This window comes from Mesoplodon mirus (assembly GCF_964341445.2).
Source record: "Mesoplodon mirus genome assembly, chromosome: 4".
NCBI lineage: Eukaryota > Metazoa > Chordata > Mammalia > Artiodactyla > Ziphiidae > Mesoplodon > Mesoplodon mirus.
In genome coordinates this window covers 66,489,749-66,988,318 of record NC_138979.1, presented here as the reverse complement: position 1 = coordinate 66,988,318, position 498,570 = coordinate 66,489,749, and the positions used below count along the sequence as shown (strand labels likewise).

Sequence of the window (498,570 nt, the reverse complement as noted above, 5' to 3'; positions counted from 1 at the left end):
TAGCAAACACTTGTAGCTAGACGTCCTTCACAAAGCTGATTACTCTCTGACTCCATTTGAATTACCCTTTGCACCTGGCATTTCTTCTCCCGCTACACTCCCTTGTAGCACTCTTCATTTCGGACAGAAGGTCCCGGGGCTGATAACTTCAGGGACACCAGACCCGGTTGTTGAGCCACCTGATGACAGCTTTGGCCATGAATTTGTAGAACAAAAGAAATGCAAGACCTTCATTACTTTGAGCTTTATCACCTACCCCAGACCATGAACCCCAGGCTATATAACCTTTCCCTATTCCCCAGGGAAGGGGGCACAGCTCTTGAGGCTCTAGCTTGCTGTGTTACCCCCTTTGCCAGGCAAAGATTAAAGCCATTTTTCTCGTTTGTCCAAAACTCTGTCTCCATATTTCTTTTTGGCATCGGTACACAGAGAGCCAATATTTTGATATCACTAGCCATTAGGGAAAGCAAATTAAAACCAGGGTGATATACCACTTAACAGCCACTGGGATGGCTAAAATAAAAAAATACTGTCAATACCAAGTGCAGATGAGGAAACAGAGCAACTGGATCTCTCATACTTTGCTGGTGGGAATGCAAAACAGTATGGCTACTCCAGAAAACAGTTGGACAGTTTCATATAAAGTTAAACATACTCACCCCATATAACCCAGCAATCACATTACTGAGTATTTATCTAGAAAATGAAAAGTTTTGTTCACACAAAATCCTATAAGTGAAATGTTTGTAGTAACAGTATTGATAATTGCCCCAAACTGGTAACAACCTAAATGTGCCGTATGATGGATGCAAAAGAACAAACTATTGTTACACTCTTCAACGTGGATGAATCTCAAAGGCATTATGCTGAGTGAAAGAAGCCACTCTCCAGCGGTTCCATACTAACATTGGTGCGTGCAGGATCTTTCATTGTGGCCCGTGGGATCTAGTTCCCTGATCAGGGATTGAACCTGGGCCCCCTGCATTGGGAGCATGGAGTCCTAACCGCTGGACCACCAGGGAAGTCCCCATTAGAGGTTATTCTTTTTTTTTTTTTTTTTATAAATTTATTTATTTTTGGCTGTGTTGGGTCTTCATTGCTGCACGCAGGCTTTCTCTAGTTGCGGTGAGCGGGGTCTACTCTTCATTGTGGTGCGCGGGCTTCTCATTGCAGTGGCTTCTCTTGTTGCGGAGCACAGGCTCTAGGCGGGTAGGCTTCAGTAATTGTGGCAAGTGGGCTCAGTAGTTGTGGCTCACAGGCATAGTTGCTCTGCGGCGTGTGGGATCTTCCCAGACCGGGCTTGAACCCATGTCCCCTGCATTGGCAGGCAGATTCTTAACCACTGCACCACCAGGGAAGTCCCTAGAGGTTATTCTTGAAGAGACTAAACTATAGTGATGGAAAAGCTCAGTGGTTGCAGGGGGTTAGGGGTGGAGGGACACGTGACCATAAAGGAGTAGCAGGTGGGAGCTGTTTTGGGTGATGAGTGACTCCCACATCCCGATTACATGAACCTATACATATGTTAAAATTAATAGAACAGTACCTAAAAAGTCAGTTTTATTGTATAATAATTTTTAAAATAGATTTTTTGAAAAGTCCTCCTCCGTCGCACAAATATTTTGAGTGCTTACGACATGCCAGGCACTGTGCAAAAGACAGTATGTAGGGGAAACCAATCAGAGCATCTGTGAGGGAGACACACCTGACCCAGCCGGGATAAAAAGCAGAACATGACCAGGGCCGCGGAGCATGGAGGAGAGAGCCATTCCTTTCAGGTGGGGAACCAGGGAAAGCTGCTGAGGGGAGGGGGCATCTGAGATTGAAGGAGGAATAGGAGCCATGTCTTCATTCAACAAACATTTATTGAGCACCTACTATGGGCCGATCTCTGTCCTGGGCCCTGAGGATACCGCAGCGAACACGAAGGGCCAGGTCCCTGCTCTCACGGAGCTCACACTCTAGTGGGTGAGAGCCTCGGGTACCGAGGGCTGCTGGAGGAAGGTGTCGGGGTAACGTGGCTGTGGGGAGAATGCTTTGGAATGAGTGACTGGGGAAGGCCCCTGGGGGAGGTGACATTGGACAAATGATGGATTGGAGCAGAGCCCTGAATGATGCAGCCGTGGGAAGAGCTTACGAGACATCTGGGGAAGAAGGTTTGGGTAGAATGTACAGCAAATGCAGAGGCTCTAAGCTGGGAAGATCTTGAAGCATGTAAGGGACTACAAGAAGGCCAGTGAACCTAGTGGACAAGGAGGGGTGGAGGGAGATGGAGTGAGAGGTAAGCCGGCACGCGAACCAGATGCCTGGCACACTGTGGGTGCCACTGCTACACGCATCTTTATCCCCAGTGCCTGCTTCAGGGAAGGAAGCCAGGCCGGAATTAAGGTGTCCAAAGACCCTTCTGCAGCAGGTTTCCTGGGGTTCCTCCAAGGCCTTCAGAGAGGATGGTCCAGGCCACCCCATCCTTGCCCCTCCCATGTCCATGGCTGTTTGATGGGGCTGATGGCTGACAGACTCATTTATTTAGGGCCTCATCAGCCGTGACCCAGAAGGAAGCAGCAGACTGTCCGTCTGGCCACTCACATCATCACACCCCGCATCCTGGGGGCCTCAGACATGCAGGGCAGCCTAGGGCCCTTCAGAAGGCGTGTGGGTCTGGAAGAGGGGAGGTAGGAAGAGCCCCACAGTGCCGAGCACGCACACAACCACGAACACCCACAGGAACAGCCGGTCCACCACCATGGCCACGTACTTCCAGTCCTCAATGACCTGTGGGCAGACAGAGGGGCCGGTTACAGGCGCCGAGCGCGGAGGTCCTCCCTGCTTTCCCTCCTCCCCCGAGCTGGGGCCTCACTACCTGGCCAGGGACCCCGTAGGCCACTTAGAACATGGAGTGGTAAGTTCTGAGTCTGAGGCTGGTCTTTCAGCTGAGTACCTGGGTGCCTCTCGGGTCCTCAATCCACCCCTACTCGCCCTGCATGGCATCAGGGAGCCACTGGGAACCAGGCTGTATGGGAAGGTTAGGAATGGAAGGGGTTATAACGCCATATATGTGATTCGAAACCAAACTGGATTATAAATAAGGGGAATGAAACCTGAGGATCACAAGGCCCCTGCTCTCATTTTCACCCCAAGCCCCCTGCCTGAGCTGGCTTCGCCCAAAGGAAGACTTGAGGTGCACCTAGCTGAGAGGCGGTTGGGCAATGGGACCTGCAGGACACCTGGAAATCCTGTTTAATTTGCTCAGTTCCATTAATGGCAGTGTCTGCTAGTTCCTGTAATTAAGACCCAGCCTCCTTCCACATCATCTGGGTTTCTCTCCACCTCCTTCCCCGCTCCCCCATCTTCTCAGGCCCAGGTGTGGGGTATAGGATTGGCAGAAACATGGCTAGCCTCCTGAGGTGCCACCACAGATGTGCCTGCCTCCTTGGCCTGGGGGAGATGCCCCCAGAGAGGCCCAGCATTCTGGTCTCCCTTCCCCTCACCCGCTTTCACACCCCAGCCTGTCTGGATCCTTCTGCATGCGTACTTGTCCTGGTGGAGAGTGGCTGCATCAGCAGAACTCAGCAGAGGCTCTGGAGCTGGAAATTCGGGCAGCAATGGGCAAACGATGTCAGTGACCCAATTTGTCAGAGCCCTGGTCAGTGGTGTGCATCTCCCCTCCAGGATGATCCCTGCTCAACCAGCCCCACACCCCCAGCCAAACACAGCTGCTGTTTCCTAGACGCAGCAGGCACCTCCCACTTTCCACACGGCACTCTTGGGTTTCTTTATGACAGCCCTAATTGCAAACAACTCTGTGTGTGTGTGCACGCACATGTGTGCACGTGCGCGTGTGCATGTGTGCATGCGCGTGTGTGTGTGTACGCACCTTTCCTCCTCTTTTTATATTTTTGTGCTATTTATAGTGACCAGTTAATCACCAGGGAGGGTGAAAGTGCTGAAGATGAGAAACAGCCCAGGCTGGCTTAGGGGCGGGCATGCTCTGGAAGGGAAGAAAGCCTCTTCTCTCCAGCTAGACATGAGAAAGTCGATCAACCAATAAGGCCCCCATGTGTGTCAGTTCAGGGCAAGGCACTGCGAAGGGCAAGGAATGTTAATGACATCAGAAAGATCTGAGTATGGAGCTTGGCTGTGCTCTGTGCCAGCTGTGTGACCTTGGGCAAGTTAATGAGCCTCTCTGGGCCTAGCTTTATTTTCTATTGTAGAATCGGGATTCAAGTAAATGACACTTCACAGGTTCCTGTCAGAATTAGCAATAACATACGTCACGTCCTGGTAGAGTGCCTGCTGTGTGGTTGGAGCTCAATGAACACTGGCAAATATAATAACTGTGGGCCCTGCCTGGCTCCTTCCCACAAAATGCTTTTAATTAATTGAGTTAGAAAGAGGCAGAGGCCTGTGAGTGTCTAGGGGGTAGTGAGACCTTTAGAAGAGAGAGCTAAGGATGCGGGTGGCTCAGCCAGGGCTACAGGAGACCAGTTTCTCAACCTGCATATGCACAGGAACCAGCGGGGATCTGGTGAAAAATGCAGCTGCTGGACCACCTCCCACAGAGATCCCAGCTCAGTCAGAACAGGTGGCCCCAAAGCTGTATTTTGAAAAGTTGCCCAAGTGGTTCCTAATTAGCCAGGAGGGCCCCAGTCTGTATATTAATATTTGGGAGTCAATGAATTAGGTGATACTGAGCTACTGAATGGTTCTGAACTAAAGCAAGCATAATTAAATTAATTTTTTAGAAAGTGAAATCTGATAATCCTATAGAGCTGTGCTTCTCAAACTGGACCGAGCCTAGGAATCCCCTGGGGATCTGGTGAAAATGTAGCTGCTGAGCCAGCAGGTCTGGGGTGGGGCCTGAGATGCAGCATTTCTAAACAGCTCCCAGGTGAGACCGGTGCTGCTGGTCCAAGGACCACACTCTGAGGACAAGGGTGTAGAAGAACTTGTGTCCTATATCCCGCTTGTTAGCAATTCTTTCTTTTTTTCACAGTGTAATTTTGGAGCTTTTCCACCCTGCTCTTTTCTCTTGGCACTAAATAATGGAATTCCCGTGCTTTCCCTTGAGAATGTGGCTAGTGAAAAGGAATCACAGAAAGGTAAGAACAAGGCGATGCCCTCCTTTTCACATGCAGCTGCATGTTGTGCCGTAAAAACCTGTTCAAAGAATCTGATTTGATAAGGTGTTAAAATGCAAACATTCCCAAGACTCTGAAGCTTGTTCTCCAACACAGTCTGGAAATGTGTGTGAAAATTTCTAACCGTACCATCACGTTCTGTGTTTAGTTATAAAATTGTCCTTTGAAGCATTAACTTGTTCAGAGGAGTCGGTCAAGACACCTAAACTCTAGAACTCACGGCTTTGTCCTGTGGAAGTAAACTTAACCTCTTTTTAGAAATCTGTAATTGTACTTGATAATTTATTATCCTGGTAGCAATAATATTTAAATGGATGGTTCTATACTCCTAAGAGTTATAAATGTTTGTATGGCTTCTTGGCAAACCTGACAAGGATGGGAGCATATGCCCTTGGTGCCCTGGCCCACCTGTGTCCCTAAAGGCTGCAGAATCATTTTCCAGCCCACGACAGCCTTCCACTTTCTGCCTGCTTCTCCTCTCTTCTCTGCCCCAGGGCTTCCTCTAGCACCAAAACTGCTTGCTCCACAACCAGTTGGCAAAACCAGGAAGTGCAGGGGAGTTAATGCCCCCAAGGTTACTAGAGCCTTGGGGATGGGAGCTAATGGGCAAATACCCTCCTCCCTTCTGGGGGATGATTCTGAGGCTTGCTGCCATGCTTCCAGCTTCCGCAGAGGCTCTCTGACTGGACTAGCCCCCAGAGCCCGTGGCAGTATCCTTCTCACTGAAACCGACCTTGGCTTTCCGCCTTTCCCTGTCTCACTTTCTCCGCTTCCTCACTGTGTTTCCTGGGATCACTTCTCAAAAAAACTCCCTCTGCCCAGGTGCTTGTATCAGGCTCTGCTTTTGGGGAACCCACAACAAACCAAAAAGGATCACTTGGACTTCCTTCCTATCCCTCGATGCACGAAACTAGAATAAAACTCATTTCAGTCTTGGATTCCTTATTCAAACAAAGAGTTTGAGAAAACTTGTCTCATGAATTAACTTCAGGAAATGGGAAACTGACTATATTATCCCAGCCTCTTCCATTGGGCGGGTGTTGGGGGCTGGGCTAGCAACTTACACTCTGGTCCTGATCGTCACTCTTCATGTGCTGGGCAATGAAGCTGACACCCTCTAAAGCCTCCTGCACATCCTGCTTGAACCTCCCAGAAGACCTCAGCCGGAAATCCCTGGGGATACCCGCTGAGTCAGAGCCGGCTGGAGACTTGGGAGCGGCAGAGGCAGGGTTCACAAAGTACATGGAGTTCCCGTAGAGGTTGGAGGAGCTGGCGGGGCCCATGGCCGAGGCGGTGGTGGCGGCCTTGGACTTGGTCAGGTGAGCCTGGCTGGGCTGGGGGGCCCTGAAGGGGCTGCTGTCAGGGCGCTTCATGAAAAGCAAAGTGGGCAGCTTGTGTAGGAAGCAGCGCTTGACCCAGGGCGCCATGGTGTGAGTGCTGGGTGAGCGGTGGTGCACATTGAGCACACAGACGCTGGTGACGATGGAGAAGGTAACCAGCACCATGGTGAACATGAGGTATTTGCCGATGAGCGGCACGTCGAGGGAGGTGGGCGGCACGATCTTGGAGATGAGCAGCAGGAAGACGGTGAGCGCCAGCAGCACGGAGATGCACAGCGTCATCTTCTCACCACAGTCGGAGGGCAGGTAGAAGACGAGGATGGCCAGGGAGGTGATGAGCACGCAGGGGATGATGAGGTTGATGGTGTAGAAGAGCGGCTTGCGACGGATGATGAAGTCGTAAGTCACGTCCACGTAGCTGGGGTCCTGCGGGTTCACCGTCCTTCGTCCAGGGAGGGCAACTATGTCCCATTCACCACTGGGGGTGAAGTCATCCATGCTGGCCGTGGGTGACTTGAGGACCATGTCGATCTCTGTGTGGTCGTAGGTCCAAGAACGGAACTTGAGGGTGCAGTTCTGCTGGTCAAAGGGGAAGTGCTTCACCTCGATCTTGCAGGCGCTCTTGTAGATGGCCGGGGGCAGCCACATGATGCTTCCACTGGAGCGGACCACCACGTTGGTATAGAGAGACACCTCGTAGGTACCGTCGGCACTGGGGGTGGGGGCAGGGCACGGAGGAGAGTATCATGAAATCCATAGATGATGCCCGGCTGTTCCTAGAACTCGCCAAAGAGCCCTGCAGGATTATTTCTCACTAATCACTCTTCCAAACCCCCACGCCCTCACTGGAAAGGCCTGCTTTACTTGGCAACTGCCTGGCGGCGAGAGCCCTGCCATGAAACAGCTTGAAGGCTTTACGTAGATTTGCTCATTTAAGCCTCACAACGGTCCAATGACGTAGATATTATTATCATCCCCATTTTACAGATGGGAACAACAAGGCTCAGAGAAGTTGTCCTCTTCAAGGTCAGAAAACTAGTAAGCAGTACAGCTAAGATTTGAAGTGAGGTTTTTCTGGCCTTAGACCACCTACTCCTAATCATTTCTTGCTTCTGCTGGTACAACTATGACCTGGGAAGTCTCTTTATCCCCCTCCACCTACCTGAGATATTTATGCATATCAAGTCAGTGCTACCAACACCCAACACTGACAAAGCAACCAAAGTATGGGGCTTCCCTGGTGGCGCAGTGGTTGAGAATCTGCCTGCCAATGCAGGGTACACGGGTTCGAGCCCTGGTCTGGGAAGATCCCACATGCCGCGGAGCAACTAGGCCCGTGAGCCACAACTACTGAGCCTGCGTGTCTGGAGCCTGTGCTCCGCAACAAGAGAGGCCGCGATAGTGAGAGGCCTGCGCACCGCAATGAAGAGTGGTCCCTGCTTGCCGCAACTAGAGAAAGCCCTCACACAGAAATGAAGACCCAACACAGCCAAAAATAAATAAATAAATAAATTAATTAATTAAAAAGCAAGTTTAAAAAGAAAGAGGACAGTATGGAGGACAGAAAGAGCACTGGACTTGGGGTCAGGATGGTGGCCCTGGTCCCAGCTGTGCCTGAGTGAGTCACAAGGCCCTCCCCATCTCTGGCCTCCAGTTCCCCATCTGTAACTGAGGGTGCTGGCTCTGCTCATCTCTAATTCCTCTTGCAGCCTGACAGCTTGGAAGTCTGGGTGAAGCACAGGACTGGAGGCCTGGCCCTCACCACCTTGGCCAACCCTGCCACTTAACTTGTTGTAAAGCACGATGTCAGGCAGCCAGATGCGCTTTGCGGGGATCCTCAGGATGTTCACACCCTCATAGCGGGAGCTGTTCCAGGCCAGGCGGTAGTCTGTCCATTCCTGAGCAGACAGGCAAGGCCCCGTCACTTGTAGGTCCCTCGCCGCCAAGGGGCAGCCCTGGAGAAAACACCTCCTTGGGCTGGGGACCCGGCAGGGCACTTACCTGTTTCAGCCAGACATTGGTGGTCATGATCTGTTCTCGCTCATTCTGGGGAGGGAAATGAGGTTATCAGTTCACCTGTTAGGAGGTGATAGACCCCACTTTATCAAGCAAAAGTCTCTGAGCTCCAGGGCCATGTGACCAACCACCAACTTAACATCCTCGGAGGGCTCAGACGTATTTCCCACCCAACATGCCTGAGACAAACCTCATGATCTTCACCCAGACCTGGGCCTCCACTGGCATCACCATCTCAGTGAATGGCATCCCCCAGCCATACAATTCCACAAGCCAGAAACCTGGCAGTTGTCCCTGATCCCCTGCTCTCTGATCCATAAGTAAGTCCTGTAGATTGTACCTCCTACATGAGTCTCAAATTTGTCTGCTTCTCCCCATCTCCTCTGCCACCATCATCTATTACCTGGACTACTGCAGTAGCCTCCCAACTGGCCTTCCTGCTCTGCCTTGGCCTGCCTTTAGTCTATTCTCTATAGAGCAACATGGGTAATCCTTTTAAAATCTCAGCTCCTCAGACTACATCTCTCTGCTGAAACCCTCCAATCCCCTCCCGTCTCATGTAAAGCGAAAGCCAAAGTTCTGCCCAGGGCCTACAAGGCCATCCATGATCTGCCCCCCTCCCCCAGCTCCATCCCTATTAATTCTAGTACCTCTTACCTCAACACTTTCCTGTTTGCTCATCCCACTTCAGCTATATGGTCTCTTTGCTTCTGCCTTTGCACATGTTATTCCCTCTTCCTGGAAATCCACACAGCTGACTTCCTCACTATCTTCAGGTCTTCCCTGACCTTTCCACATAAAATAGCACCCCGTTCCCCTCTCTCCCTGCTTCATTTTTCTTCTTTTTAAAAAATAATTAATTAATTAATTAATTAATTTTTTGGCTGCGTTGGGTCTTCGTTGCTGGGCCCAGGCTTTCTCTAGTTGTGGCGAGTGGGGGCTACTCTTTGTTGCAGTGTGCGGGCTTCTCATTGTGGTGGCTTCTCTTTGTTGCAGAGCACAGGCTCTAGGCATGCGGGCTGCAGTAGTTGTGGCTCGCGGGCTCTAGAGTGCAGGCTCAGTAGTTGTGGCACACGGGCCTAGTCGCTCCGCGGCATGTGGGATCTTCCCAGACCAGGGCTCGAACCCATGTCCTCTGCATTGGCAGGCGGATTCTTAACCACTGCGTCACCCCTGCTTCATTTTTCTTTATAGCTCTTATCACCATTGGCCACCTCTATTTGTGTATTATATGCCACCTCCTACTAGCATCTAAGTTTCTTGAGGGCAGACAGCACCTAGAAGGGTATCTGGGATGTATCAGATGTGCAATAAATATTTTCTGAAGAATATAAGAATCCTACCACAATAATCCAGGCCACCATAATCCATCTCTCACCTGAACCACTGCAAGACCCTCCCAACTGGTCTATGACCACTCTGCACACATATCTCATACAGACACGCATCTATTCTTCCTCTGCAGCCAAAAGAAACTTCCAAAGTTCCTGCCATTTCCCCCTTAATCCTATTTTTACTTAGGTCACTTCTGTGGCTTCCTTCACATATAAAATAAAAATCCAGCTCATTCACAGGGTCTGCAAGGTCTTGCCAACTTTCCCGGCTTCATTTCACCTTTATTCTGTGCCCTTCCCCCGACATCCGCCCTGACCCTGGCCTTCTTTAGTTCTCCAAATGTGTCTTTTGCTCTCAGTCTGTACCAATTTCCCTGCCTCCTCTTCACCAAGATAACTTCCAGCATCTTGATATCAGCTTGGGAATCACTTCCTTTAGGAAACTTTCCTGAATCCTCAACTAGGTAAGCATATCAGTAGAAAAAGGTTCAGTTGCCAGTAACAGACAGCCAGAGTAACACTGCCTTAAATAAGTTTATTTCTCTCTTGTAACAGTTTGGACATACAGGCATACCTCGTTTTATTGTGCTTCACAGATACTGCATTTTTTCCAAATCAAAGTTTTGTGGCAACTCTGTGTGGAGCATCTATTGGCACCATTTTTCCAGCAGCACTTGCTTACTTTGTGTCTTTGTGTTACATTTTGGTAATTTTTGCAATATTTTAAACTTTTTCATTATTACTGTATTTGTTACAGTGATCTGTGATCAGTATCTTTGATGTTACTACTGCAAAATATTACAACTCACTGAAGGCTCAGATGATGGTTAGCATTTTTTAGCAATAAAGTATTTTAAAATTAAGTTATGTACATTGTTTTTTAGACATAATGCTATTGCACACTTAATAGACTACAGCATAGTGTAAACATAAGTTTTATATGCACTGGGAAACCAAAAATAATCATGTGACTTGCTTTATGGTGATATTCACTGTGTTGTGGTGGTCTGAAACCAAACCTGCAGTATCTCTGAGGTATACCTGTAATATGGTGGCTTTGCTCTACAAAGTCCTTAGGGACCCAGGTTCCTTCCAGATTTTTCTCTACCACACCTAGAGTGTGGCTCTCATCTGCAGGGTCCACAGTGACTGCTGCAGCTCCAGTCATTACACCCACATTCCAGACTGTTGAGGGGTAGATGGGAAGAGGAGAGAGAGGATGCATGCCAGTTGTCTCCCCCCAACCCCAAATGTCTTGTATTAATTAGAGTATTTAGGCCATTTACATTCAGTGTAGTTACTGATAAATTTGGGTTTAAACCTACCATCTATCTGTTTTCTGTTTATTCCCTTTCTCTCTTTTCTTGCCTCATTTTGGATTAACGATTTTATTATCCATTTCTCCCAATATTAATGTGACTCTTCTTTAGGTAGTTACTCTGGAGTCTGCAATATGCATATACTTGACTTTTTAGCATCTAATATAAATTAGTTCTTTCATCACTTCCAGAACAAGGCAAGAACTTTAGAACATTTCAATTTCATCTACCCGCTCCTTACTTTTGGGTTATTGTCATGTATCTAATTCTACATATAATTAAAACCTTGCAAGATATTTTTTTGTTTTCTTATACTGTCAATATCAATTCAAATTCACCCATATATTTACCCTTTCTGTTGTGCTTCATTCTTTCCTACATTTCTATATTTCCATCTGGGATCATTTTCTTTTTTTTTTTTTTTTTTTTTTTTTTCCCCGTACGCGGGCCTCTCACTGTTGTGGCCTCTCCCGTTGCGGAGCACAGGCTCCGGATGCGCAGGCTCAGCGGCCATGGCTCACGGGCCTAGCCGCTCCGCGGCATATGGGATCCTCCCAGACCGGGGCACGAACCCGTATCCCCTGCATCGGCAGGCGGACTCTCAACCACTGCGCCACCAGGGAGGCCCTGGGATCATTTTCTATATTGGGTCTTCTTGTATTAAATTCTTTCTCTCTCTCTCCTGAAAACATCTTTATTTCACCTTCCTTTTTTTAAAAAAATAAATTTATTTATTTATTTATTTATGTCTGTGTTGGGTCTTCGTCGCTGTGCGCAGGCTTTCTCTAGTTGCAGTGAGTGGGGGCTACTCTTCGTTGTGGTGTGAGGGCTTCTCATTGTCGTGGCTTCTCTTGTTGTAGAGCACAGGTTCTAGGCGCACAGGCTTCAGTAGTTGTGGCACGTGGGCTCAGTAGTTGTGGCTTGAGGGCTCTAGAGCTCAGGCTCAGTAGTTGTGGCCCAGAGGCTTAGTTGCTCCGTGGCATGTGGGATCTTCCCAGGCCAGAGCTCGAACCCATGTCCCTTGCATTGGCAGGCAGATTCTTAACCACTGTGCCACCAGGGAAGCCCTCACCTTCATTTTTAATTATATTTTTACTGGTAGTATATTTCTAGGTTTGCAGTTTTTTCTTGCAGCACTTAAAAAATGTCATTCAATTTTCTGACTTCCATTTTCAGCTGTTAGTTTTATTGTTGCTTCTGACTTTTGTTTCCCCCAACTGCTTTTAAGATTTTCTTTGTCTTTGGTTGTCAGGAGTTTGAGTATGATGTACCTGGGTATGATTTTCTTTGTATTTACCCCTCATAGGGTTCATAGAGCCTCTTGCATATGTAGCTTAATGTCTTTAGTCAGTTTTGGAAAATTCTCAGTCAGTATCACTTCAACCTTTGCTTCTTATTTTTATTCCCATTCTTTCTGGAACTCCAAATACACATTAGACCTGACATTTTTATCCTGTATCATATTATCTTCTTTTCTGTATTTTCCTTTCTTTTTTCTATAATTTGCCTAGATATTTTCGATTGACCTCTCTTCCTGTTCATTAACTTTCTCTTCTGCTATGACCAATCTGCTATTAAACCCATCTAATAAATTTTAAATTCTCCATCATTATAAGTTTCTTGAACATATTAATGCATCACATTTTCTTTTTAAGAATGTTTATTTATTTTGTTTATTTTTAATAGTGGTAAAATACACATAAGTTTTACCATCTTAACGGCAGTTATTTAAAAGTCTACATCTGATGACGCCAATATTTGAATCATCTGTGTGTCTGTTTCTCTTCTTTTCTCTCTTCAATTTTTCTTATTTAGTCTTGTCTTATTGCCTGCCTAGTAAGTTTTTATCTGACTTTATCTGCCTCCAGGGATGACTGACTTTGGCTTTATGGCAGGCAGATAGAGGAGGGACAGATCTCCTTCATCTAGTCTGTGACTGAGCTGGTTCAAAGCAGGTTTTAGTTCTTGTGAGGGCTGGTCTGTTCTTGATTCATTTTGACTCTTAGCGATGATCCTTGCAAGGTCCTCACCAAGGCCCCATCTCTTTAGTGGGGCTCCAATTCCAATTTGTGTCATCCTAGCCCTGTAAGAGTGCCAAGCATTCAGCTAGGCTTCCCAGCCTCTTAGCCACCACTCTGTAATCAGCTCCCTAGCCCCTTGGCTCTATACTGTTTACCAATCATCACACGACAGGAAAAGCACCAGAAGCTATCAGGGTCACTTCCTGGATCCTGGTCCTTCAAGTCCTGGCTAAGCTCCCTAAGACCTTCAAACAGATTTGGGGGAGGACAGGCATTTTTGTCCCCCTTTTGTAATTGTTCTTGTGCAAAAGTTTCTGCAACAAGATACTCTGTCATTACAGAAAGTTGAAAACCTTCATCTGTCTTAAAAAATAATTTTTTTAAAGTTGAGGTACAATTTACATACAGTAAAGTTGAGGTACAATTCACATACAGTGAAATGCATAGATCTTAAGGGTACAGTTTGATCAGTTTTAACAATGCATTATTCAGGTAACCCACCTCCTTTCAAGGTATAGAACATTTCTACCACCCAGAAAGTTCTCTCCTTCTTTAGTCCGGTGCCTCAGTCCCCTTTACTCCCCCAGCAGCTGCCTTCCCAAAGGCAGTCCTGGCCTTCCCAATGAGCTGCTTCTGAAGGCTTGCTGGCCTTACACAGCACAAACTCCCTGCCTGCTCCCTAGAAACTTCCATCTTTAAACTGGTTATGCCTATAACCCTCCCTCCTTGAAAACCAAATCCTGAAATACAAAAGGAAAAATAACCCCCCAAACCTCATACTTGTTCTGTACACAGCTTTCAGGATTATGACAGCTCACAGTCCTACACTCATAGGCATGGGGCTGGAGGCTGTGTGCCCTCCTCCTTCTGGTAACTTTTATTATCCCACAGGGACCACAGAGCAGATCTGGCAGGGGCAGCCTTAGCCTGGAAGTGTGGCTAGAGCTGCCTTCCTGTTCCCCCTCACCAGGGCAGCAGCTGCAAGGCAGCAGCTGCAGGGCCGCAGCTGGGCTCATTCCATTAAGCAAAAAGCCTTTGGCTGGACAATAACACTCAGACACCAGCCTGGGAGCGGCCTGGCCGGAAGTACTTATTCCTTCCAGTTGGCCTGCGGAGGGGAGAGGGACAGAGAGCACAGGCTTTTCACCCCTCCCCCATTCTTGGGCTGTGCTTCCTTCCAGGGGAGGAAGCCAGCCATTAATCTGGCCAAAGCCTTCGTGAGGGCTATAGGTTGGAGGGACTGGGTTTGTGAGGGCTGAGTGTGCTAGAGAGAGAGGGTGGCAGTAAGAAGGCAGCCACCAGACCTGAGGAGGCTCAGCCGCATTGGTTGGCTCCCCAAGGCTCAGGAGGAGAGAAACGGTGGATTTCCAGTGCGCTGGCAAGGTCTTGGGAAAAGGAGTGGCCAGTCAGTGTGCAGGGCTGGGAGTCAGGCAATTTGGGATCTACTTCTGGCATCGCCAGAACTCCTGGACAAGGTCCTAGGTTGTTCATCTGATATCTTTTTCCATATGCATAAATTAAGGAATTTGCCTAAACTTTGAGACCCCTGACTTGGCCTCTAAGTCATGATTCTTTCATTCCAAAAATGCTATCTGTGCCTTTGCACGTGCTCTTCTCTTTGCTAGGGATATCCTGCCCACTTTGTGCACTCTAGTTTCCCAGTTTGGAGTCACCTGCCAATCCATATCCCAGAACCAGTTAAAATGCTTTGGCTTCAAGCATAGCTGGATGTTCAACAAAACATCCAACCACGAGTGGCTAAAACAATAAGGACATCTGTTATATCACATAACAAGAGAGCAGGCCAGTCATTTCAGCATTGGTTAATGCAGTAATTCAATGATGTCAGGATTCTAGGTTGTTGAAAGTGATGTTAGGACTCTGTGATTCTCTTGTTTTCCCCCCACAATCATAAGATGGAGGCCATGGTTCCAAATATAAAACCTTCACATGACAATGTCTATGGCAGGAAATGGCAAATCTTTTCTTGGGTCCCTTTTTGAGTGTGAGGAAAACTTTCCCAGAGGCCCCCACCCCTTTAGGCAGCCCCTACATCCCAATGCCAGGGCTACAGCTCTTGCCTAAGCCTTAACTGATTATTGGCTGGAGAAATAGAATTACCACGGTTAGCTACAACTTAACAATACGTGGCAAGGAGGCCGGAGGAGGGCCCATGAAGTTCGTGAGTATCCAATATCAAGTCATAGTTTTATTAACAAAGAAGTTGTGAGGCAGAAATGTCCACTGGGTAGGCAGCCAATGGGCCTGCCGTAGACAAGGTGGGCCTCCAACATGGCCATAAGCTTCTCCTTCTACCCTATCATCTCCCCCAGTCTGCTCAACAGATGACCTCACATACCCCCTACCTACTGGGGGGAGATAGGAACGAGGGTACAGAAACCGATGGGTACAGAGGCCCAGGTGTAGGGACAGGACCAGAGGCAGCTGCTGCATCGGTCTAGCCAACTGAGGGTCTGGGTAAATGAGGGCGGTCGCTGCAGGTATGGAAATGAAGAATGGATTACGGAGTGCAAAAGTAGGGTTGTCAGGTCTTGATGTGTGGATGTGGGGCCTCGTAGGGAGTGCTGAGGAAGGCTGAGGCACTAGGGAGTTCCCCTTCTCCCCTCTGCTATCTCTGAGTTGAGGGTGCCTGAGGGGACCATGGCTCATTGTTAATCTTCCCTGTGGCCCTTTCCACATCCCCACGCACAGGTTTGGAACCCTGCCCCTGGAAGCAGCTCTGCGGGGAGCATGCCTATGAAGAGCATGTAGCATACATACTGTGTCCAGCCGTGGGAAAGGCACAGCTGCCCCCTGTACCTACCACACTGATGAGCTGCGCCAGGGAGAGCTGCAGCTTGATGGAGATGAGCTCTGAGGAGCTGGTGGCTGGGCGGATCAGGTTGTTGTAGCGGGTTTTGTTCAGGAGGTCATCCATGAGCTTCTCCTCTGCGTTGGCCACGCGGCAGTCCCCTGGGAAAACACATAGTCAGATCTGCTGGGTCCTCATCCAGCTGATGGCAGTGAAAGGGAGAGCTGCGAGAGCCAGAGAGCACAGGTGCCCTCGGGGCCAGCTGGAGCAGCTAAGGGGCTGGCAGGCCTGCCTCTCCTTGGAGACTTCAAATTAAATCTACCCAAGACAGAGCTCAGCTCTCTCCTCCCACGCCCTACATTTCCTCCTCCTGTTCCGTCTAGCAATGAATGGCACCCCACGCTCTAGACATCTAGTCCAAAACCTGGGCATCTATTTTGACCCCTTCCTTGGTTCATCCAAGGGGTCACCCAGTTCTGTCTCTTCTACTTTCCAAATCTCTCAGTCTGTCCTCCCCTCTCCATCCCTCCTGGTCCTGGCTCACCACCCTGCCCCAGGCTCTTCCAGTAGCCTCCTTGCTGGTCTCCCCACCCCCACTCTGCCCCTGCCATCATGTCCCATTCAGTGCCAGAGTGGTCTTCCTACAGCTACTGAACCAGAGCCCATCCCTGCCCGTAACCTGTCAGAGCTGTAGGCAGAGTTCAAATCCAAACGATTCGGCTTGGCATCCAAAGCCCCTTGGCACCAGCATTTCTTCCTCAACCTGATCTCTTCTTACCTCTCCACCTCTACGTCCAGGTACTGTATATTTTGGCCATATATACTGCTTTCCTTTCCCCATGTGGCCTTCATTGTCTCACTTCTCAATCTTCAAGCACACTCTTTCTTCTGCTAGGACGGCCCCCAGGTGACCAGCTGTCAAATATCTGAGTCTTCTTGTGCCAGGCACTGTGTTATGCGCTGGGGGTAACAGCCAGCAAAAACCCTGGCTCCTGCCCTCAGAGAGCCTCCTGTGCAGTGGAGGAGAGATACTATTCAAACGTGGGTTTGTGTGCAGAGCCGGGGAGATGGTGGTGCTTTCACTAAAAGAGAAAAGGCCTGGGCTAGGGGGAGTTTCCTGGGGTCAGATTTGGCCCTACAGGGTTCAGGGTGCACCTTGAGACACCAAATGGAGAGGTCCAGCTGGCAGTTGGCTCCTGGTCTGGAGCTTAAAGGAGAGGTCTGGGCTCAGAACCATACTTGCGAGCCAGCAAACGCAGCCTCCTGCAAGGAGCCTGACCTGGCCGGGAGCCCCACTGAGCTCCCACAGCCCCAGATCTGCCCCTTTTCACAGCCCAGATCTCTTGCCATGTGGTGTTTGGGTCTTTGTCCCATCTCCCTCACACGTCTGGGAGTGAAGGGGAGGTTCAGGAACTCGATCTTTCACTCTGGTGATGACAGGTAAGGGCAGTTTGGGGAGGGGCCTGGGAAAGAGGGAGCCTCAGAGGAAGGTCAGGGACACCTGAGCAGGAGACCCCAGGAACAGGGGAAGAAATGCGGGTGTGCAGAGGAAACAGTGTTGGGGCAGGCAAGAAAGTGGGAAAAGGATAAGGGAATAAGGGAGGCTGAGGAGGTGGGGTTGGGTCTGCCGGCTCACCAGGCCCAGGACTGGGATTACATCCTCCGCTGAGGGGCCAGTTCACTCTGTTTTACCAAATCCCACCCTCTGGATGCGGCCAGAGGGCCCAGAGTGTGAACTGCCTGACAGAGCAAGTCTGAGGTGGACTCCTGGGTGGGTGCTGGGCTGGACACGAGGCCATGGGGAGCAGCCACCACCCTGCCTGCTCCATGCACTTTCCAACTCATTGCCTATCTGGAGCAAATACAGCATTTAGTGCCTGTGAAAGATGCTCCCAGGGCACCTGCTGCCCACTGTCCCTCCCCCAGCCTGCCCCAGGCTGTCCAGAGGGGGTCCTGTGGATGCTTGGCCTACATTCTGAGCCCTGCCTCTCATACCCTGGACCCCCTCCCAGAGGCCAGCTGCTTGAATACCTGGAAGCCAGTCTGTAGCCCCAGGTTATAGCTGGGTCTCTCCCATAGCCCCTCTTTATTATATATATTTGAGTTGACCCATCATTTCAGCAGGGTATGACTTGCCCAAGTCCATCAAGCATGTCTGGGACAGCTCGGGTCAGAATCTGAGGCTCCTGGCCCCCAGCCCTGCAGTGCTGGGGGAGGCTGGATCCCACACCTCTGCAGCCCCAGGAGGCTGGTGTACCTAGGTACCTGAGAGGGAGGCGTGGGCCGCTCTGCAGGCTGCGGGGGCTTGTGTTCCTGCTCCAAGCCCACCTGGGATGCTCAGGTTGCTCACCTTTGGGCCTGTCCTGCCTCTCAGTCGTTGAGCTGGCCCCCAGGGACCCTCACCCATCTTGAGGACCAGTTGTGGGATCCAGAGAAAGAGGTTCTGAAAACCTTAGACCATTTAGTCCACTCTCTATCTCTTATCTGGGGAAACTGAGACCAAAGAGGGCGAGGAACTTATTCAAGGAGTCCCAGCAAGTCAGAGGCAGAGCCAGTTAGAGGCCCTCCCCTAACCCCTGTGCCTTCTTTCGCGCCCTTGCTAACTTCCCCGTAAGGAGCCTGTCCCTGCAGAAGCCATGTTGGTGTCCACAGCCAAGTGTGTACTCATGCCTGTGCCTGTGTTTTTTTTTTTTTTTTTTTTTTTTCTTTTTGCGGTATGCGGGCCTCTCACCGTTGTGGCCTCTCCCGTTGCGGAGCACAGGCTCCGGATGCGCAGGCCCAGCGGCCATGGCTCACGGGCCCAGCCGCTCCGCGGCATATGGGATCCTCCCAGACCGGGGCACGAACCCGTATCCCCTGCATCGGCAGGCGGACTCTCAACCACTGCGCCACCAGGGAGGCCCCTGTGCCTGTGTTTGTACTTATATACGTGCATGGGGGGCAGAGGGGTTTCCAAACTATATTTGTTTAGGCTTTTCAGTCTACTGCTTGCTTTATGCCTATGAGGCCTGCCGGGTTCAAAAGACAAGGAACAGGCCTCTTACCCCCAGATGACAGGGGTGGCCCAGAAGAGGTGGAAGCTTCTGGGGCACAGTTGGGGGTCACCTCCCAGCCCTGGGGCCGGCACAGTTACACAAAGAGGCCACCACTAGGAGTCAGTCATGACCCAGTGATTCTGAGAAGGAGTGGGCCCGCCCTGCCTCTGTCCAGGGCCTTGCCTTCCTTGGCCTTCTCTGGAAAAACTGCTCCCCGCCAGTGAGGGGTTAACAGTCTGAGAGGAAGCCATGGCTGGAATTCTAAAACGTGTGAGTGTGTGTACAGTCTGAAAAAGCAGAGCTAATGGTAAAAATCTATATGGGTAAAATGGAAAGGCAATACCTATTGGTTTGGAATACAAACCACAGAAAGTAAAGGGTCAGTGGAATCTTGGCAAGTGGGCATCTGAAAGGCAGAGTGATTTTCAGCTGGGGATGTTTGTCCTTAACTGAGGAAAGGAACAAGAGATTTGTATTTATTAAAAGGCAGCTATGGATTTTTTTCAAAAAGTTGAGGTTCTTACGTTTTACAAAAAGCTCACAATATATTATCAGTAGCTTCTCCAATCATGTGCAAGAATCACCTGGATGCTTGTATAAATGCAGATTCCCAGGCTCCATTTCCAGAGATTCTGATCCTGTGCCTAGGATGGGGCCCCGGGGATGTGTAGTGGGTGTTTCTGATGCAGGTGGCCCCAGGACCGTACTTAAGACACACTGCAACTGACTCACATCTGAGTCCCTAAGTACGTAGTCAAGGCATATCATCCCCATAGAACAGATAGGGAAACTGAGGCCCAGAGAGGGTCACTGAGCAAGTGGTGACAGATCCAGGATGCACACATGGAGTGCAGACACCATCTTTGGTGAGATCTCCGCTTCCCTATAGGAACTTCATATGTCCCCCTACCCCTTACCACCAACACCCCTGGTGGTGTGTTTCTGTCCAAGGAAGATATAGCCCTGGTCCTCTAGGCTGACTAGGGCTTGGAGGACAAGCTTGGGCTGGAGGGTAGGAGCTGAAAGAGTCCTTGGAACTCAGGTGGGGAGACTGAGGCTGGGAGCAAACAATCCTCACCATATCTGGACTCTGCCTGGGAAGCGCTGACTGGATTTCCCTTCTGGGTGTCTGCAGGCTCCTGAGGGGCAGGCTCCACTTCACCAGCCCCGCACTCAGCCAAGCTGGCTGTCCCGGCCAGCCAACCCCTAGCAGTGGGTGACCAGAGGCAGAGGTGCCATAAAAGTGTGTTTTCTAGGAGATCCACCCCCAAACACACTTGGGCTGGCGAGTTGGGTAGCCCCACACCCCACCCTCAGGCTAAGTTTCCTTATCTACAGTAGCGCTGGGATTGAGCAGAGCTTCCTGTCTAGCGGGTACCACTCAGCCCCGCTGCCCAGCCCAAAGGCGCTCCATATGGAGGGTGGCCCTGGCGGCCGCGCAGAGGACAGCCGTCCCCACCCCAAACGTCGCAGACCCACTCATCCTGACCCGCCCCTGCTGCCGCGAGTGGGCTTAGCCCCGCCCACGCCCCCATTCGTCCCGGACAATCTCGGGCCACTCCCCTGGATGCTGGACACTCTCCCTTCCCTCCCACCTGTGGCCAGTCCAGCCGGGCTCTGGCCGACCCAGGCGTCCCTCCCTCCTTCCCCGAAGAGAACTCACCTCGCCCGCAAAGGGCAACCAGGGAGAAAAGGAGCAAGGGGAGCGGGCTTCTCATGACGGGCGGGGGCTGGAGAGGCAGCCGAGGCGAGTTCAGCGGTCGGACCACCCGGGCACCGGCGGCCGCGGGCAGGCGAGTGAGAGCCGGTGCCCACGGCCTCGGAGGTTTGAAGTCTTGATGACGGCGGGCACTAGGACCCCGCGGAGAGCCCAGCCAAGCCCCGCTGGGGGGCAGCAGCTGTGAGCTACGCCCACAAGGGGATGGGGTGGGGCGGAAGAGACCCCAGGGGCGGGGCCGACACCAACCCAGCGGGACTGGCTGTTTTCGGCCAACTGCCTAGGGTCGTCTCCCAGCGGCTGGCCTCTGTGCTTCCCGACCTACTCCGGCCTCCAACTTTCCTTGAAGGGAGGTCGGCGGGACCGTGCATGCACCCTTTGTACAGTTGGGGAGACTGAGGCAGACGCTGGCTCTGGATCCCTCTACTGTTAGGGAAAGTGGTTGTACTCCAGTCGGGAAGTCCCTGGGCTTTGCCTGCCGTCAGGACTCAGGAGGTCTTTCAGAAAAAGATCTCAAGTCTATGCTCATGCGGTTTGCTGAAAAAAAGGAGCACTGCAGGGAGTGGGGAGTAAGCCAGCTGGAGTGGGGCGCAGCTATCTGCAGACATTGGGGAAAGGGCTCTTAGGAAAAGTGTGTGGAATTTGGGAGGGTGAAATAGCTCAGGGTCCCCTTACCTAGATTGGGTGACTGGGACAGGATGGAGCCAGAGTGGGCTGGCTGTGTCCTCCCCCTTAAGCCTTACAACCTGTGCTGACCCCAGGCAGCTCTGATGACTCAAGGGAGCAAGCACCCCCTCCTCCAGCCAGGTGGTCCTGGGTAAGTGTCGGAATCAGTATCATTCCCTTGGGAGCTGGGGGACCTCACAGGATAGGCATCAGTGCCAGGGCAGCCCTACTTTTGGACCTGGCCAGAAGTGGTGCCTCAATCCAGGATCCAAAAGAGCCTTTGGCATATTCCTGTAGCCCATGGCACTCCTCGCTCGCACTCCAGCTCCCCACCCACCTCCTCCCCTGTCTGGGTCCCAACAGGCAAACCTAACAACTGAGACTTCCCTGGTGGCACAGTGGTTAGGAATCCACCTGCCAATGCAGGGGACATGGGTTGGAGCCCTGGTCTGGGAAGATCCCACATGCTGCGGAGTAACAAACCTATGTGCCACAACTGCTGAGCCTGTGCTGTAGAGCCCATGAGCCACAATTACTGAAGCCTGCGTACCCTAGAGCCCACACGCTGCAACTACTGAGCCCGTGTGCTGCAATTACTGATGCCCGCGGGGCCTAGAGCCCGTGCTCCGCAACAAGAGAAGCCACCACAATAAGAAGCCCGCGCACAACAACGAAGAGTAGGCCCTACATGCGGCAACTAGAGAAAAGCCAGGCACAGCAATGAAGACCCAACACAGCCAAAAAAAAAAAAACTAACAACTGGAGGGAGGGTGGGAAGGGCAGGGTCTGGGAGAGTGATCGCCTACAAATGGCAGCTTTACCACCTTCTCTCCAGGACTCTCAGTCTTGCTATCATATTGCTTCCCCCAATGTCTTTTTTGCTATAATCTGACATGTTGACATATTCTTTTAAAAAGAACACTGTTGAAATGGAGCTGACTTTCCCTTTAAGATGGCTTGGAGAATTAAGGTTTGAGTGCATCCTCTCTTCTCCAAACTGCAGCAATAAATAGGTGAAATATATAAAGCAAACCAAAAAGACATAGCCAGGCTGAAAAAATAAGATCTCCATGAACTAAAATCAAAAAAGAAAGGCAAAGTGATGGGGGGGCTGAAGCCTGGAGCCTGCTGGGCTCTGGAAGCCAAAGGCAGTGGCAGGTCCTTAGGGTTAAGAAGGGACTAAAAGACCCCTGGCTAGGGGCTTCCCTGGTGGCGCAGTGGTTGAGAGTCCGCCTGCCGATGCAGGGGACACGGGTTCGTGCCCCGGTCCGGGAGGATCCCACATGCCACGGAGCGGCTGGGCCCGTGAGCCATGGCCACTGAGCCTGCGCGTCCAGAGCCTGTGCTCTGCAGCAGGAGAGGCCACAGCAGTGAGAGGCCCGCGTACCGCAAAAAAAAAAAAAAAAAAAAAAAAAGACTCCTGGCTAGAAGCTGGGGGCTTAGATGTACCCCAGTCCCTGAAAGGACCCTAGGGTAGGGATGCTGCTGCTGATCTGTTGTCTGAGGCCCTAACTTCATAGGATGTGTATTATCCCTCACCACAGTATGGGAGCATTGAAAATGCCATAAAACTTGGAGGCATCTGCAAAACCTTAAGTTAGGTAAGCAAAGGTTGGAGGTTAAGAAGGGAGAGAGAGAGGGAGAGGGTATGATGTCCATTCAAAACAGCCTAACTTGTGCTGGAACATAAGTGAAGTGCTCAGGGAATGATCCGGAAAGGATTCCACTGACCAGATCTGGGACAATTTTAGCATTAAAATAAATGACAGTGATGAATGCTCATTGAATAAAATTAGAAACGTTAAGACTATATTGAAGTAAATAAATGATAAAAGTTTGATGAGAAATGAGGAACTTACATAGTTTCAAAGTACCTCCTCACAAAATACTTATTAATTATAAGGGGGAAAAGAGTTGATGGAGGAGAAACTTTGCAGATACCACCTGTGGTAGGCTGAATAATGATCCCCAAAGATGTCCACATCCTAATCTTGGAACCTGTGGATGTCACTTTATATGGTGAAAGGAACTTTGCAGATGAGATTAAATTAAAGGTCTTGGGATGGGGAGATTTTCCTGGTGGGACTGATGTAGTCACAGAGATCCTTATAAATGGAGACAGGGGATCAGAGTGAGAGAATGTATGTGAAGATGGAAGCAGAGATTGGAGTGATGTATATATGAGCTAAGGAATGCCAAGGTAGCCTCCAGAACTGAAGAGGCAAGGAACAGATTCACCTTTGGAAACTTCAGAAGGAACCAGTCATGCCAGTACGTTGATTTTAGCCCCATAAGACTGATTTTGGACTTCTCACCTTCAGACCTGTAAGAGAAAAAAAATTATGTTTTTTCAAGCCACTACATTTGTGGTAATTTCTTACAGGATCATAAGGAAACCAATATACTACCTTAAGCAAGTGATCAAAATTAGTATCATGAATAATGGGGCAAATCAAAATTGTACATTACCTGATAGGATGCAGTACACAGAATTCCTTCTGTGACATTCCTGCCAAAGATGTATGACTTGAATCTGATACATCAGACAAACCCAGATTATGGGACATTCTATAAAATGACTGATCTGTTATCATCAAAAGTGTCAAGGTTGTGAAAGTCAAGGAGAGACTGAAGAACTCTTTCAGATAGAAGGAGACTCAAGTGACACCACAACTAAATACAACGCTTGATTCTGAAACAGATCCTTTTGCCATATAGGACTTTATGGGGACAACTGGCCAAATTTGAATGGGGTCTGGGGATCAGATGGTAGTACTATGTCAATGTTAACTTCTTGATATTGATGGCTATATTTTGGCTATATAGGAGATATCTTTGTAGATAATGCACATGAAAGTGTTCAGAAGCTTGTGTGGTAAATGTATTCAAAATGATGCAAGGGGGAAAAGTTCTGTGTATGGTACTTACAACTTTTCTGTAAATTTGAGATTTTTTTAAAAAAAGCAAAGTGAGCCTACAAACCAAGATTTGAAAACATAAGCAATCAAAGGCTAAGAAAGGTAGCAAATGAAATAAAGAAATCGGCGAATTCACTCCAGATGAAATACATTTTTATAGAAGTATAACAAATAATTTTTAGAAAGAAAAGAAAAAGAGGAAATGCTACCCAAACTTATTTGTTGAGGATAGTATAATTATGGTACTAAACCAGACAAGGACATACAAGAGAATTATAGACCAATATGATTTATGGGTATTTGTCACAGGGAGATGGCATGGATTAGTGGTTAGTACGTGGCCCCTGGAGCAAGGCAGTCTGGATTTGTATTCTGGTGTCACTGCTAATATTCTCTGTGACCTTGGGGAGGTGACTTGACTTCTCTGTGCCTCAGTTCTCTCATATTTCAGAGGAGGAAATAACCTTCAAAACAATAGGCCTTCTAGGATGAAATGAAATAATTCATGAAAAATGCCTTAATGGTGCCTGAAACATAGAAAGCACCTAATAAATGTTACCTATTATTAGTTTTCATGAATGTAGATTCAAAAATTCTAAATAAAATAATACCAAAGTTGAAAACAGCAGTGTACACACAAAAATAATGCATCATGGCAAAGTAAGGTTTATTCCAAGAATACAAGAGTGAGTCAACATTAGATAAATCACTAATGTACCTTAACAGATTACTCATGCAATGCAAACTGTTAGCAAACTAGCTTCCTTAACCTAATAAACATGTAGCAATGATCAGACTTAATGGTAAAATTTTAAAAGCAATTTCCATCAAAGTCAGGAATTAGACAAGGATGCCTTCTATCATGGTTTCTATTCAGCACTACACTGGAGGTCCTAAGCCTTCATGTGCTAGCTTAAGTTATATGAAATTGCCATTTTTTTAGGTCACAGGTTGCCCAACAGCAGCAATTTATATGATTCAACCTATAAAAGAAAGAAAGAAATTTAAGAATTGGAAAGGAAGACTACCTGTATGTGAAGACAATATGATTGTCTATGGAGAAAATCCAAGAGAGTATACAGATAAATAATTAAGACTAGTAAGAGAGTAGGTTGCTGAATTCAAGATCAACTTTAAAAAAATTATTAGTATTTTATACATGAGTAATACCAAATTATAACATGTAATAGAAAAAGAGATTCTATTCACAACAGCAACAAAAATCTGAGAATGCATCAAGCAAAAGATACACAAGACCTTTCATGCAGAGTATTATAAAAATTACTCCAGGACTTAAAGGAAGAACTGACTAAATGGAAATATATAACGTATTTATGAATGTAAGCACTCAAATTATAAAATGGAAGTACTTATATTTATGAACAGGAGGACCTATATTGCAATTATATCACTTATTACCAAATTAATCTATAAATTTGATGTGATTCCCACACAATTCCCAATAGAAGTTTTCATGGAAATTAATGCGTGGATTGCAAAGTCCCTGTAGAAATCAAGGGGCCAAGAATAGTGTAGCAGACACCAATGGTGCCCTGCCCCTATCCCTCAGCATCACCAACCCCATACATGCCAGGGAGTTGATGCCTCCAAGAGCAGCCTTAGTGTATTAATCATGCCTTTTTATTTTCTGATGTTTTGACATCTGAGGCTTTGCTGATCCTGGAGAGACTCCCCCTCCCAGGGGTTAGCCAATTTCTAGAGATAATAAAGGACTCACCTGCAAGTGCAACTTTCATATGCAAACCAACTGTCCAAAGCCCAAAGTTCTCAACCACCTCCTTATCAGGCTCTTATGCTCCAGACCACTATCCATCTGCCCTAATCATCCTAGGGCCAAGTACTAGACAACTACAGATAGCTGATATGCCCTGGAGGCCACTGAAATTATTCAAACTAGTCAGTACTAAGCCTGCTTACCTTGCTTTGCCTCTCCTGCAGAAATCACAATAAAGACTCATGCTATGTTTCCTCTCACTCCCTCTGCCTCCTGACTGAACTTGGTGATTCCCCCTGTGGCCCTACATGCCATGCCATGCCTCCTGTTTCTAAAGATCTGTGGGTATGGAAAACTTCTTCCTTTATGACAGTCATTTCTATGTTTGTATGTCTTACCTTACCAGATTAAAACAAATCCTGGGTACATTTTAAAAATAGCCAATGAGGAATGAGAGTTAGTAGATAAATACTCCAGTTTCTTTGCCCTTCAGTTGGAGTAACTCTGAAGTGCCCAGTGAGACTGCGCTCAGGTGACCTTCCATCTTGCTCATTAATGCACCTCCATTGACTTTCTTCCTTTCCCTATCTCACTTCCCCACTGCCTTACCTGTTCTTCCTGGGACTGCTTTCTACAGAAAATTCTTGCATCCAAATCCTTGTCTCAGGCTGTGCTTCTAGGGCAACCCAAATGAATACATTTTTAAAGAATAAGAATGGTATATGGGGTGGTGGTAATGGAACTTGTTAAGATATTTAGACATATGATAGTGCCATAGAAATTAAGACAATGAAGTGTTGTCAAGGGGATGGACAAATAGACCACTGGAAGAGAACAAGAGACCCGTGACACATGGAAATGTGAAATGAGACAGATGTTTCCGTGTAGATCAATGAGGAAAGGATGGAATGTTCTGTAAATGGTGTTGGGACAATGGATTATCCACATGGAAAGTAAACAAAGTTAGATCCCTAGCTCCCATCATACCAAAAATAAATACCAGGTTGATTAATGATCTAGTTGTGCAATGAAAAACTTTAAAAACTTTTAGAAGGAAATATAGGAAGATATCATGATGACTAGGGTAAATGTCTTAGTCAGTTTGGACTGCTATAACAGAAAACTATCGACTGGGTGGCTTTAATAATCATTTATTTCTCACAGCTCTGGAGGCTGGAAGTCTGAGATCAGATCTGCCACATGGTTGAGTTCTTGGTGAGGGTCCTTTTCCTGGGTCACAGACAACCACCTTCTCCTTGTATCCTCACATGGCAGGGAGCAGAAAAAGAGAGGAAGCAAGCTCTTCATATATCTTCTTATAAAGGCACTAATCCCATTCATGAGGGTCCACCCTCATGACCTAATCACCTCCCAAAGGCCCCACCTCCTAACCATCACATTAGGGGTTAGGATCTCAACGCATAAATTTGGGGTTGACACAAATATTCATTGCATAACAGGTAGAAAGTAATTTCTTAAACAAAATATTAAAAACATAATTCCCAAAGAAAAATGTTGTTAGGTCTGACTTCACTAAACTATTTGAACTTCTCTACAACCAAACATACCTCAAATTAGGTTTCAAGAGAAACCACAGAGTGAGTGAAGATCCTTGCAACTCATATAATCAACAAAGAATACATTCCAGAATACTTAAGAAATTCCTATAAACATTAATATTTTAAAAATTAACCAACCAAAGAAACAAAAAGGCAAATGCCACAAACACGTAATTCACAGGAGAGGAAACTTAAATGGCCCACAGACATAGGAAAGGATGTGGGGTTTTTTGTTGTCGTTTTTTAATTGAAGTATAGTTGATGTACAATATTGTGTTACTTTCTGGTGTACAGAAAAGTGATTCAGCTCTACATATATAAATATATATATATATTTTAGATTTTTCCCATTATAGTTTATTACAAGATATTGAGTATAGTTCTCTGTGTCCTTATTGTTTATTTTATACATAGTAGTGTATAAATGTTAATCCCAAACTCTTAATTTATCCCTCCTCACCCTTTCCCCTTTGGTAACCATAAGTTTGTTTTCTATGTCTGTGAGTCGGCTTCTGTTCTTTAGGTTTTTTTTAAACATCTTTATTGGAGTATAATTGCTCTACAATGGTGTGTTAGTCTCTGCTTTATAACAAAGTGAATCAGCTATACATATACATATATCCCCATATCTCTTCCCTCTTGCAACTCCCTCCCACCCTCCCTATCCCACCCCTCTAGGTGGTCACAAAGCACGAGCTGATCTCCCTGTGCTATGCGGTTGCTTCCCACTAGCTATCCATTTTACATTTGGTAGTATATATAAGTCCATGCCACTCTCTCACTTCGTCCCAGCTTACCCTTCCCCCTCCCTGTATCCTTAAGTCCATTCTCTACATCTGTGTCTTTATTCCTCTGCTGCCTCTAGGTTTTTCAGAACCTTTTTTTTTTTTTAAGATTCCATATATATGTGTTAGCATACGGTATTTGTTTTTCTCTTTCTGACTTACTCACTCTGTATGACAGACTCTAGGTCCATCCACCTCACTACAAATAACTCAATTTCGTTTCTTTTTATGGCTAATATTCCATTATATATATGTACCACATCTTTATCCATTCATCTGTCGATGGACACTTAGGTTGCTTCCATGTCCTGGCTATTGTAAATAGAGCTGCAATGAACATTTTGGTACATGACTCTTTTTGAATTATGGTTTTCTCAGGGTATATGCCCAGTAGTGGGATTGCTGGGTCATATGGTAATTCTACTTTTAGCTTTTTAAGGAACCTCCATACTGTTCTCCATAGTGGCTGCACCAATTTACATTTCCACCAACAGTGCAGGAGGGTTCCCTTTCCTCCACACCCTCTCCAGCATTTATTGTTTGTAGATTTTTTGATGATGGCCATTCTGACTCGTGTGAGGCGAAAGCTGATTGTAGTTTTGGTTTGCATTTCTGTAATAATTAGAGATGTTGAGCATCTTTTCATGTGCCTATTGGCCATCTGTATGTCTTCTTTGGAGAAATGTCTGTTTAGGTCTTCTGCCAATTTATGGATTGGGTTGTGTGTTTTTTGATATTGAGCTGCATGAGCTGCTTGTAAATTTTACAGATTAATCCTTTGTCCATTGCTTCATTTGCAAATATTTTATCCCATTCTGAGGGTTGCCTTTTTGTTGTGTTTATGGTTTCCTTTGCTGTGCAGGAGCTTTTAAGTTTCATTAGGTCCATTTATTTATTTATTTATTTATTTACAACTTTATTGGAGTATAATTGCTTCACAATGGTGTATTAGTTTCTGCTTTATAACAAAGTGAATCAGTTATACATATACATCTGTTCCCATATCCCTTCCCTCTTGTGTCTCCCTCCCTCCCACCCTCCCTATCCCACCCCTCCAGGCGTTTACAAACCACCGATCTGATCTCCCTGTGCTATGTGGCTACTTCCCACTAGCTATCTACCTTACATTTGGTAGCGTATATATGTCCATGCCTCTCTCTCGCTTTGTTACAGCTTACCCTTTCCCCTCCCCATATCCTCAAGTCCATTCTCAAGTAGGTCTGTGTCTTTATTCCTGTTTTACCCCTAGGTTCTTCATGACATTTTTTTTCTTAAATTCCATATATATGTGTTAGCATATGGTATTTGTCTTTCTCTTTCTGACTTACTTCACTCTGTATGACAGACTCTAGGTCTATCCACCTCATTACAAATAGCTCAATTTCGTTTCTTTTTATGGCTGAGTAATATTCCATTGTATATATGTGCCACATCTTCTTTATCCATTCATCCGATGATGGACACTTAGGTTGTTTCCATCTCCGAGCTATTGTAAATAGAGCTGCAACGAACATTTTGGTACATGACTCTTTTTGAATTATGGTTTTCTCAGGGTATATGCCCAGTAGTGGGATTGCTGGGTCATATGGTAGTTCTATTTGTAGTTTTTTAAGGAACCTCCATACTGTTCTCCATAGTGGCTGTACCAATTCACATTCCCACCAGCAGTGCAAGAGTGTTCCCTTTTCTCCACACCCTCTCCAGCATTTATTGTTTGTAGATTTTTTGATGATGGCCATTCTGACTGGTGTGAGATGATATCTCATTGTAGTTTTGATTTGCATTTCTCTAATGATTAATGATGTTGAGCATTCTTTCATGTGTTTGTTGGCAGTCTGTATATCTTCTTTGGAGAAATGTCTATTTAGGTCTTCTGTCCATTTTTGGATTGGGTTGTTTGTTTTTTTGCTGTTGAGCTGCATGAGCTGCTTATAAATTTTGGAGATTAATCCTTTGTCAGTTGCTTCATTTGCAAATATTTTCTCCCATTCTGAGGGTTGTCTTTCTGTCTTGTTTATGGTTTCCTTTGCTGTGCAAAAGCTTTGAAGTTTCATTAGGTCCCATTTGTTTATGTTTGTTTTTATTTCCATTTCTCTAGGAAGTGGGTCAAAAAGGTTCTTGCTGTGATTTATGTCTTAGAGTGTTCTGCTTATGTTTTCCTCTAAGAGTTTGATAGTGTCTGGCCTTATATTTAGGTATTTAATCCATTTTGAGTTTATTTTTGTGTATGGTGTTAGGGAGTGTTCTAATTTCATTCTTTTACATGTAGCTGTCCAGTTTTCCTAGCACCACTCATTGAAGAGGCTGTCTTCTCTCCACGGTATATTCTTGCCTACTTTATCAAAAATAAGTTGACCATATGTGTGTGGGTTTATCTCTGGGCTTTCATCCTGTTCCATTGATCTAAATTTCTGTTTTTGTGCCAGTACCACACTGTCTTGATTACTGTAGCTTTGTAGTATAGTCTGAAGTCTGGGAGCCTGATTACTCCAGCTCCATTTTTCTTTCACAAGATTGCTTTGGCTATTCGGGGTCTTTTGTGTTTCCATACAAATTGTGAAATTTTTTGTTCTTGTTCTGTGAAAAATGCCAGTGGTAGTTTGATAGGGATTGCATTGAATCTGTTGATTGCTTTGGGTAGTATAGACATTTTCACAATGTTGATTCTTCCAATCAAAAAACTCGGTATATTTCTTCATCTGTTTGTATCATCTTTAATTTCTTTCATCAGTGTCTTATAGTTTTCTGCATACAGGTCTTTTGTCTCCTTAGGTAGGTCTATTCCTAGGTATTTTATTCTCTTTGTTGCAGTGGTAAATGGGAGTGTGTCCTTAATTTCTCTTTCAGATTTTTCATCTTTAGTGTATAGGAATGCAAGAGATTTCTGTGCATTAATTTTGTATCCTGCTACTTTACCAAATTCATTGATTAGCTCTAGTAATTTTCTGGTAGCATCTTTAGGATTCTCTATGTATAGCATCATGTCATCTGCAAACAGTGACAGCTTTACTTCTTCTTTTCTGATTTGGATTCCTTTTATTTCTTTTTCTTCTCTGATTGCTGTGGCTAAAACTTCCAAAACTATGTTGAATAATAGTGGTGAGAGTGGGCAACCTTCTCTTGTTCCTGATCTTAGTGGAAATTGTTTCAGTTTTTTATCCTTGAGAATGATGTTGGCTGTTGGTTTGTCATATATGGCCTTTATTATGTTGAGATAAGTTCCCTCTATGCCTACTTTCTGGAGTGTTTTTATCATAAATGGGTGTTGATTTTGTCGAAAGCTTTTTCTGCATCTCTTGAGATGATCATATGGTTTAATTCCTCAGTTTGTTAATATGGTGTATCACATTGTTCAATTTGCATATACTGAAGAATCCTTGCATTCCATGAATAAACCCCACTTGATCATGGTGTATGATCCTTTTAATGTGCTGTTGAATTCTGTTTGCTAGTATTTTGTTGAGGATTTTTGCATCTATGTTCATCAGTGATATTGGCCTGTAGTTTTCTTTCTTTGTGACATCTTTGACTGATTTTGGTATCAGGGTGATGGTGGCCTCGTAGAATGAGTTTGGGAGTGTTCCTCCCTCTGCTATATTCTGGAAGAGTTTGAGAAGGAGAGATGTTAGCTATTCTCTAAATGTTTGACAGAATTTGCCTGTGAAGCCATCTGGTTCTGGGCTTTTTTTGCTGGAAGATTTTTAATCACAATCTCAATTTCAGTGCTTCTGATTGGTCTGTTTATATTTTCTGTTTCTTCCTGGTTCAGTCTTGGAAGGTTGTGCTTTTCTAAGAATTTGTCCACTTTTTCCATGGTGTCCATTTTATTGCATATAGTTGCTTGTAGTAATCTCTCATGATCCTTTGTATTTCTGCAGTGTCAGTTGTTAATTCTTTTTCATTTCTAATTCTGTTGATTTGAGTCTTCTCCCGTTTTTGTCTTGATGAGTCTGGCTAATGGTTTACCAATTTTGTTTATCTTCTCAAAGAACCGGCTTTTAGTTTTATTGATCTTTGCTATTGTTTCCTTCATGTCTTTTTCATTTATTTCTGATCTGACCTTTATGATTTCTTTCCTTCTGCTAACATTGGGTTTTTTTTTTCTTCTTTCTCTAGTTGCTTTAGGTGTAAGGTTAGGTTGTTTATATGAGATGTTTCTTGCTTCTTGAGGTAGGATTGTATTGCTATAAACTTCCCTTGTAGAACTGCTTTTGCTGCATCCCATAGGTTTTGGGTCATTGTGTCTTCATTGTTATTTGTTTCTAGGTAGTTTTTGATTTCCTCTTTGATTTCTACAGTGATCTCTTGGTTATTGAGTAGTGTATTGCTTAGCCTCCATGTGTTTATGTTTTTTACAGATTTTTTTCCTGTAATTGATATCTAGCCTCATAGCAATGTGGTTGGAAAAGATACTTGATATGATTTCAATTTTCTTTAATTTATCAAGGACTGATTTGTTACCCAAGATATGATCTATCCTGGAGGATGTTCCATGAGCACTTGAGAAGAAAGCGTCTTCTGTTGTTTTGGATGCAATGTCCTATAAATATCAATTAAGTCCATCTTGTTTAATGTATCATTTAAAGCTTGTGTTTCCTTATTTATTTTTATTTTGGATAATCTGTCCATTGATGAAAGTGGTGTGTTAAAGTCCCCTACTATGATTGTGTTACTGTCGATTTCCCCTTTTATGGCTGTTAGCATTTGCCATATGTATTGAGGTGCTCCTATGTTGGGTGCATAAATATTTACAATTGTTATATCTTCTTCTTAGCTTGATCCCTTGATCATTATGTAATGCCCTTCTTTGTCTCTTGTAATAGTCTTTATTTTAAAGTCTATTTTGTCTGACATGAGAATTGCTACTCCAGCTCTCTTTTGATTTCCATTTTCATGGAATATCTTTGTCCATCCCCTCACTTTCAGTCTGTATGTGTCCCTAAGTCTGAAGTGAGTTTGTTGTAGACAGCATATATACGGGTTTTCTTTTTATATCCATTCACCCAGTGTATGTCTTTTGGTTGGAGCATTTAATCCATTTACATTTAAGGTAATTATTGATATGTATGTTCCTATTACCATTTTCTGAATTGTGGGTTTGTTATTGTAGGTCTTTTTCTTCTCTTGTGTTTACTGCCTAGAGAAGTTCCTTTAGTGTTTATTGTAAAGCTGGTTGGTGGTGCTGAATTCTCTTAGCTTTTGCTTGTCTGTAAAGGTTTTAATTCCTCCATCAAATCTGAATGAGATCCTTTCTGGGTAGGGTAATCTTGGTTGTAGACTTTTCCCTTTCATCACTTTAAATGTGTCCTGCCACTCCCTTCTGGCTTGCAGTGTTTCTCCTGAAAGATCAGCTGTTAACCTTATGGGGATTCCCTTATATGTTATTTGTTGTTTTTCCCTTGCTGCTTTTAATATTTTTTCTTTGTATTTAATTTTTGTTAGTTTGATTAATATGCGTCTTGGCATGTTTCTCCTTGGATTTATCCTGTATGGGACTCTCTGTGGTTCCTGGACTTGATTAACTATTTCCTTTCCCATATTAGGGAAGTTTTCAACTATCATCTCTTCAAATATTTTCTCAGTCCCTTTCTTTTTCTCTTCTTCTTCTGGGACCCCTATAATTTGAATGTTGTTGTGTTTAATGTTGTCCCAGAGATCTCTGAGACTGTCCTCAATTCTTTTCATTCTATTTTCTTTATTCTGCTCTGCAGTAGTTATTTCCTCTATTTTATCTTCCAGGTCACTTATCTGTTCTTCTGCCTCAGTTATTCTGTCTGCTATTGATTCCTTCTAGAGAATTTTAATTTCATTTGTTGTGTTGTTCATCACTGTTTCTTTGCTCTTTAGTTCTTTTAGGTCCTTGTTAAATGTTTCTTGTGTTTTGTCCATTCTAGTTCTAAGATTTTGGATCATCTTTACTATCATTATTCTGAATTCTTTTTCAGGTAGACTGCCTATTTCCTCTTCATTTGTTACGTCTGGTGGGCTTTTACCTTGCTCCTTCATCTGCTGTGTTTTTCTCTGTCTTCTCATTTTGCTTAATTTACTGTGTTTTGGGTCTCCTTTTTGCAGGCTGCAGGTTCATAGTTCCTGTTGTTTTTGGTGTCTGCCCCCAGTGGCTAAGGTTGGTTCAGTGGGTTGTTTGGGCTTCCTGGTGGAGGGGACTAGTGCCTGTGTTCTGGTGGATGAGGCTGGATCTTGTCTTTCTGGTGGGCAGGTCTGCGGCCGGTGGCGTGTTTTGGGGTGTCTGTGACCTTATTATGATTTTAGGCAGCCTCTCTGCTAATGCGTAGGGTTGTGTTCCTGTCTTGTTAATTGTTTGGCATAGGTTGGCCAGCACTGTAGCTTGCTGGTCGTTGAGTGGAGCTAGGTCTTAGCGTTGAGATGGAGATCTCTGGGAGAGCTTTCGCCGTTTGATATTAAATGGAACCAGGAGGTCTCTGGTGGACCAATGTCCTGAACTTGGCTCTCCCACCTCAGAGGCACAGGCCTGACACTTGACTGGATCCCCAAGACCCTGTCAGCCACACGGCTCAAAGAAAAAGGAGAAAAAAAGAAAGAAAGAAAGAGAAAAATAAAATAAATAAAGTTATTAAAATAAAAATTAATTATTAGAAATTAAAAAATTAAAAAGTAATAAAAGAAGAAAAAAAAAAAAGAAAAGAAAGAAGAGAGCAACAAACCAAAAAACAAATCCACCAATGATAAGAAGCGCTAACTAATAAAAAAAAAAAAAAAAAAAGAAGCGCTAAAAACTATACTAAAAAAAAAAAAAAACGAGACAGACAGAACCCTAGGACAAATGGTAAAAGCAAAGCTATACAGACAAAATCACACACAGAAGCATACACATACACACTCACAAAAAGAGAAAAAGGAAAAATATGTATATATGTATCGTTGCTCCCAACGTCCACCACCCTAATTTTGGGATGATTCGTTGTCTATTCAGGTATTCCACAGATGCAGGGTACGTCAAGTTGATTGTAGAGATTTAATCCTTTTCTCCTGAGACTGTAGGGAGAGTTTCCCTTTCTCTTCTTGTTCACACACTTCCCGGGGTTCAGCTTTGGATTTTGCCCCACCTCTGTGTGTAGGTCACCTGAGGGTGTCTGTTCTTTGCTCAGACAGGACGGGGTTAAAGTAGCTGCTGATTAGGGGGCTCTGGCTCACTCAGGCCAGGGGGAAGGAGAGGTGTGCCTGTGGCAGCAGAGGCCGGCGTGACGTTGCAACAGCCTGAGGCACGCCATGTGTTCTCTCGGGTAAGTTGTCCCTGGATCACAGGACCCTGGCAGTGGCGGGCTACACAGGCTCTGGGGAGGGGAGGTGTGGATAGTGCTCTGTGCTTGAACACAGGCTTCTTGGTGGCTGCAGCAGCAGACTTAGCACTTCATGTCTGTCTCTGGTGTCTGCGCTGATAGACGCGGCTCACGCCAGTCTCTGGAGCTCGTTTAGGTGGTGCTCTGAATCCCTTCTCCTCGCTCACCCCGAAACAATGGTCTATTGCCTCTTAGACAGGTCCAGACTTTTTCCTGGACTCCCTCCTGACTAGCTGTGGCGCACTAGCCCCCTTCAGTCTGTGTTCACGCAGGCAACCCCGGGTCCTCTCCCTAGGATCTGACCTCCGAAGCTGGAGCCTCAGTTCCCAGCCTCCACCCGCCCCGGCGGGTGAGCAGACAAGCCTCTCGGGCTGGTGAGTGCTGGTCGGTACCAATCCTCTGTGCAGGAATCTCTCCACTTTGCCCTCTGCACCCCTGTTGCTGCGCTCTCCTCCGTGGCTCCGAAGCTTCCCCCCTGCCCACCCCCCATCTCCCCCAGTGAAGGGTCTTCCTAGTGTGTGGAAACTTTTCCTCCTTCACAGCTCCCTCCCAGAGGCGCAGGTCCCATCCCTATTCTTTTGTCTCTGTTTTTTCTTTTTTCTTTTGCCCTACCCAGGTACATGGGTAGTTTCTTGCCTTTTGGGAGGTCTGAGGTCTTCTGCCGGCATTCACTGGGTGTTCTGTAGAAGTTGTTCGACATGTAGATGTATTTCTGATGTATTTGTGGGGAGGAAGATGATCTCCATGTCTTACTCTTCCGCCATCTTGAAGGTCTCCTGTTTCTGTTTTGTAAGTAAATTCATTTGTTTCATTTTTTAGATTTCACATATAAGTGATATCATATGATATTTGTCCTTCTCTGCCTGACATACTTCACTTAGTATGTTAATCTCTAGGTCCATCCGTGTTGCTGCAAGCGTCATTATTTCATTCTTTTTTAAGGCTGAATAACATTCCACTGTATGTATATACACCACATCTTCTTTATCTGTTCATCTGATGATCCATTCCAGGTCTTGACTATAGTAAATAATGCAGCTATGAACATTGGAGTACATGTATCTTTTTGAATTAGTTTTCTCTGGATATATGCCCAGGAGTGGGATTGCAGGATCATATAGTAACTCTAATTTTAGTTTTTGAAGGAACTTCGATACTGTTCTCCATAGTGGCTGTACCAATTCACATTCCCACCAGCAGTGCAAGAGTGTTCCCTTTTCTCCACACCCTCTCCAGCATTTATTGTTTGTAGATTTTTTGATGATGGCCATTCTGACTGGTGTGAGATGATATCTCATTGTAGTTTTGATTTGCATTTCTCTAATGATTAAAGATGTTGAGCATTCTTTCATGTGTTTGTTGGCAGTCTGTATATCTTCTGAGGAGAAGTGTCTATTTAGGTCTTCTGTCCATTTTTGGATTGGGTTTTTTGTTTTTTTTGTTATTGAGCTGCATGAGCTGCTTATAAATTTTGGAGATTAATCCTTTCTCAGTTGCTTCACTTGCAAATATTTTATCGCATTCTGAGGGTTGTCTTTTGGTCTTATTTATGGTTTCCTTTGCTGTGCAAAAGTTTGAAGTTTCATTGGGTCCCATGTGTTTATTTTTGTCTTTATTTCCATTTCTCTAGGAGGTGGGTCAAAAAGAATCTTGCTGTGATTTATGTCATAGAGTGTTCTGCCTATGTTTCCCTCTAACAGTTTGATAGTTTCTGGCCTTACATTTAGGTCTTTAATCCATTTTGAGCTTATTTTTGTGTATGGTGTTAGGGAGTGATCTAATCTCATACTTTTACATGTCCCTGTCCAGTTTTCCCAGCACCACTTATTGAAGAGGCTGTCCTTTCTCCACTGCACATTCCTGCCTCCTTTATCAAAGATAAGGTGACCATATGTGCATGGGTTTATCTCTGGGCTTTCTATCCTGTTCCATTGATCTATCTTTCTGTTGTTGTGCCAGTACCATACTGTCTTGATTACTGTAGCTTTGTAGTATAGTCTGAAGTCAGGGAGCCTGATTCCTCCAGCTCCATTTTTTGTTCTCAAGATTGCTTTGGCTATTCGGGGTCTTTTGTGTTTCCATACAAATTGTGAAATTTTTTGTTCTAGTTCTGTGAAAAATGCCAGTGGTAGTTTGATAGGGATTGCATTGAATCTGTAGATTGCTTTGGGTAGTAGAGTCATTTTCACATTATTGATTCTTCCATTCCAAGAACATGGTATATCTCTCCATCTATTTGTATCATCTTTAATTTCTTTCATTAGTGTCTTATAATTTTCTGCATACAGTTCTTTTGTCTCCTTAGGTAGGTTTATTCCTAGATATTTTATTCTTTTTGTTGCCATGGTAAATGAGAGTGTTTTCTTGATTTCACTTTCAGATTTTTCATCATTAGTATATAGGAATGCCAGAGATTTCTATGCATTAATTTTGTATCCTGCAACTTTACCAAATTCATTGATTAGCTCTAGTAGTTTTCTGGTAGCATCTTTAGGATTCTCTATGTATAGTATCAGTCATCTGCAAACAGTGACAGCTTTACTTCTTCTTTTCTGATTTGGATTCCTCTTATGTCTTCTTCTTCTCTGATTGCTGTGGCTAAAACTTCCAAAACTATGTTGAATAATAGTGGTGAGAGTGGGCAACCTTGTCTTGTTCCTGATCTTAATGGAAATGGTTTCAGTTTTTCACCATTGAGGACGATGTTGGCTGTTGGTTTGTCATATATGGCCTCTATTATGTTGAGATAAGTTCCCTCTATGCCTACTTTCTGCAGGGTTTTTTATCATAAATGGGTGTTGAATTTTGTCGAAAGCTTTCTCTGCATCTATTGAGATGATCATATGGTTTTTCTCCTTCAGTTTGCTAATATGGTGTATCACATTGATTGATTTGTGTGTATTGAAGAATCCTTGCATTCCTGGGATATACCCCACTTGATCATTGTGTATGATCATTTTAATGTGTTATTGGATTCTGTTTGCTAGTATTTTGTTGAGGATTTTTGCATCTATGTTCACCAGTGATATTGGCCTGTCGTTTTCTTTCTTTGTGACGTCTTTGTCTGGTTTTGGTATCAGGGTGATGGTTGCCTCATAGAATGAGTTTGGGAGTGTTCCTCCCTCTGCTAAATTTTGGAAGAGTTTGAGAAGGATAGGTGTTAGCTCTTTTCTCAGTGTTTGATAGAATTCGTCTGTGAATCCATCTGGTCCTGGGCTTTTGTTTATTGGAAGATTTTTTCATCACAGTTTTAAGTAAAGTGCTTTTGACTGGTCTGTTCATATTTTCTATTTCTTCCTGTTTCTGTCTTGGAAGGTTGTGCATTTCTAAGAATTTGTCCATTTCTTCCAGGTTGTCAATTTTATTGGCATATAGTTGCTTGTAGTAATCTCTCATGATCCTTTGTATTTCTGCAGTGTCAGTTGTTACCTCCCCTTTTTCATTTCTAATTCTATTGATTTGAGTCTTCTCCCTTTTTTTCTTGATGAGTCTGGCTAATGGTTTATCAATTTTGTTTATCTTCTCAAAGAACCAGCTTTTTGTTTTATTGATCTTTGCTATCGTTTCCTTCATTTCTTTTTCATTTATTTCTGATTTGATTTTTATGATTTCTCTCCTTCTGCTAACTTTGGGGTGTTTTTGTTCTTCTTTCTCTAATTGCTTTAGGTGCAAGGTTAGGTTATTTATTCGAGATGTTTCCTATTTCTTAAGGTGGGATTGTATTGCTATAAACTTCCCTTGTAGAACTGCTTTTGCTGCATCCCATAGGTTTTGGGTCGTCGTGTCTCTATTGTCATTTGTTTCTAGTATTTTTAATTTCCTCTTTGATTTCTTCAGTGATCACTTCGTTATTAAGTAGTGTATTGTTTAGCCTCCATGTGTTTGTAATTTTTACAGATCTTTTCCTGTCATTGATATCTAATCTCATAGCGTTGTGGTCGGAAAAGATACTTGATATGATTTCAATTTTCTTAAATTTACCAAGGCTTGATTTGTGACTCAAGATATGATCTATCCTGGAGAATGTTCCATGAGCACTTGAACAACGTGTTCTGTTGTTTTTGGATGGAATGTCCTATAAATTTCAATTAAGTCCATCTTGTTTAATGTATCATTTAAAGCTTGTGTTTCCTTATTTATTTTCATTTTGGTTGATCTGTCCATTGGTGAAAGTGGGGTGTTAAAGTCCCCTACTATGAATGTTACTGTCAGTTTCCCCTTTTATGGCTGTTAGTATTTGCCTTATGTATTGAGGTGCTCCTATGTTGGGTGCATAAATATTTACAATTGTTATATCTTCTTCTTGGATTGATCCCTTGATCATTATGTAGTGTCCTTCTTTGTCTCTCCTAGTAATCTTTATTTTATTGTCTATTTTGTCTGATATGAGAATTGCTACTCCAGCTTTCTTTTGGTTTCCATTTGCATGGAATATCTTTTTCCATCCCTTTACTTTCAGTCTGTATGTGTCTCTAAGTCTGAAGTGGGTGTCTTGTAGACAGCATATATATGGGTCTTGTTTTTGTATCCATTCAGCCAGTCTGTGTCTTTTGGTGGGAGCATTTAGTCCATTTACATTTAAGGTGATTATCAATATGTATGTTCCTATTCCCATTTTCATAATTGTTTTGGGTTCGTTATTGTAGGTCTTCTCCTTCTGTTGTGTTTCTTGCCTAGAGAAGTTCCTTGAGCATTTGCTGTAAAGCTGCTTTGGTGGTGCTGAACTCTCTCAGCTTTTGCTTGTCTGTAAACGTTTTAATTTCTCCATCAAATCTGAATGAGATCCTGCTGGGTAGAGTAATCTTGGTGGCAGGTTTTTCTCCTTCATCACTTTAAATATGTCCTGCCAGTCCCTTCTGGCTTGCAGAGTTTCTGCTGAAAGATCAGCTGTTAACCTTATGGGGGTTCCCTTGTGTGTTATTTGTTGTTTTTCCCTTGCTGCTTTTAATATGTTTTCTTTGTATTTAATTTTTGACAGTTTGATTAATATGTGTCTTGGCATATTTCTCCTTGGATTTATCCTGTATGGGACTCTCTGTGGTTCCTGGACTTTGATTAACTATTTCCTTTCCCATATTAGGGAAGTTTTCAACTATCATCTCTTCAAATATTTTCTCAGTCCCTTTCTTTTTCTCTTCTTCTTCTGGAACCCCTATAATTCGAATGTTGGTGTGTTTAATGTTGTCCCAGAGGTCTCTGAGACTGTCCTCAGTTCTTTTCATTCTTTTTTCCTTCTTCTGCTTTGCAGTAGTTATTTCCACTATTTTATCTTCCACGTCACTTATCCACTCTTCTGCCTCAGTTAATCTGCTATTGATCCCATCTGGAGTATTTTTAATTTCATTTATTGTGTTGTTCATTGTTGCTTGTTTCATCTTTAGTTCTTCTAGGTCCTTGTTAACTGTTTCTTGCATTTTGTCTATTCTATTTCCAAGATTTTGGATCATCTTTACTATCATTATTCTGAATTCTTTTTTAAGTAGACTGCCTATTTCCTCTTCATTTGTTAGGTCTGGTGGGTTTTTATCTTGCTTCTTCTCCTGCTGTGTGTTTTTCTGTCTTCTCATCTTGCTTATCTTACTGTGTTTGAGGTCTCCTTTTTGCAGGCCACAGGTTCATAGTTCCCGTTGTTTTTGGTGTCTGTCCCTAGTGGCTAAGGTTGGTTCAGTGGGTTATGTAGGCTTCCTGGTGGAGGGGACTAGTGCCTGTGTTCTGGTGGATGAGGCTGGATCTTGTCTTTCTGGTGGGCAGGTCCACGTCTGGTGGTGTGTTTTGGGGTGTCTGTGGACTTTTTATGATTTTAGGCAGCCTCTCTGCTAATGGGTTGCATTGTGTTCCTGTCTTGCTAGTTGTTTGGCTTACGGTGTCCAGCACTGTAGCTTGCTGGTCGTTGAGTGAAGCTGGGTGCTGGTGTTGAGATGGAGATCTCTGGAAGATTTTCGCTGTTTGATATTATGTGGAGCTGGGTGGTCTCTTGTGGACCAGTGTCCTGAAGTTGGCTCTCCCACCTCAGAGGCACAGCACTGACTCCTGGCTGCAGCACCAAGAACCTTTCATCCACACGGCTCCGCAATTTGGGATGATTCATTGTCTATTCATGTATTCCACAGATGCAGGGTACATTAAGTTGATTTTGGAGCTTTAATCTGCTGCTTCTAAGGCTGCTGGGAGAGATTTCCCTCTCTCTTCTTTGTTCTCACAGCTCCCGGGTCTCAGCTTTCTGCATTGTAGTTTTGATTTGCATTTCTCTAATAATTAGAGATGTTGAGCATCTTTTCATGTGCCTATTGGCCATCTGTATGTCTTCTTTGGAGAAATGTCTATTTAGGTCTTCTGCTCAATTTTGGATTGGGTTGTTCATTTTTTGTACTGAGTTATATGAGCTGTTTGTATATTTTGGATATTAAGCCATTGTCAGTTGCATCACTTACAAATATTTTCTACCAATCTGTTGGCTGTGCTTTCGTTTTGTGTACGGTTTCCTTTGCTGTGCAAAAGCTTATACATTTGATTTGTTTATTTTTGCTTTTATTTCTATTGCCTTGGGAGACTGAACTCAAAAAACATTGATGTCACAGAATATTTTGCCTATGCTCTCTTCTAGGAGTTTTATGGTGTCTTATCTTGTATTTAAGTCTTTAAGCCATTCTGAGTTTATTTTGTGTATGGTGTGAGGGAGTGTTCTAACTTCATTGATTTACATGCAGCTGTCCAGCTTTCCCAACCCCACTTGCTGAAGAGACTGTCTCTTCTCCATTGTATATTCTTGCCTCCTTTGTTGAAGATTAATTGACTGTAGGTGTGGGGGTTTATTCCTGGGCTCTCTATTCTGTTCCATTCATCCATATGTCTGCTTTTGTGCCAGTACCATGCTGTTTTGATTACTGTAGCTTTGTAGTGTTGCCTGAAGTCTGCGATGGTATGCCTTCAGCTTTGTTCTTTTTCCTCAGAATTGCTTTAGCAATTCTGGGTCTTTTCTGGTTCCATATAAATTTTAGGATTATTTGTTCTAGTTCTGTGGGAAATAAAATAGGAAAAAATGTTTATCCTCAATAGGAGTAGGAGGATGCAAATAGAAACAACAATGAGATACTATTTCATATGATTTTGAAAGCCCTATAATAGCAAGTGATAGTAAGGATACAGAACAACAGGAATGCTCATATGCTGCTCCTGGGAATGAAAACTGGCACTGATTACAGAGAGAAATTGGTGCTGTGTCATGAAGTCAAAGGTGCTTATGTCAGAAGCCCAGCCCTTCCACGTCTTGGTACATACTCACACATTTACACAACGATGTTCATAGTTGCCCTGTGTGTAACAGTGAAAATTTGGAAACCACTGAAATGTACAGTAATAGGAACATGGAGAAATGCACTGTGGGATAGTCATACAATAGAATATGACGTAGAACCAAATCTGGCCCATGGCCTGTTTGTGTACAGCTGGGGAGCTAAGAAGAATGGTTTTACATTATTAAAGAGCTGTAAGAAACAAAACAATGGCAACACAAGCAGAACAAAGAATGTGCAATAGAGACCACATGTGGCCTGCAAAGCTAAAATATTTACTATCTGGCTTTTTACAAGGTAAGTTTGCTGACCCCTGACCTAGAGTCATGTTAATTAACATTAAATAAGTCATTAAAAAGTAGGTTTAGGGCTTCTCTGGTGTCGCAGTGGTTAAGAATCCATCTGCCAATGCAGGGGGCATGGGTTCGAGCCCTGGTCCGGGAAGATCCCACATGCCACAGAGCAACTAAGCCAATGTGCCACAACTACTGAGCCTGTGAGCCACAGTTACTGAAGCCCGCACACCTAGAACCCGTGTTCCACAACAAAAGAAGCCACCGCAATGAGAAGCCCGCGCACCCCAATGAAGAGTAACCCCTGCTCCCCACAACTGGAGAAAGCCTGCATGCAGCAACAAAGACCCAGTGCAGTCAAAAATAAAATAAATAAAATAAATAAAATTTTTTTAAAAGTAGTGTTAAGCAAAAAAGTAAATTTTGAACCATCTTTAGAAATCACAAATATTATATATGGATATATACATATTCAGTAACATTTAAAAATATGTTTAAAGATACCCACATAAGTAGCAGAAGTATAAACATTACAGGAGTGATAAACTCTAAGTTCAGAGAAGTGGTTACGTCTGAGGACAGGAAGAGGATTAAGCTTGGGGAGAGGTTCTGGGGGTTTCACTTGTATCAAAAATGCTTTTATTTCTTAAAACAAGAAAAGGAGATCTGAAACAAATATGACTAAGTGTTATTAAGTTTCAGAAAGCTGGGTAGGGGTACACAGTTGTTCATAATATGATTTCCTATAGATTTATGTATGTTTGAGATATTTCCTAATTAAAAAAAAATTTTTATAAAAAAGAGTGCCTTTGGTGAGTAGGCCGAGGAGGACGATGACTACAAAATGAGTAACACCCTCCCTTTTGTGTGCCAGGTCCCTTGGCTGGCCTGGCCCCAGCTGCAGGCTGAGCAGTTCTCCAAGGGCCAGAGAGATAGGCTGCTGTCCTGGCTTGGGGCTCTGCCCATGACTGGTGCGTGCTCTTTTTGTAGTTGCTCTGGAAGTGGGTTGGGCCAGCTGGCTCACCAGCTGAGGCCCAGGCTGCAGTGGTTCTGGCCAGAGAAAAAGAGTAGCAAAGCTACAGCAGACTCAGAGCCTGGTTTCTCCATCTGTAGTGAGATTGTAGATTGTGTGGTCTCCAAGGATTCACCCAGCTCTATTTTCTTGTGTCCAAGGTTGGTCCTGAGGCCTGTGGCTGATGCCCTGGGCTCCAGCCTCTCTTACCGAGGTAATAAGGGCTGAGCATAGGTCCGCCTCCAATTCCTGGCATTTAATCCCCATCCTGGACTTGCCTTTTCCTGTTAGTGCTTCCCTCTTAAGAAAAGACAAATACTGGACACACACACACACAGAGACACATTCTTAGGCATCACCCAGCCACAAGACACGTAACTCTCCCCTTATTCCCACCTCCAAGGAGCCCAGAACTCTGTGAGGTTACAGGCCAGCATTGCGTCTGAGGCCTTTGGGCTCAGGGTGAACATAGCCCACATGAGCAGAAGTGTACTGAAGTCTGCCACTGACTTTGAAATGTACAAAAAATAAGATGGAGCGATGGATGGATAGAGGGATGGATTGATAGGTGAGGAAGCAAGTATCGTAAAAGGTTAATTAAAGAATCTAGGTGACGGGTATTTTAGAGATTACTGTTAACTTCTCTTAACTTTTCTTTTTTTCATTTGTTTCAAGCATGTTTGCAATTGCCTGTTGAAACATTTTTATGATGGCTGCTCTTAAATCCTTGTGAGATAATTCCTACATCTGTATCAGCTTGGTATTGGTTTGTCTTTTGTCATTCAAGTTGAATTTTTCCTGGTTCTTGGTATGACATGTGATTTTAGGTTGTGTCCTAGACATTTTAGATTTGATGTTTTGAGACTCTAGATCTTATTTCAACCTTGTGTTTTAGTGCTCAGTGTGGGTGAAAGTGTAGGCTCCCTCCGGTGTCCTTGGTTGACGCCAGTCTGGCTAGGAAGGGGAGGGGCATCCTATTACCATTCCCCAGTGACCCCCGCTGACACCCTCATCGGGAGTTAGGGGCCCCTTGCTACAGCAGGGTAAGTATGGAAATCTTTGCTCATGGGATGTGGCTGGGGCCACAGTCTTTTCAAGGATGTTTGTCTGGAGGAGAACAGTTATTGTCTAGAGCTTTCTATCTTGCTGGGCTGCTCCTTGCCCTGTCCTTTGGTTAGAGAGTAGCCTAGGTTAAGGCATTTTTTTGTCTGTGCCTCTTGGTGTTTTTAGATTGCTGGCTTCTCTAGCTCCAAGTTGGGCATATATTAGGCAAAAAAGAAAACCCAGGAACTACCTGCCCTGTCATTCCTCAGGTCCTGAGGTTCCTGGCCAATCTACTTTCTCCCCTCCACCTTTCAGAGTCCTCTTATCTTTCATTTGTGTATAATATACAGGGGTTTTGGTGCATCAGTGAAAGGGTCAGGAGAAGTGCTTCAATTCCATTTTCTTTTGAAACTGGAAGTTGTTTCAACTTTTGTTTAAAATTGTTCATAATAAAATGTTGGGGAAAAAGTTTTTAAGTACCTGGGACAGATTCAAGAAAGGAAAAACGAACAAACAAAAAAACTCCCCAAATCAAACCTTGTTGTCCTCTGCTGGGAATGTGAAAAGGAAGTGGGCAAGAGCTGTAAAAGATCAGGTCAGAGGTCGACAAACTTTCGGAAGACCAAGTAGAGCCTTAAAGCCTTCCCATGTCTTTGTGACTTCCACACAGTGCCCTGAACTGGGGGAAGAGGGAAGGTGGGAGTCTAGAGCTGGTCCAGTCTTAGGGGAGGGATGAGGGTGCTGTTTTTAGGGCACGGGAATACCCCCAAAGGCTGCCTTGGTACAAACTGCCTCCCCATAAACACCAGTACTTCCAAATACTGTCCTTCCTGGCATCTCCTGCAATTCTCTGAACGACTCCCAAGTAAAGTTGCCAAATTAAATGAAATATGTCCCAAATATTTCATGGGACATAGTTAAACTAAAAAATTATTCATTGTTCATTTGAAATTCAGATTTCACCAGTGTTCTGTGTTTTATCTGACAACTCTATCTCAAGGCAGGTACCTCTGATGCTTCTCTAACTGTTTGACAAGTAATCAGATAAATAAGTGAACTCCCTCTCCATCCCACTCTCCTTGCATTCAAAGGGAGAGACTTTGGGCTGAAAATTTAAGTAAGTACTTTTTTTTTTTTTTTTTTGCGGTACGTGGGCCCTTCACTGTTGTGGCCCCTCCCTCTGCGGAGCACAGGCTCCGGACGCACAGGCTCAGCGGCCATGGCTCACGGGCCCAGCCGCCCCGCGGCATGCGGGATGCAGGATCTTCCCGGACCGGGACACGAACCCGTGTCACCTGCATCGACAGGCAGACTCTCAACCACTGCGCCACCAGGGAAGCCCTAAGTAAGTACTTTTAAGAAGGCCGTTTTCAAGTTCCTCTTTGGAAGTACAGAGAAATAGAGGTTTGGGGGTAATGGACCCTTTTAAAAAATTAAAATATTATACATACATTTAAAGTTACCTGCATTTATCTGTATTTAAAAATATCTTATGATGGCTTATAATAATCACTGCTTGATGGGTATGCAGTTTTCTTCTGGAGTGATGAAGGTGGTTTGGAATTAGAGAGGTGGTGGCTGCACAGCATTATGACTGTGCTAAATACCACTGTACACTTTAAATGGTTAATTTTGTTATGTGAATTTCACCTCAAAAAAAGGAAAAAAAGTTTTATTTTTTTAAATAATTGTGGTTCCTGGCTCTGAGGACCTCACTGTCTGTTCGAGGTCAGTGATGTGAGTGCTACAATGTGCAATCATGGAAGACCTGGGAGAACAGAGGAGAGAGAGACTGATTCTGCAGGAGTCAGGGAAGGCTTCCTGGAAGAGGTGATCCGCAAGCTGAGTCTTGAAAGAAAAGGCTGCAGTTGTCAAGCTTGGTGAGGGGATGGGCAAGGAGGGGGGCCCCAGGTGATGGAAGCAAAGTTGACAAGAGGGGGGTTGACTTGGAGAAAATGACACAGTGAGGGAACCCCAAGGAGTTCACTATGATTTGATATGGAGCATGAGGGGCAATGGTGAAAACTGGAGGCTGAAGAGAGGTAGTTGCAGAGGCATAGTCTGCCGGGATAGGGTAGTTGGCCCTGAAGAAATGGGGAGCCACAGAAGGTCGGGGGGTGATGTAATTATGCTCAGGTTTGCACTTTGCACTTTTGAAATACAACTCTGGAGACTGCATGGGTTGGAGGTGGAGAGGCCAGGCTGGGGTGTGGGTGGGGGCTGTGGCAATGATCCAGGGGAGCAGGAAGAAGACTGAGCAGGAGAGGGCTATGGGGATGGGTAGAACCCCTTTTCCCAGATACCTCCCTGAGCTTCTACATCCAGGCTGCTCCCACCCAAACACTCCAGAGGCCAGGAGCTGGGTCCAGGTGAAGAGTTCTGTTTTGTTTTCTTCCCAAATATTCAACCCATTTTGGTAAATGTCACCCTTTCACTTTGACACTGGAGCCAGGACTGAGCTCCTGCAGCAGCAGTTCTCCTACCTGCTCCTGGCACTCTGAGCTTTGGAGGGTCCCAGGGCTTAACAGGCTAGGTTCTGGCTCTTGGGAAGATCTCAGATTTTCAGGCTCCACACCATGGCGTCGTGGTTCTAGCCCCTCTGGCTCAGCACTGACTCCTTCCAAGGTTCAAAGTCTGCCTTCCTTAGCAGGTTTAGCCCCCCTACCACCTCCTCACTCTAAACACTACCCAGACATGCCATGAATCTATTCCCTTCCTCATTCATACCACAAACATTTATTGACCATTATAACAGCTCAGTTTGGGTTGATTGTAAACAGTAAAAACCAAAAGTAACAGTGATGTAAGCACTGCATAGATATCTACTTCTCTCTTACATAGAAACCTGGGGGTTGGCAATACAGGACTAATATGTTCACTTTATTTCACAAACTTCCTGGGAACACATGGTCCTTCTAGCTTTCTGCTGTATGATCCTAAGGCAATATTTTGTGTCTGTATGTTTCAAGATGGCTGCTAGAGCTCCAGCCATCACATGTGCACTCTAGGTAGCCAAAGGAGTAAGGAATCAAGAAGAAAAAGCTAAGAGCATAGGCCAGCTGTCTTTTAAGGAAACTTCTTGTCTCTTAAGGAAACAGAACTTAACACTCCTGTTTACATCCCACTGAGCAGATCTTAGTCACGCTAGGCTCCAAAGGAGCTTGGGAAATGTAGTCTTTGTTCTGGGTGGCTGTAGTCCAGCAAATAATCAGGGATTCTACCATGGTGGAAGCAGGGGAAATAGGGCATAGTAGACTATGCCCCAAGCACCTACTTTGTACCAGGATCTGTTCTTGGTGCTGGAAATAAATTGATGGCTAAGCGGAGTCTCTGCCCTCATGGAATTAACAGTCTAGTGGAAGAGACACACATTAAACAAACACATAAAGAAGAGAAGATTGACAAATTATGATGAGGAAAACTACTGAATATTCCAGGAGAGAACAACAGGGTGTGTATATGAATGTGGGTGGAACTAAGGTGGGAACAGCTTGGAGTGTTCATGCCTCTGAGCCTTTGCAAGTGCAGTTCCCTCTGCCTGGATGCCCTTCCTTGTCTTTGCTTCCCACTCATCCTTTGTGGTGGTTTAAACTGTGTTAACTTGGTTAAGCTGGAACTACATTTCCCAGAATCCCCTTCTGTGTTTGGCTTTGGGTTGAGTCAGCCAAAAGACAAAACTTGTATGAGATTTGGAAGGCAGATGTGAAGAGGCAGCCATTACTGTCTGAAGGCTGCTGTGGTTATATGTGGTGATAGATGTAGCAGTACCTGTGGGGTCCAGCTCTCTGCCCTGCATCCAGCTCTTCTTCCCGGCTTTTGACCCTGCTGCCCAACACTGGCCCCAGGCCCACCTCTCAACACTGAGCGGCAGACCCGCAGATGTGGGAGCTCCGGGTTGGCACAGCTGCCCAGAGTCCTCTCCAGGAGCGTCCCCTTGGCAGTCCCACTTAGGTGGCCGGACATGACTTCTCAGAGTGAACGATTGGTGACCCCTTGTCTGATCCTCCAGCACCTCTACTTCCCCAGCTCCTCCCACAATCAAGTAGGGCCTAATTCCTGTAATAAATCCCTCAGCCCATAACTCATGGTGGTTCTGCTTCTTCCCTGATTGAACCCTGACACTTCCTTCAAGGCAGGCTTGAAGTGGCAAGTGCTCTACCAGAATGCTCCCTCCTCCAGGAAGCCTTCCCTTCTCTCCCTTGGCAGCTCCAGTGAGACTTGCTTCATTCAGCCTCTTAGCAGAATCGTTTGTAAAAAGGGTCTGCCCCATACTAGTCTGAAAGGGCTTCAGGGACAGGGTGGGGTCTTTGATCCTCGTTTCTTGGGGCAGGTGGGAGGAAGACACAATGTGTCAGGCCTCTACACGGTGTCAGATACTTCATAATTAATTTTCTCATTTTGTCATCACAAGAATTGATGGCTCCATTTTATAAATGAAGGGCAAGTCGGTCGGTGGAGTTGGTGTTTGCACCCAGGACTACAAGGCACCAGAGCCCACGGCCCCTCCACTTGCTCATAGCTGGGGCGGGAGGTGGAGCTGCAATTTCCATCCATGCTCAGCCTCTGTTGGATCCCTGGCTCCCTGACCCTGCCGCTCTCTGCCTCTCCGCTGCTCCCCGACCTGCTCCCTCTTTCCTGCAGACAAGCTCCACTCTCCACTCTGCTAATGGCTTCTGGGGCCTGCAGCAGCTGAGGCCACAAAGTCAGCAGCGTTGGTGGCTCTGCAGCTGGGCTCAGGGACGCCAGTCAAGCTGACTCACGGCCGAAAGCTTGCAAGTGCAGGCACCCAACCTGAGGGGATGAAGATGAGGAGCAGCTGGCCCCCTCCCCTCTGGCTGGCCCCACCCCAGGCATTTCTGAGGGCTCACCGTCTGGGCTGCTGCCATCTCAGTGCCTGCGGCAGCCAGCCTAACTGTTTTCCTGGTCTCAAAGAATCCTCCTCCGTTACACAGCAGGTCGGAGTGAATTTTCTCCATCATCCTTCCAACCCCTAGACTCCATGGCTTTCAAACCTTAGGGCCATGAAGTCCATAGACAGGGCCCCTATCCTGCTCTGCCACTTGGGAGCTACATGACCTTGGAAAACTTACTTTCTCCTTTTCCTCTGCTATTGGGCTGTCCTGATGATCAAATGACATAATATGGGCAAAGCATGCAGCCCAGCCATGGAGTACTGGGAAGTAATGGCCACACCAGGAGAAGCTGTGGCACTGGGAGAGATGCAAGACACAGAGTATTACCAGCCCCCCAGTGCCCCTTTCCAGTCACTACCCTCCCTAAATGGAGCCACTATTCTGGCTTCTAATGGTGTAGTTTCACATGTTTAAAAAAAATTCCAAATTTATGGAGGTTTAATTGAAGAACAATAACCTGCAAATATTTAAAATGTGCAATTTGGTCAGTTTTGATATTCATATATACATACTCATGAAAGCAACATTAAGAGGGCAAACATTTCCATAACCCCCAAAAGTTTCTTGTGCCCCTTGGTAATCCATCACTCCCTCCACTCCTGCCCCAGGCAACCACTGATCTGCTTTCTGTTCCATAGATTTGTTTGTACTTTCTAGAATTTTATGTAAATTGAATTACACAGTATGTATGCTTTTGGCAGGTGGAGAGAGGAGTCTGGTTTCTTTGCCTCTGCCTAGTGATTCTGAGGTTCTTCCATTTTGTCAAATGTGTCAGCAGTTTGTTTCCTTTTATTGCTTTTATTCCATTGTATGGCTACATCACAGTTCAGCTATTTGCTTGTTGTTGGAGATTTGAATTATTTCTATTCTTTTACTATTGCATATAAAGCTGTGAACTTCCTTGAACAAGTGTCTGTGTGGAAACTTGTTTCCACACAGTAAGTATCTGTGAATGGAATGGATGGGTCATGTGGTAGGTATAAGTTTCATTTTTTAAGTGACTATCGAATGGTTTTCTAAAGTGATTGTACAATTTTATATTCCCACCAATAGCGTTTGAGAGTTTCAATTGCTCCATGTCCTCACCAACACTTGGTATAGTCAGCTTTTTAAAGTTGAGCCATTCTACTGGATGTGTTATAATTTGTTATTTTCCTGATGACTAATGATGTTGAGATATTTAAAATGTGCTCATTAGCCATCTGTATATCTTCTCCTGTAAAATGTCTCTTCAAATCCTTTGCCCATTTTCTTATTGAGTTGTGTGTCTTATTGAGTTGTAAGAGTTCCTTATACATTCTGGATGTAAGTCTTGTCTGATATATGTTATAAATATTTTTTCCCAGAATACGACTTGCCTTTTTATTTTCTTATAGAGCAACAGTTTTTTATTTTTATTTTCTTATAGAGCAACAGTTTTTTATTTTGATGAAGTCCAATATATAATTTTTCTTTTAATCAAAGAAAATGCTTTCTGCATTTTATCTAAGAAATCTTTGCCTATCCCAAGGTTATAAAGATATTCTCCTTTTTTTGATCTAGAAGTTTATATTTTTAGGTTTTACATTTTAGTCTTTGATTGTACTTTGAGTAAAATTTTGGATATGGTATGTGGTATTATTATTCATTTTTTTCCACTGGATGTTCAGTAATTTCAGCACAATTGTTGGAAAACACTTTCCTTTGTCCATTGAGTTGCTTAGTATTTCTGTCAAAAATCAATTTGCCGTGTACGTTTGGGTCTGTTTCTGGATTCTATTCTGTTCCATTTATCTATGTGTCTATCTTTTTACCAGTACCAAATGGTCTTGATTACTGTAGCTTTAAGGAAGTCTTGAAATCAGGTAGGGTAATTTTGTTCTTCTTTTTAACAGTTGCTTTTGCAGGGGCTTCCCTGGTGGCACAGTGGTTGAGAGTCCGCCTGCCAATGCAGGGGTCGCAGGTTCGTGCCCCAGTCCGGGAAGATCCCACGTGCTGCGGAGCGGCTGGGCCCCTGAGCCATGGCTGCTGAGCCTGTGCGTCCAGAGCCTGTGCTCCACAACGGGAGAGGCCACAATAGTGAGAGGCCTGCGTACCGCAAAAAGAAAGAAAAAAAAAGTTTTATTATGGCAAGCATTTCTTAAATTTTCAAAAGTTATTTTTTATATTTGTACACCCATGTTCATAACAGCATTATCACTATAGCCCAAAGGTAGAGACAAACCAAGTGTCCATCAATGGATGTGCTATACACACACAAAATGGAATATTTTTCAGCCTTAAAAGAGAAGGAAATGCTGACACAGGCTGTCACATGGATAAACTTTGAGGACATTATGTTAAGTGAAATAAGCCATTCACAAAAGGACAAATACTGTATGATTCCACTTATACGCGTTACCTAGAGTAGTCAAATTTATACAGACAGGTAGTAGAATGGTGGGTGCCAGGGGCTGGTAGGAAGGGAGGAGTGGGACTTAGTGTTTGATAGGTGCAGAGTTGCATTTTGCAAGATAAAGAAAATTCTGGAGATGGATTGTGGTGATGGTGGTGCAACAATGTGAAAGTACTTAATGGCACTGTACACTTAGGAATGGTTAAAATGGTAATTTTTATATTATGTGTATTTTACCACAATTTTTTAAAAGTTATTTCTTCTTCTATAGTTGTTCTTTTTTGGTAACATCTTGTCTTTTTCTTTTAAGATGCAGCATATTCTTGAGTATTCCTTAGGATACTAATTTTCTTTCTTTTTCAGTTGTCTTTTGTTCTCTGAATTTTCTCTGAGGACGTCCTTTGTTTTTTCACCTTCACTTTGGAAGCTTTTGTCAAACTGTGTGGAGCTACCTGGCATCTTTTAGTATTTAAGCAGGCTGACCTGGGGATATACTACACACGTGGGCAGAGCTTAGAGTGAACAAATGGGGAACCAGCTGTTAACCAGGGAGCCCTAAATGCTGGAATAAGGGGGACTTAGGAGTACTGCTGACCACGCTAGCAACACCCACTCTCACCAGGCAGCTCACTCAATTGTCTTTAGAGAAGAAACTCTGATTTTCTTCCCTGGGGTAGGTAGGTGCCTGGCTGCATTCATGACTTGGTGGGAGGAGCATGAAGTATTCACACTTGGAGCTTCACTGGCTCTGCCTGTTCCAGCCCCACTTCTCACTCTTCCCTCTGTGATACCTGCCCTCACACCCGCAGGTGTTCTGAGGTTCTGCTGGCAGATGGGTGAGCCCCCCTGGTTCCAGCCCCTTTGCATATTTTCTGGGCTTCTTCTCCCTCTTCCAAAGGTCTCTTCCTCTTTTCCATCTTCCAGAACCCCCTACCTGCTGCGGTAGGTCTAGACTTTTCACTCACTGACCCATCACTTGAATGAAGCAGAGGATATAAAGATGCCTTCCCAGTCCCCATCTTGAACTGATCTCTGCTTGTCCTGAGACCTTAAGAACCACTTTTCCAGTCATCACAGGGTGGGGAAATCAATGCCAGCCTCGGCTTTGAGCCCCTGAATACCCAATCACCAGGCTACTCCATGAAGACACTGTGCACACCCTGTCACTGTGCACACACGCACACACACCTCATCTGTTGTCAGCTTCTCCAGGGTTCTTTACACCTGGGTGAGGTCCTGGCCTCCTCACTCCCGCTCCTCACTTGGGACTCCACCTGTGGAGCTCCTGGCCTCTCTCCCCTGCACACCCAGAGCCACTGCCCTAACTCAGCCTCCCTGTCCTGTGGGGCTCATCATGGCGCTGCCGCCTCCAGCCTCTCCTCCCCCATCACGTACTGCCACAGCCAGAGCCACCTTCCAAATGCACAGGTCTGAGCGTGGCGCCTCCCTGCTTGAACTCTTCAGTTGACCTTTAGAGCCAGCAGGATCAAAACCGCAATCCTTAGCATGACATTCAAGGCCTTTTTTGAGCTGGACTCTGCCTGTGTCTCCAGCCTCATCTCTCTGTAATTTCTCAGTGAGCCACGCTCTCCTGGATGCGACCCAGCCTTGGTCCATGCTGGCCCCCTTCCTCAAACGCCCTTTCACCCCTTCTATTCCTAGATGGTTCAAATTCATCTGTTGGGGGAGGGACACTCATGCCCCCTCTTGGGGCTTCCTTCCATGTGGAGGGACATCTGTTAGTGTAGCAGCCCCAGACTCCCATCTCCTCACTATCTACCTCTCCTTGGGAACTCCAGGGTCACCTCGTCCAGAAAGCCTTGGTGACTGCCAGGCTGGGTTGGGTCCCTCCTCTGTCCTCCACAATGCCCTGTACACTGAGCTCCCTCCCAGCTAAACAGCTCATCCCGTGCCATTCACCACGGAGGCAGCAATGTGTGTCCCCAGCGGCTGGCAAGTCCTATATCCTCTTGTCTTTCTCCCTTCCTGCCCCACCCACTCAGGGCCAAGGGAGGCTGGTTAGCACTGTTCCCACACACCAGCCTCCTCTCTCAGATGGGATTTTGTCCCTAAGGCCCCAGATTCCTGGAGTCATATCACCAGAGGAAGGGTCTCCCTGATCTCCTGTGCCCTAGAAGCCATATGAATTGTTCCGCATGAACCCTGAACCTCCATTTGGGTTCCTCTTCCAAGTCCATGTCTTCTTCAGAGAATGGTCTTTATGATCTCCGGAAGTGCACACATACCTTGTAGAGAGCTGCAGGGCACTCAGCTGTATGGAAACATAAAAAGAAAGCACCCAAAAAAAAACACACCAAGCCGCATATGGAACAGATCTGCCTGCATCGTGGTGATCTGTGTCTGAAATAGGTCGCCACAGAGTGAGAAATTAAAAACAAATGAAACTCCACATGCCAAGCGTGGTGCCATGCTGCCCTTCAGTTGCAGTGGGTGGGCCTACCGCCTGCCCCTGGGAAATGGATGAGGCATGTGGCCTGAGCGGAGCTGGCCCGGGAGGGAGAGAGAGAGGAGGAAGAGAGGCTTGGGGCTGCCCCCACCCAGACCCCTGGGAGTGATGCATGAACAAGCCACTTCAGAAGCGTTTCGGAAAGCATGCTTTGAAGGACACAGTGAGTTAGGGCCCCACTGAAAAATGTTCCCACAGCCACGTAAGTTTGGAACCCCGCACATCATCCCTCTCTTGGATATTTCCAACATACATTGGCCTATTAAATGTTCTAACGAGTCCTACAGCAAAGAAACCTGTTTATTTTGAATAATCTAGCGTTTCCCAGATGTCTTTGGCCGCAGAATGCTTTTGGGGGGGGCAACATTTGCTAACATCCTCTGAAAATATTTACTGTTGTCCTCTTGGGTTTTTCTCCTCCAAGTTTGCTTTGTGGGCCTGCAGCATCAGCATCACCTGGGAGCTCGTTAGAAATGCAGAAGCATAGGCCACACCCCAGACCTACAGATTCAGAATTTGGAGGAGAAGGCCTAGGAATCTGCATACTAATAAGCTCTCCGGGTGATTCTTATGCACGCTGAAGTTTGATAAACAGAACTATAGGGCAGTGGTTATGAAAGTGGGGTCAATGAACCTCTGGTCCCCCAAATCTTCTTAGGAGATGTACAAGGTCCAAATCATTTTCATAATATGCAATGATGTTTACCTTTTGCATTGATAATACAAAAGCAATGGGGGTTGGGATATTGTGCTATAATAAGAAACAGACATGTTGGTCTTCATTCATGGTTCCTGACAAACAGCTCCTAAAACCCTTATAATTTCTAAGTGGTAAGAGGGATAGAGGCTAAAGGAGCATCTTTTGTTATTCATAACAAACCCTTTCAATCACACATGAGTTTATATCAATATTAATGCGGTGACATTTGGAAAGTTCTTAAAGATGGTGGGCTGGTTGCCAGGAGAATCAATCATGTGATTAAAGGGTTGGCACTTTCATCCCTACCTCCTAACCTCCTGGGAGGGGTGTGGAATTAATTGCCAATGGCCAATGATTTAATCAATTGTGCCTATATAATGAAGCCTCCATAAAAATCCCTAAAATATGGAGTTCGGAGAGCTTTGGCTTGGTGAACACATGGAGATGCTGGGAGGGTGGCACACCTGGAGAGGTTATGGAAGCTCCATGCCCTTTCCCCATACCTTGCTCTATGCACCTCTTCCATCTGGCTGTTCCTAAATTGTATCCTTTTAGGATAAACTGGTGATCTAGTAAGTAAACTGTTTTCCTGAGTTCTGTGGGCTGCTCTAGCAAATTATCGAACCTGCGGAGAGGGTCAACAGAAGCACAGACGACAACCTGGATTTGTGATGGGTGTCTGAAGTGGGGGAAGTTGTGTGGGACGGAGCCCTTAGCCTGTGGGATCTGACACTACCCCTAGGTAGAAGATGTCAGAACTGAGTTGAAGTAGGACACCCAGTCTGAAAACTGCTTGGTGTGAGAAAACTCCCCGCATATTTTGGTGGCCAGAAGTAGTAAGTGTAGAGAAGGAAAATGGAGAGTTTTTCCTTTTAGGAGTAAAACTGCTGTGCCCTACCAGCACAGTGGCACCGAACTGTCCTGGTGGACATTATATTCTTCTTCGTCATGCACTCAAAGCAAGTGAAATCCAGTTTCACTTACAATTGTCCTTGCTGAAGAAAAAAAGAGTAATTTTGTTAAGTCCCAGCTCCTGAGTCCACATCTTTTTAATAATCCATGTGAAGAAATGGGAAGTACAGACAAAGCACTTCAGCTTCATTCCAAAATATGATGAATGTCTCGAGGAAAAACATTTGTGCGATCATCTGAGTTGCGAGCTGAACTAGCTGCATTTTTCGTGAAACACCATTTTTGCTTGAAAGAACTGCTGACTGACAAATTCTAGATTCAGACTTGGGTCTGTGGCTGGTAGTTTTTTCAAAAACGAAGAAAGTAAGCTTGTAATTTTTTTTTTTTTGACCGCGCCACCTGGCATGCAGGATCCTAGTTCCCCGACCAGGGATCGAACCTGCACCCCCTGCATTGGAAGCGCAGAGTCCTAACCTCTCGACTGCCAGGGAGGTCCCTTGTCATTTCAAGGAAAATGACAGTCCTTGTTGGTAATGATACAATTTGAGCTTTTCAAGTAGAAATGGGAATTTTAGAAAACCTGTATCCATGGCCATAAGCTTAACATCTTTCCAATGCTTGAAGACTTTTCTGATGATCTCTGTACTAATATTAACAAATGTGTTTTTTTAATATTGTATAATAAAATGTTTCAACATTTGAAAGACCCCCCATAACTCAGGGAACCAATGTTTTCCAAATGACCAATGCACAATGTTACAAAATCATGCCCGGTAAAACATTCATTCAAAGTCCAGATAAACCAATGGATTTTAATGTAACAGAGTACCAAATTTTCAGTGATATGGTTTCAGATTCCATGTTGCAACTAACCTTTAAAAAGCTACAACTTGGGCCTCCCTGGTGGCGCAGTGGTTGAGAGTCCGCCTGCCGATGCAGGGGATACGGGTTCGTGCCCCGGTCTGGGAGGATCCCATATGCCGCGGAGCGGCTGGGCCCGTGAGCCATGGCCGCTGAGCCTGTGCGTCCGGAGCCTGTGCTCCGCAACGGGAGAGGCCACAACAGTGAGAGGCCCGCGTACAGCAAAAAAAAAAAAAAAAAAAAAAGCTACAACTTGTTGATTTTCAGTGTAATGTTTAAGAAGAATATCCATAACTATCTGAGAAGAATCTTAAGACATTCCTCTCTTCTCCTACTATACATCTCTGTGAGGTCATCTTTTCTTCATATACTTTAGCTGAAACACCACATTGCAATAGATTGAATGCAGAAGCAGCTATGAGAACCCAGGTGTCTTCTATTAAAGCCAGACATCAAAGAGACTTGCAAAGTGGAAACAGTGCCACTCTCCTCACTAAACTTTTTTTTATTTTGGAAAATATGCTTATTTTACATAAAAATATGTTTTCTGTTAATATGTAATGGCTTATTGTTATTTTAAAATAAGAAATATTTTAAAACATTTCTCAGTTTTAATTTCTAACATGGTAAATATCAATAGGTATAACTCATAGAGACAAAGGCTCCTGGAATCCTTGGTAATTTTTAAAAATGCAAAGGGGCGCCAAGACCAAAGAGTTTGTGAAGTGCTGATCTAGGGGAACCTTTAGGGTTCTGAGGCCCAATATGAACCCCCCTGACCTACAGAAGTGCAGTAGAGGACTGAGGACTGGGGTGGGGTGGATCCAAGTGGCACTTTTGCCACAGAGGTGCCACAGATAGGGTGCTTGGCTTTGGGTCTGTTGTGCCAGGGTCCACACCCTGGGAGGTGAGATGAGAGGCCAGGGACACACAGCTACCCGGGCCTGCCTTCCTTCCTTTGGGCGGGACAGGTAGCCCTGGGGCCTCTCAGAGGAGGCTGTCAGGAGACCAGCTATGGGTAGGGAGGATGCTCCAACCAGGTCCACCTGACGCTGATGATCTGAGGCTTCCTGGCCCCTCGTCAAGACCAAGGGCAGCCAGATCCAGTTCTGGCAGGTTCAAACACAGGACAGATTTCATTACAATCCTTTAGCCTCTCACCAGTGCTCACAATGGGAAGAAATCCAGTGATGGCTATGGTAAAAAGAGTCAGCCATCTCCTTCTCCTGTCCTGAGGCCGTTTCCAGGTCCCTACCCAGCTCCTGACAGAGCCCCTCTTCCCTCAGGCTGCTTCCCTGAGCCTCCGACGCCTCCCCACCCCCAGGATGCAGGGCCCGGGACAGTCATCTGCTCCACTCCCAGCAGGGCAGTTCTGGGGGCTGGAAGGAGGCAGGGGAGCTCTGAGGACCCCCTGGAGGAGCCAGATGGCCCTGGAACTTGGGCCCTTGTGCTGCAGCCCTAAGGGCATCTCCCTCTCTCCCTGCAGCTTGAGGTCAAGCAGCACTTTGGGAACTCTCTCTCCAACTCCTGATTCAGGTTCCTCGTGTTTGCCATTGTGCCAAGAGCAGCGTGGGCGGTCCTGGTGGGCGGTCCTGGCAGACAGCGAGCACCTGTGTGGAAGTTGCAGCTCTACCGCTGCACGTGGAAGTTCCTTTTAGCTCATGGATTCATGAATCCAGCCAAGTGCCTGGATATGTGGACTCAGTCTGACACAGTAGCTGTCCCTGCTTGGAGCCCGCCTCCCAGAGATTGGTGAGTGAGTGTGCTCAGTGGGGGGCGGGGGCAGGGGTGGGGGGACCCAGCCAGGAGTGTCCATTTCCCCAGTCAGATGGAGAACAGGCCCCCGGACTGAGGTTTATACGACTGTAATCCTGCTCCAACCTCGGCACTGACTGGCGTGTGACCTTGAACAAGAATCCTCCGGTCTCTGGGTCTCAGTGTTGGACTTAATCATCCCTAAGGACTGATGCTGGTGTCTTTTTAATTTTTTTTGCGGTACACGGGCCTCTCATTGTTGTGGCCTTTCCCGTTGCGGAGCACAGGCTCTGGACGCGCAGGCTCAGTGGCCATGGCTCACTGGCCTAGCCGCTCCGTGGCATGTGGGACCTTCCCGGACCGGGTCACGGACCCATGTCCCCTGCATCGGCAGGCGGACTCTCAACCACTGTGCCACCAGGGAAGCCCGCTGGTGTCTTTTTGAGTCTGGACAGGGTGCAGCTCTAGATACAGTCTGCACCTAGCATCTCCAGGTGTAAGAAAGGTGACTGCCTCCTACTGAGCTAGCCCTCTGCAGGAGGCCACAGCTATCAGGCCACCATCTCGGTAGAGGTGGCTGTTCTAGCTGAGCTTCCAGGAGGATGGGGTGTGGGCAGTGCAGAGCCAGAGGGGTGATTCTCATCAGAGTCATAAAACCTTGTTGGAGGGCTTCCCTGGTGACGCAGTAGTTGAGAGTCCGTCTGCCGATGCAGGGGATGCAGGTTCGTGCCCCGGTCCAGGAAGATCCCACATGCCGTGGAGCGGCTGGGCCCGTGAGCCATGGCCGCTGAGCCTGTGCGTCCGGAGCCTGTGCTCCGCAATGGGAGAGGCCACAACAATAAGAGGCCCGCATACTGCAAAACAACAACAACAAAAAAAACTTGTTGGAGCCCAGTCTTTGATTCCACCAGAAGTAGACAGGAGCCAGGGACCGAGACTGTGGGAGACCCAGGTCTATGGCAGCTTGGCTTTGATGGCATCTCTGAGCGTCTTCTCCAGACTCTGTAAAATGGGACTAAGTGCTGGGGGGCACTGTCTGCTCCCTGAACAGTCAGCAGATAAATGCAAGGTGTCTGGGGCACCCCAAGTGCTCCAAATACTTAATACTTATCAGCGTCCACCGCAGCTGACACAAAGCTGCACTTAGCGAGGAGTGTGTGCTGCTCCAGGGAGAAAATGTGGGTAATTGAGATGAACTTGGCTCCTGCCATTTTTTCCTTCTTCTCCTAATCACCAGGAAATCTGCTGCTGGCTGGGCAGGAGGGCCTGATGGCCAATGCCCCCAGGAGTCCAGGGCTCAATTAAGCTATGGCAAATTGGATTTCTGGCTGTGACGCCATGGGGCTGGGGTTGGCATTGAAGCATGAGCTGCCAGGCAGTATTAAGGTAAGGGCTGGCCAGATGGGCCCACAGCTAATTCAATCTGGCTTCCCAGAAACAAGACTTGCAAGGCATGAATTGTGGGCCTGGAGAGCCATGACTCCAGATGGGAGGGCAGGGCCCTGTGTGGGGTGGGCCCTGTGCCTCGCACCTGACCTCTGCCAGCAACTGGGTACCACCAATCCTGACAGCCAGTGATAGGCGGTGCTTTAGTGTCAGGGAAAAAGCCCAGCTTGGGCATCCAGAGGTCCAGGCCTCTGGTCTCCACATAGGTATCAGCTACTGTAAGAGTGGATTTGAGTGTGTGTGTGTGTGTCTCCAGAACTAACTCGTGACTCTATGGCTGTCATTGTCTATTAAGAAGAACAGAAAGAGTCAGGAAACTCGGAATGGGAGAGGGACTGAAACAGAAAAAGAGACAATAGGAGATAAAAATACAGTGAGATAGAGAGTGAGGCCAAGAGAGAGAAACAGAGAAAGAGAAAAAGGGATAAAAAGAAACAGCAGAGGGAGAACAGACAGAGAGAGACATTTAGACAGGGCAAGACAGTGAGAAAGAGATACAGGCAGACAGACTTAGAGAGGGAAACTGAAAGAGATAGGAAGAGAAATTGAGAGAAGAGACTGAAGCCAAAATTTCACTACAAAATAGTGTCTGCCCCAAATGAGCATTAAGGAGGAGAGGGGAAACTAAGACACATACGCACAGGAGAGCGACAGAGACAGAGAAAGAGAGACGGAGAGAGAGAGAGAGGGCGCATGAGAATTAGACACATAGAGACAGAAGGAGGCAGACAGACAGACCCTCAGAAAGGTGGAGGACTGTCAGAGAGACTAGGGGAGGGCTGACACAGATGGAGAGGACTCTCTGGGGGAGGTGAGATTTAGGTCCAGAAGGATGGGAAGTGGAAAGGTCTAGTATGTTCTTGAGGGGACAAATTGAGGAAAGGCCCTAAGACAGGAAGACAAGCAGTACCCTTCTTTTTATGTGGGAGTTTTATTACCTGTTAGGGACAAGCAACATAAGAGCCTTTTTTTTTTTTTTTTTTTTTTTAAATCAAGAAGAGTTCCTAACCTGGGCTTAAAACCCAGTTCTTAAATGGTCAGAGAGGGCCCACATCTCCTAATTGTTAGGAAAGAGGGAGCTGTGGATTTTTGTCCTTGCTTCTTCTCGGTTGCTTTCTCCAACGCCAGACATGGAATTCCAGCCTTTGGCTGATCAACCTCCTCTGCAGTCCTGACCCAGTTTCCCCTCAGCAGCCTCTTCCTGGGTGTCGGCGCACCACTCAGCTGCCAGAGCTGTGGTAGACAGGCCGGGGCAAGGCCCCCACGGGCGCCCCTGTGGTCCTGATTGATCAGGTCTCCCCAGAGCTGATCCTGTTTGGCATTAATCCTCCATCTGTTTCCTGCCAGCCCTTTGTCCCAGAGGTCACACAGTGGCGTCCCTGGATCCTGCCCTGCTCTCTGATACTTCAAACTTGCCAGGCACGAGCCCTTTAGGCCAGCGGTCCCCAACCTTTTTGGCACCAGGGACCGGTTTCGTGGAAGACAGTTTTTCCACGGAGCAAGGGGGTTGGAGTGGGGTGGGGTGGTGGGGTGGTGGTGGTGGTTCAGGTGGTAATGCAGGAGATGGGGAGAGATGGGGACTGATGGGGAGGAATGGGGAGCGATGGGGAGGGATGGGGAGCGATGGGGAGCGATGGGGAGCGATGGGGAACGATGGGGAGCGATGGGGATTGGCAGATGAAGCTTTGCTCACTCGCCTGCTGCTCACCTCCTGCTGTGTGGCCCGGTTCCTAACAGGCCTCCCAGTCCATGGCCCAGGTACTGGGGCCCCTGCTTTAGGTCACTCCTTCCTGAGACTAGGCCCAGAAGGCCTGCAGAGACTGCTCACATCAGGGGTCCGGCAGTGTCCATCCCCATCCTGAAGGACCCATTTCCTGTTCTCCCCCCACCCCCTCCCTACTGTTGCCCCCAGGTTTCCCTCATCTGTCCCAAATCAGGTGAGTCAGCTGGGGAACAGGGAGCCTCAGCTTCCCTGCTGCACATGATGAACCAGGGAGAGAAAGGACAGACTGGGGCAGTGGTTCTCAGCCTGGGCTGCACAGTGGAATCACCTGGGGAACTTCAAAAGCCACCCAGGCCTGGATCCCAGCCCCGGAGACTCTGCTTTAGTTGGCTGGAGCGTGGCCTGGACATCAGGATTTTTAAAAGCTCCCAGGGGACCTTATTGTGCATCCAGGGTTAAGACCAGTGTCCTCGAGCCATGGCTAGCTGAGTCAGGAAGAGTCCACTCCACACCTCACTTGACAGAAGCTCAGAGATGGCCAGGGCCCTGCCTCACGTAACATGGCTAGAAGGGCAGAGTGATGCCCACCAGAGCCCCTCCATCACCTCCCTGGGGTCCTCATGCTCTCCAGCCCTGGGGGAAAACTACTCTGTCTCTCATGCATTTCTAAGTCTGCTCTGGCCTCAGGGAGTCTGGGGGTTGGGTTCTGTATCAACCTGTTACCAATAATATATTCCTTTCTGACCCTCAGTCTTCTCATCTGTAATCTGGAGATAACAGGATCCACCTCAAAGCATTGGAGTGACAATTAAATGAGTTAATACATGTTTAGGGCTTATCGTGGTGGCTGGCACTTAGTAAGTGCCTCCGATAAGTGTTATCTATTAGTATTACTGTTGCTTTCATTACCCCCAATAATAAACAACAGGGTCTGATTGGCAATGTAGGGGAGTGGGGCAACCCAGTGACATATGAAGTGGGTTGAATGGTGGCTCCCAAAAAGATATGTCCACTTCCTACCTGCCAGAACCTGAGAATGTGACCTTATTTGGAAAAGGGGGGTGGAGTATCTTTGTATATGTAATTAAGGATCTCTGGATGAGATCATCCTAGATTATCTGGGTGGGCCCTAAATCCAATGTTGAATGTCCTCATAAGAAACAGAAGAGGAGAGATATCCCTGGTGGTGCAGGGACTTCCCTGGTGGTGCACTCCCAATGCAGGGGGCCCGGGTGCTATCCCTGGCAAGGGAACTAGATCCTACATGCATGCTGCAACTAAGAGTTTGCATGCCACAACTAAAGAGCCCTGGAGCCACAACTAAGGAACCCGCCTGCCACAACTAAGACCCAGCGCAACCAAATAAAAATAAATAAATAAATATATTAAAAACAAAACAAAACAGAAGAAGAACAGACACAGAGAAGATGGTGTGAGGAAGAGGCTGAGTTTGGAGAGATGCAGCCACGAGCCAAGGAAGGCCTGGAGCCACCAGAAGCTGGAGCCCCTTTGGAGATGTATTAGGAAAGAATTCAGTCTTTCTTCCACCTGTGTCTTTCTTTCCTGTGTGTCTCCTTTACTTTCACACAGAACCCAGGAGAGAGGGAACCAACCTTGTCTGATAGATAAGAAAGCATATTTATTTTCATGCTACAGTATTTAAAAAGAGAATTTCAAAAGCTAAGTGGCCAAAAAAAAAAAATGAAGAACATTTCTGGTCACCAAATGTGTGGCAGTTTTTCCCACACCAAGCAATTCTTTGCAACACCAGCTGGGTGTCCTACAGTTTAACTCAGTTCCCATGGGTTAAGGCCTCGGTCCCATGAGATTCCTCCCACTCCACTTCAGATGCCAATCACAAATAGTAGGTCCCCAGGTTACCCACAACTACTGTCCAACTTGGCTACAAATCAGAGGTCTTCGTGACCTCCTCCCCACTGGATTTGATGATTTGCTAGAGTGGCTCCCAGAACTCAGGAAACACTTGAGTACCTTTACCAGTTTATTAAAAGATACGGTAAAGGATACAGATGAACAGCCACGTGAAGAGATTCACAGTGCAATGTCTGGGTCCTGAGCACAGGAACTTCTGTCCCTGTGCAGTTGTGGGCATCCCCCTCCTAGTACATGGATGCACAGGGCAAGGTATGTGAGAAGGGGCACAGAGCATCCATGCCCTCTCTGGGTGCCACTCTCCCAGCACCTCCATGTGTTCACCAAGCCAGAAGGTCTCCAAACCCCACACGCTGGCGGACGTGTATGGAGGCTTCATCACATGGGCATGATGAGTCACGAACTCCATTCCCAGCCCTTCTCCTTTCTCAAGAGAATAGGAGGTGGGGGCTGGAATTTCCAAGCTTCTGATTGAGGCTTGTTCTTTCTGGTGATCAGCCCCCACCAGGGAGCCATCCAGGAGCCCACCTAGAGTTGCCTCATTAGAACAAAGAGGCTCCTATCACCCAGGAAATTACAAGGGTTTCAGGGGCTCTGTGTCAGGAACCAGGGCCAGGGACCAAATACTGGAATGAAAGATGCTGCTAGTGCTCTTATCACTTGAGAAATTACAACAGTTTCAGGAGCTGGAAACAGAGGCCAATACATAGTTTTTCTATTATCTCATAGGAGGGAATGTGGCCCTGCTGACACCTTGATTTTAGACTCCAGAACTGTGAGTAAATTTCTGTTGTTTTGAGCCACTCAGTGGTAATGTGTTACAGCAGCCACAGGTAACTAATACACCTCCAGAGCTAAGTGTTGCTGGCTGCAAAATCCCTTGACCATGACAGGTGACCCGCTAGCTACACTTAGGGAAGTGGAAGGGCGGTGGCTCAGCACTGCCCTGAGGGCCTTCTGGGGCTGGGCACCGGAGGAGATGAGGTGCCCTCTTCACTGTGGAGGACTTGGCCCGTTCCTTCCCCTCTCTGGGCCTCAGACCCCCACTAGTCCCACCTCCCTGCTTGGCACTGTATGTATCTCTGAGTCTCTGGGAGAAATATCCACCTCCCAGAGGCGGGTGGGTGGTCAAATCCTCTGAGTCCAGGCCTTGGCAAGGCACATAGCAGCCTCTGGGGTGAAGTGGACCCCTGCCTCCCTGTCCCTGCACTGCCCAGGACTTCAGGGCTCAGACCTCCAGAGCTGATGACTAATGTAACTGGAAGAATTAAACCTCTCACCGTGCATCCTCGTCTCCCCAAATGGAGTTGGGGAAAATGAGCTCTAATGGAGTCCTTTCGATGGGGTGTTTGCAGAGCTTCCCTGAGGTCAGCTCTGGAGGTGACCAGAGGCCTCTGTCTGCCCTGGGACCCCCCTCCCACCCCCAGGGAGCACCGCCAGCCCCCAGCACCATGGGGCAGAGGGGCAGAGCCCCACACCAGGCTGAGCACCAGCCTCCTGCCAGGTGATTCATTGTGCACAGGACATGGTCTGGGAACCGTGGGGGGTTCAGGGAAGGGATTAAAATGGAAATGCCCCCCCACTCCTTACATAGACACACACACACACACACACACACACACACACACAGATTTACCATTTAAATGAGAATGTAAACCTGTGGGTAATTCTCTGCTATGTAAACCTTTACAAAAGCAGATAAATGTGTACAAATCTTCATGGCCCTGGTGTTTTCCTAATAAGAGAAGTAAGAAGAATATAGCCAGTGGGCTGGAGGAGGAAGGGGGAGTTGGCTGGAAAGCAGTGCTTTCCTGGAGGGCAGGGTGGGGGCTGGTGATGAGGAAGGGCTGTGGCTGGCAAGTACAGTGGTGAGTGGCTGCCACTGCCCTCAGAGCTGGGAGAAAGCTTCTGTGCTGAGCCGGGACTGCCCAGGTGAGTAATGGGCCGTCAGGGGCTCACAGGCCCCTCCCCTGGTTTCACCTATGCTCTCTCTTCTTCCTGGATATTTTGTCAGGAACAGCTTCTTCTATCATTTTATTACGTTTTGTTTTGTTTCTTCGCATTATCCTTGAATAGATTCTTGGTCTGTCTGTACACGGTATGGAGGGCTCCCTTAGCTTGGGAAGGCTCCCAGCACACGTCTGGTGAGGGAGGGAAAGAGGAGAGATGAGACGAAGCAAAACAAACTCCTGGCATTTCCTCACGACAGGTTTTACTTATAGAGTCAAGCAGATTTTAAAAAATTGTACAGTTGTCCCTTGGCATCCATGGGGGATTGGTTCCAGTACCCCCTGCAGATACCAAAATCCTCGGATGCTCAAGTCCCTTATATAAATTGGTGCAGTATTTGCACATAGCCTTTGCACATCCTCCCGTATACTTGAAATCATCTCTAGATTCCTTAAAATACCTAATACAGTGTAAATGCCATATAGTCGTTGTCAGTACAATGTGAAATGTATGTAAATAGTTTCTGGTATAAATTCAAGTTTTGCTTTTGGGAACTTCCTGGAATTTTTTTTTTCCAAATATTTTCGATATGTGGTTGGTCGAATCTGTGGATTTGGACGGAACCCATGCATACAGAAGGTTGATGCAGTAAAATACACATAATATAAAATCAACCACTTCAGCCATTTTAAAGCATACAATTCAGTGGCATTAAGTACATTCACAGGGTCTTGCAACCATCACCACTACCTAGTTCTCGGACTTTTGGAAACCACACGCCACTGAAGGCGTCCCTCCTCATTCTCCACCCTCAGGCACTGGCTACCACTGTCTGCTTTCTGTCTGCATAGATCTGCTTTAAGTCAAGAAGATGTTTTGATCTTTGTATTCCACTTAAAATGCAAATAACCACGAGAGGACCCACAATTTGCATTTTTAATTTCATTCACTTCTACAACACTCGCCCTCCACCCCGCTCCATAGTTTAGAAATTGTGTTGTGCTGGAAGCACTAGCAGGGAAGCCAAGAGACCTCGGTTCTAGCTCCTTCTGTCAGAGCTCTGTGACCTTGAGAGGGTCCCTGACTCTCTCTGGGCCTCAACATCTCCATCTTGAGTCACCAGATTTGGACTCAGCTAATGTTCTCCAGGGCCCTCTGCAGCTCCGAGCTTCTGGTGCAGCAGTGGAAGTCCACTGCTCTGGCTGCGTGAGAGAGAATCTGGGAGCTGGATGCTAAGAGGAAGCCAGGAGGGGGGAAGGGGCACTGCTGAGGGCTCCAGACCAGGCCCGCCTGGCCCATGACTCGGCCCTAAGCCTGCCCTGTCCACATCAACTTCCTGGCTGGCCCCAGATCCCAGCCACACTCTGAAGGTTGGACTAATTGGGCCCCATCTGAAGGGGTGAGTCTCCTGGGGGCCTCAAGCACTGGCCTCCCTGAGCAGGCTGAGGCAGGACAGGACAGGACAGGGCAGGGTGGCGGGGAGGCTTGAGGGGGCTGGGGGAGCGCCCGAGGTCAGGGTGGGAGTGGCTAAGGACTGGGATGTGAGGGTCCTCATCAAAGGCTCCTGGGCCCTGCTTGCTCCAGCGCTCATGGGAGCTGGTCCTGGGATCTTTCCAGTGGGCTGGAAAGATCTTTCCAGTTCCCATGTAAACAGGTATGTCAGGGAAGAAAATTATAGCAAAGGACTTGTAGTCACCTCTCCCGCCCTTTCTCTAAAGGAAGGATTCCTTGTTTGTGGGCTCTTGGCTTCCCGGAAGTTATTGTGTCTCTTATGTTGTGAAGGGAGAAAGGTTGAGGTGCAGAGTGGGACAAGGTAAGAGAGGCCAGATCGATCCATCTGAGGAAAGATGGAGAAGCCCCTGGAGGGGAGGGGAGGGTGGGGTAAAGGAAGACAGGGCATAGCTGCAGTTTGGGGTGAGCAGGAGAAAAGAGGGACAGAGGTTTGGGGAATGACCGGAAGGACCAGGCTTGTGGTGAGAAGTGTTTAGAGGAGATTTGGGGTTCTTTTGTCTTGTGATGCGTCACGTAAACCCCTCCTCCGTGTCCCCATGAAACCACTAACGATTTATGTTACACTTCGGCGCTTTGGCAGTGAGATTCATGTCTTTTCTTTTTTTCTTTTTTTAAAACAATGCATTGGCCTAGCTCCATTTGAATTACTCAGGGCTGGACATCTTCAGCAGGTTTTGTCAGTGTTCCATTAGCTAAATGTTGGTTTTCCTGCTTTGTGGGTTGCCTTGACCACTTGGCAAGCCCTTCTGCAGAGGGAGGTGCCTCAGAAACCACTTCTTTGGGCTGCAGCTCTGTCTCCCCAGCCCTGGGGTCTCCTGAATGGGTGGCCCCATTCAGAGGATAATATTTGAAACTGGGTCGTGACCTGTCAACTGAGGCAGCTGGCCATCATCAGAGGCCCTTCTCTCACCCCTCCCCACCCAGCCCTCATTCTCCCCTGGGCTCCCCACTGGCTGGGCTCCCGCATCCTCTCCCAGTCTCCCTCGCACCCTGTGGGAAGTGGACATCATCATCTTAGGCCACTGGGACAATCACAACATTCCAGCCACGGAAAGTGCTACCAGGCCCAGTGGGGTAGAAGCACTTGGTAGAAAAGTCCCCCCATAGGGAAGGTTCTTGCAATTCTGCAGTGACCCTGGGAGGGTCTATGACTCCATGTCTGTTCCTCTAGCTCTGGCCCTTAGGCCTGTGGCAGCCTCTTGGAGAGCCCAGCCCTCAGAGGGAGGGAGACGTGGATCCTTGGCCTGGTTCCCAGCCCAGTCTCAAACTCTAGGTACCTGCTTCTCCTTCTTCCCCATGGCCTCCCTGTGGCCTCTGACCCATCTGTCAGCCCCCCACCTTGGGGGCTGCTGGGGAGGCTGGAGAGAATGGATGCAAAGTGCTTAACACAAGACCCCAACCCTAGTATGCACTCCCTCCATAGGACTTTGCATCCCAAACCAGAACTCAGGTGCACAAGAAGTTTCACTGGCCTTTATCTTCTTAAATGCAACATATGAATTTCTAAAACTCAACATTCTCTTTCTTGGGCAGTCAGCTGTGCCTCTGTCCTGTGGTCTTATATAAAGTCAGGGGGTTTGGGTTATGGGGAGACATCTCGTCCTCAGTCATCCTTCCAGCCAGATCACTGCTGAGATGTCCATCTTTTCTGTCCATCATTTCTGTTCTGTGGCCCAGGATGGTCCTAGACCCACCAGGGAGCAGTTCCCTCTGCTGATGGTGGTGGCAGGAAGTGCTGTGCAAGAGGGCTGGGCACCCTCCTCTGTCCTTCCCTTCCTCCCTCCACCCTACCATATCCTCCCCCGACAGGCAGTGGGGTCCAGAGCTGGCTCCCAGCTAGGATGAAGGACAGGAAAGAGAGAGAAGCTTGGGTTAGTATTTGCAAACTTGCTCCTGTCTCAAGTACCCATGTGTCTGAATATACATGTTTCACTGAGTCATCCTTCTGCCTCACCAAGGCGGCCTAGGCCACGGGAGGGAGAGAGGGAAGACATTTAGAAAGAGCTGAGTTCCCGATGGGGAGGGAGCGATGAGGAGGCTCTCAGGGCCCGTCGGGATGGTGTACTTTCCATTCATGCTTTGAAGCCAATGAGCAGAAAGTGGTAAGGGGATTTCACAGTGGGGCTCCTTGGCCGTATGGCTCAGAGCCTCCCTGCGTGCACCCAGGATGGCGTTTGCCAAGCTCTGAGAGTGATAGACATGTTTGGTGACATTCGGGGAATTATGCAGACCTGCTCACTCCTGGGCCTGAGACCCTGATTCACGAGGGGCATCAGGAGGGCAGGGACTGGGAGCGAGGGCAAATTTGAATTAGTGATCACGGGCGTGTGTTCTGCCAGCTGGCTTCGGACTCAAGGGCCCTTGAAGTAAAACAGAGAACAGATGTGTTTCTAGAGGGTTCACCCACCCCAGGGCTGCCTTGCGCAGGGGAGGTGGAGGAGAATTGGCATTGGACTCGGAGTTAGAAGATGCAGAATGGAACCTGCTCTCACATCCTTGGGCAGATCACATCTCCTTTCTGAGCTGCAGGTTCCTGACTGTGAAATGGGGATGAAACCACCTCCCCTGGCTGTTCAGATTAAATGTAAATTTGCCTGACTAGTGCCTGGTACAAACACAAATGCTTAATATATATGTTGGCTGGCCACTTTCCTCCTCACTGCCCGGGGCAAAATGAAAAACATTTTGAAATAGAGACACCAGCAAAGGGCAGCAGCGAAAGGAGGAAACAGCTACCCACTCACTTCCCAGAGAGGTGCCCTGAAGGAGGCAGCATTGAGCCTGGAAAATAGGAGGACTTCGTGGGGAAGAGTTAGGGGATGGCAAGTCCAGTGTCCAGAGCAGCCAGGCGAAGGCAGGAAATCATCTGGTTCAGGGAATAGGGCTCCTCATGCATTGTAAATGAGGATACAATGGGCCTCGGGTACCTGGTAAAGAATATGGACTTTATTCTGTAGGCAATGGGGAGCTATTGAAGATTTTTGAGGAGGTGAAGAGCAGGCTATGATCTGTGTGCTGGAAGCCCAGATCTGGTGACCCCACCGAGAGAAGACTGGAGGAGGTGAGACTGGAGCCAGAAAGACCAATTCAGGGAGAGGGGATGGGGAAGCATAGGAGGGAAGAATCAAAAGATGTTGTGATGTTAGAATGAATAGGTCTTGGTAAGCAATGACCTTGGCAGATGAGAGCGGAGTGGTGGTGGTCTAGGATGATGCCCAAACAGCTGGCTAGGAAGTTTTGGGGTGGGGGGAGTGGATACAGGAGACGGGGAGCAGCAGGCAGGAGCAGGTGATGAGTCCGTATTTGGACAAGGTAAGTTTGAGGAGGCAGTGGGCCATCCAGGCAATTAGCAGCAGGATATGTGTGTCTGAATCCCAGGGATATATTGTAGTTACTTGTTTGGGGCCCCCTCACCACCAAGTTCAGGGCCCCGTTGAATGGGCATCCCACTCCTTGATCTTGGCAGTGGAGGTACCCGGCAGCCCAGGCTGAATGCTGTGTGACCTGGCTCAACTCCCTCCCCTCTCCTCCCATGCTGGGTGCTCAGCTGGGCCCAGGGCAGGGGATCTCTGAAGAGCAGGGCCCTGCTGTTCCATCTCTTCTGTCGTACCCCAGGGCCTGGGTAATGTGGCTCTGCCCCCCTGAGACACTGTACTCTCTCCCTGACAGGATCTCTGTGCGAGCAGCGGAGAATGTCCCTTAGGATGGCTGCCTGGGGTTTGGCCCCCACACGTTCTGATAAAAGATTTTTGTAAAAAGCCTTGCCCTTTCAAACCTCAATTTCCTCCTCACTTCCATTAAATAAAAATTTTAAAAGCTACTTAAAGATAAATTTAATATGCTTTATTGGATCCAGTGATTAAAAATGGAATTGGAGTTTTGATTTCCATGCTCCCTGCTGGAGTGAGCTGTATAAAGATAGCTCAGGAGGCCCTGGCAAGGGGGAGTTATTTAGGCTTTCACTGATGTTACTGGAAGAAGAAGGCTGTTCTCTGGGGAAAGGTGAAGGTCAACATTTGTAATTTGGGATTTCATTGAAGAGAGTATCTGGGAAATTACCACAAACTGGGCAGCTGATTCAGAGAATGATCAGATGTTCTAACCACACACAGACTCTCTCAGATTTTATAATCCTCATTCAACAGTAATCATTCATTCAACAAGCTCTTACATTGTGCCAGGCTTTACAGACACAAATATGAAGAAGCAGGGTCCCATGTGGATGATCCCTAGATCTCAGGGTACCTAAGGGTACTGAGTGTAATCCCATCCCTCTGCCACCTAAGCCTAAGCCAAACAGGGCAAAGCATAGCCCCAGTCACAGTGATTGGTTCAGAAGAGAGTACCTGACCTTAAGTATTATAATCAAAGTGAACAGGACTTTTGTTCAATGGTCAAAGTACACGGAGCTTTCTTCTTCTGGATGTTGCAGAGGGTAGATGTGAGACCCAAAACAAGGGTAGTCATTTTGTAATCTTGAAGGAAGCTGGACAGAAAAGGAAACAATTACACAGAGGAGAGCAGAGCCTAGGGAATGCAAAGAGACAAAGCCAGGACCCTGATCAAACTCTGCCTGAAGCCTGACCAACTTCCAGACTTTGAAGTTTTGCCAGCCTACACATTCCTTCTATGTAAACCGATTTGTAGAAAAAAGAGTTCTAACTGAAATGAGCACATAATATGTGCCTACCATTCACATGACTAATCTAATTTAGTCCTCACAGCAACTCTTTAATGTAGAGATTGGCCACCCCATTTTACAGATGAAAATACTGAAGCCAGTGATTAAGTGACTTCATGAGGTCACCCTGTTAGTATGTGAGGGAGTTGGGGTTTCAACCGAAGAATTTTGACTCCAAACCTGTTTTCTGCAACACAAGATTGACTGCTGTGTTGGCAAAACAAATTCTTCTTGTTTTGGGATCCTTCTAGGACTGATTTTCTGGTGTTGTTTTTGGAACTAGAGAATGGGTCAAGTTTCTTGGCTGGTTTGACAAATGACAAAGGGGAGGCAGAGGAGAGAGGTCATGAGATACAGCCCCCAGACCCTTGCAGATAGCTTGGGGAAAGATTCAGAAGGTGTGGAATTGCAGAGCTAGAACCACGATTAGCTGCATCTCAAGAGGCAGGGGATCCATCTGGTCTCTGGGTAGAAAAATAGAAATCAGAGCTTTGTAGATAACATGTCTGTTCCTTATCATGCAGACAGGCTTTCTGCAATGACGAACCTCCTCATATTTGCTCACAGAACAGGCTTGACATTTATATAGATTAATTCCAACTTGACATTTTGACCAAAGGAACTATTAACCCTCCCTTTCCCCAGGGGAAAAACAGCTTGTGGGGCCTGACCGGTAGGTGACCCCATCAAGCTGTTCCAGCCCCTTCTCTGGCTCAACATCTGGCTGAATACGGATAGCTTCTCCACGGCTCTGAGGAGTTACAGCCAACGGGAAGCATGGGCGTTTTCTTTCCTGGGCTCATTTTTCATGCTGCCTGGTTTTGCTGCAGGTGCAATCAAAGCTAAATCTCAATTTGTTGGGCAGGAGGGGCAGCTGGTGGCCGGCCCGCACCTGGGCTGTTAGATAAACCTCCACACAGCCTGTGGAAGCCAAAATCAAGATTTAAAAGGGAAGAGCTTGATTTTGTTGACAATTGCTTTATGATTCATTTAGTAAAATTCTTTCCCTTTCACTCTGTTGTTCATCGGATCCTCTCTGCAGCCCTGCAAGGGGACAGACACGGGTCATTATCCTCATTTCACTCAAAGCCCAGAGAGGTCAATTCAGTTGCCCCAAGTTGCACAGCTGGTCAGTGCTTTCAGCCCCTGAAAACTAAGTGCTCTTTTTACTATACCACACTGCTGCTTTCAGGTAAATTTAGGGGAAAACTTAAAGGATCCACTGAACTTAAAATTTAACACCTTGAGCCACCTGTCCCTTCTACTCCGGGCAGATCTGAATGCACACCCCCATGCCACGTTGCTGCCCACCCCCTCTCCCTACTGGTGCTAATCCCTCTGTGTTCTTGGTGAGCCCATCTCTCCATATGACTGTGAGCTGGTCCGGGCTGCATGATGTGGAATGGAGCTCCCCCATGGGGCACCACTGGCATTTGGGATCAGATAATTCTCCATTTTACAGGGCTGTCCTGTAGGACATTCCTGGATCCTGGCCACTAAACTCCAGTAGTGTCTCTCCATTCTTTAACACCCCTGCCCACCAAAACACCCCAGACATTTCCAAATTTCCCAGGGTGGCAGTAGGGACTGGGTGGAGAAGGGGTAGAGGCAGTACGACCCCTGGTTGAGAACACGGATTTTGGAATAAGATAGCTGAGGATTCAAACCTTCCCTCTGCTCTTCCTAGCAGAGTGAACTTAGAGTCCTGGCTTCCTGCTCTGGAAATTTACCCCAGAGAGTAATCATGAAGATGAAATGAGATAATGGACCAAATGCACGAAGCTCTCTGCCAACGTGAGATGTTTTTAGTAAGTAACATAACAATAACAAAGTGAGGTCCTGTCCCTTTAATACTCAGTTCTACTAAGTGCACAGTAGATGCTAAGTAAAGGTGACCTCCTTCCTCTGTGTGCTCAGCACCTATCTCAACAACCACATCAACAATACTAACTAACGTTTATTGTCTGCTTCTTGTGTGTAAGGCAGTGAGCCGAGTACTTGACACATTACTCCATTTAATTCCCACAACAACCCTATGAAGTAGGTACATTCTTGTCCCCATCTTACAAATGAGGGGACTGTCCATGGAGCCGAGGTTGGCAAACTACAGCCAGTGGACCGAATCCGATCAGCCTCTGCCTGTTTTTCTGTAACACAGACACTTTCATTCATTTATGTATTGTCAACAGTTGCTGCTTTCACGTTGATTAATTGCTTGCAACAGAGACTATATATATAGGGCCTGCAAAGCCTAAAATATTTACTATCATTAGACAATGAACTTGTAAAATATATATTTTTAAATAGATTATGTTATATATTCTTTTATTGTGGTAAAGTGTACATAGCATAAAATTTACCATCTTAATTACTTTTACGTGTACAGTTCTGTGGCATTAAGTACATTCAGAATGTTGTGCAACCATCACCACCATCCATCTCCAGAACCTTCTCATCTTTCCAGACTGAAACTCTGTACCCATTAAACAATGGCTCTCCATTCCCCCTCCCCTCAGCCCCTGGAAACCACCACTTTACTGTCTTTCTGTCTCTATGAATTTACCTCTTCTAGGTACTTCATATAAGTGGAATGTAATATTTTTCCTTTTATGTCTGGCTTCTTTTACTTAGCATAATGTTTTCAAGGCTCAACCATGTTATAGCATGTATTTGTTTGTGACTAGATAATATATGAATAGAATATAAAATTCAAGAGATGTTAAAGGACATAGGGTGAAATGTCTTCTGTTCCTGCCCACTCTGGGCCTCAGATCCCCTCCCAAGAGACAACCAGACAACCACTGTGCCTGGATTCCTATGCATCTTTTTTGAGTCAATGCATATTCAGCACATACATTTAAATAATACTTGAAAATATATTTTCACACAGGTATGAGGAAACCAAGCACATTGTTCCTGCATCTCACTGGCATTCTTAACAATAGGTCTTGGAGATTGTTTCATATCATTATTAGGGCTGTCTCCTTCGTTTCAGCAACTGCACGGAATTCCACTGTGTTAATATATCACTCACCGTTGAATGTATTATTTATCTGGTCCCTGTTAATAGACGTTTAAGTTGTTTTTGATCTTTTTCAGTATCAATAGTGCTAATAATGCTGCAGTGAATGTCCTTGTCATATTTTTTTAATGTTTGTTTATTTATTTATGTATTTGGCTGCTCTGGGTCTTAGTTGCAGTACTCAGGATCTTTGTTGTCACGTGCAGGATCTTTGCTGTGGCATGTGGGATCTTTTATTTTTTTAGTTGCAGTATGCAGGTTCTTAGTTGTAGCATGCAGGATCTAGTTCCCTGACCAGGGATCAAACCTGGGCCCCCTGCATTGGGAGTGTGGAGTCTTAACCACTGGACCACTAGGGAAATCCCCCTTGTAATATTTTCTGAGTTTTTAAATCCAATATACTAGAAGATGGAGGGAAGCATGTTTCCTATCCACCCCATTCTAGCTGCATTGTTAGGGAAAGTTATGCTACCTGGAGAACCATATTTGGCTAAGGGATACAGGAGTGCCTGAATCCTACCCTGTTCTAACTGCTTTCTCACCCCCATATGGACCCACGGGAGATGTAGAAAAAAGATGAGGACCACTTCATTCTTAGAGGGGCTGAAACCCTAAGGCCATGCTCTCTGGAGGATGCCTAGGGGGGCTCTTGCTGCCACTATCCCAGGGTTTCTCCACCTCGGCACTATTGGCATATTGGACTAGATAGTCCTTTGTTGTAAGAGACTGTCCTGTGCATTGTAGGATGCAATGTAGCAGCATCCCTGGCTTCTACCCACTAAATGCCAGTAGCACCCTCCCCAGAGTTGTGACAACCCAAAATATCCAGACATGGCCAAATGTCCCCTGGTTGAAACCCACTGCTCTAACCCAACATGAACCTCAGAATTGTACCACCCTCAGCTGGCACATGGGGCAGGAGACCAAGGCACCAGGACAGCTCTGGCCTAGGATAAGAATGGAAGCAAGATGACCAGGCTTGGCCAACCAGGGTCAGCCTGTCTTGTGAAGGGAGCTCCATGGAGGCAGAGGAACCCTCGCATGCCATGTCCAAGTGCAGAACCTTTTCACAGTAATGACCCTGCTGACTGGTAAACATGACTTCACAGTACATTGGAATCCAACCAACCTTAAGAGTAACTTCTTGCAGGAAGGATGGGCTGGGAAGCTGGGGGAGATCTTGAGGCTATATGTACTCTACACATGCACGGAGCAAACTTTGCTTAGTTTATCCAGTATTCTGCTCTATGAGAGTTAGTGAATTTGAAAACCAAATTTTCAAGGTTTTGAACACAGGAGCCCAAAACTCAGAAGGAACCTCTGAGTTTATCTGGTGATATTCCTGTCCTCCCAAGTCTGTGAGTTACCTGGAGACTGTGTCTTACTTATCCCTGAGTGGTCACCACCAAGCCATAGTCCACTTGTGGACTGAATGAAGGAAGTTAAGAGGCAGCAAATACTACCCCCCCACACCTATCATCTCTCTTCCATCTAGCCTAGTTTGCCCTTCAGGGTCTATAGATCTTTATCCTGGAGCCCCAAGTGTCTTGGCTCAGGGTCACTCTTTTTTTTTTTTTTTTTAAGGTATACTTGACATATAACATTATATTAGTTTCTGGCATACAACGTAATAATTCAATATTTGTGTATAGTGTGAAATGATCAAATAAGTCTAGTTAACATCTATCACCATACATAGTTACAAAATTTATATGTATATGTAATATTTGTTTCTACATCTATCACATTTTTTATCCACTCTTCCATCAGTGAGGACTTAAGTTGTTACCATATCTTGGCTATTGTAAATAATGCTGCAATGAACATGGGGGTGCATATATCTTCTGGAATTAGTGTTTTTATTTTCTTTGGATAAATACCCAGAAATGGGGTTGCTAGTTCATGTGGTAGTTCTATTTTTAATTTTTTGAGGAACCTCCATATTGTTTTCCATAGCGGCTGCACCAATTTACATTCCCACTAACAGTGCACAAGGGTTCCCTTTTCTCCACATCCTCATCAACACCTGTTTCTTGTCCTTTCAGAAATAGCCATTATAAGAGGTGTGAGGTGATACCTCACTGTGGCTCTGATTTGCATTTCCTTGTTGGCCATCTGTAGTCTTTGGGAAAATGTCTACTCAGATCCTCTGCCCATTTTTTTAAATCGGGCTGTTTGGTTTTTTGCTATTGAGTTGTAAGAGTTCTTTATATATTTTGGATATTAACCCTTCTCAGGTATATGATTATTTTCTCCCATTCAGTCGGTTGCCTTTTCATTTTGTTGTTGGTTTCCTTTGCTGTGCAGAAACATTTTAGTTTGATAATCCCACTTGTTTATTTTTGCTTTTGCTGTCTTTGCTTTTGGTTGTCAAATCAAGAAAATCATCACCAAAACTGATGTAAAGGAGCTTATTGCCTATGTTTTCTTCTAAGAGTCGTGTGAGTTCAGATCTTATGTTCAAGGCTTTAACCAGTTTTGAGTTCATTTTTGTGTATGGTGTAAGATAGCGGTCCAGTTTCATTCTTTTACAAGTGGCTGTCCAGTTTCTTAAGGACCATTTATTGAAGAGGCTGTCCTACTTCCATTGTATATTCTTGCCTTCCTTTTCATAAATTAGTTGACCACATATGTGTGGGTTTATTTCTGGGCTGTTAATTCTGTTCCGTTATCTATGTCTCTGTTTTTAAGCCAATACCATACTGTTTTGATCACTATAACTTTTAAATATAGTTTGAAGTCAGGGAGTGTGATGCCCCAACTTTGTTCTTCTTTCTCAAGATAGCTTTGGCTATTCAGGGCCTTTTGTGGTTTCATGAAAATTTTAGGATTGTGTGTTCTATTTCTGTGAAAAATGCCATTGGAATTTTGACAGGGATTGCATTGAATCTGTAGATTTGTTTGGGTAGTATGGATATTTTAACAATGTTAATTCTTCCAATCCAAGAACATGGAATATTTTTCCATTTACAGGTATCACATGTAAATCTCTTTTTGAAAGTTTGCTTTGTGCTACTTTGCTTTTACCAAAGAACTACTACATTAGAACCTGTTTTTGCTAACCAAAAGAAATCTGAAGAGGATTTTTGCTTTTATATAAAAAGGTGGAAAGTGAATATAGTGTTCAGTGTTTGTTTTGTAGCAAGCCCTTACAGTGACAGTGAGAGTGGCGCCACCAAGCTCCTGCCCTGGGAACTACACTCAGCATCTCAGCATCAAGCTATCATAGCTTTGAACTGTGTCTGTGAGCATCTGTGCCTTATCTAGATTTATTTTTTACATCGAAATAAGATGTAAAAAATGTCCTAAGGTAATTGCTTCTTCTCTTTACATCATTTCAGCTTACGAAAGTTTTCGTAAGAATGCTCTACTTTTTTATAGTGAAAGAAACCTACCTGTATTTGTATCTTCTTCAGTTTCTTTCATTAATGTCTTACAGTTTTCCGTGTATAGGTCTTTCACCTTCTTGGTTAAATTTATTCCTAGGTATTTTATTCTTTTTGATGCAATTGTAAATGGGATTATTTTCTTAATTTCTCATTCTGGGGTCACTCTTAATGAGATGAAGTGGGAAGTGCTCCCAGGCCTAATCCTATATGCCCTGCTATTTGCCATAGTGGCCCAACACCCCTCAGCATCCTCGGACTCATCCTTGAAAAGAGGGAATATGAAAATAATAAGTCACAAAGACTGCAATATGGAGCAGTGTGATGGTGTGACAGGAAGGAAGGGAGAGAGGGAAGGAGGGAGCCACAGAGTTTTAGCATTGACAGAGCCTGGGAGACCACCTTAGTTCCTGAGACCATATTATATGAGCCAGAAATCTGTACTTGTGGTATTACTAGAGCTTTTGGATCTGTTGCTCTGTGAGAGGCTATCTGGGAGATAATAAGTGTTATTATGGGTAATATTAGCTAACTTCTATGTCATAGCCACTGTTCCAAGATCTTTACATACATTACTTCATCGAATCTTACAATCCCCTTGTGAGAACTAGATACTATTGTTATCTCATTTTAGAGTTGGAGAAATCGAGGCTTAGAGTGGTTAAGTAATTTGCCTCAGGTCACATGGCTAGTAAGTAGCAGAGCCAGGATTTGAAGCCTGAAAGTCTGAGTCTAGGGCCTTGACCACTATACTCACTCCCTAGCTAACATATTTGAGGATGGAATGTTTGCATGATTTAGATAAGTTTTGATGGATGGTTTCTGTAATCTTAGTCCAACCTCCTACTCAGTGCAAACATTATCTCCACAGTTTGGCCCCAACAGGGCTTTAGCTAAATAGCCTCAGGAATGGAGAACTCAGCACCTCATTTTTATAAATCTCTAAGGTTATTTATTGCTGCATAACAAGACATCCCAAAACTTTGCTAAAACAACTTATTCTTTCTCTCTGTTCTATGGGTTGACCGGTTCTTCTCCACGTGGAGTTGGCTGGGGCCACTCACAAGACTGAATTTACCTGGGAGCTTGGCTGGAATGTCTTGGTTCTCTCTCCTCCATGTGAACTCTTCCTCATGAAGTGTCTCACCTTCCAGGGCCTCTGTACGTGATTCTCTGTCTCTACCAAGATGGCCTGGAGTTCCTCACAGTGTGGCAACTGGGTTTCCAGAAGAGCGTGCGGGCTCTGCTTGTATCACACTTGCTAATGTCCCATTGGCCAAAGCAAGTCACGTGGCCAAGCCCAGGGTGGGAGGGGCCACACAAAGGCTGGAACACTGGGAACAGTGGTTTGTAGGGGTCACCAATGGATCTCCCATAGGTGGCTTCTATTGGAATTGGAACAGCAGATGTGGACTCTGCTTCCCTGTCAGGGTCCAAGGACAGGCTGCTAGAGTTGACATTTCCTTCCCACACTTCTCCTGGATCAGGCCATATTTGAGTCCTATGTCAGCTTGTATTCCCTTAATTAACCTGAATCAGGTTAATCATCGTTTACCCCTGTTTTGCCTTGGATAGTTGGCCTTTACTTTTTTCCTGGTTGACCTGTAGGATTTATGTAATATATTGGTATTCATCTGACCTGTTGATGCTGGACATCATGCTGGAGGAACTGGCACTCAAACAACAAGGTGAATGTCATAGGACCCCACAAGCTCACAAATTGAGGCCAGTGAGGGTTGGGGGCTCCCAGGAGAGGTATCACCCAATAAATATTGGGTGGAGGTCACGATGTCATGCTGAGGCCTTCTAGTAAAAACCCTGGTTGTCATAGTGGTGGGAGAGAGGAGGATTGAAATCAAGATTGTGAAGTGCAACTGAAATGTCCCCTGCAGCTCCAGGCGAGGGAGGTCCACATCCTGAGATGGCAATAAAATCTCCTAAGATCCCACAAGCCAAGCTACTTTCTACCTCCTTGATGTTACCCCATGACCCATATGGACCACAGCTTTTGAAAGGGGTGGGGTGATAAAGATCATAGAATAAAGAATTAAACAAAAGAACTGACTTCTAGGATTTGAAGCTGTTTCCCCTCCTAGGCGACTGGGCACCTCACCTCTTCTGGGTGGGGGTCCTCTGGGGCAGAGTCTGGGTGGGAGTGTTGGAGATGCCTCTTACAACACTGATTTCCAGGGAGTCGGACCATTTTTTGAGAGGAATGAATTTGGACTGGGCAGTCACATTTATTTCTGTCTCTCAATGTCTTTCTTCATGGCTAAATCATTTCTTAAAACCAAAGTTATTTCCACTCCTTCCAAAAGGAGCTTTATCATGTATCATGTAAATTGGGCACCTGCAATTCAATCTCGTGATGACTCTTGTAGTCCTGGGATGGCTCCCACCTTTAACCCTCTTCTCCCTCCCTGCCTGCTGCCAAGAAGGGGTCCCACAGACCTCCTCCCAGGCCTGGAGGTGTTCTCCTCACTGTCATTCTCTTCTATGCCCTCGCCTGCTGGCCCCTGTTGCTTTCTGAGTGATGGAGAGGGTTTGGCCCAGATCTTTCTTGTCCTAACCAGCCAGGAGATGTTTCCCTAGGTCACACCCTAGGAAAGCCCTTCTTCATTCATTCACTCGTTCATTCATCCAGTTAGCACATATTAAGTGCTTCTCGTATGCACTTCTCATATGCCAGGCACTTCTCACTGAAACCTCACACGGCTCTAGGAGAAATAACAGCAGATACTATTATTAGTCCCCATTTATGGATGAGGAAATGGAGGCTTGGAAGGGTTAAGTAGCTTGCCCAAGACCACATGGTGAGTGGGCAGCACTGTCATGCTTGGACCTAGAGTCGGAATCCATGCCGGGCTCACACCATGGGGCTGGCTGGGGTCTGCCCAGTGCGGCTCCCCCAGACCACACTCTGAGCAGAGGAAGCCAGATTACAGTGAACACCAAGGGCTTCCTGGAGGTGATGTGTGGCCTGAGGCCAGGAAGGACCAGGCAGGGAGAGGGCCACTGGCTGTTTGTCTGTGTACTGGCTTCATATATTTAACATCACAAGGCAGAACCCCAGTGTGGTGGGCCAGGGTGCGTGAGGTCTGCTGGTGGGAATTTGGTTCTATCATTACTTTTTGAGCTCTTACCATGTGTCAGGTACAAGCCTTGGCCCAGGCTTCCCATATCACACCAGCTGCCACCGTGTGCTGTGGCCTAGGTCTCTTGGCTTGGCTCTGATTTAGCTTTCATAGCTTACATCCCTCTCTCCCTGAATGCCCATCTTTGAGCTAGGAGCTCCAGGTCATGCCAGCCACAAAATCCCCAAGCTTCTGGGTCCTTGTGGCCCATGCAGCAGAGCTGACCTTGATCAGGGTCTCCCACTCCAGGCCTAGACAGCTTCTGTTCACCAGGGTCTCCCCTGAACTCAACTGAGCTCCAGCCCACGTGATTCACAGGTTGGGAGTCAGCTGAGGGCCGGTTGGGGCAAGCCCTGAGTAATGCATCAAAGCCCTTCTTCCCTGGATGAACCTGCTGAGCCCTCAGAATGAGGGTGGGTAAGGTGCTAGGTACCACAGAGGAATCAGTGGGTCTCCTGCCCCAGGAAGAATATTAGAGGCTCCTATAACCTTTCCCATCCCCTGGTGTGCGTGGGGGTCCCTGCGCCTTGGAACCTAAAGGTCCTCAGGGTTGAGTGAGTGACCTAATAAATGGGTGAGTTGAGGCAGTCACTGCAAAGCCCATATACCCTCCAAAAAAGAGCAAAAGAGGTTTAGCTTCCAAATATTTACTCCATCTGTTGCGATTGGAAAACTTAGAAAGATACCATCTTATGTTCAGCATCCATATAAATGTTGTGTTCTAAGGTTTATAGTTTCGTTTTTATTTTGAATTCCCCCTGCCGGGGAAAACTACCATATTTTCAGTGCTTAGACCAGTAAAGGTCAAGCTCCAGCCTGGAGATCCAGTCACAACCACAGAAGCACAGAAGGGGCAGGGCTGGGAGGGCCTGCGGAAGTGACCCATCCACCCTACCCCCGCTCCCACCCCAGAGCAGTACAGCTTGGGCCACCCAGGCCAATTCAGACACCCTCTTCTGATTCCGCGAGGAAAGTCTTGGAAAGGGAGTAGAGAGCCTGAGCTAGAGGAGCCGCTGCTCCTCCAGCCCCAGCTGTCCCTCCCCGTGTGGTGAACACACGCCGTCATGGTACCTGCTCCCCTTCCTCACCCCCGAGAGCCAAGCAGCCACCGGGTCCTCCCACTGCCTCCAGACTCTCATCCCTTCCTTCCTCCTTCATCTTTGCTTTGTCCCCCAGTTCCATTCCACTGGCCACGGTGCAGCCAAATTAAAATCTGAGCCTGGCCTTTCCCTTCTTGGAGGGGGCTCAGCGGCTCCCTGTGACCATGTGGCCCAAATCTTTGGTGGCATTCAGGGTCTTTCTTGGCCTTCCCAGCCTCCCCTCTCCCCGTGACGCATCCCCTCCCCTCCAGCCACAGAATTCCATGTAGCCTCTGAACAGGGGGCCTCTCTCCGGCTGGAGTGCCCTCTGCCTCCCTCCACACCCAGGGCACTCTGTGCAGTCCTCTCTGTCCACCCCACGCTGTGTCCAATTGCTCATTTGCCCGCCTGCCCCTCTCTCCATCTTGGGGTATCCCAGGGCCTGGCATCTTCCTAAAGTCCTTCAACAACAGTTTGTTCAGGAGTGAAGGAAAGGGAATTCCCTGGCAGTCCAGTGGTTAGAACTTGGTGCCTTCGCTGCCGTGGCCCCGGATTCGATCCCGCAAGCTGCACGGGTTGGGGGGAGGGGCAACAAAGAGTGAAGGAAAGTCTTGTTCATCTGAGGCCCCAGGGCCCAGCATGGTGCTCGGCTCACAGTACGCTCAAATAAACGAGAGCTGAGGGAATGGATTCTGCCCTCTTCCCTTCCTTCTTCCCCCCTCCTTCCTGCCGTTCTCCTTCATCACTGAGAATTCCAGTTATGGGTCACACTCCATGATCTGCTACCCAGCGGCACTTCTGCAAAAGTCCCAGCTGCTTCCTGCTTGGTCCTCTTATCTCCAGCCCAGCAGAGCAGGAACTGATCACTTGCAGGGGGCGGTTGAGGGAAACTATAAATGGAACAGTGACAAGTATTTATGTAGAGCTGAACCTTCATTTGATCCTCCTCCAAGCCCAGAGAGGATAGTGGCATTCTCCCCACTTTACAGATGAGGAAACTGAGGTTCAGGGAGGTTGAGTGATTTGCCCACAGTCACACAGCAGCTTGGTGTTACAGCCACTACGGGAACACAAACCTCCAATCCCAAATCTTTTCACTATCTCTTTCAGCCAGACACCAAGGGTTTCAAAGGCTGCAAAATGGATCTTGATCTTTGGATGGTTTCATGCTGCATTCACTTTGCCAGCCTTTTCTTCCTAAACTGCTGCTTCCCGCTGCTGGCTGATCACTGGGAAAGGAACACAATTTTATCACTGTGTAAGGGCAGAGACAAGCTCAGAACTGGGAAAGGAAATCAGACTTTTCTTGGAGAAGGCCAGATGGGAGGTGGCTACCTTTGGCCCACCTGGATGCACAAGGAGGGAGCCCCTCCCAACCTGCCACAGGTACTCCCTCACCAGCTGCTAGGGCCTCTCCAGCCCCCGCCCTTCCCCTTCTCCCCAAAGACCTTCCTCTGTCTGATAAAGGTCCAGCTTTCAGCAGGCATCCAAGGCCTTCTCTGATCCCACCGTGACTGTGGGTCAGATACATTCTAGATCTACAGAACGTGGCCCTTGGGGCTGAAACCCGCATAACACCTTGAGTGTCTGCCAGAAGGACTGTGGGGTTTGCTTGTCCCATCTTGTCTCGTCTCCTTGGGAATAGCTGAACCAAAAAACCCCCACAAATTGCTGCTGTTTCCCCTCCCCCCCACCCCCGCCCTGCCCCAGGGAGAAAGAGTCAGCAGGGAGGCATGGATAGCACTTGTCTCTGGAGCTCTTAGGTCCAGTCCTGCCTCCATCACTGTCTGGCTGTCTTCCCTTCTCTTGACCCCAGTTTCTCCTTCTGCCAATTATGAGGGTTTGACCAGATCATTTCTAAGAGCTCTTCCTCCTCCAGAATGTACAAGCGAGTACACATCCCGCTTTGGATGGAATGGAATCACTCCTTTCCAACGTAAGACTTCATCTTTTTGGTTTTTTAAAAAAATTTTATTGGAGTATAGTTGATTTACAATGTTGTGTTAGCTTCAGGAGTACAGCAAAGTGAATCAGTTATACATATACATATATCCACTCTTTTTTAGATTCTTTTCCCACATAGCTAAAGCTTCATCTTTGAGGAGCCATCCCCAGAGGTTTTATTGTGAAAACTTGGCATTGACCATGAGTTTTGAATCCTTACGTACAAAGGTCATCAAGTCCTTCCTCTTGCCTTTGGGACTGACGGTAGCAAATCTTTCTCTCCAGTTTGCAAATATGGCCATCTCCTGCCTCTCTGGGGAACCTCTGCTCTGGCCAGACACATTTTCATCGTCCCCAGCACACCTTAATGACCTCACCTTTGGGATCTTTCTAATCCCTTCCCCTGCCTGTCCAGATCCTTGCTGTCCTTTGAAGCCTTTTCTGACCATGGCCAACCATGGAGTGAATTGTCTCCTCTGATCTCTCATAATGTTTATTTCTGTCTCACTTCATCCACTCATTTATTCATTCATGCGTCCACTCAAGTTTTTGAATGCCTACAGTGTGCTGGGTATGGTCGGGTATTCAGAGCTTAAAACACAAGGTCATTGCCCTGATGGAGCTTTCCAGCCTAATTGGATTCATGCAGCATGGACACAACTCCAACCCAAAGCTAGCTGTAAAAAATGCCCAAGGAAAGTACACATACAGGGCCAGTATTGACAGAGAGAGAGAGAGAGAGAGAGTTCTTTTTGGAGACCTAGTAGTTAAGCCAGGCCCTTGAAGGATGGATATAATTTGGACTTGGGGAGAGGGAGGAAGAACGCATTCAGGGGAAAGTCACCGTGAAAGCAAAGGCCTGGAGGTGGGATAGCCCAGCCTGTATATTGGAAAAATCGATCCAATTTGGCAGGGGCCAAGGGGAGACACAGTGGAGTGGTAAAAGGTGAGGCCACGTCAGGAAGAGCCTTGAATGCCAGGCTGAGGTTGGAGTCATTTCTCGTAGGGTGGAAGGTGCCTTGGGTGGGAGGGAAGTTTACATGATGGAAGGGGTATTTGGGGGATGGATCTGGTACCAGAGTGGGTAGAGGTAAGGAGCAAGTGAGCACAGCTGGAGGCTGAGAAACAAGCCAGAAAACTAGACATGTGGCCCAGAGTGCAGGCTTCAGGCTGCTCAAAGGGACTGAGTTCCAGTGTTGAGTGTAGCATGGGGAGGGAATGAGTTAGAAAATAAAAATACCCCCTCCCAATTACCATGACCTTTCTCCATCAAGCTTATAACCAGAGTTCTAGAAGTGGAACAGTCAGTCTGCCCCCATCTCCTGTCTTTAGCAGCAGAAGGAAACTTGAAGACAATTTCACCTGGAACCCTGGTAATTTTTGTGAGAAAACTGTCGATCACCTATATTAATTGCCAAAGCTTACACGACCCTGTGCAACAGAATTGAGGGGGAAAATCATCTTTCTTGAACTCACGATGCTACAAGTGGCATTCAACTCTGTCTCAACCAGTTAAGACTCCACAAACCTGTCTCCAGAGACTTCCCTGGTGGTCCAGTGGTTCTCTCTAGTGGGAGACTCCGTGCTCCCAATGCAGGGGGCCTGGGTTCGATCCTTGGTCAGGGAACTAGATCCCACATGCCACAACTAAGAGCCTGCATGCCGCAACTAAAAGATCCTGCATGCTGCAACAAAGATCCCAAGTGCCACAGATAAGACCCAGTGCAGCCAAATAATAAATAAATTTTAAAAATATTAAAGAAAAAAAAACCTGTCTCCAGCTTGCCAGATGAGGAGGCTGATGAGATTTTACGGTAAATCGTGCCTCTCACTGAAGAGAAGGGAAATGAGGCTCGGCACATCACAGCCCCATCTGGCAGAAGTCACAAGATAAGCAAATAATTATTATTTAAAACCAGAGAGCCTTATAATTTATTCATGAATGCCACACATTCTATATTAGATCCTCCATTCAATTTAGTTGTATTCTTTGAAGCAAATTTATAAGATTTGAATTATTCAGAAAGTGCTACCAAGCTAATAGAAGAAAACACTTCAGCTACAGAAAGTATCACGCGGCACAAGATGGTGGTGAGGTGTGAAGGCTCTGAAAGTGAACCATCCAGATTCAAATCCTGGCTCTACCACCTCAGGCAAGTTACTTGGCCTCTCTGTGCCTCAGTTTCCCCATCAGAAAAGTGAGGATGACAATAATAGTATCTACTTCATAGAGTTGTTTTCAGGATAAGTAATATATATAAAGCACTTTGAACACTAGTAAGTGCTATGTGTTTGCTACAATTATTTCAGCATTTCGGATTGTAAATGTTCTACCCTGTTGTCCAGATGACAAGTTTCCCTACGCTGATAACACAATGAAGAGCTTTAAGGTTCCTTAATTTTCTATCAATTTTTAGGAAAAGTAGCACAAGGAGAAGATTGACTGAAGGAGGCATGAGGAGAAAACTTGGTTTAAGACTGGATGGTTTTGGCTTTTGTCTTCTAAAATTTACTATGCTCCATTGATATGAAGATTTTTAATATCAGTCTAGCCAAAGGGAACAACAGACCCCATAAGACATTGTGTTAGACATAAATAGGAGAGTAATAAATAAAATATGGGAAACCACAGCAATGAAAACTAAGTAACTACCAGTACACACTAGTGACATGGATAAACCATATACACATTATGCTGAGGGAAAGAAGCCAGCCACAAAAGGGCACATACTGTATGATTCCATTTATATGAAGTTCAAGAACAGGCAAAACTAGTTTATGATTGTGAACGTCAGAACAGTTATCTTTGATGTGGGTAGAGACTGGGAGCAGGCATGAGGGAACATTTTAGGGTGATGGAAACTTTCTATATCTTGAGCTGGGCATGGTTACACTGCATATGCAAAAAGTCATCAAGTTGTACACTTAAGATATGTGTACCTTACCATATGTAAAATGTACTTCACTAATAAAGAAAAAAATAAACATGGATAATCTTGCCTCTAAAAATAACAGTTTAAGATTTTATATATTTCGAACCTAATTTTCCTCTTGCTTACACATATTTGTGACCATATTTGTGACCACGAGGTTCTTAGCTGAGAAAATTTCCATAAAAACTTTTTTATTTCTCACATTAACTGTTATTCAGATAAAGTGAAAAGCCTAACTTAGATTTTAGGTTAAAACTGAAATCTTATTTGTGGCAAGTGTGAATGACAGAGAGATAGGCTATTAACTAGCAAAATCCAACTCTAAAAATATGTTTTTTTAGAGCACGGTTCTCTACAATGACCCCCCCCCAGACAAATCCATTACTTGGATATCAATGAATCAACCAAAACTGAAAGTGAGAAAAGTTTGAGCCCTTTTTGCAATGGACGGATGTTTATGAGGCTATTAAGTGAAAGAAACAAGGGGATAAATGACATGCTAATTTGGGATTGAATGGAGTAATGGGATGATCTTGGAAATCTAAGAATCCTGCTTAATGGGACTTGTCTATTTGCAATTCAATAAACCAATATAGTTAAATTCAAAGAGATAAAGGATGTGAGCACTTAGAACAAAATTACAGGAATAAATTTATTCCTGAATAAATTTATAAATAAATAAATCTCAACTGAAGTTGAGATAAGGGTCACTGTTCCACGTCTGACACCTTTAACTCTTGAGCCGTGGGGTTGGCAGAACAGGGAACACAGAATCTTCTGACTAGAAGCTAAAACCAGCTATTGGAGTGGGTTCAGAGAGACTCTGTTCAGACTTAAGAAGCTAAAGCACGTGCTTCAAGGTCTAAAATATCCCATTGTGGGATTTCCCTAGTGGTGCAGTGGTTAAGAATCTACCTGCCAGTGCAGGGACATGGGTTCGATCCCTAGTCGGGGAAAATCCCACATGCCGCAGAGCAACTAAGCCTGTGCGCCACAACTCCTGAGCCTGCGTGCCACAGCTACTGATTCTGCATGCCACAACTACTGAAGTCCGCACGCCTAGAGCCCGTGCTCCACAAGAGAAGCCACCACAAGGAGAAGCACGTGCACTGCAATGAAGAGTAGCCCCCGCTCTCTGCAACTAGAGAAAACCGGTGCGCAGCAACGAAGACCCAACGCAACCAAAAATAAATAAATAATTTATAAAAATATATATATATAAAAATATCCCATTGCAAGGACAATATCCTCAAAGACAATGGTGGGGACTTCCCTGTTGGTCCATTGGTGAAGACTGTGCTTCCACTGCAGGGGGTGCGGTTTGAATCCTGGTTGGGGAACTGAGACACCATATGCTGTGTGGTGCGGCCAAAAAAAAAAAAAAAGACAGTGGTGATTGGGAAAAAAGAATAGTGAAAACAAGAAGAAAAAAGTGGCCTGAGGGTAAGGTGACAGGAAGTTCTGCTTTGCCAGGGACAGGTGAGCTTAAGCCTGCTGTCCCGGAAGCAATTATTAATAGTGCCCCTTTCACTCTGAAGCATCTGGATTTGAGGGATAAATTAGTGTCTGGATTTGAATGGTAAATCACATGATCATCCTACCAAAGAGAGGTAATTAGCCAGAGAGCCCTTGTGCCGATTTCAAATGGTGTGGACAGATGCCCCAGCCTGGCTTGCCACCCACGTGTCGCTGCCCTGCTGAGCGGTCCTCACCACCTCTGCCTGCCCTATCCCACCTTGCTTGGTGGGCAGGATGGCTAGAGACTGATGTCAGCTCCTGCGCTGCTCTGGTGCCACCTTCAGGCTCTCTGGGGGAAATGCCTCTTCCTTCCCTCCTTCCACCCTTCTTTTCACAGCCTTGAACTTGGCCAAAAGACCTTCAGAGCATGGGAAGCGGGGGCTATGGGGTGGGCAGGAGCCAGGCAGAGAAGACCAGGTTATGGAATCAGAAGGGCCCTGCTGGAACCAACAAAGCCAAGTTCCTCCTCTTCCTACCCACCCCTGTCCTGCCTAAGTTTATAAAAGGAAAGCTGAGGCCTAATTCAGAGACTTGATTGGTAGGATTGTGAAGCATACAGCTGGAGCCTCCCTGGTACTGTTCTCCCCATCCCATTCCCCCATACCTCTCTTCCCCCATCTTTAACAAATACATTAGGATAGTGGGGAAGGAAGGGAACTTGAACTTACTAAGCTCCTACTATGTGCTGAGCACAAAGTGGGTGCTTTACATACATTATCTCCATCCTTGTAAATGGCAGGAAGTAGCTGGCTGTACAACACGGACACAGGATTGGAGTGGGCTAGTGACTTGCTCATGGGCCCTCAGCTGGAATTTGAATGCAAAGGCCTTTGCCTCCAAAGCTGGTATTCTTTTTAGGTCTCTGACTTGAGCAATATTTGCAAAATGCAAAGTTCCTCATGGAAATCTAATATTGATCCATAACAAGGCTGCACTGCAAACAAAAACAGGAAGTGTCTTTCCTTTGGGCTGGAATTTTCTCAACAAACATATCCCTCTTTTGGGATATTTCCTAGGAAAATGAGTGAAGCATGACTGTGAATGCAGTTTGCTTGATAAACAAAATCTGTCCAAACATGAGGCCTTGTGGATCTTGGGTAGTGGAGACAAGAAGCCACTGTGCTGGACATTTTTGAAGATGTTCTTTATAAAATAACTGGGGGGCCCAGAGCCCCCAAATTCCTTCCTGTCTGACCACCAAATCCCCTTCTTTGGGTAAATAGTGTTTCTCTCCTATTATGGATTGAATGGTTGGTTCCCCCCCCACTGCCCCCGCATTCATATGTTGAAGCCCTACTCCCAGTGTGGCTGTGTCTGGAGATGAGGCTTCTAAGGAAGTAATTAGGGTTAAATGAAATCATAACGGTGGGGCACTGATCATATAGGATTAATGTCCTTACAAAAATAGACACCAGAGAGCTAACGCTCCCTCTCCTTCTCCCTCCACACCACCCCGCCTTCTGTCTTTGTCTCTCACACAGACTCTCCTTCTCCCTCACACACAAAGAAGAGGTCATGTGAGCACACAGCAAAAAACGGCAGCTGCCTATCAGCCATTCTGAGAGGGCTCAGAATGAAACCTGCCTTGCTGGCACCTCGATCTTGGGCCTCTCAGCCTCCAGAACTGTGAGAAATAAATTTCCGTTGTTTAGGCCACCCAGTCTGTGGCATTCTGTTGTGGCAGCCCCAGTAGGCTCATAAACACGCCTCCCCACTCTGCTCCAGCCATATGATACTAGAACGTCCCGCAGCTGTAGTGTCCTGGCTCCCCAGCCATGGGCTGGACAGGCAACCCAGACTAGACCAACCAGAAAACTTCCCGTGGATTTTTCTGAATAGGAACTAAGATGGGGTGGGGGGGATCATCCTTTCTGGGGGGTAAAGCCAGGAAGATGGGAGCCTAGTACCACCAATAGCCTGATTCCTACCTCATGGGAAAAGTTGCTCTGAGAGAACAAAGCTGATACGCAGACTGAAGCAGAGAGAGGAAGGAGACTACAAATCCTGTGTTGATGACCCTGGGTCCCGGTATTCCCCAGGCCCAGCTGATCTTTTGCCCTTCTGTGGTTTACTTACTGAGCCAGTGAACTTCTCTTCTTGCCTGAGCTAACTCAAGTGAATTTTCTGTCACTCACAGCAAAAGAGTCCTGACCGAAATGGCAGGACGTGGCAGGCTGGTCTGGCTCTGGCAGAGGACTGGGATGGGTGAAATCAGCTGTGACGAGGACACAGGAGGTGCCTAAATAGCTTCCTCCAGCCCTGAATGTGGGCGAGGCTAGGCTTATTGTCTCAGTGGGTCAGAGTGAGGATTTGGTCAGAGGTGCCATCTCTCCTTGGGTGAGATTCTTTGTCCTCAAAGCCTGCCTGTCAAAGGGAGTTTTGGCCGCATCTTGGGTTCACTTGATCAGTTGTTCTCCTAGTCCCAGGATCTTCAAACCATGCTTGCCTGCTGGGGTGCTAGGAGAACGTGGGTATCCTGGTCAGAAGCTAAGACCCTGAGGAGCCTCTCCGTCAGCCTGCCCAGAGTTCCAGAGGGCAGGATCAAGGGATGGTTGGAGGAGCCCAACCTGGGCACCCCTGACATGCACACCACTCTTTTGTTTGTTTGTTTTGTTTTTAAATGGAAATATATTTTTACTTATTTTTAAAATTTATTTTGTTTTTATATACTTTTTTAAAGGTTAATTTCCATTTACAGTTATTATGAAATATTGGCTCTATTCCCCATGTTGTACCTTGAGCCTATCTTACACCCAGTAGTTTGTACCCACCACTCCTCCACATCCTATATTCCCCCCCCTCCACTGGCAACCACTAGTTTGTTCTCTATATGTGTGAGTCTGCTTCTTTCTTGTTATATTCATTAATTTGTTGTGTTTTTTAGATTCCACATGTAAGTGATATCATACAGTATTTGTCTTTCTCTGTCTGACTTATTTCACATAGCATAATGCCCTCCAAGTCCATCCATGTTGCTGCAAATGACAGAATTTCATTCTTTTTTATGACTGAGTAGTATTCTATTGCATATATATATATATATATATATATATATATATATATATATATATACCACATCTTCTTTATCCTTTCATCTGTTGATGGACACTTAGGTTGTTTCCATATCTTAGCAATTGTAAATAATGCTGCTATGAACATTAGGATGCATGTATCTTTTCGAATTAGTGTTTTTGTTTTTTTTAGGCTGTATACCCAGGAGTGGAACTGCTGGGTCATATGGTAGTTCTACTTTTAGTTTTTTGAGAAACCTCCATACTGTCTTCCATAGTGGCTGCACCAATTTACATTCCCACCAACAGTGTATGAGGGTTTCCTTCTCTTCACATCCTCACAGCATTTGTTGTTATTTGTAGACTTTTTGATGATGGCCATTCTGACAGGTATACACCACTCTTGATCCATCTCCAGGAACTGTTCATCCCTCAGGTGTGGGCACCCAGTGGTGTCCAAGTGGAAAAGGCAGTGCCCATGTCCCTGACTAATTCCCCCATTAGAAGTGGTCATTGCACCAAGCACTCTCCTCTGTTAAAACTGGACAGACCAAGGGTCACTTCCCTAATGGACAGGTCTTGTTGGCCTGTCTCATGCTCCTGATGGGACACCCATTTGACTTGGCCTCCAGACAAAGCTGGTTCCCTTGCCAAGCAGGTTCTAGAGTTACACTTCATGCTGACAGGCCTCATCTGAAGATTTCTTGTTGAAAATCATCAGTTTCCTGCGTCAAGTACAGCCTGGCAGTTTAATTCAAATTAAACCCAAAAGGAGACTGCTGCTTCCATCTCTACTGCTCAGAAATCGGACTATGTAGAGTTTTCATTTGCTAGAAGTTGATCAGTCAGAAACTATGCAGATTGACCCAGTACACAGAGCAATTACACATGTGGGGCGCCAGCCAAGGCAGAGTGCACATGCGTATATGTGCACACCCCCCCAGAAAATCTAGAAATAAGCTGGGTTTTTTTTTTGTTTTTTTTTTTGGCCACGCCACTTACAGAATCTTAGTTCCCCGATTAGGAATTGAACCCGGGGCCCCAGGGAATTCCCTAGAAATAAGCTATTTTAATTTCAGCTGCCATGAAAGTGTCATTTCCCCCGCAAAAATGAAATTTTATTTTATGACTGAGTCTGGTTTTTATTTTGAATTACTTAAGAGATGGAGGCCAGGTAATGTTTGCTGTGCCTTGGGCCTTTAAAGACCTTAATTAGGCCCTTTAAAGACCTTAATTAGGCCCTAAACTCAGATTAGGCTGGGGTCCTGGGCAATATATCCCCAGACACAGCCGTGGGAGGCCTTTCTAAGATTCTCCAGCCTGAGGGGCCAAGAGAGGATGGAGTTGAGAGCAGCTGATATGCCAGTGGGTTTTAACCTGGCTGCACATTGGAATCACCTGGGGAGAGTGATGGGTTGGAGGCAGCCTGGGCACCAGGACTTTTCAAAGCTCCTCTGATGACTGCAATGCATAGGCAGGGTTGAGAACCACTGCCCTTTGCTGTGTCCACTCTGTGGCTGCCTTGGTCCCCTGATACTGCCCCCGGCTCCCAGGCTCCCAGGTGATCACTACAGGAAATGAGAATTAACTCTCCCACCAATCTGCTTTCCTCCCCTCCTGGAGAATCAGTGAGCTCTCCCTTTTAACTATTGGACCTTGTTAAATCATCAGCCCATGAATCAGGGGGCAGGAGGCAGCTCCTGGCAGAGGAGAAAGAGTGTAGTTAAACAGAGTTTAAATCCCAACTCTGCCTTGCACCAACTCCGCCTTCTGGGAAAAGTTCTGAACTGTACTTGCTTCCTGTGCAAAATGGGGGATGAGGCCCCTCCCTGGCAGGATCTCTGTGAGCCTAAAGTGAGATAAAGCTGGGAAAGATTAGTGTTCCCTTTGCCCCACCTCTGACTGGGTATTATAGGATTTCCCTGGTCCTCTGATCTCTCAGCTGCAGCCCTCCTGCTCCTGTAACTTCTCTCTTGCTCCCTCCCTTCCCCAACCCCCCTCGCCCCACCCCCAAGGCTCCTGCTTCTCTCCACACCCCTCTTCCCATAGGTGAAGTCTTCCCCTGCTGTGCCACCATCTCACGGATGCCTCTTTCAATCATGACCAAGCTAAATACAGTCTATTTCTCTCCCTCCCCATTTCTGCTACTAGGTCACCATCAGCCCTCACAGACACACTCCCAGTAGTCTCCACTTCGGCCCCTTCCAACCACCCATTCCTGTATTACAGCCATACTCATCTTTAAAAACCCAATATCATTAAATCACCATCTTGCTTAATCCTTCAATGGCCTTGACTCACCCTCGGCCTGCAGGATCTGGCTCCTTCCTGCCTCTGCAGTCTCCTCTTGCTTCACTCTCTCTCTCTTACTCCCTCTCTCATCTCAGATCCTTGAGGGTACACCCTCCCACCACAGGACCTTTGCACATACTGTTCTTTCTGCCAGAAAGACCTCTCCTAGAATAGATAGTGAACTCCTATTCAAATATCCTTTGTTTGAGGTATTGACTACCCATTCCATCAAATCAGATTTCCTACTAAGATGCCCTCATATCTCCTTATACTTTTCCAATTAAATAAGTTTGATTATGTGCTTCATGGCCATCTCCTTCGCTAGACTGAAAGCTCCACGGCAGCAAGGGCCAGGATGGTTTTTGTACACTATTGTAACCCCAATGCTTAGCATTGTGTTTGGCACAGACTCGGGGCCATTTGGACCAAGTACGTAGGCTGTGTGGGCTTTGTCACCTGTGTACACAGGAGAGGGTGTAGAGGAAAAAAGGAGAAACAGAATAACTGCTTCACCAGCTTGTTTGAGTATCTGCTGGGCGTGTCCATGCTGGGTGGTATCAGAGAAGAAGAGCCCTATTTTCCCTTCACATGCAAAGGGAAGGTTAAAGAGCATGAATAGTCAGCTGCAGAATTATAGAATGTCTGCCCCACTCCACTAGGGTCCAGGTCCCTGGGGCTTTTCGGAGGACGGGCTGTGAGTTAGTGCCTCCCTGGCCTGCGAAGCTGCCTCTGCAGGTGTGGAAGGCTGCATTCCACACCCTCTCACTCAGACAGCTGGGTACTTCTAACTCAAGCCTGTGTCAGTTGCGACATTTTGTTTGTAAAAGATGAATTCCTTATTGGCCAGCGCAGAGTGCATAGCAAGGGCTGAGGCCAAATGCAAGTTCCAGGGAGAGTGAGCGTTCCAAAGGGGATGTCTGGGTGGGCCCTTGAAATGCAGGGTGGGAGGCACTGGAGAGCTCACCTAGCCTAATTTCTCCCTGGTATGTGTCTTACCATGTTGGTCGTGGGGAACTCGAATCAGAAACCCAACTTCTGCCTCCCAGACCTGTGCTTTTGGTACACAGCTGCCTTAGAGAACCTGGTGTGCCATGGGTCCTTGATAAATAAATGTCTGTGGAATGAACCAAGTCCCTAATTTCACAATGACAGACTGAGGTCTGGAGAGGTTCCATGGCTTGTCCAAGGTGTCCTAGCCAGTCCTGGCAGAGGCCGAACTGAAGCCAGGTCTCTTGACATCCAGGCCAGGTAGGGTTGCGAGATAAAATATAGGACTCCCACTTAAATTAGAATTTCAGATAGGCAACGGATAATTTTTTAGGAAAAGTATGTCCCAAATATTGCATATAAAAATTATTTATTGTTGATCTGATATTCGAATCTAATTGGGCATCCTGTACTTTCATTTGCTGAATCTGGCAACCCTCTGCCTAGGACTTGTGTCCCCTTCTCTGTGATGCTGCCGTGTCCTCCTTTCATTGGACCATACTAGGCACTCTGGGTGCAAAGAGGAATAAGACAGATCCTCTGCCCTCGAGGAACTCACAGTCTAGAGTAAGAGACAAGAATATAAACAGAAACCTCCAAAGCAATGCAAAATCCATTTCTGAGAACTTGGGAGCCCTTGTTGGAATAGGTATAGCTTTAGAATTTAGAAGAGGCCAGCATTCACAGAACAGAATAGGAAGTCCAGAAACAAACCCAAATTTTCATGAGGATATACATTAGGATGTGATAAAATGGCATTTGAAATCCCCAAGGAAAGGAAGGATTATTCAATAAGTTAAGTTAGAACAATTAATTACCTACCTGGAAAAAAATCAAGTTTGATCATTACTGCTTTAAACCTCATATCAGAAATTAATTCCAGTTCTTGTAAAGGCTTAGATGTTAATAATGAAAACTATAAACACACTAACAAATGAATAGAAAACAAAAATGGATTTTTCTATAAACTTGGGGATGATTAAGGACTTTCTAAGCATGAAACTAAAAAGAAAAAGTGTTACATCATTGTAAATTTGTTTTTTCCATTTGTCTTTTGTCTTTTAATTTATGTTTCTGGTGTTTCGTAACATACAGAAGTTTTGATTTCTACATAATGAAATATATCAAAGTGTGGAAATAGTATTTCCACTATATAAAAGTACTTGTCAACTAATGAGAAAAAGACAAGTACAGTAATAAGAAAAAATGAGGCAAGGAAATGAAGTGTAATTCAGAAAAGAAGAAATACAAATGTCCAATGAATATATAAAACAATATTCTGTTTCACTGGTGATAGAAAAAAAAGTAAACCCAGTGTTAGTGATGGTTTGAGAAAACAGGCCTTTCATACACTGCTGAGAATGTAAATTGGAGCAACTTTTATGGAGGCCAATTTGGCAACATCTATCAAAAGTCTTAAATCTGACCCATAATTTCCAGTAATTAATTATAAAGAAATAATGTCGTATATCAGCTATGACTTAACTAGAGGCTATTTGTTACAATGTAGTTGATCATATTTTAAAAACAAAACAATATACAGTTGTCCCTCATATGTGTGAGTGATTTGCTCCAGGACCCCTGCAGATACCAAAATCAATGGATATTCAAGTTCCTTATATAAAATGGAGTAGTATTTGCATATAACCTACACACATCCTCTCCTACGTATACTTATAACTATTTCTAGATTATGATACCTAATACAATGTAAATGCACGTGGCAAATTCAAGTTTTGCTTTTTGGCACTTTCTGGAATTTTTTTTCAAATATTTTTGATCCACAGTTGTGGAACCCATGGATACAGTGGGCCAGCTGTAGATGTCCAACCATAAGATTTTAGTTGAGTTATTAAACAACATTCCCATTATGAAACAGCATGTGCAGAAGAGCCCCAGCTTGAAGCTATGGGTCTTCCTGCCCTTACAGGGCTTACAGCAGACCCCAATTTCCTGCATTTCCCAAATTTGTAATAAGGTATAAATAGTATGCCTTATATAAATAAGTATTTATTTCATTTTAAACATTAAATGCAAAGTTTTCTTTTCTGGAAGATGTAGGCCAGTGAGCTAGAAGTAATACCTTATAATAGAATGGATCTATAAAAATAGCTACTGCCAAGTGGCTTGAGAACATTTTATTCTCCTAAGAGGATTATATATCCTCCGCACAAAAAATAAAATTCCCCCACACCTACCCATGATCTGGTTTGCTTACCCAGGGTTTCCTTGGAATCATCAAAATGAAATATACCTCTACCTAACTCTGGGTTCTTAAAAATCCACAAGGGACTGGCTTGACTCTCTGTGGCCCGAGGTGATCCTGAGTGGGTATTGGAAAGGAAGGCCCAGGCTCACAGGGCTGACCTGGGTTCAAATGGCCCAGCCAACTTCTCCTGATGAGGCCACCTTAGACCAGTTGCTTACTGTCACTGAGCCCCCATGTTCTCATCCATGAAATGGGTCTAAATTGCTCAGATCTGCTGAGAGGACTAAAAGAGAAAAAATCCCCGCAGGCAGTAGCACCATGCCAGGCTCCATGCTGGTTCCAGCCCCTGCCTGTGTCAACCTCACCCTCCAGTTGCGAGATCCCTCGATTTCATTTACTCACCCATGGAGGCTAGTCTTCAGATGTGAGTTTCTTTGCTCTCTTTGATATGTCCCTTTCCCAGGGCACCAAGCAAGGCCCACTGGTTAGGAAACAGGAGCAGAGGAAGAGCCCTGGACCAGAGGCAGAAGCTGTGGACCCTGACTTTGGGCTTTGACTCCCTGGGTATGGCCTGGAGCTGACCCCTGCCTGATCTGTGCTCCACTTTCTCCGGTCTGAAATGAGACACTTGTACCAGTTATCTTCAAAGCATTTCCTGTGGTCTTAAGATGAAGGATTCACTTCTCAGTTGGAAGAGGGTCTGGCAAAACCACTTGAAGTTTAAATCAAATCCAGCAGCTCGGCCAAGGTTATGAAATGTCCCTACACGATTGAAGGGAAGGTGATGATGCCTTACCTGCCCCGGTGCCACTTTCAATGGAATAAGGCCTTCGTGCTGCCATTTTGTGGCACTTCAAAGGGAAAGGTCCTTAGCTGCTGCCTGCCTTTCTCCCATTTACCTGTTCCTACAATTTTACCTCTATTTCATTTGCCCCCACATTTGAAGTTTGTAGGTTTCCTTGGAGAAGTAATGCTCTGGTTATTTGTGGGGGTGAGGTGGAGTGGAGTAGGGAGTTACTGAGGGGGAATCATCTCATGCCGTGAAGGGAAACTGCTCCATGTTGATAAGACAGGCTTGGAGGGAAGATGTCCCTGCTGAGTGACGTGATGGGTTACATCCGCCCCAGACCTGGCACTGTTGTTTGTAAAGACTTGGCTTGGGGAGATGCCAACAGAACATCATGAAAGATGAGAAGGATGCTTTCTCCTCCGTGGAAAGCCTTGCCAACAGCAGCAGTCACAGATGAAAGGACAGGGAGCGAGAGAGAGGCCTGCAAGTCCCAGAAGGAAAATCGTCTGTGGGTGGGGCTATATAACAAGGGCTGGATTCAGCTCATAAGAGCAGCAAAGGCTGGGATTCCTGTGATGACAGTGTCTGATTTCTGTCAGAGACCCAAAGGAAAGGATGACTCAGGGTGGTAGAAAAGGCACTGGACTCGTTATGTGACCCTGGACAGTCACCTCCTTTGCTTATTTCTCCATCTGTACAAGCAGAGGGTTGGACTAGATCAGAGATGCCAAATAGGTGTCATCTCATGTGGAGAGCTGTGTTAGAGAAGATTCTATGGTAGACCAGGCTTAAGGGGAAAGTGTGCCACGACTGATTAGCAATGTCTGCCATGAGCATGAGTTTGGGAGCTAGTGGCATATGTGCCAACTATTCGCCATCTCTGGCAAAGAGACAAGATGATCTCTACAGTTACTTTCAGTTCTAAAATCATGTTGTTATACCCTGTGATATAAACAGACCTGAACAAAGCCTTGTTAAATCAGCATCTTATAACAAATTTGGGTCAGAATTAGTTATCAAATTTTTTATGGATTAATCTTATAGAAAAATTAGAAGTACTGACTAGCCCACTTGCAACCAAAGTCTCACTTGGGTTAATTAATAAATTAGCGTTCTGTTGAATTGTTTTAAAATATACCTACCTATAAGAGCAAACTTCCTATCTTGTTTACCTCTGCTGGGTGCCAGAATTTTGACTGAAATTGCCAGATGGGTGCCTCTCTGGTTCAGGCTTCTATCTGCAGCAACACCTGGAAGAGTTCTTTAATTCAAGGCTTTATAAAATTCACAAGAGGAAGATGTTAGTGGAGGAAGTTTAAACTCTTATTGTAAAATTAAAAACAGTTTATAATTTCCTATAGAGGACCTTGAGGATAAATGTTTTTGCACCTTGATTGTAGAGAACTGGATTGATCTAATCTCTGGTTGATGACACACTCTCATCATTGGTGCATGCAGGAGCATTTTTGTGTGTTTATTTTTAAAATGTAATCAGTGTTACATATTTTTAAAGGGAACTCACCACTTAAAATGAAAGTTAGGACCTTGTCAGCAACTTAGAGCTACATATGTGGTACTTCTTCACGCCTGTCTTCTCATCACGCCCACTTCCTACCTCACCCACCCACAGGTAGCCACTCTCCTGAATCTCATGTTCCTGGTTCCTTTGACTTCCTTTTTTTTTGTTTGTTTTTTTGTGTTAAAATACACATAATGTAAAAGTTACCATCCTGGGCTTCTCTAGTGGCGCAGTGGTTGAGAGTCTGCCTGCTGATGCAGGGGACGCAGGTTTGTGCCCTGGTCCGGGAGGATCCCACATGCTGCAGAGCGGCTGGGCCCGTGAGCCATGGCCGCTGAGCCTGCGCGTCTGGAGCCTGTGCTCCGCAACGGGAGAGGCCACAACAGTGAGAGGCCCGCGTACGGCAAAAAAAAAAAGTTACCATCCTAATCATTTCTAAGTGGACAGCTCAGTAGTGTTAAGTATATTCACACTGTTGTGCAACCGATCTTCAGGATGCCTTTCATCTTGAGAAACAGAAATTCTGTACTCATTAAACAACTCCCCCTTCCTTCCTCCCCACAGCCCCTGGCAACCACCCTTCTACTTTCTGTATGTGTGAATTTGACTGCCCTAAGTACCTCATCTAAGTGGAATCATACGGTGTATGTTTTTTGTTTGTTTGTTTATTTTTGCGGTACGCGGGCCTCTCACTGTTGTGGCCTCTCCCGTTGCGGGGCACAGGCTCCGGACGCACAGGCTCAGCGGCCATGGCTCACGGGCCCAGCCGCTCCGTGGCATGTGGGATCTTCCCAGACCGGGGCACGAACCCGCATCCCCTGAATTGGCAGGAGGACTCTCAACCACTGCGCCACCAGGGAAGCCCCGGTGTATGTTTTTGTGATGGGCTTTCTTCACTTAGCATAGTGTCCTCAAGGTTCATCCATGTGATAGCATGTGTCCGAATTTCTTTCCTTTTTAAGGCTAAATTATATTCCATTGTATGAATATATCACATTTTGTTTATCATTTATCTGTGGACGGATACTTGGGTTTCTTCTACCTTTTGGTTGTTGCAAATAATGCTGCTATGAATATGGGTGTACAAATACCTCTTCCCCTTGAGTTGTTTTTGCTATAGCTTTATTTTATTTTACCCTTATATAATCCGAAATATATATACATATTCTCTTTTTAGCTGTTTTCCTAATTACATAAAGTATGCCATATGCATCCTTGTGGGATTTGGTTTTTTTCAGTTAATATTATATTGCTGAGATTCATATTAAACAACGTTTTTAGCTGGTTCATCCCTTTTGACTGCCATGTGACAACACCAGAGGATGCAGATACTGAAATCTCTTATGCGTTCCTTGCTGGGAGTGTCGATTGGTAGAACCACTTTGGGAAACAGTTTTGCTCTATCTCATAAAGTTGAATATTCACATGCCTCACAACCCAGCATTTCCACTCTATGTCCAAGAGGAATTCTTGCCCGTGTGAGATAGGAGGCTTGTATAAGAAAAATTCCTAACAGTTCTGTTCACAATAGCAAAAACCTACTGCCCACCAACTGAGAGTAGATGAATCAATTGTGGTTTGGTGTTAACGTTTTTCATTCTCTTTGAGTTCCTGTAGCCATATGATGCAAGCGGCTGACCTGTGGTTAGCCTGGGGAGAGGAAGGCTTCTTGTAGCAACAGAGGCTGTGGAGGCAGTCCTGCTCAGCCCTAGGGCAACCACTTCAGCCCAGAACAAGAGTGAAGAGGATGAAGGACCCCACTGAGCAAATGCCGAGGGTCTCTGGGGGCTGTGGATGTGGGAGGTTCACATCTCTAAGAAATAGTCATCGTCCAAGTCTGTCTTTTCAAATGCTTCTGCCATTAGGCTCCCCTAAAACATTATAAAGTTTATTGGGGTTACCATTTATCAAGCACCTATTATATGCCTGATAATGTACTAAGCAACTTCATGAAGCCCACATGGCTGGAGAGTGGCTGAGCCAGGATGAAAATCCAGGACTCCCAATCTAGTGCTCTAGGAAGACAGAAACATCTCTGAGGGCTCAGGCTAGCTGCCTTCTGACAAATCTTTCTCCAAATGTTCTAAGAGCTCAACCACAGATCCACTTTTCATAAAGCAGACAGAACTAGGAACCCCTTAATTCTAGAGAAAAAAAAAAGTTAACTAAGCTCTAGGGCATCCCATTTCAATACCATCTATTTGTAAGGCAACTGCTGGGACAGCTCCCCAAACCAAAAGAAACCTTCACAGCTGTCTCTCTGGGCACGGTGTGTCTGCAGATGGAAAGATTCTCCAAGGTATGCTGAAGGGTCAGGCAGCATCCTCAGTCACAGGTCAGGGGCAACAAGGTCTGGCCTGGTAGGCATCTCTGTGGGAATCTGCTTGGCTTTCCAGCAAGTTTATTTATTGTTTGTGGTCAAGGAAGCCCTGAGGAGAAGGGGATGTGTTTGGGCAGAGTTCTGATGTGAGGTCTCTTGTTCTGGGCATAATCTCTTCTCCCAGTCTCAGGGGACTCAAGCCATGTCCCCCAGCCCTCTCTTCCAACCTGATGGCCACCCCTCTGCTCCTCTGACTCAGCCTAGAGCTGTTGGTGGTCCCTTAGGATCTGCGGCCTCAGACCTGGCTCAGTTTCCTCTCCAAAGAGCCATCTGTAGGACCAGAGGATGACTGGCTCTGTCCTAACATGAAACTGCACCCCATTTCCTTTTCCTGACTTTCAGTGATCCCTAGCCAGGCTGTTTATATTTCTGATCCCATCAGCATTTCTTATTCTTCCCCTAATTGGATTGCTCACTCCAGCCAATTGAAGCACGCTGCTCTTCTTGACACAGACAGCTCTAGGCACATGGCTGGTGTTCAAAAAATGGGGCATTATGTCAGTTTCATTGATCAGCAGAAGTGATGGCTCAACTGTAAAGTAAACTTGTTGCTGCTGGGGGCTCTGAGTTCAAGAGCCCCACTAGACTAAAGGCTCTGAGCTAAAACACCAGAATGCACACACGTGTACCCCTCCTAGCTTGGCTGTGGAGCTTGAGCATTTTCCTGCCTCGTTGATGCAAGTGTACTTGGCATGATAATAAACCATAGCTAGCAATGATTGAGGACTTACCCTGAGCCAGGCAGTTCGCTAAAAGTTTTCACACAGACTCCCTCATTTCATAATTTCTATTCTTCAGGTCAAGAAACTGAAGCTTAAAGCTGTTAAGTATTTTTTAGCTAGCCATTGCTGAGTCAGGATTTGAACCCAGCAGTCTAACTCCAGGATCCTGTGCCCTTAGCCATTATAATATCCAGTGTCAGCAACACGAAGTTAATGTGCACATATTTTCAATTATCTTTTAAGAGGGTGACTTTGTGTTTGGGGCCATTCCACTTACAAAATCCATTGAGCTAGATATTAACCGAAGATGCATAAAAACTAATGAACTCTGAAAAACATAAAACATGAGCAATATGACATCACTGCAGGAGATATAAGAGCAAATTGCTTTCTTGTGAACATAGTTTCCTGACAGACCATGAGCTAATAATCAGCCTGAACTCAGCAGTGCCCTGTTTCCTTGGGAGAGACAGACAGACAGACACACACACACACATGCACGCACATCGAGTTGCATGTTTATGCCACTGATAGGAACCCAGGCCCTACCCTCCATTAGTAGATGATGAAGCACTTCAGAAGCAACACAGATCAACTAAAAAAGCAAGTACCCATAGTCAGAGACCAATAATAACATAATGTAGCTATTAACCAACAAAATGTCCAGAATGGGAGGGAATGTGACAAAGACAGCAAATTTTTATCAGATTGCACAAAAAGACAAAAGGGGAGCTACTGGAAGAAGGAAAATCATTTTACACAGTCACCCTATGAGTTGGTGACTTGAACAGGGCCATAGGATCAGGCTGGGACTTGAGTCTATGTCTCCCATCTCTTGTGTTCTTGCCATTATATCATAAGCCAAGATGCAAATGGAAATGAGAAAAGCTCATCCAGCACAGATGATAGGTTTGTGCACCTCAGGGGTGAGGGCAAGGACAAATAAGGTACTGAGGAACAGCCAATTTGGAGGGCGGAGTAGCCACAGTTTTCATGCTCAATAGGCTCTCCATACAGGAAACAGTAGAAGGCAGATGTTAGCTTTAACGCCCCCTGCCCCTGGTCCCCAGTTGCACTACTCTGGCCTGCTCCCCTGCCCCAGGGTGGTGGTTAAGAGCACAGATGCTGGAGCCAGATGGCCTGGGTTCAAATCCTAGCTCTTTTTACTTACTAAGTGTGAACTCGGGCTATTCCTTAAACTCTCTGTGCCTCAGTTTCTTCATCTACAATGTAGGAGTAGTAATAGCATCTCTTTGGCAGTGTTGCTGGGAGTATTAAATGAATTAACACATATTAAGAGCTTAGAACACTATGTGGCACCGAGTAAGCCCTCTCTAAAGCTTAGCTATTATTCTTATCATCTCTGCTCCTTCCTGAATCCAGACTTTGAGGCTTCCTGCTTTTCCCTGTGACTTTTCAAATTCAAGACCTTCTCAGTCATTCTTTCTGCAGCATAAACTTTACACTCGCTTTATGTCAGGATAAAGTCAAATTCCTTGCCCAAGAGTAAGCTGCCCCATGATCTGACTAGGCTTACCCATCCTGCCTCACCCCCTTCGTTCCTTGTTCCTGTCATTCAACATATATGCCTTTGTGGGGGCTGTTCCCTCTGGGGCACCCTTACCCTCACTCCCCTTGGCCCTGTCTCCTGGCTAACTACTGTTCTTTCTTCATTCCTCAGCTCACACATCACATGCCTTAGGAAGCCATTCCAGATCTGACTACCTCTGGCCCCAAATGAATGCCCAGGCTTGTTAGATGTGCCCTGGATCAGATGTGTGCTCCCACAGGATTCCAGTTTTCCTTCCATCTTGGCACTGATTATACTGCCTTGTGATTATCTATTTGCCTATTACCCCAAAAAGCCAATACACACCTTAGGACACAGACTGTGTCTCTGTCCATCCCCTTCCCCCACCAAGATATACCTTCTCTGTCCTCCATCCTGCCCTCTGCCCTGGAGGCTGACCTCAAAGGACTGCTTGTATTGGTTTCTTTGCCCTCTGCCTTCCAGTTGGTTTGGGCCAGTTTGGAGAGGCCCCAGCAGGAGACAGGAGGGTGGGAAGTGAGGTCCTGGTGTTTGTTCCTGGCTCCTTCCCTAGGAGATGGCCTCAGGCTGGCTGCTTCCCTCACTGAAGTTCACAGCCGCTCTTCTGGCCCTCTTCTTCCTCCTCAAACTATCTGGGGTGAAGAGTCAGCTTGTTTTATTTTCCACTGAGTGCAGAATGATACCTTTAGGCAATACAATTAAAATGAATTATTTAAAAGTGAATTATTAGAAAGATTACAAAGCAATGACATAAAATATAAGACCAGATTTTTATTACTAGATTTAAAGTCATAAAGCTATATTCAAAAGAAATATAATCAGAAGAAACATAACAGAGGAAAAAAGAAAAGAATTGCAAACACTATACATGCTGCTCATTGAAAATCTGCATATAGGTGGTTAGTATAAAGAATTGCTGCCCCACACATAAATTCTTGATGTTCTACAATGGTATCTAAACCCCAAATTAGGAAGGATATAGTAATTGCCCATGTTAAATGCCTACACATAATTTGAAAGAACAATGTATATGTCAATTTTAAGTTTTTAATGTGACACATATCTTGCTTTTTGCTTGTTAATTTATCTAATCTAGGTTGAATGAACAACATTGATACCAACAGGATATGATGTATATATAAACGGTTTCAATGTTTTTTAAAAATTACACTTTAGAGTAATTAGTCTCAAAAAGGTATGTTGACAGGAATAGAAGAGATTTTAAGCAATCTCAGCAGGCTCAGACTATTTGTTTTTTACTTCAGTACAAAATGCGGCAAGTGATGCTACGTTTCAAAAGTCATCTCCTTTCCTTTATCAATAGCCAACATGAACAATTTATCCCATAGAGTTATAGTTCTGGATCTATTCATTTCCTACGCATGGAACTTCTTTTGATGAAAAATAAAACTGAAAATGTTCTATCAAATTTGTAAGGTGTTTGGTGTTAACTTTTCACAGATATGCAATATCAGCATTTTCACCAACTTTGTGGATAATTGTTAAGTTTTGGAATATGCTATTCCAATTTGTAGAAACACTGTTCTTCCAAGCTTCTATTCCTTCCTTGCATGAAAGTATTAGGATCATTAGAAATACTCAAGATATCAAACAAAAAAGCAGGTCTGGCTGTCCAACCTGAAAAAGTTGGGATCAAACTAGTATCTTATTTTGCAGAAACAGAGTTTGATTCTGTAGTTCAAACATTCTTGACAGAACTTTTCCCTTAGATAACCATCATACTTCAGGGTATAATTACAGTTGTTCATGATCAGCTTCCAGATTATCACAAAATAAAGAAAATGGTCTCAAATTGAACACATTCACTAGCCTTTAAGGAATGAACAATTTTTACTATGTCACCTAGCACAAGAAAATTTAGCTTACTTTGTATTAATTTATTTCTTGCAGGGATGGGTGGTGGGGAGGAGAATACGACTTTCTCAATGAAGGAAGTAGCAGGTTGATTTACATTCTGACACATGCTTCCTAATCTGAATAAGTACCCCAGAATGTTTTTCTGTTATTGCAGCTGCATCAGCAGAACATATTCCTCCACAAAACCTAAACTTCAGACTACAATTCCTGATACTGATCACATACTTTGATGTTATGGCAATGTCAAAATGCAATCGAATTTTCTAAAAGTTTCAATTGCCATACATGTCTCTCATAGACTGGTAACAGTACAGACCTGCACAGGTCCCCAGATCACACTTGGGGTAACACTGATTCTCTTTTACTCCAAATCCCAAGTAATCACTCCCTCCCCTCAAGCCTAGGAGTGGAAATAGCTTGGTTGCGTTAGGTTACTGCCCTATTCCTCGTGAGTCCTCCACAAATACACCTTTACACATTATTATTTTGTTAATAGACCTCCTCCTTAAATTATCTGAATCTAAGAGTGCCATCTGTTTTCTCTTGGGAAATGTTTTCTGATACAACCTCCTAATGTAGCAGTCTGCCCAACACAGAGAAGATACGTTTCCTAAATGAATGACAAAATTCTGCTTTGAAGAAATAAGATAGTATTTTGCAGGAGGTTCAGAAAAGGAGAGGGGCAAAGCCACACTATGAATGTGTGTCTCTTTCTGAGATGGTCATTATCCCCTCTAGATGTGGAGTCCTATGCCAGAGCCACCACTAGCTCCTACACTGCCCTTGTGCGAAACAGGAAAAGCCACAGGCTCTGGAAGGAAGTGGGTCCCAAAACACAGGGTTTGAAGCGTTGAGTGTGGACTGGCTTTCAGCCCCCCAAACCAGGTACCCTGTTCTTGAACAAAACATATAATCTTAACACAGCTTGTCACTCCATCTTAGAAATGTGACCGATTAAGTATGATTCTCTGAGGAAGCCTATTACAGCTCAGATTTTGTGGAAATGTGATATTTTTGTTTGCAGGGTGATCTTTTTCACACATTTCCTCCTTAACTTCCTGAATGTGGGAGGAGAGCCCTGGATGGCAGAGCTCAAATAGGTGTATTATAATGCAATTGGGCCACAGAATCTCTGGGGGCAAATGCTTCTTGCAGTTCTGGATATAATTGCTTTGCTCCTGAGAGGCCTTTTAAACCCCAAACTGCATGGTTGGTGACTGAGAATAGCCGGGGGGCAGGGAGGTCGGGGTGCCGTTCTGAACCTGCTCTTTCTGGCTAGAGCCTGGTACCACTCACACAGAGAGTGCACGGATCCCTGGTGTGGGCTGCGGGGCAGGGAAGGAATAGTTCAAGGAGCAGGGTGGGGATAACCGGACAACTTGTCTGTGTCTTGTGATTCAGACCTTCCTGTTGTAGAGAAGTGATTTTGTTTGACATGAATTCCCAGAATGCCTGACACACCCACATGCAAGCAGGCCCAAACCCATCCCGGAGCCTGTTGTGAATGAACCCGAGGTTTGTGCTGCTTCTGCCTTCAGCACCATTCCACACTCCCCGTGGAGCAGCCTTTCCCACGTGGAAGTGTCACTGAGAGCTATGGGTATGGGAAAGTTCAGGTACTTTTACTAAATTGACTCTCTAAATGCAAATCAAAACTACAATGAGGTATCACCTCACACCAGTTAGAATGGGCATCATCAGAAAATCTACAAACAACAAATGCTGGAGAGGGTGTGGAGAAAAGGGAACCCTCGTGCACTGTTGGTGGGAATGTAAACTGATACAGCCACTATGGAGAACAGTATGGAGGTTCCTTAAAAAACTACAAATAGAATTACCATATGACCCAGCAATCCCACTACTGGGCATATACCCAGAGAAAACCATAGTTCAAAAAGAGTCATGTACCATAATGTTTATTGCAGCTCTATTTACAGTAGCCAGGTCATGGAAGCAACCTAAATGCCCATTGACAGACGAATGGATAAAGAAGTTGTGGTACGTATATACAATGGAATATTACTCAGCCTTAAAAAGGAACGAAACTGGATCATTTGTAGAGACGTGGATACAGAGTGAAGTAAGTCAGAAAGAGAAAAACAAATATCGTATATTAACGCATATATGTGGAACCTAGAAAAATGGTACAGGTGAACCGGTTTTCAAGGGAAGACAGAAATAGAGACACAGATGCAAAGAACAAACGTATGGACACCAAGGGGGGAAAGTGGTGGGGGGTTATGAATTGGGAGGTTGGGATTGACATATATACACTAATATGTATAAAACAGATAACTACTAAGAACCTGCTGTATTAAAGATAAAATAAAATAAAATTCAAAGAAAAATAAATAAATTGACTCTCTAATTCTCAAGCCCAAGAGAAAAAGTTGTTTTCAGGGGAACCAGTTCCCAGTCTTTGCTAGAAGCCTGACATACCTTAACTTCTTCTCTTATTTCTTAATCTGCCAAACAGATGGGTCAGCTGTTGGTTTGGTGGTGATGACAGGGATATTTACTCTGTAATCAAGCCAAGAGAGGTGAGATGGGGAGGACCTGGGAAAGGTGAATCTAGAAACCTGGGGAAAGATACTGCTCTTCTTTTCCAGAACTGCAGTCAACATAGTGACACCCTTTCATGTGGCCACTGGAGTCATCACTAAAAAGTAATACTGCATTTGGAAACTGAAGAAATCTCAGAGACCGTTCATTATCTCTTTGTTTTAAAGAGTAGGACACTGAAACTCAATGAAATTTATAATCGCTGAAAATTGCCTGGGAAATGATGAAACCAAGGGTAGAACCCAGGTCTTGTGGCTATTAGTTCAGTGTGATTTCTACTACCCTATGCCGCTTCTTAAAGTAGCTTTCTTATCACTCACTCATTTATTCATCAAATATTTACTGTGTAGTACTATGTGCCTGACACTGTGATATATATGCTGGGATAGATAAATGATATGTGCTTGGACTATAGCAGTGAACAAGACAGACATTGTCCTCATGGACTTTAAGTGTAGTGAGAAGACATATTACATATTATATAATTATTTATAATTACATAAATAAACAATTATAGGGGTGATGAACACCACAAAGAATTTGAGGGTACTATTAGAGCTCATAAAAGCAGGCCTTACCTAGCCCAGGCGACAGTGACGGAAGTTAGATCTGGGAAGGCTTCCCTGAGGAAGTGACATTTAAGCAGAGACTTGAAGGATTAGTAGAAGATAGTGAGGTAAAGGGTCTAGGAGATGGGAAGAGAAAACTGGACAGAGGGAAAGACATGTACAAAGGTCCTGACACAGGACAGAGATGGTACTTTGAAATAACCGAAAACAGATTCATGGCCTAGTATATAAATGGTCAGAAGGAGAGGGCTGTAAAATGGTTTGGGAAGGTAGGCAGACTGCAAGCCATCGTCAGGATTCTAGACTTCATCCTAAGAGTAACGGGAAACCAGTGAAGGGTTTTAAACCTAGAAGAGTTATGATCAGATTTTTAAAAGATCACTGAGAAGACTGCACTTGTGGGGAGCAAAAGTAGATGCAGGGAATTAACTATGAGGTTACTGCAACAGCTCAGGTGAGAGAAGATGGTGGCTTGGGCCAGGGCAGGGATAGTAGACGTGGAGAGAAGTGAAGAAGACATTCAAAACTAATGAGGAGGTACACCCACAGAACTTGGTACTAAATAGATGTGAAAAATGAGGGAAGAGGGGAGGTATCAAGAGTAGCTCTCAGGTGTTAGCATGAAATGGGGAAATGGTAGGAATTCCCTGGCAATCCAGTGGTTAAGACTCCACACTCCCAATGCAGGGGGCACAGGTTCAATCCCTGGTCAAGGAACTAAGATCCTGCATGCCACCCAGTGTGGCCAAAAAAAAAAAAAAAAAAGAAGAAATGGGGAAATGGTGGTGTATTCATGGAACTAGGGGATGCTGCAGGAGGAGCAGCCTCCAGGGAAAGACCAAGAGTTTGGATGTGTTAAGTTTGAGGGGCCTGGGAGACAAAAGGAGAAGATACTGAGAAGGCAATCAAATATATAGGACTGCAGTGCAGACAAGAGGTCTGCCTTGGAAATAGAAATTTGGGGATAATGTCATAGAGACTGTAATTGAAGCCATGGAGGAGATCATTTAGGAAGAGAGAAGAAGACAAGAAGAAAAGAGACAAATAAAGGAAATAACCAAAGGGTCTATTCCATTGCAAGAAATAATGTACCTCTAAGAACATATAACACCTTTGTTTTTATGATCATTGCTGATTATTAAGCTATTGTTTCTCTGTTTCAAACCCACCCTTCTATACTCTGCTTGGGGTATTGGGGCTACAGACTATATTCCTCTTTTGCGTACTGGGTGGTAGGAGTTGCTTGAAGGCATCTGAAAGGTTGGAGAAGGGAGGAGGGATCTGTGCTTTCCTTGTTTTTGCTTCCTGTTACTGTCAGCATCCCCCCAGCAGCAGTCTTTCATCCTGGTGGTGGCAGTTGTCTTGAGGAGCAGCAAGCAATTCCATATGCAATATTTATACGCTCTCAGACCCAGTCTTACACAACCCCTCAGAGACATCAGCCTTGCTGCCACCAAATCCCAACATCTTCACTACTGTGCTTACTTGAAGATCATTTTCCCTGAGTCTGGCCTCCTCGTCATGTTACTCACATGTTACCATCCAAGAATATGTTAGAAACTTTGTCAAGCACCTGCAACCTAGCTGCGAGGGAGTCTGGAGCTGTGAGTTCTGACTCCTACATTGAGGTGGTGGGATTCATAATGTGGGAACTGAGAACTGCAAAAACATGGCTTCTAGCAGCCTAAGGCTGCATGCCTGGGACAACCCAGCCACCTCCCGAATGCCTGTCTGGAAAAGCTTAGGGCTGTCAAAGGAATTTATGGTCTGTTCTAGCCAACACCTGAGGAAAGGCATCTGATCTCCCTTTCTTAGAGCATTTATCAGAAAGGACTTGCAATTATGAATCCTTTTTCTGTCCCCTCCAGATGTTTATGTATCTCCTACAAGTCAGGAGTGTCTTTTTCAAGAACCTGAAAACAATTCCTCTAAAATGTTATCATCAAGAGGGATAGGGCCTCTGTCTCCCAGTCTGTGTGGGAGGAGAGAATCCTAACTTCCATAATTACCAGCTATCAGACACAGCTGGGCTAGTCACATGTACACCTGGCAACCCTTTGTAACTTTCTACTTGAGTTCCCTCTTTCTCCCCCTCCCTGCTCCTTCCATCTCCTTTTATTTTTTTTTATTTTTTAATTTTTTTTTTTGCGGTACGTGGGCCTCTCACCGCTGTGGCCTCTCCCGTTGTGGAGCACAGGCTCCGGACGCACAGGCCCAGTGGCCATGGCCCACGGGCCCAGCCACTCGCGGCATGTGGGATCCTCCCGGACCCGGGCATGAACCCGTGTCCCCCACACCGGCAGGCAGACTCCCAACCACTGCGCCACTAGGGAAGCCCCCCTTCTCCTTTAAAAATGCGCTGTCACCTCTGTACAAATCAGAGCCCAGTATTTCCTGTGCTGTCAGTAGTTACTGAATAAAATCTGTTTCGATCACTTTTCCTCACGTGCAGCTGTATTTATCTTTGACAAAACTTTCCCAAATATAAAAAGATGATTTAAAGCATGATTGGCAGCCATGGATATGGCAAATATCACAGGGGTTTAGTTGTTCTTTATTTTTTTTAATTACTTGCCTCTTGCCAGGAAGGAGGTAAGGAATCATACTAATAGACATTATCCAGTAAGAGGGATAAGATAAGGCTAAAAAGGAAAAATTAAAGTTCTGAGAGAAAGGAATTATTTTGGTTAGGGTACAGACTAAGCTGGTATAAATAAAGAGACCCCAAAATATAATGTTTAAACTAGAAGGAAGTTTGTCTCTTACATAACAATCAGGAGATACCTTCAAGAGCTGGAAGGGTGGCTCCTCCATCATTAACATGTGGTTTCTGTCACTGAGTCCAGGTTGGCTGTTCTGGTCTTAGCATCCCCTCCAGAGGGAAGTGGGGAGTGGGGGTGGGGGAGTAGTAGAGTGTCTGGCCCATCCTTTTAAGGGCAAGACTTGGAAGTAGTGTACATCCTTCCAGCCACACGCCATGGTCCATAACTAGGCTATTTGGCCACAGTTATCTGCAAAGAAAGTTGGAAAAGACATCTCTGGTTAGGTAGCCCTATGTCCAATTTAAATTCTTATTTTGAAAGAGGAGAATGGGGGGGGGATGTTAGGGTGGGGCAGGCATGGACAACTGTGGTCTGTCACAGAGAGAACACAAATATCCAAAGTTAAGAAATCTGTGACTGAGCTATGCCCACCAGAGCAACAGTCAGCTCTACCCACCACCAGTCCCCCCCATCAAACCTCTTAGATAGCCTCATCCACCAGAGGGCAGAGAGCAGAAGCAAGAAGAACTACAATCCTGCAGCCTGTGGAACAAAAACCACAGTCACAGAAAGATAGACAAGATGAAAAGGCAGAGGGCTATGTACCAGATGAAGGAACAAGAAAAAACCCAGAAAAACAACTAAATGAAGTGGAGATAGGCAACCTCCCAGAAAAAGAATTCAGAATAATGATAGTGAAGATGATCCAGAACCTCGGAAAAACAACGGAGGCAAAGATCGAGAAGATGCGAGAAATGCTTAACAAAGACCTAGAAAAATTAAAGAACAAACAAACACAGATGAACAACACAATAACTGAAATGAAAAATACACTAGAAGGAATCAATAGCAGAATAACTGAGGCAGAAGAATGGATAAGTGACCAGGAGGACAGAATGGTGGAATTCACTGCTACACAACAGAATAAAGAAAAAAAAAAAAAGGATGAAAAGTAATGAAGACAGGCTAAGAGACCTCTGGGACAACATTAAATGCAACAACATTCACATTATAGGGGTCCCAGAAGGAGAAGAGAGAGAGAAAGGACCAGAGAAAATATTTGAAGAGATTATAGTCAAAAACTTCCCTAACATGGGAAAGGAAATAGCCACCCAAGTCCAGGAAGCACAGTGAGTCCCATACAGGATAAACCCAAGGAGAAACATGCCGAGACACATAGTAATCAAATTGGCAAAAATTAAAGACAAAGAAAAATTATTGAAAATAGCAAGGGAAAAATGAAAAATAACATACAAGGGAACTCCCATAAGGTTAACAACTGATTTCTCAGCAGAAACTCTACAAGCCAGAAGGGAGTAGCATAACATACTTAAAGTGATAAAAGGGAAGAAACTATAACCAAGATTACTCTACCTGGCAAGGATCTCATTCAGATTAGATGGAGAAATCAAAAGCTTTACAGACAAGCAAAAGCTAAGAGAATTCAGCACCACCAAACCAGCTCTACAACAAATGCTAAAGGAACTTCTCTAAGTGGGAAACACAAGAGAAGAAAAGGATCTACAAAAACAAACCCAAAACAATTAAGAAAATGGTCATAGGAACATACATATCAACAATTACCTTAAATGTGAATGGATTAAATGCTCCAACCAAAAGACACAGGCTTGCTGAATGGATACAAAAACAACACCCATCTATATGCTGTCTACAAGAGACCCACTTCAGACCTAGGGACACATACAGACTGAAAGTGAGGGGATGGAAAAAGATATTCCATGCAAATGGAAATCAAAAGAAAGCTGGAGTAGCTATACTCATATCAGATAAAATAGACTTTAAAATAAAGAATGTTGCAAGAGACAAGGAAGGACACTACATAATGATCAAGGGATCAATCCAAGAAGAAGATATAACAATTATAAAAATATATGCACCCAACATAGGAGCACCTCAATACATAAGGCAACTGCTAACAGCTATAAAAGAGGAAATCAACAGTAACACAGTAATAGTGGGGGACTTTAACACCTCACTTACACCAATGGACAGATCATCCAAAATGAAAATAAATAAGGAAACAGAAGCTTTAAATGACACAATAGACCAGATAGATTTAATTGATATTTACAGGACATTCCATCCCAAAACAGTCAATTACACTTCCTTCTCAAGTGCGCACGGAACATTCTCCAGGATAGATCACATCTTGGGTCACAAATTAAGCCTCAGTAAATTTAAGAAGACAGAAATCATATCAAGCATCTTTTCTGACCACAATGCTATGAGATTAGAAATGAATTAAAGGGGAGCTTCCCTGGTGGCGCAGTGGTTGAGAGTCTGCCTGCCGATGCAGGGGACGTGGGTTCGTGCCCCGGTCTGGGAGGATCCCGCATGCCGCAGAGTGGCTGGGTCCATGAGCCATGGCCGCTGAGCCTGCGCATCCTGAGCCTGTGCTCTGCAGCGGCAGAGGCCACAACAGTGAGAGGCCCGCGTACTGCAAAAAAAAAAAAAAAAAAAAAAGAATTACAGGGAAAAAAACGTAAAAAACACAAACACATAGAGGCTAGACAATAGGTTACTAAAGAACCAAGAGATCACTGAAGAAATCAAAGAGGAAATCAAAAAATACCTAGAGACAAATGACAATGAAAACACGACGATCCAAAATCTATGGGATGCAGCAAAAGCAGTTCTAAGAGGGAAGTTTATAGCTATATGAGCCTACCTCAAGAAACAAGAAAAATCTCAAGTAAACAATCTAACCTTACACCTAAAGGAACTAGAGAAAGAAGAACAAACAAAACCCAAATTTAGTAGAAGGAAAGAAATTATAAAGATCAGAGCAGAAATAAATGAAATAGAAACAAAGAAAACAGTAGCAAAGATCCATAAAACTAAAAGCTGGTTCTTTGAGAAGATAAACAAAATTGATAAACCATTAACCAGACTCATCAAGAAAAAGAGGGAGAGGACTCAAATCAATAAACTTAGAAATGAAAAAGGAGAAGTTACAACAGACATCGCAGAAATACAAAGCATCCTAAGAGACTACTACAAGCAACTCTCTGCCAATAAAATGGACAACCTGGAAGAAACGGACAAATCCTTAGAAAGGTGTAACCTTCTAAGACTGAACCAGGAAGAAACAGAAATATGAACAGACCAATCACAAGTAATGAATTGAAACTGTGATTTAAAATCTTCCAACAAACAAAAGTCCTGGACCAGATGGCTTCACAGGTGAAGTCTATCAAACATTTAGAGAAGAGCTAACACCCATCCTTCTCAAACTCTTCCAAAAAATTTCAGAAGAAGGAACACTCCCAAACTCATTCTATGAGACCAACATCACCCTGATACAAAAACCAGACAAAGATACTACAGAAAAGGAAAATTACAGACCAATATCACTGATGAATATAGATGCAAAAATCCTCAACAAAATACTAGCAAACAGAATCCAACAACACATTAAAAGGATCATACACCATGATCAAGTGGGATTTATCCCAGGGATGCAAGGATTCTTCATTATACGCAAATCAATCAATGTGATACACCACATTAACAAATTGAAGAATAAAAACCACATAATTGTCTCAATAGATGCAGAATAAGCTTTTGACAAAATTCAACACCCATTTATGATAAAAACTCTCCAGAAAGTGGGCATAGAGGGAACTTACCTCAACATAATAAAGGCCATATATGACAAACCCACAGCAAACATCATTCTCAATGGTGAAAAACTGAAAGCATTTCCTTTAAGATCAGGAACGAGACAAGGATGTCCACTCTCACCACTATTATTCAACATAGTTTTGGAAGTCCTAGCCACAGCAATCAGAGAAGAAAATGAAATAGAAGGAATACAAATTGGAAAAGAAGAAGTAAAACTGTCACTGTTTGCAGATGACATGATACTATACATAGAGAATCCTAAAAATGCTGCCAGAAAACTACTAGAGCTAATCAATGAATTTGGTAAAGTTGCAGGATACAAAATAATGCACAGAAATCTCTTGCATTCCTATACACTAATGATGAAAAATCTGAAAGAGAAATTAGGGAAACACTCCCATTTACTATTGCAACAAAAAGAATAAAATACCTAGGAATAAACCTACCTAGGGAAACAAAAGACCTGTATGCAGAAAACTAGAAGACACTGGTGAAAGAGATTAAAGATGATACCAACAGATGGAGTTATATACCATGTTCTTGGATTGGAAGAATCAATATCTTGAAAATGAATATACTACCCAAAGCAATCTACATATTCAATGCAATCCCTATCAAATTACCAATGCTATTTTTTTTACAGAACTAGAACAAATCATCTTAAAATTTGTATGGAGACACAAAAGAACCCCAAATAGCCAAAGCAGTCTTGAGGGAAAAAAACAGAGCTGGAGGAATCAGACTCCCTTACTTCAGACGATACTACAAAGCTACAGTAATCAAGACAATATGGTACTGGCACAAAAACAGAAACATAGATCAATGGAACAAGAAAGAAAGCCCAGAAATAAACCCACGCACCTATGGTCAACTTATCTGTGATAAAAGAGGCAAAGATATACAATGGAGAAAAAACAGTCTCTTCAATAAATGGTGCTGGGAAAACTGGACAGCTACATGTAAAGAATGAAATTAGAACACTCCCTAACACCATACACAAAAATAAACTCCAAATGGATTCAAGACAAATGTAAGACCGGACACTATAAAACTCTTAGAGGAAAACATAGAAAGAACACTCTTTGACATAAATCACAGCAAGATCTTTTATGATCCACCTCCTAGAGTAATGGAAATAAAAACAAAAATAAACAAATGGGACCTAATTAAACTTCAAAGCCTTTGCACAGCAAAGGAAACCATAAACATGGCGAAAAGACAACCCTCAGAATGGGAGAAAATATTCGCAGACGAATCAGTGGACAAGGGAGTAATCTCCAAAATATATAAACAGCTCATGCAGCTCCATATTAAAGAAATAAACAACACAATCCAAAAATGGGCAGAAGACCTAAATAGACATTTCTCCAAAGAAGACATACAGATGGCCAAGAAGCACATGAAAAGCTGCTCAACATCAGTAATTATTAGAGAAATGCAAATCAAAACTACAAAGAGGTATCACCTCACACCAGTTCGAATGGGCATCATCAGAAAATCTACAAACAACAAATGCTGGAGAGGGTGTGGAGAAAAGGGAACACTCTTGCACTGTTGGTGGGAATGTAATTTGATACAGCCACTATGGAGAACAGTATGGAGATTCCTTAAAAAACTAAAAATAAGGCTTCCCTGGTGGCGCAGTGGTTGAGAGTCCGCCTGCCGATGCAGGGTACACGGGTTTGTGCCCTGGTCCAGGAAGATCCCACATGTCACGGAGCGGCTAGGCCTGTGAGCCATGGCCACTGAGCCTGCGTGTACGGAGCCTGTGCTCCGCAACGGGAGTGGCCACAACAGTGAGAGAGGCCTGCATACCGCAAAAAAAAAAAAAAAAAAAAACCTAAAAAAAACCCCCCTAAAAATAGAATTACCATATGATCCAGCAATCCAACTACTGGGCATATAACCAGAGAAAATCATAATTCAAAAAGACACATGCACCCCAGTGTTCACTGCAGCACTATTTACAATAGCCAGGTCATGGAAGCAAGCTAAATGCCCATCAACAGACGAATGGATAAAGAAGATGTGGTACATATATACAATGGAATATCACTCAGCCATAAAAAGGAACGAAGTTGAGTCATTTGTTGAGACATGGATGGATCTAGAGACTGTCATACAGAGTGAAGTAAGTCAGAAAGAAAAACAAATATAGTATATTAACCATGTATGTGGAACCTAGAAAAATGGTACAGGTGAACCAGTTTGCAGGGCAGAAGTTGAGACACAGATGTAGAGAACAAACGTTGTGAATTGGGCGATTGGGATTGACATGTATACACTGATGTGTATAAAATCGATGACTGATAAGAACCTGCAGTACAAAAAAACAAACAAAAAAACCCAACTAATACTAAACTTTCTTTGGGTTATTTGTATGTAAATATGTTAATATAAATGTTTCAGACATTACATGAAATTTCTAAAAATCTTATATGTTCTGGTATAATGTCATAAGGCATAATTCTAGTTATTACTTTAAAATGTATATCTCAGAAATAACTAAAAAAAAAAGAAATCTGTGATCATATGCAATGTTCTATCGTGGGGGGCATGTTCTGTCACGCACAGTGTACTCAGCCCATGACCAATAGCGAACGGGGAGTTGGTGAATGAATACACCAGCATCTTCCCTCATGGTTGGGACAACTTTGAGGCATATTCTGTACTGTTCTCAGAGTTCCCTGGAGGGGAATGAGCTATAGTTGCCTACGTGCCACTTTTCAAGAGAATTGACCACTGTTAACATTTTGGTATATCCTTCCAGATATATAAACACAACTTGATTTTAATGGCTGCACGTTATTCCATTGTGAGGACAGACAAAAACTTATATTGGTACATCCAATTCTAAGCACCGGGTCCTTCCTTATATTTTACTATTATAAAAAGAGCTGGAATAAATATTTTAACCAAATTTTTGTTTTTTATTTCATCAATAAGTAGCTCCAAAAGATAACTCTCATTTGAAAAATAGAATAGTAATAACAATAGTATTGCCACACCAAAAACCTTAAACAATAATTCCATAATATCAGCAAATATTTTATGTTCAGATTTCTCCAATTGGCTCATAAATGTTTGATGCGTTTAGGAACATTCCCTTTGGTAACTAAATCTTGACGTACATGCTCAAGTCGCTCTTTAGGATAAATGCTTAGATTTGAAAAATTACTGGGTCGAAGGTATATTATGCCTAGGTCTAGAAAGATGTTCTCACTCATTATCCTTAAACATTCCAAAAGAACATTTTGTAAGAATGTGACAAAATTCCCAAGTGGATGGGATAAGGAGGGAATCTTTTTTTTTTTTTTTTTTTTTTTTGCTGTACGCGGGCCTCTCACTGTTGTGGCCTCTCCCGTTGCGGAGCACAGGCTCCGGACGCGCAGGCTCAGCGGCCATGGCTCACGGGCCCAGCCGCTCCGCGGCATATGGGATCCTCCCAGACCGGGGCACGAACCCGTATCCCCTGCATCGGCAGGCGGACTCTCAACCACTGCGCCACCAGGGAGGAGGAGGGAATCTTTTTATTTGAATCTTTCATATGCTGATAACGGAGGGGAGATAATGCTCTGAAATAATAAACCTCAGGCTGATTTCCCTCCTGTCTCCTTTCCTCAGCATCAGGGGTCGGGAGTTCCTCCCACTGTATTAAGTAGCCTCTCTGGAGGAGCATGTACCCCTTCTCAATAGACCAGGTGGTCTTCCTGAAGGAGCTGGCAGCCCTCACTCAGCAATCAAGAATCTGTCTGTAGAACCTGTTATCTTCCTAACAGGAAGATTTATATCTCACTCCAGTGAAGTTTCTGTGCTGCCCTGCCCTCTCAATGCTAAGTTATTTGCTATTTTATATTTATCTAAATTTATATTTATAATTTATATAGAAGCAGGATTGTAGTGGAAACGGCTAGACCGACCTGGGTTCAAATTCTGACTTGGTCAGTTACTTGCTGCATGATCTTGGGCAAATTACTTCCCTTTTCTGAAATTCAGTTGTTTGGGAGTGTAATGATAGTTTCCTCAGGTTGCTACAATGATGGAGTAACTTGGCTACTTCAATAGATACTTGTTGAATGAGTGAATATTTGCTTACTAGAGTCTTAGGGTTTTTTGTTTTTGTTTTTTGAGCTAGAAGAAATCTTAGTGCACACTGTCTTTATGTTAGAAATAAGAAAACTAAGTTCAGAGAAAATGTGAAATTTGGTCTTCATTTAGCATTTATTAAACACTGAGTCTGTCAGGCACTGAAGATATGGTAATTAGCAACAGATGGTTGCTGCTTTCAAGGAGTAAGGAAGGACAGACATTTTTTAAAAAGTGCTAGACTGAGCTAATATGCGGTATTATAGAATAACCTAGTGCTGTGCTGTCCAATATGGTAGCCACTAGCCATGTGTGTTGTGTGGCTATTTAAATTTAAATTAATTACAATTAAATAAAAGTAAATTTCAGTTCTTCAGTCACATTAATCACTTTTCAAGTGCCCAATGGCGGACAGTGCAAATACAGAACACTTCCATCACTACAGAACGTTCTACAGGATAGTGCTGCTTTCGACTTTCTCCCCAGAATAATATTCATATGCATATCTACTTCAAATTCATACAATTTAAGCGTGTTTGCACCTTGATGAAAGCCCCTTACAATACAGGCAAGAGATGGGCATCGGTAACTAAAAGTGAAATCAAAGATAGGAGTTTTATTATAAGCCAGAGCCCAAACTTGTGAAAATTTCAGCTTAGAACAGTTTCTGGCTGAGTTGGCTGCAGCAGAATAATGAGTCATTTGTTCATTTCAACAGGGATGGGCCCCGTTTCCTGTGCCTCGTGGGGAGCCCTGTGGTTTGGGCATATGCGGCCACATGCTGATGTGTGCACTCTTCGGACAGGGAGAGAGGGAGAGAGGTCCTCACAGCTTCCCTGAGATTTCACTGAAACTACATCACTTCTCTCACAATTTACTTGCAGTCTCTTTAATTGAAGACGTTACGTGGCTTTCACTTCCAGTAGGCTATGTTCACTCTGTGATTACTTATTGGGTGCTTTCTATGTCCCAAGGATTGGGCTAAGTGCTACAGATATGAAGACGACTAAGACAAGAAGTTTATAATCTAGTAGAGGAGACAAACCTAAAACTAGCTAGTCATAACCAAGGCAAAACCAATGAAATAAGTGCCGGAACAGGCAAGGTACTGGGAAATTGGAGAAAAGGACAGATTAAATTCATTTTAGAGGACTAGGGAAGGCTTGAAAAAGGATAAAGGCATTTGAGAGTAGCCCTACAGGGTATGTTGAAACAGAGTAGCATGGAATATGCTGTCACTGGGCATTATTCCACATTCAGGTTCTTGAAGTTTGCAATTCTGTACACGTTGTGATTTCTCCCACTCCTTCTTTCATACTGAACTTGCTCTGTCTCCCTGGAGACTTCCAGACTCTCAAGCCCACCTTCTTCTCATGGTCCTTCATGTGCATCCAGGTGGGACTCCATGGTCAGAGTTTTCAACCCATTTTTGTCAGCGCTCTGTTGTCCTCTGGCTTCTGTATTTATCTGTCTTGCCCATCCCTGAACGTGCCTTGCTATATTCAAGGTAATTTATTCAGCATGAGGTCTCTCAACAACCCTCCAATCTAACTCAACACTTCTTTGTGTGTTCCCCAGTTCTCCCCCCCACCCTCATCCTCCTTGGAGGGAGAATTCCTCTCTATGAGTAGCTCCTTATCCCGTCCTTTCGCTTCTCTACCAGAACCTAGTTCTACGCCTTATCTCCCCTCTTGTGTCTTCAGTTTTCATTGCCTGTAAATGGCTCTCTCCATAGGGGCAGATCCAGGTTTTGTAGGGCCTGAAGCTTATTCAATCTTGAGAGCTCTCTTCAAGAAAAAGAATACAAAATTACAAATACCAACTTAAAACCCAAAGCTCATATTTATACAGAAGGGGGCCTGTGCCTGTGTAAGGGGCCCTAAATTTTAAGTGACACAGTAAATCCACCTCTGTCCATACTATAATAAAAACAATACAAACCCCCAAAGCTTCCCTTTGCTATGCTACTACATGACTGTTCATTTCTCTTTCTCATCACTCTGAAACCTTTCAAGGTAGTAGTCTGCATACACTGTCTCCACTTCCACCCCATGCCCATCATTCTATTGTTTTCTCTAAAACACCATTGACCTCCTAATCCCTAAAGCCCACGGCTTTTTCTTGGTCCTGATCTTTCTTGCCCTTTCCACAAATAATTTGACACACGGGTCATCCTCTGACTTTCGACTTCGACTATCATCCCGTTTAGCTGATCCACAAGTATATGTCCCTTGCTCTGATTTCCCTTATAAACTCCAGATCTATAATACAATTCTCTGTGTGAGGTCCCATCAGCACCTCAAATTCATCTTTGTCTGGCTGTATCAATAGTATCACTCCTTCCCAGCCACCTGCCCTAGAAATTTCAAATTGTTACTTTAAACAAAGCAACACTTCTCTCCCTTCCTCTATCCCTGAATCAGCTCTAAGATCTAGCAGTTCTACTTCAGAAATATCCCTAGAATCAGTGTAGTCTTTCCATGCCCACTGCCGTTTCTATTTCGGTGTTTCTCACTATTGACTTGGACCAATCCAAAAGATTCTATTGTTTGGAGCCGGAGAATGTCTGAGTTGGATGTGACTTGCTCCATGGAATTAATGGCACACCAGATCTAGAATCTGGGTTTCCTGCCTCTTCTTCGTGGGCTACTTGACAGTTTTAAACCCATTGTAATCTATTTTGTGCACTAATGCCAGAGTAATCTTCTTAAAAGTGATGACTCTCACCAAATGAAACTGCAGTAGTCCCAGGTATTTCAGGGTTCCAAAATCCAGGCTCAAATAAAATCTCAACTATATCTTCTTTTTGGCACCTTGCTGTACTATATAATCAGCTGGGCTCTTGGATGTTCTCTGAACATGGCCATATTTTTATGAAAATAATTTCTGGAATTAATTTCTTCCTCCTCTGATATGTCATAGTTCAGTAGTTTGAACCTCTTATCAAATGTGATCTGATGTTGTCTTTATTTATGAGTCTGTAGTAGACATTATGGTTGACTCCCCAATATCCATTCCACCCCAGATGACTGGAAGTCCAATGAATGAGCCCACCCATTTACCTGTGATTGGTTTAGGGGTAGGCTTGTGACACATTTCTGGCCAACGACACAGAAGAGAAGTCAGCTGGGTATATTCTTGGAAAATCCTCATGTCTTGGAAGGAGACATGGAAGAAACAGTCCTTTCTGATTCTGGATATTGTTATGTCTGGATGTGACCTGCAAGAACAGCTCCAGCCACCTTGCTCTCAGCTTGACAAAGGAAATAGAGAGTCTGCGCTCTTGATATTATCAAAGCTTTAATCAACCAATCCTAGTGCCTGCCCTGATTCTGGACTTCCTATTACGTGAAGTAATATATTTCCTTATTGTCCAAGCCGCTTTAAGTCACACTTTTCTGTTATTTGCACCAGGAAACAATGTTTTGTTTCTGATGCTAGATTTTAAGCTTCTTGAATTCGGGGACTGTATCTATTTACATTTCTAGCTCTCTTAGGGCTTGGAACACAGCAGATACTCAAAAAATGGGATTGTGAAATTAATATATATATATATATATATATATATTTCTGAGATATAACTAGTAAAAGTGTTTGCAATTTACAAAGCTCTATTTTCTCATAGCAATTTAGAGATAACAAAGTTTAGATAGATTAAATAACTTATTCAGGGAATTTTATTTCTCAAAATCATACCAAGTTCTGAACAATTTGTTCTCTTTGTCTCAAGTCCTGGTCTGTGACTGCCATGCCTGTTAGGGTCCCAAGAGTACTGGGGACTGCAGGAAAAAAAAGCAGCAAGACACACTTGTGCTTAACCCAGCAATAATGCCAATACAGTATCCTAGTTATTTCTGGCTCAGAGCTCAGGACTGGAACCCCTTCTTCTCCCAGTCCCAGTTCATAGTGGTACCTCTAGTGCCAGGGCCAGGAATCCCCATAAATACAACAGTTTACACGCAGAGGTATTTTCCTGGGAGGATGGATCATAGCTTTTATTAGATTCTCAGAGGGGTCTGTGACCCCTTGAAAGGCAATATAGCATGATACGATATCTCAGAAGTAAATGAAAATAAAAACTTTTAAAATGTTCCCCATTCAGTGGACTTACTACCTCCCCGTGTTGTTCTGAATTTTGTTATCTAAAGGACCAGTAGACAAGGGACCATTTGTAGATCATGAAGTAGGATACATTTAGGCACCAGAGAAGGCTAGGTACCTCCAGTCAAGACCAGTGCAAAAGGAAAATACAGAGCCCCTTGTTGGAAAATTATTAGCGGAGAATTAAACCAAGCACAAGGCCCTTCTAAGCCAGGACCCCTATGCAACTACAGGTTGCACACCCATGAAACTGGTCCTGCCTCTAGGACATACCACTAAACACACTATTAATTACCTGCCAATTATGTTATATTCCTTTGCACTGCCATGCAGTCCTCCATCCATTTTGGGAGCATCTAGAATATGCCAGGGATTGTGTTAAGTGCTGTGGATTCCAGATAGGAGCATACATTCATAACATTGGGTGTCTATTACATAAAAGGCCTTGTTCCAGGTTCTGGGACTATGGCTCTGCATAAGACATTCGTGTTGGGCAGAAACAATAAATAAACAGGAAAAATATCAGATAGTGACAGGTGATGAGAAAGAAATTAACATAGGATGATGTGATACAGGGTGACTAGGTGGCCATTTATTTTTTAAACATCTTTATTGGAGTATAATTGCTTTACAATGGTGTGTTAGTTTCTGCTTTATAACAAAGTGAATCAGTTATACATATACATATGTCCCCATATCTCCTCCCTCTTGCCTCTCCCTCCCACCTTCCCTATCCCCAACCACCTAGGTGGTCACAGAGCACCAAGCTGATCTCCCTGTGCTATGTGGCTTCTTCCCACTAGCTATCTATTTTACATTTGGTAGTGTATGTATGTCCATGCCTAGGTGGCTATTTTAGATTAGGTGGTCAGGGAGGCCCTTTCTGAGATGACATTTGAACTAAGACTTTACTGAAAATAGGCCAGCCCTGCCTCCATGGGAGGTGGAGAGAGTTATCTTAAGCTTGGGCAATGACAAAAGCTCAAGGCTGGAAAGAGGGAGAGAAAATGAATGCCAGAGTGAACAGAGGTAGTGGGTAAGGGGAAAGATGAAATTGCGAGAGGTGGGAGGGAGCAGCCGGCAGAGACCAAATTATCATTTTTTGGTAAAAGGATTGTTTGAGAGCAAAGGAGTGAGCAGAGTCCGGCGAGAAGGTCCTGGCAGGAACTCAGGCTAAAGTGGTGGCTAGGTGACTAGAATGAGAATAGCGCAGATGAAGCTAGGTGGGCCGATACGGGTCCCGAATTCTCCCCGCAGCCCGCAGTTTCCCACCAGGGAGGGCCCGGGGCTCGGTCAGGTGAATGGGTGGCCCGCTCGTAGCCTCGCGGAGCACCGCCCCCAGGGGCCGGCGCGCGTCCGCTGCCCCGCCGACGTGGCCGGCGCAGTAGGCCGCGCACGTGTCTGGTCCAGGGCTGAGGGACAGGGGCGCGCGGGGGTCTCAGGCGCCTGGCGATCAGAGGCCGGGGCGCCAGCTGGCTCGAGCCTGGCGTCCGCGGGCTAGAGCAGAGCAGGTGGGCCGGACGGAAGCGGTCTGGGTCACGGCGAGGAGGGGGCGGCCTGGCGGGCGCGCGCGCTAGCCGCGTGCACGCGCCGGGGCGGGGAGGGATGGGGGCGGGGTGGGGGCAGCCCTTTCCCAGGCAGTAGCGGGGGCAGCCGTTTCCCAAGGCGGTAGCGGGGGTGGTGTCGCTGTTGCCCTTTTAAGCCGCGGGGCAGCCGCCGCCTGCCGGTGGAGTGAGTTACAAAGGGAGCAGCCGCCCAGGCCGCCACACAGCCCCTCGCCATTTTCCAGCCCCGACCGACGCGGGCCGCGGCGGCGGGGAGAGGCGGAGCCGCGAGAGCGCGGCCCGGGCCGGCCCCGCGGGGCGGTCGCGGCCGTGACGGCGGCTCCGGGCCCGGCTCCCCTTCCGCACCCCTCCCGCCGGAGATGAGGGGAAGATGTCCGTGTCAGGGCTCAAGGCCGAGCTGAAGTTCCTGGCGTCCATCTTCGACAAGAACCACGAGAGATTCCGCATCGTCAGTTGGAAGCTGGACGAGCTGCATTGCCAGTTCCTGGTGCCGCCACCGGCGCCGCCGGGCAGCCCTCACTCCCCGCCGCCGCCGCTCACACTCCACTGCAATATCACGGTGAGGCTCCCGGCCACAGCCCCGCAGGGCCGGGCCGGGGAGGAAAGGGGCGCCCAGAGTCCCCGGACAAAGGGGAGCTTGCCCCGGAGAGGCCCCTCGGACCCCCGGGCGGGGCGGGCCCGCCCCTTTCCCCGGAGAAGGGCCCGGCCCAGCCCCGCCGGGACTGCGCGCGGCTCGGGTGGGAGGAGGCGGTATGCTCGTTTCTCCGGCTCTTCCCGCCGGCCTGGGTTTGGGACTCCTGGTCCCTCTCGGCCCCCGTCGCCGCGCCCTGAGGTGGGAGACCGCTGCCGGCCGAGCCCTCGCTGGGTCGCCATGGCCGCCCACAGCCAGGGGCCTGCCCCCGGGGCCGCGGTGCGGTGGGTCGGCTGTTGTTTGAGCCCCGGAGGGGCAGGCGAAGGGCCCTCAAGTTTGAGCGCGTCCTTTTCCAGTCAGATTTCGCTGGTTCCGCGTATTCCCCCAATTATATTTTAAGTTTGTGCTTAAGGAAGAACTAACATTGAAAACTGCCGCATTTGAGGAAAAAAAGTTTAGAATGCAGCCTCTGGCACTGTTTGAATTATCCCCTTACTGCTGGCCTGGCTCCGCGCTAACGCGTTACCGAAGGCGCATTGGACCTTGGATGCGGCAGGTGTTCTGGGAGTGTGTTTGTGCAGCCCCTCCTGTGGGTAAGCCGTTCAGATTAGGAGCTGGCGAAAGGAGATACGTGCCCAAGTCTGCTGCCCAGTAGGATTGTTTTATGTCAAAAAGCCGAGATGACCCTTTAAAGCTCACTCTTTAACTTCATCTGAAAGCTCGTCGGAAACGCGTAAAAAAAATTGAAATGTTAAATAAGTTTCTTCATAAAAGTGTATGATGAGGCTGTTCGTTGTGAAATTGACTTAGGGTATTTGTCCAAACTGCGGAATATGCCTCTTATAACAGGAGTTAAGGTTTCACGTTACTCTGTAAATATGGCTAAAACCGAGTCTGGCGTCTTTAAACTCCCTTTTGTTAAGTTAGTAGGTACTTAAGTGCCTAGCTGCAGCGTACCTGGTGCTCCAGAGTCTGTAAAAGACTTGAAGTTATGATAATTAACATTAAAGTAGTTTTCAGAATACTGGGGAGCAGGTGTATCTTTCAGAAAAAAAAGTTCAGTAAAGAGCTGTACTCAGGTGTTCTGTTCTAGGCGCTGGTTTTGCACAACTGGGTAGCGCAGTCCCTGCTTTCAGAACTCAGTCTTCTTGGGGGAAGAGTTTTACGCAGCGAAGTGTGACCAAGTTCTGTGGTATCATCATGAAGGCCAAAGAGAGCAATTAACTTTGACTTTGGTGGTGGTGGGGTCGCTTCAGAGAAGGCCTTGAGGAGAGGCTGATTGTGGAGTTGGGCTTTCACAGGTGAGTAGAATTTTGGAAGGGAGCGAAAGGGCATTTCAGGCAGAGGAAACTCCATCCAAAAAAGACAGCAAAGCTTGAGAAAACGTGGATTGATTAGGAGTAGAGAAGTTATAATGAGACTCGAGAAGCTCAGGATGTAGGCTGGTGAAGGTGAAGATTTTCCAAGAATGGAAAACAGGAAGTAGTAGTGAGCATGAAGTAGGTGATAAAGAGACTGGCTAGTCTGAATGGTGATTATTCTGGTACAGGTTCAGGTATGGCCAGGGAAAAGTAGGGCTGATTTCAATGATAGAGTGAACTTGTAGGCTTGTGGGGGAGCTGCTGAGTTAGTCAGGTAAATGGGAAGATGTTTTTGCCATCCAGGACTAGGAGTGGTTCTCTACAGTGGGTGGCATTAGGAAAAGTGTGTGGTTTTGGTAATCCCAGTGGGGGTGGGATGGTGGTGTTGCTGTGCTGTGCTGGCATTTAGTGGCAGGGGTACAGGGATGCCAGATGTCTTGTAATGTTCAGGCAGTCTGCCACGACAGAATTATCCCGCTTCAGATGCCAGCAGTGCCCTATTGAGAACCATATTGGAGGCTGATGGAGTCAGCTGCACAGAAAGATACTGAGTGATGACCTGGATTAGGAAGTGGAACAAGACGTGAATTAGAGGCACCTGGCAAAAGGAGGCTCTGGTGGGGACTAGTATAATGGTACCACTAATACAAACTATTCAAATTGAGATGTTAGTGAATTATGACACATTATCAGAACATAATTATCATGGTAGATGCTCAGTGTATACGAACGTGTGTTAACATTATTATGGAGAAACATCAAACATATAAAAAGTTGAATAGTGTGGAGAACCTCCACGTACCCAGCCTCAACAGTGATAAACTTTTGGCCAATCTTATTTCATCTATATGCCACCTCGGATTATTTTGAAGCAGATTCCAGACATATCACTTCATCTGTAAATATTTCGGTGTGTATCTCTAAAAGATAAAGACTCTTTAAGCATGGCTGAGTGTTTAGATAAAATCAACATGGTTTGCTCTTGTTGATGCCATTGTCTTAGAGGGGAAGGAGCAAGGAAAAAATGGGGCTGGATTTCATATGTCAGGTCTGTGTTTGATTTGCTATTCTCTAAAAAGTTTTAGCTCTTAAAAAATAATAATTTTGATCTATCTTTTAAAAAACCTTTCCTCTTATTTCCTCTTATTCCCAGATATTTATTGAACTCTTCTACATGCCAGCCAGGCCTTGTCTTCTCCATGCTTATCAAGAAGCATCCTTAGGCAGTTTCTGTAATGTTTGAGTGAATGGTACCTCAGTAGTTGTTTCCTTATACACCTGCATGTCAATTTCTGAGTAGTCCTCTAAAGATACTGTGCCCCCTTTTTCTTTCAGGCTTCTGCATCAGCAGTTTTTCCCATGTGGAATGTGCCCCTTACCTTACCCCAGTCTGTCTTGACATGTCTGACTATCCCCAAGGCTCTTCTAGTCATAAGCTGTTTATGCTGATATCTATTTCCTTTCCTGTCTTCTATAGTCCTTAACTGTTTACTGCTTTGGTTATGTTTTCTTAATATTCTTTTATAATAGTTGTGGATTTTTTAAAAGTCTTTTTTATGGTGGCAGGGGGGAATATTCTATAGTTATATTTTTCATCTTCCACTCACTAAATGCTCAGTAAATATTTGTACTATTGATGATATGGCCACCATTTTAGCTATATTCTGTTGGAACAAAAATCTTAACTACCATGTAAGTTAACTGCCAAGAGTTTGTCAAAAGGGCAGAGAAAACATCAAGAAAGTGTCATGGGTAGTGCATAAATATTTAAAAGGCCACTTAGGGTTCGATAGGAAATCTGCAATTTGACTTCACATGAAAGCGTTTTAAGAAGTAAACAAAACAAAACAAAAAACAAACCAAAAAAACAAGGCATAGATGTGTTACTCTTCAGGCCAAGGGAATGAAGCTAAATTTTTTTTCTGTTTTATAAATTTGTCCTAATCTTAAGTATGAAATGGAAAGAGTGCTATGTTCAACTTCAAGGAGTCTTTTTTTTACTTGTTTTCTGTGAACTCATGATATGAAATTTTGTCATGCAAACTTAGAAGTATTGTCTTTCCATTTTCAGTAAATAGATCTAATTGCCAGTCAGTGCTAACTTCCAGTTGTTATGATCACACCTAAAAGCAAAGCAGCTCGTTTTAATAACTTGTGCAGCCTTATTGGGAGCTAGTGTAGGACTTTGTTTTAGTCCTTTTGAAATATTTAGCATAACTTGGCAACTCCATTACTCCTTTTATGGACTTCTTGGCATTTGGGAACTCTTGGTAGGGAATCGCTGTTTTAGAGTGAGAAATCCCCCCCAGGAAGTAAATTAGCTGGTAAACAAATAAAACCTCATAGTACTTTATTATTTGTGTAGCATAAATCATTACTCTTTCTGCCTGAGTGGCTATTTGCCAGGCTATTTGTGGTGGAACATTTTTTTAATTAAATTTCTATTCATCATTGCCAAAAAGGTTACCCCCCTCCCCACCCTAATAGCAAGATACTAAATTTAAAAAAACGTTAGAGCTGGGAGTTTAGGAGACGGAAAAAAATTTAGTCTTTAGTCATTGGGACCTTAAGCAAATTACTACTTTCACTGTATTTTTCTATAAAATAGATAATACTTTTTGCCCCACATGAGAGCATATATAGGAAAGCTCTTTAACAGTGATAATGATCTCTACAAATATAAAAGTGATGGTGTCATTAGCGGCTGAATAACACTTTTGGAAATGCTTTTTTAATAGCTTTTCATGGGAAATAAACCAGTGCTGTTAATTTCTTCATTTTTCTTGTTTCTCGTCTTTACATTGATAAAAAGTAGCCCAGAGAAGGTTATACAAAGGAAATAACAAAACTTGACTAAAGAGCCCAAGACCTTTTCTTTGGTCTACTCTCCTGGGACAGATTACTTTTCCAAATTGAACTCCTGGAGAATCTTTTGGAAGTATCACAGCTGTCATGTTAAGCAACTCAGTGGTACTTTCAGTCCAGAGGAATCATTGTTTCCATTCATTTGACCAATTTATAATATAGAGTCAAATTCCTAGTTGGCATCTCTCTTCCCTCATCTCCATTTTTATGCCCTTCCTTGAAAGGAACAGATACATGAAGAGAGGAGACTTAGATTTCCATTTTGTGAATGGTGTATCCTTTAGTAACTTGTTTTTTTCGTTGTTGTTGTTGTTAAACTTCCTTAGGCCTGGAAAAGGATAGTATTAGATAAATGTCAGTTAGTTGAGGGGTGGGGAATTGAATTTGAATAGTCCCTACCAAATAAAGCATTACTGGAGAGTCAGAGTGGTGAAGCAGAGGTCCCTTTTTCCAAGGCCATTGTAATAGTGTTCTGTGTTCTCTTCTGAAAGATCATTCTGAAAGACAAAGCAGACTCAGAACCAAGGAAACCAGTGGTTTCTGCAGATTAGGTGGTTTGAAATCTCTTCAGCACTTTTGTTTTCTCTGCCTCAGTGCCTTTAGAATGATGTTTTGATTAGCTGTAATTTGCTATTCAAACAAACACTTAGGAATTTTTTTCAGATCACAGGGGTATATATGCATTTTTCTTTTACCAAATGTTAGTGTTTTTACTCTGCTTCTCTGGGCTCTGGTCATGTTAGATACTTAGTTGTATGTTGTTTACTTGTAAAATGATTATCAGGGAGCAATCTCTTTTTCTTTCTTTTTTTTTTTGAGTAGCTTTTTTATGTTGTCAGGTCATTTAGAATTTTATTAAGCTACCATATGGTAATTCTGTCAGTTTATTTCATTCTCCATCCCACATTTATTGAACAGCAAAGTGTGAAAATAGAGTGTCCCATAGCTGTTCTCCAGAAGAATTAAAACTGTTATACCTTTGAACCTTCAACAAGAAGTATGTGTATCAATTTTCAAAAAAAGTTAGGATACAGCCATCTCCAAGGATTTCATGTCATTTGGAAAAATGCCAGAAACTGAGCATTCTGGCAGGCAGTTTTGCTGGCTGGTGCTTGATATAGAGCCACACATCGGTCTCTTAGTGGATTTATGTGGAAAAATAGGTAAAGAAAGCTATTTCTGAACAAGACAAACTCCTTAGGCAATGACAAGCAAAGAGGTTGCTTTGATTAACCTTGATCGTTATGTTGCCTTAGATTAGGACAGCACAACATTTTATGGTGGCAGTGGCCGTGGTGGTGAACTTCTTTGAAATTTGTCCACTTATGGTAACCTTTATGTGGTGGTGGTCACAGACAACTTCATCCTTCAAGCCTTAAAATCACTATAAAACTAGTAGTAGAATTGAGGAAAAACAGGGTCCCTGAGTAATTAGATGTTTAGATAATTGTCTAAAATTTTCATATCTGGCGAGAAAGAGAGGTGTTAGAAGCACTCAAACATTTAATGTAAGGAAAGCTGCTTGAACTTACACTGGGATTTTAGAGCACCATCTGTTGTTTAAAAATTGTATATCATGGGTCATTTTAAAGAGAAATAGTAAGGAAACTATCTTTTCAAGATAGATACAAAGCTTAGTTGTTAACCTTGTAAAAATTGAAAAGCTTGAGGTATATGAGAGGTTGAAAGCATTAATGTTTAGTTTTAAATATTGGTGATAATTTTAGAGGCCTTTCAAAGTATGTAGATTGTCTTCTAAATATTACACTGAACAAGCCTTGACCGTGATGTGAAATTTGGGCTGAAGATTCAGTTTCCAGAGGTGGTGGTAGTGGATATTTTATAATGTGGAAAATAAGACATTTAAGAAGTCTAAAAACCAGATAAGCAAAACTAGAAAAGAAAAAAAAAACACCTGTAATTCTACCACTCAGAAGACACCACTGTCAAAATTATGGTACATATCTTGTCATCTGGTCATCTTTTTTCTCTTACGTTTATGTAGATTCCCTCTTCCTTTTAAAAAAAATCAGGTTATTTTGTTACCTGATTTTTCACTCAGTAATATTGTAGACCTTTGTCATAAACTTACTCCTACAATGTCTTCAATTATCATGTGCTGTTCTGTTATATGACTATAGCATTGAGTCATTCGTGTCTCCTACTATCGGTGGTTTCTGTTTTCTTCTATTTTAAGTAATGCTTTGAACATTAATAGCTAGAGCTAAATCCTTGTGCATATAGGTAATATCCTTTGAAATTTTCCTAGAAGTGATAGCTTTCTGTTCTTGTTGATGAATTGGTTTTTGGAGATGATGTAACAAATTATATTGTATGGGAACTTTTTTTTTTTTTCTTCCAGGTAGCAGCTTTTATTTATCAGACTGGTAAAAATGTTAGCAGGTGTGAAGTGAAATGGGCATTCTCACAGTCATGGCACAAAGTATAGTATAAATATCTATGACCCTCTAGAAAACAGTTTGGTTTCTTTTAACCCTCTCTATTTTGGCAAGATATATGCTGGCTACCCCTGTTGGCCAACATTGTCCTTGTGATGCTGGATCTCCAAGAAAGACGGCTCTAGTCCCAGAGAAGACCCTGATTTGCCTGGTTTAGCTCATCTGACAGCTAACCACTGGGAGTAGGATAGGCTGGTAGAGACCTGTGATCAGGTTTTGGGTCAAGGGAGGGAGGTAGGAAGATGGGAAGGAGATAGGAAAACTAACCTCAGTAGAACCACATTAATATAGAATGATAAAAGGATGTTTCTTCCAAGGAAGAAATTCTGAGAGTGAGGAGGAAAAAGGTTGGGGGATAGGGGGCAGGCATCAGTTATCAAGGTTTTTGGAGTCAAGACTCTTTTACACTATTAAAAATATATTGAGGTCCCAAGGAGCTTTTGTTTATGTAGGTTATCTATCAATATTTATCATTAGAAATTAAAACAAATATTTAAAATATTCATTAAGATAAACTCATTACATGTTAATATAAATGTTTTTGTGGAAAATGACCTTATGTTCTAAACCAAAACGTTTTAATGAGCATAGTGGCACAATTTTACTTTTTTTTTTTTTTTTTTGCGGTACGTGGGCCTCTCACTGTTGTGGCCTCTCCGGTTGTGGAGCACAGGCTCCCGATGCGCAGGCTCAGCGGCCATGGCTCACGGGCCCAGCCGCTCCGTGGCATGTGGGATCTTCCTGGACCGGGGCACGAACCCGTGTCCCCTGCATCGGCAGACGGACTCAACCACTGCGCCACCAGGGAACCCCCACAATTTTATATTTTTTGAGGTGAATCTCTTTGATGTCTGGTCTGTCATTTGCTTCTGCATTCAATCTGTGGTGATACGTTGTTCTGATTGAAGTAATAGGAAGAAAATCCAGCCTCACACAGATACTTGATTGGAAAAAGGAATATTGTAACAGCTATTTTAGATAGTTGTAGATATTCTTTTTGGATACTCTACCCAAACTTGTTTTTTTCTTGAACTTTGAATGGATCTTTTACCCATGATATTATGACATCATGCATTGGTCTTTGGAAAATATTGGTTCACTGAAATCTTCTAAATGTTGATACATTCCGTTAAGTGACATGAAAACATTATATTCATTAATATCACCATCAACCTCATCAGAATACTTTTAGGAAGCTGTCAGGCTCACAGTGGTGGATACAGGTTTTGCAAAATTCTAATTTTTGCTTGAAAGCTTGAATTTTATCATTGGCCATAAATACTGTCCTGTGTTTTCCTTGAAATGACAGGCTCTCTTCATTCTTTTTTTTTTTTTTTTTAATTTTATTTATTTATTTATTTATGGCTGTGTTGGCTCTTCGTTTCTGTGCGAGGGCTTTCTCTAGTTGTGGCAAGTGGGGGCCACTCCTCATCGCGGTGCGCAGGCCTCTCACTATCGCGGCCTCTCTTCTTGCAGAGCACAGGCTCCAGACGCGCAGGCTCAGTAATTGTGGCTCACGGGGCCAGTTGCTCCGCGGCATGTGGGATCCTCCCAGACCAGGGCTCGAACCCATGTCCCCTGCATTGGCAGGCAGATTCTCAACCACTGCGCCACCAGGGAAGCCCTCTCTTCATTCTTTTTGGAGAAAACATCTATCAAAAATCCAAGTTGGAATAACCATTGTTTGTCAGTCATTCTTTCAAGTGAAAATTGTGTCCTGTGAAAGTGGTTAGTTCAGCTCACAACTGTCATACAAGTGCTTTTTCTCATGTGTTCTGTTGGAGTGCTCATGTGTGCTTCACATTTCATCACTTGCAATATTAAAAAGACATAAGGATTGAGATTTAGTAAAATAACTGCCTCATCACAGACATTCATAAGTGAAATACCTTTTTTTTCCTTTTAAACACCTTGAATGACTGGTGGTGAATACCATGTCTTCAAGTATAGTTTGGTGTCACTGCCTTTATCTGTGCTAAGGTACCAGCAGTTAGTTTTACCCACCATTATGTCTGCACCATTGGTACAGATGTCAATGTAAAAAAGTCGATTAACATCTTAGTATTCTTGTAGAAATAGTTTGGACCTAGGAGTCCAAGGGCCCCACTTGAGAACTGTTAACATAGTTGCTTAGACCTAGTATATATCCTGTCTTCTTTTGTACAGGATTAGAACAATATGGCATAGGTAGTAACTGATCTCAGTATTTCTTTTCTTTTTCTCTTTTTTTTTTTTGCAATTCTCATAATATGGTTTTGAGGGGTTTTAGTTCAGAGCAACAATTCATATATTTTCTTTTGCTTATGCAGAAGTTTAACCTACATAATGAAGCTGAGAATTTAGTACTTTTTTTTTCTTTTAAGGCTAAAGAAAATATAAATCTAAAACAATAAAAATGCTTTAGATGGTGTGTTTCCAAACTAGGCTGAAGAATTTAAAGAAAATGTAATAAGTAATTCTCTTTAAGAATAGGATTAATTTTGAAGACAGTCTGTTTACCTTTTAGCCTTAAAGAGGTTTGGGACACAGTAAGAGTTTGAGGAATGAGAATACAAAAATAAACCATTATTGAATGGATATAATGATGTCCTACTTCAATACAGTTTTTCTTTCTTTAAACAACATTTTGTAAAATGCTTTAAAAATAATCAGTTTCTGTGACTCCAACTATATTATAATTGAGATTATAGTTCTCAAAGCAGTGCTTCTTTAAACTGTTTCTGCAAAATTGTTGTTTATGACTAGAACCTAACTGTAGCTAATACTAATAATAATGGCTTTTCCCTAATATATAATAGAAAACAGTACAAATGAACAGAGTAAATGTCTGTTAATAGGTGGAAACATGTCATGCTTAGTTCATTAACTTTTAAAATCAACACATGTAATTGTGCTTTTAAAAATATATATGTAGTAATAGCATTTCTTGGTAATAGTTTGTGTGATGGAATAAAATATTGGAATTTTATGGTGTTTGAATTAGTTACATATTGCTCTGCAACAAGTTTAGCAGCTTAAAACAAAATTATCTCACGGTTTCTACGGGTCAGGAATCTGTGCATGACTTACTTGGGTTCCCTGGCTCAGGGTCTCTGACAAGGCAGTCATGGTGTTGGCTGATGCTGCAGTCAACTCAAGGCTGGACAGGGAGAGGCGCTGCCTCCAACTCATTCATGCAGTTGTTGGTAGGATTCATCTCCTCAGGCTGTTGGTCTGAGGACCTCAGATTCTAGCTGGCTTTTGGTCAGAGGCCTCTCTCAATCCCTTGCCAAGTGGATTTGGGCCTCTCCGTAAGGAGCTGCTTCCATCGGGGGAGCAATTGAAAGAACAGGGGAGGGTGAGCAAGACAGAACTTCTCTTTTTGTAACATAATTTTAGAGGTGACATCCATTACTTTTATTGTATTCTGTTTGTTAGAAGTGAGTCTTCAGGCCTAGGGGAGGGAATTACATTGTACAAGGGTGTGACTACCAGGAGGTTAAGATTATTGGGGCCATTTTAGAGGCAGCCTATTACAGTGTTCAAGAACATCATTGACCTTGATGAGCTGGAGCACACAGACAGTAGCTGTACTAGGAGAATGCCTGTCTCAGAGCCCAACTCCCGTGGCTAGTGAGCACTGAATGTAGCCCTAAGACAGCTATGTTGCTGTTTGTTCTGCCTTTCTAACACCTTGCTGTATTTAAGAAGTAATCTTAACCTCATTTAAGAAATTTGTCCTTTAGAAGCTACAGTCTTCCTTGCAATCTAAGAAGGGATGGAAAATTATTAGGAAAAAGGCAAAATTAAATGGGATTGATTTTTAGGGGCCAATTTTCTATTGGAGAGAAATCTCAAAATAGCTTCTGTAATTACACTACTCAGAAGGCAAGTAGTATAGTGAGTAGAAGATTTAAAAAATCATTTTAAACATTTGTAAGGATTTAAAAACTTGTGCCTAGATATGTATTCCTTTGCTTTATTTAAAAAAATTCAGAGTTAGATCTCATCTAGATAAATCTTAGAAATGTAGTTTTATTATATTAAAAGGCAAAAAGTATGGTTTAACTCTGTAGACTACTTCAAGGTTGGGGTTTTTTAGTTTTTGCTTTTAATTTGTTTTTGCTTTTTGAGGGATTTATTGTGATTCCAGATTTTAAAGCCCTTAAACATTAAAGCTGGTGAATCCAGGCCATGATAGACCTTTCTTTGTAAAGAAAGGAAGCCTGGCTTCCTTGGTACTTGCATACTTTTGATGAAATATAACTTTTGCAGTGTATTCTCTTCTCTTTGTTTTAAATCATACTGCTTACTGGGTAAAGTCCTTTTTTTTTTTAAGACTAATAAATTATGTAACATGGAACAGGAACGATTAAACTGTAAAACTTAATTTTTGTTTTAAAAAATCCATTAAAAATTTTGTTTCTCCACACATGGATTTTAATGTGTTACTTTTCTTTCCATGATATGTTTTACTTAAATTTGTGGTCATCTTGCCATTTAGTGGTGAGGTTTAATTGCATATCCAGGTTAGCTTGTCTGTAAATGTGTTTAACGTAGGTGTCTCTGTAACAGGAATCTTATCCATCTTCTTCACCAATATGGTTTGTGGACTCTGATGACCCAAATCTGACATCAGTTCTGGAACGTCTAGAAGACACTAAGAACAACAATTCGGTGAGAAAATAAGCCACACTACTTTTTGTTTCTCATGAACATATAGAATTTAAGTGTTAAGAGGTAATATGATATAGAAGCCTGTTTAATGATTATTTGATAACCTGGTTTTTAGCTCCTTTAAGATTTCTTTTTTTTTGTCCTTCATATTCTACTGTTTAATACCTGGTTTTTCATTTTTATTCCCCATAGGTATAGTCTTAATTTAGATCAGGAATTAGGTGGTCTCTTTTCCATGAATCCTAATCATTAAACTAAGCAGGCCTTTTTGGTTGGTACCACTAGCCAAGGTAGGAAGTAGAAAAAGGGAAAAGGACCAAGGTAGATGTGAGGGGGAAATAATGACAGAATGACACCAATTGCTGTTTCTGTCAAGAGTCTATAACTCTGAGGTAAAAGTCAAAGGTATATAAATAAAAAGTTATTTTCTAATATATAAAACAATCTAACTTTCCATTTTAGAAACCTGGTTTCTTTGATTATAAAACTATAAGTGACCATTGTGAGAACTAATAAAATTAAAAACAACAAAAAAAGGAAAACAGAAATTTTATTTTCTCTACCTGATAAACCATTGTTGACATGATGGCTATTTTTTATCGGTATTTTTTTCCCTTGCTAGTAAAATACACATACTCTTATACATATGTTTAAATAGTTGAGGTTATATTTTGTATAATTTAAATGCTTTTTTAAAGTTAACATTATCATTACATTTTTCCATGATGTCACAAAGTCCTTACAGAAAAATACCAATTATTATTTGCAGCTGACATGATTGTTTACCTTAAAAAAAAATCCAAAGGAGTCAGCTGAAAAAGCAATTTTTAAGATGACTGGTTAAAAGTTCTATTATATAAAAATCAAGTTTTCCCAAATATCAGCTATAATCAAAATATGGTGGACAAGTATTTTATTGACAACTCTAATTAAATTAAAAAAATTAAATACCTAGGAATAAGGTTAGGTGTGCAGGTTTTGTATCAAGAAAACTACAAAAATTTGCTGAGTAAAATGAAAGACTTGACTCCTGTGTTCCTAGATGGGCAGACTCCTTATAATAAATATGTCAGTTATCTGTATAGCTTCATGTTAGTTTATAAATTGAATGCAATTCCAGTAAAAATCCCAACAGATTTATTTTTGGGACTTGACAAGTGACTCTAAAGTTTTTGAAGAGTAAGTAATCAAAAACAATCATGGAGTTGAAAAAAAATGAGGAGAGACTTGTCTGACCAGATATTGAATAAAATAAAATATTGAGTACTGGCACTGAGCTGGGCAAGTAAAGGCAGTTAGAAGTTTAGAAACAGAGTCATGCAATTGAGAATTTAGAATGAGTTAAATTGAACCAAAATACTCAATAAGGAAAGGATAGATTATTCTATTAATAGTAAAGGGGAGAACTAACCATTTGGGGAATTTAGAGACTTACCTCAGATTTTTGTCACCATAAGTTAGAGGTGGTTTAAGCACAGCTATTCTTAAAATTAAGAACAGAAGAACATTGGTTTATAGAGTATTATAAGAGTAATAAGAGAGCCATGAAAGAGGAAAAAATTAAAAGCTAGACAGACACATGTTCACATCTCCAGCAGGGAAGGGGCAACAGGACAGGTAAAGAGGGATAGACTTAGCTCCCTTACTGCTTAGGAGGTTGCCTCTAAAGATCTAAAGGTGTAAGTTTTGTAATAGTAGAAATGAGTGGGTTTATTTTTTGATGTCTAAAGTATCCATCAAAAAAATGCTCATAAAGTAAATTGACATAGGATATAAAATGGGATCCAATTTTATAAATAAACATTTACATAAAAGAAAAAAGCCAAAACACACGCTTCACTCTTTCTTATACTCTCTGCCAGTTATTTTATAACCTAGTTTCTTGAATAAGAATAAGCTGTATTTCCTCACCTTTAATTCATTATAATCTGGATTCTGCCATCTTTGTTGTACTAAAATTTTTACTTGTATTTGCCAAATCCAGGACTTCTTTTTTAGTCCTAAAGTTTCTGCAGCATTTTGATACCGTTGATTCTTTCCTTATTGAAACATTCCTCCATTCAACAAGCACATATTCCTTATTGTCCACGAATAAAGAGCTGGTTAAATAAAAATTACTGTATAGTTTTATGATAGAATATCATGTTGAAGTTAAGAAGAATGCAGCCAGTCTTTCCACAAGAGCACATACAGTGTTCCAAGATATACTAAAGTGAAAAAGCAGGGCATAGCATATTGTCTATAATCTGGCTCCTTTAGTATACGAAGTAAAAAAATAAATATATATATATATCTATGCTGGATTATACATACCTTTTTTTTTCACCTGGGTGGATGCAGGAAACTGTTAGTAGTAGAACGCAGAAAAGTATTTTTTAAAAAATTGGCTTCTAGGGCCTCCCTGGTGGCGCAATGGTTGGGAGTCCGCCTGCCGATGCGGGGGATGCGGGTTCGTGCCCCGGTCTGGGAGGATCCCATATGCCGCGGAGCGGCTGGGCCCGTGAGCCATGGCCGCTGGGCCTGCGCATCCGGAGCCTGTGCTCCGCAGCGGGAGAGGCCACAACAGTGAGAGGCCCGCATACCGCAAAAAGAAAAAAAAAAAAAAAAAAAAATTGGCTTCTATGCCAGGCTTTGTGGTAAGTGGTGGGTATAAAAGACAAGTCATATCCCTGTCCTCTGGGAACTGATAATCTGATGAGGATTTCCATCAGATCACTGTCTCCTGTTTTTATCTCTTATTATTGCCTTGCCTTGGTCTCCTCTGAGCTCTTATTCCTTGGTCTGCCTCTTTCTTCTCATTCTGCACTTTCTCTGAGTAATCTCTTCTACCCCCAGTACTTAAATCATGGCCTATATTCCAGTGATTCCTAAATCTGTATCTCTAGATAAAATTTATCTCCTGAGTTTGAAACACATTATCTGTCTATATATCACGTAGATCCAGGGAATCTTACTCAGATGTGCTGTGGCTGTTCAAAATGATTACATCTAAATTTAAACTCATCTACCTCTTAGTACTCCACCTCCTGCATCCTGTTTCCCCTCAAAAATTCTCTCTGTGATTGTGAATGGGGCAAAATGAAATAATGAAACTTGTTACCCATGTCTGAAGCTGGGAACTCTCTTTGAGTTCTTTTTTATACCAGTGTTTCCTGACTCCCACCCCCTCAACCCCAGACTATCTAGTAAATTTCTAAGACCTGTCCATCTCCCTTCTAAAAATATTCCTTAAATTCTTCCCGATGGTCTTAGTTACTTCCTTCGATCCCTCAAACACTCTTTTGGGTGGAGCGTGAAGTTGAAATTCTTGGAAGCTGTGCTGCCCTGTCTCTTACTGCTTGGTGCATCTCCACCACAGGGCTACCGTAGCTCTTCCTGTACCAGGGGTTGGAGTGTCGGGGCTGTGTCCAGCTCACCCTGCCTCGTCTTTGTTATGTACTGAGCACAAAACAGCTTATTGGATGGATAACAAATCCACGGTGGGGCTTTGCTGCTTTTTAAGCTTGAGGATATTTTTTTGTACTAATTTACGGCTCACCTTTTTCCTCATTTTTACTTGTTCCATTGTCCACTTTGGAAAGGCTTGTTCTTTGCTTTGTTTAACCCATTCTAATTCTGTGTCTGTTTTCCTCAGTCCTTCATAAACCTGCTCCTTTCTCTTCATCTCTTTTCTTGGTTAGAGACATCCAGGAAACTGTTCCTGACCAAGTGAAGTAAGTTGCCTTACTTGCTGCCCATCATGGCTACTGATAGTGACCATTCTTCTTAAATCATAATTCTAAACTTATACATTGAAAACAGTTTTTTAAACAATGAAAAACATGTTTGTGCACATAATTTACCTTGCTTACTTAAAGTAAATATGCTTAAAAAAATCTGGATTTAAAAATGGAAACGAGTTATTCTTTGCAGTTTTCCTAGTAAGGTCTTTTTTTGTTTGTTTGTTTGTTTAGACAAACACTTAAGAGCCTACTAAATGTCAAGTGTTTTCACAGAAGAGTTCATTTAACTTTTACCCTTATGAGAAGATTTTAATTTCCTTGTTTTATAGATGGTGAGACTCAAAACTCAGGGCATTAGATACTGTATCCAAGGTCACCTGGATTCCAAGGTTCTGTCTGCTAGACCACATTTGCCTCTACTTTCAAATGAATGACTGTGAAATATATAATTTTATAAACCATGTGCAGCAACACTGCCTCTGTTTTTTGTAGCCTCATTAATGTATTAATGTACTCTTGTAAGTTACTAAGAAAAGAAGTTAACAACTGAAAATTAGACAATGTCTGGAGCTCCCCTTCCTCTGCCATTTTGTTGATGTCATTCTGCTAGGTATCAGTTGTAGGGATTGCACTAAAGCCATAGTAACTTTCTTACACTAGCAGCCCCTAAAATATTTTTTAAAGACTGTTATTTTATCTGTAGGCTGTAATTGAGCAGTAATAAACTTTTCTCATTTACTACTGGATTAGTTACAGTAGTTATAGTGTTATTCATGTCTCTAAGGGCTCTTTAACATAATGCTTATTTACTGAAATGTGTTTTGTAGCTTCGTCAGCAGTTGAAGTGGTTGATATGTGAACTCTGCAGATTATATAACCTTCCTAAGCACCTGGATGTTGAGATGCTAGATCAACCACTACCCACGGGTCAGGTAAAGTAAAAATTCTCTAGTGTTCAAGAGCTAAAATAAATTGTCTCAAGCACAAGTAAAACTAGGATGATTTCTCATTATTATACAACTTATTTAGAACTTAGTTTTTGTTTTCCTGTTGAATTGTTTTGTTTGTTTTAGGTACTAAAAATAACCTTTTCATTCTTGGGAGCTGCTCATATTTACTATGACAGGCAAACAGTTGCCCCCTCTCTACCACCACCTTTTTGTTGTTAATGTTGTTGGTTTCCATAACTGTTCCTTGCTTCTGCAGTTGTTTGCTTTTGTTTATTCACTTACCTTCACCTGGAATGCCATCTCTCTATACCCATTTGTGCTCTTAAGTCCTAACTCAAATGTTATCACCTCCAAGCAGAAGTACCCACTAGCTCACCACCACTTCTAACCTCTCTGGATTTCTGGATTTACCTATTTAGGCATAATTTATTGATTTGTACTATAATAAAGATTTGGCTCTTATACCACCCACCTCCCCTTCCTAAAACATCATTATATTTAGTCATATGAATAATCACCACTTATCGTTAGGACTTTGTAGTGTAGAGTTTTATATTTCCTCTGTACAGTTTTTTGTTTTGCAATGTCTTCCTTATAATAATAATTCTTAGTTTAAAAAAGTTATGTTCTGTCTCTTTTCTATGAGATCTCCCTCTCTTCTGGAGCCTTTGGTTTTTCTGTACCAGTCTTGGCAGGTTGTTTTCTGGGCTGGCTATTAAGCTGTCATATTGAAATTTTTCTTGTCTCCTCTGCTGGAGATCCATTGTTTCCAGATTTCATGTCTTCTTTCTTGGCTTACCTTTTCTCATTTTGCCTGAGTAAAATGATTTTATGCAAGTAAAATCTTAAAAAAATGTCAAGGGGTAATACATTTTCTGAGTTCTAACGTCTTAAAAAAAAAAATATATATATATATATATAGCCAGACCACCATGGGTTTGAATCTTGGTTTAATTACCTAATTAGCTTGGGCTAATTACCTAGCAATATGTACGTCAGTTTCCCATTTGCAAAATGGGGAAATGGTAGTAATACCTATATTTGGGGAGAGCTATAAAGATTAAATGAGTTGGTACATGTAAATCATTTAGAGCAGTTCCTGATGCATAGTAAATGCCCAATAAATGGTAACTGCCTTCACTTGACTGATAATGTGATTGAATGTATAATTCTAGGTTGAGAATAATTTTCCCTGAGAATAAATGGTAACTACTGTTGTCTTCTAGTCAATGGTATTGTTGAAGCCTGATGCCATTCTGAGTCTTAGTCATCTCTGTGCGACTTCGGGAAGCTTTTAGGACTTTGTCCTTTCCCTGCTGTTCTGAAATATCACAGTGGTGTACTGAGTTGTGGTTTGTTTGTTTGTTTTTCCATTTTTGTTGGGTACTCAGTATGGATGGACCTCCTCAAATTTGGATTCTTGAATCTTTTTTATTGGGTAAATGTTCTTGTATTTTTTTCTGTGGTAACTTTCTCCTTTCCATTCTTTATTTGTTCTTTATTTGTTCATTTCAGAATGCCTACTTATAGGATTTTAGACCTCCTCACTTGAGTCTTTGTATCTCTTATTATCACTGTATTCTGTCTCTTCGTCTTAATTTCAAATTCTGGAACATTTTTCTTATCTTTCAACTTCTGGAAATGTTATTTGAACAGCCATAACTTTAAGTTTTATTTTGGTTATTTATTGCTGCTTAACCAGTTACCCTAGAACTTAATGGCTTCAAACAATTCTGTCTCGCACGACTGTGTGAGTTGGTTAGGCTTAGCTGGACAGTTTTTCTGCTGACTTCACTGTGCAGTCAGATAGTGGCTGGGACTGGTAGTTATTTGGACATGTGACTGCACTGAAATGTCCAGCATGGCTTCTTCATTCACATGTCTGGTGCCTTGCTGTTTCTTCACATGGCCCTTCTGTCCACATGACATCTCCTCATTCCAGGGTCTTTTCATGTGGCTTCTCTTTCTTTAGGAAGGTAGTCAGAATTTTTATTTTTGCCTTCTAAGAGCACAAAAGTGGAAGCTGCCAGGCTTTCTTAAGGTTTAGATCTGGAACTGGCCCAGTGTCATTTCTACCATGTTTATTGGTTAAAGCAAGTCACAGGGCCAGCCCATATGGTGGGAGGGGTCCATATAAGGGATGAATGCTGGGAGATGTCATTCATTGTGGGTCCTCTCCAAAGATGAACCATAAGTTCTTGTTCTCTGATTATTCCTTATTCATAGCATTCTGTTTTTGTTTTTATCAATGTAATATATTCACGAGTGTCTTTAAGGAGTTACTTTGATACTCTCCCTCAAGCATCTCTATTTTTCTTTAATAAGTTTAATAAGTCTTTAATAATTTTTTTTTAGTTTATCTTGGTCTTTTTTTTCTTTCTGAAGACTTTCCTCATATATCTGTTTATTCTCTGTTGCTTATTCATGTTTTTTCCTTCTTTTTCTTCATTCATATTTGAGAGAGGTGTACTGTAAGGCTGATTGGGAGTTCTTTGTTGCCAAGACTTGTCAACTGATCACTTTTAGGAGGAATTTAAGCTGACTTCAACCCCCTATCCCCCACCCCCTATTTCCTGGCATAATCATAAATGATGGCTGGAACTATTTGGTTTCTCTGGACATGAAACCTGATAATCTCTTGCTTGAGGTAGATATGTATGCCTGAGTTTTGCTTAAGCAGAGCAGTGTGTTTTGGTGGCTGGACAGTTTGTTCTGTATATAGGCTTTCAGTTAATCTACGTTTTCAATCCTATCCATCACTCCTGCTGTCGAATGTACCTGGTGTCTGAGTCTAGAGCCTCTCCAGGGTGCTGTGGGACAAATTAGCCTCCTGATTATCCCCTATCCTATGGCTTTACTTGTTTGCTCCATTAATTACCATTCTTCCATTCACTGTCATCTTCTAGCATGAGTGAATTCTTTTTTCTGGTAGCCCCCTTTTATTTTTTGTTACCATTGTGTGTTTGTACAGTGTTTATTCTTCATTGTATGTCTTCATTGTAATTCTAGTGGAGCCTCAGGAAAGAGATGGGAGAAGAATATATTTTATGTTCAATCTGCTTCTTTAGAATATCTGCAACTTAGGTTTTTAACTTAATATATCGTGGACACAGTACATATAGATCTACCTTGTTTTTCACGACTGCATATAATTCCATTCACAAGATATAACTTGTGAATTACATGAAAAAATTTCCTAATTTTGAGTCATCCTTGCATTCCCATAATAAACGTTCGGCACCTACATAGGTTGGTAGTTGGGGCTGGAACACAATAGATATGATACTTTATTTTTGGATTTTTCTACTTTAAGTGAGATTGTAATATAGTCTGTTTCCTTTTAAGCTCTTGTTTCATTTTGGTATCAGGGTATAAGCAGTCTCATGACTTGGGAAGCTTTGTGTTTTTTTCCTAAGATCTAGAACAGTTTTAATTTTCAACTGGGGGCAGTTTTGCCTGCCATGGGACATTTGGAAATATCTGGCGATATTTTGGATTGTCACAGCTGGCCGGGTTGGAGGAGTGTGCTGTTGGCTTTTTGTGGGTAGACAGGATGTTACTAAACATCCTGCAATGTCAGGACAGTTCCCCACAACAAAGAATTATTTGGCCCCAAATATCAATAGTTCCAAGGTTGAGAAAGCCTGATTTAAACAAAGATCTGAACCTGATCCATTTTTCTCTTCTGTGTATTAGTCTATTTAGATTTTCCATTTCTTCTGTCAGTTTTAGTAATTTTAGGTTCTAAAAAATTGGTAACTTCATCTATACATTTGAAGCTGTTGGAAAGATGTGCAGAGTATTCACTTTTTGCATCATCTTCATCTGTGGTTATAATTCTGAAGTTTTCTTGATTACTTGTCAGAGGCTTGTCTGTTTTATTATAATGGTCTATTGAAAGAACTGGCCCTTAGTTTTATTTGTTAAATTGAATGTTTTTATTTTTCACTCCAGTCTTAATAATGTCTCCTTTTTCTTTTTTAGTTTACTGGATCAATGTGATTTAAACTGCTTTTTTATCAAACATGTAAGGGTGTTTGTTTTCTTCTGAGTGCTGTTTGACTTTATTGCACAGGTTTTAAAATTTAGTATACTTATTTTCTAAATAGTTTGTGTTTCCTAAGTAGTTTGATTCCATCTCTTGTTCGTACCACTCTTATATTTTACAAGAAAAAGTTTGAAATAATATGTATTGAAAGCATATAGACATAAGTTTAGTATAAAAGTTATGGTGAATACCTGACAACTATACCACCTAGCCACTACCCAGGTAAAGAAATAGAACATTTCTAGCACTGCAGAATCTTCTGCAGGCTCCTTTCAGATTATCATTCCCTTGTATGCTAATCCTCTCCTTACTATTCTCTAGTCTTATCACTCATATATGCAACCCTGAGCAATATGGTTTAGTGTTGCCTGTTTTCTGAGATTCATGTTAAGTTATACTATGTAGTCTTTCATGTTTGTCTTTGCTCACCATTGTGAGTATATTCATTTATATTGTGTGTAGCTGTAGTTCTTTTTCATTGCTGTATTTATTCCATTGTTTGAATGTACCATAACTTACTTATCCATTTGACTGTTTACTGACATTTGGGTTGATTCCAGTTTGCTGTTAGGAACAGTGCTACCATGATCATTCTTGTCTGTAGTACATGGTACACCCGTGCATGTATGTCTCTGGGCATGTATTTAAGAGTGGATTACTGGGGCATGAGGGTCCATTTCTTCTTAAATTCAAAAATTATTTAGAAAAAAATTTTTTTTAAAGATTCTCAGACGGCTTTGGGGTTTTTCGTTTTTCACTGTGGTCAGAGAATATGGCCTGTAACTTTCAGCTGCATTAGCAGCAATTGCTTAGACTTAACCATTATGTTGCTGTTGTCTTCGCTTATTGCTGTTTCTTGTATTCCATGGTTACCCCTTTCTGAAATATATCCCTGAATAATGTCATTTTTTCTAGAAAGGATTTGTGGGGATGTGTATGAAGAGTGTTCCTTGAATACTGTGTCTGTCTTTTTTATTCATTTAACAAGTATTTATTTGACTCTGTGTAAAGTACTCTATGTACTCTAAATGTTGAGGATCCAGTGCCGAACAAACACAGGTATGGCTCCCATCCTGATGGAACTAGATATCAAATTCTAAGTTCATAATTGAGTCTCTTCCAAGTTCTTTACACTTTTTTCTTCTGGTATTTGTTGTTACAGATGAAAAGTCTGATGCCTGTCTGCTTCTTAATTCTTTATATTTTTTCTTTCTGGAAGTCGGCATGGTTTTTTTCTTTAACTGTGAAGTATGGGGTTTTAATTTCCAACATTCTTTTGGGGCATTCAGAGCCACTTGCTATTATGAAGTCCTTCTTTAGGTTGGCAACATTTGTCTCTTTCTTTCCCTCATCTTCTGAATGAATGCTGGATGAATATTTGATCTCTGTATTCCTATTTCCATTTCCCTAACTCTTCTCTTATTTTAATCACCTTCTCCCCGTCCCCCACCTCCTTCTTCTCCACATTTTAGGGGAATGTCACAGTTCGGTTGTCTTCTTTAGTCATAAGTATTTTGTTCATTTAGGTCCATTGTTCTCTCTGGCCCCTCTGAGTTTTTTTTTTCTTTGAGGGGAGATCTTTTTGATTTTCCAGAACTTTCTTGTTCTTTACATAGTAATCTTGTTAGGTTTTGTGGATGCAGTATCTTCTCAATTACTGCTAAAAATTCCAATTATTAGATTTTTAAATTCTGTTTTATTGCCTTCATTAATAATGCTTGAGGTCACTTTTTCTGCTTGTTCAACTTGGTGCCTTTCTTTCAGATTGCTAGTTTTCTTCAAATATCTGGTGATGCTTGGTTATCTACTCATTTATAGATGAGGTATACCATTGATCAGTATCGGTTGTTATGAGTGTCCTCAGCAACTGTCAGTCTTCTCTGCTATGGCCTCCCCTTTCTGGTTTTGCACACCTGTGCTCTGCCTGTGGCACGTGAAGGGGGGGTGCTGGCAGGTGGACTTTTCCAACTCCTGAATAAAAGGGAGAGATAAATCTGTTAAGAAATTTTGCTGCTGCGTTGAGTTACATTAAAAAATTGTCTTTTCTTTCCGGTTCTGACACACTAAAAGGCCAGCAAGGTTGGCGTCCTATATGAGTGTGATCCTTACCAGCTGTAGTTGTAACAAATACAGCAAGAATTTCTAGGGGAAAAAATCCTACTACATTTTTATATATTGTGTCCTAGAGAACTGTGCTCTGGTCCAGGAAGCTTGTCTTTATGAACTCTGACAAAACTAGGTATGAAGGCCCTTCTTAAAACCTCGTCAGATTCGTTGTGAATGAGTGTTAAATTGTGTCTTATACAGAAATATTGTGGTAAACGACATGTTGTTAAAAAAAAAAAAAAAAGAAAAATAGCTCCTTAGTGAAATGGTGATCACTTTATAACTTCTGGTTTTGTGCAGTGTCTATGTCTGTGTAACACATTTGACCTTTTAAAATGTAAGCCAGTAGAATTTATGGACAGATTCAGGCTTTCCAAAGCTAAAAAGGTAGATATTTTAAGAAACCCATCGTCTGGGGTATCTTAAGCAAAAGACGCCATTAGCCTTATAGCTATATGTATAAAATGTTTTCTGACTTTAAATTAGAATATGTTTAAAATTTTTTTCTGTTTTGCTTTATATTTGACTAATTGCCTTAATTTCTAAGGCATCTATTAAGTTGAATTTGTCAAAATTGTTTCTTCTTAAAAAGCTGATAAATATTATTTGTCAAATCAAAGCTGAATTTAAAAGTAAATGTTTCAACTTTAATAAGCTCTTAGTGGAACTGCAGTGACAGATGATTGATACTTTGTCCCTGAAATCTTCTGATGTACTCATTATGTGCTTACTTGTTCTGTGTAGTCCTGGCAAACTCTTTTCTCTTTGCAGAATGGGACAGCAGAAGAAGTGACTTCAGAAGAGGAGGAAGAGGAAGAGATGGCCGAAGTAGGTATTTTATATAAGAATAACATTTCATAACTATCTTCACTTTTGAACATTTTATTAATTTTCTAATCTCCTTTATAAACCATTGTTAATGTGGAACAATGAGGAGCACATTGAATTTGGAATTTAATACAATTTCTAAAATCTGGCTTTACCTCTAATTCATGGTATGCTTTTTAGCAAATTTCTTATCTGATGTCCTTGGATTTGATTTCATGGAAAGTAAGAGCTCTTAACATTTAGCACTAAAATTATATTTACATTTAATAGTAATCAGTACTTAACCTGATTTGGTTTAAGAATAGGAACTACGAAGTTTCAGAAATTTTGTGTTTGAATAAAAGGAGAATTTGACCACATTTCAGCGACTATTCACTAGAAGTAATGAATACTATCTCATGTTGAAAAATCATCTAAGAATATCAAAGAGGAAATTCCAAAGACACTGAGCTTAAGGCAGTTTAGTTGCCAGCCATTGATAAAATTTTAGAGGTTTTCAGGCTCTGAATCTTTGCGTTTTAATTCAAACTTCATAATGAAGATCTGTGTCTCTACATTGACCTGATAAAAGGGATTTGAATTCCACAGTCTTGGTTTTAAAACATTTTTCTGTTTGGACCTTAGAATTAATTTAGGTTATTACCTTAAATCTAAAATACACTTCTTAGAATGCCTTAGAACTAAAGTAGTTGTTGGTTTGTTTTGTGAGTCTGGAAGTAAAATAGTTCTTAACATTGTCCAGTTAGAATGATTTTTTGGGGGACAGTTTTTTTTTAATGTTTTCATGCAGTTTAACTTAGGAATAAACTGCAAGAAAACATTAAACTGGGACTTCCCTGGTGGCACAGTGGTTAGGAATCTGCCCTCCAATGCATGGGGACATGGGTTCGAGCCCTGGTCTGGGAAGATCTCACATGCCGCAGAGCAACTAAGCCCGTGCGCCACACATACTGAACCTGCGCTCTAGAGCCCGTGAGCCACAACTACTGAGCCCACGTGCCACAACTACTGAAGCCCGCACACCTAGAGCCCGTGCTCCGCAACAAGAGAAGCCACTACAATGAGAAGCCTGTGCACCTCAACGTAGAGTAGCCCCACTTGCCGCAACTGGAGAAAGCCTGTGCACAGCAACAAAGACCCAACGCAGCCAAAAATAAATAAAAAATAAAATAAGTAAAAAAAAAAAAAAAATTAAACCTTTACTATGGGTCCGATGTACAATAAAGTGGACATTGTACTCAAAGAGTTTATGTACCTTTCGTTTTTCCCCTCACAAGATAATATGAAGAAAGGACAGCAGCATTTAGGGAAATCTAGAAAGGTAGGATGGACTTTGGAGATATCAAATTAGGACCAGTGAAAAGATATTCTAGGCAACTAAAATAATGTGGTAAAAAGGCCCAGAACAGGCATGGTGTGTTTGGGTGCATTGGAGGGTGTCCTTTTGGGAGAAGGAGATTGCTGTATTGGAGTCTTGGAAAGCAAGTTTGGCTAGAAAAGGCAGATGGCTAAGTCTTGAATTAGAAACAAATATGTTTAGATTTGGTGTGATTGTTGATAAGGCCTTAAGCAGAGAATAGTGTACAGTGAATATTGTTTTGTAAAGATGATAATGATGAATTCTGTTCTGTGTTGATTAATACTCAAGTGGAGAAATTTTGTGGATTAGAACATGACTGAGGTTGAAGTTGGAGGAGGAGGAGGAGGAGGTACAGGCCAAGGGTATTCGTGAGAACTCTGAGGAAAACAAGTGTAGGACGGAAAATTGTAGCTGAAAGGTGCAAACCAGGGGAAGGGAGCTCCATGAAGCATGAAGTCATAGACAAGGTATGAATAAGAAAGGAATGTAATAGGAGTTGAAGAGATGGCAGTCCAAGAAAAGGACCATTGAGTCTGGATGAAAGCGGTCTAAATTATTAACCTGGTCTAGAAATCACAGTGAATTAGTCTGCTTGATAAAGTGGAGATAAAGTATAAACTACTTCTTTAGAGATTTTGATGATTGAGGTAAAGTTAGAAGTAAGATAATAGAAAAAGGTTAGGATTTATTATACAAATCTATGCAGAATTTTTAAATATGTAAGAGCTGATGCTAAGGGAAGGGAGGGAGAAGAATGATGTAGTGATTAAAGATGTTGGCTTAGTGATATTCAAATTCTTTTTCTGACTTTTTTCCTAATTATAAAAATCAGTAGGTGCTCACTACAGAAAACTTGGAAAAGGAAAAGCACTAAATGTCTCTATTGATAATCATTAGTATTTCAGTATGTGTCCTTCTATTCTGTTTTTTTCTGTGCTTATTTTGGCATAATTAAGATTCTGTATATTCATTTTTGTATTCTGTGTTTTTCATTTCATTATTGATACAGAAGAAACCATTATGCTGTGTTGGCATTTTAATGGTCTTCCGGTATTCCATTGAATTAAGTTAACTGTTCTGGTATTTTGCACATGAAGATTTTGTTTTTGTGGTTATAAAGTTGAAATGGGCATCTTTATGCCTAAATCTGTGTTCACATTTTAGACTAGTTTCTAAACTGAATCTAATAGATTTCTAGAAGTTGAGTTATGGTTCTTGATACCTCATGTTAAACTGTTTCAAAAGTTCCCCTTAATAGGAGATTTAAAGCGATTTAAGATGGCTCATTTGGTAGTAGTTATGGCTTTGTAAAACTATTAAATATGCTTTACTCAGATTCTAGCTTTAAAGTATAGTATATAAAAGGGGAGAACCTTTTGAATGAAATATGAAGGCTTTTTCCCCTCCTCATAGGATACATGTATTCTCTCCTCTTTGTTCTCTGAGTCTGGAATAATTTAGCTTTTGACATAAACTTGAATAAGCTAAATTTTTAAATTCTTTTTAGGATATAGAAGACTTAGATCATTATGAGATGAAGGAAGAAGAGCCTATTAGTGGGAAAAAGTCAGAGGATGAAGGAATTGAAAAAGAAAATTTGGCAATATTAGAGAAAATTAGGAAGTCTCAAAGGCAAGACCATCTAAATGTAAGTATGTGTAAATATATAGAACCTGGACTTCTGTGGTTAAGTAATTACGGTTGACCCTTGAACAATGCTGGGGTTAGGGGTGCTGACCTCGCACCAAAATCCACATATAGCTTTACAGCCAGCCTTCCGTATCCACGGTTCCACATCCAAGGATTCAACTAACTGCAGATTGTGTAGTACATATTGAAAAAATCTACATATAAGTGGATCCATGCAGTTCAAACCTGTGTTGTTCAAGAGTCAGCTGTATAGGAATAATATAAATACAGGGCAATTCAATAAGATACCAATCAAAGCCACCCCCCTCCATCCCTGCCTTGGTTGTAGATTCAGCCATATGTTTTGTTGCCCTAGTTTCCCCCGCCCCACACACAACATTTCTCATCTATTGATAGCCACTTTCTACCCCGTTCATCTGAAATCATTCACTTTCCAACTTGTTTATCCTGTTTTCTCTCCTTACCCTTCTCCTGTGGGACGTGTAAATTTAAACTCAGTCTCTCGTACAAAGTATAATTCAAATTCTTTCTTCATGAAGCTGCCATCTGGTTTGTCCTGCCCTGACTGAACCAAAAGTAATTTTTTCTTTTGACTTAACATCTTTTATGTGAAGCAGCATGGTGACAAACACAGCTGTGTGGCTTCATTTTCCTCAATTCTATAATGTGGACATTATGTACCATTTAGATGATTCCTGTAAATAATAAATGAGAACGATGTATATAAAATGCCCAGAGTAGGGAAATATCAAACGAAAGTCCAGCTATCCATCTCAACACTTACTGTTTGCTTACTGCCTTTGTTTTAGAGCTATTTATCAAACCCATGAAATCTGAGAACCAGTTCTTTTGTCCTGAGCATAGGTTCTCAAACACAGGGAATGAATTGTTATGCAAGGAGATGACAAGTGTTGTAAACAGGTAGATTACTCTCACTTCTTCAGTCCTATTTACTATATTAATGTAATTGACAAATCTTTCTTTAGAAAGCAAAGAAATTTAGCCAAGTCCTTATCTTGATTATTTAAAAAAAAAAAAAGCTTGTAGTATCTAAGTTAAAGATATTTACTATACTTTCTGTATCTTGTGATTGCTTCCAGTTTGTGTGTTGTAGTCAAAACAACTACAAATTATTGAACACTATCACGTGACAAACTAAGCGAAAGTCACACAGCCAGGAAGTAATATCTTTTGTAAACCTGATTTTGTACCCCACCTCAAAGTGTAGTGCAACTTTTGAAGGTGCAACATTTAAAATTTTACAAGGTCAGGTTTTTTTAAATTCAGAAGACATTCTAAATGTTTTTGTCTTATGATAAATAGTTCCATTCATATTCAGTCTTAGGATAAGATATTGGTGCATTTTCATCTTCAGAGAAGTTGGAACACTGAAAAGAACTGAAACCAGTTGCATGTATGTGGACATGTTGTTTCTCAATTTCTTAATATGTAAACTAGATTGTTAGTATAAGATTCTTATAGTCTGATTAAGGGAACTGCTTTAGTTAATGTATCACATTGAGGGTCTTCTAGTATTTTCAAAAATGCATGGAGCTACTACACATCTATTAGAATGCCCAAAATCTGGAACACTGAAAACACCAAATGCTGGTGAGGATGTGGAGCAACAGGAAACTTTTCTAATTGCTGATGGGAATGCAAAATGGCACAGCCACTTTAGAAGACTGTCTGACAGATTCTTTCAAAACTAAACATACTCTTACCATACAGTCCAGCAATTGAGATCCTTGGTATTTGCCCAAATGAACTGAAAAGTTATGTCCACACAAAAACCTGCATGTAGATGTATATAGCAGGTTTGTTCATAATTGCCAAAACTTGGAAGCAGTGGGAAAATGGATAAATAAACTATAGTACATCCAGGCAATGGAATATTAGTCCCTGCTAAAAAAAAAAAAAGTAATGAGCTGTCAAGGACAGGACATAGACATGGAGGAACCTTAAATTCATATTACTAGGTGAAAGAAGCCAATCTGAAAAGGCTGCAGACTATGTTTTCAACTATGTGACATTCTGAAAAAGGCAAAACTATGGAGACAGTAAAAAGATCCATGGTTGCCAGGGGTTTCGGGGTGGGGGGTGGGATGAATAGGCAGAGCATGGAGGACTTTTAGGTCAATGAAAATACTTTATATGTTACTATAATGGGCAGATACTTGTCATTATCCAGGTCCATAGAATGTACAGCACCAAAAGGTAAAGGTACCTTAAGGTAAATTATGGACTTCAGGTGTAATGATGTGTCCAAATAGGTTGATCAGTTGTAAGAAATGTACCTCCGAAGGATGCTGATAATGAGGGAGACTATGCACTGTGAGGGGCAGCTATATGGGGGAATCTCTGTACCTTCCTCCCAATTTTGCTGTGAACCTAAAACTGCCTACCCCAAATAAAATTGTAAAAAAGAAAAAAATTAATAAATTTTTTTTTAATTGATGGAATTTGAAATAGACCCTTACTAGTTCTAGGCTATTGGAGTGGCCATGGTGATCTGAACATAGGTTAGCTGTTTTTTGTTTTTTTTTTTTTCAGATGACAAATAGTAAATGAATCAGACCTGCCCCAAATTTATATTCCTACTGAAACTTCATGATCATTGATTTAATTGAACTTAACTTTTTTGACTTCTTAAAATGTTGAGTGGTGATCCATTTTTACGATATCATTGTAAATGTTTATTTCAGGTTCAGATACCTTAAATCTTTAGTTATTTAAATCAGTAGATCCTGGTAAACAGCAAATTTTATGTTTCAGGGTGCAGTGTCTGGGTCTGTACAAGCTTCAGATAGACTTATGAAAGAGCTCAGGGACATATACAGATCACAGAGTTATAAAACAGGTAAGGACCTCTGGATCTCTGCTGTTGTCCTTATGCCCTTTTAAATTTTCAGATAGTAACTTCATTTCTTATAGTATAACTGGACAGAAACAGAAATGTTTATTAACTTTATTTTAGGAATGTGAAACACAAATTTAATCAACTTACCAAAAGACGTGGGGGGTAAAATAGGATGAGTTCACTTGTTTGGATTTTTAAAAATGTTTTTATGGACACATAATTTTTTGTCTTCTTGCTGATGGGGATTAACTCATGATTTTTATCTTCTGGGAAAGGTACAAGAAATATATGCTTTGGAAAACAAATAAGATGAGTATGTTTTATTGTATGAACAGAGAACTGTTGTCAAGTTGATTTTTATGGTTTTTTTTCCTTTTTTTGAAAACAACATAATCAACTCTTATTGTAGTTAATGGTATTACTTTTAAAAATTTATAGTTTGACTTAAGAGTTCTTTCTTACACAATAAGGCTTAAATATTGTGGAACCTCTCTAATTGAAATAAAATTCCCTCAAATTATTGCAGAGAGTCTAACAGTATTGAATAAGTGAAAGAGCCAAACTTTAGTTTGTTTGAGAAGGTAGCATTATGATCCATTCAGAATTTTTCAGAGTGATCAAGTCTAAATCATTAGAGCTAACTTAAAAACAAACAAGCAACCCCCCCTCCACTTTATAGAATCCAAGATAAGTCAGATTTGTTTCTGAGGTTATTAGAAGTTTTATGTCCTAACAGTTCCTCTTATAAGAAATCTAAAAGTTTGTGTGTAGAAACATAATAAAGTTAAATATTTGAATACTGGTTTACCTTAAAATGTTCAGTTGTCACTTGTTTGTTACTGCATTATTTGTAGTAGCAAAAAATTAAATTAATAACCAGCTATATGGTGGAATTAAGTTATGGCTTATCCATAAAATAAATTACTACAGTTATTAAAAAGATTGACAATAAATTTTTATATACTAATGGAAAGATGTCCCAAAAAGTTGAAGAAAGATTATAAAACTATATGTAGAAGGATTCCATTTTAATAGAACTGTTTGCATATATGCATAGGAGAAAAGTCTTAAGTACATACGATTTTGCATAAGCTTTTTTTTCCTCTTACAATTAATGGTAAACAGTTTTTCAACCCCAAAAATCCTCTTCATTGATGGCTTTAGTTGTCCATCTGTTAACGGTATAAGATACTCAGCTCCAGCACCAAAATATTTATAATACAGCTTAGTTGTTCCATGTTTTAATGGCAAAATTTGTAGCTTTTGTTGGCTATTTAGTGTATACATTTACACCAGAGCAATAGTTTTAAGATCAAATGAAGAGTAACTAACATGCCCTATACCTTTACAGGGATTTATTCAGTGGAACTCATAAATGACAGTTTATATGACTGGCATGTTAAACTGCAGAAGTAAGTGCTTTTTTATGCTAACCCACTCTTTAATGGTAGACTATTACAGTGGAGATTTTTTCCCCCTTAATTTGATACCTATTTACTGTGGCTTTTACTTACTGTTTGTGTAGAAATAGTTCTTAGGTTGTTAAAATGAGCTGTTTCTTGGGCTTAATAAGTAAAGTGAGAAAGAAGGAGGAGAAAAAGAAGGGCCAGCTGTGGGAAAAAGTGTTTCATGGAGTTAGTGAGACAATTAGGAACTATACAAACAGAAGTATATAAATAACTTGATGAGATTGACTGTGACAACCAGTTTATATTTGAAATAAGAAATTTGAGTAGGGCCTGAATATATAGAACAGTTGTAGACAAATTTAGATTTTGTTAGTGATTTCACTTTTTCTGGTCTTGTCCATGGTAAATTTCTCTCCTTGAACACCTTGTCTAATAATACAGTTTGAGAGAAGCAGACTTTCTTGAGATTATGTACATATGACCCTTTCCTTTAGAATAACTGTTAACTTTGCATGCCCTTAGGAGAGTAGATGTAGAATACTGTGATCTCTTTTTGCACATTTAATCCCAAGGAGTTGGAGGCTATAGTTAATTTGTTTTTCCAGGAACCATAGAGCAGCTTTAGACCTTCTCTGTTTGGAATTTACCCTAGGGACTCTGTTTTAGCTCTTGGAATGGTTCATTTTTGAGTTCAGTGAGAAAAAAAATTTAATTTTTTGTTTGAACTGTTTTTTGTTTTGTAATTCTTAGGGTTGATCCTGATAGTCCTTTGCACAGTGATCTTCAGATCTTAAAAGAAAAAGAAGGCATAGAATATATTTTGCTTAACTTCTCTTTTAAGGTAAGAAAATTGTAAGGGGACTCCATATGCTTCTAATGGCAACGTCTATTTGTACAATTGCTTTGGAAAACCATTTGGTATAACTTAGTAAAGTAGAAGATACTCATATCCTGTGGTCCAGGAATTCTCCTCCTAGATGTATAACCTGCAAGAAATGAGTACTTAGATGCACCAGGAGACAAACACAAGAATGTTCAAAGCAGCATTGTTTATAATAGCCTCAAATAAAAATAACCCAAGTGTCTGTTCCAATAGAATGGAGCACTGTGGTATTCATAAAACGGAATAGAGCTATGCGCAACAAGATAGATGAATCTTAAACACAGAATTGAGCAAAAGAAACCATATTCCCAAAACATGTTTTGTACAATTTCATTAGTACAGCTCAAAAATAGGTAAAACTGAATTATATTATTTAAGCATGCCTTCTCATCGGAGGCAGTCTTCCCCCGAATGGGGTGAAAATTAGTCCTTGGAGTGAAGAAGTCTTAGATATTACAATAGTCTTTAGCCCTTCAAAGGGCCACAATACATAAATAGATACACAGTATGTCTGTGGTGGTAAAAATTTTGTCGGGGAGGAGTTAGGAAAAAATTATTCTGAAAAGGCTCTTAGTGGAACAAAAATGAGAAATATTTATGGATTCATACTTGGGCAATAAAACTATCAAGAAAAATGAAGATGTGATTACTGTACAGTTTAGGATAGCAAGTACATCTAGCTAAGCGGGGAAGGAGTTGTGAGCTGAAAGGGACACCTGGGGGCTTCTTGTTTATTGACTATAGTCTGTTTCTTGACCAGGGTGGTAGTTGCATGGATACTATTTCATGCTAGTTTGTAATGGTGTACCTTTACATTTTATGCACTTTTCTAAATTTATGTGTTATATTTAAGTGTTTTTAAAAGATGCTAAAAAATAAAGGTTAAAGCAATGGAATCTAGGTAAAATGTAGTGGTTTTAAATCTTTGTTTAAAAAAACTAGGAAGTGTTTCTAAGGGGTTATATTTTAATTATTTGGAGCTTCTTTTTGACCTGTTCTTTGAAATTGAGAAAAAATTGTGTAACAGTTGTCTTGCAGATAAACTTTTTTTTTTGCCCCTGTTTCAGTTAGGTGGACTTCAATGCATTAGGTGCTATAGAAGGCTTGAGGACATGGGCATCTAAATAATCCCTGTTCTTCAAGAGCCTGTAGTCTTTCTGGGGAGAAATCTGTGAGGAAAACTATAGGGCTTTGGAGATCATGTTGAAGAGTCTGGGAGCTTACCTTAATGCAGTAAAAAGCCAACAGAGGTTTTTAGGCAGGGGCATGATTGATCTGTTAGGCTTTTTATTTTATTTTTAAAAAAGAATTAGTATGCCTTCAGCATCAGAGTAGAGTTTAGATAGGATAGAGTAGATTTCTGGGAGACTAGTTGGGGACTTTGATTTTAATCTGGGCAAAGAGCAATGAAGGTAGGTAGTGGTAGGAATAGGTGAGAGTAGATGGATATGAGATGTTTTGAAGGAAGAAAACAAAAGACATGAAAGGATTATTTTATACTTGCAAAAAGGGTAATTTTCTGAAAGCTGCTTACTTAGCTTTTTTTGTGTGTATATTCTTGTTTGGGCTTATATCCTCATTTATGATTGAACTTTCTTAATATAGCCCAAATGTCAAATGTCATTGTTTTCCCACAGCTTTGTTATTGTAGAAATTATTGTGGCTATCAACTGGGTTGTCTTCCTAGAGAGTGAATCTGGTATATATTTACTGAAATTGCTAATGACTGTATTTTTACTGATTCATATGGTGAAAAAAATACCCTAGGAATGTATCTTTTTAAAAAATACATGCAAAATATTTTTAACCTGAAATCTAAGCAATCATATTAAATCATATTCCCATAGGCCCAACACCAAGCTTAAGAAATAGAACCTTATCAATATCTTTGAAGACTGATGTGGGCCCCTCCCCTCTCACTTCCTCTTTCAGAGATACCTTTTAAGAGAATCTGAAATCTTGACCAGGAAACTGAAGGTCTTGTGACTGCAGATAGTGTTTTCATTATATTTTCCTGCTCTAGGTAGAACTTCAGGGAGGGGATGATCTGGGAGGTAAATGGCTGAAATTCTGTTGGATTTGTGTTTCTGAACCATGGTTCCTGATACCAGAAAGAAGGGCCTTTGCTAGGGTTGAAGTATTTCTTAAGAGGCCTGGGAAGAATGTGATTGCCTTGAGCTAACTGACCTTACTAAGAGGACCTTAAACTCAGTTGCCAAGTTATTAGTATCGGGATTCATAGACTTTGGAGGATTAGCAGGTATGACTCAGAAAGAAGGAGTCACAGAAGGAGCATGAACAGTATTTAGGGCCTTGGATGGCCATGATGACAACTTGAGGGTCATGAAGAGTAAGAAAATGAAACTTGAGATGTAACATGACACAAGGATGGGGAAGGGGAAAGGGGTAGGAGGGAATGGGACCTATTAGATTTGTCAGCAACTTGGTAAGGAAGTGGTGGTCTGGCTTTTCAGGCCACATCTGAACTACTGAGGTGAATTTTGAGGTAGTACTTTAAGAAGGGCTTATTTAGACAAATCTGGGTTTATTTAGAGAATAGTAGCAAGGATTAGAAAGATTCCATACCATGTCCTAAGATAGCAGGTGAAATTATAGATTTGGAGAGGAGAACATGGGGGTTCCTGATAGCTTGTCTTCAACTATTTGAAGGGCTGTGTATGTATAAATATTAGTTTGATTAGTTTTTGATGAACACAAGGCATGACAATAGAATTAGTAAGTCAAACTGTAAAGAGACAATTTTCAACTCAATATAAGGTGATTTATAACTATTTAGAGCCATCCGATGATGGCTCTAGTCTTTTTTTTTTTTTTGCGGTATGCGGGCCTCTCACTGCTGTGGCCTCTCCTGCTGCGGAGCACAGGCTCTGGACGCGCAGGCTCAGTGGCCATGGCTCACGGGCCCAGCCACTCTGCGGCATGTGGGATCCTCCCAGACTGGGGCACGAACCCGTGTCCCCTGCATCAGCAGGCGGACTCTCAACCACTGCACCACCAGGGAAGCCCGGCTCTAGTCTTTTAAAAATAGAATGTTCCTCATGGCTGAGAATAGCTTGGAAGCCCAAGATGTTGATTTGGAAATCGGATAACTTTATGACATCCTTGTAAAACCGGAGGTTCTTAGTTTCTGAGTTAGTATACCACGATAGCTCGCGTATCTTTTTTCTTTTTTTTGGCCACACCACCCGGCTTGTGGGATCTTAGTTCCCTAACCAGGGACTGAACCCGGATCCTTGGCAGTGAAAGCGTGGAGTCCTAACCACTGGACCACCAGGGAATTCCCTCTTGAATATCTATTTAAACAGAAACCTTCCTCCACCCCACCCACCAATGCCTGTAAACAACCCCCCAACAACCCCACGCCTTTTTATTTCTGTAAAATCTTGATTACTGAGTTCCAAGGTACAGAGTTTATGGAATAGAATCCCTGTGTTTTGATGTAGAATAGTTAATCTGAAGTATTACTTAAAATGAAGGAAGTTCTCACTGTCACATAATCAATTAAAAGAGGTTTTGGGGCTTCCCTGGTGGCGCAGTGGTTAAGAATCCGCCTGCCAATGCAGGGGACACGGGTTCGAGCCCTGGTCTGGGAAGATCCCACATGCTGTGGAGCAACAAAGCTCATGCGCCATAACTACTGAGCCTGTGCTCTAGAGCCCGTGAGCCACAACTACTGAAGCCCGTGCGCCTAGAGCCCGTGCTACGCAACAAGAGAAGCCAACGCAATGAGAAGCCCGCGCACTGCAACCAAGAGTAGCCCCCGCTCGCTGCAACTAGGGAAAGCCCACATGCAGCAACGAAGACCCAATGTAGCCAAAAATAAATAAAATAAATAAATTTATATATATAAAAACAAGGTTTTATAGTCACTCATTTGGGATCACATATTTAAAGATCTGAAATATAGGAAATTAAATGAAGTTGTACTTTACCAAGCTTTGCATCTATGCCTTTCTTTATCTGTTAAATTGTAGATAAAAGGTAAGCTACTTATTTGGAAATAGATTATAATAATTGTCATTAAGCTGGTTTCTTGTGTAGGTAGATTTCTTCTTTTTCTGCCTTGCAGTAGATAGCTAAGATTATCTGTTTTAGCCGTCAAAAGTGTGCTTTTTGTCTCCCTCTCCTATTAGGATTGAATTTACATAGTTTACATGTTCCTCAGAATCTTACTTGAGGATGGGTAGTAAAGTGCTGGAATTATGCTGGTTATTTTTCTAGTTAAAACTGCAGTTTTGTGTTCCTTAGAAATAACTGGATGAAACAAATGTTTGTTTAGCTCTTTTACCTGCAAATTGATTTTTTAAGAGGCGTTAGTTTCCTAATTCTCATTTATTTGAACACAGAAATCAGAAGTAATTTCTCTTAGACTTCCTGACATATATTCATGGAGGCAGTATGCTGTTACTCTGCTCCGCTGTTGTAGGAAAGTGAGGGGTTAGCCTTCTTGGCCTCCTGGCCACTAGAGACTGACCTCTAACACTCTTGGCCACTTCAGCTACCATCTTTACTTCAGTTCACTGAGAGAAAAAGTTTTATTCTTTTGGAAACCTCAGTTTCCAGGACTGAAAATTTGAAACAGAGAATTGTGCAGCCAGAGAGTTAGCTGAGGTTCTGTTCTCTCATCTTGCCTTTGTATATTTTTATCAGGTCTGATGATCGTTGTCAGATTAATTGTAGCAATTATCTATTTGCATTTAATGTTGGTATTGCTGTTTGGGTTTAAATCTGTCTCATTTACTTGTCCTTGCTCCATGCTTTTTTTTCCCACATTCTTTTGGATTTTTTTTTTCTTCAGTTTCCCACCTCTGTTAGCTTGGTGCTCATCATCCTTTACTCTAATTTACTACCTTACAATTATAATACATATCCTTAGCTTGTCAAAGTATAATATAAATTGGTTAATTTGTGTTTTTCCTTTTCCTTGTCAAGGCAGAGACCTTAGAACATGTACACCCGGCCAAAGACGTGCTGTTGTCGTCATACATTTTAGCTCTATATCTATCTAAAACCTTATACATTATTGTTACATAATTCATCAGTATTCATTTGGATCTTTGTACATATTAGGTCTTTTCATGGTCTTTATTCTCCAGGTTTCCATCTAGGATCTTCTTTCTCTTGCCTGAAGAATATCCTTTTTTGTTTCCTTCAGTGTGGGCCTGCTTATAGGAAAATATCTTTATTTGGACTTCACTTTTGGAAAGTATTTTTTTTTAATATAATTTTCAGTGCCCTAAATTTTCTTCTTTTAAGAGGTGAATTTTATTTATTTATTTATTTATGTGTTTATTTTGGCTGTGTTGGGTCTTCGTTTCTGTGCAAGGGCTTTCTCTAGTTGTGGCAAGCGGGGGCCTCTCACTATCGCGGCCTCTCTTGTTGTGGAGCACAGGCTCCAGATGCGCAGGCTCAGTAGTTGTGGCTCACGGGCCTAGTTGCTCCGTGGCATGTGGGATCTTCCCAGACCAGGGCTCAAACCCGTGTCTCCTGCATTAGCAGGCAGATTCTCAACCACTGCGCCACCAGGGAAGCCCTGTTTGCTAGTATTTTGTTGAGGGTTTTTGCATCTATGTTCATCAGGATATTGGCCTGTAGCTTTCTTTTTTGTGGCATCTTTGTCTTGGTCTGGTATCAGGGTGATAGTGGCCTCATAGAATGAGTTTGGAAGTGTTCCTCCCTCTGCTGTATTTTTTTTTTTTTTTTTTCAGTACACAGGCCTCTCACTATTGTGGCCTCTCCCATTGCAGAGCACAGGCTCCGGACGTGCAGCCTCAGCAGCCATGGCTCACGGGCCTAGCCGCTCTGCGGCATGTGGGATCTTCCCGGACCGCGGCATGAACCTGTGTCCCCTGCATCGGCAGGCGGACTCTCAACCACTGCGCCACCAGGGAAGCCCCCTCTGCTGTATTTTTGAAGAACTTGAGAAGGCTAGGTGTTAGCTCATCTCTAAATGTTTGATAGAATTCACCTGTGAAGCCATCGGGTCCTGGGCTATTGTTTGTTGGAAGATTTTTAATCACAGTTTCAATTTCAATGCTCATGATTGGTCTGTTTATATTTTCTATTTCTTCCTGGTTCAGTCTCGGAAAGATTTGCTTTTCTAAGAATTTGTCCATTTCCTCCAGGTTGTCCATTTTATTGGCATATAGTTGCTTGTAGTAATCTCTCATGATCCTTTGTATTTCTGCAGTGTCAGGTGTTACTTCTCCTTTTTCATTTCTAATTCTGTTAATTTGAGTCTTCTCCCTTTTTTTCTTGATGAGCCTGGCTAATGGTTTATCAATTTTGTTTATCTTCTCAAAGAACCAGCTTTTAGTTTTATTGATCTTTGCTATTGTATCCTTTATTTCTTTTTCCTTTATTTCTGATCTACATGATTTCTTTCTGCTAACTTTGTGTTTTTTTGGTTCTTCTTTCTCTAATTTCTTTTTTTTCTTTTTTTTTCTTAGTAAAAGGTGAAAGATTTATTCTGTATGAAGAGAAACCAGAGTATTCTAATTGCTTTAGTGTAAGGCTGTGTTGTTTATTTGAGATGTTTCTTGAGGTAGGATTGTATTGCTATAAACTTCCCTCTTAGAACTGCTTTTGCTGCATCCCATAGATTTTCGGTCATCATGCTTTCATTGTCATTTGTCTCTAGGTATTTTTGGTTTCCTCTTTGATTTCTTCAGTGATCTCTTGGTTATTTAGTAATGTATTGTTTAGCCTCCATGTGTTTGTGTTTTTTATAGTTGTTTTTCCTGTAATTGATATCTCATTTCATAGTGTTGTGGTTGCAAAAGATACTTGATACGATTTCAGTTTTCTGAAATTTACCAAGGCTTGATTTGCAAACCAAGATATTATCTCTTGTGGAGAATGTTCCATGAGCACTTGAGAAGAAAGTATATTCTGTTGTTTTTGGATGGAATGTCCTATAAATATCAATTAAGTCCAGCTTGTTTAATGTGTCATTTTAAGCTTGTGTTCCCTTATTTATTTTCATTTTGGATGATCTGTTCATTGGTGAATGTGGGGTGTTAAAGTTCCCTACTATTACTGTGTTACTCTCAATTTTCCCCTTTTATGACTGTTAGCATTTGCTTTATGTGTTGAGGTGCTCCTATGTTGGGTGCATAAATATTTATAATTGTTATATCTTCTTCTTGGATTGATCCCTTGATCATTATGTAGTATCCTTCTTTGTCTCTTGTAATAGTCTTTATTTTAAAGTCTATTTTGTCTGTTATGAGAATTGCTAGTCCAGCTTTCTTTTGATTTCTATTTGCTTGGAATGTCTTTGTCCATCCCCTCACTTTCAGTCTGTTTGTGTCCCTAGGTCTAAAGTGGGTCTCTTGTAGATAGCATATATATGGGTCTTATTTTTGTATACATTCAGCCAGTCTATGTCTTTTGGTTGGAGCATTTAATCCACTGACATTTTTTTTTTTTTTTTTTTTTTGCTGTACGCGGGCCTCTCACTGCTGTGGCCTCTCCCGTTGCGGAGCACAGGCTCCGGACACACAGGCTCCGCGGCCATGGCTCGCGGGCCCAGCCGCTCCGCGGCATGTGGGATCTTCCGGGATCGGGGCACGAACCCGTGTCCCCTGCATCGGCAGGCGGACTCTCAACCACTGCGCCACCAGGGAAGCCCTAATCCACTGACATTTAAGATAATTATTGATATGTATGTTCCTATGACCATTTTCTTAATTGTTTTGGGTTTGTTTATGTAGGTCTTTTCCTTCTCTTGTGTTTCCTGCCCAGAGAAGTTCCTTTAGCATTTGTTGTAAAGCTGGTTTGGTGATGCTGAATTCTCTTAGCTTTTGCTTGTCTGTAAAGTTTTTATTTTCTCCGTTGAATCTGAATGCGATCCTTGCTGGGTAGAGGTCCTTGCTGGGTAGAGTAATCTTGTTTGTAGGTTTTTCCCTTTCATCACTTTAAATATGTCCTGCCACTCCTTTCTGGCTTGCAGAGTTTCTGCTGGAAGATCAGCAGTTAACCTTATGGGGATTCCGTTGTATGTTATTTGTTGCTTTGCCCTTGCTGCTTTTAATATTTTTTCTTTGTATTTAATTTTTGTTAGTTTGATTAATATGTGTCTTTGTGTGTTTCTCCTTGGATTTATCCTGTATGGGACTCTGTGCTTCCTGAACTTGATTGACTATTTCCTTTCCCATGTTGGGGAAGTTTTCAACTATAATCTCTTTACATATTTTCTCAGACCGTTTCTTCTTCTCTTCTTCTTCTGGGACCCCTATAATTCGAATGTTGTTGTGTTTAATGTTGTCCCAGAGGTCTCTGAGACTGTCCTCAATTCTTTTCATTCTTTTTTCTTTATTCTGCTCTGCAGTAGTTATTTCCACTGTTTTTTTTTTTTTTTTTTTTTCTTTTTGCGGTATGCGGGCCTCTCACCGCTGTGGCCTCTCCCGTTGCGGAGCACAGGCTCCGGACGCGCAGGCTCAGCGGCCATGGCTCACGGGCCCAGCCGCTCCGCGGCATGTGGGATCCTCCCAGACCGGGGCACGAACCCGTATCCCCTGCATCGGCAGGTGGACTCTCAACCACTGCGCCACCAGGGAGGCCCTATTTCCACTGTTTTATCTTCCATGTCACTTATCCGTTCTTCTGCCTCAGTTATTCTGCTGTTGATTCCTTCTAGAGAATTTTAAAATTCATTTATTGTGTTGTTCATCATTGTTTGTTTGCTGTTTAGTTCTTCTAGGTCCTTTTATTTTATTTTATTTTTTTTGAAGGAGAGATAGATAGCCTTTTATTTTTATTTATTTATTTATTTTTATTTTTTTTTATTAGTTTCTGCTTTATAACAAAGTGAATCAGTCATACATATACATCTGTTCCCACATCCCTTTTCCCTTCCCTCATGCATCTCCCTCCCTCCCACCCATTTGAACTGGTGTGAGGTGATACCTCATTGTAGTTTTGATTTGCATTTCTCTAATAATTAGTTATGTTGAGCAGCTTTTCATGTGCTTCTTGGCCATCTGTATGTCTTCTTTTGAGAAATGTTTATTTATGTCTTCTGCCCATTATGCATTGGATTGTTTGTTTTTCTAATATGGAGCTGCATGAGCTGTTTATGTATTTCGGAGATTAATCCTTGGTCCGTTGATTCCTTTGCAAATATTTTCTCCCATTCTGAGGGTTGTCTTTTAGTCTTGTTTGTAGTTCCCTTTGCTGTGCAAAGGCTTTGAAGTTTAATTAGGTCCCATTTGTTTATTTTTGTTTTTATTTCCATTACTCTAACAGGTGGATCAAAAAAGACCTTGCTGTGATTTATGTCAAAGAGTGTTCTTCCTGTGTTTTCCTCTTAAGAGTTTTATAGTGTCCGGTTTTAACATTTAGGCCTCTAATCCATTCTGAGTTTATTTTTGTGAATGGTGTTAGGGAGTGTTCTAATTTCATTCTTTTACATGTAGCTGTCCAGTTTTCCCAGCACCACTTATTGAAGAGACTGTCTTTTCTCCATTGTATATCCTTGCCTCCTTTGTCATAGATTAGTTGACCATAGGTGCGTGGGTTTATCTCTGGGCTTTCTATCCTGTTCCATTGATCTATATTTCTGTTTTTGTGCCAGTACCATATTGTCTTGATTACTGTAGCTTTGTTGTATAGTCTGAAGTCAGGGAGTCTGATTCCTCCAGCTCCGTTTTTTTTCCTCAAGACTGCTTTGGCTATTCAGGGTGTTGTATGTCTCCGTACAAATTTTAAGATGATTTGTTCTAGTTCTGTAAAAAATGCCATTGGTAATTTGATAGGGATTGCATTGAATCTGTAGATTGCTTTGGGTAATATAGTCATTTTCACAATATTGATTCTTCCAATCCAGGAACATGTTATATCTCTCCATCTGTTGGTATCATCTTTAATTTATTTCATCAGTGTCTTATAGTTTTCTGCATACAGGTCTTTTGTTTCCCTAGGTAGGTTTATTCCTAGGTATTTTATTCTTTTTATTGCAATGGTAAATGGGAGTGTTTCCTTAATTTCTCTTTCAGATTTTTCATCATTAGTGTATAGGAATGCAAGAGATTTCTGTGCATTATTTTGTATTGTGAAACTTTACCAAATTCATTGATTAGCTCTAGTAGTTTTCTGGTGGCATCTCTAGGATTCTCTATGTATAGTATCATGTCATCTGCACACAGTGACAGTTTTACTTCTTCTTATCCAATTTATATTCCTTTTATTTCTTTTGTTTCTCTGATTGCACGGGCTAGGACTTCCAAAACTATGTTGAATAATAGTGGTGAGAGTGGACATCCTTGTCTCATTCCTGATCTTAGAGGAAATGCTTTCAGTTTTCCCGCATTGAAAATGATGTTTGCTGTGGGTTTGTCATTATGGCCTTTATTATGTTGAGGTAGGTTCCCTCTATGGCCACTTTCTGGAGAGTTTTTATCATAAATGTGTGTTGAATTTTGTCAAAAGCTTTTTCTGCATCTATTGAGATGATCATATGGTTTATCTTCTTCAATTTGTTAATGTGGTGTATCATATTAATTGATTTACATATATTGAAGAATCCTTGCATTCCTGGGATAAATCCCACTTGATCATGGTGTATGATCCTTTTAATGTGTTGTTGGATTCTGTTTGCTAGTATTTTGTTGAGGATTTTTGCATTTATATTCATCAGTGATATTGGTCTGTAATTTTCTTTTTTTGTAGTATCTTTGTCTGGTTTTGGTGTCGGTGATGGTGGCCTCATATAATGAATTTGGGAGTGTTCCTTCCTCTGCAGTTTTTTTGGAAGAGTTTGAGAGAGATGGGTGTTAGCTCTTCTCTAAATGTTTGATAGACTTCACCTGTGAAGCCATCTGGTCCAGGACTTTTGTTTGTTGGAAGATTTTAATCACAGTTTCAATTTCATTACTTGTGATTGGTCTGTTCATATATTCTGTTTCTTCCTGGTTCAGTCTTGGAAGGTTATACCTTTCTAAGAATTTGTTCATTTCTTCCAGGTTGTCCATTTTATTGGCATAGAGTTGCTTGTAGTAGTCTCTTAGGATGCTTTGTATTTCTGCCATGTCTGTTGTAACTTCTCCTTTTTTATTTCTAATTTTATTGATTTGAGTCCTCTCCCTCTTTTTCTTGAGGAGTCTGGCTAAAGGTTTATCAATTTTGTTTATCTTCTCAGAGAACCAGCTTTTAGTTTTATTGATCTTTGCTATTGTTTTTTTGTTTCTGTTTCATTTGTTTCTGCTCTGATCTTTATGATTTCTTTTCTTCTGCTAATGTTGGGTCTTGTTTATTCTTCTTTCTCTAGTTCCTTTAGGTGTAAGTTTACATTGTTTATTTGATATTTTCCTTGTTTCTTGAGGTAGGCTGGTATAGCTACAGACTTCACTCTTAGAACTGCTTTTGCTGCATCCCATAGGTTTTGGATCATTGTGTTTTCATTGTCATTTGTCTCTTGGTATTTTTTGATTTCCTCTTTGATATCTTCAGTGATCTCTTGGTTATTTAGTAACGTATTGTCTAGCCTCCATATGTTTGTGTTTTTTATATTTTTCTCCCTGTAATTTATCTCTAATCTCATAGCATTGTGGTCAGAAAAGGTGCTTGATATGATTTCAATTTTCTTAAATTTACTGAGGCTTGATTTGTGATCTATCCTGGAGAATGTTCCATGCACACTTGAGAAGAAAGGGTAATCTGCTGTTTTTGGATTGAATGTCCTATAAATATCAGTTCTATCTGGTTTGTTGTGTCATTTCAAGATTGTGTTTCTTTACCTATTTTCATTTGGGATGATCTGTCCATTGGTGTAAGTGAGGTGTTAAAGTCCCCCACTCTTATTGTGTTACTGTTGATTTCCTCTTTTAAAGCTGCTAGCAGTTGCCTTATGTATTGGAGGTGCTCCTATGTTGGGTGCATATATATTTATAATTGTTATATCTTCTTCTTGGATTGATCCCTTGATCATTATGTAGTGTCCTTCCTTGTCTCTTGCAACATTCTTTATTTTAAAGTCTATTTTATCTGACATGAGTATTGCTACTCCAGCTTTCTCGTGATTTCCATTTGCGTGGAATGTCTTTTTCCATCCCCTCACTTTCAGTCTGTTTGTGTCCCTAGGTCTGAAGTGGGTCTCTTGTAGACAGCATATAGATGGGTGTTGTTTTTTTATCCATTCAGCAAGACTGTGTCTTTTGGTTGGAGCATTTAATCCATTCACATTTAAGGTAATTATCGATATGTATGTTCCTATGACCATTTTCTTAATTGTTTTGGGTTTGTTTTTGTAGGTCCTTTTCTTCTCTTGTGTTTCCTGTCTAGAGAAGTTCCTTTAGCATTTGTTGTAGAGCTGGTTTGGTGGTGCTGAATTCTCTTAGCTTTTGCTTGTCTGTAAAGCTTTTGATTTCTCCATCAAATCTGAATGAGATCCTTGCCAGGTAGAGTAATCTTGCTTGTAGGTTCTTCCCTTTTATCACTTTAAGTATGTTATGCCACTCCCTTCTGGCTTGTAGAGTTTCTGCTGAGAAGTCAGCTGTTAATCTTATGGGAATTCCCTTGTTCTGTTATTTGTCATTTTTCCCTTGCTGCTTTCAATAATTTTTCTTTGTGTTTAATTTTTGCTAATTTGATTACTTATGTGTCTTGGTGTGTTTCTGCTTGGGTTTATCCTGTATTGGTCTCTCTGCACTTCCTGGACTTGGGTGGCTATTTCCTTTCCCATGTTAGGGAAGTTTTTGACTATAATCTCTTCAGGTATTTCCTCTGGTCCTTTCTCTCTCTCTTCTCCTTCTGGGACCCCTATAATGTGAATGTTGTTGTGTTTAAAGTTGTCCCAGGGGTCTCTTAGTCTGTCTTCATTACTTTTCATCCTTTTTTTTTCTTCTGTTGTGCAGCAGTGAATTCCACCACTCTGTCCTCCTGGTCACTTATCCGTTCTTCTGCCTCAGTTATTCTGCTATTGATTCCTTCTAGTGTATTTTTCATTTCAGTTATTGTGTTGTTCATCTGTGTTTGTTCTTTAATTCTTCTAGATCTTTGTTAAACATTTCTCGCATCTTCTCGATCTTTGCCTCCACTGTTTTTCCGAGGTCCTGGATCATCTTCACTACATTATTCTGAATTCTTTTTCTGGGAGGTTGCCTATCTCCCCTTCATTTAGTTGTTTTTCTGGGTTTTTATCTTGTTCCTTCGTCTGGTACATAGCCCTCTGCCTTTTCATCTTGTCTATCTTTCTGTGACTGTGGTTTTTGTTCCACAGGCTGCAGGATTGTAGTTCTTCTTGCTTCTGCTGGCTGCCTTCTGGTGGGTGAGGCTATCTCTTTGTGTTTCTTAAGTTTACATTATACTGTCCTATTTCGGCCTGATCTTTTTTTCTTTTTTTAACATCTTTATTGGAGTATAATTGCTTTACCACTGGTGTGTTAGTTTCTGCTTTACAACAAAGTGAATCAGTTATACATATACATATGTTCCCATATCTCTTCCCTCTTGAGTCTCCCGCCCTCCCACCCTCCCTTTCCCACCCCTCTAGGTGGTCACAAACCACCTAGCTGGTCTTCCTGTGCCATGCAGCTGCTTCCCACTAGCTATCCACCCTACGTTTGGTAGTGTATATATGTCCATGCCACTCTCAGTTTGTCACAGCTTACCCTTCCCCCTCCCCATATCCTCTAGTCCATGCTCTAGTAGGTCTGTGTCTTTATTCCCATCCTACCCCTAGGCTCTTCATGACATTTTTTTCCCCCTTAGATTCCATATATATTTGTTAGCATACGGTATTTGTTTTTCTCCTTCTGACTTATTTTATTCTGTATGACAGACTCTGGGTCCATCCACCTCACTACAAATAATTCAATTTCGTTTCTTTTTATGGGTGAGTAATATTCCATTGTATATATGTGCCACATCTTCTTTATCCATTTATCCCATGATGGACACTTAGGTTGCTTCTATGTCCTGGCTATTGTAAATAGAGCTGTAATGAACATTTTGGTACATGACTCTTTTTGAATTATGGTTTTCTCAGGGTATATGCCCAGTAGTGGGATTGCTGGGTTGTATGGTAGTTCTATTTTTAGTTTTTTAAGGAACCTCCATCCTATTCTCCATAGTGGCTGTATAAGTTTACATTCTCACCAACAGTGCAAGAGTGTTCCCTTATCTCCACACCCTCTCCAGCATTTATTGTTTGTAGATTTTTTGATGATGGCCATTCTGACCGGTGTGAGATGATATCTCATTGTAGTTTTGATTTGTATTTCTCTAATGATTAATGATGTTGAGCATTCTTTCATGTGTTTATGGCAATCTGTATATCTTCTTTGGAGAAATGTCTATTTAGGTCTTCTGCCCATTTTTGGATTGGGTTGTTTTTTTTGTTATTGAGCTGCATGAGCTGCTTGTAAATTTTGGAGATTAATCCTTTGTCAGTTGCTTCATTTGCAAATATTTTCTCCCATTCTGAGCATTGTCTTTTGGTCTTGTTTATGGTTTCCTTTGCTGTGTGAAAGCTTTGAAGTTTCATTAGGTCCCCTGTGTTTATTTTTGTCTTTATTTCCATTTCTCTAGGAGGTGGGTCAAAAAGGATCTTGTTGTGATTTTTGTCATAGAGTGTTCTGCCTATGTTTTCCTGTAAGAGTTGGATATTGTCTGGCCTTACATTTAGGTCTTTAATCCATTTTGAGTTTATTTTTGTGTGTGATGTTAGGGAGTGTTCTAATTTCATACTTTTACATGTACCTGTCCAGTTTTCCCAGCACCACTTATTGAAGAGGCTGTCTTTTCTCCACTGTATATTCTTGCCTCCTTTGTCATAGACTAGGTGACCATATGTGCGTGGGGTTTATCTCTGGGCTTTCTATCCTCTTCCATTGATCTATATTTCTGTTTTTGTTGGGCCTGACCTTAACTTCATTTATGTTAGCTTTTGTTTTCATTTCATTTCATTTTGGATGACTGTTTTTATGTTTATGACCCGCATTCATCATTAGATAATAAATGTATACTTTTTTTTTTGTTTGTTTGTTTGTTTGTTTGCGGCAAGCAGTCCTCTCACTGTTGTGGCCTTCTCCCGTTGTGGAGCACAGGCTCTGGACGCGCAGGCTCAGCAGCCATGGCTCACGGGCCCAGCCACTCCGTGGCATGTGGGATCTTCCCGGACCGGGGCACGAACCCATGTCCCCTGCATCGGCCGGCGGACTCTCAACCACTGTGCTGCCAGGGAAGCCCTATACATTCTTTATAAACTATTTTTATTCTTTTTAATGTTTACGGGTTTTTTTGGCTCTTTTCAGTTTATTGCATGAAGGAGTTACAGTAGTCCAATTTAAAAGCAGATCCTAAATGGTTACATTATACAAGCTGTGAGGTTTTTAAACTTGTGACAGGGGACAGAAGGAAAATTCTACTCATTGCAAGGAAATCCTCTCTTAAGCTTCAGTGAGCCAGAAGCACTTAAAACCCATGAACCTTCATATGATCGTCGTTACCCAGTCTAGTCTCTATGAGGAACTGGCATATGTTTTTGATGTTGTTGCGCTGGTCACCCTGTAGCTGAATTACTTCTCCATACTCTGAATGCTCAATTACAGTACCATTGCAGGCAAATTTCTTCTTAAACGCCTTCGCTAGTTTCTTTTTATCGTAATCATCAGTGATCCCTTGGACAGTAGTAAGGGTCTTCCTGCCATTTTTCTGTTGAATTCTTATATGGATATAATCCTCAGTGCTAGCAGCCAGCAGATCATTACCCTTACTTGTATCAGCAAAGGGGTAGGTAGTGTGGAGCTTCTGGATAGTGGACATACGATACCATCCCTTTTCCTCGTTGGAAACGGCCTGCGGAAGGTGGCGGCTGGAGAACGCAGGTTTAGGGGACGGAGTGTCGGGAAGCGAGGGGGCTCAAGGGGCTGCTGAGTCCTTCCTTGGTGGCGGCTCAGTGACTGGGCTATGGAGTATTTTTAAACCTTCTAAATAATACAGTATTAAGGATATTCTTAAAATTAAACTTGCTTATTTGTTTTTTAGGATAACTTTCCATTTGATCCTCCATTTGTTCGAGTGGTGTTACCTGTTCTCTCAGGAGGGTAAGTTTAAGTGATTGTTTTCTTCGATAGTCTACATCAGAATCATTTGGAAGGCTGGTTAAATGCTAGGACGCCTAGAATGCTGGGCTTTACCTCAAGGTTTCTGATTCAGTAGGACTGGGGTAGGGCCTAAGAATTTGCATGTCTTAGATCATCTCAGGTGAAGCTGATGTTCTAGGCTGGGGACCATAATTTGAGAATCTTTGGCATAAACCATTATGTTTACAGGTAGAGTTTTTAATGACCTCTATTTGTACATACTTCATCTTAAAAAATCGAAAGTTTTTCAAATGTAAGATGTGATTGAGGGTTTAGAGAAAGTTAGGATTAGAGTGATTCCCACATGCCTGGGATCCTAGGAATAATCACAGGATATCTCATGGGCCTATGGAGCTGGTCATTGATCTTCTAAAGGTGGTTGTCTCAGTTTGGTAGGATCAAATGGTAATTGTCATGCATTTTTTAGTTGAAGCTTATATTGCCTTTTGGTCATTAGAAGTCACATGAGGATGGGGAAAATATCAGAATTTGTACCTACATTAGTTGTGAAATGTTCTGTAGATCCTCAGAGTAAGAGCAGTTAAACTAATTTGAGAATTCTGATATGCTCAGCTAATCAATTCCACTTTGTGAGACGTGTTATGGTGATTAAAACCTAAAAATATCCAGTCCTCTGATCGTCTCTATGGTTGATATAGTAATAGTTTCATTTAGATTAAAACAATCTGGGTGGCTATAAATGATTGAGGAAAACATTTGGAAACTTTGTAAACTCAGGATAAATATATAAAAATATTTTTATCAGATCATTTTGAAATCTCATGTAAACTTGACATAGATATTTCACATTCTGTTGTGAAAAATCCCAAGAATTTTAAGAATTTATGATCTTAGTAGTTTACCGCCTTGCTGTAGAGACAAACACATGAAATTATGAATAATGCCATTTTCAGTTTAAAAATCTGTTATATATTGAACAGTTTCTCTTCATTGATTCCTTTTACCAAATGGGGTTAGTTTCCCATTATTCAAGTGAATAACAGGAATAATAAGCTGGTGACTTATCCAGATAAATCTTCTAACTTCTAATAAAGTATTTTTCCATTATATGAAAAGCCAGCAATGTAAAAGATTAAAAGTATTGAGTACTCAACTGATTGTCAAATGTTAAATATGGACTTAAGTTCGCTGAGGTTGAAGGAGAAGGGGATTGCTTCTGGCAGTAGTGATCTGGGAAGACTTGGACAAGTAGGTGGGATCTCAGCTAGGCCATGAAGTAATGGGTGGGGTTTGGTCAACTGACGGAGGTTGAAGGAAAATTGTCTATGTAGGCGAAAAGTAAACACAGTCACACATTTGGGAAAGAGCATGATGTATTCAGAGTGTACCAGATCAGTTTGAACTATAACACAAGAGGGGTAGAATTCATATAGAAGAATTATAAGAAATTGTGTTGACAATATCTTATAATTATATAGGAGCATGGATTGGTGAGCAAACTATTTCCCATGGATATTGAATTTATCTTTCTGTAACTGGTTCAGGAACAGGGAAATAACAGTAAAGAGAATGTTTTAGAAAGATAAATATGGTGACAGTAGAAGAGACTACAGGACAAACTTAATCTTCACAAAACCTGGAAGAATGCAAGCCTTGTTAACTAGAGCTGAGGCCACTGTCTTAGCATGAAGTGATGACAACCTAAATCGGTACAGTAGTAATGGGAATGGAAGGATGAATGAAAGGTGAGTGCTGCTTTGAGGCAGAATCAGAATGATTTTGAGGCAAAATCAAAATAACAGTCTAGGGGCTTCCCTGGTGGCGCAGTGGTTGAGAGTCTGCCTGCTAATGCAGGGGACGCGGGTTCGAGCCCTGGTCTGGGAGGATCCCACATGCCGCGGAGCAACCAGGCCCGTGAGCCACGACTACTGAGCCTGCGCGTCTGGAGCCTGTGCTCCGCAACAAGAGGCCGCGATAGTGAGAGGCCCGCACACCGCGATGAAGAGTGGCCCCCGCTTGCCACAACTAGAGAAAGCCCTCGCACAGAAACGAAGACGCAACACAGCAAAAATAAATAAATAAATAAATAAAAACTCCTACCCCCAACATCTTCTTTTAAAAAAAAATAAAATAAAATAACAGTCTACTATTAAGTAAAGAGGAAGAATTACTGGCTGACTGGGGAAGAACTAAAGAAGAACTAAAAAGTGTGAAGCCTGATAGAACAGAGCTTGCAATCTTAGAATAAGGCTAAAGCTTGAACACTGTGACTCTGGATGGATTATTAAGCAATTTTTGTTCCACATATTTTATATCCCACATCTCCTAGCTACTCACTTATTTGTTTCTTGTCATAGTCAAAAAATTTTTTTTAAACCTAACAGCTTTATTGTGATACAATTCACATATGATAAAACTTACCTTTTAAAGTGTATAATTCAGTGGTTTAGTATACTCAGATTTGTGCAACCTTTACCACTAATTTCCATCACCTTCCAAAAGGAACTCTGTACCCATTAGCAATCACTTCTCATTCCTCCCTCCTACGCCCCACCCACCAGCAACCACTAATCTCCTTTCTCTCTCTCTGGATTTGCCTGTTCTGGACATTTCATTTAAATGGAACCAAACAAATTACAGCCTTTCGTGACTGGCTTCTTTCACTTAACAAAATGTGTGGGCTTCCCTGGTGGTGCAGTGGTTGAGAGTCTGCCTGCCAATGCAGGGGACATGAGTTCAAGCCCTGGTCCAGGAAGATCCCACATGCTGTGGAGCAGCTAAGCCCGTGTGCCGTAACTACTGAGCCTGCGTGCCACAACTACTGAAACCTGCGTGCCTAGAGCCCATGCTCCGCAACAAGAGCAGCCACCTCAGTGAGAAGCCCTGCGCACCGCACGAAGCGTAGCCCCTGCTCGCTGCAACTAGAGAAAGCCTGCATGCAGCAACGAAGGCCCAGCGCAGCCAAAAATAAATAAATAAAATAAATCTATATTAAAAAAAATTTGTCAAGGTCCATCCATGTTGTATCATATATCAGTACTTCATTCCATTTTATTTATGCATGGACATTTGTTTTTTCCACCCTTGGGCTATCATGAATAATGCTGTGAATACTCATGTACATGCTTCTGTGTGCACATGTTCATTTCTCTTTCGCATATACCTATGTGAGGAGGCACTAGGTCCTTTGGTGACTAACTTTTTGATGAAGTACCAGACTATTTTCCAAAGTGGCTGCACCATTTACATTCCCACAAGCAATGTGTATATAACCACACTCTTCACTTCCTGTTCACTTCTCAGCCGCATGTAGTCTGGCATTGGCTGTTAGTGTTCCTCCCAAACTGGTATAGCCGATAGGGACTTTGGTATTGGTAAATTACAGAAGTCCCTTTTCAGGCTCTGTCATATCTGATTATCAGATTTCTCAACAACATTGAAACATTTTTCCCTTGGCTTCTGATTGCCTCTTCTCAGTCTCTTTTGATGGAAACTCCTTGTTCACTTAACTTATACCTATTGGAGTTCTTCAGAATTTAGTACTGGGTCCTTTTTTCTTTTCCCTTCATTTCTTTGCCTTTTTTTAAAAATTAAAATTTTAATTGAGTTAATTGTGTATTTGTGCACAGTTGTAAGAAATAATAGAGATACCTTGTACCCTTTGCCTATTTTCCCCAGTGGTAACATTTCTGCAAAGCTGTAGTATAATATTATGAGGAGGCAGTGATACAGTATGAGACAGTGATACAGAGATAGTGATAGGATAAGTAGAGATTATTCAGATTTTCCTAGTTTTACTTATAACTCATGTGTGTGTATGTGTGTATTAAGTTCTATATTGAGTAGATTTGTGTATCCACCACCACAGTCAAGGTACTGAACAGTTCCAACACCATGAGGATCCTTCTTGAGGCCCCTTTAAACCATACCCATTTTCCTGTAATGCCCCCTCTTCCCTTAATTCCTGGCAACCACTAATCTGTCCTGCATTCTTAGTATTTTGTCATTTCAAAAAAACTTTACATAAATGGAATCATACATTTTTGGATTGCAACCTTTAGGGATTAGCTTTTTTTTTTTAAACTCATAATTCCTTGGAGAGTCATCTAAGTGTCTGACTACTTTGTTCCTTTTTATTGCTGAGTAGTATTCCATGGTGTACCATGTACCACAGTCTGGTTAACCAGTAACCTGCTTTAGGACTTCTAGACTGATTTCAGTGTTTGGGTATTACAAATAAAGCTGCTATGAATACTTGTGTACAGGTGTTTTTTTCTGAATGTATTGTCCTTTCTCTGGGATACAAGTCTAGGAATGCAATTGCTGGGTCATATGGTCATTGCATATAGAGTTTTTAAAGAAACTACCACACTGTTTTCCAGAGTGGCTTTACCATTTTACATTCCTACCAAGAATGTGTGAGTGATACACTTTCTCCACATCCTTGCCAGCATTTGGTGATGTCACTTGTTTTTATTATAGGCATTCTGTTAGGTGTGTAGTGATGTCTCATTGTGGTTTTAACTTGCTTTCCCTAATACTCCTCATTGTTGAATATCTTTCATGTACTTATTTGATAGCTTTATATACTCTTCCAAGAGATATTTGTTCATGTCTTTTGCCAATTTTCTAATTGGATTGTATTTCATTGAATTTTGAAAGTTTAAAAAATATATTCTACATAATAGTCCTTTGCTGGATATGTGTTTTTTTAATTTCTTCTAGTATATAGCTTCATTTCATCTTGTTAACAGAAACTTTTGTAGAACAAAATATTTTAGTTTTGATGAAGTCAAATTTATAGATGTTTCTCCTTTTATAGATTATGCTTTTGGTGTCAAATCTAAAAACTCTTTGCCTAGTCCTAGATCCCAAAGGTTTTCTCCTACCTTTTTTTCCTCAAGGTTTTACAGTTTACAGATAAGTCTGTGAATCATTCTGAATTAATTTTTGCATAAGGTATGAGGTGTAGGTCATAGATTTTTGCCTAATGTCCAGTTGCTCTAGCATGATTCGTTGAAAAAGCTCCCATGGCTTTTGAAATATTTCTATGTGCCAGTGACTCCCAGGTTCGTATCTCACATCCCTGTGTCTTTTCTGCTTCCAATATCCTTCTGCCTTCTTAACACCTCTGCTTGAATGTCTCTTATACAGGCATCTCAGACTCTTCAGGACAAAAACTTGAACCCGTCTTCTTTTCAGTTTCCCTTCCCCAGTCTTGCTTATCTTAATTAATGAACCTAGGAGTCATTCTTTACATCACCTTTTCCTCATTTTCCTTTGATTCTCCCTTTTAAAGAGTTCTCAGATCCAATTACTTGTCTCCATTTTTGTTGCTACCACCATCAGTTCCCACTTGGATCACTTCAGAGGATTCCTGATCAGACTCCTGCTTCTGTTCCCTCATTCATAAAGCTTCTGTAGAGTGAGCTTTTACAAATTTGTTCTGATTATGTTGCTCCCCTGCTTAAGCTCTTCTCATGTCTTCCCACTGCTCCTGTAGGTTGATGTCCTTACCATATTCTACATGCCCTCTGTGATCTTGCCCTTGCTTTCCTCTTCAGTCATCTTGTTACTACACTTTTCCTCTCTGAGCTAATGCCCCACTAGTTGTCTTTCAGCCCCTAGTACCGAGCAGATTCTTTCCTCATGACTTCCATATACATTTCCTCTGCCTGGAATGTTATTCCCACCCACACTTCAATTCCCGCAGGTCTCAGCCTGTGTGTCACTCTTAGATATGCTGTTCCTGACCACCAAATTTAAAATAAGCCTCCTGGTTTTTCCTTCTCACAGAACTCTGGGTCTCCATCCCCCGCTTTATTTTTTATTTGTTTAACATCTGTAATCTTTACTGGATTGTAAACATCATGAAGGCAGGGTCATGTCAGTTTTCTTCATTGTATGCTCTGTGTCTGGTTCAGTGCTTTAGCATACATACTATATATGCAGTAGATATATTTTTTTTTTCTTGCGGTACGCGGGCCTCTCACTGCTGTGGCCTCTCCCATTGCGGAGCACAGGCTCTGGATGGGCAGGCTCAGCGGCCATGGCTCACGGGCCCAGCCGCCCCGCGGCATGCGGGATCCTCCCGGACCGGGGCACAAACCCACGTCCCCTGCATCGGCAGGCGGACTCCCAACCACTGCGCCACCAGGGAAGCCCTGCAGTAGATATTTTTGAATGAATGAACGAGATAGGAAAATATAGTAAGTTAGCAAGATGTAGGCAATTTAGGGTAATATACAATTCCCAGTCCACTGGTATTTTTATGAGCTATATTATTGAGCCATCGAAACTTGACCATCTTTCTTGCTTAGTCCAGGGTGTAGTGTAGTGAGAATCAGAAAGATTATTTGATGATAATACAATACATTGTGAGAGAGCTGTTTGTAGGCAACTGAAGATGCTTTATTGGTTGATTATAGTAAGAAGTATTCTTTGTGTCCCAGTCATCCACAAAGAAAATACTTCTACTTCTAGATGACCATGGGTTATTTCTGTCTGTATTGAGAGAACATTATCTTAAAAAACTGGTTTTAAATGTCAGCATTTTCTTTATCCCTCTCTTAGGGCTCTAGTCTTAGAATCCTTGGCCCCTTTCCTTACCTCAAAAGGGGAGGATTATGATTGTTTTATGTGGGCTGATAAGCCTGCCTTTTTTTTAATGTCATTATCAAGAATTTGACTATAATATAAAAATTTTATTTCTCATCTCTTTTTTGGATCATGTTGTATGATTTAAGAATCATGTTGTATGATTAATGTTACTTGTTGTCCCTTTAAGTACTGATTAATGGTATCTGTTGTCCCCTCAGAGCAATTAAGTGATCATCATAGACTGTGGGTGGGGAGGTTAGCTGGCAAACATTCTTGCAGGAACCTCCTAGTAAAACAAAAATTCTATAAATTGAATGCCTGAAGAGGCTGAGCTTAGGATAGTGTTTGCTATACAACTTTGGCAACTGAAAATGTTTTTAAGTTAAAAATATTACTATGCCCATGTATATGGCATTTTATCTTTAGATGACTCTTAGATTATTGTTATTTTTTCTAGTGTTCTTGCATTGTCTCAATATTCAGCAGGAACTCTTTGGAGGCAAAGAGCAATAAGCACTTGGAACACATATTGATAAAATGATACAGTACAGAAGTAGAGTTGATAAAATGATACAGTACAAAAGTAGAATTGGCTACTTCTTTTAGGTGTAAATGCTGCTGACAGTATATATTAAGGAAAAGTTTAGTAAGTTTATATTAAGGTAAAGTTTAATATGCATTAATATATACTTAGCTCACTTTTTGTATAGGTACTAGAACTACTTCTGTCTTGTGTTAGACATCCAACAAACATTTTTGTAGCTATTATACTATTATGTGCTTGTAGAAAATGTACTTTCTTTTGATCTACAAGTATGAAAACTTCCCTTCTTCCTTCCTGACAAGACTCTCCACCCCAAAATGAAGAGTGGGGTGTTAAAAGGGAAGGTGGTGGTTAGATAATTGGTAACTCAGTGTCATCTACATATCTCCTTTTGCTAAAATGTTTCTCTTTAGCATTTCTGAAGTGTGAGGACCAATGAGTGTAATGAGTGTTAACTCATTAACAGATTACTAGACTTTGAGCAGTTTTGGAGGAGCCAAAATCCAAATGAGAACTTGGATCTTGTAATTCTGTTAAATCAGCAAGTGCTTATTTAAAGCTGACTATATACAAGATGCACTTTGAGTCCAGTGGGAGATTCAAAGAATTGGAGACAGATTTCTGAGTTTCAGGAACATAAGAGAATATACAGAGTTTAAAATCCCATGATTCTCCTCCCTAATTTAATTCTTTGGAGTGTTTTTCTTTCCTTCGTATTAAACTTTTACTTTGAAAGTTTCCAGAAATTGGGACAAGCAAGTAAGAGAGACAGTTGCCTAAATTCTTCAGGATGGGGGTAGTTACTGACTACTTTATGTTAGTGAATAATTTCACTGTATCTGTTTTTACTAATGGTCTACAGTAGAAGTTTTTAGATTGCTTACTTCTGTGTAATTTGGTTTAGTCAACACAAGGATGCATTTGGTTAGCCAGAATGCAAAATTTGCTGGCTAGAATGGTCTTGGAAAGTTTTATGGGGCAGGGGGGAATATGACATTTGGAAGAGTAGGCAGTGGTGGGAATCTCAGGCAAGGAAGGGAAAGGCATGGGCAAAGCCCCAGAGGACAAAAAAAATTTGTGGTAGATTCACTTTTCACCTAGACCTGATCAGTGGTCTTACCTTACGTATTTTCAAGATTACCACAGTTTTTCTTCTGTAATTACCATTCCTTTGATTTTATTTTTAAGCATGATATTTAATGTTTTTTTTTAAAGATTCGAGCTCTTTTTTTAAAAAAAATAAATTTAGTTATTTATTTTTATTTATTTATTTTTGGCTGCATCGGATCTTCATTGCTGCGCGCATGCTTTCTCTAGTTGTGGCGAGCGGGGGCTACTCTTTGTTGCGGTGCACAGGCTTCTCACTGCAGTAGCTTCTCTTGTTGCGGAGCACGGGCCTTAGGCACATGGGCTCAGTGGTTGTGGCTCGCAGGCTCCAGAGCACAGGCTCAGTAGTTGTGGCGCATGGGCTTAGTTGCTCCGTGGCATGTGGGATCTTCCCAGACCTAGGGCTCGAACCCGTGTCCCCTGCATTGGCAGGCAGATTCTTAACCACTGCACCACCAGGGAAGTCCTAATGTGTTTTAAAGTTTAACATTAAAGGAGGAATTACTTTGTTTGAGAAGGTGTTAAAAGGCTGAAGAAGCTTGATCTAAATAATGATTTCCTAAGGGAGATCTGGGAAATCCCCAGTAATTGTCGTTCGTTCAGAGAACAGTCCTCAGGACTGGGAAGAGAAATAGGGGAGTCCCAGAGAGGGGCTCCATGGTCAGAACCATTTGATCCTCAAAACAGAATGAAAAAAAATTTTAACTATAAATATAAATGCAAATGTTCGTTATTATAGATAGGGTAAAGTCACTCCTGTCAGAGGAAAAACTTTTGGCTGTGTAACATGATGGTGGAGAAATCTTTGGATGAGTAGAACAGTTGAAGGCCATATAAGGAAATTTTTCTCCCCCATTCTCTGGAATATTTAGGACTAAGTTCTTAGTTTCTGATACCTTAAAAGCCTTCTGTTATTAAGAACCATTATTTTAAAAAAAGACATTTAGATGATGACATCAGAATTTTAGAATTACCCATAGTCCTGTAGCTCTAACAAGTATTTTCATTTTTTCATGTTATCTTCTAATCTTTACTTGTATGCATACTTTCTTAGTAATGGTACCTTAAAAATTGATGAAGAAGGAATACCAAGATCTAGAGAATTTTGTATGATTCCTTTTTCTTTTTAAGGTACGTGTTGGGTGGTGGAGCATTATGCATGGAACTACTCACAAAACAGGTGACTGTTTTCTTATGGTACTCGTGTTTTTCAACCATAGAGTGTTTTAACTATGTAAATTAGATTCTAAGTGGACAAAGCGCTTTGTAATAGTACCTACTTTAACATAATTTTTGTTTTTTGCTAAAAGCACCTACTTTTAATGATGAAAGCTTTTTAAACCAGTAAAATGACATTGTACTTGCTGCTTAATCTATGCTAGGATGGGCAATAAGAGTGATGTATATTTAAAGTTGTAATTTGCTCATTTTTAGCACTTCAAATGTTGGTTTGCTTTGCTTCTTTTTTTGTGAGATTTGGAAATGGTCCAACTTTACTTTTACTCCTTGACCACAAACTTCTTAACGTTAATTTGCTGTTATTGAGTCATTATATGCCATTTTCTTAAGCTTTCCTAACTGGGAATCAGGAATACCACTGTGTTTTAAAAAAGTGTTTTCTTCTTTCTGTAGGGCTGGAGCAGTGCCTATTCAATAGAATCGGTCATCATGCAAATCAATGCTACCTTAGTCAAAGGCAAAGCCAGAGTGCAGTTTGGTGCAAATAAGGTACTTTTATTAAGAATATCACATAAACTATAAGATATATTTCCTGTTATCTTATGAGGAGGCTTCTTTCTGTTCTCTTAGTCTTTGTTATTTCTACTATAGTTAAATATGTCTATAATTTAAAATTTATTATTGGTTTATATATACTAATAAGTAAAAAATTATATGTAGTTGTAAGTTTCCAAAAATTGAGATCATGTTGTAATAGTTAATTCCCAGTGAGCATATACGTGCTAGGCTATAATCTAAACTTTTTATTTGTATTAACTTTCAGTCCTCTTAATAACCTAAAAGTAGGTACTGTTATTGTCCTCATTTTGTAGATGAGGAAACTGAAGCACACAGAAGTTAGGTAACTCGTCTGAGGTCACAGGTGGCAGAGCGAGGATTGGAACCAGACTTTCTGGCCGTTAGTCTCTGCTCTTAACCACTGAGTTCTTTTCTTTATTCACTTACTATATCAGAAATATCTTTTCATGTCTAATTGTAGTTATCTATAAACACTTAAGTGGACACTTAAGGATGTACTCTGAAGTTAGTATGTTTTGGAAAAATATGTGATGGAAATCATCCTGACCTGACATTTAAAAAAATCTGGATATTCCTAAAGTTTCTTGTGAATTTTCTATTAAATGCCTATCCAAATAGTACTAAATCTAAATAGGTATTTATAAGTGTATTGCACATCAAATCATGAGCCCACTAGAATCTTAACTCACAGGGGAAGCAAAAAATTGAAAAGACTGTTTTACAGAATTATACACTTGGGATAATATTATAAAATAACTTACTTTTAGCTTTTTAAACAGCTATTTCTTTGCATTAGAACAAAGTACCATTTTGTATAAAATCTAGAAGTTAATTGAAAAGTAGTGAATTGCTTATAACTACATTTAACTAGTGTTTCTTAACAGTATATATATTTTAGGTATTTTAAATGTGGCAATAGAATGATGTATTAGAACATCAAAACTTTGTTTTTCTAAATGACAATTTATGCTCACTATACAATTTCTAAAGTAGAAACAAATACAAACTAAAAAAGTCATCTGTAATTTGAGTGTCTAGAAATACTATTAGCATTTTGATGTACTTCCAGTCTTTTAAATTTTCTTCCTGGCATTTATTTATATGTAGAACTTGATGTTAAATTTCATCATTTTTTTTTAAATTAGCGTGTTTTTCCCATTAAGAGAAAATACAGAAGGCTTAGAACAGTGATTTTTTTGAGTAATTGAAAGAACATTTTTACCAGTAACTCACACTGTAAACTTACCTCTCTGGGCATCTGTATCTTTACCTGAAATACAATTGATCTGGATATTTTAAGTTTCTTCCAGTTTTAACATTCTTTAATAACAATATGCTATCTTTGTTCAGTGCTGTAATTCCCTTGGAATCAGTCAATTTCAATATAATTGTCTTAAACCTTTACATTTTCATAATTGTAGTTTTGTTAGCAAGTAAATACAACCATTTTATATAGAGTGCCAAGCTAGGCAGCTAAATATATTTGCATATTAGAGTATGTCTTAGAAGGTGAATTTTTTTAATTGTTAAAGTGAAACCTCACCCTTCTATTTTTTTTTTCATATTAAGAAATATTTGTCAGTTAAGAATGTAGAAACTTTGCATGATGTAATACGAGTTTTACCTTCCAGCTTCTATACTCAGCAGGGAATAGTCTGAATGTTAACTTTAAAAATACTACTATCAAAAAAGTAAGGTGCTAAATGGTGTTAAAAATACACTACCATTAGTGTAAGAGGGAAAGACAAGGACATATTATAGATGTGCTTTTATAAGCAGAGAATATCTCTGGAAGGATATTCAAGAAAATGCTAATAATGGTTATTTCTGACAAGGGAGTGTTGAAATATTGAGGGCAGGTTAGAATTGGGAGAGAAACTTTACTGTAAATCATTTGTGCTGTTTGAATTTCTTTTTGCCATACAACTATTCAGAAATATTTAAAATATAAAAAAATACTATCAGCTATTGGTTCAAAATAAATGAGTTTGTACCCTAAAAAAATCTTATTAAAATGAGATAAATATACATAAGTACTGAAAAACAGAAAAAGTTGCCGATCCACACACATGAAATTTGGAGATAGGGTCAGATTGATAGAGCTGAGGATCTGCAGCTATGCCTGGGACAGAAGGATCTTGGCAAAGCTGGTTTTCTTATTCAGTTAACATGGAATAGAATATAGACTGTAACATTAACTCTAGGCTATAGTAGTGAGAAAGCCTTCTAAAGTAGAGGTCTGATCATATGACTTTTAGCAGGAATTGGGGGTTTAGATAGGCAAGACAGTGCCTTCTAAGAAGCTTCTGTTAACTGTTTGGAGGGTAATGGTAGTTGAGCTAAATAGTGAAGTCCTAGAGCACACAGCCCTAACTAGCTATTTCTATCATCAGGAAAGGCATCTGTCTTCTCTACAGCCCATAGACCTCCAGTTATTTACCTATAGGATCCCCTAGACAGTGATCACATTCAGATGAGAGAACTGATTTTTTTTTTTTTCTGGGGGAAGTTGTTACCTATACTAATAAGCACTCCAGTCTTCTATTATAAATGAGCGAGATTGGGGAGCCAAATCTGGGAACCTTGAATAATCCCGAGATTCTCCAAGGGGACTAAAGTGGTCTCATGTTAGTTGTATCCACAGTTCTCATCAGCAGCAGACACAATCTTTAGAGGAAAGCATTTCTAATTTAAGCCTGTAAGATTCTCAAAGATTAAGATCAAGCAAATATGAATTCAGTGAAAGATGACGAGCACATAAGTAGACAACCTAACATACATGAGAACTGGCAGAAACAATGAATAAGAGATACATATTCCCAAAGACTGGAGGTTTTGGAATTAACAGATACTAGAATTTTGAGAAAATGAATAATTATATGTAAAATCTCATGTAAAGAAAAAAGAATCATAAAATTGAGCAAACGATAAGACCAGGGATGATGAGACAGATCTGAAATAGAATGAAATAGAATTTATAGAAATGAAAAATGTTGAAATGAGAAACAGTAGATGAGACATCAGAAGAGAGAATTAATTGATTAGAAGAAATAACTCAGAATGTTGCACAGAGAGACCTGGGGATAGACAGTACAGCAGAAGTTAAGAGGCAGAGATCAGAATGAGGTGTAAAACATGTCTTATTCGAATCCCAGGAGGAGATAATAAAATTATATTAAAGAGAGAAATAGAAACCAGAAAGTGAAGTTGTAGAAGCATGTCCAAATAAATAAGTCATAACAAATATAAATGGACTAAAGTTACCAGCTAGACAGTTCAAATTAAAAAGTGGTCTTTAAGAAGTGTATTATTTATTTATTTTTATTAAAAAATTTTTTTTGAAGTATGGTTGATTTACAATGTGTTAATTTCTTAAGTTTTAATTTTTTTCTGTACAGCAAAGTGACTCATACATATGTAAATATATTCTTTTTCATATTCTTTCACATTATGGTTTGTCACAAGAAGTATATTTAAAACGTGAGGATACAAAGAGATTGAAAACAAATTTTTTTTAAGAAGAATGATAAAGATAGGCCAGTATAGGCATACCTTGGAGCTATTATGAGTTCAGTGCCAGACTACTACTTCGATAAAGCCAGTATCACAATAAAGCAAGTCACATGAACTTTTTGGTTTCCCAGTGCATACAAAATTTACACTATACTGCAGTCTATTAAGTGTGCAGTAGCCTTATGTCTAAAAAACAATGTACATGCCATAATTAAAAAAAACTTTACTGCTAAAAAATGCTAACCATCATCTGAGTCTTCAGTGAGTTGTAGTAGTAACACCAGAGATCACTGATCCCAGATCACTGTAACAGAATAGCAGTGAAAAAGTTTGTGTCACATTTTGGTAATTCAAAATATTTCAGACACACAAAATGAGCCAGTGCTGCTGGGAAAAATGGAGCCTAAAAGACCTGCTCGACGCAGGGTTGCCAGAAACTTCAAATTGTAAAAAAGGCAATATCTGCTAGGTGCAGTAAAGTGAAGTGCAATAAAATGAGGCTTGCCTGTATACACTAACAAAAAGATGATGTAGCTGCAGTATCAAACAATTTGATTTTGGAACAGAAAGCATTAGCGACTACTTAATGATGAAAGTCTCATTTAACCAGGAGGATACAATTTTTTACTTTGTCATGCTACCTATCACTTGTTGAGAGGAAAAAGCAGGGGACAGTGACTGACAACAATAGGCTGTACATTAATTTTCTTGTATAACCTTAAGGATATACAAGGAAACTAATAACAGTAGTTAATTTAGGTAGAAGAAGGAAGGTGGATAAGGGGAGGAACTGGGTGGTTTCAGGACAGGTAGGAAGGAGAGTTGCTACTTAGAATATGTTTATACATTTATTCTTATGCTGTGTGAATTTACTAAAAAATTCTATGACATAATATAATAGGTGTGTACCACTATGGAGAATGCTTATGATGTATTAACTGGAAGTTAAGATGTAGGCCAGTTGTACTCATGGGGATAAAATTAATGCTAAACTTGGCCCCTTAAAAGAGGTTCTAATCTAGAGGTTAACAAAAGAAGACTCCTTTAGTAATGGCTTGATGCCACTTGGACAGTCTTTAGATTTTTAACTCAAAATGTCATTTATATGTGTAGTTCTTAAAGCCTAATGTTTCCTTACCTGAAGGTAATATTTTGTAGTTCTTTTTTTTTTTTTGATGGAAGTTATGAGGAAGAGTTTTTCTATTTGCATCCAAATAGCATCCTTTAACTTTATTCATAAAGCCTTGTACTTGTGCAGTGGTAGGAGGACTTATAAAAATGAACTGTGAATTTTGTAGATCTTTCCTAGAGAACAATTATGGTTTTGTTTTCCCTCTAAAATGGTAGAGAATAATGAAATTGAGAAATTTATTTTGGAAATGGAAATATAACTTAGTTTCCTGTGTTCTTTTAAGTACAGTGGTGATATATCCATTAATTATTTGTAATGATTTTCATCTACTTATAGTTTTGATATAAAATGTATAATTCTCTTTCAGAATCAATATAATCTAGCAAGAGCCCAACAATCCTATAATTCCATTGTACAGATACACGAGAAAAATGGTATGTTTAGTTAAATAAGTATTTATTGCCATTTATGAAATTTTACATAATGTACCTGTTGGTATTTATTTATCATGTTTTATTCTTCTGTTTTTGCTTTAATTTCTTACAAAGTACAGCTACTACAGTGAAAAACTTTAACCTGAGGATACACACACTGTGTTTCATTCAAAATCTTTGTATCCTAAATACCTGGCCTGGGAACCTCTGAGTCAGAGTCAAGATTTTTGAGTAGATTAAGGAATGGATCACTTTACTCACTTGAAATGTATGGTATTGGGATAGGAATTGAGTTAAAGGCAACTCTAAAGGTGGAGTTCTTGCTGTTAATACTGAGTAAATGCAATCAGGATCATGAACCAGTTTCTGAAACATCTTCAGACTACTTAATGCTTTTTGACAATTGTACACGTTTATTTATTCAAGTAAAAAAGTACTAATTTCAGTTTATACTTAAGAGTATTTAAGTTGTAAATTTAAAAAAATATTAAAATATCTTTCAAAACTTTATTGCCCTTTTAAAAGTTTGCTTATTTTCACAATGCATGTTTGGAGCTTTTGTCTCTAATAGTGAGGCAATAAACAAGTAGACTTGGAATCAGAAGACCTATTATCAAGTGGCATTTGTGTCACTCATTAGCTCTGTGGCCCTGAGCAAGTCCCATTACCGCTCAGCCTCAGTTTCCTCATCTCTAAAATTGGCATGATGTCTGTCTTGCCGAACATGAGGAAAAAGCGAGTAGTGTGTGCACACAGCATTTTATAACCAAGTGCTGATATTCATGGTAGCTGGGGTAGTGAAACTGATGCTTTTTTGTGCAGAGTAAGTAAATTGATAGGAAGTAGTTTTCTTCAAGAGTATTTACAGTAAAGTGTTCTTTACTTTGCTAGAATGTGGTAGTTTGTGACTTAAGATTTGTGTTTTGTGTGTGCTCACTTTTATTTTAATGACAGAGCAAACTTGCCACTTTTGCAGTGACTGCTTACTTCTGAAAGAGTAGTATTCAGAATAATTTTCAAGCTTCTGAAGAGGGAAATGATAAAAAACTTGAGGACAAAGCTGGGTTTTCATAATAATAATCATCTCCAGCACCCTAAATTAACAGACCCAAAGACTCCTGTATGCTACTTCATTAACCACGTGGATGCTTCACAAATCTTGGTATATTCATACTGTTCCAATGGCAATTTCGTACCAAGCGATACTTAATCTCATTTGCCTTTTTAGAGAGAGCTTATATTTTTGTTGAGCTTAGAAACATATTTTTTCTTATGTCTTATTTTTTGTTAAATTAGATGTTGTAGTCAGCATTCAAAAATGTTTATGGAAACTGTATTTGAGAAAGTGTGGGTGTGTGTATAATTAGCTGTGGTGAAAGAGCAATAGATTCAGATTCAGGAGATGGCTTCTAGTATCTTCTGCTGCTAAATCTGATCTTGGGCTTACTTAATCAGGGCACCTGCTGAGATGGCACCCTCACTGGTAAAATGACATCACTGCCTGATGACAGTCCAAGTTCCTCTTATTCTAAAATACCAGGATTTTGTTTGGGGGATAGCTATTTTCAGTGTGGTTTCCTTTCAAATACCGAATTGAAATGAAATATAAAACCTAGCTTGTTGCCTAATATTTCCACACTGTTCTCTTTTGGTAGAAATGCCATTAATATAGAGATCTTATATTGAAAACTCAAGTACAGTTTATTCATAGAAAATAACTTTATATTGTGAACATAAATATCAAAATGCTATGTTACCAACCCAAGTGTAAGTTTAATTTTTACAGTAGGTTTACAGAGGAAAATTATGGGTAGAGAAAGTATCTAACCTTAGTAAAATGCCATTTCTCCTAGTTGGTTTAAGAATTAAAATATTTTAACTGTTTTTTTCCCCATTCTTTTTCAGGCTGGTACACCCCTCCAAAGGAAGATGGCTAAATGTGTTGACTTTTGTATGTTTGGACCAATGTTGCTTTAAAGAAAATCTTTCCAACATGCAGACACAAGCTTTGAGTGCCCCTATAACAGCAGTACCGAAGATGTTAGCTAATAGATATTTTAGTGGATAATCTGTCAACTGATCCAGTATAAGTTACAGCCTTTCCATTTTTCTCATTTTAGGTATCTTGGACTGAGCAGTGGGGCCTTTACTATATTTTTCCTGATAAATACACATACTGGCCACTCCTTATCATCTCTTTCTTTGAAAGATGAAATGTGTTAAGCAGACAAGTCAGCATCAGGTTACTGAAGTTGCAACTTGAGGGCAACTTTCCCATTTTGAGCTCATGTGTTATGAGGATTTGCAATATATTGTTCCATTTAAAGCCAATAAAAGTGTAATTGATGTTTAATATTGGTTTAGAAAATTTAAGGTGTCCTAAATCACACTAGCCTTTTCAGGTTAAAACCATTTTATGATATTGCCAAAATAATGACAGGAAACATACTTATTAAACTGTTAAAGTTTTTTTTTTTTTATGGCTATGAAGATCTGAATTGTTTTTCCAAGATTTGCTCTTTAGTAAGTTGTACTTTTTAGGCAAAGCAAAGCAAGGCTGTGCCAATTCAGGCTTGTAAGTAGTCATTTCCACTGGGGCATCAGAGTCTTGCTGGGCTGAATCTGCTTCTTGTTGGTTCAATATTTACTATGAAGAAGAGCTTGAAGTATAGAGCTTGAAGTTATTTTAAATACTAAGTCATTTTACGTTTCCATTTTATTAACGGGATGTTGCAATCAGTTGTAAACTAATAAACTTATAAAGTGATTGGCACAAAGACTCTTTGAACAAAAACTGCACAGTTAAGTACAAAAAGTATCTAATTTGGAGACCTAAAGTTTTTGCTATAGTCATAACAATGGCTTTTACATTGAACGACTAATAGGAACTCTACATATATTAATTCTTTTATAAAACCTGACTTAAGTCAGTGTACTCTCCATTTTATTGCCTTACCAGAATCAGTCCTGTTGGGTTGGTAGTAGATTTTTTTATATACCCAAATTTGATTTAAAAGTAAACTCTAGTTATTAAGCACTTTTAAAAAGAAATCCAGAAGCACATTTTTTCTGCACAAACCAATTACAAAGTTCAAAAGTGTTTCTTATGCTTTGAGACTCAGTTTTTAACTTTGTAAACCACATCTGAGAGACTTGGCACTTCTGCATTATTGTGTTTAATTTCCTTTTTTTTTTTTTCTATTTTGGTTAAGAAGACAGTAGAAAAAGATTTTCTGGCATTCTTGTTCACTTGGTTACATTTGTATAAAGTTCTGATTGCCAGTTGCTCAGATAAGTGACAAGGCAGAATTCTTTAAAGCATTAAAGTTCCTTAAACCTAAGGCTAAATCTTGAATACATTATTGAATTCTTTAATATCCTGATGGCTAGCAGATTGACAGCTGCACATTCGGCATGCTTTTTTTTTTTTTTTTTTGGTTTTTGGTTTTTTTGGGACTTTATTTTTCATTGCAGATTTATTTGGCAATGTACAGTAAATTTTGTAAACTTGCATCAAGTTTATGAATAAAGAACCATTTAAAAAATAACTTTGTCACTTTTCCCTCATAAAAGATAGTCTTTGCTTCAAGTTTCTACAGGCTGTTGGGTTTCTGGAATAGGATTATATATGGTGGGATGGGGTGAGGAGAGGCTTGAGGGGAAGAGAGGCAGGTTGATTTCATAAGGGAAAGCTAGAGAATCCAGAATTGGTGTGTATAGACTTGGCATACTCAGGGCTTCCTCACCCTATTCCCTCTCCCACACTCATTTTTGAATATAAAGTCAAGTGCTACTTTCTTCATGGCTGTCTCTAGTTCCCCAAGTTACAGTAATCTGCTCCCTCTTTAGTATACCCATAGCCTCTTACACAATTGTCAGTTTATCTCACATACAGGAAGTCCAGAGGTAGGAAAATTCTAGGCATGGTACCTCTGCTGCTTTGAGATTTTTCCATGTTGGTTTCATCTTTGGATAGACTGTTGTCTTGGATGTGCAGCCACCTTAATCCATCCAGAGGTAGATAATGGTCCTGTTGTCTAGTGTCTCCTTAGGGAGTGAGGAGCTCTTTAGAAGTACCCCTGCACCCCCAAAGCATTATTGCCTCTCACTTTTCCTTGGCTAGAACTAGGGCCTGTGTCTACCCCTAAACTAATGGCTGGTGAAAAGAATAAGACCTTCATGATTAATATGGACCAGTGGTTCTCAAGTTATGATTTGGAGAATGCTGGAGGCTCCTGAGACCCTTCTAGGAGGTTTTTAAGATCAAAACAATTCTCTTAACACTAAAGCATTATTTGCTGTTTTCACTCTCATTCTCTCACAAGTGTACATTCGAGTTTTCCAGAGGCTACGTGATGTGATAGACGTGATATTGCAACAGATTGAATTCAGAAGCAGATCAAGCTGTCTTCTATTAAGTCAGAAATTAGAGGTTTGCAAGATGTAAAGATGCTACACTTATTCAATATTGGAGGGGAAGAGTGGTGGAGATTTGGTAAAGTTATTTTTTCATAAGTTATTTTGTTTATGTGTCATGAATTATTTTAAGTGAATTAATATTACAATGTTTTAATTAAAAAAATAAAATTTATTTATTTTTGGCTGTGTTGGGTCCTCGTTGTTGCACATGGGCTTTCTTTTAGTTGCGGCGAGCGGGGGCTACTCTTCATTGTGGTCTGTGGACTTCTTGTTGCGGTGGCTTCTCGTTGAGGAGCACCGGCTCTAGGTGCGTGGGCTTCAGTAGTTGTGGCTGGCAGGCTCTAGAGCACAGGCTCAGTAGTTGTGGTGCACGGGCTTAGTTGCTCCGAGGCGTGTGGGATCTTCCTGGACCAGGGCTCGAACCCATGTCCCCTGCATTGGCAGGCAGGTTCTTAACCACTGCGCCACCAGGGAAGCCCCCAGTGTTTTAATTTTTAATATGGTAAATATAAATAGTCATAACCCATCTGAGGAAGCTCTTTAGTGTTGCCAATATTTAAGATTGTGAAGCAGTCCTGAGGCCAAAATGTTTGAGACCAGCTTGTTTAGACCAACCAAATTTACCAGTCAAGAGCTGGGCATCAGATCAGGCCCTTGTTAGCAAGGAAGCGGCAAGAGGAATAGATGTTAGTTGGGGATACAGCAGTATCTGCTGTGCTTACATTCCTTCTATCTGTGGTTCTCAAGCTGGGCTTGCATCACGGGAAAGCTTAAATCACAGTAAAGCTAAAACTACGACTGCTGGGCCCCACCCCCAAGTGTTTAAGTAGGCCTGGGGTGAGGACCGAGAATGCGCCAAACAATTTCTCAGGTGAATCTGATGCTACTAGCAGGGAACTAGTGTTTGGGGCGTGCTTTCACAGCAATGGTAGGTGCTCTTTAAGCCGTTGAGCACATTCAAAACTTGAGGGCTGCACGGTGTTGAATAAAGGTGGTGATTTTCACAGTTTATCTTAAAGCAGATACTGCCAGTTCAAAAATTGGACTCATGCTGTTAACAGGCATTGGGACTGTGAAGACCCATACAACATTAATTTAGTCTGTGCCTTCCAGAACTCATGAATTAGAGAAAGACCTGTACCGACAAAGAAAATACCGCTGCAAGTGCAGTGAGAGGCACAGAAGGAGGTGGATATGGTTCGACTGTGGAAAGCCTCCTGGAAAGTTCCGGGAGGATTACAGGACGCGTGGCCACCACCTCCAAGAACCTGCCGCCGCTCCCGGACCAGCGCCGGAAACGCTTTGGCTTGGAGTCACGTGGGCGCCTCCTCAGCGGTTCCACCTTCCCTGACCGGCCGGAAGTGGCGCGCGCGCCTGCTCAGTGCGCGCCCGGCCCGGCCTACGCCGTTCCCTCGGAGCCGCCGTACTGTTTCACCTTTGGGTTGGTGAGGCATGGAGCCGGTGGGCGGTGGCGGCGGCGGCGGCGGCGGCGGTGGTCATCGCCGCGGCTCCTCCCCCGCAGACCCGCGAAGCACCTTCGTGTTGAGTAACCTAGCGGAGGTGGTGGAGCGTGTCCTCACCTTCCTGCCCGCCAAGGCGTTGCTGCGGGTGGCCGGGTGAGGGGAGAGGAGGCGGGAAGCTTACCTCGGGACTTGTCTGGGCTGGCGCGGGGTGGGCGGATACCGTCGGGACCCAGGGCTGACCCGGGCTCCCTATCCCTACCCTTGCCCCAGGTGGTGGCCCCATACGCTAGGTACCCCGGCCGTAGTGCTCCCGGGGACCTTTCCCAGAGGAGCCAGGTTTTCTCTGCCCCCGGCTCTCCCTCCGAACCGGCGCCCGATGCCTCCCCCTCCCGGGGACTTTGGATTCCTCAGGAATCTCCTGCAGTTGCGCTAATGGGTGGTGTGGGCCGGTGGTTTGTGAGCCGCGGGAGAGAGGGAAGTAAACGTCCGTTCACAGCCCTTTGTGCGTTTGCGTCCCCAGCGTGTGTCGCTTATGGAGGGAGTGTGTGCGCAGAGTGTTGCGGACCCATCGGAGTGTGACCTGGATCTCCGCGCGCTCGCCGCTTGCCGCCCACCAGGAGGAGCATTGCTTGGTACGCGTGGTAGCGGAAAAGCTTGAGGTAAGTAAGAAGGAGTGTTGTGTACAGTCCTTTGCAGGGTTGGTGGGTCAGTCGTTGAGAACTAAATGCAACAATTTTGTATATAGCGTTACTTTTTGTAGTTTAGGCAGGTTTTTGTCGTGACATGAAAAGATTTTGTAAACATCAGTTTTAATGGCTGTAAGGATGTGCCATGGCTGCTTTGACCGTTCTTCACATATTGGGCATTTTATGTATCCAGATTGCCACTATTATGAAAATGCTGTTTAGAACCATCCTTTTACCTGCTTCCCTTGTCACTGTTTTGCAGGGATGGTAACTGAAGGATCTCTATTGCATAGTGTCACATAAAAATGCCAAGAACCAATACTTAAACCCCAAAATTTCAATCCCTGGTCCTGTTTAAAATTACATGTTTAGTATAATCTAAATTACTAAAAGCAAAAAAGGAAGGACAGAAAAGAAGCCAAAATGCTAGCAACAGTTTCCTTTGGGGGTAGGTGTGTGTGTGTGTGTGTGTGTGTGTACACTGTTTTTAAAAACTTGTTTCTTTTCCTTCACATTTTTACCACTGCAAGTATTATTTTTATTTAGCTTTAAAAGTTTATATATTGCAATGGCTGTTAAAGCCAGGCAGACTTAGGTGTGAACCCAGCTTTGGCTCATACTAGCTGTGTGACTTTGAAAATGTTACCTAAACTCTCTGAGCCTGTAACATGAAAAGAAAATAATGCCGTTTACACTCTTACAGAGTTGTAAGGATTAAATAATGAAAAGGTAACCCATGTAACATTACCTACAGTGCCAGGAATATAATGTTTTCAATAATTGAAAGTATTATTATCTATTAATATCGTTACTAAAATTCATATACTAATACACTTAAAGAAATTTATACATTGTAGAAAACTCTAGTGTGAAGACAAAAGCATGAAAACCTTGTCCAAATCATTCATGCTCTTTTTCTGTGTGTGTGCCAAATTATCTAGTAAACATGATACTTTATAGCCATAAAGAAAGTTGATTTAGCATTTTTACTAGAAATATTTTAAAATCCACTGAAAATTTTATAAGACATCTTGTCATTTGGAACTTCTTTAAATGAGGTTCTAGTTGTCTTCTATTTTGCTTTGAGAACATTTTATGTTGAGGATTGCCACTGTCACTTCTAGTGAGACTTGGGAAGGAAAATTCAGCAGTTGCTTCTCAGTGCGTACCAGAAAAGAGAATCATAAAACCTCAGGGTTAGACTTCCAAACTTTAAGAATAGGAAACCCAGGGCCTAAGCACTTCCAGGGGTTATTCTGCTGGTTTATGGCAGAGTCAGCACTAACACCTAAATCTCTTAAATTCTCTCTCCTTTACTCACTACACCTGGCATCACAAACTCAAATGACTCCAGAGTTAGGTAACTCACAGTGGGTGGATGACTCATTGTGACATGATAAAAAGTGATGGGGCTATGAGACCAGATAGTGCTTGCTTCTCCTTGGCCCCAGTCAAGGGGAATGCAGTCTAATAAGTGTTGCCAGAATGTCTACTTTTTCAAAATAAATCCACATTTTGTATAAATATTTTGTGGGAATTTTAAATGTTGGCATCCAAAATACGTGTGTTTGTGTGTCTTGTCTGTCTGCTTTGTTTTCTTCAGGAAAATTAATTATTTTAAAATTTAAGTATACTTGACTTACATCACCAAGTTAGTTCCAGATGCACAATATAGTGATTTAATATTTGGGTACATTACAAAATGATCACCATAAGTCTAGTTCTCCTCTGTCACCATACAAAGTTATTATAATATTGATTATATTCCCTATGCTGTACATTTCATCCCTGGGACTCATTTATTTTGTAACAGGGAGGTTGTACCTCTTAATCTCCCTTACCTGTTTTACCCATTCCCCCAACTTCCCTCCCCAATGACAACCACCTGTTTATTCTCTATCTATGATTGTTTCTGACTTGTTACACTTGTTCATTTGTTTTGTTTTTTAGATTCCACATATAAGTTAAATCATATGATATTTGCCTTTCTCTGTTTGACTTATTTTACTTAACCTAATACCCTCTAGGTCCATCTGTGTTGTCACAAATGGCAAGATTTCATTCTTTTTTTATGACTGAGTAATATCACATTGTATAGGTATACCACATCTTAATCCATTCATCTATTTGTGGGCACTTAGGTTGCTTCCATATCTTGGCTATTGTAAATAAGGCTGCAGTGCATATATCTATTCAAATTAGTGTTTTTGTGTGTTTTTTTTTTCCTCCCAGAAAAATACCCAGAGGTGGTATTGCTGGTCATATGGTAGTTCTGTTTTCAATTTTTTGAGGAACTTTCATACTGTTTTCTACAGTGGCTATATCATTTTACATTCCCATCAACAATGCATGAAGTTACCTTTTCTCTGCATCCTTGCCAACACTTTTTGTTTCTTGTCTTTGATAGTACCTATTCTGACTAGTGTGAGGTGGTATCTTGTTATGGTTTTGATTTGCACTTCTCTGATGATTAGTGATGTTGAACATCTTTTCATGTGTCTGTTGCTTGTCTGTAAGTCTTCTTTGGAGTCTATGCAGGTTCTCTGCCTTTTTTATATATATAAATAATTTTTATTGGAGTATGGTTGCTTTACTCTGCCTGTTTATTAATTGCGTTGTTTGTTTTTTTGGATACGTTATGAGTTCTTTGTAGATTTTGGATATTAACCCCCATAAGAGATATATATTGTTTGCAAATATCTTCTCCCATTCAGTAGGCTGCCTTTTGGTTTTGTTGATAGTTTCTTTCACTGTGCAAAAGCTTTTTACTTTGATGTAGTCCCATTTGTTTATTTTTGCTTTTGTTTCCCTTGCCTGAGAAGACATCCAAAAAATATTGTGAAGACTCATGTCAAAGAGTGTACTGCCTATGTTTTCTTCTAGGAATTTTATGGTTTTAGGTCTTACATTTAAGTCTTCAATGCCTTTTGAGTTTATTTTTGTGTACAGTGTGAGAAAGTAGTCTAGTTTGATTCTTCTGCATGTAGCTCTTCAGTTTTCCCAACACTATTTATTGAAGAGGCTGTCTTTTCCCCATTGTATATTCTTGCCTCCTTCATCATAGGTGAATTGAATATGTAAGTGTGGGTTTATTTCTGGACTCTATTCTGTTACATTGATCTATGTGTCTGTTTTTGTGCCAGTACCACAGTGTTTTGATTACTGTAGTGTAGTTTGAAATCATGGAACGTGATACCTCCAGCCTTGTTCTTTTTTCTTGAGGTTGTATGGGCTATTCCGGGTCTTTTGTGTTTCCATACAAATTTTAGAATTATTTGTTGAAGTTTTATGAAAATGCCTTTTGGTATTTTCATAGGGATTGCATTGAACCTGTAGTACATTGGGGCGTATGGTCATTTTCACAATATTAATTCTTCCAGTTGATTGCCACAGCATATCTTTCCATTTGTGTCATCTTCAGTTTCTTTCATCAGTGTCTTATGATATTCTGAGTACAGGCCTTTTACCTCCTTGGTTATTTTATTCCTAGGTTTTTTTTTTATTATTATTTTCTTTATTTTTTTGGCTGTGTTGGGTCTTAGTTGCGGCACATGGGATCTTCGTTGAGGCATGCAGGACCTTTCGTTGTGGCATGTGGTCTCTTCATTACAGCACTTGGGCTTCTCTCTAGTTGTGGTGCGTGGGCTCTGTAGTTTGTGGCACATGGGCTCACTCATTGAGGTGCGTGAGCGCAGTAGCTGTGGTGTGCGGGCTTAGTTGCCCTGAGGCATGTGGGATCTTAGTTCCCTGAACAGGGATCAAACCCACGTCCCCTGTGTTGGAAGGCGGATTCTTTACCACTGGACCACCAGGGAAGTCCCTTTTATTATTTTTTTAATATCTATTATTTAGGCTGCGGCATGTGAGATCTTTGTTGCTGCGTGTGGGATCATTTTAATTGCAGCATGTGGGATCTTTAGTTGCAGCATGCAGGATCTTTAGTTGCGGCATGCTGGCTCTTTTAGTTGGGGCATGCAGGATCTAGCTCCCTGACCAGGAATTGAACCCGGGCCCCCTGCATTGGGAGCATGGAGTCTTAACCACTGGACCACCAGGGAAGTCCCAATTCTTTTTTATGTAAATGGGATTGTTTTCTTAATTTCTCTTTCTGATAGTTCTTTGTTAGTGTATAGAAACACAACAGATTTCTGTATATTAATTTTGTATCCTGAAACTTTACTGAATTCAGTTAATAGCTCTAATAGTTTTTTGGTAGTGTCTTTAGGGTATTCTATATATAGTATGTTATCTGCAAACAGTGAGAGCTTTACTTCTTCCTTTCCAATTTGGATTCCATTTATTTCTTTTTCTTGTCTGATTGCCATGGCTAGAACTTACAATACTATGTTGAATGAAAGTGGTGAGAGTGGGCATCCTTGTCTTGTTCCTAATCTTAGAGGAAATGTTTTCTTTCCGCTTTTCACTATTTAGTATGGTGTCTATTTAGTATGATATTAGCTGTGAGTTTGTCATGTATGGCCTTTATTATATAGAGGTATATTCCCTCTATATCCACTTTCTGGAGTTATTATCATAAATGGATATTGAATTTTGTCAAAAACTTTTTCTGCATTTATTGAGATGATCATATTTTTATTCTTAAGTTTGTTCATGTGGTGTATTACATGCAGATATTGCAGATATTGAACCATCCTTGCATCCCTGGGATAAATTCCACTTGATCATGGTGTATGATTCTTTTAATGTATTAGTGAATTTGGTGTGCTTATACTTTGTTGAGGATTTTGCATCTATGTTCATCAGGGGTATTGCCTTGTAATTTTACTTTTTTGTGGTGTCTTTATCTGGTTTTGGTACAGGGTGCCTCATAAGAATGAGTTTGAAAGCATTTCTTCCTCTTCTTTTTTTTGGAATAATTTGAGAAGGATAGGTGTTAACTCTAAATGTTCAGTAGAATTCACCCCTGAAGCTCCATGGTCCTGAACTTTTGTTTGGGAGTTTTTAAACGACTGATTCAGTTTCAGTGTTGCTAATTGGTCTGTTCATATTTTCTGTTTCTTTCTGATTCAGTCTTAGGAGATTATATGTTGCTAGAAATTTATCCCATTCTTCTAGGTTGTCCATTTTATTGGCATGTAATGGTTGATAGTAATCTCTTCAGATCTTTTGTATTTTTGTGGTGTCAGTTTCCTTGATCATTTTATTTTACTGATTTCAGCTCTCTTTTTCTTGATGAGTCTGGCTAAAGGTTTATCTAAATTTTATCTTTTCACAGAACCAGCTCTTAGTTTCTTTGCTCTTTCCTGTTGTTTTACTGTCTCTATTTCATTTATTTCTGCTCTGAGCTTTATGATTTCTTCTAACTGGGTTTGTGTGTTCTTCTTTTTCTAGTTCCTTTAGGTATAAGGTTAGGTTTTGTAACTGAGATTTTTCTTGTATTCTGAGGTAGGCTTGCATTGCTATGAACTTACCTTTTAGAACTGCTTTTGCTTCATCCTACAGATTTTGGATCCCACAGATTTTGGATCGTGTTTCCATATTCATTTGTCACCAGGTATTTTTTTCTTGTCACCAGGTATTTGATTTCTTCAGTTACCCATTGGTTACTTAGTCACATATTGTTTGGCCCACCAGTGTTTTTTTGCCAATTTTTTTTCTTATGGTTAATTTCTAGTCTTATAGTGTTGTGGTCAGAAAAGATGCTGGATGTGATTTCAGTCTTCTTAAATTTATCGAGACTTGTTCTGTGGCCTAGAATATTATCTACCCTAGAGAGTGTTTGATGTGCACTTGAAAATAATGTGTATTCTGCTGCTTTTGCATGGAATGTTCTATATGTTATATCTATTAAGTCCGTCTATTGTAATGTATTGTTTAAGGCGAGTGTTTCCTTTTCTGAATGATCTGTCCATTGATGTAAGTGGGGTGTTAAAGTCTCCTACTATTATTGTGTTACTGGGACTTTCTCCCTTTGTTTCTATTTGGTTTATGTATTTAGGTGCTCCCTTTTTGGGTGCATATATATTTACAGTTGTTATATCTTGTTGGATCAATCCATTTACCAAAGTAATGCTACCCAGCTTGCTTTTCATTTCCATTTCCATGGAATACCTTTTTCCATCCCCTTACTTTCAGTGTGTGTGTCTTTAGATATGAAATGAGTTTCTTCTAGGCACTATGTATAAGGGTCTTATTTTTTCACCCATTCAGCCAGTCTGTGTCTTTTGATTGGAGCATTTAGTCTATTTACATTTAAAGTAATAATTGATAAGTATGTACTTATTGCTGTTTTGTTCATTGTTTCCAGGTTGCTTTTGTAGTTCTTTTTTCCTTCTTTTGCTCACCTCCCTTGTGATTTGATGACTATCCTTAGTGTTAGGTTTGGATTCCTTTATCTTGTGTGTGTGTGTGTGTGTGTGTGTATCTACTATAGATTTTTGGTTTGTAATTACCTTGAGGTTCATATATAACAGCCCATGTATATATTTGTGATTATTTTAAGTTGATGATTCTTAAATTCAAACACATTCTAACAAACCTGCATCCACCCCCACCTTTTATTGTTTTTTACATTATATTTTCCTTTTTTGTTTGTTCGTTTGTGTCCCTTAACTACATTTTATGGATATAGATGACTTTATTACTTTTGTCTTTTAACCTTCCTACTAGATTTTTATATTGCCTAGTGTGGTGTTTTTCTTTTCTGTTTAGAGAAGTCCCTTAAACATTTCTTATAAAGGCTGTTTACAGGTGCTGAACTCTTAGGTTTTGCTTGTCTGTAAAACTGTATATTGTTCCTTCAAATCTGAATAATAGCCTTGCTGGATAGACTGTTCTTGGTTGTGGGCTTTTTCCTTTCATCACATTGAATATATCATGCCATTCCCTTCTGGCCTGCAAAGTGTCTACTGAAAAATTTGCTGACAGTGTTATTGGAATTCCCTTGTACCTAACTAGTTGCTTTTCCCTTGCTCCTTTTAAGATTCTCTCTTAATCTTTAATTTTTGCCCTTTTAATTACAGTGTGTTTTGGTGTGGACCTCTGAGTTCATCTTGTTTGGGACTGTGCTTCCTGAACCTGGATGTCTGTTTCCTTTCCCAGATTAGGGAAGTTTTTAGCTACTATTCTTCAAATAAGTTCTCTGCCTCTTTCTCTCTCCTCAACTTCTGGGACCCCTATATTGTGAATGTTAGTACTCTTGATGTTGTCCCAGAGGTTTCTTAAACTACTGTCATTAAAACAATTTTTTTTTGTTCTGTTCAGCTTGAATAGTTTGTACTATATCTTTTAGTACACTCATCCATTCCTCTGTATCTAAGCTACTGTTGATTCCTTCTAGTGTGGTTTTTATTTCAGTTATTGTGTTTTTCAGATCTGTTTGATTCTTCTTTATCACTTACTGTTAAACTTCTCACTGTGTTTGTCCATTCTTTTCCTGATTTCATCTTTGTGATCATCATCTTGAACTCTTTAGCAGGTAGATTGCTTATCTCTCTTCACTTACTTTTTCCTCTGGGATTTTGTTTTGTTCCTTTGTTTGGGACATATTCCTCTGTCACCTCATTTTGCCTGATTTTTCTCTTTTTATTTCTTTATATTAGGCAGGTCATTTATGCTTCCTGATCTTGGAGAAGTAGGAGATGTCCTATGGGGCCCAGGAGCACAGTTCCCTCTGGTCACCAGAGCTATATGCTCTAGGGATGCCCCTTATGTGGGCTGCAAGGGCCCTTCTGTTGTGGCAGGGCTGATTACTGTGGGTGTGCTGGTAGGCAAGGCTGGCCCCCCAGCCTTATTGGCTGTCAGGTGCTCCTCATGTGGAGGCTGCCAGCTGCTGGTGGGTGGGGCTGGGTCCTGGTGAAGTTGGCTGTGTGGCCTGGAGAAGGAGCTGGAGCTGGTGGGTAGGTAAGCCCTCGGCACTAGTAGACTAGAGGGAGGACTCCAAAATGGTGCTAGCCAGCATCAGTGTCTTCCTGCTAGAACAGGTTCCTGTAAATGGCAGCTGCTAGTGTCTCTGTCCCTAGGGAGAGTCCCAGTTGCCTCCTGCCTCTTCAGGAGGCTCTCCAAGATCAGGAAGTATGTCTGACCCAGGTTCCTTTCAAATTTCTGCCTCTTAGCTGGGACTCAGGGTATATGAGATTTTGCATGCACCCTCTATGAATAGAGTCTCTGTTTCCTCCAGCCCTCCAGCTCTTCTGTACACAAGCCCCGCTGGCCTTCGTAGCCAGATGTTCTGGGGCCTCATCTTCCTGGTGCAGGACCCCTGGGCTGGGGAGTCCAATGTGGGGCTCGGATCCCTCACTCCTTGTGGAGAACCTCTGCAATTGAGATTATCCTCCCATTTGTAGGTCACCTATTCAGGGGTGTGGGTCTTGACTATACTGTATCTCCAGTTTCCCCCTTCTGCCCTTCTCATAGTGGTTCCTTCTTTATGTCTTCAGTTGTGGAAAATTTTTTCTGCTAGTCTTGAAGTTGTTCTCATCAATAGTTCCTCTATAAATAGTTGTAATTTTAGAGTGCCTGTGGTAGGATGTGAGTCAAGGTCTTATCACTCTGTTATCTTAGCCACTCCTCCCCAAATTATATTCTTTGAAAATGCCTTGTGGACCAAGGAAACTATATCCATAGGTCTTCCCCAGCCCTTAAGCGACCTCAGGGTCATCATTCTATCTCATTATGTTTTATGAGTTTGTCTATATGGAATCTATTCTGAAACATCTTAACTTTCTGAAATCAGCATTTCTTTTTCATTTAGTCCGCGGTGAGGCTTTGCTATATGCTCACTTCTTCATTCCATTTCGATAGTAAAAATCTTTGAAAATAACCAGCTTAGGAGGAAAAATATGTTCACCTTTTCATTTAGTTGAGCCACTTTGCCACTTGTCTGTTATGAATTTTGGTGGAAAACAAATAAGCCCAGGTTGTAAGGGCTTACAGCCCTCCCTTGTAAGTGGAGATAAGACACAAACAAGAATGACTGGGATGTCAGGGATGTCTCATATGAGGTCAGAGGTCCTAAGGAAGTCTAGGAAAAGGTTTTATAGAGGGTCTGGCACTTAACACTGTTTCTTAAGGGAAACAATCTTAAATCAAGTACAAAAGGAGGAGAGCTGCAGAAGAATATATGCAGAAGTGGGCTTGTCTGGATAATAGTGAGCAATAGATTCCTGTAGGAAACTAGTTGGCAAGCTGGAAGTGAAGGCCTGGATTATTTAATTCGGTAGTCAATGAAAAGAGGAATGATGCGGTCTGTATACCTTCCCTCTGTTGCTGAGATGTTTCTGTTGCTGTGATACCTGTTCACATAAAGCAAGTGGAATCTTTTGCTGGTACTTAATGTTTTTGTTTAAGAGCTTAAATTATTGTGAAAATGAACTTCTTGAGTCAGGCTGGAATGAGTTTGACTTGAAGAAATAATAGATGCTCAACAAATGAATGAATTGAAAATGAAAGCTCATGAGTGAAAAATGAGTGAGAAATGGATAGACTCAGAATGCCAATACTGACTTGAAGGGAGGGTAGGGCAACAGTAGTTTGGACCAGGGCAAAACTTTAAGGGACCACAAAAGCATTCATAGATTCGTGTGATCAAATTCTGATTTTTTTTTTTTTCCTTTGCAGAATGTCCATATCTTACCACGGACAGTTCTTTACATGGCTGATTCAGAAACTTTCATTAGTCTGGAGGAGTGTCGTGGCCATAAGAGAGGTGAATATCAAAGGAAGAAATTTTGGATTTTTTTTTTTGTTCCCTGTGTACCTCTTTTTGGAGATAAATACTATTCTCATTCTGAGAGTTACTGACTTTCTGAGGCTATGGGCCTACTCCCTGGAGAATGCATGAATATGCTGTCTTTGAACTTTGAGAAGCCCTTTTGCTTTGAAGATTGATTTCTAAACCTTGTGGTACAATTTAAACAAATTCTTTAGTAAGGTGTTTTTCTCTTTTTGAAATACTTTAATCCTCCAGGCACTTCTTTTTACTATTAAAACAGGATGTCTTTGGGTATTCAAGCCTTTTATTGTATTGGATGACCATTTACCAAGGTTATCTGTAGATACTGTGCATTCTTCTTGGCTTGCTAAATGAAGAAGCAGACTGTATCCCATGTTGGGCACACTGAGGCCCAGAGTTAGACTTGAATAGTGGATTATCATTGTCTGATTTGAATCCAGGTGACAGTGTGGTAGAAAAGTCATTATGCTTTAATATCAGCTGAACAGAAAGGTGTATAATAGTAAATCTGAAAATCAGCTGCTACTGCTGATGTCATTGAGGCAAAAGCAGTATGTGAACAAGTAGAAGAAGGCAAACTGGCAATGTTTAAGGTCAGATTTAGAATTTAACATATAAAACAAGGGCTAAAAACAGAAAAATTTTGTTTTTAATCAAAGCTTTTAGACTTCCTTGTAAAGTGTTCTGGTGTAAAATAATTTAATATTAGCTTTTTTTCCCCCTTCCTCATCAAATTTGACCTTACATGGATGACATTGAATAATTTTCCTGTGTTGTTACAGCCAGGAAAAGAACTACTATGGAAGCAGCACTTGCCCTTGAGAAGCTATTCCCAAAACAATGCCAAGTCCTTGGGATTGTGACCCCAGGGATTGTAGGTGAGAGAATACCAACTTGATTTCCTTGCTTTGCGTTAATGTGGGGTCCTATAGATTGGTGGGTTATTTGTAGCTTAACAGCATGTTTATATTTTTGGCCATCCAAAGTACAATAAAGTTGGTCATATATACCATCGTATTATATTTCACTTATATTAATTTTCCTTAGGTTATTGTGGTTAATATTTTAAATCTCAGGGCTGTCCATGTAAACCAAATCTAATTCATATCTTTCCAGGAGCCATTCATAAGAGGACAAAGATCTCGTTCTTCCTTTCTACAAACTGGAAAGTATTAGCAAGCATTCTTACTTTTGTCAGTTCAGCCAGAACTGTTTCTGGTGGATGGGGTGAGGTAGGGCTGGGATCAGGAGCTGCAGTAGGCCTTACTAGGAAACTTCTCTGCTTGGCTGCCACTGTTTGAAGTTTATAGCAGGAACTTTCCTTTTCCAAGTTTGCTACTGGTGAATTTTTGCTGGTTTTAATTATTTTGACTTCTGTATCTAATGGGGGGAGCGAGATCTTGTTAAAGCTGTCATGGTGCAGTGGTTCGCATCCCTAGATTGGGATCCCAGCTGTACCACTTTAGTATCGGTATGACTTTGGGTGAGTTAGCTGACCTCATGGGGCTTCAGTTTCCCCATCTATTACATGGGGGTGATTGATAGTACCTTCTTCAGAGGGTTTGAGGATTAAATGAGTTAGCACATGTACAGCATTTAGAATAGAGATATGCAGTAAGTGGTGACTAAATGTTAGCTATTATTATTTCTTGTTGCACTCCATAAATGGCATTTTTAATCTTCACTGAGAGACTTTTTAAAATTTATTTATTTATTTATTTATTTATTTATGGCTGTGTTGGGTCTTCGTTTCTGTGCGAGGGCTTTCTCTAGTTGCGGCAAGCGGGGGCCACTCTTCATCGCGGTGCGTGGGCCTCTCACTATCGCGGCCTCTCTTGTTGCGGAGCATAGGCTCCAGACGCGCAGGCTCAGTAGTTATGGCTCACGGGCCTAGTTGCTCCGTGGCATGTGGGATCCTCCCAGACCAGGGCTCAAACCCGTGTCCCCTGCATTAGCAGGCAGATTCTCAACCACTGCGCCACCAGGGAAGCCCCGAGACTTTTGATTGGAATTTAGGAGTCTTGTACAATGTACTACAAAGGATTTCAAGTGTTTACAGATGAACAAGGGTAAATGTATGGTTGATGGGGGACTGTTTCATCCCTCCTGCTATCAGCTCCCACCCCTATACTATTATATCAGCCCCATCACCACAAATTTTGTTTTCATTGGATTAAAAACAATGACGGCAGTGACTGATTTTCTTTTAACTTTCGAATTTTCCTTAAATGAGTGATCTAGTTTTTACCATTATTAGTTATTAACAAATGCTTCTATAGAAACATAGCTTTCATTTCTTACATCATTTGGTTAGGCCTCCCCACCCTGCACTCTGTGGCATCCTCAAAGCATGACTAAGGTTCTCCTCTTTAAAATTTCAGCTGGGGGTTAGAGACAGGAGAGGGCAGGCCAACCTGGGCAACACTCTTGCCTCCATGACCCCATAGTGAGGGGTGGGCAGTCTACCTGAAGCCTTCCTCTCATGTTTGCCATGTTTCAGAGCAGTTGGGCATCTTTCTAAGTTCTCTTAATGATCTTCATGTCGGGAGTGAGTATCATTCCAACTCCCTTTAGTCGGGACCTGTCCTCTTGTGTTTTCTTGGACCTACTCCTTACCCTTGTTATTGATTCTTGTTCCCACAGCTGAGCACTTTCTTTGTTCCACATATGTCACAGAAAAACTTCCGTCAAGACAGTTGATTGGATTCCTTTTTCTTAGGCCACAGTTAGTGATTATTTCTAAAATAGCTGTTGGCTACTAACCCATCTTCCTTCTTTAGTTTGGAAAATTTTCAAGTTTGAGAATTTGTTCATTTTTATATAATCAGAGATCATTTTCTTTCTTAATTGAGGTACACTTTACTTACAGTGAAATTCACAATCCTGAGTATACAGTTTAATGAGTTTTGACAAATTCATATCCTGGTGAGAAACTGACATGCTAGTCAATATTTAGTATGTTTCCATCAGCCCAGGAAGTTCCCTCATGCCCTCTTCCTGCCATTCCCTACTTGCCATAGGAAACCCCAGTTCCAATTTCAGTGACCATAGGTTAGTTTGGCCTGTTGTTGAATGTAATATAAATGGAATCATGTTATATACTCTCTTTATCTTGGCTCTTTCACTCAAAATAAATATTTTTAACAACATAATATTTTTGAGACTCATGTTATTTTGCATATGAGTAATTCATTTAAAAAATTCTAGAGTAGTATTCTGTGACTTGAATTAATTTTTGTGTATGGTATAAGGTAGGTTCAGGGTTAATTTTTTTTCATATGTTTATCTAGGTATTCCACTGCCATTTGTTGAAGACTTCTCTTCCTCATTAAATTGTCTCAGCACCTTTGTCAAAAATAATTGGCTGTATGTTTGTGGGTCTGTTTCTGGATTTAATTCTGTTCCATTGATTTATTTGTGTATCCTTAAGCCAGAGTCATATTACTGTAGGTCTTGATGTTCTTTTTAAAGATTGATTTCCATAGATCTTGATGTCCTTCTTTTTAAAAATTGCTCTGGCTATCTAGGTCCTTTGCATTTCCACATATATTTTAGAAGCCTCCTGTCAATTTCTATAAAAAAGCCTATTGGCTTTTAATTCAGATTTTCTTGAGGCCTGCTACGGACAAAAAAAATCGCTTTTATGTTTTGATATTTTTTGTAGAAGAGGGCCTCATAATAAACTCTGAAATTTTATTTTCATGTTTTTAAATTCAGAATATGTTATGTGGGGTTTGATTAGATTCTGAAATTTTCTCTTTGAAAATATTTTTTTCCATTTTGCTCTATCTTTGGTTTCTAAAAGGCTTATTAACACTTTTTTTAAAGAGTTTCTTTTTTTATGCTAGTAATAGCCATTTACTGTTTTAAAAAAAAGTAAAGAAAAATTAGAAAAGCAAAAAAGAAAAAATTAAGCTACTTTAAGCTTTAAGTAGAGTTAACCACTCTGTTAATTTTGTTATGCATAACCTTCCAGACTTTCGGTATGTAGTACAGAGTATAGATACAGATAGATATGTAGTATAGATATATTTATATATGTGTGTATATGTATGTGTGTGCATAAAATATATATATATATATATTTTTATATAAAATACAGTTTTCAGTGAACTTGGAGTCTGCAGTATTTGTGTCGGTCTGCCAGGGCTGCCATAACAAAATGCTATAGACTGGATGGCTTAAACAACAGAAATTTATTTTCTCACATTTCTGGAGTCTGGAAGTCCAAGGTGTTGCCATTTTTCCTTTCTTCTGAGGCTTCATTCTTTGGCTTACATATAGCCACCTGCCTTCTCACTGGGTCCTCACATAGCTTTTTCTCTTTTCTCTGTATGCCTTCATCTCTGATGTTTCTTCCTCTTCTTGAAAGGACACCAATCTTAGCGGATTAGGGCCTGACCCTTGTGACCTCATTTAACCTTAATTGCCTCTTTATTTAAAGGCCTTATCTCCAAATACAGTTATATATATATATGTGTGTGTGTGTGTGTGTGTGTGTATTTCAGTTCTACATACACACAATATATATAGTGTATATAATTGTCAAATATTCTATGATAAATTTTACAAGTAGAATTGCTGTGAAGATGTAGTTACTACCCTCCCCCCAACTTTTTATTTAGAAATGCTTCAAACCTATAGAAAAAGTGAAAGAATAATAGAATAGTACAATAAACACCCATATATCCTTCATCTAGATTCACTGTTGTAAAAAATTTTGCAACATTTGCTTTTTCTGTCTTTGTTTATGAAAACATTTCTTTCTGAACAATTTGAAAGTAAATTTTAGGCATCATGACCTTACACCTCTAAAATTTCAAAGCTGAGAAACTCTTATTCAGATAGTGGCCTGTTACCTTATTGATTATGTTAGTGACCTAAACTGAAGTTACCTAGGTGTGGCTGGGTAATTTACACCAGATGAAACTTCTGTTTTTATTGAATCTGTTCACAAAACTGTTTAACTTTTTTCCTAGTGACGCCAATGGGATCAAGTAGCAATCCACCTCAGGAAATAGAATTTGGAGAATCTGGTTTTGCTCTATTATTTCCTCAAATTGAAGGAATAAAAATAAAACCCTTTCATTTTATTATGGATCCAAAGAAATTAATACTAGAAAGGCATCAACTCACTGAAGTAGGTAAGTTGTTATTATTTACCATTAATTGCCCATATTGTTGATTGATTTTGTTTGTTACTTTCAGAGAGTCTGAATTAAGTACACGTTACTGCAGATGTGGATAATTCAAATTAGTGATTAACAGAGGCTAGTGCAATATTTTTTTTGGTAGAATGGATTTACTTTTTAAATTATTTTACTTACATTAAAGCCTGAGAGAACCAGAGATGAATTTTCCATAAATACTCTGTTGATAATAAACTTACTTGTATTTAATTCTGAATTTTGAAGGATTTCTTCCTCTTTGAACATTTTCTGTTTTTTAAAAATTATTTTTGGCCATGTTGGGTCTTCGTTGCTGTGCGTGGGCTTTCTCTAGTTGCGGTGAGCAGGGGCTACTCTTCATTGCTGTGCGCAGGCTTCTCATTGCGGTGGCCTCTCTCATTGCGGAGCACCGACTCCAGGCGCGCGGGTTTCAGTAGTTGTGGCTCGCGGACTCCAGAGCACAGGCTCAGCAGTTGTGGCTCACAGGCCTAGTTGCAGCATGTGGGATCTTCCCGGACCAGGGCTCGAACCCGTGTCCCCTGAATAGGCAGGTGGATTCCCAACCACCGCGCCACCAGGGAAGCCCTTGAACATTTTCTTATCATTTTGCCTTATTTTGTTTTCTGAAGCTGTAAAGTTTAAGGTTTTATTTCTCTTTTATGCTAGTAAGAAACATTTGTTGTTTCAAAAATTAGAAGATACAGGTTAGTTCAATATTGACTAATTAGAAAGACGGGAATAAGTGTAATGAACTTGATAAGCTTTAGAAAGTTAAGGCAGAGTATATCAAACAATGGTTTAGTAGGATATGTCAGGCAGGAAGCTTGGCTGGAGTAGACAGGTCATGCATGAGGTGATTTTGAAGAGGTAAAGGGTTAGCTCAGTTTCTAAGCTCTGATAAGAAAGCTTAATTTAATATAGTAAGCAACAAACTAATTATTCAGGCAAAGCAGTGTTAAGGCCTTGCGTCTACCTCTGCAGATGAACTGACTGGGGTTAACTTGTTAGAGAAGCTTGTTTGGCCTTTGACTCAGTGCTTTTGCTAAAGGTCATATCGCCAAGCCTCCTCTGTGCTGTCTTTTTGGGTCCAGAAGTAAGTGTGGTGCCTCCTGGGCATGCTTCCCTCTGCCCTATAGCAACCCGGGGAATCCGTGATTGAGGTCCTTATGGTAGCACTGCTTGAAGCTAGAAGCCTAGTTTTGTCCATTTACAAGAAAGACCCAAAATCTTGAGTGGAAGGAACCATCTATTATATGATAAAATAGTTACTAGATGTGTTTTAGACCTTGTTTGCATTACAGTGCTAAAGAAGTATAGGAATCAGAAAACTGAAATGAAAAAGAGCCCCATGTTTTTCTGCTGTGTGAAGCGTTTTTATTGGTGTCCTTTCCCTAAGCTGTTTGCTGTGAACAATTTTGGCTTATTCCAAAGCATCATTTTCATCCTGTTCATGGCCCTCTGGAAATTGAGGCTTTGCCTAGATTGAGATGATAATCTCTATTCTTCCCCATACTATTTTCTTCACTTCTAAAATTGGACCATTGTCTTTTATGTGGACGAGAAGATGGAGGCCTCTGAGGTGGGCAAGGAGTGAGTGGTTGGAGGCTGTGGGACATGCCTTCTCCACAGAGGCCCAGCCTGCACTCCTGAACCAGACACCCGGAGCAACTCTTATCTATGTTCCGTGATAGTGGAAGGCACCTCATTCCTGGTAGTGTCCCTCAGGCTCGGCACACCTTGTCTGTAAAGGCCAGATAGAGAATATTACAGGTTTTGCCAGTGATACAGCCTCAGTTGCATCTATTCAACTCTGCCGTTGGGAGTGCAGAAGCAGCTATAGACAGTATGTAAAAAATCAGCTTTGTTCCAATAAAACTTTATACAAAAGCAGGGGCACCGGATTTGGCCCCTGGGCTGTGGTCTGTCTTCCGCTGCATTGTAGACTTGGCCGCTCTGACTAGAAGGTGGTGTGTGAGCAAACAAAGCAGCTCGGCCTCCTGTGAAATAGGCAGTACCTCTGTGCGCAGGGACCTCGTGTGTGATATTATAGTTTTTCCAGACCCTGTGTATAGGGGGTGTTGTAATCGGACCCACTGTCACGGTACGTATAAATTTATATATATACATACACATGCGCACTTTCTGTTATATTCTTTTTGAAGAACTTACCAAAATGGTGCATTTTTTAAACAAGGCATAGGTTGTTTTAAAGTCTGTATGGTATCTTGTGTTAAAAATAGTCTCTGGAATGAAAAAAAATATATATATATATATATGTGTGTGTGTACGTGTGTGTGTGTATGTGGGCTAGCACTTAATTCTTAAGGAGTGAAGGCAAAAATACCTCTATTCCCTAAGTGCCATAAAAGCCAATGTCCATTCATTCAAAAATTGTTCATGTGCATGTCATATGCCAGTCCCTGTACGTGTGGGGCTCTGGAGATGCTTGTTGGAGACACACTGTCCTGCCTCTTGGAGCTTCCAGTCTAGCAGGCCAGGCCAACTTTGAATACAATACCACAGATGTGTAAGTGTTACCAAGTAGAAGAGGTGCTAGGAAGCGTAATCATGGACTTAAGCCACTCTGGGGTGTTGGGAAAGTGACATTTGGGCAGAGCGCTGGGTAGAAGTGAACTAGAGTGGGGAGAGGTCCCTCAGATGTGGAGTCAGGAAGAGTATCGTAGGAGTATTGTACCTTCTTTCCAGCTTACTGACAAAAATAGATGAAAGGACAGGACATAGAAAGGGCCTGGCAAGTCACCTTCAGGATTTAGGTGCTGTGGATTCACCGGCTCATAGGAAATGTAAGGAGTTCCATCGTACCGGGAGAGTGGTGGGTGTGAGGAGGGGTGTGGTGTGAGGTAGAGCTGGGATGCAGGGCGGGGCCGCTCGGCACTGAGGATCTTGATGTGCCCAAGGGCAGCGGAAGCCGGGATTCTAAACTAAGGAGTGGCACAACCGATGGGTGTTTGGAAAATGCCCCTCTGGCTGTGGTGTGATGGCTTTGGAGGAACACAAGAGAGGAGGCAGGGAGAACGGGGGCTGTTGTGGCTATGGCAGTGGTGTTGTAGAGATGTGGGCGGATTCAAGATGAAGTTCCCACGTGAGTCCACAGGGTGAGGTGATGGGTTAAAACGTTGCAGGATGAGAATGAGGACCATGGCATTGTTGTCACCGAGGTTTCTGCCAGGGCAGGTGCGCAGTACCTTCTCCTGAGGTAAGGAATAGATGGGGGCGCAGGTTAGAGGAGTCAGATGATCAGTTCTGGGTTGGACACATTGAATATGAGATGGGGACATTGATTAGACAGTTGAATATGTGGGTCTGGAGCTCAGGAGAATGGTCTCGACCACAGATACAAATTTAGGAATATCAGGTAATTAATGGCTGTTGTTTATGTCCTTTCTGCTTACTTCTTTTTGGTCTTCTCTGCCAGCAACTTAGAGGTGTAAAAACTAAATTTTAATTATTTGTTAAGTCAAAGTCCAAAAAAAATTTGAGGGATTAAGTTTTTAAATTATCTGGAGATTTCATAGAGAATCTTGAGGGGGCCACAGTCAGTGATCAGGTGCAAAGCAGAGAAAAATGGTGCTAAAAGTTAAGTGATGGAACTTGTTCTGCTTTAGAGGCTGCCTAGCCCTTGAAAAAGCTGGGCAGCTTCTCAGGCAGGAAGGTGACTTAGAAGGAGGGTGGTGCCAGTGTTTTGTTAGGCTTTCCTGCCCTTTGTGGTGGATTTCACTCAGCTCCAGGAGCAAAGAACTAGGAGAGAGCAGAGAGCTAGCAGAGAGCTGTAAGGGGCCTGGTGGGGGCCAGCTCCCAGGTTATGGTGCTGGCAGGATACAGCCCCTGAGCCCCCGGGCCGTAGGCTCATGTTCATGGAGCTGACTGGTGTGGCACTTCTCTTTTTTTAAATCCCTTACCATGTACGTAAAGTGACACGGCTTCTCATTGAACGATATCAGAGAGATTTTTGGATAAGATGCATCTCAAAAAAGCATGACAACTACGTGAAAGCCAGAGCAGCACAGGTGACCCCTAGCTGGTTTGGAGGATAGGATGCATGGCTTCTTTATTCTCCCTCTAAATACGATGTTTACTTCAGATTCATTTGATTCAAGGGGAAATAGCGTCTTGAGTGTCATTTCATTATTTGATAACTTGTGTAACTCGTGGGGGCCCTCAGTTTAGCCAGAACATGTTTTGATAGCTCTCCTCTATTGAACCCTTACTGGGGGCCAGGCACTGGGCAGGGTTGGATGCTTCTTTATGACATTATCGTATTTAATCATCACAACCACTCTTGAGACTTGCCCCTGCCCCAGTTTTAGAGGAGGAAGCTGCACTTGGAGAAGTCTAGTAAATTGCTCAGTCAGATGGCTACAAGGGGTTGAGCCTGAGTTCTGATCCAGGTCTGATTCCAAAAGTCATGTCCTAGCATGCTGACTTCATATTTATACATGTTTAGTGTAAAAAAGATGGGTATAAAGATACAGGAAAGGAAGTGATGCTAAAACTAAGGTTGTGAGGAAGAGAGAACACAGCTTCTGTCTATGAATTGTTGATGGTATTAGCCTCTCATTTCAAGTAGACATTATCTTTCACGTAGGTTTTCTACATGCATTTAGATTACGTCACTTTCAAACAGGCCATAAAACAACTGTCTTCAGAGAGCCTTCCCTAAAAAGAGCAGAAATCTGAACACGCAGACCTAAAGCCTTTTCAAGCAGTCCTGGCCAATCTTTGGAATAATTCTTCATAGCTGGCTTTCCTGAATCTGATGCTGCTCTTGGTGTCTAGATTTGATTTTTTTCCTTTTAACCTTCCAGCTTGAGCATAGCTGTAATGAATTTATATTCTGCCTTATTTGAAAATGAATTTAAGGCAGCATACAAAGATACATAGACTATCAGTGGAGGAATTCTGAGTTGAGGGACATGTGTAGGAGGAATATAGTGCAGCCAGGATGGAGGGTAGTACATGAGATACAAACCATCATCATTTGCTAGCTGTGGGCCACAGGTTTGGCTGAGCTAGGGCAGAAGAACCATTAATTCTTCCCAGTTTTCTGAGAACTGAGATAAATTCTAGTGGACCTATATGCCCTTATAATAAATGGCTTGTTTTTCAAGCTGTTTCTTACCCCATGTCACTCTATGAACACCAGTGGCATCACCCCAACTATGACTCCTTAAAATAAAAGCAGTTGTAGGATCCAAACCAGTGAGGTCTGGTTACTGAGCTCTTAGCGAAATCCAGAAATGTTTAGAGCTGCCAAAGGAATGGATGGCCCACGTGCTCTTCAGCCACTCAGTCTGCTGTGACTTAGATCTCATGCTGGATTTCAGGGAACAGTGAACTGGAACTTGCACCTTTTATAGTTGGGCTGGTTGAGTATGTCATCTGCCCAACAAACATCGGAGCTGAGAATACGGCTAGCGTGCTTTCCTGAAGTTGAAAGTCCTCAGATACTGGTACTGAGCAGAGGGCCCTCCTGTTTCCCCACAGAGGCAGGACTGAAGGCAGTGCCAGGATTTCCCTCAGAATGAGCTGGGTAGTTGTCTTTTCAGGCTCGTGTATCTTAGGCCTCAATTTTTAGTGGCAAGGAGTTTGAATTGTACCTTCCTTCTAGTACATGATACAGACCTGTCTGCTCTGTCAGGCAGCCAGCCTGGGCTAAGGCAGATTTGTTCTCTAAGTTGGGTGGGGGGAAGTGAGTCTAGTTTCTAGATTTGTGTGTGTGTGGTCCCGCTGTAGAACAAGACCACTGGAGGAGGATGTTGAAAGCACTCGGTGTGCGTTGGGTGAATAAGGGTGCCTATAGAACATTCAGATGAAAATTTTAGTAGGCAATTGTAAAAGAGGGCCTAGAGCGTAGAAATCAGGAAAGGGAGAGATTTAGAAGTTTTTAGGTTTCTAAAACTTAAAACTGAGAAGTCAGGAGATGTGGGTCTAGAGTCTGCCAAGATGCCGTCCTGGGCCAGTCACTTTTCTAGGATTAACAGCCCTTCTTTGTAAAATAAGCATAAACTGTTGATCCCACAGGCCTCTTCCGACTCTGAAAATTCATTCTTAAAAAAAAAAATTTCTCTGAAAATTTGCTGGGCTGGTCTGTGTGGAGAAAAAGACCTTTTAGTAATGGTTTGGGGTATGTGGTATCTTGAAAGTACTGGTTTGTACTAATATCCTTCTTACTCTCCAAATCAGTGACGTACTGTATAGAGAATTAGAAATGGACCAGAGGCAGTCTCCCTAGATAAATGATTATTTGGTGTTAGGAATTGGTCATTCACCTCCACTCCACCCCGTTTCCTTAAGTGAGCCTTATTTCTGGCAACCTCTATTTACCCTTACGTCTGTGAAGATGGAAGTCATGTGGCTGAGTCAGTGGAAACTCAAATGTGGGTCAGGTGTTTGATTTTTTTTCTTCTTTGTGTCCCAGAGCCACCTCTTTGGCAAATTTCAAGTTGATAGTGTATAAACAAGGTGCAAGAGGCACATGTGAAAGCCTGGGAGCTTGTAGGGGAGAGCGTGAGTACTGCCTGCCTCCTGATAGACTATGCTGCCCTCTAGTGGTAGCTGCTTTTCATCCATATGCTGCAGAATTGAATATTTTCCTGCTTTGGAATGAGTTTCCAATGGTTAAACCACCTTCACTCCCACTCCCTTTCCTGGAGTATATGGATAAGGCCTGTATTTTAATGGTGCATTAGTTTCCTGAGGCTGCTGTAACAAATTAGCACAAACTTTAGTGGCTTAAAACAACATTTATTCTATCACAATACAGAAGGCCAGAAGTTTGGAATCAGGGTATTGATGTGGCTGCATTCCCTCTGGATGCTCTAGGGGTGAATCTCTTGTCTCTTCCACCTTCTGATGCCATCGACATTCCTTATGGCTGCATCATTCTAGTTTCTGCTTCTGTGGTCACATTGCCTCTTCTGTCTCTATTTCTCTTATAAGGATACTCGTAAAGTATTTAGGGCCTATGGATAAACCAGATGATCTCATCTCAAGATTTAATTACATCTGCAAAGACCCTTTTTCTTTTCCAAGTTAGGCCACATTCTTCTTTCCAGGGATTTGGTGTGGATATGTCTTTGGGAGACCACATTCAACCCACTACAGGTGGTTAGTGCTGTTTCTGTCCATTTTCTCTGGATGTTTAAATTCCCACTGCGTCTAACTCTGTCCTTCATAAACCCGTGTTCCCTTCCATTCCAGGTGGTGGCTGTGTGGAATGGCTTGCACCAAGGTCCACCAAGGGTGCTGCTCAGTTACATAGCTGCTTCCTCATTTGTGTTAAGTGTTGATTGTATTATTTTCAAATAGCCATTTAGTTTTCTTAATGATGAAAAATTAATTATAGCAAAGATTTTGAGTGTTAAAGTTTGCAAAAAAAATGGAGGACTTGACAGCTTAAACAGTAAATTGCACTTAACTAGGCATATAGGACATTAGCAGTAACATTTCATTTTGCAAAATAATAAAATGAAGAATTCCTTTTTAAGGATTTCTTTTTAAGGCTGTCTTTAATTGTTTTTCTTCATTTCTCTGCAGGTCTTTTAGATAACCCTGAGCTTCGTGTGGTCCTTGTATTTGGCTATAATTGCTGTAAAGTGGGAGCCAATAATTATCTACAGCATGTAATCAGCACTTTCAGTGATATGAATGTCATCTTGGCTGGAGGCCAGGTGGACAATCTGGCATCGCTGACCTCTGAAAAGTATGTCTGATGTGCTTCTGATTTCTTCTGCACATCATGGGAAATGTTCTCAGCTTTATATTACTTGGGGTTTTTAAGAAACATGCTTAAAGAATTGCTAATAGTTAATTCCATTTTGCAATAGACATAGGTTGGGGGCTCACACAGTGTAATTCTGCTTATGAAATTTAATTTAATTTAATTTCATTTCTGCTTATGAAATGAAATTTATGTATGTTAGCCTTTAGTTAGTTGGACTTATACTCTCCTTAAAATTGAATTTCAACATTGTCTGCTGAGCTCCCTTGACAGCTCTGTACTCTGTAACTGCAATACAGTAAGCCCCCTACATAACGAACCTTCAAGTTGCAAAACTTTTGTGCGTTTGCATGTCCAATCATGTAAATTAATTCACGTGACTGGCATACATTGTCACATGCGTGCATCCTCTACAGGTGGTTATGCTTTTGTGTACTGTACAGTACTGTATAGAGTACAGTAGTACAGTATCTTTATTTAAAGCCGAGGATGTCGGGAAGCAAGCATAAAAGCAGCGGTGATGTAGCTGATACTGCTAAGAAATGCCAAGCGAAAAGAACTGAGAGAGTGGAGCGAGGCAAAAAGATGGTAGACGTCGCTCATTATTATCACATGAATCGTTCAACCATTGGCACGATTCTAAAGAACAAGGACAAGAACATGTGAAGTCTGCTGTGCCAGTGATGTTGACAATATTATTGAAGAAATGTGGAAAAGTGATGGAGGAGATGGAGAAGCTTCTCAGTGTGTGGATGCAGGATCAGCCTCAGTGTCGAGTCCCGCTCAGCTTAATGCTGATTCAAGAGAAAGCTAATAGCCTTTATGAAGACTTGAAGAAGAAACATGGCAAAGAATCAGAGGGCACATCTTTTAATGCCAGCCACGGCTGGCTTCATTGGTTCAAGACTAGAGTCAACCTTCATGATGTGGTGAGGTAGCGAGTGCAGATATGGTAGCTGCCTGGGAATTTCCTGAAATGCTTCTAGAAATTATTGATGAAGGCACATATTTACCTGAGCAGGTTTTTAATGTGGATGGGACTATACTGGAAGAGGATGCCAGACCAAAGTTACATCAGTAAGGAGGAAAAGTTGATGCCAGGCTCTAAAGCAGCAAAGCATAGGCTAACTCTGTTGTTTGGTGGCAGTGTTTCCAGCAATATGAAGCTGAAGCCTCTCTTAGTTTATCATTCAGAGAACCCAAGAGCCCTTAAAAACATAGACAGGGGCTCTCTTCCTGTTGTGTGGAAGAGTAACCCCAAAGCCTGGGTTACATAAGGCCATTTTCCAGGACGGGTTTGTCTACCACTTTATCCTGAAGGTAGAGAACTACTGCTTGGAGAAGGACGTCCCATTCAGCATTCCTTTGCTGCCTGACAGTGCTCTGGGCCACCCCCCCTATTCACAGATGGCTTTCATCGCACATCAGAGTAGTGCATCTGCCACTAAATACAATGTCTCTCATCAACCTATGGACCAGGGAGTTATAATGACTTTCAAGAAATATTTTTTATGTCACACTTTTCGTCAGGCAGTAAAGGCAAGTGACAAATCAGCAACAACCTTGTGACAATTTTGGAAGGACTATAAGGCCATACATGTACAAGGCCATAAAAAACATTGACTCTGCTTGGTGTGAGGTTACGGCCGTCACCATGAATGGGGTTTGGAAGAACCTTTGCCCACAGTTTGTTCATGACTTTTGTGGATTTGAGAAGGTGGATGAGGAATCCAAAGAGGTCTTCAGTAACTTAGTGACCCTCAGCGAGAAGCTGGAGCTAGGTCTGCAAGAGGATGACTTCATTGAACTCCTTGCTGTGCAACGTGAGGAGCTTACTAATGAAGACCTGATAGAATTGGGGGCCCAGAGAAAGGGCACAGAGAAACAAGAGGAAGAAGAAGTAACTGAAGAACCGAAGAGATTCATGACACAGGAAATGGCAAGGGGATTTTCTTTATTTGAGGAGGCACTGTTAACTTTTTGAGGCACAGGACCCGAACATAAAATGGTACACAAAGGTTGTAGCAGCCGTTCAGAATGCAATCCAGTGCTGCCGTGTCACCTGTGACGAGAAAAAAAGAGCTACTACCCAGATATCACTTTTTTAAGACGGTAGATAGATAGAATTGAATCCAGCAAGGAACCAGAACCTGTGGCATCAGCGTCAGGCGCGAGTGCAGTTGCAGCTTGCCCTCCCATCTCCTATTGCTGACGATCTTTCAGCTCTATCATCTCCCACCTCCTCTCCCTCCTCCAGTCAGTAACTCTTCTTGCCTGTTCACTCGATGCCAGCCCTGTATGCCAGCTGTTGTACTGTACTATAAGATTAGAAATGTTTTATTTTTTGTTTGTTTTTTATGTATTATTTGTGTGAAAAGTATTATAAACCTATTACAGTACGGTACTATATAGCTGATTGTGTTAGGTGGGTACCTCGGCTAACTTTGTGGGACTTAACAAACAAATTGGACTTAAGAACATGCTCTCGGAACGGAACTTGTTCGTGTGTAGGGGACTTGTTCGTATGTAGGGGACTTCGTATGGTTCATACGTATGTCACTTCCTCTCCGGTTCTGTTTTCCTCCTCTAAAGGAGACGCGTGGTTCAACAGTACACCTTTATGGTAAAACTTCTCAGAGCCTCTAATACTGTGCTCAGTACTTCGGATCTTTTAGAGGGAGGGGGAATATTATTACCTGTGGCCCTTCTTAAATCTATTTGGCCACAAAACCTTCTGTCCATGGAGCATCTTGCAGGCTGACTGGTATTACTTGGCACACGTTTTTGGAACTACTGTACTAGATCTTTTTTTTTTTTAACATCTTTATTGGAGTATAATTGATTTAGAATGTTGTGTTTCTGCTGTAGAGCAAAGTGAATCAGTTATACATATACATATATCTACTCTTTTTTAGATTCTTTTCCCATATAGGTCATTACAGAGTGTTGAGTAGAGTTCCCTGTGCTATACAGTAGGTCCTTATTATCTATAGTAACGTGTATGTGTCAGTTCCCATCTCCCAATTTATCCCTCCCCGCCCCCCCCCCAACCCCGCTTCCCCCTTGGTAACCGTAAGTTTGTTTTCTACATCTGTGGCTCTATTTCTGTTTTGTACATAAGTTCATTTGTACCATTTTTTTAGATTCCACATATAGCAATATTACTTGGCACACATTATTGGAAATACTGTACTAGATCTTTTGAAAGGCTTTTTCAAGCTCAAAAATGATGCATCTTTCATTTTATTATTAGGGCTTTTGTTTTCAAAGATAAAAAATATTTGCTCTTCTATCTTGAACCATTACTACTTTTCCATTTCCAATGAAAGTATGTAGTATTTTGAGTTTGAGCTAATTAAGTGGACATAAATATCAGCTGTTTCCAAAAGCAAGAAGATGAGACCCCCCCTGCCCCCATCCTCCAGATGTTTCCTGCAAGCACTATTATTTGTTTCTCTCTATATTTGTGTTTAGTATTTGGATCCTAGAGTGGTGACATGGAGACACACTGTTAGAGATCAGTATCATTAGGAGCAGCTTAAATCATCCCAGTCATCATCTCCCTCCTGGTAGTCAGCACTGATGGATCAGGGAAAGCAGGTAGCTAAGTTGAGTTCCCTGGAATCTGAGGAAGAAGGGAGGAAAGCCAACTGCACTGAACTCTAAGCACTGGATTTCATGCATAAGTATACCTGATTCTTGTTAGCTATCTGTGGGTTATTTCTCCTTTTGCCTAATTTTCCTTATTGTCTTTGCTTTTACTTTGAAATTATATACAGATAGGGCAATGACGATCTAACATAGTTGATTTTTGAAATGCAACTCACTCAGACATATAACATCTGAGGTGCTAGCCTGTTAGCATGGCTGTCTGTATATAATCTACTCTTTATACCCAATATGGGAAATATACCCTCAACAATCATTACCTCTTACATGACACATTAATTTTAACATGGTCTTTACACTGTGTCATGGAGTAAGGGAAGCCATTGAGTAAATCAGTGCTCCATGTTAATGGTGTCCAGATAGGAGCCCTGCTCCCTCCAAAAAAAGGTGAATAATTCTTTTTAGGCAGGAGAGTCTTGTTGCAGTTGTATACCAGAGAGGAAATGTAATAAGGTTAAAGGAACAGCAGCAGACTTCAGAAGATGGATTCTGCCCCTCAGAAACTGGTTTTGCCACTAGTTAGCCTTAAGTCGCTTAGTGCTTAAGCTTTTTAAGTCTTAGTTTCTTGTTAACCCAGTGAGTCCTGCTCATTTCGTAGACTCAGATGTTGGTAAACCTGATAGAAATGTTAGAAATGTAAGGTACTTAATTGGTTTTCCCCCAATGGGTGTTCACTGTATTATGCTTTACAACTTTATTGGCATTTTATTTTTATTTTCTTTAGTAACCATAAAATATTTCATTAAAAAAATACCAGGCAAATAGAAACAAAAAGAAAATGTATGATTTTACCTTCAGATTAAGCTAAATTATCAGGTCAAAGCGATAAATAAGACACAGCAATATAATCTATTCCTTTATGGACCAAACAGCATAGAGCTTAAAACTTCTGGAATTATGGGTTCTTAATAAAATTATTCTCCATGATTGAATATTTAATACACCTCTTTTAGAATTTGACAGCTGAGGTAGGGGAGGAAAAGATACCAAAGAGGTAAATAATACCAAAAGCTTTAATACATATCATAGTATATATGAATAAAATTGTAAGATTCCTTTTTCAGGGAAGTGAGAAAGGTAAGAATACTCTATACCCTTCTAAAACTCAGGTTGGATTTTAGAAATCTTTGTGGAGGTGATGCATTTGCCCCTTTGTATCTGTGACTGAGGAAATGGTTGCTTTCTTCTCCGTAGATCTGTCTTCTGCATTCTTTTAATATATTAATTTCAGTAGTTTAATTTTTAACCCTTATTACAGTCCTCTGATCAGGGAGAGAGAGCCTCAGACTAACTGTAGACTAAGGCAGCACTTCCCAACCAGTGAATCAGGAGGATTTTTCTTTTATACTGTAAATTTGAATGGTGTTTCATGATATATTGCCACCTTTCTAATTTAATTTTCTAGGAACCCTCTGGATATTAATGCCACCGGTGTGGTTGGACTGTCATTTAGCGGACACCGTATCCAGAGTGCCACAGTGCTTCTCAATGAGGATGTCAATGACGAGAAGACTGCTGAGGCTGCGATGCAGCGCCTCAAAGCAGCCAACATTCCAGAGCAGAATACCATTGGCTTCATGTTTGCGTGTGTTGGCAGGGGCTTTCAGTATTATGGAGCCAAGGAGAATGTGGAGGCTCATGTATTTAGAAAGTTTTTTCCTAGTGTTCCTTTATTTGGCTTCTTTGGACATGGAGAAATTGGATGTGATCGCATAGTCACTGGAAACTTTATACTGAAGAAATGTAATGAGGTAAAGGATGATGATCTATTTCACAGCTATACAACAATAATGGCACTAATTCATCTTGGGTCATCTAAATAAAGTGCCACCTGTAAAGTGGCTTTCACAATGTATAACTTTCAGGCTCTGCCTTTTCCAGAAAATGGAAACTTGGGATATGTATATTACAAATAAAAAACTTTATATATATCTGCTTTGTAGCTTTGACACTCTAAAGATTATTTGATAGTTTTTAATGTATTAGATGAAGAACAAGTTTGTAAATAATGTCATGCAAGACTGGGAGTTGAGAGCTTTTGCATCAGGCACAAGTGAACCAATTATGGCTATACTGTATCTACCAGATTATGTAGCTGCTGTGTGATAGGACTTTAAATAGTCTTCTGCATAGGAAGACTAAAAAAGGAGTCATCAACAGAAAGGAGATTTAAGACATTCCATGACTACCTCTGCAATGTTAGATGATCTTTCAGCAGAATCATGAAGATATTTTTCTCCCTTAATAAAGGAGAAAAATACATAGATGGCTTGGGAAATTTTTCTCTGCTTTACAATTTTACCATTTTTTTCAGAAGCTGTAACAAATTACTGACTTTTTACTTATTTGATAAATGTTAAAGAACTATTTTTTAGTACTCTAAAGTTGCTTAGTCAAATAAATTGCCAAGACTAATCAGTATTTTATTAACCTTATAAGGAAAAAAATTTTCCTTTTCCCTCAATAAAGAAATTGCAACAGAAAATTCTTTTTTTCACCTACTTCTGTGTAACTAATTGGCAGATGAGACAATTACATCACCTTATTTTGGTTTTATACCAATAAAACGTACCTTGGAAACTCAGCTGTGTACTTCATTGCTTTTAGTGAGTGAATGAAGGAATCCTTTAGAAAAGAAAACCCAGAATAATGGTATTTGTTAGCTAGCAAATCCTGGCATATTTCCAGTAAAATGTTTTTCAGGTTTAAATTTCTCATTATGTAAATATTAAAATGAAATCTGTGTAGAGAACACCAGTTTCCCCCCAATATCCATTCTTTCCTTTTCACATAGTCATAAAACCTTTGATTTTCAGCTAGGCACGTGCACACCAGAATAAAGACTACATCCTTGTGTCCCTTGCAAGTATGACTGTTCTGGCTGGTGAAATGTGAGGGAAATGATAATGTATCCTTTAAAACAGTGTGACCGTTTTTTGTTTTTTGTTTTTTGCCTTTTTTCGATCCTTTTGCTTAAAAGTGGATATGACTGTGAGCCATCTTAGACTCTACAGAAGAGGCGATGCTCTATTGTGGAAGAGAACCACACAGAACGATCCTAGGTTGCCATACCATTTTGTTGAAATGCTACCATTACTGATTTGGACTGCCTATCTCCAGAGTGTTTTACAAGACAGAAATTAACACCATTCTTGCCTAAGGCATTTGTTTTTTTCCAGGTCTTTGTTACAGGATATCTGTATTAGCATATTCTAATACAGTATGATATAATATATGGCACTTTTGTAATAGTCAGTGGTTCTAACGGGATAGAAGAAAACTTGCAAGGTAAGTGAAGTCAAATATATTAACATTCCTGCTTTTCTATTTTTAATCACTTTTTGTAAACCAATTTTTACTTCAAAACATTTTTTCTTGCTGTTTATTTATATGAATGATAAAAATACTTAAAAGTTTCTTTAATTTATGGTTATACTCAATCTTAGTTCCTGAAGAAAGTCCAAAGAAAAGTTTGATTGCCATAGAACTTTTAATCTGTGAATATTAATATTTAGCTGTTTTTATTTATTAACTCTTCTGTTATTTGACATTGGTACCCATTATCAAGTAGACAATATCTCAAAATTCAAGTCCTTGTTTATGCTTACATAGCATATAAGGAAAATGGAAAATACTTTGTAAATTTTCTTTGTCCTTGATATTAACCAGAGTTGACTGAACAGTAGAGGAAAAAAGATTTTGAAAATGGAAATATGAACAAAATGCACCTGATTGAATGAACTGTTTTATTTTTTTCAAATTAATACATAAAATGTTTTATTCTCAAAGGAGAGTCTGCTGCAAGGTCATTTCATACAATATTCGAGGTTAATATATGGCTCCTTTTTATAGCTGAGACTTTGGAGCTTGTTAGGAACAATAAATTCATTTGGCCACAAGATTGTAACCCTGGTGCAAAATAGAAAGGGAAGAAGTTGAACCAATTGAAGGAGTAGTACTGATGAAAACAAAAGTTACTGGCCCTGCCTCTCAGAGGCTTTGACATTTCTTTGGAAGTAGGGGGGATGATAATTTAACCAAAGTTAAAACAATTTATTATGGTTTTGAAAGGCTTGTCTTAAAAGCAAGCATTAAAGAAAAAGTTACTGTTTCAGCTAAAAACATACTGAATTCCTAGAAATGGCAACTGTTGTAGTCATTTGTGAAACTGGAAAAATGTTCACATGAAAAAATTGACATGAGCACAAAAAGAGAAGATGTACCCTTACTGTTTTCTTTACAATACTGAGCTGACTTCTATCAAGTGACAAGAATAGGATAGTTTAATCAAGGTGTTTAAAAAATACTGATTTCCTTAATGTGCTTTCAAAGCAGAATCTTTCTGCAGCTACAATTTGCCTTGTTAAAGGCTGCTTCAAAGGAATAAACTCCTTGAAAAGCCATGTAGCAATATAAGAAAGAATAAGGAAGCTTGGAATTAAGATCTCAAAACAGACACCCTACACATTGTTATAATTAGTAGTCTGTGACCTAGAGTAATGAAGGGGGTCCAGAAGGCCAGTTCACTTCTGTAATTCTCAACTTTGCTTAAACCTGCATCATTGGTAAATAAAACAACTTTTCAACCTAGTAAGAGAAGCCAAACAGCAAGAGTTTTGCCACTAATTTATATTACAAATTTAACACAACGAACATGCAAAGAATGTAAAATAAACTTTTACAAATCTGAGAATTTCCTAGGCATTCTGCAGAAATTTTTGAGAAAAAAATCTACTTCCGTCATTTTGTGCCCAGTCTAACCCATTTGAGCACCACCATAAGTTCCATTTTAATGAAAACAGAAGACTAAATCCTCTTGATTTGAAATTGAGATTTTTAGATGACTGACTTGGTTTTCATTTGTAGAAAGGGAATGAGTCTGCTTAATGAAAATCCTAAAATAACAAAACATAGTATTAGTAATAACATCCTTGTTAAATAAACAAAACTAATACCTGTGCTATGTAAATGAATGTTACCAGAAAGTTTTTTTTAACATTAGCCTGTGTAGAGAAAAATAGTCACATATTTACAAGACATGTTATTTTTGTTTCATTTCTGCCTTATGCCATGATGGGGACAGAGTAGAAGAATATATGCTACTCTAAAGTAGGAAACATTGGCAGAGGCCAATAAACTTCATTTAATGTCTTGGTACTAAGAGTGTATGGAGCATTTCATTTCATACTTTTTGTAAAAGTTACTCTTCTCTAGAGACATCACAGCCAGTAAAAAAGGCAAGATTGATAATTACAAGAAATTGGAAAAAATACATATATTCATTAATTTTAAATGTAAATCAGTGAAGATAATTGAGACCATTTTCTTAACATTTACACAGTACCTCCACATCTAACAAAAATTCAGTCACCATACATGTATCTAAAACATAACTCTGTTCAAGGCCTAGTCAGGATACTAGAATTACAGATAGGAATAAACAGAATTGACCTGAGTGACACTAGCAAAATTGTGAACTACAGCACTCCAAGCTTTTGTTCCTCCACAGAAACATTGAGGAGGAAAGGAAAAAAGCAGCAACTGTGTGAACCAAATTTGTTGGCGCTCTGGAAAACAAAGGTTTACAGCAACTAACACAGTGCCCAGTGAAGAAAACCCATCCTCAAAATGGTAGGAAAGTTTTGTGATTTTTTACTCACCCTTGCCTCCCATGCAGTGGTGCTCTTATTCTTAAAATGACAGAAGCCTGGTTTCCAGTTCCCTCCCTCAAACCAGAAGAGGAAGAATAGACTTTATTTGCAAATCACTGTTTGTCTTTTCTAATCTGTGGGGGGGATTAGTAGGACTGACTCAAGGTGCTCATCACTGTTTTGCATAACTTGGAAATCAGGCAAGAAAGAGTAGGCACTGCTTGTGAAAGCTGCAAAATGACTGCAGAATCACAGGCACCTGGATATGGGTGAAGACATAAAACAGGCTGTGTAAGGCCTAGAGGAGAAGCTGGGGTGAGATTTTTGAGAAACTGGGCATTCAAAAGCAGTTGTACCCAGGGGAAGATATAGAATGCCAAATGAATGCACAGGCAAAACATGCTCAGAAAAGATTTAAGAGAGCCTTAGGTTTTCATCTTGGTCTGATCCCTAGGATAGAAGCAGGCCTAGCTAAGAGCTGCAGGAGTGCCTTAGCACACAGGTGAAATGCAAAAAGGAGAACTGGCATTCAAGGAAATCTCTAAAAACAGCTGAACATGAGATAATAGGAACAGAGGCTTCAGTGATCACACACAAGGGATAGTCTTTGTAAAAGTAGCTTGGAAAAGTCTCAAAAACAAGTGAACAACAGCGTTCAGCAGTCAGCAACAACTGGTAAACACTGGGAATAGAAGAGAATGTTATATCCAGAATTACAGTACTGTAATAGTGAAATGCCCAATTTTCAACAACAAAAAACCTGTAAGGCATACAGAGAAACAGGGAAATGAGGCCTATTCAATGGAACAGAAACTGGCCTGGCCCACACATTGACCTTACTAGAAAAAGACCTTTAAATATGCTCAAAGAACTAAAGGAAATCAAGAAAGTGATGAATAAAATGAGAATACCAGTGGAGAGAAATTATAAAAAGGAACCAAAGAAATTTTGGAGCAGAAAGTTACAATAACAAAATTTTCACTGGAGGGGTTGAACAGCAGATTTGAGCAAGCAAAAGAACTCATCAGCAAGGTGAAGACAGGACAGTTGAAGTAACTGTGTCTAAGAAAACAAAGTAAACAATCTAAGGGATTTGTAAGATACCATCAAATGGAAGAAGAAACATTACAGGAGTCCCAGAAGGAAAAGAGAAAGCTACATAAAGTTTATTTGAGGAAATAATGACAAAAAAGCTTGCCAAATTTGATGCAAGACGTGGATGTACATATCAGGAGGCTCAACAAACTCCTAATAGGGTAAAGTCAAAAGAGACACCAAGATACATTATAGACGGTCCTTGACCTAAGACAATTTGACTTAGGATTTTTTCAACTTTACAATGGTGTAAAGATGATATGCATTCAGTAGAAACCATACTTACTTTAAATTTTGAATTTTGATCTTTTCCCAGGCTAGCAGTATGCAGTAAGATATGCACTTACGATGCCTAGCAGTGGCAGAGAGCTGCAGCTCCCAGTCAGCCGCATGATCATGAGTAAACATCTAATACACGTACAACTATTCTGTTTTTCAGTACAGTATTCAGTAAATTACATCACTTCAAAATAGGCTTTGTATTAGATGATTTTGACCAGCTACAGGCTAATGTAATTGTTCACAGCACATTTAAGATAGGATAGGCTTGCTATGATGTTCAGTAGGTTAGGTATATAAAATGCATTTTCAACTTATATTTTCAACTTACCATGGGTTTATCAAGATACAACCCCATTGTAAGTGAAGGAAAATCTGTATAATTAAGCTATACAAAGAGAAAGAATCGTGAAAGCCGCAAGAATGAAGAAACATCACATAAAAGGGATCTTCATATTCTTGAAAAAACTGTCAACCTAAAATCTTCTATCTGGCAAAACTGTCCTTCAAAAATGAGGGAGAAATTAAAACATTACTGGACACTGATACAACTGGACCTCCCCTGCAAGAAATGCTAAAGGAAATTCTTCAAGTTGAAATGAAAGGACAAAGGATAGGAACAGGAAACCATATGAAGAAGTAAAGCTCTCCAGTAAAGGTATACATGAAGAATTATAGAAGCTAGTATTATAACTTTGATTTGTAACTCTCTTTGTTTTCCACACAATTTAGGAACTAACATATAAAAATACAGTTATTGGTTTACGTTTTTAGTTGGTTTATGTTTTTAGACACAATGCTTAAAGGTGTAATCTTGTGACAGTAATAGTTGAAAGGGAGTGAGGGCAAAGTTATATAAGAGCAAAGTTTTTATGCACTATTGAAGTTAAGCTGCTGTAAATTCAAATTAGTGTCATTACTTCATGATGTTAAATGGAATCCCCATGGTAACCACAAAGAAATAGCTATAGAATACACACAAAAGGAAAAAAGAATTTAAATGTTTCACTATAAAACAAAACACAAAAGAAGACACTAACACAGAAAATAAGGAGCAAAAATATTCCATGCAAATAGTAACCAAAAGGGAACAGTATATTATTATGAGACAAATAGACTTAAAACCTTTTTGGATTTAAAGAGACAGAAAAGTACATTATATGTTAAAAGGTTTTATACAGCAATGTAACAGTTATATAATATAATATATAATATAACCGTTACATAACATTTACACATCTAATAACATCCTCAAAATACATTAAGCAAAACACAACATACCAGGGGCTTCCCTGGTGGCGCAGTGGTTGAGAGTCTGCCTGCTAATGCAGGGGACACGGGTTTGAGCCCTGGTCTGGAAGGATCCCACATGCCACGGAGCAACTAGGCCCGTGAGCCACAATTACTGAGCCTGCACGTCTGGAGCCTGTGCTCCGCAACAAGAGAGGCCGCGATAATGAGAGGCCCACGCATGGCAATGAAGAGTGGCCCCCGCTTGCCGCAACTAGAGAAAGCCCTCGCACAGAAACGAAGACCCAATACAGCAAAAATTAATTAATTAATAAACTCCTACCCCCAACATCTTTAAAAAAAAAAAAAAGATTAGTCTTTAAAAAAAAAAAATCAGCACTGCTTTCATTGCACCCCATAAGACAGAAAATTCTAGCTGTAAATGCTTACATTAAAAAAAAAAATCTGAAATCAACATTCTAACTTTATAACTTAAGGAACTAGAAAAAGAATAGACTAAATCCAAAGCTAGTAGAAGGAAGATTAGAACTAAGATAAGCAAAATACTGAAAAGAAAATCAACAGAAAATTTTGAACTAAAAGCTAGTTCTTTGAAAAGGTTAACAAAGTGGACAAACCTTTAGCTAGATCAATAACAAAAGAGAAGACTCAACTTCTAAAAACAGAAATAAGAGTAGGGTTATTACTAATGAGTCTACAGAAATAAAAAGGATCATAAGAGTACTATGAGCAGTTTTAAACAAGTTGAATAACCTAGGTGAAATGGATATATTTCTAAAAACAAAAGCACAACCATACTAAGACTGATTGATGAAGAAATTAAAAATCTACATAGACCTATAACTAGAAGGGAGATTGAATCAGTGGTCAAAAACCTCCCAACAAAGGAAAATCCTGCAACCTCTGGCTTTACTCAATTCAACCAAACATTTAAAGAAGAAATAACTCCAGTCCTCAAACTTTTCAAAAAAATTCAATAGGCAGGAACACTTCCTAATCCATTGTATAAGGCCAGTATTGCCCTGATACCAAAGCCAGACAATGACAACACAAGAAAAGAAAGTTAAAGACCAATACCCCTGATGAATATTGATGCAAACATCTTAAAGTATTAGCAAACTGAATTCAAGAGCACATTAAAAGTTTTATACATTTTGAACAAGTGGATTTATTGCTGCAATGCAAGAATGGTTCAACATGAAAATCCAATCAAATACAATACACTGCATTAGCAGAATGAGGGTCACACATGGATCCCATCAGTTGATGCTGAAAAAGAATTTGACAAAATTTTTTTGATTAAAAAAAACCCACCACCCCCCTAGGAATTGAAGGAAGCTACCTCAATATAATAAAGACCACATATGAAAATCTTACAGCTAACATCATACTCAATGGAGAAGGACTGAAAGCATTTCCTAACACCAGGAACAAGGTAAGGATGCAGCTTTTACTACTGCTATTCAACACAGCGTTGGAAGTTCGAGACAGAGTAATTAGTCAAGAAAAAGATTGAAATTAGAAAAGAAGTAAAATTATCTCTGCAGAATACATGATCCTATATGTAGAAAACACTAATGATCCCTGCACCCCCAAATCTGTTAGAAACAAATCAGCAAAGTTGAAGCATACAGAATCAACACACAAAATCAGTTGCCTTCTGTACACTAACATGAACAACCCAAAACAGAAATTAGAACAACTCCCTTTACAATGGCATCAAAAACAATAATCTACATAGGAATTAACTTAATGAAGGTGAAAGACTTGTACACTGAAAACCACAAAACATTGCTGAATGATGTTAAAGATGACACATAAATGGAAAGACACCCCATGTTCACAGATTGGAAGACTTAATACTGGTATGATGTCAGGTGATCTACAGATTCAATGTAATCCACTTCAAAATCTCAATGACATTTTTTACAGAAATAGAAAAATAAGAATATCTAGGATCCCCAAATAGCCAAAACAATCTTGAAAAAGATTAAAGATGGAAGGCTCACACTTCATGATTTCAAATTTTACTGCAAAGCTACAATAATCAAAACTGTGGTACTGAATAAAAACAGACATATAGACTAGTGGAATAGAATAAAGAATCCAGAAATCCTCACATATAAGGTCAAATGATTTGGGGAAAGTGCACCAAAACCATTTAATGGGAAAGGACAGTGTTTCCAACAAATGGTGGTGGGAAAATAGGATATCCACATGCAAAAGAATGAAGTTGGATTTTTATCTAACACCATATAGAAAAATTAATTCAAATGGATCAAAGACCTAAACCTAAGACTTAAAACTGCACTCTTAGAAGAAAACAGGGGAAAAGTTTCAGGACATTGGATTTGGCAGTGATTTCTTGGATATGCCACCAAAGTCACAGGCATCAGAAGAAAAAAACAGACAAACTGGGCTTCATCAAAAATTAAACATGTATCAAAGGACACTATCAATGGAGTGAAAAAAGCAATCCACAGAATGGGAGAAAATATTTGCAAATCACATATCTGATGAGGGATTAATATCCATTAATATATAAAAAACTCCTAAAATGCAATAACAGCAACAAAAGACAACCCAAATCAAAACTGGGCAAAGGACTTGAACAGACAGGATCCAAAGAAGATACAGTGTGGCCAATAAACATGTGAAAAAGTGCTCAACACCACTAACCATTTGGGAAATGCAAGTCAAAACCATGATGAAATACCACTTCATACCCATTAGGGTGGCTACTATTGGGGGGAAGAAAAAGCATTGACAGGGATGTGGAGAAACTGGAACTTTTGTTCATTGCTGCTGGGAATATAAAGTGGTATAGCTGCTGTAGAAAACAGTATGGCAGTTCCTCAAAAAATTAAATACAGAATTAGCATTTGATTCAGCAATTCCACTTCTGGGTATTTATACAAAAGAACAGAAAACGGGGGCTTGAACAGATACTTGCACATGTACGTTCATGGAAGCATTATCTCAATAGCCAAAAGGTGAAATGACTCATGTTCATTGATTGATGAATGAATAAGCAAAATGTGGTAGACACATTGGAATATTATTCAGTCATATAAAGGAAAGAAATTTGGATACATACTATAGTGCTGATGAACCCTGCAGACATGGTAAGTGAAATAAGCCACACACAAAAGGACAAATACATGATTCTACTTACATGAAGTATTGAGAATATTCAAATACTTAAAGTGGGGAGTTATTGTTTAATGGGCACAGTGTTCAGTATGGGATGATGAGAAAGTTCTGGAGATGGATGGTGGTAATGGTTGCACCAGTGTGAATATACTTAATGCCACTGAATTATATACATAAAAATGGTACATCTTATGTATGTTTTTCTACCATAAAAACTTTTTTAAACCACCAAAAAAAGTCATATAACCTAGCTTTTTTTTAAAAAAAAAAAAAAGGTTATCAAGCCACAAGACAGGAAGTTTAATTTGTATATGGCTAAGTGAAAGAAGACAGTCTGAAAAGGTTACATGCTGTATGACTCCAACTATATGACATTCTGGAAAACTATAGAGCTAGTAAAGGGATTAGTGGTTATCACTGTGACGTTGGGAAGGCTGAGTAGATGGAGCACAGGAGATTTTTAGGGTGGTGAAGTTATTCAACATGATACTGTAGTGGTGGACACATAAAATGATGCATTTGTCAAAATCCATAAAACTATAACAAAAAGAGGAGCCTTAATGTAAACTATAGACTTTTGTTAACGTTTCATTTAATTTATAATTGTTTCATTTATATTAGCAAATGTAGCACACTAGTACATTTTACATAGATGTTTAATAGTAGGGAAAACTGGGAGAGGGAAGTATATGGGAACTCTCTGCAGTGTCTTCTCAATCATTCTATAAATCTATAACTTTTTAAAAAACAGTCTGTTAAAAAATTCTATGAGGGTTTTTCATTTTGTATACTCTAGTGCCTCAAGCTCATATGTATTAGTTGTAAGTGAATGATGGGTAAATGAATGAGTGAATGAATGAATCAGTGGCACTAGTGACAGATTCAATTCACAGTGCTCACACTGGGCTAGACTGTTGGGAAAAGTCAGTGTGTACCGACTGAGGGATTAATAACCAGAATACCTGAAGAACTCCTAAAATGCAACAGCAGCAACAAGAGACAACCTAGTTCAAAATAAGCAAAGGACTTGAATAGGCAGGTATCCAAAGAATATACACAGATGACCAATAAGCACATGAAAAGATGCTAAACATCACTAATTAGGGAAATGCAAATCAAAACCACAATGAGATACCACTTCACACCTGTTAGGATGGCTATTAAACGAAAACAAGTGTTGGCAAGGATATGGAGAACTGGCTTGAGGGGGAAGTTATTCACAGGTGGGCTGTTCGTTTGGCCAGAGCTTGCTCCTCTGCCTCGGCTATTTACTAGCCCTAGACCTTTGGTGTCCAGAACTCCCACTGCTCCAAGCTACTCCATAACTCTTCATATGTCCTGAAAGTTGCCATTGGTTTTTTTTTTTTTTTTTTTTTTTTTTTTGCTGTACGCGGGCCTCTCACTGTTGTGGCCTCTCCCGTTGCGGAGCACAGGCTCCGGACGCACAGGCTCAGCGGCCATGGCTCACGGGCCCAGCCGCTCCGCGGCATATGGGATCCTCCCAGACCGGGGCACGAACCTGTATCCCCTGCATCGGCAGGCGGACTCTCAACCACTGCGCCACCAGGGAGGCCCTTCATTGGTTTTTTTCTATTATATTTCAGGGTAACTACACAGTTGGAAAAACTGAAGAAACTGTTCTGTCCTAATGAATTCTTTATTTTGCTCCTAATAAGATGAAAACCTCACATTCTGCAAAATCATGCCCTAAAATTAAAAGCCTTATGGGGAAAATAAGTTTGGAATTTTGTAACCTGAGCAGTAACAAAAACTAGAATCCTAAATTTCCACTAGTATCACTGAGAATTAGTCCATCTTCTGTATACTTAAACTTTTGGGCTTGTGTTTCTTTCAGATATAGATCCTTGAAATCAATTGCTTCTCATAGAGAAATGATTTTCATCAATATTAAAAATATGATCTAAAGGTAGCTGCCAATGATAGGGATAGAGCAGGATAGTTAACACAGGTAGTTTTAGAAGTCCCACTAGGGGATTATAGACACAAAGGGAACTTTGGGAGACCATTGTAAGCTAATGAACACTCAAGAAAGCAATCAGAACACTGTGAAACAAAACAGGTCTGCTTAACAATGAAACCATGCAATAAAAGCATGAGATATGCCCCAGGCCATTAAGTGAAAAAACAAGGCCTGCAGCCTGCTGGTCAAGGTCAGCAAGATAATGATCCTTAGGACATGCACCTGAGCATGTACCAAGGACAGGAATACAGGGGAAAGGTGGCATTCCAAAGTAGAAGACGCTCATACTGAAACCTGAGATGCTTTAACATATTTTAGTCTATGTTACCACCCTTCTGCTGATTTGAATAGCACCATGACAGTCCCCGTTTGACCAAATAGGGTCAAAAACTCCTCTGCCCCACCCAAAGGAGGAGCTAGTGATGTAAGCGTGATGTCTACTCAAAGAATGTGGAAGAAGGTGGTCTTCTCCCACTTCCCACTTTTCCTTTGATTATAAAAACGTAGCCCGCTTAGTTCTTGGGGCAGAGCTCTCTTGCCTGCCCACTTGTATCCTTCACAAGCATCCTATACTAATAAATCCACTTCTTACCTCCCACTTTGTCCCTCACCGAATTCCTTCTGCACCGAGACATAAGAACCTGTGAGTCATTAAGTCCTGAGACAAGTTGTGTGGTTTCACCTTCATCAATCAATGCTTTTTTTCTAATCACCGGGTGAAATGTCTTCATGCCTTACCTGTACTTGCAACTTCCCCAGACAGCTTAACACAGTGAAAGCCACTAAAGCCACTCCTTGCCCTTAATTAGGATTTTCATCTTTTCTCTTAGGGTCTTCGTATATTGCTGAAAGTTTCTCATTAGCTGTGAGAAAGTTTGCCGATGGATGCTTCAACACATTAGCTTACTGGGAAAAATCATGTTTGACCAATGCAACTTTCACATAGGATTGATATTACTCCCCTATTTACCTACTGCAAATGAGCTAATAATACACGTGACAGAAACACACATACCTTGCAATAGGACAGACTGTGTTTCAGGGTATGATAACTTTCAGTCTTTAGAGAACAAAGAAGGATTAATGTCTAATTTCTTTTACCTTTTGGTGTTTCATTTTCTGCCTTTGTAACAAAAAAGCAGTGATTTGGGTTCACTGTGATATTTCTTCAATGTTCTCCATGACCTATAGAAAATAAGAATTAAGATGTTTTCTCCAACTCAATTTTTCTTTATATGCACACCTTCCAACACATCTTTATTTTATTCACACATACACATCCACCCCTTCTGTTTGTGATATGAAGAGTTGAGGTGAACTAGCCTAGAACACCCAAATAAGCCACACAACGCTCCTCAGAACACAGAAGAGTTGTGTCAGCACTTCCATTCAGATCTCACGGAAGAAAGTGTCCCTGCCTTTCCTCACTGCCTGTTTTCTGTTACCTGAAGTTCTAACAAGCCTGGTGAATTTTTTTTTAAGATATTACAAATGATAAAGAGAGTAAGGGGAAAAGATTGCTAGAGTGAGTCATTCTAATGGCAATAAAAATTAATAACTGATGGCAAGAAAACAGAAGAAAGCAAAAACAGAACAAACCAAAACAAAAAACCCTGTGGCTAGCTAGGACTATTTAATGTAGGGACAATTCCCTCCATAGCCGATGAGCCCTAAGTCTGTAACCCATATCTGTGGAAGCATAATTGCAGTACAAAAAACTTGGACTTGGGGTTTAAATCCTTGTTCTACCACCTGATGTGTGATCTTGATCTTAACCTCTCTAAGCCTCAGTTTTCTCTTTTGTACAGTGAGAATAATACCACCTGCCTCACAATGGGTGTTAGGACTTAAAAGAGTTCTCCTTCTCCGATATGAAATATCAACCACAGTGCCTGGCACCTACAGACACCTGATGTTCATGATTACATATTACACTGCTTTCTTTTCACTTGCAGAGCTGTACTGTCAGAACTAGTGCATTATTGCAATGGGGATACATAATCACAATCTAAATGTACGCTAGGACTTTAGGCTGTAGGTTTACTTAATGAACGAATTGAAAAGATTGCCTAGGGAGGTTTATATTCCAGAGGCACACAGGGTGACACGAACAAACCTATCAGAAGGGAGTGATGAAATGAATAAAGCTTTATGGTGTGGTGGCAAGAGGAGTTTCCTGGTGAAAGCAGGTCATTAATAAACTTTACAATAGAATGTACCATCATGCTGTGGTTTTCATAACACGTAGGAGCTGATAGCATTAAGCCATTCCCAGTCCCCATGATCAACTTTATTTTCATGACACAGATCTTGTCACATGCGGTAAAAGGCATTTCTTTTTGCTTTTCTTAAAGTAATGGCCTTGCAGTTACTGATAGACTGTTTGACCTTGAAACAATAAGTGGTCAGTCAGCTAACTTTGTGAGCTATGCCCAATACCTTATCTAGGTTTTTACCCTTTGTTGTGACATTTTTTGCCTCCATTAAAAGAAAGCAGCAATTTAATACTTGAGTTCCAAAACTCTTTTCTCAATGAAACCAGAGTACCTCTGTGTGGAAAGGCTCCAAGGTAGCTTCTATTTTATTACAAACATGTCTTTATAAACAGGAAGAGGTTGACTTGTTTTTTATGTGTATACATTTCCTAAAAAATAATTGAGTTTTTACCATCCCATTGAACGTTCTGAAAAAAAAAATTAAGAGGCAAACCTTTTGAAGAGAGATGTTATTGGCGAATTACAAACACGGATCCTTGTGCATTCAAGCATTACTGGCAGTCAACCATTCCTACATTTTTTCTTGTCAGACTTAGCCTTATTTGTGTTAATCTTCCCAGTTAAAACCATGCTCAATAATAAATTTTCAGTTCTCTGAGAATTTCTTCACTGGTTACTTTACCATCAGGCATTTTACAAATGAATGTAGTTCCAGACAATATCATTACAAATTTAGCAAAAATCAACAAACTCACCAAACCATTAAAATACATGATTTCACTCAATTACAAAGTAGAAGAACACATCTCAATCTCTTGATAACTCAAAAGTTAATTTTGAGCATATTAAAATGAATCATCTGACAGTATCATTTAATAACAGCATCTCTTTCTGGCTTTTTATTGTGAAATATACATAATAAGATTTACCATTTTAACCTTTTGTGTGTGTGTGTGTGTGTGTTACGCGGGCCCCTCACTGTTGTGGCCTCTCCCGTTGCGGAGCGCAGGCTCCAGACGCGCAGGCTCAGCGGCCATCGCTCACGGGCCTAGCTGCTCCGCAGCATGTGGGATCTTCCTGGACCGGGTCATGAACCCATGTCCCCTGCATCAGCAGGCGGACTCTCCCCTGCGCCACCAGGGGAGCCCCATTTTAACCATTTTAAACTGTACAGTTCAGTTCCACATTGTGTACAATCATCACCACCATGCATCTCCAAAACTTTTTCATAATCCCACACTGAAACTCTGTAGTCATTAAATAACTCCCCATTCTCCTACTCTTAGCCCCTGGTAACAACCATTTTACTTTCTGTCTCTATGAATTTGATTAGATACTTCAAATAAGTGAAATCATGTAATACTTATCTTTGGTGTTTGGCTTATTTCACTTAGCATACTGTCTTAAAAGTTCATCCATGTTGTAGCATGAATCAATTTGATTCCTTTTTAAGGCTAAATAATATTCCATTGTATTTATGTATCACTTTGGGTTTATCAATTCATTCCTTTTTTAAAAAATGCTTTTTTAAAGTATAGTTGATTTACAATGTTATGTTAATTTCTGCTGTACAGCAAAGTGATTCCATTATACATATATATACAATCTTTTTAAAAATATTCTTTTCCATTATGGTTCATCACAGGATATTGAATATAGTTCCCTTTGCTATACAGTAGGACCTTGTTGTTATCTATTCTATATATAACAGGTTGCATCTCCTAACCCCAAACTCCCACTCCATCACTCCCCCACCCCCACCCCCTGATAACCACAATTCTGTTCTCTATGTCTCTGAGTCTGTTTGTTTCATAGATAAGTTTATTTGCGTTATATTTTAGATTCCTCATATAAGTGATATCACATGGTATTTGTCTTTCTAGTTACTTCGCTTAGTATGATAATCTCTAGATCCATCCATGTTGCTGCAAACAGCATTCTTTCATTCTTTTTTCATGGCTGAGTAGTATTCAATTGTATATATGTACCACATCTTCTTTACCCATTCATCTGTCAGTGGATATTTAGGTTGTTTCCATGTCTTGGCTATTGTGAATAGTGCTGCTGTGAACATAGGGGTGCATGTATCTTTTTGAATTATAGTTTTGTCTGAATATATGCCCAGGAGTGGGATTGCTGGATTATATGGCGACTCTGTTTTTAGCTTTTTGAGGAATCTCTGCTTTCCATAGTGGCTGTACCAGTTTACATTCCCACCAACAGTGTAGGAGGGTTTGCTTTTCTCCACACCCTCCCCACCATTTGTTATTTGTAGACTTTTTAACGATGGCCAGTCTGACCAATATGAGGTGATACCTCATTGCAGTTTTGATTTGCATTTCTCTAATAATTAGAGACGCTGAGCACCTTTTCATGTACCTGTTGGCCATCTGTATGTGTTCTTTGGAGAAATGTCTGTTTAGTTCTTCTGCCTATTTTTTGATTGGGCTGTTTGGTTTATTGTTGAGTTGTATGAGCTGTTTGTATATTTTGGAGATTAAGCCCTTGTTGGTTGCATCATTTGCAAATATTTCTCCCATTCTGTGGGTTGTCTCTTTGTTCTGTTTATGGTTTCCTTTGCTGTGCAAAAGCTTATAAGTTTGATTAGGTCCCATTTGTTTATTTCTGCTTTTATTTCTATTGCTTTGGGAGACTGACCTAAGAAAACCTTGGTACAATTTATGTCAGAGAATGTTTTGCCTATGTTCTCTTCTAGGAGTTTTATGATGTCATGTCCTATGTTTAAGTCTTTAAGCCATTTAGAGTTTATTTTTGCATATGGTATGAGGGTGTGTTCTAACTTCATTGATTTACATGCAGCTGTCCAATCAGTTCATTCCTTGATGGACATTTGGGTGGTTTCCATCTTTTGGCTATTGTGAATAACGCTTCTATGAACAGTGGTATACAAATAACTATTTGAGCTCCTGGCTTGGATTCTCTTATGTATATACCCTGAAGTGGAATTGCTGGATCATATAGTGATTCTATGTTTAATTTTTTTGCAGTCACTTCCCATTCCAAACTCAACCCTAGGCAACCACTTGCATAGTATCTTCAAGGTTCATCCATGTTATAGCATTAACCTTAATATAAGTGCAAGCATGCAATTTGTGGTCTTTTGTGGCTGGTATCACTTAGCATAACGGAGATTTATCCATGTTACAGCGTGTATCAATACTTTGTCCCTTTTTATGGCTGAATAGTATTCCACTTTATGGACAAACCATATCTAGTTGATGAATATTTAGATTATTTCCACTTTGGGTTTATTATGAATATTGCCACTATGGACATTCAAGTCTTTGTGTAGACATATGTTTTCATTTATTGTGGGTTGTTATCTAGGGATGGGGTTGCTGGATATTAAGATAAATTTATGTTTAACTCTTTAAGAAACTGCTAAACTGTTTTCCACAGTAGCTATACTACTTATTTCTTCTTTTCTTTTTTCTTTTTTTTAAATTGAAATATAGTTGCTGTACAATATTATGTTAGTTTCAGGTGTCCTACATAATGATTTGACATCTGCATACATTATGAAATAATGATAAGTCTAGTAATCATCTGTCCCATACAAAGTTATTATAATATTATTGATCATATTCTTTATGCCGTATGTTACATCCCCATGACTTATTTATTATATAACTGGAGGTTCGTACCTCTTAATCCCCTTCATCTATTTTGTCCACCATCCCTCCTTTCTGGCAACCACCCATTTGTTCTCTGCATCTATGAGTCTGTTTTTATAGATTCTTCCTTTTGTAATTTTTATATTTCTAGCTGTGGTTTCTTCTTTTCTGCTTATATAAGTCCCTTTAACATTTCTTGTAAAGCCAGTTTACTGGTGCTGAACTCTCAGCTTTGGCTTGTCTGAAAAACTCTTTATCTCTCCTTTCTGGGTAGAGTATTCTTGGTTGTAGGTTTTTTCCTTTCCTCACACTGAACATACTGTGCTGTTCCCTTCTGACCTGCAAAGTTTCTGCTGAGAAGTCAGCTGACAGTGTTATGAGTTCCTTTGTACATCACTAGTTGTTTTTCCCTCACTGCTTTTAAGATTCTCTCTTATCCTTTAATTTTTTGCCATTTTTAATTACAATGTGTCTTGGTGTGGACCTCTTTGGGTTCATCTTGTTTGGGACTCTCTATGCTTCCTGGACCTGGATGTGTTTCCTTTCCTAGGTTAGGGAAGTTTTCAACTACTATTTCTTCAAATAAATTCTCTGCCCCTTTCTCTCTCTCTTCTCAATTTCTGAGACCTCTATAATGTGGATGTCAGTACTCTTGATGTTGTCCCAGAGGTCTCAAACTATCCTGATGTAAAAATCTTTTCTTCTTTTTTCTGTAGCTTGGGTGATTTCCACTACTCAATTTTACTTCTTTACATATACATGTAACAAATATACATGTTAACAAATTCCCAGAATACAATATAGTATTATTAACTACAGTCATCATGTTGTACTTTAGATTTCTTCATTTATTCATCCCTACATAGCCACAACTTTGCAACCTTTTGACCAGCGTCTCCCCACTTCTCCCACTTCCTTACCCCCATAGCCACCCTTCTTCTACTCTCTGCTTCTGTGTAACTTTTTGTAGGTAAAACATATGTGGGACTTCCCTGGAGGTCCAGTGGTTAGGACTCTGCACTTCCACTGCAGGTGGCGCGGGTCCAATCCTTGGTCAGGGAACTAAGATGCTGCATGCCACGTGGTGTGGCCAAAAAAAAAAAAAGATTAAAAAAAACATATAAATGAGGTCATGAAGTATTTTTCTTTCTTTGTCTGGCTTATTTCACTTAGCACACTGTCCTGCAGGTCCATTCATGTTGTTGCAAATGGCAGGATCTCCTTTTTAAAGGCTGAGTAATTTTCATTGTATATACCACCATTTCTTTATCCATTCATCCATTGATGGATACAGGTTGTTTTCATATCTTGGCTATTGTAAATAATGCTGCAATAAACATGGGAGCACAGCTATCTCTTTGAGGTACTGATTTCACTTCCTTTGGGTATATACCCAGTAGAGGGATTGCTGGATTATATGGTAGTCCTATTTTTAATTTTTTGAGGAACCTCCATAACATTTTCTATAATGGCTTAACCAATTTACATTCCCACCAACAGTGTACAAAGTTTCCTTTTTTTCCAACATCCTTGCCAACACTTATCTTTTATTTTTTGATAATAGTCACGAGGTAATATCTCACTGTGGTTTTGATTTGCATTTCCCTGATGATTAATAATACTGAATACCTTTCATATACTTGTTAGCTATTTGCGTATCTTCTTTGGAAAAATGTCCATTCAGGTCCTTTGCTCCTCTCCTCCTTTTTGGTCACATACGCAAAGGAAAAAACTAATTTCTGGAAACTCTGGGAAATTTTTTGTCTCCTTCATGGGCTTATGTATTAAGATGTAATTGGTCCTATGACACTCAGTAAGAAGAGAGAGGAATCTTACTTGAACTTAAGGTTTAAAAAAAATAAAACTTGTGATTAACTCATAAGAAGTCCTACACTTAAAATCCTGTTTGACTGCTTTAAAAAGTTATTTTAATATTTCATTTATTTAGAATTATAGGGGTAAAAAGGCATTCCACATACATTTCTCTGAGAACTCAAAGAAAGAATGAGCTTAGCATGCTGGAGAGGCCCATTTTAAAATTGGGTTGGTTGGTTTCTTTGCTATTGAGTTGTATGAGTTCCTTATTTATTTTGGGTTTTAACCCCTTTTCTGATATACGTTTGCAAATATTTTCTCACATTCCTTAGGTTGCATTCTCATTTTGTTGATTATTTCTTTTGCTGTGTGAAGATTTTTAGTTTGATGTAGTCCCTCTTGTTTATTTTTGCTTTTGTTGCCTGAGCTTTGGTGTCATATCCAAAAAATCATTGCAAATGCCAAGGAGCTTTTTTCCTATATTTCCTTCTAGGAGTTTTATGGTTCAGGTCCTGCATGTAAGTATTTAATTCATTCTGAGTTGATATTTGTGTATCATGCACTATAGTGGTCCAATTTCATTCTTTTCTATGTGGATATCCTATTCTCCCAACACCATTTATTGAGAAGACTATCCTTTGTGTATTCTTGGCACCCTTGTCAAAAATTCATTGACTGTGTATGATGGGATTCATTTCTGGTTTCCTCAATTCTGTCCCATTATCTATGTGTTTCTTTTTATGCCAGTACCATACTGCCTTGATTACTGTAGCTTTGTAATATAATTTGAAACCAGGAAGTATGTTGCCTCCAACTCTCCTCTTTTGCAAGATTGCTTTGGCTACTCAGTCTTTTGTGGTTTCATACAAATTTTAAGATTGTTTTTTCTATTTCTGTGAAAAATGCTATTGGAATTGTATGGTTTTCATTGTACAGATCTTTCACCTCCTTGGTTAAATTTATTCCTAAGGGTTTTATTCATTTTGACGCTATTGAAGATAGGATTGTTTTCTTGATTTCCTTTTTGTATAGATCACTGTGTAGAGAAATGCAACTGATTTTTATAAGCTGATTTTTGTATCCTGCAACTTTACTTAATTCATTTATTTGTTCTAACAGTTTATTAATCAGTGTTTAGGGTTTTCTACATATATGATCATGTCATCTGCAAACAGAGATAACTTAACTTCTTCCTTTCATATCGGGATGTTTTTTCCTTTTTCTTCTTTTCTTTTCTTTGTCTGATTGCTCTTGCTAGTACTTCCAGTACTATGTTGAATAGAACTTGTGTGAGTGGGCATCCTTGCCTTATACTGAATCTTAGAGAAAAAGCTTACAGTTTTTCCCCATTGATAATGATGTTAGCTGTGGGATTTTCATAAATGGCCTTTATCGTGTTGAGGAAGTATCTTTTTATACCTATTTTGTTGAGTTTTTATCATAAATGGATGTCAAACTTTGTCAAATGCTTTTTCTGCATCTACTGTGATGATGTGGTTTTTATCTTTCATTCTATTAATGTGGTGTATCACATTGACTGATTTTCATATGTTAAACTAACAGGTTTGTAATTTTTGATCGGATGTTAGATATGTGAGTTTTACCTGTTGGGTACTGGATTTTTTTTTTTTATTATTATTGAGCTTTGATCTTGGATGCAGTTATTTGGAAACAAGTTGATTCTTTCAGTTCTTGCTTTTAAGGTTTGTTAGGCAGGACTGGAGCAGTGCTCAATCTAGGGCTAATTATTCCCCACTACTGGGGAAACACTCTTCTGTGTACTCTACCTATTACCCAATGAATAATTAGGATTTTTAGTCTTATTATTGGGAACAGGCACTTTTTCTAACCTTGTGTGAGTACTGGGTACCTCTAATCCTTTCAGGTAATTCTTACCCTAACCTCAAGTATTTTCCTACTATATATGTGCTGATTATTACTCAGCTGAATACTTGAACTGAAGATCTCTGAAATTCTCTCCCTTTGCAGCTCTCTCTTTTCCAGTACTCCATTCAGTGAACTATAGCCACATTGATGTTTCTGGACTCTCAGCTTCATCTTCTCAATTCAGGGAATCAACCAAGCTCAGCCTGGGCTGTCCCCCCAAACCCCTGTGCCACAGCCTGGAAACTCCTTCAAGGCAATAATCTGAGGCAGCCATTGGCTCATCTCAACTGTTTCCCATCTCTCAGGGATCACGATCCTTTGTTTCCTGTCATCCAATATCTTGAAAACCATTGCTTAATGTATAATGTCCATTTTTTAATTTTTCAAGTAGTAGGTAAATCCAGGCCCTGTTACTCCATCTTGGTCAGAAGCAAAAGTCTCACAATACTTTTAAAACATGAACTGACCTACAAGCTTCCCAAAGATTTGCCTATACTGTAGGTAAAAATCCTCCTCCTCCTCCTCCCTGTGTACCAGCCCACTTCAGATTACTTCTGGAGAGATCAGTCCCTTACAGTAATCTGTGTAACGCATTATAGCTAATATCGTAATTTCACATATTGAGATAACATGGTTTTCTTTGGGATAAAAAGGTGACTTGTGTCATATAGCTAGTAAGAAATTCATCTTCACATGAAAAACCCACAGAAAAAATTTTTGGGTCAACCATTTTTTGGATAGATCCAAATCCCATGTAACAACCACCATCTAATCTAGGGCTTTAAAATAAGCACTTCATTTTGGATTTACTCACTGTGGTGGACACTGGTACTGCTTGTCTCTACCAGGCTGATATCATACTGGATCGAACTGGCCCTCTGAAGGTGGCCCTTCCTGACAGTAAAGAGGAAAGAAACACACAAATGGAAAATGGGTAAGTGGAAAACCGGAAAGAAAGTTTAAAGTTGAATATGTGGAGGTACATTTTCTTTTCCACAACTCTCTGAAACTGCCAGAGCTTCCCTAAAACCATGCCCCATTATTTAACAAATCCTCCAGGGCAGGTAGGTCATCTGTGGGGACCTCAGATGCTGATGATGCCACTTAGTCTTCCTCCTTTAAGACAGCAGAACTGTTGTATTTTAGTGTAATGTTTTTGTGCTCTTCTTCAAGTGGCTAGTTTTAATTATTAGTTGGGACCCTTAATGTGACATGGGGTGGCTTTAGTCAACTATTGAAAAACTCATTTGCACTTTTTTAAGGTTGCAGTTCATCAATCTTTTTGGTCATCGAGTCAATTAATATAGGTTCTAATTGTATTCAGGTGTCATGACAGAGCTTTAAAAAACTACTTTTGGGGCTTCCCTGGTGGCGCAGTGGTTGAGAGTCCGCCTGCCGATGCAGGGGACACGGGTTTGTGCCCTGGTCCAGGGAGATCCCACGTGCTGCGGAGTGGCTGGGCCCGTGAGCCATGGCTGCTGAGCCTGTGCATCTGGAGCCTGTGCTCTGCAACGGGAGAGGCCACAACAGTGAGAGGCCCGTGTACCGCAAAAAAAAAAAACCTACTTTTAATATTAAATAAGATTTTGGAATGTACACTTGCTTTCAGTTTTTTTCAATAAGTCAGTGCCTAAAATATTACCTTACATTAATAAAAATGAATTCAAAACCACTTTTACCATAGCAAAATGAAAGTGTTTTATAAAAATATACTGATTCCTCCTTATGAAACACAATTGATTCTAGCCTGGAGTTCAGCATTAGTGGGTTATCATTTTGAACCTCATTCAAATACGGCATTAATTTCTTATTAAATTTCAAAAGGCCCTCAGCTTAAAGCAATTTCAGAAGTGAAACTGCTTGGTTGCAGCACATAGTTTTTTAACTTTACAAGACATTTGCAAACTGAATCAAAAGTGTTCAAAACTGTTTCAAACTCTAAAATCTCACATTTTATATTGTTTGGATTTTTAAAAAAAGTTTTGCCAATCTTATGGGCAAGATAATTGCAGGCTGAATTTGCAGTTTCCTGACTAAGAAGATTGAGCATTTTTAATGTTTATTTTATGGAATTTTCTTCATCTTTTATACATTTTTTTAATTTTTCCCATTTGTCTACAGGTTTACTATTTTCTTGATTTGTAGGAGTTCATGATATACTCAAGACATATATGCATCTATTTTCACACGTTGCAAACATCTTCTCCCACTTTGTAGCTAGGCTTTTTTTTTAATAGTGTCTTTTGATAACTAGAAGTTTAGTCAAATTTATCTGCCATTTGTTTTACAATTTGTACTTCTTGAATCTTGTTACAGAAATCTATCCCTACTCCCAAGGGCACAGAGATATTCTTTAAATGTTCTTCTGAGAGTTTTCATTTTGCATTTCACATTTAGGTCTTTAATCTACCTGTACTGATTTTGAGGTATGCTTTGAGGCAAAGATCCAACTTTACTTTCTTCCATGTGGATAAACAGTAATGCCAATACTATTTATTGGAAAGTCCGTTATTTCCCCACTGCACTGTATACCATTTCTGTTGTACAGTCGACCTGCTGTATCAGAGGGTTCTGCATCCGTGGATTCAAACAATCTCAAATCGAAAATATTTGAAAAAGAAAAAAAAGAATACAGAAAGCTCCAAAAAGCAAAACTTGAATTTGCCTAAAGCTGACAACTATTTACATAGCATTTATATCATATTTACAACTATTTACCTACCATTTACATTGTATTAGGTGTTCAGAGATGATTTAAAGTATATGGGAGGATATGTGTAGGTTATTTGATCTTTTTAATGTCTGTGGCACCTGAGTTATTATATCTTTATTCATTCCTAATATTATTCATTTGTGCCTTCCCCCTGCTTCTTTGAAAGAGATTTGTCAATATTATTAATCTTTTCATAGAACCAAATTTTGTCTTTGTTGTTCCTCTCTATTATACCTATTTTACATTTATTTTCTTTAACTCCTACTCTTTATTTTTACTTCCTTCTAGTTTCCTGGCATTTATTTTGCTATTCTTTTTCTAACTTAGTGAGATGAATGCTTAGCTTATTTATTTCCAGGCTTTCTTCTTTTCTCATATAAGCATTTAGGGCTATAAGTTTTCCTCTGCTGGTTCATTTGCATCTCTCAGATTTGTTATATAGTATTTTCATTATAGTTCCAGTCAAAATATTTCCCAATTTCCATTGTGAGCTCTTTGATCCATGAATTATACAGACATGTATTTCTTAATTTCCAAATGTGAAGGTCTTTGATAGTTATTCTTGTCCCTGACTTTCCTCTTAATCACACTGAAGACTGAGCATGTGGTATAACATCAAACCTTTGAAATGTGTTGAAAACTGTTTTACTGCCCAGCACAGAATAATATTCATAAATATTCTGTATGAGTTTATAAAGGATTTTGTACTGTGTTCTAGAATAAATCTAGATCAAATGTGTTAATTACATTGCTAAAATCTTATAAAGTCTTACTGATTTTTATCTTTCTTATAAATTTCTGAGACTCATACATTAAAATTTAATGGTGATGGTGGTTTTGCTTATTTCTCCTTTGTATTTCAAATTTTGATTTATACTTTTTAAGATTTTGCTTATAAGAGCACATACATTTTTAAATTGTTAAATCCTCCTAGTGAACGAAAACTTTTACCATAACATTTATTTTGTCTGATAGTTATATGACCTTTTTACTCCTAATCTTTTTGTATCCTTATCTGGAAGGATTTAGCATCAAGAATTTAGATTTTAAAATATAGGTGTATTATGTCAATCTTTGTTTTTTACCTGGAATCTTTAGTATAATTATATTTAAAATAATTACTGATATATTTAGATTTAAATCTACCATGTTATATCATACTTTCTATTTATCCTTTTTTCTCTATTTTTCTTTATGTTTAATCAATTGATTATTTTTTATTCCTTTTTGTCCTTCCTCTAATTTGTAAATTATGTGTTTTGATTTTTTCTTCAATTGTCACCCTAGACATGTTCATTCCTAGTATATCAAGGTCTCACATTAACCTATATATTATCCTCCTCCCATTTAAAATCCTTTAGTATATTTAATTACAATCCTTTCAACTTATTTGCTATCACCATCATGTGTTTCTTTTTTTAAATAAATAAATTTATTTATTTATTTATTTATTTTTGGCTGCATTGGGTCTTTGTTGCTGCATGTGGGCTTTCTCTAGTTGCAGCGAGTGGGGGCTACTCTTTGTTGTGGTGCATGGGCTTGTTTCTCATTGTGGTGGCCTCTCTTGTTGCAGAGCATGGGCTCTATGGAGCACAGGCTTCAGTAGTTGTGGCATGCAAGCTCAGTAGTTGTGGCTAGTGGGCTATAGAGAGCAGGCTCAGTAGTTGTGGTGCACGGGCTTAGTTGCTCCACGGCATGTGGGGTCTTCCCAGACCAGGGCTTGAACCAGTGTCCCCTGCATTGGTAGGCGGATTCTTAATCACTGCGCCACCAGAGAAGTCCTGCCATCATGTATTTTAATTCCTCTTTTCAAAGACATAGTACAGTACTATTATTAAAATTTATACAATATTTGTTTTGATTCATTCACATAATGACTTTCTCTGATCTTTCTTCTTTCTTGCATCTCAATATACCATACAGGATCAATTTCCTTCTGCTTGAAAATATGAGAGGACAAACTCTTACAAGTTTTTCTTATCTAAAAGTATCTTTGGGACTTCCCTGGTGGTCCAGTGGTTGAGAATCTGCCTTCCAATGCAGGGGACGTGGGTTCAATCCCTGGTCCAGGAAGACCCCACAGGCCGTGGAGCAGCTAAGCCCGTGCACCACAACTACTGAGCCTGCGCTCTACAGCCCGCGAGCCACAACTACTGAAGCCCGTGTGCCCTAGAGCCTGTGTGCCGCAACTACTGAGCCCATGCGCCGCAACTGCTGAAGCCCACATGCTCTAGGGCCCCCGTGCCGCAACTACTGAAGCCCATGCGTCTAGAGCCCGTGCTTGGCAATGAGAGAAGCCACCTCAATGAGAAGCCCGTGCACCACAATAAAGCGTAGCTCCCACTCACCACAACTAGAGAAAGCCCACGGGCAGCAACAAAGACCCAATGCGGCCAAAAATAAATAAAATTTAAAATAAATAAATAAATAAAAGTATCTTCATTTTACCCTCATTCCTGAAAGATGTTTTAAATGATACAGAAATTTGGGGTTGATGGTTATTTTCAATGGATACTGAAAATATCATTGCTTGCTCTGTCTTCTGGTTTTGCTTCTTTCCTACTGAGCAGCCAGCTTTCAGTAAAATTGTTGCATTTTTAAGATAATCTGTCATTCTTTTGTAACATTTTTGCAATTTTCTCTTTGAGCATTCTACAGTTGTACTGGGCTGTGCCCATATGTAAACTTATTTTTATCCTGCTTGAAATTTGTTGGACTTCTAGAATCTGTGGTTGACTTTCATCAGTTCTGCAAAGGTCTCAGCCATTACCTTTTCAAATACTGCCTTTGCCCCTTTCTCTCTTCTATCGTACATTTCTAGGTACTTTCTCTCCGGTCTCCCTTTTTCTTGACTTCTCTTGACCTCTCTATAACATTTTCCATTTCTTTTCCTCTCAGAATTACCTTCTGGGTAATTTCTTATCTATATCTTTCACTTCATTAAATCTTTTATTGTGTCTAATTTGCTATTAAAAATGTATTCTTGGTTAAAAAATTTTATTGAACTAAGACATGTATTGGCTTTTAAAAAATTACAATTATTATATTTTATGCATTACAGTTCTGTTTTGGTCTTTGTCAAATTTGCTTATTTACAAGCCTCTCATTTATTTCTTGGTATATATTAAACATATGTATTTTATATTACGTATCTGAGTCTTCCAAAAAATAAAGATTTTGAATATCTGATTTTACTATCAGTTGTTTCTGTGGGTTCTAACTCATGGTGCTTCTTTTCTTATATGTTTGGTAATCTTTTTATACTGTGAGATACTTTTTAAGGTAAAGGATGAAAGTGGGTTCTTCAAGAATTAATTTGCATTTGTTTCTGTCAACCACCTGGGGCACCGCCAGCCTGAATTATTCAACATTCCTAGCTTTTTTTCCCTAGACATTCAGACTGCATCAGGATGCAAACCAGATAATATTTGTGATTGGAGGTTCCTTTTGTCCTTTCTTGTTCTTATATACAGTTGACCCTTGAACAATGCAGCAGTTAGGGGCGCTGACCACCACACAGTTGAAAATCCACATATACCCTTTACAGTTGGCTCTCCATATCCATGATTGCACATTCAGGGATTCAACCAACCATGGATTAGGTAGTACTGTAGTATGTATTCAAAAAAAATCTGCATATATGTGAACCCATGCAGTTCAAACCTGTGTTGTTCAAGGGTCAACTGTACTTTCATTTTTCTTTTATCTATACTTTCTACCAAAAAGGTATTGTTTAGCCTGCTCATACTAGCAATATTGCTAAATTCTGGCTCAAGCCTGCAGAGTTACTGTGTTCTAGAAGGTCTCCTCTGAAACTTTGTGTCATTAAGCACCTGTGGGGTACAACATACCATGGCACAAACTCAATGGGTTTGCACAGAAGTTTCCTTTTTAGACAATTACAGCAATGTTAAAGCTCTATGGAATTTAAAAAAAAAACCCTCTTAACAATTCCCAGTGGAATGAATATTAGATTTCCTAATAAATCCTTTGGTCATTATGTAGGATGTGTATTTCTAGCTCTCTACCTTATAGGCATATGGTAGAATTGCATTTCCTGGTACCCCTTGTAATTAAGTAGGACCATGCAGCTCATTCTGGCCAATGAATCATGGCCAGACAGATCATTTCAACTCAAATATGAAACCCTCTGGCAGAGCAACCCACAGCATTCAGGATGGTGGCTGCTCCATCAGTTTGAGATTTTAAGTGACTATGATTATAAAAGCCGGGCTGCCAAATGATAATAATTATACACTATGAATGGGAAACAGTCTTACTTTTTTAAGCCACTAAACTGTTAGGGTTGATAATTACCTAGCCTATCCTGATTGATATTACAAAAGTATTTATTATCCAATCAATAACATGAAATGCTATATTTCCAACCTGGCACTAGAGTGATTAATGAGGGAATTAGTCAGTTGGTCTTCTCCTTAGCATATTAGACCAACAAAATATTTAGAGGGATAGAATAAAATAATAAATCATTATTCATTTTTTTTCCAAACATGATTTAAAGTCAAGAGAACACCTAATTCCAAACATGGGTGTTCTGGTTATCTATAACAGTATAACAAATCAACCCGAATTTAGTGGATTAAAACAATTTATCTCTCATGGTTTTCTGTGGGTTGACGGCTGGGCAGTTTTTGCTTGGGATCTCTGTGGTTGCAGTCAACTGGCAGCTAAGTCTGGATCAACTAAAGGTTCAACTGAGCTGGATGTCTGAGGTGGCTTATTCAAATGGCTGGTAGTTGACACTGGCTGTCGGCTGGGAGATCAGCTGAGGCTGGTTCTTTGTTCTCACAACATGGTAGCTGATTATGTGAAAGAGCAGCGGAAGTATGAGTGACAGGAAATGGAAGCTGCCAGGCCATTTAAAGGCTATGCCCTGAACTAGAACAGCACCATTTCCACAATATTCTGTGGTCAAAGCAGTCTGAATGCCTGCCCAGATTCAAAGATTTAGAGAAATAAACTCTTCCTCTTCATGTAAGGTGGCAAAGTCACACGGCAGAAGAGCAAGTGGGAATGAGAGATATTGTTGTGGCTATCTTTGGGAAATATAATCTGACACAATGAGCTTGTATTTAAATTTTTATATCTGTAGTAAGATGCTAAATTATGAGAGATAAAACATATTAGATTGCCTAAATAATATATTTTAGAATAAAATATGTAATACCAATACCACATATTTTAAAAGCACCGTCTCCAATTTTTATTTACTCCATGGTATAAAGTAATTCAGAAATGAGGATTTTATGAAATATAATTTTACATGTTACTTTTCTTAGAATATAAATTTCTCAAGCCCACTGTATCTCTTTTATGACTACCCTCAGCTCCATTTTCCATTTGCACAAATATCTATGACAGCATACAGTGTGCATTTAATAAAAATTAATAATGAGAGTTATGATACCAGATAACTCCTAAATTTAATAAATTCTATATTCACTTATTTTCACAAAAATTCAGAAAAAGCTGAAGACCAAAACTAATGAATGAAAGTAATCTTCAGTGCATAGCGTTGTTTCATGTGAAGAAATTTTCCTTTGGTCTTATGAGTTACTAGTCTTCTCAGATTAGTTGCCTGCCTACTCATCTGTCTCTCCAAATTGATTTAAATCTCTATGAAGTTAGGGAACATGTCTATTTTCTTCACTATTATATTCTTTATGCTTATCAGCACAGTGTCTAGCACAGAGTAGGCACTAAATAAAGAGCTGATCCTAGATATTAACTATATGTCTTAAATTTATATTTACAGCATGTTGCATAAATTGTTTCTTTCTTTCACAAAATCTATTTTAAATAGACCTAGTCCAAATATTTAGGTGTTTTTGGCATGATGACTTTAGTGAATGTGGATCTACCTTACTAGTTTAGAAAAGTCAAGGTAAATAATGATGATGACATTAACAAAGAATAAATAGAGGATGCTTAAGATCCTTTCAAAAATGACTTATTAATTTTATAACAAAAATAAATAAATAATAAAATTTAATAACAGTAACTCTATTAGAGAAATAACTCTAAACAGAAAAAAAATCTGGAAAAATAATCTAGAGCTAAAGGGCATATTGATTATTTACTAGGATAACTACTTTATGCATTACTTTTTCTTTTCAAAAGCATGTTTTTATTTTGGTTACCTGCAAAGGAAGTAGAGGGCTCCAATGATAAGAGTTCCTAGAAGAACAGCCAATGCCACGAAAGCTGCAAACAGGTCACTTTTAGTTTGGTTGCTGGAGCTTGGGAGAAAAACCTCTTCACAACGAGCTCCTGTATAATTTTCAATGCATCTACAGAATAAAATTTTAGATAAAGAATTGCATTCTCTGTTCCATTAGCTAGTATAGAAAGCATAAGGTTTCCAGCTGGTATGAAAAAAAATAAGACTAATTTTCAGATTGTGAACATAGAATAGGCATGCTTTCCTATAATGCTCAGAGTTATAATAAAACAAATTAGCATGTGCAGTCTAATCTTTGCTATCTTCCTTTTCCAGTTTTTAAATTGTTTAGAAATTCCAGAGAAATTATAGAATATTCAGTCCTTTTATCTTTTAGATTTTCAATATGTAATTATCCACACTTAAGTTTATCTGAAATTTATTTTGTTATTTCTGATATAGATGTGGTTCTAAGTATATTTTTCCTTGACATTGCTAACTAGTTATTCCAACCCCATTTATTAAATAATCATTCCCTTTCCCACTGTTTAACAGTGCCTCCTTTAATGTATGTCAAATTTGTATAACAGCATTTCTTTATTCTTCAACGATCTATACATCTAATCTTGGGCTTCTACCATATTGCTTCAATATTGTTGCTTTGTAATATGCTTTAGTATCCGGTAGTTCTACTCCTTACCTTATTACTTTCCTTTTCTAGAGATTTTGTGATATTTTCATTTGCCAGCCAAATATTTTAAAGCCAGTTACTTTCAGCTCTTTAAAACTATGTGACCATAGAGAGAACCATAATCTTTGGTAATATCAGTCAGTTCCTTTTTCCCTGTTAATATGTTCAGAGATTATAAAACTAGAGACTGATATGAACTAATGAGTTTGGCACCAGATCAATTTCATTAGTTCATAGTTGCAGTTAAAATAAAGAATAGTATTTTAATATATACTAATGTTTGTTTATAAAGCAACCCATGAAGTTACGGAGTAAACCAGGGGTCCCCAACCTCCGGGCCACAGACCGGTACCGGTCTGCGGCCTGTTAGGAACTGGGCAGCACAGCAGGAGGTGAGCGGCGGGCCAGCAAGCGAAGCTTCATTTGCTGCTCTCCATCGCTCACATTACCGCCTGAACCATCCCCCTTCCCCACCGGCTCCTGGTAAAACTGTCTTCCACGAAACTGGTCCCTGGTGCCAAAAAGGTTGGGGACCGCTGGAGTAAACTACACTTAGCAATAATTTTGCGTAAAAAAAATGTGTGTGTATATATATTCTTTAAGCTAGTATTACCAAAAATAGAAATATCTGTTCTACTAAAATAATTCTCCTCCTCACCTCTTTCCAGTTTAGGAAGTATTTACAAATGTTATCTTCTTTTCTCCCACCCTAGTCTAATAAGGATGCAGTCCTAGAAAGTTACATGCTGAACTGATTACTAACAAAGCTTGGCAACTAATGTAATAGGCTAATAAAGCAGTATACAAATAAATAAGAGAAAAGAATATCAAGTTATAGCACAAGGGATCGATTTTACTTAAATGAGCATATGAAAGATGTTTTATGAACCTCAAGCCCTACACATGGTGAGGCAGTGGTGTTATTGGTTACAGCCTCCACTGAGGGGGGAGGGGTGTCAGTTTGAGCAAAGAAGCAGTTTTGATTCTCTCAAACTACTGTAAAGATGGAGTTGAGGAAACATAGAAAGGAAAAGACAGGACAGAATATGAGTGGCAAACTGAAATGCAAGTAAAATACTTTACAAAACACAATTACCTAACGTCTAAATAAAAAATACTTATTTTTTCCAAAGATCAAGTCAGTTAAATAAGTATGAGGAGAAAAAAGATTAAATGAAAATAATTTGTTTCTTTCTCCTCTAGCCCCACATCCCACTTCCAAAAAAGGGAATAAATAACACACAGAGACACACACACACAGACACACACAGGCCTAGAAAGTTAATATAGAGACTACCAAAAAAATCAATACATATGTCATCACAAAATAACCAAAGAAGGAAAGGGGCATTCCACACAGTAAAAAAAAAAAAAAAAAAAAAAAAGTTCTAAATTTTTCAAAACCAGAATTCAGTAAGTAGTAATTATTTATGACTTTGGAAGGTTTTTAAAGAAAAGATTTAGCCACTGAAAAAGTTACTGTCATCGTTTTAAAATAACTCTCACGTTTTGAAATGATATTAAAATGGGGTTCAGTTTCCATTTGAATGTAGCTAGAACCCTAAAGAAATAAATTCTGAATTGAAACAGTATAATTCTTCTTTAAAAGGAAGATTTCTTTTTTAAAATGCTATAAACTCATTACTCAAGGCTGTTCAAGTTTAGGTAAGATTGAACTTCAAGGAAGAAGATGACAAACTAGCTGATGTAACTAACCCTGTGTGTTTACTTTGAGCTGGAAGGAGTCAAGAGAATGGTATAAATATAAGCTGAGTGGTCAGATCAGGTTGTAAGCAAACAAACAATAAAGGCATATAAAGGAAAACAATCAACACTACAGTGCTGTTCTGTTGTCTTACAGCAGGGCCAAGCAAACACATGCTCTTGTGGGAAAGTCAAAAGCTGATGGTATCTTTAAATAAAGCAAAGTGAAGAATAAACACATCTTGTTATTATTTAACTAGTCAAATCAGAATTTAGAGAAAAGCAAAGAAATTTAAATATTATGTTATTATCTAAGAAGTAGAAATGGCTAACCTAAAAATTAATTTAAAAATTTCAGATATTTATCATACAAAAAAGTAAACACAGCCTACCAATGAGTATGTACAAGGATTCCACTTTTAAAGCTCGAGCTCATTTATGAAAATGTTATGACCCAGTTATGACACAAATATCAAACTTTAGGCAAAGTCAGCTCCTTTAAGGATAAATAAGGGTGAATTAAGAAGATTTAGACAGATAACTAAATGGTAGTACTAGTTGAAGCAAAACAGAAAGGTGAGGCATTTGTACCACCATTTCATGCAGAACTAAGTAGCCTTCAGTCTTCATGTAACTTTCTTGCTAAATTATTTCTGGACATCACTTCTGCACAGACTGCCAAGTAGCAAACAGTTGTGCCACCTAATGAGGTGAATATCAAGCACTAGGATCACACACATTCTCCTGGATCTGAAAGATGAATGCTGGAACAGGTACAAATGCTCAACTAGGTGAGAAATTCCAAAACTCAGAATCCAAGTCATATGTGCTGGTTTTCTGGCTGAATACCACCAACAATCTTGTCCTTAAACCCAGAAGCTATGTTTAGTACACTGGACATGAAATAACCTCATTAGATTCTACAGCATTCCAGGTAAGTTGTAAGAACCAAGTTTTTAATCACGTAAACAAACAGTGCCATTTAGCTTCAAGAAAGAGTATTGGACTATGAGCTAGAAAAAACTGATTTCTTGATCCCACTCTTATCACTGTTGGCTGTGTGACCTTGGGCAAGCCACTCAAACTCTCTAAGACACTGTAAAAATCAAAATAACACCTGCTTTTGCTATTTCATAGGGCTACTGTCAGAATCAAATAATGTCTAAAAGTACTTTGAACACTGAAACACTATGCAAGTGAAACTGAAATTAAAGTAGTTACTTTACAAAGACCATGTTTACATCTAATGTAGGACTACAGGGAATAAAATACTCAAGAAAAATTACAGCCAGAAAAAGTTAAGAGCATGGAGATCAATAAATGTGTTAAATATTTTTCAGGAACAATAAACAACTTTATAAGAGTCCACTAACCAAACAATGATTCAACGTCAATTCCACTTCACTTGGGCTAATCTATCCTGGAAAGAAAAAGTATAATATTGGCATATGCCAAAATTGACTTCCAAGTTTGATTCCTACTCTGTAGTAATCAAAGTTCAATCTGAAACCCATGAAAAATGGTGACAAAACCAAAATAAAATAAAACTATTAGATTGTTCAAGAAACACGAACTAACCACATGGGCTTAAATCCCTTTAGCATTCCAGGGCCAGATAACAATACACAAACATGCCAACATCCTATGAAACTCCTACTAGATTTTTATAAGCCAAGAATTCAGGGAAGACTGACTCTTTTATTAGCTAGTGCCATAAATGTAACTTCACTAAGCATTTATTAGATTCTTAATAGTACCCAGAGATACTTAGCTAATATTCAATCTTACGAAAGTTTTAATATTTATATGATATTAGCACCATTTAAAACCAATAACTAGTATGCTTCAAGTGTGTAAGTATAATCTAAGTCTAGTAAAAAAGCAAAATCTATTAGGTTCTTCCAAGATTGACTATGAACAAGATAATTCATGTGCTGAAATGGACTACAGACTATATCTGTATATAAATGGATAAAACATCCTACATAGAGAATAATTCATATTTGTCATTATGTACGGTATTGTTATAATTTTATTGTGAAGTGTTATAATTTTTTGCTTAAGTAAATCACTGTGAAAATGTGAAATATTTTACGTACTGAAACTAGCTAAAGCACAGTGAATGAAGGAAGCATGTAAACAAATGATGAGCAACAGTAGTTTAAAACACGACCTTCATTACTGAATCCATGCATTGGCTATTCTTTTCCAATTAAGACTTTTTGGGAGAGACACCCATAGAATGCTGCAGGGTTCACCAGAATACTTGGGGAAAATTCTGTGATTAAAAATTTTTTCTTAAATGTTGTCTTCCTCCATGTGAGAAAAATAATTATCTCAATTCTCACCCTATTTTGTTTTCCTCAAGAAAAAAAAACAAGATCAGGGAGGAAATCCAAAACTGCTCTTGAAAGATAAGATATATATGTTTTAAAAAAATGATCAGGGAGGAAAAGTAAAACTACAAGCAGAAAATACGTATATATTTTTTGTATTCTATTTTGTTATGATCCTTGGTGTAAAAAATACACAACTATTTGTATATACAAAGATTTATTTATACATAAAAACTGGTATATGTCAGTTCTTCCTTTCTTTCAAGTAATAATTTCAGTAAATATAAAGCTATATTTAGAATTTATAAATGATAAATTATAAATGGGCCTTCCAATTGTAGACATTTTTCACATGTTTTGGTAAAACTTAAAGGACATCAAGACCATAAATCCAGGAAAAAATGGAAAGACTTATGCTCTTAAATCACCAGACACTCAATTAAACCACAGTTCTAAATGGACAGTATTCATGCTGGCATCTTACCTTCCCAGGCTTCAGGTCTCAACAACCTTCTAATGCAGGGAAAATCTCATGCCCCAACTTGGAATAAGACAAAGAGAAGCCAGCATCAGTTCACTTCCTGACAAAAGAAGTTAAGTATTAGAGCTGAACAAAAGTCACAGTTGTCACTTTGCATGGTATTCCTATGTTGAAAATGAAATCTTACTGGTGAGAAATTGGGATATTTTTCAGGGGCCTTTCAAAGGAAATAGTGGATGAAAAGACACTATCTAAAAGGATAACCAAAATTCAGAAGCAAATGCATAATCTGACATAACTTATTATGCAACAAATAAGAAGAAAATGAAGGAGCTTTAAAGGAGGACATTCATGATCTTTCACTGGCATTTTGCTTCCTAGAACAGCAATGAGCTAACCTGAGTTAGTCCTGAAGAGTAGTTTCTACTCTTGAACAAGTGACACAATTGAGTAAGACAAATGCTGGTGGAAGACAAGCAGACCTAAGAGCAGTTATGTTTCCACTGTTTCAAAACCATATTCTGCTATGTTTGACAAGCAGATGATCTGGAAAAACATGATTTCAAGAAGATTTATCCTCTTTTAAGTTTTTGTTCTAAGCATGGTGGGTCAAGAAAGATATATCAGTTGTTTTTGCTGAGAATACTAATGAAAAAGCTTTATCAGAAGTAAGGTTACTAATGTGAAAAGTGTTAACAAAATGCATAGCTAAATAGAGCAGTTGTTTCGTGCTTTTTGCAACTGTTCTATTATCAGCTTCAAGGCTGTGATTTCCTTTCTGTAAAGGTGTTCTAAAGACCAATCTAAATCCTGATGTTTAATAAAGCAGTGCCAAAATAAATATATAAAGTGTATATATATATATAATATATATATACACAAAATAAATATATAAAGTATATAATATATAAATAATATAGTACAGTGCCAAAAGTCAAAGTAAAAAGGACTTTGTTCTGATTAATATCACAGTAGCATTTTGAATTTTTTTTCTTTGAACCATAACCTTCTACTAAATTTACAGATGAAAAAACAGAAGTCTTACCTAAAAAGAGTGCCAAGAACTAGCCTATGGTAACCAACTGACCTTAAGAAAACTTTAAAATTTTATGTGATTAATAAAACAACTCATAAAACCCAGATGATTCCTTTTGGAAACTGAGTTTAGTAAAAAGCACACTGAGGTCCAGCAAAACTGTGGACAGACACACACGCAATACACAATTAAAAGAGGCAACGTATCAAATGCAGAAGCACAATAAATGTTGATTTTCTTACATTTTTCCAATTGTGATTCTCATCCTCAATTATTTTACTTTCATAAAACAAGCCTTACATATATTATAAGTTGGTACTCCTAAATTGCCTCTCTTAAATAGAATTCAGTCTTTATTTTATCACCTGACAAATGATGATTTCTACCTAGCCAACACTGACTGTTGTGGATAGGGGACGAAGCTTGGCTTCTGTCAAGGCAGCAGGGGCCTTCTTTGGTCTGAGCTTGTGGCCCTCTGGGAGAATTCTGGTGATCAGGCTCAGGGAACTGGAGCTTACTAAGTCACTCTGGGTACACCTGATATCTTAAAACTCCACCTCCACACTGTGCAATGATTGGCTTCACGGTGATCACAAGAAGCCTGGAGGAAAGTGAGGCAGCAAGGAAAGGCCTCATCCAGCTAGTGATGCAAACATAGGTGAAGACAAATCCTTTCCCCCATTCTTGCTCCACGAACCTAGAAAGTTCTAGTTGGAAGGTTGAAAGATTAGGGGCTTTCTGACGTTGTGCCCAAGTTGGCGAAGAGGACAAGGGCTGGAAAGGGCTTCTGCCTGGACTGTTCTCAGTGAAAGACTTTGAAATAGACAAGATTGTTAGGTACCCTGTCTAACGACCCTTCTGGGTTATCTGATTCTATGGGGGCCTGTGCTTTCCATTGTCTTTGAGCTATTTTACAAACTCTGTAAATTGTAGAAAACTGACAATAAATGAATTTTGTCCAGTATAATACAAGAGATTTCCCTGTGGATATTGATAAGTATTTAGTATTTCATTTCAACATGGCTGATCACCTATACTTGCATGTGTGTGTTGTTTTTGTTTTTGTTTTTGGCCATGCCGTGCGGGCCCTCGGCAGTTAAAGCCCAGAGTCCTAACCACTGGACAGCCAGGGAACACCCAAGTATGTGTTGTTTGAATTCATCTTTGAGTCAGTTGTAACATCTTATTGGTTCCCTTGTTAATGAATGAGTTAAATATGTCTTTGACACATGTTCATTTTATATTTGTATGAAAATCATGATTTTCCCTTATATAAAAATTTATTTTTTTTTACCAGTTTGAAGGTTGCCCACTGAGATGGATTCATCTGACAGAGCTAGCTAAATGGAGTTGCCAGTGAAGTGCACCTCCTTAATAGCTTAAGCCCAGGCATGTCTTTTCCTGGCTTCCAGAGGTGAATCCCACTCAGCAATAGAACTTAAATTTTGCTGGTTCTCTGTTTCTCTAGCTTTTTTTCCCCTCTCCACTAACTTTATGTTTAATTTTTTGTCATTGGTTTACTTACTACTGATAAGTTATTTTCCCATTAGTAAGAGCAATGGTAAGGAGTTTGGTTTTATAGTTTGACAATCTGATGATCTCTGTAAATGGATGATAGAGATCTACTCAACCAGGTGAAAGGATAGAGAAACTGGTTTGTCAGACTCTTATTAAAAATTTATTTCTCTTATTTTTTAGCTCAAATCAATTAAAAATTACATACCCACTGGGAAGGAGAGTACCTCTTTGACATTTGGACCAGTGAGATTTTATGTTTCTGTGTTTACTTGATCTGTGCCAAAGTTATAGATCTGAAGCTATAAGCTCTTTCTATGCCTATGTGTCAAACTCAGAAAGGCCTTTACCTCTTACTCTGTGTGAAATTTCTTTCTTTCTCCAGAGGATACTAAAAAATGATAGTATAAAGTCTCTTAAATTAAAGAAGTTCTGTTCTGATTGACTTACAGAGATAAACAAGCTCTTACATAAATTCAGTATTGTTAAAATTCCCAGAATAGGAAATCGAACTTCTAATACTTTATTTTTTAAAATTTTATTGAAGTATAGTTGATTTACAGTATTGTGTTAATTTCTGCTGTACAGCAAAGTGACTCAGTTATACATATATATTCTTTTTCATATTCTTTTCCATTATGGTTTAAACACAGTTTATTGACTATATTAATAATTCCCTGTGCTAAACAGTAGGACCTTGTTGTTTGAACTTCTAATGCTTTAAATGTACTAAACTTAAATAAAATTCTTCTTGCTAAAACTAAGAAAACTTTTAAGAACCCAAGTTCACATTAATAAGAGTAAATCTTTGGTAAACAATACTAGCTTAATAATTTTGGCTTAATAAAACAGCTATATCTTTATCAGTATTAGTAGAACAGAAGTATATATTTTATTCCACTTGGGTTTGTTTTTCCTAAAATTATACAGGTTTACTGATCAAATAAGCTAATATTACTCCTACATATTATTAAAAACTATGAAAAATGAATACTGTATTCAATTAAATTCAATCATTATTCTGACAAACATCTATTTCAACCATAATTATGTTCTGTAGTATTTATGTTTTATAGTAGATAATTTCTAAGGTAAAAGATTGAATTTATATTATTTTTTAACATCTTTATTGGAGTATAATTGCTTTACAATGGTGTGTTAGTTTCTGCTTTATGCGGCTGCTTCCCAGTAGCTATCTATTTTACATTTGGTAAGGTATATATGTCCATGCCACTCTGAATTTATATTAAATTGAATTACTGGATATTATTAGACACAGATAATTTTTAAGTAAGGTAGAATACTGAAACATTAATCATTAAGTATAATTTCAAGTTTATATAATTTTGCTTCTTAAGGTTACAGCTTTGGTCATGTTAATGAACATATTCATTTTTGCCACTTTAAGGAGTCATAGAAGAGATGTGTGTGGCAGTAGAAAGTTGTAATATGTGAGTTCATGACTTTGCAGATCTACTAAATTGCTTGTGTGTGCCATACAGTTCTAAATTATCCACTACCCCAGTGATCTCTGTGAAACAGAAGTTAGTTATAGTTACTTGGCTGAAAGATATGAGTAATGAGACTATACTTGGAACAACTGTGACAGAGAAACACAACTCTGTGTGTACTTTTGTTTTCCAAGGGTAGATGTGTCTGAAAGCAGCAGTTTGCAGTAGTTTGCAGGCTTTTTAGTCTCTAGAACTTACTGAGGACTCCAGAGAGCTTTTGTTTACATGGGTTAAGAAACTATTGGTATTTACTATATCGGAAAGTGAAATATAAATTAACAAAAATACTTATTTATTGATTCATCTGAAGATAATAATATGAACACACAGTGTGTTATAAATAACATCTCAGTATTATAAAAATGGCTTCAACGGGTAAAACCTCTGAAAGAGAACCAGGTCAGTTTGTTCTAATTAGAATATGGGAAAGTGTAGTGAACAGAATTTAGAAAATAAACTTTATTTTGTCCCATTGATGAAAGAGGTTATTAAACATTAGTTCTCAGGCACCTATTTTAACCAAGTGCCAAAATCTCCTCTGACAACTTTTTTTGATTTTGTCTTCTCAAAATTGGATCCTAAATATAGAAAAAATAAAATAAAAAGTCACCCAAAACTGTATTTGAGATTTCTCAGAGAACACCCAGAAAATCACAAATTTTCTTTGTCTCTTATCTTTTAAAAACAGAGATGATAGAAATAATTATAACAGTAAAATAATGAACAAAAATCTATGAAATTTCCTGGAGATCTGTCAATGCCTTTGCTGCACATAATTTTTTCTTTTTTTTTTTTTTCGGCCGCGCTGTGCAGCATACAGGATCTTAGTTCCCCAGGGATCGAACCCATGCCCCCTTCAGTGGAAGCACAGAGTCCTAACCACTGCACCATGAGGGAATTCCCGGTCCATAGTGTTTTTAATCTCAGGGCAAATGCCAATCAAAACTCTTATGAAATAGTTGTACACTATACTTCCAACAGAGAATTTTACCCTTATTCACCCTGATATTATTAACTGGCTCACAGCCATTAAGTATCTGTCATCTATGTAGTTTTGTTTTAATGTGATGCGTGTCAGAAGGCACTGCTACAGGCTATAAGGCAGTGTTTGTATTCTGAACTAAAAAGGACAGTCCCAGAGCCTCATGGACAAAGAATGTACCAGGACTGCAAATTTCTGACACTTAAAAAAAAAGATTCTTGGGTACAAGCTTCTGAGATGACTGGACTGAATCAGGATTCTTTATAGTTCAAAATCAGACAGCCTCATGAAAGCAGGTTGTTAACCCAAGATCTCAAGGAACACAGGACTGAATGAATTGATGAGAATTTATTGTGGTTATTTGTTTAGGACAGTGTTAATACTGTAATGATCTATTTTTCTTATATTAAAAAAAAACCCTCTCTTTTTTCTTAAGCTATCCATAACCCACAACAATTTAGTAAATAGTACTTCTGTAAAATGCAACAAAATACTTTGAAATGTTATCTGATTCGCATTAAGCAGCCCCTGACTCACAAATTCAGAAACTATTACTGAGTCTCCTTACTCTTCATGGTAATATAGTTATTTGCATATGTCCAACAAGAACCCGTTCTCCTTTTCATTAGGACAAAACTGGACAAATCATTTGATCAACCAAGGCCTTCTATGGACTATCATTTTTGAGAATGACTCTCATTGAATTAGGTAAGGTAAGCCGTTTTTACAAAACAAAAGCTGACTTTACATATGGATCCAAAATCTACAAAGCAGTAAAAATGGCCTGGTACCTGGCTTATAGGTTCAAGCCCTCGGGAGGTAAGGAAGTCACTTACTGGCAGGCCAAGAACCTTAGCAAATTTGGGGGACTCTGAGAAAAGAGAAACCAAATTTACAGGTACTCTACAAGTGAAATCTGGTATAGTTAGTTTCTTAGGCTTGGTTTTCTAGCCCCACAACAACAAATAATAGAGGCTTATAAAGTCAATTCCAAGATTCTTTATGAAAACTTTCAAACAGAAATTAATTTCGTAACTGTCATGGACGTTCAGTACTGAATTGCAAAATTCAGTAATTTTATATATTTAACTAATGCTCTTATTGCACTAGCATTTTTTACACCAAGAATAATTTTTTGGGATTATATAACTACAAGGGGAAGACTGTTATGAAAAATTATGAAAGACTTTGAAACAGACCAAAAAAAAAAAAAAAAGACTACTGGGTGTTCTGTCCAATCCATCCTTCTGGATGATCTGATTCTTTAGGGGCCTGCATCTTTCATTGTCTTCCAGCTGTTTTACAACTCCGTAAATTATAGAAAACTTAGAGTAATACAAATGATTCTTTTCCACAGAAATTCAAATGAATTTTGTCTGGTGGAATACAATTGATTATTGCCCTGCAGATACTGAATGGTTTTGCATGTATTTGTAAACTTCTTTTAGCATTCCTGATTATATATTCATCTGTTGCTTTGAACTGGTTTTAACATCTTACTGGTCCCCTCATTAATTAATGAACTAAATAATGTCTTTCATGTGTTCATTTATATTTGTATGAGGTCAGGCCTTCACCTTTTTTTAAAAAAAAATTATGTTATAACATCAGGAAGGCTGACCCAAGGCTACAGAGCCTGGGAAGATTCTTATGCCTCCATTTAGGTTGCCAAGATAGAAGGGAGCAGAAACTACATGATCATATTTGGGAATTTTATGACACGTTAGGCCTTGAGGGTACCTTACACCACACTATCATTCGACTTTCGGACAATGACCTTCAAACATGTTTTCAGGAACATATTATATGTGAAAATTAAAGGTAAGATAAAAGTCATGATAAAACAAACTACCCTGGATCAAACTCTTTTACTAGAAAAGAACCATACTTTTGCAATTTTTTCTACCACCCTATTTTTAACAACTAAGTATGTAAAAGTAAAGAAAAATGTAATTTCTTTCAGAATCAAAACATGCCATGGCATATGACCCAGCAATCCCACTATTGGGCATATACCCCGAGAAAACCATAATTCAAAGAGTCATGTAAAACAATATTCATTGCAGCTCTATTTACAACAGCCAGGACACGGAAGCAACCTAAGTGTCCATCAACAGATGAATGGATAAAGAAGATGTGGCACATATATACAATGGAATATTAGTCACAAAAAGAAACGAAATTAAGTTATTTGTAATGAGGTGGATGGACCTAGAGTCTGTCATACAGAATTAAGTAAGTCAGAGAGAGAAAAATAAATACTGTATGCTAACACATATATATGGAATCTTAAAAAAAAAAAAATGGTTCTGAAGAACCTAGGGGCAGAACAGGAATAAAGACGCAGATGTAGAGAATGGACTTGAGGACACAAAGAGGGGGAAGGGTAAGCTGGGATGAAGTGAGAGAGTGGCATGGACATATATACACTACCAAATGTAAAATAGCTAGCTAGTGGGAAGCAGCCACATAGCACAGGGAGATCTGTGACCACCTAGAGGGGTGGGATAGGGAGGGTAGGAGGGAGATGCAAGAGGGACGAGATATGGGGATATATGTATGTGTATAGCTGATTCACTTTGTTATAAACCAGAAACTAACACACCATTGTAAAGCAATTATACTCCAATAAAGATGTTAAAAAAAATGCCATGGGTTAATTTCTGCCACATGTACACTGTAATATAACAGGAAAATAATCTCAAAAATAATATAAAAAGGAATGTCAAGCAATAAAGCAACTGTAATTTCTTTTATCTTACAAACAAGTAAATGATAAATTAGTAAAATCCATCTGGATTAGGCCTAACAAATTTAGTGGCAGCTTTGATGAGATATGGGTAAAGGACTTCCTAATAGCTAGCCAATTGGTGCCATGAGATTCAGCTTCTCCTCTCAATTCTCTTTCTGCAGATAAAGTTAAAATGCCAATATCTTTGGGAAAACTAATACATTAAGCTACACTGTCATTTAAATCTCCATGTGTGTGGAAATTTTCAGAAAAAAATTTTAAAACAGAAAGAACATGGAAAGAATGTATAATAGAAGGAAAAGAATCATGACACAAAAAGAGGTAAAAAGATAAAATTTTGCTACTTCACACTAGGCCCCTGATTAACAACCACCTTCTTCTTGGACAGAAATTAGAATACGTGTTCCTAAGAGAAATCTTGGGTACACAAAGGTAAGAAGGAGTACAGCAATAGAAAGGGCTAGTGGCCTGAAATAAGTTACTCAAACTTGGGGCCTCACACCCTCTAAAAGGTTCCTTGGAATGATCCAATGAGATCATGTATTTCAAAGCACTTGGCATATCAAGGTGCTCAATAATGTTTATGAACAAATAAATGATCGAACAAACTCTTGAATATGAGCTGTGGCCTGACTGTTTGTTGTTTTCCTAATTTTATGAATGGTGTTAGCAGAGAAAGTCTGAGAAGGAAATGAATAAATAAATGGAAAAAGGAATAATGCAAATTAGACACACTAAACAAAAGCCTAGTATGTGGATTTCTGAAATTTATTTGTAAGACCAGAGTAAATTATATAGAGTATCTGATTAACTACAAAATATACTATATACATACGAATCTATGAAGATGTATAATAATTACTCAGTTTTCTGAAATTTCTTTAAAAAGTTTGAGATAGTTACACATACATTTTCTTTAAAAGTGAGTAGTAAAAAGCTAATGATATGACTGAAAATCTAAAAGTTGTGCTATATTTTCTTCCTATTGTATTAACATTCTCAGTTGAAGTTCAAAAACAATAGTATCCTTTTATTCCAGACTATAAATTACAGTAAATTCTTATAATGACAACATAAGTCCATAATAGAAATGCTGACAACTGAATAACAGTGGAACAGCTCAGCATAGCTATAGTTAGGCAGTAATAGCATTAGCCTGTGCTTATATCAGCAAAACTCTCTATATTGTTTTTTTCTTATCTCCAAATTGAATGGATTTTGACACCTCCCCTTTTTTTGTAGTTGGGCTAACTCTCTCTCTCTGCATATAAAATACATTTATATATACCCACAAATATATCTTACTTCTATATTTCCAAGCAATGTATTATGTGGGAAATACAATTTTCTGTTTTAATGAACCTAAATATGCAGGTTTCGCGTGAGAACACACAAACAAATAATTTTATCTTGGTGCCACTTTGAAAATATTATTTGTCAAGATCAAAATAGCTGAAATTTAACTGTTTTTACTATTTTTATCTGATAATCTTATAACCCATTCAAAACACATATATGAGAAAGAATTTTGCTTCAAAAGAGTCCACAATCTAAAACTGGACAACATGAACCAACTGTTCAGTAGTAAAACAAATTAGTTTCAGAACAAACATTAACTGATAAGAATGCATTTCAAGGATTTTTTTACCAGGCACATAAGAAACTGTCAGCTTTCCCAAAATATCTTGACTCCAGATAAAAAGCGAAAATAGAGATTAGTGAAAGGAATAGTGGGGGTGTATTGAAAAATATTGGATAAATTCAAAATAAATAAAAAAGTTTTCTTTGGGGACTTTTTAACTGATGTTAATTAGTATAATCAAATACAGCAAACCAATAGATAGTATGAGGAAGAATACCCCAGTATGAATGTCAGACACAATCTGGGGTATTTCCAAACAAAATGGCAAACTGTTTCAAGGTTATCTCTGGCATCATTTCACCTCACTTTTCAGTTTTCTGTTGCCACATGGCACCCACTCCCAAAGCCTTGAGTCTTAAAAGGTACTTAGGACATCCTACTGCAGTGATATCCAGAAAAGATCCCATGCTCCAGACCACTCTCTGCCCCCTCCATCCATCAGAGACACTTCACTCAGTTCTGATAAATTGATTCCTAATACTAAGTAATACTAATGACCAAAGCATTAATCCTTGGAGGATTATTTGCATATAACAGAGGACCTCACAATTTACAGAAAATAATCACATGAGTCTAGATCTTTACACATTTAGCTAGATTTGGGTAATAATAATTGGCTACATTTATTCCCACTAAAGGGAAGTTGAGCAATTAATCACCTAAAGAATTTAGATATCCTCAAGGAAAACTTTCTATATAACTAAGGCTCCTCTCAATTTAGATCATTGTTAGAAAAAAAGGACTATTTCATATTCTAGCTTGAGAAATACACATCTATCCTTTAATCCTTACCAATGTTATACATGTTATTCTTTATCATTTAATTACGTGTGTTTGAGACAATAATGCTCCTTTTCCTTAGTAAGACAGGAAATATGGCAGAAACAGCTAGATATCCCTCTACACCCATTATCCTTTTATCCTTTCTCTTCTCCAATTACAGAATCCTTAGCTAGGCACAGGGCTGCATGAAATAAAGACTGCATTTCTAAATTCCACTTTAACTGAGGTATAGCCATGTGACTAGGTTCCAACTAATAGAGTGTGAGAAAAGTGATGGGTGCAACTTCCAACTTCGAGAAAATATCCTTAAAAGGAGTAGAAGTGTCTCCTTTCCTTCCCTCCTACTTTTTGAAAAGATATAATCCACAGATTCTAAAATATCTGTGAGAAATATCAAAAGAAGCTGAGATTGGGCAGGCGCTACAAAATAAGAGCTCAAGGGACTATGAAGGAGGGAGAACTCCGTGTGTACCATTTGCTTCCTGGAAGGTGAAAGGCTCATTTTGACTTGCAAGAATCTGGTTTCTTGTTTGCAGTGGCCTGAGAAGGAACCAGGAGCACAGGAATGGTGAGACACAGTGGCAGAAATGTGCAGGTATGCAGAGCATGGAGGAAATATTGAACCTGTGAGCCCAACTCCTGGAAGGCAGCTAGGAGACAAACTTCAGCTAATCGTGACATGATTGCAGAGGCACTGACAAAAGCGCAAGCAAGGAGCACTGAATATATTCAACTATAGAACAAAGACTAAAACAGATGAGGGAAAGTAGTGACAAAACAAATGAAAATGTCATATACTCTGACAAAGTAGAAATTGTACCATTTACAAAAATTGGGAAGAGAGTAAAGAGGATTAGGGGTAAAGTGAGGACTGAGATCTAAAGCATACATTGGCTGGCAGTCACGGCATGTATTTAACATTGAAACATCAAGTAGTAGAGAAGTATAAGCACATTAAAGATTTTTTTTTAAACTGAAAAAGTAAAGCAGAAACTAACATACCATTGTAAAGCAATTATACTCCAATAAAGATGTTATTTAAAAAACACTGGGGCTTCCCTGGTGGCGCAGTGGTTGAGAGTCTGCCTGCCGATGCAGGGGACACGGGTTCGTGCCCCGGTCCGGGAAGATCCCACATGCCCCGGAGCGGCTGGGCCCGTGAGCCATGGCCGCTGAGCCTGTGCATCCGGAGCCTGTGCTCCGCAACGGGAGAGGCCACAGCAGTGAGAGGCCCACGTACCGCAAAAAAAAAAAATAAAATAAATAAAAAAAAAATAAAAAAAAAAATAAAAAAAACTGAAGAAGAATATCACTGTCTAAAACTAAAGGGAGAGGCGGGGAGAAGAGAAAGGATGCTCATTTTCATCACCATTCATAGTAGGGAATTAATAGATGCTACCTAGAGAAATGGGGTGAGAGGATTCGGAAAGATGACAGGAACAAAAAATAACATGACTGAATTAAAACCAAACACGTGCTGCATCAATAAATAAAAAAGGGTTTCAAAGAAAAAGATGGCTCGTATTGCTCACAATGCTAAATTCAACTCTATGCTGCATTTATGAGGCATATCCAGAATAAAGTAATTTAGAAAGGAAGAAAGTGGAAGATAGAGGAAAGGTACAGCAGGAGTCATGATTTTAATATTAGACAAGGTAGAATTCAGGCCAAAAAGCATTAAATTAGATGAAGAAAGTTACTTCCATAATACAAAGATCTAACTCACAATGAAGACATAACAGTTATTAATATCTTCACAGAAAATAACAGAGCAGCAATAACCATGAAATATAAATTGCAAGAGATAAAGGAAAAGCCAGAAACAACAGTAGTAGTAGAAGACTATAATTTACTTCTCACAGTCCATGACAAATAAAATAGACAAAAAGTTATGTAAGAATAAAGAAACAAATAATATAATTAAGACTATCTGATTGATACATTAAACTTTTTGCCTTAAAAATAGTGTAATCCTTCTATATAAATATCCAAGGAATAGTTCAAAATACTAAATATTAAACCACTAAAAATCAAAACAGAACCTTAATAAATTCCAAAAGGGAGAAATATTACAGAGACCATCCTGATAATATTGCAGGGGAAAAATGGAGATAAATAAAAGTAGAAAACAAAAGGTCTTTCCAAGTGGAAGTTCCTTGGGTCAAGAGGAAATTAAGAGCAAAATTATAGCGCTTCTAGAAAATCACACATAATAGAATCTATAGGATATGGCTAAAGCAGTGTTCAAAGCAAAGTTCATTAGTTCTAAATACTTACATTAATAGGAAAGAAAAACTGAAAACAAGTTAATAAGTCCTCTCAATTAAAAAGAAAAACAATGATAAAATAATTAAAAGGGAAATAGAAGAACTTAAGATAAAGGCAAAAATAAATGGGTTAGAAAACAGAAAAAAAAAACCAACAATAAATAAATCTATGAGCTAGTTCTCAGTAAAATAACGTTGGGAGAAAGCACATTGTGGTGGATTAAAGATGGCCATAAAGTCTTTGTCACTCTCCTCATTGAGTGTCAGTCTATTTCCCCTCCCCTTGAATCTATGACTTGTTTTGGCAAGCAGAATGTAGGAGATAATGCTTCATAATTTTCAAAGTTACACCTTGAAAGAGATCTGCCTGCATCTATTCGAATATTCCCTCTTGATCTCTATGTGAGAAGTTTGACTACCCTGTTGGGACAGAGACTTGAATCCACTTTGGATGTTTCAGAAACCACCAAGCCCCTAGCGGAACACAGCCCTATATGACATAGAGGAGAAGAAAAACCCAGTATCTCTCTGCTTGAATTCCTAGTCCACAGAATTGTGTGCAAATTATAACATGGTTGTTGTTTTAAGCCACTGAGTTTTAGGATGTTACACAGAAATAGATAACCTTAGAATAAGGTGTTGGTGCAACTAAAAACCTAAAATCTGTGGCATTAGATTTGAACCAACAATACGTGGAGGTCTCAGGGGCAGAGACTGTTGGTAGAGACTACAAGTATGGTGAGGAAATGCTACTGGAAGCTGAATGTAGCCCAGTGAGTGACCTTTTGATACCATGTGGAGTAGAACTGCCTACATAAGACCAGTACAAATTCGTGTTCCATGAAATTATGAGCAAATAAAATGGTTGTTTTTAAGTTACTGATTTTTAGAATGGTTTGTTATACAAAATAGATAACCAAAATACAAATGCATAAGACATGATAAAGGAAATATAACCACAAAAATGAAGAATATTTTTTAAAATCATAAAAGAGGCTATTTTAATAAATTCTTTACATATAACATTGGAAACCTAGATGAATTGGATAATTGTATAACAAAATACAATTTACCAAAAAGTAACCCCAGTTACAGAACAAAAAAGAAGAAAGAAAAAGAAGGAAAATACTCAAATTCCTTCAATGAAATAGGATAATCATTGATCCCAAAACCTAAAAATATTTTACAAATAAGAAAACAATAGGCCAATCTCACTTACAAATATCAAAGCAAAAATCCTAAATAAAATGTAAGTAACAAGAATCAGCAGACCGTTAAAAGAATAAGTGAGTTGTATTCCAGGAACACAAAAATGCCTCAAAATCAGGAAATCTAACAACACAATTCATCATGTAAGTAAAGTTAAAAACAAAAACCACAATCATGTTCATAAACTCTGAAAAGGTATTTGATAAAATTCAACAACCATCCTTGACAACAACATTTGATGAATGTGAGAGGTTTCACTTCTGGGTATGACTTGCTAAGATACTATAGGATGACCACCACTCCCAGCCCCTGCAGAAAACTATGAAGATCTGGACAAAATATGAAAAGCAACTACCTGAAAGTCCCAGAGAATGAACAAATACAGAGTCTATTGGGGAGTTCATGCTCTGTTGAAGGAAGGAGGCAATGAGATAGTGTAAGTTCCTATTTCTGAAGCTTTTAGCCTGGGGCTGAGTGTGGCTTAAGTAGTGAGTAGAGCAGCAGTGGGGGCTTTGCATGGAAAAACTCTTCCTGGTCTGGGAAACCAGAAAAAAAGAAGCTAAGAAGACACAAATGCTGAAAGAGTGGGAGAATCCTAGACGAGAAAAAGCCAGAGAGGGGATCCCCAAATTCTGTCTACACATAGCTCAAACTGACCCCTGAACCATGCATGCTCAGAACAAATTCAAAACAACCTAGGTAAAAACAAAATATCAGAACAGAGACTGAAGCTACCAAATGAGAGACAGCATTTGAAGTAAACACAGAAAACCATGCTCATCAGAGAGAAATAACAGAATTTAGAATCTCCACAATTTAACACTCATGTCTAAGAAACAATCCCAAATTACCTAGCATACAAAGAACCAACTGCCCCCCCTCCAAAAAAAGAGAACATTTTCAAGAGAAAAGAAGATGAACTGAGTTCAAAGTTAAGACGAATCATATATTGGAACTCAAAGCCCAGAATTTTATTTTATTTAATTTTTAATTTAGCCACTTGGCTTGGCTTGTGGGCTCTTAGTTCCTTGACAAGGGATTGAACCCTCACCCTTGGCAATGAAAGTGCAGAGTCCTTAAAAGGCTAGAATTTTTTAAGCAACTAATATGACTATCTTTAATGAAGTAAAGCAAAACATGTTTGGAGTGCATGAAAATCTCAGCAGAAAAGTGGGAGGTCTCAGCAGACACAGAAACAAACAAACAAAAGGAAATCCAAGAAGTGGAATTAAAAAAAAAATTCAACAAAATAGAAATACATGGGTACTTACTAACATGATAGAATTTATCTACCTCACAACCAAATGTTAGCATCAGGCTTACTGATGGAAATACTAAAGGCATTCCCACTAAAGTCAAAACAAAAAAAGGACACCACTGCCATCACTATTATTTAATATTGTACTAAAGGTCCTAACAGTGCAATTATATAAGATATAGAAATAAATGTCACAGCAATTAGAAAGAGGTAAGTACTATTTATAGATGCTATGATTGTATACCTCGAAAACCTAAGGGAATCAAATGAAAAACTCCCACAAATAGTAATATAATTCAGTAAGAGAGTGGAGGAAAATTAATATATAGAAATCATCAGCTTTGTTACATATAAACAATAATTAGAGATAGGGAGAAAAGGTCTGAATCACAAGAGAAACAAAATGATGAAATAACTAAGAGCAAATTTAAGAAATATATAAAAACTATTTGAGGAAAACTTTTAAAGATATTCTAAGTAAAACAGACTCAACTTCAGAGGCATACGTTCTAAGTTAATTTATGAATGTAAATGTTATCCCAATATCCAAAGACAGAAACTATAAAGTTCCTGAAGAAAACATAGGTAAATTCTATGGTTTGATGATCTGCTAGGAGGACTCAAAGGACTCAGCATATAGTTGTACTCTTGGCTATGACTTATTACAGCAAAAGGATACAAAACAAAACATGCAAAGGGAAAAGGCACATCGGGTGAAGTCCAGAGGAAATCAGGCAAAAGCTTCCAAGAGTGCTCTCCTAGCAAAGACACAAAGGACATACTTAAGTCCTCTAGCATTAAGTCTTCTAGCAATGAACTGTGACAATATATGTGAAGTTTTGTCTACCACGGAAGTTCATCAGAGACTAAATGCCCAGGACACATACCAGGATAGCAGACTCCCAAAGGAAAGCATGTATTCAGCATAAACCACACTATTTATAGAAACAATTTAGGCACAGTGAGACACCCTTATCATATAAGAAGTATACATAAATATACGGAACTGTTTACCAGCCAAGTTCCCAGACACCAGCATGGGTCAACTTTACAAACAGGTCCTTCTAAGAACAGCAGTCTCAGGACTGCTATGTTAACTGTTTCCTGCACTTCTTGAATATGAAAAGCCTAATTATCAGTCAACATCCAAAAACCATACAAGATTGATAAAATTAACTATGTAAAAATTTTTAAAATCTTATTTGTGGCCAAAATTCACTAGGAGTAAAGTTACAGATAAGTGAAAATTTATGAAACTGTGAAAGAATTTTTACAACTCATATCTCAGACAAAAAGATACTATATCTTTTTATAAATCCTTATTATATAAAAAGCCCCCAAAAATGAATCCTAAAAAGACTACAACTTAATAGAAAAACTGAGAAGAAAAAAAAACATTGGCAGAAAAAGAAATACAAATGGCTCAACCTCACCTACCATAAGATAAATGTGTCAGACAGAGAAAGACAAATATCATATGATGTCACTTATATGTGGAACCTAAAAGGAGGGTACAAATGAACTTATTTATAAAACAGAAATAGAGTCACAGATGTAGAAAACAAACATATGGTTACCAAGGGGGAAAGGAAGGGAGGGATAAATTAGGAGATTGAGACTGACATATACACACTACTATATATAAAACAGATAACTAATAACCTACTGTACACCACAGGGAACTCTACTCAGTACTCTGTAATGACCTATATGGGAACAGAATCTAAAAAAGAGTAGATATATGTATAACTGATTCACTTTGCTGTACAGCAGAAAATAACACAACATTGTAAATCAACTATACTCCAAAAAAAATTAACTTAAAAAAACAGATAAATGTGAATTAAGGCAACACTCAGATACCATTTCTCACCTATCAGATTGGTGAAAGTCCAAAGTTAGACAGCATGCTCTGCTGGGAAATGAGGCACTCTCAAACACAGCTGGTAGGAATTCAAACACCTATGCAGAGCAATTTGGCAATATCTACCCATATTACAAATGCATATACCCTTGACCCAGTCAAATTCTTGGAATTTACTTGCACTCTATAAAATTACATACATATAAGGTTATCCACTGTAGCACTATTTGCATTAGCAAAAGATGAGAAACAACCCAAATGTCCATCAAAAGGGTTAAATACACCATACATAAAACATAATACTATGCAATTTTAATAAAGTTGTTGCTTTGTGCCATGGAAAGATCTCTAACATGTATTACAAAATGAAAAAAGCAAAGTAGAAAACAGTGTTATGATTTATAGAAAATAAGATTTCAGGTTGGTTTTGGCTTATACACGTGTAAATATATGTTAAAGATAAACAATACATAATATTAGTTACTTGTGAGTAGAAAATAGGGAAATAGGTGAAAACAATTTATACTGTATATCTTTTATTATTGCTTAATTGTTGGACCATGTAAATTTATTATCAAATTTTTAAAATGTCAATGTATTCTGTAACCAAAACTGAAGCAGCCTTAGGAGATGGTTGCTTAAGGAATAATCTTAGCATGAGATAAGACCATGTCCCAGGCCTGTTATTCATATCTTTGCCAGACACTGGTAGCCAGCTCAGAGGCAAAGTTGGAATGGAAAGGATAAACTAAGAGGACATTAAGTGAAAGACCTAAAATTTAAAGTTAAAAAAACTGTTCATGTTAGATCTCTAGCTATGGTTATTCGCATATGGAACTGAGTGGAAACAGGGACACATCTAGAGCCTAGTAATGATACTGAGCAGATGATGCCCACAAGCATGTAGACCCCAGACCAGTTGGACCTGAACGTTGATGATGCTGACTCCTTACCTCACCACCAACCCATCAGAAGAATGTCCATAAGCTGATCACGCCCTCTTTGAACAATTACTATTAAACTTCTATCTTCCCCAAGTGGGGGACACGTAGTTTTTCGTGGCAGAAGCCCGCTGTGTCCCCCTTTGCCTGGTGAAGTAATAAAGCTATCCTTTTCTACTTCACCCAAAACTGTCTCCAAGATCTGATTTGGCACCGGTGTACAGAGAAGCTGAGCTTTTAGCATCAGTTAAGTTTTTAAGTGGACTGCATTACCAAAGAAACCACAAGCCAAAAGCCTGTTCAAATTCTAAAGCAATCTCTAGACCTCCAAATCTAAACAGCTGGGACTTGGCTATGAAAACTTTGTAGTCCTCAAGAGGGATGAAGGGTAGCAGAATATGCCACCCCAAAACGTGCCACTCTGAAATACGGATTATTTTCAGCTGAAGGAAAGTAAGAAGAACCAGACACAAGAAAAATTATCTGTCCTTCTCCTCTCTACCAGGAAGAGCAGGACGATTCTTCATCTCCAGATTACTCTAGATTCTAATCAACCTGTAGGTTGACACCAGAGGAATCTATGTAGCAAAACTTACTAACTAGTCCCTATCTTCCATTATGTTTTCCTCATATATTTACTTTCCCACAGGTTGCCACCCTTGAAAGCCTAAAATCCCTTCTTGTCGTTACTTCTCTACAAATTTGTTGTTCTTTGTTCAGATGCTGTATAAGCCCCAAATTTAAACTAACCCTTTGAGTTACTCATCACCAAATACTCACATGTGTTTTTCACAATATATGCATTAATAAACTTCTGTTTTTCTCTTTTTTAACCTGTCTTTGTCAGTCTAATTTGCAAGGCCCCAACCAATGAACCTAAGATGGGTAGAGGAAAAATATTTTTCTTCCCTACTAGGATATATACTTTCCAATGGCTACACTCAAGTGGAAAGAAAATCAATGGAGTCTGACCCCAAGATGACCTAGATGTTGGAATTAGCAGACAAGAATTTTAAATCTCAAGGCTTTATGCTCAAGGATATAAAAGAAAATATACTTGTAATCAATGAAGAAATAGGATAGCTCAGCAGAAAAATAAGAAATATGAAAAAAAAATTAAAATGGAAATTTTAGAACTATTAAATACAATATCTGAAATAAAAAATTGACTGGATGGGCTTAACAGCAGATTGTAAACAACAGAAGAGTCAGTGAACTTAAAGACAGATAAGTAGAAATTATCTGTTTAAAATACAGAAAAATTTTTTTAAAAAGAAAGAAAAACCCTATGATCTGTGGAACAGTATTAAAAGGTCAACATACTTGTAACTGGAAACCCAAAAGGAGAAAAGAGAGAGAATGGGGCAGAATAAAGAATATTTAATGAAATGATGGCCCCAAATTTCCCAACTTCAGTGAAAGACAAATTTGCATATTGAAACGCAGCCTACACCTAGCAAACTTAGGCACATCGCAGCTAAAGGTCTGGGGGAAAAGGGAGAAAATCTTGAAAGCCATCAGAGAAAATGACACAGTACATATGGGGAAAGAGTAATATGAATGACAGCTGATTTTGTATCAGAAGCCATAGAGACCAGAAGATAGTAGAAGGAAATATTTAAAGTGATGAAAGAAAAAAATTGAACCCAGAACTCTGTATCTTGCAGAAATATGCTTTAAATATGAAGGCAATAATAGCAGCATTATTCAAAATAGCCAAAAAGTAGGAAAACCCTCAAATGTCCATTAACTGATAAGTGGATAAATAAAATGTATATCCACACAATGCAATATTATTTGGCAATAAAAATAAATTAAGTACTGAGACATGCTACACATAGATAACTCTACAACATAAAATAACTTAGGCTAAGTCAAAGCAGCCATTCACAAAATAACTCTTATTGTCTGATTCCATTTGTATTAAATGTCCAAGATAGGAAAATTTATAGTGATTGAAAGTAGATTAACTGTGTGGTGGGGAATAGGGATTAATTACTAATGTTTGTGGTATACTTTTAGGAGGGGATGAAAATGTTCTCAAATTAGATTACAGTGATAACTGGTTGCATAACCCTGTGAATATATGAAAAAACACTGAATTGTTTACTTTAAATGGGCAAATCATATGGTATGTGAATTATATCGCAATAAAGCTGTTTAAAAAAAAGACTGAAGGCAATACAAAGACATTTTTAGATACGAGAAAATTAAGGTAACTCATGGTCAGCAAGCCTGCATAGTAAGAAATGTAAAGGGAAGGTCTCCAGGCTGAGAGGAAATAACTAGATGGAGACTTGAATCTACAGAAAGGAATGATAAGCACTGGAAACAGTTAAAAAAAGAAGTGTCACTTAAATGTCGATTTAGATAAAATACAATGACTATTTAAACCAAAAACAATAACACTGTATTATGGAGTTTATAGACTTATGTAGATGCAATACCTACAATAATGATGGCATAAAGAACAGGGAAGTAAATGGAACAATATGGTTACAAGATTTCTGCATCTTATATGAAGTGAAAATTATATGAAAGTTAATATAATTATATTAACTGTGAAGTTAAGTCTGTATATTCAAAGCCTTGGAGCAAAAACTAAAAATATAATAATACAGTAGTTAAAAGGCTTACAGATAAATTAAAATTCTACTTTAATGTTTAGTCATTTTGAATGGTACTAGCCATAAGGATCATACTGTTGATAGTCATGGGCTAAAGGACACTTAAAGAAAAATAAGCAATACAAGAATATGTAATACTTGCAACATACCTCAACTACATTTAGATTGTGTATTAAGTAAAAGGGTACAACTGTAAGATGCTCTACACTACTGATAAATGAAGGAAACAAGGTTATTTAACAAAAGCTAAATTATAAAGTCTATGAGTCAGAACTGAACAAAGCCAAGGTCCTTTAAAAAAATGGAGAATTGCTGAATATATATTAACATATCTAAAGAAAAAGCCTGTCAATCTGAGGAGCTGTTGGTCAGCAAGAGAAAGCCAAGGGAAAAAAGGCACAAGAGGCAAACCTTAGCAGTGCTCATCTAAGCACTAACAGAGAAGAAGTTATGGCCCGAAGACTTCAAGTACAGTCCTAGGTAAGATTATTCCTCTTATGGAAATGAATGCATCAGGCTAGTGACAAATTCAATTTATATAATTTTTCTTGTTTCCACTCTGTGTTCACTAAATAACATTCTAAACTTGACTTCCCTTGTATGACAGTCACACATAGAGAGGATATCTGACTCACATTAACTCAAGTCTGTGTAAACTACCACTCATAAATTAATAAATCAGAATAGTTATTTTAGACATTGGTCTCTGTTAGCCTAGTTTGTGCTCATGAGAGATGAGCCCCCCCCTCACAATATGCTTAATTAGGTTCCTAAGCATGGAACCTGAGAGGAGATCTCCAGACTATGATAATACCATGGTCACACAGTACTTCATGAGGCTATTTATTTCCTAGGTGTACGAACTTCACTGAGTAGTTCAAATCATTTTCTTTTTAATTACAAGAGTTTGAAATTTAAATCTTCATATTATTAAAAAACTTTGCTTTTTAACAGATGTGCTTGATTACATAAGACAGTGGAATAAAGAGATACTGCTGACAAAAGAGAACATTGGCGAAAGGTCAGGAAATGAGACATAGTCCCTAACATAAGCTATCCCTTAGATGTAACAGAAAAGAGATTCATTCACAAAACTGGAAAATAGTGCCCAATTCTTGTTTATAATAATTTATTTGTACAACAACTAGTGAGTTGCTTAGACCATTCATCTACATAATGATAGTGCTAGATCTCAATATTATATTTATTATTACTACATCTGCTTGTACTGTCTTGGTAGAAATCAGACAAAATGGTTGTATCAGAATGTGAAAATGAACAGGTCTTAGATCAAACCTCAAATATTCCCAGCGAAATGTGTTATGAGAATTGCATCATAAAGATCTATAAATATCAGAATTACACATTTCCTCTTGATGGCCAGAATAAGCTCTACATTTTGAATTTCCATTTAACACATACTGGTTAAGATGCCTTGTAAAAAGGATGAGGCAGGTGTAAAACAAAGGAAATTATTTTACTGATATTTTTAAGACTTTTTTGTACGGCCCTCCCCCCATTTGAGCCCTTTCCCACTCTAATAGTCTAATGAGACTAAGAAAAGTTTCTGATCTTTTCAGAAGCACTGGTTTGTTATAAACTTAATGAGAGAAGGCAATATGTAAACTAAAAAAGAAGGGCAAAAAAAACAATTCAGTAACATCTCTGTAGAAAATTACAAATAACTTTTATTTTCAAATCTACTCTATTACAAAGATCTTCCTCACAGAATGTCTTATTATATCTTAGCTTTGTTTGCTTGGTATTAAATATCCCTATTTTTCTGTGATAAGACTTCCAAATTCTTCTCCATCCTGGTTTTCCTCCTCAACATTTCACTCAAAAAACATTTTCTTTTAGCATTTATTATATTCCAGGACCTATACTGGATGGAGGCAATTCAAAGACAAATAAGAGGATGCATTTCTTCCAAGGAGCTTATATTCTATTAGGGAGCAGCATATACATAAATTATTAAGTGAAGTAAAGAGGTATAAAGATGTCTGAAACATGTCTGAGTACAACGTGAGCATATAATAGTCAGTAAAGGGCTTCCCTGGTGGCGCAGTGGTTGAGAGTCCGCCTGCCGATGCAGGGGACACGGGTTCGTGCCCCGGTCCGGGAGGATCCCACGTGCCGCGGAGCGGCTGGGCCCGTGAGCCGTGGCCGCTGAGCCTGCGCGTCCGGAGCCTGTGCTCCACAACGGGAGAGGCCGCAACAGTGAGAGGCCCGCGTACCGCAAGAAAAAAAAAAAAAAAAAAAAGTCAGTAAAATTAATACTAGCTGCCATTTAAGGTAAACCCTCAAATATTGGTGGCTTAATACAAGAAAAGTGTTTTATTTCTTGTTTACATTACAGTCTAATGCCCAGTGACAGGCAGCACTTCTCCATCTCTTAAATCTGCTACCTGGAAAACATGGCCTCCAAGGTCACTGAGGCAGGAAAAAGACAGGCTGGAGTTTTTCAGGAGATGGTTGTTTGGGGCCAGGTTTCAAAGTGGCCTGAATCCCTTCCCATAGCAAGCATACTGTCCCAGAACTCAATCATGTGGACCCAATTTAATGATAAGTGAGGCTGGGAAATGTAGAGGACCCCATAGATATTTATTGAACACTAACAGGCTCTGCCACAGGGTGTAAAATGAAGAACAGTTAATTCTACTTGGAAAAACTTCATAGAAAATGTAATGCTTGAGTTGGGTATCAGATCACTCTACTTTATCAGTTTCTACCATACATGATGGGAAAGCCAAGAGAATCAACTGAACAAAATATTACAAACAATAAAAGAATTCAGCAGAGTAGTTGGGCATTCACTCATTCGATAATTACTGAGTGCCTATTCTAGATGCATTGGAAACATCATTGAATAAAATAAAAATTCTTAAATTTTTAAATTAAAAAAACCCCATGGAGTTTATAATCTAGCTTGGGGAGATACTAATAATAAAAAAGTAAATAAAAAATCATATAGCATGTTAGTAGATGATAAGAGATTTGGAGAAAGAAAGAGTGGAAATGGGAGAAGAATAGGTTTCATTTTTTTAAAAAGTGGTCTGGGAGGCTTCATCCAGAAATTGACAGTGAAGACATGAAGGATGTGAGAGAGTTAGCCATAAGGATATCCTGGGGGAGAGCATTCCACACAGAAAGAAAAACCAGGACATTATCTTATGATCAGGAATTTTCTTGGCATTGAGAACAGCAAGGATGTCCGTGTGGCTGAAGTAGTTTGAACAACAGGACAGGAGAAGGATATGAGGGCAGAGGAATACTGTGGCCATATCATTAGGGTTTTATAGGCCTCTGATCTTTATCTGACAGAGATAGTCACTGAAGAGTTTTAAATATAGAAGTAACATGATATTTATTAAGTTTATGTATAAAAATTGATTTACATTTGTAGCAAAAAATAAAATCTATAGGAAAAATTAGAGAAATGTGCAAAATCTATACAAAATGTTTTTAAAACACCCCTGAAAGACACAAAAGAGGATTTGAATAAGTAAGAAGATATGTACTGTTCTTGGATAAAAAGACTTAGCACTATAAAAAAACTTTTCCGTATGTGAATGTATCAAACTAATGCAATTACCCCCTCAAAAAGTCCACAGTTTTTCTTTCTGGACAAACAAATTAATTCTGAAGTTCATATGAAAAAATTAAAAAGCAAGGATGGTTAGGGGTGTGGTGGTGCAAAAACTAGACTTACCATATATTAAATCTCACTATAATGATTCAGCAATTAAAAGAGGTTGCTACTGGCACATGAACAGATGGACAGACCAAAGGAAAATGAGAGAAATTCCAGTAAGAATTTAAATACATATGAAACTTAGTATATAAGAAAGTTGGCATTTCAAATCAGTGGGGGAATTCGTGCATTTAATAAATAATTATTGAGTACCTACTATGTTTCAGGCACTATTCTAGCAGTAAACATAAGAATAAAAATTCCTGCCCTCATGAGGATGACATTCTAATGGGGATTATGACATTTAAATCAAATATTGGAAGGACTGGGTAGCTATATTGCGGAAGATAAATCTGGATCCATACCTCATACCATATATGTATTCTAAATAGAAAAAATATTTAATTTAAAAAAAAGAAGCTGAAACAAACATGGGAAAATTCTTTACAACTTTGGTATAGGAAAGGCTTTTCTAAGTATGACAAACTCGAAGTTTAAGAAAACAAAGATTGAAAATTTGGACTGCAGACAAACAAAAAGATTACTGCATGGAAAAATAAACACCATAGGCTAGGTAAAAAGAAACATAATAAACTATAAATAATTATTTTAAATTAATATTACACAGAAAAGGCTAATCTCCCTAATATAAGAAAAGTTCTAGAAATAAAAAGAAAAGGATCAATAACACAATTTTTTAAATTAAGCAAATATGTGAACAAATGCTTATCAAAAAAATAGTTAATATTTTAAACAATGAAAGCTGCCTGACTTTATTTATAATTAGGAAAATATAAGCGAAGAGAACACTGAGATACCATGATTTTATCTATCATATTGGCAAAAATCCAGAAGTCTGACAACTCTGTTGCAAGGGAAACAAGTACTCAAATCCATTACTGGTGGGAGTTCAAAATGGTATTATAATCCCCACAGAGAACATTCCCTGGAACCCATGGAAATCTCTGGGCTGCCTCTTAATACTCTACGTCAATTCTCAATAGTGCAGGTTAATGGCAAATTACAGCAATCAAAAAAAAAGGCTGGAGTATTGAGGACTCAGATCCCTCAGGAAAGAAATTTGGGTTACTCCACTTGGTAAGAAATCTACTGATGTGATGGCTGAAGACAAGCGGAGTATGGAATGGATAGTGGAGAAGGAAGCCACAGATATCACCTATGGTCTCATAACAAATTAATTACAAAAAAGATTGTAATATGTATCTTTTCTGCTTGTTATATGTATGTATTTATTTGGAGATATTAACCATTTTCTTTTCATTCTCCATCTTACCATTACTGGAGGTTAAACTTAGCGATTAGTCTTTATATTACAGTATATTCAGTTGCACTATGACTAAATCTGAGGAGTAATTAATATTGCCAGCTATAAAAACAATTACTGTTGGGACTGAATACCTCTTAATTTGGGGAAAGTATGAGAATTTCTCGGTGTGTGGAAGTTCAAGTGAGTATAAGATGTACCTATAGAAGCTGGGTAGTCAAAGGAGGGATATGCCAGTTATCAATTTACTGCCTCTCACCTCTAAATCTAGACTTTGTCCAAGCTTTGTGAAACTTGGGCTTGAAAGTATACTATTTCTTTCTCCTTTGCCAGCTGGCATAATGTTAGGCCTTGTCAGTAGAGAGCACTGGAAGGACACCGTTAAGAAGGGATTCTTTTTCTTGCTCCTATGGTGTGATGGCCAGTTGGAGGCTTCTGGTGGTATACCCAGTTATACACACCCTCCAGAAAGTTTCAGCAGCACCCCAGCATGTCTTGCTCACACACTAGCAAGCAGCCTCTCAGTGAGACTCACCAGCAACCCAACGGGTGATTTCTGCTTAATAGCCTTGGCCTGAGAATTTCTCCACCATCTAATAGGCCATAGCCAAACTCTCTCCATCAAGATCTGAATCTCAGCATTGATGGAGCATCCCCCAAGTTTTTTCCTTTCTTGAGTACTCTCCCTCAGCTTAGAGGTAGTAGCTGCTCCCTGCATCTTCTGTTCCTGTATTCTTTATAGGAATTCTTTTTACCAATTTAAATTTTTTATACTAAATTAGGGAATATCAAGAATGACTTTATGCCAATAAATTTAACTACTTAAATGAAATGGAATTTTCCTTGAAAGGCACAAACTACCACAGATTACTCAAGAAGAAACAGATAACTTTAACTTTACATCTATTAAAGGCATTGAATTTATATTTAAAAATCTTCCCACAAGTAAAACTCCAGACCCAGATGGCTTCATTTTTAAATTCAACCAAATATTTAAGAAAGAAATATTACAAACCCTACATAAACTCTTCCAGAAAACTGAAGAGATGGGAACAACTTTCCAACTCATTCTATGAGGCTAGCATTACCTTATAAAGAGTTCACAGTGTATAATTCCATTTACTATATAAAATTCTAGCCACTGAAAAATCAATCAGTAGTGACAAGAAGCAAATCAGCATTTACTTGAGAACACAGGGATGGTAGGAAGAGATGAATTACAAAGGGGAATTAGGAAACTTTGAGATTATGGATATTTTCATTATCTTGATTATGCATGTGGTTTCATGGCTCCATACTTATGTCAAAACTCACACTGTACATTTTAAATATGTATTCTTTAAATATGCTTTAATATAGGTATAAAATATACCTTAAATATACCATATCAAGCTGTAAAAAATTAATATAATTTACTACATTAGTCAAATAAAAGAAGAAAATCATATGACCATTTTGATAGGCACAGAAAAAGCATTTAATAAAATATAAAACACATTTATGATAAAACTCTCAGCAAAGAATAAAAGGGAACTTCCTTAATCTGTTAAAAGATATCAACAAAAAACCTACAGTTGATATACTTAAAAATGACATATTGAGCTTTCTTTCCTTGAGGTCAGAAACAAGACAAGGATGAGAGCTCTCACCACTTCTATTCAACAAATATACTACAGATTCTAGCCACTACAATACAGCAGGCAACAAAGTAAAAAAAGGTATAAAGATTTGGTAGAAGTATAACTGCCATTTTCAAAGATGACAAGATTGCAGATTCTTTAGGACTATTTAGACACACAATTATCATAATTCATATGTGAATTCAGCAAGATCATTACACATAAAATCAGTATAAAAATAATTTTATTTCCATACACAAGCAGTGAGCATTTGGAAAATGAATTTTTTTAATGCCATTGAAAATGCCATCCAAAAACATTAAAATATCTATTTTTAAAAACTAATGAAATATATGCAAGATCACAACACCAAGACTAAAAAATAGATATTGCTGAGAGAAATTTAAGAAGACATAAAATCACAACATTGTAAAGAATTGTACTCTAATAAAGATGTTATTAAAAAAAAGAAAAAAAAAGAAGACATAAAATCAAGGTATATAACATGTTCATGAATTGGAAGTCCTCAACTTTATTTGAGGCCAATTCTCATATTTGACCTAAAGATTCAATCCCAGTTAAAATCCTTGCAGGATTTTTTGGAAGTTCACAAGCTGCTTCCACAATTTAAATTAGACAAAATTGTAAACCAGACAGACTAGTTTCTACACAGCAGCTAAAGGCCTGCTTTGAACAATCTCAATCATTGATTGGATTAGGTAATCTATGATTACTAGTGCCTCTAACCACTTGTCAGAATCTTACGTAAATCCTCTCTAAAAGAAGATAATACCATCAAAAACCTTACAATATCTCTACAGTTTTCACACAAAATGTCTGACACATTAAAAAATAACTACCTATGTAAGTACTCAAGACAATCCGATTAAAAACCAAATAGATGTTTTCCACAGAAACAAGAAAACTGATTCTAAAATTCATATGGAATTTCAAGGGACCCTGCATAGACAAAATAATTGTGAGGAACAAAGTTAGAGAACTAACACTTCCCAAGTTCAAAACTTACTACAAAGCTAAGTAATCAAAACAATATGATACTGGCATAAGGACAAACATATAGACAAATGGAATAGAATAGAGAGCCCCAAAATAAACCCTCACATATACGGTCAATTCAACAAGCATGCCAGGACGATTCAATGGGGAAAGAGCAGTCTTTTCAACAAATGGTGATAGGAAAACTGGATAGTCATATGCAAAGGACCTTACCTTACACCATATATAAAAATTAACTAAAAATACAAAAAGCCCTAAACATAAGACCTAAAACTATATAAACTCTTAGAAGAAAATATAGGGCAAAGGCTTCATAACATAAGGCAAAAGCTTCATGACATAGACTTGGCAAGGATTTCTTGGAAATGATACCAATAACACAGGCAACAAAGGAAAAAAACCAACAAATTGGACTTGATCAAAATTAAAATGTTTCGTACATCAAATGACACTATCAACTGTATAAAAAGGCAATTCATAAGATGGGAGAAAATATTGTAAATCACACATCTGGTAATGTGTTAATACCCAGAATGTACAGAGAACTAAAACTCAACAGCAAGTAAAAAACAACCCAATTCAAAAATAGGCAAAGGACTTAAATAGACATTTCTCCAAAGAAGATATACAAATGGCCAGGAAGCACATGAAAAGATTTCAACATGTCTAATCATTAGGGAAATGCAAATCAAAACCACAATGAGGGCTTTCCTGGTGGCGCAGTGGTTAAGAATCCGCCTGCCAATGCAGGGGACATGGGTTTGAGTCCTGGTCTGGGAAGATCCCACATGCCGTGGATCAACTAAGCCCATGTGCCACAACTACTGAGGCTGTGCTCTAGAGCCCACGAGCCACAACTACTGAGCCTGTGTGTCGCAACTACTGAAGCCCACGTGCCTAGAGCCCGTGCTCTGCAACAAGAGAAGCCACCACAATGAGAAGTCTGCACACTGCAACAAAGAGTAGCCCCCGCTCGCCACAACTAGAGACAGCTCGGGCGCAGCAATGAAGACCCAATGCAGCCAAAAATAAAAAAAATAAAATAAACCACAATGAGATACCGCTTCACATCCATTAGGCTATTATCAAAAAAACAGAAAATAACAAGTGTTCACAAAGATGTGGAGAAATTGGAACTTCTGTGCATTGCTAGTAGGAATGTAACACGGTGCAGCCACTGTAGAAAACAGCAAGGCAGTGCCTCAAAAATTAAACATAGAATTACCATACCATCCCACTCCTGGTTATATACTCAAAAGAATTGAAAGCAGGGTCTTGAAGAGATATTTGTATACCCATGTTCATAGCAGCATTATTCAGAATAGCCAAGAGGTTAAAAACAACCCAAATGTCCCCCAATGGATGAATGGATAAACAAAATATGTTATATACATACAATGGAATATCACTAATCTTTAAAAAGGAAGGAAATTCTACACTATGCTATAATGGAAGAACCCTGAAGTCATTATGCTAAGTAAAATAAGACAGACATACAAGCTAAGTATTGTTATGATTCCACATTTGAGGAACCTAGGACAGTCAAATTCATAGAGCCACAAAGTCGAACAATGCTTACCAGCGCTGGAAAGAGGGGAAATGGGAGGTTATTGTTTAATGGGTACAAATTTCCATTTAGGATGATGAAAAAGTTCTGGAGATGGATAGTGGTGATGGTTGCATAACAATGTGAATGTACTTAATGTCACTGAACTATACACTTAAAAATGGTCATAATGGTAAGTTTTATGTTATCTATCTTTTACTACAGTAAAAAATAATTCAAAAAATACTAGAATTCACCTAAACCTTAAAATTGTTATGGTGAATAAGAATCATACTTTCATAAAGTAAAATTCACAACTTTAGTTAATAAATAGTATGTAAAATATATTTATACTTCCATTTATACTGCCTCATTTTCTTTTTTATATGAAATATACTGAAAACCACAAAAAAGGTGTAAAAAACCCACCCATAATCACTGCATAAAGATTATTTACTGATCTTGTAGGGCTAATATAACACAGTACATTTTACTAAACAATTTAAAATTTGAGTTTTCTGTAATTACTTGCAGTAATACATAGGTGTAATTTGTTCCTTTCCTTCCTTCATTATACTTATTTATTCATTTATTTATTTTGCTAGGCACAAAAAGCAGAAAGATGGCAAATCTCTGCCCTCAAGGCATTCACAATTTTGAGGAAGGCAGTAAATAAACAGTTAAAATATTAATCAGTGGCATAATAAAGGTATGTATGAAATGCCCAAGGTATAATGGGGTACAAAAGAAAGAGCCCATGAAACTGCCTGGTTAAGACAAAGAAGGCTCCACAGAAGAAGTGATAAATTAGCTCTCTTCAAAGACAAGGGAGGAAAGGCATTTCAGGCAGGCGAACTGACATATGCCAAAGCATGGAATCAGGCTTAGCATGTTTGGGAACCTGCACATTGTTCAGGATGTTTAGAACTCAAGGTACATACGAAGAAGTTATAGGAGAGGATGTCAACAGAACAGACCAATATGATGAAAAGCTTTGAATGCCAGGCTAAGAAATTTGGAGATACGCTGTATCCTTTGAAATATTTTGTGAACAGAAAAGACAAAGACAACTACAGCAGTATTGTGAATGAGACTAGGATAGAAGAAAGAAGGCTACTGCAATACCTCAGGAGAGAAACAATACTAAGGAAAGAGCAAAGAGATACAGAAGTAAGGATAAATTCCATTTAATCCAGGACTTTGTAAATAATTAGATGTTGGTACAAATGAACTTATTTACAAAACAGAAATAGAGTCACAGATGTAGAAAACAATCTTATGGTTACCAGGGGGGAAAGAGGAGGAGGGATAAATTGGGAGATTGGGATTGACATATACACACTACTATACATAAAACAGATAACTAATAAGGACTTACTGTATAACACAGGGAACTCTACTAAATACTATAAGTGGATATATGTATATGTATAACTGATTCACTGTGCTGTACAGCAGAAAGTAACACAACATTGTAAATCAACTATACTCCAATTTAAAAAAATAATATTGAGCCACTGAATCAAAAAATAATAATAGACGTGACTCCAAACACATGCACACACACACACCTGAAGCACAAGTTTCACAAATAATACTTACACTCATTATGCACTATTTATTCTAATATTTTTTCTATTCTTTTCATTAAAAAAAGACAGACACAACTAAATTAATTTCAAGACATATCAATGAAAATAAATAGAATGTAGGGTGGAAAAATAAAACTTAATCATTTCAATAAAGACAGAAAAGGTAAAGTTCAACTAACTATATGTGTTTACAGACACACACTGAAAAATTGGAAGAAAAAAGTGTATTAGTCAAATACTGAAAAATGAAAGCTAGTATAGCTACCTTAATGTCAGATAAATAGATTTTAAGGCAAAAAACATTACAGATAAAGAAGGTCACTATATCATGGTAAAAAGGGATACTTCACCAGAAGACATAACCATTCTAAATTAATATAGGCTTAATAACATTGCCTCAAAATATTTTCAGCAAAAATTAACAGAAATTGTGATATTAAAGATCCAAAAACAGTGAGAAATTTTGACATAACCCTTCAGTTATTGATAAATCAAGAAGATTGAAAATTAGTAAGGATATGTAAGATTTGAACAGCACATTATAACAAGCTTGATCTAAGGTACATATATAAAACCCTACATCTGTCAATTAAAGAATATACATTCTTCTCTAGGAGACACAGACCATTTAAAATACTGTACATGAACCAGGCTCCAGAGCAAATCTCAACAAACACTAACGAACTGATGTCATGTAGTCCTCAACTTTAAAATATTAGCTTAAAAAAAGAAAATCACTGTGCTAAATCACCAAATAAAGAAAGTAGATCAGAAAAATGAGAGGAGGCTGGTTTGAAAGAAAGTCCAAAGAGGCTCTAGAAAGCTCTCTCTTCCTACCATGTATGGCATAATCTTCCGTATTTTTCCATGTGTTTTTTACAACGCTTTAAAAAGCAAGAAAAATACTCTTAGCTTGAGGGTCATACAAAAACGATCTGGCCTGTGGTTTGTAATTTGCTTACATCTAGAAGAAGGTACTCCTCATTCTGTCATACGTTGTCTCTGCAGTCTGACAGCTGGCTCCTTACTAGCTCTTCCAGAAAATAAATCTGCCAGTCAAAAGTTCTACCCAGGTACATCTGCAAACCAGGAAGCAGGCACTCACCAGAACCCAACCAGGCTGGCACCCTAATCTCAGACTTCTGGCCTTTAGAACTGTGAGAAATAAGTTTCTGTTGTTTATAAGCCACCCAGTCTATGATATTTTGCTATAGTAGCCTGAACTAAGACCCTAGTTTTCTTCCCATTACAATGATTCTCCAAATTTCAGTACTCTGAACTCTTTCTTTCAACTTATTCACTGCAGCATAACAGACATTTATTTAGTATACAGACAAGTATTAAGTATACAGCTTAATAGAACACATACTCTGACTACAGTGCAATTAAATTAGATATAAATCTTAAAGGATAACCAAAAAAAACCCCATACATTAAAGAAGAAATCATAATGGAAAAAATTTTAAACTTAGTACTGAACAACAGGCTATAAAATTTGTAGGAAGGAGTTAAAATGTATTTGGAAATTTTTAACATTAAATACTGTCTGTTAAAAAGAAGGTTAAAGATCAATGAACTGAAGACCAAAGTTAAGGACTCACAATGCCTGACTTCACTTATTATAAAGCTACAGTTATTGAGACTATTTGTTACTGGTAAAAGATAGAAATACAGATCAGTGATTTAGAATAGCCCAGAAGTAGACCCACACATATATGCTCAATTAATTTTTGACAAAGATGCAAAGGCAATTCAATGGAGAAAGGATAGCCTTTTCACCCATATAGCTATACCAAGATCAAGACACAAAATGTTACTATTTTTTAATTATTAAATTTATTTTTTTCTGGTAAGCATTTTGGTTTTGTTCTGTAAATGCCACATGCCATATCCCCTTATAAAGAATCCAGAATGAATATATCACAAGATTAAGTGAACCCTGGGAGTTGTACTCAAAGGCCATTTCTTTAATTTTTTCCTAGTTGTATGACTTTTGGCAAGTCAGTTAATTTTTAATTTTCCCTTTATTTTTCTGTTTCTTTAGGTCTCCTCTCCCCCTTTTCTCTAAGGTTTTTCTGAGAATGAAACACGAAATGTACATAAGAATATGGTCAGTAAAGAAATTTGGGGGGATAATGGAAATGTTCTGTATTTTGTGGTGGTGGTGGTTTCAAGGGTATAAACATTTGTCAAAATTCATCAATTATGCACTTAAAATGAATGTAGGGACTTCCCTGGTGGCACAGTGGTTAAGAATCCACCTGCCAATGCAGGGGACATGGGTTCGAGCCTTGGTCCAGGAAGATCCCACATGCTGCAGAGCAACTAAGCCCATGTGCCACAACTACTGAGCCTGTGCTCTAGAGCCCGTGAGCCACAACTACTGAGCCCACGAGCCACAACTACTGAAGTCCGTGCGCCTAGAGCCAGTGCTCTGCAACAAGAGAAGCCACTGCAATGAGAAGCCCATGCACCGCAACGAACAGCAGCCCCCGCTCACCACAACTAGAGACAGCCAGTGCATAGCAAGAAAGACCCAATGCAGCCAAAAATAAATAAATAAATAAATAAATAAATAAATAAATAATGAATGTAGTTTGTCATATATAAATTATATCTCAGTAAATGGATTTAAAAATGTAAAATAATGTAGAAGCTCCTGGTGGGTGAGAAATAATTGCTAATTTGTTCCTTTATCCCCTTCCTTTTTTACCTGAGAGGAAAAAATGCCTATTTTTAAAAACAGTCACTCACTATTCCCTCCATGAAAACTTCTAAAAACTTCCTGAGATAATTATAAGGTTATTTCTCTGCCTCTCCTCCTCCACACTAAATCCCAATATCTTTCACTTTTCCTGCGAATTTTACTTTCCTATCCTTTAATAAGATCTTAAATCTAGATTCTATACCTCTCACACTTCAGTTAAGTAACAAAAACAGATGCACATGCTACAAAGTATCTTTAGATGTTAGCTCTGCTAAAATCTGTGGACATTATTGGTAGTACTATGTTTTTCATTCACATATTAAAAGAGGTTTATTATAACCCCCTTAAATCCTGTTCAACCAAACTCACACGAAGCCAGCTACACAAGTACTATTTTCAAGTCTTTTATTGATCCCTGTCTATAACGATACTCCCAAAGTGAATACTATTATTTTAAAACAATAATGGCTAAGATACCCTTCTTTTTAAAATTTGCTGCTATCATCAGAAAAACTTAACTCTTCATTTTCTTTTTAATATATCAAATGAAGTTCTGGTACCAACACAGTTATCATGTATTCTAAATCAAAGCAAAATTTCTCATGTTGCTTTTCTTACATTGGTGAATTCTAGAGCTGTTTTGCCAGTAATAAGTACAGACTGTCTTCCCTAAGTTGCTAAACTCATACAGAGTTCACTAAAATGGATTAAAAAATCTGAATAGGCTTGAAGCTACCACTACCAATTTTCAAAATAAACACTTTTGAGATTGTGCTTTGCCACTTTGCTTTGTTTTTATTTTAAAACCATAATTTTGTTCTATATAAATATGAAGAGTGTTCCTCACACTTTTTCATCTTATACTCTTTGTTCAATATTTATCACTTCTCAAAGAAGTTAGTAGATGATAAAAAATAAAATCACCCTCTCCCCCAGTCCATTTCACTCACCTACAAAATGGGCTGGGAATAGTAGGTATCACATAACAAATCCCTCCATTCAGGCAAAATGACCTATGACTGGGACCACAGGGCTCTTCATGATCTAAAACATATACATAAATAAAATAGAGAAAAACAAATTATAGCTTTTCTAATAAAATAAGGAAAAGGACCAAGTATCTTACACTGAAGTAGTAATTCTAAAAATTAGAATGAAGAATTGTTTCTTAAAATGAAGGACTTAATCTTATTCCTTATTTGATAAGCAGGGACTTCTATCCCTTTGAGGAAAAAAATTAATCTGTCTTGAAGATATGGTCATTAATTATAATGGAGTTAAAAGCTATATTACAGAAATAGGGAATCTCTATAATAGATTAAAAGAAGGACATTATGATCTTAAAATAAATAGTGGCTTTTCTCATTTAGTACATAGATTCTGCAGCTTTGCTTAGAGTTCTTCTGTCCCAAGTGTATATTTAGATTCCTATCTTTCCTTTAAGGTCTCAAATACATTAAAGTCTGAAATTGTTGTGGGAAAAAAATTTAGATTATTAAATAAATTCTGATGTCCAAAATCATCTTTAAATATTTCTACATATGACAATTTTAACATCAAAAAAACAAAAATATAATCTTATTAGGTTTTGGTTTGCAAGGGAATTTTAGGTAATAACTAGTAACTATTGAAAACCTAAGTCATCATCTGATATATAGCAAAAATTTTCAGAATATTAAGAAAATAAACCTCCATTTCTCTCTTGCTTCCTTTCTCTCCTCTTTCTCCATCCTTTCTTCCTTCTTTATCTTTGACCTTTCCTTTATGTTCTTTCTCTCTTTGCCTTCCCTTTCTCTCTTGGTACCTCTCCTTCCTTCCAGCCTCTACCTCCTCCTCCACCATTAAAAAAAAAAATCTTACCAAAACCATCAGACAGAAAAATTTAGAAATAACATAGTAGAATTCATCGAGTCATTATACTACTATATACTACTATTTATGATTAGAAAAGCAAATTGCTGAATGCTTTATCTTTTGGTCCTGAAGGGGGAATCACATTGCTTTAAAATCGCACACTGTTGGTTCCTGATTGGTTCTGTCCAGAAAGTGACATAGAATCTATTGTGAAGGAGAAAATGGCATTATTCCAATTTAGCATTTTAAAAAATAGCATTCTAATTTTAAAAAGTTATCTAGCATTTATTTGCCACTAAGATATCAATACCCTTAAGATGTAACTGCTGTAGAACCAGATGTCTTCACTAGCAGAATTTGAAATGTTAAAACTTTCCTTTTACTTTAGAATTGAGAAGATTCTGTTTCACCATCACATTACAATTATAAAAGTATAAAAATGTAAGGAGGAAAACAGAACTACAAAGAATTTAAGTGGAAAAGAAGAAAGTAAACCAACCAGAACTAATCTTTTAGATTTTTTCTTTTTTACACAATGTCATGCTTCTTTACAACCGAACAACTTTTAATAAGATAATTCTTACAACTCTTCAGGAATAATTTGGCTAACAAATAAAATCCCAGTTAACATTACATTATGTTAGAATCATGGAAGTCATCACATAGGGTTTCTCCATTGAGGGTGGAGTGTCAAATTTATCACAGAATGCTTCCTGTGGCTGAAATTAATGCCCTTGTTTTAAATAAGATTACAACCAGTCATGACTCAGCACTTGCTATTTTATCAGTAAAGAATACTCATCTAACCTGAATCACTATCTCTGAATCTATTTTTATTCTGATTTCATTTACTTATTTGTAAAGTTATCAGATTTAGAGTAAGCCAGAATTTGTCAGTTTGTAAAAAGTGATAAAATATAGGTCTAAAATAAAATAGTTTCATGTTATAAAGGAAGGTCTTTCAAAACCAAGGTATTCCATATTTCTAGGACAATTTTAGATGGGGAAAATATAGTCTTGTGTTAATATACATTTGTTTTTTGGTTCTATTTCTATGCGACACACATTGACAAAAGTATAAACTTACAAGAAATTACCTGTTGGCATCTTAATTTTTAAATAGTTTCATTCTTGGTCAAAAGCTTAGGGTTGAAAAACAGCACCTAAAATTAACAATTCAGGAAAAATTATCTTCTTTTGAGAGCATTATAAAATGTCAAATATTGTAACAGTAATATTCTTTTAAACGATGAAAATAATTAAGACATTTAAAGGCTAGGGACAAAATTCTTTGGTTAGAGCATCTATTTTCTTTGATACTTATCACATATCAATAAAAAAATCTGAACAGATAAAACTAAAAGATCAACAAGCAGTATAAATGCACCAGATACAAATCATTGCCTAGATAATATAATGTACTCTTAAATCTCTCTTTGAAGAAACGTCTAATGTTTTACTTTTAATAAACATTGTTAAATTAGTAGTATACTATATGAGATTATATATGAAAGATATGAGTCAGTAAGTGAAACTGAATAACCTGAATTGACTTTTCAACTTTTTCATAAAGCCTATTTCTAATTTGACTTTAACAGAACAACTTTCTATTTTTCAGTTTATTAAAAATGGCCAAAAAACACACTATAGAAAAAAGTAACTGCATTTAAAAGGTTTGCATTTCTATAGAAACTTTAAAAATTTTATAAAAGTACTTTTAAATTTACTGTAGATTGCACATTACATTTACCAATATACAAATGCCTTTTAAAAAATATCTGGCATCTAGCAAAGCAAAGTAGCTATATATGAAGTTATCTGCTATAACAGAAACAAAGGAATTACAAAATACAGTTGAAAAGATGACAGATTTATACTTACATTATGATTACATGTTCTCAATTTCTTTTTATAAAAGAGACTCACTCCTGACTTAAGCAGAAAGACTTTGTAACAGAAATCTCAATCAACAACTTCCTATTAACACAGGTGTAATAATTAAGGCCTTCTCTCAAAGCCAGTCACTCTTTCTTAAACAGACAAGCAATGACAGAGAGAAAGACAGAAGTTAAACCTATTTAATTTGAAATAATCACTGGTTCATCATATGAGTTTCTTTTTCAAGAAACAAGGCTTACCTCAATAAAAACTCACATTCATACAAACAATAAATTTTGTTGGATATGCAGCGTTTCAAAAGTTTTTGAACAATGCAGTCTGCAGCAGCTGTGCCTTGCCCTTTATAACACGTCAAAAATCTGATTTATATGGCTGCAGTGTGCAGCGTGGGCGCAGTGGAGACAAAGACCAAGGTGTGCACAGAGGTCAGGCTCCAGCCAAGGGAACCACCCCTTTCAGTCCACATGTTCAGAGTTGCAAATGGAGCAGAATTTTATTTAGAAAAGAAGTTGTACTAAAAGCTGCGCTCTCAAATCCCTGTCCAATTCTTTAAGTTATAAAGTAAACTACATTCTTTAGACTTCTAATTTATCTCTGCATGTCTGAATAATTCCAAAGTGTTGTACAACTTTGTGAAGAAGAGGAATTTGAATATGGAGTTAGTGGGCAAGCGTTCCCTGGGGTTTTTTTAAAAAAGGAATTTCCTTACAAAACACATAACGTTTATACAAATGGTGATTTGAAGTACTTATAAAACTGAAAGAAGGTAATAGTTACAATACAGCACGTGTACAATGCCATGTGCAATATGAAGTGAATATAATCACTGAACATGACTAATACTGATGGCAATATAACCATCTGCAAACTATAACAAAGCTGTAATACATGCATTAAGGGAAGCTATGAGGTTTAAAAATCATAAATAACTTAAAATATTGACAAAAACTACAATTTTGTTTAAAATGAAGTACGGGGTTCTTCAGCATGTAATTACCTAAAGTATGCTAACCATTCAGATGGTTATCTTTTCTAAAACCACAATTCAGATGCGACTCCTTGTTTGATGTAAAACATGGAAACGAGTACATTTGCTCTTTTAAGAAAATATTAAAATAATCTCATATAATTCATATTCTGAGAACAATACTTTTCATTACTATTATCTTCCACATTCAAAGGCAATTTTTACATAGTTACAATCTTATACATACACACACATACATATATACACACACATATATATAATTTTGTTAGCTTACAGTGTTTCGATTTTAAAATGGTATTTTTATGAAAAATCAGTAACCTTTATTATTTGATTTGAACTATGGAACTATGATGCTGTCCACTAACATGAAAATGACTACTAAATTGTATGTGAGAGATAATAATCTGTGACTTCATTCAGGATATTAAAGATGTATTTATTAGGAGGCATATCATGGCAGTTGGTTTGGTATTAATAATTTTTCACACAATACAAATAAACTTAACTTTTGAGGCTACATGATTCTAAAGAAGACCTAATGTTTTTCAAGTTGACTTTTCACTCTAAATAAAAGCCATGGTCTTTAAGAATAATTTATTTGTTCATGCATCTATCAACAAATATGTTGTAAGTGGTCTGCTGTTGTTAACAAATGATAGACACATGAACAAAAACAGGTAACTACAAAAATGTTGTAGGCTGACATATAAACCATATTTCGGCTTAAAATGATAATTGGGCTTAAAATGATAATTTCATGCAATTCAACCAAATATAGTCTCAAAGACACCTATTTATGTCACTATAATAACACACACAAAAACAAAGCTTAACTATTAAGGAGAATCAGAGAAAGATTCCAAGAGGGAGTTTTATTTGTGCTGAGCCTTGAAGAATGAGTAAGAGTTTGTAAACAGAGATGGATGAACATTCTAGACAGAGGTAACAGCATGTTCAAAGGCACAGAAGAAAGAAAATCCTAATGTATTCAGATAACTGCAGGTAGATTGCAGGTCAGGATGTGTGCAGAGTATGTGTGTGGAGTGTACATGAGTTCATAAGAGGATAGGATGGTGGGGGAAGGAGTGGTAAGAATAGATCTTGTCAAATAAGCAGGGTTCAAATAGTGACTCTATCTGAAAGGCAATAGGGATACTTTGAAAGGTTTTTAGCAAAGAAGTGGCATGATCACATCTACATTTTAGAAAATTCATTTTGATAGCAGTGTGAAAACTAGATTGCAACCTGCTGAGGAACTGGTATCAGAGAAAACTATTTGGAGGATATTTTAACAATCAAGAATAGTGAAGAGGGCTTCCCTGGTGGCGCAGTGGTTGAGAGTCCGCCTGCCGATGCAGGGGATGCGGGTTTGTGCCCCGGTCCGGGAAGATCCCACATGCCGCGGAGCGGCTGGCCGCGTGAGCCATGGCCGCTGAGCCTGCGCGTCCGGAGCCTGTGCTCCGCAATGGGAGAGGCCACAGCAGTGAGAGGCCCGCGTACAGCAAAAAAAAAAATAAAAAAAGAATAGTGAAGAAATAAAGCAATGGGAGTGAGGATAAAGGAGAGAACTAAAGATATACTTAATAGGTACACCCAAAGAATGGGAGAGCAGGGTACAAAAGAAAGAAAAATCAAGGCTAACGTTCAAGTATCCATTAGGGAAATGTATATTAAAACCACAGTGAGATACCATTTCACACCTTACTAGAATGGCTATAATAAAAATGACAGACAATAACAAAGAGAAACTAGACCTCTCATACATTGCTGGTGGGACTGTAAAATGGTACAGTCACTTTGCAAAAAAATCTGAAAGTTTCCTAAAAAGTTAAACATAAATTTGCCATAAATGTATCCAAGAGATATGGAAATATGGGTCCACACAAAGATAGGAGTGTAATGCTTAGAACATTATTCATAATGCCCCAAGCTAGAAAACAACTCAAATGTCCATCAACTGATGAATAGATAAACAAAATGTGGTACAACCATACAATGGAATACTACTCAGCAGTAAAAAGGAATGAAGTATTGGTACATGTTACAACATGAATTAACTTCATAAAGATGCTAAGTGGGGGGAGACCTTCAAGATGGCGGAGGAGTAAGATGTGGAGATCACCTTCCCCCCAACAAATACATCAGAAATACATCTACATGTGGAACAACTCCTAAAGAACACCTACTGAATGCTGGCAGAAGACTTCAGATTTCCCAAAAGGCAAGAAACTCCCCACGTACCTAGGTAGGGCAAAAGAAAAAAGAAAAAACAGAGACAAAATAATAGGGACGGGACCTGCACCTCTGGGAGGGAGCTGTGAAGGAGGAAAAGTTTCCACTCACTAGGAAGCCCCTACACTGGCAGAGATGGAGGTTGGCAGGGGGGAAGCTTCGGAGCCACAGAGGAGAGCACAGCAAGAGGGGTGCAGAGGGCAAATCAGAGAGATTCCCGCACAGAGGATCGGTGCCGACCAGCACTCACCAGCCTGAGAAGCCTGTCGGCTCACCTGCCGGGGTGGGTCAGGGCTGGGAGCTGAGGCTTCGGCTTCAGAGTTCAGATCCCAGGGAGAGGACTGGGGTTGGGTGCATGAACACAGCCTGAAGGGGGCTAGTGCACCACAGCTAGCCGGGAGGGAATCTGAGAAAAAGTCTGGAACTGCCTAAGAGGCAAGAGACCATTGTTTTGGGGTGTGCGAGGAGAGGAGACTCAGAGCACCGCCTAAATGAGCTTGAGAGATGGTCACGAGCCACGGCTATCAGTGTAGACACCAGAGGCGGGCATGAAACTCTAAGGCTGCTGCTGCAGCAACCAAGAAGCCTGTGTGCAAGCACAGGTCACTATCCACACCTCCCCTCCCGGGAGCCTGTGCACGCCACCACTGCCAGGGTCCTGTGATCCAGGGACTACTTCCCCAGGAGAACAAACGGCATGCCTCAGGCTGGTGCAATGTCACGCTGGCCTCTGCCAAGGCAGGCTCACCTCGCATTCCGTACTCCTCCCTCCCCCCGGCTTGAGTGAGCCAGAGCCCCCTAATCAGCTGCTACTTTAACCCCATCCTGTCTGAGCGAAGAATAGATGCCCTCAGGTGACCTACATGCAGAGGCGGGGCCAAATCCAAAGCTGAACCCCAGGAGCTGTGCGAACAAAGAAGAGAAAGGGAAATCTCTCCCAGCAGCCTCAGGAGCAGGGGATTAAATCTCCACAATCAACTTCCTGTACCCTGCATCTCTGGAATACCTGAATAGACAAAGAATCATCCCAAAATTGAGGTGGCGGACTGTGTGTGATTTTGTCTGTATAGTTTTGCTTTTACCATTTGTCCTAGATTTCTGTCTGTCCTTTTTTTTTTGGTATAGTTTTTAGCACTTGTTATCATTGGTGGATTTGTTTTTTGGTTTGGTTGCTCTCTTCTTTCTTTGTTTTTTTAAAATTACTTTTTAATTTTTAACAATTTTTAAAAACTTTTTAATAACTTTATTTTTTTTAATTTTTCTTTCTTCCTTTTCTTTCCCCTTTTCTTCTGAGCCATGTGGCTGACAGGGTCTTGGTGCTCTGGCCAGGTGTCAGGCCTGAGCCTCTGAGGTGGAAGAGCCGAGTTCAGGACATTGGTCCACAAGAGACCTGCCAGCTCCACGTAATACCAAACGGTGAAAGCTATCCCAGATATCTACATCTCAACGTTAAGACCGAGCTCCACTCAATGACCAGCAAGCTACAGTGCTAGACACCCTATGCCAAACAACTAGCAAGACAGGAACACAACCCCACCCATTAGCAGAGAGGATGCCTAGTATCAAAATAAGGTCACAGACACCCCAAAACACACCACCGGACATGGTCCTGCCCACCAGAAAGACAAGATCCAGCGTCATCCACCAGAACACAGGCAGCAGTCCCCTCCACCAGGAAGCCTACACAACACAATGAACCAACCTTAGCCACTGTGGGCAGACACCAAAAACAACGGGAACTACGATCCTGCAGACTGCGAAAAGGTGACCCCAAACACAGAAAGTTAAGCAAAATGAGAAGACAGAGAAACACACAGCAGATGAAGGAGCAAGGTAAAAACCCACCAGACCAAACAAATGAAAAGGACATAGGCAGTCTACCTGAAAAAGAATTCAGAATAATGATAGTAAAGATGATCCAAAATCTTGTAAATAGAATGGAGAAAATAGAAGAAACGTTTAACAAGGACCTAGAAGAACTAAACAGCAAACAAACAATGATGAACAACACAATAAATGAAATTAAAAATTCTCTAGAAGGAATCAAGAGCAGAATAACTGAGGCAGAAGAACAGATAAGTGATGTGGAAAATAAAAGAGTGGAAATAAGTACCACAGAGCAGAATAAAGAAAAAGGAATGAAAATAATTGAGAAAAGTCTCAGAGACCTCTGGGAAAACATTAAACGCACCAACATTCAAATTATAGGGATCCCAGAAGAAGAAGAGAAAAAGTAATGGACTGAGAAAATATTTGAAGAAATTATAGTTGAAAACTTCCCTAATATGGAAAAGGAAATAGTCAATCAAGTCCAGGAAGCACAGAGAGTCCCATACAGGATAAATCCAAAGACAAACATACCAAGATACATATTAATCAAATTATCAAAAATTAAATACAAAGAAAAAATATTAAAAGCAGCAAGGGAGAAACGACAAATAACATACAAGGGAATCCCCATAAGGTTAACAGCTGATCTTTTGGCAGACACTCTGCAAGCCAGAAGGGAGTGGCAGGACATATATAAAGTGACGAAAGGGAAAAACCTACAACCAAGATTACTCTACCCAGCAAGGATCTCATTCAGATTCGACAGAGAAATTAAAACCTTTACAGAGAAGCAAAAGCTAAGAGAATACAGCACCACCAAACCAGCTCTACAACAAATGCTAAAGGAACTTCTCTAAGCAGGAAACACAAGAGAAGGAGAAGACCTACAATAACAAACCCAAAACAATTAAGAAAATGTTAATAGGAACATACATATTGATAACTACCTTAAATGTAAATGGATTAAATGCTCCAACCAAAAGACACAGACTGGCTGAATGGATAGAAAAACAAGACCCGTATATATGCTGTCTACAAGAGATCCACTTCAGACCTAGTGACACATAATAGACTGAAAGTGAGGGGATGGAAAAAGATATCCAATGCAAATGGAAATCAAAAGAAAGCTGCAGTAGCAATTCTCATATCAGACAAAATAGACTTTAAAATAAAGACTATTACAAGAGACAAAGAAGGACACTACATAATCATCAAGAGATCAAATCAAGAAGAAGATATAACAATTGTAAATATTTATGCACCCAACATAGGAGCACCTCAATATACAAGGCAAATGCTAACAGCCATAAAAGGGGAAATCGACAGTAACACAATCATAGTAGGGGAATTTAACACTCCACTTTCACCAATGGACAGATCATCCAAAATGAAAATAGATAAGGAAACACAAGCTTTAAAAGATACATTAAACAAGATGGACTTAATTGATATTTATACGACATTCCATCCAGAAACAGCAGATTACACTTTCTTCTCAACTGCTCATGGAACATTCTCCAGGATAGATCATATCTTGGGTCACAGATCAAGCCTTCGTAAATTTAAGAAAACTGAAATCATATCAAGTATCTTTTCTGACCACAACGCTATGAGACTAGATACCAATTACAGGAAAAAAATCTGTAAAAAATACAAACATGTGGACGCTAAATAGTACACTACTTAATAACCAAGAGATCACTGTAGAAATCAAAGAGGAAATCAAAAAAATACCTAGAAACAAATGACAATGGAAACACGATGACCCAAAACCTATGGGATGTGGCAAAAGCAGTTCTAAGACGGAAGTCTCTAGCAATACAATTCTACCTCAAGAAAAAAGAAACACCTGAAATAAACAACCTAACCTTACACCTAAAGCAACTAGAGAAAGAAGAACAAGAAAAACCCAACATTAGCAGCAGGAAAGAAATCATAAAGATCAGATCCGAAATAAATGAAAAAGAAATGAAGGAAACAATAGCAAAGATCAATAAAAATAAAAGCCCGTTCTTTGAGAAGATAAACAAAATTGATAAACCATGAGCCAGACTTATCAAGAAAAAAAGGGAGAAGACTCAAATCAATAGAATTAAAAATGAAAAAGGAGAAGTAACAACTGACACTGCAGAAATACAAAGGATCATGAGAGATTACTATAAGCAACTCTATGCCAATAAAATGGACAACCAGGAAGAAATGGACAAATTCTTAGAAAAGCACAACCTTCCAAGACTGAACCAGGAAGAAATACAAAATATAAACAGACCAATCACAAGCACTGAAATTGAGACTGTGATTAAAAATCTTCCAACAAACAAAAGCCCAGGACCAGATGGCTTCACAGGTGAATTCTATCAAACATTTAGAGAAGCGCTAACACCCATCCTTCTCAAGCTCTTCCAAAATATAGCAGAGGGAGGAACACTCCCAAACTCATTCTACGAGGCCAGCATCACCCTGGTACCAAAACCAGACAAAGATGTCACAATGAAAGAAAACTATAGGCCAATATCGCTGATGAACATAGATGCAAAAATCCTCAACAAAATACTAGCAAACAGAATCCAACAGCACATTAAAAGGATCATACACCATCATCAAGTTGGGTTTATCGCAGGAATGCAAGGATTCTTTAAAATACACAAATCAATCAATGTGATAAACCATACTAACAAACTGAAGGAGAAAAACCATATGATCATCTCAATAGATACAGAAAAAGCTTTTCAACAAAATTCAACACCGATTTATGATAAAAACCTTCTAGAAAGTAGGCACAGAGGGAACTTACCTCAACATAAAAAAGGCCATATATGACAAACCCACAGCCAACATCATTCTCAATAGTGACTGAAACCATTTCCTCTAAGTTCAAGAACAAGACAAGGTTGTCCACTCTCACCACTATTATTCAACATAGTTTTGGAAGTTTTAGCCACAGCAATCAGAAAAGAAAAAGAAATAAAAGGAATCCAAATCGGGAAAGAAGTAAAGCTGTCACTGTTTGCAGATGACATGATACTATACATAGAGAATCCTAAAGATGCTACCAGAAAACTACTAGAGCTAATCAATGAACCTGGTAAAGTAGCTGGATACAAAATTAATGCACAGAAGTCTCTTGCATTCCTATATACTACTGATGAAAAATCTGAAAGAGAAATTAAGGAAACACTCCCATTTACCATTGCAACAAAAAGAATAAAATATCTAGGAATAAACCTACCTAAAGAGACAAAAGACCTGTATGCAGAAAACTATAAGACACTGATGAAAGAAATTAAAGATGATACAAACAGATGGAGAGATATACCATGTTCTTGGATTGGAAGCATCAACATTGTGAAAATGACTCTACTACCCAAAGCAATCTACAGATTCAATGCAATCCCTACCAAACTACCACTGGCATTTTTCATAGAACTAGAACAAAAAATTTCACAATTTGTATGGAAACACAAAATACCCCAAATAGGGCTTCCCTGGTGGCGCAGTGGTTGAGAGTCCGCCTGCCAATGCAGGGGATGGGGGTTCGTGCCCCAGTCTGGGAAGATCCCACATACCGCGGAGCAGCTAGACCTGTGAGCCATGGCCGCTGAGCCTGTGCATCAGGAGCCTGTGCTCCACAACGGGAGAGGCCACAACAGTGAGAGGCCCAGGTACCGAAAAAAAAAAAAAAAAAAAAGACCCCAAATAGCCAAAGCAATCTTGAGAAAGAAAAACGGAGCTGGAGGAATCAGGCTCCTGGACTTCCGACTATACTACAAAGCTACACTAATCAAGACAGTATGGTACTGGCACAAAAACAGAAATATAGATCAATGGTACAGGACAGAATGCCCAGAGATAAACCCCCACACATATGGGCACCTAACTTACAACAAAGGAGGCAAGAACATACAATGGAGAAAAGACAGCCTCTTCAATAAATGATGCTGGAAAAACTGGACAGCTACATGTAAAAGAATGAAATTAGAACACTCCCTAACACCATACACAAAAATAAACTCAAAATGGATTAAAGACCTAAATGTAAGGCCAGACAGTCTAAAACTCTTAGAAGCAAACATAGGCAGAACACTCTATGACATAAATCACAGCAAGATCCTTTTTGACCCACCTCCTAGAGAAATGGAAATTAAAAAAATAAACAAATGGGACCTAATGAAACTTAAAAGCTTTTGCACAGCAAAGGAAACCATAAACAAGACAAAAAGACAACCCTCAGAATGGGAGAAAATATTTGCAAATGAAGCAACTGACAAAGGACTAATCTCCAAAATTTACCAGCAGCTCAATATCAAAAAAACAAACAGGGCTTCCCTGGTTGCGCAGTGGTTGAGAGTCCGCCTGCCGATGAAGGGGACAGGGGTTCGTGCCCCGGTCCGGGAAGATCCCACATGCCGTGGAGCGGCTGGGCCCATGAGCCATGGCCGCTGGGCCTGCACGTCTGGAGCCTGTGCTCCGCAACGGGAGAGGACACAGCAGTGAGAGGCCCGCATACTGCAAAAAAAAAAAAAAAAAAAAAAAAAACCCAATCCCAAAACAGGCAGAAGACCTAAATAGACATTTCTCCAAAGAACATATACAGATTGCCAACAAACACATGAAAGGATGCTCAACATCACTAATCATTAGAGAAATGCAAATCAAAACTTCAATGAGGTATCACCTCACACCTGTCAGAATGGTCATCATCAAAAAATCTACAAACCATAAATACTGGAGAGGGTGTGGAGAAAAGGGAACCCTCTTGCACTGTTGGTTGGAATGTAAATTGATACAGCCACTATGGAGAACAGTATGCAGTTCCTTAAAAACTAAAAATAGCACTACCATACGACCCAGCAATCCCAGTACTGGGCATATACCCTGAGAAAACCATAATTCAAAAAGAGCCACATACCAAAATGTTCATTGCAGCTCTATTTACAATAGCCAGGACATAGAAGCAATCTAACTGTCCATCAACAGATGAATGGATAAAGAAGATGTGGCATATATATACAATGGAATATTACTCAGCCATAAAAAGAAATGAAACTGAGTTATTTGTAGTGAGATGGCTGGATCTAGAGTGTGTCATACACAGTGAAGTAAGTCAGAAAGAGAAAAACAGATACCATATGCTAACAAAAATATATGGAATATAAAAAGAAAAAAAAATGTTCTGAAGAACCTAGGGGGAGGACAGGAATAAAGACGCAGATGCAGAGAATGGACTTGAGGACACGGGGAGGGGGAAGGGTTAAGCTGGGATGAAGTGAGAGAGTGGCATGGACTTATATACACTACCAAATGTAAAACTGATAGCTAGTGGGAAGCAGCCGCATAGCACAAGGAGATCAGTTCGGTGCTTTGTGACCACCTAGAGGGGTGGGATAGGGAGGGTGGGAGGGAGATGCAAGAGGGAGGAGATATGGGAATATATGTAAACGTATAGCTGATTCACTTTGTTATAAAGCAGAAACTAACACACCATTGTAAAGCAATTATACTCCAATAAGGATGTTAAAAAAAAAAGAAGACAATGGGATAACATTTGGAATGTTAAAGGTAAAGAATTTTGAACCTAGACATTTATAACCAATAAAATATACTTTATGTTTAAAAAAAATTAAAACAAAACATGCTAAGTGAAAGAAGCCAGTCATAAAAACTACATATGGTATGATTCCATTTATAAGAAATCTTTAGAAAAGGCAAATCAAAAGAGACAGGAATAGATTAATGATTGCTTGGGACTGGGGCTGGGAAAAGGAAATTATGCAAATGAGCATAAAGGATGTTTTTAGAATGATGGAAATATTCTACAATTGGATTGTTGAGGTGGTCGCAAATTTGATAGAGCTAAAATATAAAATAGGTGCACTTTATGGTATATAAATTATGCTTCAATAAAGCTGCTAAAAACAAAATAAAGAAATACCAAAACAGATGTCATGAGTAAGATAGTGATTTCTCTCGAGACATGTTATATTTAAAATGTTACTGGGACATGTAGAAGGAAATGCCTGAAAATACAGATCTTGCATGTATGATAAGAATGAGGTTAGAGATAAGAGATTTGGGACTCAAATTCCACAGGTGGTTGCTGAAGTCATTAGCTCAGAGTGTGCACATGTGTGAGACAGAGGCCGTGGACTGATCCCTGGAAAATATCAACATTTAATGGCTGGAGAAGGAGCCCATTAAGAAATTATCAGAGAAATAAGAGAAGAACAAATATGACCAATGGCAAGCTCTTCTTCCATAATTCAAAATGCTTATCCTCTCTATTTCTAGATTTAGCACTCTAGACAACATCTAACTCCCAGCGATGAAAGATGAGGCTTCAGCTCTCTTACACTACCCTCTACCTCTTTAATTTGAATGTTTGATAAGTTACACTATTATCTATTTCTTCTCTTTGTTATATCTGTAATTTTAAATAATATACTCATACTTCTGTCCTCATCAATGAACTTGAGTCAATTCACAGACTAACTTCTTAACATGTAAAATAAGTAACTGTACTGCTAACTTTGCTTCCACCTTTTCTCTCCCCACTTCCTCTCTCTGCCTTAGCAGCTATACCTTGACTCTTACATCATGAAGGTTTTTAACATTTACATTCTCATCTGTGACCTTAATGAAGTGTTTTCATAACTTTGCCTCTAGATGTAAAACTTGAAAACCAATAAACTACAGTTTTGTCAATATAACTGTAAATAGTATTCACAGCAGATCCATGCAGTGTGAAAGAATAACATTTCCTTCTATTGTTTCAGTGTCACAATAGCTGGGCCATTCATAAGATAATATTCCCAAAAGCAAGATAAAATAAATTCTCTTTTCTTAAACTCTAGGTTGATTAAAATCATGCTACATTTAAATTTGCATCTTATTTGTATCTTGTCTTTTTTTGCACAGCTTTAGAGTTTAGAGTTTCCTTCTTTTTGGGGGGCGGGCGAGACGACTGAAAAATAATGTGCTTTATCATAACATCTCAAATATTCAGCTGCTTTTTTTTGTAGTGTAGAGATTTATTTATATCGATAGCACATGATCCAGCATAAAACCAAATCTCTTGAAATGTTTACTCTGTGACTTCCTAATTATTCAGGGACAGGGCTCATCAGCTAATCTCTTCACACACCAGGAGTCCAAGGTAGGAATTTCTTAAACCACAGGTATGACGTGGCTGCACAGAGTCTGTACCAGGTGAATGATATACTGCAGGTGCTCATTCCTCAGAGTGACTCTAGTTTGCCCTCCAATAGGTCTTTTAAGAACTGTGCTCTGAAGTCAGCATCAGTGAAAATGGGGTCTGCACCTGGGAGCCTGGACGTGGTCTCCAGGTCGTGGTAATGCCAGTGGTTCCTGTCTGGATTATTCTCAGAGACAAAGGGCTTCCTGGTTTCTGTCAGCCTCACCATCACAACTAGGTCCACTTCTCCCTCAATCTGTCCTTTACCCCATGTTTCAGGATTCACTTTCTTCTTGGGCACAAACCGCCTGTTTAGCAGGATGGTAATTCCCAGGTCAGCACAGGAAAAAGGTAGCACCACCGAACAAAGAGAGCCAGTAGGCCAGCCTCCTGGGCAGGGTTCACCATGGTCCAAAACATCATGAGAGCAACTTGGAGTGGTCAAAGGGCCTCCTGACCTTCACTGGCCTGTACTCCAGATTTTTCAGTTCCATTGGGTCTGCTGGCAGTGAGATGGGCTTGGCCACCACTCTAGACTAGCTCTGTGATCAACTTTAGCTTCCACTTCTGATGTTGGACCTGCCATGTCCCTGGGCCAAAGAAAGCAATAGGAATGAGAAGCAGAAACCACTAGAGAAAGGAGTCGTCTTCTGTTTCTGTGGCAGTTGCTTTGGCTTAAGAGCTGCCACACCTACTGGGTCTCTAGGCCAACACTTGGGAGGAACATGCAAACTGTGATGATTAGTTATGCTTTCCTTTAGGATCCTAGACACCTGGGTTTCAGTCTTGGGTTGGCCCGGCATTAGCCCAAGGTGGCAGAGGAAGTTACTGCATGTCTACAATCAAGTGTATGATACAGGAGTGCGGGAGGAGCCAGCCCTGGGGCTTTCATGAGGACAGAGTGCTAACCAGAGTGGGCATGCAAACAGGGCCTGATTCACAGGCTCAGGGGGCAGTTCCAGAGCGTGTTGCAATGCCCATACTCACCCACCCTCCTGCGCAAAGTGGAGGGCAGGGACAGGGCAGCTTTTCCTAGGTACATAGGGCATACCTGGATGAGTCCTCACCTGGGCACAGGACAACTCCAAGAATGTTCCTCCTGATGACATCAGCCTGGTGCCCACCCTGCACAGCAACAGCCCTAGCCTTGTGGCCTGCAGCCCCAGCCCTCAGATATTCAGCTTCCTAACATACTATTTATTACATGTAGCCTTCTTTCATTTTCTTAGACATCCTTTCCAAAGCTCTTTCTACCTCCTGCTCAAATCCAGAGCTATTACCGAATTCAGCATGTCAATAATAATCACTATCTTTTTAACTTTTATTTTTTTATTGAAGTATAGTTGATTTACAATGTTTCAGGTATACAGCAAAGTGACTCCGTTACACATATATGTATCTGTTCTTTTTCAGATTTTTTTCCATTATAGGTTATTACAAGATACTGAATATAGTTCCCTATGCTATATAGTAGGTCCTTGTTATTTATCTATTTTATATATCGTAGTCTGTATTTGTTAATACCAAATTCCAAATTTATCCCTACCCCTTTTCCCCTTTGGTAACAATAAGTTTGTCTTCTGTATCTGTGAGTCTATTTCTGTTTTGTAAATAAGTTCACCTGTATCATTTTTTAGATTCCTCATATAATTGATATTATATGATATTCTCTAAAACCATAACAAAAATAAACTCAAAATGGATCAAAGACCTAAATGTAAGACTGGACACTATAAAACTCCTACAGGAAAACATAGGCAGGACATTCTATGACATAAATTGCAGCAATATTTTTTTGGATCTGCCTCCTAGAGTAATGAAAACAAAAACAAAAATAAACACAAAAAACAAAAAATAAACAAAGCTTTTTGAACTAAAAAGATTTTGCACATCAAAGGAAACCATAAACAAGACAAAAAGACAACACTCAGAATGGGAGAAAATATTTGCAAATGAAGCAACTGACAAAGGACTAATCTCCAAAATATACAAATAGTTCATGTGCTCAATATCAAAAAAATAAACAACCCAATCCAAAAATGGGCAGAAGACCTAAATAGGCATTTCTCCAAAGGAGACATACAGATGGCCAACAAACACATGAAAATATGTCCAACATCGCTAATTATCAGAGAAATGCAAATCAAAACTACAGTGAGGTATCACCTCACAGTGGTCAGAATGGCCACCATCAAAAAATCTACAAACAATAAATGTTGGAGAGGGTGTGAAGAAAAGGGAACCCTCATGCACTGTTGGTGGGTATGTAAATTGATAAAGCCACTATGGAGAACAGTATGGAGGTTCCTTAAAAAACTAAAAATAGAACTACCATATGACCCAGCAATCCCACCACTGGGCATATACCCAGAAAAAAACATAATTCAAAAAGACACATGCACCCCAATGTTCATTGCAGCACTATTCACAATAGCCAGGACATGGAAGCAACCTAAATTCCATCAATAGAGGAATGGATAAAGAAGATGTGGTACATATATACAATGGAATATTACTCAGCCATAAAAGGGAATGAAATTGGGTCATGTGTAGAGACATGGATGGACCGAGAGAGTGTCATACAGAGTGAAGTAAGTCAGAAAGAGAAAAACAAATATCGTATATTAACACATATATGTGGAATCTGAAAAAATTGGTATAGGTGATCTTATTTATGAAGCAGAAATAGACACAGATGTAGAGAACAAACGTATGGATACCAAGGGGGAAAGCAGGGGTGGGGTGGGGCAGGTGGTGGTGGTGTGATGAATTGGGAGATTGGGATTGACATATATACACTACTGATACTATGTATAAAATAGATAACTAATGAGAACCTACTGTATAGCACAGGGGACTCTACTCAGTGCTCTGTGGTGACCTAAATGAGAAGGAAATCCAAAAAAGAGGGGATATATGTACACGTAAAGCTGATTCACTTTGCTGTACAGTATAAACTAACAATATTGTAAAGCAACTATACTCCAATAAAAAAAAAAAGGAAGAAGGAAATCTTGCCATTAGCAGCAACACGGATGAACCTGGAGGGCATTATGCTAAGTAAAATATGCCAGACAGAGAAAGACCAATACTGCATGGTATCACTTATATGTAGAGTCTAAAAATAAGGTTTTTTTAATTAAAAACTCAAACTCATAGAAACAGAGAATAGAACGATGGTTGCGAGGAGCTGGGGGTAGGGGAAATGAGGAAAGGTGGTAAATGGGTATAAACTTTCAGTTGTAAGATAATAAGGTCTGAGGATCTAATGTATAACAAAGCAACTATAGTTGATAATACAGTATTGTATAACTTAAATTTGCTAAGAGAGTAGAACTTAAGGGTTCTCATTTTAAGAAAATGTAAATATGATATGAGGTGATGGATGTGTTAACTCGATTTTGAAAATCCTTTCACAATGCACACATATATCAAATCATCACATTGTATACTTTAAGTATATTACAATTTTATTTGTCAATAATGCCTTGATAAAGCTGGAAAAGAAAACTCTGCTCTACAAAAGGCACTGTCAAGAAAATGAGAACACAGGTTTTCCGGGTAAGATGGCGGAAGAGTAAGACGTGGAGATCACCTTCCTCCCCACAGATACACCAGAAATACAGCTACACGTGGAACAACTCCTACAGAACACCTACTGAACGCTGGCAGAAGACCCCAGACCTCCCAAAAGGCAAGAAACTCCCCACATACCTGGGTAGGGCAAAGCGGAGAGATTCCCGCACAGAGGATCGGTGCCGAGCGGCACTCACCAGCCCGAGAGGCTTGTCTGCTCGCCCGCCAGGGTGGGCGGCGCTGGAAGCTGAGGCTCGGGCTTCGGTCAGAGCGCAGAGACAGGACTGGGGCTGGCGGCGAGAACTCAGCCTGAAGGGGGCTAATGTGCCACAGCTAGCCGGGAGGGAGTCCGGGAAAACTCTGGAGCTGCCGAAGAGGCAAGAGACTTTTTCTTCCTTCTTGGTTTCCTGGTGTGCGAGGAGAGGGGATTAAGAGCGCTGCTTAAAGGGGCTCCACAGACGGGCGCGAGTCGCAACTGAACGCGCGGAGCCCAGTGACGGGCGTGGGACGCTGGGGCTGCTGCTGCCGCCGCCAAGAAGCCTGTGTGCGAGCGCAGGTCACTGTCCACACCGCCCTTCCGGGAGCCTGTGCAGCCCGCCACTGCCGGCGTCCCGGGATCCAGGGGCGGCTTCCCTGGGAGAACACACGGCGCGCTGGTGCAACGTCACGCCGACCTCTGCCGCTGCAGGCTCTCCCCACACTCCGTGCCCCTCCCTCCCGCCCGGCCTGAGTGAGCCAGAGTCCCCGAAGAGGTTGCTCCTTTAACCCTTTCCTGTCTGAGCGAAGAACAGACGCCCTCCGCCGACCTACACGCAGAGGCGGGACCAAATCCAAAGCTGAGACCCAGGAGCTGTGAGAACAAAGAAGAGAAAGGGAAACCTCTCCCAGCAGCCTCAGAAGCAGCGGATTAAAGCTCCACAATCAACTTGATGTACCCTGCATCTGTGGAATACATGAATAGACAACAAATCATCCCAAATTGAGGATCCAGGAGTCAGTGCTGTGCCTCTGAGGTGGGAGAGCCAACTTCAGGACACTGGTCCACAAGAGACCTCCCAGCTCCACATAATATCAAATGGCGAAAATCTTCCAGAGATCTCCATCTCAACACCAGCACCCAGCTTCACTCAATGACCAGCAAGCTACAGTGCTGGACACCCTATGCCAAACAACTAGCAAGACAGGAACACAATGCCACCCATTAGCAGAGAGGTGGCCTAAAATCATAAAAAGTCCGCAGACACCCCAAAACACACCACCAGACGTGGACCTGCCCACCAGAAAGACAAGATCCAGCCTCATCCACCAGAACACAGGCACTAGTCCCCTCCACCAGGAAGCCTACACAACCCACTAAACCAACCTTAGCCACTGGGGACAGACACCAAAAACAACGGGTACTACGAACCTGCAGCCTGCAAAAAGGAGACCCCAAACACAGTAACATAAGCAAAATGAGAAGACAGAAAAACACACAGCAGGAGAAGGAGCAAGATAAAAACCCACCAGACCTAACAAATGAAGAGGTAATAGGCAGTCTACCTGAAAAAGAATTCAGAATAATGATAGTAAAGATGATCCAAGATTCTATTTCCAAGATCCAAAATCTTGGAAATAGAATAGACAAAATGCAAGAAACAGTTAACAAGGACCTAGAAGAACTAAAGATGAATCAAGCATCGATTAAAAACACAATAAATGAAATAAAAAATACTCTAGATGGGATCAATAGCAGAATAACTGAGGCAGAAGAACGGATAAATGAGGTGGAAGATAAAATAGTGGAAATAACTGATGCAGAGCAAAATAAAGAAAAAAGAATGAAAAGAACAGAGGACAGTCTCAGAGACCTCTGGGACAACATTAAACGCACCAACATTCGAATTATAGGGGTTCCAGAAGAAGAAGAGAAAAAGAAAGGGACTGAGAAAATATTTGAAGAGATTATAGTTGAAAATTTCCCTAATATGGGAAAGGAAATAGTTAATCAAGTCCAGGAGGCACAGAGAGTCCCATACAGAATAAATCCAAGGAGAAATACGCCAAGACACATATTAATCAAACTGTCAAAAATTAAACACAAAGAAATCATATTAAAAGCAGCAAGGCAAAAACAACAAATAACCCACAAGGGAATCCCCATCAGGATAACAGTTGATCTCTCAGCAGAAACTCTACAAGCCAGAAGGGAGTGGCAGGACATAATTAAAGTGATGAAGGAGAAAAACCTGCAACCAAGATTACTCTACCCAGCAAGGATCTCATTCAGATTTGATGGAGAAATTAAAACGTTTACAGACAAGCAAAAGCTGAGAGAGTTCAGCACCACCAAACCAGCTTTACAACAAATGCTAAAGGAACTTCTCTAGGCAAGAAACACAACAGAAGTAAAAGACCTACAATAACGAACCCAAAACAATTAAGAAAATGGGAATAGGAACATACATATCGATAATTACCTTAAATGTAAATGGACTAAATGCTCCCACCAAAAGACACAGATTGGCTGAATGGATACAAAAACAAGACCCATATATATGCTGTCTACAAGAGACCCACTTCAGACCTAGAGACACATACAGACTGAAAGTAAGGGGATGGAAAAAGATATTCCATGCAAATGGAAACCAAAAGAAAGCTGGAGTAGCAATTCTCATATCAGACAAAATAGACTTTAAAATAAAGACTACTAGAAGAGACAAAGAAGGACACTACATAATGATCAAGGGATTGATCCAAGAAGAAGATATAACAATTGTAAATATTTATGCACCAAACATAGGAGCACCTCAATACATAAGGCAAATACTAACAGCCATAAAAGGAGAAATCGACAGTAACACAATCATAGTAGGGGACTTTAACGCCCCACTTTCACCAATGGACAGATCATCCAAAATGAAAATAAATAAGGAAACACAAGCTTTAAATGATACATTAAACAAGATGGACTTAATTGATATTTATAGGACATTCCATCCAAAAACAACAGAATACACATTTTTCTCAAGTGCTCATGGAACATTCTCCAGGATAGATCATATCTTGGGTCACAAATCAAGCCTTGGTAAATTTAAGAAAATTGAAATTGTATCAAGTATCTTTTCTGACCACAATGCTATGAGACTAGATATCAATTACAGGAAAAGAGCTGTAAAAAATAAAAACACATGGAGGCTAAACAATACATTACTTAATAAGAAGTGATCACTGAAGAAATCAAAGAGGAAATTAAAAAATACCTAGAAACAAATGACAATGGAGACACGACGACCCAAAACCTATGGGATGCAGCAAAAGCAGTTCTAAGAGGGAAGTTTATAGCAATACAATCCCACATTAAGAAACAGGAAACATCTCGAATAAACAACCTAACCTTGCACCTAAAGCAATTAGAGAAAGAAGAACAAAAACATCCCAAAGTTAGCAGAAGGAAAGAAATCATAAAAATCAGATCAGAAATAAATGAAAAAGAAATGAAGGAAACGATAGCAAAGATCAATAAAACTAAAAGCTGGTTCTTTGAGAAGATAAACAAAATTGATAAACCATTAGCCAGACTCATCAAGAAAAAAAGGGAGAAGACTCGAATCAATAGAATTAGAAATGAAAAAGGAGAAGTAACAACTGACACTGCAGAAATACAAAGGATCATGAGAGATTACTATAAGCAACTCTATGCCAATAAAATGGACAACCTGGAAGAAATGGACAAATTCTTAGAAATGCACAACCTGCCAAGACTGAATCAGGAAGAAATAGAACATATGAACAGACCAATCACAAGCACTGAAATTGAAACTGTGATAAAAAATCTTCCAACAAACAAAAGCCCAGGACCAGATGGCTTCACAGGCGAATTCTATCAAGCATTTAGAGAAGAGCTAACACCTATCCTTCTCAAACTCTTCCAAAATATAGCAGAGGGAGGAACACTCCCAAACTCATTCTATGAGGCCACCATCACCTTGATACCAAAACCAGACAAGGATATCACAAAGAAAGAAAACTACAGGCCAATATCACTGATGAACATAGATGCAAAAATCCTCAACAAAATACTAGCAAACAGAATCCAACAGCACATTAAAAGGATCATACACCATGATCAAGTGGGGTTTATCCCAGGAATGCAAGGATTCTTCAATATACACAAATCAATCAACGTGATACACCATATTAACAAGTTGAAGGAGAAAAACCATATGATCATCTCAATAGATGCAGAGAAAGCTTTCAACAAAATTCAACACCCATTTATGATAAAAACCCTGCAGAAAGTAGGCATAGAGGGAACTTTCCTCAACATAATAAAGGCCATATATGACAAACCCACAGCCAGCATCGTCCTCAATGGTGAAAAACTGAAACCATTTCCACTAAGATCAGGAACAAGACAAGGCTGCCCACTCTCACCACTCTTATTCAACATCGTTTTGGAAGTTTTAGCCACAGCAATCAGAGAAGAAAAGGAAATAAAAGGAATCCAAATCGGAAAAGAAGAAGTAAAGCTGTCACTGTTTGCAGATGACATGATACTATACATAGAGAATCCTAAAGATGCTACCAGAAAACTACTAGAGCTAATCAATGAATTTGGTAAAGTTGCAGGATACAAAATTAATGCACAGAAATCTCTGGCATTCCTATATACTAATGATGAAAAATCTGAAAGAGAAATCAAGGAAACACTCCCATTTACCATTGCAACAAAAAGAATAAAATATCTAGGAATAAACCTACCTAAGGAGACAAAAGACCTGTATGCAGAAAATTATAAGACACTGATGAAAGAAATTAAAAATGATACAAATAGATGGAGAGATGTACCATGTTCTTGGATTGGAAGCATCAACATTGTGAAAATGACTATACTACCCAAAGCAATCTACAGATTCAATGCAATCCCTATCAAACTACCACTGGCATTTTTCACAGAACTAGAACAAAAAATTTCACAATTTGTATGGAAACACAAAAGACCCCAAATAGCCAAAGCAATCTTGAGAATGAAAAATGGAGCTGGAGGAATCAGGCTCCCTGACTTCAGACTATACTACAAAGCTACAGTAATCAAGACAGTATGGTACTGGCACAAAAACAGAAAGATAGATCAATGGAACAGGATAGAAAGCCCAGAGATAAACCCACGGACATATGGTCACCTTATCTTTGATAAAGGAGGCAGGAATGTACAGTGGAGAAAGGACAGTCTCTTCAATAAGTGGTGCTGGGAAAACTGGATAGGGACATGTAAAAGTATGAGATTAGATCACTCCCTAACACCATACACAAAAATAAGCTCAAAATGCATTAAAGACCTAAATGTAAGGCCAGACACTATCAAACTCTTAGAGGAAAACATAGGCAGAACACTCTATGACATAAATCACAGCAAGATCCTTTTTGACCCACCTCCTAGAGAAATGGAAATAAAGACAAAAATAAACACATGGGACCTAATGAAACTTAAAAGCTTTTGCACAGCAAAGGAAACCATAAACAAGACCAAAAGACAACCCTCAGAATGGGAGAAAATATTTGCAAATGAAGCAACTGACAAAGGATTAATCTCCAAAATTTATAAGCAGCTCATGCAGCTCAATAACAAAAAAACAAACAACCCAATCCAAAAATGGGCAGAAGACCTAAATAGACATTTCTCCACAGAAGATATACAGACTGCCAACAAACACATGAAAGGATGCTCAACATCTTTACTCATTAGAGAAATGCAAATCAAAACTACAATGAGATATCATCTCACACCAGTCAGAATGGCCATCATCCAAAAATCTAGAAACAATAAATGCTGGAGAGGGTGTGGAGAAAAGGGAACACTCTTGCACTGCTGGTGGGAATGTGAATTGGTACAGCCACTATGGAGAACGGTATGGAGGTTCCTTAAAAAACTACAAATAGAACTACCATATGACCCAGCAATCCGACTACTGGGCATATACCCTGAGAAAACCATAATTCAAAAAGAGACATGTACCAAAATGTTCATAGCAGCCCTATTTACAATAGCCCGGAGATGGAAACAACCTAAGTGTCCATCATCGGATGAATGGGTAAAGAAGATGTGGCACATATATACAATGGAATATTACTCAGCCATAAAAAGAAATGAAATTAAGCTATTTGTAATGAGGTGGATGGACCTAGAGTCTGTCATACAGAGTGAAGTAAGTCAGAAAGAGAAAGACAAATACTGTATGCTGACACATATATATGGAATTTAAGAAAAAAAATGTCATGAAGAACATAGGGGTAAGACATGAATAAAGACACAGACCTATTAGAGAATGGACTTGAGGATATGGGGAGGGGGAAGGGTAAGCTGTGACAAAGTGAAAGAGCGGCATGGACATATATACACTACCAAACGTAAGGTAGATAGCTAGTGGGAAGCAGCCGCATAGCACAGGGAGATCAGCTCGGTGCTTTGTGACCGCCTGGAGGGGTGGGATAGGGAGGGTGGGAGGGAGACGCAAAAGGGAGGGGATATGGGAACATATGTATATGTATAACTGATTAAATTTGTTATAAAGCAAAAAATAAAAAAAATAAATAAAAAAAAAAGAAAATGAGAACACAAGCCACAGACTGGGAAAAAGCATTTGCAAAAGACATACCTGAGAGAGAATTGTTATCCAAAATATACATAGAACTCTTAAAATTCATATAAGAAAATGATCAGACCAGTTAAAAAGTGGGCAAAAGGCTTTAACAGACATCTCTCCAGAGAAAATATACAGATGGCAAATAAGCATAAGAAAAGATTCTCAACATCATATGTAATCAGGGAACTGCAAATTAAAACAACGAGATACAACTACACACCTATTAGAAGGCAAAAATCCAAAACAGTGACAACACCAAATGCTAGTGAGGAAGTGGAATGTCAGTAACTCTTTTTTTTTTTTTTTTTTTTTTTTTTGCCACACTGCATGGCATGCGGAAGAACTTCCCGGACTAGGGATCGAACCTGTGCCCCATGCAGTAGAAGCATGGAGTCTTAACCACTGGACCACCAGGGAAGTCCCAGGAACTCTTATTCATTGCTGGTGGGAAGGTAAAAGGGTGCATCCACTTGCATGACAATTTGGCAGTTTCTTACAAAACTAAACATAACTCTTACCATAAGATCCAGTAATCGCATCCCTTGGTATTTACCCAAAGGAGTTGAAAACTTATGTCCACACAAAAACCTGTATATTAACGTTTATAGTAGCTTTATATATAACTGTCAAAACTCTGAAGCAAATAAGATGTCTTTCAGTAGAAAAACAGGTAATTAAACTGTGGTACATCCAGACAATGGAATATTATTCAGTGCTAAAAAGAAATGCAATATCAAGCCATGAAAAGACACAGAGGATCCCTAAGTGCATATTACTAAGTGAAAGAAGCCAACCTGAAAAGGCTACACGATGTATGATTCCAACTATATGACATTCTGGAAAAGGCAAAACTATGGAGACAGTATGAAGATCAGTACTTGCCAGCAGTTACAGGGGAGGGAGGGACGAATAGGCAGAGCACAGAGGATTTTTAGGGCAATGAAACTATTCTACAGGATATTATAATGGTAGATACATGCCATTATACATTTGTCAAAACTGAGACAATGTACACCACCAAGAGTGGACCCTAATATAAACCATGGATTCTGGGTAATAATGATGTGTCAGTGTGATGTTTATAGCTGGGGAGGCTGTGCATGTATAGAAGCAGGAAACATATAGGAACTCCATGTGTTTTCTGCTCAATTTTGCTGTTAACCTAAAATTGCTCTAAAAATTTCATGCAGCAACAAAAACCCAATGCAGCCAAAAAAAAAAAAAAAACAACACCTCAAGGATGAAACATCTAAAGAGAGAGAATAGCATCCAAATACCCAGACTGCACTTTAAGAAGCACTGGGCTTGTAACTTAAAACAATGTACAATGCAAAAGCAGCATTCTGAATTCAACAGCATTACCGGGACTTCCCTGGTGGCGCAGTGGTTAAGAATCCACTTGCCAATGCAGGGGACACGGGTTCGAGCCCTGGTCCAGGAAGACCCCACATGCCATGGAGCAACTAAGCCTGTGAGTCACAACTACTGAGCCCGCGTGCCTAGAGCCCGTGCTCCGCAACAAGAGAATCCACTGCAATGAGAAGCCCCCACACTGCAATGAAGAGTAGTCCCTGCTCGCCACAACTAGAGAAAGCCCACGTGCAGCAACAAAGAACCAATGCAGCCAAAAATAAATAAATAAATAAATAAATAAATAAATAAATACTATTACCAATTAGATATAATTAATTGAAAACATTGCTAAAATTTGGCCTTAAGGCCAAATTAAAGCTTCCTCATAATTCAGTACTTGAGGGCCTCCCTGGTGGCGCAGTCGTTGAGAGTCCGCCTGCCGATGCAGGGGATACGGGTTCGTGCCCCGGTCTGGGAGGATCCCATATGCCGCGGAGCGGCTGGGCCCGTGAGCCATGGCCGCTGGGCCTGCACATCCGGAGCCTGTGCTCCGCAACGGGAGAGGCCACAACAGTGAGAGGCCCGCATACCGCAAAAAAAAGAAAAAAAAGAAAAAAAAAATAATTCAGTACTTGAACTGGATGACTTTTTGACTACTGAAAGATTTTACTCTTATTATTCAAACTGAAAATATTATTATTATTATTTTTTTTTTTTTTGCGGTACGCGGGCCTCTCACTGTTGTGGCCTCTCCCGTTGCAGAGCACAGGCTCTGGACACGCAGGCTCAGCAGCAATGGCTCACGGGCCTAGCCACTCCGCGGCACGTGGGATCCTCCCAGACCAGGGCACAAACCTGCGTCCTCTGCATCGGCAAGCGGACTCCCAACCACTGCGCCACCAGGGAAGCCCTGAAGATATTATTTTAATATTCAATGGCATAGATATAGTACAAGCAGAGATGTCTGAAAAAACACAAATAACTGAACCAAATTCATCCTTCCTCTTAAGAGCAGATCAAATAAAGCATCCTTGTTGATTATAGCTTAAAGGTGCTATGCTCCAAGGTTCAACTCTGTACATTCTCTCCCTTGGAGATCTAGTCCATTCCCATGGCTTCAATTATTCCTCTATGGAAAAAACTCTAATTTTTTATTTACAGCCCTAATCATTCTTATAAGCTCCACTTTTGAACTCTTACACATAAATATCCCACTTCTATTTAAATTCAAAATACATAATTCAAACCAACAAATACTTCCTGAGTCCCTACTCTGTAGCAGACAACAAAAGAATCGCAAAAGAGTTAAATCATTTCCTACTCTTAAGAAGCATATCGTCTATTTGATGAGAAACATGAAAAGTTCAACAGCAAATGTATAGCCATACAAAGCAGTTTCTACATATTACACATACATGAATTATAAAAATAGTTGTTATATATTTTGCTATAACATTGAGAGGTTCCCAATCCTCCATCAGTTCACACTAATAAAAAGAAAATCTCCAAAAATCTTTGCAACTTTGGAGAAAGCAGATTTCTTAGAACATAGAAAGTATGAACCATAAAAGAAAAAAATGGATAAATTAGACTTGAGCAAATAAAAACTTTTGCTCTTTGTTGTTGTTGCTGGTTTTTGGCCACACTGCGTGGCATGCGGGATCTTAGTTCTTTGACCAGGGATAGAACCCATGCCCCCTGCATTGGGAGCATGGAGTTTTAACCAGGGAAGTCCCAAAACTTTTGCTCTTTGAAAGACAACATTAAGACAATGAAAAGGCAAGCCACAAAGTGGGAGAAGATATTTCCTATAAATGTATCTGACAAAGGATTTGCATTTTATATTTATATATTTTATGTTTTTATATATGTTTATATATATATATAAATGAACTCTTCCAACTCAATAATAAGACAGCTCAATTAAAAGATGGGCAAAAAAAATGTGAAGTCATTTTACCAAAGACATATGAAAATAATAAGCACATGCTCAACATCATTAATCACCAGACAAAGGCAACATAAAAGCACAGTAAAAATCTACATCCCTATTAGAATGCCTAAAATTAAAAAGGCTGTCCACATCAGATGTCAGCAAGGATGTGGAACAACTGTAACTCTCATCGTCACTAGTGGGAGTGTAAAGTGGTATAAAGACTTTGGGAAACATTGTGACAATTTCTTAGAAATTTGAGCAGACATCTATTGTGGTGGAAAGCCTTTAAGGTGCATCCCAATGAACACCACTTCCTGATACTCACACTCTTGTATAACCTTCTCCCCTTCTGGGTGGGCTGGACTTACTGACTTACTTCTACAGAACAGATATGGCAGAAGTCAGGACATGCTGCTTTCAAGACTAGGTTATAAAGATTGTGGCTTTTGTCTTAGATGTCTCTTTTTCCCTCTTTTAGATTTCTTTACTCAGGGGAATCCAGCTGCCATGTCACAAGGCAGACCTGATAAAGAGGCTCACATGACAAGGAACTGAGGCCTGACAAGAGCCACATGTGTGAGCTTGGAAGTGGATTTTCCCCCAGTCATCCTTGAGATGAGTACAAGTCCTGACTGACACTGTGACCGACCCTGAGCCAGAACTACCTGGCTAAGTCATTCCTGGATTCCTGACCTAAAGAAATTGTGAGATGATAATTTTTTGTTGTTTTTAGCCCCTGAGTATTTGTTTGCAGCAACAGATAACTAATAAACCAACCACATGACCCAGAAATTCCACTCTCTCATATTTACCCAAGAGGAGTAAAAAGCACATCTGCAGAGTGATGTGTACACGTTCACAGTAGCATTATTCGTAACAGCCCCAAACTGGAAAAACCCAAATGTCCGTCAACAGGTGAAGCGAAGAGATAAACCAGCAAGCATCAGAATTATCTGGAAGGTCTGTTAAAGAGTAGACTGCTAGGCCCTACCCTCAGAGTTTCTAATTCAGTAGATCTGGTGTGGGGTCTGAAAATTTGCATTTATAACAAGTTCTCAGATGATGGTATGGTGCTAGTTTGGTGCTTTGAGAACCATCATATTAGTCTACTATTTGAATGTCTATGGTATTCTGTGCTGTATAGTATCTTTTAGGACTGAAACTAGAACATATCCACAGGGTACTACCAGGTTGATGAAGGGAATAAAACTCTAAGGAATTCACTGGAAGAAAACTGGAGAATGAATCACCTAGAGAAAAGATAAAAAGGAGAAACTCAATAACTTTCTTAATTTACTACCCTGGATTTCTCTTTAGTCTCCATATGAATATGCTTTATTTCCTTAACTAGACTATAGGTTTCCTGAAACAGGAATAGTGTCTTATTTATCTTTATCCCTCTAGGCTAAATCTGGCCTACTGCCTTATTAACAGTAGATGTTCAACAAATACTTTGTTATGAATTTATTGCTTATAGTTGACTGCTAGACTGACTTGTAATTTCTTACGTTTTACTAAAAAATGACAAGCTTTTTAATAATTATCAAGGGGATTTCTTAAAAGAGCATATCAATCTTCCCATATTTCATTTTAATTTATGTAAATACGACAGAAAAATTATCAACACCTCAAACTTCATCTTCTTACATATAAGCTGAATAGAAGTGTGTGTTTCATAAACTCTAAAAAATAATTCTGTATGGAATGAACTGGAACTGCACAAAAGAATGTACTGGCCAGTGACACACCTTTAAATCTCATTCTTACAGGTTCTACAGGTTCTTCTGGTTCACCTCCCAAACACAAGAAAAGAATATTAGCTGCCACTACGCTTACCTCAAAAAGATAAAAACCCATCAACCAGAAAACTTTCTGAAATTTTCAATGCCTATGATGGTTATGCCTTTGCAATATCCAAAATAGATTACAGTCCTGATAACAAGAAATTAAACAGAGAAACTTCTGCTTTAAAGATAGTGGTCTATTAATTTCCAAAATATACAAAAAGCTCAATCAACTCAATATCAAAAAAACAACCCAATCAAAAAATCTGCCGAAGACCTAAACAGACATTTCTACAAAGAAGACATACAGATGGCCAAAAGGCACACGAAGAGATGCTCAACATCGCCAATTATTAGAGAAATGCAAATCAAAACTACAATGAGACATCACCTAACACCAGTCAGAATGGCCATTATTAAAAAGTCTACAAATAATAAATGCTGGAGAGGGTGTGGAGAACAGGGGACCCTCCTACACTGCTGGTAAGAATGTAAATTGGTGCAGCCACTATGGAAAACAGAATGGAGGTTCCTCAAAAACTAAAAACAGAGTTACCATATGTTCCAGCAATCCCACTGCTGGGCATATAACCAGAGAAAACCGTAATCTGAAAAGATACATGCACCCCAATGTTCATAGCAGCACTATTTATGAAATAAATAAATGTCCTATTTATGGAATAAGTAAATGTCCTAAATGTCCGACGACAGATGAATGGATAAAGAAGATGTGGTACATAAACACAATGGAATACCATTCAGCCATAAAAAAGAATGAAACAATGCCATTTTCAGCAACATGGATGGACCTAGAGATTATCACACTAAGTGAAGTAAGTCAGAGAAAGACAAATATCATGTGATATCACTTATATGTGGAATCTAAAAAATGATACAAATGAACTTATTTACAAAACAGAAACAGACTCACAGACATAGAAAACAAACTTATGGTTACCAAGGGGAAAGGTGGGGGGGTGTAAATTAAGAGTTTGGGATTAGCAGACACAAACTACTATATATAAAATACATAAACAATATTCACTATCTTATAATAAACCACAATGGAAAAGAATTCAAAAATAAAGACAGCGGCCTGAAGTTGGCATTTCTCTTTTCTTCCTGGAAATAAGCATACTCCTTTATTACTACAACAGCAAATTTTGAAATCAGGTAGTGTAAGTCCTCTAGCTTTGTTCTTCTTTTTCTAAATTGTTTTGGCTATTCTAGGTCCTTTGCCTTTCTATAAATTCTAGAATTAGTTTGCCAATTGCTATTTTTAAAATGCTGCTGGGATGTCGAATCTACAGATCAAGAACTGTATAGTCTTTTCAACAAATGGTACTGGGATATTCGAATATCCATGTGCAGAAAACAGACTTATACCTTTACCTTAAAGCATACAGAAAAATTAACTCAAAATACATCACAGACCTAAATGTAAGAGCTAAAACTATAAAGCTTCTAGAAGAAAATCTTTGCAACTTTGGGTTAGACAAAGATTTCTTAGATATGACAGCAAGAGCACAATTCATAAAAGAAAAAACTGACAAAGTAGACTTTATCAAAATTTAAAACTTTTTCAATTAAAAAAAATTAAGAAAATGAAAAGGCAAGCCACAGAATGGGAGAACATATTTACAATCATATATCTGATTAGAGACTTGTATCCAGATGATATAAATAACTCTTACAAATGAAATAAAAGGAAGACAACCCAATCAAAAAATGGGCAACCACTTTTTCAACTTAGGGAAATTGAAATTAAAACCTCAATGAGAGGACTTCCCTAGTGGCACAATGGTTAAGAATCTGCCTGCCAATGCAGGGAACACAGGTTCAATCCCTGGTCTGGGAAGATCCCACATGCCACAGAGCAACTAAGCCCATGTGCCACAACTACTGAGCCTGGGCTCTAGAGCCCACAAGCCACAACTACTGAGCCCGCATGCCTAGAGCCTGAGCTCTGCAATAAGAGAAGCCACTGAATTGAGAAGCCTGCACACCACAATGAAGAGTAGCTCCTGCTCGCCGCAACTAGAGAAAGCCCACACGCAGCAACAAAGACCCGATGCAGCCAAAAATAAATAAATAAAAAATAAAATAAATTTTTAAAAAACCTCAGTGAGATACTACTACATACCTACTAGAATGGTTTGGCTATAATAAAAAATACTGACAATACAGTTTTGGCAAGGATGTAGAGAAACTGGAAGCCTCATACAAAACTGGTGGAAATGTAAAATGGTACAGCCACTTTGGAAAAGTGTGGCAGTTTCTTAAAAATTTAAACATGTGATTATCATACAACCCAGCAATCCTCCTCCTAAGAATCTACCTAAAAGAAATGAAAACATATGTCCACTAGAAGATTTGTAAACAAATGTTCATAGCAGATTTATTTTTTTTTATGTAAACACTTTTTGGATAAACCAAACAGGAAAAAAGTTCCACTAAAAATACTGCATTAAAGTATGAATGGAAAGTACTGAAGAATGAATCTAAGAAAGGAAAATGATTCTAGCTAATGATATAGATGTAAGAAGGAACTAAGGGCAAAGAAAGCTGTGAATACGGTGGTAAATCTAAATAAACACTATATAAAAAGTAGAAATGTTCTTTTGGTTTAATTAATATGCATGTAGCATTAACTGAAAACAAAAGCATGAAAGTTAGGAAGGAGTAAGTTAAATGTGTCCTAATGTCCTTTTATTTTCTGGGATGACAGCAAAAGTATTGAATAACATTAGACTTTGCTAAGTTAAGAATGTATGTTGTACTTACTAAGGTAACTACCAGCAGAATAGAAACTGTTTAAGTTCAAACCAGCAGAGCGGAAAACTGAAAAAAATAAAATTCCCAAAGAAGGCAAAGGGGAGAAAATAAATACGAAACAGATGAGATAGGGTAAACAGGAAGAAGACTTCTCCCCTCTCCTCTTAGGAACTCAGCCAATGAAAAAGTCACTGACTCTTTGTTTACTATAGCCTTTCCAACTTGTTTCTCTCCTCTATAAAAGTGTTCTCCTTCCTTTGCTGTGTGGGGACTTGCACGTAGCTCACCATGGTTGCAGACCCCAAACTGAAATTCTCTGCTGATCCCAAATAAACCCACTTTTCTTGTTGCTAGAAAAGTAACTGGTAGATTATTTCATTTAGGTAAAAATTAGAACAACGATATACATTTGAACTACATAATAAACAAACTTGATCTAATGAAGATATATAAAACAATGCTCCTAACAACTGCTAAATATACTTTTTTTAAGCATACACAGGACATTTATAAAAAACATATCATTATCGAAAAGCAAGTCTCAGAAAAGTTTAAATGATTAAAATCATACAGAGTAAGTTCTCTGACCATAGTGAGAATAAACTAGAAATTTTAAATGGGTCAATGAAGAAATTTAAAACATATTTTAACTCAACTTTGCAAATATTATACATTAAAACATGTGGATGAAACTGAAGCCACATTTAGAGGAAAATTTACAACCTTAAATACATATGTTAAGGGGAAAAATTGCTTACAAATGATAAGCTAAACATCCAACTAAAAATAAGAAGAAAAACAAAATCAAAGAAAGTTTAAAGAAGGAAATAAAAAGCAAAAACAATAAAATGGAAAGCAAACATACAATTGAGAGAATTAACAAGGCCAAAAGTTGATTCTTTGAAAAGATTAGAAAAAATTGACTAACATTTATTGAGATTTATCAAGAAAAAATTTAAAAATTGCAGGTCAATATCCCTGATGAAATAGATGTAAAAATCCTCGACAAAACACTAGCAAAACAATTCAACAGCACATTAAAAGTCACCATACACCATGATCAAGTGGGATTTATTCTGGGATGCAAGTGGTTCAACATATGCAAATCAATCAGTGTGATTCACTATATTAACAAAAGTGATAGGGATAGAGTAGGATAATTAAATAGTCTGTTTAGAAATCCCACTAGGGGATTAAAGACAGAAAGGGAATTTTAAGGGAGTTTTGGAGACTGTTGTAAGCTAATGACCACTCAAGAAAAGAATCCAGTAACCTAGCAACAATCTACACTACCTTGAAGGAAGACCAGGTGCATCCAAGTGCCAACACACTGAAGCCACAAACCCTGACAGTTAAAATACAAGACAATAGATACAGGGTCTCAATCTTGTGAAGTCAGAGTTAATAGTCCTTGAAGAGTAGCATTTTTGTATGTAGCCAAGACAGAAATATAGTTGACAGGGGAAAGAAATTAGGTGAAAGGGGACATTACACTGAAACCTAACATGAATTACCATATTTTAGTATATGTCACCACCCTTTTGCTAATATACATATCATTTAAATAGCACCATGACAGTCCTGGTTAAACCATGTAGGGCGGAACTAATGATGTAATCTTGATGTCTGCCAAAGAATGAGGAAGTAGGTGGTCTTCTCCCCTCCCCACTTTTTCTTTGATTATAAAAATGTATCCCTCTTTGTTCTTGGGGCTTTGCTCCCTTGCCAGCCTCCTTGTATCTCTCACCAGTGTCCTATGCTAGTAAACTCACTCTTTGCCTCACGCTGAATTGTTTCTGTAATGAGACAAAATAACCTGAGCTTCAGTAAGTATTGACACCAAGTGAGCAGTTCTAATCAAAAGACAGTGGGTTCAAGTCCCCTCCTAAGCCAGGGATTGTGTATTCAAGTCCCACTCTGAGGTGCGGGTGGGTTCGAGTCCTACCCAAGAAGGAGTGCAGTTTCAAAAGGACGGATTAAAATCCTACCATCATTTCAACAGTTACAGAAAAAGCACCTGACAAAATTCAAGATCCTTTCATGATTAAAAACTCTCAACAAATTAGGTATAGATGGAATGTACCTCAACATAATAAAGGCCTTATATGACAAGGTCACAGCTAACACCATATCCAACAGTGAAAAGCTGAAAGCTTTTTCTCTAAGATCAGGAACAAGACAACATAGTAGTGAAAGCCCTAGTCTGAGCAATTAGGCATGAAAAAGATATAAAAGGCATCCAAATCAGGAAGGAAGAAACAAAATTCTCTGTTTGCAGATATATGATATCACATATAGAACACCCTGAAGATGCCACCAAAAAAACTATAGAACTCATCAATGAATTCAGTAAAGCTGCAAGATACAAAATCAATATACAAAAAACAGTTGCATTTCTATACACTAACAATGAACTATCTAAAGAGGAATTAAGAAAACAATCCCATTTACAAAAAATAAATACTTAGGAACAAATTTAACCAAGGAGGTGAATGTACAGTGAAAGTCATAAAACACTGATGAAAGAAACTGAAGATGACACAAATAATTGGAAAGATGTTCCTTCTTCATGGATTGGAAGAATATCTCCATATTACCCCAAAAAGATATACGATTCAAAACAATCTCTATCAAAATTCCATGGCATTTTCCACAAAAAATAGAAAAAAAAATACTAAAGTTCCTATGGAACCACAAAAAAAACCCTGAATAGCCAAAGCAATCTTGAGAAAGAACAAAGCTGGAAGCATCACACTGTCTGATTTCAAAATGTACTACAGGGCTTCCCTGGTGGCGCAGTGGTTGAGAGTCTGCCTGCCGATGCAGGGGACACGGGTTCGTGCCCTGGTCTGGGATGATCCCACATGCTGCGGAGCGGCTGGGCCCATGAGCCATGGCCACTGAGCCTGCGCGTCCGGAGCCTGTGCTCCACAATGGGAGAGGCCACAACAGTGAGAGGCCCGCGAATCGCAAAAAAAAAAAATACTATAAAGCTATGGTAATCAAGGCAGCATAGTACTGGCATAGGACAGACGTAGAGACCAATGGAATAGGATACAAAGCCCAGAAATAAATCCTCACATTTACAGTAAGTTGATCTTTGACAGGGGTGTACAACAGAGATGAGATGGTCTTTTCAATAAATGGTGTTGGGAAGGCTGAATGTCTGTGTGCAGAAGAGTGGGGTTGGAACGTTGTTTCACACCACATACAAATGTCAACTCAGGATGGATTACAGAGCTAAACCTAGGACCTAAAACTGTAGAACTACTAGAGGAAAGCATAGGAAGAAAGCTTCTTGACATTGGTCTGGGACATTCTGAATATGACCCCCAGGAGCACAGGCAACAAAAGCAAAAATAAACAGATGAGACTGCATCAAACTAAAATCTTCTGCATGGCAAAGGAGACACTCAGCGGAGTAAAGAGGTAGCCTATGGCACAGGAAAGGATGTCTGCAAATCATACATTTGGTAAGGAGTTCAGAATATATTCAGAATATATGAGAGACTCAAACAACTCCATAGCAAGACAAAAGATGACCTGATCTTATTTTGTTTTTTTCCAAACACCTTATAGTTCTTTATTTAAAGATTGAATTATTTATCTTTAGTAAATTGAAATGTCTTAAACCTGTTAACATGGCCAATGAATAAGGTTCTGAGTGATAGCTTATTTTGTAAATAAAGGACCTGATTTTTAAAATGGGCAAAGGACCTGAATAGACATTTCGCAAAGGAAGACATACAAATGACCAGTGAATATACGGGATGATGCTCAACATCAATGATCGGTAGGGAGGTGCAGACTGAAACCACAGTAAGATATCACCTCACACATGTTGGAATTACTATTATCAAAAAGACAAAAAATAACATGTGTTAGTGAGGATGTGGAGAGAAGGAGCCTTTGTGTACTGCTGATAAGAATGTAGACTGGTACAGCCATTATGGAAAACAGTATGGTGGTTCCTCAGAAGACCGGAATTGGAACTGCTACGTGATCCAGTGGTCCCCCATCTAGATATGCATCCAAAGGAAATGATATCAAATCTTAAGGAGATATCTGCACTCCCACATTTACTGCAGCGTTATTCATGATACCCAAGATATGGAATCAATCTAGGTGTCCATCAACAAATGAATGGTTGGAGCTGGTGTGATATATAACAATGGAATGTTATTAAGCTTTAGGGAAGAAGGAGATCCTGTCATTTGTGATAACGTGGATGAACTTGGAGGACATAGCACTGGATAGACTGAGCCAGACACACAAAGACAAGTACTGCATCATCTTACTTGTATGTGGGATCTGGAAAAGTCAAACTCATGGAGGCAGGAAGTGAAACAATGGTTGCCAGGAGCTGGGGGGTGCAGGAAATAGGGTGATGTTGTTTAAAAAAAAACCAATGGCGAATTTCTCATCACAAAATAAGTCAGAAGAGAAGAATAAGGACCTCTTTCAAGTGCTGAGAAAAAACAAAAATTCTTCTATCCTAGAATTCTGTACCTAAGAAAAATACTCTTCAAGGAATGACACAAAATAGAGACAATTTAAAATGAAAGCTGAGAGTATTTGTGGCTAATAGACCTACTCTACAAAAAAACAACAAAGAAATTTCTTCAGGCTAAAGGTAAATGATCCCAGACTGAAGCCTGATTCCACAAGAAGAAATGAAGAACACTATGGTAAAGAAACTAAGAACACGGTGGTAAATTCAATATCTATTTATGATAAAAACTCTCAACAAAGTGGATGTAGATGAAACGTTTCTCAGCATAATAAAGGCTATATATGACAAGCCCTATCAAAACTCCAATGGCGGGCTTCCCTGGTGGCGCAGTGGCTGAGAGTCCGCCTGCCGATGCAGGGGACACGGGTTCGTGCCCCGGTCCGGGAAGATCCCACATGCCGCGGAGCGGCTGGGCCCGTGAGCCATGGCTGCTAAGGCCTGCGCGTCCGGAGCCTGTGGTCCGCAACAGGAGAGGCCACAACAGTGAGAGGCCCGTGTACCCACCCCCCCCACACACACACACTCTCCAATGGCATTTTTCACAGAAATAGAACCAATCACCCTAAAATCTGTATGGAACTACAAAAGACTCTGAATAGCCAAAGCAACGCTAAGAAAGAACAAAGCTGGAGGCATCACATTCCCCAATTTCAAATTATATTACAATGCTATAGTAATCAAAACTGTATTGTATTGGCATAAAAACAGACACATACAACAATGGAACAGAATAGACAGCCAAGAAATAAACCCATGCCTATATGGTAAATTAATCTATGACAAAGAAGGCAAGAATATACAATGGGAAAGGACAGTCTCTTCACTAAATGGTATTGGGAAAACTGGATAGTCTCATGCAAAAGAATGAAACGACTACTATCTTATAGCATACACAAAAATTAACTCAAAATTGATTAAAGACTTGAATGTAAGACCTGAAACCATAAAACTAGAAGAAAACTTAGGCAGTTAGTACCTTGATATGGTCTTGGCAATGATTTTTTTGTATCTGATTCCAAAAACAAAGTCAACAAGAGCCAAAACAAGTAGGACTGTATCAAACTAAAAAACTTCTGTACAGCAAAGAAATCATCAATAAAATGAAAAGGTAACATGAACTGAATTCAACTTTGATTTGGACAAAGTTGACTGGGTGTTTTAAAGGGAGCATGAGGGAATAGGGAGGAGAGGTGAGTGAGGGCTTAATAGAGTTGAGGAATTGAAAAATTACAAAAAGCAAGAAGGTGGGGAGGTTTTTCCATGTGCGTCCCATCTGGGTTTGTTAACTGGCAGTTATCTAAGGTAGGCTCCTACACTCCCATAGAGGATGGGAGATAGGAACCCTATCTTTGGGTAAATTCTTTTGGCAACCTTGAATTTCCTGAGGCAGGCACTTTGGGGGTTGGGGGGAGTGTAATTCTAGGGATGTAGCCTTCAGCTGTTAGAAGGTACATTACTGTTCTGTTCAAGGATGAGGCCTAGTCGAGAAGAGGGTTTAGAGGACCCTGGCTAGAGACTGGTCAAGAAGAAAATCTTTGTTAGCCCCCAAATGTGAATCAGATTCAGATAATACAACTGATTATTCAAGAATGAACCTAATATATATGGAATCTAGAAAAAAAAATGGTCATGAAGAACCTAGGGGCGGGGCTTCCCTGGTGGCGCAGTGGTTGAGAGTCTGCCTGCCGATGCAGGGGACACGGGTTCGTGCCCGGGTCCGGGAAGATCCCACATGCCGTGTAGCGGCTGGGCCCGTGAGCCATGGCCGCTGAGCCTGCGCGTCCGGAGCCTGTGCTCCGCAACGGGAGAAGTCACAACAGTGAGAGGCCAGCGTACCGGGAAAAAAAAAAAAAAAAAAAAAAGAACCTAGGGGCAAGATGGGAATAAAGACGCAGATTTACTAGAGAATGGACTTGAAGACATGGGGAGGGGGAAGGGTAAGCTGGGACAAAGTGAGAGAGTGGCATGGACATATATACACTACCAAATGTAAAATAGATAGCTAGTGGGAAACAGCCGCATAGCACAGGGAGATTAGCTCAGTGCTTTGTGACCACCTAGAGCAGGGGATAGGGAGAGTGGGAGGGAGGGAGATGCAAGAGGGAAGAGATATGGGGATATATGTATATGTATAGCTGATTCATTTTGTTATAAAGCAGAAACTAACACACCATTGTAAAGCAATTATACTCTAATAGAGATGTTAAAAAAAAAAAGAATGAAACTAAATTAGATCTATGATATTTTGGCTTCACTGAATTGCTCTATGCCCTCTCAGTATTTTATGAACAAGAACTGTGGATAAAAAAATCAAAGTCGAAAAAATGTTCACATGTGACTGACATTAATATCCATGTGAGTTAATAATAATGGCTACCATTTACTGTGCACTCACAGTATGCCAGACAAAATAATAAAAGCTTCATATACATTATATAGGCCTTAACAAGAGTTTTACAATGTAGGGATTATCTTCTTTTTACAAAGGAAACTGACACTAAGAGAAGTGAAGTGGCTTTTCCCAAGGTACAGCTTGTAAGTGGCAGAATTTAAAAAAATTTGCCATGGTAAATAAACTATACATACTTAGTCTTATGAATTTACTTATAAATGGAATATGTAAATATATTCTCAAAATCCAAGATACAGGAAATATAAAATTCTTTTAAATCCCAGGTACAGAATGTATCTGAGATCCTCTTTCTCTGAAGATGATTGCTATTATTTTTAAAAAAGCCATTTAAAGTTAGTCCACTTAGGGACTTCCCTGGTGGTCCAGTGGTTAAGACTCCAAGCTCCCAATGCAGGGGGCACAAATTCGATTTCTGGCTGGGGAACTAAGATCCTGAACGCCTCACGGCACAGCCAAAAAAAAAAAAAAAGTTAGTCCACTTAAAAGAGATGAAAATTTCGTATAAAAAGAGGGGTAAGAAACTTCCTTGGTGGCGTAATGGTTAAGAATCCGCCTGCCAATGCAAGGGATACAGGTTCGATCCCTGGTCCAGGAGGATCCCACATACCATGGAGCAACTGAGCTCGTGTGCCACAACTGCTGAGCCTGTGCTCTGGAGCCCGTGAGCCACAACTACTGAGCCCGCATGCCACAGCTGCTGAAGCCCGTGCGCCTGGAGCCGGTGCTACACGATGGGAGAGGCCACTGCGATGAGAGGCCCGCGCACAGCGGCAGGGAATGGCCCCTGCTCGCCACAGCTGGGAAGAGCCTGTGCACAGCAACGAAGACACAATGCAACCAAAAATAAATAAATAAAAATTAAATTAAATTTAAAAAAATAGTGGTAAGAATTTTGATGTTTATTTCATCTTTTATTTAGCAAATTTGGGTTATAATTGCAATTATGTGCTAATTCTTTTTTCATAATTAATTTTTATTGGAGTATAGTTGATTTCCAATGTTGTGCTAGCTTATGCTGTACAGCAAAGTGAATCAGTTATATATATATCCACTCTTTTTTAGATTTTATTCCCATATAGGTCACTACAAAGTATTGAGTTCCCTGTGCTATACAGTAGGTTCTTATTAGCTATCTATTTTATATATAGTAGTGTTTACATGTCAATCCCAATTCCCCAGTTTATCCCTCCCACTCCCCCTTTCCCCTTGGTAGCCATAAGTTTGTTTTCTACATCTGTGACTCTATTTCTGTTTTATAAATATGTTCATTTGTACCATTTTTTTAGATTCCACATATAAGCAATACCAGTGTGTGCTAATTCTTAGAAGGCACAAATCAAGTGGGGATTTGGGCATAATTTTTCTGACAAAATTGTGTTATATATAAACAGATTTCAGCTAATGTCTAGTTTCCATATGGACAGTTGTAAAGAAGGCTGCAAAAAAGTTGACATTGTTGATAATTTTCCCAAGGCCCTCCTTTAATCCTGACATCCAAATATTTTAAGAGATGAGAGTCATCATCATTGCAATTTCTCTATTTTTCAATTGTTGTGGCCTAACTCTGCCAAATCTTCATTTGTCATTGGTTTCATTTGTGATTTGAGTTCACCAACATCATTTTCATCATCTCTCCTACATCTTTTCAAGATTCACAATTTTGCCCTAAAATCACTTGTATTGTATTTGTGTTTTATAGGAGTATTCAACAATCATAAAAAGACTGGCCAACAATGCCTCTAAGCTAGACAAGGATGCATGCATGAGGGACAACCGATTTTATAAGTGGTTTGTTCATTAGTGAATGTTATTATAACTTTGGCTTCCCTTTGGAATCTCATAACTGTGGGAACTTAGATAATAGTCAGATAACTAGGGTACCTGTACTAAAAGAAGACCTGTGAAGTTTGAACAGATAATGGCATAAGATGAGGCCAGAGAGGGACGCATCCACCTAGCAATGTTGCCTCTCATAGTGAAAGAAGATGGGCACATGTACATCATATACGATTTAAGCCAGCAAACGTAACCATAAAAAGTAGATAGAGAATCACCCAGCAGACTTTATACAGTAGTCATAAAAGCCACCACTCCAATAATAATACATGCTTAAAAATAAGAGTAATTTAAATCAAGAAAATCCCCAAAGTTTACACTCTGTTTCAAACTCTTTCTATAGAGTGTTCAAATCTTAGTAGAAATAGATCAAAAAGAGTTTTCATCAGTTGGTTAAAAATATCCTTATCATATATTTAAGAATTTCCCACTTAGATGTTAGCTTGCTAGTCTTACAATATTCGTAGTTTTTTGGCAGGACTTACATCAGGAAAGGAAAGCAAAATATTATGTATGAAACCAGCAAGCAAGAAAATCACAGTGGAGACCAATATATCTCAATACCCCCAAATCACTTCATGTATATTTAGATATGGTAATAATAGGATTTTCAGTGTCAGGCCTTTCCAGCTTATTCTAAAAATAATTTAAAAGCTTTTATTTTTAGAATTTAATGTATTTTAAAAGAAACTTTCAGATTAAAATTCTTTTTTAGGAAGTGAAAAAAATGATTTGGATCACATTTTGTCAATATGTGAACACAAATTAAAAAGCTAGCTTTTCTTGAAGCCAAATATAATTCTTCTATAAAATACATCCAAAGAAATATGTCTGTTCTCCTTAATTCCATATTTACCTTTGGTTGGTGTTCAAGCATTTCCTTTTGATATAAAAAGCTGGCACACATGGCTATTACCACTAATTAATTTTAAGAAAGGCAAAAATAGAAAAGTATAATCATGAACCTCATATGGTTGAGTCAAAAACTGGAATAAAAATTTTTTCTGAAATGATGAACAAAAACATTTAAAAGGACACTGGAAGAAAAAGTACATGTTCTGATATAAAGGCTCTAGAGTAAAACATCATTTTGGAAGTAGTAAACATTTACTAGTAGTCAATGATGCAGAAATAAAAGATTGTCCTCTACAAAAGTCAAGACTTAACACTGAACCTGTTCTACTCCAGTCAGCAATTTCTTCCTGAAGACTTCTATTAGGTTGTAACAAGTTTTAGCTTTTCTTGCTGTATACCTCAGCAGGAGAAACCAATTTCCAAAAGGTGTTCCCTAATTATATTAAATGTGCATGCTGAGCTATGCCAATATTCTATTCCAAAAAGTAAAAAATATAAGATAAGTCACATATGGAGGAGATGCCTGTCAACAGTAATGCGTCAATAATGCAATTTATATGTGAATCAGGCTATTGTAAAAGTTTTTTTTTTTTAATCTTTTCCTCCAGGGATCAAACCCACGCCCCCTGCATTTGAAGCACAGAGTCTTGACCACTGGACTGCTAGGGAAGTCCTATGTCTGCTTCTTTCACTCAGCATTATATATCTGAGGTTCATCCATATTGCCATATGCAGTTGTAGATTGTTCACTGCTGTATAGTGTTCTTTTATGTGAATATACCATTAAAAAGTCCATTATCCACTGGAAAAAGAAATCTTTTCCTCACTTCATATAACTATTTACTAATAAGACTTCATGCAAAAATGAACCAACAAATAAAAACTATCCTTGAGGTTGCAGTATAGAAAAGAGACATTTGTACTGCATCAGTTTAGAATGCTTTGGATTGCAGGCAACAGAGAACTCAGTTCACAACAGCATAAACAAATGTGGATTCACTTCTCTCACAAGACAAAAAATCTTGAACTGGTGATTGCTAAGGTTGGTGTTTACCAATCAATGGTGCTATCTATACCTTCAATATTTTTGCTTCACCATCCTGAGTGTATTTACTTTTATTATTCGTGTTTGCTGCCTAATGCTTTCAAGATGGTCACTGTAGCTCCAAGCATCACATCTAAGGTCAGAGCAAGAAAAAAGTTAACCCCAGCACTGTCTGACCCTTTTATCAGAAAAAGGGAAAGCCTTCAATGAAGTCCCCTAGCAGGTTTATGGGCTAGAATTGTATTACATGACTACTGTAGCAGTAAAGAAGACTGGAAAATCAAATATTTAACTTTGCTAATTTTTATGGTAGAGGTAAGAAATGGATATGGATTGGTCAGCCAACAGTGTCTGCCAGTCCTCAACTCAATATGCACACACATACTTCTTACACATGTGTTAAACACAACATACTCATCCTCTCTTCAAGGAAGACAACCCCACTATCTCATCCAATTACTGCATGATACAGGATCTTTGGTTGATTTTCTGTCTGCTCTATCAAGTCCAAATATGACAACTCTTTTCTGACCATTTGTATGGCTAAAAGGGAAGCTGTCTCTAAACCACTCCCCTCACATATATACAACGATGAAAAAGAAAGAACAGAGTGACCCCCCAAAAATTCCATTAAGAAAGGGAGATAAGAGGAAGTACACAATAGTCAACAATCCACAATCTATATCATATCTTCCTGGACAGAAATCACAGATTCCTGGGCAGGCAATAAAGTAAATCCCTTGGCCAGTCAATCCAACAGCGCCTACTTTACGTCTCAGGAGGATCTGCTTTGTCATTGTTCTCTGTAGCCATATCTAAGGCAGGTTTTGAAGCTGATGTCTTTCCCAGGGGATCCACAGCTTTTGTAGCCTACTTCATACTGGTTTGACTTAGGGAGGAAAGGATGAGGATTGCTTGGAAGGTAAAGACAATCACAACTAATTGCCAGCTTTGTACTGCAGGTTCCCTCAAAAACATATCAAGCTTCTGGTCTATCTGCTTCAGATCAATTCCTTGTGTGAGTAATCACACCCAAAAAACATTTCTAGAAATAATCTTTAAGCCTGGAGATTCTAATCTCTTAGCTGCTGACCTCTGAGCTCTCATAACAGACAAGGCCATTCTAACAATAGTCTTAGGTAAGAAGGTCCTACCCTTAATCCCTACAAAATTCCAAATTACAGGGCTCTTTTGTCAATTTAGAGTACAAGCTAAAGGCAGAACACCTCTATAGCAAAGCTATATTCTTCTGCCCTCTCTGCTTTCATGTTGAGGAACACTAATTTGAGTTCACCCCCCTTCTGTAGGAACCTACTGAAAAGCCACAAGAAGTCACCAATACAGCACAATATTCCAAATTCTTCCTTTCATTTCTCCTAACACTACAGTCTCAGTTTGCATAGTCAGCCTTCCACAGAACAGCAGGTACAGATTAATCAAATGCTTTGCTACTGTATAACAAGGGTTACAACTTTCCTTATTTTTCTCCATAATGTCTGGAGGTAGGCAATCCAAGATTGGAAGAGCTGTTCAACAATGTCCAGACTCTTTCAATCCTTCTCCTTCATGGTCCTCAGCTTGTTAGAATCATCTTTTCTCTCTCATACTTGTCATCTCATAGTTGCAAAGATGGCTGCTATATCTCCAGGCTTCATGTCTGCATTTAAGGCACAAAGAAGGAGGAAAGAGGAGAGTACCGGCCACCACTGTTCTCTTTATCAGGAAAGCAAAAGCCATCCCTGAACTTGGGAGACTTCCCTTCATGATCACTGGCAAAGGAGAATGGGATTGTCATGGCTGGCTTCAACTAGTCAGGATTTTTTGCTTGAAGCTGGGAACACTGCTGTTCCTAACAAAATGAAGGTAAGCAATAGGGAATGGGTATAAGGAAGGTCACTAAGAATATCTCCACACATAGACATTTACAGTTTTAAGAGAATGTTTGAAAAATGAAAAGCAATCTCTATTTGGTGAAATTTCAAGCAATATAACAGAAGCGGGGGGAAGCTCCTCAGGCAGTGCTATAGAAATCCACTTTAGGTAAAGAGATCTCTACTCAGGCATACCCATCCTACTTAGGAGTCTATCCCTTAAATTAACACCCTTTAGTAACTCTGCTTTTCACAGACTCTTCCTTTCCTTCAATTCTGAACCCACAGAATCTCTAAAATACCCATGTTTATTCAACAGCTGTTTCTATGGAAGCAGAGCCCCTGGTGGAAGGGCACAGGGGTGGAGGCTATTTATAATTTAAGGACTGACAGTACATGCCAATAGCAGCTATTATTGATGAAATCCTTGAGGAATGTATAAAATAGTTAAATACTGTGAAAAACCAAAACCAGAAATATTCATGGTGCCTGTTGTTCACCAAGAAACCTCTTATAATTTGGTTTCCCATCTATATCCACCACCTGGAAGAAAATACACTGATCATACTGGTACAACTGGTTTTTGTAACAATTTTATCTCATTGTATTGGGTTGGCCAAAAAGGTCTTTTGGGTTTTTCCATATTACCGAAAAACCAAACGAACTTTTTGGCCAACCCAATATTTAAATTAATTTGCTTTCTGGCTTTACATATTAGGCTGATGAGGTCATCAGACTAATTTAATCCTCTCTGGGACACTTACTGACCAGATCAGGTTTCTAAGACCACAAGACTGAGGGTTAGACCCTAGTAAACTCACTAAGGTTATACCACCCAATGTGGTCTTTTGAATAAAAGCAGCTGGCCTGCCCCAAGCAATAGCCCTTTACATCACTGAGTGTATTGGCATGAACTTCTTTAAAACATTTAATCAATTTTCATTCCATGTAGCAGCTCACAAGAGCCACTTTCTTTGATGTAAATTGTGCTACCTATAAATATACTCGAGTCACCAACCATTCAAAGTAAAATAGTTTTCAAGCAACCCTCAAATCACAATTTTTATGTATAAAAAGATATGTAGTGTAGGGGTTTTGGGCATGGGCTCTGGAGCCAGAAGGCTAGAGTGCAAATCCTAGTTCCACATTAGAACATTCTACTATAGAATCGGGCAAAAACCTTTGTGCCAATTTTCCTCATCCATATGTGAGGCTTGAGGTAGTGGGGGACAGAATAATAGTGCCTACTTCAAAGAGTTGTCTGAAAATAAAATGAATTTATATATATAAGGTGCCTGGAACACAAGAAGCACTCAACAGGTGTTAGCTATCATTATTCTTCACTGGAAAATCTAATAGTATATGGTTGCATTTTATGCAAATGTAAAATGATTTGATAATAAAGATTCACTTTATATACAAAATATGGAATAACACAAAATCCCCCCCCAGTTAATAATTCATCAAGAATCACAGTTTCCGGCTCCCCTGGTGGCGCAGTGATTGAGAGTCCGCCTGCCAATGCAGGGGACAAGGGTTCGTGCCCCGGTCCGGGAAGATCCCACATGCTGCGGAGCGGCTGGGCCCGTGAGCCATGGCCGCTGAGCCTGCACGTCCAGAGCCTGTGCTCCGCAAGGGGAGAGGCCACAGCAGTGAGAGGCCCGCGTACCGCAAAAAAAAAAAAAAAAAAAAAGAATCACAGTTTCAAAGCTGGTTGGTAATTGACTTATAAACTCTTTTAAGCTATTGCCCACATGGCAATAGCAGACTTCCCATTCTTTGCTGCCAGGAATAGTCTTGAATTATGCATGTCTCCTACAAAAGGCTACAGCTCTATACAGAGATATGAAGGAGATAAAAATCATAGCACTTCCCAACCCCACTGACCTCTCAGTGTTGATCCTGGTCTTCCTAGAGGTTTCCTATGTCCTTGGAGCCTAGAAACTCTACAGTCAATATCCAAACAGAATTAGGTCTCTGAACACTGCCCCAGAAAACTTTTCTTGAAATAGGGGTCACTCAGCCTGGTTATTTTTCACATGTGTGTGCCCTTCTCAGACCTGGAGTAATTACCATCCCTTCCCATTTTCCTTACTGTACATAGTTTTTTTTTTTTTTAACATCTTTATTGGAGTATAACTGCTTTACAATGGTGTGTTAGTTCCTGCTGTTTAACAAAGTGAATCAGCTATACGTATACATATATCCCCAAATCCCCTCCCTTTTGTGTCTCCCTCCCACCCTCCCTAACTGGTCAAGTTTAATACTTCCTTGCTCACAAAGAAATATTATCCTAAATGGCCCTGATTTTCCTTTAACCTATGTCTACTCTTCTCTCCTACTCAAATACTTCTTTCCCTTCTGTTTTATTTACTCGCCTCCATCAGCACAAGTCTTTTTTCCCTTTTGCATGTGACTGACACATCTTCACTCTCAAACTCCCCCAACCACACTCATTCCACACCCAATTCTTTAACTTCTGTCATTCTTTACCCTCTGCCCTATCCCCCATCTACTAAAGAGTCCATTTATTTGAGGAAAAGCTCTTTTATCCAAATTTATTTTTCACTTTTCTGCAGTTTACTCTTTTTAAAAAATATTTTATTTATTTATTTATTTATTTGGTTGCACCAGGTCTTAGTTGCTGCACATGGCTTCCTTAGTTGCAGCTTAAGGGCTCCTTAGTTGCAGCTCACCAGCTCCTTAGTTGTGGCAGGCATGCTCCTCAGTTGTGGCTCGCCGGCTTCTTAGCTGCACCACGCAGGCTCCTTAGTTGCAGCATGCGAACTCTTAGTTGCGGCGTGCGTGTGGGATCTAGTTCCCTGACCAGGGATTGAACCCCGGCCCCCTGCATTGGGAATGTGGAGTCTTAACCACTGCACCACCAGGGAAGTCCCTCTGCAGTTTACTCTTAATAAAATTCTGGTTCCTCCTTAGATCACAAGGTACCTTTTCCAATATAACTTATTTAGTCCTTACTTTCTGCTTTCTTTGAATCCATGGGAAGAAGTGAGGAACAGCCTCTTCCTTGCTCCCAAATGCCATTTTCAGATCATCACACTGTGGCCTACTCTCCACTGTTTGAAATCTCTACCTATGTCACATTTCAGAGAGCCGTTCTCAACAATCCTATCTGAACACACTCATCTCTAAATTTATCCTCCCATCCTTCTCTCTAGTCTTGATAGAGGTGATTCAATTTCTGTTGACAGGAACGTATGTATTTGAAGAGCATTATATGAACCAAAAATTAAACATGTTAATGGTGATCACATGGTCAACAATGGAACAAACTGAATAAAACACATGACTACTTCTGTGCTCATAAAGTAACTTTATAATCTTCTATAATACTCCTAAAGTCAAGTTCTACTAGTTCATATATTCTATCATTAGAAATATATCATGTTAGCTACTTCCTTAGACATAAATCACCATATGTTTGTCAAAATAAACTGTAGCAACAGAAAATTAGAAGGCCTTATGATGGATATATAAGCTATTCTTGGCAGATGATCAGGCTACTTAGAAGACCTTCCAAAAAGAGGATTCTACAACTTCCCAAGGTAAATCATTCTAATCTTACACATCCTGAATTTCAAAAGCTTTGACTCTTCTTATCTAAATTTCTCCTGCTGTTTTTCCTCTATAGAGATGGAAAAAGGACAGGCAGCATCCTCAGTAAGTCAGCATCTCAACTACTTGAAAAGCAATATCATCCCTTAGCCTTCACTCTTCTAAACTCAACAACTTGAACTATTTTCCAGACTCTTGTTCTCCAAGACTTTCTTAACCTTCTTTAATTCTATTCATATTATTTTTAAATTACAAAGACCAGACCAGCTTACAACTTTGTTGTTTTTAATATGTTTTTATGAATAGTTAACACATACTTGAACATGGTTCTATACACACACACCTTTCCAACTTTAGAATGGAGACCCAAACTTCTGTAATTTAAAAGTTAAAGAACTTTCCATATTGTGGAGTCTACCACTATTACCTCTTAGTTGAATTAAAACAATGATCTATGGCTATAGTTGACAAATTATGGCTCCACATATGGCCCCAAAACATTACAAAGAATGAATTAACAAATAATTACTTACCTGATCTGTCCTCGGGTGAAAGTTTTTCTCCTAGTTTGCAGAGTAGAGATGAAACTGGCTCTCACTTTATAGTTCACCTCTTTTTCTTCTTTGATAGAAATTGTGGCCACCATAAAGAAAAATAAAAACAGAAAATATTTTATATAACAATTTTAGTAACACATGGAAGAGAAGGAAAGTAGAATCTGTTTACAAATTTTATGGGCTTTTTCTTTTACTTAGTAATACCCTCAAAGAACTTCATAATAAGTAATAGAAACTTTAATATTTTTAATTTCTCCTGCTCCCCCTTTTTTAAGTCTCAGGAAAACTATTTATTGTTAATACTTCTAAATACTAGGCTAGAAGCTGGATTAAGAGGGAAATAGAATTTTATTAGAAGATTATTGTGTGGGAGGAAAAAAACCCTTTCAAACAGAGACTTTTGGGGGATGGCATGGAATTTTATTTCTTTTTCTATGAAAGTTACTTTTTGTGTTATGTCTGCACCAAGAAAAAATTTTACATACAATATTAGGGATAGAGAGTTAATAAGGACTGTCATTTCAATAAAGTGGTAAACTTCATGAGAAAGAAAGGGAAAAAGTGGTATAAAATATGATCTATCTTCCACTTTAGAAGTTCTTTTTCCCAAAGAGCTTTACTTTATATGGCATGAAGAAGAAGGTCAAGGCTCAGAACACCTTAAGTATATAAAAGTGGCATATATGTATAATATAAATTTTTATATCAAGCTAATTATCAGAATGCATAATCAACCCCTCAGAAGTTTATGGTCTTTCTAGACCCATATGCTGAAAACTATAAAACATTGATAAAGAAAGTTGAAGATGATTCAAAGAAATGGAAAGATAGCCTGTGCTCTTCGACTGAAAGAATTAATATTGTTAAAATGGCCATACTTCCCAAAGCAATCTACAGATTTAATGTCTATCAAAATATCCATGACATTTTCACAGAACTAGAACAAATAATCCTAAAATTTATATGGAACCACAAAAGATTCAGAACTGCCAAAGCAATCCTGAGGAAAAAAAGAACAAAAGCTGGAGGTATAACCCTCCCAAACTTCAGACTGTACTATAAGACTACAGCTATCAAAACAGCATGGTATTGGCACAAAAACAGACACAAAGATCAATGGAACAGAATAGAGAGTCCAGAAATAATCCCACTCACCTATGTTCAATTAATCTACAACAAAAGAGGCAAGAATATACAATGGAGAAAAGACAGCCTCTTCAACAAATGGTGCTGGGAAAGCTTGATAGCTACATGTAAAACAATGAAATGAGAACATTCTCTCACACCATATACAAAAATAAACTCAAAATGGTTTACAGACCTAAATGTAAGATATGACACCATAAAATTCCTAGAAGGGAAGATAAGTGAAACATTCTTTGACATAAATTGTAGATCAGTCTCCCAAGGCAAAAGAAATGAAAGTAAAAATAAACAAATGGGACCTAATCAAACTTAAAAGATTTCACACAGCAAAGGAAACCATCAACAAAATGAAAATATAACCTATGGAATGGGAGAAAATATTTGCAAACGATGCAACCCACAAGGGGTTAATATTCAAAATATACAAACAGCTCACACAACTCGATATCAAAAAAACAAACAACTCAATCAAAAAATGGACAGAAAACCTAAACAGACATTTTTCCAAAGAAGACATACAGATGGCCAATAGGCACACGCAAAGATGCTCAACATCGCTAATTATTAGAGAAATGCAAATCAAACCCACAATGAGGTATCACCTCACATTAGTAGAATGGCTATCATCAATAAGTCTACAAATAATAAATGCTACAGAGGGTGTGGAGAAAAGGAAACACTCATACGCCATTGGTGGGAATATAAACTGGTGCAACCACTATGGAAAACAGTATGGAGCTTCCTTAAAAAAACTAAAAACAGATCTATCATACGATCTGGCAATTCCACTCCCGGGTATATATCCAGGAAAAAAACGAAAACTCTAATTCGAAAAGATACATGCACCTCAGTGTTCACAGTAGCACTATTTATAATAGCCAAGCCATGGAAGCAACCTAAATGTCCATCAACAGATGAATGGATAAATAAATTGTGGAATATATATATATATATATATATATATATATGTATATGTGTATATGTATATATACAATGCCATTAGAAAGAATGGAATATTGCCATTTGCAGCAACATGGATGGACCTAGAGAATATTATGCTTCGTGAAATACATCAGAGAAAGACAAATACTACCTATCACTTACATGTGGAATCTAAAACTAATACAAATGAATCTGTATACAAAACAGAAACAGACTCACAGACACAGAAAACAAACTTATGGTTACCAAAGGGGAGAGGGAGAGGGCTAAATTATACTGGATACAATAAGGATTTACTATACAGCACAGGGAATTATACTCAATATCTTATAATAATCCATAATGAAATATAATTTGCAAAAAACCCAAACCACTGTGCTGTACACACGAAACTAAGACAATATTGTAAAGCAATTATATTTCAATTAAAAAAAAGAAGTTTATGGTCTTTCTGTAGTCACAGGAATAATGAACATGAAAGGTTTAATAGTAGCACAGGACTTCCCTGGTGGCGCAGTGGTTAAGAATCCGCCTGCCAATGCAGGGGGACACAGGTTCAAGCTCTGGTCCGGGAAGACCCACATGCCGTGGAGCAACTAAGCCCATGAGCCACAACTACTGAGCCCGTGCTCTAGAGCCCATGACAACTACTGAGCCCGCATGCCACAACTACTGAAGCCCACACGCCTAGAGCCCGTGCTCCACAACAAGAGAAGCCACTGCAATGAGAAGCCCACTCACTGCAATGAAAAGTAGCCCCCGCTCACTGCAACTAGAGAAAGCCCACACACAGCAACAAAGACCCAACACAGCCAAGAATAAATAAATAATTTTTTTTCAAAAAAAGTAGCATAATTTTGTAACTATAAAATATCAAAAATTTATCTACCTTCAAATTTAATAATGCCAGTTTCCCCCCCCCCGGTTCATTTTTAGTCTGTTAGATAAGTGAAAAATCAAATTTTCTTCTTTACATAAAAATAATCATAGAATCAGAAAAATTTAGAGCTAGAAAGAAATTTAGAGAATTTCTAGATGTACCAAGTTCAATCCTCTCCAAATCAGAGACATTCATTTAATTGCCTTTTTCAAAGTGAAAGAGTGAATTGGAGGTGAAACCCTGGAATCCAGAATGCTTTTCCCACTACATAATAATTCCTCAAGCTTATTGAGGCACAACTTTGTGTGTGTATGTGAGGCAGTGAGGCAGTAAGGTTGAAATTGAGGTCTCTGAATCAGACTGTCCAGGTTTGAATCTTAGTTCCTCCACTTATTATCTGGGTGTTCTTGAGCAAATTACTTAATCCCACGGTGCCTCAGTTTTCTCATCTGTAAAATGAAATAACAACTATACCTTCCCAACAGGACTTATGAAAAAATTAATACAAATAAAGCTCACAGAATGATGTCTGACACATTGTAGGCATTTAACAAATGTCAGTAATCATTAGGAGTCTATCAATAAACACATGGACATGTACTTGCTAGGTTTTAAAATAGCCTAATTAGACTAGAATTGGAATACTAGATCATTTTTATGTTTTAAAATACATATACAATCACTGATATTTCACTTTGGCATATAAACAGTGCCCCCAAAACGGTTTCCTCATGAAGTACATGCAAAATTCCAGATATTAAACACATAATAAAGCTCACTTAATTTGAATACCATTCATTTTGTGATCACTTGAGCCCAGTGGTATACTCAGAATATGACACCCAAAGGGATCATTTTTTTTTCTAACACACCCTCCTCTACGTGACAAAATTATTTTTAGTAATGACCGTGAAATAAAACAAATAATAATAGCCAGGAAAGAAACAGACAATGAAAATTCTTTTACTCAAACTCCACTTATATGCAAATATAAAATAAATATTATAGTACAAAAAAGGAAAAACGCAACGGAATTCATGTTTCTGAAAAAAGGAAAAACTTAAACCTACATATTGTTTTGTGGAAGTACTAAGTAATAACATTGCACCTCCTATTGATTCCTTCTTCAGTTTTGAAGTAAACATTAATAATTCAAAAAGAACAAATTTCAAAGTAAAAGAGTTTTTGAATTCAATTATTCCGAAGAATAATTTCACATATTAACTAAATTTGTACTTACAAGCCAAAAATATTACACTTTGTTTCCCTCAAATGTTACATGCAGATGAAAACCCTAAGTGGTCATACAGAATGACAACACTGAAGTAATCAAGTCTGTTTCTTCATCCTTATAGTCACTATGCAATCACTGCTTAAGAATCTACTATATAAATGCAAAGATATGGACCAAAGGGGCTGCAGACATGTACTGCACCTGAAGCCTTGAATTACCCTGAGTATTTATGAATTTATTTGGAAAAATATCCATAGAGCTGAGTCTATGTTTATTGAAAGCCAACTGTATAACTGGGAGTTCTTTGATTTAACTTCTATGTAGAATATGATATTTATTAAAGGATCAATAATTTAAATGTGCTAATTTGAAGCTTACATATACATTACTAAAACTTAACAGTAACTACAGTAATTGTTTAGAACCTAGATTCATAAGAAATTTTTCAGGGAGAAATATTTTATCACTGACATTGTTTAGAATTTCTGGTACATAGAAATTGCTGGTATGGGCTTCCCTGGTGGCGCAGTGGTTGACAGTCCACCTGCCGATGCAGAGGACACGGGTTCGTGCCCCGGTCCGGGAAGATCCCACATGCCGCGGTGCAGCTGGGCCCGTGAGCCATGGCCGCTGAGCCTGCGCGTCCGGAGCCTGTGCTCCGTAACGGGAGAGGCCACAACAGTGAGAGGCCCGCGTACCGCAAAAAAAAAAAAGAAAAGAAAAGAAAAAAGAAATTGCCGGTAATAAAAATTGGACAGACTTTTAGTGGGTTTATTATAGTTTAATTCCCTACAGACAATGAGAATTTTTGTTTCCTAAACCCCAAGTGATGCTCTCATTGCCCCCACTCTTGGCATGCCACCGCTCAAGGTGAAATCTGCCACTGAGGTACCATCCTTGAAGATGAGCTCGCTATGTTAAGCGTATTTAAGCTACTTATGAGAAAACGTTTTTAAAAAGAATGTTAATTGAGGACCTATTCAGTGCACGGTACTGTGCTTTGTTTTATCCACATAGAATGTAAGCACATGAATTTTGCTTGTTACAAGTCAATCACATTTATTCACTAAAGCCCTCTCAGCAGAATTTTTAAAGCTATTTTGTTAGCAGTTATTATGTATACTTAAATTTTTAAATAATTATCAGAGTCACATATATTCCATTTTTCAAGCTTTTCATTAACTTAAATTGGCTTTCTCCCTATGTGTTCTAAATAAGTGAGGGTGCATCACAAATCAACATTCAGAAGAGGTTTTAAAATATTAACATTTACATAAACATTAACAACTTAAAATCTCTTGATACTTTAAAATTCCACAAATCATGTGGCATCAGATTCATATGTTCTACTTTTTCAAGCAGCTACCTCAAGAGAACAAATTTTAACTCTAATAGCAATCTTTTTCATCATAGGATCAACATAATCTCCAGTCTGCCTTCTCATAATCTTGCAGCTGCATACATGCACAAATTTTCTGGTTATGTGATTCTGGTACTCTTGAAAAGACAGTCTTTTTTTTTTTTTTTTTTTTTTTTTTTTTGCAGTACGCGGGCCCCTCACTGCTGTGGCCTCTCCCGCTGCGGAGCACAGGCTCCGGACGCGCAGGCTCAGCGGCCACGGCTCACGGGCCCAGCCGCTCCGCGGCATGTGGGATCCCCCTGGACCGGGGCACGAACCCGCGTCCCCTGCATCGGCAGGCGGACTCTCAACCACTGCGCCACCAGGGAAGCCCAAGACAGTCTTTTTAACTGAAAGAAAATCTGACTTACCTCAAAAGGTACTTTGGTATGGGATAGCATGCCAATTACAGCCACATTAGAAGCAGATATATCTGGCAAGAAAATGACACACAAGCCTTAAAACTACAGTTAATTTCCTCTACTCCTGCTGTATAGGTCCTATTTTTTTTTTATGCTGTGGGGCTCCTTCACCCACAAAATCCCTCTCACTAGTCACCTACAGTCTACTAAAGCCACACCTGTTCTGTTTATAGCTCTAGGATTCCCCATTGATAAGAATCACCTGGGACAGTTAAAAATAAAAATAACAGGCCACACCCCTGTAAATTAGATTTTAATGGGTTTAAGGTGAGGCTCCGGTATCTGATTTTAATCAAGTATCTTCAAGAGATTCTTACAGACACATTTAAGAATAAGCTAAAGAGGCCTGCCAGAGATCTTCACAGTTCCTCCAAATTGATCAGTCTCAAGGGCTAATCCTCCTCTGGGTATTAGGCCTTAGGGTATTTGAAAATAGAGCAGGAGAAGTTTGGAGAAAGCAGAATACCATCTTGTCTACAACTCTGATTTAGGTTTCCAACATCCTAAAGAATTAAAGAAGTGGAAGATTTTAGTTTGGATAGGTGATGTGAAGTACGACACCACCAGGGAGCAGCATAGAGCTGATAAATTACACATGTTTGGGGATTTTTTGACTTCACACTACCACATAAAATGGTGTACCTACCTTTTCCATGAACTCAGATTACAAAAAAACAAAAACAAAAACCCCAAAGCAGCACACTTAAAAGACACAGGCAAAATATATTAGCATGTAATTTCCAGTTTTCTCTCTCTAGAGGGTCTTCACTGACAGCTGTTGTAGGAAAAAATTTCCCTTGAAGTAGCCTTGCACCAGAATCCAAAACTGGTATTATACTACAAATATTCCAGGTAAACCAAAGTGGTGTTCCAATTTTTCTGTCTGCAAGTTTGAAAATACTTGTCCTACTCTTTTAACTAGCATTGTAACTGGATGCTTTTCAATGGTTTTAATCAAGTCTTTAGAGTTCTACTAAGTGTGAGGGTGGGGGGGAATGGGGTGGAAAACAACTTTAACAAGCTATGCTGAGGCTTTTTTTAAAAACACTTTTTAAAAGTGTAGTTGAAATGTTGCCACCACCTGTCAAAACTATACCCACCCACCCAGCAATCCCATCCATCCTCCCAAGTTTTCTTGACTCATCCCCACTTTCTCTTTTCCAGTCCACATTAAATGTAGAAAAAAAGTCCTCTGGCAACCCAGGTAGCTTCTACAAATATCACCTCCAAGGGCTTTGTGTTCCTCTGAAATTCCATTACAGTTGGGTTAAGAAACACTGAAAGATGAGGGAGGACTTGAAGAAGGAATTTTACTTACTTCCCAGCTTGCCAAAATTGGATACTCATTCCCTACCTAGATATTCCTGTGTCTAAGAAAAGTATGATCCAAGCCCCTGGGGCAATTCTGTGACCTGGGTTTTGATTTCCATCTTTTAGCTAGAAAAGCTGAGGTGGGAGGAAGAAGAGGCAAGAATGACTAAGACATTCCTGGGAGACCAAATAGGCCTAAGCAAAAAACAAACAAACAAAACAAAACAAAACAAAAACCCACTTTAGAAGAGGTGTGAGAACCGGAAATCAAGGCTGTCTGCAGAGCTAGAGCCCATCCTGGAAGTTAGCATTCTAGAAAAGAGGGTTTCCAATCCTTTCAAGTATTTTAGCAAAAATGTCAGGACCCTATTGGAAAATGGCTAGTTTAGCCCGAATTGAGACGAGTAACAAAACCTATTCCGAATCCAGAAGCTGCTTAAGTGATTGTATTCCACTGCTCACAGCAGCACCTGCAGACACTAGAAAGAGTTGTATGGGAGGACTTTAACCTACAGAGAGTATTATGGGTGCATCCAGAGCCCTCACCTACTCCACTTGCTCCACCCGCTAAAACCAAGAGCCACGGTCCTAAAGCAAGCATTCATTCTCCACGGGGCTGATGTTATCTCCAAGGGGCGAAATCTTACTCTTTTCATGTATAAAGCACAGATACACGTATGGTACATACACAGCTATTCAGGATATGAATGGTATTATAATTTCATGGCGGGTGGGGAGGAAGGGGTTGGTGAACAAAACGTTTAAAAAGGCTTTTCTTAAGAGAACGATAATGGAAAAAAAAAAAGGCCGAGTAACACTGTCCTATAAGGGTCCTGAGCTAAAACCATCAAATGAAGGTCCTGACAGGTAATTTTCTCCCAGACAGCAGCCTAAGGGTCAAGGGTCTCTGATTCTGGTTCGATCTCGGCCACAAAGAGGTGTTTTCCTCTCCGTGCCTCAAACCTCAGAGGGCAGTGAATGCCCGCCGTTTGCTCCCTCACGGGGTGCCGTGTATGGATGTGTCCAACGACTAGTGAAGAGCTTTGGACACCGCAAAGCGCTGCACCAAAGCCAGAGGAGGTTTCTATTCTCGGCTGCACGAAATTCCCCGGGTGGGGCCCCCTCGGCCTCCGCACTTGTTGCTTCCCGGCCCCGCCGGCCTCCACCTCAGTCCTTCTCTCCGCGACCCCCTCCTCTCTCCACAAGCGCACGCGCAGCACCCCCCTCCCCCGGCCCCGCGACCCCCTCACCCACGCCAGGAAACCGGCGCGCTCCGTTCAGGCCCTGGCGCCGGCCGAGTCCCCAGCCCCCAACCCCCTGCCCGGTTCCCGCCGACTGCCCGGCCCGCAGAGGCCGCCGTTTCCTAGACAGCCGCGAGGCCGCTCCGCAGCCTCCGGGGCGCGCGCGCCGACGGCGGGAGGCGAGGGCGCAGGCGCGGGCCCGGGCGAGCCGCCGGCGCGTGGCCGCGCGCGCGCCCCCGAGCGCGGTGGGCGGAGGAGCGGAGGCAGCGGAGTCAGCGGCGGGCCGCGAGGGGGCGAGGGGGCGGGGGGGCGGAGAGGGGAGCCCCGGGAGCGCGAGCCGCGGCCGGCGCCGCTGCAGAGCCGAGCGAATCCACAGCCCGGGCAGCAGGTATGTGTCCCCGCAGCCGGCCGTGGCCGGGGCTTCCCCTGCCACTCTTCCCGGGTCCTGTGGCCGGGGCGGGGGTGGGGGCCGGTCAGGGTTTGCAGGGTACGTGTCCGGGAGGGCTGGGATCTTACCACTGACCTTCATCCCCTCTGGTCGCTGTAGCAAGGCGAGGGTGCCTGGGGCAGCCTAGGGCTTCAGCTCCAGCCTGGGGATCTGCTTCTTGTCACATGCTTCTTATTTATTTTTGCAAACTGCCCTGGTTCGGGTCCAGCTGCAGATGCCTTACCTCCCATTCTTTGCCTCTGTGTGCCATCTTGCATTTATTAATAAAACATGCAAGCTGGGGGTTGGGGATTGCTGCTGGGGGAATCCCATTGCAGTATAACAAGCGGGTGCCTATTTTAGTTCTTCAGGCGTGGTATTGAGGTGGAAATCCCACACCCTGGGGATGTGTAGCTTTGTTGGTCGTGACCACTTCCTAGTGGGCTTCCCCCATTTGTCTGGAGGCGCCACAGCGGCAGGATGGACTGATAGGAAAGGATGGTGGGTTTTCACCGTCAGGCCAAAATCCCGTTCTAGGGACAGGTGCAAGCTACGGCGGACAGTTCCCTGCTTGCTAACTTGCCAGGGTGGCTTAAAACCAGAAAATTGTTTCCCTTGATTGCCGAGAGGAGGCCTTGAACAGAATCTCTGAGACTTGCATACTCAAACTCATTAAGGTTTTGCATCTGAAGATGACTAAAGCTTGCCACCTGTTGGAAGTTAGACCCCATGAAATCCCCAGTAATCTAGCCCACCAATCCCTGTTTCAGTCACTAATACTGAGATAGCAATAGGCCCATATTGATTCCTTCCATATTCTTTAATACTGCTTGGCTTTTTATCTCTTTTAAAATAAAACCTACCTATGATTTGATGCCCCATAGGTTATAGATTGAAATTACATGATTTGTTTATATTCCATATACATATAACATCATATCCTAAAGAGTAAATTTCTCTTCAGTGTATATGTTACCTATTTCCCCAGCTTTTCACCTTGCTTCAAGAAACAGTTAAAAAAGTGGGATGTATGTAACTGATTACCTTTCTTTTTTTTCCCCCTGAAATACTGTGGTGAAAAAAATAGTAAAAGCTAGAAGTATAGAATGAAAATGGTCACCACAAGATGTTGGGATATGGCAGCAGGACTGTAATTTCTTCTAAAATATATAGTAGAGTGCCACATCTAATCATGAGAACACATTTCTTAAATGCTCATATGTGCCAGGTACTGAGCTACAAGCTATTGGTGCATATCTCATTTCATCCTCATAACAAACCTGTTATCTCCATGTTGAAGATGAAGAGACTAAGACTTAGAAAGGTTAGCTAACTTGCCCAAGGTCACACAGCCAGGGACAGGATAAGGATGCAAACTCTAGTGCATCTGATTGCTGCAGGGTCGGTGGGGGGGGGGGATGAGAGTAGCCTTTAACCCTGGTGCTGCTGTTCCATCTACATTTTCATTAAGGATCAAAGCTTATGCATGAGCACACAAGCTTGGATCTGATTTTCCATTTCATAGATTTCACATCAACCTTTGTGGCTCTCCAGTACGAGAAACTGTTGTTTCAGAATGGGTTTGTGTGGAATTTTTTAAGGTGGCACTGAGCCTATAAACATGGGGTTCAAGACGTTTCCGTTCAACTCTCCCAAACAAGCAATTAAGTTCAAAAAGTTGTTTCCCTTCAGATTTAAATCTGTAAAATGTATATGCATCAGGTAGAATGAATTACGTTTTTCATTATCGCATCCTACTCCAATCTTCTTGCCACCCTGCACACTATCTTCTGGTCTCGCTGCCAGTCATTAGAACAACATTGTCTGTCATGCTTGTGTGTGAGTGCCTTAACCAGGTGAAGGAATCCATACAAGTCGTGGACCACAATCCAGTCTCTGTGATTGTAGCAGCTCTTCATTTGAAAGTTTTGGAATTTGTACAGTCAACAATGGATATAAATTTAATCTTTTTTTGTAAATGCATTATTATAATGCAGGTATTGGATTTTGCTACACATTCCTAACAGTTCTCACAGACTTAGAAATCACTGTAGTTGCATCAATGGGAAATTCACTCATGGGGGCTACAAAGTGTTATACTCAGGTCACATATTTGAGATGGTGGTGAGAAAAGTACAGCTAAGTAGAAGGGGCTATTTGAAAATTGTATCCCATGGAAATTACAGCTTTAATGATAAATTGATGAATAATATTAGGTCAGAAATAGAAGACTCTTGTAAATTCTATAAGCTCTGTTTTCTTTCTTGGGCAATATGACTGGTTTTAGGACACCATGATGTTGCTTTTTTCATTATACTCTATTCTGTTGATACTAAAGCAATTTGTTATAGCCGTTTTGCCTCATGGAAATCACTCGGGTTTGGAAGAGCGCAGCCCCAGTGCTTATGGCAATGCTGAGATGGAGTCTTTCTGCCCTGGGGATTTCCAGTCTATGATCAGATAAACTCAAGATGAGTCCTGATGTTACTGGGGAAAAAGCAGAAAGCAAAGAGAGGTACTGCTTGATTCTGGGGAGCAAATTGGTTTTCCTATAGGGAGCACCATTATCTTCTTCAGTCAGAAGTCTCATAATTAAAAAGCATCTAAGAAGTCTACTTTCTTCTATTCAAGCAGGATTTTATTTACTGCAGAGCTGAGCACCCTTTTTTGGTGCAGTGGTCAATTTGAGGAATGTTAAAATGTTTCTGACTACATATTTGTTTTCTTGAAACATATGTTTACACTGGGAAAAGCCATATGAACAACTATGGATGCTTAAGCATTATTTTTTTTATTCCCCTCGTCAAGGGTTTTTTTTTTTTTCTTTTTTTTGGAAGTGGGAAGCAACTAAAATTTTTCCAAGCTATATAACTAGCATGCATTGCAGTGACTGATTGTAATGCACATTTTAATGCATTGTTGAGTAAGACACTGGGAACTGGCATATTTGTCTTTCCTTGACTGACCTTGTAGGCTACTTAGTTGTGAAATGTCTTGTTTTCTTACAGTATTTCTTAACTTAGTAGTCTCTAAAATGAGATTTTTTTTTCAATGTCAACAATCTTGAATCACAGTACTTCACAGCTTACTCTGAAATACTTGATTTTCACCAGTCTTCTTTTTCTCTCCTTGATGGAAGCTATAGCAAGGGTTTTAATTTTATTTCGAAAGCAGTTCACAGCCTGCAAGTTAAGCCATCCCCTTTCCAGACTGAACCAGTCAGAGTTCACAAATGCTGGCCAGGCACACACACCGTAGGACCTTCTCCTATAGTCCAGGTCTCATGTGAGAACCCTAGACCTCCTGCTGGACTTACATGCACTCATTTTCCCCATATGGAAGATGTAAGGGGTCCTAAAGTGAGCTCACACCAGTGGGCCTTGGGTGCAAGGTAGGATGGAGGCTACTTGTAGGAAAGAGTCGGGAAATCACTTCTCCTGTACCAACACTAGTCTATATTGTGATTTCTGCTTGCAAATATGTATTCATTATAAAATGTTTGATCATTACATAAATATAGGACGTAGAGGTCCATGATTAGAATCTTTGATATTCTTATACTTTAGTGAGACCACCATTAATAGTTTGATATAGATTTCTCTGGATTTTTGAATGTGGATACTAAAATGTTATTGTTTGCCAACAATACTATACATAGATGCACACTATTTTGTAATTTCTCTTCTTGCACTTGGTAGTAGACTTTGGACCTCTAGAAGGCCCTTGAATGGCATACTTTTAGACACGGCCACAATGGGAACTAGATGAGAGGAGCCCTGTAACCAGGGGTAGAGGAAGGGAACTGATGTGTGCTGGGTAGGAACCTGGCATGAGCTGTGTCCTGGGATAGGTAGTTTCACATTCCATATCTCCTTTAACCCTTTGCAATGACCCTTTGTGGTCAACTGTTTCTAGATTAGGAGAGAAGAGCCCAAGGTCCACGACATAAGGAGCAGAGCTGAGGTCAGTGTGGCTCAAAATCTGGGCCTTTTCCCTCTTTTCACTCTGATTGCAGGATGGAGAGTGCTGTGCCCCATCATTCTCTGGCCTCCTATCCTCCTCTGCCTCTGCCCATCCACACAGGCCTCCTTACTGTTCCCCCGCCTCAGGGCCTTAGCACTAGTGCCTCTGTCTCCTGGACTGCCCTTCCTGCAGATTCTTGCATGGTTTGCGCCCTCACCCCTTTCTGGCTTTGCTCAAAGTCTCACCACTCCTTTAAAACTACATGCCCTCCCACAGGCATTCCTGTTCCTCCTCCCTGCTTTGCTTTTATTCATAGCCCTTCTAAATATACTATATAAATCTCCCGCAGAGAATGAACACTCCAGAGCACAGAGATTTTGTCTGTTTTATTCACTCCCCTAACCCTGGTGCCGTGGAAAAGAACTGACAAGTCACAGTGTCATCCTTGAGTATTTCCAGCCTCCCACACTTCTTGTTTTTTGTAGCCCTTACAGTTCCTGGTAGTGAGCAGTGAAACCTCTCAAATGCAAAGGCTTTATATGTGTTTGGGGGTGGGGGGAACAGCAAGGAAAGTAGAGAAGAATCGGGAGAGATCTTGTCTTACTCTTGAGTGGAGGTTAGGAAGAGAGGAACCTCCCAGGTAGAGTCAGCCCCGTAAAGATGAAAAGAAAGTCTCCTGAGGGCTGGGCTGTATAACAAGGCAGCAAAAGCTACATGCAGAGATGGCCTGGGTTGAAGAGGAGACCTGTGTGGGTTCCCCTCTATTTGGAGTGCAAAATATTTTGAAAACTTCCAAGAATGGTGCTCCAGATTCCACCAACTTTCCCATGGCCTGAGTCACTAGAAAGGAAAAGGAATCTGTGAACACTCACACGGGCAGGTTAATCACGGCACTACCAGTATCAGCACCTTGCTTTTTTTTTAATACCTGTTGGTGTCTTCCCTGCTTAAGCCAGGGTGTCAAAGTTCATTGACAGAGCACTGAACCCATGTGTCTGAGTTTTGCAGAAAGCATGCACCAACAGCGTAACAGCTTGAGATTCTTTGGGCCCAAGCAGTCCCAGACTCCCAGTTACCTTTTATTCGTCTACTGTTTGCAGTAGTTCTTGGGCTGCAGCAAAATGATGGGCATTTGGGGCACTAATACAGCCTCAGACTCTTGAGAATTGAGTACACTGGGATGCAGGAGGGAGTTAATGGTTATGGGATGAAGTTCCCGTGGAACTACTCCTTAGCCACAGGGAAGCTTCCTTCTCCTTTTTCCTCCCTCCTCCCCCTCCTCCCCCTCCTCCCCCTCCCCTCCTCCCCCTCCCCTCCTTCCCCTCCTCCCCCTCCCCTCCTTCCCCTCCTCCCCCTCCCCTCCTCCCCTCCTCCCCCTCCCCTCCTTCCCCTCCTCCTCCCCCTCCCCCCTCCTCCTCCCCCTCCTCCCCCTCCTCCCCTCCTCCCCCTCCTTCCCCTCCTCCCCCTCCTCCCCTCCTCCCCCTCCCCTCCTTCCCCTCCTCCTCCCCCTCCCCCCTCCTCCTCCCCCTCCTCCCCCCTCCTCCCCTCCTCCCCCTCCTCCCCTCCTTCCCCTCCTCCCCCTCCCCTCCTTCCCCTCCCCTCCTTCCCCTCCTCCCCCCCTCCCCTCCTCCTCCTCTTCTTCGGTGTCTTTAATTGCCGCCCTAGGTGGTCGGAATTATCTGCCAGGAGAGAATTCCCCTCCAAGAAAATGCAGCCTCCCTAAAACTGCTTTTGATTTGTAATGGAAACTACTCAGTAGCTAGGACAGGGGCTGATAACTCAGTTCCCAGAGCTCATTAAAACAAAGAATTTTAATAAGTATTTCTGCCTTTTGCAGCCCAGGTATTTGGAAGTCCAGACTGCGGTCAGGCATCTGTTCTCTGGATTTCATTCTCAAGCCATAAGGCATGCAGTGTTTTCTGCTACTCTTGGTTCGAAACAAGTCCGAAGCGAGTTATTTCATCCGTGATTCTCTCAGTCTCCCACCCCAGTTTCAGAACTGCCACCATGTCCAGCCAATGCCATATATAGTATGGTCAAGTACCTTTCTCCCATAGCGATTTCCCTTCAAACAGTTAAATCTTTGGTTTTACCTGAGTTGGACGCAGTTTTTAAAAAACAATTTTCTGTGACACTTGCTAATTCTCGTTTAACCATGGCTACTAAAATTTGTTAGTTTTGCCCTTCAAAACAAAAGAACAAGGTGAATTATATTGTAATCCCTCAAATAAAGAAAATGTTCCATTGTTCGGGGGGGCATAGTCTCAAAAGAAAAGCCTGGAAAATTCTCTCCCATCTCTCCCTGTCCTTCCATTATCAGTTTCTACCTGGGACTCGATCCGTTATCACTCCCCACTTCATGTCCTACCAGGAACCCCCGTCCCCACCCTTCTACGAAACAGAACTCTTAAAGGTCACGCCTGATTGCCTAATCACAAATCCAGTGGCCCTTTCTCAGATTTCGTTCCTGATGGCTCAGCAACATCTGACCCCATTGACTTCCACTCCTTGAAATGCTGGCAGCTTCTTCCTACTGTGTCTGGTCTTTCCTCAGCTCTTATCCTTCCTGTTCTATCAAGAGGCAGTCCGGAGAAGCAGTTAAGGGTGTGGGCTCTGCCCAGGTGGTGAATCCTGGCTCTAGCCCTTGCTAACTGTGTGACTTCGCAGGAGTGAATTTACAACCCTGTGCCTCAGTTTCCTCCTCGGTAAAATGGGAAGAAGAAGAGTGGCTATGTCATAAGGCTGTCAGGAAGAGGATGAAATGAGTGTGCCTAGAAAACAGTAAGCACTCAGTCGATGTCACCTTTTATCATTATAACTTCCTGTTTGGATGCCTTTGGAGACTCTCTTGTAGCTGCAAGATAAAACCGTCACTTTAGCGCCTGATTAGTTTGCTTCCTGCCCCTGCCCCTTTCCAGTGTGTGCCCACTTCCGAGCCTTTGCTCTGCCCCTCCTTCCCTGGCCAGAGGAGGGAAAGAGAGCTGAGGGCCGTGCCTGCCTGGAGGCTCTGAGCACAGACCGCCTTGTAATGAAAGACATCCTCCCTTGGGCACCAAGCCTATCCCTCTCAGGCAGATTATAAATTACTTAAGGACACCAGCTGTGATTTATACTTAAAAAAAGATATACGCCTCAACATTTAGCACTATACTTTACACATAGTAGGAATTTAACTCATATCTTTGAACTGCCAAAACATTATAGGTTTTCTTGGTCCTTCCAAAATCCTTTTTCCTCCTACACTGAAACTTCTATTGATCAGTCCTAAAGCCCATTTAAGCTTCATATGGGAAAATTGAGTTAACACCACAGGGCAAGTTAACCACTTCAACGTTTTTGGAATGAGGAGGGATATACAGAAATCATTCAAATAATGGGAGCACAGGGAGTAATTTAATGCTTTTTAAAAGGAGTTTGAAATCCTACCAACCCATGAAGCTGTTAGGATTTTATAGTGTGTGGAGCTTTTTTCTGTCCTCACACCATCACTCCCAAGTAAAGTGAGCTCTGAGGGTGTACGTGGCAAATCTTCAGACCTTGTCACAGGCCTGCTCCTGAGCCAGTGTTCTAGTCCTGTTTTCTTTCCCCTGACTACCCAGGTGAAGAGGACATTGAGGTTGAATGAAGATCAAAGGAAGGGCTGCCTACTTAAAAAACGAAAAAAAATTAATCCCATTCCGACATTCTTTGTTCTTCGTTGGCATGGCAAACATTCCATCAGTTTCTGATGTGTCTCTGAGGTCGTGTACAGTCACAGAGTTGGGCTACCAATAAAACCAATAGAAGTTGTGCTCCCCTGGAAGCCTTAAGGACCATGTTCTTTGCATCTTGAGATTCTATAGCAGGGTTTTTAAACCTCAGCACTTTGGGGCCCGGATAATTCCTTGTTGAGGGGAGCTGTCCTGTGCACTGTAAGGTGTTTAGCAGCATCCCTGGCCTCTACCTATTAGATGCCAGTTGCACTACCACCCTCCCCCAGTTGTGATAACCAAAAACATCTCTACACATTGCCAAATGCCCCCTGGGAACATTTGGCATCTCCCATTTGAGAACCGTTGCTCTATAGAATTAATCAAGAAAATTCAGCATCTTACCATTTTGTAGACTACCAGAGTTTAGACAGTTGGGGGCAGTTGAAGATAAAGATTTTAATAGCTATGAAAGGTAAATTTGGGTTTGAAGTTACTAACACAGAGAAAATTTAGTGTCAATAAGCATTTATAGATTATATCATGAATAAGAAGAAGTAAACAAGTAAAGCAGTTACAGAAATTGAGACCATTTTACTCCTAAAGTTCTCAGGTCTGAACACAATAGCACATTCTAGGACTGTTTCAATCATCCTTGGAGTATTTTTGTTGGAATTGTATTTAAGTGCCCCCACATACTTTTAGGCCTTTGACAGTAAGTATATTAAACCAAAAATCATTAATATTTCTAACCTAACCCTAACCTAACCCCTAACCCTAACCCTAACCCTAACCCTAACCCTAACTTGAGAAATCTTGGTTGATTACCATTGGAGAAAATTATATTTGACCTAAGGTAGGCTGGCTCTCTTCACCAGAGGCTGCTTCTGACCACAAACCTTTTGAAAACAGCACTTTTAGGCACTTCAGGGGCGACGTAGGAATGACAAGGCACTTTGGGCTTTGGTGAAGGGCAACAATTGATCAGCGATCTCCATGGCTATTAGAAAATTTAACTGTATACTTGTGATTTGAAACCCATCTCCAACTGACAGTCACCATTGTGTTCTTTCTAAATGCAGTAGCTAATTTGCATGCCACACCCCAAAACTGAAAGTAATAGTTAAACATACTGCTTTCTGAAAAACGTTAAGGCTCCAACCTTAGGAGAGACCTGCTTTGGTCAGAGATCACATTCGGTGTATTAATTGCCTTTGAAAAGGAAAAACATACACAGAAGACCCCAAGATGCTCACTACCCAAGAGTGGAGAAATAAGCCTTGTGCAGTTCCTTGAATCAAGAAGGCCAGGTAGAATTACTAATTCCACAGGTAATTGTGATCATCTTCAATGTTCCAGACTTGTGCTAATAGGTGGAAGGAACTCCAGTGTCATGTCAGTGCTGTGGACTGGATGGGGACCCCCAAAATGCATATGTTGAAACCCTAACCCCCAGTGTTATTGTATGTGGAGATAGGATCTTTAGGAGGTAGCTGTCTGCAAGCCAGGAAGAGAGCTCTCACCAGAACTAGACCATACTGGCACCCTGACCTTGGACTTTTCAGTCTCCAGAACTCTGAGGAAATAAGTTTTTGTTGTTTAAGCCATTCAGTCTGTGGTATATTGTTATGGCAGCCCGAGCTGACTAATACATCCAGCATCCTCATTGTACGGATGAGGAAACTGGACCCAGAGAGGTAAACTACTTTCCCACGGTCAAGCTACTAGTTAATGGTAGAACTGGAACACAGAACCTAGGTTTCCTGACTCCTAGTCCAATGTCTATTCCCCTTTCCCCACCGCCTCGGGTCATATAGCACTTTTATTCATTATCTCTAGAATCCGTGGCTCATCACAGTCTTTATACTTGCCCTGTTTATTTCAGCATTGTTGTGAGGATCAGTGAGATGGTACAAAAAAGACAGTTTAAGTTTCTGAACTACAAAATATTTTACTAATATAAATATCATACTCAACTCAGATTGTGCCTGGATAGCAGGAATCTATTTGGCTCTGAAAATTGTAAGTAGTCGGAACTTCTGTGAGGTAGTATTAGGCTAGGAGGTCTCAGGTAGGAGGGTTGGCCCTTAGCTTTAGGGAATGAATCAGAGGACAGAGAAGGCAGAAGGAGGTAGGGCACCTGGTTCAGTGGTGTACCATCTCAAAGAACAGCTGAGAGCAAGACAACTGCTCTTTTTTGCTGAGTTTTAAAAGTTGTGGGTGATGCGAGTTTGCCTAGTAAGAGAAATGTCCCTCTTATAAGGACAGAATATCAGAACTGGAAGAGAGCTTGTGGTACCACTTGGAGTTCCTGGTGGTAAACAACAGAACAGTTTATAAACTACAAAATATTTTATAAATGTAAATACAACCATTCTCAACTTTTATTGCATTTACTGAAAATATATCATGAAGGAATATGCTTATCTGAAAGTAACAGAAGGTCTGAAAAACAGTGGCTTGAATAGGTAAATAACTTATTTTTATTGTGTAAGAAGTCTAAAGGTGGTGGTCCAGTCTTGCCTTGCTGCTCAGAGATATCATCAGAGGCTAGGGTTCTATTTAGCATTTTGTTCCTCATGGTCATGAGCAGCTGCTTCACCTCCAGGCATTTCATCTGTATTCCAGGCTGGAGGAAGGAGAGGGACAAATGTGAAGTGCAAAAGCTTTCTCCTCTCCAGTGCAAAAGCTTTCTCCTCTCCAGGTTTTGCCTTCATACTGGGGAAGGGACTTATTCCTTTATTTTAATAATCAGAACTGTATCACATGACCACTTCTTAATGCAAAGGCATCTGGGAACTCAAGTATTTTGCTTTCTAGCTTCTAGTGTAGAGGGAAACAAGGGAGAAAGAGATTGAATGGGGCTTGTGAGTCAAGTTAAAATAACTATCACAGAAGAACATGGCATTTCTGCAGAATCATAGGGGGCTAGAGAGCCAGCCTCAGCAAATAAGCAAGGTGGCCAGGCACAGCTCGAGGGCACTGGACACTCCTGTACTCTTCTAGGCTGGTCACTTCCAGTCAGCATTCATGCCATACCCCTGGACTTCTCATTCCACCACAGCTAGACTTTTGCGTTCTTAAGGATTCAAAGTCCTCAGCTGAGCCTGGGTCACATTTCCATGCTGTAGTATATGGGAGGGGTAGGGAATGAGACTATATGGCCTCCTCTTGGGCTTCCATGATGGACCAGGAGGGAGTCTGCCCACAACCCATCTTGGAATTCCTCCAAAACGAGAGGGTACTCTGATGCTTTGTAGCCACAAATATTCACCATCCCCCTATTTTATAGATGGGGACTCTGGAGCCCAAAAGGAGGAAAGGGCTCAGGCTGTACCACTGAGTAGGTGAAGGGCAGAGGCAGGGTTTTGTCTTATCCTTGTGCACCTGATCTGGTTGGTTCCAGGGAGGCAGCTCCCCTCAGAGTCTTCCCCTCAGAGTCCTTGACATTCCCTAAGGTGAGGGGATTTGTCCTTGGAGGCAGCCCCTCCTTTTCCCAGCAGTCCATGGGCAGTTCCCTTTCTCTCCCCAGGACCTTCCCAGCGGCTCCTTCCTCTCTGTGTAACGTCTTCCTTTCCAAAAGTAAGAACTACCCTCCCACCTTGCAAACAACATATTCTAAGAGAATACTGACTGGAATTTTTTTAATGAAGATACTAGGTGGTAAGTATCCCCACCTTCTAAAGAGAAACAGCTAGGCACAACCGCTCAAGATTTATGTAAAGGTGGTTGAACTTTTCTGGCTGCCATCACCCACCTATATAGCCTGTGTGAAGAAAAGACTAGACATTCAAGGAGAGTTGATTCCCTGGGCAGAGTGTGAGGGACAGTGCAATGGTGGGGGGTGGGAGAGCGGGGAGAGCCTTGATTCCTCCCAGCCAAGGGAGAGGGCTCCCAGAGCACCATCAGTTTGGTGCCCCTGACTCAGATCCTTTGGAGATTCCCATAAGGCCTTTTCAGAAGCCATAGCTGCATCCCACGGCACATTCAGCATTTGGACACCAGCCCAGAGAATGCTGTCAGCCGAGGGAGATCTAGAAACAGTCAAGTGCAGAGACTTTAGTCCCTTGACTTCAATCCTTGACAACTCCCCCCGCCCAGGCCCGCCAGTGATCCTGGGAAGCCAGAGCCATGGAAGAAGGGGAGGAGGAGAGAAAGCAGATTTCACCCCCTTCCCCATCACAAGACCTCAAGCTGTGAGCCATGATCACAGTCTGAGCCATGATCAGGGGAAGAGCTTTGAGCTGGATGTGAGATTGAAAACTTGATTTAGACCAGATGAGTTTTTTTTTTGAAACACCTGAAAATTAGTCTTAATTGCTGAAATGAGGTGGTTCTCGAAAGCGTGAGTAACCAGAAAACTATAGAGTCTGTTTGGAGACAAAGGTTGGAGAGAAATAAAGCTGTTTCTAGTCGTAACCACATTCAGGCTGTTGTTACTCTCCTTTTCCAAAGATAGCATTCCAACTTTTGAGAAGAAGCACTGGACTAAGGTATGAGGATTTCTGGAGTCCAGCCCCATCTATTCCACACACTAGGAGGGTAGCTCTAGAACAGTCAGTTTACTCTTCTGGGTCTTGGCATCCTCTCCCCAAATGATGGGATTGTGCTTTGTGGTTTAGGTGTCCCAGAATAATTTCTCTACTCCTCTGAACCGTGCAGTGACTTAAAACAGCAGGACAAAATAATTCACACAGTGAGTTTGCTTTACAAATTGTACTTCAGTTATATTTGTTGGAAGAGTCAAGCATAGATGAATGGCATTTGGCAGGAGAAAACCTTAGTACATCCGAAACCCTTAATTATACATGATAGGCAGCTCTGTAGCTTGGTCTGTGTCAAAAGATGCCACATTATCAAATGACACATGGTAGAGATATTCAGAATTTTTGCAACAGCTTGTTCATCTGTAGCATGATTGGCCTGTGTCAGGCAGGTAGCATCCACGTTTTCACCTGAGTCTGCATTTGAAAACCTGAGCGCTCCTGTATTTAGATTAAAGGCCTCTTGTCTGGTTCCTGTGGAGATGAGTCCGTTGAAATTGATGACACTCAATAGGAAGTTTGGGGCCCATAGCTAGTGACACATGTTTATTTCCAGAGTTTGTATGTAGTTAAATATTATCACCACACTAGGTATAAGTTTTATACACAGCTCTTTATGTATTTTATTACATATGTAATATATAAAAATCACACATAAGTAATACATAAATTAGAAATACTTTTCCTGCAATAAGAAAATCATATGTAATCATATGTAACCCTAAAGATAATTATTATTCTCCTTTTGTTCCTGTCCTTTCAGACTTGTTATACATGTATACATATATTAATTATCTTTTTCTTTTCATTATTATTTTGGTAAAATACACATAACATAGAATTTACCAGTTTGACTATTTTTAAATGTACAGTTTAGTGACATTAAGTACATTCACATTAAGTTCTGGAGATCTGCTGTACGAAATAGAGCCTGTGATTAAGTACATTCACTTTGTTGTGCAGCCATCACCACCATCCATGTCCAGAACTCTTTTCGTCTTGTGAAACTGAAACTCTGTACCTGTTAAACACAAAAACTCCTTTACAGCTCCACTACACACACTTGGTGTTATTGATGTCACAAATTTTCTCTTTATATCTTACATTTTTAGGTAGTATACATTCAGTTTAATAACCTGCTGAAGACAGCAAGGAGGCCTGTGTAATGAAAGTGCAGTGATTAAGGGGGTAGGAAATAAAACTGAAAAGGGAGCTTGCAGGGCCTTGTGGACCATGGTGAGCACTTGGATTTCATCTAAAATTAACTGGGACATCTTTGTATAGTGGAGGGCAGAGGAGTAACATGACTTAGTTTGTCTCAGAAGGTTCACTGGGCTGCTCTTTAGAGCTTGACTGGCAGAGGGTGGGAGAGGAAACAGGAGAGCAGTGGGGAGGCTCTTTCAGGTGAGAGTTGATGGTGGCGTGGATCAGGTTGCTCTCAGTGGAAGCAGAGACAAGTGGTTGGATTCTGGATATATGTTGAAGGTAGAGCCGGTAGGATTTGCTGATGGATTGGATGTGGGGTGGGAGAGAAAGAGGAGTCAAGGTTGACTTCAAGGTTCTGGGCTTGAGCAACTGAATGAAATTTCCATTTCCCGAAGTGGAGACGGAGGAGGAGGAGATTTTAGGTGGGGGGAAATGAAGAGTTCTGTTTCAATCACGTTAAGTTTTACAGTCTATTAGATGTCTCACTAGAGAAGTCAAGTAGGCAGCCAGATATGCAAGTCTGGAGTTCAGGGGAAAGAATGGGGCCAGAGATAGAAATTTTGGATAAAGCCTGTGTGGATGACATTTTAAGCCATGAGATTGAATGAGCTCACCTAGGCCCTGGCAGAGAGGATAGATGGATAATATATGAGGCTTGAGTACTGAGCCCTGGGGCATGTCAACATTTAGAGGTCAAGAGGAGGTGGAGGACCCAGCGAAGGAAACTGAGAAGGAACATCCAATGAGGGCAGAGAAAAAGAGAACAAAATATTTCAAGAAGAAGGAATGAGTGGTCCGTTGTGTCTAATGAGGCTGAGAAACTGAGTGTTGTATTTAGCAACATGAAGGTCATGGCTCGTACTTGGGATGCGGCTCCCGTCACCAGGGTCTGTGTCTAACCGATGATGTGGGGGGACTCCTGAATCAGGCAATTCTCCTTCCTTTTAGTGCTTCTGATTCTTAGTGTTCTTCTGTCAGATATTCACATACATTTTGAAATTGGGGCTATATTTTGTCTACACAGATGCTTCACCAAATCCTGTCTGGGAGGAGAGGAAGACACTTTGGGTCCTCTAACTTTCCTTCCTGAAAGATCTATGCCGTATTTATTTTTATTTATTTATTTTTTTGTGGTACGCAGGCCTCTCACTGTTGTGGCCTCTCCCGTTGCAGAGCACAGGCTCCAGATGCGCAGGCTCAGTGGCCATGGCTCACGGGCCCAGCCGCTCTGCGGCATGTGGGATCTTCCCGGACCGGGGCACAAACCCGTGTCCCCTGCATCGGCAGGCAGACTCTCAACCACTGCACCACCAGGGAAGCCCTATGCCATATTTCTTGATAGGAAATCACATTCCCTGTCTTAAGAGTTACCACTTATGTAAAAGAACTTTACCTTTTAGCTGAACGTTAAACATCTCATCCTCTAAGAGATAATTATCTAATTTTCTAAATCAGTTGACTCAAAACAAGTATTCTCTCTTCTCTTGGACCTTCCAAGCAAACAGGTGTTTTTTTCCTGCCTCACAATGGAGAACAATCTTGTTTTGGTGTGATCTGTGCTTTAACCATCACTAGTTCCCCTTTCATTCATCAACCAACCGTTATTTAACAAAATTCCGACAATAGACTATATTATATGCATTGAGTCTAATTGGAGAAAGAAACTCTCAGGAAGAGTTTATCAAGTCCCAGACACAAGTGATTCCCACGGTCAGGGTAGGAAGACCTCAAAGGAAAGCAGGATTGTGAGAAGGTGTGGAGGGTAAGAAAATGTCATGCCCTGGGAAGGCAGGGGGTTAGCTGGGCCTCAAAAGGTAGAAAGGATTTGAAGAGGTAGAGTAAAAGATAATCATGCCAGATATTTGATATCATAGTCAAATTTAATGCTGATTGCAATTACAGTTTATAGTGACAGATTGGCCTGAAGAGATGTCAGAGATAATTCACATTGAATCATGAACCCATGAAACCCATTCACACTGGCCTGTGCTTGAGAGGCCTATGATATCAAGATTCTAGATTACCTTTCAGAGGGATATTGATGGTATACGGCGGTAGTGAGGTGCCTTAGAATTTAGAAATAAGATTGCCTTAATTTAGCTCTTCAGTCTCATTCATGTATGAGACACTGAAGATGTATGAATACAGATAGATAGGTCCAGTGTTCAAAAGCCTCGAATGGTGGCCCCAAATCCCCCCAACTGCGAAAGATACTCACATTAAGTCCCCAGAACCTGTAAATGTTATCTTATTTGGAAAAAGATGTGATTAAGTTAAGGATCTTGAGATGAGGTAATTCTGGATTATCAGTATGAGACTCACGGAGAAGAAGACGTGGCAGTGTGGCCACGGAGGCAGAGATTGGAGTGATGAGACCCAAGCCAAGGAGCACCTGGAGTGACCAGAAGCTGGAAGAGGCCAGGACCAGATTCTCCCCCAGAGCCTTCAGAGGGAGCTCAGCCCCACTGACACACTGATTTTGTACCTTTGGCCTCCAGAACTGTAAGAGAATAAATTTCTATTCTTTAAAAAGAATACCACTGGGCTCCCGTGGTGGTGCAGTGGTTGAGAGTCCATCTGCTGATGCAGGGGACAGGTTTGTGCCCCGGTCCGGGAAGATCCCACGTGCCGTGGAGCGGCTGGGCCCGTGAGCCATGGCCGCTGAGCCTGCGCCTCCAGAGCCTGTGCTCCGCAACGGGAGAGGCCACAGCAGTGAGAGGCCTGCGTACCGCAAAAAAAAAAAAAAAAAAGAATACCACCAAGTTTGTCGTACTTTGTTATAGTAGCTACAGGAAACTAATGCAGGTGGTATTAGTTATTATGGTATTAAACAAATGGTAAATGTGGGTTTGGAAGAACCCAGTACCTTAGTTAAGGTTACCTGCTTTGTGATCTTAGGGAGGCAAGTCCAGTCATAACTGTAATATAGCAAGTTTAAACATAATCATTAAACACCCTGTTTAGAGGACAGCTATGTGAGTGGAAGTGGGGCAGTTGGCCCCAGACCACAGAGAAGAGGAGCCAGAAAACCAGAAACTTGCAGTGAATGCCGCAGACAGGCGGGCCTGAACTTTGTGGTCTGTCGCGGTACAGGGAAGGCCACTGGGCCTCTCTGTGGCCTGGATGGAGTCCCTTCCTCTTTGCTTGCTGGGTGGTGCCCTGCCTCCTTGCTTTCATTCCATACAACTTACAGTCACTGATCAGCTTCCAGGTTTGCTGACTCTGGGCCCCTGCCGGTGAACTTGAGCAGTTTGGATCCTGAAAGAGAAGCTTTCTCTCTTTCTCACACACATACAAATCAATACATTTGCAGCCTTGTTTTTATTCCTTGGGAATTTGATTAGCATGATTTAGCTAATCATGCTAAGGTTGACTCGACCTTGAGATTGACAAAACTAGAAGCCGCATCCTGACACTTACTGAATTTGCCAGCTAAAGCCACACGATGAGACTTTTTGATAGACAGCCTTCGGGTCTTCCAGATACTATCTGGTGTTATTGTTGATCCCTCCATGCTAACTCAGGGACATCATGCTTCTCCCTCAATTTAAAATCTGGGAAATGCATTTATTCAGCAGACATTTTTTCTTGGCACTCACATATAGGGGTGTACTAAGGGGCTGCTAGGGGCTGGAGAGCTCCTTAACATGCCCTTTAGGGCGAATGACCTCAGCTCCTGTATTTGTTTCCTAGGGATGGTGTAACAAAGTACAACAAACTGAGTGGCTTAAAAGAACAGAAATTCATTCTCTCACAGTTCTGGAGGCCATAACTCTAAGATCAAGGAGTCTGCAGGGCTATATTCCCTCCAGAAGCTCTAGGGGTGTATCCTTCTTTGCCAGTTCTGGTGGATTCAGGTCTTCCTTGGCTTGTGGCCTCATCACTCCAATCTCTGCATCTGTCTTCACTTGACCTTCTCTGTCTCCTCTTCTGTCTCTTATAAGGAAAGCTGTCATTGGATTAGGGCCTACCCTACTCCATATAACCTTATCTTAACTAATTACAAAGACTGATTTCTGAATAAGATCACATTCTGAGGTTCTGGGTGGACATGAATTTTGTGGGGACACTATTCAACTGACTATAGGTCCTCAAGTTGGAAAAGCTGCCAGGGCTGGAATGAGTCTTAGGTTATGCTAAAATAAAAATGAGTCAACTATAGCACAGACTAAGTAGATACCAATTTGTAAGTGCAGGGCTGTAAGATAGTATAAGGAAGCTTGGTAATGATCAAGAGACTACCCTCTCTGGTGGCAGCAATGATACACAATGATGTCTCCTGTTAATATCCCTAAAGGCACCTCTCCAAACGGGGAACCTGCCCATCTGGCTCTCCTGCCCTCCTCTAATTCAGATCACTCCAGCAGTACTGCTCTCTACAGGTGGGACTAGTTCCCACATCACCTGCTGTTCTCTGTGGGTGTGGATACCTGTCTCCTGGTGCAGGGTCTTCACAGCTTTGTAGCTTTCCATGGACACTCTGGCAATTATTCCAAAGGCTCTTTTTCTCCTATTGGGATAGGTTTGTCTTCTAAGGGCTGCCCCACCCATAGTCACTCTGGTTATCACCTGTTATTGCCAGCTTGGCATTTGTGTCCCGAGCTCAAAAGGTCACATGAAGGCATGTCTCCATGGCACTCTTGGACTCCATGGGACTCTGTGGAGAAGTTATTGACCTCATCTTTAGTTAGGTTAACCTGTGATGTACTCCAGTGTTGGTTTTTTTTCTGATCCTTCCCATCTCAATAAGAAGACAGTGTGTTCTATGCCAAAGTGTTACATTCTAGCCTCCCAAACTGTCTTCTTATTCCTCATTCACTCGTACGAGACCCTGGAGGGCACATTATGCAAATTAAACCGACCCTGTAGGCAAAAACTGCCTCTCCCACCGTGCACTGTGCCTAGGCTACAGCTGTATTGGAGCAAAACATCTGAAACCAGGAGAAGGGAAAAGAACTCAAGTTCTGTGGCTCCCAAGTTGCCACAGGACTTGAGTTCCAATTCCAGGTCATCCACTCACTGACAGTGTAGGTCCAGGAAAGGTTTGTAACCTCCTTGAACCCAAGTTCTGTAAATTGTAATTTATCTGTAAATTGGGCCTAAAACTGTATACTTTGAAAAATTATGAAAATTTAGTGAGATGGCGAACGTATGTGAAAACTCCCAGCACTGTGCTGGTTGCACAGTCACCAGTCCATAAATCTGCTACCATGATTATGGGCAGAATCCATGACACAACTGACAGAAAGTGATTGTCGGATAGCACCATGCAGATTCAGGAAAATGTCCAGTGAACCACGTGACTGTAATAACTGCCAGGAGTTAGTGTCTTTTCTCTAGATCTTTCCCCATTTTCCTGCCTTTTTCTCTTACCTCAAAGGAAGAATTATTCTTCCTTTTCAAAACTAAAAATCTCTGTATTCATGACTCCATCCTTTCCACCTATGGCAGAACTGTATTTACATATTTCATCCCTTTACCTCTGTTGGCTGTATTCCCTCAACAAACCCAAGTGGTGTCTTTGCTTAAAAACACTCTTCCCCCAACTTTGCAGCCCACCCAGGATACATGTAATCTCTCTTTCCATTAGCTGTCAAACTTCTTGAACACTTCTAAAATTGACTAATTCACAAATGTCTGTTTCACATGACCCTGTGCTGGGTACCGTGATGGACAGTGGGCAGCCGTCATGGCTGTTGGCAGAGGATGATACTACCAGGTCTGCTGCTGCTGTGTCTTGAGCAAGATGGTGGCCACATGTGAGCAGTTTCTGGTCTGGCCCTTGCCCAACTCTTTTCCCTCACACGGGGCCCATTAGTCTCTGTTCTCAAACCTCCGCCAGCTTAATTTCAGTTTCCTGAACAGTCTCAGGTTCTCTCCCACAATAAGGAGGAACACACTTCACCTGATTAATTCCTGTGTCTCCTTTAGATTCCAGTATTAATTTGCTCAGGGAAACCTTCCATGCCCCCTCCCCACCCTATTTAGGACAGATTCTTCTTTTACATATTCGTAGACTCATCACTCCCTGTGTTCAGACCACTTAGCTCAGTTTCTAATTCTACATTTGTGAGTGTGATTACTTGGCTTTCTTCTCCACCCTACCTTAAGCTCTAGGAGAGCAGGGACCATGACTGTTATTACTCATTCTATGCATAGCAGCTAGTATAGTGTCTGTCTGGTGGTAGACCATCATTAAATAGTGGTGGTAGTGTCTTCCAGGAGCTAGTCGGGTAGCAAGTAGAAAATAATGTGTTCTAGTGCTTTGAGCAGAGTATTCTAATGGAGTTATATCCTGTATGTTAAGGGAGCACAGAATAGCAGCAATTAACTCACAGGGGTGTGGGTACAGGTGTGAAGTAATCAGCACATAGCTCTGAAAAGATGAGTAGGCATTCGCTATGCAAATGCAGCAGAGGGAAGGACTTAAACAAAGAAGTGAAAGAACTTCATGAGTTGAGGGAACTGAGTGAGGTTAGTATGACTGGAGTGAAGGGAACATATGGAGAAGTAGCAAGAGATGAAGCTGGACAATTGGGACACAGATAATGGAGAGCCTTGCCTATTTCCTTTGGAATATGAACATATGTGGAGAGAGCCAGAGATGGTCTTTAAGTAGGAAAATAGTATGACAGATTTGCATTTGAAAAAGACTTGTTTTGGCAACTGGAACTCTCAGACATGGCTGGTGGAATTATAAAATACTAGAACCATACTGGAAAGCCGTCTGGCAGTTTCTTATAAAATTTAACATACACCTATCCCGTGAACTGGCATTTCTACTCCTGCATACTTATCTAAAATTGAAAATATATGTCCAAAAAAGACTTACACAAAAATGTTCATGACAGCTTTTTCATATGAGCCAAAACTAGAAACAACTCAATTTTTCATCAACAGATGAATAGAAAAATAAGTTGTGGTATATCCATACAGTTGGATACTACTCAGCAATATAAAGGAACAAACTTGTGAAAATGCAATAACCTAGATGACTCTCACAGGCACTTTGTTGACTAAAGAATCCAGACACAAGATAATCCATACCATGTGACTCCATTTATATACAGTTCCAGAACAGGCAAAACTAATCTATGGTAATAGAAATCAGGATATCAGCTGCCTCTGGGTATCAGGGGCTTGACTGAAAAGAATCACAAGGGAACTTTCTGAGACTACAGAAATGTTGTATATCTTGATTCGGGTGGTGGTTCTGTTTAAACCCATCAAACTTTACACTTATAATTTGTGTGTTTTATTGTGTGTAAATTATGCATCCTTTTTTTAAGTACTAGAGGAAAAAGACTTCTTTGGAAGCAGTTGGGGAATGCTGGAAGAGGGATTGAGAATTGAATTGGGGAGATTGTAACAACGCAGCTGAAAATTTTTAGGGCTGGGATTTAAGCTGTGGGTTTGGAAAAAGAGGGGATACATTTCTGGATCATTGAGGTGATAGGATTTTTTTTCTCTTCTCCCCTCAACCCCCCTCCCCTCTAGCAACCACTTGTTAGTTCTCTGTATCAGTGCCTCTGTTATTTAGTTATGTTGTTCATTTACTTTGTTTTTTAAATTCCATATGTAAGTGAAACCATACAGTATTGTCTTTCTCTGTCTGTATTATTTCACTTAGCACCTCTAGGTCCATCCATGTTGTCACAAATGGCAAGATCTCATTCTTTTTTATGGCCAAGTAATACTCCATTGTGTGTATGTATGTGTGTGTGTGTATCTATAAATCTGTATGTCACCACTTCTTTATCCATTTTTCTGTTGATGGGCACTTAGATTGCTTCCATATCTTGGCTATTGTTAATAATACTGTAATTAACATAGTGGTGCATATATCTTTTCATTTTCTCTGGATAAATACCCAGGAGTGGAATTGCTTGATTGTATGGTAGTTCTATTTTCAGTTTTTTAAGGGGCCTCCATACTGGTTTCCAGAGTAGCTGCATCAATTTACATTACCACCAACAGTGCACAAGGGTTCCCTTTTCCCACATCCTCACCAACACTTGTCATCTCTTGTCTTTTTGATAATGGCCATTCTGACAGGTGTGAGGTGATATCTCATTGTGGTTTTGGTTTGCATTTCCATGATGATTAGTGATGTTGAGCATCTTTTCGTGTGTCTTTTGACCATCTGTATATCTTCTTTGGAAAAATGTCTATTCAACTCCTCTGCCCTTTTTCTTTTTTTTTTTTGGCGGTACGCGGGCCTCTCACTGTTGTGGCCTCTCCTGTTGCAGAGCACAGGCTCCAGACGCGCAGACTCAGCAGCCATGGCTCACGGGCCCAGCCGCTCTGCGGCATGTGGGATCCTCCCGGACCGGGGCATGAACCTGTGTCCCCTGCACCGGCAGGCGGACTCTCAACCACTGCGCCACCAGGGAAGCCCTCTGCCCATTTTTTAATCGGGTTTTTTGTCTTCTAGATGTTGGGTTGTGTAAGTTCTTTGTGTATTTTGGATATTAACCCCTTATCAGTTATATCATTTGCATGGGAGATATCTTCTCCCATTCAGTAGGCGGCCTTTTCATTTTGTTAATAGTTTCCTTCACTGTGAAAAAGCTTTTTAGTTTGATATAGTCCTATTTGATTATTTTTGCTTTTGTTTCCCTTGCCTGAGGAGACATCCAAAAAAGTATTGCTAAGACTGATATCAAAGAGCATATTGCCTATGCTTTCTTCTAGAAGTTTTATGGTTTCAGGTCTTTTTCTATGATGATCTTTTATTTATTTATTTTTTGCCACACGGCATGTGGGATCTTAGTTCCCTGACCAGGGATTGAACACTCACCCCTTGCATTGGAAGCACAGAGTCTTAACAACTGGACCACCAGGGAAGTCCCCCAGGTCTTACATTTAAGTCTTTAATTCATTTTGAGTTTATTCTTGTATATGGTGTAAGAGAGTAGTCAGTCTGATTCTTTTGCATGTAGTTGCCCAGTTTTCCTAATACCATTTATTGAAGAGGCTGTCTTTTCCCCATTGAATATTCTTGCCTCCTTTGTCGTGGATGGATTGACCATATAAGTGTGGGTTCATTTCTGGGCTCTCTATTCTGTTCCATTGATCTTTGTGTCTGTTTTTATGCCAGTACCATATAGTTTTGATTACTGTAGATTTGTAGTTTGAAATCAGGGAGTGTGATGCCTCCAGCTTTGTCTTCTTTCTTAAGACTGTTTTGGCTATTCAGGGTCTTTTGTGTTTCTCTACAAATTTTAGAATTATTTGTTCTAGTTCTGTGAAAAAAATGCCATTGGCATTTTGGTAGGGATTGCGTTGAATCTGTGGATTGCCTTGAGTGATATGTTCATTTTAACAATATTAATTCTTCCAATCCATGAGCACAGTATGTCTTTCCATTTGTTTGTGTCATCTTTGATTTCTTTCATCAATGTCTTATAGTTTTTCTGAGTACAAGTCTTTTACCTCCTTAGTTATATTTATTCCTAGGCATTTTATTCTTTTTGATGTGATTGTAAATGGGATTGCTTTCTTGATTTCTCTTTCTGATGGTTCTTTTTTAGTGTATAAAATGAAGGTGATAGGAATAACAAAACTTAAAAAGTGATAAGAGGAAAGAGTTAAGAAAACTTTGGGTTGTACCCTTTGGTAGGTAGGTATAGTTGGTGAAAATTGGGAAGCAAGTTTTCGAGGGAGATTTTTGGTGGTGGGAGATGAGTTGAGTTCCAGAAATGTGAGCTTGCTGTGCCCCTGGGGCATCTACACATCAAACAGGTGGAGTTAAATATGTGTCTGAAGCCTGGGGATATTCCAAGGCTGGAGATAAGGATGTGGGGTCGCCAAGAGGTAGGCATCATTGAAATCATCATGAATGGGAGCAGAGACAAGATCTAAAAACAGAACCTTGGAAACCTTGACACTTAAAAGGCAGTAGAGAACAAGGATCCCATGAAGGAATCTGAGGAGATGTAAAAATGTGCCTCATAGAAGCCAAAGAAGGGGAAAGTGATTCAATAAACAGGCAGGGTTGATGTCAAATGCTGTAGCAGTCAGGTCAGAAAAGAACTGCTTCCATACCACTTCCTCTCTCCTAAGCCCTTCAGATCTCATCAGCTCCTTCCTCATGCTACTGGAATGCTTTTTCCTGAAGGTGGCCAGAGACCTCCAAGTCTCCAGATACCGTGACCTATTCCCAGCCTCATCTTCAACCTCCCTGCAGCATTTGACATCATTGACCATCTCCTTCTCCTTGAAATTCTCTCCCCTAGGCCTCTGTGACTCTATAGGGTCCTTATTACCCTCACGCAACCCTTTCCATGGTTCCCCTTCCTGCTCCTGAACATACTCGTTCCCTGAGGTTTTGCCTTCTTTTCTTCCCTTGACATCGAATTGAAGCATCTTCTCATGGTTAGATCTGTGCTGGGTGCTGATGATACCAGTAAGTGTAACACAGGCCTGGCTTCCCAGGAGTTGACAGCATAGCCACAGAGGAAGAGGAAAATAGATCTCAACAATATTGTATGCTAAAAAGTTATTAGCAGGGTTCTCTAATAACCCTGGAAGGACAACTGAGCCTGAAAAAGTTAGGAATGAAACAGTAAATAAGAACGCATAGAGCCGTGAAGGGGAAAGTCTAGGAAGGGGTGGGATCCTCAGAAATTTCTATGGCTGAAGTGTATGTAGAAAATGTGGGGGTGAAGGGTGAGAGGAGGGTTGGAAATGTAAATATAGAGAGGTAAATTGCAAAGTATTTTGTATAATCCTAAGGAGTTTAAGCACTGTTCTATATATATAAGCAGTAGGGAGCCAGCTGGGGTCTTAAACAGAGGAAAGGTATGATCACACACACACAAAAATTTTGGAAGGTAACTAGCTGAATGAAGGATAGAGAGACTGGGAGGAGGCTGGGGGCAGAGGGGCCAGTTAAGGGGCTGTTTCCGTAATTCAAGTGAGAAATGATGAGGATTCGAATTAAGGTAGCAGTGAGAATAGGGAAGATGATGAAATTCCAGAGATATTTCTGATATAGACTTGAATAGATTAGGCAACTGGTTGGGAGATATGAAAGAGGGAGAGGTTGAAGATGATGGCACAGTTCTTAAATAGGGAGATTTGGGTCAATGATGACTCCATGATGCCAAATTAAAACCACAAGAATGGAAACAGCCTTTGAATGGAGGTAAACTAATGATTAAGATTTAGACGTACTCGGCAATTCCCTGGCAGTCCAGCGGTTACGACTCAGCACTTTCACTGCCAAGGGCACGGGTTCGATCCCTGGTCGGGGAACTAAGATCCCACAAGCTGCACGGCACAGCCAAAAAAAAAAAAAAAAGATTTAGACATACTAATTTTTTTAACATCTTTATTGGAGTATAATTGCTTTACAATGGGGTATTAGTTTCTGCTTTATAACAAAGTAAATCAGCTATACATATACATATATCCCCATATCTCCTCCCTCTTGCGTCTCCCTCCCACCCTCCCTATCCCACCCCTCTAGGTGGTCACAAAGCACCTAGCTGATCTCCCTGTGCTATGCAGCTGCTTCCCACTAGCTATTTATTTTACATTTGGGAGTGTATATATGTCCATGCCACTCTCTCACTTCATCCCAGCCTACCCTTCCCCCTCACTGTGTCCTCAAGTCCATTCTCTACATCTGCATCTTTATTCCTGTCCTGCCCTTAGGTTCTTCAGAAACATTTTTTTTAGATTCCATATATGTGTGTTAGCACATGGTATTTGTTTTTCTCTTTCTGACTTACTTCACTCTGTATGACAGACTCTAGGTCCATCCACCTCACTGCAAATAATTCAATTTCGTTTCTTTTTATGGCTGAGTAATATTCCAGTGTATATATGTGCCACATCTTCTTTATCCATTCATCTGTTGATGAACACTTAGGTTGCTTCCATGTCCTGGCTATTGTAAATAGAGCTGCAATGAACATTGTGGTACATGACTCTTTTTGAATTATGGTTTTCTCAGGGTATATGCCCAGTAGCAGGATTACTGGGTCATATGGTAGTTCTATTTTTAGTTTTTAAGGAACCTCCATACTGTTCTCCATAGTGGCTGTATCAATTCACATTCCCACCAGCAGTGCAAGAGTGTTCCCTTTTCTCCACACCCTCTCCAGCATTTATTGTTTGTAGATTTTTTGATGACGGCCATTCTGACAGGTGTGAGGTGATACCTCACTGTAGTTTTGATTTGCATTTCTCTAATGATTAGTAATATTGAGCTTCCTTTCATGTGTTTTTTGGCAATCTGTATATCTTCTTTGGAGAAATGTCTATTTAGGTCTTCTGTCCATTTTTGGATTGGGTTGTTTTTTTGATATTGAGCTGCATGAACTGCTTGTTAATTTTGGAGATGAATCTTTTGTCAGTTGCTTCATTTGCAAGTATTTTCTCCCATTCTGAGGGTTGTCTTTTCGTCTTGTTTATGTTTTCCTTTGCTGTGCAAAAGCTTTTAAGTTTCATTAGGTCCCATATGTTTATTTTTGTTTTTATTTCCATTTCTCTAGGAGGTGGGTCAAAAAGGATCTTGCTGTGATATATGTCATAGAGTGTTCTGCCTATATTTTCCTCTTAAGAGTTTTATAGTGTCTGGCCTTACACTTAGATCTTTAATCCATTTGGAGTTTATTTTTGTGTATGGTGTTAGGGAGTGTTCTAATTTCATTCTTTTATATGTAGCTATCCAATTTTCCAGCACCACTTATTGAAGAGGCTGTCTTTTCTCCATTGTTTATTCTTGCCTCCTTTATCAAAGATAAGGTGGCCATATGTGTGTGGGTTTATCTCTGGATTTTTCTATCCTGTTCCATTGATCTATATTTCTGTTTTTGTGCCAGTACCATACTGTATTGATTACTGTAGCTTTGTAGTATAGTCTGAAGTCCAGGAGCCTGATTCCTCCAGCTCTGTTTTTCTTTCTCAAGATTGCTTTGGCTATTCAGGGTCTTTTGTGTTTCCATATAAATTGTGAAATTTTTTGTTCTAGTTCTGTGAAAAATGCCATTGGTAGTTTGATAGGGATTGCATTGAATCTATAGATTGCTTTGGATAGTATAGTCATTTTCACAATGTTGATTCTTCCACACCAAGAACATGGTATATCTCTCCATCTGTTTGTATCATCTTTAATTTTTTTCATCAGTGTCTTATAGTTTTCTGCATACAGGTCCTTTGTCTCCTTAGACGTACTAATTTTGAAATTATTATGCAGAGTTTAGTTAGAGCTCTGTTTCAATACAGAGATGGTGGCTGAAGTCCTGGTGTTAGATGAGCCTTTTCAGAAAGCCCATGTAGAAGAGACCATCAGTGGGTGGAGATGGAGCATCAAAGAATATCAGCATTGAAGGGTTGTGAAGAGAAGGAAAAACTTTAAAGGAAATAAAAACAGAAAGGAAGGAAAGAACAAAGAATCCCCAAAACCAAGAAAATAAAGAGTTTTAAGAATCAGACGGTCATCAGCACTGTCAAATTTCACAGAAAGTTTTAGGACTAAAGGTGTCCATTGTGTTTGGTAGTTAGGAGGCCCCTGACTAACATATCAAGATCATTTTTATTGCAGGGCAGGGGTGGAAACCATAGTGTTGAAGTAGGAAGAGAAAAATTAGAAAAAGCATAATGTAAAATTATGTCACGTTCAGGCATGCAAATACTCAGACCATCTCCTTTCCACATAATTTTACTCAGGAAAATTACTTGAGGATGTAACTCCAGCGTAAATAAAGGGAATTCAGCAAAGAGGAGGACATGGGATCTGAGGTGGAAAAAAATGGAACCAAGCCAGGATAACAGTTGTGCAGCAGATCCATAGAGTAATGTGTCCAAAATTGACCATTTAACAGGAAAATTAGAAATCTTGATGATCTTACCATAAGATGAAGAAAACATATCATATCTACTTTCTATAAGAAAAAAGGCAGTGAGAAACTTCAGAAGTATAAAGAAAAACCTGCGGAAGACGTCTGGACTAAGCGCAAAGCATACTAAAGTATAGAATGATTTTGAGCAACTTGATGGTGTACAAGAAAAGAAAAACAAACCTATATACTTGAACTTTTTCCATCCAGCAACTTCGATAGAAATAGTGTTACATCCCTTTTTGTCCTGATTTAATCACACTACCTGATTCTGCTGTGGATATAATCATAAATATAAATGTTGCTTATTGCCCTACAAGTTTTAGATGCAATTTATGAGCAATTTGCAAAGCATGCAAAAATTCATGTAGCTCCAAAACACACGCTGAATGATTTAAACCTTGACACGTAAAGAAGCATTGGTAATCAATCAGCTAATCGAAAGTTGGAATGTGGAGAAGGGTATTAGTAATTTGATAGCTAACATTTGTTGACTCTCCACTATGTCCCAGTCCCTATCCTAAGTCTACTATAGGTTACTGAATTCATAACAAAGCTATGAGTTAGGTGCTAATTTTATATCCATTTTCCAGATAAGGAAACTGAAGTACAGAGAGGCTAAGTAACCTGCCCAGGGTCACACAGCTAGAAAATGGAAGCAATGACATTAGCACCCCAGCCATCTGGCTCCAGAGCCTACATCTACATACACTCCACTGTCCTGTCTCCTCAGGAGAGGCCGAGAGAAGTGCCCAGGCCAATGACTTCATCACACATTCTGGAGGGGCAGGAGATACTGACCCAAATCGATGCAGCAGACAGGAAACACATATTTTTAAAAGTAACCTGAGGTGGTTGCCTCTGCAGGTTAGGACTAGGGGGTGGGAGGCTGAGAGGAAAACTTTTACTTTCTGTCATATTGTATACCTGTGTACCATTTGAATTGTTATTACTATGTGCATGGATTCGTTTCATCATTTAAAACTCCTACCCTTCCTCCAAGGCCATGTTTAAAAGTTTCCTCCCAAAGCTTCCCTAATTCCTTTAGTAAAAAATGGGCTTTCAATCCTCTGAGCTCCTGTAGGGTTTTGTCTCTGTCTCTGCCCTCTTTAGAACCCACTACTTCTTTATTTTTTCTATTAATTTTTGTGTGTTTTTAAAAATTTTTTATTGGAGTATAGTTGATTTGAACCCACTACTTCTGACTTTACTACAGTTGCCTTTGAAAATGCCTTGAGGACAGCATCTTTGTCAGATTTATCTGACTGATCACCATAGCCTTGGCACCATGCCCTGCCTATGGTATATGCTCAGTAAATATTGAATGAACTGGATGAGTGGCTTCTGTTAGCACCAGATCATGTCCATTTCCTTCAATTTGGGGAACTTGGAAAATGTAGCTTAAGTATGTCTATGTGTCAGTCATTGTGCTGCCACTGGGGAAGAGGGAGATGGGAAGAGAGGGAAGTGTGGAGTGGACACTCTGCCCCATTCTTCTATAAGAGCAAAGTCACAGAATGACAACGCTGAAATGAACCTTAGGTCACTATGTCCAACCCCATCATTTTACAGATGAGGAAACTAAGGCCAGGGAGCAGAAAGGACTTGAAAACCTACAGTTAAATTGTAATAGATGTATCAGCTTAGGTTCTTAAGGGTTTTTTTCCTAATTACCAAAGCAATACATGTTCAATGCTTAGCTTGGGGTTTTTTTTTTAACCCCCTATAATCTGTCTATATTTCTACCTGAACATGGTTTTGAGCTTTTATTTTTCTCTTATGGTCATGCTTTGAATGTGATACTTTAAGCTGGCACAGATTCTGTTTGGATGTCAGTGAATGATGGATGGGTGGATAAATGGATGAATTAGTGACTTTCCCAGGATAACATAGCTGGTCGGTGACAGAGCTGAGACATAGCAAATCATGTCGCTGAGGGATGCCAAGCAGCTGAAGTACCTGACGCAAAAGCACTTCTGAGTTGCCATGACAACTACAGTAGTCCTCTAATTTCTGTCAGAGCATGTGAGGATCAGGGTCAGACCCTTACAGGCACAGAGGTTAAGGCCCAAAGGAGGATGCTCCTTACCAGGCTGTGATGGCACAGCCCAGGCTAGACTCAGGAATCAGCATTTTGTTGAAACCACCAGGCCTGGTCTGAAAGGGGGGCCAAGGGGAATGGATCCAAAGGACACTGTTATCCAGACAGCACCATGTGGTGAAGAGATGCAGGAGATGGACCCAGATTCCAGTCCTGGCTCAGATACTAACTCACTGAGTGACTCTGGGCAGGACCCTGGGCCTCGGTGTGTTTACCTATGAGGTGAGGTGTTTGGACTAGTGCCTAGGTGATGTCCACGGGCTCTTCCAGTGTGAAAATGCCCTGACACTTTGCAATTGCAGGCCACACCAATTGCAACATGTCTCGTCAGAATCCAGAAAAGGCTGGGATTCCAGCCTCAGACCCACATAAAGGAGACATCCCTCCCTGCACCCCTTTGTCACACACAGACTCCGCTCCCCTCTGACAGCCAGCCGGAGCAGTGGGAGGGCAGCCCGAAGGCAGGTAGCCCCCCCATCCCTGGCCAGCTGCCCACTCCAGGTGAGGTGGGAGTGGGGCCAGGAGCAGGTGCTCTTCTTCAGAGACTGCCTCCCCCTTTGGAGGCACTCGGGCACCGCTCCAGCTACTAGCGTGGTAAACAAAGAGCAGGGTTCCTTGGCTGGAAGTGGGGGTGTGTCTCCTACTCCATGAAGATGGGGGCTGGCAGGAGGTCAGCAGTTCTGGGAGCAGTGCTGAGAGGATAAAGAAGCCACCTGGCTAGAGGGGCAAGGTGATCTGGCGACCTTTGGTGACTCTCCATCCATGCCCAGTCCCCGAGGGTCGTGTCCCCCAGCCTCTTCATGAGCCATCTACCTCCCAAGCCTCTCCACCTTCCTGTGCTCATCGCCACTCATACTTCATTCATTCAATAAATATTTCTTGAGCAGCTGTTGTTCTGGGTGCTGAGGATACCGTGGTAAATGAGAGAGAGACAAAATCTCTGCTCTCAAGGAGCTTATGTTCTAGAGGGGGAGGTACTTGATAAATACTAATCATATAGTATATTATACAGATGGTGAGACGTGCTGTGAAAAGAATAAAGCTGGTAGAGGAGATAGGAAATGTGGGCAGAGCGTGTTATTTGAATTAAGGTGGTCCAGAAAGACCTTGCTAATAAGGTGGCATTTGAGAAAAGACCTGAAGGAGGTGAGGGTACAAGCCCTGGGACGTCTCAGGGAAGAGCATCCCAGGCAGAGAAGAGGCCCAGAGCGGGGAGTGTGCTTGACACGTTTGAAGAACGAAGCTAGCGTGGCTGGAGACGTGAGCACAGAGGAGACAGGTAGAAGTTGCAGGGGTTCTGGGGGCAGGGTACAGAACCTTGAGGGCCGTCACTCGGCAGCCAGGGTAGGGAGCTACTGGAGGTGGTGAGCAGCGGGGTGATGTATCTGCCTTGGGTTTTAAAAGAGTTTCTGCTGGGTGAAGGAGAGGCGAAGGAGAAAGCAGGGGGACAGGTGAGCTGTCTATTGCAGTAATCCAGCTGAGAGATGATGGGGGGCGTGGACCAGAGTAGAGAGGTGGTGACAAGTGTTAAGTTTTGGGATGTATCTTGAAGGCAGAACTGACAGATTTGCAGACAGGTTGGATGTGGGGCATGAAAGGAAGGAGTCAGGGATGACCCCAAGGCTTTTTGGCCTGAGCAACTGGAAGGATGGGGTTGTTGTTCACAGAGACGGGAAAGGCTGTGGTGAGGCAGGTGAGACATCTAAGTGCAGTTGTCTGGTCAGCAGTTGGATCCACGAGTCTGGAATTAAAGGGAATAGTTGAGGGTAAAGATGTATTTGGGAGTCATCAGCAAATAGACCTGCACTGTCCAGTATGGTAGCCACTATCCACGAATGGCTTTTTAAATTTAACATAAATTAAAATTAAATAACATTTAAAATTCAGTTCCTCAAGCACTCTAGCCACAGTTCAAGTGCTCAATAGCCAAATGTGAGCAGGGGCTACCATACTGGACAGCACAGGTATAGAACATTTCCATCATCACAGCAAGCTCATTGGACAGTACTTATATGTCTGGATGAGATTCCCAGGGGAGTAAATGGAGAAAAGTGAGCATTTATCAGTTGGCAGGATGAGGAAGAGTGGCCTGTACAGGAGGAGGAAAACCCAGGAAAGGACAGATTCCTAGATGCCAGTAAAGAAAGTATATTGCAGAAGAGGTCAAATGCACTTATTAGGCCAGGTAGACTGACAATCAAGAATTGACCCATAGAGGGACTTCCCTGGCAGTCCAGTGGTTAGGACTGTGCGCTTCCACTGCAGGGGACGGAGGTTCAATCCCTGGGTGGGGAACTAAGATCCCGCATGCCATGTGGTGTGGCCAAAAAAAAAAAAGCCTCTTTGGAAGAATTGACCATTAGATTTAACAATAAGTAGATCATCAGTGACCTCAGTGAGAGCAGTTTTGAGGAGGGGGAAGCAAAAGCTTGAGGGAAGATAGATTCCAGAGAGAATGAGCAGAGAGGGATTGGAGGCAGCACATGCACACACCTTTTCAGATGAATGTGCTGTGAAGGAGCAGAGAAATAGGCAGAGGCTTATGATGTTAAGGGAAATTTTCAGGACGAGAGGAGGAGTATAGCATGTTTGAAGCACTTGAGATTAATCCAATGGAGAAGGAGAAATTGATGATGCAAGAGACAATTGAGAAAACCATGCCTTGAGTAAGGAAGAGCCGACAGGATCTAATCCCCAGCGGTAGGATGGTCTTTGGTTAGATATGGACAATTCATCTGGAGGATGGAGGGAGGGCAGAGTTGGTGGCAAGGCAGCAGGTAAGAGGGAAGCTGGGGAGCATGTGGAGGTTCTCTTGTGATTGCCTCAGTTCCCCCAGGGCAGTAAGGAGTTCATCAGCTGAGTGTGAACAGAGGCGTTGGAGGTGTGAGGAGAGAGAGGAAGGCATCGAGTAGTCATCCAGGAAAGCGCGAGAGTGGTGGGATTAGGGGACAGATGTGGGGTTGCCAGGCTGCACCAAGGGCTTGCTTAAAGTCTGTGATCCTGGGCTTCCCTGGTGGTGCCATGGTTAAGAATCTGCCTGCCAGTGCAGGGGACACGGGTTCGAGCCCTGGTCCGGGAAGATCTCACATGCCGCGGAGCAACTAAGCCCGTGTGCCACAACTGCTGAGCCTGCGCTGTAGAGCCCGTGCTCCACAAGAGAAGCCACCGCAATGAGAGGCCCATGCACCGCAAGGAAGAGTAGCTCCCGCTCGCCACAACTAGAGAAAAGCCTGCGCGCAGCAGCCAAGACCCAACGCAGTCAAAAATAAATAAACAAAAAAAAATTTTTAATGGATAAAATCTATCTTTAAAAAAAAGAAAAAGTCTGTGGCCCTGCCAGAGCCAACTTCCAGAATTTGCCCTGTTTTGCCTCTGTGTGTTCACATATGCAGCTTTTTCTCATAGGAGGGTCCTTTCCATTTCTCTACTCCCTTGTCTGCCCAGCCAACCTGTGGTCCTGCAAGGCACAGCTTGAGCATCAGCCCCTCTGATACCTCCTTCCCTTTCTTTTCAGCAGTGCCCATCCTTCTCCCAGAACTCTGGTAGTGTCACATTATCATTATTTGCTTACATGGGTGTTGCTCGAAGACACGGGTCAGTAAACACTTTTTGCAAAGTGCCAGATAGTAAGTATTTTAGGCTTTGTGGGCTCTTTGATCTCTGTCACACTATTCATTCTGCACAAGTTGTAGCACAAAAGCAGTCAGACAATACATAAAAGATTGGGCGTGACTGTGTTCCAGTAAAATGCTATTTACTAAAGCAGGCAGTGGGCTAGGTTTTGCCTACGGGCCATAGTCTGCCAACTCCTGCTCAAGGGGATGGCAGAGATGGTGTCTCAGTTATCTCTGTGGCCCCCATATCTGGTGTCGGATCTGAGTATCAGGTAGGGGCTTAGGAAATGTTTGAATGGATGAAAGATGAATGGATGTGCTGAAATACATACTTGGCCTGCTGAGGTGCTTAGATTACAAGACAGTGCTCCCTCAGACATGTAAGTTTTAGTCTGTTTGTCAGTGGTCTGTCATTACAGTCACCCTGTGACTAGGGAAGGATTACACGTGAGAGCATGAGCCCTGGACACCCGGGAAAGATCAGAGATGGCCTCGCCATCCACTGCCTCAGTGCTAAGCTGCCACCCTGTCTAGCCAACCTCGCTCCTACTTGTTCCCAGGTGCACAGCCCCCCAGTTCTGAGGGTCCAGCCTCTTCACAAACAAGCCCTCTGTGTTCACTCTCCCTCTGCATGGTTCCTGTGTTCCCTTTCAGCCCACCACCCCTCGGCCCCTGCAGAGAACAAACAGTCATCAGTCATATGCAAGGCATGGTGGGAGAATCATAGGCCCTTCCCTGAAGAAGCTCACTCACAGTCTATGCTTTCCTCCAGGGGTGCCCTCTGCCTACCCACACCGTACTCACCTGAGCTCCTCCTGAAAGCTTCCCATAGCCACCCCAGGCCGCCTGATTCCCCCTTCCTTTCTACTTTTTCACAATCCTGTGCTTCTGCACCACACTGGGGTTCTCTTGGGTATGGATTCACATGTAAATATCATCTCCCCATCACAGTGTAAGCTAACAGAGCACAAGGACAGCAGAGTGTGCTTTTGTTTCTCTGAGACCAGCACTGTCCAATAGAAATGTAAGCCACATACACAATTTTAAAATTTTCTAGGGGCACATACAAAGAGTTAAAAGAAACTGGTGAAATTAATTTTAATGTATTTTATATAACCAATATATCTAGAATATTATTCCAACGTGTAATCAATATAAAAATGATTTTATTCATACTAGGTCTTCAGTGTCCAGTGTGTATTTTGCATGAACAGAACATCTTAGTTTGGGCTAGCTACACTAGTTCATGCAGGGCACGTGGTAGACGCCTACTAAGTGACTGCATTGAGTCCTCCTTGTGAAGTGCTTCACACCTACTGTCCAACCCTCACAGCAACCTTAGGAAAGAGGAACTGTTATCCCATTTTCTACATGAGAAAACTGAGATTTAAGAGGTTGCTTGTACCCAGCTGCTAAGTCACAAAGCTCAAATTTGAACCCAGGTCTCGGTCCAAATCCTATCCTTAAAATAGAATATTTAAGCTGGAAGTTTCTTTAGAAAATGATCCAAATTGCCAACTCCATAAATATCACGTGTATTCTCAGCACCTAGCCCCAGTGTCAGGCTCATCCTAGGAGCTCAGATATTTGAATGAGCAAATCTGGTCTCACTTTACAGATGTGGAAATTGAGAAATGCGGGGAGACTTGTCCAAACCAATCAAAAGAGGGAAGTCAGGGGCTTCCCTGGTGGCGCAGTAGTTGAGAGTCCGCCTGCCGATGCAGGGGACACGGGTTCGTGCCCCGGTCCGGGAAGACCCTACATGCCGCGGAGCGGCTGGGCCCGTGAGCCATGGCCGCTGAACCTGCGCGTCCGGAGCCTGTGCTCCGCAACGGGAGAGGCCACAACAGTGAGAGGCCCGTGTACCGCAAAAAAAAAAAAAAAAAAAAAAAAAGGGAGGGAAGTCAGGAGCTAGAACCCACATTGCTGGTTCCCACTGCACTGCTTTTGTTCTGTGTCCTTCTGTCATGCAGATGATCAACGCCAAAAAAGCATGGGAATTTGATATCTGGAGCTTTCTTTGTATTTGCAGGGACAGATTTTAGCAGGCATTTTCTTCCCATCTCCACAGCCTCGGAACTCGCCATATTCCTTGCAATTCCCTTCTTTCCCCTTAACTCTACCTACCCAGCAGCCCAAAGGACAGGCAGAGCAGTTGAGCCTGCTCCGTGACCAGGACTCCAGGTCTCCAAGTGAAGCTGCATAAACCGGCAAAGCTCACTGCACCTGGGCACCACCCCCAGCTTTCATCTCGGGTCACGCTCCATCGTGACAACTTGTGCTGTTTCCTTGGCTGGAGGGCAGCATGAATTTACAACAGGGTCACGCTGACTAGCCACCAGCAGCTGCCTGCTGTGCCTGGATTCCTGCCCTGGAGCCTGGTTAGGGAGGCACCCTCAGGCTCACTTCAGGCCCAGCCAGTCAGCATCCTCCCAGGGAACTCCAAGCAGCCTCCTTCCTGATCAGGTCATAGTAAAGGTCACAAATTGTAGAAGCTTAGAACTGAAAGGGAATTTAAACATCATGCATCCTACTGCTCTTCAAACTGTAATGTCCTACATGTGTCCGGGGAATCTTGTTAAGATGCAGATTTCTGATTCAGTAGGTCTGGGATGAGATGAGAATCTGCATTTCTAACAAGCTCTCAGGGGATGTCAATGCTGCTACTGGTCTAGGGACCACACTTGGAAAAGCTAGGATTTTGGTGAGAAAACTAAGGAGGGAGGGATTAATTAAACTCACAGTACAAGTCTCCTAAATTTTAACTATACTTACCAACTGTATTTGCTATCTGCAGAATTTGTTGGCACTTATCACAGACTACTTTGTGTTAATATCCTTTTCTTCCAATTAGACTGTTAGAAGCAAGGATATATCTTATTCTTCTATGTATCTCCCTTGAAGTCCCCTCTGAGAGGCCACATGAGCTGTGAAAGCCCATGTACCTGGGCCTGTGCCTTGGAGGGTCTTGGTACCAGGTGTTCCTGGGGTCAGGGGCACAGTGAGGTGGAGCCCAAGTTGGAACTACAAAGACCTCAGCAGGTACCAGACCTGAAGGGCAAGGTGAGGATGGAAGTGGAAACTTGTAGTTTGGGAGTTAGCAGAGGTGCAGAGGCTTGGAGTCTTTCTGAACACAGTCCACGGATAGAGGGGGAAGGCTGCGGGCTCAGCTCATTATGTGGTGCCCAGGGCGTGGGGCAGAGGCAATGTGACTGCTTTGGAAGCAAGGACCCAGGCCCAGCACCGAGTTTTTCCAGGGGCTCTAACGTTTGTTGAATAAATGCACAAATGAAGGTCAAAAAAGATGCAGCAGCAATAGTTAAACATATTAAAAGACTCCACAGGCTTAGCGATGATTTACACACTTCCTGGCACACTTCAAAAGTGGCAATGGCAGGTTTTTCTATTCGACTTAAAAATTAGTTTTTCTTTTGACCCTAGTGAATCGAGGTCTGTTCAGGGCACACACAGGACCAAGCATAAGCCCATAGACCTGGGGGGCCGAATGGAGTTGCCCAATAAATGCTGGAGGTCAAAGATGGCCCCAGTCTGTCTGTCTGTGTGCTGTAGCACTTATTTTCATAAAGGTAAAAAACAATATGTAATGAAAAGATAAGCCACAAACTTGGAGGAAACATTTGTAAAACACATATCTAATAAAGGACTTGTGTCCATATTATACAAAGAACTCTTAAAACCTAGTAATAAGAAAATAAACAACCCAGTTGAAAAGTGGACAGAAGATCCGAACATCAGATACCTCACCAAAGCAGCTATGCTGATGTCAAATAAGGAGATGAAAAGATGCTCCACATCATATGTCATGAAGGAATGGCAAATTAAAACGAGATGCCACTACACACCTCTTAGAATGGTTAAAATCCCAAAACACTGACAACACCAAACACCAGTGAGGCTATAGAGCAACAGGAGCTCTCATTCATTGCTGCAGGGAATGCAGCATGGTGAAGCCACTTTGGAAGACAGTTTGGCAGTTTCTTACAAAAATAAACATACTCTTAACCACATGATCCAGCAAGCACACTCCTAAGTATATACCCAAAGGAGTTGAAAACTATGTTCACACAAAAACCTGCACACGAATGTTTATGGCAATTTTATTCATTATTGCGAAAAATTGGAAGAAACTAAGATGTCCTTTGATAGGTGAATAGATAAACAAACTGAGGTGTACCCAGACAATGGAACTTAATCAGCAATAGAAACACATGAGCTATCAAGCCACAAAAAGACATGGAGGAACCTTAAATGCATTTTACTAAGTGATATGGTTACACTGAAAAGGTTATATACTGTATGATTCCACCTATATGACTTTCTGGAAAAGGCAAAACTGTAGACACAGTAAAAAGAGCAGTTGTTGTCGGATACTGCGTGGGGGGGTATTTTTCGGGCAGTAGATCTGTTCTGTATGGTACTGTCATGGTGGACACATATTTTGAATCTGTCAAAACCCAGAGAGTGTCCAACACAAAGACTGAACCCTAACAATAAAGTATCAATACTGGTTCATCAATTGCAACAGATATAGCGTTGGAAGCTATGGGGGGGTGGGGAGGTGGTCACATGGGAATGCTCTGTATTTTCAATTTTTCTGTAAACTTTAAAACTGCTCTAAAAAATAAAGTCTATTAAATTTTTTAAAATGTGCTACTGAATTCCAAGGGGAAATCAGTTGCTGGGTAATTGCTCATCCATGTTTCTCCTTAGGTGCAAAGATGATCTTGCACATTCACTGCTGACAGCCCCTCCACAAGCTGCCTGCATCAAAGCATTGACTTGGTTTGAGAATTGTCCTCGAGTTTTATGGGTTACTGAGGAATACTTTTTGAATGCAGAAAGCATACTCATGGGGGCCATCTAAGGGCCTGAATTATTTTTCTGCCTTTAGAAAAGCTGCTGAACTAAATCTGGCACATAGAAATGTGCCTGAGGGATTTTTCTTTTATTTTTAAAGGTTTAATTTAATTTTTATTTTATATTGGGGTATAGATGATTTACAGTGTTGTTTTAGTTTCAGGTATACAGCAAAGTGATTCAGTTATACATATATCCATTCTTTTTCAGATTCTTTTCCCATATAGCTTATCACACAATACTGAGTAGAGTTCCTTGTGCTATACAGTAGGACCTTGTTATTTATCTATTTTATGTATATTAGTGTGTATATGTTAATCCCAACCTCCTAATTTATCCTTGCCACCCCCTTTCCTCTTTGGTAACCTTAAGTTTGTTTTCAAAGTCTGTAAGTATGTTTCTATTTTGTAAATAAGTTCATTTGTATCATCTTTTTAGATTCCACATATAAGTGATATCATATGATATTTCTTTGTCTGACTTATGTCACTTAGTATGATGATCTCCATCCATGTTGCTACAAATGGCATGATGTCATTCTTTTTTATGGCTGAGTAATATTCCATTGTATATATGTACCACAACTTCTATATCCATTCCTCTGTCAATGGACATTTAGGTTGCTTCCACATCTTGGCTATTGTTAATAGTGCTGCAGTGAACATTGGGGTGCATGTATCTTTTTGGATTATGGTTTTCTCCGGATATATGCCCAGGAGTGGGATTCCTGGATCATATGGTAGTTCCATTTTTAGTTTTTTAAGGAACCTCCATACTGTTCTCCATAGTGGTTGTATCAATTTACATTCCCACCAATAGTGTAGGATGGTTCCCTTTTCTCCACACCCTCTCGGCATTTATTGTTTGTAGACTTTGATGATGGCCATTCTGACCAGTGTGAGGTGGTACTTCACTGTAGTTTTGATTTGCATTTCTCTAACAATTAGCAATGTTGAACATCTTTTCAAGTGCTTTGAGATTTTTTTAAAATTTGCTAATATGAACCCTGACCTTAGTGAGCTTGTTGTCTAGAGTAGATGGTACAGGAGCCTAAACCACTATAACACAAGATAGAAAAGTGATTCATGCACTGAGTAAGGTACCATTAAAGTGGTTGGGAGAGAGATGCCCTTCCCCCTGACTGTCTTCAGGTGGAAGCAGTGACACTCGGTTATAGAAGATTGGATGGGAGAGCAGGTATTATGGTTGGGGCTTGTGGAATAGGGGAATCCATGTTCCATGCAGAGAGAATTCCATAAGCAGAGGCAGGGAGGTGGATAATGTGTGTGCATGTGTCCGTGTCCTGGGAAAAGTGGTGTCTGCACAAGGTGGCTGGACCATAGCACATGAAGAGGATGAAGAATGGCTTAAAAGGTTATGGCCAGTTGGTGGCAGCCTCTGAATCACAGGCCAAGGAATTGAGACCGTGTTCAGTAAGCAGTGGGGACCAAGCAAACCCCAGCTGTGCTTCAGAAGAGTCATGTGGTAGCAGCATATAAGATGTGTCGGGGAAAAGAAGCCTGGAGGTAAGGATACTTGTCAGAAGACTACTTTGAGGAAGTATCAAGAGCCCAGGAAGTTGGAAGCTGTCTCTTCAGCCTCTGAATTCCCATATCCCTTTACCTGTATCTCTTGTATACACTTATCAATTTTTACCTTATGTATCTTTTTTAGTTTAAAAGTAGATTTAGGGCCTCCCTGGTGGCGCAGTGGTTGAGAGTCCGCCTGCCGATGCAGGGGATACGGGTTCGTGCCCCGGTCTGGGAGGATCCCATATGCCGCGGAGCGGCTGGGCCCGTGAGCCATGGCCGCTGGGCCTGCGCGTCCGGAGCCTGTGCTCCGCAACGGGGGAGGCCACAACAGTGAGAGGCCCGCATACCGCAAAAAAAAAAAAAAAAAAAAAAAAAAAAAAAAAAAAAAAGTAGATTTAGTTCATTATTAAGGAAAATTAGACAATATAGAAACATATAAAGTAAACAGTTCCCTGTAGTCCCACCACCCAGAGATAACTACTGTTAACATTATGGCTCTTTCCTTTCAGATCGCATCATATAAATCACACTATATTGGCTTTTTTTTTTTTTTTACAAATATGAGCATAGTTTTAAAGCCTACTTTTTAAAATTACCTTACAGTGAACATTTTTCCTCGTCAATCAGTATTTCTAGATTTCTGTTGTTGTTTTGGTTGGTTTTTGGTTTTGCTTTCCCAGTTTTTAAAATTGTGGTAGAATACACATAACATGAAATGTATGATTATTGACAATACATTCACAATGTTGTGCAACCATTACTATTATTTAGTTCCAGAACATTTTCATAACCCTGAAAGGAAACCCTGTATGCATTAAGCATTCATTCCCTATTCCTCTCTCCTCAGCCCCTGGCAACCACTTATCTGCTTTCTGTCTCTAGAGATTTATCTGTTCTGGAAATTTCATATAAATGGACTCGTACAATATGTGGCCTTTTGTGTCTGGCTTCTTTTACCTATCACAGTGTTTTCAAGGTTCATTATATCTAGATTATCCTTTTTTTTTTTAAACAAAAGATGCTCATGAACAAAAAGCACTGAGAAACAAGACCTCTCCTCAAGATTTCCACTTCCCCACCTCCCTACCTCCCTACCTGTTAATAATTTTGGATACAGCATCTGGACCTTTTAGATGAATGGAGGTGATAGGAACAATCAAGCGATACGTCCTTCCAGCATATTCTGCTGTCTCTCGCTTCCCATCACCTGACATGAATGTGGGAAGATGCCTTAGCTTTTCTAGTCACTTTCACGATTTAGGACAGGCTCATTTTCAGGTGTTAAAATATCCCATGTAAATCAAAACTTCCATCCAGTCCACACAGCCTGACCTTCGGATCAGCCCTTCTGCTCCTTCCCCCCAATTCACTCAGGCTAATCCTGGGATGCTTTTGTAAGTTCCTTAGAAACCCACCTCCCGTGTTCTGCCCTCTCTAACCCCTCTGGGGGCAGTAGGGGAGTTGCATGCACTATTCCACTGGATACTTGCCTAACTTCGGAGGGCTACCTTCAGTTCCTGCTTTCGACACTGTCCCCTTGGAACTCCTCTGGCCTTCTTGGGTGGAATCCTGTCAAGATGTCCCTGGAATCTATAACTGTAGAGGGCACTTGCCATATCTGTGATCATCTTGCATCCTTTTAGTGGCCTTTCTAGATCTGGGGAAATTCCCATGTTGAGTCCACCCCCCATGCAAGGTGGTAGCCTCCCTTGCAGCCAGGATACAGCTGTGTGATCTATCTCTGCCAATCAGATGGAGCTGGGACCCAGGATTTGGAAGCTGAGGAGAGGATGTTGGTGTGGTGCAGTGGCATCAGCAATGCTTTTGCTGGAGCAGCGCCAGGGTCCAGTCACTGTTCCTGACCATAGAGTTTTGATGCCTGGCTCTCTGACCCACCTGGCATTCAGCATCCTTTAAAAATGCATACTCTGCTTAAACTATTGAGTTTAATTTTTACTAAGATCCTTGACTGATGCCACATCCTTGCTTAGCCTGGTGGTTAAGGGCAGGTTGCTTCCACCAATGCTCTCTGTCCCCACCTGGCCACCTCCCATGCCCCAGCCAGCCTGGGAGTCTGGCATGGGTTTCTCTTGCTTTCTCTCCTGCAGGCTGTCAGGAGTAGTAGTTACTGGACCAGCTTGACCATCTGTTAGTATGTTCCAAATATGTGGTCTGACATCTCTCTTTAGAAATGTGAGTACTTACCATCTTTGTCCTCAACTTTTGGGCATCTGCAAAACTCTGAGACAACAGGAAAAGTCCTATTGCACACCCTGTCACACACATATTTTCTCTATATATTATGTAAGTGGGATCATCATCTACTTGTCATTTTGTAACCTTTTTACTTAATGTTATATTGCAGACAACTTTCCATGTTAATGAGAATAGTACACCTTCATCCATTTTTAAACAAAATATCAGCCACATTGGCGAAAGAACTATTTATAAACAATAAAAAGCACCCATTTTAAATGCACACTTGGAACCATCACCACAATAAAGATTTAGAATATTGCCATTATTCCCAAACGTCCCCTCATGTCCCTTTGCAGTCAGTACTTCCCAAGCTTCAGCTCTAGGCAACCATTCAACTTCATCCTTTTCAATAGCTGTATGACAGTCCCATAATATAGCAGTTCCTTAATGTATTTACCCAGTCTCCTGCTGATAGACATTTATATTGCTTTCCATTTATTGCTTTCTTGATTCCGTATCAACACACATTTGTGGAGCACCTACTGTGTGCTAGGCTTGGTTCTATGATAACAATTCAACGAACTTCTATATGTGTCTGTGTGTGTATGCATTTCTTATTTCCCTAAAGCGTATCCCCTGACAGCTGAATTACTGGGCCAAAAAGTGTGCACGTTAAGATAATTTTGATAAATATTGTTAAATTACCCATCAGCAAATTTGCAACAATGTACACTTCTATCAACAGTGTGCATGAATGGCCATTCTCCCACACCATCATCAGTACTAGGGATTATAAATCTTTCCGAGTCCATTAGGAGAAAACATGGTTTGAATTTATGTATCTTTGCTTACTGATGAGGTGGGCCAACTTAGCGTCTGTGAATTTTATTCTGGAAATCACGGCCCCAGCAGCCAGACTCCCTTGACCTCACCCCTCAGAGTGAGGCTGCGGCCGGGCTCTCTCCACTGAACTGGAAGGACATCCTGTCCTGTTGGAAGTGGGACAGAGGTCACCCTTTGGTTCCTGACAGCTCCCTACCTCCCCCCGCTTTTCTTTAAATAATTAATTGATTAATTTTTGGCTGCATTGGGTCTTCGTTGTTGGGTCTTCGTTGCTGCGCACGGGCTTTCTCTAGCTGCAGCGAGTGGGGGCTACTCTTCGTTGCGGCACGCGGGCTTCTCATTGTGGTGTCTTCTCTTGTTGCAGAGCTCGGGCTCTAGGCACGTGGGCTTCAGTAGTTGTGGCACGAGGGCTCAGTAGTTGTGGCTCTCGGGCTCTAGAGCACAGCCTCAGTAGTTGTGGCGCACGGGCTTAGTTGCTTTGCAGCATGTGGGATCTTCCCAGACCAGGGCTTGAACCCATGTCCCCTGCATTGTAAGGCGGATTCTTTACCACTGGACCACCAGGGAAGTCCCCCTACCTCCCCTTGAACAGCCACGTTGGAGAAAGCCCCTCAAGGATGGGGTTGGTCCTAGTCTCTCCTGTGATTGGACCTGCCCCTGCAGGTACACCTGAGGAGGTCCATGTCATTTAGACTTCTAAGCTGGCAGAGTGTGGGTGGAAATATAGCAGGCTTAAATTAGGTATAGTTCCTGACCAACTAGATAAAAATCATTATCAAAGGAGAAGAATTTTAACAAGAGTCACTCTTTTTAACAAGTAAATATATCAATATATAGGTTAGCGCCCCAAATATTACTGGAAACTGTTAGAAAGTGGCACCAGAATTTCCTGTAGTCGCCCCCTCCACTGTGGTGCTCTCCTGTCCTCATTCCCAGGAAAGTCAGATCTGCTTCCATAGATCACAGCTTGTAACTCCTGGGGGTGGGCAGGAGATGGGCACGGGTGGGAATCCAGGAACTGGTTATGTGGTTGGTTTAGTTGGGAGAGGTTAGGGTTTATGGCACAAGGAAGGAAACGGGATCCTCGGGCCTTGACTGTTGCTGAAACAGCTCATAGAAATACTGTGACAGGGTAGTTCCTAAGTCAACTATGTCTTTTCTTGTGGTGTAAGGATATCTATTGCTATTTTTGGTTTCATGCTTGTCCTCCATTTTCACGCCAGTGCCCATGGAGAAGAGGGTATAATTAAGCAAGTATTTGGACTTATTTGGTCCACAGCCACCCTCAACAGCTTGCAAATGATTAAGACACTCCCTCAAAAGGGAACTTTCATACTTTGCTATGGAGTGTGAATTGCTATAGCCCTTTGCAAAGCAGTCTTGTTTTAACTATTAAAATTTAAGATATGTACTCTTTAGCCCAGTAGTCTCACTCCTGGGAGTCTATCCCATACAAATAAAAATACCAGTACATAATGAAATGTATACAAATATATTTATTGTAGCATTTTTCACAGTGGCCAAAAAAAAAACCATCTAAAACTGCCTATCAACAGGAACATTGTTAACTAAATTATGGAGCATTCATACCATGGAATATTATGTAGCATAAAAGAAAGAATGAGTTCCAGTTTTACTACCTGACTTGGGAGGGGGGATTTCTATAGTTTCCGCTGTTGAGTGTGAAAAGCAAAGAGCAGTTAAGTTTGAATAATGTATTTTTTTAATAAAACAATGAGATGTTTATTTGTGCATAATTGTGTAAGCACAAAGAAAAGTAAGGAAAAATATACACAAGGTTAACACTGGTGTGTGTTTGTGAATATGTATATTAAGGGAGGGGGAAGCAGGCAAAACACAGGTGCCACTAAAGACATGAGTTTTATGATGAGCAATTTATATAAAATTATATATTGTACCTCTGTATATATATGAATTAAGAAGTTAGAAGAGATGTAAATCTTTACCTATTGATCAGAAAGGATGTCCATTATATATTGCTAAGTGATAAAAGCAAATTGCAAAGTTGGTTTTGTTTTGTTAAACACAAACCCACAAAAATTAGCCTATATATGTGCGTACACGCTTGCATAATTCTGAGCAAGGGTTTCCACACCTGGGTATTAACATAAAATCTCAAGGGAGAAGTGGAGGGTTAAAATGGAGGCTGGAGAGAGGTTTATCTTTTTTAAAATATACATCTTTTTATTATTTTACGTGTTGCAATGGACATTTATCTATAATGTATCAGTGATCTATTGCCACAATAATACCACATAACAAACCACCCCCAAAACTTGGTGGGCTTAAAGAAACAAACCTTTCCTAACAGATGGCTGAAGGAAGAGGAGGATTGTACCTGCCAGTGTGAGGAGTCATTAGCTACCTAATATTTATAAGGAAGTTTACAGCTTTCAAAACATTCCTTTGTAATGCTTCATTCTTCTCACCTCTTTGAATTTTAATTTCTATCTATGCATCTGTCTTTATCACTAGCCCACTAGTTTCTTGAGTGCATCTCCTTTATCTTGATAACCCCAATGTTTGGTATACTTCCTAGAACACAACAGGTGCTAATAAATGACTAAAGAATGATTTTTTTAAAAAACCAAAGTTTTATTCACCTCCTGGGTTTGTGGGCCTGCGATTTAGGCTGGGCACAGCTGTGTGACTCTTCTGGTCTTGATCCAACTCACATGCCTGGGGGTGGGGGAGAGGGGAGGTGGCAGCTGGCTGTTGACTGTCCTTGGCTGGGGTGACCAGGCATGCAGGCTGTCATGGAAATGTGTACGTGAGAGGGCAGTCCCAATCACATGAGTGCTTTTCATGTTTGCTGATATGGTCGTCATGGTTCTACAGAGAAACAGAAGCAATAGGATAGATATATATGTGTATTGTCTGTGTGTGTGTGTGTGTGTGTGTGAGAGAGAGAGAGAGAGAGAGAGAGAGAGAGAGAGAGAGAGAGAATAAAGAGATTTATTATAAGGAACTGGCTCACAGGATTATGGAAGCTGAGAAGTCCAGACCCAGTAAAGCCCATAGTGTAAATTCGAGCCTGAGTCTGAAAACAGGAGGCTGGTGCCCCAGCTCAAAGTCAGTGAGGCGGAGAGAGAATTCTTTCTTACTCAGCCTTTTGTTCTCTGTAGGCCACTGACAGATTGGATGAGGCCCACCCATACTGGGGAGGGCAACCTACTTTACTCAGTCTACCAATTCAAATTTTAATCTCATCCAAAACACCCTTGCAGACACACCCAGAAATACTATTTAACCAAATATCCCTTTATGCGTCAAGTTGACATGTAAACCGAAGCATCACAGTTTCCAACCTACGTGGACAAAGCAAGTCATATGGCCAAGCCCAGTGACAGGTGAAGGGGCAGTGGAAAGTTATGTGACTTGTCTTCGTCCATTTGGGCTGCTGTAACAGAATACCTTAGGCTGGGGGGAGGGGCTTCAACAACACACATTTATTTCTCACAATTCTGGAGGCTGGGAAGTCCAAGGTCAAGGTGCTGGCAGATCTGGTGTCTAGTGAGGACTCTTCTCCTGGTTTGCAGTCAGTGGTATTCTGGTTGTATTCTCACATGGCTAGGAAGTCATCTCTTTTGTGTTTCTTCTTATAAGGTACTAATCCTATTTGTGAGGGCTCCTTCCCCATGAGCTAATTACCTTCAAAAGGCCTTACCTCCTAATATCATCACATTGGGGCTTAGGATTTCAACATATGAGTTTTGAGAGACACATTCAGTCTGTAACAATGACAAATACAGGAAGGGTGAGAATGGGGTCATTTTTGCATCATACCATATGTAGTCCAAAAAGTGTTGAAGAAAGAGGACTTTTTCCCTCCATTTACCAAAGAAGAGTCACTTGCCTGGTGCCATGTAGAATTCAATTGCCAAGTTAATTATATCTGGGTTCTTAACAGGTTTAGTCAACATCACGTACAGGAGAAGATTGCTTCAGAGATTTGCAAAGTGCAGCGTTTACACTTAAGATTTGCCTGACTGGGACAGAGAAGGTGAAACGTAGGGGTAACAGGGCAGCCACTTGCAGCCCTAGCTCATTGTTGGTGCGTCCCCAAATCATAGCTATTTGAGTTCCCCAGGAGCTCTGCAGAATTCTGGAGGGAAAATGACATCAGGCTGGGGTTGAGAAATGCCTGCTGGGGGGCATCCTTTTCTGCCCAGGCCAGCCAGGGGTGAGGAGCCAGTAGGTCCTTTGTCCCAGCAGGGACAACTTAGGGAAGTGTTTGTTAGGAAAAAGAATATCGAGAGGAAGGGAAGGATTAGAATAACGGTCCTCTTTGTTTTCTTCTCGGAATACCTGAGTAATTTCAGATCTAGTTTTGTGTGATCTCGTTTTGTGTTTCCCCTGCTTTATGAGACTGGTAATAGTTGAGAGGCTGTGTAAGTGAAGAGGAGCAAACAGTAGAAAGTAAGAGGGGTCCATGGGAGACCGTGCCGCACTTAGAAAAGAGAGCCCTGTGCGCTCCCTGCCCACTTGCTTAGCCACTAAGCATTGTGCAGTGGACTGGAGATCAGAGTGGGAGAATGCTCGGAGACATGATTGATTTTCTTCATTTTCACTTCTTGTTAACAGAGCAAGGTGTGAATGGGTCAGGGTAGCAACAAGGATGACCTCGTGTTGTTATACACCAACCTTTCTCTTCTAGCATAAGAATCGCCCTTCTCCTCTTGGGGATGTGGAACATCATGTCTGTGAAAGGTGCCTGAGTGGCTTCTCCCTAGGAGCAGATTCTACAGTGAGCTTTAGGATGTCAAAACTGAACCCCACACACATGCAATGCTCTCTAACTAAAAGAGCCCCAAGGTTTGGTAAGAACACATCTTTCACATCTCCTGCCGACCAGTTACCAACACTTGGCCAGTCTTGTTTGGAGACCCAGGAAACTTATTCAGCCGAGTGTCCAAACCTGGTCTGGCAGACAATTGGTTATACACACAACAGCTCCTTCCTATCCTTGCTTGCTAAGAGAACTGAGATTTGTTTATGGAAACAATATGCCCAGCTCCAAAGGATGAATCACGATTGGTCTAGGCTCTCATATCACTCCTTACTTCCTTGGCCAGCTGTGCGTTGGCCTCGGTTCCTTTGCAGCCGTGTGACCCCGCTCTGCGCAAGAGACATCAGATGTTGACTAGAGGGCTTGGAGAGATAATGCTGACTGAATAAAAGATCAAAGCTTTGTGAGGAGAAAGCCTTTGATTCTTTTTCTTGTTTGGGAGCTAGTGTGAGGATGTGCAAGCTGGAGCTGCAGCAACCATTCTGCAACCAGAGGGCAACAAGTATGAATAATGCATCACACAGGGGATGGGGGAATGGAAAGGTGCAAAGAGCTTGGGTCCTTGGTGATATCTTTGAGCCACTGCCTCCAGGCCTCTTGCTATGTAAGATAATTAAAAGTCTTCACTGCCTAAGTCACTGTTAGCCAGATATTCTGTTACTGGCAAATAAAAGTATTCCTAACTGATATATCTGGTCATCTTCAGCCTGGCCAGGGTAGGTTTTGCTGACAATTCCACCACACTAGCTTTGTAACCAGTTAACTTCATCTGCAAAATATGTTGGGAAAAAATACCTTCTTTATTACCTCCAGCAAACTTTCTGAATCAGAAGATCAGAGTGTGGTCTGTGGATCAGCAAATCATTATCCCCTGGGGTTTCTTCAAAATGTAGACTCTCAAGCTTCCACCCCAGACACACTAAATTAGAAATTTCCTGGGTAGGGCTATCAATCTGTGTCTTCACAAACCTTCCAGGTGATTCAGTTGCAATGGAAAGTGTAAGACCACTGATATTGAGGGTCAACTGGAGTGGTTGCATGTCAGAAACACCAGGGGAACTTTAAAAAGATTCTCAAACTCCACCTGCAGAGTTCTGATTCAGCATTTCTGTAGTGTAACCTATGAATTTATATTTCCCAGAAGGCCCCCAGGTGATTCACAGTGAAACCAGGTTTGGTAACCAATGGAATGCATATGAAAGCAGGTCACGTATGCCAAGGGGCTGTCACTCTAGTAAGAGACGAGGAATGGACCTGGTCACCCCGGGGACAGGTGAGCTGAATTATGGATTTTCTCACCTGGTAGGTAAGGGAACTGACTACTTGACCTTAGAAGTCTTTTTCAGCTCTAAGGTTCCTAGGACACCCGCTTGAACTTTGCAGATCTGGCTGGAACAAGCAAATATGGTCTTGGCAAATTACATAGACAGACTCATGAGCAACAAGTGGAAAGGACTGGAATTTTACTAAAGTTTAAAAAGCAGCCTTGCTCCCCACCACTGCCAGACCCAGTAAATCCAAAACAGGTTTTCTCTTCTGCTTTTACCAGGTTTATGAGACGGCAGGTTTGCACTTCAGATGTTCATTTATAGAGTGCTAGACTACACCTGCTTCATGCTAGGCTTGTGCTTTGGGTGTTCTTTCCTTTGGAAAATATTATTTTTGAAAAACATCATCTTAAGGCATCTTGCCTTCTAAAGTGTGCTACTTGTTAAGGATCAGAACTTCTGAAGCAGCCTACTTACTGTCCATCCAAATATGATTTTAACCCTCTCTCCTGCCTCATCTCTGCCTTGTACAGGAGACGCCAATCATTTCTTCCCCACTCCCACATCTCCTTCCAGGAAACTGCAGTCCCTGTTTTCAGCAAGCCTGTTCCCCCACTCAACCCCTGCTGAGTGAGTGTTTAAATCCGTGACACTGTGGAAAATAAACAACAACACCTCATTGATTGACTTCAGAAGATTATTTTGAAAACCAATAAATAAAGGGGGAAAAGTTAAGCATTTATCCTTCCTTTTCTATATGAACTGTACCTTAGGCTAATCAAATAGTTGATGAGGGGGAGTTTTTCTTCATAGAAGCTGATAAATGAAGAAGGAAAGATGAAATCATAGCATGATCCTTTTGTAAGGCCTAATGAATTAATGGATCTAGGAGGCAACCATCAATGGCTCTTATGTCACAGAAAGAAAAAAAAGAAGACATTCTGTGTCACTGAATAGAAGTCATGACACTGTCTATAGTCTTGCAAAAAAAAAAGTTCCATCTGAATCTGATTAAAGTCTATAGACTAAAATTTACAGGAAATATAGAGGACAGAGGAACATGTTAAATGAAAACGAAGGGATACAATCACCATAATCCAGACTGTGGGAAACTTTCTAAGACAAATGATCTAGTTTTTCCAACAAATTGCATGGAAAACATAAGACACAGGGGGAAACCTACAGATTAAATGAGACTGAAGGGTCATGTTAACCAATCATAATGTGTGGACCTTGTTTGGCTCCTGATTCAACAAACCTTTAAAAATTACAGGAAAAACAAGGAAATGTGAACAATTCCTGGATATTTGATAATATTAAGAAAATATTGTTGATTTAGTAGTGATGATAGTTTTGTGGTTACATCTTTTAAAAGGAATCCTTATCCTTATTCTTAGAGCTACGTATTGAAACATTTACAGATGAATGAAATGACGTTGGAGATTTCTTGCAAAATAATCATGAGGGGTGGGGAAAGGGCAGGATACAGAGAAGACTGTCCCTGAGCTGTTAACTGTTGAAGTGGGTGATGACTAACTAGAAATTCACTATACAGTTCCCTACAACTCTCTATATTTGAAATTTTCCTTCCTAAAAAGTCAAATTAAAATACTTTCATTTCTATTTTTTATATATATTTTATATTAGCCATAATATGTTAGTATAGGAGTTGATGTTTGTTTTTTATAAATATAGATTTATCAAGTTTTACTTGTTCTTCACTGCTAAGGGGACCCAAAACTTTTGGAGGTTTTATTTTTCACCCTTGCCTGCCCAGCTGGATTGGAAGGTCCCTGGAAGCAGAGACCTTCCTAGTATATTCTCCACAGAGCTAATACCTTGTGTAGCGTGTAAAGTGCCCACCTTGGGAATACAGCTCCTTAAAACACCATTCCAGAAGGGAGTATTGCTCACCTGGTCTCCTATTTATGGACACCTCCATCCCGACTTCCTTGTTAGTGGAGAATGGACAGTCCACACAACCATTCCTACCACTGGGAGGAGTTGGTTAGCTTGAGGCTTTGTAGAGAGAACAGAAAAGATTGAAACTGACTAAATCTGTGTTATGGAATAGAGAACGTTATAAATGTACTATGCAATTAATACTACAAATACTACAGGAGAGTTCTGGTTTTTACATGTAGACCCTCTTTACAAAAGTATAAGGTAAAGTGGAACCACTAGCAAGGTGTGGCTACAAAATGTCTGTCCAAATTCTCCTCGCTGTTGTCCCTGCCTCTTGGTTCCATGTTGTTGTTGTTATTGTTTTTGCCCCAGAAACTTCTGGTGTGAAAACGGTGGTCCCCTGTATTAAAGCCCTTAATGATTTTAGAAAGCTCTCCATCTCTCTTATTTTCGGTTGCTCGAAGTTCAGACTTTCCCAGGATTTCCTCAGTTTCCTTTAACTTGAGCTCTCACTTTTCTTTTTTCCTTTTAATAAATTTATTTATTTATTTATTTATATTTTTGGCTACGTTGGGTCTTCATTGCTGCACGCGGGCTTTCTCTAGTTGTGGCGAGCAGGGGCTACTCTTCATTGCGGTGCACGGGCTTCTCACTGCAGTGGCTTCTCTTGTTGCAGAGCACGGGCTCTAGAGCACAGGCTCAGTAGTTGTGGCACCCAGGCTTAGTTGCTCTGCGGCATGTGGGATCTTCCCGGGCCAGGGCTCAAACCCGTGTCCCCTGCATTGGCAGGCGGATTCTAAACCACTGCACCACCAGGGAAGCCCCTCACTTTTCTTAATTACACAGAAGTTAGAGACACTTCTCCACTTTGTAAGTTTACCATCAGTTCTTACTCCAGGAGCACCTTTTACTTCTGCATGATGTAACAATTCTATCCCTTTGTCCCTCCTGAGCTTCAGGATTGGGAGAGGGTATTCATCCTGGGTTGATGTCTTATAGGAAAAGCAGTTTGCAATTAGAATATAACTTACAAAAGAACCGCCCCTTGGAGTAACCTCCCTTGTAACTTGTTCAAGATCACCCAGAACATGGGTCTGTCTCCTTGTCTTTATACATTCTGCCTGATTGTTACTGTCTCCCAGAAGACTTCTAGGTGGTACCACAGCATCCGTTTATAGAAAAGTATACTCTATTTACCTAGTCTGGATTTTAAGAGGAAATCTTACACTCGGCCATCCAAATGCTTTCAATAGACCGTGCAATTTAAATTTATAAAACAGTAACTATGTCAATAAAAACCAACACTACATGCCAGGCACTATTCTAGGTGTTCTACACGCATTAACTCATTTAGTTAGTTCTATTATTATTCCCATTTTATAGGTGGACAAACTGAGGACAGAGGGCCAGTGAGTGGGAGCCTGGCTCTGACCATTTTTGGGACAGCAGCCTTGAAGCAGATCTTATTTCCCTGCCCAGGGATTGAACCTAGCCGCTAGTCCACCAGGGGCTAGAGGCTAGAAGCAAAGTTCCCTGGTTCTTACCTCCTTTGAAAGCAAAAATGTTTCAAGGAGGCAAAAACTGCAAAACAGATACAAAGTGTATTATAAGAGGCACAGCACAACTGTATGGGAGAGCACAGAGAGAAACAGTTTATTTATCTAAGGCAGAAGCAAGGCAGAAATACACACCCAGAGAGGAGTGCAGGCTTCCTGAATGAGGAGGCAGTACAGAGGCGATTGAAATCACTTATATAGGGCAGTCCTTCCGGTCTTTGTTTACATTTGGCCGAGTATCTTGTTTCTTTTTTCACACCTGCCTGGCCCTGGGACCCTCCCCAACATGCATAGGCAACTTTTTGCTAAGATGGATCCCACCGCAGAGGACTGTGGGGGTATGTCCACACTTATTATGGGGTGGCGCCCCCTCCCTTTTTGATCCCCAAGGAGCCTTCCTGTGCATGTGTAGACAGGGAAGTTTTCCTTGACCTCAGGAGTGGTCATCTTATCTCTTTACTTCAGCAGAGCTCAGCTTCTGCCACTAGCTTTGTCCTTGGAGCATCTGGGTGAGAACAAAGCTTCTATTTTACTCCACTTGACAGACACCAGCTGTCCAGCCCAGGGGCCCATCTATCTCCTCACTCATGACCACAGGCAGGCTGGCTCAGGATGTGCTGCCTGTCTCCTGGAGAGACCCAATTGGGAAGAAGAGAGGAAAGCCTGGAAGAGTGGAGAGACAGAACTACCAGAGGAGAGGGAAATCTCGGGAGAAAGAAATTTCTGGGAAAACAAGATTTTTTTTTTTTTTTTTTTTTTTTGCTGTACGCGGGCCTCTCACTGTTGTGGCCTCTCCCGTTGCGGAGCACAGGCTCCAGATGCGCAGGCTCAGTGGCCATGGCCCACGGGCCCAGCCGCTCCGCGGCACGCGGGATCCTCCCGGACAGGGGCACGAACCCGCGCCCCCCGCATCGGCAAGCGGACTCCCAACCACTGCGCCACCAGGGAAGCCCCAAAAGGAGATTTTTTTAAAAAAAAATAAATTTATTTATTTATATTTATTTATTATTTTTGGCTGTGTTGGGTCTTCATAGCTGCCCGTGGCTTTCTCTAGTTGCTGCAGGCGGGGGCTACTCTTCATTGCAGTACGTGGGCTTCTCATTGCGGTGGCTTCTCTCGTTGCGGAGCACGGGCTCTAGAGCGCGCAGGCTTCAGTAGATGCAGCGCGTGGGCTCTAGAGCACAGGCTCAGTAGTTGTGGCTCACGGGCTTCATTGCTCCATGGCATGTGGGATCTTCCCGGACCAGGGCTCGAACCCGTGTCTCCTGCATTGGCAGGTGGATTCTTAACCGCTGCGCCACTAGGGAAGCCTGGAAAATGAGATTTTTGAGACAAACCTGATTTTTGAGATTCCTAAAGCTGAAGTATAAAGTTACCCTGGTTTTTCCTTGTCTATTTAGTAGAAAGAGCTGTGGTCCAGCCTGGCTCTCTGCCATCTCTGTGTGACACAGAAAATTCACTTTATCACTCTGGGCCTGTTTCTTCATCTCTAAAGAAGAGTGAAATTATGCCTATTGCTATCTGCCATAGGTAATGGTAGGAATCTGTTCACTATTACTTTGAAGGAAAGTCTATATGGAAGAAAGTTCTAAGGGCTTCCATTTTTAGATGAGCTTAGGAGGACTTTGGTTTGACATCTGAGTGTAATAAATTCCTACTATCAATTATTTGTTTTCAGGGCACCACATTTGTATGCCTTATAGAACCCACGCTTGGACATGCTGATGTCAGGCTTCAAGACAGCTGAGCCCCACTAGACACCCAAAAAACCCATGGCTCTGGTTGCATCTTTCAACATGACCAGTCCGCAGTAAGTAGCATTTAGATCTGCTCTCTGTGGATACTGAGTTGGCACATCAGGATTGGGGGTACAGCCAATAGCTCCTTCCCCAGCCCTGTAGAGATGGAGGGGCTCCAGGTGGTTGTGTCCTTGAGCCTGACATTAAAATAATGTGTTAAAATCCCTGACATTAAAATAATGTGTTAAAATCTACTTTTTCTCAGAGTTACCTTATTCATGTCATCTCATTTTGTAGTTCAAATAGGCAGAGGAATTCTGCAATCCAAAACTGGGATTGTAATCCCATTGCTAATCCAGTGGGATTGCTAATATCAGATTGGCTGAAACAAGTCTCATGACTGAACACAGCATCAAGGGTGGGGAAATATACTCTTCCTTTTGATGGGAAGCTCCAAAGTCACGTGGCAAAGTGAGGGGTGAAGAGCAGAGCCACTGATACGTGTTGTCCACCATACTGTTCTTCATAGTCAAGACCAGGGAATAGTCCCAATACTCAGGCTATAACTGTGAGACCTTCACTCCCCCAAAGGAGGCCTTGTCTCCTCCCGCTGAGATGATCCATGGCCAGAGATGGTGCTGGGCCACTATGACCACTGGCAAGAGGGGAACAGAGGGCAGGAAGGCAGGAGTAGCTTATTCCGTGCTTCTCAGAGCCACATCCTGTTAGTTTCAGAAACTCTCCCCAGCCCTCCATGAACACCTCATTGATCAGAAAGCTCTACTTGTTCAGTTTGGCAGTCCATAGTTTCTAAAAGAACAAATTCGACCCAGCATCTACTTTTTGGGAAACATCTGGAAGAGCCAGGATTCCCCCCATGAACACCCACACTTTTATTTCAATTGTTGAGAAACACAGAAGCTTCACATCCTGTGACTGTCTATCTGAAGATCTTGAGTCATTTTGTAAATGCCACACCATGATGAGTACTATTATCTGTGCTTGACAGGTAGCAAAGAGCTAAGGTTTAAATAAAGCCTATAAAAGAGAAGTGGGGCATTGGAAATTACTTGGTGAATTCAGGTAGTTTAGGCAGCCAATCTGTGGTGTTCAAGGAAAAATCCCACTTTTTCCTCAATTATCTGGGATGATTCAAGCAAAAGAGAAGTAGGCATATTCAGTTCCAAACTTTCTGGATAACTGCCACTGTGTATTATTGGTTAGCTTCCAATGGTGGCTGGAAAAGTTTAGAATGTAGAACTGTCCAGCCAAGTGTAGGAACTTATCACTCCAGAGCCCCTCTCACCTGCTCCATATTTCTTACATCCATGTCAGATCACAGAGAAAGAATAGAGCCTCTATTCCACCTCCTCATGCTTCAGCTGGAGAAACTGAGGCCCCAGAGGAGGTCCGCAGAAGTCAGCATTGGAATCGGCACTAGAGCCCCAGAACAGTTTATCGCAGACTGCGCTGCATTCCAACTGTCCTCTCAGTGTTCCCTCAAATATTTAATTTTTACTCCTCTCCACTGTTTGGCCAGAGGCACAAGACCCAGCCCCTCAGATTCTACAGATGAAATAGGGTCAAGGATGTGTTGGGGGAACCAAAGGTGGCAGCCCAGGAAGTTAAAGGAAAATGGTCCAGCCCACCATCTCCTCACAGTGTAGCTGTTGGTGTTTGGGAAGAAGAGTTCTTAGTTACTGAACACACTGCAGGATGTGTAATGTCCCCTTTCTTATTTATGTCATTAGTGACCTCCTTTGGTAATGTGACAGCCACAAATGCCTCCACCAATTGTCAAATGTCCCTGGTGGGTTGGGAGGTAGTCCTGCCTCTGGTTGAGATGCCCTGTAATGCTAATGGAGCTGTGGGTTACTTGCAGTGCCCTAGGTGAGCCTGATGGTAACCTAGTAGGAGACCCAAAACCCCTCAGACATTTGTTCAAGTGACCCCCGTTTCCTACTGTCAACCTTATAAAGGGAGCTGTAGTAGGACCAGTTTAAGTAGGAAGGGAGTGGCACCCAGAACAGTTGGCTCCTCCTGTCCTCACTGCCCCAAGGCTCACTTGGTCCCTACAGGCCTCCAGGTCAGCTCCCCAAGCACCAGCAATACATCCAGTTGTGAACAAACACCTCTCTTCTCTATTGTGGTACAGATGGTAGAAACATTCCCGAGGACCTTTACAAAGAAACACGGAAGACAATTTAAAAGAATGTATTACTCCAACATAAAGTCTAGTTATTGAGAAGCCTAAAAGTCTAAGTCCTGGCTTTGCTGGTTGGCAGAGTTTCCATCTGGGTCTTTACCTTCCTTTGATGAAGGACCCTGCCCCCCAAACCTCATATTTTAAGATCTGAGCATGCTTCCACTTTTCCCCAGTTGGTGAGGGAGATGCGGCTGGTAGGGCCTCAGTCCAGCCCCTGGGTTGGCCAGCGGGGAAGAATGGTGACCTCACACTTCCCCTGCCCTCCTCCAGCACAGATTCCGGTGCATTCTCCCTCTTTTCCTTGGGGAATGGAAAAATCATTTTGTTCTTGAGGGATAACTCTGCCCTGTTGCCATCCCCGACTCAGGCCTGCCACAGAAGGAGGAACTTCTGAAGTTGAGATCATCTCCCAACAAGTAGACGAAGAAACCAAGAGCATTGCTCCTGTGCAGCTGGTGAACTTTGCCTATCGGGACTTGCCCCTGGCTGCGGTTGACCTCTCCACGGTGGGCTCGCAGCTCCTGTCAAATTTGGATGAAGATTACCAAAGAGAAGGGTAGGTGTTGCTACCGTCGAGTAGCTGAGACGTCTCTTGCGTAACTCCCTGGGTTTCCATGAGTACCTCCCAGCAAGGCAGCCCAGAGATGAGAGGTGCTGAATAGTAAGAGACCAGAAGTTCACATCAGGCCACCACAGCTCTTCTCCTCAGATATTGTTTCCTCAGAAAAAGGCTGTGGGCACAGAAAATACCTGTCACTGCTAGACAACCTATTAAGCGACATTTGCTTGGAACTCGGGGAATTATAAAATTAAAGGCTGTCACACTGCATAATAGCCCATCCAACCCCCAGTCTGGACACCTGGGAATCAGGAGACCAACAGGATTTAGTGTGACTCACCCAAGGTCTCAGTGCCTGTAAAGAATGGATTTAGAGTATACTTTCCTTTTATCAAGTCTTCTTTCACCAGGGACGAGATGGGGAAGGAAGCATGTGTGCAGTAACATGCTAAGGGTGGGAGGGAATTTAGCACCATTCATCCAGGAGCTTTGCAGACCTTAAGAAGCTCCGCTGCTTTGTCCAGTGAGAACAAATAGCATATGCTGGCCCCTGATTCAAAGGAGTGGCCCCTACCTACTCCTACCTAACTGGTCAATCAGATTGGATGCCTTTGTTCAATCTGGACAGGGGAGACACAGCAGTGACACCCTCCATTCACGTGGGGGAAGCTGAAGGCTGGACAAGGGCAAGAACAGGTCCTTGGGTCACAGGGCAGCTCAGGCTTTCCCCAGCCCCACCCTGTTGCTCTTAGATATAGACTTTTAAACATTGGCCAGGAGCTTGGGAGCCAGTTCTGGGCTACTCTCCTTCCTCAGATACCACCGCTAAATATTTTGGAACATGCTGACAGCTTTGAATATAAAAATGAAGGGTTGCCAGGTTATTTTAGAAGCAAATGAGAAGTCTTAGCTACAATTAAATTTGCAGAGCTTGGATTCCCTGTAAGTGTTTTTGAAGGGCCTCCCCGCCTTCCTAAGATAAATTGCCTAGCAATTGTGAAACCATACACCTTTTGCAAAAACTTCACTCCAGTGGCTTTCTCTGAAAATATAATTTTTTCCGAGTACTGTGCTTAGAGTCAGCAGGACATTGGAAACAAGGATAGGCAAATGGGTCGGAAATAGTTCAGGGTGGCCTGGTGGAGGGTGGCAGCATTCTGAGCATGGGCAGCACCATCCAACCACAGGGCCAGCTTCTCCAGGTCTCCAGGTCCTTGGCTCCGCCAGAGATGTTGGCAGTCAAGCCTTCCTTGAGCACCTGGCTACTGTGCCACTGCCTTCTGGAGGTCAAAAGCCTGGTATCCTGCCCCAGCCATTCTCATGGACTCATTTCCCGCCCCACCAGCGCCACCTTTAGGCTCTTTTCAAGTTTATAGTCGGAAGGCAAGGAAAGAAGCGGGAAGACCTTGGAGGATCTAGTTCCAGACCCTATCCACACCTGCACCCTGTAGGCATACGCACCACAGGTGGTCCAGGCTTTGAGGGCACCACTCCTTAGCCTGAACTGGAGAAGGCAGAGTCCCTGCTTTGTCATTCCGTTTGCTTCTGAATCAGGCCCCTGCAAGGTTTCTTCTGAGCAGGGAGAATACAGATGGGCTGCCTGCAAGGCAAAGAGGCTCTTGATTTGGTTTGAGTCTCCAGGTGTGCCCTGGAAAGCTGCTCCTGTTGGGTAAATAGGAAGCAGCCGGGTGAAGGGATTTGCTTCGCTGCTGGAGTTCTCGGCAGCGGGCTCCATTGGCAGCCAGAGGGCTTCCTGGAGGAAGGAAGAGCAGGCACAGGACACAAGCCAGGTGACAAGGAAGCAGAACAAAAGCACACTGTGAAGGGGGGAAAAAGCCTCTCTTCACAAGCTTCTTGGCTCTTGCTGCATTTCCTGGGGTTTTCCCCAAATTTCCAACCTGGCCCTTTCTGAAATGATGCAAAACAACACGATTTACAGTTCTGGTAGGTCTTCGAAAAGCTTTGGTGCAAGTCTTGTCAAATACACCTCTTCCTACTCAGGGAAGTGTTATATACAGGAATGAATCTTTTCTGTAGGAAATGAAGGGACCTCAGGGACTCCAACAAGATAGTGTCCAGCCACCCCACCATTCACTTCTTTTGAGCTCAGTGGTATTTCAGTGCTTTTAAGTTTCCCAGAATCTAAGAATGTTAAAGCTGGAAAAATCCTTAGAAAGTATGTATTCTAAATACTCTAATAGGATAGCAGAGTCTAGAGAGTGGAAGGAACTTGTGCAAGGTCACACAGTGACAGAGACAAAAATAGAGCCCTGGCTCCTGATCCAGGCTGGCACTACTGGGCTTCCATTTGTCACCTGTCCCTTTGCAACATCACAGTTGTGACTATGGTTAGCATACATTGTACACGATACCACTGTTAGGCTGTACCATCAAAGGCCCTTAACTTTTTGGCGTGCAGTCACTGAGATGTGGATAAACCCCTAGGCACAGGTGGAAGAGTTTCATCTGTCTCAAGCTCCTTGACTTTCCTAACAGCGCTTTGTCCTTCTCGTGGACCTGCCTAGCAGAGCTTAAACTGCAGAGCTATCTGTTGTCTACCCTCTTTGCTTCTACACACAGACTGCTGAGGGCTCAGGTAGGAAAGTCAGACAACTGTGCAGATTGGTGCTGTCTTAGTCTGGTGGGGCTTCCATAGCAAAGGACCACCAACTGGGTGGCTTAAACAACAGGTATTTATTTTCTCACAGTTCTGGAAGTGGGAAGTCCAAGATTGAAGTGCCAACAGAGTCAGTGGCTGGTGAGAGCTCTCTCTTTGGGCTGCAGACAGCTGCTTTCTCGCTGTGTTCTCACATGGCCGTTCCTTGTGCGTGAGTGGAGAGAAAGAGTGAGCTCTGATCTCTTCCTCTTCTTATAAGGGCACTAATCCCATCATTAGTCATTAAGGGCCCCACCCTGACCTCATCTAAACCTAATTACCTCCCAGAAGCCCACCTCCAAATACCATCACATCAGGGTGGGGTGGGTGCGGTGCTTAGGGCTTCAACCTTTGGGGGGTGGGGGGGAAGGACACAAACATTCAGTCTATAAAAGCACCTCCCAGACTCAAGGCCTCCAGTCTCAACTTGCTTCTCAGTTTTGCCTGACAGTTCTCTGTGGTCCTGGTTAGCTTTCACTCCTGGTCCCCAGATGGCCATTTCAGATTGTTTCCATTTCCCCCAAGCCTTCTCTTGCCTCCAGCAGATGACCTCCTCTCCTCCTTCCCTAAGAAAGTAGAAGCAGTCACAGATGAGCTTCACCCCACCCCTCAGTCGCTCGCTTCCTCCCTTCTAGGGCCAACCTCACCTCTGAGTTCTGATTCCCCTCCCCTCACACCTTCTCATGAACTTTGCTGCATCAGTTGCGTCCTCACACTGACTCCTCACACACTCAGGTCTCTCACATCCCCCCTCGACTCCACGTCCCCGTTAGCTGCCACTATCTCTCTCTTCCTTTTTGCAGCCAAACTTCTTAAAAGCCTCATCTGCATTAGCCATGCCCCCTTTGCTCTCTCCCATTCATTCCTCACCCTACTGCAGTCCAGCTTTAGCCCCATCCACACCGTGGAAACTGCTCTCCTCAAGGTCATCAACGGCCTCCGTGTTGCTAGGGTCCTTACACTGTCCTCTGTCCAGCATTTGAAAACGTCATCCACTCCCCGCCCTTGAAACACTGTCTTGTGTGTCCTCTGCTCTATCACACTTTCTGGATTTTCTTCCTACCCCTCTGGCTGTCCATTCTAGGCCTTTTAAAACTTGTTCTTTCTCTGCTTTGTCCTTAGATGTTGGGGTTCTTCTTTTTCTGTCTTTGGCCAGTTTAGCTCTACTAATTCTACCCACTGGGTAATTGCATCCACCCCCATAACCAAAATTCACATTCTTCAGCTTGTAACTTTCAAAGCTGAGTCTCTAGCACAGCTGCTCTCTCTCTCTCTCTCTCTCTCTCTCTCTCTCTCTCTCTCTCTCTCTCTCTCTCAAACTGCTGGCTCACATCCAACTACTTCCTGGACATCTCCACAGGATCCCAGACACGCCTAGAATCCTAACAAGTGTCTGTGGAATTATCTGTTCTTCTACCTCTGAGTTGGCTGCATATTTGAGAAATGTTCTTGTCTCCACCCAAGTCATTGCTAAAAATAGCTTTTTGGTGACAGCACTTAAATCCAGCCTGAGGAACCATTATCTGCCCAACCAGGACTTCTGGCCATCTCAGACCCAACAAGGCCCCAAACTGAACTGTCTTTTCCCAAAACATATTCTGTCTGGCCCCAGTCAGTGGATCTAGACTTACCTGGCTGGCCTCCCCAGCCCATTATCAGAGGGAGTCACATGTGCATGTTGGCTTATTTACAATGACCCTCAGCCTCTTTCCTGCCTCAACAGGAGCCAGTGGCTTCCAAGACACCAAAGATCCATGAAGCCAGTCGGTCAGGCATAGTCACCACTGGAACTTACATCCTTCTTCCTCCCCTGCTCTGGCTCCCTCCTGTCCATGTCCACTGCCCATGAAGCCGCTGACACTGACAGTGTCCACTGTGGGAACGCTAGTGCCCAGTTCAGGGCCTTTCAGAAACCACAAGGCCACAGGATGCCCATGCAAGGTGGGGAAGAAAAGCCTCCCCTCCCCCCAGACTCTGTACCAAGCTATCAGTGAGCCCAGAAGTGTCTCTGCTTATGGCCACCGCTCTGGTCCTATTTGCTTCTGGCCTTCACTTCTCTACACTCAGGTCTCCAGTTCAATCCAAGGGGCTGCACTGGCACATCACGCCAGCTACACCATCACCATCATCATCATCATCATCATCCTTTCCCTCCTTGCATCTTCCCCCCAGCCATGCACCTCCTCCTTCAGTAGCGGTAAAACACAGATCTCCATGAATGTCTGCAGATGTGAACAGACAGAGAAGGGGGAAGGGGAACAGAGGAGGTTCTTGAGCACATCTGAGCCCCAGCTGAGCCAGCCACAACGCCCCACTACATCGGTACCCTGAGAGACCAGCTTAATTTCTCCTCCTTCATCCTCATGTTCTGTCATCTCCAAGTCCTGTACCTTTCTACTGCCCTAATATCTCTTCACTGCATCATCCTTCTCACAAAGGATTGGTAACCCTATCAGCCAGGTGCTTTGGACTGCATACCACAGGAAGCCTATCTCAAATTCAAACAATGAAGGTTTTCATCAGCCCATGGCCCATGGAGCCCAGAGCTAGGGCAGCTTTGAGGTTGGTCCAGACCCTTAACAGTAGCAACAAGGACCAGATTCCTTCTATCTGTCCACTCTGCTGTCAACAGTGTTAGCTTCATCCTGATGCTGTAAGATTCCCCTTATTTTTTGAGAGGGTTGCCCTTGGTAATCTGGCCACATCCTTCTTCATACATGTCTGGCAAGAGAGAATGGCTACCCATCATTCTCTTTTAAGAGCAGCAAAGAACTTTCCCAGAATCCTTTATTTGCTCTCTCCTCATGTCCCACTGGCTAGAATTGGATCACATGGTAAGGGGTATGGGAATCCACAGCCCAATCAGGGCCACCCCTTGAATTGTGTCATTTCCCAAAACACACTGCTGTTACCTCATGGGTCAAGGGTGGGATGGATATTGGAGAATTGCCCGCAATACACCACAGTCTCTAAGAAAGCCAAGCCTCCATTCATAGCTTTTGATCCAGAATTAGAACTTCCCTTTTTCCTTTCTAGTCATTGTTCGATTTGGAAAAGATCTAGAAGCATGTCTGCCTTCTCAGACTGTTTCTTCAGTAACTTGGTTGGCTCGATTATTTCGCTCAGATACAGTTTGAATTGTGTCCACTATCCCAGGGGACAACGCTTTGTGTTTCCATGTAACCAGAGCCCCTTCTGCCTGGTTGCCTTTGGACATCACCCCATTCAACAGTGGGAAAGTGAGACACAGAACTGCTTCTCAGTGAACCAACTGTCCACCTTTGGAAGAGGGACACTGGGTTTGCAGGAGGCTAACTCATGGCACATACTGGGAGTTCTACTCTTTCTCAACCAGCTACACTACACTGAAGGCCTGGTTGGTTTGCAGGGTCTGGGCTAGACAAGAGGCCACAGCAGACAGAAAATTCGGAGAAGCGCAGAACCTCCACCCTAGGGAAGCTCACAGCCGATAGGAAAAATGATGGTGACAATATATGTGTGAGGAAGGCAGCGAAGGCAAGGGTCATCACCCCCTTTTATAGAGGAGACTCTGTGGGCCACATCGAGAGATAGTGCTCCCCATCTTTTTAGTGGAAAGAGAGTGCAGAGAGGGTCATGGAAGAGTAGGTAGGATAGTCTTTGTCAAAATATAAAAACAAAATAAGAAATGAAAGATATTCAGCCTTTTATAATTATTTACATTTTAGGGTTCTAAGAGGTCTGACCTGGTTGGTCAGGGCCAGACCCGCAGATGGGAGAAGCTTGGAGGAAGGCTGGGTAGACAGAAAGGGACGTTATTGCTTGGAGATGATGCCAATGGCACATTTCTGCTGGAACTTGACAATCAGAGAAAGAAAACCTAATGGTTTTGAGATGTCAGGCTAGGAAAAGATGACAGGGTCCAATATAGCAACATCTTTAAATGAGGACTGAAATACTTTTAGATATGCCAGCAAACAAAGGCTGGAGGCAAAGAGGGAGGAGGGGAGGTACCCCCTGAGCCATAACCCCAAATTCCCTTCTCTTTTCCCATACTGTCCAGCCCAAGGACCACCCCCTCCGGAAAATCTTCTGTCCCCCACCCCACCTAGGCCAGAGCCTCACCTTGGTGCACCCATAGCCCTTGACCTTCTTCTAGCTCAGCACTTGTGACACTGAGCTCTACTCTGTTCTCAAGTCTGCCTCTGGTACTGGACCAAGTGCTCCCTCAGGGCAGAGATCAGATCCTTTGAGCCTGGAACACGAGGGGTGTTGATTAAATGAAGGAATGACTTGAGTGAGTGAGTGGATGAGTGAGGCTGTGTTCAGATAAGGATTAGAAGAGAAGGGGAAGGCCACTTCCATTTGGGGAGAATTGGGGGCTGGCTCTAGACCTGTGTGGCGTCCAGGAAGAACCACAGGAAGGGACCAGGCTTCTCACTCCCCACAACTCAAGGCCATAGTCTGTGGCTGGCCCACCTTTGAGCATCCCTGCTAATTCCACACCCCCTCCACAAAGTCATCCTAAAACAAGTAAATCAGATTTGCCTCAGAACATGCCCACTTCACTTAGTACAATCTTAGCATCCTTTTAGAAGAAGGGAAGGCTTTTGGGGGTTCAGGGTTAAAAGGCAGTTCCATCCCTGCCATGACCTTGCAAGTGCAAAGTCCAGAAGTTCTGCATCACGTGGCTTGTGAAGTCTTTGATTCATTTTTCCCTCAAGGAAGAAGAAAGTTAAAAAGAGCTTCCTTATTCCATTTGCTTGATGCCAAGGAGATTTGTCTGTAATAAAACTCTGCCTCTTCCTCTGGCACACCAGCTGTCCCTGGACCCAAGCTGACCCTGTGACCCACGACTCTTTATATTTTTCGTAGGCTCAGGCTTCCGAGGGGGTTCTTGATGTCCCAACCAGGAAATAAAGGTTTGATTCAGATCAAAAAGTATTTTCTGGTAAGCACAGGTGAGCCTATTTCCTGTAGTCCAAGAGCTGCCAAGATTTTATATTGATTAAGAAGGCAGTAAGTTCACAGATATATTATTTCTCAGCAAAATAAAACCTCTTGTCCCCACCTACTCACAGGGCAGGGTGTACAGCCTCTGGAGAGCACTAGGTGGCGGCAGAGCACCTCTGACCACCTTCGCGTGGGTGTGTGAGCGCTGCATGGAATGGGGTGGGGGACTTGAAGCCAAGGCCAGGTCCCCCAAGGAAGGTGAGCTGACTTTATGGGATTTGGGGGTCTCCAGTCATCTGCGGAGGCCCTTGAGATCTGAACTTTAGCCAAAGAGAAGAAGAAGGAGCTGGCCATCCCGGGATTTACCAAGCCACAGCTCAGAACCAGAGAAAGCTGGACAGAGAAGTGGGCGTGGGGTGTGCCTGAAAGCCGTAGCCCACTGGTTCCCACCAGGGTAGGAAGCTGACCTCATTCAGGCGGCCCCGACCACAAAGCATAGCATGAAGGAGACTCTCAGACTTCTGGCCAGTTCCCAGAATTGAGGACTCGAGGTGGGAGAGGGTCTTGTGGTCCCTTGGTCCGGCAGGGCCCCACTCCCTCCCCTGAGTAGGCTTGAACCCCATGGAAGCCCTTCAGAGATGTGTGGGCAGTGCCCTGGGTTCCCCCAAGTAGGGGCAGCCAGCCGACGGTGCGTATTAGCAATTGTGTTCCCAGGGGAGGGTTGGTGGCTCGCCAAGCTGGGTGACAGCTCCTGGGCTGGGCTCTTGCCACCACACCCTGCTGTCTTTCCCAGCGCTTGCCTTTCCCAGGATGCAAGAAATCTGAGATTCTGGAACAAGAACATGTCAGACTCCCGTGACCCCAGCTGCACACAGCCCTCCTCCCTCCCTCCGCCCCAAGGCAGTGGGGCTAACCTTTAGCTCTGGTTGCAGAACGGAAGCTGCTCGTATGGGAACTTCAGTTTCTTCAGTTCCCCCGAGGGCTGGGAGAGTCACCTCTGACCTCCAACCTGAGAGTCCTCGTGACTGCAGTGTGTTGTGTGCTCGCATTTCTGGGTGTTTTGTGCTGCTGTGGCTTGCCTCTTGGAATTGGGTACAGGAACAAAGGGGATGCTTGACAGTGCTTTTCCTGCTCTTCTGGTTCTCCCTGTGGGAGTGAGAAAGAAGTACACGGGTGTCCCTGTGGGTGTTGGGTTGATGGTTCTCATGGGTGGATATTTGTCTCTGAAGAAGTTCTGCACATGTGAGCTCATTTCCGTCTCCTGCTTTTTCCTCTCCCTTTATGTGTTTAGCTTTTCAGGGTAGTCTAGGGCAAAGAGCTCATTGCATAGTCTGAATTCACCTATAAGGCTGCAGGCTCCGTGCGGATGAAGGCCCTGAACACTCTCCTGTGCTTAGCACCCAGTACAGTGCCTGGCACTTAGTGGGCATGTAATGACTATGTGCAGAATGGAATGGATGTTGAAACTGCCCATATTTAGATGATTAATCCCTTTTCTAATGCTCACATGCCTAAATCATCATAGTAGATACGAATGGTAGCCGTGTGGTAAGCATTATGTTATGGGCTTTACATATGTTATTTTTAATATTTTAGAACAACAATCCTGCAGTAAGATAGTACTTATTCCCATTTGGGAGCTTAGGAAACTGGGGATCAAAGATCGCACTCAGAGTTCAGGCAGTGGTGGGGCTACAGTTACCACCAAAACCTAGACAAATGGAAGAGTCTGGCTTTCCCCATTGTTTGTCAACAGAGAAAAAAATAGAAGGAATTGCCTTTTAAAACTACTAGATGAGTTAACATTTGTAAAGTGCTCGGAATAGCATACGTGCATACTAAGTGCCTTATAAGTGTTTGTTAAATCAATAAAAATAAAACCCAGGTCAGTGCCAGAAGTTGGATTTAAGTCAGCTTCGTGGCTTTCTCTGACAGTATTTTAATCCTCTGGAATAAATACAGTAAAGAAAAATAAAGTGGGGCCACAGGATGTTCTGCTGACAAAAACACCACCAAGTCTGTGGCCTCCAGGCCGCAGGTGTTTAGCGTCACAGAATTGGAGTATCTCAGGGCCTGAAGGGGTCTCAACTGCCCAGTCCCAGGGTTTGAACTCGGATCCCAGGTGTTTAGCGTCACAGAATTGGAGTATCTCAGGGCCTGAAGGGGTCTCAACTGCCCAGTCCCAGGGTTTGAACTCGGATCCCAGGTGTCCTTAGAAGACCTATGAGTGAGAATCAAGGGGTCCGTGCACCCCTTGGAATGTTATGCACAGTGTTGTGGTTTTGTGCACTGTTCGGGTATGGGGCCACGGTTTTCATGCCCTGGAGAGCTCTGCAACACAGAAGGGTACTGAGGCTCTGGTCTAGCAGTGCCTCCCAAGGTCAGAGTTGAGGCAGGTTGGGTAGGCTCAGCACCCCAGACTTCATTAAGGCTTCAACTACACCCCCTTTCTTTGGGGACTTGATGGATGGAAATCTCCGTTGAGTAGGACTGGCAGGCCATCTGGTCTGGCCACCTACTGGGAAATAAGCTCTTCTGTGATCTTCCACCTCCTCCAGGGACATCATGACTGTCCACTGCCTGTGGACTTTGCAGGCAACTTGGGGGTCTCCACAATCCTCATACCTTGCCACCGCCCCTTCCCCCCATCGTGCATCCTCCCAGCCACGCCAGCCTGGCAGCCACACTGTGGATTGCCAGGGTGGGAGAAGCCAGACCCCCCCCCCCAGGAGCAAACACAGCCCCTGCCATCCTGGCACTGCACAGAGCAATTCTGCTCTGCCTTTCAGAACGGGGCTGTTTCAGTGCCAGGCTTGGGAATGCTGCCTGATAGAGCAGTGACCTGGAGCCGCCTCCTTCTGGGCCACTCTCGTGGCTTGACCTCATATAAAGGATTCATCAGAAACTTGCCAGAGTTCATTTTAATATTCTAAAAGTTATCCTCTCAAACTTTTATGAAGATACCTAAGTATATAAAGCAGAAGCAGTAAGGGTACTCAGCCTCTCCTCCCTCTCCAGGGTTTCTCTGAGGCCTCAGGAGTGACTGGTGCACCCTCACAGTAGAACAGTCACCTGCCTGCCAGGAGCTGCCATCTGGTTGGTATTTACAGACTTTGGCAGCCGAAGCCGGCCTCCTGGAGCTGTCCCCTCGCTGCCACTGCACCAAGATAGGAAATTGAGAGACGTCTGCCCTCTGGTGGTGATCCTGGGGATAACACCACCCTGAGAACCAGCTCTAGGACTTTGATGGGCTGAATGCTCAAGAGATGGAGGAAGGTATCTTTTCTAATTAAAGAGTCAATGCTGATTTCCCTTTTGGCCCATTAAACTCCTTGAGTCATTATTTAATCACTCAGGGATATTTTGAAGCTGGAAAGATTCTATTTTTCTACTAAAACCCAGTCTCCTAGGAATATCTGAGTCATTTGAATTTCAGAGGAAATTTTATTAGTAACTGGGATTTCCAAACACTGGGGCAGCCAGAAAGTCTGCTGCTTCAGCCCAGCCTCTGTTCTGGAGTCTTGGGGTCCATGGTCCTGCTCTTCAAGGAGCTGGAAACCCAGAGCCTGCTTGGACTCCAGCTTCAGCCTCAGGTCTGGGCTAAGAAGCCCTCGATGCCCCCAAACACATACACTCAGTCTCAGTGAATGGCAGTGCTGCCTTCTGCTCCCCAGGGGGCCTAAGCTGCTTCACCATTCCCTCAGTGTTGGGTCCTGCACCCCGGCCCCAAGGGCTGGCTGGGGACCTGCTTGCCTTCACTGCCTCATCTCTCCTGCACCCAGACTCCCTTTGCCATGCCCTGCCCACCTCCTGAGCTACCCGTTACCTCTTGTTAAATCCAAAGCAGTGGTTGTCACCTAAATCACCCAGGATCTCACTGAGATGCAGACACTCATTCAGTGGGTATGGGAAGGCCCAAGAGTCCGCATTTCTAACAAGGTCCCAGGTGATGCTGACGCTGCTGGTCCACGGAGCCCAATGAGAATCAAGGACCAAGGGCAGTGGTTCTCAATCTCAGCTGCACATTGGAATCACCTAAGGAGATCAAAACATACTAAGGCCTGGGTCCCACCCCATTGTTTGTGGTTTGCATGGTCTGGTGTGTGGCCCAGGCACTGGGATTTTTAAAAGCTCTCTTAGTGGTCCTCGGATCAGCCAGATTTGAGAACCACTGACCTGGATACAGACTGCAGCCTCCCCGCCGCCACTGCTCAGCAGCTACTGTATCCTTTTTTGGATGGGTGGTCTCCCTCCATCTGCTTCAGTTGAGCCCTCACCTGTGTGTATTGTCCTGGGGTTCACATAGAGTGTGTGCAAATAGCACCCCTTGAACTTGTACACAAAGGGGGTTTCAGGAAGTCACCCCCAGATGGGCATGGTTGAGGGGCTTGTAGTGGAAGGCAGAGCAGAGGTGGGGGGAACCACTGGGCTAGTGCAGGAGCGGAAGCACAGGACCAGGGCAGTGAGCATGGGCTCCACTTTGCAGCTGCCTTGAGGTTTTTTGGGAACTGCATTGGTTGCCCCATGGGCTGTGGGAACACCTGCAACACCTGCTTGGGGTGGGGTTAGGTCAGCTGCCCCCAGCCCTGAAGGGGAAGCCCTTCCGGGTGAGGCCTACCCTGACCACCTAGTTTAAAATGTCACCCTTCATGCCCCCCTTTCCTCCCACAGTACCCACCACCCTGTAGGACACCATCCCATTTCCTAATTCGTTATGTTTATTGTTTGACTCTCACCCACAGGAATGTCAACTGCCCGAGAGCCATGGCCTGTGTTGATCACAGTGCCTGCCTAGCGCATAGGGTGTCTGGCATTCACTTGACTTCCAGACCTTCCCCTGCCTGGTTTCTGAGTCCTGCCACCTTCCTGGCCCCTCCCTGGCTGCTTCCCGAGGCCGAGGAGTGCCGTGGTGTCAGGGCCAGGCTCGCATTGCCAGCTTTGGACCACAGGTCCCCACTTTGCACCGACCACTTCCCAATAACCAAACTTGGGTCTGCTTAGGAAGTTTTTCTGATCAAACAAGAAAATAAAAAGCAGCATCTTTTCTTCTTTTTTTTTGGCTGCGCCTTGCAGCACGCGGGATCTTAGTTCCCCAACCAGGGATCGAACCCGTGCCCCCTGCATTGGGAGCATGAAGTCTTAGCCACTGGACCGCCAGGGAAGTCCCAAAAGCAACATCTTAACATTTGAAGCCGCAATATAAAATGACTTTTCATTCCCATGGAGAGGCAGGTCAAGTGTGGAGTCTCCTTTTTAGAGGGAAAGCCTGCCACTTGAAGAAACAAATGGTTTGTTTCATCCCTTTCTCCCCGTGGGACCTTCCTCTCAGGGTAGAAGGCCCGGTCTCTGAGGGATGCACCCCACGCTTCTGGGGTGCACAAGGCACAGATGAGATCAGGTGCCCCGCTTCTCACGCTGGACGTGCAGGCGAGTCTTCCTCTGGATGCTCAGCAAGGCACCAGCCCAGGCCGACGGCTTTGGCAGCTGCCCTTTTCATTTATCACTGCAGAGGGGGCTTGCCTCAGATTTCAGGTGACAGTGAAATGGCATCAGTGTAGGGACCACAGACGATTGGACTGGGTTTTAGAGAGGATGTGGAGTTGGAGCTGGGTCTCCTTTGGGAGCCGGGAAGGAGGGCAGGAGGGTAGGAGGCCACAGGAAACTTCCAGAGGGAGTGCCGAGGCAGCTGGAGGCGGGGCGAGAACTGGGGTGAGAGGTGCGAAAGATTAAAATAGGGCCAGCGGAAGGGGGCGGGAATGTCATACTATGGGAAAAGGAGGCGTGACACTCCCGGGATGTATCAGGAGGAGAGGAGGTCAGGAAGTAATGATGGCCAAAGGTACCTTACAGTTCAAAGGGTCTTTCATAGGCAAAAGCATACACAGTTGATAGCACCTGTGGGTGGAGCCTCCAGGATTCTCTGTGCCTCGACCAGGTAGGGCGCGGCTGTCCCTGACCACTCTGGTCCTTCTTTCCTGGCCTCCTGGACAGACACGCTCAGCCCTCTCACCGGTGTCCTTCACGTGGCCTTTCCTTTCCTGACACTGTCTTCTCACCTGCATCCCAGGGATCCCATGCATTCCTCTGACCAAATCCCAGCCGCCCTCACCAGGACCCCTCAAGATTCCTCTTCTCTGAATTTAGGGCTGTCAGTTTAGCAAACAAGAATAGAGGACACCCATTTAAATTTGAGTTTCAGATAAACAGTGAATACCTTTTTTTTAGTGTAAGTATATCCTATACAGCGTTTGGGACATACTTATACTAGAAAATCGTTGATTGATTGTTTACCTGAGATATAACTGCTCATCCCGTATTTTCTCTGGCAACCCTACTGAGCTCCACATGGTATCAGTTTGGGGTTTACCCTGTAGCCTGTTGCTTATGGGTGGCCCTCGTGAACCTGCAGGAAGGTGGAGAGAAGTGGTTCCGCGGGGGACTTTGAAACCCATCTGCAGCGGGTAAAGCAGGCCTTCATCGATGGCCTTCGGTCTGGCCTCCACTCACCTTTGCCCCCCTGTCTTCTGCTTGTCCTCAGTGAGAACCCTCTCTTCTGCCTGGCAGCTCTCCTCACTTCTCGCACCACGCTCTTGGCCATGGGCGCCATGGGCGAGGGTGTCCCATCGATCATCCTCTGCTTGTCCAAAAATGCCTTCCTCCTCTTCCCCCATCACCTGAAAGCCAAATTTCCTTGAAGAGCCATGAGCTTTGTCCCACTTTCCAACATCTGGGGCCTCCTTCAAGCTTTCCCTTGATGGACTGTGGGGAAGAAATCTCCCTGAAGCACCTACATTATTCCTTTGGGGAGAAGGGAGCACCTCAAGGCAGAGCTCCCCTTTCCAGAGACACCCTCGGGATCTTCAGGGATGGGTACCGGCTGCTTTGCAGCAGGCTCCAGCCAATTGCTCCCTCTGGACAGGAAGGACAGTGGGTGACGGCCAAATCTTTGGGCCATCAGATAATTTATCATCATCATCATCATCACCATCACCATCAGCTACATGGTGCTTTACAGGTCAGATACATTTTCTCATTTAACTTTCAATAACCCTGGAGGCTAAGGAGTTTTACAGATGGGGAGGCTGAAGTCCAGAGTGCCTTTGACATGGTCCCGAGAGGCTGAAGGCCAAGCCAGAAGTGAGGACTCCCCAGCCAGTGCTGTCTCTGGTATTCTAGGGCACCTAATTCTTCCTCATCAGGGCAGGCAGGTGAGTCCAGCTTGTAAATAACCCACCAAAGCAGTGAGGTTTGACTTCACCATCCCCATGCCCCCTTAGAGGCACTCCCTTTTCACCAGGATCTTGTGTTCCTGAAGCGAGCGGATCAAATGCCCTAAGGGGCCCACCAGCTCTGAGATTCTGTGCCTTCTCTCCACTTCCAAACCTACTCAGGAAAGATTTCATTATCGGTGGCCTCATGTCTTGTATGAACATTCACGATCATCTAATCAAAGGTTTCCCAAAAGACGGTCCATAGAACACTAGTCCCTCCAGGTGCTACGTGACAAAAGGGTGCATGGGCCAGTGAGTTTGGGAAAAACTGATACTGTAATCCCTTTTGGAGCACAGTGATGCATGATAGCATATTAATGGCACTAAAATGTCCTGCAGAGAAAAATATCCACTTAACTTTTTAAAAAATAATTTAAAAAATTTTTATTTTATTTATTTATTTTTGCCTGCACTGGGTCTTCGTTGTGGTGCGCGGGCTTTCTCTAGTTGTGGCGAGTGGGGACTACTCTTCATTGTGGTGCACGGGTTTCTCATTATGGTGGCTTCTTTTGTTGTGGAGCATGGGCTCTAGGCGCATGGGCTTCAGTAGTTGTGGCTCACGGGCTCAATAGTTGTGGCTCACGGGCTCTAGAGTGCAGGCTCAGTAGTTGTGGCACATGGGCTTAGTTGCTCCGCAGCATGTGGGATCTTCCCGGCCCAGGGCTCGAACCTGTGTGCCTTACATTGGCAGGCAGATTCTTAACCACTGAGCCACCAGGGAAGCCCTATCCACTTAACTTTGACCCAGATTTTCTAAAACTTAACCAACCCTAGAAACTTTTTATTGAGTAACAATCATTAACATTCTGTGGAACTAGCATTCCTTACAATCTACTTTGAGAAACAGGGATCAGTTCAGATCTTTCCTTGTATAGCTGAAAAAACAGAAAATTCACTTATGAATTCATTGAGCATTTATTAGAGGTGGGCTGAGGGTATCCTAAATACAGAGCCTGTGCTAGGTTCTGAGACCTATGTGGAAGTATAATATAATAAGTGTAATAATAATAATAATAATTCATGCAGCACTTACCACATAGCCAGCCTCTCCACTAACCGTTGTGGCCTTCCAAAATGGGTTTTGTACCCATTTTAAATATGAGGAGACTGAAGCATGGGGAGATGCTGTGAGCTGCCCGGGTCAGCCTGTATACCGAGCTCCATCTCTTAATGAGATGTTTCTGGTCTTCCGTCATTCTACCCAGTGGCCCCTTGAAGAAAGCTGTGTTTCATCAGGAAGCAGAGCCGGGGAGGTGTTGAGAGCAGGGCTGTGGTGGGGACCTCACCCCCTCTCAGTGCCTTCTTCCCCACTTTTGTCCCCGCAGGTCTACCTGGCTGAAGCCGTGCTGTGGGAAGAGAGCAGCCGTGTGGCAGGTATTTTTGCTCAGTGCAAGTGTCAACAGTTTCCTGGTAGCCTGTGTAATATTGGTGGTGATTCTCCTGACTCTGGAACTTCTAATAGATATAAAGCTTCTCCAGTGTGAGTAGCAAGAGAGATACATATGTAAATACATATGATGTCAATATTCCATGTGCATCCATCAGGGGTCCCCAACTAGCAATGTGATCTGCCCCCAGCCTGACGGCACTGCCCACCCCTGGCCCCATGGCCCATGGGGATGACCATTGGGAGGAAAGCATCTGGCAGCTTCTCTCCCTGCCACCCCCAGCATCGCTTTGCCCCCCTCCGCCCAATGTGGCCTCTTCACTCCCCTTCCCCAGCATTCCATGATCAGAAACTGATGAGATCCAAAATGTTGGGGACCCCTGTGTGCACCTTTTTTTTATTGTTCCCATTTGGAATTTTCCAGGTTGGAATTTGCTGTAGCTTAAAGAGAGTTCCCATGTGTGGAGGCGTCTCACCTTGTAGTAACTAATAATGACAGCAGCCACAATGATGCTATGATTCCTTGTATTTTTATCCATCTGTAAGTTGGCAGTGTTATTTATCTATAACGTGATCATTTTGAAAGCACTTCTCCATGTATTTGACCCTAGTAGCAACCCTGTGAGACAGGCAAGACTGGTATTATCCCTTTTTATGGATTTGGGAATTAAGCTTGGGATAAGTTAGACTTTTCCTAGGTGAGAGGTATTAGAGCTGGGACTTCAAGCCATCAGACCAGTTTTCTTTCCCAACCTGGTCCTCTTGGTGTTCGTCCTAGTTTCATGTTCATGGGAGCCTGATGCGCATGGCAGCAGATAGCTTGTCTGCCACCTCTTCTGTCCTTCTAGGTGTCCCTTGGCAGCACGTCTGTCAGAGCGGAGGACCCTCTTTCTGCCTCCCACCCTGTAGACGCCTGTTTGGTGCACGAGCAGGGGGCCAAGGGTCTTGACGCTTGGCTTTGGCTGAGTGAGTGGTTTCTGGTAGAGCTCCTGGTTCCCCAGAGGTCCACTAGTCAGAAGACAGCTCATTCAAGTGCAAATTAAAAAAAGAAATAAAATTGTTGGCCCCTGAGAGATTTCCTTTCCTGCCATTGGCAAAATCCAGGACTGTAGATCCAGCCACCCCCAGACCCATTCAGTCATCTTAGACTTGTATTCTCAAATGCTCCCAGACCCTTTACTGGAGTCTCTGTATTCAGGGTCCGTCCTATTCAGGGTTCCAAGTCCTATTAGCCTTCCCTACTCTCTGAGAGAGGATGGCGGAGAGTGCAGAATTGCTTTTGTCTGATAAGCCTCGTTGGCTTTTGTACAGCTAGTGGCCCCTTGGTTCCAATCAAAGTATCTTCCAGCAGAAAGTGACTAGCACTGATTTTACACTCAACCTGTCTTCAATTAAACCATGTTGTATACCTTCCCTCCTACTCATCAGTATGTCTGCTTTTTATGAGGTCTGACCATAACAGAGTCATTCTTTCCTTATTGTGGGTGATACTTGGGGCTCCTGGCCGCTCAGGCATTGAGTAGAACTGAGAACACGGCCGACACTGGAATTTTGCTTAAAGCTAAGCATCCAGGAGGTTGATTTTGGTGGGACATCCACAAGCAGCTCATAAAAGGCATCTTAAATTCCAGAAAACACACAGTCAGAGATTTATTGCTCTTCTAAAGCAAACCATAAAAAAAGGCACAGGAATTCATTTGAGAAATAATGGGGAGAGATTTTATGCTTCCAGAATCATCTGGAGGTCTTTTCAGAGTCACACAGGCCTCAGCCTCCCGGTTCCCACTCGTATTCACATGACCCAGGACGGAAAGAATCCACAGTGTGGCAGGACTTGCCTTCTGAGGCTTGTATTGGTCCAAAGCCAGGAACCCCAAAGTCTCCCACTTGGAACCTGTCTTTGAAGCCTCCTTCCCCCAGGACACGCTCCAGGACCTTGTTTCCACCTATCCCCAGGGCTTGCTCATCTCAGAGCTTTGGGGGAGGCTGTGGGTTCCTCTCTTTCGGCCAGCCCACCCCACTGATAGCTCTGGGCATCTTTCCTTGTCCCCCAGGGGATCTGAGCTGCGTGCTGACCAGAGCCCAGTAGGGAAATGTGCTCCCAGCTGCATTCCTGCACCTTGTTTTGGTCCTGCCCCACTGTCCAGGGATGTTCTACCAGTATCTCTTTCAGGCTGGCCCTCTGAGGGGGCATCCCCTCCCACCCACTCTCCATCAGAGCCCACCTGACCTTGTCCTGGGCCCCAGCACCCTACTTTTGGCCTTACTCCCTGATAAACTATGCTCTGCTACAGCTCAGAGGCTGGTCACGGCCCCTGTATTGTGAAAGGGCCTGCCAGAGGTACTGCCTTAATGCCAAGGATTGCCTGGTGGAAGGTGGGGTGGGAGCTTTCAGTGGCTGGTAGCTCTCTCCGCTCATACGCTGGTGTCCGGAGGCGTGGCAGCCCCCAGCTGCTCACTCTGCCACTTTCGGGAGGCTGACACCCTGCCCCACCCCTGGTGTCCTCTTCCAGTCCCGGCTCCTGCCTTCTCCCCCAGAAGACCCTGGCTGACGTTGCCGTCTCAGCCACTCAGAATTTTCAGAATGAGAAGTCAGAGTAAGCTGGCCTTAAGCCCCACTCACAGTGCACGGTGCTTTGGGGGTGAATTGTGGGGATTTCTGGAAGCTCATCTAGATCTGACCGAAGCTGCCCACCCAGGTCTGAGGTGTCTTCTTGATCCCTCTGGAAGGCTCCCCTGGAAGGCTTCTTTCTGGGCACAAAGCCCATGGCGGCTGATGGGACTGAGCTGGAACTCTAAGAGGCAGCCCATTGGATGGAGGGAAGAACAGCATCACAGGCCCACCAACCTCCCACCACCTCCATCACAGACACCCCTTAAAGCTGCCTGATGTCCTCTGGCCCGACTGCATCCAGATCTAAATGCTCATGCTACGGGCTCCTGGAGGCCTGCCTCCACGCTATGAGGCCCCCTCTACTGATGCACCTAATTCCTTGCTCCTAAAATTGGCCCCTGTTATTGTGCTTGCAGTTTCCAGTGCATTCCAGTTTGCTGGCGTGATACACTGGATCAGTCTGGTCATTCTCTCAGTGTTCTTCTCAGAGGTAGGTCGAGACTTGGGCCCTGTGACCATCTCTTTAGGGCAACTCCTGGCCCGGGGAGACCAAGCTTTATTCTCTAAACACTTTCTAATGACAGACCCTCTGCCAGACCTTGAGGCTGCAAAGAGGGAGACACAATGCAGGGACCTGAGTTCTGTGCTGGGCCTCAGTGGGTGACCCAGACGGTGAGCAGGTGTCATCCAGGTGAGGGTAGATGGTGACATCTGTGAAGGTGAGACTGAGTGAGACATAGTTGAAGGAGAGCAAATAGTTCGTGTGACTGGTAAAGAGTAGGCGGAGGCCGGGCTGAAGCCCAGGGGGCCTGGAGGTGGGGAGACTGATTAGGACTCTGTGGCCATGGTCCTGGGTACATAGGTGACTTGCCCCTCGGGGTCGAAGCCCAGGGGGCAGAGAGGGTGGAGTCACAGGGCTGGGCAGTGGACTTGACCCAGTGCTTCAGTGGGTACAGGGTCTGGCTAGACTGAGCTGTGCCCCCTCTGTGGGAACAAAGGGGCACGTGTCTGGGATGAGGGGGCATGGGTGCCCTTCATCGTTGCTAGAGCCAGCTGATGAAGCCCAAGTCCGTATCTCTGTGTGTGAGGTAAGAGAGAAAAAGCACCTGGAAGCTCGTGGGCCCTGGGTTTTGGTGGGAGCTGATAGCCCTGAGCGGGTCTGAAATGTGTGGGAACAGTTCCCCCACCTTGACATGGGGGTGAGTGACGCATCCTCTGAGCAGCTCCCGGCCTCTCACAGTGACCCTCTGGCCTGTGTTTCAGGGGCATTGACTTGGGGCTGCTCCTGGCAGGGTCTTCAGGGGAAACCGAGAAGACTGGGCTTCATCCTATGCTCAGCGGCGGGTCTTTGAAGGACTGGAGAGTTTTGTGTGGAAATCCTGTCCCTCCTAACAGAAGACAGGCCCAAGTCAGCTGGCCACTGGCCCACTCCCTGTGTGTGCCCTCAGCCCCACGACCACAGGTCCAAATTAGCCCATGCAGAGCCCCAGTGGGGCCTTTCAGCATGGTCAGCAAGTGTGGGCGGAAAGAAAGGAATACGATACAGAGCCTGCTGGGGTGGCGTCTATGCTTGCACGTGTGCGCGTGCACGCACACACACACACACGCAAGCAGCTTACACCAGCAAGGGTGATGCTATCTCAGAGGCAGAAGGGGCTCTGAGTCCCAGAGCCCAGCAGGGCCTTGAAGGAGGAAGGATGCTCCGGGAGAGCAATGATGTGGGTGGAGTTACGGAGGAAAAGAGTTCTTTGTACTGTGATCGGGGAGCCCAAGGAGTTAAGCACCCCAGGGTCCTCCTGGGCCGGCTCTGACCCCATCCAATGGCACGTACTTTCTCTCTCAGACTCAGGGGAGGCCTGGGCCTCAGACCTTGAATCCAGAATCCTGAGTCTGGGTGTGGGGTGTGGTGGGGCTGAGCAGCAGGCATTCCAAGCATGGAACATTCTTTCCCAGGCCTTGGCTCCCGCAGCCCACGGGGTTGGCAGGCGAGGACTCCAACACTGCCCTTCCTGGGAAGCATCCCTAACAGCTCACCAAGGTCATTGCCCTAGAGGTGCCTCAGACCCCCGAATAGTGCCTGCTCCCCAGCCTGCTGCCCCTTGGAGGGTCCTGCCCTCCTGGCCCCCTTTGTCTCCGCTCATTGGGATTCCCTCCCATGCACACATGGGCTGTGGCCAGATGTCTCCTTGATGCAAACCTTGGAAAATGTGCCATGTGTCTGTGACTGCCAACAAAAATGTTTAATCAGTTGCTGCGGTTCTTCCATCTATCCCTGTGCTTTGGTTTTATTGGCTTTGCAGAATTTATTACCCAGCGTTAATTTGGCATTCCCTTCCTGTCACTGCCGGAGACGAGCCACCTGAAACAGACAAGCACCAGTGCAGAGGAATCGCGGCCTCAGAGCCCCCCCTCCCCCACCCCATGCCACGGAGGAGGCTGGGCTTCCCACAGGCTCAGCAGGGAGAGCTGAGGGCTGGCGGAGGATGACTGTGACCTTGGACCTTGTTAGAGATGGTGAGGGTGGGGGTGGAGCTGTAAGGTGGGAGTAACAGAGGAGTAACAGAGGGGTAGCAGGGGTAACAGGTGTAACAGACGGGTAACAGAGGCGTAACGGAGGAGTAACGGAGGGGTAACAGAGAGGTAACAGGTGTAACAGAGGGGTAGCAGAGGGGTAACAGAGAGGTAACAGAGGAGTAACAGAGAGGTAACAGAGGCGTAACAGGAAAGTAACTAGGGAGACCTGCCTCCCCCAGTACACCCAGCCCAGCATGAGCGGAGGGGCTGGTACCCAGTGATCTCGTGAGGAGGCAGCCCAGCTAGCAAGCCGGGGTTTCCACGGAGCTCCCAGGAGAACCTAGCATCCGAAGAGGTTAGAACAGTCCCATAGAGGCCCCTTCCCCCTGCTCCCCAGAGGGCTGGAAATGTGCAAAGCTGTCTGTGCTTCTCACAATGACTGGGGCACCATGACTCCCCCTTTCTAGTGGGAAGGGCCAGGGCAGCCAAACATCCCTCAGCCACAGAGCAGGCCCTGCTGCTGAAAATGCCAGCAGTGTCCCTTTAAAACCACATGGACGAGGACAGGCAGCCCAGGGTCACATAGCCAGTTCCCACCAAAAGCGGCCCAAGGCTCTGGACTCTTCCATCCTCCCCATGGCCCTAGTGCCGGCAGGTGGGGAGCAGACCAAGGATCTAGGGGAAGGGCCTGGGCCAGCAACTGAGAAAGAAAAAGCCCAGCCCTGAAATACCTCTGACCACAAACCCAGCACAACTGGCAAGCTGCCTCACCTAGGGAGAAGCGAATACCACCCCTTCGGAGCTGGCCCTTCTTCCTCTGGGAAATGGCTGCAGGCCAAGGGTGAGGGTCAGTCCGAGCCAGCTGACTTAACATGGGTGTGGTGTCACAGGCAAATTCCAAGAAAGTCCAACCCAAAGGACTCCAGATGCCAGGCAGCCTTTCACCTTGTGCTGAGCAATATTCCAACCCTTGTCTCAACTGAGCTTTAGGACAGCCCCTGAATTGGGCGGGACACTTTGTGAGTTAGGAAACTGAGGCCTAGGAGGAGCGGGAGGGACAGATGCAGGCCTCAGGGTGGGTGTGCAGTGGGCCAGTCCATCCTTGCCCATCTCAGAGCTCTGAGGGCTGCTCCAGGGAAGATGCCCCGGAGGACAGAGCTAGGCCCACAGAAGAGAAGTGCAGGGCTGGTCTGACCTCAGTTTGAGGACATCTATGCAAATAGGCCGAGCTATTCACCAGTGAGGCAGGTGCTTTTCAAAGTGGTGAGAGCAGGCGCCCCGCACCCAGTCAGGCCGTGTGGGTGCCCTACAGGGGCCCGAGGTGAAAATGGGTGCCTGGGAGGCTTCTGGGTCCTGCTGTGCTAGGTCAGCCAGGGTCATCCCACTTCCATGGGGCCCTGCAGCACGAAGACCGGGCAGAGCCTTCGGAATCCAGATGGAGAATTGTGCTAATGGTGTTTCCAAAGTGCCCCCCTGCCCTTGGCTGAGACCAGGCCCAGCAGCCACTTGCCACCAGGGAGGCCAGCAACTTCTCTTCCTGAGACCGCATGAGGCCTTGGGGCCCAGCCAGGCTGGGCCACCCTGCAGCAGGGCCTTAGTACAGGTCATGGGGTGTTGGCCCCATCCCCTAATTGGGGTGGAGATGCAGAGAGGCCCTGCTCTTCCTGGGAGAGGAGAAAGCCAACCCACGCTGGCCTTCTAGACAGGAGCCTCAAGGCAGTGGCAGCAGCTGCTGCATCCTCTTCCTCGTCCTCCTCCTGTTTATTATTATTAGGATTCTATTGAGGTGAAATTTACATAAAAAAACATTTTAAAGGTTCAGTGGCATTTAGCACACACACAGTGTTGTGTGACCATCACCCCTTCCTAGTTCCAAAGCATTTTCATCACCTCCAAAGGAGACCCTGTCCCCATTAAGTGGCCACTCCCCCATCCCCCCTTTTCCCCAGCCACTGCCAACCACTAATCTGCTTTCTGTTTCTATGAACTTAACTCTTGTAGATATTTCATATAAGTGGAATTGTATGATGTATGACCTTTTGTGTCTGGCCCTTTCACGCAGCACGGTTTCAAGTTCATCCACGTTGTAGCATGCATCAGTGCCTTGTTCCTTTTTATGTCTCGATACTATTCCATTGTATGGATAGACCACATTTTGTGTATCCACCTGTCAGTTGATCAAGGTTTTCTTTAACATCAGCTATTAGGGCCACCTCGTTCTCCCGGCACTGCCTCTTAAAGTTGTCCTGGGCTGCGCTGGGTCTCGAGGGAGTCTGGTCTGCTGGGTTACCTGTGCTGTGTGCCAAGCGAGGGCCGTTGCCAAACTAAACTGAGCCAGGGCCTCCCTCATCTGTGCACGTCAGCAGCCACCCCAAGATTCTGGATCTGTGAGGGGTCCCTCTCCTGCCTGCTCCTTCCTCCCAGGGGGGCCCTGGTGAGCCTCAGTCATCAGATGGAAAGCAAGAGGGTTGTGCTTCTTTTTTTTTTTAATTTATTTTTAACTTTTTATTTTATGTTGGAGTATAGTTGATTAACAATGTTATGTTAGTTTCAGGTGTACAGCAAAGTGATTCAGGTATACATATACGTGTATCTATTCTTTTTCAAATTCTTTTCCCATTTAGGTTGTTACATAATATTGAGCAGAGTTCCCTGTGCTATACAGTAGTTCCTTGTTGGTTATCCATTTTAAACATAGCAGTGTGTACATGTCAATCCCAAACTCCCTAACTATCCCTCCCCGCCAATAACCATAAATTCCGTTCTCTAAGTCTGTGAGTCTGTTTCTGTTTTGTAAATAAGTTCACTTTTATCATATAAGCGATATCATATGATATTTCTCTTTCTCTATCTCACTTACTTTACTCAGTATGACAATTTCTAGGTCCATCCATGTTGCTGCAAAATGGCATTATTTCACCCTTTTTAATGGCTGAGTAATAGTCCATTGTATATATATACCACATCTTTATCCATTCCTCTGTCGATGGAATTTAGGTTGCTTCCATGTCTTGGCTATTGTAAACAGTGCTGCAAAGAATTTTGTGGTGCTGTATCCTTTCAGACCATGTTTTTCTCCAGATATATATCCAGGAGTGGGATCGCTGGATCATATGGCAACTCTATTTTTAGTTTTTTAAGGAACCTCCATACTGTTTTCCATAGTGGCTGTATCAATTTACATTCCCACCAACAGTGCAAGAGGGTTCCCTTTTCTCCACACCCTCTCCAGCATTTATTGTTTGTAGATTTTTTGATGATGGCCATTCTGACTGGTGTGAGGTGATACCTCACTGTAGTTTTGACTTGCATTTCTCTAATGATTAGTGATGTTGAGCATTCTTTCATGTGTTTGTTGGCAATCTGTATATCTTCTTTGGAGAAATGTCTATTTAGGTCTTCTGCCCATTTTTGAATTGGGTTGTTTGTTTTCTTGATATTGAGCTGCATGAGCTGCTTGTAAATTTTGGAGATTAATCCTTTGTCAGACAGCAAACTTAATCCATTAATGTTTTGTGTGTTCTGACTGCTCCACCCACCAGCTGTTCCCCAGTCTCTCTCTCTTCCCTCAGCCTCTCTATTCACTGAGACACAATATTGAAATTAGGCCAGTTAATAACTCTTAATGGCCTCTAAGTGTCAAGTGAAAAGAAGAGTCACACATCTCTCACTTTAAATCAAAAGCTAGAAATGGTGAAGCTTAGTGAGGAAGACATGTCAGAAGCAGATACAGGCCAGAAACTAGTCCTCCTGCACAAGACAGTTAGCCAAGTTGCGAATGCAAAGGAAACTTTCTTGAAGGAAATTAAAAGTGCTACTCCAGTGAACACACGAAGGCTGAGAAAGGGAAATAGTTTTATTGCTGCTATGGAGAAAGTTGTAGTGCTCTGGATAGAAGATCAAACCAGCCACAACATTCCCTTAAGTCAAAGCCTACTCCAAAGCAAGGACCTAACTCTGTGAAGGCTGAGAGAGGTGAGGAAGCTGCAGAAGAAAAGTTGGAAGCTAACAGAGTTTGGTTCATGAGGTTTATGGAAAGTCGCCATCTCCATTACATAAAAGTACCAGGTGAAGCAGCAAGTGCTGATGTAGAAGCTGCAACGAGTTATACAGAAGATCTAGTTAAGATCATGAATGAAGGTGGCTACACTAAACAAAGGACTTTCAATGTAGACGAAACAGGCTTCTATTGGAAGAAGATGCCATCTAGAACTTTCATAGCAAGAGAGGAAAAGTCAGTGCTGGCTTCAAAGCTTCAAAGGACAGGCTGACTCTCTTGTTAGGGGCTAATGCAGCTGGTGACTTTAAGCTGAAGCCAATCCTCATTTGCCATTCTGGAAATCCTAGGGCCCTTAAGAATCATGCTAAGTCTACTCTGCCTGTGCTGTAAAATGGAACAACAAAGCCTGGATGCCAGCACATCTCTTTACAGTATGGTTTACTGAATATTTTAAGCCCACTGTTGATACCTACTTTCTTTCCAAATATTACTGCTCACTGGCAATGTGCCTGGTCACCCAGGAGCTCTGATGGAGATGTACAAGGAGATTCATGTTGTTTTCATGCCTGCTAACATCTATTCTGCAACCCATGGATCAAGGAGTAATTTTGACTTTTTGGTCTTATTCTTTAAGAAATACATTTTGTAAGGCTCTAGCTGCTACAGATAGTGATTCCTCTGATGGATTTGGGCAAAGTAAATTGAAAACCTTCTGGAAAGGATTCACTATTCTGGATGTCATTAAGAACATTCATGATTCATGGGAAGAAGTCAAAATAGCAACATTAATGGGAGTTTGGAAGAGGTTGATGCCAACCCTCATGGATGACTTTGAGGGGTTCAAGACTTCAGTGGAAGAAATAAGTGTAGATGTGGTAGAAGTGGCAAGAGAACTAGACTTAGAAGTGGAGCCTGAAGATGTGACTGAATTACTGCAGTCTCATGATGACACTTTAATAGGGGAGGAGTTGCTTCTTATGGGTGGGCAAAGAAAGTGGTTTCTTGAGATGGAATCTACTGCTGGTGAAGGTGCTGTGAAGATTGCTGAAACGACAACAAAGGATTTAGAATATTGCATAAACTTAGTTGATGAAGCAGCAGCAGGGTTTGAGAGGATTGACTCCAATTTTGAAGGAAGTTCTACTATGGTAAAATGCAATCAGACAGCATTGCCTGCTGCAGAGAAATCATTCATGAAAGGAAGAGTCAATCCAAGCAGCGAACTTCTTGTTATCTTATTTTAAGAAATCACCACAGTCACCCAACCTTCAGCAAACACCACCCTGATCAGTCAGCAGCCATCAACATCGAGGCAAGATCCTCCACGGTGAAAAGATTACAACTTGCTCAAGACTCAGATGGTTAGCATTTTTTAGCAATAAGTATGTTTTAACCAAGGTATATACATTATTTCTTTAGACATAATGCTATTGCACACTTAATAGACCACAGTGTAGTGTAAACATAACTTTTATATGCACTGGGAAATCCAAAAATTCCTGTGACTTGCTTTATTGCAATATTCGCTTTAAAAATTTTTTTTTTAATTTATTGAGGTATAGTTGACTTACAGTGTTGTGTTAATTTCTGCTATACAGCAAAGTGATTCAGTTATACAAATATATACTTTTTATATTCTTTTCCATTATGGTTTATCATAGGATTTAAAAAAATAAATTTACTTATTTATTTGTCTATTTATTTTTAGCTGCGTTGGGTCTTCGTTGCTGTGCATGGGCTTTCTCTAGTTGTGGCGAGCGGGGGCTACTTTTCATTGTGGTGCACGGGCTTCTCGTTGCAGTGGCTTCTCTTGTGGAGCACAGGTTCTAGGCACGCGGGCTCAGTAGTTGTGGCCCATGGGCTCTAGAGCGCAGGCTCAGTAGTTGTGGTGCACGGGCTTAGTTGCTCCGCGGCATGTGGGATCTTCCCGGACCAGGGCTCGAACCCGTGTCCCCTGCATTGGCAGGTGGATTCTCAACCATTGCACCACCAGGGAAATCCTCTATCATAGGATATTGAATATAGCTCCCTGTGCTATACAATAGGACCTTGTTGTTTATCCATCCTGTATATAATAGTTTGCATCTGCTAATCCCAAACTCCCAATCCTTCCCTCCCCCACAGCAACCACAAGTCTGTTCTCTATGTCTGTGAATCTGTTTCTGTTTCCTAGATATGTTCATTTGTGTTGTATTTTAGATTCCACATATAAGTGATATCATATGGTATTAGTCTTTCTCTTTCTGACTTCGCTTAGTATGATAATCTCTAGATCCATCCATGTTGCTGAAAATGGCATTATTTCATTCTTTTTTATGGCTGAGTAATATTCCCCTGTATATATGTACCACATCTTCTTCATCCATTCATCTGTTGATGGACATTTAGGTTGCTTCCATGTCTTGGCTGTTGTGAATAGTGCTGCAATGAACATTGGGGTGCATGTGTCTTTTCGAATTATGGTTTTCTCTGGGTATATGCCCAGGAGTGGGATTGCTTGATCATATGGCAACTCTATTTTTAGTTTTTTGAGGAGCTACCATACTCAATATTCGCTTTATTGAGGTGGTCTGGAACTGAAACTGCAAAATCTCCAAGGTGTGCCTGTATAGTCTTCTGTCTCCCCCATCACCTGGCGTAGGGCTGGGCATCTGACACCCACCAATGAAGGCGTGAATAATTAAACATGTGAGAAATTCTTTTTCAAAATCTTGTTTTCATTTCTTCATTTGCTATGACCTTGACAATGATCTTAGGGAGCATGAAAGTTGGATATAGAGATGAATTTTCTAAACAAGTTGGAATGTACTGCTTTAGACAATGTCAAGCTCACCGTTGGTGGAAGTCTGCAAGCTCAGGCTAGATGACCAGCTCATTGGGCTACCAGACAAGGGATGAAAAAACACTGGAAGGCAGTTGGGCCATGCAACGTAACCTTTAAGGTCCTCCCTCCAGCTCTGAGATTCTAGAAATAATCTAGAAACATTCCACTTAACACCACATTCTCAGCAACAACTGATCCGTGCAAGTGGGGAGAGCTGGGCTAATACTTCTACCTCCTGGAGGGGGGACCTATTAGGGAAGAAGCACATCCTCAGTGACCCTTGGCCTCAGACACAGACCAAGACCTCATGCCGGGCTGTCAGGGTGACATTCAGAAGGAGCTGGGAGGCCACCACACAGACAACCTAAGGTTTGGGTCCCTGGTGACTCCTCTGGGTGAGCACAAGACTCCATCTCATCACCCTGAAGTATAACAACAATCTTCATGTTTACAAAGATAATTCTGCCCATTGTAGAAAATTAAGAAAATACAGACAAGACAAAATGAGAAAACACAAATCGCCCATATTCTCATCACCCACAGACAACCACTATTAACTTGGTTTACGTCCAGTGAGCCTTTTTCAATGCCTAAGTGTGTATGTACACACTTTTTCCTTAAGAAAAATGGGATTATAGTGGACCTGATATTCTGGAACCCACTTTTTGTCTATGAATATTTTGTAAATGTCTTTTCATGTACATACTTTTACAACCACATGCTTAGGGGGATTCTACCTAGTGTTTTGTTTTTAATTAGCAAATAGTTGAAACACATCAAAAACATAGTGAATCATTTAATGCACACATGTGTTCACACCACCCAGCTTTGTCAAATCCTAACATTTTGGCAATCCCCTGCCATACAGTGGCTGCAGCCATTGTACGACATCCCCAGTTTAACCCTCATCTTGGACTTGTAGGATTTCTCCCCGTTTTCTGCTGTTATAAACAGCAACAGCCCTGTAGACTCACCCCATCTCAGTGTGACTCAGTTTGGGTTTAAAAGCAGTGACCCTTGAGCCCGTGTGACCCCACTCCCTGCTCCTCTCCTGCCCAGAGTTCTCCCTTCTGCCCTCGCCTGGCACCACTTCTGGCTGTTTCTGGCTGTCATGGCATGTCCTCCCACCCAAGCGGCAGTTCATTCATGTGGGCCAATGGCATAGAGGGAAGGTCAGGCCCAGGCTCTGAGCCTCCTAGTTCAGCCTTCTGCCAGCTGTCTGGTCCTGGGGAGGTCACTTTGCTTCTCTGAGCATCAGCCTTCTTTGTCTGTAAGAGGAAGTTAAAAATATCCATCTTAGGGCTTCCCTGGTGGCGCAGTGGTTGAGAGTCCACCTGCCATTGCAGGGGACACGGGTTCGTGCCCCGGTCCGGGAGGATCCCGCGTGCCGCGGAGCGGCTGGGCCCGTGAGCCATGGCCGCTGAGCCTGCGCGTCCGGAGCCTGTGCGTCCGGAGCCTGTGCTCTGCAACGGGAGAGGCCACAACAGTGAGAGGCCCGCGTACCGCAAAAAAACAAACAAAAAATCCATCTTAGAGGGATTTTGTGAGAAATGAAATAATGTGTATAAAGTTCCTCTATTAGTCTAGGTTTTCCAGAGAAACAAAACCAACAAATATAACCTAGATGTATATATTTATGTAATAAAAAAGATTTATAACTTCTTGGTTCACATGGTGATGGAGGTCAAGAAATGCCCAGATCTGTAGGGGGCAAAAGCTGGAGGCCCAGGAGAGCTGATGATGTGCATCTCAGTGCACGTCGGAATCTGCAATGTCCCAATTCAAAGACAGTCAAGCAGAGAGAGCAAATCCTTCCTCCCTCTGCCTTTTGTTTTTATCAGGTGGATTGGATAGGATGAGGCCCGTTCATGTTGGGGAGGGCAATCAGCTTTTACTCATTATTCCAGTTCAAATGCTAATCTCATCCGAAACACCCTCCCAGACACACCCCAAATGAGGTCTGGCCAGATATCTGGGCACCCTGCAGCCCAGCCAAGTTGACGTGTAAAATTAACCTTCTAATTCCTAATACAGAGCCTGGCACGGAGGAAGGACTTGATAAATGGAAGCTCTTGCTTATTTATTCATTCAGCCCACATTTTTGAGTGACTCCTTGCCAGGTGCTGTAGGTGGTACTGGGCGTGAGGATCCTGCCCTGATAATCAAGATGCAGGCCCAGCTCAGGTGTTTACAGTCTACTGGGAAGCCGCCAAGGGGATGTGTATAATGAGAGAACTGGAAATGGAGCTTAAGTCTCCTGCTGCAGTCAGTAGGAGACCTCAGATGGGAAGCAGGCTGCTTGCGGATGTGTGAGCTGCTAGGTGCACGGTGGGGATAGAGGACCTTCAGGCAGCAGTCACAGAGCAGACAAGGGACAGCGTGAGCGACCACAGCATGCCTGGTTGTTGACTACAGCAGGAAATGGTGAGAGATGTCCTGGGGACCAGGCCAGGTCATGAAATACCCTCCATGTCTTGCTCAGGAGTGGGGGTCTTGTTTTGAAGGCAGTGGGGAGGAGGCTCCAAGCAGGAGAAGGGGTGATGAAGTTGGACTTTTAGAGAAATCCCTCTGGCAGCCGGTGAGAAGCAGGGGTTGGAGGTGGGGGGGAGACTGGAATTTGGAGACTATTTAGGAGGTGCCATTTAGCTGTAAGAGGTTAAAGGTTTGACCCAGAGCAGTGGAAGTGGGATGGAGGAAGGGACAAGCTGGACAGAGTAGAAGGAGCTAAACTCTGCAGGACTTGGGGAGCGGCCATCCTGGGGGAGGGGGGCATGTGTGAGCGAGAGTGAGGGTGAGCACGACTTCCCGGGAGCCTGGCCTCCTAAGAGGGGTGGGGATGCCTTGTGCTAAGCCTGGGAACTGCTGCAGGAGGAGGTCTCAGCTGGAGTCATGGACTGGGTGGGACTTCAGGGTGTCGGGGGCGAGTTGAAGCCAAGCGTGCAATTGTCCGGGGATAGGGGAGCGCGAGAGGAGAAGAAATGGAGCCCCAGGAAACAATTTTGGGACGGAAACCTGACTGAGAAGGTGTAGCCAGGGAGGCGGGAGGAGAACCCAGAGAGTGTGGGATCCTGGAAACAAAAGGAGGCCTTCTAGAACAAGGAAGCCGGCAGCACACCTGAAGCTGCTGAGGGGTCATTGGTAACCAGGGGCGAGCAGTTTTCCTGGAATGTTGGGTGCTGGCATCAGACTGCAGTGGGTTTAGTGGAGGCACCTCTTCAGAAACTTGGGAGAAGAGGGAGAGGGCAGTGGCTTAAGGGAGACATGGGGTCAGTGAGGGATGTTTCAGGATGGAGGAAGTGGAGATGTTCATATGCCCAGAGGGAGTTCTGGAACAAACCTTGCACATCATGTGGGTTCCAGTTTCTCTCTTCGTCACCCAAGCCTAGCACAGTGCCCCCTGCATGGTGAGCACACAGCCAGGGCATGTCAGTGCTTAATTCACTGCCGTTTGGTCATGTTGTCACCACTGGGCTCTACCCTGTGGGTCTTGAACCCATTCTTTTAAGGTAGCCGGGAACCTCCTGCCAAAATGAACCCAGCGTGGCGGGAGACGGTGCAGCCAGTGTGCCTGGGAGCCCAGGCCCCTGGAGATATCAGCTGCTGCCTCTCGGGAGGGAGTCATCTTTAGACCCCTAGGAAGGAGGCAGTCTCCATTCACCATCCTCTTCCCCACAGATTTGGGAGACTTGAGGGTGAAGGAGGGAGGGGGTGGCTGCTCTCCCTGCTCCTGTTTGATCAACGCCTAACCCCAGGGGGCACCCTTGTGCTGCCTGCAATCACCCCTCAACCTGTGCATGTCATCCAGCAAACCTTTCTTTTGGTTTTTTCTTTTTCTTTTTTTTTTTTTTCCTTTTTGCGGTACGCGGGCCTCTCACTGTTGTGGCCTCTTCTGTTGCGGAGCACAGGCTCCGGACGCGCAGGCTCAGCGGCCATGACTCACGGGCCCAGCCGCTCCGCGGCATGTGGGATCTTCCCAGACCGGGGCACGAACCCGTGTCCCCTGCATCGGCAGGAGGACTCTCAACCACTGCGCCACCAGGGGAGCCCAAGCAAACCTTTCTTTTGCAAACCAGTTCAAGACTGCTTTCAGCCCCCGCAAATGTTCCTCACATTTCCTAAGTTCTCCTTGTAGCTGGATCCTGGACTCCATGTCTTCCTCTTGCTGCTCTAGTTTAACCGGGGCCTTGCAGAGGAGGGAGCCTGCAGCCATCTTGGCAGCAAAAACTTGCCCAAGGGTACATCTGCTTCTTGAGGAAGCACCAGGGGTCAGCCCCCAGCGGCCTGGTGCCCACCGTGTGTCTTCCTTAGGCCAGGCTGTTCCCCTAAGCCGTGCACCACCCCGCTCCCCAATGCCGCCGGCTGCAGCCTTGCAGGGGCACAAGCTCAGGGTGAGATGTGTGCTGCTCCCTTTTCCCTGGCTGGTGGGCCCAGCTTTGGGGATGGCTCTGCAGGGAGCAAGGGTGCCAGCCCCCACTCTGCTCACCAAGCAGTGAGCCAGGGGATCTCCCTCGGCTGGAGGAAGGGGTGCCTTTGAAAAATTTGCTCGAAGGCATCTGATAGACTAGCAGGTGTTTCTGCCTGCATCTCCCAGCGTTCGTAAACCCTAGGAGACTCATCAGGCCTCATCCCAGGGAAAGAGGCTGATTCCCCTAAGGGGAGGGGCTCAGGCCTCAGGAGGCCAGGAGTCCTTGCTGCCACCTGAGCAAGGCAGGGCCTGGAGCAGATGCAAGGGTCAGCACTTCCCATCCTCCCCACGTGCTGCCTGAAGCCTGAGCCCCTTTCCTTGGGAGAAATGAGGGGAGTTCCTCCTGAGAGCGGGGCTTGCCGAGGGAAAAGATGAGGCCTCTGGGGTGGGAAGGAAGAGGGGCCTGGGGACTAGAAGGTTTACCTGCCCCTCTCAGCCTCAGTTTGTGCATCTGTAAAATGGCACAAGAGCTTGGATTATAGTAAATAATAAATGGTGCCATCCTGGAGATTTTTGCCAAGACTCTGGCCTGTCTTGATTGTCAGAGCATCCTCATCTCTGGAAGGTGAGACTGGAATGAAGGAGGCTGAAAACCCTTAGTCCCAGGTGGGACAGAGGCAGCTGGAGCTGAGGGTCCAAGTCCCTCAGTCCCACCCTCCTCAAAGCCCTTTGCAAATCTTGGGGGCAGGATTTCAAGGCCGTGGGCCCTGGGGTGGGGGTGGGTGATAAAAATAACCCCTCCTTCGTGTCCTCCTGCAGTTCTGTTAACAAAGCTCTTTCCAGCGGAGCTCTGTAGCAGCTGGCTAGCTGAGGCAGGCAGCACGGGGGCACTGGTTCCGCTTTCCTGCAGGCTGACTGAGGGCTACGGCCGATGTCCCATGGTTAGTAAGGGATAGTCAGAGCCCAAAAGGGAGACCTGACCTTTGACTCCTGATCTAACTCTCTTTCTCCTTCTTGCATCTGGGCATGTGGTCTCCCTGGGTTTACCCAGGGCATTGTCACCTTACACATCCCTGCCATTCTGTTGGGTACTCCAGGGGAGTTTGTTTAAAAAAGGCGTATTTCTGGGCCCTGCACCCAGAGATCCTGACATCCTGGATCTTCATGAGAGCCCAGGAATCTCCATTTTAAACAAAATCCCCAGATGTTGCTAAAGCAGGGGATCCTTGCCTGCACATTGAGACACACAGGCCAACAATGGGTTAGTCAGTCTGGGTGAGACCCGTGCTGGGGGCCGTGAGGTGGCAAGGCAGCGTGGCCAGGTCCCTACCTCCACGGACAGCACAGGATGCTGCCGGGGAAAAACCCCTGGGTGGAGTGTTTCAGAGCTGGGTTCTCATTCCACCTTTGACCCTGACTCGGAACAGCCAGTTCCAGGCCATTTCCCATCTACAGCAGGAGGCTGGCCCAGGAGCTGTTTCCCAAGCCATCTCCACAGCTGCCTTTTGGCTGTTCTGTTTCCATGGGCTGGGCTAGGAAGGAAAGTCTCCCTCATAGGGTGGGTCCCCTGTGGATGCGCCAGCAAGGAGGAAAGGCAAATAGGTGGCCAGTGCTCCCATTGTTCCACTTGCCTACCTGGTACCACCTTGACCCATAAGCCCATGCAACCTCCATCCCTTCCTAGAGCACAGAGGCTCCGCCGGTGCTGCCTGCTGCCTGCTCCTCCCCTCTCTGGGGTTCCTGGCTGAGTTTCAGCCTGGCCAGCTCCCTTCCTCATCCCCCCACTGACTTTTTAGTAAATGCTGCTTTGTTTATAAAGCAGGATGATTCCTTTTAAATGAGGTAACCTAGAGGAGTCAAATTCATAGAGATGGAAAGTAGATGGTGGTTGCCAGGGGCTGTGGGAAGGGGGAAAGGGGGAGTTGATGGTTAATGGGCACAGAGTTTCAGTTTGGGGTGATGAAAAAGTTCTGGAGGTGGATGGTGGTGATAATTGCACAACAATGTGAATGTACATAATGCCGCAGTTCACTTTTAGAAATGGTTAAAATGGTATAATTCATGTTATGTATATTTGACCACAATTTCCAAAGACGGAGCAGCAGCAGGGCAGGGAGAAGGAGAGATCACATCCAGACCAGGCCCTGTTCCTCTCTGTGCCAGCCTGGACTTTTTGCTTTGGGAGCCCCAGAATTGGGATTTTGAGGTGGATGTGGCTGGTGTATCATTTCAGAGGAGACAAATACTGAGTTTCAAAGTCAGCACAATTTGAGGGAGTGAACAGCAGCAAAAGAAACTCGGACAGTATCTGGTGATCTTATACAGCTTGAGTACACTACACGGAGTCCAGCACCTCTGGGTCCAAAGGCCGACTCACCTCCCAATGCCTGAGTGACCTTGGGCAGCTTCCTTAACCTCTCTGAGCTTCAGCTTCCCCTTCAGTAAAATGAGAATCATGTGTGAGGAGGGTTAACCCAGGATCTGCAACCTATTGATATGTACCAGATGGCAAATGTTAGTCTCATAATGAATTGGAAGATTTGTATCTTCTAACTCATTTCTCTAGCAGAAGGGGAAACTGAGGCCCAGAGAGGTTATCTGACTTGCCCAAGGCCACACAACCAGCCGATTACTGAGCTGTGACCTCAAGATATTGGACCCCAATCCAGACCTCTCTGCACCCACTCAAAGCTGTGGTGCAGTTAAGTGAGAGATTGGGAAGGCACGTGGAATGGGCATCAGGCTGCCACATGTCCCTATGTGTTCTCAAACGTGGTGACAGAACTGGCCGCCACCAGCATCCCTCCTTCTCATCTCTTCAGGATAGTCCTTTATGAGGAAGAGGTAAATTTTAGCAGCCAAGCCTTTTTGTGGCTTAAGTGTGGGTAGAGATCCCTCAGCTTTCTACAGCGTTGCCACATTCAGATGGCTGGCCTTCTGCTATAGGCATGTGGGAGCAGGGACCTCACCTGGTGTGAATTACTGTGAACTTCTCATCTTGGTTCAAGGAAGGGCCTATGACAATTGTACCAGGGTCATATGAGACCAGCTTTTAAGTATCTTCTTTGGAGAAAGGTGTACTCTTGGTGAGGAAACCGCCACAGAAGGCGGAGGCATTGGAGTGAGTTCCTGAGGGCGTTAAGGAATCAGACATGCATGCATTTGTTCATTCATTCACAACTTGTAATCACTCAGTGTCACTCTATGCCAGGGATTAGGGGTAAAGGAGAGAAGTCAGACAGTGCCCCCTGAGCCTGAATTGGGGGATCAGGCAGATAGGCACTACAAAGTAAGATAAAGTCCAAGGGAGGGAGGGTGGTGATTCATGTTCCAAGGCCTATAGGAACACCCAGGAAAGAGGCACCGAGCCTGGGGAGGGTAGAAAAGCTTCATGGAGGTGACATTTGAGTTGTGGCCAGAAGGAGAAGGCCTTTCCAAGAAGAGGAAGGGGAAAAGGCCCTGCTGGTTAGCACACAGGCCAAGATGCTATAACAAGAAAACCCAAAACACAGGGACTTAATTAAACAAGGTGGGGTCAGCAGTTAAGGCTTACGTGGTGGCTTGGGGCTGATGGGGGCCCAGCATTCTTGTTGCCAGCCCTCCCTAACTGAAGACACCTCCCCACCACACCTACACACCCACATTCTAGTCTTTGGGAAGAGGGAAATAGGAGGACGAGCCTAATCCCTTAAAGGTCGCAACCAGGAGGTGGTACGCAGAGCTTCTCTCCTCATAAGCCATTGGCCAGAACTTGGTCACATGGCCACTCCAGATGCAAGGAAGGCTGGGAAATGTAGTCTTTATCTGGGTGGCCATGCTGAAATTCCAATTATTGTATAAGGAGAGAAGAGAGATTGGGGGTGGGGGGAAGTCAATGGGGGAGTCAAAGCCACATGCAAAGACAAGGCAAAGGAGAAAGAGCTTGCATGTTTGTTGATTTGCAAGTGGTTTGTGACATGACAGGAGTGCAACAGATGACTGGAGAAGGAGGCAGGGTCCTGAGTATCATTCCAAGGATTCAGAGTGTATCTGTATGTAATGGGAGCATTGAAGGTGCTTAGCCAGGGGCTGGCACAGGTGGTGACGCAGACCTGAGCTGGGGCACTCAAAGCAGGGGTGGAGAGAGCACGTGGGCTGAGAAACACTTCGGGGATGGTGAAGACTTCTCCCGTTATTGAACAGGAAGGAGAGCCCTTGATTCCGAGCTCTGGAATCCTCTCCTCCGGGAGGAGGGGGCAGGGAGAACAATAACCATAACCTCTTTTCTCACTTCCTCTCAGACTGTTCTTCGGATTGTGGTGCTCGGGATCTGGGATTACATTGAAAACAAAATAGAGGTAAAGACCAATGTCCATCTGCACCCCCAAGCCAACCATCCTGGAAGCCAGGAAATGTCACTGTCCCATCCATCCCAGGGTGGGAGCCATCAACAAAGGCCAGCACCTCCCCACACTGGACACAGGAGTCTGTTCAGCTGTGCCTTTAGGTGGGTGGGGAGGGGGGGTGAACTGAGAAAGTTTCCAGCAAAGGAGTGGCCTAAAAAATCTCCTTGACTTTCTGCAAAATTTAAAAAGTTATTCTTTTTTTTTAACATCTTTATTGGAGTATAATTGCTTTACAATGGTGTGTTAGTTTCTGCTTTATAACAAAGTGAATCAGCTATATATATATACATATATCCCCATATCCCCTCATCTTGTGTCTCCCTCCCACCCTCCCTATCCCACCCCTCTAGGTGGTCACAAAGCACGGAGCTGATCTCCCTGTGCTATGCGGCTGCTTTTCACTAGCTATCTGTTTTACATTTGGTGGTGTCTCTATGTCCATGCCATAAAAAGTTATTCTTGAATCATTTTGGAAAGCTTTTGAAATGTGTTTTAAAACAAATCCACTCTAAAATGGCCCCATGATCAGAGAGCTGAGTGGGGGAACCATGAAAGTGTTTCTCAGCCCGGGTTTCTGCAGAGCAAACCGGTTGCTTTGTTTTGTATAAAAGCAGGTGGCGTGTGGTGGGTGGAGATGAGATGCGGGGGAGGCTGGCTGACCCCCAGAGTTTGGTGCGCACAGGACAAGGCAAGGCTGTCAGTGTCTGCTGCCCACTCCTTCCTCACCACCCCATTCCCCACCACACACACTTTTTAGCCTCTTTGGGCCAAATGCTGGGAGCAGACATAGAGGCCTGGCCTGTGGAAGTCTCAGACCAGGCCAGGCTGGAACAGGCAGATGGAAGGTCAAGGCCCAGAGCTGAAGTGCAGGCTGGGTCCCCTTCTCTCCGAGCTTTGCCTACATGCAGGGTTAGAGACTCAGCACCAGCAGCAGATGCAGATGAGATGTGGGCTCTGGGCTGTTGCTTCCCAGGGGGAAGGGGCCTGCCTTCAGCCTCCACTGCCAGTGAGGGATTCAGTGAGGCCAGCGCAGGAAACCTGCGACACGGGATGCAAGCCCCATCCTGAGAAGGGACAAGATGCTGGAGACATATGCTTGCAAAAGAAGCTTGGAACAGCCCAAGGCCGTCTGAACCAAGGCTGGCGATGGGCTGAGGTCACTTGGAGGAGAGAGAGTGCTCAGGAGCACGTCTGGGGTGGGAGGCCCCTAAAGACTAAGGAGGGTCATGAGAGGCAGCCAGGGATGGGGATGAACTTCTGAGGGGGGTGCAGGGGATCATTGGCTAGCACCAGCTGCTTTGCCTGACCTGGTCTCTGGTTCCAGGACATTCAGGAAGTTGGCCCAGGGCACTGAAATCCACCTCCTCTCACAGGTGTTTGATGGGGCTGTGATCATCCTGTCCTTGGCCCCGATGGTGGCGTCCACTGTGGCTAATGGGCCCAGGAGCCCCTGGGATGCCATCAGCCTCATCATCATGCTCCGGATCTGGCGGGTGAAGAGGGTCATTGATGGTGAGTGGCCCGAAAGGGGCGAGTTCGAAGCAGGAAGGATGGTCTCTGGGGTCTCTCATCCCCTTATCGGGGTACCCTCTCCCTGGTTCCCAGCCCCATGTCCCATCCTATGAACACTGTGGGGTTTGACATCTTGTCAGGGAGCCCCTAATCCAGAGTCCTCATCAAACTGAGATGTGATCAGGTCCAGCTTTGTAAGGCCCACGCAGGAAAGGCACTGGGAGATCATCTAGTCTGTTCCTCTCATTTCACAGATGGGGAAACTGAAGCCAAGAGGGATGAGGGTCACACAGGAAACCAGCTCTGAGTCAGCAGTGAAGCCCAGGACCCCTGACGCCCACCAGTGTTCCCTTAGCTGTTCAGCTTCCCCCATCTGCACAGGCTCTGCTCTTGGCTCTGTCCCTGAAGGGCTGCCACTGGCTGGGAGCTCATGGGGCCCTGTAATCCAGAGTCCAGGCTCCCTCTCTGGGTCTCAATGTATGTCTTTTATAAGTAGGATCCACTGTGAGTAACAGAGACTCAGAATAACAGTGACTAAAACAAAACAGAAGCTTATTTCTCCCACATGAAAGCCTGGGCCAGTAAGGTAGGCAGTAGGCAGTCCAGGGCCAATAAGGAGGTAGGCAGTCCAGGGCCAATAAGGAGCTTCTGAAGTCATGATTCCAGGTTCCTCTTATATTGTTGCTTTGCTGCACGTACCCTATTTTCCAAAGTCACCCTCACGGCTCAAGATGGCTGCTTCACTGTCTGCCATCACATCCTCATTTCAGCCAATAGGAAGAAGGAAGGGAGGAAGAAGATAAAGAAGCAAAAGGAAAGCCCCAGCTGCCTTTTCTTTTTACACATCTTTATTGATTTATAGTTCACACACTGTAAAGCACACATTTAAAGTACACAATTGAATGCTTTTTAGTATATTCATAGAATTGTGCAAACATCACCAAAATCTAAGTTTGGAGCATTTTTATCACTTCAAAAAGAAACCCATACCCATTAATTAGCAGTCACTCCTCATTCCCCTCCAGCCTTAAGCAACCACTAATCTACTTCCTGTCTGAATAGATTTGCCTCTTCTGGACATTTCATATAAGTGGAATCATATATGTGGTCTGTTGTGTTTGGCATCTTTCACTTAACAGAATGTTTTCAAGGTTGATCCATGTTGTAGTATGCATCAGTACTTTATTCCTTTTTATTGTCAAATAGTATTCTATTATATAGATATACCACATTTTATTTATCCATTTATCAGTTGATGAACACTGAGTCTGTTTCCACTTTGGGCTGCTGTGGACACTCATGTACGAGTTTTTGTATGGACATATGTTTTCATTTCTCTTAGATTCCTGGATATGGAATTACTGGGCCGTATGGTCACTCCTTGTTGAATATTTTGAAGAACTGTTTTCCAGAGCAGCTGCCCCATTTTACATTCCCACCAGCAATGTGGGAGGGTTCTACTATTTCCACTTCCTCATCAACTCCAGGTGCCTTTTAAGGAAGGCTTCTGGAAGCCGCTGCACAACACCTGCACTTGCATCCCATCATCCAGGATGTAGGCTCATGGCTTCTCACAGCTGCAAAGGAGACTGGAAAATATAGTCCTCATACCAGGCAGCTGTGCACACAGCCAAAATTAAGGGTTCTTCTATCACTATGGAAAAGGAAAAAAAACAGTATCTTAGTCGTGATGGGTTAGGGTTCCAGCCCTCTTATAGTTTCTGGGTGCTGTTGGGTAGCTGACACCACCACCCCCACCCCAGATCTTCCAGGAACCACACCTGGGCCTGAGCCTGATGCTGGCTGGATGCTGGGACCAGCCCCTCCCCCACCAAGCACTGCCGCTGCCAAGCTCTTCACGGGGCTGTCTCTGTCTTCCAGCCTACGTCCTGCCTGTGAAGGTGGAGATGGAGATGGTCATCCAGCAGTACGAGAAGGCCAAGGTCATCCAGGACGAGCAGCTGGAGAGACTGACGCAGATCTGTCAGGAGCAAGGGGTAACGCATGGTCACTTTCAGTTCTGCCCAGTTCCGTCCAGGGCTGAGGACACTAGTGGTTTCTAAAGTCCCCCAGGGTGCCAGAGCTGCAGGTGCCCTGCGGTCAGCGACCTCCTCCAGCCCCTTCACAGACACATGGGGAACCTGAGGCCCAGAGTGGGGAGACGTGTCTCTAAGGTCACTCGTGCCCAGCCCAGCCAGGCCTGGACTCCACCCTGGCTCTAAGGCCAGGCTTCTTTTCATCTCTCTGTGGTGACCAGTCAGCTCTCCAACCTGAACCGGCTGAGTCATCCCCTCAGTTATCAGGGTCTTCTGGGCATGGTGGTCTCTGAAACAGGGGTTGGATTCTGTGTACAGAGGTTGCTGGGCACCAATGTGGGCCAGTTGCCACCCAGGACCCCCAGACACACTAGAGAGGCTTCAGCAGTGCCCTCTGCCCTCTAGGAACCCTGGTAAAGACTCAGAGACAGGGACGGGCCCTGCAAAGCTGTGCTGGGCAGAGCCAGGGGGACGGGCAACCGGGGCTCGGAGAGGGTCTGTCTGGGAATCCAGAGGCCTCTCTCAAGGTCCAGCCCTCCAGTCCGCGGCTCCCTCCCCCAGGACTTCAACCAAGTCACACACTTTTTTGCCCTCAGTTCTTTCCTCCCTAACATGAGGGGACTGCTCCCATGTGAGTGGGCCAGACAGCCCCTTCTATAGGAGTTTAGGGGAGGGGACTGGGGTGCTCAGGAGGTCGGAGGACAGCAGGGCCTTGCAGCAAGGCCACAAAGCGCTGTAGAAACATAGCCTCAAGTGCAGGGAATGTTCTGGTACCAGCGGTGCAGGGTGGGGATGCCACAGAGCGACTAGCTCGCAAGGTGGTGGGAACATGTGTGGGAGGATGGGACCCAGCCCTGAAGCCCTCGCTGTCGGCCTCCAAGGGTCCTGGGCACTCACTGCCGTGGGCCATGCTTGTTCGCACCCAGAGTTGCTTCTCCCACTAAGCTGGATGCTCCCCTAGGGCAGGCTTCGTCCAACTTGTGTTTTTCCCCAGCCCAGCACCCCATACGTGTGGGTCTCCTGGCTCCCCAACCCCAGGCTCTCGTGGCTGGAGGAGGCGCTGGAGCGGGTGGGGAGTCTGTGGAATTACCCCACAGGAACACGCAGGCCACGTCTTCCAAGTCACCCCCTTGGAATGTCTGTCTGGGAACATTTATCTCTTTATCTACTTGGGGAACACCACGGCCTTTCACTTCAGCACAAAGCGCTTATGAGTGACAAGAGGGGTCATCAGGGGACACAGTCCCCAGGGGCACATTGTCCATGGGGTCCCGGGAGTGGGGCCGTCTACACGGAGTGCTAGGCTGGGAAGAAGAATGCTCCAGTCCCCAAGCAGTTGGCATCAGCTTTGTGCTTACCCGTGCGTCTGGTCAGCCAGGAGTGTGCACAGGACTGGCCCCTGCCCTCACTGGGCTCTGGGTGACTCGAGGCGTTTAGCAGGCCCATGATAGACAATAGCAGTCCCGTGTAATGCATGCTTCAGCAGGGACACATCGGGGGGCTCTGGGGGCGGCGGGATGCCGGTTTCCAGAGGTGCTGACATTGAGCCACGACCCCCTGGAGAAGGGCGCCAGGTAGAGGGACAGGTGAGGCACGAGAGTGGGCATTGTGCTGGGGGAATCAAGGCCGTTCAGGGTGTGAGCAGAGGGTGGGAGTGGGGGGATTTGGAGGCAGGCTTGGGGAGGGCCGCAGGGCTGACCAGGGAGTTTGGGCTTCATCCAGTTGAGAGGGAAGAAGCCTGGAGTGTTAAAAGCAGGGCCAGGGGGATTTGCTCAGATTTGAGTTTTTGGTGGATCTTTCTGGTCGCCTTTGGAGGACGGATGGGAGAGGCAGGAGTGGAGACGGGAAGCCCGGTAGAGGTGGTAGAACCACGAAGGGGAACAGGGCCTGGGCTTGGGGCAGAGGGAGGTGGAGGGGTCAGGGAGAGGACAGCTCAAGTGTCATCCAGGACCCGGCCAGAGTGTGGTCAGGCAGCTCTCAGTCTGCTGTCTAATAGGAAAATGAATGCTCTGCTTCGCTGCATTTGGCCACGTGAAAGACACAGACATAGCGCCGCATCTGCCCTCCATAAATTCATGGCCACGTTAACAGCCCACGTGCTGCGTGGCTGAGGGGAAGCCCTGAGGGCAGGCCACCCCTCCTGGTTTCCACTGTGACCCCATCCTGAGCCCCCGGGGACCCCACATTCCTGCCGTCCTGGTTCACATCACCCTCTATATGTGGCCTCCTTCCCAGGGATCTGGGCCAGAGGGAGACTCCCTTGGATTCTGCACAGGAAAGAGCCAATAAATAAAGACATATTCCCTCTACATAGTGACATCTGGAAAAGAGATAAACAGAAACAAACCATTTTATTTAAAAAACACCTGAAGCCTGTCATCTTAGTTAAGACAGCAAAAAAGGGCCAGATGGGCTGGAATCCCAGCGGGCTGCCAGGGAGGCGGGAGGGGCTGGCCAGAGCCACACGCTAGGTCACTGGGTTCTGCAGAGAAACCATGAATGCTGCTCTCCCAGAGCCGTGCCCACTTCACAGGGTGGAGCAAATAGACACCTCATTTTCAGCTGGATTTTAAGACCAGGCTTGGGACTTGACTGAGCAAAAAATGCCCTTAAAGAAATGTGAATGCTGGCTCGTGGAACGTCAGGGATGGCTAGACCCTTTGAGAGAATAGTGCCTGGAATGGTGAGGATGTTAGGGACAGACCTGAGTGCAAAGCCAGCTTGGCTACTTGTGGCTTTGGGCACCAAGGGGTCCTCTGTGGACCTTGGTTTTCCTAATCTGAAAAATGGGGATAATAATACAATCCTTGAAGGATGGTTGTGCGATTGCTTAGCCTAAAGCCTGGCACATGATAAATGGTGACTCTATGGGAACTAACCACGCATTTCTCCACGTACACCCATTTTACGGATAAGAAAATTGAGAAGTGGTGACTTGCCCAAGAGCACAGAGCTAAGAGAGGGCTTTTAGAGCCAGGAGTAGATCCAGGTGTCCTGTCTGTGAAAGGTGTTCTTCCCCAGCCCACCTTGCTTCGGATCATGTTCTAGGACATTTTTATACCCATGTCACTTCTCAGGGCTCGGTGAAAACATTGATTAGATTGGGCACCAGGGTGTTTCAAACCACTGCCTGAGGACAACTCTCCTCTTGCAGGCACACACCTGGCTGCCCTCAGCTGCCTCAATAGCTTTTCCGAAGAGTCTCTTGCTGCTGCCCTCACTCCCACCCCACCCAACCCCATTCCAGGTCATTCTGTTCATCTTTGTCACAAACTCTTGCTTTCTCTCTCTCTCTCTCCCAGCAGGAATTCTTAGGGCTTAATGAAGCAATTTCCAAACTGAATTTGTATATGCTACCTAAGAAATTGAAATTTACCCGAAATTTCAATGAAATGTGTAGAATCTCAGTTTAAATGAAACACTCACTTTGCATTCACCTTGCTCTCTCCCTGGCATGTATTTGTAAAACTATTTGCCAACATTTCACTCATCTTAGCTCTTTTTTTTTTGCGGTACGTGGGCCTCTCACTGTTGTGGCCTCTCCTGTTGCAGAGCACAGGCTCCAGATGCGCAGGCTCAGCGGCCATGGCTCACGGGCCCAGCCGCTCCGCGGCACGTGGGATCTTCCCGGATCGGGGCACGAACCCGTGTCCCCTGCATCGGCAGGCAGACTCTCAACCACTGTGCCACCAGGGAAGCCCCATCTTAGCTCTTTTTAAAAATAAACTTTATTTTTTAGAACAGTTTTAGATTTATAGGAAAATTGTGACGATAGTACAGAGTTCCCATATACCCTGTACCCCTTTTCCCCATTATTAACTTCTTACATTAGTATCATACATTTGTTACAATTAATGAACCAATATCGATATGTTATTATCAAGGCCCACACATTGTTCAGATTTCCTTAGTTTTTATCGAATGTCCTTGATCTGTTCCAGGATCCCATCCAGAACACCACATGACATTGAGTCATCGTATCTCCTTGGGCTCCTCTTGGCTATAAAAGTTCCTCAGACTTCCCTTGTTTGTGATGGCCTTGACAGTTTTGAGGAGTTCTGGTCAGGTATTTTATAGGATGTCGCTCTGCTGGGATTTAACTGATGTTTTTCTCGTGATTAGTTTGGAGTTCTGGGTTTTAGGGAGGGAGACAGGTCCCGTGCCATTCTCATCCCATCATATCAAAGGTACATACTGTCACTATGACATCACCGTGGATGTTGACGCTGAGGTAGTGTTTGTCAGGTCTCTCCGTTGTAAAGTGACTCTATTTAAATTCATCTTAGCTTTTTTAGAAAGCTTATATTGCTTCTTACTGTGACCCTGTGGAGACTCTTGGGTGACATGCTTTGCCAGCTTCTTGCATGAATATCTTGCACATTATATCTTCTGTGCCACATGGCATCTCATTCTCACCACAGGCCACGGCCAAGGTGTCCCAGAACTCCCTTGTGTTATAGATGAGGGGCCCCTGGATTTGGCAGATGGAGGAATCTGAGGCCATTTAGGAGATTAGGATGGAACAGGGGTCTCTTACAGCTCATTCTAGTCCTTTCCTCCCCCCGGATCACACTGGCCTTCTGGTCTTCACAGGGAGACAGGATTCAGTGCTTCCCTCGTTCCCTCATCTCTCCTGACTACTGGGCTCACCTCATCCTTAGCAGATTCCTACGAGAAAGAGGAGCCCAGAGGGGCCAGCGTTGGGGTCAGGGGAGGGAGGGGGACACTCTGTTGGTCAGTCTCACCTTTCCCAAGCCCTGGCTGACCTTCTGCAGCCTTCTTCCAGATGGCTCATGTCTGTGGTGGAAGCAGGTCGACTCAGACCCCTGCATTCAACAGTCCTTCGAGTGGAAGGTCATTCCCTTTCACTTTTATTTTGCTCTGTATCTGGATTTTGTTCTCTGCCCGTCCAGCCAGAATTTTCTTAGGCATTCACCTCTCTGGTACACAGATGGATTCCAGAGGTGGGGTGCTAGTTCCTGTCCTTCAGAGAGGTGGTATGAATGTTTTGTCTCTTTCTTTGTACTGGCTGCTTCAGAAATCAAAGCTATTTTAGATGCAGTGGTTAAATCAATGCAGTGATATATTCTTCCAACTTGTCTTAAGAAACCACTTCTGAGGTTTTAGTACATCCCTGCCCAGGACCTTGCTCTGATTCCAAAACATATTCTGAAGTCCCCATTGTACTTGCTGTTTGCTCTATAAGCCTTGCAACAACTTTTGGTCCAAAATAATATGATCCAACTCAGCTCATGGTCGAAGTTTGTTTCTCTTCCCTGCTGGGCCCTGTGGGACCAGTTAAGTTCTTCTTCCTCAGTACCATCTGCCCTGAGACCACTGGCAAAAGACCCAGGGAGGTGGGGCTCAGTCTAGGGTGACTTGAGGCCCAGCAAGGAGGCCAGTGGAACTCTGTGAGCCCCTTAGGTCAGCCTTAGACCTGAGGCAGGCGGTGGTCTCTGAAAGAAGAATCCTGTGCGGGGGCAGCTTGTAGGGTGGAGAGCATCCTCTTACCGTGGGAATCAGCAAGTGGGATTCTAACCTCAGCTCCACCAATAACCCCCTTAACCCCTGGATCTCAGGATCCTCATTGGAAACAGGGAGGAAACAAGGCTTACGTCACAAGGATGCTGTGAATATCAGATTAATTCAAGTAATATATAAAGTCTGGCCCACTGGAGTCTCTCAGTAAATGTTAAAAAAGAGAGAGAACAAAAATAATACTAATGATTTATATAATGGTGACCATTTACAGATGCGCTGCCACGTGTTTTAGCTCATTTTGACTTTGATGGTCAAAGTTGGCAGGCTAGGTATTATTAATCCTTTTATAGATGGAAAGGCTGAGTCTGAGAGAGGCTGCTGCCTGCCCAGTGTCTCACTGTTTGTCATGGAAGGGAAAGGCTAGGGTGGAACTCAGAGTTCAGTGTCCATTTTCCTACACCAGAAATAGGGCATCTGTACAAGTCACTGTTAGAATGAGTAACACAAGCTGCTCCATTAAACAAACCCAGACATCTCAGTGGCCGAACACAAGAGGAGCGTGTTTGTCACCCACACCGCAGCCCAGTGCAATTACTTTGGGGAGGGGGTAAAGGGACACTGTTCCACACAGTCACTCTGGCCTCCAGGCTCTTCCCGTGTCATGGCTCCTTCTTATTCTAAGTGTTTGGAGTTTTCTCCCTCTAGCCAGGGGATTAAGAAAGGGAGGGTAGAGAATTGTGCATAGAAGATTTTTACTGGCTGGGCCTGAAAGTGGTGACATTGCTTCTGCCCCCATTTCGTGGGAGGACTCAGTTACACAGTCACACCTAAGGCACCAGATGCTGACAAAAGTAGTCTGAGTGCCCAAGGAGAAAACAGTCACCTGCACAGTCACCTAATAGGCTCACGATGTTTCTACCTCCATTCCCCCCTTCCCACTAGCAGGAGGTACCATCACAATGATTAATCCTTCCTGGATGATGCAAGTCTCCCTGGCCTGTTTCCTGAAGAAACAGGATGATAACCTGGACCCTAAGCGATAGGCATTCCCGCCGGAGGCAGGTGGGGGGCGGTGTCCACTCTACTGTCCTTCGGGGGCCAGCAGCCCCTTCAACAGATCAAGAACAGCAGGAAAGGGGTTCTCTCCTGGCTCTGGGGGTGTTGCTTGATGCTGGCGCATTCCAGAGAGCCCCCTCTTTTCTTGCAGAGGCCACAAGCCCCCAGCTCAGCACAATAGTCTTTGTTACCCGGATTATTCAAGATCCCCACTGTGGGAAGTGAATTTTTCTTTTTAAACGTGGGCAGTGATTTGTAAAACAGCCGATAGCTTTAATGACAAGCCTATTTAGCTGATCAACTTAGCCATCAGAGGAATAACTTATGTTATCCTTTTGCCATAATTTAAATTTATGGCCAACTACCAGTCATCTTCACAGTGGATGGAAAGGGGCCAAGGTCGAATTCAGCTTCACCCTGCTCCTAAATCATTAGTTTGCAACTGTCTTCTGAGTTTTATTGTTACCAACAATGGCGAAACTAATGGAAATAAACACTGGATGCCATCCCAATAGCAGATGGGTTTGAAGGCAGGGCAGTCTGTGCAGACAGCACTAATAGGATGGAAGAAAATTATTGCTATTGCATTAGATACCATCGAGCTTCTGGCCAAAGTGTGCATTGATCAGGCCAAGGCCCTGTCAGTTGTACTTCACAAACCAGACCATTAAAGGCAGAGATGGGCTGGGTGTGCCCGCCCTGCCGCCGCCCCCCACCGGGGTCTGGCCCCGCCTGGGCATGCATTAAAAGCCCAGCCCAATGGAAGGGGCCTGACTCACTCCAGTAATGCATGCTGAGGGCTTCCCTGTGGATCCCAGCAGATCTGGTCAGGTTATCTGATTAAAAATACTTAGCTAATAATGTGCATTAAGAAGGGCTGTGACTGCACTTTCCTTCTTCCCAAGTCACAGGATGGTCTTTTTTTCCCCACTGGACCAGTTTGCCAGTGGAAAATTTGCTTCATTTTATCCTCAAAGCCACCATGCACTTTCTGTCCCAGAGGCCCAGGCTCATGTGAGCCTGGAGAGCCTCAGTGCTATGGGTGTTTCTCCTTATCTGTGTTTAGCAGTTTGACTATAGGGTTTCTAGGTGTGGAAGTTTTGTATTTATCCTCCTTAGGATTCTCTGAGTTTCTTGAATTTGTGGGTTGGTGTTTTTCATTAGATTTGCAAAGTTTTTGGCCATCATTTACTTATTGCCTCTGTCCCAGCCTATCAGTCTCCTTCTGGAGCTCTAATTACATATATTAGACCTTCTGACCATGCCTCACATTTTCCTTATACCCTATTCTGTTCCCCCATTCTCTCTCTTTTTTCTTTTTCTGGCTGTAACTTTTTTTTAAAAATAAATTTATTTATTTATTTTTATTTTTGGCTGCATTGGGTCTTCGTTGCTGTGCATGGGCTTTCTCTAGTTGCAGTGAGCTGGGGCTACTCTTCGTTGTGTTGTGCAGGCTTCTCATCACAGTAGTTCTCTTGTTGCAGAGCACGGGCTCTAGGCGCACGGGCTCTAGAGCGCAGGCTCAGTAGTTGTGGCGCACAGGCTTAGTTGCTCCGCAGCATGTGGGATATTCCCGGACCAGGGGTTGATCCTGTGTCCTCTGCATTGGCAGGCAGATTCTTAACCACTGTACCACCAGGGAAATCCCTGGCTTTAACTTTTAATATTTTTCTATAGACCTATCCTCAAGTTCAACATCCCTGTCTTCTACTGTGTCCAGTCTGCTGTTAAACCCATCCAACTGAGTGCTCAATTTCAAATATTGTATATTAAGGTCCTAAAAGTTTCATTTGATTCTTTTTATAGGTTCTATTTCTCCACTGAAATGCTACAACTATTTTGTCCATCTTTTCCCATACTTTTCTCTAACTGCTTTATGATTTGATAATTGATCACTTTTTCCTGCTTGTTTGCATGAATAGTAATTCTTATTGTACGCTACACATTGTTGATGCATTTTAGAGGTTCTGGGTTATGTTATCTTTCTCTAAAGAGTTGGCTGTCTGACGTGGGGCATTTCCGTAGGAGCAGGGCATGGCCCTGAAGACAGCACCAAGAATTAACTGGCTCTTGCACTTTGTTCCCTCCTAGTTAGAGTCCCAGAGCCAGCACAAAGCTTGTTATAGACCAGAATTCAGCTGCTCCGTTAGCCTTATTGAACACACAGTGAAACTGAGGCCCAAGGAGGAAAGGAGACTTATCAAAGTTGGAGTGAGGAAGGGGTGATGGGCCGAGAGTTGAGGCTCCTCCTCCAGCCCTGGCTTTTTCCCCACATGGGGACCCTCCTGCTCTTTCCTGGCCCCCATTACCACCAAGCTCCCCCATATTCTGTTTGAGCTGAGTCACTTCCATCTTTCCCATAAGGCTTCAAGTTCCCTGACACAGGGTCTGGGGGGCTGGAAGCCAGAGACATGGGTTCTGGGCCCAACTTTGCTCTGATGCACCATGTGGTCCTAGCCTTTATCCCACGCTGTCCCCCAGCTCAAAAGCCTCCTGCCCATCACAGGGCCTCAGTTCACCCATCTGACTAAAGAGGCTCTGCTCTCCTAGGACCCCTTGACGACCCTTCATCAACTGAGGAAGCACATGTGGCCATGTTCAGCATATGGGAATCCGGAGCCAGGCTCTGAGGGTCCCAGCTAGAACATCCGGACAGTCCCCTGGGCTGTCACAGCCAGTGACCAGAGCTGAGAGCCATTTAGCCCATCTGCAGTGTCTCTGTAAGGAGTCAGCCATTCCGTCTCAGGGCGAGGGATCAGAGCATCCAGCCACCCCACACCCTCTGGGTATGAAGCTTGTAAAAATAGGTCCCCAAAGCAGGTTGCCTCCTCCCTCACCCCCATTCCAATCCACGCCCATGCTGACACTTCTACCTCCTAAATAGTCTTCATCTTCATCTCCACTGTCTCTACCCTAGTCCAGATTCTGGTCACCCCTGGTCTGCACTGCTGCAGCAGCCTCCCAGCTGGTATTCCCATGTCCGCCCCGGCTTACCCCCATCCAATTCATTCCCCACTCGGCTGTTGGCACAGGCCTCTCAAGATGCTCATCTGAATCACCACTCCTCCACCTCCACCCCTCCACCCTTCTGTTAAGAAGATTTCAGTGGTATATTGTTGCTCTTTAAATAAGGGCTGAAGTCCTTAAAATGTCTTACCACGGCTACAAGGCTCTGCCTGGTGTGACCCCTGCCGACCTCCCCCAACACCTCTTACCTCCTGGTCTCTGTCTCCCAGACACACCGTGCCTCCTCTGCCACAAATGTCACCCAGAGCTAGCCCTTAGAACTCTCCTGGGACATTTGTTCCCTGCAGTGCATCAGACAGTGCCTGTCTCTGGGGCCACCCAGGACTCACTATGAAGCTGGGAGAGGCAGTTTCATTCCAATACACATAACAACATTTTAATGTTTCCCTAGCCATGCTTTACCTGACTTCTTAGTGAATGAATGAATAAAGGAGTGAATGGGGGAACTACCATACACTCGGGTCCATATTTCTAGCCTAAAACTTATTTCAGTGTACATGCCTATGTCTGCACATGTGGGCTTGGGGCTGGGCAAGCCATGGCCTCTGGCGTCTGGCCTGAATTCCAGTGGGACACTCATGAGCAGCTCTGTATCAATTACACGTTATCAATAATGCATCTGTTCAGAGTGGCCTAGGAGGCCATTAGCTAGGGCTGCCGGCCCTGATGAGCGGCCTTGGAGAAAGTGGGCTGGGTATGCCCATGGGAAGTTCAGATCAGCCTGGGCAGGAGGGGCTCCCAGCCCCAGCAGAGCTAAGGAGCGTTGCCTAATGGGCCCTACGTGACATCTGAGACCTTGCTGCGAGAAGGGTGGCTCGAGCCCTCTTCCCCTGCACAGAAGGCCACTCTATAATAAGCTAGCCTCGCTTTCTCACTTTCTGAGACCAGTGGCCCCATTCGACTACTGGGTTGTTGAGATCCAGGTCTGGACCTAGTCTGAGACCAGAGTTAGGGCCCAGTGTGTGATCAGGATGCAGTCTTAATATGTGACTTGGGTCAGGACTCAATGTGTGACCAAACTTGGGGCTCAGTGGTGGGGCTCAGGCTTTGCCTCAGCTTTGGGTTAAGGTTGGGGCCCAGTTTGTGGCTGGAGTTAGGGCTCAGCCTGAAACCACAGAAAAAAGCTGGGCAAAGCTGACTAGTTTCACACATTGATTTATTGATTCATTCAGCAGTATTTACCGAGTGCCTTCTGTGTACCAAGCAACAAAACAGGCAAGATCCCTGCTCTTACAGAGATTATATTCTATATTCTATTCTTATATAGATTATATCTATATCCCTGCTCTTACAGAGGGGTGAGGGTGGCAGTGGTGTGCTGGAGCTCCCACTGACTCGTGAGAGCCAGCTGTGCACATTTCTTCACAATTCTGCATGACATCATGTTGGTAGTTTGCAATTGGCCACGGTGGGAGTATTTATACCAGAGATTAGCATGTACTATAAATCAGGCCTCTTTTTTTCTGTACCAGCACACTACTGCAGCTGAAGTGACCGACCACATGTATTTATCTGATCTCCTTCCCCAAACTCCAATGAGATGATAGTAAAGAAACAAATCATAAACACATAAGAATTAAGAAACTCTCTTTAAGACCTGTCCATCAGGACAAAGAGGATACACATTTCAGTGGATTTAGGGAAATGGAGAGTGATTTAGCAGAGCGGAGAATCTATAACTAAAGTGTCTAAAGAGGCAGATAGTGAGGGAAATGGGCTAATTCCCCCCTCAGTACCCTTTAGAGTTTGGGAGGAACGGGGTGAATGTGAAGCTGACCACAGAAGAGAGGGGTTGGCTAGAAGTCTGTACACATACTATTTGAACCCTCCACGTCCCCTCCCAAGTTCTGCACAGCCGGGAAACCACACTCCCCCATCATACAAGAGGCAAGAGGTTCGTACTCGGGAGAAATTGAACCAGAGGGCTCTGCAGGTGGGCACTGGTTGAGGCAGAGGCCTGGGGAGGGGTTTAGGGCTGAAAATGAGGATTAGGTGAAAGTCCTTTCATCTAATGGCTGGACCCTCTTCTCCATTTCCCTGCCCTGCTCCCAGCACAGAGGCAGCCAGAGGTGTGTCCTCAGGCAGGAGGCTGATGAACTCTGGGAAAACCTGTGTTCCCAGAGACAAAATTTGTGAACACTGACATTGGGAAGTTGCCCCGATGCCAGTTTGCTGCCTGGCCACCCTAGTGTTAGTGAATGCTTCAACGGTGTGTTTCACTTTTGTCAAAAGAAAAATAATAAAACATTAAAATAAACAAAAATATCAGAAGATGCTAAGTGCAATGTAGAGAATTCAAACAGAGTGATGTGATGGAGTACCTGGGTGGCTGCCTTAGGTCAGCGGTCGGGGAAGGCCTCCAAGAGGGGGTGCCAGCCATGTGATATGGGACCAGAGGTCCCTGGGAAAGTGACCCTGAGACCAACACACACTTAGTGTGTTTAAGGAATGACGAGAAGGCCTGTGTCACAGCAGGAGGTAAAGGGAGAAAGAATGAGATGAAGTGAACCAGGTAAGCAGAGCCAGAACATGTACCTGTTATGTAAGCCAAGGGTAAAAGTTTGGGTTTTCTCCCACCGGAGGTCTATGGACAAGGGGGTGACATGATCTGATCTAGGTTTACGAGAACCCCTCTGACCCCTGTTGGCGAATGGATGGTAGAGAGCTGTAGGACTGCAGTCATCCAGGTGAGAGCTGGCAGTGGAGGTGGAGGGAGGTGGGCAGGCTTGTGGTAGCACTTAGGGAGCTGGACTTGAGGGCAGATTGGATGGCAAGGATAAGGGAAAGTGCGGAAGCAAGGGAGGAGATTGCCTGTTTTTGGATGCAGCTAAAATGAGATGAAAACACCTGAGGAGCAGGTGTGGGGATAGAGCGAAGGGTCCTGTTTAGACTAAGCTGGGTTTGTGACACCTGTGCCCCAATTCTGTGTTGCTGTCAGGTAGGCAGTTGGGGGTTTGATCTGACATTGCAGGGAGGGGCGAGGGCTGGAGATTGGGATCATGGGCAAGTAGGTAATCTCCTAGGTAGGGAGCTCAGGCCGGGGGACTCCCTGTGACTCCTCCACCCGCCTCCCTGCTTCAGGCCTTTGGGGGTTTGACTGGAGGTTGTGGGGTTATGCCAAAGCGATGCAATATGTGTTTGGAACACTAGGTGGCAGTAAAAGATCTCCTTCCTCCTGAGCCCATGGCCAGGCCCTTCAGTGTCAGGCCCAAACTTTGCCTTCACCCAGATGGCCCAGGGAGGCCCCAGAGTGTGAACAGCTGTCTCAGCCACAAACTCAAGAGGCATCTGGAAGCCTCTCTAGGCAACCTTCCCCAACAACAACAAAGAATGAAACCAAAATAAAAATGTGTGCAGCTTTAAAAAAATTTTTTTTTTTTTTTTTTTTTTTTGCGGCACGTGGGCCTCTCACTCTTGTGGCCTCTCCCGTTGCGGAGCACAGGCTCCGGACGCACAGGCTCAGCGGCCATGGCTCACGGGCCCAGCCGCTCCACGGAATGTGGGATCTTCGCGGACCGGGGCACGAACCCGTGTCATCTGCATCAGTAGGGGGACTCTCAACCACGGCGCCACCAGGGAAGCCCTGTGTGCAGCTTTTTACAAAGCCTTTATGAAGCCCTCAAGTCCTCAGAGAGCTCTGTGGGGTGATAACCCCTATTCTACAGATAAGGAAACCAAGGACACATGGCAGTAAGCCGCAGGGTTGGAACTAGAGTCCAGTCTAGTCTGGCCAGCCCTCGGAACACCTCCTAGAAGAGGGGATATGGGCGTTGCTGGAAGACAGGTGGGTCAGGCACAGCCCCGTAAGCCACGATGGGCTCCCACCAGCTAGTTACACTGACCCTGGATATTGCGGGGTTTCCCGTCTTCCACTAATCATCAGTGTGGGACACCAGAATAAGTCTCTTGGGTGGCACGTTTAGGCAAGTAACCAGAACGAATCCCGTTCCCTGACTCTTCCTCGGATGCTCTTCCCGCAAACCACGGCTGTGCTTCCTCTCACGGCCATCTTGTCTTCACTATGGGGCCAGGCTACACAGTATCCGAGGTAAGACACAGGAACATGTTTTTTATTACTCGGAAAAGGCTCCAGAAACGTCACAGACGCTTGCGACTAGTGTCCTTGGGAGATTTGTAAGGAACGCCCCCTCCAGACTTTGGATGCTCAGCCCATTCCTCCCCGCTCCCCCAAGAGCAAAGCGCCCGAACATCGGGCTCGGGCCGGGTCCACGCCCCCGGCCCCGCCCCTGCCCAGCCCACCACCCACCGCCCCGCTCTTTCTTGCAGTTTGAGATCCGGCAGCTGCGGGCGCACCTGGCGCAGCAGGACTTGGACCTGGCGGCCGAGCGCGAGGCGGCGCTGCAGGCCCCTCACGTGCTCAGCCAGCCGCGCAGCCGCTACAAGGTGGTGGAGGCCGGCACGTGGGCCGAGGAGACCGCGGACGAGAGCGTTGTGGAGGAGCTGCAGCCCGCGCAAGGTGAGCCCGCCCGCGGCCTCCCCAGTCCCGTCGTGGGGAGCCCCGTCCCCACCCCCGCCCTAGGGCTCTGTGCACAGCTTCCCGGAGTTGGAGCACGCCTCCTGGCAGGACCGTGCCCCCATCTCGGCCCACGATTGTGGCGGTGGCGGTGGTGGTGACCCTCAGATCAGTGCCCCCGGGACTACCTTTCTGAGCCTCGGAGAAAGCGTTCAGGTAAGCTCCCTTGACCCGACCTCGACATGATCTCAGTGGCGTGTACTCATTTCATGCCTGTGGGCCACTGGCTGCTTTGCGTGCACTATTTCCCCAGTCCTCGCGGTTAACCGCCTACAGGAGGCTTGACTTTCCTACTTTATGGATGAAGGAACTGCGACCCAGAAAAGTTGTCCAAAGGTGCCTCACTAATAAATGGCAGAGCTAGGCTTCCAGCCAGATGCCTAGGACTTTCCTACTGGACTGCCCAGCTCACTAAGGCCCAGATAGTAAGTTCAGGCCTGGGGCCCAGAACAACCCAGAACCTATGCTTTAGGGATGGTAGTAAATTGATGGGCAGGTGATGTTGGTGGAAATGGGAGTGCCGGCCATACCCTAGGGCAGAATACTCTGTAGAAGACCAGCTGTGTCACCTTGTAGAGGGGAATTAACCTTTCTGGGTCTTGGTTTTACCAGCTGTCAAATGGGAACAATGCTGAGCTTTCCTCACAGGGTTGTTGTGAGGCTCCAGGAAGCAGGTGAAAGTGGCTTCCAGAATTGCAAAGTAGTCCTGCAAATGTCAGGTGGTATTATTTTGTGATTGGGGGTGAAAATACCCTCACCTGGTGATGCAGCCGTGTCAGGTTTTGGGCCTTTGGGAGGTTTGGAGAGACTGTGTTCTCATGGGCTCAGGCCAGGAATCAGCCTCGGCTCAGGGGGCACAGCAGGGGAGATCTGTGGTCTTGCTGGAGCCCCGGGGGAATCCTGGGAGCCTGAGCATGAACGCTCATGTCTGAGTCCTCCCTGCCCCAACTTGCACCTGAAAATGTTATCACTAAAATGATGGTTAAGGGATTTCTTCACTTTACCAAGATATTTTTAAAAGTATCGATGTCCCCTAATAATTCAGAATACATTTTTGGGTCCACATTTTTTACCTAAAGGTAAGGGAACTAAGATTCATCAAACTCCTCCAAGAGAAGCTTTTTACAGTGTGATTTCATTTCATCCTCACACCTCCTTTCTCTCATATAGAGGAGGAAACTCAGACCCGAAGAGGTCGAGAGAATTTCATGAGGTCGCACAAAAGAAATGGAGGTGCTGGGCTTGGAACCAAGGCTGTGGGATCCTAAACTCCAGCTTCATCTGGGGCCCACTTTGCCTTGGCGTGCTGTGTGCTCCTTGCCAGGGCAGCGGCAGCCAGGCAGGGCTGGGCAGGTTGGGCAGCAGGAAGCCAGAGCTCCAGACTCTGCCACTCCCTGGCTCTGTGACTTGGGGCTTCAGTGTTCCCTTCTGCAAAGTGGACTCATCACTCCAGCTCTGTCTGCCTTACAGGAAGTCTGGGGAACTGATGGATGTGAGAAAGCTCTGTAGGCTGTAAGGCACTGTGAACAGGTTTTGGGGAGTGGGGTGATTGCTATTATCTTTTGAGAGACTTTCCAACCTCAGAACTGTAGAATTTGGGGGTAGGAAGGACTTCTGAGTCCAGCTCTTCAGCTGATACGCTAATCCCATCTATTACACCTGCCAAGAGTTTTACCTTCCTCTAAGAATAGGTACCCCGAACCTCCCAGAGAAGCCCATGCCAGCCCAACATCAAATGGCTCTGTTCGAAAATTCTTCCTCAGGCTGTGCTGAGGTCCGCCCCCAGCACCCACCTCTCCCACATGGACCAAGCTTTTATATATAGGCCTGGTGGGTGCCCTCCCAGCTGAGATATCCTTTCGGAGACTGGCCTCTGAGTGTTTTCTCCTCCAGAGACTGTCACCTGCATTCCCACAACCAGTCCTCAGGGGACAAGCTCTCCAAGTTCTTGCTGTCCTGCCCCTCCCTGAGCATTCCAGTGTTTCAGTCACGCAGTTCTTGGGGAGCTGCAAGACCAGGGCAGAGTGTCAAGGGGGGCCACCCCTGCCGTTTTTCTGGACCCAAGACCCCTGTGACAAGGCCAGAAAACTCCTGAGCCTTGTGGTGGCTGCCTGGCCTGAGCTCACAGGTGACCCAGGCCCACATGGCTCTGTCGAGCCCCATGTCCCTGCAGCCCATCCTTGGGCAGCGCACTTTCTGTACCCTCTGTGTGGATTTTGACATTCATTTGTGTTCAGCTGTAGCTTGTTTGATTCCTGCCTTTACTCCGGGTTTCTAGGACTTTGTAGATCCTGACTCATCACCAATTCCTTCCGGTTTTACTGCCTACGTATATCGTGAAACATTCCCCTTTTCCATCTGCATTGTTCAGCCTTCCTTATCTCTGGACCTCGGCTGGCTCCCTGACCTCAGCTTTGCCCCCATAGGTGCCCCCTTCAGTCCTTTGTCCCCCCTACACACACACAGTCATCTTTCATAAATCCTTCATGTCCCTCCCTGAGTTAACACCTTGGCTGGTATCTGCTAGGGCTGCCGAAACAAACTACTGCAAACTGGGTGGCTTAAACAGCAGAAGTTTACTGTCTCACAGTTCTGAAGGCTGGAAGTCTGAGATTAAGGTCTCGGTAGGGTTGGTTCCTTCTGAGGGCTGTGAGGGAGCATCTGTTCCTGCCTCTCCCCCAGCTTCTGGTGCTTTGCTGCTAATCCTTGGCATTCCTTAGCTTGTAGAAGCATCACTCTGACCTCTGCCTTCTCTTCACATGGTGTTCTCCCTCAGTGTGTGTCTGTGTCCAAATTTCCCTTTTCATAAGGACCTTAGTCATGTTGGGTCTGGGGCCCACCCTACTCCAGTATAATCTCATCTCATCTTTTTTTTTTTTAATACATTTATTTATTTTTGGCTGCATTGGGTCTTCATTGCTGTGCGCGGTTTTTCTCTAGTTGCGGTGAGCAGGGCTACTCTTCCTTGTGGTGCACAGGCTTCTCATTGCGGTGGCTTCTCTTGTTGTGGAGCATGGGCTCTAGGCATACGGGCTTCAGTAATTGTGGCTCGTGGGCTCTAGAGCGCAGGCTCAGTAGTTGTAGCGCACGGGCTTAGTTGCTCCGCGGCATGTGGGATCTTCCTGGACCAGGGCTCGAACTCGTGTCCCCTGCATTGGCAGGCGGATTCTTTATTTTTTTTTAATCAATTTATTTATTTATTTATTTTTGGCTGTGTTGGGTCTTCGTTTCTGTGCGAGGGCTTTCTCTAGTTGCAGTGAGCGAGGGCCACTCTTCATCGCAGTGTGCGGGCCTCTCACTGTTGCGGCCTCTCTTGTTGCGGAGCACAGGCTCCAGACGCGCAGGCTCAGTAGTTGTGGCTCATGGGCCCAGTTGCTCCGTGGCATGTGAGATCTTCCCAGACCAGGGCTCGAACCTGTGTCCCCTGCATTGGCAGGCAGATTCTCAGCCACTGTGCCACCAGGGAAGCCCGGCAGGCGGATTCTTAACCAGGGAAGTCCAGTCTCATCTTAACTAATTATATCTACAACAATCACATTTCCAAATTAGGAAATCACAGTCTGAGGTACTGGGGGTTAGGATTTCAACATATGACTTTGAGGGGGAGGACGCAATGACTCAACTCATAACAGGTGGCATATAAGACCCTTGATGGTCTTGTCCCAGGCTGGCCACCGCCCCGACCCCCGCCACTCATCTCCTTCCAGTCTGCACTCTGTCTTCACTTGCACTCTAGCCGAGTGAAACATCTTTGTGTTTGGGAAGTGTTCTGCGCAGTAGTAAGTCTCTGAGCCTTTCCACATGTTGTTCACTGGCAGGACAGGCCTGCCTGCCAAACTTCTTTTCATCCTTAAAACCCGTCCCAGAGTGAGCTCCCAGTCACCACGCCCTTCTCTTGAGACCTTATACGAACTCCCACTAGGCCCTGAGTGTGCCAGGTCGCTCCCACACTTTATCTTCGGGGCCCACTGCGCCTGGCCCTCAGGCTCCCCTTAAAGTCCGTTGCATGGAATGTAATCTGCAAGCCCATAACTGATCGAAGAACAAAATAAGGCTTGTGGACATCACTTGTTTCCCTATGGGTCCTGCAATCCTGGGTTTTCTCTCGGAGCTCAGGGGGCATCTGGCAACAGCCCACTCCAAAAACCCCACTCCTGGCTTTCAGCTCCCCATGCTGGTGCTTGTGGAATCCAGAATAAAAGAATATAACAAGAATATAAGAATCTTCTTTTTGAAAGTTCTCCTGGAAGTCAGTGGCAGCTGTTGCCCACTTTGTCTTGCTTTCCAAGGGTGGGAGGAGCAGGTTTACAGTCTCCTGGTCCATCACAGGACCTTCCTCCCGATGGAGCAGAGGGGGCTGGAGCAGCCGCTTCCTTGCTTTCCCTAGTGGTCAGCCTCCTTGCTCTGCCCACGGCAGCTGCTCACCTGGCGCTTGGGCCTGCCCGGTGCTGTTCTGTCTTCAGCTGAGCCCACCTTGAAACACCCGAGCTCAGCTGAGCGCCTCCAGTACAGCCACACAATCTGCAGCACCTCTCTGTCTCTCTCATCAGGAGACTGAGCTCTTGAGATAACAGCATGGCCGTTGCTATCCCCCATCCAATGACCTCCAGACCCTGGACACCTGATGCCACATTTGGATTCACAGGGAGTCAAGGTCGGGGGTCAGAGAATCTGCCAACAAACCAAGCCTTTAAAATCATCCCACACATTCTAGTGCTGTGAAGCTTTGAGTGCCTGCCTCTCCACCCTGTTCCTCCTCTCTCTGCAGTCCCCATCTTGGGCAACTTCCAGGAGGAAGTGGAGGGACACAGAATAAGAAGGGAGAAAGTGACTGGCTGCACGTGCCAGCTAGGGTGTTATGGGGTCTGTGCTGACCCTCCCGGAAACTAGAGGCATGTCTGAACAAGGCACTCAGGCCTCCCATAGAGGTGGCAAACATGCACCCCTGGGAGCAGTTGCAAATGCCCTTCCCATCTAGCCCTGGAATCCCACCCCTGCTCTCCTTTATCTCCTCTGTGACACCCCCTACCTCCCAGCTCTCTAGATGCACACTTGCCTGCCCCAGCCCACTCAGGAGAGCACAGCGCATTCCTGGTCTGCCGCTTGATGGCCAACCCCCAGAGCTGTCAATAGAAAAGGCAGTGCCTCTGAGGCAGAGGGCAGAAGCCTGGGGCTAGCAAGTGGCATGCATGATTCACAGCCTCAGATGAGCCAGGGAGACAGGGCACCCCAGCTGATCTCTCTTTGACCAGGAGCTGTGTCCAGGGAGGGATTTCCACGTCATTAGAAATTATGGCTAGACAAGCTAGGGGCGCTCTGGGCCACGCTGGAGGTGGAGATAGGTCAACGTTCATTGCTCACCATGACCTTCAGGCCAGCGAGGGCCCTGAGGCTCACCATATCACACTAGTACACAGACCATCTGGGGATTAACCTGCAGACAACAGCGATAAGTCTCAGGACCCATGGGCGAGGGCCTTGCTCCAGGGGGGATGGCAGCCCAGGAGGGCGGGAGTGCCAGCCTCAGCCCGGGCAGGAGAAGTGGCCCCTGCAGTCTCAACAGTTGCCAGCGGGTCAGTCAGACTAATGCCGACCAGCTTCTGTTTAAACTTGCTCCAGCACAAATCATTTTTAAAACCCAGGCGGCAGAGTTGCAGGCTTTGGGGGCCTGCCAAGTTCACAGTGCCCCTGTGTAGTCATTAATACTTCCCTCCCAAATTTATTAGTCTTGAAGCTCACCCGTAACTTATGAATTACAGCCCGTGGTGGGAGTGCCGCAGCTTTTAGCATATATCACAGTGAGCTTCGGTGTCCCCCCATGCTGCACCAGCACTCAGAGAAACCCCCCAGAGGTGCACCAGGCCCGCAGAGCTGGCACCAGTGTATAACCTTGGGAGAGGAGGGGCCTGTGTGCCAAGGGAGGCAAGCCGGGGTTTCTGCTATCACTGGTCTCCTGATGTGTGTGCCTGATGGGGGGCACTGGGGACCCCAGGGAGCCCCAGAGCTGTAGAACTAGAACTGGGCAGCGAGGCAGCTGACAGGGCAGAGCTGGTGTGGGTGGTACTGAGGGAAGGATGTGGGTTTAAGACTCAGGGCTGGGTTTGAATCTCAACTTGGCCTTGAACAAGTTACTTAAACTCTCTGAGCAGGACTGGCTTTATGGTGGGGTGACCCGTGCAGTCACCGAGGGCCTCACACTTGGGTCAATGCTCTGCTGTCGCTCTTGAAATTCTTAATGCTTTTTTTCCTTCAGTGAGGTATAATTGACATATATAATTGACATATTAGTTTCAGGTATACCTGGTAATAATTCGATATTTGTATATATTGCAGAGTCACAATAACCCTAGTTAACATCTATCACTGTACATAGTTACAGAATTTTACTTCTTGTGATGAGAACTTTTAAGATTTATTCTCTTAGCAACTTTCAGATATAAAATGTAATATTAACTATAGTGACCATGCTGTATCATATCCCCATGACATTTATTTTATAACCAGAAGTTTGTACCTTTTGACCTCTTTCACCCACCCGTTTCACCCAACCCCCAACCCCTGCCTCTGGGAACCACCAATCAGTCCTCTATATCTGTTTCTTTTTAGTTTTGTTCTGTTTTTTTTTTTTGTTTTGTTTTTTTTTTTTTTTGTGGTATGCGGGCCTCTCACTGTTGTGGCCTCTCCCATTGCGGAGCACAGGCTCCGGACGCGCAGGCTCAGCAGCCATGGCTCACGGGCCCAGCCGCTCCGCGGCATATGGGATCCTCCCAGACCGGGGCACGAACCCGCATCCCCTGCATCGGCAGGCGGACTCTCAACCACTGCGCCACCAGGGAGGCCCTTGTTCTGTTTTTATTTTCTATTTTTTAACATCTTTATTGGAGTATAACTGCTTTACAATGGTGTGTTAGTTTCTGCTTTATAACAAAGTGAATCAGCTATATGTATACATATATCCTTATATCCCCTCCCTCTTACGTCTCCCTCCCTCCCTCCCTATCCCACCCCTCTAGGTGGTCACAGAGCACTGAGCTGATCTCCCTATGCTATGCGGCTGCTTCCCACTAGCTATCTATTTTACATTTCGTAGTGTATATATGTCAACATCACTCTCTCACTTTTCCCCAGTTTACCCTTCCCCCTCCTTGTGTCCTCAAGTCCATTCTCTGCGTCTGGGTCTTTATTGCTTTCCTGTGCATAGGTTTGTGAGAACCTTTTTTTTTTTTTTTTTTAAGCATGCAGTATTTGTTTTTCTCTTTCTGACTTACTTCACTCTGTATGACAGTCTCTAGGTCCATCCACCTCACTACAAATAATCGTTTCTTTTTATGGCTGAGTAATATTCCAGTGTATATATGTGCCACATCTTCTTTATCCAATCATCTGTCGATGGACACTTAGGTTGCTTCCATGTCCTGGCTATTGTAAGTAGAGCTGCAGTGAACATTGTGGTACATGACTCTTTTTGAATTATGGTTTTGTCAGGGTACATGTCCAGTAGTGGGATTGCTGGGTCATGAGATAGTTCTATTTTTAGTTTTCTAAGGAACCTCCATACTGTTCTCCGTAGTAGCTGTATCAATTTCCATTCCCACCAACAGTGCAAGAGGGTTCCCTTTTCTCCACACCCTCTCCAGCATTTATTGTTTCTAGATTTTTTGATGATGGCCGTTCTGACTGGTGTGAGGTGATACCTCATTGTAGTTTTGATATGCATTTCTCTAATGATTAGTGATGTTGAGCATCCTTTCATGTGTTTGTTGGCAATCTGTATATCTTCTTTGAAGAAATGTCTATTTAGGTCTTCTGCCCATTTTTGGATTGGGTTGTTTGTTTTTTTGATATTGTGCTGCATGAGCTGCTTGTATATTTTGGAGCTTAATCCTTTGTCAGTTGCTTTGTTTGCAAATATTTTCTCCCATCCTGAGGGTTGTATTTTCTTCTTGTTTATGGTTTCCTTTGCTGTGCAAAAGCTTTTAAGTTTCATTAGGTCCCATTTGTTTATTTTTGTTTTTATTTCTATTTCTCTAGGAGGTGGGTCAAAAAGGATCTTGCTGTGATTTATGTCATAGAGTGTTCTGCCTATGTTTTCCTCTAAGAGTTTTATAGTGTCTGACCTTATATTTAGGTCTTTAACCCATTTTGAGTTTATTTTTGTATACGGTGTTAGGGAATATTCTAATTTCATTCTTTTACATGTAGCTTTCCCAGTTTTCCTAGCACCACTTATGGAAGAGGCTGTCTTTTCTCCATTGTATATTCTTGCCTCCTTTATCAAAGATAAGGTGACCATATGTGTGTGGGTTTATCTCTGGGCTTTCTATCCTGTTCCATTGATCTATATTTCTGTTTTTGTGCCAGTACCATACTTTCTTTGTTACTGTAGCTTTGTAGTACAGTCTGAAGTCCAGGATCCTGATTCCTCCAGCTCCGTTTTTCTTTCTCAAGATTGCTTTGGCTATTCAGGGTCTTTTGTGTTTCCATACAAATTGTGAAATTTTTTGTTCTAGTTCTGTGGAAAATGCCAGTGGTAGTTTGACAGGGGTTGCATTGAATCTGTAGATTGCTTTGCGTAGTATAGTCATTTTCACAATGTTGATTCTTCCAATCCAAGAACATGATATATCTCTCCATCTGTTTGTGTCACCTTTAATTTCTTTCGTCGGTGTCTTAAAGTTTTCTGCATACAGGTTTTTTGTCTCCTTAGGTACGTTTATTCCTAGGTACTTTATTCTTTTTGTTGCAATGGTAAATGGGAGTGTTTCCTTAATTTCTCTTTCAGATTTTTCATCGTTAGTGTGTAGGAATGCCAGAGATTTCTGTGCATTAATTTTGGATCCTGCTACTCTACCAAATTCATTGATTAGCTCTAGTAGTTTTCTGGTAGCATCTTTAGGATTCTTTATGTATAGTATCATGTCATCTGCAAACAGTGACAGTTTTACTTCTTCTTTTGTGATTTGGATTCCTCTTATGTCTTTTTCTTCTCTGATTTCTGTGACTAAAACTTCCAAAACTATGTTGAATAATAGTGGTGAGAGTGGGCAACCTTGTCTTGTTCCTTATCTTGGTGGAAGTGGTTTCAGGTTTTCACCATTGGGAACGATGTTGACTGTGGGTTTTTCATATATGGCCTTTATTATGTGGAGGTACATTCCCTCTTTGCCTACTTTCTGGTGGGTTTTTACCATAAATTGGTGTTGAATTTTGTCAAAAGCTTTTCTGCATTTATTGACATTATCATATGGTTTTTATCCTTCAATTTGTTAGTATGGTGTATGACATTGATTGATTTGCGTATATTGAAGAATCCTTGCATTCCTGGGATAAACCCCACTTGATCATGGTGTATGATCCTTTTAATGTGTTGTTGGATTCTGTTTGCTAGTATTTTGTTGAGGATTTTTGCATCTATGTTCATCAGTGATATTGGCCTGTAGTTTTCTTTCTTTGTGACATCCTTGTCTGGTTTTGGTATCAGGGTGCTGGTGTCCTTGTAGAATGAGTTTGAGAGTGTTCCTCCCTCTGCTATATTTTGGAAGAGTTTGGGAAGGATAGGTGTTAGCTCTTCTCTAAATGTTTGATAGAATTCGCCTGTGAAGCCATCTGGTCCTGGGCTTTTGTTTGTTGGAAGATTTTTAATCACAGTTTCAATTTCATTGCTTGTGGTTGGTCTGTTTATATTTTCTATTTCTTCCTGGTTCAGTCTCAGAAAGTTTTGCTTTTCTAAGAATTTATCCATTTCTTCCAGTTTGTCCATTTTATTGGCATATAGTTGCTTGTAGTAATCTCTCATGATCCTTTGTATTTCTGCAGTGTCAGTTGTTATGTCTCCTTTTTCATTTCTAATACTGTTGATTTGAGTCTTCTGCCCTTTTTACTTGATGGCTGTAGCTAATGTTTTATCAATTTTGTTTATCTTCTCAAAGAATCAGGTTTTACTTTTATTGATCTTTGGTATTATTTCCTTCATTTATTTTTGATCGGATTTTTATGATTTCTTCCTTCTGCTAACTTTTTGGGGTTTTTTGTTCTTCTTTCTCTAGTTGCTTTAGGTGTAAGATTAGGTTGTTTATTTGAGATTTTTCTTGTTTCTTGAGGTAGGATTGTATTGCTATAAACTTCCCTCTTAGAACTGCTTTTGCTGCATCCCATAGGTTTTGGGTCATCGTGTTTTCATTGTCATTTGTTTCTAAGTATTTTTTGATTTCCTCTTTGATTTCTTCAGTGATCTCTTGGTTATTTAGTACCATATTGTTTTGCCTCCATGTGTTTGTGTTTTTTACCGAATTTTTCCTGTAATTGATATCTAGTCTCATAGTGTTGTGGTCGGAAAGGATACTTGATACGATTTCAATTTTCTTAAATTTACCGAGGCTTGACGTGTGGCCCAAGATATGATCTATCCTGGAAGAATGTTCCTTGAGCACTTGAGAAGGAAGTATATTCTCTTGTTTTTGAATGGAATGTCCTATAAATATCAATTAAGTCCATCTTGTTTAATGTGTCATTCAAAGCTTGTGTTTCCTTATTTATTTTCATTTTGGATAGTCTGTCCAGTGGTGAAAGTGGGGTGTTAAAGTCCCCTACTATGATTGTGTTACTGTCGATTTCCCCTTTTATGGCTGTTAGCATTTGCCTTATGAATTGAGGGGCTCCTATGTTGGGTGCATAAATATTTACAATTGTTATATCTTCTTCTTGAATTGATCCCTTGATCACTATGTAGTGTCCTTCTTTGTCTCTTGTAATAGTCTTTATTTTAATGTCTATTTTGTCTGATATGAGAATTGCTACTCCAGCTTTCTTTTGATTTCCGTTTGTATGGAATATCTTTGTCCATCCCCTCACTTCAGGCTGTATGTGTCTCTAAGTCTGAAGTGGGTCTCTTGTAGACAGCATATATATGGGTCTTGTTTTTGTATCCATTCAGCCAGTCTATGTCTTTTGGTTGGAGCATTTAATCCATTTACATTTAAGGTACTTATTGATATGTATGTTCCTATTGCCATTTTCTTAATTGTTTTGGGTTTGTTTTTGTAGGTCTTTTCCTCCTCTTGTGTTTCCTGTCTAGAGAAGTTCCTTTAGCATTTGTTGTAAAGCTGGTTTGGTGGTGCTGAATTCTCTTAGCTTTTGCTGTGTGTAAAGGTTTTACTTTCTCCATCGAATCTGAATGAGATCCTTGCTGTGTAGAGTAATCTTGGTTGTAGGTTTTTCCGTTTCATCACTTTAAATATGTTCTGCCACTGCCTTCTGGCTTGCAGAATTTCTGCTGAAAGATCAGCTGTTAACCTTATGGGGATTCCCTTGTATGTTATTTGTTGCTTTTCCCTTGCTGCTTTTAATATTTTTTCTTTGTATGTAATTTTTGATAGTTTGATTACTATGTGTCTTGGCATGTTTCTCCTTGGATTTATCCTATATGGGACTCTCTGTGCTTCCTAGACTTGATTGACTATTTCCTTTCCCATATTAGGGAAGTTTTCAACTATAATCTCTTCAAGTATTTTCTCAATCCCTTTCTTTTTCTGTTCTTCTTCTGGGACCCCTATAATTCCAATGTTGGTGCATTTAATGTTGTCCCAGAGGTCTCTGAGACTGTCCACAGTTCTTTTCATTCTTTTTTCTTTATTCTGCTCTGCAGTAGTTATTTCCACTATTTTATCTTCCAGTTCACTTATCCATTCTTCTGCCTCCATTATTCTGCTATTGATTCCTTCTAGAGAATTTTTAATTTCATTGGTTTTTTGCTCTTTAGTTCTTCTAGGTCCTTGTTAAATGTTTCTTACATTTTCTCCATTCTGTTTCCAAGATTTTGGATCATCTTTACTATCATTACTCTGTATTCTTTTTCAGGTAGACTGCCTATTTCCTGTTCATTTGTTTGGTCTCGTGGGTTTTTACTTTTCTCCTTCATCTGCTGCGTATTTCTCTATCTTCTCATTTTGCTTAACTTACTGTGTTTGGGGTCTCCTTTTTGAAGGCTGCAAGTTTGTAGTTCCTGTTGTTTTTGGTGTCTGCCCCCAGTGGGTAAGTTTGGTTCAGTGGGTTGTGTAGGCTTCCTGTTAGAGGGGACTGGTGCCTGTGTTCTAGTGGATGAGGCTGGATCTTGTCTTTCTGGTGGGCAGGGCCGCGTCTAGTGGTGTGTTTTGGGGTGTCTGTGAACTTATTATGATCTTAGGCAGCCTCTCTGCTAATGGATGGGGTTGTGTTCCTGTCTTGCGTGTTGTTTGGGATGGGGTGTCTAGCACTGGAGCTCGCTCATCATTGAGTGGAGCTGGGTCTTAGCATTGAGACAGAGATATCTGGCAGAGCTCTCACTGATTGATATTATGTGGGGCCGGCAGGTCTCTGGTGATCCAATGTCCTGAACTTGGCTCTCCCACCTCAGAGGCTCAGGCCTGACACCCGGCCGGAGCACCAAGACCCTGTCAGCCACACGGCTCAGAAGAGAAGGGAGAAAAAATGAAAGAAAAATTAAAATGAAGTTATTAAAAAAAATTTTTAAGTAATAAAAAAAAGAGAGCAGCCAAACCAATAAACAAATCCACCAGTGATAACAAGTGCTAAAAACTATACTAAGATAAACATAAATATCAGTTACTAGTCTGTCACATACAGCAAATCCTAAGTCTACAGTTGCTCCCAAAGTCCACCGTCTCAATTTTGGGATGATTCTTTGTCTTTTCAGGTATTCCACAGATGCAGGGTACATCAAGTTGATAGTGGAGATTTACTCTGCTTCTCCTGAGGCTGCATGGAGAAATTTCCCTTTCTCTTCTTCGTTCACACAGCTCCTGGGGTTCAGCTTTGGATTTGGCCCTGCCTCTGTATGTAGGTCGCCCTCTGGCATCTGTACTTCGCCCAGACAGGAGGGGGTAAAAGGAACGGCTGATTAGGGGGCTCTGGCTCACTCAGGCTTGGGGGAAGGAGGGGTACGGAATGCAAGGTGAGCCTGTGGCTGCAGAGGCTGGTGTGACATTGCAACAGCCTGAGGTGCGCCATGTGTTCTCCTGGAGAAGTTGTCCCTGGATCCCGGAACCCTGGCAGTGGCAGGCTGCACAGGCTCCTGGGAGGGGAGGTGTGGATAGTGACCTGTGCTTGCACAGAGGATTCTTGGTGGCTGCAGCAGCAGCCTTAGAGTTTCATGCCCGCCTCTGGTGTCTACACTGATAGCCGTGGCTCGTGACCATCTCTCAAGCTCATTTAGGCGGTGCTCTGAATCTCCTCTCCTCGCACACACCAAAACAGTGGTCTCTTGACTCTTAGGCAGTTCCAGACTTTTTGCCAGACTCCCTCCCAGCTAGCTGTGGCGCACTAGCCCCCTTCAGGCTGTGTTCATGCAGCCAACCCCAGTCCACTCCCTGGGATCTGACATCTGAAGCCTAAGCCTCAGCTCCCAGCCCTCACCCACCCTGGCGTGTGAGCAGACAAGCCTCTCAGGCTGGTGAGTGTTGGTCGGCAGTGATCCTCTGTGTGGGAATATCTCTGCTTTGCCCTCTGCGCCCCTCTTGCTGTGCTCTCCTCTGTGGCTCTGAAGCATCCCCCTGCCTACCCCCCATTTCCACCAGTGAAGGGGCTTCCTAGTGTGTGGAAACTTTTCCTCCTTTACCACTCCCTCCCAAGGTACAGGTCCCATCCCTATTCTTTTGTCTCCGTTTTTCCTTTTTTCTTTTGCCCTACCGAGGTACGTGAGGAGTATCTTGCATTTTGGGAAGTTTGAGGTCTTCTGCCAGCATCCAGTAGGTATTCTGTAGGAGTTGTTCCACATGTAGATGTATTTTTGATGTATTTGTGGGGAGGAAGGTGATCTCCACTTCTTACGCCTCCGCCGTCTTGAAGGTCCTCCTGTTTTGTTTTTAGATTCCACATAAAAGTGAGATCATACCTTGTTTTTGTCTGACTTATTTCACTTAAGCATAAAGCCCTCTGGTCCATCCAGGTTGTTGCAAATGGCAAGATTTCATTCTTTTTTATGGATGAATAACATTCCATTGTATGTATATTGTGTGTATGTATGTATATGTATATATCACATCTTCTTTACCCATTCATCTATTGATGGACACTTAGGTTGTTTCCATATCTTGGTTATTATAAATAATGCTGCTATGTACATTGGGGTGCATGTATCTTTTCAAATTAGTGTTTTTGTTTTCTTCAGATATATATCCAGGAGTAGAATTGCTGGATCAAATGGTAGTTCTTAGTGTTTTTTTTTTTTTATTTTATTAGTTTCTGCTTTATAACAAAGTGAATCAGTCATACATATACATCCATTCCCACATCCCTTCCCTCATGCATCTCCCTCCCTCCCACCCTCCCCATCCCACCCCTCCAGGCGGTCACAAAGCACCGAGCTGATCTCCCCGTGCTCTGCGGCTGCTTCCCACTATCTATCTACCTCACGTTTGGTAGTGTATACATGTCCATGAGCCTCCATACTGTTTTCCACAGTGGCTACACCAATGTAGATTCCCACTAACAGTGTACTTGGGTTCCCTTTTATCTATCTTCTTTCCAACACTTGTTATCTCTTGTCCTTTTGATAATAGCCATTCTACGAGTGTGAGGTGATATCTCACTGTGGTTCTGATTTACATTTCCCTGATGATTAGTGAAGTTGAGCACCTTTCCATGTACCTTTGCCCTATCGTATGTCTTCTTTGGGAATATGTCTATTCAGAACCAATTTTTTATTGGATTGTTTGTTTTTTTGCTATTGAGTTGTATGAGTTCTTTATATATTTTGGATATTAACTCTTATCAGATATGATTTGTGAATATTTTCTCCCGTTGGGTAGGTTGCCTTTTATTTTGTTGATGGTTTCCTTTCCTGTGCAGAAACTGTTTAATTTGGTATAGTCCCAGTTATTTTTGCTTTTGTTTTTGCTTTTAGTGTCAAATCCAAAAACGCATTGCCAAGACCAATGTCAAGGAGTTTACCTACTGCCTATATTTTCTTCTAGGATTTTTATGGTTTCAGGTTTTACATTCAAGTCTTGTTTTTTTTTGACTGTTATTTGATTTTAATTTTCTATACAGCAGGCTCTTATTAGTTATCTATTTTATACATATTAGTGTATATGTGTCAATCTCAATCTCCCAATTCATCCCACCACCACCCTCTCTCCCCACTTTCCCCCACTTGGTGTCCATACATTTGTTCTCTACATCTGTGTCTCTATTTCTGCCTTGAAAACTGGTTCATCTGTACCATTTTTCTAGATTCCACATATATGCGTTAATATATGATATTTGTTTTTCTTTCTGACTTACTTCACACTGTATGACAGTCTCTAAGTCCATCCACATCTCTACAATTGACCCAATTTCCTTCCTTTATATAGCTGAGTAATATTCCATTGTGTATATGTACCACATCTTCTTTATCCATTCATCTGCTGATGGGCATTTAGGTTGCTTCCATGACCTGGCTATTGTAAATAGTGCTGCAGTGAATGTTGGGGTGCATGTGTCTTTTTGAATTATGGTTTTCTCAGGGTATATGCCCAGTAGTGGGATTTCTGGGTCATATGGTAATTCTATTTTTAGTTTTTAAGGAACCTCCATACTGTTCTCCATAGTGGCTGTATCAATTTACATTCCCACCAACAGTGCAAGAGGGTTCCCTTTTCTCCACACCCTCTCCAACATTTGTTGTTTGTAGATTTTCTGATAATGCCTTTTCTAACCGCTGTGAGGTGATACCTCACTGTAGTTTTGATTTGCATTTCTCTAATAATTAGTGATGTTTGAGCAGCTTTTCATGTGCCTCTTGGCCATCTGTATGTCTTCTTTGGAGAAATGTCTATTTAGGTCTTCTGCCCATTTTTGATTGGGTTGTTTGTTTTTTTAATACTGAGCTACATGAGCTGTTTATATATTTTGGAGATTAATGCTTTGTCCATTGATTCGTTTGCAAATATTTTGTTCCATTCTGAGGGCTGTCTTTTCATCTTGTTTATAGTTTCCTTTGCTGTGCAAAAGCTTTTAAATTTCATTAGGTCCCATTTGTTTATTTTTGTTTATATTTCCATTACTCTAGGAGGTGGGTCAAAAGAGATCTTGCTGTGATTTATGTCAAAGAGTGTTCTTCCTATGTTTTCCTATAAGAGTTTTATAGTGTCCAGTCTTACATTTAGGTCTTTAATCCATTTTGAGTTTATTTTTGTGTATGGTGTTAGGGAGTGTTCTAATTTCATTCTTTTACATGTAGCTGTCCAGTTTTCCCAGCACCACTTATCAAATAGACTGTCTTTTCTCCATTGTATATCCTTGCCTCCTTTGTCATAGATTAGTTGACCATAGGTGCGTGGGTTTATCTCTGGGGTTTCTATCTTGTTCCATTATTCTGTATTTATGTTTTTTGCCAGTACCATATTGTCTTGATTACTGTAGCCTTGTAGTATAGTCTGAAGTCAGGGAGTCTGATTCCTCCAGCTCTGTTTTTTTTCCTCAATATTGCTTTGGCTATTTGGGGTCTTTTGTGTCTCCATACAAATTTTAAGGTTTTTTTATTCTACTGTAAAAAATGCCATTGGTAATTTGATACAGATTGCATTGAATCTGTAAATTGCTTTGGGTAGTATAGTCATTTTCACAATATTGATTCTTCCAATCCAAGAACATGGTATGTCTCTCCGTATGTTTGTGTCATCTTTGATTTCTTTCATCAGTGTCTTATAGTTTTCTGAGTATAGGTCTTTTACCTCCTTAGGTTGGTTTCATTGCAATGGTAAATGGGAGTGTTTCCTTAATTTTTCTTTCTGATCTTTCATTGTTGGTGTATAGGAATGCAAGAGATTTCTGTGTATTAATTTTGTATCCTGCAACTTTACCAAATTTATTGATTAGCTCTAGTAGTTTTCTGGTGCCATCTTTAGGATTATCTATGTATAGTATCACATCATCTGCAAACAGTGACAGTTTTACTTCTTTTCCAATTTGTATTCTTTTTATTTCTTTTTCTTCTCTGATTGCTATGGCTAGGACTTCCAAAACTATGTTGAATACTAGTGGTGAGACTGGACATTCTTGTCTTATTCTTGATCTTAGAGGAAATGCTTTCAGTTTTTCACCACTGAGAATGATATTTGCTGTGGGTTTGTTATATATGGCCTTCATTAGGTTGAGGTAGATTCCCTCTGTGCCCACTTTCTGGAGAGTTTTTATCATACATGGGTGTTGAATTTTGTCAAAAGCTTTTACTGCATCTATTGAGATGATCATATGGTTTTTATTCTTCAGTTTGTTAATATGGTGTATCACATTGATTGATTTGTGTATACTGAAGAATCCTTGCATCCCAGGGATAAATCCCACTTGATCATGGTGTATGATCCTTTTAATGTGTTTTTGGATTCTGTTTGCTAGTTTTTTGTTGAGGATTTTTGCATTTATATTCATTAGTGATATTGGTGTGTAATTTTCTTTTCTTGTAGTATCTTTCTCTGGTTTTGGTATCAGGGTGATGGTAGCTTTGTAGAATGAGTTTTGGGAGTGTTCCTTCCTTTGCAAGTTTTTCGAAGAGTTTGAGAAGGATGGGTGTTAGCTCTTCTCTAAATGTTTGATAGAATTCACCTGTGAAGCCATCTGGTCCTGGGCTTTTGTTTGTTGGAAGATTTTTCATCACAGTTTCAATTTCATTACTTGTGATTGGTCTCTTCATATTTTGTATTTCTTCCTGGTTCAGTCTTGGAAGGTTATACCTTTCTAAGCATTTGTCCATTTCTTCCACATTGTCCATTTTATTGGCATAGAGTTACTTGTAGTAGTCTCTTAGGATGCTTTGTATTTCTGTGGTGTCCATTGTAGCTTCTCCTTTTTCATTTCTAATTTTATTGATTTGAGTCCTCTCCCTCTTTTTCTTGATGAGTCTGGCTAAAGGTTTATCAATTTTGTTTATCTTCTGAAAGAACCAGCTTTTAGTTTTATGGATCTTTGCTATTGTTTTCTTTGTTTCTATTTCATTTATTTCTGCTCTGATCTTTATGATTTCTTTCCTTCTGTTAACTTTGGGTTTTGTTTGTTCTTCTTTCTCTAGTTCCTTTAGGTGTAAGATTAGATTGTTTATTTGAGATTTTTCTTGTTTCTTGAGTTAGGATTGTACTGCTATAAACTTCCCTCTTAGAACTGCTTTTGCTGCATCCCATAGGTTTTGGATCGTCATTTTTTCGTTGTCATTTGTCTCTAGGTATTTTTTGATTTCCTCTTTGATTTCTTCAGTGATCTCTTGGTTATTTAGTTACATATTGTTTAGCTTCTATGTGTTTGTGTTTTTTACGTTTTTTTTCCCTGTAGTTTATTTCTAATCTCATAGCATTGTGGTCAGAAAAGATGCTTCATATTATTTCAATTTTCTTAAATTTACTGAGGCTTGATTTGTGACCCAAGATGAGATATATCCTGGAGAATGTTCCATGTGCACTGAAGAAAGTGTATTCTGCTGTTTTTGGATGGAATGTCCTATAAATATCAATTAAATCTATCTGGTCTGCTGTGTCATTTAAAGCTTGTGTTTCCTTATTAATTTTCTGTCTGGATGATCTGTCCATTGGTATAAGTGAGGTGTTAAAGCCCCCTACTATTATTGTGTTATACTGTTGATTTCCTCTTTCATGGCTGTTAGCATTTGCCTTATGTATTGAGGTGCTCCTATGTTGGGTGCATATATATTTATAATTTTTATATCTTCTTCTTGGAGTGATCCCTTGATCATTATGTAGTGTCCTTTCTCATCTCTTGTAACATTCTTTTAAAATTAATTAATTTATTTATTTTTGGCTGTGTTTGGTCTTCATGGCTGCATGCAGGCTTTCTCTAGTTGTGGCGAGTGGGGGCTACTCTTTGTTGTGGTGCACAGGCTTCTCATTGCAGTGGCTTCTCTTGTTGCAGAGCACAGGCTCTAAGCGTGTGGGCTTCAGTAGTTGTGGCATGCACACTCAGTAACTGTGGCTCATGGACTCCAGAACGCAGGCTCACTAGTTGTGGCACACGGGCTTAGTTGCTGCCCGGCATGTGGGATCTTCCTGGACCAAGGCTCGAACCCATGTCCTCTACATTGGCAGGCAGATTCCTAACCAGTGCGCTGCCAGGGAAGCCCTTCTTGTAACATTCTTTACTTTAAATCTATTTTATCTGATATGAGTATTGCCTCTCCAGCTTTCTTTTGATTTCCATTTGCATGGAATATCTTTGTCCATCCCCTCACTTTCAGTCTCTGTGTGTCCCTAGGTCTGAAGTGGGTCTCTTGTAGACAGCATATATATGGGTCTTGTTTTTGTATACACTCAGCGAGCATGCATCTTTTGGTTGGAGCATTTAATCCATTCACATTTAAGGTAATTATTGATAGGTATGTTCCTATTACCATTTTCTTAATTGTTTTGGGTTTCTTTTTGTAGGTCCTTTTCTTCTCTTGTGTTTCCCACTTAGAGAAGTTCCTTTAGCATTTGTTGTAGAGCTGGTTTGGTGGTGATGAATTCTCTTAGCTTTTGCTTGTCTGTAAAGCCTTCGATTTCTCTGTCAAATCTGAATGAGATCCTTGCCAGGTAGAGTAATCTTGGTTGTAATTCTTCCCTTTCATCACTTTAAATGTCATGCCACTCCCTTCTGGCTTGTAGAGTTTCTGCTGAGAAATCAGCTGTTAACCTTATGGGAGTTCCCTTTTATGTTATGTGTCATTTTTCCCTTGTTGCTTTTAATAATGTTTCTTTGTCTTTAGTTTTTGTCAATTTGATTACTATGTGTCTTGGAATGTTTCTCCTTGGGTTTATCCTGCCTGGAACTCTCTGTGCTTACTGGACTTGGGTGGCTATTTCCTTTCCCATGTTAGGGAAGTTTTCAACTATAGTCTCTTCAAACATTTTTTTGGGTCCTTTTTCTCTCTCTTCTCCTTCTGGGACCCCTATAATGCAAATGTTGGTGCATTTAATATTGTCCCAGAGGTCTCTTAGGCTGTCTTCATTTCTTTTCATTCTTTTTTCTTTATTCTGTTACGCAGCAGTGAATTCTACCATTCTGTCTTCCTGTTCACTTATCCGTTCTTCTACCTCAGTTATTCTCCTATTGATTCCTTCTAGTGTATTTTTTCATTGCAGTTATTGTGTTGTTCATCTCTGTTTGTTCTTTAATTCTTCTAGGTCTTTTTTAAACATTTCTTGCATCTTCTCGATCTTTGCCTCCATTCTTTTTCTGAGGTCCTGGATCATCTTCACTGTCATTATTCCAAATTCTTTTTCTGGAAGGTTGCCTATTTCCATTTCATTTCATTGTTTTTCTGGGATTTTATCTTGTTCCTTCATCTGGTACATATTCCTTTGCCTTTTCATTTTGTGTGTCTGTGAATGTGGTTTTCGTTCCACAGGCTGCAGGATTATAGTTCTTCTTGCTTCTGCTGTCTTCCCTCTGGTGGATGAGGCTATCCTACATTCAAGTCTTCATCCATATTGAGTAAATTTTTTTTTATGGTGTAAGAGAGTGGTCCAGTTTCCCCAGGACCACCTATTGAAGAGACTGTCCTTTGCTCATTGTGTATTCTTAGCTCCTTGTTTGTAAACTAGTTGACCATACATGGGTAGGTTTATTTCTGGGCCTTAATGCTTTTTCTTAAAAAATAAGTTTATTTATTTATTTTTGGGGGGCTGCATTGGGTCTTTGTTGCTGCACACAGGCTTTCTCTAGTTGCGGCAAGCGGTGGCTATTCTTGGTTGTGGTGTGCGGGCTTCTCATTGTGGTGGCTTCTTTTGTGGCGGAGCACGGGCTCAAGGCACGCAGGCTTCAGTAGTTGTGGTGCATGGGCTTAGTTGCTCTGTGGCATGTGGGATCTTCCTGGGCCAGGGATGGAACCCGTGTCCCCTGCATTGCCAGGCGGATTCTTAACCACTGCGCCACTGGGAAGTCCCAACCTTAATGCTTTATAAACAAGGGGACCCACAAGTTATGCAGCTGGTCTTGTGTCTCAACCCTAAATTTTCCAAAATGAGAATAGTAGTGGAAGCACATCTTCACTGAGAGGAACTGAACATTCAGTCATACACACTGCCCTCAGCCTGGTTCACAGCAGGTGCTCAGTGAATAGTAGTGTCCCCCCTCAGTGAGGGCTGCTGAGCTGTGGAGCAGCAAGTTGGAGTTTGGGAATGGGAGTCCCGACCAGGAGTCAGGGCTTCCATCTGGGCTTTGGGGCCTGGATCTACACAGGATGTGTGGGTGTGCAGTGCTGACCCCCACCCCCAGGCTGGCCAGTCCTGTCACCTATGTGAGGCCCAGCTGACTCACCACCCTTTTGCTCCACCTCTGCCTCGCTTGGCAGGTTGGGGCCTGGCCTAAGGAGCAAACCCCACATAATGAGCATCGCCACCACAGCACCCAACTGGCTTTAGGAGGATTAGTCAGGATGGCTTCGCAGAATGTTCACACCCTAGGAAGAAAGGTGCCGGGCAGCTGAGAGCAGCTGCCACAGAAACGACCCAAGACTTTGGGGCTGGCAGGGAGCACCATGGGCCGGGGTTTCAGGGAGGTGAGGGACAGCCCCAGGTTAGACTTGACCTTCATTATCTCAGTGAAACATACAGCTCACCAGCATGTAGATATTTCTTATTCCCATTTTACAGGTGAGGAAGCTGAAGCTCAGAGTGGCTAGGGATTTGCCTAAGACCACACAGCAAACGTCTGCAGAGCTGAGGTTGGCACCTGGGCTCTTTTGTCCTGGAGTCTATGTTTGTACCAACCCTTCTTTCCTACCCCTCCAGGGTCAGCCAACCCAGTCTCCCTGTGAGGCAGTTCCTACATAGCCCTAGGGCTCCTTGATGCCAAATCAAAACAAACTGTGGGGCAGGGGGTTATTCTTAAATGGAAGGTGGGTAGTCCCATGTTGAGGCTGACTGATGGCCTCTTCCTGGCCACAAGCATCTGTGCCTGCTTTTCTTCTCTCCCCACAAGCTCCCAGACACCCACTAGTCACTAGTCTCTGGGCAGGAAGTACCAGGGACTGAGAGCAAGGCTGTGTGCTGCAGGGTGCAAAGAGCATCTCAGAGGGTGAGGGGAATGGCCCTGGGAGGTCTTGCATGTCCCTGACCCAGCCATAGGCACTGTTCAGTCATCCTATTTATTGGCGGCTGGTATAAGCCAAGCCCCATGCTAAGTGCTGGGGAGACTCTGAGTAAAATGTGGCCCCTGCCCTCTAAGGCTCTTGGGCCCCTGTGTGGATGGGGACAGAACTCCAGCCCAAGTGGTCAGTTGTGGAGAAGGGGGACTACCTGAAGCAGAGAGGGGTGGGTGGGGTGGGGGGTGTGGGCAGCATCAGCACTGCTAGGGAAGCCCGGGCAGGCCTTGCTCTGACTTGTCTTAAAGTTCACTCTGAGGCCCCTGTGTTTGGAGCAGAGGAAGCAAATACAGACTGGACAGGCCTGCAGTGGCTGCCTGGAGACCTAGGTTCTGTGTCAGGCGTGTCCATGGAGTGAGCAATCCCGTTCATTAATCCCACAGGCATGACGAGAGTCCAAAGGGGAAAGCAAGAGGTCTGACCTAAGGCTGGACTATGGGCCATAGCAGAAGGTATCTGGGGTCCCTCAACTGGTTAGATTCAGCAGCAGTTGCGTTGCTGGTAAGGATGGGGAAGAAGCATGCAGAAGTGACCAGGGTCCCAGCCTGGGTGGGCAAGGGAACCATTCACCAAGATGGAGGTGAAGGGAGAAACTGAGTTCTATTTTGGACATGTTGAGTCAGAGGTAGCTGGAGGTCATCCAGGTGAAGCTGTCCAGTTGGCCAGACAAGTCAAAAGCTCAGGAGAGATATCTGGGCTGAAGGTCACCTGGCCTAGGTTATTTTACCTGGCCTAGGCTTGGATGAAGATGTGAGCATCCTCAAATAGTCAACACTGAGACAGGAGAGAGAGAGAGAGAATACCTTAGTAGACTGAATCAAGATTCAGAATGCTTTCAGCAGGCTCTGGGCTGAAACCAGCAACCTGACATTTGCCTGAGATGATAAACATGAAGCCCTCTGTGGGGGGTTACACAGCCACAGCATGGCAAAGGCCTGGCTGGCCTGGCCCCAGCTCCTGCAGAGAAGACCTGGGCATTGATGTTGGCCACGAGCTCGTGAGTCAGCAGAGTAGGGCAGTTGCTAAACCCACTTGGAGGAGGTTAGGCTGCATTAGGGGAATGATCACGCCGGATCTTGGGAAGGACCCATCTGTTAAACAATCCCAGCCTTGCAGGACAGCAGTGAGGATTAAAGGAGGTCGGTGTGTGAAGTGCCGAACCTGCAGTCTGGAGCTTTGAAGGGCACAGTAAACGCTAGCTCCCTCCTCCCTACTCCTCCCCCCATCTTGGTCTCATCTAGAGCCCACAGTGAAACCTTCAGAGTGGAGAGGCTGGAAAACTGAGGAGGGGTGAAAAATGGACAGGGGTTTCTCAGGAGAAGAGACTTCTCAGGAGGGATGTGAGGGCTTTTTAAGTGCTGGAAGTTCTGTCGTACAGACTGTGAGTAGAAATGGGCTTAGCCTTGGTACCTGTGGGGGCAGGATCTGCAAGGCTTCACATAGCAGGCTCTTCCTGAGGAGACGGAGACTGGCTGCCTGACCAAGGAGTGGACGTCCCTAGGAGGCCCTGACTGTGCTCCCTGGAGGTAGAGGGTCAGGCACACTGACCCTGTTGAGCGCAGATGAACCTGAGTATTAGAGCTGCTCAACAAAGAGGTAGGAGTCCCCTTCCCTGAGGTGCACAGGCCGTGGTGGGGAGAGCCCCCCGTCAGGCAGGGGTTGAGGTGATTTCCACACTGGGGGTTTGGGACACAGCTCAGATGCCTCCGGTCCCTTCTCACTCTGCTCTGACTCTCACCTCGTGGAACTTCAGGGCTGGCAGAGGGGTCGGGAGCCAGCTGTCGCAATCTCTAAGAGCCCCGCCGGCCCCCTCGTGGTACAGATAAAGAAACTGAGGCCCAGAGAGGGGCTGTGACCTGCCCAGGTTCCCATGGTGGGCCAGTGGCAGCACCGGCACAAGAGCCCAGGCTCTGGGTTTTTCTCATTCACTCCAGGCCACCTCCTGAGAGTGGCCCCTTTGGGATTCGTGGGTCCGTGGATACTTTAGCTGAGTTCACTGTCCTGCCCACGTCACATGGCCCTCTACAGCCCCATCACAGGTGCCTGCTGCCATGGCCTCAGGATAAAACCAAGAGAAGTGACCAGAACCTCCCACCTCCCACTACCCAGGGTGGCCTGCAGGGCTAGACAGCATTTACAACATAAATTATGAAGGACCATGGAGAAGAGTGTTGCTGCTGTCTGATTCTGAGGGAGTGTTGCTGGTTGATCCTGAAGCAGGGCCTGGAGCCAGCCTGGGGCCCCTCCCTCAGCTCAGACATTAGTGAAAAACACACATTTTTTCATTTAAAAAAAAATGAAATGACCACAGGCATTTAACGATCAAAAGAGGCCGAAAACGCTTTTAAGAGCCAGGTTGCTGTGCGTTGCTGCCACCTAGTCTCCCAGTGTCAGGGCAGGCTGGCTTCTGCAGCCATCTCAGGTGTGCCCTGGAAGGCGGCCACAGAAAGCATCAGGCCCAGTCACCTGCACACCATGGCTTCTTGGGGTGTGGACCCCAGTCCTTCCCTTCTGCCCCATCAGGCACCACCCAGCCTCCCTCAGGGCCTGTCTTCCTCACCCGGGCACTGTGGTCTCTGTTCTCCTGTCTTAAAGTCTGACACCTTCCCAGCCACTCTCCCCGCAACCTTGGGAGTGACTCACACCTGACCACGTTCACACTTTCCGGTGGCTCCTCACTGCACTTGGGGCAAGGCTAAGCTCCTTAGGATGGCTTTTGGGGTCTCCTGTCATCTGCTTTTCCTCCTATGGTCAGGCCTCTCTGTGAAGTTCTCACCTCTCCTTTCTCCATTCCTTCCCCACCCCTTCAGGACAATGAACCAACATTTCTTTGAGACCCTGTTCCCTTGCCATCTCTCTTGACCTGGACAGCTTTACACCTTCTCATTTGTTATTCATTCAATAACTGTTTACTGAGCACCCATCATGTGCTGGGAACAGTGTAGGGGGTGGGCATGCCCAGCGCCCATGTCCATTCCTGTACAGCGTGGAAGACTGAGGGGGCTGTTGCCGATGATCAGCCTCTGCACCTGGCTGTGTGTGGCTGCAAATGGGGCTTTGAGGCTTTTGCACTGAGGACAGCATTCCCGGTGACCCTGAGAACCTCAGGTGGATTCAGAGACTCAGGACATCCAGGCAGGGAAAGCCCTGAGGAACTATTTCCACACCCCTTATCTCAGAGAGGGTGAAACTGAGGACAGAGAAGGAAAGGGCCTGTTCATACCACACAGCAAGCTGGAGATACTCCCTGATGCCCAGCCCAGCCCTGGGGCAGATGAGACATGCGGTCCCCCACGGAGGATCAAAGCATCAGGGAGCTTGTGGGAGACAAGCGCCTGTCTCCCCTCGTGGTAATGGGGGTAGGGGCAGGAGTACTGGGGGAGGAGCATGAACTGGCCACAGCCCCTGCCTCTTGGACTCTCTGGCTCACCATCACACTCACCCTTCTCTGTCCCCACCTCCATAGAAGCTGCAGTGAAAGATGACATGAACAGCTACATCAGCCAGTACTACAATGGGCCCAGCAGTGGTAAGTCTTGTGTCGGCGGCTGTTCTGCATGTACCAGAACTTCTGTGTGGCCCTGTGCCAGAGGTGACCCTGGCAACCCCTAACATCCAGGCTAGGGACAACTCGACCTGGCTGTCCACCTCCCAGCACCTGTGAACCATAACTGCAGGCAGGGTTCCAGGCTCCCAGCAAACTCTAGCGCTAGAGCTGTGGGTGTTGCGGTGGGAGTGCTCTGGGATCGCCTAAGAGAGCTGCATGGGGGACCCTGGAATGGAAGGGGGCTGGAATCGAGACGTCTAAGTGACCTCAGCGCCTCCCAACCTGAGAACCTTTCAGGATGAGCATGATGGGGGTGAGATAGCAGCGTAATTGGGCTTGAGAAGCAACAGGCATTGGGCATGTCCTTGCTTGATTTATGTTTCATTCTTGCACTTCAGAAAGTCTTAGGGGACCTAGTGGTTTTCACTTATGGGAAGGGTTGAGTGAGTTTAAAAATAATACTCAGTCCTTCAACGTCTTGTTTCTCCTTAGCCAATGTCTTGAATCTTGTAGTTTGGGTTTCACAGCCCTTAAATCCTGGTAAACTCCGTTGTAAGGCTAGACTCCCTCTTCTGCCTCCTCTTCCAAAGCCTTATCTAACCTGCTGATCTCAAAGACCACCATCTCCCAGTACACTCTCCCCACCACTTTAGAGAGAAACCTTGACCACACTACACCCACTATGATTCAGCCCCTTGATACTTCTCAGTTAGAGAAGACATTTTGAGGTGTCCTTCACCCTCCCCCTACAATGCATCATATAGAGATTAATCAGTCTTCTGAAGGCACAGCTCTGGTCACGTCACTATCACACTGGACCCATTTAAAACTTTGACCCGCCTCTGACCATGAAATTCAAATTCCTTATCGTGGCACACCATGCTTTCTGAGTTAGGATGGGCTAGGTTATGCCACAGTGGCAATAACCCCACATCTGTGTGGTTTAAATAAATCAACAAAGGCCCATGGCACACTGGCCAGGGGCTCTGTGCCCAGGCTGTTATCTTTACTCTAGCACCCAGCAGGCAGAACAGCTGTCACCCCTTCCAGAACAGTGTTGACTGCCAGAGCAAAGCACGTCTGGTTTACATAGCTTCTCTGGGAAATGCCACTGGTCAGTTCTTACAGATGATTGGCCAAGGCACGCCACGTGTCCGCACTTGAGTTCAGCAAGACGGGGAGGCATAATCCTCCCTCAGGGAGGTCAGTGAATATTGGAGAACTGGACCGCCTACCAAAACCTCTCCCAGCAAAGCCCATTCACACTCACTGCCCACCGTCCAGCCCCATTCCTAGACCCGCCCCCATCAGGGCACGCAGAGGTGTGGCAAGGGCGGAGTGTGACCCGCATCCCCTCCTTCCTTGCAGACAGCGGTGCCCCAGAGCCAGCTGTGTGCGTGGTCACCACGGCGGCCATAGACGTTCACCAGCCCATCTCCTCTGACCTCTTTTCTGTCGATGTGCCCCTGAAGCTTGGCAGCGATGGTCCCTGCGCCAGCGCCACCTCTGAGAGCGCCTCCCGCTCCACTCGCGGCTCCGTCACCCAGGCCCAGAGTGACAGCAGCCACATGCTGGGCTCCTCCACGGACTGCAGCACTGCCCGCGAGGAGCCGTCCTCTGAGCCTAGCCCCTCCCCCCTGCCACTGCCGCCACCACCTCAGCAGGAGACGGCAGAGGCCACAGTCCAGGACCTGTTGTCCTCCCTGTCAGAGGACCCCTGCCCATCCCGGAGGGCCTTGGACCCAGCCTCCCTTGCCCGGCCCAGCACAGCGGGCTTGGCCCAAACCAGCCCCGAGCTGGAGCACAGGGTAAGTCTGTTCAACCAGAAGAACCAGGAGGGCTTCACTGTCTTTCAGATCAAGCCTGTCATCCATTTCCATCCTGCTGCACCTGTGCTGGAGGAGAAGTTCAGATCTTTGGAATCCAAAGAGCAAAAGTTGCACAGGGTCCCTGAAGCCTAGAGCCTCCGGGCAGGCTGGGAGGGAGCGGGGCAGACAGCCATCTCACGCTCTCCCAGGGCCCTGGAGGCTACCGGGGCCACACAAGGGGCCCAGGAGCCCTCCTGGCCTCCCTCAGGGTGCTGCCTGCCTCCAGGGAGGTGACGCCAGGCCAGGAGGCCACACGCCTCAGACCTCAAAGCCCAGAGCTGGCGCCTCCTCTCACCCTGCTCAGGGGAGGGTGGTGCTCGTGGCTGGGGTTTTTTTAAACCACTTTTACAAAAACCAGCCTGTGGCCCAGCTCCAGCAGGGCAGAGTGCAGGGGCCAGCTCAGCCTCTTCCGTTGCCTTTGTTCCTGATGCCCACCCCGGACCCTCGGGAACAGCACTGTGAGCAGGGGCTATCCAGCCCCACCCCCAAGCCGTCTTTTCCAGGAATCCTGGGTGGAGCCAACACAATCACACACAGACCACCATCTGAGCCTATTTCATTTGTCCTCATTCTCTCATTTAGGCATGAGCATTTCTGAGTCTTTTCAAATCTAGTTTTCACCTTCACAGGACATAAAGGGATGGATCTGAAGGTGGGTGGGAGGGTCAGGGGGGTGGGGGGGCAGCCATTTTCCAATCTTGGCTTTAATAATAAAAACCACCTGCACTGAGACTTCCAGTTGGCAGAGGTGTTCCTTTGGTTGCTAGTCCAAGTGAGGACCCCAGAGTGGCTTGTTTGGGTTTGAGTTGGCCTTGAAAACCAACCCAGGGAGCCCCAACCCCTCTCTGGTGTCCCCGAGGCCTTTATAGAGTGGAAGGAGCCCTGGAGCCCAGGAGGGAAGCACTCACACTGCCTGCCTGTGTGACTGTCAACTAGTACCTTCCCTTCCCTCATCTCCCCACCAAAATGGAGCTCAGAATACAGTGTTCCTTGCTGACAACTCCCAGACGCAGCTCACTGAGCCAGGGCTCCATCCCTCAGGGATCTTGAACTTAGCAGGTCCAAAGCTGAGCATGATATCTATCCTGCAGCCTGCGCCTCCTCCTGGATTCCCAGCCCGGGCACCACCATCCACCCAGCCATGAACGTGAATGAATCTTGGCTCCCTTCTCATCCCCCACAAGCAGTCACGAACGCTGGCCATTCTGCCCTCCAAGTCACCTGCCCCAGACCCCATCATCACAGCCTTGCTAAGGCCCAGGCCCAGCTCTGGCTCCACCCTCCTCCAATCAGTGTGTCCCCAACCGGGCTGCTGAGCCTGGTCACTGTCTCCCTTGCTGAAAAGTCTCCAAGGGATTTTATGACCACTATGTTTCATTTTATATGTCCAGAAGAAAAAGGGAAGATAATTTTTTTCATTTCAAGGGCTCCCATTGCCTCAACTGAGTTTCTTGGTGGGGGTCACAACTCCTAAATGAGCTCGCTTGCCTGCCCCCCTCCCAACCTGCTCTTTCTCCCCTCCCTGTGTGTGCAGGTTGTTCTCACTTCTCAAGTGTCTCACTAGTAGGTCAGGGTGTCCTCCCAGTTCCTGTGGCCCCTGGGACTCACCCTGACAGTGCAGTCAGTGATCTCCTGGCTTGGTCAGCATCTGCATCCCTGCTTGCATCCCCTTGGTACTCAAGATCAGGGATCAGGCCCGAGTCCCATTAAAACCCTAGAGCCCTGCGTAAGGCCACAGGCTTGGGCAAAGTCACTCAGGAAAGACGGCTGAATTGGAAAAAAGGGAGGGAAATTACCACATGCACACAAAGAACACCCTCATGATTCGTGGAGAGATCAGCACTTGTCAAAAAAGACATTAAAGGGAGCAGTGTCCAACCAAGCCGTTTTGGGGTATAGCCTGAGGCATTCCAGTCACCAGCAGCATAGTTACAGCTTCCATTACTGAGCACTCTGTAAGGCCTCTACACACTTGGGCTCCTGTAACCTTCTGAGGACCCCATGAGGTGGTAAAACGGCCCATTTTACAGGTGTAGCACCCAAGGCTGAGAGGTTTAAGAAACTTCTCTGAGGTCAAACACTAATAAGAGAGGCACTGAAGCTGGAGCCCAAATCTGCCTGGCAGTGTGCTAGGTGCTAGGACTCCCAAGTTTTAGAGCTTTTGGAAGTAAAGTGGTCACTCTTAGGTTTTGTCACATGATGGGCTGGAGGGCATTACCTGATTTATAATCTCTAGGGCAGGAGTCAGCAGGGTCTGTTATTAGCGGTCTGCATTTGCTGGACTAGAAACAGGTACTCTCCTCGGCCAGGCCCAGCTTGCTAAGCTGTGATGCCGCCTTTGCTGACTTCCCGTCACCCCAGCTCGTGGGCTAGTGCTGGCTACCCAAACAGGTAAATGAGCCTGTCCTGTGCCAGAGCTGAGACCCAGCTCCTAGCTGGCACCGCCTCTGCTGTGGACTTCTACTGCAGAGAAAACCACAGGACAGGGAGGAAAGCAATGGGGTAAGATGCTAGGCAAGTGGCCCCTGCTCTCTGCCTCAGTTTCCCCACCTAGAGGACCTCCACTTTAAAAGCTGGTTTCTTAGGGTATTTACAAATTGCTGTGAGGTGAAATCCTGCCTGAGCACTCACTGTTGCCTTCCTGCTTGAACAGGCAGTAGCAGTGTTAGAACTGCCACACAAGCGGATGAAGACTGGGGGCAGAGATGCCAAGAGGTGGTCCCACCTCTCCGAGAACAGAGTCTACAGTCACCGAGTTAGAGGGTGCACACAGACAGAGGAAGCCACTCACCTGTCTGAGGACAGGCGCAAGGCAGTCTCTCACAGCCTGGAGTGCAAGAGGTGGAGAGTAAAAGCTTTGGCTTTCACGGTTCCCCCGGGTGCCACAGCCCAGAGTTATGGCTGGCGGGCAGCTGGGGACTGGTGGAGATGGAGCCTGAGTACTCCCTCCCTGGGAGGTTTGCAGCTCTGGGAAATAGCTCCCCTTGCTCGTCAACCCATTCAGAGAGCCCCCTCTGGTGCTCTCCCAGAAGAGAGGAGGGTCTGGTAACAGCTGCTCTCTCCTGTAAGCCAACAAGAGGGTGGTAACAGTAGTGGCTCCCATTTATTCATTTCCTGTTGTGATGGGTGCTCTTTGCAGTGTTCCCTCTTTATCACAGCCTTGCAAACTGGGTGCTGTTTTCCCTGCTTTACAGAGGAGAAAACAGACACAGAATGATTAATTAAATGACTTGCCCAAGGGCATACAGCTAAACTACTGGCAGGATTCAAACCCAGGTCTGTCTAGGTTACATGCCATGCTGGATACGGTGAAACGAACTGTGGGGTATTAAACCAGGTATCGTCAGGAGAGTCAGAGAGAGAAATCAGCCTACGTGGCCCCTCAGGCTGGAGGCACCCGCCCACCCTCTCTGCAGAGCCCTGTGGCTCCTCCCACAGGGCCAGCCTCCTGGCTCCACCCTGCCATGAAGCTGGAGAGGAGCCACTCCTGTGGCCAGGGTGCCACCCTGACCTGCCAAACCTGGCAGCGAAGGCAAGGCTGAGAGCCACCAGTGCTGGTGACCAGCCCCCAAGGCAGCTTAGCCAGAGCCCTGCAGGCCTGGCTCAAAGTCCACCCAGGACTGGGGAGTTGTAAGGCCTTCCCTGAATGACACAACTGGCCCCACTCCAGTCAGCCCTGGGCAAGTCCTCCAGCCCAAACCTTGGTTTTTCAGATCAAGTCACACAGGCTGGGGTTGTTCACAGACCCTGGACACTTAGAGGCTGGTGGCCAGGAATTCTCTTCGGCGTGGTGGGTGTTTATTCCATCAGTGACTCTCAGCTCAGGAACACCTTTCTGACTCCAAGCTCCTGACTGGTGCTGCCTCCACGTTCCTCTCTGGTGTAATTTCCTTATCTCTAAAGAGACTAAAGGTGGGGCCGTACAGTCTGTGAGCTGGGGAGAGCCTCAAATAAGATGAGGTCCAAGGAAGCCTTCTTAAAAACAAAGTATCTTACTAACAAGTCAATAGGACACTTGCATAGAGTTGCTTAACAAGGATACCCAACAACTCTGGGAGTTAACCCCAGGTTTTGAAAGGACATCTCAGGGCAGAAGTCTGGATCACTCCACCTCCACCCTCCACCTCAGATGCTGTGGTGCATACAGGGTGTGCCAAAGCCCTGGGTTCTCAGCCCAGCTCTGGTTTGCTACATGGCTCCAAGTGAATCCATGGACCTGCTTCCTCACCCTGTACAGCAGGAATAATAACTCGTCCCCTCCGCCCCCATCCCCGTGAGGGTTGCTGGGATAGCTAATGACATAATGGAAGGGAAAGCCCTTTGAGAATGTTTCAAGGGAGACACAAACAGAAACCATCCTTATTAATAATAGATGCCTGGGGTGTTTCACTGCCTACCCACGTTCAGCACTTCTGGGGAAGGTTGCCCAGGAGATGCTCAGCTATTTCATTTGCTGCCACTGATAGTTTGATGTGGGGAGAGGGTGGTAGATGGGTGCTGACAGGACGTGTGCCCCACCCCCCAGCCCCAATAGCCAGCCTAGGCACTGTATCCCCACTGGTTCCCCTGTAAATAATGCCCTGGAGTCACCCCAAGTTACAGCACTGTTGTTCCCCAGACAGGAACCACCTTATCTGCCTTCCTCTCCCTTTTCCAGTACAAGCCAAAAACATACATTTCCATGGCATAAACTGAGTGATGAATTCATATCTACTCTGGAAAATTTTTTTTTTTTTTGCTCCAGCACTGAAAAGTTTAGTATTGTCTCCTGGTGAATAGTTAATTTAATTATCCAAAGAAAATGATGGAACATTTGCTGCTAAATTTATTGCAAGCTACCAAAGAGAGAGGGCTGGCATAATTTTATGCAGAGCCCCAGGCTATAGCATAGGGGAGCAGGCTGCCTATTCATCCTGAAACAAGCAAATGAAATTGACTACCCTGGAGATCAATCAGGACATTAAACACTGTGATGAATGTGGCAGAATTCTTCAGTGTCTGAGATTTACAGGCCACCTTTCACCAAGCGCTCTAGGAGCCTCCCCAACATCAATTAAGTCTCACATCTAGGTAGGCTCACCTCCACCTCCACTGCATAAAGAAGAGGCATGGGGTTCTTGGACTTGGGTTTGCTAAGTGCCACAAAAGATAGCCAGTGTGCAGACTAGATCCAGATTCTAGTACAAAGACCCCCTACTTCCCTCAGCAAGGAACGTTTTAGAATGGAGGAATCAGGTTAAAAGGGGACTGAGGAATTGGGGTCCAGAGTGTGTCACGTTCTTGGTGCTTCTGTGCCTTGTTCACACTGAGCCTTTTGCCTGGGATACATTTCTTTATGGGTTGATTCTGACTGGTCCTTCTGAACTCGGCTCAGCTGTCTTATCTTGCTCCCCTCCACTTCAGCCTGCCCCCGTCAGGCTGGATTAGGTACATCCTCTGTGTTCCCAAAGAGGGACTCAGGATATGGCATGTAGTTGAGTAAACTTTGGCCTAAGGTCACCTCACTAGCTATGAATCCTTTGGCAAGTGTTTTAAGCTCTGTAGGCTTCAGTTTTCTCAACTGGAGAATGGAGAATAAGGCTATACCTTGTGGGGTTATGAAGCTTAAATGAAATATAATGTCTGTAAAGCCCTCAGCACAGCATCTTGGGCACAAAAAGCTCTCAAAAGTGGTTACTGTCTCCATTTACCTAAGCTGTTTGATATCTGCCAACACATTCACATAGGTCAAAGCTTGAAGATATCTTGGAAGATTACCAAGTGCAATTTGCCGCTTTACAGATGAGGAAAATGAAGGCTAAAAGGAGAAGGAATGTGGCCAGGGTACCTCTGAGACCATATCAGAACAAGGACAAGAACCCAAGGGTCCTGGTGACCAGCCCACTCAGTGCTCAGCCCTTCCTGTGGTCCTCAGGTCCCAGACCCCAATGTTCCCCGTGCAGGCCCCACGCTGGGAAGGGAAACAGCCCTCCAAGCTGGACCTGAGTACACAAAAAGGCAGCAGTAAGCTGCCTTTAACCACGTGACCAGTTGTGGTAGGCAAAGAAGGTGAAGCCCAGACAAGTAAAACCTCACCATGGCTTGATTGCTCACCAGTCGGGCACCAAAGAAAGTAAATGCCAGCTTCCTTCCCAATAAATTCCTAATTCCATCACACTTCCATGCTTCTAATGACAAGCTTGCTGTTTTGAGGCAGTGCAAACCAGAGGATCAAGTCCTGGAGAAGCTGGAAGATGGTGGGGGGCAGCCTGGCACGGTGCAAAGGTCAAGCTCTCCAAACCTGGAGTCAGCTTAGGTTCCACATCTCAATTACTGCCTCTGCTCGGTTACCTCTCAGCCCATTTCTTCATCCAGAAAGTAGGGGTTGATGATACCCCCTTTGGGGATCACAGTATTAGAGAAGGATACACAATGCACCTAGTAGGTTCTTAACAAGTAACATTTGCCACAAGTCTGGTTTGTGTTCTACCTCTACCATCTGCTTTGTGCCTTGGGGCAAATCCCCGCTCCTGAGACCCTGACTTCTTCACTGTTTCCTACCTTTTCCACCTCTTGGAGTAACTTACATGAAAGTGCTTTTATAAACCAAGGATTATCAGCAACTCTTCTTCATTTGGGTTTCCCACAAAATATTTTTAAAACCCTAGGGCTATATGAATTGTGGCATTATATCACCCTATATGGGCTTTTTTACAAGGTTATCAGTCAAGTCTCCTTTAGTTCAGCAACAGCTAACCAAATCCATCTGTTACAATCAATAGTGTTCTCCGGGTTTCCCAGCCTCTTCAGCACTTTTACGTAGACCAAAACAAAAACCCCTCTCACCCCCGTGAGAGACAGTGTGAAATGCAACCATATCCCTTTCAGAAAGACGGCAAAGAGAGCACTTATGGCTGAGGTTTCATTCAAAGCCCCCCAGCCCAGTACAGACACGCCCAGGCTCTGCCGGCAGCATGGCTCCCACTCTGTCCTGGGAGGAAGAGCCCCAGTCTCTGCCAGCCTCGCCCACAGCACCGGACCCATTTCCACAGTCTCAGGAGACCCATTCTGTACCCAAAGAGCTTTCAGCCAAACCCATCCGGGGCATAAGGCCAGAGGATTCCTGCAACAGCCTCCTAATCACTTCCATCTTCTCCTCCTCCCTCCATCCGTCCTGAACACACTGCCAGGTTATTTTATTCCTCTAGGTTATGTTATTCCTCCAGATCAGGTTACAGGCCTTCCTCTATATATGTCAATATCTCCCTGTTGCCGGGAGGGTGCTTCTTAAGACCTGTTCAGGTGGCAGGGCCTCAGGATGTCATATGCAGCTATTTGTGGAACATTCTGGATATACTGACATGTTTAATTCTAACGT

At 42.2% G+C, this 498,570-nt stretch overlaps 6 protein-coding genes and 1 pseudogene across 8 annotated transcripts; 3 read left to right on the top strand and 4 right to left on the bottom strand.

Annotated features, from left to right (window-relative positions):
* Positions 1 to 1,895: 1,895 nt before the first annotated feature.
* Positions 1,896 to 20,733, bottom strand: CHRNB4 (cholinergic receptor nicotinic beta 4 subunit; the record flags this gene model as incomplete). Its single annotated transcript, XM_082619017.1, has 6 exons — positions 1,896 to 2,772; positions 6,203 to 7,190; positions 8,267 to 8,376; positions 8,480 to 8,524; positions 15,993 to 16,141; positions 20,679 to 20,733. 6 exons carry the CDS (start codon positions 20,731 to 20,733, stop codon positions 2,632 to 2,634), a joined length of 1,488 nt encoding a protein of 495 aa, XP_082475143.1. The 3' UTR covers positions 1,896 to 2,631.
* Positions 20,734 to 126,268: 105,535 nt separating this feature from the next.
* UBE2Q2 (ubiquitin conjugating enzyme E2 Q2) lies at positions 126,269 to 193,731 on the top strand. The gene is made up of 13 exons (XM_082617113.1): positions 126,269 to 126,744; positions 138,056 to 138,157; positions 142,707 to 142,811; positions 149,755 to 149,811; positions 152,679 to 152,819; positions 155,597 to 155,681; positions 157,033 to 157,093; positions 157,841 to 157,931; positions 173,982 to 174,040; positions 183,423 to 183,471; positions 183,924 to 184,019; positions 189,062 to 189,128; positions 191,034 to 193,731. The coding sequence occupies exons 1-13, from the start codon at positions 126,556 to 126,558 to the stop codon at positions 191,063 to 191,065; spliced, it is 1,134 nt and encodes a 377-aa protein (XP_082473239.1). The 5' UTR covers positions 126,269 to 126,555; the 3' UTR covers positions 191,066 to 193,731.
* LOC309803558 (eukaryotic translation initiation factor 1-like) lies at positions 172,799 to 173,939 on the bottom strand. The gene has a single exon (XM_082619951.1). It carries the CDS (start codon positions 173,757 to 173,759, stop codon positions 173,409 to 173,411), a length of 351 nt encoding a protein of 116 aa, XP_082476077.1. The 5' UTR covers positions 173,760 to 173,939; the 3' UTR covers positions 172,799 to 173,408.
* A 1,195-nt stretch (positions 193,732 to 194,926) lies between the features above and the next one.
* FBXO22 (F-box protein 22) lies at positions 194,927 to 224,552 on the top strand. Its single transcript, XM_082617112.1, has 7 exons — positions 194,927 to 195,163; positions 195,531 to 195,669; positions 205,276 to 205,363; positions 206,173 to 206,268; positions 210,370 to 210,534; positions 218,116 to 218,281; positions 223,374 to 224,552. The coding sequence occupies exons 1-7, from the start codon at positions 195,000 to 195,002 to the stop codon at positions 223,789 to 223,791; spliced, it is 1,236 nt and encodes a 411-aa protein (XP_082473238.1). The 5' UTR covers positions 194,927 to 194,999; the 3' UTR covers positions 223,792 to 224,552.
* Positions 224,553 to 225,487: 935 nt separating this feature from the next.
* Positions 225,488 to 352,266, bottom strand: NRG4 (neuregulin 4). Of its 2 annotated transcripts, XM_082618883.1 has the most exons (9): positions 352,180 to 352,266; positions 349,568 to 349,629; positions 343,572 to 343,659; positions 295,836 to 295,901; positions 293,835 to 293,928; positions 253,806 to 253,955; positions 245,746 to 245,825; positions 236,480 to 236,563; positions 225,488 to 226,863 (listed from the first exon to the last, which is right to left on the bottom strand). In XM_082618883.1, the coding sequence occupies exons 4-8, from the start codon at positions 295,843 to 295,845 to the stop codon at positions 236,547 to 236,549; spliced, it is 351 nt and encodes a 116-aa protein (XP_082475009.1). In that variant the 5' UTR covers positions 295,846 to 295,901; positions 343,572 to 343,659; positions 349,568 to 349,629; positions 352,180 to 352,266; the 3' UTR covers positions 225,488 to 226,863; positions 236,480 to 236,546. The 2 variants fall into 2 exon arrangements, with proteins under 2 accessions (XP_082475009.1, XP_082475010.1); XM_082618884.1 differs by lacking the exon at positions 349,568 to 349,629 and having other exon boundaries at positions 352,180 to 352,226.
* Positions 308,821 to 309,373, bottom strand: LOC309803288 (surfeit locus protein 1-like; annotated as a pseudogene). The gene has a single exon. The product of its transcript is annotated as a surfeit locus protein 1-like (transcript).
* Positions 352,267 to 352,496: 230 nt separating the features above from the next.
* On the top strand, positions 352,497 to 491,852 carry TMEM266 (transmembrane protein 266). The gene is made up of 11 exons (XM_082618885.1): positions 352,497 to 352,558; positions 406,234 to 406,365; positions 408,868 to 409,056; positions 425,244 to 425,398; positions 428,336 to 428,409; positions 445,943 to 445,999; positions 447,421 to 447,559; positions 449,441 to 449,556; positions 463,447 to 463,636; positions 489,265 to 489,327; positions 490,714 to 491,852. Exons 2-11 carry the CDS (start codon positions 406,328 to 406,330, stop codon positions 491,304 to 491,306), a joined length of 1,614 nt encoding a protein of 537 aa, XP_082475011.1. The 5' UTR covers positions 352,497 to 352,558; positions 406,234 to 406,327; the 3' UTR covers positions 491,307 to 491,852.
* The last annotated feature ends 6,718 nt before the right edge of the window (positions 491,853 to 498,570 follow it).

Coding starts and splice junctions, on each gene's coding strand:
- NRG4 (XM_082618883.1), bottom strand. Junction 253,956..293,834: donor ATTCCCAGCCCATTTTGTAG/GTGAGTGAAATG, acceptor TTTATTCTGTAG/ATGCATTGAAAATTATACAG. Junction 245,826..253,805: donor GCCCTCTACTTCCTTTGCAG/GTAACCAAAATA, acceptor CTTTACTGTCAG/GAAGGGCCACCTTCAGAGGG.
- UBE2Q2 (XM_082617113.1), top strand. CDS start 126,556: ATGTCCGTGTCAGGGCTCAAGGCCGAGCTGAAGTTCCTGGCGTCCATC. Junction 142,812..149,754: donor AACCACTACCCACGGGTCAG/GTAAAGTAAAAA, acceptor TTCTCTTTGCAG/AATGGGACAGCAGAAGAAGT. Junction 155,682..157,032: donor ATCACAGAGTTATAAAACAG/GTAAGGACCTCT, acceptor ATACCTTTACAG/GGATTTATTCAGTGGAACTC.
- LOC309803558 (XM_082619951.1), bottom strand. CDS start 173,759: ATGTCCACTATCCAGAAGCTCCACACTACCTACCCCTTTGCTGATACA.
- TMEM266 (XM_082618885.1), top strand. CDS start 406,328: ATGGCTCTGGTTGCATCTTTCAACATGACCAGTCCGCA. Junction 449,557..463,446: donor AGATCTGTCAGGAGCAAGGG/GTAACGCATGGT, acceptor TCTTTCTTGCAG/TTTGAGATCCGGCAGCTGCG. Junction 489,328..490,713: donor CTACAATGGGCCCAGCAGTG/GTAAGTCTTGTG, acceptor CCTTCCTTGCAG/ACAGCGGTGCCCCAGAGCCA.
- FBXO22 (XM_082617112.1), top strand. CDS start 195,000: ATGGAGCCGGTGGGCGGTGGCGGCGGCGGCGGCGGCGGCGGTGGTCAT. Junction 195,670..205,275: donor TGGTAGCGGAAAAGCTTGAG/GTAAGTAAGAAG, acceptor TTTCCTTTGCAG/AATGTCCATATCTTACCACG. Junction 206,269..210,369: donor TGTGACCCCAGGGATTGTAG/GTGAGAGAATAC, acceptor CTTTTTTCCTAG/TGACGCCAATGGGATCAAGT.